Source organism: Serinus canaria, chromosome 10, assembly GCF_022539315.1.
Source record: "Serinus canaria isolate serCan28SL12 chromosome 10, serCan2020, whole genome shotgun sequence".
Taxonomy (NCBI): domain Eukaryota; kingdom Metazoa; phylum Chordata; class Aves; order Passeriformes; family Fringillidae; genus Serinus; species Serinus canaria.
In genome coordinates, this window is record NC_066324.1 from 3,340,438 (window position 1) to 3,784,013 (window position 443,576).

At 43.4% G+C, this 443,576-nt stretch overlaps 6 protein-coding genes across 22 annotated transcripts; 4 read left to right on the plus strand and 2 right to left on the minus strand.

Annotated features, from left to right (window-relative positions):
- Positions 1-62,575: 62,575 nt before the first annotated feature.
- ASB7 (ankyrin repeat and SOCS box containing 7) lies at positions 62,576-92,961 on the minus strand. 6 transcript variants are annotated; one of them, XR_007778443.1, is made up of 7 exons: positions 92,844-92,954; positions 92,050-92,144; positions 86,540-86,638; positions 83,137-83,397; positions 75,514-76,119; positions 73,059-73,225; positions 66,197-66,287 (listed from the first exon to the last, which is right to left on the minus strand). XR_007778443.1 is itself a non-coding variant. In XM_050978500.1 (6 exons), exons 4-6 carry the CDS (start codon positions 83,345-83,347, stop codon positions 66,148-66,150), a joined length of 957 nt encoding a protein of 318 aa, XP_050834457.1. In that variant the 5' UTR covers positions 83,348-83,397; positions 86,540-86,638; positions 92,050-92,144; positions 92,844-92,952; the 3' UTR covers positions 62,576-66,147. The 6 variants fall into 6 exon arrangements, 4 of the variants coding, with proteins under 4 accessions (XP_050834457.1, XP_050834458.1, XP_050834459.1 ...); XR_007778442.1 differs by lacking the exon at positions 66,197-66,287 and adding an exon at positions 66,297-72,292; XM_050978500.1 differs by lacking the exon at positions 73,059-73,225 and having other exon boundaries at positions 62,576-66,287; positions 92,844-92,952.
- A 225-nt stretch (positions 92,962-93,186) lies between these two features.
- LINS1 (lines homolog 1) lies at positions 93,187-104,518 on the plus strand. 3 transcript variants are annotated; one of them, XM_050978642.1, is made up of 7 exons: positions 93,187-93,296; positions 97,085-97,619; positions 97,708-97,797; positions 98,656-98,797; positions 99,025-99,615; positions 101,933-102,113; positions 103,076-104,518. In XM_050978642.1, the coding sequence occupies exons 2-7, from the start codon at positions 97,215-97,217 to the stop codon at positions 103,974-103,976; spliced, it is 2,310 nt and encodes a 769-aa protein (XP_050834599.1). In that variant the 5' UTR covers positions 93,187-93,296; positions 97,085-97,214; the 3' UTR covers positions 103,977-104,518. The 3 variants fall into 3 exon arrangements, with proteins under 3 accessions (XP_050834599.1, XP_050834598.1, XP_050834600.1); XM_050978641.1 differs by having other exon boundaries at positions 93,202-93,292; XM_050978643.1 differs by lacking the exon at positions 103,076-104,518 and adding an exon at positions 101,209-101,287 and having other exon boundaries at positions 93,202-93,292; positions 101,933-101,989.
- A 326-nt stretch (positions 104,519-104,844) lies between these two features.
- CERS3 (ceramide synthase 3) lies at positions 104,845-147,747 on the plus strand. Of its 6 annotated transcripts, XM_018913967.3 has the most exons (12): positions 104,845-104,993; positions 110,893-110,951; positions 119,015-119,197; positions 120,647-120,764; positions 122,711-122,829; positions 126,326-126,383; positions 127,240-127,290; positions 128,154-128,246; positions 128,441-128,569; positions 130,115-130,221; positions 131,526-131,682; positions 144,231-147,747. In XM_018913967.3, the coding sequence occupies exons 3-12, from the start codon at positions 119,016-119,018 to the stop codon at positions 144,360-144,362; spliced, it is 1,146 nt and encodes a 381-aa protein (XP_018769512.1). In that variant the 5' UTR covers positions 104,845-104,993; positions 110,893-110,951; position 119,015; the 3' UTR covers positions 144,363-147,747. The 6 variants fall into 6 exon arrangements, with proteins under 6 accessions (XP_018769512.1, XP_018769511.1, XP_018769516.1 ...); XM_018913966.3 differs by lacking the exon at positions 110,893-110,951 and having other exon boundaries at positions 104,851-104,993; XM_018913971.3 differs by lacking the exons at positions 104,845-104,993; positions 110,893-110,951 and adding an exon at positions 112,425-112,694 and having other exon boundaries at positions 131,526-131,666.
- An 11,215-nt stretch (positions 147,748-158,962) lies between these two features.
- ADAMTS17 (ADAM metallopeptidase with thrombospondin type 1 motif 17) lies at positions 158,963-314,710 on the plus strand. 2 transcript variants are annotated; one of them, XM_050978430.1, is made up of 24 exons: positions 158,963-159,081; positions 159,691-160,028; positions 168,090-168,255; positions 178,952-179,124; positions 187,705-187,788; positions 188,114-188,271; positions 194,285-194,328; positions 216,674-216,779; positions 235,400-235,540; positions 236,850-237,000; positions 248,282-248,383; positions 249,460-249,605; positions 251,827-251,993; positions 252,850-252,977; positions 261,774-261,894; positions 264,073-264,147; positions 269,327-269,407; positions 274,023-274,180; positions 277,983-278,142; positions 279,990-280,125; positions 291,491-291,695; positions 295,741-295,893; positions 308,073-308,250; positions 310,429-314,710. In XM_050978430.1, exons 1-24 carry the CDS (start codon positions 159,012-159,014, stop codon positions 310,578-310,580), a joined length of 3,393 nt encoding a protein of 1,130 aa, XP_050834387.1. In that variant the 5' UTR covers positions 158,963-159,011; the 3' UTR covers positions 310,581-314,710. The 2 variants fall into 2 exon arrangements, with proteins under 2 accessions (XP_050834387.1, XP_050834388.1); XM_050978431.1 differs by lacking the exons at positions 264,073-264,147; positions 269,327-269,407.
- A 15,165-nt stretch (positions 314,711-329,875) lies between these two features.
- On the plus strand, positions 329,876-337,007 carry LYSMD4 (LysM domain containing 4). The gene is made up of 3 exons (XM_050978438.1): positions 329,876-330,974; positions 331,080-331,370; positions 334,780-337,007. Exons 2-3 carry the CDS (start codon positions 331,098-331,100, stop codon positions 335,281-335,283), a joined length of 777 nt encoding a protein of 258 aa, XP_050834395.1. The 5' UTR covers positions 329,876-330,974; positions 331,080-331,097; the 3' UTR covers positions 335,284-337,007.
- A 454-nt stretch (positions 337,008-337,461) lies between these two features.
- On the minus strand, positions 337,462-419,259 carry MEF2A (myocyte enhancer factor 2A). Of its 4 annotated transcripts, XM_050978433.1 has the most exons (11): positions 418,918-419,259; positions 384,900-385,097; positions 380,238-380,441; positions 363,685-363,816; positions 363,482-363,619; positions 360,428-360,647; positions 360,182-360,241; positions 350,177-350,367; positions 344,905-345,034; positions 341,563-341,689; positions 337,462-341,147 (listed from the first exon to the last, which is right to left on the minus strand). In XM_050978433.1, exons 2-11 carry the CDS (start codon positions 384,951-384,953, stop codon positions 340,802-340,804), a joined length of 1,602 nt encoding a protein of 533 aa, XP_050834390.1. In that variant the 5' UTR covers positions 384,954-385,097; positions 418,918-419,259; the 3' UTR covers positions 337,462-340,801. The 4 variants fall into 4 exon arrangements, with proteins under 4 accessions (XP_050834390.1, XP_009088282.1, XP_009088283.1 ...); XM_009090034.4 differs by lacking the exon at positions 363,685-363,816 and having other exon boundaries at positions 418,918-419,258; XM_009090035.4 differs by lacking the exon at positions 363,482-363,619 and having other exon boundaries at positions 418,918-419,257.
- Positions 419,260-443,576: the final 24,317 nt, after the last annotated feature.

Here is a 443,576-nt window from a genome sequence, read left to right on the forward strand (position 1 = left end):
CAGGTTTCCCACCGCGCGCCGTCCCCGCCGAAGCCGAGCATCCCTCCCGAAGGCGAGGAGGGAGCGGGGCGGATGCTCGGCTCCTCTCCCCTCACCCCGGGGCAGTTTCTCCCCAGCCCGATCGTGCGTTCGCCCAGCACGGCTCGGAGCGTTCTGCTGCCCCGGAGTGGAGCGGGATTTCGCGTTGGCGGGGACCGGCGAGCGAGGGATGCCGAGCGGGATAGGAAAAACTGCCCAAACCCCGGATTTGCACCGTTCAAAGCTCTCGAGGTGTTGTAATCGCTTTGCGGGAGCGGCCTCTCCTCCCCAAACGCAGCCATTCCCCTCGGGCTGGCTTTATTTCCCACTCTCTAGACAGCCAACTGTCCCAGGCAGAGGCTGCAGCTTTCAGTTTTTTCGATGGAGACTTTGGGGAGGATTTGCCTTTAGTCTTTGCGAATCCTCCTGCTCCCACGACCAAAATCTCCCTTCTGCCTTTTTCCTTACTTCGCTCTTCTGTGCGTGTGAGAAATTTGGAAAACTCGAGAAGTCATTTAATGCAAAGGGATTTTAAAACTCGAAAGTATGCTGTGAAATAAAAAAAAGAAAAAAACCCAACAGCCCAACCACTTAATTAGATACTTACCGAAGGAGTCATTAGAGCCTGCTGGGTATAACACGGTTTATAAGTTCTCGGGCCACAAAGAAATTCAATAATTACTATTTTGTAACTCCCTTACAATGGGATGGGTGAAGGATGGAGTGTGATAAACTTAACTCCGTTCCTGAGCTTTTTGCAGATTAGCCTTTGGCATTCACTGGTAAATACCAAGTGAATAGAGACTGTGTGACCACAGTGCCTTGAATTAGGGACAAACATTTCCTCTGTGCATTTTAAATAATGCTACTGCCAAATATTTTGTTACCAGAGATCATTATCCTTTTGAATGAAAACTCGAGGAGTAAAGGCATTGGTTTTGTCTTTTCTGGTGTGGAACAGACTATATGATATCTAGAACAGCAACAAGCTTTCACAAATTGCTATATGATTTCTACTGCCAGGTTCTGTGATATTGGATACGACATAAAAATAAAAAAGCCGGGCAGATAGACACAGAAACTCACAGAAACCACCTGTATATTTTGTTTCAAAGGAAAATCTCAGCTATTGTCTTACTGGCTCTGGTTCTGTTAGGCCTTGGATCTGCTTAATCTTTAAAGCTATTCAAACCAATTGAATGATACAAGGCAAGTCTTCTATAATTAATCCGGATTCTTGAATTTTGATACAAACTTTTATGTAACCGAGAAGTTTCTCTCTTTTCCTTGCAAAGACATTAAATAGGCACTAAGTCCTTCTGTCAAGAGTGCTACCATGAACAAAGTTAAAAGGAACAGACCTGGAATTCTTCCCTTCATGAAGAAGAAAGAGATACAAACATAAAATCATGGGAGAGCTGGTACTGGTGCCTGGACAGAGACCAAGGTTTAAAGTGGCCCCTGTGCTACAAACCACAGAACACGAACACAGAAATGGTGGTTTGTCCCAGGCACAGCTTCTGCAGGATGTTATTTTGTCAGTTTATCCCAGCCTCACAGGGATTCAGCACTGGCACTCAAAGGTCTCATTTGAACCTTTTGAAATGTTTATTCTTTCACTACTACAGTCCAAAGAAAATGGAAATGATGCCATTGGGTATGGAAGAACTCGTGACGTCCACGGTCAGCTGCCACTGTGGATGATGAAGCTTCAGCTGCGGTTTGCTTCTTCTCATGTTATGCAATTTTCTCTTGGTATTTGGCAGAACTGCTTCAGAATGGATACTTTGCAGAGCTGTGCATCTTATGATGAGGCATTGTTGAAATCCTCCGGTGTATGACTCCCTTGTAGGAGTCAAAACTTTATCTGGGTTATCAGGAAAATAAGAATTATGTTGGGGTTTTGAGGGCAATATTTTGTGATCTGGATTGTCTGGCTTCAGTGGAAAATCAACACACTGAGAAAGATCTGTATGTCTAGACCTGCTAAACTCATAGGTTGCAGATACAATTTCCACTGAGGCCATTGGTAAAAACCCTCAGAGACCCAGCACAGGTTCAGGTCAACAGCTCTCCAGGTTACTCCATGACAGATCCACTGACAACCTCTGCTTTCTGACTCTCCATCTTTCCTCACACATTTTTCTTCAGATCCTCTAAAATCCAGTGAAAGAATGAAAACCTTTTGATTTTGAAGCTAATGTCTATGGCAGTGATGGTTTATACAATGCAGTTCTGCCTCCAGGGAATTACCCTGATGGGCCAAATGAGTTGGGTTTCCTTGAGTTTCTGAGCAGTTGTGGGTCTGCCTTTCCATGGACACAGACAGAAGTGGTGCTGACTGTATGGAGAGAGCAGAAAGCTGTGCCCAGGGTCACATCAGCTGCTGTGCTATCTTGTCCTTGGTCACATCAGGTGACTCCCTCTCTGCTGAACATCCTGCCCCCTCAAGCCAGGCAACAACTCCACCTTTTACTCATTGAGATGGAGTATCAAACCATGTGCCCAGGATGTTGGTGCTCTGTGCCAGCTTTTCACCTCTCTCACTACCAGTGTCTCCAGGTAATGCCAAGGCTTGTTCTCCATTCCCTACAGAGGTGTCACATCCTTGAGGTTATCCAGAGACCCTGTGGAATGAGGCTGTTCATTTTAGGATGAGAAAAGAAAGAAAATACAGAGCCTGGTCGCTACAGAAAAGAGGAACCGCCCAAAGTTCCCCATGCAATGGCCCAGACAGGAGGTTTTTTGGGTGCCAGCAGCTGCCAGGTGCTGCTGACGCTCCCGAGGCCAAAGCCACTGGGTCTTGTCACAGCTGCTCCGCGCCCCGGCCCCAGAGGCCACTGCTGATAACTCTCTCCAGGTGTTCAGCCTGAGAACAAAGGCCCTTTTCAGTGGCTGCTGAGAAGGAAGAAGCCTCCTTGCTGGATGGAAAATGGCTTTCCTGGATGGCAATATTTGGTTACAGTACGATCTGTTACTTCAGAAGAAGCCCCGCAGAAGGGAGGGTAATTTGACTCAGGCATGTAAAAAAACATTGTGGGGACTCTTGTCAGCCTCCTTCTTCTCCCCAAAGTTCTGAAACAATATTGAGTTGTGATGTTTTATACAAGCAAAATAAAACTGGAATCTGGGATCAAAATGTGCCTCGTATTGCTACGCCCATTGCCATGAGGGTGAGCTGGGTCATCATCCTGAAGAACCTGGGCTCTCTGCAGAGCCCCTGTCACTTACCTGGCTGGATAGCACACAAAACAGTGCTTCTGAGTATAAAACTGAGCTGAGAAAAGCTGTGTGCTGGCATGAACACAGTTCAGGAGAACCTTTCCCTCAATCCATGGACCCGAATTTCAATGCTTGTGTTGGAACACCTTAATCTAACTTTTTCACAGAGAAACTCACACTGTTTGCACAGGGACACCTGAAAGACAATTTGGTGCTGTGGATAAAGATGAGGATGTGGGTTTGGGTATTTTTGGGTGTATTTTTCAAGTACCTGTTCATCCTCTGTTTTGGCACTGGAGGGATTCCCAAAGGGGAAGATCTAGTGACCACTGACTGCAGCCGTCTAGAGGTGGCGCATTCCCCCTTTCCCACAGAGCCAGCTGCCAAGGGAAGGAGCACCCTTTGCACAAGCACTGCTGTCGTGTTGTCCATGTCTTTTCAAAATCTGGGTTCCTACCAGCAGCTGAAGCTTTTCTGTGCCCTCCTACAGCCTCACCATGGTTATAATCTCCATGGGATACTCCCAGTATGTTCCTTCCCCATGGCTGCTCAGCCTACCCCTACATTATCCCTACACCCCATAAGCTGTTCCTCACACTCCAGGGAGTTGATTCCCTCAGATGTGTAGGAGGTGACTTATCTAAAATTATTTTCTCCACATCTTTCAGGTAGAAGTGAGAAGGACAATCCATGGAACATTCCCACGCTGATGAGGCATTTCCCATCTCTGAAAGAAACACAGAGGGATGCTGTCCTCACCCCAAATGTACGTGCTTAGTGGAAGAGCAAGGACATGAAACCCCTTTTAAAATATGTACTGTTCATGCATAAATATATCTCTACATAATGCTGAACTTCTCATTTCAAGTAAGCAGAGGATATTGCAGTTTTCAATCAAGCAATACAATTTCCTATAAAAGACAAGGCTTTCCTAATCCTTCAAATGCACCAGCTAACATCTATACAAGTAATGGGATTTGGCTGAGTACAGTTAAATATATTTGATTACTTCCCTTTTATCTAGTTCTAGGTTTACTGTACTTTTCCTTGGATGGCAAATAAGAAGCCCTTTTCTTCTAAGTGACAGCAGGGAAAAGAATCAGGTTGCTAATTTACCTGAGACCCAGGAGTGTGTAATGATAGATGTGTGCTGGAAACTACAGAGGGGGCTTTCTAATTTTGGGGGGAGGAGAGAGGGAAAGCGTGAGATTTGTTAATCTTTCAGTTTGATGGCGCTTTTGCTGATGGACTTTCATGGTTGTAATTACACACACATCAGGAAACAAATGCAGGGAGAAGAAGAGCTGACAGGGGGCTGGGAGCTAACCAAATGTGTCAAACAGGAAGCAAATCAAAATGGAAAATCACCGTTCTCCAGACAAAAAAGGATGCAATGTGCTCATGGGTAATCACAGTTTCTCTCTGAAAGCAAAGGGTACAGACTTACCTGCATCGTGTAGGAAGTGAGCACACACATGGTCCAGGAGCAGTTTGGTTAAAGAAGAAGAAATCCTTGTGTGGATGTCCAGCTCTGCAGGACACCAGTGATTCCACAGACATGTGTCACCTAGGTTTTTGCATGATAAATCTCCACCAAAATCTTCTTGAAGAGATGTGAAGGAAAGAGGCAGGTGGAGAGGGAGAAGGGAGGATGGATGGCAGGCAGGCACAGAAGGGTCCCACCTATGGTTTAGGTTTGTTTTGAAATGGGTGTGTTTTCAGCCCCAGGGAAAGCAAAAGCCTGGAGCATGCCCACAGTGCCATGATGGCCAGATCAAATGGTCTAAAGCACCAGTAGCTTTGTCACTCTCTGGTTAGGGAAAGGAATCTGAACCCAAGCTGAGTGTGCAGTGCAGATGTGCTGTTGGTCTGGTTTAGGGTGTGCTTACCTCCTCCTCTCCTAGGATTCCTTTGCCTTCTTCTGGAATCTGGGCAGGCCAAGTTCAAGCCAGGATTTCACCTGAGGAGGTGCATTCACACCAGCCAATAGAAGAGCAGTGCTGCAGGGAGAGGATCAGTCACACACAAGTCAGTGCCAGGGACAGTTCAGGTGATCTGAAGCAAAATCATCTAATTTTAAAAAAGATTTTAACATTCTAGTAAATGATGCCTTCTTTTTGTTCCTTAGGAGATTCAACCTACAGTTCTTTCCTGGCTTTATTTTAGCTGGTTCAGATATGAAGTTGGTTATTCAGACAAGCAGAAAGATGGCATAATTTCCTGTAGGCATCTTTATGTGCATTCTATGCTTCCAGCAGATCCTCAAACATCCACTGGATCACCAAGCAAGCAGCTTTTGTCTCTTTGTTGTTTCATAGAAAAAAAAATTGTATCATGGCTTTCAAGTAGAAAAAAAAATAGAGAAATAATAACATGACCCAACTGCGAAAATATTTTTTTTCATGAACTATACCAATGAATTGGAAATGCAAGTAGTAAAATGAATTGCCAAAAGTATCAAATATATGTTTTCAATAACTTTTTTTTTTTGTTACCTAGTAAAATATTTTCCTGGAGAAGGGTTGTTAAACCCCTTGGTGCAATATAAAGGTGCAGTGATGTATTGTCTCAGAAGTGGTTTAATGGAGTTTTGGGGTTCCATATTTTGTACATACTTTCAACACACACAGTGCGTGATCAATTTGGATTTATAAAATGCCCTATATTTCTTTCTAAGCAATGATCTTAACTTTTAAAGAATGTTGCTTAGTTAGGAGAGCATGTGTGTGTGTTTGCATTTTGGCAAGGCAGCAAATCACATACAATATTTATGCCATTTGAGAAAAGTATTTGTGCATTTGCCAAAACCAGTCCTTTCTAAGAACTTAAAGGTATTTGATCTGCTTTAAACCACAGTTTTAGGGAGGATTAGGTGTGTGGGAGCACTGGGCAGAGGGAAGAACTGTCCAGTCTTTGTGGTGTGAAAGAGCAGGATTTTAGACAAACAAGCCAGATCTTGTTTCAGCTCAACTCTGACTGTTTTTGTGAAAATCTGGTTTTCAGGCCTACCTGTGGCTTGGCTGCCAACGAGCTGGACTTTTGCAGGGAGGTCAGTGGTGCAGGTTGGGCAGCATCAGGTGGAGCCTGACCCCAGCTCTCCTGTGACAACTCGGGGAGGTCAATTATTATAAAATGTGCAGGGCAAAGATGGCAAAGGGAGGATGTCCTGTGCTACACCAGTGATTCCCCCTGGTAACTGACCCACTTCACCCATTTTCCTGGCAAAAGACAACCAACAGCTGCGTGTACAGGGATGGGGAAAACGTGGGGGATCATGATTTATCCTGATCTCTGTCACTCCTGCTTCATTTACCATAGAATATCCTGAGTTAGAAGGGACTCACAAAGACTACTGAAGTCCACCTCCTTACCCACTGGTGTGCCAGGGATCAGGATCTGTCCCTGGCTGCCTGGTATCAGCTGCTGTTGATTCATCTCAGAAGGTGAAAGCCCAGTGCCCTGCTCACACCCCAGCTGGCTGTACAGACCCCTGAGCTGACATCTTTGTGCCAAATCCAATGATATAACGTTTCATGCAGAGAATTTCTCCATTCCCCCTCCCTTCTTTTTTTGCTTTATCTCTTCCTTCTATCTTCAGCCTGTCAGGACTTTCACATACCTGCAGCTGACAGCTAAGGGATCAGGAACTTTGATGTTGTAAGGGATATTTTATCTCAGGTAATTCTCACCAATCCCTACCTTTTTGTGTAGGATATCCAAGGACTCCGGGAGTGAGCAACGCCTTTGTCTGGTAAGATCAGAGCAATTTGCAAGCTTTTCTGGGAACAAGGTCCAATAAAGGGACTTTAGAGATATAATCTGTCAACCCCATTGAGCAGCGCTGTGACAGCAGCCTTAGGATTACTGACAGTTTAAGCATCACCCCGGACAGAACAAGACTGAGGACACACAGTTGAGATTATTTGCAGTAAGACATTGTTTGCTGAGGAAGCATAGGAAACCCTTTATATCTGAATTTACCAAGTTTTGACCTAGTTTCTCCCTCAGGCAAACAACTGACTCTACAGGGACCTGCTGCTTTTTGGTAGGAGTTTGAAAAAAAATCCAATCTTTGAGGTGCAACCTCTAATTCACAAGACTGACCTGATTTTGAGGCTCTAAATTGGAAGGATCACCCAGTAGAGCCAGTCCTCAGCCTGGAGTCATTGGGCACAGGGTGGACTGCCACCCCAGTCCCCTGAGTCTGGTGAGTTTGTCACTCAAACTGTGCTCTGACATCACAGGCAGGTGTGGGGACATGTAAAGCCTTTTCTCTTGCCAGTCCTATGTCCTACATGGTAAGCACCGTGTGGGGCAGAGCTAATGAGGGCTGTGATGTCCCGAGCCCTGCTTGCTCTGTACCTTGCTCTGTTCCTTCAAACCTCCTCATTCCTGGTGAGTCAAGCTGAGCTGGCAGAGGCTTGCCAGGGACCAGCCATCCATCATCTCCTCAAGCAGCTGTGGCAGGGAGCTCTCTAGAAAATGACTGATGGGAAATGCTCAGCAGGGCTGTGCTCAGTTGTTTTTGCTACCCACCAGCTCGCTCACCTCACCAGGGCTTTGCTGTCCTCACTGTATTTGATTTTTGAGGAATTTCTCCATTATCACATATTATTTCTGACATAATTTTTCTCCCTCACTAGGCAAATGTTTGCTTATTTTACTTTCAAATACACCAGTATCTTCTTTTCCAGAAAATGCCCAGGCTTCACATTTTTATAAAAATGTTAACAAAGACCCCAGCTCACCCTCAGTGGCCACAGCTCGGCCTCTCCCAGCAGTAATTTTGGAATAACACCTTTCTGCAGAGGCAAGTAAGGGGCCTGTATCCATCCATCTCTATCCATGCCCTTGTTTCCTTGGTCATCAAGCTGATGTTAGCATTACTCAGGTGCTTCAGCTTCCTCAGTACTTGATCTCTGCTGATTGATGCTCATCAATGTAGAGTGCCAACCCACAATCAAGCCTTGGATTGCTCCCCAAGTTCCATTTCTCTCACTGCTCTCCCAGTAAAACCTTTAGTCATCCTTCACACCACATTCTCCGCCTTCATCAAGGATGTTGCAGTTCTCACCCAGCACTTTGCAGGTAGAAATCCTCCTGTGGCTCAGTGGTGGCTTCACAGAATGAGTGGCCCAAACACTGTGTGGTTTTGTTGGGTCTCCAAGAACCTGCCACAAACCACTTGGCTCTTTGCAGGCAGTCCCTTTCCAGCCCCTCCACTACACCTGCTGAAAATGCTGTTGCTGACGGCAGAGCCGTGCAAAGCTGTGCCCACCTGGAGAGGCACCAGCAGCAGCAGGCAGTGAGCAGGGCAGGCAAACATCCAACCATGCAGCTGGAGCAAAGAGGCTGCCAGCAGCTGGACACAAGGGGAGAACATTCTGGAACTGCTGACAGAGGCTGGGGCTGCTCCTGAGGTTGCATCCAGGAATGCACGAGTGCAAATTTCACAATTTCAGTGTTTCCCCCTGCCCTGGGGCTTGTTTATTCTTGTGACAGGTGTCCCATGGAGAGCAGTGGCAGGAAGGATCAGGAAGCAGCTGTGGGTGGAATAAGAGAAGAATCCCACCAGCCTCCACTGGGCATGGATCCTGGCTCCTGTGCTTGGCCCTGGGAGCGAGGGGCTGGTGGTGCCTCTGCACCCACCCTGCACCCGGCAGGAGGCTCTTGCAACAGCTCCAGCACGTTTCCTTGGTAATGAATTCCAACTTGTTTTCCCAAATCGCCTCATAATGACTCAGTTCGAATGCAATGATGCAATCCTGAAGGGAATCATTAGCTCCCAGCTAGGAGGGTCGGGAGCTCCAACTCCAGCCCATGCTGACTGTGGCGTTGTTTGGGGCAGCTCTGCGTGCCCGGCTCGGTGTGTGCCAGCTCCAGGCTGTGCCTTCCTTCTGGGCACACCTCACCCCATCCATCCCCCTGCAGCTCGTGCCAGAGATTCCCTCCGAGTCTCCAGGTGTGGGACAGAGGGACAATGTGTTTTCAATTAGGTGAGAACACAGTGATGGTGTTACCTCCCTGCTGAGCTGGCATTTGCAGTTCAGACCCCCATATCAATCTCTGGTACTGTTCCTTCCTCACTGCAGCTTGAGGACCACATGGAGAAGGGACTCAGGGAGAGTTGCAGAGTAAACATCTTTTTTTCCTGCCTGCTACTCACGTGGACAAAAAACCTGACCAAATCACAGAAGAAAGAAAAAAAAAGGAGATTTTTCAAGCCACTGCTGGCGTTGTGTCTACATTGGGTGACACACAAGAGGTGCATCACCATGCCAGATCCAGCCCCAGATTAAAAGATCTCCCACCAACAGCCTTTCCCACAACAACCTGAAGCCAGTTGTGCATGGGCTGCTGAAATGCCACTAATTCCACCTTCCAATTCATGATGCACCCCAAAGCCCTTCATGCTGCTGAGGTACAATCCTGTCAGTGACAGCTTTAACGAGGGTCACACCCTGATGCCATTTGTTCAGTGGAGTTGGATTTTCCAGCTTGTGCCTCAACTGCAGCACAGGGTGTTGAATGATTTACTGCAGAGAGACAATGGCCAGGCCAAGAGTAAAGCCCAGGTATCGTTTTGGTCCCAGGATACTATGACAACCAACCAGTATTAGAAAACATTCCCTGCCACTGCCTCACACTTTTATTTATCAACAAAACCAGATTTACTTTGTTTTAGTCTTAGTAAGACTCTGTTGCACTGGAGACCACTTAAAATGAGATTTATCTTCCTTGGAATAAATACAGGCTCTTGCATTTGTAATTCATTCCCCTCCTATTTCTAATCTCATTTCTGTTGAATGCATTGTTTTGCTTCCCATTATTTATAAAATGAGATCATTAAAATGAATATTGGAACTCAACAGGTTTGAGGCAGGAAGAAACTTCCCTGCAGAGGCATCCCAAGTAGAATTCCTTGGGTTGCTGCAGAGCCTTATGGTTTGACATCTGGGGGCTTCCCACTCTGCTCCCAGACCAAGCAGTGACAAACCTCTTTCCAACCCTTAAAAAGCAGCCACTTTTCATCTTGAGTGGGACAAATATCAGAAATGGATGAAGCAGCCCCTGATGAAAAGAATCAACAGATCCTGAAGGATGCTCTTAGTGCAGGTTGTTATCTGACCCTTGGGAATACAGCAGCAGCTTCTGGATGCAAAGAAAGATATTTGGGGAGAAGGGTTTTGGGGAACTTGTCCTCATTAAACTTCTACATTTAAAAAGTAAAGGAAAAAGAGCAAATTCTGATTTAAAAAGGAAAAAAGAGCAAGTGCCATCTAACAAAGCCTAAATCTGGAGTGAATCCACTGCAAACTAACTTTACTCTGGTTTAATACTGATAAACATTGGACTAAGAGCTGCAAATCCCAGCTCTCTCCTCATTCCCAAAAGACACAAACATGAAGATCTAAGCATCTACAGCTATATATTGCATGAAATATTTCCTGGTTGGGAAAATCTTATGGGACAAGGATCAGGAACAAGATGGTGCAAATAATTAGTTTAATAGAAAGTAAAGCCACACTACTAAAAATAAAGATATGAAAGTGGTTTTCCCTTTGCCACTTTCAGTATGAGCAACAGTAGTAGCAGCTGCATTTCAACTCATTTTGCAAATAACTGTGAGGGGCATTCTGGAAGCTAAACAGTTTAATTGCACAGGCTACCCTTTAATTTAGGGTGGTGAGAATGATATGAAGGACTCATTAAACAGGGGCATTAACCATGGCAGAAAATAAAGTAGTTTCTTTGTTGGAGAAGATCTCACTGCCCTCCAATCACTGCAGTAAATTGTTCCTGGGAAAGGCAGTGGGGTAGGATGGGGAGATAGAGACACGTTGAGATAGAGGGAAGCAAATGAAAAATAATTGGTACAGTGCTCTGCAGATTGTATGTCACTGCAGACAGTTATTTAATAACTCTCCAATTATTGCTGCCAGCTGGGGTATATTAAGACACTGTGAGAAGTCAGGCCAAAATCCCCCAGGCACAACTGCTGACCTGGCCCTGTGCTTCCTTCCTCCCTGAGGATGAGGAGGGGACAGGCTGGGGGCAGGCTGTGGCCTAGGGGCAGCCCAGGGGGATGTGCTCCCCTCTTCCCAAGAGATTAAAGGGCTTTGCTCACCCCTCCTGCTCCCAGCTTTAAAGATGAGCTGCAGTAAATCCCCTCGGGGTTCTCCTTCCCATGGGACACAGGGTGACTCTGGGTGAGAGTTTCCCTCAGTGTGATTAAGTGTGCTGTGACGGGGAGCTCATCCAACAGCAGCTCTGGTCTCAGCCAAGGGCTTCTCCCACTGCCTCTGGAGCTGGCTCAGCTCTCACAGCTCTGGAACTGACAAAGTCTGTGCAAGGTCCATCCTCCAGGGCTGGGGGTTGGAGCCCTCTCCACCAACTCACCTTACTTCTCCTCTCAGCAGTGATCTGGTGCTTTGAACGTTTTCCTTTCCTGGATTTCACTGTCCCCCACCTCCTACCCACTGCAAGAGCTCCACACCACCTAATTAATATCAGTTTATGGGGTGATACTGAGTCCCAGGATGGTTTTGGGTTGGAAGGGACCCTAGAGACCATCTCATTCCAGCCCCTCTGCCATGGGCAGGGACACTTTCCACTAGAGCAGGAGTTCATGTGCAAACCACAGGTGAGCTCCAGCCCAGAGCCCATGGCTGGTGGCCAGCTAATATCAGAGTGGGCCAAAAGGAAGGGCCAGAGGCACTTCAAGCTTGGAGCAAGAGTCCACTGGGGACCCACCAGATATTTCTGCAGAGTTTCAACCTTAGGGGCTGCCACTGAAGCTCTGGAGACAGAGCCCTGGGATTGCATGGCCTTTCTGTTTATTTCAGCACAACCTCAAATCCAACAGCCCCCAGCACCTTTCAGAACCACAGAGGAAAACCTGACATTGGGAACCTCGAGGGCTTGAAAGCCCAGCTGCAAACTGAGCCCACAATCCATTGTCTCAGACCTGTCACCTTGCCCTTATTTCCCAACAAAACAAAGCCTTTTTAACAAGTCCTTCCCCAAGCTCAGGATTGGGTCTGTAAAATAGAAACTGTACTTCAGTACCAAATGAAAAACATGACTCACAGACTGTAATTCCTTTCTGCAAATACCGGAGGAGAATATTTCATTTGGCAAACAATCGAGCCTTACAGTTGAGAGCTCTTAATGTGATTAGGGACAGGTTCTGCAACACATTTGTAACTCCAGGTGATTTTGCTATATCTTTTTGGACTGTGACCAGACATAAAAATGCCCTTTTGCTAGATTTGGATCCAACTAAACCAGAGGAGAATCAGATGTCGGTAAGACCTTTACAGTTTGATCTTTACCCAGGGGTATCACAACATGTTTCAGCTATGGCTGTGCTGAGCCATCTCAGGCTCTTTTTTGCATTAAGCCCATATCTCCCCTGATGAGTGAGAACTCTTCTAAAGCACATCTTCTGTAAGTGAGCACATGCTACTCTTCTGAGTTACTGTGATGTACTTACAGGGAGGGAGAGAGCACAACACTTCCACTGGCTCTATGGACACATCTTTGCTTCCTTTAAATCTCTGAGTACCCTGGTCTTGTGCAAGGTGACCCTGCCTCTGGCAGAGGGGTTGGAACTGGATGATCTTTAAGGTCCCTTCTAACCCAAACTATTCTGTGATCCTGCGAGTCTATAATTTTAAAGTGCTCAGAGGGTGCCAGTCTTGTTTAAAATGAGCTGAGCCCAGGTTCCCCCTCCATTTAGAAGAGCTCAGCGTTCAATCCTGAAAGCAAAAGCTGCAGAGCTTTGCAGGATCAGACCAATCTCACACTCTGCCTGTGTTTCTGCCTCACCCACCAAAGGCAAGGCTGCAAATAAGTTAAACTGAGAGCAAAATTTACAGGGGAAGGAGGTGGAAGGACAGCACTGCAGAGAAAAGAGACATTGTTCTGTACATGCAGCTGAGAAACAAAACCAAGGCTGACCTTTACACTATTGATAAGAAAATCTCAAGTTTCTTGTTCATGAGGACTCATCCACTGACTTCACCAGGCTGGTAGTCAGACTGTCCCTTGCTTTCCCCACATCTCACCATATGGAAAGAACATCCAGTGCTTAACCAAAAACTGCATGAATTTAGCCTCAACCAACATTGTGGCAAGATGAAACTATGGGATATTTATGGTATGATATTAAACAAAAAAAAGGCAGGGGGAAAAAATACACATTCTAACAGATTTATCTCTTCACAAGAGGAGGAAAATTGAACTAAGGACAAACCCCACCATTTTACCAAGCATGGGGCTCAAAGAAGAGTCAGCAAAGGGAAAACTAGACCAGGGCTGTGCACATGAAAGCCTTGCTCCCACTAAATGGCTGTAAAAGCCAAGAGACAAATTGAAGGAATTTTCTGGAAGTGTTTCATGATGCTGTTAGTCTCTCTGACCCTGACAGCAGCTGCTTCTTTGGGTAGCAGTGGCAGCCTGGGTATCCAACAACCTGGAGCTCCTCACCTCCATCAGGAACAGGCAGAAGAAGGCCTAATGGCAGGAATCTGAAGTCAGCAGCATTCAAATCAGAGAGGAGACATCTGGTTTGGAATGAGGGCAGCCAACCACTGGAACACGTCAGGAAGGAATGCACGGATGCCTCAGCACTCTGTCTTCAAAGCAAGGAGTGAATTTCTCTTCTGGAGGGATGGGCTCCAGCTACGGGCTCCCAAGGCTGGGGGGAGAAGTGGCTTTGTCAGTGAATGATGGACATGTGTAAGTGTCCAGCTTGGGCTGTACTGACCAGAGTGTCACTGAATAGCTCCACATGTGAGTAATTTTTGTGGAACTGCACATGCAAAGCCAGGGAGGGTGACAGAAACCCTGACAGCAGCAGCAGGCAGAGACAAGCCCAGCAGCACTTGAGTAAATACAATTTAATATCTCAGGACTTCATTATTCTGTGCTTTTCCAGATTCTTTCTTTCTTTCTTTCTTTCTTTCTTTCTGTTCTTTCTTTCTTTCTTTTTCTTTCTTTCTTCTTCTTTCTTTCTTTCTTTCTTCTTTCTTTCTTTCTTTCTTTCTTTCTTTCTTTCTTTCTTCTTTCTTTCTTTCTTTCTTTCTTTCTTTCTTTCTTCTTTCTTTCTTTCATTTTCTTTCTTTTCTTTCTCTCTTTCTCTCGCTCTTTCTCTCTCTCTCTTTCTTTCTCTCTTTCTCTCTCTCTTTCTCTCTCTCTTTCTCTCTCTCTTTCTCTCTCTCTTTCTCTCTCTCTTTCTCTCTCTCTTTCTCTCTCTCTCTCTTTCTCTCTTTTAATGTCATGGGACAAACTTTAAGGCCAAAACAACATACCTGGCTTTTACAGTGCTTTCACAGCCTGGGCACGGGGCCAGACTGCAGAGCAGGACTGGCCAGGGATGTGGTTTGGTGGTGGCTGTGCCAAGGCTGCTGGGACCCCAAGGGCCAGGCTGGATCCTCCACCAGCACCAGCCCTTCCCTGCCTTGCCCAGGGCTGGATTTCTGGTCATTTTTAGATCCCTGAGCCATCCCACCCTGGCTCAGAGGGCTGATGGTTCATGGATCAGCAAACCCCAGCCATGGCAACTGCAGAGCTGGACACGAGCACAGCCAGGCACAAGTTGTCTCTGGGGGCATTCCCAGCCCCAACCCTCCATCCTTGTTCCTGCCACCTTTGTGCTGGCAAGCACCAGGACTTGTCCAGGCCCACAATAAGCTGGAAACCCATCTGGTTTTTGTATGCACAAATATCTCAGCTGTATTTGGAGTTTCCCAAGATTTTTTGCCACCTGGGCACAAGGAGCTGCCACACAAAGAGGGTTTTCCAGCACACAGGCTTGGGATGAATTGCAGATAAAATGCTGATATTTTAAAATTATTTTTCCCATTCCTATCCACTCCCCCACCCCCCCCCATTGTTTTTAATATGTTTTTTAAAAAGAATTAATTTTGTTCCTGTCTGTACCATATGTAATTGTCAAGGCCCTCAGCTGAGATGGAGGTCCAAAATTCCTCCTCCAGCCCAGGAAGGTTCTTTCAGCTTCTGTCAAAACTACATCAGAGTGCAACAGGCATGAGAAAAAAAAAAAAAAAAAGAAAGAAAATATCACGATTCAGCAGGTCAGAAAGCCACACACAAAAACCCCCAGATCTTGTGACCTTATAGTCATTCTCAGGAAAAAACAACTGGAAAAATCTTGAAGCAGCTGCAGCATCTGGGTTCACCCCATTCCAGGGGTTGGATTCCCTCAGATCCCTTCCAATTGCTGGGGGAACCTTTGAGCTGCTCCCTGCAGTGCCTGACTCCAGCTACCTGGGAATGGGGATGGAATAAAGTCCCACAGTTCCCAACAGCAATGGAGTGAATCCAGGCATAGTCTGCAACAAGGATATGAATATCTGGGAAGGAAAACAAAAGCTCACCTTCCTCTGGTTTGCACTTTCAAAGGGTCCTTGAAGCTTTCTGATGTTCTTAACTGGTGTAAATCACATAGCTCCCCATAAGCCAAGAAATCAACAACTATAATTTAGGATTCTGAACCAGTTCTAAGGAGAAAAGTATCTTCTGTTCAGAACCATAAAAAGTTATATAAACCCCCCAAACGATCTGTTTTAAAACATATTCAATAGTTCTTGGACTGCAGTGGGCAAGAAGCTGGGTTGTTTTTACTGCCAAGAAAGAAAAAATTTCAACGTTTTCAAATATTTGCAATACCAGATGCCCCGGTAAAAATTTTTAAGTCCATTTTAAAAACCCTTATTTCTTAAAAACCCATTTTGCATGGAAAACATACCATGTGTGAGCAATACTCCAGGCACTGTGCAAGGACCACACGCTCCCAGCTCAGCCCAGGGACAGGACACACCTTCCATTATCCCAGGGTGCTCCAAGCCCTGGCCAACCTGGCCTTGAACACTTCAGGGATGGGGCAGCCACAGCTTCTCTGGGCACATGTGCCAGGGCCTTCCCACCCTGTGAATCAATAAATAATTGCCATCACCACTGAACCTGCAGACCCTAAATCAGAGTGAGAGCTGCTGGGTCTCCCCAGCATGGAGCTGTTATAGAGAGTGTGTGTCTGTAGCTGCAGCCTCCCCCCATCCAAGCCACCTGATGGAGGGTGAGGATGGAGGTTACACACAGCCTCCCACAAGGGACAGGCTTCCAGGAGGTGTTTTATGAACTTTTTCCACAGCTTGGACCCTCTGAGAAGCTTCCAGGTGCACTTTCCCATTGCTCCCTTGGTTCCACGGCCACAGGGGCGTGCATGTGGGTGTATGAGGGAGGTGACAAGTAGCAGAGGGGCCTGCTAACCTGAGAAATTCTTCCTCTGCCTCAGTCTTTCACCAGAGCCCAAATAAAAACTGCGAAAGGTCACAAGAGAATCCCTGGATAATGCAAATAGCAGCATCAGCAGAGAGCTGTAAATGCTGCAGACTCCTCCTGTAGCATGTCCACAGGTGGTCACCACCCACCTGCCCCAGGGGGTTAAAATCTACCTAAAACCTTCCACCTGCCCTCCCCAGTCACCCCCTGCTTCTGTCCTGCAGAACTATTAATTAATAAGCTCCCCAGCACTGCCATGGCATTTAGAGGGACACCATCACATAATATCTGTTTTCAATCATAAATTTGGGAAGAATAAGGTTTTATATACCTTGAGGCCCCAGGAGGGCTGGAGTGGTGATGATGATGATCCTTTAAATAACAGCAGATGTCAAGACCTGGAGGAATCATTTTTCTTCCAGAGGAGGAAGCAGTGGTGAAACAGAGATATCTTCATTGAGCAGAACCTGCCTTTTCTCCCATGGTGCTGGCTCCATTCAGCCAGGGGAAAGGGAGAGCTCAGGCCATCCCTTCCCCTCACTGAGCAACCCTGAGGTGGCTGTGCCAGCTCTGAGGGACATCCCCAGCTGAGCAGCCACCAGAAGGGAACCATGGAACACCATGATCCTCATTTTATCTGAGCATCTCTGCTCCAAGACTTCATCCAGGACACAGCCTTGTCCAGGCAGAGCACACATGGGCACTTCCATGGCATCAGCACAGGAATTAGCTCAGGCTGAACAGTTTAGTGCAGAAAAAACTCCTCAGAAATGCAATGCTGTTGCTCTCCAGCATGACCAAGACAGATTTTTAAGGGCACCTCAGCAGAAGGTCGATGCTTAAAATCTGAGTCCTGGCTTAGAACAATTGGGCACTTGTGTCCTGGTGCTGCTGGCCTGGTTCATCTTTGTCCCGTGGCTCAAAGCAGGGGCAGAGCTGCCCCCTGTGCCTGCCCAGAGCAGGGGGTTCCTTGGCTTTGCAGATGCAGCTGTGGGTATTTTCTCCAGGGCACCAGTGGGTTTAATCAGCCTGATTTTCTCAAAGCTGGCACAGCAGCTCAGCAGGAGGGAAAAGAAGCCAGATCACAGCCTGAGTTAACAACTTTTTTGCTCCCCAGGAAAAACCCACCACCTTCATCTGGTGACAGAGGCAGGGCAGAGAGTGTGTGAGCTCAGAGCAGCCAGAGGCACAGCCCGAGCTGCAAACCAAAGCTTTGAGCTCCTGTAAGTAACCCCGGGATGGAATATCTGCTCCTGGAGCCCAGGACAGAGCCTGGGCTCTGCCTGCAGCTCTTTGTGGTGTCCCACAGCACCTTTCTGCTCCCAAGAAGTTTCCAGCTCCCTGCTAGGAGGATCGGGGCATGGCCTGTGTTCTTCCCCCACCCTCACAGTACTATAATCAAAATGCTTTTTGTTTTGCTGGAGCTTAATTTTGAGTATGTGACTCCAAACTTATCCTTCTGGGATTGGATTTCGAACCCAACTCCATGCTAGAAACCACTAATTTTCTTAGGACCATTTTCAATGTGGTAGAACTCTGCTTTTGGGCAAAGGAAAACTGCTTATTTCCACTATTTTTAATAAAAAAATATTCACGAACAATTCAACAGATTTCATCCCTAGTGGCTCTCAACCCCAGATCCAGTTTCTACTCAAGCACAACCCTAAAACTTGACCCTCTATTCAGCCTCAAACCCCAAACCTTTCCACAGGCTCTGGGTGGAAAGTTACTGACCCTGTATCTGAGCCAACTTTCAAAAACAAAAATAACTCGCCTGATGAAATTTTTGTAGGAAAAAAAAAATGCACACGCGCGCACACGCACACGCACGCACGCCATATATACCAGGAGGGATTAAATCCTCATGTTGCAAGAATTTAATTTAAAAAAGCTAAGACATTGTAGGAATGCAAAAATATCACCTCAGCCTGGTAACCTTTGGCTTAGGCATGCACTTCCACAGCTCACAAACGGGAATGTTTCCTCTCCAGCGCTGGGAGGACCGGTGCCACTCAGGAATGCCTGGCTTCAGCCCAGTTCGGAGAGGAAACCAGCAACCCTTTACTAGTGGGGCCTCTGTGGGCTCCTGGAGGCTGCCTCTCATCCCATGGGCTTGTTTTAATTCCCACTTTCTCCACCACGTTCTGAGTGCCCCAATCCCAAAGGAGCTGCTGAGGAGAACCAAAGAAGAGTCTTTGCAAAATGACGCCATGTGTTTTCCCCCCCATGAATCCAGATTATTATTATTATTATTAAATTTATTATTTTTCTTTTGTTCTTGGGAGGTAAAGCTCTATTTTCATCCCTACTCCAAGCTCCAAGGTGTCAGAAGTAAATCTGTGCCTGCTGCTGTCACCTCACTGGTGTCAATGCCATCAGGAAGGACTCACTGGTGTCTCCAGGCAAGTTCATTCAAACCAGAGAGAAACATCCTTTGGGAAATACTCAGTACCTGCACAGGGGCAGGAATAAGTTCATTTCACACCAAGATTAAGCCTTTAACAGGGCCCTGTGCATTAGCAGAATTCCTGGCATGTCCCAGCCTCGTTTAAAAGGTGGATGGGAAACTCTCTGCTGATCTCAAGTTAATCACAACAACCAAGGGACTGAGCTGCAGGAAACAATCCTCTAGGTACTGACCTTACCCACATAAAGCCAGCAGTTCCTCTGGTTTATTGGCTGTGCTTTTCCCCCCAGCAGGCTTAATTTATGGTAATTACTAGGAACTATGGATTAAATTAATAAAAAGGAAATTATTAAGGTTTCCTGACCCAGAGGCCAAAGGTAAATAAAGAGAAGCAAACTGTTCAAGATGGAAACACTTCCCTGCTGCTTTTGGGACTGGCAGAGAAGTTTGTCAGTGCAGCAAGAGAGAGAAAAGGGTTTGGGAAGGAGCTGTCTCATCCAGATGCTGGGGAGGATCATCATGCCCACCAGTCTGGGAACCCTGAACCATCAAGGCACAACTGGCAGTGGAGTGAGCTGTGAACAGTGTATGAAACAGCAAAGAAAACAGAGATCTCTGTCAGATGGGAAGAGACTATAAGAATAATACAATACAGAAATCCAGCTTAATTCAAACTACACCAAAGTCTAGGGTCCTGCTCTACATCCAGCTCTGCCAGCTGATCAGGAATAATTCTTTCCTGCCCGGTCCAAGCACATTTACTACTGCTTATAAGTCTTATATACATCTCATACTTTAAATTAGAATTTCCAGTGTTATGCTGTTGCAGAAGCAGACCATTGGCATTTGCCAGACCTAGCCTTGGCATTTCTGGGTATAAGCATGGATTGTGCTCACCAAAGGCAGAGGGGATGGCTCCCACTCTGCTTTCCCTGCAGATCAGTGCAGAACAAAGACACTGAGTTTTGCTCTCAGTAATAACCCTGGAGCTCACCAGCCTCTCCCCTACCAAGGCTCTCCATGTGTACACAGCTCCTGCAATGAGCACTTCAGCTTCATTAGCTCCATTTCCCACCCTGTGTCCAGTGTAAAATCTGTCTGTGGCATAACTTGAAATTCCTCTCATGCTCTGCCACCAACTCTGGGCTCTGCAAACAGACTCATCCAACATGGCCAATTCCTGAATAAAATGTTTTACAATTTTTAATATTACATATATCTACCAAAAAAAGAAAAGAAAAAAATGTTTTGATACAAAGTTTAAAAAATTCAAAAGAATATCTAAAATCACCTCCCTCCTTGCACAGATTAAATGCAGCACACACCTGAACTTGTATTTAAATACACCTGACTGTATTTAAGAAAGAGCTACTACAAGCTTGAATGCTGAGAAAGGCAGTGAAATCCTCCTGGAAGCAGCTCTGGCAGGGCAGGCACGAAGCAGAGCAAGGAACATTTACAGTGGGCAATTGTTAGAGTGAAAGCAAACCTGCCAGATTGGATGTCACTGGGGAGGGATATCAGCGTCTGATCTCGGGCAGGACGGGACACAGGGGGACCTGGAGCCTTGTCAAACTCAATGCTCTTATGTAGTAGGTTGAATAACAGAACAATGTTTACATTTCCCCTTGTGCCCTAAGTAGTTTGGAAGTTGGACACCTGAAAAGCCTGAATGATTTTTAAAGCAGCCCCACTGTTAGTCTTGATCACCAAGGCCTTGGCTGTTCCTTCCTGGTATTCAAGAAAATAAAACCAGAAAAACCCAAACAACCCCAAGTTATTTCTGCTTCTGAGCCTGGATATTCAGCATAAACAATATAAATGATGGAAAATGCAGGAGGTTGGTGGGCACACCAGCCTTGTGCAGCCACAGCAACCCCAAACACAATAATCCAGCTGGGGACCTGATGAATTCCACCCAAGAAAGAGTTTTCTTGATTTCCTTCCATGCTAACAGATTGAAACTTCATATTGAAAGTTCCTTACATATACAAACACAAGAAAAGGCAGCTCATAGCAAAAAGTGTAAACTGAAGCACGTAGGAAACAAACATCCTGTGTGCATTAGAGAGCAATAAATGCTGCATAACAAATGCCCCAAAATCATAGAATTATAGAATATCTGGAGTTGGAAAGGATCCACAAGGATCATGGAGTCCAACTCCTGGCCCTTCACAGGACACCCTGTCCCAGAAATAGAGTGGAAGTAGTTAAAGTCCAGTGAAAGACGGGATGACTTCTCTGATACCATTTTATCATTCCTCCTCACTGCTGCCCACTCTCCAGAGGAGGCCACCTCCTTCCATCCTCTTAAGCTCCCATCTCTCTGATCCTCACAGCCAGCCTGGATCCCAACACGCTTCAAAGACAAAATTGATAGTTTCAAAATTCAGCTTCATCAATCTCTTCTGAACTCATGTGCTCTCCAGAAAAGTGAGTCCCAATCCAGCTTGAATTGGACCATTTCATCTCATCCTGGGCTCAAATGATTGTCAGTCCATCAAACACTTCTTTGAAAACTGATTTCTTGCAGATGACCATGATTGCTATAAAACAGTATTTAAAAACATTTTAATATTTGAAAAGAACTTTCCTCTCCTCTTATATCAACCACATGTTTGAGAAAGGGCCTGGGGTTTACCACTGCTTGGTGAGAAAAATAGCAAAAAGGAGAAAGGATAATGGGGTGATAATGACTGGGAATGTATGGATTGAATTTGGGCTCTATTTAAATACAAGAGGACAATTTGTGACTCGTTGGTGTAGGCAAGCACAGAGAAACATTTGTGGCTCAAGTTTGCATTTGAATATAGAAAAATATCTTGTGGCAAACTATATTTCTTTTAGCACAGACAAACTCTGAGCGAGCTGCCAGCTGCTGAAGTTGTGGTGCTCACCCAGTCCAAGCAGATGGGCTCTGTCTGACTGGGAATCCCTCAGGAGATTTCTTATTTGGGCACTACTGCTGTAGGTTGGGAACCCTTTGCCACCACCAAGCAGAACCCATTCCACTGCAGACAGCAGCCAGGAATAAATAAAATCTCTGCCTCCACCTTGTGCCCCCAAGCTCCTCCCTCTGTTTGACCTGTTCCCAGGAGTTTTAACTTGGCAGAACTTGGTAATAGAGCCAACACAAAGCTACACTTCAACCAGGAGCTTCAGCAGAATAATTTGAATTGTTGGCCTAGGTGATGCAGTTAGAGTAGATGATTGTTGGTCCCATTCAACTAAAAATATTCTACTCCACCCTACTCCACCCTACTCTACTCTATCCTAATGAAAGGAACTGTAGAGGAACCAGGTCTGGTCCTACTTGACTCAGGTCTGAAGGCTCAGGGTTTTCTGCTGTTTTTATGATGCTGCATTTTAAGGAGTTTGGTGACAACACTTAAACCTCAGTGGTAGTGACAGCCAGGCTTCCATGAGTCAGATTATTTTGATAAACAGTTTGTCACGTGCTCTGCTGGGGGCAGGGAAGTCAGACTGAATTTCACTATTAAAAACTACTAAATAAAATTACCTGAAAGTGAATTTTGACTTCAAGGCTGTTGGTTTGTGATCCCCCTTACAAGAGGCCTTATTTAGAGCAGAGTTACTTTGAGTAGGGTCTTGATAAGGATCGAGTTTGTAAATCTCCATGAAAACTCAGGCATGTTGAAATAACCACATTGAAATGTCACTCTCCAGGTTGGACAGAGCAGCTGTGGCTTCCCCATCTCTGGAAATTTTCAAGGCCAGGTTGGACATGGCTTGGAGCAACTTGGTCTAGTGGACGTGTCCCTTCCCATGACAGGGAGTTGGAACAAGCTGATCTTTGAGGTCCCTTTCAACCCAAAACATTCCATGATAAATAAGAGTTAAAACATATCAGTGTCTGAAGAGCAAATAAAGATGTAGGAGACTCACACAGAGCTGCTACACCAGATCTTCATGGATTTTGTGATTATTTATATTCACTTGTTCTTTTTCTCCCTGGTCTGTCCCACTTACCTGGCAAAAGATGCAGAGCAGGAAACAGAGCACAGAGAGGCTTATAAAAACATTCTTCCTTATTAAGCAACTGGGCTGATTGTCACTGAGTGAAAGATGAAGCAGATTGAACAAAACACTTACCTGCACATCTCCATTCCTGATGGAAAGCCTGGAGTGCCTTTGTCACTTTAGCACATGAACACAAGGCCAAATGAAACACGTTTACAGCCATAATGAGGATTAGCTTTGCACTCAAAAAGTTGAACTACAGTCAAAATTAGATGGTGACATGGGTATTTGCCAACAGCATTAAATGAGAAATAACAGAGTATGAGGTTTCTGGAATGAATAGAAAATGTATTGTTTAGAGACCTTTCTGGCCAAGTATCAACATATGCCAGTACTTAAGACTTCTTGTTCTTATTTACTTACCCCAACAATAAAACAAATGTTGTTTTGTGCCAACAGCCTGATAGACTGGCCCTGTATCTTTAGAAATAGAGATTGGATATTATTTCTCTCATATCAGCTTCAACCTACATTAAAAAACCAACAACAACAACAACAAAAAAAAAAAAAAAAAAAAAAAAAAAGAGATGAAAAGTAATTGAGTCCAGAGCAGAGGAAATAAGTGAAGGAGGCAATCGATTTTAATAACATATAGCATCAACACACATTAGGGAAATTCATAAAACAGAGGGAAAATAAAGCATTTGCCCATCTCAGAAGACCAGGCAGTGTCTGTAGCTTTACCCAGCTCCAGGCAGAGATTATTGGTGAAGCCTCAACCACAGCAGAGATTGATTTCACCCAGTGCTCTCCATCAGCCTGAGCCCAGAAGAGTGAGGTAACCACCCTCATTCCCATTAAAAACCAGGCAAACTGATCAATGAGAACCCTAGGAAATTCTCTCCAAGGCACAGAACATTAAATGTATTTGCAGTTGAAACATTCAGACACTTCCTTGGCCCAACCACTTCCCCCTGTGGTGTCACCCACTGCCAGGCCACCCCTGTGCTCCCATCAAAGCACTCCTTGCAGTGTTCCCACCTGGGACTCTGCCTTGTGCCATAACCCTGCAGCTGCAACAGGGAGAGACCCACACCAGAGCTCACTCCATCTTAAGGCAGATATTGTCAGTAAAAACAACAGGAAATCCTTTGCATTTTGGAATGATTTTTCCCAAAGCTTTTCACTACACCCAGCCCAAGACAGATTTGCTCAAGCTGATTTTCAGGTGGCATTTGGATGGGTGTGACACAACGTGGGTTTGGATGGGAGCTGACCTTGTGTATGGCAGGGGGGGACTCTGCTATTTAGGCTACAAAAAAGTTCAGTTCTGTTACCAGTTTGGGGAAAATGGAGAAAACTTCTGAGTTTTGCTGTCTTGTGTCCAGTCTAGTGCCCTGCTTGTGCACTGAAAAAAATAAACCCATCATATTTACCTGACTTGCAGAGTTGGACTCCTGAAGTCTTTGCAATACAATGCCCACAGCATCCACAGATGAATAAAATGTGTTTACAGGGGTTCTATGCATTCACCTCCTCCATGTCCTGACATTGCTTAAAAAATGTAAATAAAGGTATTGATCACTCACCACCTGTGTACTGTCCTGCAAATGTTTTTTACTCTGGGAAAGTGAATAAACACATGTTAGCATTAACTTTTCTGCCTTTTTTACACACCTATAAACAGATCCATTGATTTCCCCCACATCTCCCTCTTTCTAATTTTGCAAAAATAAATGCTTTCCTGGAGAGTCAGAGTTCATTACTGAGACAGAGCACAGCTCCCCTTGGCCTGCCCACAAGAATCAGAGACCATTTATGTTGGAGAAGATCACAGACTTGTTAAGGCTGGAGAAATTCTTTAAGGTTATTGAGTCCAACCATGGCCAAGGCCACCCCTAACCATGTCCCCAAGTGCCACGTCCATACAGCTTTTAAATCCCTACAGGGATGGTGATTCCACCACTGCCCTGGGCAGCCTGCTCCAATGCTGGACAACCCTTCTGGTGAAGAATATTTCCCAATATCCAACCTAAACCTCCCCTGGTGCAACTTGAGGCCGTTCCCTCTGCTCCTGAGCCTGTTCCCTGGAGCACAGCCCGACCCCCCTGGCTGTCCCCTCCTGTCAGGAGTTGTGCAGAGCCACAAGGTCCTTCCTGAACCTCCTTTGCTCCAGGCTGAGCTCCCTCAGCCACTCCAGACCCTTCCCCAGCTCCATTCCCTCCCCTGGCCATGCTCCAGCCCCTCCATGTCTTTCTTGGCAATGCAAATTAAGTGAGATGAGACTGAGAAGAACCTCCAGGAGCTGCTCTGCTCCCCCACAGCCACGTCCTCCCTTGGCTCCCACCTTGGCAGCCTCCAGAAGCCCCCAGCTCATCCCATTTCATTCACATTGGGTCACAGCACAAGCTTCCCAAAAATGTAATTGCCTGGAAACCCCAGGATTCCCACAGCTGGGTCTCCAGGAGGGGTTTTCACACACCCTCTGGCTTTGCAGCAGGGGATGAGGAGGTGGAACCAGCTCTTCCTCCTCCTGGAGGAACGTGGAGAGCCCAGAGCAAATCTCACCATCTGCACAGCCCGTGAGTCACCTCAGGGCCTGGGCAGTTTACTTTATAGATTAGTCAACAGAAACAAGCACAAATCCCTAGACATTAAAAAGCCTTTTTGGAAAAATAATTTTTAACTCCCTCCCCCCAAAATTTGGCCACTAATTATAATTTTCTTAAGATTAAAAAAAATAATATTTAATTGTGGTTTCCATAAACATGAAGATAAATTACTACATGTAAATATTGGTTCTCAACAGTTACTAATGTCCCTCTGGGGGCTGTTTTTATTTTACTGAGACAGAGCAACTAAGTTGTAAAAGATTTTCTTTGTCCCTTTTGCTCATCATGGAGAGATTTGAAAAGTTTTCTTGCATTCCCCACCAAATGCTTTCTAGCTGATGACTTTTGACAGCATTATTAAGAAAATTGAAGGGGAAGATTGATTTCCAAGATGATGCATTGTAAAGTCATGAGAAATAAAACTGAAGCTTTTATTCCAGAAAGGAAAAGGCAGTAAATGCAAGGAAGACACTAAGACAGACACTGTACCACCCACCAGTTCCCCTTTTAAAGCTTCCAAGCTGACTGGAAGTCAGAGCCATAATGAGAAAATTTTAAGAGTGTTGGGGTTTGGGTTTGGATGAGCAACACGATGTGTGTGAGCATCCCTGTGGCTGATCCAGACTGGGGGAGCTCCTTGGATCCAGCCCCTGGGCTGCCAGATTTACAAGGGCAGGCTGAGGTATCACATATTTACAGCTTCTCACTGGGGTAAAAAAAATGCCCTGAGAGCATCCTCTCTTCCAATATTGCCCTGTTGCAGCTGTGGAATGTCAGTCAAGGAATGGAGGAATGAGAAAATGGAAGGCAACAGGAGAACAGCCCTGACCAAACCCTTCCCAAACTGAAGCAGCAGTGGGGTTGTGCAGCTGCAGTTACACCTCACAGAGCTTGACCTCTCAATGCCAAAGAAAGAAAAAATCACTAAAAAGGGCAAATCATGATCCAAGAGTCACCAGGATCTGAATAGATCTCAGTGGTGTTGTTACAGCTGAAATGCCACTGCCAGTGCTCTGACTCCTCTGACCACAGTGTTTCTGTACCACACAGGTACCTGCTGAGATGCAGGTACCAGGTACCCCTGAGCATCCCCTGCTCTGTGTGAGACCACACTCTGAGCCAGCCTGAGGAACTGCCCTCACCTCAAAACAACCAAATAAACCCATTCAAATTTATGAGACACTCCCACTGCTTTGTTTTTCTAGTGCCAGATCAGTTCCCTGTTCGTGGCCTCAAAGTACCACCAAACTGAACAAGAACCAGCAGCCAAGGCACAGGGACCTGGAGCAGAAGCCCTGTGAGGGAGAAGGCACCCTGGGGGCTTTAGATGGGGACATTTGTAAAACCCAAATCTTCTTGAGCAGGGAAGACATGGACCCTTTGAGAGAGTGACCACATCAGGGCAGGGAGGTGCTCACCCACAGAAACCTCTCCATGGAGCCCTGACATTGTTTCCTCATATTCCATGAAGCAGGTCAAGGAAAGGGATTTTGTTGTTTCAAACTGGTGACATTTTGCATTTGGCTCTCACACAAAGGCCTCAGCTTTGCTGTCTTGTTTGCCTGGCCCAGAGAAGCCAAAGCACTTGGTGGGACAGAGAAATGAGCACAGAGAGGCAAAGCCCAGGGCTGGAGCTGACAGGGAACCTCCTGTTGCTCCATTCCAGGCAGAGCCAGAGCCCCGAGCTGTCCTGCCCCTTCCACCAGCCCCTGGTGTGCTGAGTGCTCTCCAGACAGACCCAGGGAGATGTTGTTCCCACCCAAAACAGTTTCCAGCTCCAGCTGGGCAGAACACAGGGAGAGCACACCCCACGTATCCAGCTCTGTGAGCTGCATTCACAGACGTGTCCCAGTAACAGAGCCCAGAAACTGCTCCCCAGTCACTCATCCCAGGCCAGTCCTCATGGTTTCCATAGGCATAGGGGAGAGGTGGGTGTCTTGCTTGGTTTCACAACAGCTCTGCACACTGATGTGCAATAAATAAAGATGAAATGGAAATAATCCAACCCATTCCTCTTTGAGCACAGTTCAAGGAAAATATTGCAGCTAGAGACCATAAGCAGACCCAATAAATTTGTTCACCTCCCACCCCATTCCCCTTTTGTTATTAGGGTGTGACTAAGGCTTTGCAGCATCAACTTTAGGTCTTAATTAGAGATTCTTGCTGTGAGCTCAAGGGATATTTTAAAATCACATTAAAAATATCCCAGGGAGTTGCAGCAGGCACTCAGAGACAATGCAAACCTGTGGATTGGGATGGCTGAAACACTCAGTCATGGTGCCAGGATTTCCCTTTACCTTAAACCACGGATTCCTTGGCTGGTGTTGATATTGTACTGAGAGAAGGCAGAGGGGGCTTCTTATACTGCATCCAGCTGTCCTCAAATATTTATATCCAGGGGACAGCTTGACTTTCTTGGTCAAAACTGGAGAACTGGGGCTGTATTACAAGGAAGAACTTATTGCCTGGGCTGCTGCTTAAGACATCATTGTCTGACTGTGCTTTCTGCCCTGCACTCGCTTCAGACGACTGAACTTGACCTATCCACCCATCATAAATTAAATTCTTTGATCTCATCTGTAACAACACAGAGCCCTAATAACAATAGATCAAACCCTGGCAGGGACAATATGCTTATTCTTTACCAACTAAATTTTAATTAGTAAACAGGGCAGGGGAAGAATCCACCTTTACAGAACAAAAAGGGAAAGAAAAAGCATTTTGTACTTGAAAGAAATCACTGATAAAGAGCAGAGACATCTTTCAGAGCTCTACATCCTTGTTCTGTTAATCTGAAAAACCACATCATCCCCAAACCATTAAACCCAGGATGAATTTCACATTGTAAGAAATGGCCATGAAAGCAAACATCAAAAGGGGCTGGGGAGGAGGAAGCAGATCAGGTGGGAGAGCAGTGGCACGATGCCTTTTATCCCCTGTTCACACAGATCCATCCTGATGATTATCCACCTCCAGTGAGTTTGGGCTGCCTGGTGCCCATGCCTGGAGCAGGGGAGGCTGTGGCTGAGCCAGGGTTGAGCCAGGGCTGAGCTGCCAGGGCTGAGCTGCCAGGGCTGTTCAGTGATTGCAGCATAAATGGCTCCCACCGTTCACTCTCTGTTTGCACAGGGTGGATTTATTATCCCTGGGATTGTCCTGGGCTCCCCTTTACACCAAATAACTTGGGTTGGTTATGTCCAGGTGAGCTTGTGTGCCCTCAGCAGCCTGGCTCCTTCCAGGCAGCCATAAATACTTAATCCAAGTGTTCCTGTCAGCAGTGGCACTTGTTGAGGCAGGGATTTTCTGTGGCTGTGCATCTCAGGTCACTTTATGCCAAAGTAGAAGCAAATCCTAAGTAAATCTTCTTTTGCTGAAGCACCCACAATGTTCCCTGTCTGTCTGGAGTCTCACACCAGGGTGCAGCAACAGCTGGTCCCTTGGTGGGATGGTACATGGACCTCTCACCTCACCTCAGCCCATGGTGCTCACAAAACCAGCAGGTATTTTGCAGGAGGTGCAGAAAGTCTCACAAGGGAAAAAGAACATGGAGTGATCAGGCTCATTTCCTTGGGAAAGCAGGCAAACTCCCCAGCATGGCTGGTTAAACCTGCCTGGCACACGAAGAAGACAAGCTCAAGCCAACTCACCCCATTTCTGAGGTGTTACCACATCCCAGCCAAAAACATCCAGACCACTCACCAGAACCAAGCCCACGATCAGGGACACTTCACCAAACCTCCCTGAGCATCAAACTCCTTGAGTTTAACCTCTCCAATTGCCTCCTGTGCCTCTGGGACTTGGAAACATCACCACAGCCCCTGGCTTCTCAAACAGGTCTGATTTGACACCAAATTCCTGCTGAGCCAAGGTACTGGGATTTTATTGGCTCTACATGACTGGTTGTAAACAGCTACTACCTTAAAAAAACCCCAAACAACCCAATTTTGATCAATAATTCCATTTTAAAAGGAAACTTCCAGACAGTGAATAAATAAGCCAATACAGACCCTTTTTTTCCCAGCTGGTTGTCAGCATTTTTAAGCTGTTTTACTAATTGGTTGTACCAAAACTCCCCACGATTTGTTTACCACTGAAATGCAGCCCCTCTGCAGTGCAAGGCTGTGGGAAAGGGAAAGAATAATCTGGTTTCAGCTGAAATAATGGGATGAGTTTCATGTAGGAAAAATCTTAATAAGCAAAGTGGAATTCAGGCTGGACACTGGGGCAAACACTGGGGCTTTCATCAAATGCCAAGTGACCCTTAATGACAGAGGGCAGGTGAGCTGGCCCTGTTTTCATGTCAGCTGCCCATGTCCAGGACAGAGGGCATGAATGGTGATACCCTGCAGGTCCTCCCTCTGCTATGTCTGATGTGGGATGGGAATGAGCCAGGGCCCAGGTACAGCTCCTAAATCCAAAATATCAAGATTTTCTTTCCATGTTTTAATGCCCACTGTGGAATAGATATTTCATTTTTACTCCACAGGTCATGCAAACCAACAACAAATTCCTTTAAGAGGAGAAGTAGAACTGAGAAAATGACCATGATGTTTCTTTTGGTGAGTTTTTAGTTGCTCCCTTAGACATTAAAAAATAAACAAATATAGTAAAGTTTTCCCACTGGAGTCTCCATGAGCACATAGACAGGATGAAACCCTGCCCACCCCAAATCAAGTGAAGGAGTAAAAATTTGTGTGGCACAAGCACCAACAGGTAAGCTTTGGGACACAGAAAGCACAAACCTCTGCCAGTTGGGCAGGAACAACCCAAAAATAAACAAACAAATATAAACAAGCAAGACCCACCCAGAGCATGGGCAGGACCCAACCTTTGCTTCAATCACAACTGGAAGGATAAAAAGGAGGAATCCATCACCCTGTGGATTTTCAGACCAGGTCACAACTCACATCCATCAATTATGGAGCAGCTACAGCTGCTGGGCAGTTTGAGAAGCTGCTGGAGACACCTGGAAGGAGAGGGACACCTTCTCCTGCTGCTGCCCAGGCCGTGTGGCCCGAGCCCATTTTGTCCCTCAGTGCAGTGACAGATGGCTCTGCCACCACCCCTGCCTGCTGCCTGGGCAGAGCCTGCCTCCTGTGTGTGGTCCGAGCTGGGTCGTGCGACCAGCCAGAGCCCTCAGCTCCATTTCCAGTTCACATCACTCTAATAGGCCCTCAGCTGGCCTGAGAAATTCCCAAACATCTCTTTCTGCAAACAAGGAGTTGGGTTTCTTTTGTCTTGCAATCAGGGGAGACAAATTCTCCCCTTAACCACAGTTTAATTTATTCCTTTTGGTTGTTGTTGCCTCCACCTAGTGCAGCTGTCTAGACTGGGGTGGTGGTGGTGGTTTGCTTTCTTTTTTTCCTCTTTAGTTGGGAATTTTTGGAAGCTGCCTTTGCTTCTTTCTGAAACAAGTTTATTTTTAGTGTCACTTTTTCCATTGGCAAGATGCTATGGCTGAGGGAGCTGCTCTTGGAGGAGCTGAGCTGCCTCCAGTGGGAAAATGAAAAAAGCCTGCCTGGTTGGAGGGCAGGAGCAGGAGGAAGCAGCCAAGGTGGCACTGAGATGGTCCAAGGGAAGAGGGTCCTGCACGTGCCACCCATCCCCTTCCAACCCAAAACTGCTTAACCAAGGAGGGTTATGGCACCTTCTGACATCCTCTTGGACTGATCTCCTCCTTGGATGGAGCTCCCCATGTGAGGATGCCAACAGGACTCACACCTGCCCAAGCCATGGTACTCCCAGCTCTTCTCCTGCTGGCTTCCAAGAACAAGTAAACATTCCTCAAGGAGCCACCTGAGAGCTTTAAATCAGGGGTAACCTTGCCACAGAAACCTTCCACCAGCACTAAACTGTTCCCAGGTGCATTCTCAGGAAAGGAGATCACAGACACAGGAGGTTTTTTGGTTTTTGCTTGGCTGTTTCCTACCCTACAGCCTCCTGGCTGCCTTCTAGCTGTGCTGACTTTCAGATCTGTATTTATTCCACTTTTCCTGAGAAATCCATACTCCTCCAATTTTCCCACGATTTTGCTGGTGGGTGTTTTCAGAAAGCTGGCAAAGGGATGGCAGTGTTCAGCCCTCAGTCTCCTCCTCACCTGCAGAGTTTAATCCCACTGCAGTGATCATCTCCTTAATTACCATTGGTTTACTACCTTGCAAAGAGGAAGGGTGTAAAAATCCAATTTTTTTTTTTTAAAGGATGATGTGGACTTGAAATAATTGGATAAAAATTAAGACTGGACTCTTATTTTTCCAGTGCCAATTTTCAGCATTCACAGTGCCCATTCCAAAGATTTCCTGACACCAGCCCAGACTCACTGAGCTCAACACTTCCCAAATACAGCAACCAGGAGGGCAGAAAGTAATATATTTTAAGGCCAACCCTGCAGGCTTTTAGGGTGGGAGTGAAGAGGTGGGGGAGGGCATTAAAACACACACACACACAAAACCCCAGAATTAAGCAAGCGAGACCATTCCAGTTGAGCTGTTTCAGCCATTGTCTTACAACAACTTTAAACCCAATTGCTTCTTTTTAATGAGGTATTTTCTTCCTCTTAACCACCCAAATCTAATCCATGATGTTAGTCCAACTCAGAGAACTTAAAATCAGAACATTGGGGCCTTTCTTAATCCTCTTAACTTGCCAAAGGTTTTCTGATCACACACCTCTTCCTTCCTACTTAGGACTGGTTTTTTTCCACCACCCTTTGTCTTCTGTTTACAGCTGTGAAAAATTAGAATCCAGGCAGTAAAATCTCTACATAACAAATGAGCATTTAGAGATGGCTTGCATGTTTCATTGAAGGAAACCAGGCATGTTTTCTTAATTATTTCATCAAATCATATCTTGCCCAGGCTCAGATGCTCAGCATTTCTTGAAGGACATTCTTTAATCCAGAGTCTTTCATTCTAATGAATAATTGTCTTCAGAAGATAAACCCTGGCTCATGCTGTGGTCACTTAGCACCTTTCACAGGATGTGGTAGGTCAAGAAAGATGGGACTGGACCTCATGTGAAATCTGGGAATCCTCCTCTCTTCCAGGTCCTCCTGAATCCCAGTGTCTCAGGAGAGGATGCAGGGCTTGATCATTGCTGTGGTCTGGTCACCCCATGGTGGTGTCAGAACTTCTCAGATGAAGAAGCTGGAAAAGTGATGCAGCACTGATTGATTTCAGGGCTCATAACCAGAGTTGTATAAATACACTTGACATCTACCATCCCCTCAGTCCTGGATCTTCCATGATCATGGCTAAACTGGCACAGGAGGCTGGCACTACTGGGGATCTGAAGGCCAGGGAGCCACCCTGGAGTGAAAATTGCACATCAGGAGGAACTTGTCATCCTTCAGGAAGTTTAATGACCAGTGAGGGCAGCAGGTGTCCTCAGTGATATTCCAAGCCTAGCCACTTCCAGATTTCCTTTCAAGCCTGTGAAGTGCTAGAGCTGCTGGTTGAGCTCCAGGGGCCATTCCCTGCTGTTGGACTGTACTGAGCTCACCAGGCACGGCGGATCAGCCTTTCCCATCATATCAGGAGCACATGGCAGGAGCTGCTCTCAAGATGAAGGGCCTGAGAGGGAGCTGGAAGGTGCTGAGCAATGCAGGAGCCATGAGTAATCAATTGTCCAAGGGACAGTCCCCAGCACGTCCCAGTCCAAATTAGATTTCAAAACAAAAAGAAGCAGAGACTTCCTTCCTGCCCCTCACTGCATCTGAGAGAGATGGGTTTTACTGAGTGGGCCACTGAGTTGAGATCAGCTAGGAGCCAAGCAAAGGGCTTGAACCAGAACACGACCTGGCACCTATCCCAAGTTCCTTTTGAGTTTGGTTTAACATTCCCCACCCATCATTTTTCATGTGCATGTGCCACATCACTTCCTGGTTCTGATTTGCCTGCTATTTGCCCCACGGGTAGGGTGTTACCCATCGAGACTCAAAACCCAGCAAGTAACCCCTCCTCCCCCTCCTCATAAACCCCACACCCATCTCTGAGGGATCCAAGCATCCCTAGCAGGAAGGAGTCCAAGAATTCTTTATGCACATAAGAATGTCCCCTTGCCACATCATAATCCTGTTTGCTACCAGTGCCACACACTGATGGTCCAGGTCAAACTCCAGATGTTAATAAACCCCAGTAACAACTGCTCAGAGAAAATGGGGATAATTGGTCTCATACCTGCTATTAGGAGAAAAAAAACCCCAACAAAATACATGACAAAAAAAAGGTGCTATTAAAAATGCATCTTGGTTGCTTTTAACATTCTTTTCTAAAAGCTAATTTTAGCTCTATGGCTGGAGCTTAAAGGCAGCTGCACATCTGGTGTGATCTGCCAACCTCCATGGGTCTGGCCCACAGCACTCCTGTCCTCTTGTGCTGAAAGTAAAGCCTTGGGATGCAAAACCACAAAACACAGAGGGTTAATTAATGGGAGATCCAAGATGTTTCCCTGTGCTCTCTCAGCTTTGGACAGACTTGGATGTCGATGGCCTTGCTGCAGTCAGGTGCTGACTGTAAAACAACTCCTTCTGTTGCTGTTGCCTGGGTTGCTGGGTTATAAAAGCATTAATACTTGGCTTGTTGTCACAGGCTTTTTTCACAGTCTTTGCTACTGCTGTGAGCTTCACAAATGTGCTATACTTGGAAGAATTCATAAGCATCAGGCAGGAGATGTGCTCTGGGATGCTCCCAGTGCTATCTGTAGGTGCATTTCTGCTGCCTTTGGATCCCCATCATTACCATATATGCCCTGCAAGAACAGTTTCCAGGCAGATGTTTATGTTTTGCCATTGGGTTGGCTGGGGTTCTGAGAGGATCACATATGGTCAAATTCTGCTGCTGGTGCAGATAATGCAAATCCCCAAAAGATAAGCAAGGTGAACTATCTGCATGGAGTCACAGGAATTACATGCCAAGGAAGAATTTCCCAATTAATCAGGAATCAGAGTTGTGTGGACTAAACTCCACTCTTACCTGAGAAGATGACATTATTGATCAGTGTTATTTCCCAGGGTATTCCATCCACAAGGGCTTCATGTTCTTGGTTTTCAGGAATGTGTTGTCTGTCAGACTTGCTGCTTCCTCAGACACACTGTATTCCCACACAGCACCAGTGTCTGCTGGCTGCAGAGCACAGGTTAACTGCTCTTAGGTGGAAATAATGTCATTGAATACCTGAAACACAGCATCCACTTCTCTCCAGCTCCTGACTTCCACAGTGTCCAGAACAATTCTGCCCAGGGGGAGTTTTCTGTGCAGTGGGAATTTCACCAGGCACTCCAAGGTGCAGTGAGCAGGTCACAGCTTTGCTGATCTTTCTCAGTGTATCCATGCAATGATCCAAAATTGCCATCAGCCTTTTTTGGAGATATTTTTTAAACCTCTTCAGGGTGGATAATGGGCTCTGGAGAAGTGCTCCTGCAAGTTATCTGTGTCAGTCCAGGAAGGGCAGCTGAGACTGAATTTGTGAAGCCTCACACACACCCTGGCCTCTGAGCAACATTTCATCCAGGCCTTCTCTACCTGCCACCACCTCATTTGGTTTATATCCCTGTCTCCTCATGGATATCCATAAATATGGATATATACATGTTACATGGATATACACAGTGAGTACTCAGTGGGCCAAGGCTGCCCTGCTCTGACACTTTGGCCTGATTTCCCCTACAACAAAAATCATCCATAGGAGTCCACCTTGTGTCCTCCAACCCATCCTGATAAACTTTCCCACTATGTTCTGGGTTTTAACAGACAAAACTGTGAGCAGCAGTTATGTACAGGGAGGAAATTCATAAAATGTTAAAAACTTTATAAGGAGAGCACATCTTTCAAAAAAAAAGCCAGGAGCACAAACTGAGTTGTGCCAGAATCTGTTGTTTGCTTCATGCAAGGAACATGGTCTCTGCAGGGCTTTGTGCTGATGAGAAAGGAACAGCCTGGAGATGAGGATGGTGCTCATCCCCTGAGCACATACTTCAGGCACCAGGACTCCCCATATTTCATATTTTAGTGTGTGTACATGGCCTGTTTAGGTGAAACAGGCTCACCCTAAAGAGGACAGGGAGATGCTGGACCAGGCAATAACTTCATTTAGAAGGAGAAAGGAACCAGCAGGAGAAGAGGGGAGCGGATGTGTGAAATCCCAAATCCAGCAGTTGTTACCCCAGCATTCTTCAGGAATTGCAGTGGTCTGTATAATGTGGGTAGCTTGGAGCAGTTATGCAGTAAATATTTTTCCCCAAGTACTTTTCATGCTTGAGTTTTAGGTTTTCAGAGGGATTTTTTTATTTAAATTTTTTTTTTTTTTGAAGGAAGATCAATGACTTAATGAAAAAAGTCTGAGATGCAAGAGCGAGGCTATCGCTTCAAGAGTGCTTCCAGATTTACATAAATAACATTCCTGCTGCATAAACATCTTGGCAAAGGCAGAGCAGCTAAACCCCCCTCCTACTCTATTGGCCTCCACTAAATTCTGCAGAATATTAAAACCCCTTGATGGTAACGTGTTCTCGGCCAGAAACAAATCATTAGTTTGGATGAGGGCATCAAACTGCATCTGCTCTGGTCACTGAAGTTCCAAGTGCAAGAGATTTAGGAGGGAGGGGAGAGGATTTCTTTGATAGAAGGATTTAGAAAAATGGCAATTGATAGAATTTTTAAGCAGATACAGAGCTGAGGGGACACGTCTTTCCCAGAGACACATGGGAATGGTCTGCAGTAATTAAATGTGGAGATGGGCTCAAGCTGTGCAGTTTGGAGGTGGATCTGAATGCTCAGGAGCTTTTGTTCTGCCCACTACTCATGGCTGAGACGGTCAATTGATCAACTTTATCAAGAATAAGGAAGGGGTAAATCCAGGCTCATCTCTAAGTGAAAAGAAGAGGGAAAAAAATGGAAGAGGGGAGCTGTGAAATACTGCAGGGGACTGACTCTACCTGGCTGGCAGGAGCTGCAGTGAGGGAGGATCTCTCCATGCTGCAGGGCCATCTCATGGGTCTGGATGTTGCCCTCATTGCCAAAAATCCCTGGAGAAGGCAGAGCAGAGGGATGGTACAAATGAAGCCAGTTTTTAATCCACCTTTGAGTTTTCTTACAATGAATTATTTTGGCATCAGCTCTACACGTCCAGGAAAGCACCACCAAGCCAAAGCTGCTCAAAGCAGTTCCTACCCACCAGGAGCTGAGATTGATCCCACCAGAGGAACTCTCTTTTACTGGCAACATTATTGAAAATTAGGGAGAGCTGAGAGTCCTTTTTCTCTTTTCAATCCAGTCTGTCTCTCATGCTTTCTCCCTCCAGAAGGAGCTTTCTGCCTCCTCAGAGGTTCACCTTTAAGCCCACAAGAACATCCTGTGTGGATCTGCAGGGACAAATGATTCCTTGAGACACACTGGTCTTAATCAAGCCTAATCTCTCATGACAGGGCAGAGCAGTCTGGACATCCATTAGATTTAGCCCAGCTACTCCAAGCAGTGCTGTTATGTCAAAATTATGCAACCTAGGCTTTGATAGGCTTTGGGGATTTTCTCTGTGGTTCCTTATGAGCCCGTTGGTGCCCCTCACATTTCAATGACCACAATATGAACATTAAATGTATTTCCTTTCCCACAGCTGGATGCTGTCCCATCTGTTCTGAGACAGCCAAAGTGTCAAGTAAGCCAGGCAAGGCAGACAATTTTTCATGTAAATCTGTTGACTTTAGGATTTTTAAATATATGTCTTTTTAATAACCCACAGATTATCTCACCAAAAAAAAAAAAAGAAAAAAAAGGGTCATTTGCAGGAGTTCCTCCAGCAGTCCTTGGCATTGTTAGCCAACATTGCAATGCACATATATTATCCTCAGAAGAAAACCTGGCAAAAGGACAGAGAGAAATGCCATGTACAGTCACTCTAATGGCTTAGTCTGGGATGTTGTATCTGACAGTGCTCAGCCTGGATGCTACAGAGGGATGCACAGAACTCCCTAAACAACTGCACCCTCCAAGCACTCTCCAGCTGTGCAGCACAGGTGGAAGGAGAAAAAAACAGATTTAAAGTATTGCACCAGCCCCAGGCAGGGGGATCAAGATTTGTCACAGACTTGGCTTCCTTCTCTGGCACCTTCAGCATCCCTGTGTCCCCTGGAGCAGGGTGGGCAGACCCAGACACCTCCTCCTCCAGCCCTGCATGGCTGGGAAGCAGCAGCAGCACCCACAGATTCAGGTCTCAAAAAGATTTACACAAAGCCAAGGAAATAACCTGTTAAATCAACCCATGTCAGAGTGACCAGCTCAGTGTAAGCACGGAGCTCACAAGTGATTTAATTCCAAAATCAGCCAATGTCTCAGTGCAGGAGCAGCCTCTGCTCAGCACACACTGACTCAGTGCTCATCTGAGCTCTTGGAGCAAGGCAGGGATGTGAACAAATGAAGTGACTTGTGCCCATGAAACAGCACACCAGTGACACCAGTGACAGCCTTCCTCACCTCTGGTTTTCAAACCACCTTTTAAATCCCTTTTGCTTTTTAATGAGATGCTTCACAATAAAACAGACTGGAGGAAGCAGCTGGCAAATCATCCTGTGATGAAAGCCAAGGATGTTAATTGCCTTCCTGCCTTACTTCATATAACAAATTTGCAACCAGACCCCCACCTGGCAGGAGAGGATACCCAGAGGAGTAGCTTCCAGCCTCTGGATTTCATATCCTTTTCCAAGAAAAACCTGCTCTGGTGGGCACCCAGAGCTCACCTGGTCTTACCTGGGGTCTGGGGAAGGACCAAACCGAGAAGCAACAGGAGAAACCAAACCTACTCCAGACCTACACATAAAACTTGGCTGGATATTTGACTTACCCAGGTGCAGGTCATTTCTCCATATTTAAGGTCTGATTTCTCAGGGTCCAGAATAACTCTGGGAACCTCACACAGCCAGGACAGCAGGACATCCCTGGAGTAACAGGAGGAAAAGGGAACTTGCTGCATTGAAGACCTCTAACTCTTCTAGCAGTTTCTGCTGGGGCATCCCTGCAATCACAAAAAAGGTGTTTGTCATTTTAGCACCAAAATCACCATGGAAGAGGCAGTCATGGGCTCTGTGTGGAGCCACAAAGCATCATGCAGACCCAAGGCTCTGTCTTATAAAGCAGCCCATTGCCCTTTCCCAACACACATTTTACCTGGGAATGGAGAAACCTCAGGTCTCTGGATAACTTGGGAACTTTGCCACTTCCTCCAATTCCCTCTTTTACAAAAAAAAAAAAAAAATTTAAAATCCAGCTTGTTTTCTGAAACTCTGCTTTAAAGAGCTGAGTTCCTAAACCCAGAGTGCATGATGCAGAACAGCTGACTTTATGTAAGGCTGTTATTAGAAACAGCCATTGCTGAGCTGGGATTTCATGGGATGCACCTCGTTTGGAGCCTGGGCAGATGCACCACGAGCGTGGGTCCATGCACACAGCCTGGCTAAGAGTGAGCAGTTTGCTGCCTTTCAGTGCCTGGGGCACATCCTGACTCAGAGATTCCTCCACGTTGTTTTCCATGGGAGGAAGCAGGAGTTATTTTGCACAGGGTCTGAACAGAGGAGATGCCAGCTTCTTGCTGGTAAATACCACTTCCAGCCTCACTCACAGGCTCCAACAGATGTTTCTGCTTTTCAGAGTAATGGAAATTTTATGGACCATTTTCTCCTCTTTCTCCTGTTCCCTGGGTTGGAGTAGCACATCCAAAATGCCCTGGGAAACACAGTGGTCTCCTCCTGAGACTCACTTCAGAGCAGTGTCTCCAGCAGATCAGGGAGAGTCCAACCACTCAGCTGGACTAAAAATTTGTCCAGTTAAACCCCAACAATCTGTGGGTTGGGTTCCTCTGGAGAACCAAGACAGCATTTGCCACCAGGCAGCTGCTCAAAGGCTCCACTGTCCAACAGCTTTCACTGGAGAAGCTCAGAATCCTCCTGAAGGATGAGCTGCTGGCTCCCAAGCTGGGTAGAGAGCCCAGGGGCATGTAGAAAATGGGTTAAAAAGATTTGGGAACTGTGCTATTATTTTTACATCTTTCTGTCAGTCATCATTTGTTACAGCTGGAGAAACTGAGGCAGGTGAAGTCATTGACTGACTCAGAGCAGAGCTGGGACTGATTCCACATGTACAAGGTACCAGTGTGCTCATCACAAGACAGCACTTCCCCAAAAACAGAGTGGTGGCACAGAGAGAGAGAGAAAGCCTTTGCCAATGCAGGCAAAGTGTGGGATAAAAAGATCTGATGTGCATCCTGAGCATCCACATTTCCCTTGCCTCCCTCTCACATCCCTGGGCTCAGCCAACTGTGTGAGAACCCCAGCATCCCCCCAGATTGCTCAAATAAACCCTGTGTTGCAATGCTCCTTAAGCAAAACCCAAACAAGAAACTTGGGGAATCCCATTGACTCACAGCTGTATTAATTATTATTTTTTTCAAGGTCCCAGGACTTAGTGAATGAGAATATTATCCCATGGGGATTGAGAACACAATGGAAACAGGAAACTTTTAAAAAGCATTTCTGTGCAGATATTATCTCAGGGCTGTAGGACACAGGATTTACTTAATTGCAGCCAAGGAAGTTTTAGATTACGCTCTGCAATGTCTGCACGAAGGTCTCAGCTATCACAGGGAAGGCTCCTTGCATGGCTGTTTCCTTTAAGATGAGTGCCTTACCCTGAACACATTCACTGGAGGGGATTTGGTGATAATGCAAGAGGGTTTGGAGCACTTCAAAGCCTTAAATGAGATTCAGGGCATCACAGCCCATGATAAAGAATATGAAATTGCTTTTCTAGCAGATGACATCCTGCTTTCTCTCAGTGAAACACAAGCCTCTATTCAATGCCTTGGAGAAGTTTGAGAGGTTAACAATCCTGTTTTGGGTTCTTTTTGTGTGCATAAATATGACCAAGACAGAGGCAATGCCTCCAGGCACCTCCCCAGCAAAATCCCTCTTAATTTTCCATGCCAATAGTCCCTAGAAGGATTCAAATCCATAAGAAGCCAAATCTCTCTTCACTTAAATAAACTTATAACAGTAAGTCTGCAACCCATTTATGTGACACACATCATGATTTTCAGAGATGGTCTAACTCCCCATTATCTATGCTTGATTAGGTCCACTTAATGAAAATGGCCATCCTCTTGAGCACTTCATTTTCTGCAGGGGCTCTCAGTACTTGAGCCTTTAACAACACTTGAACCTAATCCCACACCCCATCCCTCAAAAAAAAACCCAAAAAAACCAAAAACCACCCACAAAAAACTCAAAAAGCCTAACCAAAAAAGAGGGGAAAATTAAGTAGAACACTCAGCAGTTCTATACAGCCTCGGGTGGGATGAATTTCACCCTGAGCAGCATCTAAGAATCCAAGTTGCTCGTACTGCAGGAATGTTGGGAACGGATCCATTGCAAGTTTGTGTCCTGTGTCCCCAGTTTTTACTCCTTACCTTTCATATTCCTGCTCCTGTTGCCCTGGAGTTCTCAGACCTCATGGCTGGGTCACTGCAGTTTCCTGAGGGCTGTGGGTGAACCATCTCCAGCATTCCTAAGCTGGTGGGCATGTGAAGGTCCAGGCACCAATCTGGGGTAACTCAAGCTCCCCCAGCCTTGTCTGTGACGGAAACACCACCCTTGGGTCCCCTTTGTTCACTCACTTGCCACTTCTACTGAAATTTGCTGAGGATCCAGATTGGAACCTAACCCTTCTCACATTGTTGGACTTGGTTTGATGGGTCCAAATATCTTGGGAGAGCAGGTGGATATAAACAAACCTGCTGATTTGATACTGGGTTCGTTTTAAGGGAAAATTCAGATTGTCTCCTCAGTCCTGCACTGGATCTGTCACATGCTGTTTTTTGCTCCAGCCATGGTGACCCCAGGGACATCAGGTCCACAGGGTCATTCTGCAGGTGTTCTGGCAAATGGACACTATGGAAAGAATAACCAGGTCTCTCCATTCCAGGGGCTTCTTCAGCAGACCAGGGAGACATCAGCACCTCCAGCAGATCTGTGCTGAAAGCTGTTCAGAGGAATCAGCAAAATCCCATGTCAATTTGCCACAATGGAAGACTTGATCCCAGCACTGGAAGATTCCAACTCCAGCCTTCAGTGACAAGATAGCTTGTTAATGAAACACCACCAAATTAAGCAACCCAGATTCCTTGGATTTCTGCTAATTTAGGAAGGAGCCAGGTGATCCAAACAGCAATGAGATGATGGGTTCAACAGCCTGAGCTCTGTGCACACAGAGGTGTGTAGTAAAACACTCCAGATGCATTCCATATACAGTGGGCATAAGCTCCAAAATCTCCAAGGCAATCACTCCACACCTCTAGACAGAACAACAGTTTAGAATTCAACTAAACCCCCTAAAACTTAAGTTGTACATGAGAAAAGGAAGAGATGCTTGTGTTTGCTTTGTTTTGGAGCAGAAAGCAGAGCACTTGTAGGCAGTGAGTGTTCCTGGATCCATTATTCCATCTGTTCCACCAGATTTCCCTGCAACTGCTCCTCCTCTTTCCCAGGAACAATAAAACCCATGAGCTGCAGGCCAAGTGGCGAGTGTCCCATGATCTGCTCCAGCTACTGAGTTTGAAGCTACTAGAGGTTTTGTTTTGACAGCTACTATGAAATAATGCAACCCAATTAATTCCATGTGCTGGCTTTCAAGGTATCAAAAGAAGAACCATCTTTCAAGTAACACCAGAAGAGTAAACAACGATTAATTTTTAATCCTAATTAATTCTTTCCTGATGCTGGAACAGCAAGATGAGGTATTTGGACAGCTTCTTCTGTGCCTTTCAATGTACCCTTACAACACAGTGAGGCTTTGATTGTGCCACAGAGACCTTAAATTCTGGCCAGGGTTATCTCCCAGGAGTTGCCCAAGAAGATCCTTCCAAAGTGCTGGATCTCTGAGCTTCCTTCCAAAATGTGGCACCACCAGACCCCAGCACTGGTGGTTCTGCTACTGAGCAGCCATTGGAATGAATAAGAACAGCCAGAAAAGAGAGTTTTTCTCTGGCACAGCCCAGAGGTTGTCAGGTGCTGAAGGTCACTTCCATCAGCACTGCAGCTGGAGCCCCTTGCTCATTTTAAGCTTGTCCAAATGGTGCCTCCTGCCATCTCCTGGCCTCACATCCTCCCTCCCTGCAGCCAGCACCAGCCCTGGCCCAGTCAGCTCTGGAAAACCAAGCCTAGCACCAGCCCCTCCATGACTTCACAGATTTTGGTGCTGTCAAGACAGCACGAGTGGCAACCCACAGCTGGGATGAAGAGGGGATGTGAAACCTTTCTTTTGGCAGCATCTCTATTTCCTCAACTTGGACTGCTCACAAAACACCACCTGAGGGACTGAAGTCAGCATCTGTTTTTTGCAAACTCAACCTTCTGCAAAGTTATGCAAACAAGAAAAGACTTTGAGTGGGGATGTAACAAACAAGTTCATTTTTCCAAGCCTCAAAATAAACAAAGTTTTGTTTTTCTTCATGTTCCAAACCAAGATTCAAAGAGATCCTCTTTCATCCATCATTCAGTTAATCCATACTTGTTGCTAATGTGAGGAGATATGTCCTATGGGAAAGCACATGCAGCTTTTTAAGAATATTGTGCTTTTTAATTTTTTTTTTTTAACTAAATCAAAGATTCATGAGCATTTCTATGGTGACCTGGGCAGCTTTGCTGCCCTGGCTCATGGCTGTGTGGCTTCCATCAACATTCCCAGCAGCTTTAGACCAGAAAGAAGACACAAAGCTATTCCCCTTCTCCACTGAGCATTGCCCAAAAGCTACCTGCTTAGTTAAGCCAATTCTGACAATTCCAGTGGATAAAAATCCTTCTCAGTTTCTGCACCAACATAATTTTGTTAAAGTTTGTCTTAATACCGAAAGACTTTCTCGAATATCAGTCACAGAAATATCTCCACACTCGAGTCCACCACACCACATCTATTATTAACATACCCATCATTTAGAGCTGCAATCAGAAATGGTAACAAAAATGTGTCATAGTAGTTGTTCATCTGCAAATCATAAGTATTTCTCCAAAATAAATGAAGCGTACCCTGCTCTCTCTCCCTTCCAGCCCCCTGTCACAACCCCCACAACCAAACTCAAGCAGAACAAGCCATAATGCAGAACAAAAACAAAATAAAATTGAAACCTGATAAGGCCACATTCTCAGGGAGAAGCCATGTGTGAGATATTTTTGCTTAATTATTTCAAGCAATGTATGGCCCCTTGGCTGTCACCAAGGCTGGCCTGTCAGGGTAATATCATGAGGAGCTATTGTGCAGGGAATCACTACCTACTTCAAGTCTTTGAGACCCTGCTAATCAGCTCATGTTTCATATTCTTTTACCAACTTTTACACTAAAATAGAGCCCTTACTGGTTTGTATCATTTTCTCATCTTGTAGGTGTTAGAGGGAAGGTTGGGAGCAGAGATGTGACCCTTTGCCAGTCTGCATGTACAGACATCACTGCTGCCACTGGCTCAAAAGCAGGTTTTCAGTCTCACCAGACCCACAGAAAATGCAGTGTAAAGTCAGATTGCAGATAAACAGTGACTGTTGATCATGGCTAAAGAAATAACTCAGCAGGAGGGCATTCCAGTGCCCAAGCTCCAGCCAGTCATGCCTCAGTGCCTCGTGGATCTGGCTGAGAAGACAGGTGCTTTCAGCCCTAAATTATACAGGATATTGAAAAAGCACCCACTGATGATACTAGAAAGGGAGCTGTTTACTTTCCAAATAGTTCTCCTTTGAGCTGAGCTGGGGTTTAATATCTGGAGGGAATAATGACATGATTTTTCCTCTGTTACACAGTGGAGTACATAATACACATTGTTAAGGAACTGCTGGGTGGTGTAACTCTGCTTCCATGAGAGCTCCAGCACTGGAGAAGGCAAAGGAAAGTCTAACTCAAACACAGCAGAACACATTGCTGGCTAGAAAGTTGCCAAATAACTTTATAAGTGCATTAGCAATAAAAAGAAATCCTAATCACAAACCAGAGCTCATTAATGAGGTTTAATATCTCTAAATTAAATAAATGAGAAAGGTAAGGATAGGGCTGGTGTCCCGAGTGCTGCAATACAAGAACAAATCACTTTATAGAAAATAAAAGGGAGCTGCAGAGGTTCACAGAAATCCCACAAGAGAGAACTGAGGAATTTCAGGCAAGCACAGAAATCTGGCAGCGCTTTTAGATGGAGAAATAGAACAGCAGAATGGAGCTTCAGATGGCACCAACAGCCATCCTAAGGGAAGAGAAAAGAAACCCAGAGCAGCACTCTGCAAGGGCTGATTGCAGACAGTCCATTTTGGGGAGGAAAGTGCTGGCAAAGGGAAGCAGAGAATCTGCAGTGTTTACAAACACCATGTGCAGAGGTAGAGCTTGTAATGGGAGCAGAGCAGAACGTCCCCTGAAGAAAGGGAGGGGGTGGGAAATGAGGAAATTTGGAAACTTAACTTCCTGAAATAATGCTTTTAAAATCTCTTAACAAGGCACAGATCATGAATTGTAAAAGGTGAATATGAGCATCACACTCATTCCTCCTGTAAAGTGCCATGGCTGCCCAGGGAGCTGCACGCACTGGAAAACAAAGCCAAACACAGCTGCCCTGGGTAAAAATTGCATCCTGAGTTGTGTTTTCAAACCAAACATTAAAAGAGGCTGCTGGTTTTGGAAGTATTTTGTTTCCTTTGCAACACAGTAGCAATACCAACATTCCCAACTGATACAAACAAGACATCAGCATCACAGAATGGCTTGGGCTGAAAGGGTCCTTAAAACCCATCTCATTCCACCCCCTGCCATGGGCAGAGACACTTTCCACTACCCCAGGCTGATCCAAGCCTTGTCCAACCTGACCTCAGACACTTCCAGAGGTGGGGCAGCCACAACTTCTCTGGGCAACCTAAAATTAAAGCTAATCAATGGATCTTGTCGTTAACCAAAGAACAGAAGAGAGTCTCAGGTAACAAGTCTAAAGCTTAGCAGCAAGGGTAACCAAATCCAAGTTTCAGCAGCTGATTCTGCTCTGCCTGTGCCAGAGCACCCCTCCTGCAGGCACAGGCAAGACCCCACAAGCTCATATGCAAAGGGAATATCCTTCTTTATTTTCCAGCTACTGAAAATTTCAAGATGTGCAATACCCAGTCTGTTTCCTTTCCAATATAAAGTATAAAATTCTTGTGTGTTGAAGTGTCTAGCTACTGGTCTTACTCTTACTAGTAGGAGTTGGAATGGGGTTGTGATGATTACTTTTTTTTGGAGACTTCTTCATCCCTCAAATTGCGACTTTCGAACTACTTTAATCCCACAAATATTCCCATTAAAATGTTTATCCAAGACAAAGATTAATAAGTTGTTTCTTCACTTTGTTTTTAGGGCTTCTCTTACACAGACTCTTGTCTACCACTGTTCTATCAGCTCAAGTGGTCATCCAGAGGGGACTGGACATCCAGGCACTTACATTCCAAGCTTCACTCCTTGTTCCATGTACACGTCCTGGTCTTGTTTACATCTCAAAAGATGAATTTCTACCCCAATGTACATTTAGTTTGTTTATGGGAAGCTGCTTCTGTCTGCATTTCCTCATAGAAGTTTAGAAGAGGTCGTGCTGTAGCTGCTGAACTGTGAGGAGTTTGAGATGAAATGACCAAACCCATTAAACTTGAACTGACTGGAACCAAAACACCCCACTGGAACAGCAGCAATAGTCCTTGAAGGAGCAGATGGAGCCCCTGCAGGAAATATCTTAACCTTGCAACTGCAGGGGCTGACTGTACCTGATGGAGTGAAAAACTAAAAAACCACAGAGTCAGGAATATTTGTTTCTGCCCCTTTCCCTGAGAACTCAGCCACTCATTTCTGGCTGAAAACACCTCCTTTATCCCTGATTCCCTCCATCTGCTTGTTCAGAGGCTGAAGTCTCTGCTCCACTCTGATTGCTCTTAATTTGTCAGCCCTTTTCCTTTAGAATTCCTTTAGATTGATGTGTTCTTACCAAATTGTGAGAAAAGCTCAAGCCTTGGCATTCCCCATCCTCAGTCAGTGAGGATGAGACACTGTGGATGGTCCATATTCATAACTGGCTCACAAAAGTGAATACAAAAGAAATCCTTTTACCAACAGTGCAAAATCCTTCAGGGCATTCAAAACTGGAACTGTGGAGTGTTGCAAGAACAGGCTGCAAGGGCAGTGGTGGAGTCCCCATCCCTGGAGGGCTCTAAAAGATGTGTGGATGTGGCACTTGGGGAAATGGATTCCTGGTGGCCTTGGCAATGCTGGGTCAATGGGTGAACTCAATGACCTCAAAGGCATTTTCCAACCTAAATTCTTGTGTGATTCTATGAAAATGACACTGTGAACTTCATCAGCCCTTGAACCATGATGGTAACATGAGGTAACTCACACAAAATCCACAGCTCACCTATGCTCTGAGCATGGCATCCAGCTCTGGAATTGCTCTTCCCTGCATCTCAGGAATTTGTAATAAAACCAGGAGAGTGATAAAAACTGGCTGTATGCATAGAAAAGTGTACATGAATGACAACTGTAAAGTATGAAGATAAATTGAATGGAAAAGCTGAAGAGACAATTCATTCCTTTCTCATTACATCAACAAATTAGGGTAAAGCTAATTAAATAATCAATCAGAAAAGGAAAGTGTGTTTCTTGCACAACAGTAATGTCACAGTGTAACTGATTGTCTGGGATGTTTCAGATCCCAGATCTTGAGGGATTTGCTAAGAGCAGAGGAAGCAATAGCAGATGCTGCAGTGAAGGCTGTGGGATGGAGATGCAACAAACCAGCAGCAGCCACCAGGAGGGATCAGATATGCTGATGCATGCCCTCATCTTAAATTCCTGTAAGCAGCTACTGTCAAAGTGAGATGTCTATTATGATTGAAAAACATAAGCTAAGGAAGAGAACAGCATGTCCATGTTCCCTGTGCTTGATCCCAGCCCCCTGCAGATGGTGCTTGGGACTCCCACAGCCACCCCCTTCTCCCTTCCAATGGGAAAACACAAAAACTACTGTCATTTTTTCCAGGTTATGGGGAGATTCAGTCTCTGTGTCATCCTGCTCAGCACAAAAGGCTTTGCTGCCTCTTCTAGACCTGCTTTTGTTTATTACCAATTTAAAGGACCGAGGAGCACTGGCATGACAGGGCTTTTTCACCAGTATTTTGCTACTTGCATGCATTTGCACTGTCTGAAACCTGCACATACTAACCCATACAAAACATCTTCTCTTCAATAACGTGTAGGAATTCAAAACAACTCAATTGTAAAAACTATTAGCCACATAATCAGGTGGTCTGGGTCTTGGCTTTCTACTTAATACTATTTCAGAAAGCAACATAGACATTTCCAAAAGTGTTCTCCTGGAATTTAGGTGCTGTGTACAGAACTCCACATATTTATATACTCAGTGTATGATTCCAGGTCTTGTTTCCTACCTGCTACTTTTTCTAGGGCAATAGAAGCATTATTTACCTTGACTCTCCTCAAGGCTTTGGTCACAGCTCCTTACTCCTCCTCAGACTGCTGCTCCGCTCCACCTCCATTCCTGCCTCCACCTTGTGTAACAAGAACATCATGTCATTTAATATTTCTGGATTCAAGAAGAAGAAAACCACATTTCCTAAGATCCCACATGACAACACAGCTAATTTAGTGATAATGAAGATGACGCACAGGAGGTTGGAGGGGGCCAGGAGGTTCCATCTGCCAGGCAACTGCTCAGACTGACAAAGAGCTGCTGGTTTGAGATGAAACTTTGAACACTTCAGAAGGATACACTTTATTCACACCTGCAGAGCCCAGAAAATTCCATAAAAAAGCAGAAGCAGAGTGTGTTGCACGCAGCTGCCATCCCCAGCCAAGCTGGGATCTTGTTACCAAACACTCCACTGGAATTCTGCTGTGGCAGCTCCCCATCCTTTGGGTCTGATTTCCTTTGACATTTAGAAGACGCTCAATATGGATCACGGGGCTTCACTTTCACAAAGGTATTAATTTCCCAAAAACCAGAATATGGCTTGTACTCAGTCCCAGCCATCTCTCTGCCCTCCCTGACCCCCATTCACCCACACTGCATGTCTCCTCCTAGGAGACATCCTGTAAACACCAAGTCGAAACAGTCAATAAATATCAAGATAATTAGACACTCACAACCTAGATAATTAGACACTGTTGACCAACTGATCTTACAAGAATGAGAAAGGACAAGCTCCCATTTGCCAGACTTGCTGAGCACAGAGTGCTGTGAGCGTGACACACATCACAGGGTGGGTGGGAGCATTTTTTGTCTTTTAAAGAGCCTCCCAAACACAATTACCTGTGAGCAGCCCAGACAGGCAGGTCCTGTCTCAACATACCAGCACCTGGATTTCAGCAGCTGGATGAGGCAGGTACAGCCCTGGCTTATATTGATGCTTCTGAAGATTTTGATGGAAAGTTGTTGGATATGTTACAAAGGTTTGTTTATGTCGACACTGTGTGTTCTTCTTGTCTCTGTAATGAATTCTAAGTTTTTCTTAGTTTCTTTAGCAGAGGAACTCAAACCAGCCTGCCCTTCTGGGAGGACCTTCTTCAGCAAGAGTGATCCAGGTGTGTCTGCTCATGAGCATCCTTATCTCCATGTTGGAGCAGTTCCTGCATTTTCCCACCCTGAGGTACCAAACCTTGTGCTGCATCTTCCTTATATTCATCACCAAGGAAATACATGTACAAATTCCTTGTCCAGTATTTGCTTTCATTTTAAGTTTGGAATCAAACAACTGGCAAGTAAAATCCCTCGTGGTCTTGAGCTGTCTGCAATATCCAGTGAGTCTCTTTCTACCTTCTAGCATTGAGGCTCTAAGGTCTCTGTCCTTGTGTTACAACTGGGCATGAACATCAAATCCACAGAAGGTAGCTGAAATTAGTAACCAGAAATAATCTTCCCCACTGTGCAAAATGCAAGAATCACCTTTTCCAAAATCTCAGCAGTGTTCTTCCAAACCGTGGAAGCTCTCTGCTGTTCCCTAATCTTCACGTCCCTCATGGAATTTTTGGGTGTTCCAGTACTTCCAATTCATGACTCTTCCCATAGAATGAAAAAAAAAAAAAATTTTCGAGCTCTCCACTCTCAACTGGAAAAGGTTAAATGACTTAAATTTTTCTCACATCTTGGCCATCTCTCTCAACTTCCCTCTCTCTCCTTGCCTGTGATTCTCACTGGCCTACAGAAGAGTTACCAGAAATCCTCATCTTGACTCATATCTTGCTGTTACTCATCCTTAATCACATTACACCTAGACTACTGAAATATCTGCTTAAAATATTCTAGGAATTCTCCAGCTCACTTAAGCACTCGGGGTCTGGAATAATTTGGCCAGAAATGTCTCATTTTCAGGAAATGGATGATGTCATCCCATTATCTGTCAGCTGCACTGCACTGCCCATCATCCTGGCCTTCACAGCTGTCTGCTGATTTACTCTCTCATCCGCCCACTTCGCTCCAGCAGACGCAAGAAGTTACGACAGTTTGGATCAAATTCTGCCATTTTCAAGTATTTTGCTGAAGCCATCAAAATGTACCCCCTGTAGATTCTCTTTGTTTTCCCTGGAGCAGAGGAAGAGTGAGAGCTGACCTCCTTTGGGACTCTGGAAAGGTTGTGGTCTCCCATCTCTTTCATTGATGCATCCAAGAAGTTTGTGTCAAGAAGGGCTTTGCTAAGGTACAACTCACTTCTGAAAATCCAGTTGTGAGAAAGGCAAGAACATGGGAACAGACCAACAACAGTAGGAAATTGGGTCCTAACTCTTTATCTCACAAGGTTATGTTTTTTTGGGAATAATTAAGAGACTAGAGTTTACTCACAGAATTTAGGACAACTAAACCACAATATTACTCACAAGGAAGCCAGATGTTCTGGGCTTTCCTTACCTAGTAATAGCAGCAGCATCTGGATTCTGGCAAATACACAAAATGACAGGGAATAGTGGGGAAGCTTGGAATTTTTTATTTTTTTTTTAATTAGTAGGGTTTTTTTCTCTACAGTAGTGTGTGTGTTGAAAGAAATAGATGTCCTTTGATTAGGACAAGAAAACATGACATGCTCAGGCAACAGAAGAGATCCTGAACTGCAGTTTTAGCAGAGATTAAATGAAAATACAGCAAAATATCACCAGAGAAATAAGAACAAAAGGAAGCATCACCAGACAACCACACCAGGTCAGCAGGGCTGTTGCACCAACCCTACTGCTGTCCTTGCAGAGAGCCTACACAGGACAGAATGAAAATCTTAGGAAAGCCCTGGGGAAGGACCAGAATGGGATAATTCATTTAAAAAACATAGAGTGCAAGCACACAATGATCAAGTGCAGTGAGTTCCATCAGTCATTGCTGCAGTCCCTGACAGCCAAGCACAGAGGGAACCAGCTCCAGCACACGTGGCAATGGGATTACAAGAGTGCTTCCTTAAAAATCCTGTCGAAGACAACTGCACAGCAACTATCAATAAACAGAGCATCACCATATTTCTGACTACACCTAAGGCTTGCATTAGGACAAGCCACCCAGCAGCTGTTCTTCAGGACAGCTTGCCTAAATAATTATTTCTGGGTGTATTGCAGACCTCAGGTTTTTTCGTTTTACCCTTTTGGACCAAATTCCTTATTTATCCTCCTACTGTCCACAGCTTCTCTGGAAAGCTCTCCTGCCACTTGAAGCCAGCTGGTGTGACTGTGAGCAAAACACAATGACTCCTATTCTGGATCAGCTTTTACAGTCCCACCCTGGAGGTCTTTCTCCTTTATCTTCAACTCTTCCTTACTTCTTTTCAACATCTGGGTAGCTCTCCTGAGGCTCCAGAAATAAGCACACACTATACATCCTGTTCCTCCACCCCTCAAGACATATTGTAATGAATACAGAAAACACATGCTCCAGGATAATTTGTTATCTCATGCAGAGCCATTAGCATCAGCTTCCTTCCCTGGATGGAGTCAAGTCAAGCTCAGAGACAAGTTTTCCAGGTTGCACATGCCACCTGTCTCCTTGTTCCTTCCTTCCCTCTCCTCCCATTAGGGACTATCCTTCCTGCTTATCAAGCCCAAGGAAAAAGAGCCAAACTTAGGAGGTCTCCTGAGATACTGATCTGCCTGTCCTATAATGCAAAGCAGCTTATTAGAGTCATTGGGAGGACTCAAAAGCCATATAAAACCAGCACAGATTTCACTCATTCCCAGCAGCACAACAGCACCTTGCAATTCCTGGTAATAAAAAGATAACTGCACTGGTGGGATGGAGTTTGGAAGTGCTCCAGCTTGTCTCAGCTGAGGAACAGAGGGATTTCTCAGGGCTCTCATAGCTTACACCAGACACTGCAGGCACAGGGGATGGGGGAGAAGGATGGAAATCACCTACTCTGAGAGCCTCAGGGATAACTTTATGAACAGACTCATACGCTGTACACAACGAAACTGAGCTCTGACACACTGGTCAACAGGCTTCCTGTCCTCTTTTTTTGCCAGAAGCTACAAAAACTGCTAATCTCTCCCAGTTCCAGCTCGAGGGGCTGCTGGCTGTCTTGTGCAGGCAGAACAGGCTCAATGCTTTGAGCTCTTTAGGTCACCAGATCAAGCCAGTGGCCAATACAGGCGACAACAAAAATTTCCAAAGCTGGACCATTCCTTTTGTGAGTCGGTTTTATTCCCAGCACAGAAAAACCCTTCCTAATACAGGGAAGCTCCTGGCAAAATCAGAGTTGCTGGTAACAATTTGCTTCTTTCCTCTCTCAGACCCAAGTCCAAAGCCCACCAGTGGTGGTGGGAAACCCCACTGACTTCTCCAGGCTTTGGCACGAAGCCTCAGCACAAAGAGCTGATGGGGATGAAGTTCTGGAAGCATGGAGGTGGCTAACAGATCCCAGAACATGACAAAGCACTTGGAGCATTTGCATACAAATGCTCTTTGCTTGTTTATTGCTTCATCTGCTGCTTGTAAGTCTTTTTAACACACCCTCTAATTCTGTTATTACAAAAAAGAGTGCATGCAAGTAACTGCCTGAAGTGAACTCAAGCAGAGAACAATCCATTAACCACTGTGCTTATATTCAAAAAAGTGTTAGAAACCCTCAACAAGGAATGGTGGTTTGAGGGGAAAACCCTCAGTATTCAGGCAACTGCTGCAAACACACAGCCCTGAGTTACACGAGCTAGAAGGCAGAATTCAAAATGCAAATGTTCATATTAAAACAAACTGCTAATTAAGAGCAGGCTTCATTATAGAGATTATGCATCTTTAAAGACTCCACCAGACATGCACATTTCCAGCACAAACCAGGAAGATACAGAGAAATACTCCCAGGCTGAGCCCGTTCCCTTCTCGTCCTTCCTGACCCTAGAACGGCCATTACACATCTCGGATGTTTAGTCTGGAAAACTCGGGGTCAGCTTTCCTGGGGAGCCATGAGAAAGGAGCAGTCATGGCAGGGCCAAGTGACACCGTGCCCTGTCCCCTGCCTGGGTGAGGGCCCGGCAGTGGCTGCCAGCAGTGACCCAGCGCCGATTCCCAGGCCTCCAACGGGCTCTGTGGGCTACTTAGCAAAAACAACTCCCTCAAAAAATACCAGGAGTGACCCTGTCCAAGGATTATCTGCAAAATCTCCCCTGCTCCTTGTATTTTTAATGAAATTAAAGTATTTTTAATAGTAGAAATGTCAGGGTTTGGGCCAGATAAACAAGTTACAGAGACTGAGTTTCATGGATGCAGACTGGCATAAAATTAGGGAAAAAGTGCAGAAGTCACTTGTCAGATTTTAACCCTGGAGAAATAAACTCAAATGTTGATGTAAGGAAAAAGTATTTCTCAGGGCACGACCTTATATAATTTCCATTATTTGCCTTCTTATTGCCACCTGTTATTTTGAGAATGTTTAAAAAAAAAGAAACACAGAACCAGACCTATCATACATTATATTTTTTCTCTAAATATGGCTCTAAAAATGGCTTTTAAAAACATACAGTTAATTCAGTGTAGAGAAACTTGACTTACTGAAATAACTTGAGAGCCTTAACTCTAAGAGATTTCTCCATACTTCAGAGATTGCCCTGCTGTCAAACATTGGGTCCAACACCTCCATACTCACGCCCAGAAGCAGGTGGACATCTTTTGAAGACACATTAGGTTGCTCTTTAGAACTTGTGTTTCAAGACAATCAATCCAAAAGGAAAAAACGAAGATTTGCCACATTTTTCTGAGTTGTATTAACCAGAAAAAACTGTTGGTATCAGCAGCAGTTGAGCAGAATGAATTATAGAAAGCAAAGGTTGAAAAACTGAATTCAGAACAATTGCAAATCTGATGGCAACTCAAATGTTAACTTTTGACAAGGGCAACCAGAGTTTCTTTTGGCATGAAGAGCCCATTGATGCAATGTCAGTTTATTCAAGCAGATGCACCTATTCTACATCCATAACGTAGTGATAAACTGCTGCTCTTGTTTTCAGCACCCTGAACATCATGCTGAGAACAGAGAATGACCATTTTGCTCCTGAAACACACACAGAGGACTGAGAACAGGCACGTTTTCATCTCTGTATCTTCTGGAGACTTCTGTTTCAAAGAAGAGAAAAGAAGTCTTTCTTCTGAATGCATATGATCATCATTGAGCACACTGCCAAAACTGAAGGCTGAATACAAATTCTTACTTAGAACATTAGAAATTTTGTAAAGGCACAGGGAAATAAGTCATTGCATTCAGCCATTTCTTTCTTCTCTCACCTCCAAATGGAAAAAATAGTGGATTTGTGCTGGCTTTTTTTTTTTTTTTTGAGATTAGCTAACAGTAATTTTTCCTTGTATGGTAGAGATTTCTACTATTATGGCTATTGAAGACTTGGATCCCACAGCAAACCCCCAAGAATGAGTAATGGCCTCATTTTCCATCTGCAATACTGAGCAAGAGCCAAGGGCAACCCACTGACACCGGAGGACTTGGACCATGAGTTTCGGTTTTGCCTCCTGCTCTTGTCAAAGGCCACTGCTGAAAGCCTCCTAACAGGACTTCATAAAAGCGGCTTTTCAAGGTTCCATAGAAATTCAAATGAACTTATTTCCTTTGTCATGGATTTCTGAGTCATCTTTTCCAAGGGAGGGGAGAGGAAATATAATCAGAAAAGGGAATTATTCCTATTTTACAAGACGGAGCAGATCTACACTAGTCATCCTTTATCTTGTCATCTTCCTGACCACAGTATTGTGAAAAGCCCACAAGCAGAAATGGCAACAAACATCAATGAAATACTGTGCTCTTTATATCATTAAGTCCTGCCATGAGGAGGAAGGGAACCCATGGCATCTTTCAACCCTGCCTTTGTTACTCACACCACGCCTTCTGGAAGGCACAGTACAAAAATGTTATGCAAAACCAAGCCATTCCTGGTAGCTTAGGAAGAAGCATTCATTACATGGCAGAAAACTTTCATTTCAGTGCATCCTTGTTGACTGAGCTGACAAAATCTGAAAAAATCTGTCACGAGGCCAGAGCTGTCCTGTGGTGGGGGCATCAAACCAACTTCTTCACTGGGATACACCATAATTGCCAAGAACAGAAAGTTGGAAGCATGGAGAGATAGGTAGAACTGGGGGAAGGTTGTACCTAGCCCTGGGTCCTACCAACATGCCAAAATGTGGTCACACCAAAGGGTGAAGCCACAATCTCCAAAATGTGCTGGTGCCCTGCTGCAGCAGGTGGTGAAGCTGCTCTGCACTCAAACAGGGGTTATGGTCACAGCTTTTGAACTCTTCCCTTTAAGAAACATTTTATGGGAAACTGTGTTTATGGGAGCTGGCTATCATTACACCAGATCTTGGAAAAGCACAGTGTTTTCCAATGAAAGCTTAAGCAAATACCTAAACCCCCAAAGCCCCCCTTTTTCCAGTAACTGAGAGGAAGACCCATTTAAATTTCTAGTCTGCATATTTCCTTCACTTTCCATCTAAAAGAAAGAGCATTTAGATACAAGGGTGTCAAGTGGTATGAATCATCTTTAAAGCATTCAGTTTAATTAGACAAGGATAAGGAGGTTTAAACAAAGTCACTGAAGTCTAATTCCCTGTATGAACTCCCATCATACAGCAGATGAGTGAAACCAGTAAAAGTGAAAAAGCAAGGGTTTAGCTGTGCTTATTTGTTACAGCCACTGCTCTTGAACAAAGTGGTTTTTATGGCCATGAACCTCCGTGGGTGCAGAAGTCAAGGTCCCAGTGACAATCCATCATTTTGGGGAAGAACCCTACAGTAACCTCACATCTGTGCATGGCAGGAATAAGAGGCAGCTGTGAGTAGCTACTCTGAGAATAAATCCTACTCAAAACCCATGACATATCCATGCTGGGGTATGTTCTGGTAAGGCAGATGAGTCAAGGGAACGTCACAGAGCATCAGCTCATCTCCTGTCCTCAGAACAGATGTCACCACCCCGACAGGGACAGCCAGCTGTGGAGCCAGACTTCATTTACACACTACAATATAAGCCCAAAGTTTCTTAATAGTACACAAAACAGGCAGTCAAGGTTTCAATTCCAAGTAGATTTTTTTTTTAATGCAGAATAATTGACTTTGCTGCTTCTGTAAAAGATTTGGGAAAAGGAGATGGGAGAGGGCATGGATGAGGACAGGGAACTCTAAGAGACATGAGGCTTCGAGCAGTGCATTTTCCTCTGCATGGACAGAAAAAGACAGCACCTAATTGCTGCCTCAATTCAGTATCAGTCCAGATTTGTTTCAACAAGAGAGTTTCCTCCAGCACCAGCTCTGAGTATGACTCTAATGCAAGGAAGAATTTAATGCAATAAAAGCAACCACCAAGGTTTCTGCCAACAGGGGCACTTCTGCTTGGAGCACTTAATGGTCTCTTGACCCTGTAGATAAGGGGAGAACAAGAACACTAATACCCCAAATCCAAATCCACACATTCTTTGTGGTCTTCTCTGTGCAACCAAGGGGCACCGCTTCTTTGTTGCTTCACAACCAAAAGAATCCTCCAGAAAAGGGTCTACAGTGCTTTATCAGAATCAGAACAGCCTCAGGGAAGACCTGGTGGGTCTGTACCAGTAAAGAGCATGGCATGAGAGTGACAGCAGCAAAACCAGTGTGGGGAGCGAGGGAATCTCCAAGCCTGATTTGAAAGAGGAAGTGTGAATAGGAATCATTTACTACCCCCATGACTATACAAGAAAATGATATCATCAGTAAGATGAAAGACTGTACAGAGAGACAGCAACATTCATTACTTCCCAGCTGAAATCAGGACTCAACCTGGAAACAAAAGCTTCAGCTCCTCTGCGGTTGGGTAATTAAACACAGAAGGGGCTGGAGAGAAAAGGCTTTTCATTCACCATCACACAGACCTTAAAGGTGCATTCAGACTTCTTTCCTGAAGCTGAACTTTCATCCAGCTACCAGGATAAAGTATTTGGCTCAAGTTGGTGGAAGGCTGAACTGCCATCACCCACTGAAGAAACAGGACTTGTCCACATGGAGCTCACACTCCTGTAATACTTTGGGCTGTTAAGTTAGGGTAATTTCAGTTAGGGCAATATTTTTGTCTGTCCAGCAGCCTTATCTACAGCAGAAAGGTCTGGGGAGGTGAATTGTGGCACTTTTGCCAGAGTAAAGAGCTATTCCAGCTCACTGGTGAGGTACAGCTCTGACTGAGCCATGGGCAAAGACTCTTTGTAGTGCAACACACAAAGTATTACACAGTCCAGATGTAGCTCTTAACAATGACAACCAAATTCTCACTGGAGGGATAGTTTTGCATGGCATAATTCACTACAAGTGAAAACTATGTGAGCCAAGAGAAAGATATAATCTAATTATTTCTGGTTTCTCAGGGCTGAAGGTGAGATGGAAATTTAAAAGCAAACAAAGCTGCATTGCTCAATATGGAATGCTGCAATATAAAGAAGTGAAAATTAAGGCCCTGCACAAAACATGTCAATTTTCAATAGATATGGCACTAACATATATTAATATTTCTGACAAGCCAAGAATGTCAGATTTCTAAGCACAATATGAATCACATTAGAATTAAGAACAGCTGAGCCTGCACAACAGATTATACAAGTATTTATGAAGCACAGGAAATACTCAAAGCCAGCAAGTTCAGCTGTATACCAATATAACTAATAACTGTTATGCTCCATGTATCTGGTAAAAAGCCACTTTATTGACAAGATAACTACAAATTAATAAAATACTGGATAAAATATTGAACATCTGGGCAAAATATAGGGAGCATTAAAGATGCCCTTTGAAAGAAGGAGTCTGTTCTCATTAAAAGTTTTTCTCTTATCAAGACTGAAGGAAGATCAATGAATGATGAAAGCAATTCAAGTTGAGCAAAGTTTTTCTTTGCTCAAAATGGCAGATTTCAAAAATTCTCGCAAAATGGCTTGAGGAAAAAAATAATCAGTGTACCCAAGCTCGGGAAGAAGAAAACACAAACCACAAGATTCAATTTGCAGCAAAGATGATCTGAAGTTATTTATCAGATAAGATTGAAACTGCCCCTATCTGGACACCTTTCAAAGAACTCTTCTTTGGAATCATTAAAGCGTTTTCTACTATTGGCTGAAAACAACTGATGAGGTTCCTAAAACAGCCCCTTAATTTAATTTACTTGGACACAAACAAATTAAAAGCAGAGTTACAGGATATAGTACTAATAATGCAGATATGTCACTGTAACATTTTTTGGTGCCCTTAATCAGTTTGATTCATTAAAATAGTAACTGGTTGTGATATGAAAGAACTTTGCTAAGTGTTAGAGTCTTAAAAAAACATAAGATAAATCAGTGATCTGGAATGAAACACTGGAATTGAAGTCAATAAAAACGTAGGGTAAGATATTTTGGTTTTATGAAAAAAAGTATTGAGTCTTTAGCCAAGAAAGCAAAGTTCTGAGCAATATCACAAAAACTGACATCACATAGGAGTTTTTCACTTAGACCTTTCAATCCACCTGCTAGGATGGTCTCTGGAGCAAGGAAGGTCTCATTCCCCATCCTCCTCAGTGAGGTGTGGAGCACAAGTTGTGAAGAAGGAGAGAAAAGTCTTTGATACCAAAGACAAGAGCTGGAAGGGGCTGGGTGCCCACAGAACCACAGACTGGTTTGGGTTGGGAGAGACCTGAGAGTTCATCTCATCCCACCCCCTGCCAGGGGCAGGGACACCTTCCACTACCCCAGGGTGCTCCAAGCCATCCAGCCTGGCTTGGAGCACCTCCAAGGATGTGGCACCCAAACACAAACACACCAGAGCTCCAGGGAAGGTGTCAGGGAACCAGAAGAGGCCTGGGTTAATTTTCCCAGGTGCATTACACATAGGTAGGGACCAAAAAGCCCCATGAGCTTCAGTCATTTGTTCACAAGAGCAGGAGACATCAGGACTGGGCTCCATCCAGCTGGGAACCTGCTTTGAATGACCTTTTGGGGTCAGAAATTGTGTAACAGTTTTGGTATTTTCTCTCTCTGTGGCACAATTTTAACAAACCTGTAATCACAGCACTAAAAGATGGGAATGTGAGTACAAATCCCCATCCTTAATTGCTTTGCCTGGTTCAGAGTGGGAACTTTTAATTCAAGTCTTCCACTCATCAGGAGGGTGCCTGAACCACCAGAAAACAGTGATTTTTTTCTGGCTCACTAAGCATTAAATAACTCACACAAAGTTGAAAAGGAACAGACTCAAATACTCACACAGATTATTTTATATTAAGGACGTTCAAACTTCTAAGCCCAACAACCCACATACCAAACATTTCTGTAAGATCAAAAGGCACATTTTCTGCTCTCTCCCTCACACAATCCCACACACATCTAAACTTCACCCTCTTACCAAACATCCTGGGCACTTTATTTTCAGACTGACTGCTCTCTGAAAATTATTTGGTTTTGCTTCCTAGCAGCTATATTAAAACCCTTTTTGTGATGAGCAATATCCAAGAGAGCCAGGGGATAGATCTCAAGTTGGGCTGCTCGAGACAGACACAGCTTGGAAGTCATTTTCAGTAACCCACATTCTGCAGTTGGGTACCCTGAGGTTTGAAAATCAAGCATTAGATGAAGCTGAATCTAAATTTCTGCTACTCCATGCAAATGCTATAGTCAGGTGGGAACAGATGAGAACCTAAAAATCTCACTTGTATTGGCTTGTAGGTGGACAAGACATGGGCAGTAACATCTTCCAGCATCATCTTTGACTTCTCATGGACAAGGGCAGATCTGACCTAAGCTCCAGATCCAGAGCATCCAGAGGTGCTATTCAAACTCACCACCTTGTATTTTAAACACACTGTGAGTGCAGACTGCAAGCAGTCAGACACTCAGCAAAGAATGCATGAACCTGCTTTAATGCTAATGTATATAAAATTTAATCTCTAATGGCTTAAAAATTAATTCTTTAAAATAAAATGAGTTTACATTTCATTGCAGATCTACTTCAATCTGCTGTTTGTCAAGACTCAGAACTAGATACCAAAGTTTAAGTAACTCAAGCAAAGTTTTCAGGAGAAAAATAAAATTGTCTGCTGGTTGCTTAGAAAGTTGGCTTGAACTCCAGAATCCCTCCTAGTGCTCCTTCACAAAGTGTTTCGCAAAAACCTTCCAAAAATACTCTCCTCATTAGGCCAGAAAACAAGGAGCAGGACTGCAAGCTGACCATCCAAAGCAATTATTTGCTCTTTCACACCAGATTAAATGTTGAGTAACTACCACCTTCAGGAGTTACAATGGTCCAAGTCAGAAATGAGGACAGAATTTAGGAGAACACATCCATTCACTTCCAGTCACTCGTGACAGAAGAGGAAATGATCTATTTGGAGTCTATTAAGATTGCAAATAAACTCTATTTTTGCAAGTCAGAATAGAAGAGTTATGGCAAATTTTGTGGTCTTTAAGAATAGATGATTTTGCTGTAGATCAGTCACTTCCAGACCCACATTTTCTCCTAGAAGTATTTACTCTCATATAACCTACTGCCTATAAGCTTCTTTTCATTCACCTTTCTCACTCCTTTTAGGACCATTTAATTGATGCTGAGGGGTCTGTAAAAACATTGCAGCAGATAAAAGTCAAAACTGAGGGAAATCCTGACCCTGTAGCACCCATCACTCTCAAACCCACTTGTTTTAAGTGTACACCAACTCTACCACATGAGAAACCTGCAAGTCTGAACAAGGCTCAGAAATGCTTCCAGACCCTTTACAAGCACCTCTTGAGATGGCCAAACATCCTTCTTGCAAACATGACAACATTCAGAACTTACCTGGGACCTCACAAACAGCAGCTAGCAGCACTAGAGAGACCAGATGTGGAGGAAACAGCTGGAGCTGACTTCTTCACTAGTCAGCTGGAGACATCCCAATAAAAGTCAGCAGAGCTTTCGAGCCCAGTGTTTTGCTGCTCCAGCTGCACGTTGTGGCTCCCTGGGGGATGCACTGGCTGAAGAACTCCTGGTAGCATGGTTTCATAGAGCAGTGCCTATACCTGCTTTGTTTCTTATTGCCCTGGGATTAAATCACATGCTGAGCTTTACTTTGGCTAATAAGTCAAGGAGTAGAATCCTACAGCAGAGACTCAGTGTGCCAGTAATAAAGGAAAAAACAAACCTTAGTCTATTCCACTTTCCAGAACAGGATAAAACCTTTGAGGTAGTAGTAGCCCAAATCAAAGCTGAGGGGAAAGACTTGAGCAAAGAGAACTTAAATGTTTTACTCCAGCCTGTCTGGGAAAAGACACAGCAGAGCCTGTTCTGTGCTCTGATAATTTTTCTTTCAAAGGTTCTAATTTTTTGTTATTCACTATGGTAAAAACCCCCTATGTTTTGCCATATAAAATAAGTACACTTCTCTATCACCCACTTCTACCAATATATATAAAGATTGTATATTCTAAACACATCATTTGTCAACAGCTTGTAAATCAGGTTTTTCCAAGTAGTAACATTAGCCATTAATTGTTTTAAACTTCACAAGTGAACACTCATACAGGAAATATGATACATAAACAGGAACAAAGTCTTTAGCACAGCATTCAGTACAGCCCAGCCAAAGCCTGGCCAGTCTGCTAGGAACCAGCAGCAGCAGCTCTAAACACAACTGCTGGTTGAACAGTGAATGTTCTCCCAGTGATGTTTGTGAAGTTTGCTACTGAGCAATGGAAACAGCATTTTTTCCCCCTACTACCCTTTAGCAGTAATGTCTTGAAATCTTGTCTCCTTCCTCTCCAAATTTTTATAGTCCAAAATGTTACTGCAACTTTTGGCTGTACATTTTTCTCATGACTGAACCCAAACGTTCCAGTTTCTATTTGTGTGTCAGGAATATTCATATCCACCCCCCTTTTATATTAGTAGTAAATAGAGCCTAAAATGCAGCCTCTGTTTGGTCTTTTTTGTATCTTGGTCAGTGCATGAGCCTGAAGAGGAAAGGGGCACCTGTCAGAAAAGGCTGAAGTGGCAGTGCTGGTATCTGAGCAAGGCAAACCCAAGCACTCACAGTTTAGGAGCAGTTTGTTCCCCCTTCCAAAGCCCAGCTCTAGAGCAAGTTTTGTTTTACTGGGAGGGTGGGCAGGCCCTGGCACAGGGGGCCCAGAGCAGCTGTGGTTGCCCCTGGACCCCTGGGAGTGTCCAAGGCCAGGCTGGATGGGGCTTGGAGCAGCCTGGGACAGTGGGAGGTGTCCCTGCCATGGCCGGGGTGGGACTGGATGAGCTTTAAGGTCCCTTCCATCCCAAAATATTCTATGAGGGTTTTGTCCATATTTACTGGTAAAAAATCACATTACAACTTATGAGACATCTGAACTCCCATTTGTGGGGGCATTTGAGCCCCAAATGCGTTACAGAATCATGTACCCCAGAGGAAGGAACAGGAGTAGAAGAGACAGACAAACATGGAGAGAAAATATGTAAAGTGGTATTATGTTATTAAAACATTACATTAGAAATAAACAGAACATAAACCAAAAATAGGTTTTAACCAGGTTTAACTTTTTTCTTTTTCTTTTTTTTTTCTTTTTTTTTTTTTTTTAAATTCAAATTGACCAAAAGCAAAAACTTACATTGCAAAGGAAGAACAAAATACATGATGGTATTGGTAACACAGCATTGCATGGAAGCTGCACTTGTGGGCATATTTTTTCCTCCAAACCAGACCATCCTGGTAAAGATGCCAGATCTTTTCTTTTGCCTCTGGGTATTTATCTGAAGAGTTTGTCCAGATGTGTTCTCCTATGATTGCCAACCAGAGCCAGAAAACTGAATTTTCCATGCTATCCCAAGGAAGCCAGAGTTATTCCAAGCATGAGTGATAGTGAATTTAAAAAAAAAAAAAAAAAAAAAAAAGAAAGAAAACAAACCCAAAACAAAACAAACCCACTCGAGCTTTTCAAACTAACAAGTATTGTCTATAATGTAAATAGTTTAGAAATATGGTAATTAAATAATCTAAAAAACACTCTTACTCTGCTGTACATTTATAAACATAAATATTTACAAAAACTTTCTGCTTTGTTTTAAAGGATGAGGTTTGCAGTTTGTTAATGATCAGAGTCTTTTACTCATATTGATTCTTTGGTGTGTTTGCCAATTTTTTAAGGTTTATTAAAAGTGTTCAACCGTGAATTTTAAGGTAACGGAACGAGGCTACATCACAAGTCTATTATGCACTTCTCCTTCCACATTCTAGGCCAAATGAAAAACAAAGGTCAGTTTGTTCTTCAAAGTATTTGTGCACAATATTGAAAATAATAATAATTAAAAAAAAGACCAAATTCCCCCTTATTGAAATTTGGGTAGGATTATCAATGAATAATCCCACTTTATCTGCACTTGAGCACATGGACAACCAGAGATAGTGCACAGGACTATCAGTAGGTTCACAGCCACATGTGCTGTGGTGCTTTGCAAGAATTAAGGTGAGAAACCAGCTACAAGAGATGGCTAAGCATTGCAAAAAAGGGTGAGGGCTTCCCTCCACCCTGGGGAGAGGAGAGGATGAAAATTAATTTAAAAGAAAGGCTTTTTACTGGCCTGAAACATATGTGTGTTCCCTTTTGGATGTCAGTTACTTAAAAGAAATAACCAAAAAACAAACCTCAAACAATAAATAATGGAATTACACATTTCTTCATTAAATAGCATTCTTGTTACCAACAAAGTCTTTCATAATTTTCTTCAGTCACAGCAACAGACAGAACAAATAATTTGCTTTAATATAGATTGCAACTAAAATATACTCTAGATTACCTTAGAAAATATTACTGTAAAAATTCAGTGGGGAAGGACATTGGTTTAGACCAACTTACAAGTGTAGTGAACTAAGTCTGTTCTGTTTGTTTTTTTCTTTTTTTTAAAGAAAACAGTTTTAAGCTCCTGATTTCATGTCAGAAAATGGAAGATTTTGTTAAAACCTGCCAGTCTGCCCTGTGTCAGCACTGGAGAGCTCAAAGATTGGAATGGCTGATCTTCCCTCCACAGGGGCCAAGAGGTTTGAGCTATGCACTCCAGCTTACAGCCCACAGCTTGTCCCTGCTCCACAGATACAACCAGGAGGAAGCACCACAAGCTCTACAACCCAGTGCAGGGTGTTAGGCTGGACTTGCTCGCTCACACAGCTGAGATGTGAACTCCTGGTCACTGCTCCAGCAGCTGGACTTGAACCGGTACAAGCTGGAGATAAAAAGGTTCAACAGCCCATTGCCAACCCTGTGAGCCATGAATCTCCAAAATCCCTTATTGTCTGCAAACCTGATGCAATGCCAGGCACAATAGGGACAGCTAATCCTCCTTGCTTGCCATGGCTCCATGCACCCATTAGCAGTGCTAAGGTTCATTCTCAGGGAGCTGCAGTCCGGGGTTATCAAATAGTAAAAAGAACTAGCAGAGTTAAATAATATCAGTTTACCTGCCTTACCTTGCTTTTCCTATTTTTAACACTAAGTATTTTGAAAGTGACAGTGTAAAACTAAAAGCCATCATTGTTTCTTTCATCTCCCACTTGGGTTGGTGCAATTGCTACAAAAGCACTCCTACTATCAGAGGGGCTCTTCTGGAGCCAGGCAGATGCCAAAATAAAAGTAGAGAACACTGGCAAGAACCTTATGCTGAGTCTGTAATGCCTTGAAAATAAAGAGGGAAACAACTGCACATCTTGGCCCAATCTTTTGATAAATAAATTAATTTTTTCCTATGATCAGAAACCAAACTCTTCAACAGATCTTATAATACCTAGTTTGAAAGACACATTCAGTAGCCAGATTTCAATCCTCCTCTCAGTTTCTGCTTTCAGATTAATTGCAAAATTTGAACTTTCAATGTCAGTGGGGCTTGTCTTCTTACTTAATAACTTAGGTGCACTTCCTGCTCTCTAACCTGAAACAAACTGAATGTCAGAGCAGTCAAAAAAAAACCCCACCCCCCACTCTGCTTTTAAAACCAAAGGGTTTGGCCAATCTACCTTTTTTTTTTTTTTTTGGACATAATTTGGCTGAGAACCCGTAGATAAAATCTCAACTGAAAGTGAAATAAAGCAGGTTATACATTCATGAAATTCAGGGAGTAACAATGAACAGCAACTGCTGCATCATTTCTGTAATGTCATACCAACACTACAGGGAGGCAGCAGCTCCTGCTCTCACAAATAATGCACTGAGCCTAAATGAGGAGTAGTGGGGGAATCACACATCAAGGGAAAATACATCAGAGAGATTATTGCACAGGAGGCACTGTATGAGCAACAGAATACACTGGCTTCAAAAAAATCTAAATTTCTTTCCTCTTAAGTTAATGTAAAAAATACAGAGGCTATGCCTCTCTGTAGTGTATTGTCACTGATAAAAAGAGACTTACAAACAGCCCACTCAACAGGGAATGTTGGGAAAGAGGGCCTGAATTCTCTGGGCATCCCAACTACAGTAATTAGGAAAAGAAAAATGCCAAAAAAAAAAAAAAAAGCCAATTTGTAGACCCATAGACCCTCAAATTGAACAGGGTAACTGCATTTTTTTCCTCAATTTCCAAATTATATTCATACAGTACCCAAGGACAGGTCGATTATCCCCTCTTCCCTCTGTCCTGCAAAAACAAACACCTGGCAGTGACAGAGGTCCTAACAAACAGGGTTCTGGAGGTCTAGCTGTATCCTTTTGCAGGACTGGTGCCTTGATTTCCAGACTTTTATATTCTTGCATCATTGCTCAGCATGCCAACTCAAACCAAGCACTTCCCTCGAGGGGCTGCCTTCCATCTCCACGGCAAGTCTGCACACAAAATGTGAAAACAAACAGAAAACCAACAGCAATTTTTAAAATGCAATATTGTATAGAAAGCTTGGACCTTGTAAACTTGGACCAAGAAACCAAAAATTAAGACCTTCTAGCATGTGGTATAAAAAACCCAAGGAAGTGTATACCTGCCTTCTGACTTCACAGAAAAATCAGAATTTGCATAGGATATACTTTGTGCAAGGCAACAAGCCTCTTCAGTATCTGGAATAGAACTAAACTTGCTCACAGTTCCTCTCTTCATGGATCTCAGATATCATCAAATTTGTGTTTTAAGTAGTCTTTCATGACCTTGGCAATGGGTAGTTCATCAAGCAGTTTGAGGTTTTGAAGGCCTATACACTGACGGATTTTAATTCGGCATAGATCTTGCAAGTTTCTGGGCTGTCCTGAAAAGACAAAAGGAACACATAAAAATAAAATGATCACATTTTAAATGTATTTTAAGACATCATTTACTCTGCAAAATGACAGGGCTTTGCTGTTTCCTAAGAGGGAGAGGGAAGGGGAAAATGACAAGAGAATCATGAGTTAATACCTTTTTAATGAACTCAATGAAATCAAGGGATGAATCCTAAAAACATTTTTATATGCAAATAATTTTACTGATGCCAGTGTAAAGTGATTTCACCCATGTGAGGATTCCCACCAGATGGCAACATATGCATTAGAGAACAGCAGAACTCCTCCATTTAACTTTTTGTGGATTTTTTTTCTATCCTTGGGGAAAAAACCCCTCAGTCTTGCTTTTCTTTCAAACAATGAGACAGAAACTTCTAAGTTCAGCTGTAAGAGGACTAGGAAGTTTCCTCAGAGAGTGAGGATTTATAAAAGTTATTCCAGGATAGCTGTGGCAGAGTTAAAGAATGGGATTTTCTTTGCCTTCTCATGAAAAGATAAAGCCTTCAGGCTTTGGATGCAGCCAAACCCTCATCTAACAGAAAGGGATGAAAATGTGAATTAACCACTGTCCACAGAGGAAAAGCTTTACTGATATCACACTGTCCTAGGCTGTCCTTTCTCCCAGATTTGCCCTACACCAGGACAAATACAAACTTCAGCATTCCTGGCAAGGATTTTCCAAAATAATCAATTCTCTTTCAAGCTTATTCTTACCAGGAAGCTGCTCAAAATCAAACACCTTAAGAAACAGTTGAGGTTTGGTCCCTCTATCCAAAATAATGTCAGAAAATTTAATGAAGTCTTGTATCTGAATGAACCCAGCAATGGATCCCAAGGAAGAAAGAAAGAGAAAAAGAACAGAACAGGCATTGAGAAATCCTGCCCCAATAAACCCTTCTAGCTTTCAGCACTGGTGCCTTTGGGCCTTCCTAGCCCAGAGATTGCACACAGATCTATGTCTTTAATAGCTGTGAATAGCTTGCCCTTTGTAAATCTGTCTAGTGTTTTTTGAACCCATTCATACTTTCAGTATCCAAAACATCCTGTGGCAACAAATTTCACAATATAATTAGGCGTTGGCTGGAAAACTGCAAAGTAATTTTATTTATTTTAGATCTGCTTCCTGATGGCTTTGTTGCATGCCTGCCATTCTTTGAGTTACAAGGAAAATAATGAATAATTGTTCCCATGCCAGTCATGGTTTTACATACCTTTATATCAACCTCCATCCTCCACTCATGCTTGGTACCTCTTCCCAAAGCTGAAAACTCCAGCTAACAACCCCCACCATGGGAACCACTCCAAACCTCTGAACTAACTGCCTGCCTTTGTGCTTTTTCCTCATTCTGCTACAGCTTTTTTGGAGTTATTCCAGTAACACATCAAAGCTGTGCTAATCAATATTTTGATCATCAACTTAACTGTGTAAGCCTCTTTTTCTTAATTTTTTTTTTCCTCCAAGCCAAGACTTGGTTATGGGACCTGATGAATGTAAAATTGAAAATACTCAGCACCCTGAACAATGTAGGTGCTTCTGTTGGTATCTATAGAAATGGGCTGACAGACAGGTAGGGATTTTTAGACACTGGGATTTATCTTAAGCACTAAAATTATCCAGGGCAAGCCAGCAGAAGTAATGCATGAAAATAGTCTCAGTCTGCTTTTAAAGAAATTAGGTCTGAAATTAAAAAAACATGAAAAGTTTGAGTTCCCTTTATGTAAGTTGAAAATACTTTTATTATACTTATCGCCACCTAAATGTCAATTTATTTTTAGTTAAATCCTTCATCCATTACTTAGAACACAGACCAATGGTTACTTTATCCACCAGTGGTTTCTTCTTGGCAAATTTTTTTCCACCTGAAGGAAAGAATTTAGGCAACTCAGACAACAGCAGATTGTGCAAACTTCAGGGAAAGGAAAGTTATTTTGGTAAGAAACCAAGCAATCTTAATGGTGATAAAGAAACAGTTCTGATGCTTAAAAACAGGGTTCAGAAAGCAAAAGTTCACTGCAAACAGCAGCATTAGAAATAATAAAGGACTAGAGGGCTTTGTGTATTTTCTGGAGTAGAGTACACAATAAATCAGCTATGAGACACTGATTTCTGGTTTCAGAAATAAATGCCTTTTAATTAACATCCTACGTGGTTTTTGAGAACATAAAAGAACAGACAACTTAAAATACCCAGAAGAAATTGGTCATCAGTTAATTCAAAAAGACCTGATTATCAAAATGTATGACATTTTCCCCTGATAAGCCTAAAAAATATTTCCTGGGAACGTGTTAACAATGGACATTTCCAGTGTTAAGCACCAGTTGCTACATCTAGTGGCTGCTGGTGTCTTAGGTCACGCCTTGCAAATTCCAGGGTTATTAATGCATTTGTGATTTATTAGAAACGGTGTCTGGAACACTTACTCATTCTTGGTTGCATCTGAATGAAAAAGAAAAAAAAAAATAAAGGATTAAGGACCGATGTCAGTGAACCTTAGTTTGGCAAATGAAAAATGTTATTAGTAACTTGGCAAAGTAAGACAAGTTAAATGATGAATAAAGTTCTCTTTAAAAACGATTAGGAAGTTGCAACTTTGGTTATATCCTGCAGCACAAGTTTGGGAAGTTATTTAGGCAAATAAGCTGGAAAGAAAGAGAATTAAAAGAGAAAGAAACAAAAACCCCACAAACATGAAAGGTACGATTGGCCTAATTACCACTATCATGCAAAACAGGCACATAAAACTACTGATCACCTTAAAAACATCCAGCACATCCCTGAAGGGCCACCTTGCTGCTGTTATTCTGGATTTGCTCATGTGTTCACCAAATCATTACATGCTGCAGTCAATTTGTTTTGCAAGCTTTAAAGCAGTAATCAAATAAATTAGAAGTAATAATTACAGAAAAAAGAAGCACAGTTCATCTTTTGCCTTCCAGAGCTGGTGCTCTGTGCTGGAAGGGAAAGCAGAAATCCCCAAAAATGCAGTTCTTGTGTACAGTGTCCCAAACCTGACAGAAAAGCTTCTTCCAAACAGAAGAAATGTTAGGCATGACTTGAAAGAATCAAGAGGAATTGCTTTTTGATTTTTTCTAACCTAGATGCAGCAGGCTTCAGTATGTATAAAATTTAAGCATTTTCCTAAATCAGTTCTTCAGCTACTAACAAACTTTCTGAGCTTTCTCCCACTTAAATAATTATTTTACTTGAATAATGAAATGAGCCTTTAAAATTACTATTAACAGATCAGCCTTTGCTGGTAAAGCAAAGGAAAAAAAAACATGTTGTAACAGCAAGAAATTATTACAATTAATCTAAATTTCCACTCAAAACTCCATTCCTTTTCTTTTTGCAGTTTCAAGATTTTTCTGGTATGGTATCTGAGTTTGCTGCTGTATCCCACAGGCAGACAAAACTTCCATTTAGGATTTGCTATCTGGCCAAAGAACTGTGTCACTGTAAAAACTGCTCTGCATTTATAGCTGTGCCTTCCCTCTGCAGACAATGCTCCCCAAGAAATAAAGCACTAACTCACCCAGTAAGTCTATATTTAAGGACCATTAAGGCATATTTGTGATGCCTCTGACAACACTCTTTTTTGGAGACTTTAATCCAGTACTATAAAGCTGGAAAAGGGGAATCCCTCCCATTTCCTCCACTGCAGATAGAGAGCAAAAAAAAAATCCATGCAAAAATACAGTGCAACAATCATGAATTGACCTTTCTGTTACCCAAGAGAAAACTTGGGAATAACTGAAATTAATACACTGTAGGCTGCAAGAAGATCCCCTCTGATGTATTGTTCTAACTACTAGAAGAAAAGTACTCTTAAAGCAAACAATCAGTGCCATTGGTTTCAAGTGGATAGGCTGATTCTGAAGAAATTAAAAAATGAAAAATAACATCAGTGACATACTTCAGAAGCCGCCCACAGTTTTCTCTACAATATTAATGCATCTCTCTAAAAAACCTTCGAGTGGTATTTCTCAAACTGAGCCTCTGCCCCTCCTGGGAATTCTGAAAGGCTGAAAACAGTAGCGAGAAACCATTTGGTAATTTCTTTTTAGCTACAAAGGGAACTTAAAAATAAAAATCTTCTGAAACATTTTACAAAATACGTTGAAACCAGGCTGATGTATGCTGGCAACAACTCAGCTCCTCTAGAATATCAGGAGAAGTATTTATTTCTGCAGCAAGCCCTTAAACCCATCCCTTATTTCACAGCAGTGAGGGAATGCAGATACTGCCAGCAATTAAACTGAGTTCTGAATTTTTTGAGGGGGGGAAATGAAACAGATAATTGAAGTTATCAACTGGAAACTCACATCCAGTAGCCACAAAGCACAAAAGGGAGGAGGATGCACAAAAATGGGATCACAGGGAAAGGCTGGGATCACCTAAGGGGGAGTGATGAGGCTGAGCCCAAGGGGAACTCGGCTGCTCAGAGCAGTAGGTGTAAAGGTTAGGAAATGCACTGCTTGTACTCTGTAAAAAACAACTGCAGCAGAATTGGACATTATTGGAATAACTGCCAGCTTTCAAAACATCATTAAAAGCTAATATCAAAAATCTATAGGTCTAAAATATTAATATCAGACAGGCAGGGATTACAGAGTGTGGGATTACTGAGTGTGCATTGAGAGCGTGAACAAATTCCTCCAGCTCAACAGGACATGGAGAGCTTTTTAACTGGATATCACACAAGCTATTTTAAAAGTTCTAATTTAATTTTGTGTTCAGTATGTCTCTGCTAGAATGTCTGTGCCTGACATATGTTATCATTGGTCTCTGAAAAATAATTCCCCACAATGAGTTTTCGATGTCTATTAAATTTCAGTCTATCTGGCACAGAAATTATGTACTATTTTGGACTGCAAATTCCTATATGAAAAAGCAGAGTATCAGTAAGGCTCAATGTTATACTTAACAGGTGTATTTGGCAATGAAATTAAGTTCTGAATACGCTCGCAAAGGTATTTTTTAAAAAAACTTTGTGACATCTCTGTAAATTCAGTCTCACTGAAATTGCTATGGAAATGCAGCTAAGAATTTCAACACCATAATGTTTGTCTATTTTTAGGAGACAGTAAGTAAAGTGCTCTGAACATCAAGACAGGCTTAAGATGCATTGTTATGCTATTTTGAAATTATTTTTGCAGAGTAGAGCATAAGTGTACAAATGGGAGTAGAGCATGGCTGTACCTTAAGTGCCACATATAAAAAAATCTTTAATCTTTTTTTATGAAGGCCTCTTAAAAAAGTCCTTCAAAGTAAATAACTTGTATGCCTACACAATATTATTCAACTACTTAATACAGTCAACTGTAGAGTAGAAAATGATAAAATAATCCCCGTCTCCCGGTTCCCTGTGTAACTGGATGACAAAGCAGACCTCAATCATCACTGCAAGATTTCCAGCAGCACCCAAGGAAACAAGTAAAGCCTGAGATTCCAGTAAAGATCTGCTATGTTATTGCAAACATGAAAACACCATTTCCTTTGCAATTATCATGAAATAAAATATGTAGAAATCTACTTAATTCACTGTGACACTTCCGTATTTATAAAAGTTTAAACTATGCAGAGAGAAACTTTTTAAATCTTCTTCCAGTTAAAAAAAATAAAACTCTAGTGAAAAGTTATTTTGCTTTGGCCAAGGGATAAAGACAAAGGATGTATAGGATTAAGGATTTCCTTACCAGAGCTTCTGTCTCAGTCATTCTGTATATTTACAGTGCTATATAAATTTAAACACAAAATTACACTTTCCAGTCAAAGCCAAAGAACTGCCCTTTGAAAAATTAGAAAAGGAATGTAGCTGAAACATTTGCAGTTAAATTCACTGGGTGACCTTTAGATGCTGTTCCAGAACTGAACTGGGTTCTTTGGTACCTGTTTCCACACCAGCCACATCACACTGCTCTGGCCAGACCATTTCCTGAGCTCTGCCTCGACACAGACCAGCAGCTCCTCACAGCCTCTCCTGCTCCTGAGCTGAACACAAATTCAATTAAAGGGGGGCTATGGGGAAGGGGAAGTTTCCAGGCTTTTGTCAAATTCCCTTATTTAAAGATCCTAATTGAAATTTCTAATATCTTGAAGTTTAATTAAGCCCTTACATATTTTTCTAACGCTTGCATTTTTTCTACCTCCCACATGCATTTTATAAGTTTTAATATTCTCAAATCCCATTCAACTTCAAAATAAATAATTTCATCCAGGGCTGTGACTGCACACTAATTTTATAAATATATACACTACCAATAATAGTCTCTATGTATCTCTGTCTTTCTATATATCATATATATGCTTCTCTACTTTAATTTGCATTAGTGCATTCCAAGCTTAACACATTAACACTCCTGAAGAGGCAGGTTCAGACCATGTGAAAATGGAAACATTTACACTGCTCCAAACCAACTCTTTATCAAATGATCTCAGGTACTATGGTGGCTGCCAATAAATGTTCTTTGAAATAGGAAAGTGTAACACAGATAAGGAGAAGAAGGTGATTAATAAATCACTGAGCAGTTTTCACCCTCAGTATTTTTTTTTCCCCAGGGAAACTTTGCTGATTTTTGTATTGTAAAAAAGAGAGAGGGGAAAAAGAAAAACACACAAGTCTGAACACCAAGTCAACAGCAGACTCATGGTCAAAAACTCTCGTTGTTCCCGACTTCCAGCTTTGTGCTTAAATACTGAAACACAACTATAGAATAACTTCCTCTTGGAATTATTCTAGGAGCAAAGGAATCTCTACCTGTAACCAGGAAGAATATCAGACCTTCAGGGTCAAACCCCAAAATCCAATATCTTCTTGCAGACTCTCAGGGCCAATACTGAGTATTTCTGAGAGCTTGGTTTCTTGCCTGTTATTCCCAACCGGGGACCTGGGCTAAAGGCTGCCATTATTACCGATTACAATACCTACCAAAACAAAAAGAAATTCACAAATGATGTTTTCTGAGAAACTGAAACTGTACAAATACGTTTTCCAAGTATAAAAAAAAAAATTGCTACTCACAGCTTACATGTAGACTACTAAATAGTATCCCATTTATATGCAGCATGTAACTGCTTTCACTTGAAGACACAGATTAGTGTGATAACTTTGATATTTAATATCTATTAATCTTTAGCCTTAAAAATGTTAATCTACTGGAAAAATATAAACTATTTCCTGTTTTACTATCAAATATACTTTTCAAAACTTCAGATGCAGATATAAAACTTACAGCTATGGATTTCTATGTCAATCACTTACTGTAAGATTCAAATAAACTGAAATGCCCGTTAAGCCCCACGAACAAGACACTGTTGCCAACCTCAGAAGAGCTTCAGGAAGAATTCCAACAGAAGAATTGTCCAAAAATTTTGTAATTTTTTTTTCTAGAAAATACATATAGCAGTAGACTCATAAACAAGATTCTTCCTCAAAGTACTACAGCATGAGATCTCAACAATTCCCTGTACAGTCAGACTTAACTGGGAACTCCACTACCGAAATGCCAGCTTGCTCTTTATCCATCTCATCTCTTATACAGCATCTTATTAAAGTAATTATTCATGAAAAGCAGGCAAGACAGTGTTTGGATATTTACAAAAAGGGCAGCAGAGTTTGTTTACAGTGGTTTGTAAACATATATTGATAATTATTTTGCTCAGAAGCAGAGAGGTGTTTTTGTCAGCACTGCTTTCCCAGTTCTCCCTCCAACAGCACAGAACTGGGACAGTTCCAACACTGTTACACTGGCCACAAATTAAAGCTACTTTTTTGGGGTTTTTTCAGCAGAATTTACTTCTCACTTAACATTAAACCCTTAAGGTATGGAATCTGCCAGCTGAAAGTTACAGTACCTGTTTCCTTTGGTCTTTAGACACTGAGGATACAGGGGAGCAGCCTAAGCTTTCATGCTTACTGATGCATCCTAAGACTGAAACACTGCAAGTCTGGATATTATATCATCTCCTAAAATCCCTAAAATCCCTGACACTGCAACTATATAGTGAGAGGCTTCCAAAAAGGAAACCAGAAAGAAATGCGTTTGAACGAGAAGGGGCAGGCAAATTAAACCAAAATTGCTTAATTGCTTGTATATCTTATTACCAACTTCCACCTTTCCAGAAATTCTCTTTCAATTTCAGATATGAACAAAATCAACACCACAAATCATTATAGAAAAAGAAAGGAAATTCCAAATGCTTATTTGTGTCAGCTACTGGCAACAAATCTCAGCTGATTCACTTCCAGCCCACACTGACTTTCAGTTTCTTTACAGAGTATATAGGTTATCTAATTCTCATTAAAAAACTACCATAATAAAAAAATAAGAGGAGCTGTAGGGGACAAAAAAGGATATATGAAACACCCCATCCTCTGTAGGGCAAAGATCATTCTAGATGGATGATAATTTACCAGGCCATCTTAACATATTTGAATTGGCAAACTCTGCCAAATGCTTATCAGCAATTCCTAAATGCTTTAGGAAATACTATAATTATGCAACGTTACTACAGCATTCCATGTTGAGAGAGGAAAACTTTCAGTAGATCTAGTACACCAAAAAGTGGGAATCAAAAGTGATCTGGAAATTCGGAGCCCAATGCTTTTTCTAAATACCCGAAGTCACGATGAGTTAAAATCTCTCGTATTTCAAGGACATTAACAAAATTAAATCAAAGCTACACAGCACATGAAATCCCTTCAAGTTGCAGGAATGAACTGTGGCATTTTTTTGTCTGGTTTAAGGGAGGGAAGGAGGGAATGTGGGAGAACACAAAGCAGCCAAAGCTCTCTTCTGCCCTAGTTGTAGTGCAGATGAAAAAGCCATCAACTGCCGAGGATTTGCATGGCAATAAAAAAGCAAAACAAAAGACACTAAAAAACCCCTAAACAAACAACAAAACCAAACTCAAAAATCTCACGTGCTAAGGCCAGAAATAAAATGAGATTTTACAGTTCACTCTTAAAATGAATGCTTCCCGTAGATATTTAAACAAAACTAATTTAAATGAAGTACACTTAACATTAGCTCCTTTGCCGAGTAAGAGTTTCCCAGTATCACAATCCCTTCACCTTCCCAGAAATTTTCTAGTGCATTTAAAAAGCATCAAGGGGCAGACAAGAAGCTTTTTTTTTTTTTCCTGGGGGCTAAATTCAAAGAAGGCTTTTAGAGGACATTGTGTCCTGTGATTAACTTCTCTTACATACATACTTGTCACTTCTTGTAAGAAATCCAGACAGGGTCGGCTACTTCCAGAAATACTTATTGAAACAGCCAGTGGGGTCTGTCCTTCATAGTTCCTTGTGTTAGTGTCTGCTCCGTAATTATACAACATTTGTGCACAAAGCACATCATCTCTAAGAGCAGACAAGTGCAAGGGTGTCTGTCCATCTTCCAAGCGCCCCAAGTTTGTATCGGCCCCTCTCTGGAGGAACATTCGGCAGTACGAGTGATTGCTTTTGATCACAGCGTATCGCAACAGGAAACCGTTCTGAATGTCGATGTTGGCATTGTGGTCCAGGAGGATTTTCACACAGCTTGACCTCTCCCGGATAATGGCCAGCTGGAGTGGTGTAGTACCTTTATCACTGAGCGGATCAACCTCAGCCTTGAACTCCAGGAGGAGCCTGACAAAGGAGTCTCTGCCGTAGTGAGCAGCGACGTGCAGGGGAGTCCAGCCGTCGTTGCTCTTGGCATTAATAATGTCACTCCTGTAGTCGGATTCCAGCATCAGGCGCGCGATCCTCGCCCGGCCGTGCATGGCTGCGTAATGCAGAGCGGTGAAGCCTCCGATTAAGTCCTTAACTGTGGGATCAGCTGAAGTTAAAATAAAATTTAAAAATAATTAGAAGGCGTTATGGTAATCTGGTGTTGGGAAAAGAAAAAAATTTAAAAAAATAAATTCAAAGAATAATTGCTAGTCTTTCCAGGCACAGCATGACAGGATTTTTTGTACTTCAAACTAATTCTTGATTTCATGAACATGCTATTTTTAAGACAAAGTTAGGAAAAGAATTTTTTTTGTAACTTGTTCTTAAATACAATTTTTTCTCATACATATGTTTCCATTTGACAAATACTTTTCCACATCTTCCTAGCACTCTTAGGAATTAATTACTAATTACTCAAATCTTTCTGTCCATCCAGTTTTCCCCCAGCTCTACAATATTACATTTCTTTCTCAATGTTCAACTTTTTATTTTCCCTTGTGTTGCTTCTTGGTCTTAAAAAGAAGCATGTGTAGAAACATCTGCTGTCCCAAACTGCGGATGTTTTGTGGTCTGGCAGTATTGTATTGTTTTTAGGGTGTAATGCTGTATTAGGTAAAATGTTTCTCTGTGGTCTGCAGGATTTCCAAAGCATGTAGGATATATGTTATTTGAGATTATCTTGATAAGGTCTCTTTTCATAGATGATGAATCTGTTTAGAACCTGTTCTGAATTTATAGTTTCACAAGAATTCAAGAATGTAAAAACCCACTTCTGAAAGGAGTCAGATAAACTGCTAGTGCAGAGTACAGGTAATTACAGATTTATTTCCCCTTCGCACAGCACAAACACTCAGACTGATTTATTAATTTAAAAATTAAAATAATCCAATCAATTTACCTAATTTCCTCAGGACACCCAAACTTGTTAAACAAGTGACTAATTAATTACCCAAGGCAAGGTGCCATTTCTCAGCTAGAGAACAAGCCAGGCTGTGAGGTTTCTCCTTCCACCATCCATGGGTGCTGCTGTTGGACACTAAAACTACAATGTGGAAGCCTGAACACGTTCCCAACCTCAGTTAGATCCCATCTGCACCAGAAGACCTGTTCTAAGTTCAAAACACAATATTAATTGCAGGCTACCCTAGACTGAACACACCTGAACACACAAAGGTGCAAACACAAAACAGAAATAAGCTGCCCAACCCACTGTGATCATATCCAGATAACACCAAGACAGATATTATACCAAAATGAAAAGACTGGAAGAAAGGAGTAGAGAATACAGCTGCAAAGCTGATCCAGCAACTTAAAGGATATTTCTACACGGAAAGAGAAGATGGAGAGGAAGGAAACAAACTAACTAACAAAAAAAAAACCAACATAAAAATGAATGCAGCCTGGCTACACAGAGAAATAAGATGAGAACTGCCTCTAGTGCACAGAACAGGAATAAACATAGAAATAAGGGATATGTTAAGGAAAGTTTAGTTCCTTGCTAGTGACAGTTTTCCTAATCTCCCATGAAAAGCAGAAGTTTCAGTGCTCTGAAAAGTCACACTAACCTGAGCTGAAGGAATGAATGCAGCACCCAGAACTCAGCAGGAAAATGCAGCCAGTGACTGAATGGGTGTTCTTAACCTGCACTGTGATCATGTCCAAAATGCAGCAAAGAATCAGCACAACCCACACATAGATAATATTTCAAAGTGATGCTGCTCCCAGGGTCTCATTCTTCACAATAGCTCAGACTATTCTACATTGACTTCTGAGTGGTGATAAATAAAGTGGGTAACAGGCATGAGAACAAGCAGAGGGATGGTACAATCTGAGGGGCAGAACTGGGGACAAAGAGGGACATGATGGGAAGGAGACAGCAGCAGGCAGAGCTGTCTTCCACCAGAAACCATTTTTAAAAGAAATAATGTTTCAGTTGTACCTTCTCTCTCCCACACTGCATAAGGCATGCAAGGCATCATTTCAACCCCCAAATGGTGCAGGTCATTGCCAAAGCCTGGTTAATCAGTGCCATTTCCAAATCCAAGCAGATATGGCCCAGCTTTTGTAGTGCACCTATATGCACTGGCTGGTGTAATCCAAACCAAACAACTTCCTTGCAACAAAAGGCTGTCTTTTACCTAGAGTTTTAAGCACTTTTCCACACCTTCCTTACTACCAAATATCATTGCTTTTGACCACTAAAGTGAACCAAAAAATTACTAAGTCATGTAAGATAAGTTTCTTAAGAAGGATAGGAAAAAAAAGCTTCAGAGTTGGGCAACCAAGCAACACAAACAGCCAACCTTTCCATAACAAACCCCTTAGAAAAACCTGGTGAATATATACTGTAATTCCCATTAAGACTGTGGATTTCTAGTGAGCCAACAGTCTGCCTTTGGATTAGAGAAACAATTTTAACAGGATCGAAAGGTCCGTTGCTATTCCATTAATGTCCTGCTGCCACCTCCTGGAAAACTTCTGAATTTCACACGAGCTTTTAGCAGAGGCTGGAGCTGCATGAAGTTGCAAACGAATTCCAATCACTCAGATGCTGTCTTAGTAAAAGTAACACCCCAAAGCTGATGCTCCTATAGAACTTGTGCTGCTGGGGGGCTTTTTTCTGATTTTTCTAAAATTTTCAGTATTGGCATCATGTTGTAAAGCAACTGTCTTCCCCTGGAACATGAGCAAGGTAAAAATGCATTGGGAATGACTCTGTTAACCTTTTAGAATCTGCAGTGGGGTGAAAACTACCTGGCAGTTTTAGCTAGAAAGGGATCAAGCCAGCACCTGCCAGCAGTTCTCTATCTCATCTCCATCCTGTCAAACAGTTCTTTCATTCCAAGCTTCCCATTCACATGGGGAGAGCAGATTATAGAAACATGAACAACTGCATTTGGTCACTTCCAATGGTCTCAAATATGAGACAAAATATAATGGCAGAAGCCTTGAAAAGCTTATCAAGTGTTCCAATTGCTGCAATCAAGCTTACTCCAGACAGAAAATCTGAAGCATTGAATGATACTGAGATTGTTTTATTTCATGTGAAAGTTGGGCACATAAACTAGATATTAAATCGTTATTTAATAACTACTGCTGATAAAACTCTTTCTAATACTGCAATCTAGAGGATATACAGATTGATAAATAAGACTGATATTTCAGAATTTCAATTTACAGCTCGGTGGGAGAGTTTTCCTTTTTCCTTGACACCTTCCTTAGGTCACTCTATCACAGTAATTGGGGAAGCCAAGAAAGCAGTGCTTAAGCAATGCTTCTGGCTTCACTGAGTACTTCTATTATTTCAAGCTTATTTCCCTCAGCTAGGGCTTAATTCTGACCACAAGGTTTAGAAGCATGGCTACATGCAGCTTCTGTTTTGAATTTCCTAAGATAACACTGATACAGAAGATGTCCAGGAAAGCATTACTGCTCAGAGACAGAAGCACTTTAGGAGCTTAGGGGGGGTGAGCACTTGGCATGCTCTAGATCCTCCCAGATTCTGCTTGACCTTACTAAAATTTAGATACCTTGAAGCCAAGACTAAAAATAAATAAATAGGGCTGCTTGGCTACTTTCTCTTACTATTTCATTTCTAGGAGCTTTAGTGAATTATTTCCTCATTTTAATATGAATAACCAGAGAGTGTTCAGTTAATATTGAGAAGGTATCACCAAGGAAAACTGGACACTTTCAAGATTTTAGCTTGTTGTAACATTAATAGCACTGGTTGGAAATTAATTAAACATATTTCTTGTCCAGTGTTGGATTGTCTGTCTCTATATGTCATATTAAAAATTTACAAAGTACACTAAAGGGAAAAAGGGCTTGTTTTACTAGATTACTAAAAACTACACTCTCTGTCTTGGTGTTGCTTTGTGACTCCAGATTGTTTTCATGGGTGGGAAGAGATGGCTTCATAGAATATTCACTTTAATAAAATGAGACAAATACACTAAGAAAGTCAAATTCACTATTTCTTATGAAAACTAAGTTTCTCCATGGTTATGATGAACTTTCTGCATTTCACCAGTTGCTAAATAATATTTGTTATCTGACTTATCCCCTCTGTATCTAGTTGGTATTTCTGCTGGCTTCATCCTTTAGTCTGGACTGTTTTTTCTGCATTTTCCCCATCTATCTGTGTCTCCTTCCTCAGCAGATAATAAAAAGCTTCCTGCTGTTCCACCACCTCCACTCCAATCAGCCAATCTGCATGCACAACACTGTCCTCTGGCTCTTTTCTTTGCTGGTGAGCAATGATGGAAGAGAAAAAGCAAAAGCAGGAGGCGGACAGGTCATGACTCCCATAAGAATCTACTTTTTATTTCCAGGTCAGTGACCAGATTCCTTCCCAGCCTTTATTAGCCCAACTCACCCTCCATCCCACTAGCAGGCTATGCTGGGAGCCTTGCAGCACCTCAGATCTGAGGCACAGCACTCTACCCTCAGCAACAGCCCACTGTGGTTTTCCCACCCCTGTTTTCCCCATGAAAATATTCCCAGCTCTGCTCAGCTCCATCATCCCTCCAGACAGGCACAACCACCACCAGCCACTCCTTCCTTCCCATCTCAATTCCCTCTTTCCCCCAGAACTCCACAGGCTCCCTCTCACTGCCAATTTATTGCCAATATATAGATCAATACTCTCTATTTTACCATAAAATTCACAACAGAAAAGGACTTTTTCTTTCACCCCAGTATCTTTTTTTTTGTTCCACAGGGATTAAACACCAGCAGCAAAACAATTCACTCCAGAGGGAGAAAAGTAGAGACCACGTGAGCAAAGGTAGACACAAACCTCTGCCTAATGAGGGTGGCATGATTAACTCAGCTTGTAAGAGTCAACTCACTTGCTGCTTAATAACTCATTTGTGACATTATTATGTGATAAATACTCATTATTTTTATGCCTCTGTTTTGAGGGAAAACGAGGCAAGGCAGCAGGCAGTGCCAATTTTGGGGAGCAAGGCTCAGCTGCAGGGAAGCTGCTGTGGATGACTAAACCTCACACTATTTGTTACTCAACTTTCTCAGCCTGGTGATTCAACTCCAAGCTGCCTCAGGACAAAGGTGTTTCGTTACTGGCAGTTTTCATGAGGCATCACATTCAGCTGCTACTTTGTATGGGAAAGAGTAACAACAGAAATAAAAACAAACCACTGCGTCAGCAACTATGTATTATCAAAACCTAGAAAATGAAAATACATAGGAATATAGAAGGGATTGGGGGTTTTTTATCATCTTTAAACTTACAGATAAAAAGTTAAAAGCAATGTATGTGACTTAAAGCCTTAAACTTTTGAAGGCTTGAGATTATCTACATATATTACTTTTAAAAAGTGAAATTTAAAGTTATAGTTATATATTGTATATGAATACATATATATTTTTTTTCCCCTTCCAAGAAGGCCATGAGGGTTTACCCTTTCTATGTGGTTACAATCTGTAGTAGGTGCATCCACAGAGTCCAGTTGCTCAGGCTGTATCTCACCACTGCTCTTAAGGAACAAATCACTGATTGTGCCACTACCACAGCCTGTTAATGCCACTCCACTTTCAGGATGATCCACAAGCTGACAAACCCAGTCACAGACACAAGGGGTCCATATGGCTCAGATACACAAAGCATCAGAAAGATCATTTCAGTTTCCTTGGGACTGAACACCTCATCATTGATCTGGTAAGAACAGTGCTAGAATAGAGGATGTTGTTCTTCATGAGCACTGATCAGAACGTGGAGAACATCTACTGATTTCCTCTCCAGTACCACTTTAAAAGATTAGGATGATCCCTTTCTAAAGCTTCTGGTGGCCTTGGAAGATGATAAAGCAATAAGAAATTCTGACTGTACCACCTGAGGCATAATAATCATCACCCACATGAGCACCACTTAAATCAACAAAACTCAGTCAGCTCTTGAAATAAAGTTTCATTGTGGCTGGATGCAGGAGAGCTGTAAACTCACCTGCATTAGCTGACAGTGAAGTCCCTACACAAACAGGACTGTTTTCATAAAGTTTATCAGATTCTGTTAAAGCTAACATTAAACTTAGTCTTTAATGCAATTGGTTAACTTGCTTTAGAATTCTGAAACAAGCTTCCCAAGGATTTAAATTCAGGGATCTGCCTTTCTCTAATAATACCCCCTAATAGAGAAGAGAATCCTGTAGTGAGTACATTTCATTTTATAATGAGTCCTCATAATGCCCTATTTTCATAATGCTTATTCATTCCTTGAACAATTCCTAGGCAATGCTGGGGGGAAATAGTTATGAAAATATAAAGCTAAGCTATGATGTCATTCAGAGTATGCATCAGAAATAAACAGATACTAAGAAGAAAAGAATAAAAAATAATAATTACAAAAGATAACTACAAGTATTTTATATCTAACCAGTACTGGAAAGCCCTGCAGTGCAATCTGGGACAGAAAGGTGCCAGATGATGTCTTGGGTTGGCTATATGATGCTTTTATCCCAAATAATCTGTTCTGTTTATGCTGAATAATAAGTTTTGCACCTTTGAGACTGGCTCCAGAGAGTGAAGGGGGGAGAGAAGCACAAAGTTTGCAGACACTGCACTCACTCCTCCACATTACTACTCCTAAACTGTTGTTGTCTGCAGATAGACAGACAGCAAAACAGAACACTCCTTCATTTTAGTTAGTTTTAACTAGCTAAAGCAAAAAGTTCCCTAAACTATAGATTTTTTTCCTTTTTCTTTAAACCTATTTAAACCTACTCTAAACTAAACACCCAAAAAAACCCACCAACGACTCACAGCTATAGCCCACCAAGCCAGGCCTGAGCCACAACATTTCCAACGCCAAAAAAAACTAATGAAAGTCTAAGTAAGCCAAACTAAAACCCAAAAAATAGACTTTTCTGAGTTTATTATCTATTTTAAAACAACAAGAAGTTTTATTATTTAATATTATTTAAGTTTTATTATTTAATATACAATTTTTTCCCAAAATGTTTTTTCCCAAACAAACTAAGAAAAGAACCAATTAAATCTACTTTTCTAAAAAAAAAAACCCTTTAAAAGTTCTCTCCCAAATTTACCCTAAACCAAAACATGTACAGATGAGTATAAAGGTTTTTCTCTGTGGGGAACTCACCTCCATGTTCCAGAAAAACACGGACACATCTCTCCTTGCCCCTTGCTGCAGAGAAGTGAAGCAAGGTCCAGCCGTTGGCATCCCGACCGTTGGGGGAATATCCCTGCTCCAGCATCTTGCGCACGGTGTGAACATCGCCGGCGGCCACGGCAGCCTGGATCTGCAGCTCTTCCTGCAGCTCAGGGTTCCTCCTGCAGTGGTGGTGTAACATCCTAGCTGAGTCTGGCCTTTACAGGAGCCTCATGAGCTCACACGAGTCACCTTCAGTCAATGGGAAGCAGGAATAAATTAGGATTGGGATCAGAAATGGGTATGTAGGAAAGAAAGCATCGCATTCCATTAATCCTAAGACTTCTCTCTGTATGCTGGGAAAAGTGATGTTACACTGAGGATAAACCCCAAATGATCTCACTTTTATTAGCAAAATCATAGTACATGGTGACATCACTGAACTGCAAAAGAAAAGGACACTTGCACATTATAAATAGTAAATGTTTACTTCAGAAGTGACAGCATCAAACAGCAGTTCACAATTAACGTAACTGAGCAATGAGCAAAATGAAAAATCTCCAGAAGCCACCATCCATTTCAAAATCACACTGTGGTTAATATCACTACCTCCAGAGACACTGGATAAATGGATTATCCAAAGTATGGAATGGATGATCCAAACAGTTGCAGGGAACACCACTGCATTGCTACAGTAACTGATCTATGATACTCTTTGTTTTTCTAGAAATGCATCCCTTGTAAGCTTCAGGGAAACTATCTGACCAATAGAATTGTGTGACCTACTGCGGGTGAGTATTAGTAACACTAATGTTCAAACTGAAAAACTTTAATTATCTTTTTTCCTTTTTCACTCTTTTTTTTTTTTTTAATTAGTCTACTGTTTGTATTCTGGCTTGAGCACTTCTTAATTAGTACACACAGGCTGCAAAGAACTTCTGTGTTCCAAAAATCAAATAGAAGGATAATATTTTATGAGACCTGAAAATACATTGAAGTGCAGTTACTACAGCCCTGTCAAACACCATGAGAACATATATCAGAATAATTCCATTTATAATTACCTTGATACAGCACATGAGAGCTGGGCCAAAAGGGAATCTAAAATAGCCACTGTAAAAGAGCCTAGAAAGAAGCACACCTTGGGAAAGAGAGAAATACTGTGTACTCCATGCTCTGTTTGAAAAGTACCACCTGCAGTTCTACTTGGGGGCAAGAAAATGAACAGGTATTTAGGGATTGTTCCCCAGTACACAAAGTTAAGCGATTGCATTTTCACATACATTGTGTATTATATCCCAGAGTCCTAAAATAGAAAGGAATATCAGAAGAAAGAATAAAAGCAGGGTATGAGAAAGGTAATGCTGAGCAACAGGAGCCTCAGAAAATATTCAAATATGGATGGATATCAACACAGACCTAGAAGATTAAAAACAGGAATGTATTTAAACTCCTGCAAAGTTAATCAACATTAAAGTACAAAGAAAAGTTCTAATGATGAAAATTCATTTCAAGCAAAACTTGAAATTGACAGGAATTTTTTGGTTTATTAGGATGTCAACACACATCATCACCTAAAGCTTCTTTTAGGTATCAAAAAGACTTCCAGATCCTCATGATCCACAGGTCATTCAAAAGAAATTGCAATCACCTCCCCACATCCCACCGGACACTTGTTTTCCTGTGATGCAGGTACACCCACAGACAAGAGAAAAGGGAAAGCATCAATCACTGCCAACTTTGCAGACAAAGGCACAGCGTGTATTTGCTCTTCTACAACCTCCTCGTGCCTATGGTATGGAAGTTATTTATCTGCTTTGTGGAGAGATATAAACTTATAATTTACAACAGGTGCTCCAGTGACCCCACTTACCCTGCAAATATGGAAATTACACACACAGCAAATGCCTGTCTTTGACATTTATAAATGCTTCAGCTTACCATGTATGGCAACAATCACTACTTCAGCACAGGGTTATTAAAGAAGACTTTTTAGCTCCATATGTTATACATGGCTTAGAAACTGGCTTTGTTTTGTTTTACAGTGTGAACTTCATTATCTGAGGCTGGGAGGAAAGGGGATTTACAAAGCAGCAACTGCCAACTCAATAGGTCAGCTTTTGCAGCATATTCCAAAAATCAAACTTGGTTAATCTGATGACAATGGAAGTATTTCTATTGACTCTAATCAGCTTCTGCTAAGCTCTTTTCTAAACTCCAATTAGCACTTCAGAACATGCTCACCTCTAAGAAAGGGAGCTTGACTTCACTCTGCATCACACCACTAACAGCACTGGTAATGAAATTCCAGCTGCAAGAGCAAGATCTTCTTTGGATTTGCAGGTGAAAACTGACAGAATCTAACTGATGATGATGAGTCATGCAAAACCCTTAAAAATTGTAATTCAGACCATGTCTCTTTCAGCCCTAGTTTCTGAATACCTACAAAAACAAGATATGAAATTTTTTTTTCAAACTGAGAATACCTGATCAAAACTTTATGTAATCAAAGTTTATGATGCCATTTTTACAGTCCTTTATTGTAAAGGACCAAAACTTGCAAGCCCTCAAGTGATCCTGAAGATTAAGGTCAGGCTAGTTGCTCAAAATGCTACAGAAAGAGATGGGATGACTAAAGAGATGAAATGGGGTTTCTCATTTGAAGGGCCAGCAGTATTCCTTCCCCCTGCAACTCTCTGTGAAGACAGTTGGTTGAGGAAAAGCAGAGCTCTCTCTCTCACACTTCTCAGCTGGTGGGTATATTTGTAATGCAGCATTATAAAAAATTGGCATTGGCTCCATATGTTGCATGTGACTAGCAGAGCTTATTCAAATTAGCTGGTACTAAAGTACATAAGTACTAAAACACACAAAGCAGAAGACAAAGTCAGGCAGCTCCTTTTATCACTTGCACAGTTTCTGTAAATATCCCCTCTTCCATCTCACCCCTATGGCAAGCAATGAAATTCAAATGACAAGAATACTTAACCATAATATTAAAGGTTTCAGGATAGTTTTAGGTACACACCAGCTTTGAAAACATTTTTACTTCTGTTCCATAGATCATTTAAAACTCCTGTTTGCAAAGCCCCATTTAAGACATCAATCTTTGGAGAAGAGAAGGAGGACTACTGGAAGTAGCCCTTTGGCATTTAATATTTAATGTTTTGCAACTGTAATCAATCTCATTCAGAACTCAGCATGCATTTGGGTTGTTACATATTGGCTTTCTGCATGCAAGTAAAAAAAACGAAAGGAAGCACAGGGGGGAAAAATATACCTATATATTCTTGGTTATAATGATTTTATAGTGCCATGAAAATGGAGGACAGCAACAGTTACTTAATTGATTTTGCAAGTACAACAGGATAAACTCAATGTGGTCCTGAATTACCTTATAAGAGGTTGTTACTCTTTGATGGATGTCCCACTCTTCATTGTCTTCACTGTTCATAATCTTCTGTGCCCATGTATATCAAACAACCTGCTACCCCTTAAAAAAATGGTATTTCTTGTTAGTTGTAAAGAATAAAAGCCAGAGGTTTACTTACTTTTACTTTGTGTGTGAGAATGCTACATTTTCATGCAGCTATGTCAAAAAAGACCCAAAGTGTGTTTTCTGTCATTATCAAAGAGTCCTCCAGAGGCTGGGGTGGGCAGAGTTTGCTTCTGCCACATGAGGAAAAGGCTACAGAAAATATTTTATAGAAGACAAGAGAAATGAGGCATGTGCTTCCTCTCTGGAGTATACCTTGAAGAAATGGTCTAAACCCTTCTCTACTAATTCCGTGTATCTGCCCCTCCTGTATGGAACAAGAATGGATACATGGATACAAAGGTTACAGTAGGTATTTCTGCCTCACTGCTCAACACCTCCCTGTGGGAATCAGATGCCAGGAAAAACATTCAGGATCCATTTAGTTCTTCCCAAACTACTTCTGTGGGTTTTTATTTGTTTGTTGTTTTATTGTTGTTTTTGTATGGGGTTTGGGGTTTTTTTCTTAATCTCCATCCCATGTCTGCTTCCCTTAGTAAAGAATAAAACCTGAGCCCACAGACCACTGAGTTGGATTTGCAGAGCCACCAGCCTGTCTCCTGTCCTTCATGTGACAGCTCAAGCTGACACACTCTGTGTTTCACAAACAGGTAAAGCCACCTCCACAACACAAGAAAACCACCAGCTCAAAACTCTTCACACTTTCCTTCACATAGAAAAACTATCCTTTTAGAACCAAGGTTTAGCAAAAGCCAGTTACACCCCCTGTGCAGATTCCTCCTTCTGAGTGGCCCCTCCTTATCCCCCCTGGCACCTGCAGTTAATGGGATCAGTCCCAACCATTCCTCCTGTACTCATCACTGTTATTTCACCAATTCTTTCTACACCTTTATCTGACCTTTCATTTCCTTTGGCTGCAAACTTTTAGTGAAAGGCCCCCTTATCTCATCTGAGCACTGCAATCAGGTAATAAACAATAAAACCATTAAATACTTAATTGTACAGCTGATCACACAAACCCAACTGTGACTCGTTTCTTCTGCAAACGAGTTGCACCAGAGCAGTTCCATGAACTCTGCAGCTCTCTCTTGGATTAAGTTGAAATTTCTGCCACTTAATGCAACATAAAATCATCCTTTTGCAATGATAGCTCAAAGAGGAGGATGAAAAAAAGCCCTTTTTATCCCTCTTATGCACATTTTCCAAGAGCTTTGCTTCCCAAGATAAAACATACAAGGTCTTCAGATATGCTTACAGCCCTGCACAAAACTGCACTGCCATGACCTAATTTGATCACATTTCTAGCCTTGTTTTTTTGCATAGATGATCAGTCGTTCACCTTTTTTTTTTAAATTTTTGCATGATTTTCACTTTAAAACCCACACATTTTTTATTAGCTGATGCAAATTAGAATTGCACTGACTTCACAGACTACAGACAAGGTAACAGATTGCTCCACTAAAAAAGTAACAAGCTTTTTCCCCCCAAAGGAAAATTAGCTGCATATGGCAAGAGTAAGATCTGCAACTTTAATAAAAATAAGTCATATTTAGTAAGAGTAAAGCACCCTCACTCAATGACTTAACAAAGTTTGATTAAAACACTAATAATTATAGTAGAGGCAGCACCAAATAAAAATAATAAGACAAACATCCTCATTATCTATTGAAAATGTCTCATGTTGTCAAAGAGATCTTAGACTTTGCCACATCAATGTGTCACTTCTTTAAAGTCACTGCAAACATCATGTGGAAAATTAATTCCAACATATGTATATACTTACTTTAAAGAAAGTTAAAGGTTGGTACAAAAAGCAAGACCTCAAAATTCAGTATTTTGCTCATTCACACGGCCTGACTGAAAGACCTGATCCCTAAACTCTGACAGTACACACCCAAGAGCAGAATAAGGACCAGAAGTTACTGATGTCAGCCTAACTCTGTACAACAAGGGAAGTGTACCATTACACATGACATTTAGTATCTGGCACAGACCTCATCAGTGTAGGTCTGAGTTGCCTGTGGTTGAAGTATTCTGAGACATTTAAATCAAATAAACAACAGAAAAAAGGAAAGCCCTGTGGAATAAGGATAATCACATCAGCCTTCATTAGTCTCACAACTCACTTCTCCTACCCATTTCAAAGCTTGAGCAAGCTAAATGTGTTCTCACTCACATGGCATTTTAAAAATGGTCACTATATTTTTGACAAACTAAACACAACCATTATTTCAGCTGTCACTCACACTCCTATGCCAGGAGCTCTTCAGACAAGAGAGTAGGGCAAACAATTGTGTTGTCATTTGCATTCTCACATCACAATCGTGAAGTTTGCAAGTAACATGTGAATATCAAAATTTCACAGAGCCTTATAATCCCAAATCCATTTTCTGCTGAAAGTTCCATGCTAGAGCCCAGACACCAAGTGAGGCATCCCTGTGGCTGAGATGACAATCACCAAGCAACACATGCAAGCTGCTGGGCCTGAAAGCAATGAGTTAACAGTGCATGAATCCAAACCATCACAGAGGAACTGCTGCTTCAAAGGAAAGAAACCTTCACTCCTCACAAGGCGTCGTTAAAAGTTACACATTTCCCCTGAGAGCTCCTGTAAGGCCAGCTCATAGCTCAGACATATGAAATTTAAAATAACCAAAAGAGTTAATCTACAAGGGCCCCACCAACTTCAGGTGTTCCTAGAACTGGAGGTGATGTTGTTACACACTAATAAGCAGCTGTTGTGTTGTTACATTCTGCAGGTGGGTAAAACTGAACCACAGAGGTGTCTTTTTACTACAATTATCCATCTCACTGAGGGGTTTTGAGGTCTGACTTTGGGCCTGATGGAGAATCAGAGACATCACCCAGCTCAAGCAACTGCAGGTCTGCAAACCTGAGGGAAACTTCACCTTCAGGAGGTACAGCATGCACTCACCATCCTCAGCACCCCCACCCATACACTGGCAACCTTAAGCACAAGCAGAGCCCTGAGAATAAAATCCTGCAATTCCTTCTGAAGGCAGGACCTCCATGCTGATGCTAAAGCAAGGCCTTCCAGCTCCTTTTTCAGTAGAGAATGCTGCATCAGGTTCACACAGCCAGAACCTCCTCCCTCATGATGTGCACTGACAAACTGCAGGGAGCTCGTGCTCTGCAGCATGCCTGGAGATCCTCGTGTACCAAGCAAAAAATACCAGTTCTCCTCCAACTTCCAGCAGTGCTATCACTAAGTTTTAAACAGCAAAAGTCAGATGGAAGCTTAGCCTTATAAGTAATTAATTTGTAGCAAGTGTTAATTGCTAAGATTTATGTATTTTCACGTGATTTACAATTGTTAGAGCACCCAAACACCAACACTGCAAGGAATGACAGAAGCAGGAACCAATGGTGAGTGCAAACCACATTAAAGGAGTCACTTCAGCCCTAATTCTCACAGCACAGCTGATAAACCAACTGAGTGCTGCTTACAGAGTTTGTGTCATTCAACAATCTTTAGAAGTACATTTGATACATATTTCTATTTAATACAGCCTGAAAGAATCCAAGTGGACAAAATTTGTTGGATGTCTTTAGTGGACAAGGCAAGATTTTCACTGTGATAATATCACTCTGTAAGCACTGCTGGAACAAAACAAAACCATCCCTCAGACAGCACATTTCCTTTAAGGGTTGAGGATTCACAAGGAGGAAAAACAAACCCAAAATGAGCATATAGCCTGAAGACTAACGTTTTTTCTAAAGGGCTGCTACACTTGCAACATGCTGCATTTCTTCCAGGGATCAAGAGCAGGACTTCAGCATATCAGTGATCTCTGTGCCTTGTTTCAACCATGTGCAAATTTCTGCCAGAAGTTAATTCCCTGATTCCTATGAACTCAATTCCAGTCTCTGCATCTGAATCAAACTTTGCTGCACTGGCATTTCACACTAGGAAGGAACTTCACAAATCAAATGAAAACTTAGGTCTCCTGTTGTGAATAAATCCCAAAGATCCCATGAATTGTTGGCACCACGAGGTGTTCTGTCAGAGCAGCTACAGCCCTGATGTGAGAGGCACTGGGTGGGTTGGGAAAAGGGAGTTATAATAAACTAAATTCAGATGAAACAGCTGTGCAATAACTGCACTGCTACGTTTGTACTGATGCACATCTGCCTCACCTATTAGCAGGAAAATCCCTCCTGGAATCACATTGGGCATGTCCACATGTTCTGCCATTACTCCTGAGTTATCAAAATAACATGGAAAATTTCTTCCCTGCACTTCCAGAGTGTTCCCTAGGATTTGTTGCACTTGTGTTACAGAAGGATTTTCTATTTAATCTTCAACACAGAGCAACCACTTTTTGTCTTAATCTAAAGACATCTGTATCGGAAAAATGATCCAGCCTTGACCAAGGCTGTTGGCAACAAACACTGCTGTTCCTCCTGCAGGCTAATGCTCAAAAACAACTGATTGCCAACAATGAACAACGTTTTGGTACAGTCAGTGACATCTCTGAAAACATGACACAGAGCAGAGGGACCTCCAGGGAGGGCATCTTAGACAAAAAACCAAGCTCACCTACATTGGAAACAGATTAAAACGGCTTCGAGACAGACCCTGCGTTAGAAGAAGGCGCAGAGTCTCCATCCTTTGGAGCACACTGACAGCAGGATGCAGAAAAAGTCTGACTGACATCATTCCCCCCCCACTCTCTCTCCTAGGATCCATGTCTTCATCTCACCACGTAGAACACGCAATTCTCCCTACGAACAGCTCTCCCCCTGAAACAGAACCTCCCTCCTACCAGCAGCACTGGTTTTCATGACTCCTTTCATTTTTTTCCGCTTAAGCACCCAACAGCATCATCTTCTTCTATGATCTCAGCCCAAAAAGTAAGTACTTGTAAGCAGACACCATCCAATTAAATTAATTTCAATTTTTGCAGCTCCGTTACAACACACACACAATAAAGTGACCCACACAGGAGTGAGGTATGACTAAACCAATGTAATGCAATTATCATGACCTAGCCCAATAAAGATTTTAGAACTGAAACAGAAACAGAAGCAGCGCTGAACCCATAAATTTATGGAAAGACTTAAAGAAAAGATCCTTTTAATGACCTAGAGCAAAGTATTTTTAAGTGACACCCCTGAGATGAAGACACAAAACCCCCATTAAGTATCAATTCATAATCAAAACAACATTTGCAGAATAATTTTGGAAAATTATAAAGTGTTACAAGAGGAACTGTACTTTAAATGGGATTCAGAGCTTTCAAACTTTAAAAGGTCAACAGCAAGTAGGTTTTAAAAGAACAAAGAAATCTAATGCTACCTATTCAAATCCATAAAAGCACAAGAGGCCCCAATCCCAGCCAAACCATGTGTCTAGGATGACTCTGATAGTCTAAATGAATCATCACCTTTCTGGGGGTTTTTTGAGTGCTGTTTTCTCTCTTCTGTGTTATTTTGTTCTTTGGAGTCACTATTTTTAATTCTCCTTTAAGGCAGCTTAAACCTAAAGAAAAAAAAATAAAAGTAGAACTGAGCCACACAATGACATAAAAGAGAGAAATGAAGAACAGAATTGGTTAACATAAAAGCAATAGATGGGCAAAATAGGAAGAGCCTTCACAAATTTGGAAGGAAAGGGGTTATTCATCAAAATCGGGATCTCTCCTGGAAAAGGAGGACACTCTCCCAGGATACTGAGGAGTTGAAGGGATAATAACGGCAGGACCGCTGCCCTGTCAAGGCAGCTCCTCCAGGGAATGGAAGTAAAGATAAGTGCTAAAGAATGGGACAGGAAGTAACCCAGAAAGCTGAGCTGCTGGGAAACCAAACCTCTCCCTCGCAGGAGTTCACGCTCCAGGAGCCGTCAGCGGCGCACACACACACACACTCACACACACAAAAAGCCGGCCAAGCCCCGGCGCACAGCCCCAAGGCCCGGCGGCCGCCAAGGCACCCGGGGCGCCGCCGGGGGCTGGGAACGGGGACCCCTCTCCGCGGGCAGCCCCGGGGGCGGCCCGGAGCCGGCCGGGGGAGCGGGTAGGGGCGGCGGAGGGCTGCGCACCCCTTCCCAGAGGGAGCGGCCGGGGCGCCCCTCACGGCCGCGCACCCGCCGGAGGGGCTGCCCGGTGTGGACGAGGGGAGGCCATGGGGTCGCGCCCCCCCCTCCCCGCGCCGCGAGGGACCCCGGGGCAGCCGGGGTTACCTGCGTGACCCGCGTGCCGGTGCGGGGCGGGCCGGGGGCCCCGGGCGCGGCCGCCCCCCGCGCTGGCGGCGGCGGCGGGCGGGGGGTCGGGGGGGCCGAGCCGAGCGGGGACACTTCGCTCCGGGCCGCCCCCCTCGGCTCGCGGCGGGGTCGGCGGGCGGGGACTGACCCGCGCCGCGACCAATCCGCGCCCGCCGCGCCAGCCCCGCCCCCGCCCGCGCGCCGCCGCCGCGCCGCCATTGGTCGCTGGGCTGACGGCGGGCCCGCCCCCGCCCGCGCGCCGCCGCCGCGCCCCATTGGCCGCCGGGCTGACGGCGGGCCCGCCCCGCGGCTCCGCCCCGCTGCCGTAAAGCCGCGGAAGAGTGGGGGGGGGGTGGCTTTGCGACAGGGGGTGGCGGCGGTTCCGGCGCTGTGACGGAGCGGAGTTTGGGCCTCGCGGTCCGTCGGGGGTGGGTGAGTGGCGAGAGTTGCCTGGCAGAGGCCGCCGGGCAGCGGGGCGGGGACGGGCCCGGGCGCTCCGCAGCTTGGGGTGACTTAGCGGGGCCGCGGGCGTGCGGGCCTGAGAGCCGAGAGGCGTGGCCTGGAGTGAAAGAGGCGGGTCCGCAACAGGAGGGGCGGAGCTGTTGCGGTATGGGCGTGGTTTGATTCTACGGGGGCGGGGCCTTGGCCAGCGATGTGGTGGCGGCAGGGGCTGAGGGCGAGCCCGGGGTCCGGGAGCTGAGGGAGAAACGGGCGGGTGAAGGAAGGGTCGCTGGGTGGGTGCGGATGCCGGGCTGGGAAGGGAGCCCTCGGCCGCCCTCAGCCCGGCAGGCCGGGTCTGTGGTGACTTTGGAGGGGCGGTAGCTCCGTTCTCGCCCCGGCACCCCCAGTGTCGCGGTTCCGATGGGCACCCAGCGCTGCCAGGGGCCGGGTCTGCTCCTGCCGGAGGTGGCTGAAGGCGCCCGGCAGAATCGCAGCCAAAGCGTCCGGCGTGCTGAGGTGTCACAGTGGGCAGGGATTGCACGGCTCCGGTTGTTTGCCAAGTCTGGAAGATAATGACACTGATTTAGAGGCGTTTACAGTATTTCAGCACTGAGCAGAAGCTTATTCTAAATTGAGAGATGAGCCTACGAAGTCAGTGTAGTGCAAGGAGTCCAAAGTGTATTTTATTCCTTAAATGTTATGATCATTCCATTATAAGGAGACCCAGAGCTTTCAGATTCATCCCCAAAAGTCATGGACTGAGCTTTCATTTAGCTTTATCAGATTTAATTTTATAATGAAAATAGGATAGGGTTTTGGATAGTTTTTTTTTAGAAAAAAGGGCCTTAAAGCTCATCTCATTCCACCCTGCCATGGCAGGGACACCTTCCACGATCCCAGGCTGCTCCAAGCCCTGTCCAGCCTGGCCTTGGGCACTGCCAGGGATCCTGGGGCAGCCACGGCTTCTCTGGGCACCCTGTGCCAGGGTCTCACTGTCATTGCAGGGAACAATTTCTTAGTTTGAATTAACATTGTTGATAGCATATTTTCTTTTTTTTTTTTTTTAAACTAACATAAATTGCTTAAAATGACACCCAATAACTCAGTGTTATTGTGAAGAGGCATAAGTTCCTTCCCTCATTCTGTTTGCAGCTCCACTTGACTTTGGTTTTGGTTTTAAAGCATTATTAATGGTGAAAGTAACATACTTTTTGTTTCTCACTTTCTGTGTAGTTTTCCTTTCTGTCTTTTATGTGATCAGCCTATATATAAGGTTTTTAGAACTGTTCCTGTTTATGCAGGAGTCTGGCTCTGTGAGGTGTTGCCTTAATTGGTTTTTAGCTGCTGTCATGAGTAACTCAGATAAATAATACAAATAAGGGTTGGAGTTTGTCACTGCTTTTCTTTACTCTTCAGCTTTGAGCTTTTCACTCTCGTGCTGTGTCTGAAACAAATTTAGTCCTTGTCTGATATTTTCTCCCTCTTTGAAGTAAATGCCTTCAAAATAAACCCCCTCACTTTTCATTTCCTTCAATGACTTACATTTGTGAACTGTTGTCATGTGTGAGTGAGACATATCTTAGAGATGCTTTTGTAAAGTTTGCAAATTAATGGTGGAACACAAATGTGTTCTGGGAGGATCCAGGAAGGCACAGCCAGCATCGTGTGCTGGAGGTGAAATCTCACAGTGGGTGTCCTAGAGAAGTTCTGGCTCTCTTCTGCCTTAACCACCTTGCTGGATCCTGTGAATTTGTGCAGGAGATCTCTTCATCTACCACATAAGGTGATAATTCAAGCTGATCTCAAAAACAGGAGTAAATGTGTTGAGATTATTTTGCTTTATTAGGTATTCATTTAGGAAGAAATAAAGCTCAAGGATGGGAACAATAGCTATATAAAATATTCAGAGTGATTTCTGAAGAAATTTTATGAGGTTTCAGGTCATAAATTTCCACCTCAAATAGAATTCTGAAAAGATTCTGCAAATGAAGAGGGAATTTATTGCCTGAAATACCAGATTTATTCTTAACATGCAGCAAAATGTGGAGTATGGGAAAGGATGGGGGAAGGGTTCTTGCTTCTATCAGGTGAGGAACATGCTGTAACATTTTGGAGTTTCCAGGTCAGCCCTTGCTGAATGTGTCTTTAAAAATACCACACCAGAGGGAATTGTAGATTATTCCTGCAGGCAACTTCATGCTCTCAAATTTTAGTTTCTTTTCTGAAGGAAATGCTTCCTGATGGTGGGAGAAGTGATGAGTCAGGGTAGCACATCTTGGGCTACCTCTAATCCTTTGTGCCTTTGGGAAGCCATTTTGTCAATGCATGCTTCCGTTGCAATGAAAAAATCAGGTTGTAAAAATGAAGGTGAAATTTTCAGTGTTTGATGTTGTTTTTAAAACTTGTGAAGATTACAAGCTAGAACAGAAATGCCTGACTTTTATATACTTTTGTATGCTGACTTTTACAATTTCATTGTTTTCTAATATTCTGCTAAAAAGAAGGAGTAATTTAAAATATTTGGTCTGATGGCAAATGCAGGTAAAACATAGATGTGAAGATCTTTAGAATTTCTTACTGGTTGGAACACTGAACTGTTTTCTTCCTTTGGTAAGGAGGAAGAAATGCAGTATTTAAATAAAAGCCAACTACAGGTGGATGGCTGCAGGATTCTGCCTGGAATTCTACCTGGTTGATTATGCCAGACTTAGAAATGGGGATCCAAAAAGTAAGCAAAGTATGAAAAGAAGTATTAAAAGAATCAACTTTAGTTCCACTCCTAACTTCACCATAGATACAGGGAATGAGTTTGTTGGTTTTAATTAAGAGATCTGGTTAGGGAGCATGTTAAAACTGCTCTAAGAAGATAAATATTACAGATGAGCATCACTCTTAATGTAGGTGAAAAAGAAACCCTGATGTTCTTAAGGATTTTTTAATCTTTTTCTGAGAAGATGGGATATGTGTCTGGGCATTTACATACTGGACAGAAAATTGTGAGGGCTTAGGTGCTCACACTTCATGCAGAGATTTGAATTCTTAGTAGCTCTTCATTTTAAGCTGTAGCAAATATTCCAGTGCTGAAATTGAAGGATGTCTTCCATTGACAGGGGGATAAACACTTGTTGGTTTTTTTTTTTTACCTTTCCTGAAAATATTTAAATGTTTTTATTGGTTCGTAATAAATTTTACACTCAGATTTTAAATCATTCTTTAATTTTCAGCTTCTTAGTCACTGTGCCCTTGAGGTCCGCCCACCTAGAGCCTGTGTGCAGCAGAAGTCAAGACTTGTCCTTCCTTTGGCTTCCTTTTTTTTTTTTTTTTTTTTTTTGAGAGCTGTTTCCAGCTCCAGCCTCAGTGGAGTAATGAGCATTTCCAGTTCAGAGGAAAATTTGCAGCTGAAATGTTATGCCTGTTTTTGGTGGCATTTGGCACAAAAGATTTTAGGTTCTAGTAGGTTTAGTAATGTAGAGAAGGATTTAATCCAAGCTCTCAAGTTATCCAAGTAATCATCTTTAGAAGTAGCCCCTAATAATAGTCATCTTTGGGTTTGTTAATTCCAGCAAATGAACTTTGGTGTTGGTACTATGATACTGCAACTGTGAACTTCTTCCCAGCGTGGTGATTCTTCATTTTAATGCCTTACTGAGACAGTTTTGTGCAGCTGAATTTGCATTTTCAAAACAAGTTTAATAATGGTAGCATTAACTCTAAAAATGTGTTGTTCCTTTGTATTTTCTAGTTGCTTGAAAAGTAACAACAGAATGTTTTGTTTATAGGTAGCTTAGAAGAGAAATGCCCAGTGGTGCTTCTGTTTCTCTTACTGGATGAAAGTAACCTGGAAGCTGATTTGCAGTGAGCAATCAGTGAAGCCACACAGGATTTTCTGGAATATTGCATGATCTCATCATGAAGATCTCTCTCCTGCAGCAGATGTATAAGGACATCCTGGCAGGCATTCCCCTAGCAAGGGAAAGCCATCATTATTCCTCTTTAATTAATCTGTGTGTTGAGCAGCAACCAGAAGGAGATGAATCCTGTCATCAGCAGCATCTGCCATCTTCTGCTGGTGGCATTGGGAGCCATCAGGACACTGATATGTCAGATGCTGTCCCTGCAACAGATGATTTATCCAACAGCTTTGCAAACATGAGCTCCTCGTTCTGCCCACGAGAGGTGACGCTGCTCCAGCTCACCTTGATCAAAATGATGGTGGCCAAAGCAGAGTCCCAGGAAATTGAACTCCACATGAGACAGAAGTACTGTGAAATCTTTGTTCTTCTTCTGAAGGAGGCAAAAATTGACTCAAAATTGGTAACTTCTGAAAGATTTATTTAGGAAAGGAGAAAAAAAATAAAAAGGGATGTGCCTTAGATATTTTTCCTTTTTTCCCTGTCTCCAGATTCACCTGCTCGGTTCTGATGATCGGCTGTTATCTCACATGGCCTCACAAAGTTTGGCATCTCTTGTGTATTTCCAGCTGAAGGAAGAGGTGAGTGTGGCATCACTTCACAGCTCAAAAAATGGCTTAGTGAACCTGTGCCTGCAGGTTGTTCCATTTGACTCTACAGCCAAGGTTTTTCTAGTGTTTGTGTTTTCTGAGAAACTTTGTCAGCTGTGTTAGGAGGAGCCTGGAGTATGGAAGGCAAGGAGATCTGATGTGTAATAGAAGCATGGAGTGTCTTTACATATAAAAATCTGCAATTTTATGAAACTCATTTAAGGTAAAATGGGTGAAGATGACAATAATCTCTTTAAGGTTGCAATACAGATATTAAAAAAGCCATGATCTAGACTATCAGGATTTTTGCAGTTCCTTGGTATCTGTTGGGTGATGCAGTAGATAAAACTAAATAATAACCTCTTGGAAGTTAATAAAATGCTTTGGTGTATGCTCTTGTTTGAATAACCCAATTACGTGAGGTTTTTTTTTTAATTTGCTGTAAATATAGTGAATATGTATTGCAGTCTCCATAGTAGCATCCTGAACACAGATTTATTTTGTAATTATGTTTGTAATATTTCTCGCCAAGTTGTCTGGGAATTATGAATTCAGATCTGGTCTGTCTACAGAATTATCTGATTTTGGGTAGGTCACATGACATTAGGAGGTTTGGGTTTCCCTTTTTGGAACATACAGATAACTTCTATTGCATGCACATGTTGCTTCATGTTTGTAATTAAAGACCTAATTAATGGCCCAGGACAGACATTGTTTCTACCTGTGTTTTGTCTGTGCCTACATTTCAACCTTTTTAATATACAATTTGGAATCATTGTATTATGATTTCGTGTAATTTGCATAACAACTGAGAGCATACGTGATTGTGTTTTGAATTCTTTTTCTTAGGACGCCTTGAATGTCCCGTGGCTGAGCTTTAGCCTGGCCGCGCTGCTGGGATTCCCCGGGAGCGCGGGGGTGGCCGATTGCCTCTGGACCCTGGCGGCGATTCTCAAGGAGACGCTGAAGGACGCGCCCGGAGCCCGAGCAGGTACCGGCGGTGCCGCCAGGAGGAGCAGCTCGCCCGGAATTCCTCGGGAATAGTTCGGCTCCAGGATGCCCCTGCCCTTCCTTATACAAAGGGGTGACAAAGTGCTGTTCAAATGTAGTGGTTTGAACATATTTATATTCTGAAAGTAGTCACAACGCCGATCAATTTCTTATTTACTGATTTATCTGTTACACCACAGGTCAGTAATGTGCCTCTTGTTGCCTTAGGTGCTCTGAAGAAGCTGTTGGCTCCTCTTGATGCAGTGCTTGAAGGATTTTATAGTGCCATCTTGCTCCATCATTTTGACAGTCACCACTACACTTCACCTTATTCTGCAGCTACAAACAATCTGATCAGTTTTATAGATCTGCTTGAAGCACTTTTGGTTTCCAGAACTGAACTGGAATTACCTCTCAGGTGCCAGAGAATTTTATTTTTGAAAGTTTCTTATGTCCTCAACGTTATTAGCTCATCGATTCCTTATGTAATCAAGAAGAAATTCATTCTGCTCCTTAAGAAATGTGTCCTTTACAAGTCTAGAGAAGATGCTAAAAGTGGATCACTGTTCTTACAAACCCCATCTTCGTGTGAGGATATGCTTGCACTGAGTAATGTTGTTCTGCAGGTTATGAATTTGACTTGGCTTAATCAGATCCCACTCAGTGGAAAGTCCAGCTACTTTGGAAGCAGTGAAACTGCTCCTGGACACGATTCTCAAGGTGCTTCTGACCAAACTGTTCTCAGAGCCTTAAGTCTGGTTGTGCTTAAAGCACTGGAATTCAAGATTCACAACTCTGCAACAGAAGCAGAAATCAAAGGTAACAGTCCATTTAAATTTTGTTTATTAAGCAGCAAGAGTTTTAGAGCGTTCAGATTTTGTAGTCACAGCTCATTAAGACTGTAAATAGATTTCAGCTGAATTAATGGTGGTGGGAGGGAGGAAGGAGAAGACTCACCTAAGAAACTGCTGTTGTTGTGTCCTGCCTAATTAGTTGTCTCCTTACATTTTATCAAATCCTTAGCCCTGCAATATGTTGGGCTTGAAACAGCTGCATTTAGGATTGAAATTTTTACCTGTTAAGAACATTAAACCAGCTTGAGAACACCAGTCTCTTCTTCAGCTGGACAAGAAGAGAGTCCATAGCACAAGCATCTACTCTGTTCAGGGTGGGATGCTGAAAGGAGCTGCAGGTAATACTCTTTTCTAAGGTGGAGGTAGAACTTTAGGCACCATTATGCATTTATTTTATTGAAGGAACAAGGCATTACTGTCAGCCAAGTAATGTAATGAGACAAAACCAGCTGTGGTAGGGAAAGGTAAATAAAAATAAGGAAGCACCAAAGTAAGGCACAGGGAAATTGTGGGACACAGAATCACAGAATGGCTTGGATTAGAAGGGGCCTTAAAGATCATCCAGTTCCAACCCCTGCCATGGCAAGGACACTTTCCATTAGACCAGCTTGCTCCAAGCCCTGTTTAACCTGGCCTGGACATTTCAGGAATGGGGCAGCCACAGCTTCTCTGGGCCCTGTGCCAGGTCCTCAGCAGCCTCTCAGAGAAGAATTTCTTCCTAGTATCCAATCTAACCCTGCCCTCTGGCAGTGGGAAGCCATTCCCCCTTGTCCAAAGTCCCTCTCCAGCTCTTTTGGAGCACCTTTAGGCCCTGGAAGGGGCTCTAAGGTTTCCCTGGAGCCCTCTATTCTCCAGGAGAGCACCCCCAGCTCTCCCAGCCTGGCCCCAGAGCATCTCTATGGCCTCCTCTGGACTGGCTTCAGCAGCTCCACATCCTCCTTATGTAAATGGTTGTGTTCTTTACCCTGGCTGACATGTCTGGCCCTTCCAATTAGCAGGTCTGAGCATTCCTCCCACAGCTGCTCCCTTGGGCTGGTTTGCTGCAGTGAGGGGCTGGGCTGGGCAGGAGAAGGGCAGAGCTGCTGCTGTGCCAGGGCTGGGCTGGGGCAGCAATAATAGATTTACTGAAGATGTGGCCAAAAGTAATTTCTGTTTCTTTTTAAACAAGGGTGAAATTTTACAGCAATTTAAATACATTGATGCATTTTAGTGGAAGTTCTAGATATAATATTATTTTACTTTTTATATTTCTATACTAGGTAGCAAGCCTAAAATCAATTTTTAATTCATCAGTGTGAAAGAGCTACAGCTTCCATAAGACAGCTTATGAAACTTTTTCCAGATTTTTTGGAAGATGTTATATTTGTGATGTCAGTTGCATTCTTAAAGATTTTTAAATATTTGTAAAGAATGTTTTACTTGTGATCCACCTTCTGAAAAATGTATGGAGACTGAGATTGTGTAAGAGCAAGTGAAAAGAAAAAATGTAGGCTATTTACATTTTAGATATCTCTATGAAAATTCCTTCTCAAGAAACACATTCTCCTTTCTTTTCCAGATTCATGACATAAAAATGAGGTTTTTAATTAGATTCAAACACCCCAACTGTCAAGAGGAATTTCAATCTGAAAAGAATGGTACTTCCTTATTTTAGTGAAATTACAGGAAGTGTTTAAAACAAGCACCTAAATGCTTTAATATGCTAATTTCCCTTCCGGGAAGCTGCTTGATCTTCTTGTCATTAACATGGATTAGACTGGCTTAACTTTAATTAATTTCACTTTTGCGAGTCATTTCCAGGTTTATAGGGAAGAGTTTCAGTCTGAAGAGTAACTATTAATAACAAAGATAATTTAATGTTCCTATTATTTGCTGGGAGGAAAAACATATCTTAAAGTCAAATATTAAGGAAAATAACGTAGTGATGCAGTAAGTAAAACTGATTTCAATGTTGCAGGAAAACTTTGTTTTTTAAACACTGAGTGTGTGCTGTGTTACATCAAAAACTGCTCTGTAGTATCTCATTAGTACTGAAGGTATAAGTTTTTTGACTTAAGGGAAAGAGTCTCTGTCTAATGAATACAAAGTGATTTTTATGAATAAGCTACTGCACTAAAATGGCAAGAACTAATCTATAAAATTTGATGCTGTGATAAATCAGTTGAGCTAAGGAAAGAACTGCATTCATGAACTGTTATGCACTGTTAATTTAAAAAATAAAGTGTGTGTTGTTTGGCAATAAAAATGTACAGCAAAGTTTATGGTTAATTTTTTTTTTCCAGGAGACTTTGAGAGCTCCATGTCCCAGCTGTTAATGTTCTGGAGGAGTCATGTCAAGCCTTCCCCACAGTCTCACCTAGCTGGGCATCACTGTGAATGGCTCTCCATGGTTTTCATGGAGCAAGATGATGACATGTGGGAAGCTGCTCAAGCTTTATTGCTCATCTATTTGAAACTTGATAGGTCAGTGTACCTTTTTATTTCTGACAGAACTGTGAAGAATTGCACTTCAGTGAGGTTACTGTGATGTTCCTATTGGTTGCTTTTGTTGGAAGGAAAATTATTTTTTAATAATTTAACCCCCCCGCCCCAAAACCTCAGGATGATGTAATAATGTGTGGTGTAAGAGCTGATAATTTAAGTATTTTTTGGATGGAGATGGAAGTTGTGAAGGTTTCCTACTAAATAATTTATCATATCCTGTAATTCAGGATAATTGACTTCATGTCTAAAATAGTGGTTACAGATAAAAAGCAAGATTGCTTCCTTACAACACTGAAGGTTTGACAAGAATGGGATATTAGAATTAAACTTCAATAATTCAGGTACTTCTGGCTGAGTTTATAAGGATTGGCCCTATGGGAATTCCAGCTACTTGATAAAAATGGTTCTTGCTAACAACTAAAAAGTGTTCTTCATGGATTTGTCCTGGATGTACAATGCCTCATTGTTGTTTAAATTACCATACAAGATATTATGCTGATTTATACAAGGCTCTCAAGCTTCAAGTGGGAAGATAATGCAAGTAATACCTTAGACACACACCATTCTTAGACACTTAACTCCAAGTAGGCTCCTCTTCCAGTGTGTGTAACATTCTGAAAGTTTGCCTGAATTCAGGTTAACAAAAATATTCAAATAAGATTGTTTCAAATTTACATTAAAGTACAGTTGATGTGCTGTAAGTAACTTTGTTTGCTGCAGAAGGTTTCCTAAGGAGTGCCCTTTAATGCCTGCTTTTAGGGCTTTGGCTTCCTGAGCTGTCTGATCTCCTGGCCCCAGCTGTCTCCATTCTTTCTCACTCTGATACAAAGACTTCTCTTTGTTCTTTTTCATAAAATTAAAGAAAAGAGCAAGAATTCATTTGGATATTGCTGCTTAAAAAAAAAAAAATGCACTAAATTTTTTCCTGGCTTACTTTTCAGGTTATGGTGTGGTGCTGCTGATAACCTAAGCCAAAAAGAGGAGGAATCCTGGCAGTCCCTTGTGCATGCAGGTGGATATAACCCACACTGCATCTTTTTATTTTTTCTGGAAAAGATTGCATTTGATTCCACAGTACTTCTAGATTTTTTGATTTCGTCAGAAACTTGCTTTCTGGAGTACTTGGTCAGGTACTTAAAGCTTCTTGGGAAGGAGTGGCATCACTTTGTAGATGTCTGTAACCATTTCGATGCCAGGCACAGCACTTTCCACCCAGTTTGTTCTGTCAAGCCACCCCACCGAGAGAAGCAGAGCTGCGTGACTGGGGAGAGTTTGCAAAATGCTGTTTGTGCAGCAGAACCACAGACTCGGAAGGCTTTGGCTCGTTCTCCCAATTGCCCGGTGTTTACAGCACGGCAGGGTGATAATGAGGCTGCAGAGTGGAACCAGTCTGACTCACTGACCAGCACTGATAGCGCGTCCCTGCACGGCTCTCTTCAAAGCCTGGTTAATTATGACAGCTCAGAGGACTCGGAGGTGGAATCAGATGGAAAAGAGTGCTTGGTAAACACAAAGCAATTGCCCTCAAACAATGAGGGTGAGGTGAGGAGGAGGGAAACTGGTTGCAGCTGCAGAGAGGATGACCAGAATCCACGCACCTCTGAAGTGTCACATCTGAAACTGAAGGGATCTCCTTCCTCATCCTGTTGGACTTGTATGGCATCTCCAGATAACATTGCTCCCCTAAGAGTAATGCTCTGCAAATCAACCAAGTGTTTGCAAGAGCTGCAGGAGGCTATTTCTAGGTTGCAGAGAAGAAATCTTTTCCCATATAATCCATCTGCATTGTTGAAACTGCTGAGCCACGTTGAGAAGATGAGTAAATCCATGAATCCACAATAATCCAAAGTGTTCATGTGGTTTTTTTGAGCAAGTTCACCAGGGAATATTTCCATGAGATTAACGATTTCTTGCCTCATGCCTCTTGCACTAGTCAGTGCATTTAACCTCCGGCAGGGTGAACATGGATTTGGTTGGCACCCTAAAATCTGGGATTGCATCCAGTGATATGATCCATGACCTGAGGGTCCTAAGCTCATTCATGGTGTGTATGTCAATGTACAGTATAGAAGGATTAGTTGATGGATATTCAACTTTTTGTAATCAATAACTCACGTGAAAGCATTTCAAAAATATATGGTATTTAAAGTATTGTCAATTATATTTAATGTCATTCTATTTTTGAGTTCATTGCCAGATTAGCAGTGCTTTATGGACTCAGGGCAAAGTTAATGCAACACTGGACTGCTTAGAAGTTGAGCTAAATAAAATAATATAGCTGGGGACAGTTTACTGTTTATCCTGTGTGTTCTGCATTGGGGCATTGCTCAAAGTGGACCTTCAGATGTCTATATTCCTTTAATTAAAAGAAAAAGTAGACGGGAAATTAAAGCATATATTGTCTGTGGGAAATTTTAGTTGAGCATTGTATCTTTAACTATGCTTAGGTGATGCAGAAGTGACATTCCAACAGAATGTTTGGCGTCCATCATGCATTTCCTATAAATATAGGATGTATATTTAGAAAAGAAAGAGAATTAGAAAGTAAGTGACTCCAGTGCAGTGAGAAGGATATTGAAGATGTTAAATTATTACACTTATATCTTTTATTAGATGTAATTTGAATAACCAGAAGAGTGAGTGTCTGAGAGTTTGCCTGGGGGAGCAAGTTCAGAGCAGGATCCAAGGCAGCTGCACTTAGCAGGAAAGCACCTGATGCTGCTTCATTTAACCTGCAGCTTGTAATGATCTGCCAAGGGTTAGGCACTGGGAAAGTACTGACAACAGGAGTCCTGGGAAAACCTCAGACCTCTTCAGAACTGTGGGAAGCAGCTTTTCTGTTAGGATCTGCTCTTGAAGGTAAGTGCTCTATTCTGACTGAGAACAAGTAAGTGCTCTTTTCCCTTTAGAATAGAAATTTAGTGTTAAATTAAAATAGATATTGAACTGAGATGAGCAGTCTCTGAAGCAGGTTGCTGACCTTCAAATCTCCGTGGCCATCTTCTAGATTAGTCTTTAGCCCTGAAGTGGGGAATCAATGCAACTGGGAGGGGAAGAAAACTGGATGCAGGTTATGGGATCCTTTAGATGGCAGTTCCAGTGCTCTCCGGTGCCCCTGGAATGGTATGAGTTCACAGACAGGGAGGTTTGGACCTCAGTCTTACCCCTTCAGGATGATAGCAGTATTTTAGGTAGGAAGGAGTGATCCTCTTCACTGGCATGAAGGGGATCTGAATATTCTGGGTGTTTGCCGTACCATGGTTTCCTCCTGAGATCAAGACAGCTGTTGTGCAGAGGGGTGGGTGGGAATGTCCAGGAATGGAAACCCTTCCATTCATGCCTGCAGTTGCTGTAGTTAAGAACTAACCCTGGAGTTGTCCAGGGCAGCAACGTGCCTGGCTTCTCTTTGTTTGAGCCCAGTTGTGCTGTAGCTGCTGAGTTGCTCATTTCTGTCAGGACTAAAATCCCTCTGGGCGTGTTCAGAGCTGCAGCTCCAGACAATTTGGGAACTTTTCAGTTCAAATATAGGAAGTGCCATGGGCAAGGTGGTTGAGCAAGAGTTTCTCAAGTTCACAATTTTCAAAGTAGGTAGGTGCTTATATTTCAGTGAAATCCTTTCCACTATCCTCACTCCTTTTCTAATCTAGACCTTGCTGACTAGTTTATTTTAATTGAGTAATTCCATTGTTTACACTCAGCATAAGATTCAGTGTAAAAGATTGTTCAGCATTTCTTGATCTACACTTTGCCAGTTGGAAGTATCTAAATTGCAGCAATATCTCTGACACTGATATGATAAGCTGAGTGGGAAAGGTAGAGTGATAATTTTGGATAAGTCCTAGGCTTATTTGTCAGTGATTGCAGCAACTATATAAGCTTTTATCAAGAGTTTAGACATCTCAGAACAGAGTGTAGAATGTAGCAAGAAATGTAGGTGTCCATAACCTGATTTTTTAAATACAGCAAATACAATTGCAGTCTAATTGTATTCAGTTCTTACAGGCTTGAGGCTGGTTGTATGCCCACCTGGTTATTAGAAGTATTAGAAGTTAGGTTTCCCTTCTCAGAAAGCCATTTTTCTAGTTCTTAGAATGTTTTAGTTGCAAGAGTGGGTAAACACAGTTTGTATCTGACAAGTAGATACCTTAATGTGTTGATATTTTACCATTTATGACCTTAGATGGAGTTAAATTGATGAGTCAAGATTTTTTTTGCACACAAATTAAGGGTGAACCATGAAGGTGGATTGGACTTCTTTGGCTGTATTGAGAAAACCAACCACAAAAAAAGCACCTTGCTAAAGGGTTTGTTTTTTAATCAACTGGTGAGTGTAGAAAGTGGCTTGGTTAGGTTTTGTTAGGGTTTTTTCAATAATATAAAGTTTTTAGGCACAGCTGTTATTTCATGTCTTAGAACAAATTAATTCAGCTGCAGAACCTGTTACCAGTGTGAAGTTAGAACTTGAGAATTGGGTCAGTGATTACCAGGAGATCAATGTACTTTACCTTTGGGTATTGATAGCTGTCAACTTTTCTGGTATTATTTCAAAGCAAGACACAGAACAATCAGGTGACCTGTGTGGACACAGTTTCTACCTGAGGACCCCTCCTGAAACATTCACAGTTTGCCATTAATGCAGTTGTTTGGTGGAGTTTACCTTCAACTTCAATAGAATAAGTTAAGCTTTAATGAGGTAAGCAGTTAACACTAGAAGTTGTTTACAGGATGTGCTTTTTAAAAATAACATTTTTTAACTTTTAAACTGAATATTTGTAGAGCTTGATTGCAGCTACAACTGAATCCAGGTGGTTCCACAATTGTGATTCTTCAAACTGGATTTTCTCCAATATTTTTATGGCTGCTTTCCATAGCTTTTAAGGTTTTCTGCTTTTAAGACTCGTAGTACAGGTTTTAATCCTGTAGTACCAGAATAAAAACCAACCTTGGGAACCTCTATAGCTGCAGTACCCTTGTGAAGCTGGGAATAGGGAGCCTTGGTTGTTCCCTGGTTTATCACTGTAGGATAAGCTTTGTTTGTACTTCTTCCAGAGTCAGTCTGGGATGGTTTCTGAAGTCAGTATCAGAGATTTATCACAGTGTCAGTAGGAGTGAATATATTGTGGTCATAACAATGTACCTGCAGTGTGTTTCCCTCAGAGTTATCCTAATGAGTTTGTAAATTCTTGCTGTATTGTGTTCAACCCTTCTGGGCTGCCTGGTTCACTCTGAAACCCTGTTGGAAGCCAGTAGTGTGTCAGAATGGATGGCAGCAGTCTTTTACTGTCCCTGCTCCCACAGCAGGCATGGGCCTGGACTTCATTGAGAAACATCTCAGGGATTTAAGCTTTTCTAAGTCATTATCTTCTTAACTGTTGTGTAAATGAGTTTATTGTTGATAACTGACACAGATGCCCTTAAATGCACCAGCTGGCTTGGTGCTGGCTTACATCGCGAATGGAAGGAACAAAATATATTTTATGGTAGAAATTTCCATGGAGGGTTACAATATCCTTAGTTATTTCTGATTCCTACTATCCCTGTACTGCAAAACATGAGTTTTCCCTGTCAGCAGTGTCCATTTGGGGAGAGATTGGGGAAAAAAAAGTGAATTGTTGAAAAAATAGCACACACAACCTTGAAAGTGAGCACTGCTGAATGTTGGCTTCCCTAAAGTTTGTAGGGAAGGTTTGCAGGCCCATATTCTGAAATTGTCAGGAATTGTAGCTGCTAATTGGAGTTGTCCAAGTATCTACCCCACCTCATCCTAGTTTTTGAGAGTTAAAAATTAATATTTTTTGTGGAGCTTCAAAGATGTTCCAAATGCCCTTAGCATTTGGAGGAAGTAATAGACATGTATTAATACATGAATAATAATTTGAAGTCTATTTTGCAAGGGAATGTTTATTGATTAAGTAAAAAAGACAAATGACAAAATCCTATGTCCATATTTCTTTCCTTTCTGGAAAGGAAAAAGCTTTATCTTCAAGTTTCACCTGCCAGGGTTTGTCAGATCTTGGAGTAACTTTGTCACTACAGATCTTTCATGGTTCTTTCATAACTGAAACAGAAATTAATGCTTTCTGGACATCTACCTCTAGTACTTGGCTTCCTTGATAATATTTATATTCTTCAAGAAATTCATGCCTTTCTGCTGATACCATTACAGATACTGTGAAAGTTAGGCAAAGGCTCATTAAGCAGCAAATACCAAACTCAACCAAATTTTTTAAAATGTTATTTACCTCCTCAAGGGAGAATCCAGTACTTGGTCACCTTCAACAGAGCATTGGTTCTTCTAAAGGAGGGTTTCTTCACCTCAGCTAAAATCACTGACCAGTGTGATGCCACTATTTTCTGTAATTGTCACTTAGAGCTGATGCATAAGTGGGAATTGCTGAGTGTGAAGCATCAAAGGAATTGTCTTTGTTTCACCAAGCAAATGCTCATATTTTATGTTTTCTGTGGGTGGATAAAGACTGATGCTCCAGGAGTCTCCCAGCAACGTAATCAAACAATGTTTGCAGCATTGTCTTAAGTGCAAGTGTTACAAATTGTTGAGGTTTATTTTCATACTGTTGTTTAACCAGTGCTTCCAGCTCCAAGGATTCATTCTTTTTTGAATCCTATGTTGTTGGAAATGGATTAGGAAACTCTGAGTTGATTTGATTAATTGTTAAATCTCTTATTGCTGCAGCCAGAAGAGTGAGTGAATTTTTCTCCTAGATTTTCAGATAGTGGCAGCACAGGAGGGTTATTTGGGTGAATTGGCAGTGCTGTAGGTGGAGAGGAAAACGTGACTTTTGCCTTTGCAAATGTACTGGAACAAACTTGGTGGCAGTTCCTTATCTAGATAAGCAGTTTTATTTGACTTTTCTGGTGTTTCTGGTTAACAGAAAAGGGACTTGGACAAGTATGGACAAGTTGATGCTAAATCAAGGGAAAGAAGAAAAGCCTTCTCACCAAGATAATTTAAAGACAAAACAATTAGGATTTTGCATAAAGAATGTCACAACCAAACTGTGAGCAGATGAACTGTTCAGCAAATCACATCCCTGTGCCCCTGCATAGGAGAGGATTCTTAATTCCTGTCCAGGAGGCTTATTGATACAGGGTGTGTTCAGTATTTAAATGGAGTACAGCCAAGGGGTTGTAAGGGATCATAATTGTGGTGTTCCTGGCCTTGGTGGTTGAGTGTGTGAGAGAAGTTGGTTGGAAGGCAGTCCCCAGGTAAGGTCTTTTTCTGGAGCCTTTTTTCCTGAGGCATATCCAAAGCCCATGGCAGAGTGGGTCAGCAGTAGAGTGAGTTCCTTCCCTGCACTGACTTTATCCTTCCACTGTTGCTCCTGACATCCTCTCTTCACCCACTTCATCCAAGTCATCTTCCTCCTTATTGCTAAAGCCCAGATTCTCAAAGTAATGAATTTTCTTTTTTGGTTAAAATTCATCAAGCTCTGAAACAATAATTTCAAAAATTTAATTGATTTGAAGATTTCAACCTGTGTGTTCCTCAGATTTTCCTCATTTGCTCCTGCAATGGCATTTGTGGATGATAAATATCTATTGCCTTCATGGTTGCTGCATTCAGCATCAGGTATCTAGTCTTTATTTATGACAGATGGCATTACTAATTAATTAGTAACGAGCCTCTCCTTAGCAAACCTTTCCCTGTAAGGATCTGGATTATGAATCAGGTCATACTAGGAAGAAACATCTTGAGGAAAAAGCTTTCTGAGAGATTTTTGAGACTTTTTCATTCCTTTTGTGTAAAGGAAGGCTGGCATATTAGAAGGTGTGAATTCCTGTGAAAAGAAGGTTCTTGGCTTTTAAATACAGACTGCAAGGTTTTGAATTATGATATTGTGACACATGACTTGGAATGATTAATTTTCAGGCTTTTGTTGATTCTTGAGACACAGAAAGTACAGGAATGTCAAGGTTTTTTACTTTAATCTTGAAGGAATTCCTGATGGCAAGGAGATGGGTTTCACTGGTGGTGAAGAGAGAGTTCAGAATGCAAATGATTATTAGGTCAAATTGGTTCTTACTTTTCCTCCATGTATACATGTGTCTGAGATTTGTTGAACACACCATTGAGGTAATCAGTTAGCAAAAATGGTTGGGTACTACCAGACCGTATATCTAAAACATTTCTTTTTGGCTCCCCACATTAATTCCAGGATTTAATTTTTTTTTTTTTTTTTTATATTAAGGGAAACAAAAGAAACCCTTGTGTGTTTTTGGGATTGTTTTGATGTTTCTTCTCCCTCTGCAGGTACCACCACAGATACTTCTGATTCTAGAAGCTTAAGATTTCATACAGTCTCAAAGATTTGCCAGGAGGGCTTTCTCTAGTGAGAAATTTTACTAATACTATAAACTCTCTTATGTAACTGCTTGGAACCTCAGCTGAAAGCTCACACCCACTGTGTGTATTCACTGTAATTTATTACATGAATTCAGCTGGCTGGAAAAGAAAGAGGGATATTTTGTGACATTTTCTGAAAGAAGTGAATTTTTCTTACTTTGTTGTAATATTTTTTTTTACTGAGAATTTATATATAGTTCCCAGTGACATGTAAAATAATTGCATCAAATAGAGGTCTCCATTATCCAGGAATATTGAGTTATATTAAAATGTCCAATGAATGAGTAGATATTGTGCTGCAAGTAAGGAATAGTAGCACTTCTAATTTTTATTTTCTCAGTCAGATGTGCAGACTAAGGTATTTTTTGGTTTGATTTTATTTTTTTTTTTCAGCATTCAAATTCAAGACTCCTGCAGGATAGGCACTATGGAGGTGCAGAGATAATTGTAAGGTCAGTGGGCACTTTAATCAAGGGGGTACGATTAGCTTGTTACTTACCACAGAATATCTTTCATCTTGTAATAGTATCCTATATAGGTGGTGCCAGCCTAACAAATGCTGCTCAAAAAGGGTGTAAAAACATGTATTCCTTTTTTATTTTTGTAGCACTCCTATGTTTGCTCCAGTCAACCAAACTCCTTCTTTTTGCAGTTTATTGTAATAGTGAAGGAACTGTGGTTTTAAGCATAAGATGTTGGTGCCAATTACCTCTTCCATTCCTGGCCCAGCATTGGGCACGTGGTGTATGAATCAGCTTGCTCTAGGCTTTCCCAATTGGCAGAGAGCTCCTAAATATTCTGCTTGGTTCACAGCAGTGGTTCATTCAGATGTGGGAAAATTTGGAGATCATTTAAAGCAGCAGCCAAGCCATAATCTTTTCTGAAATACCCTTTCATGTTTAATGTTCTCTGGTGCATCAGGTTATTGAATACTGCTCCCAGTTTCATGGAAGGACCAAAGACTTGTAATAGCTGCAAGATAGAATACCTGAAATTAAAGAACTCTTTATGAAGAATCCCATGTTTTTCTCAGAAGAGGAAATAAATGAAGAGGTTCCAAATATTGCCTGGGTCACATCTTCTTTCATGGCAGGCTTATAGATTCAGATGGAGGTTTCAGTATGCTCCAAGGAGTTGTGGGAAGGAAGGCCTGCAGGAGGGAACCTCTCCACTGTTATTCCCATAGATGCCTTCTGTGGTTTGAGAACTCCTGGAGCCCCAAAGCACTGATGGCTGGGGGTCCTTACCAGTTACTATTCTGTGTTTCTTCCATTCTTGTGCTCTCCCACAGCCATCTGCTCCTGCCTTCCATCTGACATTGCTGGCTGAGATGGAGCTTTGGCTCAACTCTGACAAGTCTGGTCCCATTTCCTGGGCTGCTCTTTCCTGCAAGCAGGAAGAAAAGACTAATAAAAGGTTCTTTGCTCCTGGCTTCTCTGTGAGGTTCTCTTCCCCACATTAATGTGTCCACCAGAATGCAAAGTAATACCAACACTTCTGAAGTCAGTTATTTGAAACTGGGGAGGGCTGCTGAGCAATGACTTTCAGCTTGATTCCTTAGTCATGGAATTAGAAAAGAAATTAAACAATCAGGTTAAGTGGAACTGCCATGTTTCTATGGTATCTCTAACCAAACACACGCTCAGTGTGTGCTTTCTTCTGCTTTAGGAATTTCAGAAATTCCATTTTTGATCTTCTGGGGAACTGGAACACTTGTTGTAGACCATTCAGTTGATTGAGGCTGAAAGTACTGCTGAGAGTGCTCAATAGGAGTAGAAACCTTTCTCAAACTTTTTTCAAAACCTGTCAGAGTGAAGTGATGTTTTTGGTGCTCCCTTTTCTGCACCCTCAGCAGGCTCAGCATCCTCCCGTGTGTGTGTGGAGCAATTTACGGCCAGACAAATTCTCACCATGCAACAGAAGCCACGTGACTTCAAACATTTCTTCATCTGCTGTGTTGAAAGGAGCAGGAAAGGCAGTGGCACTGCTGCTGCTGCCGAGTTTCACGGGGTGATGTGGATGACATCAGGATTGCCTTCAGTCAGAAATCTTGAAGTGCAGCTTTGCTGGGTGGGTCTCAGAAGAATTTGAAAGGGTTCTGGAGATAGGGCGTGTTTACCTCGGTCAGAGTAGTGAGTGTAATGCCTCTTCCCTGCTAATGTGCTTATGGTCTTTTTGACTGCAACATCAGAAAGGTAAGAGTTCCTTTTTCTGCCCTTTTTTCCTGGCCTGGTACATTCTGTTGGGTTTTTTCCCCCCTCTCCTCACATCACCCTGTGTTCTGAATTGTCAGCATGTGCTGGTCTCTAACATTGTTTCATAAGGGCAGAGTAGAGTAACTCCCATGAGTAGTCTTCAGAGAAAGAATGGAATGACATTAATGAGATTTTATATTTTGCTACTAAGTATTCCAACCTATGAGAACTGCTTCCTGTTGAAGGAAAAAAAGAAAAAAGGCAATACAGGTTACAGTAGTAACTTTCCTTTCTACTTCTTGTACCATTATCCTGTTAAGTGCTTGTAACAGCACTTTCTGAACTGGGAAATTTTCTTCACAGGAATAAATGTGAACTAATGATATCAATGTGATTATATAAGAGAAAAAAACCCCTTGAATCTGAGTAGCTTGAAAAGACTACTTCTAAATTTTTATGTAAAATGCTAAGAAAAAAAAGTCCTTTAAGAAATTCATTTTAACAGATGTTTGGTGGTTTTTTTTACAAGACTTATCTTTTGAAGCTCTGAAGAAGCTTGTGCTATAAATAACACACCTAAACAAGCTGCCAGAGTGGGTTATTTCATAGTAATACCACAACATTCAGATGCAAGAACCCCAATCACATTGTTGCAATGTATCTCTATTTTTCACTACCTTCCTAGCTCAGCCCTTCAGCTGGCTGCCACAGCTGATGAAGAGGCTGTGCTGTAGCTGAAAATTTCCCTTGCATTTGTTAGGACACGAGAAGGATGGCAAAGTGGCTGAAATAATGAAAGACCAGTTTGGTTCTGGCTCCTCCTCCAGGTGTCTCGGTGGGTGGGGAATGTCTGGGCAGGATGAACTGCCCAGGAGGGATAACCAGGGGGAGCTGGGAACCCCAGGAACGGGGATGCACAGCAGCCTTGGCTCAGCTGCTGCCTCAGGTGCTGTGGAGATCAATGGATGGCCAAGTGGGAGCCCCTGGTGCACACCATGGCTGAAGGTTCTCTGGCAAACAGAGTTCTCCAGAGTGCAAATGCACCAATCCTGTCCCTTCCCTGCCTTCCAAGGGCTAATTTAAAACCTTGAGTCATTCACTGTGGGTGAAAAAGCCAAGAACATCTCCACCCTCAGGTCTCCTCTCTGATTCTCTCTATTCTGCTGCCTCCACATGCTCTGTGATCCCACTTCTTGTCCTGACCTCTGTGTCCCCTGTGCTGCTCAATTCTTCTCTGCCCCTAACTCTCACCTTAAATAAGTGACACAACTCTAAGAAAATCCCCTTTAAGTAACTTAGCATTTTAAGTTAGACTTCAAGTTGGTATTTCAAACAAAGCTTTGGTAAGCTGCAAAAAAAGAAAAAACCCCAAACTTTTTGCATCTTTCATCAATAGTAAAAACTTGAAGAAAAGTCTCATAATTTAAAAGATCTTTCTTTACATTCTGATAAGTGTTACTAAGTTCTCAAACCAACAAGAGTTGTTCCTTTAGGTTTGTTCAAACTTTTTGTGAATTAATCATCTATTAAGAACCTCTAGTTTGAATAGGGTTTGGTTGTTTTCCAGCAACTACTTTTTATCTCAAAATTATTGCAGTTACTTGAGTTATTTCAGAGCTCTTTATTCCACTCTGTTCATGTTATGGACTTTTAAAGCTTAAAAGTGGGCATAGTTTGCACTGTAACTGTACAGTGAGAGAACTGTATTTCACTTTCCTCACCTAAAACCATTTTTGCTGCTCAAAAATTATTTACCTTCAAGTAGAGAGAGAATATGGTGACTTTGACCTAGAAAATGAATTACTTCAAAGTCCGGTTCACTTTTTTTGTGGTTTTGTTTTCCTCCTAGAGAACAGGGAAAAATAAAAACTCACTTGCCACCTTAATTGAGATTTATTCAAAGTGCTATTTTTGCCTGCTCAATATAGTACCCAAGTTACAAGGTAGTGTGAAAGAACAGTAAAAAGTAAAATGCTGCAATTGCCCTGTAATGAGGCACTTAAAGTGTTTACAGTTGGGATTTGTACAAACCAGGGAGTAAATGTGAAGTTAAACGTCTCACAACAATCTTAATTCAGCTGTTTGAATTCACTATTTTGGGGTTTCATTGTAAGAAACTGAGTCCAGCAGCTCCTTTATTCTGTGCTGGCCCTGCTGCTGTGTGGGCTGGGAGAGGTGTCAGCCACCCCTGCCTCAGGCTGTGCAGAATTCAGCTGTAATCTTGTTTTCCCACTGGCACAAACAAGGTAAGACAGGATGCAAAGAGGTGGCAGCATCAATCCAACATCCTGCCTTCAGTTCCTTCCTCCACAAAGCACAGGTCAGTGTGCAGGACCCATCTCTGTTCAGCTGTTTCATGGTGGGAGATGCAGTTGGGATTCTTCACACATTGCCAAAAAGAAAAAAAAACAAACAGTCTGTTTGTAGTAGAACACAGATCTGCAGCTGAAACTTGGGTGTTAACTCCTGGAAATATTGCTGAGTCTTAAGCAAAACCAAAGCCTGTGATATAGTGGGTCTGATCTTTATTTGCTCTTTTAAACCACTTTTATTTCATGTTGAGGATGAACAGCCTGGAAACAGCTTTGCTATCTGTTTTGATATCTGAGGCTTGATTTTTCCCAGCAGTCACTGCACCAGCTTTGCAGGGGAATAGAAGAATTATGTTCTTCTTGCTTTTTGCTGATTTCAGTCTTTCCCTGTTGCACCTCTGGAGCCTCACTGAGGAGACTAAGGGGATGCTTAGGAGAATTAAGGTCACATTCACTTGCATGTTTGTGTTGTTGATCCATGGGGTTTTGTAATTTATTCAGTAAATAAGGATAGGAAATCCTCCTAATACATCCTGCAAACCTGCATATCTCCTTCTCTTAGTCCTAGCTTTGGAAATGCAGTTTTCAAGCAAGAGCTTTTGTACAGACAATACAATCAAAGCTTTGGCTCAGTTTCTTTTTATTAATTCCTCAGACTGAGGCAGCCAGAAATTCCACTTCAAAGCAGCTCCTGAATTTGTTTTGCAAAATGCAGCCACACAGCTTCTGTCAACCCCAGTTTGCCCCTTTCTTTTTCTTTTTTTTTAATATCATTAAAAATATGAGGGCTTTTTTTATTGAATATATCCAGGATCCAAGAAACAACACTTTGAAAGAAACTTCACATTGGTACTTGCCAACTGTGTGGGCTTTCCTTTAATTATAAAGGATGCAGTTCCTGAAGTAATCATTCCTGATTTTCCTGTTTTGCACTAGCCCATTAAAACTAGATTAAGCTACAGAGGTGATCCTTCTATAACAGGGAGGTGATTTCATTTCTTTACTGGGAGTATTTAATCCCTGCAATGCAGAGGAACTGGAGTTTTTTAAAATATCTTTACTTTTGACTGACTTTTAGCCCCTTCCAGAGCAAGGATTCCAGTGTTTTCAGTGCAAATGCTCCTGGCAGTGCTGGTCTGTGGCCAGGGATCTGGGAAGAGGCTGAGGTTTTTCACCCTAGGCTGGGCAGAATGAGTCACTCACTGCTGCATTTCTCACTCCTGCTTACTTGCTGCTGCCACAGGCTGTGAGGAGAAGCTCTGAGCTCAGCACTCAGCAATAGGAGGTATAGGCTGGGTAGGATTTTAAGTTTTTAGTTAGAGCTGGTCCCAAATCAGGCCAAGCTTGACCTTTGCATCTGCTGCCCATTCTTTGAAAGCAGCGTTTGCAGGGGAGAGACCTTGTGACAGTTTGTGCAAGTAAAAAAAACATCTACTTCTGAAATTCATCATCTCCAGCCTGATCCCAGCACTAGGGCTGGCCACAACTGTCCCCTTGCTCCTGCTCAGGTCAGTGTTTGTAAGGAATTCCTCACCTCCCAGGTGCTCCAGGAACCTGGTGATGAGGGCTGGAGGGAGGCAGGAAAGCAGCTCAACTATTTCACTGCTGCTGTTATGAAGGTGGAAACCTTCAAGGTTTCCCAGGGAATGGCCTGATTTGCTGCAGTGAAAACATCCAGTTTAAGGGTAATGAAGCTTAAGAGCAGGCTGCAGACAGATTTGGAATCTCATCATTGGTTTTGTCAGGATCACTTGGGCAGTGTTCCTCAGGGATGGTCTAACCCCCAGGGGCCAGTCCTGGTACAAATGAAGGGATTACAGAAGGAAGAGTTCCAGAGAATCCACCTTTTGATGAATCTGTTTAGTGATTGGGAGGAAAGATTTCCCCTGAAATATGTGAACTCTGCATCAGACCTCAAATCCCAGAATTCCCTTATATTTTAAGATTAGGCATGTACTTATGAGCTTAGTTTAATAGTGCTATATTAACTAGTTTAATAGGTAATCATATGGTGAGGCATCCATGTGTGGAAGAAAACCATTAATTAGTGAGATCCCAGGAATCCAATAAGAAAATATGCACTACTGGGCTTTTCTAAGGTTTAAATGCTTTGGGTGCACGTTCAGTCCCAGCCCATCTCACTACAAGGCAACTGTGAGTGCTCCTTCCACTGTGCCATAACAGACTGGCCTCTTTTTATTACAGTTTGGGATAGCTTGCAGTGCACAGTCTAGCTAAAGAATATAGATATATTAGGGAGTAGAACTGTGTAACAAGGCTTTCCCTTGGTCTTCTATTGTCTGCAAGCCTTTCTGTCTGACCCAAAATGTCATGTTTCAAAGCCCTGCTTCATTAGGGTGGCGCCTGCAAGCTGCTGTTTAGGGTCTGTTAGCAGCCCCAGCATAAATCCCCACTTCCAGGAGTTTATAATTCAGCAGTAAAACATTGCTCTAGGCTGGAGCTTGGCATATAAAGTCTCTCAGGAACAATTGTGATTTCTCCCTCCTTAATTTTTGCATTTGCTTATACACACACACGATTCATTCAGGAGGTTTTTACTGTCCCCTTCCTGCATTTAAAAAGATTAAATGACTGGGTTATTAATAGTTCAATTCTGACTACTGTGCTTGGCCAGTCCATGGATCTGCAGTGCTGTTAACCAGCTCTGTTTGATGGGTGCAGGTCACTGCTCCACAAACCTGCTCCAAGCTTAGTGGAAACAGCCCAGTGTGGACCAGCAATGGTTGTTTGGCCGTTAATTAACGTGGGCTCCAGTGTTAATTAAAGCTGTGTCCAGGCCTGGGATGCTCTAGGCATGGTGTCCTGAGCCTGCTGCAGGCACAGCTAAAACCCTGTGTTCCCTGGAAGAACATGGAAAGGGCTGAAACCATGAAACCATGCCTGACCTTGGCATGGTTTGACCTTAACTCTTGATCCTGTACAGAGATATTGCTGGGAGATGATCTGATGAGATAAAGATTTGGTTGAAATCATCCTCCCAGCTCAACTCTTTCCTCATCAAGGCTATGTTTCAATGAAATCAGTTATTTCCTCATGTTTTTCCTGGTTTACAGAAAAATTTAACATGGTGAAAGTAATTCAAGTTTACTATTCCTCGAAATCATGGAAAAATTGTGTTTCAGCCTTATGGAAAATATTATAGTAACTTCTATTTTTCTTCAATGTTAGGATATTTTTATAGGACATATAACATGTTTGTACTGTGAGGTCCTTACAAATAAATAAGAGAGAACAGCAATTTCTAAATATAATATGTAGACTGCAGAAGTTAAGAAGGAGACTTTTACAAGAATGAAATACTTTAATTCAAAGTGATTTTTTTTTTCCTTCCAGAACTGATTTTAGACATTTGTTCCTGATCTAGGTTTTGGTCACAGTTAAATCATATAATTTCCCACAATTCCCAGAGGAAGTTTGCTATGCCTGTAATTTTTTTTCCCCCACTTTTTCCTGTGCACAGGTGTTTGCAAATTCAGGGTATATTTCCATTAGCATATTAGACAGCAGTAATTCATCAGTGCAATGTCCTCATTACTATGGAATTGAGGCACTCCCTGGACTTCTCATCTCTTTTCCACTCTTCCTCCCACTTATACTTCATTTATAAAGGCAGCCTCAGGAAGATCACTTCTCATTAGTATGAATATGCTAGATAATACATGAGTGTTGCAGGAGATTACACCAGGTGCTAAGCAGGGCAGTGTGAGTGACTGGAAGGAGGCAGCAGGTACCTCCCTGGGCAGATTACAAAGGCCCTGAATTGCTTTATAGCAGATCAAAATTTGCCTTTATTATTTTATCTTCTGCTGGGTTATAATCCTATCTCTTTGCTCTAAACCAAGAGGGTTTTAAATTCCTGTATGGTTTTTTTTCCCCCTGAGAACACTGATTTACTGACTTAACACAAAAAGGCTCAGTATGGGTTTTTTCATGCATTTCCTCATTAACACGTGAGGAATAAATGAAATTCTGTCTTTATTTACTCAGCATGGCATACATCCTAAAGACACTCAACAGCTGGTTCTGGTGGGAGAACATCTGGATGCCCATCAACTGCACATGGGCAGATTTTGTGGACCGTGAGGGGCTGGTGTTTCCCAAGCCACACCAGCTGTACGCCACGATCCCGTACGCCTTTGTGCTGCTGATCATCCGCTTCTTCAGTGAAAGGTGAGAAACTGAAATGCAATGCATGGAAATCCTCAGTAATGCTGAAAATGGGATATCTCTAGATCAATGTTATGTTTTATAGAGGAGAATTAGTTGGTGGTTTACTAGGATGATCTAGTACAGATAACACAGCAGGTGAAAAGTGGGAAAATATTTTCATTATTAAGTATGTGTGGCTGTGGTCCAATCCAGAAGGGAAATATTTCTGTCCAGCTTTTCTAGAACAGCATTTGGGTACTTCTGTTGATCTCCTTTCCGTTCTAAACCTTTTGGGTTTCCTTTTTCTCTTTCAGTGGAAGGATAGAGAGATTTGTCCTCACAACCAAACCTCTCATTTGGTCCTGCACCAGAATATTCATGAGAGGTTGATAGACCCCAGGTGTCTCTCTTTGGCCAAGCTAAGCAGACTGGAGGGATCTCAAAGCTTCATGTGAACATTTTATGCAGATCTAGTAAAGCTCATTGCTTTTTTCCCCCCTCACTTTGGCACCAAAAAATGAATTGCTTCTGCAGCTGGAATCTTAGGGGACAGGCAGAGGTTGGCTCCACAGAAGAAAGCTACAATCATGTTAAGATTTGCAGTGTTTTGACTTGTTTATTTGTACTTTTTTTGCTTTACTGTCTTTTCTTTTTCCTCTAAAAGATGTGTTTAGTAGGTTTTTGTAATTATTTCAGGACAGAATGAGGAAATTTGGAATGTCATAAGTTGGACAGACTTAAACCAGAAGCAGATAAGATCATTCATGCTGGAAATCAAAAGTAATTTGGATCATATGTTCATAACCATTCCCAGTGTGTCTCACTGCAGTGCTGAGGGTAATTAGCCCACACATCTGGCTGCAGTGAGTTTGGGGAAAGCTGACCACTGCTCTGAGCAATGAGGAATCCATGGCTGATACAGCAGGAGAGAGGGGCTGTTCCTGAACACCCTGCCCAAGCAGGAAGGAGAAACCTTTGGAGCACTCTGCAGCGATTTGGGGTGGAAAAGGGAAGGGAAAGGGAATCCATCAGGGAATGGCTGTGTGCCACAGGCTGGTCCCAGCGTTGATCTGTGGGGGTGGCCCAGTGAAGAAGGTGCCAAGTGACTTTGCCACTGGGAGGACCTTGCCCAGCAGCAGTCCCTGAGCTCACATGGAGAGAGCATCTGGTCTCCCTTCACTCAACCCCAACACCCCTCTGATGGCCACGAAAGTCAGGATGTTTCCTTGAATTTCACAGAATTTCATGGCCACAAACTGCATTCCTTGGGTCTTTATTGTATAACAGCTGATAAATTGTGATTCCCTCTTGGGATTAGCTGGAGGGAGATCCCTTTTCCTCAGTGCACTGGCGCATTCTATGGCAGGTTAAATTGCATCCGATTTGTTTTCTTCGTATCCTGGCATGAGAACAGCCAAGGTCTTGTAACTGTGTTGTATTTCTGAAGCTTTTCATGCTGTGTCTTTTCAGATATGTTGCTATACCTTTAGCAAAAGCCTTGGGTATAAAGAACGTAAGACGTGTGAAGCCACAGCCTAATCCTGTGTTAGAGAGTTATTTCCGGGAGTGCTCAAGACAACCATCCCAAGTAAGGATTCTCATTCTTCCAAACTTGTTTTACTTTGGGAAAATCCCACTCTTACTGTTTCAATCAGCTCTCAGCAATGACTTCATGGGATGAGTTCCAGCTGATTGACAGATGACTTAATTTATTTGGGTTTTTGTTGCTGTTCTGCTGACAAGGGTATATGGCATCCGAAACAGAAAATACATTTAAGATGTTTAATTTTCTGGCATGCTGTTCTAGGTTAGATTGTTAACAATATTTCCAGGAAGATTAGTGTTCCTTCTTTAACTCATTCTGTCTGGAGAAAGCTTCAGCTGATGTCTGTTGTTGGAAAGCAGGATTGTATTTACTGCAGGAATGCTGGAGTCGAAGTCTTTTGATCCGTTCTGTTACTGCATACTTAATCCTGGCTTATGTGAGAAAGAAAAGCAATCCTTCTATTACCATGCTGTTTGTTTTTAAAATTGAACAAGGAAAAAAGACTAGCCAATGCTTGGCACCTCCAAAAATGAGGCCATTGATTTTTTTATGGGAGGCAGGTACTTTGCTGTGAGTGCTGCCTCAAGAAGTTCCCTTACCTGACTACAGTTCCCAAACAATTGCAGTTTTCCTACACTGGTTTTGAAAATAATATGTGCTTTCTAGTAATGAGGGATTTTGATAATTATTGATAGTGGAACTTGGCATTCTATCCCTAACTCTGCTGTTCTCTTAGTGTGTCTTTTGCCTGATAACATCAGGAATAAATGTGCATGGGTGTTCACGCACGAGCTCTTCTCTCTCTGGGCAAGTATCCCAATCTCAGATTCCTTCCTTCCTTCTGCTTGAGTACAGCTGGACATTTGATTTCTGAAAGGAAGCACAGCATTTTTAGACTCCTCAGAGCATGGGAAGGATTTAAGCTGCCTCCTTTAGGTGCCCAGCTTGGGGAGCAGTGCCTGGGAAAGGCTGGCTGGCAGCTGAGGGCACCTGGGCTCTGCTGCATGGAAACAAGGGTTGCTATTCCTGCGTGGCAAGTGGAGAGCTGGGAGCCTGCAGGGTGGGCTGGACACAGTGGCTATTTGCACTCCAGCCCTCCCTGGCAGCTCAGGTGCCTTTTCTCACATTCCAGAGGTTTCCCTGAGGGTAGGAGGCTCCCTGGACTGGCCTCACCTCGGTGGAGGCAGCTGCTGCCACCCACTATTTGCATACTTCCCTTGGGAGGAAAGAACTTCCCCAGGGATGAGCCAAACACTCTCCTTGCTCCTGAGGCAGCCCTGGGAGGTCAGACCACGCTTCTGCACTTGGATGGAGGAGAGGGAGGAAGCCCACAGGCTGCTGCATGTGGGGCACTGAGCTCCCCAAAATGCTGGAGTGTCACTGCCTTGTGCTGGGCACGTGCTGGCCTGGCCACCTTGGGAGCACAGGGGATGCAGAGGCCCCAGGTCTGGCACCCCCATGGCCAAGTGCAGTTCTAGGCCCTGCTCCACCCCCAGTGTGGTTCTGGTGTTGGAGGGGGGCACTCTGCACCTTGCTCAGGAGGATTGACTTGCTTTGGATTTGAGAATAGAGCTCAGGTCACTTTAATTCCAGGCCACTTTTAATCTGTGGGACTCAGATAAACAAATGTCATATTTATGATTAGGTAAGATATTAGGTGCCATGTCCATGCCTGTTCAATCATGGCACTTTCCCTTCCAGCCTAAGCTCTCATCTAACAGTAAAAGCATCTCTGAAACTCTCAGGTGTGAACAGAAATACAATAGAAGAGTTTGTGAATCTGTTCATTTTGTGCCTGCATTATTTACATAAATAAAAATCCAGGTTTCTGTGAGCATTACTCAAAAACACCCTCCCATGCATATTTAATATTGGTAATATTTTTAAATATAGACCTTGCAACAGTGGGAAGCTGCTCTGTGAGCTACAAAATAAATAGAAGTGACATTAGAGTGCATCTGCTGTTAACATTCTTCTATTTCTTGCAGTCAGAGATCAAAGGCCTTGCCAAAAAGTGCAACTGCACTGTCCACTTGGTGGAGAAATGGTTCAGGAGACGGCGAAACCTGGAGATCCCAACCGTGCTCCGGAAATTCCAGGAAGCTTTGTAAGGAAAGACAATGCCTTTGCTTATCACTGCTGTACTCTTCTGGAAGAAAATCATTGAGGTCCCCCCTTCCCAGAAGGCTGGGTCTGCCTGATGAGGGTTTTGGTTTCTGATTGCACAAACAAGTTGAAATTATTTAGTAGCATTTCTCCAAATGATGGTTAAAAGTTGAGATCAACTGTTTGTCCTGGGAAAAAAAAAAAACCTTAAAATATTTTACAGTTTTCTTCTCTGTGGAATAAGAGATTTGTAGGCTCCTGGTTCAAAGTGTAAGATGAAAACATGCGGAGAATAGGAAAATATTTTCCTGTCTGCCAGTAATCATTGGGGAATAACAATGCTTACCCTGGTGCAAGTTTGTACCCATGCTGTCATTTTGGGATGCTGTCATGTGTACCAAAGTCAGTTCCAAAGCAGGAATTGTGGCATGCAGACTGAAGGACAGGTGCCACAGCTCGATCATGGGATACTGTGTGAAACAGGAACTCAAACTCCCAGCTGAGAGTGGGCCAGTGAGCAGCTTTGAGTGACAGTAATGAATATGTAAGGAGTTTCAAAACCTCCTGCATATGATTTTTCACTTATGTGTGAGAACTTCCTCATACCTAAACACTTTAAGTGTGATCTAAAATCTCACACAAATTGCAAATCCCCAAAAATGGGCACAGCTCATCCCTTTTGGGTGCTGACATGAACTGTACCAGTGTAAAGTGCTTTCAAGTGCTCTGTGTATTTGGCTTTTCATTAGCATAATTACATTTGCAAAACTTCACCTGATTATAATATTGAACCTCTGGAACTGTAGATCAGCTTAAGGAATGAGGGTTAAAAGTACAGCACAGAGCTCAAAGCTGAGTACTTTATCAAGATTATTTCCAGTGTTAATCAATGTGATGATGATTTAGTGGTGTCCCCTGTCAGACATAAATCTAGATGATAGACAGAGGTGTGTCTCTTTGAAGTCTGAGCTGAGTAAACTCTCCTGACATGGTTTATGTCTGCTGTTGTTTTGGGGATCAGTTAATTTGGTTTCACAAGTGACAATAAGATTTCCTGCTATTGCTAAAAGACCTGCCTGCCATGTGTGCCTGTCTCTAGTAACACACAGCTAAAGACTGAAATTCCAACTTGCTTGGCAGCTTGAGTGAGAATGAAGCAAACAGGTTTCTCTTGTGCAATTTTGTGAACCTTCCTCTTCTCTTTGTCAGTGAATTTAATTGAATATAATTCTCTAGGCAAAAAAATGGGGAACAGAGTTATTCCACTCTAGTAGCCAGTGTTATGAGTGTTATGAAATTTTTTGAAAGCCTGCAATCTCCAGGATCTTTTTTCTGAATCACAAGGAAAATCTGATGAGCCAGATCTAAACCATACTTATGCTATTAGTGCTATTAGTTAAGCAACACTGGGGTTTGGAAAGGCCTTTGCATGAAACTTCACTGCCTTGTAAGATTTACCAGCCTTTAACTTCCCCTACCAAGTTCTTTTTTGTTACATTCACTTCAAGAGAAAAGATTCCTGAAGTTAAACCAGAAAATCCTCTTGCACAGCTCTTGTTCAGTGCTCTCTCTGGTGGCCAGGATCAGAGTTTAAAAGGCACTTGAGTAAAATTGGATGAATTTAGGTGAGTTTTACTTCAGGTCTTATTCACCAAATTCCTAAAGAAACTGGGCTCAGTGCAAAATGAGGCAGTGCTCTGGCAGCCTTGCACACAGAATGAGTTCATCTGAAATGCTGTTTATTGCCAAATGCATTCAATATTTATAATATATGATAGGGCTGGGTACTAATGGCACAGTCTTGTAGGTGCTCTGTGCTTTGAATCTGGTTCAGAAAACCCCACTTGCACTTTACAACCAGCACAGAATCAATTCTGGCGTGTCCACTGGCCACTCACACCTTGTTTGGAATGGGAGGCATGAGGGCAGAAGCAGCTGCTGTGTGAGATCTGTCCCATGCCAGTGTTGTGTTTTCCAGCATCTCTTGGTTAACTCTGAGCCAGGTATTCCTTGTGGCATTTCCACCATGTGCCTCTGTGCTTTCCCTGTTCATGCAGTGCTTGTTGTGTAGTGTTATTTTCAAATCATCTGAGGAAAGATAGGTTAAAGTTGAGAAGAAAAACAGTTGTTTATCACATGTGTATCAAGTGGCAATTTTATAATTATTGTCCTGACTTCTGTTTCAGGTGTGAGGCACTTTATTTCATCTCACCTCCAACATTCTACTTCCTCATTTTTGTTTGCTGTTTTTCTCATAAAACACTGTCTCAGCCTTTGAAATCTCATTCTTTCTCCTGGCACATCTCCAGAGGATGTGGGGCTCAGAAAGTAGGGGCTGCTTTTACCACACAGGTTCTCCTCCTCTTCTCTCATTTGGCTCTTCAGTAACTTGCCAAAGACCCCAACCTCATTTTCTACATCTCCCAATCCATTGGTACAGTGTTCTTGTGGTGCTTTCTCCTTTTCAGTGGTTTGGGTTGTCTGGGACTTTCTTGCTGTTCTCCTCTGGGATACCTCTTGTTCTAGAAGTTCTCAGCAGCTCTGGGGCCAAGGGCCTGTCCCTGTGTCACAACCTTCCTTGGCCTGCCAAGTCCTGCCCTGTTTCCTACTGGACTTGCAGAGCTGCTTAGGGGAAAGGTCAGGCTTGTTCCTGCCCAGGGGAAGAGTGGAAAGGAAGGAGTTTTCCATCACCTGTAGAGGTGGGAGTGGGAATGTTTGAGCTGAGGCTGCAGCCACACCCAGTCCTAGGGACAATCCCTCCCACACAGGCTCCAGAGTCATCGGGAGCCGATTGCTCCAAATCACAGCACCCTGCTCTGACACCTAAAGCAGCAGCAGAGTTCACTGAGATGCTCAAGAGCTTTTTCACTTTGCTGACTTAGCAGGCTGATGGTGCAAAGCTGGAAGGTTTATCTGCCTTACTGGATATCCATTTAATCTACAAAAAGCTTAGATCAGGCTGAATTCTGGCACACCTAGTCAAAGATGAGGTTATGGTTAATTAAGACCTTGTAGCAAGATGTAAACTAACCCAGTAGATGCTAATAATTCATAAGGCTCCCCTGTTGTCAGCAATTGGTGTTGAGAGAGATGAAGTGAACGAACCCAGGAAAAGGTTTGTGTTCTCAAACATTAATTTTCAGGGGATTTATTGCACTTTTTGTGGTCATTCTCTTGATCAGTTCAAGCCTGGCTGGAAAATTATGGCTATCATGACAATTAAAATATCTGTATTGTCATAATGTAAAAGAATTTCCTAATTTAACAGTGAATCAAACCTTGAATATTTCCTAATTTAACAGTGAATCAAAACTTAAATATTTAAGTATTAATAATTCAAATACAGTTAATTTGTAGCAATCCTTAACACTGAGTCTGAGTCCAAATTTATGTGAAGATTGCCTGTGATATACAATGATCCATAGTAATTGTGGCTTAAGACAATATCTTTACAAAATATAATGGTTTGTTCCAATTTTTTCATTTCAATTTTGCAGCTGGCGATTTTCATTCTATCTGACATCCTCCATTGTTGGATTTATATTTCTGTATGATGTAAGTTAACTTTTTGAAAGATTGATACTCTATTTTTAACAAAATAATTTCTAGATTTTCTTGAATATCATTGAAAGACTGAATTCAATGGCTCTGTGGGATCAGATCTTTGCTGTATGTAGTCTGCATGATGGGCTGCAATATGCACTGAGATTTAATTTTTAAGTTCAACTTTAGACCTTCTATGACAAAAGAATTTATGAGTAATCAGTATTTTTAAGGCAAGCTTGAAGAAGTCACGCAGATGGTTTTACAACATGCCTTGTTAACACCTACAAATGCATCACATGGCCATGTTTTCCTCAGAGGACACCATAAACTTTTTTTGGCAGCACTTTTGGTGGTCACAGCTATTTATTGAGGTGTTGCTGCTGAGTCAGAAGTTGGGAATAGCAGAGATTGGTGCTTGTACCTCTGTGAGCCCTGCCTGGGGTGTCGTTGGTGCTTCCCCGGAGCAGCGGAACAGATCCCGGCGTGTCTCTGCTCCTCTGGCCCTTCTCCCCAAACACTGCTTATCATCCCCATCCACTGCTCTGTGTGACTGGTAAACACAGCAAATCTCATCACTGTGGCAACATATCTTGAGTAATTGCAGTAATAAAACACACACCCACTGCTTTGGATGATGAAATTGTGAACTGGAACGTTTCAGGTGTCCTGAAAAGAAGCCAAAAAGCTGGGAACAATATAATAAATCTGAGATGTAAGTTCCTTTCAGAAATTGGTGGAGAACAGTTATCAAGATTACAGCTTCTTAGCCTGCTCCACTTAGAGACATTTTAAGTAGTGAAGATTTTGAGTTAAGGTGATAATTGTTGCTGAGCTGAGCAGTGTCTGACTGAGGTGTCTTCCCCAGAAACCCTGGTTTTACGACATATGGCAGACGTGGGTTGGTTATCCGTTTCAGGTGAGCTTTTTGGCACCGGGCCTGTGGCCTCCAGGCATTCCAGGTATTTCCCCCATTGCAAGGGGTAATCTACAGCAGCCTTTTCCCTCCGTGTGGGCACCACCTACAGAGGTGGGGCACCAAAGCCTCCTGCCTTTTTTCGGGAAGTGATGCCGACTGTTGCAGGACTTCCCTGGGATCTGCCTGTGCTGCAAGTTCCCCCTCCAGCACCCACCCGGGACACCAGTTACTCACTGGAGATGTTATCAGTGTTCCCAGATTTGCAAAATCCCTGCACTGCTCCAGGCCCCACAGTGCTTCAAGGCAGTCTTACTGAAATAACTCTGCCCCATCCCACTGCCTTCTTATTCCTGTCCTGGGCCAGGAATACAAATAATCCTGCCTCCCAGCTGAGTTTTCCCAGCTCCTGGTACACACCTGGGGAATGTACTGACCCAAGAGAGCAGCCAAGCTCTGCTCTCCCCTAGGCAGATCCATAGGATTTTAGCATAAATAATTGACATTTTGGCTTATTATGTTAATTGTTCACCAAAACCGAGGAGGTTTATTTGCAGTTGTTTGTAATTAAATGCAGAAGGATTCTGCATGTAGTTCTGTGACAGAAACGTGGAGAAAAAGCATGTTAAAATCCAGAGGTGGGGGAGGAACTGTGGGAATTGAGAGTTTGGGCTGAGCAAAGGTTAACATACTTGGCTCTCAGAACATCCTTCTTAATGAAGCCCAGGACAGGAATTTAATTTAGCTTAATTTTTTAAGCAAGAGTCATCAGAGAAGCAGAAGTCAGGAAAGGAAAAAAGAAGTAATCTCACTTGACATTTACTTTTTCCCGTTCTCAGAGTTAAATGTGTTTTTCCTCATCACAGACCTTGCTGCCATCTCAATACTGGTACTACATGGCCGAGATCGGCTTTTACTGGTCTCTGATATTTACCCTTGGGATTGACATCAAGCGGAAGGCAAGTGCCTTGTGCCGGTCGGTGCTCGGGGAGCGGGGAACAGGCGCGCCCGGAGCGGGCTGGGCGCAGCCACGCGAGGGCAGCATCAGCCCGGGAGCCCGCACATCGCCCGGAGCCCCAGGAGCTGGGGGGGCTTCCCGGCCAGGGACCCCCAGGGGCTGGAATTCACCTCGATTTGCTTCTGTCCCTCCCAGGATTTCATGGCTCACGTCGTTCATCACCTGGCAGCCATCGGGCTGATGAGCGGCTCTTGGTGCGGCAATTACGTGCGGCTTGGAACTCTGGTGATCTTCGTGCACGACACTGCGGATTTCTGGCTCGAGGTAACCCTGCTATCCAGCTGGGGTTTCTTGGTTTTTGGTTTGTTTTAATTTATTTTTTTTCTGTCCTGAGTTTTTTGGCTTTGTTGTCAGAGACATCTTTCTGCCACGAGTTTCGTGTGATCCCTTCCTATCCCCGCAGGGATGCAGCTTTGCAGATTTGTAACTTGTAAGATAAAGAAGAACTCCTAGATAATTTAAACTGATACTTTGTTACAGAACCCATTATGAGAAAGGAGCAGAAGAGAATTTCCTCAGAACAGAACAGGGACTGGAAATAAAGCTGCGTCCCTGGGTTATTCATGTTTCACTGATAAAATTAGACCAGATTATCCACAGCATCACAGAATCACTGAGGTTGGAAAAGACCTCTGACATCAAGTCCAACCTGTATCAGGTATTTTCTGGCAGAAGAAAAGTTTCTTCTCCTGGACTGAAGAGAAAGTTCCCCTCCCTGCCCCAGATATCAGTGGCAGTGTTTAAGAAGTGTCCTACTGTGATCAGAGTGGCTTCTGAGCTTCTTGGAAGACATACACAGTGTTTCTTCACTAGAATTACCCTGAGTTTTTAACACCAGGTTTGAGGGCACGGTTTCATCACCTCCTTTGGTGGCATTGCCAGTGTAAGCAGCCCTTGTGGGCTGTTGTGTGCCACTGTCCATTTCTGTTCCTGATACTTTATTTTACTGTATCAAAACAACTAATTTTGGGTTGTGCACTTGGGATTGGTCCAGATTAAATAGATTTTCTTGCTGGTTTACTTTTAATCCTGAATTGCTCCTAGGTCCAATTAACTCTGTGGCCTTACAAAGAGTTGAGTTGACAACTGGTAAGACAGCACTTGGATGGAAACTAGAGTTGAGTAGCAGAACAATTTAATCCAGCCCTGCCACTCAAAAGGAGGAGGAAAAGAGAAGTTAATCAGGCTGCTGTTTAAAACTTAGGTTTGGTACCTGCAGCTTTGCTCACACTTGGAAACTTTTCCCAGGGTGGTTCCTAATGGAGCAGGGGGAGGTGGACAGTTCATTTAGGGGAGAAGCAGCACTTACAGCCCTCATTAGTGGGATAGAGACCAGCACTGAGATCTCCTGCTCTCAAAAAGGAGAAGACAGGAGCTGAAGCAGGCCCTGAGGAGGGTCAGTAACAGGCATGTCCCAGAGCACCTGCATTTCAGGGGTCTCCTGAATGTGCAGGTGTAGCAGCAGCATCTCTTGGAATTCAGTCTGTTTGGAATCTGGAGGAAAAATGAGGAATTACCTCTGTTCTCAAGAGCACTTTGTGTTTCCATGACACTTTATATTCTGGTCTGAGAGCTGTTCTTTAGGCCTTTGATGCAGAGTCCTTTCCTTCGAGATAAAAAGAGAAATATAAACAAAGAATCTGGTCTGATGGTGCTTTATTAGGTATCAGTAAAATGATTGCTTTACATGTCAAACTGGAAGGAAATACTCTTCTTGCTTAGGTGGAAGATGAGTCTTTATTTATGAAAACACAGAATTTATTTCAGAGAATATTTATAATTTGCTTGGGGATTTTTTATCCACTGCAGGCAGCCAAAATGTTTAATTATGCTCGCTGGGAGAAAACTTGCAACATACTGTTCATCATCTTCTCTATTGCATTCTTCATCACCAGGATGATCCTGTTCCCCTTCTGGTAAGCAAGATTTAATCCAGTCCCAAGCTTTTACTTCATTCCCACTCCCCCTGAAATTTTAGTGTTGGTTGTGATGGAAAAAGGAAAGGAATGGACTGGACTTGAATATTCTGCTAGTGAGAAAATGGACAAAACCTGCCATTTTCTTTTTAAATTATTATGTAAAAATAATTTTAAATGAGCCTCTTTAACCTAAATAAAAGCTTGTATGTGTTATGTAACTTGTTTTGTAAATAGTAGTTAAATGCTACGAGCCCCTGCATTTTCAAGGGGACTGAGCTCCTTAACTAAGAGAAATCCTTTTCCCTTTCATTCCACCCTTCCTGCTGTAGCTGCAAAGTCAGAGTACATGACTGTAGGTAATTTTTTAGAGCCTCCTTTCTGCTAGCCAGTCCTTGGGTAGTGCCTCACCTCACTCACATGAGGAGCACTCAGAGAAGTTTAGGTGAACCAATTAATTTATGAAGTCAGCACAAATAAATCTTAACCTGCTAAATACTTGCATGCCTTTGGAGTGCTATGATTTAATCTGCTTTGGAGTATCCACATGGGTGCTTAACATGTTTATCTTTTAAAAAGTGTTTAATGTGTTTCACATTCACAGCTCTAATTTGCCCCTCCCTGCACATGGACAAACCCTTAGAGACACAAGCTGGTTAAATTAATAGTTCTGAACATTGATCAACATAAGGCTTTAATTTCCTGTAGTATTTTCTTTCAGAAATGCTGATGTCTTCTACTTTATTGTTGTTTTTTTAATTAACTGTACAAGTGATCTGCAATCATTTTGCTTCACTGAGTTTCTTGTTCTTCAGTTCTTGAGCTTGGAAGCGAAACACGATGAGATTAAAGGGACTCAAAAAGCCCCAAATAATATAGAGGTAGTCAAGTCTGAAGATGGACAAAACATATGTTAATTAACAAAAAGTCCTGTTGCAAAGCCTCTAGGATTTTCTCTGGAGTGTGGATTTCAGATTAGAGAGAATTTGCACTAAAAAAAGGCCTAGGCAAGCTCTGAGTTGCACAGTATCTAGACCACACAGAGATGGAGATCTGAAAAACAGAGACTTTTTCTAACCTCACTTAGAGTACTTCCATGCCAGACTCCAATTTCTCATCTTCTGAAGTCTGTATTTCAACAGAGATGCATAATCTAGTTAAGGCAGGGCTTGTTAGTTAATCTACCATCTTTGTAGACTTTTTAATATTAAACAGCTAGGAATATGAGATTAGAAATAAGTGTAAATTAGTGAAATAAGTGTAAGGAAGAGATAATAACTGGAACAATGATCTTTATTTTTTAGGATTCTTCGTGCCACACTATATCAGCCTACCTACTACTCCACCACTCCTGTCATAGCATATTTTTTATTTAATGGGATGCTATTAACCCTCCAAGGCTTGCATTTATATTGGGGTTACTTAATTTTCAAGATTTTGAAAAGGTTCGTTTTCCTAAAGGTAAGAAATTTGTTTCTTCAGAAAGATGTGTAAAATATCAAACAAATGCCAATACCTCCAATGGATTTACTTGGAATCTTATGGTTGTCCTAAACTTTCAAGTCAGAATTTCTGACAGGGATCTACAGAGCATGGAGATGTTCAAATGTGCTTTGCACCTCTCATTGTCACACCCAATGTCTTGGTTGGAATACAAAGACTTCAGCTAGGACAGGGGTATTTTTGCCTATAGTTGATGTTTTGTACCAACAGTAAATGAGAAATGAGCTGTCCTAGAACCAGAAGCCCTAAGATGGTCCAGAACTCCTCAGGAATTCCTGTGTTCTGAGGGAAAGCAATCTTTTGTCACTGGGCTTTGTAGCAACTTTCCAAAAAAGAAGCGAGTGAGTGGTGAGAGCTTTGACTACAATTCCTCTACAGTATTTAAATTTCTTCAGATTTGCCTAAATCTGAGGTCACCTAAACTTGAGCACTGGTTTTGGATCACAAAAACCAAATGAAGCATATCTGGTATTATATTATGACTCAATGAAATACTGTCATATTCTGTTGGAGGAACAGTGCAGGTCTGGTCTGCCTAATCTCCTTTTACCTTGTAGAGAAAACTCACATGGGAAAAAACTCTGGATAAAACTGCCATTTATGTCTTGTTTGATTGCCTGAAGTAGTGATATTTTCACAAGGTCTTGTGCCATGAAATGTGCAGTGGAGTGCAGGGTAGATAAAATATTTATCAAAAAGCTTTTAAAGGAAGGACTCTGGAGAATGTCTCTAAGATTTGGCACAAGTATTGACAGGTATAGTTTTCTAGTTAAGATGAAATTTAAGTTGTGCTGTTGAAAAATGGTCTTTTTTCTGAGGCTCAAGAAACAAAAACTTAATTAAACTGACTGTCCTTTTATCTAAAGCAGTTTATGCTGTTAAGCATCTTTAGGAAATAGAAATATTCCTTTCTCCCTGTATTTAATTGTTGCTTGAGTGCTAACAGGAATCCTCCTGTAATTATTGGATTTTTGGATACCATCAAATCTTATGCAAACATCTGGGTATTGTAGGGAGACCCCACATGTGCCCTAGAAGTTACAAACTCAGCCCCTGTAGGACAGCAAACAGCAGCACAGAAGGGACAAACCTGTGGAAGAAATGGTTTGTGTTGCTCTGCCTCTAAAACAAGCTTCTGTGTTCCCTTAGACACTGAGAATTTTGTATTTCTTGTGTGTCACTTACCTCTGACTAATTACTACATTATTTCTGGCCTAGGTGTAAAGTGCTTCTTGTTCTCTTTTGTGATTTTGGCCTGGTCTCTGTGCTGTTCTTGTTCCCTGTGTACACCCCCTTTAAGAATGGAGAGACACCCCTCTGCCTCCCAGCTGAGGAAGAGGAAGGCTGGGCAGAGCTCTCCATCCCCACTGGCTGGGGTTCTGGCAGCACAGTGCCAGAAGGTGCTCACATGCAGTGGTGAGCAGGACATTGCCAAGCCAGCTATATAAGGCCACTCTGCCCTGCCTGCTTGATGTGCCTTTGTAAGGGGCAGAAATGTTTTATTTTGAGATAAGAGCTTTGTTGTGTTCGTCACTGCTAAAAAATGGGAAAGCACCAAGCCTGCATCCCTACCACGGATTTTTGATTCCTTATACAGCTCTCTGAGAAGATGGTTTCCAAATAACATTTTTACAGTGGTAGCAGCAGCAGCCTGGGCCCTTTTCAGTCTGGATGACTTCAGCTGGCTTGCATGTGCAGCCTGTTTTCCATAGCAGTGGCAAACTTGGCTGTGAAAGCAGCCAGTGCCTCCAGAGCTGGAAAGGCAACGTTGAAAAGAATGGTGTTGGCAAGGAGGGTTTTTATACCAACATCTTTGTTACAGACAATCTGCACACAAATAGCTGCTGCTATTTTAGGGAAATACCAGTAGACCATCATTCTGGTGTTAGCAGGGGTTTGTTTCTCTGCCCAAGACTAGCTGTTTTCTGAATGAAAACTTAGCAATTTTTGATATTTTTCTTGAAGCAACAGTTAGCTACTTCAGATGGAAAAATGAAGTCATGGTGTAACTGGGAATAGACACTTCTGTTGTTTAACTGAAGGAAGCTCTAAGCATAGAAGGGTGTAAGGAATTTTTCAGTGCCCTCTTGTGCCTCAGTCCTGGAGTTTTGGCGTCACTGCACACTTGAGAGTTGGTGGCTTCTTCCATGCTTTCCTCTTGCCCCTGAGGAGAAGATGGCTTTTGATTGAGAGTGGCTGGTCAGAAGCTCTTCATCTCAGCTGTCACCTCCCCCCTGCACTAACAGAGGGGACAGTTGCCCTCAGCCCTCTGGGATAGCTGCTCAGCCAACTGACTTGCTTCAGCAAAAAAGAGCTTGGACTAAAAGTCTTGTATTTATTCCTCCTCCCAAATACTGCAGGGAGAGATGGCTGAAAGTGAGGAAAAAGGAAGGAAGGGAGATGATCTTCTGCCATTCCTCTGTGTCCTGTTTTCCCAGCCATGGGACTCTCTGGCCCAGGGACTGCTGGCACAGAGCAGCACTGGTGGCCTCCAGGCTCAGGGGACTTGTGCCACCTTTCCCTTGGTGCCCTGGGAATGCTCTAAAGATGGGGAGTTCTCCATCCACAAGCTCAGCTGTAATCAGCTACCTTGCATTAGGAAGCTTTTTATTTTCCTTAGGGATAGACTTGAGAGTTCAGAATTTTTTTTCAAAACCATTATTCTTCCCTCTGGAAAATAGAAATGTTCCCTAAATGTCCTTTCTCATGTGACATTTGTGACCTTGTGTAAGAGTAAGGCCTGTAAGCAAAGCCCTTCGAGGTCAGAGCTGTAGCCATGAACCAAAGTTCTGCTTTGGGAGGAAGGAGGACATTCTTCAGTGTAATTTCTTTTCAAGTTAGGTCAGGCAATTGCAATGTTAGCTGCTGGCTGCCATCTTGATGTCCAAGGCCTTTTGTTGCTAGGAAACTCCGTGTGTTTCTGTAATATTGTTCAATTACATGGTTAAATTACCCACTTGTATCAAGTTTCAAGCACCACTGAAACATGTCTAGTCATCATGTCTGCACATATGAGAATATTTTAGGAAAATTGAAAAAGCATATAGAGAAGTATGTACATATGCACTGATTTAAAACATCTCGCCAGGAAAATCCCGTGGAGATTAAACATTTTATTTCCAAGGTCAGAAAAAGGGAGTGAATGACAGCAGCTTATAGCCACATTATTATGGCAAATTAAGATATAAAATATATGTTAAACCCATTACACACTGAGTTAAGGTTTTGAGACTATGGTGTTTTAAATCTTGAAAATTGTGTAAGTTGTAGGAAATGGGCATGATGTCCACATGTCTCAGATACTTCAGGGCTGATGCAAAGTCCATCAGTGGAGGGTAATGGCAGGTTTCTAACAGACTGTAATGTGTCCAGGAATAGGTTTTCCTGCTCTTGTAATTGTTTTGCCACCATCAGACCACCTTCAGGGAAAGCAGTGAGCTGCTCACTAATGGCTGCTGCTGTTTAGGAGTCATCAGCAGCAATTTTCTTGCATTCACTGTGGTTCTTTCCTCTTCCTGAAGCAGAAAAGACCCTGCACTGCTGTAGATCAGGATTTTGGACTTGTCACTCTTTAAAAACCTGTCCATGTTCAATATTCCTTTGGCATTTTGTGCTTGGTGAGCTTTTTAAGGATTCCTTGGGCGCATCCTCGTCCATGGTTTGTTCAGTCCTTATTTGGCCCAGATTCCCAAGGCAGCAGTGAGAGTTGATGTTCAAAGAATGACTAAAAACAGAGTAGGGGAAACTAAAAATGATAAGAAAATACTATTTTGGGTTGAAATGAGAGCTGTGAAGTGCTTGTTATGATACTTCTGCTGTTCCCAATCATTGTTTTTTCTACTGCAGCATTTTTCCTCTTACTTTTTTTTATGCTTGATCTGCTGGCATCAAACAAATTGAAATTTAACGAGAATTAGCACATTCAGTGAGAAGTAATTTCCTTTAGAAAATTGCCATACTACAGGAGTTAAACAGAGGACAGGGTTTATTTCCTAACCTAGTGACACATGAAATTTTGCTTCCTTGTGTGTTTTGTCAGGCCTGTGCTGCCCAGTGGTTGTTGGGGTGCTGGTCAAACAGACCTAGAGGTGCACTTGCCTTGATTCTAAGTAGCTGTTTTAAAAGCAATAATAAATTCTAGAGGATAATGATAATTTCATGAGTTACATTTTCATGACTGGAACTGGGAAGTTGTGGAAAAGCTTTTCCTGGATATTTTGTTTTTCCGTTCTAGACTGGGAAGGGCCAGTTCTGATTTGGAGTTTGAACTCTCAGTGGAGGGTTGGCACAAACATAAGACAGGTTGAACTAGATTAGTAGGGGTTACTTTTTCTCCATTTTAAAGGAAAACAGGTTGTGGAGAAGTTGAATTTGTTGGTTCTCAACAGAGGAATATTTATAGCAGATTTTCTCATGAGGATGGATTACTGGGGGAACAAAATAGGCCAAATGAAAGCTTTCCCTCTTAGACATGAAAACCAGTCAATCTGGGAGCCTTCCCAGTTGGTTAAAATGATTGCCCTGGGGATGTGAGCTGTTTAACAGCCTGGAGATGGGAGTTAGCCAGCCAGGTCAGCAGCGTGGAGGCTCGTGCCCCAGTAAAGGGAAATTACTTCCTGTTATGACTGCCTTTCATCTGTGTATTTCCCATTCTGCTGCAGCAATCTAGTTAAACCCAAAGCCTGGCTACATGTCTCACTTGATGCTGCCAAATCAGTCTAAAGGAAGAGGGTGGGAGGTAGGCAGAAGGAGCATGGAAGAGTTTGAGCTTTGCGAGCTGGTATTTGCAGTGGTAGGCAAGAGGAGCTGAGGAGCCCTGGGGTCAAGGCTCTCCCCAGACATGGGTATTGTCAAAGTGCAGCCCAACAGAGCCTGTGAAAGGGGAAAAGCCACCCGTTCTTCTCCACTGTGCCAATCCAAGAGCACTTTTTGGTCTCTGGGGCCTCAACCAGTTTTCCTGGCACTGGGAGTTAAAAGGAAGATTTCTGTTTAAATCTTTACATTTACTCCAGATTCAGAACGGGGTCAGCAGCTGAGCAGTGACTTCCAGAGGTGTGTTCTGTATGCTTAGTGGATTGTATGTTACACCACACACTAAAATATATTTCTCAGGCTTCAATACAGTAGCAATGTTCTTTGATGGATTTTTAAATATTATTTTTTATAAACTCTTCTTAGAATGCCCATAATTCCACAACATTTTTCACTTGAACATTATATAAAAATCAGGTAAAGCTTCAAAAACCTGGGTTAAAGGCTGTTATGACTGACCATTGTGGAGGAATGAACTAATGAGAAACCACAGAAAATAAATTGTGAGCATAGATGGGTGGTAAAGGTATGCTGGGGTGGGAGCACTGGGACAAAGTACCCTTCCACAGCCCTGCTGTGCACACTCAGGACTGTGCAGGAGCAGCCTCAGTCCCCATGCCAGAGTCCAACAAGCTGGGGTGTGGATGCTCCCTTTGCCTGTCTCACGTTGGCCGAGCCATAAACAGCTCTGGGGTGCTGCAATCCAAACCTGCTCTTTCCAAAGCTGCTGAGTTTCACTTCAGTAGGAGCTGCAGATGACCAGTGCCTCTAAGAATAGTAACCCAAGCCTCCCTGCAATCCTGAGGCTTCCTGGCCTGGCCATCCCCGAGGGTTGATGCAGGGCCAGGCTCTCAGCTGGTAGGAATGAGCACGGCTCAATGGGATTGTGTCAGTTCTCACCAGCAATGGATCTGGCCAAACAAGCCCCCCCCCCCCGCCCCTCTCTGCGTGTTCCCTGGCACAGGACAGCTCCACTTCTAGTAAATCCCCCATCCAAATGGTTCTTTTGATGTGCAAGTTCCTCATTCAGAGCAAAGACAAATGTTGGTCAAGTTTTTGCTCTAAAATTAATTGCTTTACCTTGCTGTTCACAGAAGGGCATTTGCCGACAGATTTTCTGGCTTCTCATTTTAACTGCTTGTATCTTTTAATTTTCTAGCAGGATCTTTATGAAATGTTCCATTTCTAGCTAGTTTTATATATACACCTATATAAAAATTATATATGTGTAATTGTGTGCATATGTATTTATTTTTTCAATTGCCAAAAATCAATTCACAGAGCAAACCCTAAGCCTTTACAGAACTTTTGATGCCTTCATTTACTATTTTTAATATATTCTGCAGAGATTTGAATTGTGACTGTGTTATGAGGTGAATAATTCTTATATTTTCAGAGGGAGTTCCTGAACTGCAATCTGGTGAATCAATTTTAAAAAAGATTGAAATAAAGCTATTTAATGATAGGATAATATCAATTGAGAAAATTGTTCTGTCTTGTATTTAAAGAAAATGTTTCCCTAGGAGGACCTAGGAGTGCTCCATAATCATAATTACATGGCAAGAAGGGAAGAAATCCTTTAAAGGAGCAGTTTGTCCTCTGTAACACAGCTGTAGTGAGTTTTGATCAGGCACTGCAGGTTCCCCTCAGCAGGAAGCACTTGGGAGTCTGAGCAGGCAGGGATGGGTGTGCAGCAGCTCCAGGCTGGGATTTGTCTTGTGTAACTTAGGCTGTGCCTTCTACAATTTCCAGGGTCCCTCTGTAACCAGTGGAGGGAGAGTGGTGTCCCCATCTCTGTATATTTGGCTCAGTAAGGAAACTGCATAAACTTTGTTCACTGGGTGCCAAAGTATTCCATACCCAGCCTTGATATCAGGGAGGTTACAAGGACTGGGTGGGTTTTAGGTATTGCAATATGAATATGGGAAAAAACCATTACAGGTTAGGTATGTGACTGAAAATGAGACTGATGTTTAAATATGGATGTAAAGTTTAGATGCATCAGAACAGGAATGGAAGGGTCTCTGAGGATGTAGAGAAATGTCCCTGCTGGACAGAAGTGCCTGTCACACACCTGTGTGGTGTGGTCTCAATCCACAGTGCTACAAGGCTTCTGCAGGGATACTCCTGAGCAGCTGTGTTGTTTCAAAACATTGAGGGCAGTATCATTCCTCACTGAGAACAGCACGAGTGTCTGATCAGCTGTTTTGTAGCCAAAACAGCATTTCTAAGGAGTAAAAGTGCATGTTCTGATAAAAGTTCATACCACTGAACTCCTTGGCTTAAAGCAAGTTCTGTCCTAGGGTAAAAAAAGGTTCACTATAGAGAACAGCATCAAATGCCTATTATATTGTTCTTTGTTTCTTTGCCAACTGTGGATTTAAAATTGGAATAATTCAAAAAGCAGTGGGACATTATGAGTCACTCGGTACCTCCTGGGCTTTTGACATTATCGTAAAGCCCCGAGGTTCAGTCGGTGCATTTCAATCACTCAGCCAGCAGGCTCTGAGCAGCCCCAGAGCCTGATTAGCTGCAAACAATGGCTTGGTTCTTCAGAGCACTCAGGGCACTCAGCCCCGGTTCCAGGTGTGCTGTGCTCGGTGACACCACCACTCAGGTTTTCGTGGGGTTAAATGTGTCCTGTCAGTCAAAATCAGGACAGTTTTCAAGTAGCAACATCTAGAATTATAAGGCTGTTCTTTGCAATAATTGTGGGATTAGTGGAACTTTTAATTTGGTTTTTACAAGTGGTCTTTGAGTTCCCTCTGAAAACTGTCAGTGGAAGGCTTGGGGAATGGATATTACATAGAAGAGACAGATGAAATAAGAGGACTTTATGCCACAAGATGTCCAATACAATTAACTTAGAGAGTCTGTATCTTCATTTTAAAACTGCAGAAAGCAGAGTCCAACTGTGCATCTTCCATGGAAGATAAACATTATTTATGTTGCCTAGAGTGTATGAGCTGAAAAAGGATATATATTTTCCAATAAAATCTTCCAGGCTGGAAATACAGAAGAGTTTGCTTGAATCCAAATGTATATTGCTTAGTCTCAACAGGAAAGTAAAGACTTACTAAGTCATATGTCAGCTGAGTTGAATTATTGATGTTGAATTCAACATGCTGAACTCAGAGATTCATCAACTTTATAGTATTATTTGTTAGAAAAGTACCCCCTTCTATCTATTTGGACTGACTTTTATAATCTCTCTTGTTTATTATCTCTTTTATTTGAGGCAGTGGTTGCTGACCTGACTAATAGCTTTCATCTTTGTACTTCAAGCTGTTTCCATATGTGCAGGTGCTGTGGAATTTACTGTCTTTACATTGAAAAATCAAGATCTAGTCAATGTGTCTGTGGATGTTTAAATGAAAATATTTTTAAGGTAGAATTAAGGTATAAGGTTCTGATTTTAATAGAAGATATATTTAAGAGTCAGAAAATTTCAACTAAATGTTAAGAATAAGTATTTGAAAGTCCAGAAATCTAAATTTCACCAGATTAGAAACCAAAATTCTGGAATCAGCTCTAAATTCTTTTGACACATTAGTTTCTGGAAGGAGAAATCCCCTTAACTGTGTGGATGTAAACTATGCTTAGCCCAAAAAACTAACTGGTTCTAGTCCTGTCCAGTTGGGGCCAAATTGAAATCTTCTTATGCTGCTGAGAAGCCTGGAGTCAGTGTTGATCCCACCAGGTGAGTCAGGCCTGGACCATCTCCCACCACTCACATGGACACAGTCAAAGTCATGAATGGTTTGGGTTGGAAAGGACCTTAATGCCCATCCCAGCCCACCCCTGCCATGGGCAGGGACACCTTCCACTGTCCCAGGCTGCTCCCACCCTGTCCAGTCTGGCTTTGGACACTTCCAGAGATCCCTCCACAGCTCTCTGGGCACCCTGGGCCAGACCTCCCATCCTCACAGGACCTGACATTTGCTAGCAAGGGCCCTTCCCCTTCTGGGAAAGCTGAGGCACCTTGCTAAGCTTTCCTCTCTGTTTGTAGGATCAATCCACATTGCTACAATTTATTTTTGCCTTTTAATGCTGCCTGGCATTGTCTTCCCCTCTGCTCTTCCACTTTGCACTTGAACTACCCTGATGGAGCCCTGGCTGCAGTGTGACCTCAGCACTGGACAGAGATGCCACGTTCCCAGTGAAGGGGGGCTGGGGGGAAGGGTGGTGCCTGCCCAGCCCCACTTCAGCAGTGAGGTTCCCATGGTGTCACCAGCCCTGGGGACACTAAAAGCAACACTTCCATCAGCTGTCAGCACAGCCCTGTCCTTCTGCTGCTCTCCTCAGCTGTAGCACAGTGCAGGGCCAAGGGCTTGTCAGGAGGGAAGAGATCTGAGTGCTTTATTGAGAGACAAACTTGTACAATTAGGAGTGAATTCTCTGCTAGTTTAGATGGAGATTTCAGCAGTATTTTTCTGCTTATTAGAGAATTTTGTTCATCTCTTAACTTAAAGAACTCTTTTTTTTTTTCCATGAAGTCGCTTAGAGGGTCCTTTACCATTCATCTGGTGCTGATGGCTTCAATGACACATGTTCTATCAGCAGTGAAATGCAAGAAGCCAAAACTACCTTAACAAATACGGTTCATTTAACTAAAAGAGGCAGACTGAGCAGCAGGTGGAAGGGTTAAACAAAAGGAAAAAAAGATTATAAAAGTTTGTAGCTTTGGCTTCACTACAAATGGCTCTCTTGCAGACTTTATAGCATTAGTGTTGCTTCTCATAAACCTTGAAACCATTCATCCATTTAGAAAGATTAAATTGGTTAGTCATCCAGAACAGAAAATGTACACATCCATTTTGTCTGTTACCCAAAACCAGCTGAAGTATAAGAAATGCATTAAACTAAAGCATTGAGTATTAATGATGGCCTCAGCTGTGGTATTTACAGTTTGCCAGCTCTTGTGTTCCTGATAGTACATTCATCTGCTGCTGCTCAGGGACAGTCAGAGCAGAGCCTTTGAGCTGGAAAACATGAGTATAATATATGATGTGAGGGGCTCAGAGAAAACATCTTGGTATTAAAGTGGGGAAAATCCTACAAATGTTACAACTTTTGTTATTATTAGAAGGTCAAAGTTAAGAGGCACAAACTTCACTTAGGATATCCTAATATATTTATAATGGTCTGTTAAACAGTTTGCAAAGACAGGTTTGTTTGGATTTCCAGCTACAGATGAAGCTTTTGCTATTTCAAGTTCTGTCACTTAAAGAAGCCAGACAAAAATGGCCAGACTCTCCTAAAGCAGGAATTTGTAGAGGCACTTGGTCAGGAAGCAAGTTTATTATTACAAAATCTAATAAAAATTAGATTTAATTTAGCAGTATTTCTTTCTCGATTAATATCAGAATTTCAGAAGTAACACTCTTTCCCAGAATTAAGAAAATTTGCAGTGATTACTTCAGAATATGAAGAAATGTAATTCTGCTGCTTTGAAATCTGTGAGATGTTCTCTCAAAGGCAGGGATTTACAGTGAGCTGGAAAAAACATGACATGTTTTTTAATTACTACATATAGTGCCTTTAATCAGAGCATCCAGCTTGACAGCATTAAATCTGGGAAGCCAGCTCTATCTGAGTTTCCAGTTCCATGCTGGAAATGCCAGCTCATTCCTATAGGAAACAGGAATCAATATCACAAACTGGCCATCATTCAAAGCAGAGCAGTTTGCCAGCTGTTCTTCAGCACATGCCTGAGCACCAGCAACTTGTGTGCAGCACAAGGAGGGACTCCAACTGAAATACCACAAACTTCCCTGACATTATTCCCAGGGAGTCCCAAAGTGCTGCTCCTGTCACTGCCCACAGTGCAGGGAGATGAGAGCACTTCCAAGGAGTGCAATGGATTTGGCATCAGACTGCTTAGGATTAGTTTGCTTTTCTTTCTGAAACATTTCTGGTGGCAGAAAAGCAACAATCTTCCCCCCACCCCCTCAGCATTTGTCTTTTACTGCAGATACAAATGGCAAAAATAGCAGGAGGGAGTGAGGTGATCTGAAAGAGCCAGAACCTCATAAATTGTGTGGGAAAGGCTGTCTTGCCTTTTCTCTAACTGATGGCATGCCAAGTTTATTTTACAGTATTTACAGTAAGATTTGTTTGTTTTGATACCCTTTGTAAGTTGTTAGGGACAAAAGCAAAAGAAAATCTCCAGGAAGTTTATAGTTTGTGATGAGCCAGAGCTCAGGCTTTAATTTGCTTTTTAGCCCTATACTTTTTACTAGGAGTGTAATATATCAAGGGATATGAGATTGCAATTGGATGAGTTATTACTGGGCTGTTATTTATTTTCTCTGTATGAATTTGGTGCTGAAGAAAGACCTGAGAGCAGCATGCTAAGGAAGTGGAATTGTTAGTTCATTCCAAGAGCAGATACAGGAGGGGCAGGAACAACCCTGGTTTCCCTCCCTGTGTCACTGCTCTGACCTTGGCACATCACAGGGAGAACCAACAGCCTCTGCCTGTGTAGCTGAGGTGCAGATGGATGACATGAGAGCAGATTTATCCATGATGGAGTGGTCCCTGTGCAGGCAGGGGATGGTCTGTGCTGAATTCCTGCCAGCTCCAGCACAGGAGCTCTGTCATGAGGAGAAGCCCTGGCATCTGCAGTACAAAGAGACACAAAAAGTGGTGCCTGTTCTCAGGAATTAGGAAGAAGGAAGTGTTTTCTGGATGTACAACAGCTCTCACTAGAGCATCCTGCCCTGAGTCTGTGGAGCAGGTCAGCCACTGGTGTGGAAAGTCTTCCAGGCAGCTGCTACTCTTATTGCACTGAAGGGAAAATGGGGGTGTTTGGGTTTAATGCTGAAGCCTTGATTGTTTGAAACAAACTTCTGAACACAGTTTAGGGCCTTGGGTTATGGCAGGAGTTGAGAAATAGGAAACTAATGGTGTGGTTTTTTATGTGCCATGACAAACAGCACAGCATGGTCTCACCTCTCCCTGAAACACGGGGTAGATGTGATGACTTTTCTCTCTGTCTTGGAAACATTCACTGTTTCCATTTTTGACTGTCTGGCATGAAGCATGATTGCCAAATGCCAGGAGCTGTCCCTATGGAGCTGGGGAGGGATTTTCCTGAGGACAGACTGCCTTGCTGACCCCTTCCATCCCTGCTCCTAGAGCAGCCATTCTCCCCCTGAGCAGTTCACTTAGCAGGGTGATAAACCCAAGATGCACAACAGCTGTACAGACACAGCCTCCCCTGTGCCAGTGTTGGTGCTGTGTATACCCCTGAGCAGGAAAGAGCATTTTAGGGTCAGCAAGTGCCTTTTAGCAAAGCTGGTGCCAGGAGATGCTGGCACAACTCATCACTGTTTAGTTTACACCTGTCAGAAGCAGGCAGCTTCTCAGCTCCTGTGTTTGGGTGAGTGTATTCATCATATTCAGCTTTTAAACAATATTCTTTTAATCTTCCCTGCACTTCACAGCTGTTAACTAATCCCACAGCACCCAGGGATTAATAGTCACACTTTACAGGGAAAAGCAGAAATGAACAAGAAGAGGTCAAGTGGCTGGGCTGAGGTCATGGAAGCAGTTTGGTCTAAAGAACATTTGGTTCTGCAGAATTGAAGTGCTGTTAATTGATCTCCCCTTGGCTGTCAGCCTCCGTTTTGGGGGCAGGGTGTGTTTCTGGGGGGCAGTAGAATATGTTCACAGTGCTTCCTTCTCCCTAGGACTTGAAAGATGATCGGAGTGATGAAGAGGAGGAAGATTCTCTTACAGACACTGAAGAGGAGTCCACAAAGAGTGGCACCAAGAACAGCAGTGGGTCAAGCAAACACCTCCTAAGCAGCAGTCACCACTAGCCCTGTCCTGCCTCACCTCCTGCAGTGATTCCTGCTCTGGTTTCAGCCCAACCTCCAGGACAGGATTTAAGTCAAAAGGCTCGTGAGAGACTGTGATTGATTTATTGTTGGCTACTGGACCTGGAAAAAAGCCCAGTTTAGAGGGGAGGGAGAAATTGCATAGCATGACAAAATGTGTTAATGACCCACTTTCAGAATCGTTGTGGAGTGTGTGGAAAGATGTTTGGACACGCTGACTGACAGTGCTCCACAAGGGCAAAGCTCAAGAGAGTCAAGTAATTTAGTGTCCCGTTGATTCTAATGTTGTTTTTTCAATCTGATATAAGATATATTTCATCAAACAATTTAAATCACAGATGTTTTGTGGTAGGTAGGTAGTGTGAACTCCATTAGGAACCAGAATTACTCAGTGTGGGAAAAATTTGATAGTGCTGTACAGTGACTGGCATTTTATCTTTACTTTTCAGTTTAAACCCTCATCAAAATGGGTATTTTTCTGACTTATATTTCATTTTCTGGAGGCCAGAGAAAGTGAACATGGAGGAATTCAAATTACTGGTCTGTGAAGGGTTGGCCTCAGTGCAGAAATATAGTCTTCCTCTGAAGTGATAGATAGCTGAACTATTGTGTCAAGGAAGTCACTGCTAAAACACCAAAACTCAGCCCAAATTCTCCATTGAGCTCCAGGCTTCTCAAATGTATTTCAGTCATTTTGGCCCAGTGTTAGAGCAGAAGGTGCAGAGGGGAGAGAAAGGGGAAACGGAAATTGGGAAAAACACCCTCTGCTCCTCCCTCATCTTCAGACCAGAAAGTTAAAGCCAAATCTCATCCATTCCCTTCTCGTGACCTTGTCTCACAGCTTTGGATGCTGCCTTCTCTGGAGTGAGGCCACCAAGGTCTGATTTGTGGTTCTGGAGTGTTCACTGCAGGTACCTGGGCACTGGGGAGCATGGGACTGGCACAGGATGTCACACTGTCACTGCTGTGGGTTCTTTGATACCAGGATCTGTATTTCCATCTCTGCTCTTTTATAAAATGGGCAATCACATCAGCTAGACCCAAACTTGGGTGTATGTGACTTCAGCCACAGGCTGTTGTTTATGCTGTAACCAGTGGGTAACAGCTCCTCTTACCCAAAGTGCCTCTATCCTAAATTTGCACTTCTGTTCTAACACAAGTGGGGCTGCAGCAGCAGTTTCAGTCCTGAGGCTCTCCATGGAGAGCACAGGCCTTGTAAACAGGGTGGTGCCAGTCCCATTTCCCTCTGCATTAGCTCACAGGGTCATAAAGGATTTGTGTCATAAGTTTGGGAGGTGAGAGGCTCTGCATGTGGTTCTACAGTAGCTGAGATCATCTGGGGAGCTAAATCCAGTAGTTTGATGGAGGCCAGGGGAGCACTCCTAGAGCAGCCTCAGTCAGAGTGTTTGGGTCAGAAGGGCTCCATTCCCCTCCAGCAGGAATTGGTGACCTATGGGAAGTGTTACAGGACTGACTTGTTTTCCCAAGGTTTCCTTGGCAAGTGGGATGTAATTCAGTGGCTGAAGCATTGAAAGAATGGGAATGTTTGGGGATCTCAGATATGAAGAAAGAAGTTGGTTTCATGCAGTTACAAGAAGCTGTAGGAAGGCTTTGGTACAGAGGCTTTTTTTACAGTGTCTACATTTTTACTTGTGTTTTGACCATTTTGGACCCAAATGTGATTTACCACAAAGAGAATTACACTGAGGAAGGGGCATGGCCTACAGCTTCTGAGAAGGAAGGGAGATGTGTGGTGGTGGAAAAGGACCCTGTCCTGCTGCTTGTAGTTCAGTGGTGCCACTTGGGCTGAGTGGGCAGAGCCCTGTGAGCAGCCTTTGGCCACCAGTGCCCTTCCTGCACGGATGAGAACACCTTAAATACTGCAGGGAGGGAGCCTAGGGACTCTCAGCACTGATGGCAACATGTACAGCAACTGGAGAGTTTGGCAGGGGCGCAGCTGTTATCGGGGCCCGTTTATTGCCTGAGTGAAAAACACTTTCCTAACAAAACGTGGAAATCCGGCGTCTTGGAGGATTTACACTTCCTTGGGAGAGACAACGGCGCTTTCTTCGAGATGTAACGGGGTTTTGGGAGGTGGCCAGGGTATTATCATTTGATTTTGGTGCCAGAAGCTTTCCTCCTATGACTAGGAAAGGAAACACGGAGGATGATGTTGTCACAGGAATGAGCCTCTGAACAACTACTGATTTTTAGACTGGAATTTATAGTCTCCTTGAGGCCAAAACTTTGCCTTTCCTACTCAGGACAAGTCTCCCACTGAAGCCAATTAACTCTATTGGAGTCTTGCCTAGGAAAAATTTTGGACTGCAGTTATCCAACCTAATTGCAAGAACTGTTCTAAGTTGATGTGAAACTGAGATCTTAGAGGAAGAACAAAAGGTAGGTAAATACACTCATATAAAACTTTGAGACAAATTTTGGGTGAGTACGGAAGAATATGGAAGATAGTAACAGCCTGAAGGTGAGGTCTGGGCACAGTAATCAACTAAGTACCAATGCAGTGAGGGGGGTGGAAGCCAGGCAGGCCATGGAGGGCCCTTTCCAGGGATTACTGTCATGGACAACCAAGGGGATCAGACCTAAAAATTCTGAATATAAACCACTAGGTCCTGGTAATAAATACCCACAGCACAGAAAGAAGTGAGAATGGGCTGTCAGAGTGTCCTCTCTTAACATCAGACTGGTCATTCCTGGAGTTATGTGCATTTAATTTCCCCCTTTTAACTGATGGAAACTCAGAAACCAGAAGCTGAGGTCATGGGGGCACAATTTCTGCCAAAGAAATTTATGTCATGGTGCTTCAAGATCTTCAGTCTATTCAATGCAATGCAATGAAGATTCAACATTTTTATAGTCTTGTTGTAAAAAGAGTCTCAAAGTGCAGGTGCAGAACAAGTGTAGGTGTGTATGGGAGCACAGACAGACTCTAACATTTTCTTTTTACCATTTCACAAAGTGTGTCCTGGTTTAATGAGTTGACACTGTTTAATGAGTTGACACTGTGCATCTGCTTTGCTGTGTCACTTTTTCTGTGCCACATATTTCTGATGGACCTCTAGACTGCAAATCAAATCTTAGTCCATAAGATGCTGGGGAAACTCTTGTTTTCCATTTAATTTCTCTGGATTTAGTTCAGGTATTCCTGTCTGTGTGTACTCTGCTTCCTTCATGCTTGTATCAGATTTACCAGCCTGCTCTGGATTGGGTTTACAGATCTCCTCTACTCCACAGAACTCATTTTGTCTATTCATGTTATTTGGTATAATTATCTTTGTTTTGTTGTTCTTAAAGCCACTGACTTTGGTAAGTTGAAATACACACTACAAATAAATATTTTTTAAAAAGAGGTGTCTAGGTAAGGATTTCCTTGTTTTGTCTGCCTTGCAGTGTCCTCCTCTCTTTCCATTCCCTCCAAGCTTTCCAATGGGAGCATCATTAGTTCAGGAAATAATTCCTTACTTTTCCAAGTTTTTCTGTTGCCTGGAAAAAGCTGCATGACCCACACTCTTCACAAGACCTAACAGCACTGTCTGTAAATGAACTTGTGTTTTTCTGAACAATTAACAAGTGGAGAGGAAGCAAAATTAATGGGGGCATCACCCATCCTTTGGATTATTCAAGGTTTATGCTTTGATTAAAGTATTTGTGAGTGCTCCTGAGTACACCAGGAATGTTACACCTGCTTCTGTCTCCACCCAGCTGGGTTTTGAGGTGCACATTAGGGCTGCCTAGGAAGTTCTGTGTGTTAGGACTGAGGTGCTACTGCCCAGCAGGTTGTTGTGGGATTATCAGTGGCTCATCACCAGCACCCCCGAGACAGCTCAGCCATGGATCTTCAGCTGGCAAAAGCAGGACAGAAAACAAGGGAGTTGTGCTCATTTTTATCAACTGAAAAACGGCTCCATATTTCTTCTTTCCATTTCTGCCTCCCTGGTTGGGAAGATTGCAGAGGTTCTGACTTACCATCTCCTCCCATGGGCCATCAAACAAAAGGGAAGGTGTTTCAGCCCAAATAATGAACTCTAGCAGAACACTTTGGTTTTATTAGCTGACTTTTTTTTTAAGCTTATGAGTAAGAATAAAGTAGATGGAAAACAAACCGAGCAGAGCTCTGTGAGTTTTGGCTACAAACAACTTGCAAACTGTGAAGAATAAAAAAAAAAAAAGTTGCTGAATTTGGAAGAAAAACACCATCTCCACAGGCCCTTCCCCCAGCTGTGGGTTTGAAGAGCAGCAGTCGCCAGGAATGACAGTCCATGCTGAGCCCATGGGTGCAGCCCAGGTGTGAGAGCTCCAGGGCTGCCCTGGAGCTGGGAACCTTTGGTGTGGAGCAGCACATGAGCCATGAATGTACCTGGGAGCTGATTTCACCCAAAATCACTGGAAATGATTGTTCCTGGGTCCCTGGCAGTTTGATGGGCTCCCTCCAAGGAAAAGGAGGTGATCAAAGCAGTGTGATCTCCACCCAGGCTGGCTACAGAGAGCTTCAAGTGGGGCTCTGAGAGGTTTTGGACTGGAGAACCCTTTCTGGGGCTACCTGAAGTTTCTGCTGTAATAGAAGACAAGGCTGAAAGCACAAGCCTGAGCTTTAACACACAAATCTGCAAACACAAAGTCATAACAACCCACACAGGATAATGTTGTTGATGTTCCAATAGTCTCAAGATTTATGAAAATAGCTTCTATTTACTCAGCTGGAGTGAGCCCTATTCTTCTGAGTTTTGTTACCCCATAAAGCATTCAGAGGAGACCCCATAATCATTTCAAAGTCAGAAACATTAAGTGGAATAACAAGTATAAACCCTCTCCACAGTGACTTTGAAGTGCAAGAAGCATGGCCTTGTAGCCATGGAGCTCTGTTTTGAGCTGGGTGGGAAGAAACAGGTCCCAGGCAGTTTTTTCAGGTGGTGAAAAGTCCATATTTTTCCTACCACAAAAGAAGCTGGTCTAAAAGAAGTTAAGTTGAGCAGGGAAATAAGTGATTGAATTTCCACTGAAATTCACAGGAGTTTTTCCCATGATACTGGTGAGAATTAGACTCAGATCTCATGTGACCAGTTACAAGAAGGACAGGATGGCACTGCATTCTCCAGCTCTCAGGCACAGCCCCAGGGTTTCCCCTTCCTATAGCTCAGGGCAAAATCCTCCCTGCAAAATAAGTATTTCTGTTTGCAGGACACTCACCTGAGCACAGCTCTGCCTCTTCTCAAGATGGGCATGTATCCTTTCAAAGACATTCCTGGTGAAGCAGTCCTCCCTTTTTCAAGGCAGAATCCTCACTTCTAGTGAGCACTCTGCTTCCTGTCCCCTGCCTGCTCAGCATCTGAGCAATGCCTGGGCTGCTGCTAATGCCCACAATCCAAGGACAAATTTACCAGGAAGAGGTGAAATAGGAGCCATGGTGGTCACAAGTGCCTCAGCATGTGGGTGCAGCTGGAGATGGCTGCTGAGGCAGGGGAGAGAAGGGAGCAGAAGGAAAAGCAGGAGCAGAAATGGCTGGGACAACACAGAATGGCTTAAACACAGAACTGACACCACCAAGAATCACAAAGCAGAGCAGTAACAATCTTAGGAGGAGCAAGTCCCAAGAGAAGGAGGAGGAAAAAGCCAGTAGTTCTGTATCCTGGGGATCAGCATTCCAAGCAGCAGCAGCCAGCATTGCCTGGACTCAGAGATGAACTTTGCAGCCAGGACAACTCCTTTGCCCCGAGCACTGGCGGCTTCGTGCTGAGCCCAGCCAGAGTTCCCAGGGCAGAGGCGAAGCAGGAGGATCTGGGAAAAGCTCCTTCACCAAGTTCCCAGTATGTGAGTGAGGGGACTGGGCTGGGGCTGGGCCAGGGCAGCCACAGGTAGAGCCCGGCAGACCTGCAGCTGTGGCAACGACCCCACACTTCACCTCCCGTTGCTGGGTGAGCCTGACTCCCTCTTGGACCTCTGAGCTGGTTTTGTGCTTTTCCTGGCTGTCTGGAAATCCCAGGAGTCCTAGAAGAGCTCCTGGAAGATTTGTGCATTTGCTTTCTACAACCAAGAGCAGGAGAAAGCTGCTAAAGGCCTTCCTACTGCACCTATGGGTAAGTGTCTTGGTTGTCGTGGGCTGTAGACAGAACAGGAGAAGTCCTGGGATTTCATAAGAATCTGTGGGAAGCAGGAGCTAAATCTTATCAGGTTGTGCTAAATCTTATCAGGCCGTGCAAACCCTACCTAGTTCCTTTGCTGATTTAAAGGAGGAATTATTCAGCAACCAAAGAATGTCTCATACATTTCCCCATCGCAAGAGCAACGAGGTCAGGTAGTAATTGTGTGTTTGCAGCTTTTTTTATCCCTTTGGGTCCTGCAAGGATGAGCAGAGAACAGGACTCTGTAGCAATGTCCCCTTTGGCCTAAGGGTAGGACTGTTCTGTAACTCTGCCCGTTCTGCAGGGCATGCACAGCATTCTGTGAACTGGGGAATTGCTTCCCTCTGGTTCTGGCTGCCTTTGGAGAGCCCAGCGCTGCTGGACCTGCAGCGATGAGAACGCCCCGGGCCCCTCCCGTGCCACCCCCTGTTGGTGACCTGGTCATTGCTGCGAGGCCCCACGAGGTGGCAATAGCAGGACACGGCTCCCGTCGGGACACGGCTCCGTGGAGCGCTGCTGTCCATCTTTTTGCCCCTGAAAACAGATTCCGTTGAATATGCAAACTTCGTGCAGCTGGTATTTCCACTTGATCGGTCTCTGACGGTGAAACAGGTGTCGGGTAAAAAACCACTGAATTTTACTGAGATGGAGGGTTTGGTGCCAGTCCAGAGGCCCCGTGTGCTGGTGTCCCAAGGGCTGGCATCTCCCTGGGTGTCACCACTGGCCCTTTCCCTGTAGGTGCAGCAGTGTCCTGCTTTCTCTCCTGGTACCAGAGCTGTACCTGGTGTATCTGGAGCAGAAAGGATGTTAAATCTGCTCTGACACTGCTTCACTGCCTGTCATTTATCATATTGTCTCTTTAACCTACATATTTTTCAAGCCACCGGGTTTGTAGCTGGTGGTAAGTGAAGTCCTGTTCTCATCTAGATCCTTAATGTCTGTAATGCAAATAAGGAGGATAAATCTCTCAGAATAATGAGGGTTACACTGCCATTCTAATAGTGCCATTCTGATGGTGCCATTCCACCTCAGGAGACAGGCTGTCCACCACAAGCATGAGGTGCAGACTCCTACACTCCCCACGGGTGTCAGCAGGAAAAAGGGACCCGTTGGTCCAAACAAGCTGCTTTAATCCCATTTGGCACAACCCTCGTGGTCAGGCTGTGCTCAGCTATGAGAGCTGGGATCTGGTTTGCTTTGATAGCAGGATGAAAACTTTCCTTGAGCTCTCTCCATAGCTGTGGATGGACAGGAGATGTTTGGATGCTGGCTCACAACCTCCATGGTTCCCAGCTGACCCCAGCTCTTCACTCAGAGCCAGGAGACAGCTGGATTTGACTTGCCTGTCCCTGCAGGTTGGAGCTTTGGGGTTGCCTGCAGGGCTCTCTCCATGTGGGTCTTCCATGGGCTGATGCCCAGCTGCCAGCACAGCTCCCTCCATCCCAGCTCACAGAAGGGGCTGGTGGGGATGCTCCCTGCCAGCAGGCTCACTGACACACACCTCCCCTCTTTTCCTGTGTGTGTCCAGCCCAGAATTCCTGACAGGTGGCAGTTTTAACAGTCCTAGAGTGACACTGATGTTTTGCTGCTATGAACAAACACTTGCAGCCAAGCCAAAGTCAGTTGCCAGCTCTGTTGGGAGAAAGGATCCAGCAGCAGAGGAACATCCCAACTCTGTTCCTGGTTCACTGTATGACCTTGCAAAAAAATGACAATATTGGCCCCAAATGGACTGGGATGAGGTATTGGTGGCTGTTGCTGATTAGGAGCAGGATGTGTTTCAGGCTCCAGGTGTGTTGTTCCCTCCAGACCTCGCACTGACCCTCATGTTGGTGACTCTGAGCACTGTGCTGATGTGGGCACTGGGGTTTCCTCTCTGGCTGTAGAGGAAAAGGCAGCCCTTGCCATCCCTTAGAGGAGTGTGAGGGGAACAGCCCCTGCCAAAGAGCACAGGCATACAGATGTGGCCCTGCAGTGGTCATGGCACATCCTGCCTACTCTGCTCCTTTATCCCCTGAGGGCAAACATGCTTTCACTGCTTCAGGGCAGCCCAAGACCCCAAAAAGTGGGGCTCTTGTCCCAGACAAGTGCTCCAAGTGACCTCCAGGCCAGACAACTTACACAGACATCAGATGAGCAAAGCCACGTTTGATGGGGCCCTGAGCTACCTGATTTAGTGGGGTGCATCACTGCCCATGGCAGGGCCTTGGAATGAGGTGATCCTCAAGGGCTCTTCCAACCCAAACCATTCTGTGATTTATGATCCTACAACCAAACATCCCAGTTTGCATCTCCAGGCTGTGGAGCTCATAGTAAAGGCTCCTGGGACAGTGATGGGGAATTTACTGACTCAGCTGGGGATGATGGGGAGGGAATGTAAAGACTGACTTAGAAGGGGGGAACTGCAGAGTAGCCCCAAGAGAAGGAGGAGGAGGAAAAAGAGAAGACTGACAAACTGTGTTGTGAATTTTTAAAAGCAGTCAGAGATTGTGCTGTGAACTCTGCACAGCTTCTGTCAGTGGCATTATGGTCATGCTTCTGCACAGCTCTGCATCCAGAATGGGAGCAACCAGGAAAATCAGCATAAACTTGAGTAAAGGATTGGCCCCGTGGGGAAAATAGCTCTGAATGGTGTTGGTCCTATCACTGCACATGGAGAAAAGGTGGGTTTTGATTGCTGAATTTCTGTAAAAATTCAAATGGTTTGACAAAGCTTTGAGGGTAGCTTGGGAGCAGCTTGAATATGACACAAAAGAAGGATTAGACAGTAAAAGTTCAGAGCCATGATCACCTCAGCACAGGGGCTTGGGGCTGTTTCACTTCCACAGGAGAAAAGGGGTGTTTTACACACCCAGGCTGTGGGGCCATAGGGGCTTGGCTTTGGGGCACAGCCCTTCCCCAGCTCTGTGCCACCCTCCAGCAGTGCCAGTACCTGGAGGACAGCCCTTCCCACTTTGGGAATGTCCCCCCACTCAATGCCTGGCTGGGGACCCCTCTCCAGGGATGGAAAGGGCCTTGCTGGCTGCAGGAGGGCTGCTCCTGTGGTGTGACCCACCTTGGAGCCCCCACTGCAGCACCTGGCAGGGCCCCTGACCCTGCAATCCCTGCTCCTGGGGATATTCAGTTTTCTGTTTGTTTTGCAAGTGTAATTGGCCAAGACGCTGTGAAGGGAGGAGAGAATGCCCAAGGGAGAGGTGTTAAAGAAATAGGAAAACATTATTAAGAGTGTTTTAAGTTTCCCTTATTAGAACTTTCATGGTGAAGAGGAGCCACTTGAGGTCTGTGCAGTTGGATTGGACCACCCAGTCCAAGCTCCAGTAGCCATCCATGCAGATGGATGAAGTGCCCTGTGCATCCCCTTGGCATCACCTCTTCCAAGCCATGCACCACCTTCTTGGCTTACAAATCTCCCCCTCTTGTGTCCTGCTGCAAGGAACTCGCAGAGAAGGAGAAGCCTTATAGGAAATATTCAGTTTGGGGGAATGATCCTCATCCAAGGCTGGACACAAAGGGAGATGATTGAGAGGAGCTGGGGAACACCAGATGTGGGATATTGCCAGTGCCAAGGAGGTGGCACCTGCCTGAAGGGCTTTGCCATTGTCAGCTCCAAGCATTCAGAGCTTTTGCCTCCACACACACACAAAAAGAATCAATAGCATCATTTTTGAGAAAGGATTATGTTAAACAATCCCATGGTTGGGAACTTCTTCATTTGCTCCTGGGCAAAATCCCTTGAGGCTTCTCCTAGCTCACTTTCCCAGCTTGTCAGGGGGTCAAACATGGAGTTAAATGAGAAATCAATCTCATGATTGCAGGAGCCAAGGTCCGAGAGGAAAAACCCAAACAAACCATAAATCATAACAACAACAAAAAAAGCCAGCTATTCCCAGGTTCCTGATAACATCATCAGAGGTGGCAGCACTGGACTCCATAAAAAGCCTGGCTGAACTTTAGGGTCAAACAGGGCAGCTCTTTGCTTTGTCCGTTTGTCCCTGCATGCCTGGGGAGTGACGTGTGGCTGACCGCTCTGGCTGGCCGATGGCTATCTGTGCATGGCCTCCCATCCCAGCCTGACCTGCACCACTCCTGTCTGTCTGTCTGTCTGTCTGTCTGTCTGAAAATCCCAGCAGGGCCTGCTTGGAGGTGGTGGAGCACTTTCTAATTTCTCTACACAAAGCACTGCCTGCCCCGAGGGAGCGGATTCTCCCAGCACCCTGCAGTTGTGTTGCTCAGCTGGGAGTCTGTTCTTGTATATTCCTGACTTTTCTCACCCCCCATGGCCTGTGTGCTGTTATTTTCTGGTCCTGACACTGTTGCAAACTGATCCCTGCAAATCTGCACCGAAGTTACCCTGGAAGGTTTTGTACAGACAGCCATAGCACCAGGGTGGGAATGGAGCCAAATGTGAAGCAACCTGGAATTTCAGGAGTCCATTCCTCAGCTCCTATCCCACAGGAATATTTTTCTTCTCATTTCTCAGTATTCTATGGAACAGGGTATTTTTCCCCATTGCAGCTGGGTGAAGCTTGGGAGCTCCCTGGAGATAAGCAGGGGGAAAGTATTTGCAGGGAAGGTCTTCAGGGAAAACCTCATGTGATGGACTTGCTGTGAGACAGCTCAGCCAAAGCAAACTCCCTGTGACAAAAGGGACCCTCTGTCAGCCTGTGGATAAAGTCCCCTGCCAGGAGAAAGACAAGGACAGCTCTCCTGCTGTGGTCTTAGCTGAATTGGAGCAGGCTGTGTGCTCCCCTGAGGACACAGGTGCTGGTGGCTCAGCTCAGTCCCTGGACACCTCCAGGGTCACTGTCACTTTTCTTTCTGCTCTGCTATTCCCAGGAGCTCATGAGCAGACTGTTCATTTCAGGCCAGACTTGAGAGAGGTGTTCCAGAGGGATATTTTTCTCTTGAAGTCTTGGGAGAATTCAGGCTGCTATAAAGGAGAGACCTTAAATGCCTCTGCTGAGGGCAGAACATACTGCATGAACAGTACTAGATGCTGGTGACTCCACTTAGAATCGTTTAGGCTGAAAAAGACCTTAAAGATGGTTGAGACCACCTGTAAGAAGTGAGTCCAACATGAAGCAGCACAGCCTGAAACACCCTCCACCAAAGAGCTTTAATTGAACCTCTGGCTCAGTGTGTAAAGCCAGTCTGTAAGAAACCACTGTTGGCACCTCTGAAACTACTCGTGTTTATTTGGCTGATGATCTAAAGTGACAAAGGAGCTTTTGTTGGTCACTACTTGTCACTAAACTGCCTCTGGCCTCTTTGGGGGGTCATTTGCACAGGTAACAGCAGCACCTGCCAGGTCCGTGCCCAGGCAGCCTGGCCAAGCTCCGCATCCTCCGGAGGGGAGGAAATTCCCGATTCCCAAAGGCTGCAGAGAGAGGAGGAGCTGCGGGGAGAGCAGGAAGAGCATCGGAATGTCCCGGCAGGAGAGCAGCACCTGTGAGGTCGGGGAGAGGACCAGGACAGGAAAGGTTTGGAGAAGGGGAAGGCTGAGCAGTGGCCAAGTTAACCCTTCCCATGCTGGCATTTTCCAGGCGGCGAGCCAAGTGACTGCTGGGGAAGATGGATATAACACATGTCTGCAGTCTCCAAAGGGTTATTAACTCTGCAATAATGGCCATGAAACTTGGCTTCCTCGACGTACATTTAAAATTGAAGAAAAAATCCCTACCCCAACACCAGTTTCAGAGGGGGAGTGGGCTTGTTTCCTAGGAACTGCAGGGCCAAATCCACCTCTGTGATGGTGAGAGGAGAAACCTCCCCCCTCCCCATGGGCTGGAAGCAGGGGAGCAATGCAACCACCACAACAGCACCACAGCCCCCTCCTGCCACACACACCTTATCCTTATCAATAGCAATTTCAAGGCATTTTTGGAAAGTCCATGGTGTTCAATTAAGGTGTCTCACTGGAGCTTTGGGATTTGGATTCAAGAAAACCACCAATGCTGCTCCTAAGACAGATTCCTCCTTTGTTGTGTGGGTACTACTGTGGGGCTTGTCCCTCACTTCTGGCTCCAGCCCTTGGCAACACCGAGGCCTGCCTGGGATGTTGCCCCTGTCCTGGGGTTTGCAGCCTCTTGGGCTCCTGTCCAAATGCTCTGGAAGTCTGGGATGCTCCATTGGGATTATCCCTACCCCAGTGTAGTCTGTGCCAGCCAGCCACTGAGCAAATCCTTCCATGCAGTAAGTTACAGACTTCTCTTTATTGGTGCCTCTCTTCCCCCACACTATTAAATTTATTCTTTCTCTGTATTGTTATTATTTTTCTGGCAAAGGACTTTGGAAGGTGGGAGAAGGGATCTACTAAAAAGTTAAACAAATCTAAGCCCCCTCGTCAAACCCTTTCGAGGCACCAGCTCCAGTCCCTTCACAAATGAAGTCAGCTGGTGGTCTGGGTTTAAACGTGGCTGTTGAGGGCTCAGGCCAGGTTTGGCAGCTCACAAATCAAATTGCTTCGTGGCTCTTGGGAGCAGAGGATTGCCACGGGTGGAGGAGCTGTGGGGGAGCTCTGCCCTGCTCTGTGCCAGCCAGGGCCTGGCCTTGGAGAGAGGCACTGAAATCGTTGGTTCACAACAGGTCAGGAGGGAAATTCAGGCTCTGAGGTTTTGTTTTCTGTGTTATGTTACACTATTGGCACAGAGCAAGGCAGCCCCAAACTGAGGTTTTGTCTCACTTGAATGGGTCCGGGCCAGTCCCTTTGCTTTGGTAAATTCTTATTAGGAGCAGAGAGAGCCCTGAAAGAGAGAGTGGGAAACACAGAGCTATTAAAACTCATCTGATCTCATGTTAATAAAGAGTTTGAGCCACAGGTCTTGGCTTACTCTGATTTTGCCTGCTGGGAGCTGCTTGCAGGTCCCCAGTTTTACTCTTGCTGGTGACCACGGGTTACATCCTCCAGGTGCCACCCCGCTGGAGGGATGAGGGGTGTTCCTGAGGTCACAGCAGAAGGTAGGACATGCTCTTGTGTCCAGGGGATGCTGCAGAGGGCCTGTGCAGGGCAGGGCTTTCTGAGGTGCTACACCAGCCCATGGTGTGCCACGGGGTGTCCCTTGGTGCCTGGGAAAAGCACAGCCAGCCAGGTGAGGAGCTGGCAGCAGCTCCAAGGTTCTGACTCTCAAACAGCCTCTCTCCTTGTACAGGAGCAGCTCACCAGGAAAATGTGGCTCTTGCTGCCTGTTCAATGCCAGGACGAAAGAGAATAGTGTTAATGTGCTCATGTCTCTCACCAGCCCTTTTCCCAGCTCCAAACACCCTTTTCTCAGCACTCCCCCAGTGTCTGCCCTCCCTAGGATGAGCATCCAGACCTAATTCCACTTGTTTGTGACTCAGAGCCATTCATGCTGTCAGTATGGCTCAGGACAATTCTCGTGGAAGTGCTACAGGGAGATCTGCCAGAGTCATTCACACTCTTTTATGGGTCTTCCTTTGAATTCTTCTACAATTTCAGGAACAAAGTTGCAGATTTTTGCAGAAGTTTAAACTCTAGGACACTGCTCTGCTGGGCCACCACAATTTAAAGCTGCTAACAGGTTGGGTCTTGACTGCTTTCTATGATTCAACCATGCCGGGAGCACAGGATCCCATCCAAAGCCCACCAAACACAGCGGAAACCTTTCTGCTCTTGGAAATCACCCTACTGCCTTCAACAGCCCCTGTCCAAATTGAGTTTTCCTGATCCCTGCACAGCTGAAAACATGCAGGATGTTGCCCAGCCAGGTGGAAAGGAACTCCAGTGGCTGCAGGACCTCAGTGAAAACGGGAATTGGTAGCAAAAATCAATTTTAATATCTCTGTATGCACTTGTTTCTTATTTTCATCCATGCAATGAGTGCTTCAGGAGTATGTGGGATCATCGCTCAAAATCTCTGTGTGTCCATGGGATGACCCTGCTTGAGCAGGGACGTTTGACCAGATGCCCCTCTGTGGTGCCTTCCAACCTTACCCATTCTATGATATCGCCAACTTAATTTTTTTTCTGCTCTTCCAAGCCGTGGCACCGGTCCTGCTGCTGGCGCTGGGAAAGGAATGGGTGACTTTCTCAAGCGAGCTGCCCTAACCGTGATTAAATTCAATTAGTGCTGAGGAAAGGGAGAGGAAGGAAACACGACAGGGCTGCCCAGCGGCGGGATGCCGCCCGTCAGACCCCCTGACCCGGCCGGGATGTTCCCGGTGGCACCGAGCCGACCCCGGGTCCCGGAGCAGCCCCGCGGGTCCCTCAGGGCCCGGCCCGGGGCAGGAGAGGGCGCCCCCTACCGGCCGCCCGCTCCCACGTGCGTTCCCCCCTCGCGGCGCTGCCGGCGCACAGCCAATGGGGGAGCGGGGGGCGTGTCCCGGTGGCCGCAGCCGCCAATGGGCGTGCGGAGTGGCGGCGGGGGGCGTGGCCGGGCGCGCGCCGCGGCGATCCCCGGTGCCGAGGGCGGGCAGGGCGCACTCGGGCCCCGCTCCCTTCTCCGCGCTGTGCGCTCGGCCCCGCCGCCGCACTACCATGTTTGACGGCTGCCTCCTGCCCCTCGTCGTGCCCTGCCTGCTGCTCTGCGGACTGGACGCCGGCACAGGTAGCGCTCCCTGCCGCCCCGGCTCCCCTTCCCCGGCGGCACTGACAGGGTCCGGTCCCGGGCGGCAGCGTGCGGGCGCGGAGCGCAGGGCACGCACCGCATCCCCTGCGTGGCCGCGGTCCCAGCCCGCGGGATGAATTGCTCCAGGCTTTTGTATTTTCTTTTCCTGTCCTCCCGCTGCTGCTGTAGCGTTCCATGTGGAAAGCTGCTGACTGTCCTTGGCTGCTGCTGCGGCTCGCTCTGCTTTTCCCCTTCTCCCTGCAGATTTTTATTGGGGTTGGTGAAATGCGATGCTTGTGTCTGAGCTATATATATATATATATATTTTTTTTTTTAATGATACAAGTAGTTTTAGCGTTTGCTCTGTTCCTCTCTTCCCTGCACGCTTCTGTCTCTAATATATGTGTATATAGAGAGAAATAAATCGCCGTGCTCCGCTGGCTCCATTGTCTGCGCAGCCCGTTCACGGTTTCCAGCGCGGGGCTGTCTGCGCTGAAACCCGAGCGCGGGGCTGTCCCGGGGAGCGGGGGGTGCCGCAGCCCCCGTCCGCCCCGTCGGGCCGCGGCTCCGGGGTGCGAGCGCTTGAGCCTCTCTCCTTCTCGCCTGCAGCTGGCGGAGCGGAGCTGGAAGTGGTGATCCCGGAGCGAGTGCCGCTGGAGAAGATCCACCTGCTGCCGCCCGGAGGGGATCGCGGCGGCCCCCGGCGCCGGCGGGCAGCGGCGGAGCAGGAGGAGGAGGAGGAGGCTGTGCTGCTCCGCCTGCCCGCCGCCGGCGCCGAGCTGTACCTGCACCTCCGCCGCGACCTGCGCTTCCTGGCCCGGGGCTTCGCGGTGGAGCGGCGGCGCGGGGAGGCGCGGCGGCCCCCGCGGGAGCGGCTCTGCTTCTACTCGGGACACGCACTGAACCGCAGCGACTCCTTCGCCTCCCTCAGCACCTGCGCCGGGCTGGTACTGCCATCCCACCCCGCTCCCCGCCTCAGGGCCGGTGCTGCCATCCCGCCCCGCTCCCCCCCTCAGGGCCAGTGCTGCCATCCCACCCCGCTCCCCCCCTCAGGGCCGGTACTGCCATCCCACCCCGCTCCCCGCCTCAGGGCCGGTGCTGCCATCCCACCCTGCTCCCCCCCCTCAGGGCCGGTACTGCCAGCCCCATGAGGCGGGATGCTTGCGCTTCACCTGCTCTCAGGGTGGTGACCCTCCTGTCCCTTTGCCTCACTGTTCCCTCAGCTGCCAGGCCCTGCCAAGCACCGCCGCTGTCCCGTGGTGGGTGTTCTGCCCACCCTGGTTCTCCCTGTGGAGCTGCCTCAGCCATCCCTGAGGGGCTCAGGCCCTACAGTTCCATTGTGGGTGGGCGGCAGAACCCAAGGGTGCTGTAGAAGAGCGTCCTGATGGAGGGAACATCTTGTGTCACTGTCCCCAGCCATGGGGCAGGTGGCTGTGTCCTGCTGGGGTGATTTGGTGCCATCCTGGCTTGATCCTGTGGCAGCTGTGCAGCTGGCTCTTCCCAGGCTCCTGCCCTCAGTGTTGAGGTGTTCACTGGGAGCTGTGCTCAGGGAGCAGCCAGTGCCCCAGCATGGTCACAGGAACATCCCACTCAGGGCGGCTTTTCCCACCACAAGTGTCAGGATTTCTTTGCCTGAGGCTGAATTCAGGTGGTTCTGCAGGGCCTGGCTCTCCTCTGAGCATCCCGGTAAGAGCAGGTGATCCTGTGTGGGACAGAAAGTTTCTCGGTTGTGGAGACTGAGATGCTTAAGACATTGAGTAATTTGCAGTTATTCTTGAAAACTTCTAAAGTACTTCCGGAAGTCAGTGGGGCATTAGGCAGTGATTCCCAGCAGATGGTCCTGGGAGGTGTGCCTGTCAGAACAGACCTGATGGTGGAGATTTATCCTTAAACCGTAGTGAGGAGCAGTTCATGCTCTGCCCTCGGGGCTCCCGCCTTCGTTCCGGAGCCATTTGAGGGCGCTGTGCCTCAGGATTAAAAAAGCCCAGCAAACGGAGATGCTGAGGTCTGTGTGCCACTGGAAATTGAGCTGAGTTCCACCGAGGGCAGCTTAAAACTAATATCTCTAGTTCAAGCCTTAAATCACTAACAGCGCTATGATTTTGCCACCAGGCGTGTTTTGTTAATCTTGCTGGGCTTCCAAAGCTGGAAAGCACAAACAAACAGAGGAGGAACCTTTAAAAAAAGAGGAATGTAGTTGTAGGCACAGTATTAACTGCCTGAGATCAGGGAATGGAGGAGGGGGTGAAAAAGCTTGGCAAAATTCCCAGTAGAAAAGCTGAAAAAGAGACAAGACAAGTTAGTCTTAGCTCACTGCTCAGCAAAAGTGAACAGCAATATTGCAGTACCTGTTTGGATCATGGCAGTTCTAAGCAATGGCTAAATTGACATAACTGGGCTGGATCAATGTCAAAGCTGCAGTTTTGTGCCAAAGCCCCACGAGTTAGTGTCAGTGTTGGTAAAGCTTTGCTTGCCTTTGCCTGTGCACCTGGTCCTAGCAGTGCTGAGAGTGCTGTGGGCAGATGTGTTGAGAGAGAGGTGTTTCTGCTTGTTGGGATATTCCTTTCCTGTTAGAGGAATCCATTCATCCTCTTCATTCAGATAATCACCAGGAATGGGAAAGGGCTAAAAGCAGGTGCATGGTATATTAAAGTTAAAACTTTAACTCACTCAAATGTAAGCTCAAAACTAGAGAACAGAAAACTCCAGTGTCTTGAGGATTAGCCTGAACTTAAGATGGATGAAACTAAACTTAAGATGAACCTCATTCATTATTGAAATGGTTTCATTGAAATAATCCATACCACCATGTAGATGAACCTTCTTATTTTAGCTGAGTGGACCATTTTGGTTTCTTAAATCTGTCTTTAAACATGAAACATCTCACATTTTAGGCTGCTTTCAGTGTTTACACAGCCTTTTGCAGTGGCCACACTAAACCAGTATACCTGTAGTGAAAGCTGTCTAATGTAGTGGTAAGAGCTTTCCTGGGATCAGAGGAATCAGAGCTTGCCCCAGATTGTCTAGGAAATATTTAATCTGCTATGAGTAGACCTGAAAGCAGGTGACTCTAGAGCCAAAATTTTTGCCTTCTAATCTGCCAATAAAAAATACTAAGACCATAACTTTAAAAAAAATTATATTTATTTTCCCATTGCTTCCTTGAGCCCTGTTTACTGCAGGAAGAATAAGGCTTTGCTCTCAGCAGCAGCTTCACAGGTGGGACATGGGCCAGACCTGCTGGGCTAGAGGAAGGACCTGGGTGGTGGAAACCTTGCAGCCTGTTTGTCCTGGCATTTGTCTTGTGAGCAGTTCTAGTGCTGCAGTGGGGGGTTTCCTGAAAATTCCAGCAGGAAAATGTTCATTGGACTCTAACTGCTTATCAGGACATCTCCTTCAGAAAAGCTGCTTGCTAAGAAGAAGAGTGGGCAGTAATGCTGTGTCCTGATCTCCAGCTGGCTCAGGCCTTGCTGTAATCATATTCTGAGCCATGCCATAAATCATACCAAAAGTGATATAAAATGATCAGGGCAAGTGGAGTTCTAGTAAAAACAAAATCCCTGACACAGTGGCATGAAAACTGAGCTGCAGCCAGGCTGAGCAATTGCTTCCTGGTGATGGTATCAGATTCCCAGTGTGGCATCTGAAGGTTGGGGTCTGGTTTTTAAGCTCTGCTGGCAGATGCTGCTGTTAACCAGTGTGTGGCTGCTGCAGTTCCTGCTTTGGGAAGGGTGGCCGTGCTCTTGGAGCTCTGTGGGGTCAGAGTGAGGTAAAAACTGCTGTACCCAGGGTTTCACCATTGAGCTACAGCTAAAGTGCCTCACGTGAGGATGCTGCAGCCCTCCTGTTCCTCGTGACAAGCTGGGAATTCAGCCTAGCAGAGACACAGGGTTCCTGGAAAGTGCTGCTACCTTCCCCTTGGCACCACCGGCCTCTGGGGAGTGCAGCTGTGCCAGCACTTGGATTCTGGCCACAGCTCAGGGCTGCACTGCCCTTCCCTGCTGCTGGGCACTCACAGGCAGCTCTGCAGCCCCTGGGGCATCACTAGAAGACAGCAGCCAGTCCAGGAGCTTTGTTTTTGAAAAGTTCCAGCTTTGTAAGGCCACTGTTGAGTCACTGTCACATGCTGAACTGCTGGACTGCAGCATCAGCTCTTTAGAGCAGGTGTAGGCTTTTCATACTTGTACCTACATTTTGGAAACAGTTACAGTTTTGAGAGAGTCATGAGTCCATGTCAAAATAAGCATTATAATTAGAAATGAAAAGAATCTCTTGAAAACTGTCCAGGAGCCAAAAGGTGACAATCACTGGGATGCATTTAGAGGCAGAGGTTTGATTCTAAATAACTTCTCTTCCATTTTAAAATCCAGGGTCTTTGATCTTGGGTTCAGGATTGCTCTTTTTCTTGTCTCTATATAAGGTGGCATGTCCTTCTCAGTTGAATTAGTAGTTTGTGCCTCCCTCCTGTTCAGGCTAGTTCATGTAGTTCTTCTGGAGAAGAGGAACAGGGATGCAGAAAAGGCCACAGTCTGTCAGGGTTAGGCTGGTTTGGGTGTCAGGGGCGAGTGAGTGATGAAGATGAGCACTTCCCTGGTGGCTCATCCTGTGCCACTGGTACCTTAGGTTGGTGAGTGGCCAATTTCACTACAGAGGGAGCTGGTGCCTGGTGCAGAGCAGATGCTGCAGCTCAGGGAGCTCCATCCCTGGCCAGGGAAGTGTTTTCTGCCTGCACCAGGGCGGTGCTGCCCTTCAGGTGACTCAGGAGCCTCTGCTGCTGTGGGAAGCAGGGCACAGCAGGCGTGTGGGGATTAAAGATGATACAATTTCCCCTGAGGAAACCTTCAGCTCCACTGAACTCACCTGTCTGGGAGAGGAGCTGTCTGGCATTCATCCATAGCTGGGCCACGAGCTGAAAAGTTAAACCTCTTAAAATTACTGTGCTGGGTTTCCTTGTGCTGGGATTTTCTTTCCTCTTCCACAGTGGACAAGAGGGAGAAGATGTTGAGGTTTCCTTGTTTAGCAGAGTTGGAGGCCAGGGCAGATATTCCTGGAATATATCAGAACTGAGTGTAAACCTGAAATGACTCTGGAACACGACTTAATTTAAAGCTCTTCTTTTCAATTTGCTTGAATTGCACTCTTAAATAATAACCAAGCAAAGCTGAAACATGGTTAATAAGGGTGGGACTAAAACCCACATGAAATTTATTAAACTGTATTTGTGGGTTGTTTTGTTCTTCACTTTAAACATTAACTTCCTTTTAACTTTGAGGAAATGGTTAAACAACTATTTACAGCGTAACAGTTGAGAAATTGAGAAGGGGATGGAATTTGTCAGATGTTTAAATCTGTTCTCTTTTCAGCATGTTCTATGTATGTAACTAATGAACACTTAGGAGCAAGAGAAAAATCTGTTAAAGATTCAGCATTTCACAGATCTCCTTCAAAGATGTTGTGAAAATAAAAAGGGCTGGAAAAACAGTGTAACTGCTGGAGAGTATTAACATGTGGGAAGGTCGAGAACCATGTGCAGAGAGCACTGAGAATTTGGGTCCCTGTTCTGAGCAAGCCCTGGAGCTGCAGTAGCTCCAGCAGCACTACCAGGGCATAGGGACAGAACAGTGAAGCCAAGGAGGCAGGATGGGCTCACACAAAGGCTCTGCTACCACTGCCATTCCAGTGACACTCTGTGAGGACCTTCCTCTTTTCCCTGCTGTCATTTAGCCCCAGAAAAGCTCTACTGGAAGATGATTTGTAGCACAGGAGTGGTACAAGAGTAGATCACAGAGTGAGCAGGTTGCTTGAGTGACCCCTGTGTGTGTAAAACCCTGGATAAGAGCACATGGGAATGTTTTGGTGGTGAGCAATGTTGAGCTGACTTCTAAAATAAGGATGTGGAATATCCTTAATGTGAAAGATCTTGCCACTGTTAGGCACAGTGGTGAGTGGGGCTGTAGTGGGAAGTGTGGATTATTGTTTGTTTTAATCAGCTGGTCAGTTTGCCTGCCTTTGGAGGCTGAAATCATTCCAGCCTTTCCTGTTAGCAGAGCTGCAGGGCTCTGTCAGCTGCATGGTCTAGCCATACCAACTGTAAAATTAATGCAGATGATGGTGAATTCCTGCTCTTCTCTGGATTTTTGGGTTCCTGTGTCTCAGGTCCTCCAGGATGGTCGGGTTGGGCAGCAGCTGCTTTTCCCAAAATTCAGCTATCCCAGGATCTGGCACAGCAGCTGGTCCTGGACTTCCACAGGGAGAGAAGGATGGGAGGGAGTATCCCAACTTTTGATATACATTTCATAGGCAAATGGGAATTGGCAGATCCAAAGCATTTCACATAGTTGGAATGATTTCCCAAGATGTGGGAAAAGTAGCTCTGGGGGTTTTCCTTCCTTATCTTCAAAATCCAAAGCCTTCTGCAGTCCCTCAACTCAGACAAGAGAAGAAAAGCCCAGAGCCTTTGTCCAGGACTGGTGTTGGATCTCTCATGCTGGGATTAGCACAGGGCAGGATCTGAAGAATTTGAGGGTTGCAAATGAGGAATGCATTTCTTATGGAAAAGGCAAAATAATGATCAGACTATTCAAGTTACATGGTCCAAAAGATCTCCTTTGGGCCAACAGGTTTGGGGACTCTTCAGAGTCCAACTGGCAAGTCTGGGGAAATTTTAAACATTTGTAACTCCCTAGAGATGGTTTACAGGCCTGATCCTGCAAACCCTTCTTGCTTGAAACTCTATTTGCCTTTTCAGATTGAGCTTGAGATGCTTCCCTCCATATTCCAGGGTGAAGACTCATGGCTCTTTCTCTCCATAGGTTTCACAATTCCACAGCAAATGTGAAACATAAGTCTTTTCCAATGGTTTAAATTATTTTCACTCTTGATGCCAGAAAATTGGGATATTGTAGGGTGGTGATGAAACTGACTTCTCCTTACATACTTTTGGCACCAGCTGAAATGGTTGGCAGTCTGTCAGGAGCTCTGATGGCTCTTAGTACCATGGCACCAGATTTACAACCCTTCTTCTAAATAATTAAAACCTATATTAAAAAAGGGGGCTGGGGCTACCTCCCAGCTGGAAGATTGGAACAAGGAGGGGAAGTAGCAGAGAACATCATAAAGGAGGCTGGAAGAACAAGTCACCAGAGCTTTTGCTGTCTCTGGAGCAATTCTGACAAAGCCCAGCTTGTGATTTAAGTGAAAAGACAGCTCTTTGTACACTCCAGAGCAGAGGGGCTCTTGTAAACTGGTGAGCATTCTATAGGGCTTAGGAATAATGTTGGGTTTTCTCTGTATGTAGGAAGTGCCAAGGCATTTTATCCTTAATTCCCCTGCCCCAAGAGCAAGGTCTCTTTTGGAAGGCCCCCAAAGAGGTGTCTCTTGTCTCCTCAGAGACAGGGACTGATTGTCTCTGCTGTGCTTTGCAGCCATGCCCAGTGCAGACACCAACTTTTATGGTTTTCTTTTTGTCCAAGCTCTCTTTGGAAATCAGTGACCCTTCCTGAGACACCCTGAATGCTGTCAGAGGAGGAGAGCTCTCATTTCTGCTCATTCCAGCAGAAATTCCTCTTGCTGGAAATACTGGGCCAAAGGGATTTCCTGGGTGTACGTGAGGACCGGATTTGGCAGGGAGGTGTGGAAATGTGCAATATACAGTATGTATGTAATGTATATTATAAATCATATTAGTACAGTCAGCTGTTGAGCATACAGCATTTGGATGTACGTGCAGAGTGTTTCTTTGGAGAGTTGCCTGGCTGGCACAGAGTGAGGGGAGGGGGACAGAAAAGTCTGGCCTCTCTTTTTATGTACAGGATGGGTGTTGGAGCTCTCTGGAAGCACCTTTACCACTCAGGTGCACAATCCTGGCAGACCAGATGAGCCCTTCTGTTGTTAACAGAAGTTAAATCAGACCTCAAGACTTCTCTCAAGGGGAGGTACATGGCAGAGCTGTTTTGAGCCTTTTAATTGCAATATAAATAATCACTGGATTAGTGCAATGAAAAGTCAGAACTCCTCATTGTAAAAATACCCACTTTGTGCAACATGTTACAACCTTGGTGGTGATTACTAAACCTGGAGGCTTTGTTAAGTTTTAAGGTGATAACTTTGCTTTCACTCTCTTCTTTTCATGCCAGAAAAGGAATGGAAAAAGCATAAAAGAACTTTAAAAGCTCTGGGTTGTGAGCAGAGGAGGGCTCTCCTGGGGCAGAAGCTGGCTTCCAAAGGTGTTCTTGCCAGCCCTGCTGTAAGGTCTGGACTTGGTGCAGGGAAGGCAGGGATTTAGTGCTCTGACCTGGACCTTCTGGAGTTGTTTAGGCAGGATCTTTACCTTCCTAGTGTCACTTATTCCAGGGGTGGTGGAAAATCCTGAAACTGGGACAGTGCAGCAGTCCTCTGAAACCCAACCCATGGCCTGCAGGGAGAGCAAAGCTGACTGTGTGGCCCTTGATGTAGTCAGGAAGAGGTATTTGGTCCCAAAAAATGCAGTGGGGCTCTGCAAGCCATGCTTGCATCAGTTCACTCAGTGTTCCTTGTGAGGGTGGTACCCACAGGGGCCTCCTGTGTGCAGGCACTGTCACCTCTGTGCTCTGAGACAGTGAATGCCATTCAATAGCAGAGCAATCCTGGCAGCTGGAGAGGTGATTTTGAACAGGTTTCTGTTAACAGGATTTATTTGTCCTCATGTGAGCTGAGCATCTTGTAAACATATTTGTGGGGCTGTGTCTGGAGGGAGAGGAGGAAGGGAAAGCAAAAGTGTTGACAGGAATCCCCACCTTTCCTTTGTACAGTGCATTGTTTCCAAACAGTGCTCAGTGATATAAAAAATAAATAAGAGAAGCAGATGAAGTTCTTTAGTCTGTATTACACAGGGTGAACACAACCATAATCCCATCATTTTGTCACACTGCAAATATCTGCAGTGAAATGCCCTGGGTTTCAGACCAGGCTGGATAGACAAGTCTTGGGTACCAAACTGATGGGGTTTTTTTGTTCTGTTTTGTGGGCAGGTTGGCTACATCCAGCTTGGATCAGAGCAGCTGCTGATCCAACCTGTGAATGCATCTGAGACCTCGTTCAGCGGGAAGGAACATTTCATCAGGAGGAGACGATCCACCAGACCTGCCCATCCCTCCAGGCCCCAGGGCCCTGAGGAGCACTGCAAGGTTGTAGCAGGTGAGCTTGGAGTGGCTCCAGAGAGCAGCCATGGGAATTCTGCTTGCATTTTGAGATTCTGGTGGTTGGGCAGCTGGGGCTGGGGAAGGATGGCAAGCGTGGATGAATCCTCTTGCTGCTTCAGGCAGGAGTCACATCACAGACATGAGGTTGTCAGGGCATGTGCTGTAACATTGGACTTGTGAGATGATAAATTCTGCTCTAATCTTGCAGTGTGACCACTGCTCAGGGAGGGATTCACTGGGTTTTTTAGCAAAGGTTCAGGATTTTTTAACTGAAGTCAGTGTTGATGGAGACTCTTCCATCTTGCCTTTCCACTGGATTGTGCTGAGCAGGCAGGGATAGAATGGTGATCCTCACATTTCAGAGTGTGCAAAACATCATTTCACCTGCTTTGATATAATTTAATCACAAGTGTCATCTGTGGAGTCCAGCTCCAGGGATCCAGCTCATAATAGGATAAAGGGATATCTGGAGATGGAAGAGATGCACAGTTTGTCTTTCAAAGCAATCTGCTTTCTTTCTCAGCTTCTCATGCCATCATTCTTACTTCTGTGTGGCAGAGTACAATGATCCATATCAGGGTCAACTGAGCAGACTTTGTATTATTTTATGGTTTTTTATTGCTTTTGTAAGGGCTTGTGTGCATTTGCAGCTATCAGATGTGGTTCTGAAGGTGATTTTTTTAAACTAGGAGCTTGATTTTGCTTTTTCTGTCTGGTGTTTGACTCATCAAACTTAAGCTCTATCTGATAAAACAGCTGTTATATCATATGCTATAATTTGCTATCATTTTTCAGGAGAAAATGGCCAACTCTGTTCATTGGTCATATCCTGTCTTCTCCCACTTTCAAAGCCACATGGTCAAATTGCCAGCTGATATAAACTATATTTTTGCTTCTTCAGAGTAACTAAATTTTATCATTTCTGGAGTTCTTTCTGGGTGTGTTGCAGAAGGGGTATTTTTATGAACTTTGTCAGATCTCTTCATTAGATTGCAGTGTCCCTGTGTTTTCTGCTCCTTTCATTTCTCTCCTGCCTTCTCCTGGATGGATTGCATAAATAGAGCAGTGGGCGCTGCTGCTGGGCTGCCAAAGGGGCAAAGTGGGGAGCAGGGCTGGGGGTTTTTTCTGGGTACAGGAGTGAGAATCATTGCTGTGGGAAGAGCTGAGTGCTCAGGGACAAGGGCTGCTTGGAAGGATGTGGCAGCAACAGGAGGCACAAAAAGTTTCCTTGTGGGAGCAGCAGTGGAAGAGACCTGAAGGAGCTCACTGGAACAGGCAGCCAGAAACCTGAAGTTTGCTTGTAAGGCTTTGTATCTCAGTTTTTGTGTTTAACCAAACAACCTGTGCCTGCTTCTGCACTGGGTGCTGGTAAATCCTGCAGCCAGGACCTTTATTTTCTCCTGTGTGGAGCTGAGCTCTTAATAGTTCATCAGGTTTGTCATTCTCAGGGGTTCAGACTAAGCCAATCTTCTCTCTGATTCTCTGAGAATGAAATCTTGGATCTGGTTACAGTTACAGATCCCTTATGTCTCTTTTCAGAGAAAGCATCAGAGTTCAGCACCACTCTGATTTCCCTGCCAAGTTCTGTAGGTGCTGCAGCCCTGTGGTCACAGAAAATGCATTTCAGAATTCTTACACTGTAAAATGAGACAGCCATAAGTTAAAATCTGAATTGAACCAGAATCAGTCCAGGAAATGAGCCTCACCCTTTTGACCTGTTTTCTAGGGGCAGGATGCTCCCTGTCCTTGGCAGAACTGGAATTCCCTCCCTGAGAAGGGGAACTGAAGGAAGGAAACTGGGGAGACACTGGGTAATATTTACATGGGATCACAAAGGGAAAGAGGAGCTGAGTGAGCATGAAGGTGCTAAAAGAAGACATTGATAAAAGAGCATTTCCAGTGGCACCTCCTGCTTCCTGAGGGCCTCTGGGGAGCCACTGCTACACTGGGAACAGAATTCCCATCCCTTGGGTGCTGACTCTTGCTGTGCTGAGAAGGGAGCCAAGCCTTGCTTGGCAGTAGCCCTGTCCTAAAATAATGCAATTTTTTATGGAATTTCCCACTTAAAGGCAGACCCCTGGATCTTTGTCATTGTTGAGGGACAGAAATGTAACTCACGGCTGTTAATAGGCTTAGCACATTAATGACCTAATTGCCTCCTGTCTGCTTTGGATTAACTTCTGTGCACAAGGAGTTTAGAAACGAAAAAATTAATCCTGTCTGACACACAAAAGGTCCATTTCTAATAAAACTGTGTGGAAGTGACCATCTAGGGATGTGCTTCCAGAGTTTCTCCTGGGAAAAGGTCTCTTTACAGTGATACTCACCAACTGGGACTGGTCAGATTTGTACTAGAGGTTGTTTTCCAGTGGCTTAAAATTTGGCTCACCCAGGCTAAAACTTGGCAGGAAACGCTGGAGGTTGTAAATACATGGGGATATTTCTATGCCAGACATTTAGGTACAAACCCTGTATTGTAGAATGACATAGAAAAAGGCAGGTCTGTGTAAATACAGTATAAAATGAGTATGTTTCAAGGGCACAGAATTGCCATGCTGGGGCATTTTTCAATCCTTTTCTGCTGTTCTTGTATTTTCTGAGCACACAAGAACCACCTCTATAGGTATTTTCTTCTTAGAATTCTGTAATTCAGGGGTAGCTGGCATAATCTGGGGTTATTTGGGAATCAAAGCACAAAACAACAGCTGAATTTTTAATGCTAACTATTGATCATGTCATAAAAATTTAAACAGGGCTTAATTGCTCAATGGCAAATTTCCTGTGATATATGAACTTAATAACTTGTAACACAAAAGTGCTGGGTGATGTAATGACTTGTGTGAGTATTTGGAGGAGGAGCAGAAAAACACTTTAAGGAAGCAAAATGAACTTAATTGGGAAGTGCTGCTGGGGGGACAGAGAGCACAGCTTTCCATGGGCAGTGCCCCTGTGTTCCACCCAGAGATGTGGTGCTCTCCCTGCAGACCCCAGCCTTGGGAGGGAGGAAGTGGCTTGGGGCCAGGTAATGCCATCAGGCTGGTTTGATAAGGCGTGGTTAAAATCTCTAAACCAACTCCTTTAGTCTGAGTGGTGTTACATGTCCTGCAGCACTCAAAATTATTTTTAGGTCTGCAGCAGAACTTTGTGGGAGCCAAATGTCTCCTGGAATAATCTGTATAAGAGGATTAATCTGGCTGTAGTCAAGAATGGGAAAGTACTTAAGGTTTTGCATGACTGGATCCTTGAGATTTGAACCTGAAAGTGTCTACTAATGGGTTAAAAAAAATCCCAGGGCCGATGTTTTAATTCCTTTGTTTGAATTCCGAAGTGCTCCAGCAGCAAAGGAGAGATCCCATCCCCATAAGCCAGGTGCTATTGTTGGTCATATGATATGTGAATATGTTTTATTTTTATCACCTGTCATCCAGCAAGAGAGAGAGGGTTCAAGTCACAATGCACATTTCTGCTCAGGCATGAACATGAGCCCCTGTGAGGCAAACAGAAAACCTATTAAAAGGCTTCCAGGTGCACATGCAGTGAGGGGGAAGGAAGGGAAGGTTGGGTTTCACTTGCTCTGAGCAGGGAGTGGTGAGGAACATGGGAAATGGCTTCACCCCAGTGATGTGAAACACCTCTCATCTCTGGACACTGGGCAGCATCTGCACAAACCTCCTGTCACACCCTGCTCTCGTTCTAAAGACCAGCTCTGACAACTTTCTTGTCAAAGGTCCTGGAGAAGTTGGTTTTGCTATGGAGAGAGTGGAGTCAAAGGGAGTTTTGTTTGCAGGTTTTAATACATACAAGTAAGAGTTTCCCTGCAGAAGAGCCAGGCAGGAGAGAAGGATCTCTTTTAAGGCATCATACATGATTTTTGCAGTGCCCAGATGAGATAGAGCTTCTTTCATTGCCCTCTCTCTGTGAGCTTGGGACATACAGGAAAGCTCTTTCCATGTGACAATATCCACCACAGCCTCAGCTGCAGTAAATGGATTTTTTTTTTTTGAACTATCATGGAACAACAGTAATTTAACTATTTACTGAGATTTGGACACATATTTTACATGTTTTGTTTGCCACCAGAGTCTGTGAATGGGAAAAATTTTCAGTTTTTCTTGATTTTTGAGAAAATATCAGTGTTCAAGACAGAATCAAAGCATGTTGTGAAAGCATAGGAATCTTCCCTAGCCATGTCATAAAACTTTCTGTTTCTTCAGGAAAAGTAAGTTCTGTTACAACTTCTCCAAAAGTCTCCAGTGATGTATTAAAGTCTCCTTACATAGGAAGGATTTGATATAAAATACAGTCCAGGAGCATGAGAGAGAGCAGCTTGTCTTTGGACAGAAGGTTGTTATTTCATGTTTATGATATAGACCTCATAAATTACTCTTAAATGTGGGTTTGCTTCAGACCCTTTTGTCAGTTTAAATGAACCAGTTTTCCTTTAATGCAAAAGTGCTGCACATACAGTGAAATAACAGGAAGATCAATGTTTTAATTCACAAAATAACAACGTGTTTCTTCTCTGCATAGTTACTTTGCAACCTGTTTTAACAATTTATCAAAGCTGGTAATAATTTAAGTAAGTGCTGGTGTACAGGTATCAAATGTAGGGAATGCTTTCCCTGAACAGGTATAAATCTTAAACACATGTTACTGCTACGTTGCATTTCCCCATCTTTAATCATTGTCTCCTAGCTGTGTTTTCTCTGCAGGTTTGACTTGGCCTGAAAGAGCAGTTGTTATGGCCAAAACCATGTGCTCTAAAAATAGAGAGATGTAATGCAACCTGTATTAGTCCATATTAGGAAGCAGCTGTTGGAGAATTAAAGCAGGATTTCAACAATGGGCTCCACAGAAGATGTAATGTGATTAAGTGTCTGCAAGCACAGGAGGACTCCCTGTATCAGGAATTCAGCACTTTGCCCATGGGAGTGTGTCTCACTTCTGTGGATAAACCCCTTGGTTTTTCCAGGTCCCTTCTCTTCCTGACAGGGAGTCTGGGTTTTCCCTGCAAGCCTGTGATGGTTTCCTCATGGCTGATAAACAGCAGCCTCCTGCAGCAGTCTGACATTCAGAAGTGTCATTTTGCATCACATGTGGCAAGTGAGGCTTTACTGCAGGTCTGGTCTGGATGATTCCCTCACTGTGGATCATGAGGAGCGTGAGGGACTCCAGGTTCTTCTGCCTCTGCTGTCAAGGTGGAAAAGAGACACAAAAAGGAAATGGAAATATCGATAGTGGGTGGATTTTTTCCCTTTCCAGAGCAGCTGTGCTGCTCCTTTGCTTGGTTCCTGAGAAAGCTGAGTGCTGGTTGCCATTGAAATCCAGCCTGGCAGGTGGTGATGAGTTCCATTGTCAGTGTCCACTGTCCTTGTCTTGGGATGTTCATGGATATTCCATAGCCATTCTGGCTAGAAAAGCAGAGAGATGGTTCCTGGACTAAGGCAGATTGCTCATCTTTTAGTGTCTTTGCTTCTTCCATGTTATCACTGTCCATAGCTCAAGCCATGCTCACTGTGCCTGCTCCCGTACCACTAAATTGTTTTATTTATCTGCCATGAGTCCTTGTTTGTGCCATCAGGAAATTGTCCTTTCCATGGGAGAGGGGTGTGCATAATCCAGGAGGTGGGACTCTTTGAGTCCTGGTGACAAATTGAGCCATTGAGCAGAGATCACAGTGTTTATCCTGACCTGGCCATTAAAACAAAGCCCTGATGAGTTGTGTTGATGTCTGAGTTTGTTTTGCAGAAGAATAAAGTTTTAACTGATGTGTCCAAGCCACAGACTAACTAGGATAACAATCCTTGCAGTAAAATCTGTGGTGTTTTGAGATGCAGCTCAGAGTTCATGACTTCTGTCTCAAGTTCTTGTTTGCTGCTTTGCCAGAGAAATAGTCATGAACTTGTGATTTGGTATGAAAGTGACTGTTTGGGAGAAAAAAAATAAACAAAAAAACCCTAAAGCAAAACAAAGCCATTTTTGGAAGGTGAATTAGGGAATAACGGATCATTCTGCTCTGCAATAATTTTTCCTAGCAGTTGATGCCTGATTTTGCCATTCCAGTCAGAGACAAATTGGAGATGCAGTTTTGTAGGACAGGGCATTGAAAATGAGAAGACTCCCAGTCTGTAATCAGCTGTTCTTTCAATAAGCAACCACTTGTAATTCCTGAACTTCAGGCAATCTCTGGCATCAGCTGGCTGTGGTAAATCTGAAATTCCAAGGTTTTGGTGGAGATATAATGAGCCAGGGCACAGAGATAATTCTTGTGCTGCATCCTGGCAGAGGGGCTCTGTGTCTCCATGTCTGGGATTAATCACCTTTTGAGAGGTGCTTCTCTCCTGCTGCTGGTTCCAGGGACATTTTGTGGCATCCTGTCCCTCTGCTAATTCAGCAGTGACAGAGGGTTTTAGGTTGAGTAGTAAGAATGCACCTCAAGGACTTCCTTTCTTTAATTTCTAGGCTTGGTTTATGTGCAGGATCTCCCTTTTCTTTCTGTTTTGCTTTGGAGAGGTGATGATTTTTACTTTTAGGTGAAGCTAATAAAACCTGCCTTAATGTGAGTACCAGTCAGAGGTTCTCTGGAAACTCCTGGGGCTTAGGGAGAATTAATTTTAGCTGTTTGCCCCACTTGGATGCCCTCACTTCCTTTTTATGCTGCTGAAATAACAGGACATGGTAAAACAGAGCTTGCCCTCCATCGAGGGTATGGGGAGATGTTAAAGGGGTCATGGGAGGAGGGAAGGGAGCAAAGGGCTCCTGAGGAAGAGCTGGAGAGGGTTTTTAAGGCAGCAATAGAAAAGAGCTTCTAAGGAGAAATCTGGCCTTGCAGAAAGGATTCTGCAGTTTAACTTTTATTTGTGGCTTTTGTTGAACGACATCCAGAAACCGTCAGTGGGTTTAACAAGAATGAGGTAGCTAAAATTACAAAGGGAAAGATTAGGCAGGGAAAAATAGTGGAAGGCTGTAGAAGATGTTGCTTTTAGATGAGTCTGGGAAATACAGTTGGAAGGGAGGTAGGAGGAACAGGAAAGGACTCTGCACTTACAGCAAGAATCTGCCAAAAGCCAGACAGTGCTAGACAGCGCTTTTGGTGTGTAATAGGAAAAGGTCATTTGGGGCGGTTGCTCTGGAATTGCACATCTGTTGGGATGCCATAAAAAGCACTGAACGTCAGGAGTTTTCTACAGAGGCCTCAGAAGAGCCGTGGTGTGCTTCTGATCACAGTGGGGACTCTGCTTCTTCCCATTCTGACGGAGACTTCAAAGACTGCAGGACGTGGTGTGATCATGTGGCTTTGAAGGTGGTGAGCCAGGCAAGGGTAAATGAAAGTCACCTAATGAACTTGTGCCGTGTCACAGCCATTTTTTGCTGAGGATCTGGGAGTGTTTCACCCTTCTCCCTTCACCTCACAGTCCTGAATTTTGTGGGTTCTTTGGCCCAACAGACTGTATAACACACTGTCAGAGTGACTGGCCAAAGAGTAATGTCCCCTGTGCCCAGTCACCTGCAGCATGTACATGCTGTGCTGTAGATTGACTGTTTCAGCTCATATTTCATACTAAATTCTCTGACCTCTTAAGCAGGGAACACCTGACTCCTAAAATCCTGTGCTGTGTGCTCCCTGCAATGTAAACTCCTCTGACAGCTCCTGCCCGTGCTTTATGGCCTCTTATGCCTTCACACTAACACTTGACATCTGCACCACAAAATTTGCAACATCAGTTTGTTCAAATAAAGAATCCACCAAGCATTTAATCCTTGGTTTAATGGCTGATGTTTATTTTAGTTTGGGGTTTCATGTACTCGTGGAGGGATTCTCTGCCCATAGTCCATAAATCTTGCAGGGCAGGAATGAGACTTCTCTGTGCTGGCTTGTTTCTGAAGTGAGGCTCTAGAGATGGGGTAGTTTTTATTTTTTGGATACCTCCGTAAAACTGACTCAGTTTCAGGTATGAGCTGCAAGTGCACTTAATGAGGATTTTTCCTGCTGGTTTTGGAAATTTCTCTTCATCAAACATCTGTGATACAGGACATGTACATTTCCTTTCTCTTTGTTGTGGTTCAGCCATACAAATGCCTTGTTTTCTCCATGTGCTTGATTAGTCTGGAAAATTATTTGCATTTGTGGTAGGCAGGAGGATGCAGAGAGAGACCACTGTGAAAGTGGACAGAAAGGATAAAATAATTTACCCTATGGTGGTGCTACAAAATTGAGCAATCCCTCTTATTTTAAGTAGCTGGTGTTGCTGTGCCTGTTGTGGAGGGTTCAGCAGTGACCTCCTGAGCTCTTTGTGGGCTCCCTTGGCTCCTGTTGTCTGTTTTAACTGCAGATAAATTTACACTGGGGCAGTGTGAAGGTGAGGATAAGAGCAGGAGCCTGGATTCTCCTGTCAGGTCACTCTGGCTGCATTTCCAGGCAGCCTGTGGGGTGCTGGTTTTCCATACACATCCTCCAATCCCAAGCACTGGTGGAAAGCAGCCAGCCCACAGGAGGAAAGGGGGCCAGAGGCTGTGTGTGAAGCAAGGCTGCCCAGCCCTCTGCCAGGAGTCCCTTTGGCTGCTGCTCTCCAGAAGTCACAGCTTGCAGAGTTTTGTTCTGCTGCAGAGGTGCCAGTTCCTTCACCTGCCTCTGGAGGAGGGACCACACTGGCCAATGACCATGGCATGACCTCCCCAGAGTGCCAGCTCCAATCCAGCAGAGTCAGTTCCTCCTCTGACACAAATATCTTCTCTTTTTAAGGGAAAACCCAGAGAACTCCAATTTTTTCCTTCCATTTTAAACTTTTTTACACAGCTCATTCAATGCCAGGCTGGGACTTAGCTGAACCAAGGCTTAGCCCCTTCATAAGAACTTCTCTACAGATATGAGATTTGTACCACCTGGAAACATTTATTAAGGGATTGCCAAAATAAGAATTTGATGGGGAAATGCTGCTGTCTTCAGGAAGGTTCTGACTGATAGTAGTAAGACCCAAAATGTCAGTGTTTTTACTGAAATAAGTCACCTTTTCTTTTTTCTTTGATTTTTCCTTGCTATTTAAATTCTAATGTTGACTACCTGTAGCTAAAGATGTGCTGCTGTGCAGAGGGAGGGATGGGAAACGAATGGAATGAAAGAAATAAAATAACACACAAACATGTGAGCTGTTCCACAGGAATTTGAAATCATCTCCACCTCATAGTTGGCAAATGAAAGGTGCATTCAGCTCTCCTTCTTTCTTGTGTAGTCAATGTTTATTATTTAATTTATTTTATTTTCATTATAGAGATCTTCTGCTTTGGGACAGCTTTGTCATGATTGTGCACTTTTTCTGTTGCTGTCCTGCAGCCCATGTGAAAACAAGCCTTGAAACTTGGTTATTTTCATCTTTGCTGCTGGCATGCAGCTTCCATAATTTATGATACACCCCCCATTTTCTTTTTTTTTTCTTATCCATAGACTCCTGTCTGTCTCTTTCAACCCAGGGGGATATTTCCAAACTCTCTTAAAAAAAATCAAATTTCATGGTTGTTTTCTCAGTTTAAAATATGTACCAAGTGTTGACAGTTGATGCCTTGGGCAGAAAAGCACGTGCAGAATTGTACTGGATGACTGAAGAAACCCAGGAATGAGGAGATGGGATGGACGTGGTGAAATGTGCATATTGACAAGGCAGAAAATGCATCAGTGGGTGAAGGCAGGGAGTCCATTTCAGGTGGGCTTTGGGGGGCTTGCAGCTGATGGAATTTGTCACCCTGAATGCAGGAGGGTCAGTCAGGGAAAACTGATGGTCTGGGAAAGAAGGGAAATTCAAGCTGAATTATGTCAGGGAGCTGGTAAACAGGCTGTGGAAAATCAGGATCAGTGAGCACCAGCTCAGCTCTGGCTGCTGCTTTGCTCAGAGAGGGTCTCAGGGTAAATCTAGAGAAAATTAAAAAGTGATTCTCTGCTCTGGGGAATGAGCAGCACGTGTTGTGTGACATAAGAGGGATTTGTCTGACCATCCATTAGACTCTGTCCCATGTCAGTTTTGCACTGAGTGTTGTGTTTGTGCTGTTTCAGGACTTGTGTGTTCTGTTCCCTTTTCCACAGGAAAAAATCAATAGTAATAGCAGTGTAAGAATCCATAGTGTATCACAGGCTGAACAGTAGGCAGAGATCATTTCAGTGAATCTTAGAAGTCTGTTTCTTATTGCAAAAATAAATTTGTTTTAATTACTTCATTTGCTTCTTTCGTTTTGCAATTGAAAGCATGAACACAATTCTGTGGCTGCAGTGAAGTGAGCAGGTTTGAATTCATGTCTGAACTTAATTTCTCCTTTGGTCATGCCTCAGCTGCTTTGCATATCTTCCTGTGAAACACAGTTCACCTTTTGGCTTAGAAGAAGACAAATTATTAATACAGCAGTCCTTTAGTTGGGAGGAAGGGAGGTTTAACTTACCTGTAACCTTTTTATTTGAATTAGTTAATTTTTTCTTTTCCCTGAACTAATGTTTTTTTCCATCCTCTTTCCTCTTTTCACATCATCTGCTGCTCTCTGCACCCAGAGGCACAGACATACCTGCAACGCAACCTCTTCTTTAACCAGCCAAGAACACTTTACATTAAAGGTTGTTACAACCTGAATACACACCAGGATGTTTGTTGGAAAGGCTGGGAGTGTTTTATTACGATCTGCCAGCCTCAAAAGGCATTTTGACTTTTCAGAAAAGAAGAGACAGAGGAAAGTGAAGGCCACGAGCGACTGGCGGGAGCGGAGGAACGCGATCCGCCTCACCAGCGAGTACACGGTGGAGACCCTGGTGGTGGCAGATGCTGACATGGTGCAGTACCACGGAGCTGAGGCTGCCCAAAGGTTCATCCTCACTGTTATGAACATGGTAAGTAGGCACTTTAGTCTCAGAAGAGGAAACAGGAGTAAGCAGGACATACCCAGGCTAGGATAAAGCTGACTTGGCAGCAGAAATCAAGAAATGGTTTGACCTTCGGGTAGGAGAAAAGGTTTTGGTTTTCTTGTGTTATGTGCCTCTTCTCCATTTGTGTTACTCCTGGTATTTGCCACCATAAAAAAACATTTTTCAAAACTGAAAATGCAAGTTTTCACTTAGGAAACAGTGGTTCAGGAGTGGTGTTTTCTTCCAGGCTTTTGGTGCTGCTGTGGTTTACCTTGGAGGAGGGTCTTGTCTGACACATTTCTTGGGTTCCTAAAGATTCCTGTGGCTCACCTGTTTCACAAGAGATATGGCTCATTGTTCTAGGCAGTTAAAGCCAGCAGTCATATTGATTTCCAGCAGAAGACCTGGCTTTAAGTCCAAAATGATTTTTATTTCCAATTTTTACACAATGAAAATGGCTGCTTCCCTTGATGTCGAAAATGTGGCAAACTTATGTCCAAACTGCTGGCTGATCCCATTCTTTTCACCCCAGGGCTTCATGAAGTGGTGCTGATCATACCTATGAATAGTTGATGGAGTTGGGCTTGAAAACCATTCTAGAAATCCTAGGGATATATTTTGGGAGTGAGGGGAATCTTTGGAAATTGCAGGCTCATGAGAAGTGTGGGTGTTAATTTGTGAGCTGTCCCTGTAGTGCGGCCTTTCTTGCTCAGCTGATAAGGGAACACAAAGCCTCCCCCAGGGAATGCTCACTCAGCTGTTGGCAGTGCCACTAAGGAGGTAATGGCTAAATTGGATGTAGACATGGAAAACTCTGCTCAGAGGCTGCAGGGGTCCTTGCAGAGGCATTTGCACAAAAAAGTCTTGGAGGAAGCTCATACTCCTTTGCCCATGCTATTGTTAGATCCAGGAACAGCTCATTCTCCTCACTGTGCCTCTGCTGGTGTTTATGAGCAGCAAATTGGCTTGGGAAAAAATAACAGTCCTGAACAATAATTGCCTGGTCATGCTTCCCAGTGAAGAGATGGATGCTCAGCATAAACCAGCTATGGAACAACAGCTTTTTAAGGAGTCTTGTGTTCCTTCATCAAGAACTGGTGTGAGGGAGCCCTCCTGGAGGCTGATTGAGTAGGGAGTTTGACTAGTCTTTTCCATTAATGAGCTGCTTTTCTGTGTCCCTTCCTCTACCTTTTGTTTTGCCTCCCAGTGTACTTTCAGAGTTGTCACTTGATGAGGCTCCACTGTGGCTCTGCAGTTACTTTTGATGACTCTCATGCCAGCAGGTCAATGGTTTCATTGTGGCCATTGGGGATGTCTGTGTTGTGCAGCTTTTTCAGCCTCTGAAGATTGTTAGGGATGAACAGACTGGTGGACCAAGTCTTAAACAAAAGATGGCTGTGGGTCTTTGAATCCTGTTGTCTGTCCAGGCTGAGGTGCTGGAGAACATCTCAGCAACATCAGCTTGCCAGGTGTGAATAAATCTGTGTGGGGAGGTGCTCATAGATGGGCTGGGTTCTCTGAACCCATTTTTTAAACAAATTTTGAAGGTTAGTTTCCTATGGATTAGGCTGATGGGCTTTTAAGCTGGGTTCTGATGCTGGAGGGTGAGCTCACCCCTTTATTAGACACCAGGGAGAGCACATGGAAGAGGACTCTTGGATGAGGAACACGTTCATGTGACATCTCCTCAGGTGCAAGGTCCAGCTGAAATGCTTCCCACTGTTAAGTCATTGCTCCTGGGGGCTCACTGGTGTGAGTTTTTTCTGATGTCTGATAGGATTTGAATTCATGTTTCAGCTCTTCAGCCTTCAGAGGGGCAGTGGGAGCGTCTCTCCCTCAGCCACCTACATTCCCACGCTCTAAGGAACATTTCTCAGGTTTGAAGAAAACTCCTTGAGAATGACTGGCAAGACCAAAAGATGGTGAGGAATAAGGATAGCAAACACATGGATGGCATCACTGCATAAATCCTTTATTCTGTGGTGATAAAACCAGGTGGAATTCAGGGAGATCAAAGAGGATTTTGATGTTACATTTGTCTAACAAAAGCTGACCTTCATCCCAGGAAAAAAAGCTGAAGGATAATTCAGAAAAATGTATTTCAGAGAGATAATCACATGGTTTGGGGAGGCCTTAAGCCAAGCTCTTGGCTGCTTGGGATCTTTGTTTCTTGCCTCCCTGTCAGCCTTGGGTGCTGGGGGACAGGATTTGCCCCTTGATGTTAGGCAGTGCTTATTCAGCTATACTGCAGCATGGCAGGCTGCCTCTAAAAGAAACCAGAATGTTAATTTTGGCTTGGATGCTTGCATTTAAGCAAATAGAACATTACTGGTCAGGGGTATATTAACTTAACTCCTCTCTGTAAGCCATTACGTTTACTGTCAAACCACAAAACAAGCATTAAGAGGTCTTATTAATGCATTTTATATTTATAGACATTTTAAATAAAGTGATCTGCCTTAAAGTATTTAATATCTATTTATGTTACAAGAATTTCTGAAGGGGGAAAAAGTCAGCATTACAAAATACGGGTTTATTGCTCCCTTGGTAAATGAGAATCTTAGAGGAAAAAACCCCACCACCCTCTTCTAGAATAACAGCTTAAAAGCACAGCAAACCCATTTTGGAACCCAGAAATAACAGGTAGCAGTTCATGTAGCAAATGCTGTGTTTTTAATGTTATTCTGTAGTTCCATGGCCCTGAACAGAGAATAGATTCACATTAAAAGTACTTGTTTTTTGTGAATGTCACTGTAGAGGTGCAGGCTCTTCCATTTACTAAACTAATGCTTGAAATTATAAGACAGGTTTTTCCAAGATCATGGAAGAATTTCCCTCTCAGGTGCTCTGTAATGTATGAGTAGGAACAAGCAGGGCTCCAGGGATTTGAGTTGGCTTTTTTCAAGTCACCACTGCTAAACAGAAATCTTTTCTTGTTTTCTGGCAAGGTGTTTGATTCAGCACTATTTTCCAAACAGGTGCTAAAGCTGTTGTCAAATGCCACCGTGCACAGCTGCAGCCTTAGCAAGGCAGTGAGACTGTGGGCATGAGGAATGGAAGAACATGGACAGGGAGAAATACCAGCAGAGCTGTGGAAATGCAAAACCACCTACTTAGAAATAAATGCTGATCTCTTTTTCTAGGTTAAACTCCCTTTTAACTGAGCTTTGTTGCAGTGTTTGCATTCCAGTTCTTGTCTCACCTTTGGCTTAAGAGCATTTCTAGTTCATGTCCTCCTTCTGTAGTGACCAGGGTTCAGAACTTCCTCTGAATTCCAAGCCCAAGTGCCTTTGTGATAAATCAAGCTTTAGAACATGCTTATTTTGCTCACCCATTCTGCTGGTCTGCATCTGGCAGCTAATTTCTCAGTGCATTTAATCCATGTGGAGCTGTGAGGGTGGATGTTCTGTTCTTGTAGGAGTTCTATGCTTTTATTTGCTCTTGTGGTTACTTTTCATCTGAAAGAAAGAAAAAAGGAGATTCTAGAACTGCACTGGTCTCTGCTGTGTCTGGTTTTCATGGTTTAGGTTTTCAGCTTTCTGGAGAGAATTGATTCAAATGGTTCTGGAGATGACTGGTTCAAGTGGTGATAAATGGGGATGAGACCCTTTGGAAAGTCCTGTCCATGGCTGTTGTGCTGCTGAGGATGAGGAGTGGCTGTTTCCAGCCAGGCCCTGAGCAGGGAGTTGTGGATGTTGGCTCCTTGCAGAGTGCAGAGCTGACTTTGCCAACCAAGTCCCACCCAGACTGACCCTCAGAGCATTTGGAGACAGAGATGTCTGAATTTCTGAATTTCCAAGACCACAACACAGTCGTTTAACAGCTGCTTTCTGTGGGTTGAAAACCTAAAAAAAAATGAGTTGGGTTGGTTTGGGGTTTTTATTTTGGTTTTTTTTTTTTTTTGTCCCCTAAGTGTGTTTTTTTGGGTTTTGCAATAAATTATAACTGTGGCTTGGTTTGGAGCTTGCCTTTTTCCCTGAGAGTGCAGTGTGGAGGGAGAGTTTCTGCAGTGTGTGTCAGTTCTCCTGCAGCTGTTGCTAAGCCATGAGATTACTGTGGAAGCTCTTTGCAGCAGCAAGCAGGAACTTGAAGTTAGTGATCTTTTGGATGTCATTAAGAGGGAAAATTCTTATGTTGTTCTTTAGGAATGATACTGTTTTACTCTCTGAAGCCTTATTTTACACTCCACAGATTTTGGATTTCCCCTGTGAGGGTTTTTTTAATGTTAAAAAAGCAGATAAAATCACTTTTATCATGCTTGCATTGATGGATTTATATGTCTGAGCTCTTGGGGGCTGGCACATAAAGATCTGCCACTGATAATCAGCTCCCTTACCTTGGTCTGGAATTTTCATGATGAGAACAGGGACATAAGGCAAAAGGATCTGAGTGTTTCATCACTGTCTACAGATTTCTCTTTTTGCTCCAGCAGCCCCAGGAGAAGGAGTTATGTCAACTGTATCTTATAAAAAGCTATGAATATGTTCTTTTTCATAATGTTTAAAGGAGTAATTTGAAAGCTTGGCTTTAGGTGGGTGTTAGAAATCCTATAGCACTTTTCAAAACAAGAGAAAGACAACCTCAGTAACCTGACTAAGGCTTCTGCTGTCCAAACCTCATCCAGCAGCCAAGGCAATGGGAAGGCTCCTGCTTGAGTGCAGTGCTCAGGGAAGAAAAAAGGGAAAAAAAGTCAATTTACCCTCAGGGTTGCTGTTCTAAACTCCAAAACATCTGAAACACACACGTCTCCCTCCCACCGTCCACCTGCAGAGGAAGCTCTTGAGAATTAAAAAAAAAAATTAAAATGATGTAGTTTAGTTCCTCTCTGAGCCCAATTCCTTCTGTCTGTGTTTGCTTTGTGCGTGCTGGGGCAGGCCTGCACAGCTTATGCCAAAACTGCATTTGTTCTGCTCCTTCCATGTCAGAGCTGTGAGGAGAAGGCAAGGCAGGAGGAATGCAAACAGAGGATGGTCCAGCCTTCAAGCTTTCCTCTTTTCTTTAGGGCATTCTGTACAGTAAAGCACTGTCAGAGAAATGCAGGTGAAGGGGGAGATGCCAGAGAGAGGGCTTATTCTTCTTCTTCTTGTTCTACTGCACTTCCCCTTCCATTTTTTCTGTCTGTTTTGTATGGTTCTTCACCATATCTCCTGTTTCCAGAGCTCACTCTGCTTCTGATGACTCCACACAGAGAAGTCAGTACAGAAGTGTAGAAGTTCCCCTGCAGCAGGACCACTTTTCCCATCCCTTCCTTTCATCCCAGTGATCCAGAACCTCCATTTCTTTTCCATCCAAGCTGCTTTCTGCCACCCATGGTGATGTCCTAAATAAGTAACCTTTGCATTTGGTTCCATGGCAGAGTTTCATGCAGCTGACACTTCTGTTCCCAGCTGCCTTATTTTATTAAAAGGTCCTAAACCACCCAAATATTTTTACTTTTCCCCTGTTGGAAGTAGTCACAGCAGCCTGAAGGGTGTGATGCAACTGCAGGCTTGAGGAAGGGTGGCCCGTGGTGTTGGGAGTGGGCAGGGAGGTGTCTGTGAGTCAGTCTCTCTGTCTGTGCAGCAGGAAATCTTGAGGACATCTGCAGTGGGAAATCCCATTCCTCATGCCCTGGTACCAGTTATCCCAGCTACCTCACTTGGCACGTGCTGCAGGTGGTCACTTGGACATGGTGTGGAACAGCACAGTCTCTGGGGTTTGGTTTTCTTGTTGGCTGGGTGAGAAAGGCAGAACATTGTTGCTGCCATGATGGAATTCCATTCTTAGCAGGAAAGGCCTGTGTATTTGAATTATTTTATTTAAATTCAGCTGATTCTGTGATGATGCTTCCTTTGGGCACAACCTACCTGGCACAGCCTGGTTTAAATCCAGCTGGGAACAACCTGAGCTGTGTCAGCCTCATATTTTTTTATCAAGTCATTTAAAAGTCTGTTTGCCTTCTCCATGGGATTCCTTCAAGCCTTAAAGCCCATGATCTGAGAGAAATTTCCCTCTGAAAGGACAGTGTTGGGAGCGGCTGAGACCCAGAGCTGGACACAGATGGTCCCAGCCCTCCCCACAGGGCACAGCAGAGCCTGTCAGGAGAGCTGGGGAGGCCTCTGTGAAAACATCTTCAACAGAGGGGGAGAAGCTGAATAGTGGAAAAAAGTGGGGAAAAAATCCATGTGAGCACCAGAGCAGGAGGATAAGGAGTGCCAGATGCTGGAGCAGAGGCACCCTCCAGCCATGGGGAGACCATGGAGGGGCAGGTGGCTGTTCCCAACATTGTGACCTGATGGAGAGGAGCCTGTGCTGGAGCAGGGTCTCCTGATGGGAACTGCAGCCCATGGAGAGAATCCATCCTGCAACAGGGAAAAAGTGTGAGGAGGGAGCAGCAGAGAGAGCTCTTCCAGAGGACAGTCCCCATTCCCCATCCACCTGCCTGGCTCTGGGTGAGGCAGAAGGAGTCAGGAATGCAGGAGTAAAGATGAGGTGAGCGGAAGGTATTGTTTTAATTTATCTTTTTTTTTTTTTCTCTGTATACAAATTATTTTAATTGGCAAATTAAATTTTCTCTGAGTCAAGTGTGTGTTGCCTGTAACTGTTAAGTGATCTCCCTCTCAGAGGGAAAGGTTAATGTTCCTTCTAGGCAATACAAACCACCATCAGCCTGGGGCTCCTTTGGCCTTCATTTAAGAAAATAAGCAAACAAAGCTTGAATAAACAAGCAAAGTGGAGCCTCTTGCACTCCCAGAGACTCTTTTTTGGTTTAGTGTCCAATTGCTGCTGCTTGAGCTCTTCTGATTTCAGTGGTGGATGGGAATAAAAGTGCAGTCGGAGTTATCCTTAGGACGGAGCAGAAGAGAAAAGGAGGAAGGGCTGGCAGCTTTGAAGATGACAGCCTGAGCTGTCCAGCTTCTGGTGCTTGGTGGGCAAGTTTTGCCAGGGCAAAACTTGGGTTTGTCTGTGCTGGCTCTGGAGGCAGCTTGACTGCTCTGATGGGAAGCCAAGCACCAGCACCCAGCAGGCTCAGTGATCAGGACCTGTTTGCTGGAATTATTCTCATGTCATGAGTGGGAACTTCATGGCATGGCCAGAGCTAGTGGAGAGCTGGGAAACCAAAGACATCCATCCATCCATCCATCCATCCATCCATCCATCCATCCATCCATCCATCCATCCATCCATCCATCCATCCATCCATCCATCCATCCATCCATCCATCCATCCATCCATCCATCCATCCATCCATCCATCCATCCATCCATCCATCCATCCATCCATCCATCCATCCATCCATCCATCCATCCATCCATCCAGGGAAGTGTTTGTCAGCCTCTGTAGTGGTGCAGCAGGGGTTGACCCTCCCAGCTGCATGTCCAGGTCTCCACTTACACAGGAGTCATCTGTCAGAGCCCTTCTCTGCAAATGTTGAGTTTATCCCTGCCAGGTCTGTAGAGAGGGGCCTGAAGTGCTCTCCCAACACATCCCCAGGCTAAGCAAATAGTGCCAGCCCTTGTGTGCACTTGTACACCAGCCCCAGGGAAGAGAAATGGCTCATTGTGCTCAGCTGAAGGTCACTGGGTCAAACACTGAGTAGCTCTGTCTTGCAATCTGTGCCTAAATTGTAGGAAACATTTATGTGTGTGCTTAAATCCAGCCCCAAACACTGGAGAGCTTCTTCCACTGAGCACATTCCTGAGCATCTGCACAAATAGGAAAAAACCAAGTGTTGAAAACATGATGTGCAAGATGTGCTCGTGTCTCGGGTTTGCTGTAGAAAGTTTCTGAGCCTGGGTGATGCTTGTAGCCAAAGGAGCTGTGAGGAAGGAATATTGCTTACCTGGGGCCAAACCTGCCTCCCATTTGTCAGGAGTCTCTCTTCACTGGTCTCAGTTTGGGGTTTTTTTGACGAAGTAGGGGATACACTACTCACCCAAGGCCTTTTATGTGGCCTTTTACACCTTTTGAAATAAACCCTTCTGTCACTTTTTTTGATACTGTCTAGTTAAAACATTTGTACACTGAGAAACGGGTGGAATAAAATTCTGGGATCAATTAAGATCTTATATTCTAACCTATAAAAATGAGGTGAAGTATCTGAGCTGGAATGCAAAATCTGGAGAAAGTAGTAAGGTAGCTTCCGGTGCTATTTTTGTATTTCCTGAGGCTTGTGTCATTATGTGCTGCCTTATTACTATTCTCTTATATAAGATATGAAAATAACAGAGGGAAATTGCTTTTCCATTCTATTTCCTGAAGTCTAAAACACACCATTATTTCATCTTGCATTCAGATATCTCTGATATTTAAATGCTGAAGATCCATGTTAGTTGAATGCTTCATAACGTATGTCCGTGTTCCTGAGACTTTAGAGCTCCTTTGGGTATTTTTCTCCTTTTCACAGCAACTCCTAAAAGTTCTTTATTTTATTGAGTGTAGGAGCACAATCCATGGGGGGGGAGTTTGTGTCAATTTTTAAAAGGAGAAACGTCTAACTTTAGTCACAATTAGTTTCTTCTACTATTTACTAGGTCTTGATATTTCTACTAATAAGCTGTGGATGTTTTCTTTGCTTTTTGACAGGTGTACAACATGTTCCAGCATCAAAGCTTGGGAATTAAAGTCAACATTCGAGTGACCAAGCTAGTCCTGCTCCACAGTCGCCCTGTGAGTTCCAGCCCCTTTCTGCCCTGCTCCTGGAACTGCTCCGTGGTGTCCCACAGGGTGGGAGGGGGTGTGGGGCCTCAGGATCACAAACTGTGAGGAGCTGCCTGTTCCACTTCACCAGGCAGCATTGAAGGTGGGGAGTACAGGGGCTGTGGGAGTGAGAGGAACCAGGATCCTTTTATTTCTCCTTCCTGGTAAAGCTGTCTGCTTGTAGCTACAGACCAGTCTGGAGTTAGGTGTTACAGAGAGGTCTGATGCTTTATCTAAAGACTGGGGATGATGTTTTTCCTTTTATAAGTCTTTTTTTTTTTTTTTTTTCCCAAAGGCAAAGTTGTCCATTGGGCATCATGGTGAGAGATCTCTGGAGAGCTTCTGTCAGTGGCAGAATGAAGAATATGGTGGGGCAAAATACCTTGGTAACAACCAGGTTCCTGGTGCCAGGGATGACACCCCTCCTGTGGATGCTGCAGTTTTTGTGACCAGGTATGGGAAGGTCTGGTTTATTAATTTACTTCAACCAGTAATGCCCATGGTCAGTGATGGGGTTAGCTGGTCAGGCAGAAATCTAAGAAGAAGATGTTCCATTTGCTGCTCAGATGGCTCAGGTGAAAGTGCTCTGTGTTGGTTTTGTGCATTCTTAGCAAGGTTGTACAAGAGCATCTCTCCTCTTGAGCCAAGGTGTCACAGTCAGGGTCAGGACGTGGCTGTAGCACAGGGGGGATTTTTTCTCACCCCAGCTGGTAGGAGTGGAAAAAATAGGGGAGGTTTTGGAGTCCTCCTTCCTAGGAGAAGGAAGGTGTGGAACTGAGAACACAGCTGAGCTCTGGTGCTCTGTGTGCAGTTAGGGGTGAATCAGCTGAGCAGACAATGTGTCAGCAGTGGGCAGGGAGTTATCTCCTAAAGAAAGAGGGAGAGAAATACCATAAACTAAATTAATTTTATCTCTCTTTGCCCAAGGAAATACCCACTTTAACAACTCTCCTCTATCACAGCTGAGGTAGAGGAGGGGTGTCATTCCTGATTGGTTTGTGTATTTGAAAGCTCATGCATTTATTTCAGATGTGAAATTATCTTTATAGAAATATTTGATCAAAATTCTTTGCACTCTTTAATTCTGAACTTACTGATGTGTCAAACACATCAGATAAAGCAAGAAAAAGGGTGTTGTAGGGACAACAGTCTTTTTTCCTCTAACTATCTGAGCTCAACCTCACAGTACAGTGCATGTCCCATGTTCCCTACAGTTACCACAAATTCTGAACAGCAAATTCATGGTGTTTTAAGTTTTTGCATCCTTTAAGATGTAAAAGAAGTATTCATTTTTACAGAAGTGATCTCTGAATAATGAAAGTGAGCACAAAATTATGGTGTAATTGTGCTAGAAAAACACTACTTCCTACCCCCTTCTCCCCCAGTTTGAGACAGGAAATATCTGTATTGCAGTTCAATATTACTCACCTCTTTCACTTATTTTCTCTGCCAACAATTTAAGTAGAAATACATGTTTTTGCATAAACTGCCATCCCGATTGCAATAATCTCTAGTGTTAGATTTGTGTTAACAGCCCACTGCAAACTGTCCATGAGATTCTGGTGAGTGTTCAGTGAAAGAGATGGTGAGCAGGGCATGAGGCCAGCAAAGTTCCTGAGAAATCTCCTCCACAGACATGTGTGCAGCTCCCTCAAACCCTGCTCCCTCCTCTGTATTCACTGCAGTCCACCAGGCACTTGTGCAGATATTTAACAGTTTAGACAAGGGGAATAGTTCCTTTGAAGTCAGCTGGCTGCACATCCTGGTTGTAGTTAAGCATGTGCTCCCCTGGATCCAGGCCTAAATAAATAACTAACATTTTTGTTAAACTCATCTGGGTATCCAGTTGTCCTGCATGACAAGTGAGGCAGAGGGAATCTCTTCTGATGGGCTCTGAGCACAGAGTGGGGGGAATGAGCAGAGCATTTAATCTCAAAACTGAATGCATAATGTCAGGCTAAATGAGCTGGACTGAGGCTTCTGAGGAAGAACTGTAGAAGAATTGGTAGGAGGAATTATTCAATGGATTTGCAGGGTTTTGCAGTGGGAATAGCTGAAAGTACAGGTTTGGTTGGGTTAGAAACCAGGTTCAGCTTTGGTGAGAAGGTTCAGGCCAGGGAGCACATGGCTGTGCACAGGAGCAGCATTTTTGCTGCTGGAGAGTCCAGCAGTGTGCACTTGGAGTCTTTCCTCCCTTCTTGCTGTGTCCTGTCATCCTTAACCCATCCTGCTTCTGCTGCATGGAGCATGCTGCATTGTTTGGAGGACTTCTGGGCCAGCAGCCCCATGCCTGTGTTAGGGAAATGGGTTTTTCTCCTCTTGGCTTTGGAAAAGTGTGTGTGTGTCCCTGGACCCTCCCCAGACTGTACAGATGGACCAGTGGTAGAGGAGTGGGAGCAGCAGCATGTCCAGCACGAGCAATTGCGCCAGAAAAAGCAGAAGCTGAATTTTCAGCAGCTACAGCTGCTTTAAGGACTAGAAACAGATTCTCTGGGGTCAAGCTCTGAAGAAATCCCTCTGGTTCCAATCTGGTTGGGCTCATTTGAAACACCAAGGCACGCTTGCCTCTTGAAACTTCACCTCTGAGTGATGTTTCCCATACCTTCATCTGTATGCAAAAGTAGATTACGTAGGTGGCAAATATTCCTCTTGTGGGATTTGAATGGTATCCACCTGAGTTCCAGGTCAGGGACACACTGTGCCTGTGAAATAAGATGCATTGTCCAGCTCAGTAAGTAAGTGAGACAGTGGGAATAATCTGCCACAGCCCTGAAGGTCTGAATATAGTCTTGTGGTCTCTGTAACCATCAGACTTTCCTCATTCAGATTCTGGTTTCCAACTTGCAGAAATTCAAGTTTCTGGCATCTTTGGGTAGTGTACTTCATATTTTAACAGGCAGCTGACAAGAATAACTTCTGTCTGCAGAATCTGTATCTTAGTGATTTTAGAAACATGTCTCATTTGAAACACATTCCCTCTCTTGATCCCTCTGTCTTTTGTAATCCCTGAGAAATCTCCAGGCACACTGATGTTATCCCAGCTCCTGTCTGGAGGTGTTTGGGTCACCTGTTAGGCTGTAGGTGATGTGATAGCAGAGCAAAGAATGCCCCAGCACTGACAGGAACAGGATTCAGAGCTGTCTTTAAGCAAAAACTTGTTTTTTCCTGACACAGTGGTGTAGTTGTTCCATTTGCAGCCTGATCCTCCCTTCCACACTTCAGCTCTTTGCCTTCCCATTAAATGGGCAAATGGAGGAATTCACTGTGCATGGAGGAAACTGGGCACATAGTGCTGCTGAATGTACCTATGGATGTGGAAAGTTTATTTTGGCAGGTTCTGGACTGTACCAGTTTCCTGTGTCCTTTAGCTTTATGACCCTGCAGGGTTAGACTGGTCGAAAGATGTCCTTTGAAGGATGCTGGGAATGGCCACTTAACAGAATGCTTCTTATTCCTGTTGCACAGTTCAACTTCTGTCCTTCTTCCTCACAGGAAGGACTTGAATTGCAGAGTTCAGCTTAGCACAGTTAGGTATTTTTTTCCACTTGGTGGGAGCCAGATGGAAGAGTGACTGTAGGAGGAGTTCTGAGCTCTTCTGGCTATTTTTATTGAACAAAACAACTAACTTCTTGTCATTTTTTGGAGAATTGTTGTACTCTGCTAATGGAAACCTCTTCTGGGTACCACACATGATAATGACTGAGAATTTCACAGGTCACAGGATGAGAACTCATGTCCTGATTCAGTCAATGGCAAAAAGTGAAGAGTAAAACAGGTTCACAGCTAGAGCTGTGATTTCAGTGTATTATCCAAGACCTCATGTGATAAGGTCAGATGTTGGACTTGCAGCTCCTGCAGTAATTTTATTTCAACACAGCTCTGTAAAAAATTCTGCTAACAGGACTATGTCTCTGTGGTAAGGGACCTTTGCACATGCAATAAATATTAAAATACCTTCCCTGCATTGTTGACTATCATTATAGTATCAGTCATGTCAAGCTCTCACTTCAAAATAACCCATGCAGTTCAGCTCAAAAACGTGCCAGAGAGACACCTGTCATTGAAACCTTTTTAAAAGGAGACCTGTGTCAGGTGCCATGATGGAGCCATTTAAATCACAGGTGTGAGTGAGCCACAGGTGAGACAGATCATTCTTAACACCTTTCCATGCAGTGTTTTCCCTCTGGCTGCTAGGGAAGGACTGTAGGAGTTTCAGCAATGGCCTTTGTGGCAGGGTGTGCCCTTGTCTTTGGAAGAAGACCAAGACCCACCAAACTGGTTTGTGACTAAATGGATGTGTTTTTCTGTTTGGCCACAGAGTTTTGGGATAAAGTATTTGCAATGGTCCAGATGGTTTAAATCTGGCATTTTTGTACATGTATTTGAACAGAAGATGGAGTCTCTTGGTCTTGTGTTTATGACAGTTTTAAGGATGGGCTGAGAAGGTTTCATACTTGAATTGCCAGTGATGTCCAGTTCTGCTGCTGATGTGCTTCAAGCCCTTCCCTAACCAAACAGTGTCACAGCACTCTCTTCACACACAATGGTTGTTCTACCTCTGTAAGACAGTCTGCAAGGTGTGCTGGATCATTTACTGACCCCTTATTTACTAGCATGGTGGTAATTCCTCTGTGGAGCTGCCAGAAAGTGCCAGACACCTTTTGGTGTGGGACAGTGCGAGGAGCAGAAATTCTGTGCATTGTTTGCAGGGCTGGACGGGCTCTGGAGAGAGAGAGAGGCTTTTCTAGCTGTGGCCTCCTGCCATCCACTAATAGTTCAGCTATCTGTTGTCACAAGAAAAGCATCTGTTTGATTTAGCAGTTTATATAACATAATAAGTCCTTAAATAAACCTCTGTCAAGCTGGCTCTGGGAAGCCGAGCAGGCGCGCTGGTGCCAGCTCCGTCAGGAGACTGTCATTAGTCTTCCTTGGGAAGGCTGCAATGCCAAGGTGTTGAGACACAGGCTGCAGTGAAAAATGAAAGCTGGGGCTGGTGTGTGGTCGTAGCTTCCGATTTTTGGTTGGTTCCTGTCTGAGTTTTTTTAACACTTTGATGGTTGTTATGGTTTTTCTGCACTGAAGCGTGGTTGGTTTTCAATGTGTGCTGAACAAGAGCTGGGAATGGCTGTTTGTGCTCTCCTTCCAAGCCCTTGACAGCTTGATTTGTGGCTTTCAAAGGAGTTTGGTATGGAGGGTCTGGATTCATCAGCCACAGTCCTGGGCCTTAAATCTCTTTTCCTATAAACCCTAGTTTCATAACTTTCTTCAAGGAAAGAGCACTTTTAATATTCATCTATTTTTATATTTCTCTTAAGTATTTATCTTTCTCAAAGTATTTTTGATCTTCCTATTGCCAAACTCTTACACTCCAAACCCCAAGGAGACTCAGGCATTTCAAATGGCACACTGCAAATGTACCAATAGGATTCTCTTGCCTCCTCCCAGAGTGAGGAAAGCCAAGGTGATAGAGACTACAGTTCCTCAGCTTCCCTTGGGTTAAAGAACTTCTGAAATGTTTTAGCACATGTGATGTTTCTCTGCAGCTCCTCTTCATTGTGGATTGCAGTGCAAAGCAGCCCTGGTGACGAGAGCTCCTAAAAGTTTAGGCCTAAGTGCTTCTTGAAATGCATTCAAGATATTAATTTAGCTATAAAACACTTTTCCCACGCACACTTGTTTTTCTGTCATGAGGAACCTCATGTACCAAATCTTCTCACATGAAGTGTCAGTGCTTTGGTGGTTAGCTTCAAGGCTTTTATTCTGTTTAATACAGCTCCACGGATCCCTGGCTGATCTGTGGGTGCCACTGGCATCTGTAGTATCTTCTCCTGCCTTGATGAGATGTGGGGAACAAATGGAGTCTCTTGAACCTCTCTGTGTTGGATTTGAACCATAACATGGCAAATCTGAGTGTAATAAGCTTAGCTGAAGCAAATTTACCCATTACCAGGAAAATCCTGAAATTCTCCATCTTCTTCTGTGTCAACATCTGTCTTTCTCTGTTTAGTCCTCCTTTTTTCATGTTCTTTTCCATTCTAGTGAAGAACTGAGAATTTCTGGGTACATATTATTAGTTCTGTGCCTTCACACATCTCCTTCTCCCAGTGTCTTTTAGGGTGCATCACAGGGTTTCTGCTCCTTATTGTTACAATTCTCTTGTGGAAGGAGCTTCAGTTTTAATCCAGGTGTGGAATAAATGTGACATTACAGGCTGAGGCAGGGCTCTTTTAGGTGCTGAATCTTAAGTCTGCTGATTGGACTGTGGTATATGTGGCTGATTCACATAATTGCCTGTAATCTCAGTAGCAATCAGAGCTGCTATCTGTGTTGTCATCATGTAGACTGCACAGCAGCCTTACAAAATCCCCAGACCTCAACACCCATGAAATGTGAGTCATGCACCACTGCTTCTTCCTGGTCTGGAGGCACAGGATACATTTCACTTCTGTTCTGTTTTTCTTTCTAGGACAGATTTCTGCGTGCACAAAGACGAGCCTTGTGACACTGTGGGTAAGTGCAAGAGGCAGGGGAGGGTGTTTTGACATGCACCTCTGTGCTAAGAGGGGTGTTCTGGGCAATCTTGCACTCCTTGGTTTGCTGTAATGTTGGTGTTGCTCTTCTGTGTACCTCAGTGAATGCAGATATGGATTAGCTGAGCAGGGTATGAACTATAAATAAGCCATTAAATTTTAACCCCTTCTAGGCCCTGGAGGTCTCTGGGTTCAGGAGGTATTCTTGAGTATTTCTGCTTCTTTGGAGTGGATGCAGAAGAAACTGCCTCTTGGTGTGTCTGTATAATGTTCCTTTCAGTTCTCTCACCTCAAACAAGGATTTGCTAATTAAGGAGTGTATTTCCTATTGTAAGAACCTGTGTGACATTCCCAGATCAAGCTGGCACTCAGACACTGGAGAAGAATACCTCATTGTGGGAAAGCCAAGTTAAATCTTCTTTTCAGCCTCCTGCTCCTCCTACTTCCTAACTGCCTTTACTTGTATCCAAAGCCTGCATTCACAGGGTCCTTACATCCCACACATTAAATACTTTGTTTATTTATTTCACTCAGGTAGCAGTAACCTTCACAGTGTTCTCCTGTTTTGTTTTTTTTAATCCCCACAGTAGCAGCAGTGTTTGGAGGCACAGCTCAACATCCTCTCTGTGATGATGGCATGAATTTCTTTAAACTTGCCTCAAAATCAGGTGGCCCCTTATCCTCCATTCTGTGTAAACTTGGGATGGATCCTGATTTTCAGCTGTTCTTACACTCCAGTGTTCAGGGAGACACTTGCAGGGATTATGGATAGGGGGTGATGCAGGGCAGGGAGGGAAGTGCCTTCAGCAGGAGCCCTGTGGAAGGCTCATCTTGGAATGCAGCTCCTTCCCTTCCTGGTGTGGGGATCAGGTGAAAGGAGGAAATACAGAGCTGGAGGATACAAACCCATGAGCAAGGACTGGCCTCTGTGTCCAAGTTTTTTCCATTTGGAATCCCTCACAATGTGTTTATTCTGTGTCCAATGGAAAACACACTTCCACTGAGGAAGGTTTTTACACCGTGTGCCTGCACCTGGAGGTGGCTGTGGTAAGATACAATAAAGAAGTTAAAAAAATAAAAGAGAGAGAAGCTGATGGAAGACACATGCTGACTAAAGTCAGAGCTCTTTCCATATTTAAAGAGAGCATTGTTGAAGATCTCTATTCAGGGAATTATATTACCAGAGACAGCATGACTAAGGAAATATTTTTATGACTTCTTTTCTGTTCTTACAATACCCAAGTTATTTTTTGTGCTGCAGCTTGCTGCAAACTGTGGCTACAGTGGAGAAAGTAGTAGATCACAGCAATGAAGATTAAACTCACTGGTTACTCTTTCCAGCACAGTTTTCCAAGATACTTAGAGAGTGAATATTCCTGGGACAAAACCAGTCTGGCCTCTTTGCTCTTTTCAGTCCTACTTCTCCTGCCTTCTCCCCTGACAATTTAATTATGTGGCAGCAAAATCTTCATTTATGCATTTTCTGTGCCCCATTTGGCCCTGTTGTGCCATTTGCATTTTTTCATGGCAGAGGAGGAATAAATTAATCCATGTTCTTCCATGACATGCAGCTGGTTTGAGAAAGTGGTTAGTGTTGGTAGTGCTAAATTTTAACCATGCAATTCTCTGGTTATCCTCCTTTGTCAGGATTGGGAAAAGCAGGTGTCAGTTGTAGATAAATTGGTTTTTAATAGCCAGGCTTCTATGCCATGTGCACACACCTGGGTGATATGAGCAGCAGTGGAGCATGGCTTTGACTTGGGCTTAATATGACTGCAACAATTGAGACAGGTGGATGCCCACTGATCCTCCATGCTGGCTTAGGAAGGTTTATCTTGGTGATTCAGCCATCTCTGCTGTTACCAGGTTCTTGTTTCTCACTCCATCTCCCAGATATTCCTCTCCAAATCAGCAGGACTACCTGTGGGAGCAAGAAGTGAGTCCAGCGAGTGACATCGTGTTTGGTCTCAATGGTTGTCCCCAAAGTTCTCTACAGCAGCAGCTTGCTTTCATGTCTTGCTTTACACTGACCAGAAGAAGAGCATGGTCTCAGCAGGTGCATGTGTGTTTTTACACCTGCTTATGGCTGAGGTTGGCCCTTGCAATTCCAAAGCTGCCATCCTGTAAATGCAGTGAGTGCTCCTAAACCAGGAGACTGAGGCTGCTGCTCTGTATAAGGCAGAGAATCTGGACTCTTAGACTCCTGATTTCTATTCCCAGCTGTGACACTGACTCATTTTGTGACATTTGGCAAGTCACTTGCATTCTGAATGCTTCTGTCTACCGTTGTGAAATGAGGATTTTGAGTGCAAAGCTACAGGAGATTGCATGGCTTAGGGAGGTCTCCTGTAAAGAGTGTGGGGTTCTTGGGGGTGGGATGCAGTCCAGAATCTAATGTTGCTTAGTCATGTTCAAGAGACTGTAAGGAATCTGTTGGGGTATATGTCCTGAAATAAGAGGACTCAGAGTGCTGTGGGTAATGTTATTTTCAGTGACAATGCCTTGATTTTCTTTACATTGTGAGAAATAAGGAAGCAGAACTTACCTTGGTGGAAGCCTTGAGGCCCAGCTGTTGTTGGGAAGTGGGATTATGAAGTCTAAATGCCTCCTAAGAGGTGTTCATTTGTGCTCTGAAAGATCCATATTGAAAAACCTGTCTGGAATCTTTGCCTGCCATGCAGACACAGCGAGAAAACAGCAGCAGGAGGTTTGTATTTGTATTCTGGCAGGGGCCCCTCACTGAAACCAGTTGCTCTGGGGACTTCATTCAAATTTTCTTGGCCCAGCTGCCGGGGTAGTGTGGAGGGTTACATAATGGCAGAAACAAGCTCAAAAATGGGGAAAATGTGTAGGTATGTCCTGGGGTGATACTCCACTGCCCATGCCATGGAACAGAACCACATTTGGGTAAGGTAGGCCTGGGAATGGATGGATTCCAGAGGAGGTGGACAGAAGGAAAACAAAATTCCTCTGTGGAACAGTTGTGGTCCAGCAGCCTCTGCTGTGGGATCCACTCCTCAGTTTGAACAGGGAGGATCTCTTTGTGTGACACAGCCTTGTCACACACCAGTCAGAATTCCCGAGTCTGCTTCGGGCTCATCCCTCACCCAGAGCTGCTGTTTCCTGCAGAAAAATCTCTGTTCCAGCAGAGCTGCCTCCCAGCCAGCAAACTGTGAGTTTAATGCCTTGCTATTAATATCAGGCTGCAGCTTGGAGCCTTGCACACTGTCAGAATCCAACCTTTCTGTGACATAAGCAGATTGAGAATGCCCCTCTCGTTCAATATTTCCACTGCCAGTGCCAAGTAAGCAGCTTTACGGTTAGTTAGGAATGATCCTGCATATTTCAAGGCAAAGCTTGGCCTTCATTCCTCAGTGTACATGTTACCCCAGATCCAAGCTGAAGCTTCCCTGTATTCAGCTAATAATAAAATTGGGGGCAGTGTAGAACTGGGAAATGGAAAATGAGAATGTGTCTTAAATATCCTTAAATTGCCCTGGTTAAAAATGACTTTACCTCTGCTGCAGTCACATGTGCTCCTCTGTGGCCTGATGTTGGGGAAAAGAAAGCAGAGTAAGTGTGTGTACTGCAGAGGGGCAGGCTGAGCTGAAGGAATGGCTGCCTGGAGAAAACCAAGCACAGAGTAGAGGTGATTGAGAAACATAGTTTTCCAGACTCTTTCCACAAGTGAATCAGTGTTTGGAGAAAAACATTCCCATCTCCTGGCTGTTTATTGCAGTAAAGTATTTCAAAATATGCCCAGGTTTGGCAAAAGAGGATCTGTGGTCTGTGTCTCCAAGTAGGCTTTTTTATTCCATGTAAAACACCTGAATAAAGGACTGCACATTTTTATCTTTTCTTTGGCCATTTGCCACCTCTGGCTGGCCTGTCCACAGCAGGAGACAATTCTGGTCATCCTGCCTGTACTGTTCATTTAAATCTTCCTCCCTGGGCTGTATTGATTCAGTGCCTTGCCAGTGTCACAGGAGAGAATTCAACCCCAAGGAAAGGGAAAAGACTAGCTGGTTTGCTCTGAGTGGAAAAGGAATTCTCACATTAAAAACATTTTCCATAGTGGTTCATGTTGAAAGTTTCTGTATATTCCAGGGCGGGTTTTTATTTGATGCCAGAATAAATAGAAATACCTGCTGCTTAAAACAATTCATTAGAGCAGCAGTGCCTGGCTTTAGCAAAAGCCTTGCTGGGGCTGTCCTTCAGAGCAAGCCCAAACCCAGCTTAATGCATTAAAATGAGCACACTGGAGGTTTAAATGTGTTAAAAAAACACTGTCACCTTGATTTGGTGTTTTGGAAAGAAAGGGACCTCACAGCACTGAGAATTTCTGTCACTTGTGGCTCTGCAGGGCAGTGGAGTCAGGCTGCTGACTTTAGGAAACCGTAGGGAGCTGTGGTCCAGTGCAGTGGCAGAGTTTTTCCCTTGCCTTTTGGTTGCTAGGGAATAAATGCTGGGCTGCACAACCCAGACAGTGCTGAACTGTGCTATTGGGCATAATTATCACTACCCACCCTACCCACCACAGCCTTCCAGTTTCTTTTCACCAGCTAGCAATCCCTCCTCTTCCAAATTCCCACTAAAAATTCATGTGCCAAGCAAGTGTAATATGAGATTGCATAAATCTCCACAGAGCCCTGGGATAAGCACAGCCACTCAGGTAATTGGGAATTGCTGCTGCTGTAACCCTTGCTCTGCCTCACTCAGTGTCCTGCCTGTGCTTTTCCTTTTCTTGTTTTGGGATGTGGCTTCAGCCAGGCTGGCTCACTGTGCACTAAAGCCCAGAGGAAAATCCTGCTTACACCAGCCTCAGAATCTTGGTGGCTTCATTGGGGTCAGGATCCTGGTCCTGTTCTTAGATGTTGCCTGAGACATGCAACCCTCCTGATACCATCTTACATTCTGCTTTTATTGTTAAGAAAAGTAGAGCATTTGAATTTTATTTGCCTTTGGGTTTGTTTTGCAGCTCAGTAGTCTTGTTTAAGTTTGTCTTTATTCATTCCATGTACTGAGGGCACTGGTGGATTCTTGATCTCCTTGGTTGAAAAAGGTACTGTCCTTAGCTGGGAGCTCATATTGTCCTGCTGCAAGGGGTTTTTGTAGAAAATAGGTGGTTGATCACTCTCCTCTTTGGGAATGTGAGTGCTATCCACTCACAGTTATCTCAACTTTTTGAATTTTCTCTGTTTCATGTCTTGGGTGAAGGAAATAACTTGGGTAATTAAAACAAATGCAAGTGTTTAGGGGGGAGAGGATTAGTTAAAAGGTTTTCTGTACATTTCTCATTTTTCTCTCTTCCATGTATTTCCAGTTCCCAGCTCGGAGGTCTCGCAGACCCTCAGTTGCTCTCATGATTAACTCCCTTTCCTTTTCCCCTGTTTCTCTTTGGGGTTAATTCAGGGCTCATAGGAGCTCTTCTCAGTTCTGTTCCTTCACGTTGCCTTTGTTCAGCTGGGCCTGGACAGGCAGAGGCTGCTGTTCCCAGGGGCCCTTCAGGGTCTGGTTTCCATCACTCAGACCTCGGGACATGCCCACCGAGGTCACGGAATTTCCCTACGTTTACTCCACTTCAGTCTTCATAAACCTCCAGCAGTTCCTCATTAGTTCTCCTCAATTCATCATTCTCTTTTTGCAGTCCCCAAAATGTGTTTCAGGCCCTTTTATTTTCCCATTCTTTATCTGTCTGTCATGCTCACCCATCCCAGCAGATAAAACAGTGGCCTTGCAGTGTGGTGTGTGTTTGAAGCTTGTTCTCAGGGAGCTGGAACTAAACACTGTCAGCAGGGAGGAATAACACCCTTCCTGCTCAGTACCTGGCCTTTCATGTCCTCCATCAAACTGCTCTTGATCATTAATGGTCATAGCTATTTAAGCTGTTTCTGAAATATGTTCATAGTTATTGTCAGATGTAGGACAGCGTGTCCAAAATCTTCCCATCAACTTCCCCTCCTGCTTTAGTTTGTTAGCTTGTCTCTGCTCATCCTAAATCTTGCTTTTCTTGTTGACTGCTACCTTCTGACCTTCAGACTTTGACTTTTGTCTTTGTTCTGCCTCACCCCAAAGCTGGTGCTGGATGTTTAAGCTGATTTTAGCTTGGAAGCTTTGCCTTCTCCCATGGTTTCATTAAAGGTTCATGGGGATGTGCTTTGATAAATGCAAGTGAGCAGATGTCTAAAATGCTGTGGGAAGGACCCATAGTGCTTTTACCAGGCAACATATTATTGAGTAAATATTCTCCAGGCCATCACATCTCAGCATTATTCAGGGTGGTGCTGATTTCTGTTTGAATGAAATGCATCTTGGTAGAAATATCATAGAATTCTGGAATGATTTGGGACCATTAAAGCCCAGCTCATTCCAGCCCTCTACCATGAGACATTTTCCCCTAGACCAGGCTGCTCCAGTCCCATCCAGCCTGGTTTTCTTCAAAAAATTCAGTGGCTACCAGAACTATGGTCCCTTCCCCTCAGGAATCCAGGACTCCAGCCCAAATCCTAGCCTGGTGTCTCACTGGTGGGTAGCTAAGCTTCTGTCTGCTGCCTTTATTGAAAGGAGTCAGTCACGAGGGAAAATATTTGCCATGACTTTGTTGATATTTTTTCTGATACTCTGACTTTATTCTTTGATTTCAACTCCATCTCATAAATCACTTTATGTGCTAAATCATTGTGCAGCTTGACTGGTGCAGGTGCAAACACGTCCTGCATTCCACTCCAGGGCCATTTCTGTCTGTGTGAAATTATATAGACATGTACACAAAGCACCTGGGAATTTTGGTCTCATAGCTTAAAGGGCAGATACCTGCATGTGATGTTCCTTTCCCCATCTCTTTACCCCTCACCCTCTTGCTGTGTCTGGGGCTTTGACATGTAATCACTCTGGGGGAAAAGGCTTGTTAGGACTGTTTGAACTAACAATTCCCAGTGAATTTGCAGGATAGTGTCCTTCAGAAGCAATTCAGTACATTTTCATGCTGGCATGGAGAGAAAACAATCAGAAGTGTAATATTTTAGTATTTTATTTTGTGTGACAGGCAGGTCTTAGGGTTTTGGTTCTCCTGAATATACTATGCTAGAACTTCTGAATTATAGCTTTATTCCCTAGACATCTTTGTGCCTCAATTGTTTTCTAAATTAGAGATGATTTGTGGGACACTGCTTGAGAACCAAGGTTTTGCTTATGGCTAAGCAGCATTTAATGATGATTTAAAGAAATCTCTGCTGTTTATCTCGGAAAGGGGTCATTGTGTTTGCAAACAGAGAAGCAGGAGCCTAAATAATGTCCAGCTAAGCCCACTCTGCCAAACAACTGTCAGGAAAAGCTCTGGAACTGCTCCTGGCTACTGTGTGTGTGAGGCTGAGAAGCCTTTGAGGCAGACACGAGCAGAACAAGCTCATTATATTTGGTCTGTGGACAGACCATTCGTGTCTTTGGGGGTTTGTAGTATTTCTGCTCTTGTCTCTTGCCTCATCCATGTCAATGGAGATTTGCCATGCTTGCTGCACTGCTTCACTCTGCAGCCCCATCACTTCCCCTTGCTGAGGGTTTGTTTCTCTGGGGGATTCTCACCAGAATGATCATAAAACAAATAAAATCATCAATTCTGCTTTCATAGCTCACCCTGCTTCTTACTTCCCCTTTTGTTATAAAAGGCTGTGGAAAGATAAATAGTATTTCTTTTCCACGGTGTCAGACCTGCTGTCAGTGCTCTATAAATAACCCCTCTGGGCTGGGAATGCCAACCCCAGGCTCTCTCTGCAGCAGAAAGCAGAATCTTCTGCTATGACACGCTTCAGGCCAGGTGGACAGGGGAAAATGAGACTCATAAAAACCATTTCTCCCTGGTTCTCATCCAAGAACATAGAATGATTTTGCACATCCCCATTTCCAGCCTGGCGCCGTACCCGTTAATTCCTGGTGCCTCCCTGACAGACCATGAAACAACACATTCAGGGGTTTTTGCACTGTATTTTATTGGTAAAAAAAGAATGTATTGAGAGGAGAAGGAAATGAATTTGTAAACAGGGCCTTTCCTCAGTAAAATCCAAAGCTCTGTACCAAAGAGATCAGAGCTGTGATCCCCATGGTGCAAGTCTACCAGAGGCAGCTCCACTTCCTTGGGCACCAGCCAGTTCTTCAGGTCAGTGAAATAGTGGTTAAGCCCTTCAACAGGCCAGAGGTTTGTGTTCCTTCTTTCCACTGCCTGGGTCCTTATTTTCCCCTGTGTTTACACATTCCTGGTCAGTTTGCTGCAGACTGCAGCACTTCCAGAAATCTGACGCGTTTCTAATCGAGAAACCTCGGAGGTTTTTCTTCTCCTGTCAGACATAGATGGCTTTTATCCAGTTGACTGCTTTACAGTGCCTTTATCCTTTGCTGGCTTGAAAACATTTCAGATAGTTCCTATTGTTTTATAGACCCTGTAGCTAGAAAACCAAGCTTGTGTAAAAACATCTGTACATAGCTGTGCAATAGGCTGCAGACATGCAGGGCAATAAGGCATGATTGCATTCATTGTAGCATTTGCTCCACTGGATAATCAAATAGAAGCATTCCAGTTGCACACAGGATATGTAAGAGTAAAGGAAGGAAATGAAGGACAGTTGCCTACTGTACTTTTACATTTCTTTTGTTTTGCAGCTGCCAAGGTGAAATGCAATTTTGAGAGTGAGTTTTAAGTAATGTGGAGATGAGATTTTACTGGTGATAACCAGGAAAACCACAGTGGGAAATGTGCATAAAACTTTCCCTCCCCTTCCCCAAGAAGGGAATTTGATCTGTGCTGATTTTTTTTTTTCATTTGAATTGGTTTTTTCCCAGCTTTGGTTAATCATCTGGTAACATGACCTGGTATTATACCTAACCCATTTGCAGGGTGTCTGGTCCTGGCAGGATTTTGCAACACCAAGTGCACTGAGTAGACTGAAAGTCACTTTAAATCCTTGGAATGTTGTTGGGCTTTATTTAACAATTCTCCTACTGCCTCAGCACAAATTCCAAGCTTTTCAGCTGGGATTGTGCTCCCTGTAATGCAAATAGGAATTGGGTATCTAACAGTACTTTGCAGCACTGAAAATCTTCCCTGTGTTTACCAGACATTGAAAATGTGCCCTGTGTTTACCAGTGTGCTGAAAGTTCAGTAGGGAGTGTGCACCAGCCAGCTGTGATCCACTACAAGCTCATTCCATGGCTGGAAATATTAATGGCAGGTGCTGTGGGGAAGGTGATGAAATTTTGAGCTGACCCAAGAATCCACAGACACATTCTGGAAATAAATTACTGTCTCTAAATGCATGGCAGAATACTTTGAATTTTACACATACAGATTTGATCAGATATTCCTTGTAGAAAATACTGGAAGGTGACTACAGATAGGGAAATTTTAGCCAAGTTATCACTGACAGCTGTATATACATATGTGTGTGTGTATTTGTGTGTAAACTGTCTCTTGAACAGAAGTGGATTTCCTTGGAATTTCATTTGGACACAAAGGTTCTGCTAAGTAGGTTTACTAATTTCAGGGTCAGAATCCTATTATCTGCAGGGTTTTGCCTGGATTAATTTGACAAATATATCAGCTGATAGAAATACATTGAACTTATCAGAATAATAATAGTAAAACCCACTGACTCAACCCATCAAATAATTCTCCTCCTGTACTCTTTCAGCATGATTTGTAGAATGTGAAGGATTTCTGTGTTTGCTTAGCTTGGAATTAGCCTTGTATTCCTGCTTTGGTTGGTGGTGAGGAGCAGTCAGGAGGTTTAAGGCACTTGTTGGTTTTGTGTGGTTGTGTCATACATTTTTGTGGGGCTGTTTGCACTAAGGCTCTGCCTGCCCATAGCTGGGCTGCTGGGTACACATGAATGTTCTGCTGAGGATCTGCTTGTTGCTTTTAGTAATATCATCCATCAGGCTCCAGCATGTACAGCAATATTTGTGCTGTAGCAGACAAACAGTGTAAACACTGCAGTTATTTATAAGAAAACTGGCCAGTGAGTTAGGAAACTCTGTGTGGATGTTTTTATTTATTGAAAATGAGTCCATCAGTCTAATCAGATTTCGTTGTTCTTGAAATGACAGGAAAATAGGAGGCTGAAGTTAGATTTTGATTTAGAATGTATTTTTATATTTCTGTTTAAGAAACCTGTATGCTCATGTTTCTTTTGTGTGCTCCAGTTTGTTTGCTTTTCTGGCTCTGTCAGTCAGAGAGCAAATGTTGTCTCCAGCTTGGTCTTGTCTAGGTCCAAGAGTGGATGAAATTCCTGCTATAGCTCTCTGGACCTGTGTCCTGGCTCCTGGGGAAGTCTGGTGCTCCTTCTAATGCCTTTGATGACTCTTCCAAGTGTCTGCTCACTTCAGAGGGGCAGTACTGTTCACTGGAGCTGCTCTGCCCTGCCAGATGGTTTTCCCTGTGATTCCTGCCTGACCTGTACCACATTCAGCAGCATCTGAATAGAGATGCTTTCCTGTAGCAATCCTGGGATCCTGCAACACAAAAGTGTTGTTTAAGGGCTGCAGAAGTTCTAAACTTTCTAGTTTCCTTTCAGCGATGTCTGGTACCTCATCAGAATTCAATAATTATATTTCAGTTCATGTTCTTCCTCCTGGTATCTGGTTCCTTCTTCCATGATGTTCTCTGATTTGCCCCAGACTTCTTTCTGTGGATTATCTGTCTCACATGGATCTTCTCATTTCCCTTCTCCCTCTGGGGAGCCAAAGGAGGGGCAGAGGTTCCTGGCACAGCCCTCCCATGTTGGCATTCCCTGGGATGTCTCTGTGCATCTGAGGAACTGTGCAGGGTGTGAAGCTCCTGGCTCAGAGCAAAGGTCTGGATTCTGAGAGCATTTGGCCCTTTCCACGATGAGGAATCTCAGCTCTTGCCTGCTGGAGCCAGGATTTTGTTCAATGCACTGATGGGTTTGCAGAGGTGCAGGACCCATGCACCAGTGTCTGTGAGCCACAGCAGGATCTGAGCATGGAGGTAAATAAAGCTTCCTGCATTTACACTTAAGAAGAAAGACAAAAGTCAACCTTCTGGGGGTGAAAACTGAGTAAAAGAAGCCAGGAAATGATTTAATGCACTTTTCCAAACCTGGGAGTTATAATTTGTTGGTTCCAGTGAGACTTTGATCAAGCCTGTGCTGATTTTGATAGCTGGTCCTGTTAGAGAGGATGTAATAGACATCCAGCTTGTTCTGTGGGGATGCCATGAAGCTGATTATGTTATCACTAATCAGGTGGCTTTGTTGGGAAATGCTTCTCATAAAATGGCAGCTGCCAGGAGACCACTGCTACTGGGCTCCCAGGCAGGCTGGTTCAAAAATACCCCACCTGCCTAGCTGGGGAGTGCAGCTGCTCCTGCTGCAGAGTCCCCCAGGAATCCTGAGTGGGCTTTGACAGCTGAGGAGACCCTGCAAACTGTGCTGCACACTCAGGACAGAATTCTCAGTCAGGGACACAGGGCTTTGGCTCAGAACTGGAAGTGTCACCCAGGCAGGTATTGAGGAACAACTGCATTTCCTGGGGGTGTTTTATTTAGAAACATGTGGGACTAGAAGAGGCACTTCTCTCCCCTGTTGGGAGAACTTCAGCACAAAGTCCTGGAGCAGTGACATGAACACACAATGTCCCCTGGCTCCTGCAGGATCCTGTGACAATTTTCTTTAGTGCTGTCACTGTCAGCCTCCCGGGCTGTCACTTCTGAATTGAGTCCATAAAGGCCCCAGGACTGGGACTGTGCCTTGACTTGTGTCTGTGAGGCACCAGGGACTCCCTGGCTGCTGTCAGTCATTGCAAGGAGCTCAGTGCTATTCATCCAAATTTGTGTTTTCTTTCACTGGAGCTCAAGTTTGAACATGAGAGATTTCTTTTTATAAAGTGTGAGAAAAGCTCAGGCTGGTCTTTTTCAGAGTGAGAATTTCTCTGTAGCTGGTGGCTTTAAAGGTGACATTTCATCTTTGAGGAATCTACAGAAAGGGGTACTTAAGGAACTAGATTCAGGACATAATAAAATATCTCCAGCCCTGTAACCTCTGAAATTAGCCATTGCTTCTCTTCAGTCTGGCTGATGCTGTGATGTGTTTATGTCTGCATAAACCACCCTGTGGGTCATTCCCTTCCTGGGGAGTGGGTGCCAGGATGGACAGCTCTGTTTGGGAACCCAGAGGAGAGGAGAAGCCCTTTGGGTTAGCAGTAATCCAAAGATTTTAACCTGGTTTGGTGGGTGTGTCTATGCCCTGTGTGTGCTTTGTGCTCCTGTCTGTCTCCCCCAGTGATGGTTGTTCCCTAATATTTTTATAACCCATTGGCTAATTGGAATCAAACTTGAGGATATGGAGCTCAGAAATATTAGGCTTTCAGAAGTTTTCTAAAAATTAGGAAACTAAGCAGAGGAAGGAGCCATGTCCCTCTGATGCTCCAGTGAGATTGCAGCATCCACGTTTGCATCAGGAGCCCCAAGTGGAAGTGGCAATCTCTAGGAAATCAAGCCATTAATTTTGCAGTAAGTTTAGGGATTTTTTATTTATTCTCACCTCCCTTTCCTCGGTGCTATTGTGCTCTACCAGAACAAATGTGATGTCTGTTGGTGGTGTTTGGGGAGAGGAGCAGAGCCATTCCAAGGATCATTTTCACTCCCCACCCCTGGCAGCAGAGGTCTCAGCCAGGGTTGCTGAGGGGAGGTGCTGGGTATCAGCTTTTCAACCCAAGTTCTGACTTAACAGAGTAACTCAACCCCATTACCCTTATCAGGCACAGCACTAGGATTTGTCAGCCTTGTCAAGTCAGGCTGTGAGGTTAAACCAGCACTCAGCAAAGAATTAAAACAGAAAGGCTGAATCAAGAATTACTAAATAAGTTTATCAGTGCTGGCTGGCAGCTCACCAATGTGAAGCCAGGAGCTTCAGCAGCCCTGGAAGTCAGGATGTGGGAGCTGCATATGAAAAGTATCACAGAAGGAATTTGGGAAAGGATCTGTTTGGGGTTGGATCACTGTGCATCATCCCATTTGCTGCCTTCCCTGCAGCTCACCTGATGTTGCCAGGAGAACAGCTTTGGCATGCATACAGCACCTAAAAATAAAATACACTTTAAATATGAATGTGTTTTGAAAGTGTAGATTCATTCAGGTTTGGAGAGTAACAATTGCTGAGTCATTCTGTAAGAGCATGGAAACAATTCAATGGGGAGCTGTGGAAGAAAGCCATTCAGCAGCAGCACAGGTGTTCAGCCATCTCCAGAACGTTCAGCAGGCTGGGCTGACACTCTCTAGACACTGAAATATTGTTCATTAATGTTGTTTAACCATTGCAGGACTGATCCTTGCTCATGAGCCCACCCCTGACCAACACCACAGCAGGGAGAGATAGGCATGGCTCAGGAAAGCTCTTGGAACTGTTAAAAGAATCTTTTAATTTAATTTGCAAAGCTTCATGAGTTACTTAGTGTTTGTAACTACAGGAAGGGAAAAACTGGAACTGAATTCTGCACCCTGACTGTTTGCTCTTAAAGCAGATGCTGTTTGGTACAGAGACTCCAAATATTTTTTCTGAATTATTGCCAAGTCTGACCTTGTCTCTTCATTCTGGAAGGGAGATAGTGAGGAATTTAAAGGCTCCAGAATCCCTGCTGCTGAGTTCCATTCCTTTTAATGAGACTGTTTAGCAGTCTCATTAAAAGCTCTGATTTGATATTTTTCTTCCTTCTCTCTGAATTCAGGCCCGTTGAAGCAGGTGGCTCAGATGAGTTGCAGGGACAAACTGACAAGTCCAAAAGTGGAATTGACAGAACTTATCTGAAAAAAGGAAGATGAAAATAGCCCCAAGGCTGGTTTTGGAACCTTACACAGTTTGCAGAGCTGCAGCTATGGCAGGCAGTGCCAGGATTGCTTTTCCATTCCTTGGGAGATGTAAGCCTGCAGGTGGGAATCCATCCTGAAGACAGGTGTTGGCAGACTGACACAGGCACGTAGCAGAGTGGTGGGAAAATGGAAGAGTTATGTTTTTCTCTTTTTTGGATGAGTTCTTTATTTCCTGAAAGATGCAGCTTAGGGGACAACTGATGCAATTCTTGAGTTAAGGTCTCTTCCACCAGACAGCAGAGGTCAAAATAAAAATACTGAAATACTGGTGTTTGATAACATCTGGGAAAGGGAAGGGTGAGATTCATAAAGGCTGTTTAGAGCAGGAGCAGGTGGAGCTCTCTCCTCTTCTCAAGCTATCCAGCAGGTGAGGGATGTGGAGTCATTTTTATCCTGTGTCTCTGTGCTGCAGCCACTGCAGTGAAAGCAAGTTACTCCCAGAGCTCCACAAACCCTGAATCCAGTGCTGAGTCCTGCTGCTGCCTTGATGGGCTGCCTGCCTGTTTCCTATTGTCATGCTGATCTTTCCATGCAGGTGGGAAGGGAAGGTCCTGCTTAACTCTACAGCAGCTTGTAGGAAGCACTGGCAGGTTCCTCCACTGAACACCATGAGTCCAACACAAGATACTCAAATCCAAATGCCTTTGAGCTCCAGGCAGAGGTGACTTTCAAGGGTCAGGATCCAAATCCTGATTTGCAGCTTGGTTTCACTGTTGTGGGTAATGTTTTCTTTGAGTTCCCAGTCTCTGTTCCTGTAGCCTTTCAAAAGCATCAGGTCTCTGCTGCCTTCTGCCAGATCTGATTCTTTTCTGGTGTGAGATATCCCTGAACAACATTGTCCCCTGTGCCTCTCTCCTTTTCTCTCACTATCTTGTATCTCTCTGATTTCCATCTCTTGTTCCTATACCAGTTCCAACAGCTATCCCTCCTTTATGCTCAGTGCCAGGGTTTGCCCACACCTCCCGGCCTGAACAATTCCATGTCCTCAGACTCGTTCAGTAATTCCTCAAGTGAACCCAAGATGCCAGAGACTTCTGACCCAGGGCTGGAGATCCATTTTTCTCTAGCAGTAAGTACACACAGACATTCTCAGGGAGCTCATCTTCCTTTCTGATCTTATCTGCTGCCCTCCTTGACCCCTGCCTCCCTCAGAAGTGACTCCCTGCTGCCTAGGAGATCAAAGTCATGTTTCCTGAAGCCTTGGAAAACCCATATTATCTCCATTTGCTACTTTTCTGTCCCTGTCTCTTCTCATTCTCTTATCTCTTCCCATTTCTCTTCTTGCCTTGTTCACTAAATTTGAATTATGCCAGGCTTCTGTATTCTTCCCACCACGGTGTGTTAACTCACTCAGTCCAATCTCCAACTGGAATCCCTCTCTCAATTCCACCTGGCCAGCTCTTCCCCTGCCTTTCCTCTCAACAGCTGTCCTAATATATCTTACTGGGAGTAATCCAGCCTATGTAATCCCTGTGTGTGTGTGAGCATGGAGACTTTCAGCACCAGGCAGTGATGTCTGTAAGCAGATGGTGAATTAGCTGCCTGGATTTGGGAATCAGCATTCAGGAATGGTGGTCTGATTTGGGCTAAATGTCCCAAACCCCATATTTAACTAGAGAAACAGGATTGCAGGAAGGAGCTGTGTTTGAGATCTGCATTCAGCAGCAGCCCAGGCTCTGGGGAGTGTTGGGGAGAAGCTCTCAGGAATGTGGCTGTTAGCATATCAAAGTAGAGTAAACATGGAGATGATACCCTGCTTCCTCTGCCCCAGTTAATTAAGGCACTCCTCATGTCTCCTTGGAAGGGAGGATTTATTAATGTGCTGTCATGCAGGGGAGTGATGGTTTGCTGAAAGGGAGGAGCCATTAATGGCACGGAGGATGTCAGGCTGAACAAAGAGCAGATGTCAGAGAGAGAGGGAATTTCTTTTATCTCCTGCTTTGCTGAGGTCTCAGATCCTGGTGTTTTATCATAAAAGCTTAGAAACATAGGGCTGGAAAGAACTTCAGGTGGGCTTTTAGTGCATTCCCTTGCTGCAAGGCAAGATCAGTGGTGCCTGTGTCACTGATGGATATCTGCTCCACAGGGCTGAGCAGGGTGCTTGTTTCCAGCTTTCTCTAAACCCAGTGAACACCACACCTCTCCTCAGGTATGGTCAGTGTGGTGAATATTTTGTGTTTGTGATCCCAAGTCCTGGTGAATGGCACTGGAAAGGAATGTGGTTTCAGAGATGGCCGTGTCAAGCCTCTGAGGGTTTCCAAGGGTTGTCTGCTGTTATAATGCAGCATGAATAATGTTTTTGTAGGCATTGGTTAAAGGGATCTTCTTGGCCAAAAAAAGTGAACATCTCTCAGCTGTCTTATCTCACTGCATTTGCTGTCTGAAACAGCTTTTGCTGGTGTGGGTGAGGACAGATATCCCTGAAGCTAGGAGAGGTCTCAGTCTCTAGAGCTTTGCTACTGTCAGGGCAGCCCCCTGTGCCTAAATCAGTGAATTAGCAGAGTGTAAATCCAATGCAAACAACACTGGAGTAAAGCTCTTGCCATCTTGGGGAATGTCTGTGTGTGGGCAGGTTGGTAAAGGGGCAGATAAATGATTCATCCATTAAACTTGTAAAACCTCAGGAGGGTTCCCAAGAAACAGAAAAGCCCTGCAGAAAGACTGAAAGGTGAAGCTGAGGGTTGGCTGTGCTGGGGAGGGGATTCCACGTGCTCCATTAATTGCTGTCCTGCAGGCTAATTAAACAGAGAAAAAGAAGATAGCAAATGCACTCCTCTAAGCTCTGATGATTAAATCTTGCTGCCTCTGCAGGTTTACAGACATGAAGAGGTCTGGCCTCACAAAGGTATTTTTATCAGGAAGGCACTGAGGAGGGCAGCTGGTTTAGGTGTCAGGTAATTTGTTTGGAAATGGGGCAGTGCATTCCTACCTGGGCTCCAGTGTGGGATGAAAGAATTGACTGAGCTCTGTTGAGCTGCAGTGGTGCCATGGCTAAAATTTGGGTGTTTCTGCCTGACTCACAGTCCTTCCACAAAGACTAAGGCACGTGGTTGAACCTGGCTTGTTCAGCTAGAGCTCTGGTCTTGTGAAATGTTATCCAGGACCACTCATCAGACCCTTGGGTGTTGTATCAATATTCAATGCCAAGTATCTCTAGTTATTCCTAATAACTAGAATATTTAATATCTACTGATATCTGTAGTAATGCCTAATCAGAAAACTCTCTCCTGCCAGAGGTATTGAACATTTCACTCATTTGTGCTATGAGGACCTTGTGTTCTGAGGAGTTTATAGTTTATCCTTGTGAGCTCCAGGAACATCAGCTGGCACTGTGAATATCAGGGAGAGATTTGATCTGTTGGTCCTTCAGGATGAGTGTAATGAAAATCAGGAGATTCAGAAAGTACCTACACTTTGTGTTTCAGCTGTTTGTTTTTCTTGCTGGGCTTTTGGGATTCTGACAGCAGTTGTGTACACTGGAAATGACAGTGTTTTCAGAGGAAGAAGTTATTTTATTGGGCACTACAGGACAGCTGTGTGAGTTCTGGGAAAGTTGTGCTACATCTCTGCAGGTTGTGGTTTTACAGGGGTCATGGTGAAATTCAGGACAGGCTATATTCTCCACAGGGAGAAGAGGATTCTGTGGTGATGGGCACATTTGCAAAAAGTTGCCCAGGTGCAGAAAGTCAGGATCTGGTGGGTATTCTCAGGAGTCCTGGTGGTTTCCATCAGCTGGTCCATGACATCAGAAGCTCTTCCTCTATAAAGAATTGAGTTCAAAATACTGTGACTTGCCCTGGTGTGATTATTAACTTGTTTTCCTACCTGACTGTAGCTGTGTCTCCTGCACTGGATGCTTGCGCTGTAATTTCTGGAGTTGGGGTTCATGATGAGTGTGTTGTTTCCTGTGTGGTTTTTGTTAAATGCAGTAACAATGAAAATTTTTGCTAAGGGAAACAGTTTCCATACATGAATATTGAAGTCTAATGGAAACCATGTTGTTACTGCAAGATTAACAGAAATTGGCATCTTGGAGGACTAGCCAGCATGAAGCCAAATTAATCTGTGCCACTAAGATTGCATGTCCAGCTTTGAATTAGGACATTCTCATAAATGAAGGAACAGCTCACCCTGTTCACTCTTCTGGATGATCCCTCTAAACCAGACTTGGCCTGGAGGCTCAGTGGTGACAGCCTCAGCCTGTCTGTGTTGTATGTGCTGCAGAGGGCCCTTCCATGGATACAGTTCTTTTTCACCTGGATACTGCTGGCTCTGGAGACCTGTGTTTATTCAGCTGTAGAACAGTGTTAGTACCTATCTTGGAGAGAGTTTAGTGGGTTTCTTCTTTAATGTTTCTTAAATTTTGGAACCTTTTCTATGTAGGCTTTATAGAAAGGGAGAAGTATTTTTCATTTTAAGTATCACAAGCACTGAAAGATTCCCTTGGTGACTGACTTGATGTGTAAATACAGGCAGGGCATCTCTGTCAAACATATCATTGCCATTGAATGGAAAGGCAGAGCATGAATCACTTCAGGGTTTCCTGATTTTACTCCTGTAGGATGTTAAGAGAGGCTACAGGAATGTAATTGATGGCAATGTGTGAGCTGCACAAATTGAAAATCATGGGAGGATGAGAAAAACATCAGCTCAACACCAAAGTAGTAATGATGGGGAATGGGAGCTTTGCTCTGAGCATGTGGATGTGCAGGGAGTCTCTGTCTTGTGCCAAGCAGACTTCAGGACTGGGAGTTTGGCTCCCTTCCCAACAGCAAATACATTGAGCAGGAGGAGAGCCAGCCAAGTTTTAATCAAGTAAAAGTTCTGTATCCAGAGGTGTTTGGCAAAAGAAGAGATTAAAGTATTAGGAGTGCAATGAAAACAAGACATTAGAGAGTTGAAAGCTGGAGTACCTGGACAAACCACTTGCTGAGTGAGTACTCCAGAGCCATCAGGAGGGAGCCCCAGGTGTTTGGAGTAGGACAGAATGGGAGCCCACACACCAGGACTTGTCTTCTCCCAGCTTTGGCCATCCATGTGGCAAGTGTGTAATGTCCTCATGCCTTGCTGGGCTGGGGGGAGAGATGGGATCATTCCCCTTGGAGATACTGCTGGTGGAGGGCTCATAGCTGGCAGGAAGGCCAACAGCTGCAAACTGTTTATGTATGACAAGTTTTTGGATAAATGTGAGTTTACACAGTTGCCTGTGTCCCAGGCTTGCTGTGGAAGTGCAGATAGCTCTGTGTGTCCAAGCCCAAGCACAGAAGTTATGGGCTGTAATTATGTAATTTCTCAGGAGAGAAAGGAAAAAAACCCTCGTGCTTGGTAATAGTAAAAATAGTAATTGGCTTTCCTTTCCCTCTTCCACTGATGCTCCTGCTTGACCTCTTTTATATATTAAAAATAGATTTGTGGTAATTGCTGACAGCATATCTGAAAGATAAGGACATTTTTCCCCCAAAGAAAGTCACTATCTGTATATTTGCAGAGGCACATGAGAAGTGTGGGGTTTTCTTAAAAAATAAAAGACAAAAATCCCAGTTCAGCTTCCTTCCTTATTTTTCTTTTTCACACGCACACACCTGTCTCACAGACAGAGCCAGAAGCAAAATTACCAAATAAAAGCATTTCCTCTTATATTATTCCCAGCCTGGTAGAACCATGGCACGCCAGGATTTTCACAAACATGTCAGAATTTGTGAAGTTTTTATTCCAGTTCTGCAGACTTGAAAGGCTCAGATAAAAATCTGGAAATTTAAGAGGCAAACAACAGTTTCCATTCATCCCAATGAAGATATAAATCATGTTAATGCAGCTTCCAAGGCATTGTGCTACTGTTGTTGTTGGTTAAAGGTGTGTTTTTCTCTGCATATCAGTTATTTGGATCATTGTACTGGTTTACAAAAAAGCTGCATTTATGTTAATGGTTCAGCTAGATTTACTAAAGATCTGGAGTCTGCTTGCAGATCAATAATTTATTTGCTGTTGATATTCTGATGAGAGGAATTCATGCTAAAATGTATTGGTCCAAAGGAAAATTATAGTCTTAGGAAATAGTTTGATAGAAAAAATAGATTTCAAAAACGTTTTTAAAGCAAACTTTTTAGGCTTAAAATGTGATACCAATTTGTTATAACTGGCTTGCTGTTCCAGAATGATTCTTATTAATAAGCACTCAGCAACTCACAAGCTGGACTTCTTACTGAGCTCATTCCATGTACTCCAAAGGTTTCTTCTCTTCCAGGATTATGAGTTTCTCTGCCCAGTCCATTTCTGTAATAATAAACTAATTTTAATGGCTGCATTTTTTAATTGATCATTGCAGATATTATAAAATGGCCACACAGAATTCACATTAAGCACTGAAAATAGCTAATAAAAATAGATGACTAAGAGTCTGTAACTGAGCCACAGTCTCTACTTCTTTGACCACTGGTGGATGTACAAGTCCTTAATCATTACTTTTCCACCTTTGAATAATGAAGGTTTTAGCACAGAGCAAAAGCCAAAATAATAATGTGGATATGCATTGCCAGGTTCAGTGGGGATTAGAGCCAGTAAACAAAGACTTCAGAAGAATTACTATTTGGGATAATGTATTTGACATTTTAATTGGTATTTAACATATTTTAATATATTGCCAGAATTCTAGACTGTTCTGCTGCACCACACCTCCCAAAAATGGGAATGTTGCCCCCTTCCTTCTCCATGATGGCAAACATAGACCCAGCCTCATTTTATAAAATCTCTCAGAAGGAATTTAGAGTGAATAATTTCAAGCAAAGCTGACTTGCCTGATTGACCCCCGAGCCTGAAATGCAATTGTTGCTTCTCAGTTAAAACCTCATGTGTCAGACACAACTGAGAGAGATATTGGCACAGGTTACTGGAAGATAAGGGTGGAATAATCAGGCTTAGTAGTAGGAATAAAACACATTTGGTAAAAGTCCTGCTCTGGTCAAAACTGCTGAAAGGGAACCAAAATATCTCTCCCTATTCAGTAAAAGTGTCTTTCAGCTGACTCAAATGCTTGGTTTTGGCTTCCCTTTAACCAAAAAGGGACTCATTCATTGGGCCACCAGGTGTGTGTGAATTGAGCTTGCAATCTCAAAAATCTTTCCCAAAGAAGTCTGTTCCCTCCTGAGCAATTCCTTGACATCCTTTGGACTATTCTGCATAAAAGAAGCAAGTCAGTCCAAGGAGAATGCTGAAATCCAGCCTTTTAGGCCATTGATTTAAAAGGTTAAATCTTGATCTCATTTTTTTTGTTTGTTTGTGGTATGGATCTGCCCTTTCACAGTCATCATTTTTAATGTAAGCAAGTGTTAGTGCCTGATTTCTGCCTTCACTCTTCTCTGCAAGTGCTGAAGTAAAAGGCTGTTGCCCATCCCTTCATTCCATCCAGAACACCCCTGGCAGCTGCATCCTTATTATTGTCAAATCTCATAAAAACAGAGCTGGACTTCTTCCAGGTCTAAAGTTTTGCATTTGCACCCTAATAAACACAGCTTTGTCAGCTCTGAGAGGAAAAGAAAGAAAGGAAAACAAGGAGATCAAGCTCCATTGCATGGTCATGGTCTGCTCCTTAAAGGCAGATCCATCCAGGCACCTCTCCATGGAACCAGTACTGCAGTGAGGAAATAGATGCCTTGTGTGCTGTTAAATACAAATAAAAGCAGATATATCCCCTGGGACACCCTGAGGTGCCAGCACAGCATTCCCAAGTGCAGGGGCACTTTCAGCAGGAAGGGCAGATGAGGACTATTGTTTTTCCATAGCAGAGGTTCCATGCCATAGCTTTTGGATTCCTTTTTGGCCTCAGCCTCAAATCGTTCGTGGTGCCCACACAAACAGGAGAATTCTGTGCATGGATCAAATCCTAAATTCCACTCAGTAATAGGAGACTTGTGCCACCTACATTGGCTTTGTGACTCACCAGCAGCACTTTGCCAGCTCTCCTGGCTCTGACACTCTCGCTTTCTTTTAAGCGTGAAAAGAAGGGAAAATGTAAGATCTTTTCAGAGTCTCTGCTTTATTGTTTTATTCCTGCTGCCTGACTTCATTCTGAAAAACAGAACTCCATTTAAATGCTTGTTCAGGCTCCTTCACTGCATCTTCTAATGCTGAAGTAGAGGGAATTAGTAGACAAGTTTAGATGAATTTTTGGGTCACTGAATTATATTTGAGTTAAATACCGTTTACAGTTAAATACATTTTTCAACAAAAGCAGTGGAGGTGAGTGTGTTTTACTTATTTCCTGTCTGACAAAACTCTGGACTGATTCTTCACTAGGATGAGGAAGAAACTACTCAGATGATGTTGTATGGAAACTGCTCTAATATTTTTCATTCTGGTTGCATTTTTGATCACTTTGGTTGTTACTGCTGTATGTTTGAATGAATGAGCTGTTTCTGTGGTTCTGATGGGAACACTCTCTCTGTTTTTGTTGCAGGAATTGCTTACCTAGGAGGTGTCTGCAGTGCCAAGAGAAAATGTGTTCTTGCTGAAGACAACGGTCTCAATCTGGCATTCACAATTGCACATGAACTTGGGCACAAGTAAGAACTTGTCCTTCTGTTTCTTTCTTTTCTTATGCCACTGCAGGGTACTTTTATTTAAAGCCAGACAAGTGCAATTACTAGAGTGGTGTGTTTGTTATGATTTCAGAAATGTAGCACATTGATACGTAACCTAATTTTCAGGAGGCTTATGTAAATACCCATTTTAGTACACAGAAATCTTTCTAGTTGTTCTTCCCCTGTTTTCAGCTCTCTGTTCTGATTATGAATGGCACAAAGAGGCCTCAATCTCTTAAATGATTGACAGTAATAGAGACAAATTCTGATTTTCTTTATTGTGAAGAGTAGGTCCACAAAACCAACGTGAGCTTCAAAATCTTTGAACTTGCTAAGTTTTCTCTGAAGTTCAGGTGTCTGTGTCAAGGACTTTAATAGTTAAATAGTTTGGGAATGGTTTCATCACTGCATGTGAAGTAATCTGCTGTGACTAAAATGGTAAACATCAGTATTTTGGAAATGCCCTTAAGCAGAATTATTTGATCAACAGAAAGAATTCCTATAACTTGATTTATCGGCTCAATCCCACCTAAGTAAGACACTTTGAACACACTGGAAAAAGCAGGAAAGAATGTGACAAGTCCTAGTCAGACAGCAGTTTGCAGAATGAGATTACTGGGTACTTTCTGCAGGTGATTTTGGAGACTCTTTAAAGCTGCCTATAAATATCCCATGGGCAGAAGAAAACAGAATTGACTGGAAGAGTCAGCTGCATGCTCTTAGTGCAGATAATGAGTGAACCAAAGGTCAGCTCCACATTCCCTGCTCTCCAGGCCCAGTGTCACTGCACTTACTCATAACACTGATGAGCTTTTTCCCCTTTCCATTGACATCACTCTGGTTGCAGTGTCACAGTTGGGCTGTGGAAGGTGCAGGATTGGGCCAGGAACAAAGTTTTACAGGGGGCAGGACTGTGCCTGGGGGGTTTACAAGCACTCTTTCCTTCAGCCTCTCTGGATGTAAGGTGGGAAATCCCAGCTTTGTTCCTGCAGTAAGAAGTTGTGCCTGAGGTTTTCTGCACCCTTCCTGCAGCTCATGTGTCTGGTGTATCTTCCTTGCCTGCAGTAAGAAGTATTTCACAGCTATGTCAGAGCCAATGGAGTGTGTTCAGGTTCTGGCCAATCTCATTCCATGACAAATAATTACTTTATGGCAATGTATTTCAAAGTTGCATGAAGGATATTTAGGTTACCTACCAAAAATGAATCTTCTGTTCACCCTCCAGTGACACCAAAGGCAGCTGAGCCAAACCGAGGGTGGTTTCAGCAGAAATGAAGGACATTTGGTTTTGGTTTTATTTAGATTGCAAGCCAAGATGTTAAACTGAGCCTAAACTTAATAACAAATTAACCTGTGGGTAATGCTAAGGGAAATTCAGCACTCATCTTTGGATGGGCCAAGAGCAAGAGGGGAAAAATACTTGAGCTGCAGAAAATCCAGCTGTGTGAAAGAGTGAGACTGGTCTGCCCTGGTGTTTGCCAAGTTTCTCAGCAGAGCTGACAAGCTTCCTTCTAATAATGCCTTGTAAAAAAATCCCCTTCATAAATAGGGGATGTAATGCTTTCAGATACAGCTCTCCATCTGTGCAGAGAATTGCCAACTCCATTTTCTTTTCTGAGGGCAGTTTTGGTGGTAAGACCACAATGTCTTTCCTCTGCTGGTTTTCTTTCTTTGCCTTCATCTTAGAAAACTATTTCAGGAGTACTGGAGGGGTTTGGGGGTCAGTAAGGGCCAGTTTAGGGACCTAAGGCATGGGGGTATTGTGGCTCTGGGAGGGCACAGGAGCCAGGAGGGCTCCAGCTGGAGGTTGTAGAAGCTGTTGGGAGGATTTTGCTGCCACAAGTGTTTGGGGACACGTTCCAGGTTATCTAACTCCACAAGGAGCTGCAATTCTCTGTCACACATTGGGGCAAACCCTTTTGCCCCCTCTGCTTTGCCACCAGCAGCCTAATCAACTCCCAGTGCTGCCAAATCAAACCAGAGGGGGGAAATGCCATGTCTGTCACCCCCAACCTGAACATCAAAATCATCCATCTGTGCTGTCACCCACCAGGAGCCTGGCTACCCATTTCAACCTCTGACCAGTTGTCTGGCGTCTTCTGGAGGCCAGCAGCAATCTTTTCATTAACCTTACAAGGTGTCAGGCCTTCTTCTTCTGGTGTTGACCTGCAGTAAGATGCTCTGAGCAGTCCTGTTTCAGCACATCTTGTGCAAATAGAAGAATTCTTTGCAGACTTTTCAGTTTTTGAGTGAAATGTAAGGAAACCAATTGCAGACATGAACACAAGCTGACATGAGCTTTAAAAATGAAAACCAAGGAAGACTAGGTGTAAGTTTCTTAATTTAAAACAAAATCCAATCAAAACTTACATCCATACTGGCAAAAATATAAATTTTGGAGAGCCATAATTTTGAGCTTTATTGAAGTCTGATTTCCTTATGAGTGTAGAAAAGCTGAGATTTATTATTCTTTCCTTAAGACTAACAAATGTCCGTGGAGATCTCAAGCCCAATTTGGCATTCTCAGATAGTTTCTGATGTGGACTTTGGAAAAAGTGAATGGATTACTAATTGATGTGTCAGATTCCTAATCTGCCACTAATGTCATTTGGACTGACTGCAAAAAACACTCTTCTGGACAGCTGCACTATGAAAACATGGAGACACCATTAAATAGGTCCATTAGGATGAAATAGGTCCTATGGAAGTTGAAGGATGGAAGTTCATCTTCAGGTTTAACCTGTGGAGTTGTTGCTTGATGATGGGGTGAGGGACATGACTTTTGTATTTAAATCTCCAAGTCTGTACTGATAGTTTTGGTCCATGGACACAAAGGGAACCTCCATCTGTATTTAGATACAATTTTTTCTACAAAGGATCCAAGAGAAGAGTATTGCTGTTACAAAAAGGTAGCAGGCAGGGAGCCCAGTGAATGTGTATTGAGGCTGTAAATCATAAACTTCTTCCCACACAAGACAGGATCCTCAGCAAGCCTTGTTCCTTCAGTCAGCTGGGTCAGCAGTGGATGTCTTCTAAAACAGCACATTTGTGTAACCAGGGTTTGCTGGATTTTATCCAGGGCTTGCTGGGTGGGGTCCTGACCTACACAGAAGGGAAGACCCAGAGATCACAAGGGTCACTGAAGTCTTAAAATGTACCAGTCTGAGGTCTTCATATTATAAACATAATATGAACCCTGAGCATTTCTTACTCTCATCTTTCCTCAGAATTGCAAAGCAAGTCCATCAGTAAAAGCCTAAAAGTGCCCTTCATTTGTCACCAGGATCCTGACTGGTGCCTCCTCCTCCTCCACCCCATGAGCTGCTCCAGCGTGAGGCTGGTGTGAGATGCACACCCCAAAGACCACCCTGAACAACCGACTTGGAGAAAAACAGTGCCACTTCCCCCCTCCCCCCCCCACTTCTCTCTTTGCCTACAGCAGTGACTTTGTTACCATTTTTAAGTCCTTCTCCAAAGAAAAAGTCAAATAAGTTTTGGAAACAAAAGCTGGGATTCATCCGTGTATCCGTTATCCCGCGCGGAGCGGGGCGGCTGCGGCCAGGGGTTTTTCAGGACAACAATGCCAGCTTTGTTGCCATTGCTGTTTCTTTCAACAGCCTCAGCTTTCCTGTTGTGGGATGGGGGCAGGCTTGGGTGAGGAGGGAAGATTCCCATTCATGAGCCAGAGGAACCTGGCACTGTCTGGATGGGGAAAGAATGGCCCGAGGTGGTGTGGCTGGGAGCCATGCTGGGGCAGATGCCCTCAGGAAAGGGGATTAAAATCAACTGACAATAAGCAAGGAGCTGCCTCTTGCCAACAGCCTGAAACCACATGGCCTCAAACTTGAAGCTGAAACAGATGAGGACAAAAATGAGTCCAAAGGTAAAAGCCCATAATGCACAAACCAAACAGCTCAGGGCTTGGAATCAGACAAAGAGAAGGGTTTGGAACCAGCAGGTTTCTCTCCAGTGTGCTTATTTGCTTTAGATGTTAGGTATTGATAGCTGTAGCTTGGGTAAAATTACTTCAGAGTGCATAATTCTTTGCTGCCTTTGTGGTCTGTCTCAAGCATTGTGGTGTTGCAGGTGAGGGAAAAGCACTCTGGCTGTTCCCTCTGTGACCTGGTATTTGTGCTGATGGGCTTGTGAATAACATTGATTGATGCAGATGTGCCAGCATATGAAACATTGCAGGCTGAGGAGGAGTGTCTCTGAGCAGATCCCAGAGGTGCAGAGAGATGCCCTGTAACAATTTACACCAGCAAACCCAGTCACTGTGGTGCACCTAGTCAGGATGCCTGAGAACCAAGCAGGAAATTGTCCCCCTTCTCCCCTGCCCCACAGTTTATAAAAAATTGGTCATAATGCATTTTAAAAATGAAAAGTTTCACGTGGAAGCTGAGGACCACCCAGTAAATGTGACAGATCTGTGCAGACAGGTAATGCTGCAGAGTGCACACTGTGCTGATAGAAACCTTTCTTTTTCTGGGTCAGCCTGTCCTGCCATTCCAGTCAGCAGTGCCAGCAGCATTGGAGCCAGACAGCCAAATCATGGTGCTGGGGCAAAGGCAGTGCTTCTGGAAACCATGGAGAAATGGAGGGACCTCTGCTAAAAATTCTTTCCTTTTATCCTGGGGTTATAACATTTAGGTGCAGGATGTAGGAGCTGAGAAGCTGTTTTGAAAGAAAAAATGCCAACAACCCTCTGTTTTTCAGAGCAGCTCAGCACAGTCTAACCCTTGAACTCAGGGCTCTACCAGTGGAGGCAGCTAACTGTAGTTTATTTCCTGGCTGATTTTAAACATTAACCCTATTTTAAAAAAAGGAAAAGAAAAATCTCTCACCTGAGTTTCTTTTTCTTTTCTGTGTTTTTCTGAGTTAATCCCACATTTATTAGGCAGGTTCTGCCTGACCTGAATTTCTGTAGAACATTTTTTTTTCGTTGCTGTTGCAGAAATACACTGATGTGTCCCCAGGTTACTTCATACCTCCCAAAGGGCATGAAAACCAATGTTACTTAAGTTGTAGAATCAAACATGCAGAAGCACCAAAGTCTCAGTTTCAGGGTTATCCAGACAACTTCAGTTATAACTCTGCTCCCTCTGTACTGCAAATGAGGTCAAACTTCTATTCACAGGGTAGGATTTCAGCATGTACTTAAAGACTTTACTTAAACACATGCCCACAGGCATCTTATTCACTCTGTGAATTATTATTTTACTATAAAAGAGCTCTTGCAAAGAGGTGCCCATCCTGTGTGTCTGTAGGCTAACCCTCAGTTATGGATGGCTCAGGGATGTAGCCTGTGGCTGCCAGGATCTGTCCAGTGGCTGGACAAACCTCTCCAGTGGCCCTGCTGGCAGTTTGGGTGTAGATCCTGCCTTGTGTTGGGGAGCTGTGGTTCCATCAGTGCCTTCATAAGGCCCATGTGGCCCTTCTGACCATGCTGTGTGTCAGAACTCACATCTCTGCATTTGGAGTGGTGGAAAATCAAGGCCCATTGGATCCCAAGGAGCACTGGAGCCAGAGGCAGTCCCATGCAGGCTTTATTCTTGCAAGCTCAGGTATTACTGACTTTGCTGCACCAGAACTTCCTGAGTAGCTGTGGAGTTGCATTCAGGCAGTGCCTGACCCAGCTTTTTTCTCCTGGTGTCAGAATCCCCTCTTGAAATCTCCCAGGAGGATGTGGCTGTTCCAGTATATTGCAGTCTCAGGAGTACTGGGAGGGTCTGGCTGCTGTGTAGACATAGCCTGGGGCTAGCCAGAAATGCTGGCAGCAGTCTGTACCCACCCTGGAGTTGCTAATTTTATTTTCTGCCATTTGTGTTGTAAATCTGTTGAGGAATGTCTCTCTCTCCATGTTCCCAGGCTCCCTTTTCGTGCTCCCCTCCTCCCAGGTTTCATTCTTCTTCCACAGATAATTGCAAGCACATTTTCACAGTTAAGTTGCCCTTCTCTGTAGAACTCCAAAGGACATAATGAAGCACTGCCTATTTCGTCAGATGTGCTTGAATATCAGAGTGGTATGATCTAACCAAAGCAGTTATTTAATAACAGCTTCTGGTTCAGAGAAAGAATAGGTATATTCTAACATTTCAGGAGATGCTTCTTCCCCTTCTGGTAACACACTGAGGGGTCTGTTTTAGATAAAACAAATTATTATGATGTACCTTAGTAGCTTGATAATAACTTTCTGAAAACCATGTCCTAAGTTAGTCAAAAGGAAGCAGAGATCAAAGACAGGTTTAAACATATTAAAAAATACAATCAGTGGAGATTTCTGCCAGCATGGATGACTTGACTGGGGGAGGAGGTGGTGGTGGAGCAGCACAAACAAAGTGTGTTGGCCCACTGTAAGGCAGTACAGGACACCTGAGCAAGTTGGGTCCCAGAAATTGCAGATCCCTGTGCTATTGACCTTGTCTGGGCAGGTTGTTTTTGCAATGGCTGTGGGAGCACACAGAGAAAAATTTAAAAAAAAAATTAAGTACAAAAATCACACAGAAAAAAAGCATATTGGGGAGGAGAAATGGAGAGGTTTGGTAGTATTGTGCTCTGGGTAGGCCTCAGTTTGGGTGGTTTTTTAGTTTTATGTAAAGCTGCAAGGTATTTCCAGATGCATTCACTGAACCTGCTGATCCTGGCACAGTAGCAGGGTACCTTCCATCTGTCATGATTATCTGTTTCGCCTTTGTACCATCCAAATTTGATAGTTTATTTACAGTACTGGAATGTAATAACATTGGAACTGGGCGTGGGAATGTCCACGTCCCGTTGCTTTCTGCACTCTTGTGGCAAACATTAGTTCTGGGCAAGGGTTTCTTGCTGCTTTGTGGAAGATCTCTGTGTAATCCCTAGGGAAGCAACATTCCCTTGCAGTCCCTCTAATTTCTTTGTTTTTGAGCATCTTGTACAGCTTTACTTAACATAATAAAACTTCAGCAAACAGGCGAACGACAGCCATTTAGAAACACAATTTTTGTTTAATCAATAGCTTTGTAGCTTGGCCAGCTCTGCCTTTCTTTTTGAAGGCTTACTCTGCTGAGTAAGCCAGGGCTGTGCTAAGTAGCTGGGCCGTAATGATTTGGCAAACCTTGCATCTGCTTCCTGCCATGAGGGTTCTGGTTTCATACTCCACTGGCTTTGCTGGCAGCAGCCTGGTGCACCCAGTGACCCAAAACATAGGGACAGTACAAGTCCCCATTGTGCAGCCTCCCACTGCACACCAGCACAGGAAATATTAGGTTTGTAAGTGCCATTTACCAAATAATATTTTGTTTTTATACAAGGGCAGTGATCTAGATGAAATATTTACTTTTCCACTAGCAGTTGGGTTCCAATAGCCTGTAACTCGTGCTGTCTGCCTGGCCTGCTGAGTTCAACAGGTTCCAGGTGAAAATGACTTCCCGAGCTGGGGAAGGTGATAAATCCCAGCCTGTCACTTGGAAAAGCCTTTGGTAGTAAGTCAGCAGCAGCAATGCCAGTGGAAATGTTGTTGCCTCTAAAAATGGGGTTCCCTTTAGCTGTTACGTCAGTGGAAGGCTGTGCTGGGGTGGAACAGGGTTGGCTGCCTCTTGGCCAACAGTTGTGTTGGGAAATAAAATTCAGCAAAAAAGAGTTTACTGGAGAAGTGAAGTAAACAGGCTTGCTTTGTTCTCCCTGATCCCTTTCCATTTGCAAAATCCTCCCTACATCAGATGCCAGGCCTGTTTCCATTGTTGGATCCAGCCCAGCATGGAGTTTGTTGTCTACATCTTTATTTGAACCCCAGTTTCCATAAAAAAAGAGGAGAATAACCCACAGTTTTCTGCTTTTATTTTTGCTTAGGTAAAACAAATCAAAGCAAAAGGAATCTGATCATAATGATTTGCTTTTAGTTGCTTGAAAAGTTTCCCTCCTGCTGGGCTTTAATTAGCTCAGGGCCTTAAAAATGAATTTTTTCCACTGTACCTTCTTTCTGTGCTCCAAAGCCCATTGGGACACTCATACACCACATCTTATCCACTTTTGGGACAGTTTGACCTCTCAGAAGTTTCTCATGTCCACCCTCTGGTAGCTGTTTGTCACCTGCCAGTGACAGTCCAAATCCTGCCTGGCTCTTCCTGCTCCCTGCTGGGCTCCTTTCCTCCCCCCGAGCTGTTTGCCAGCAACACTCTGGAGACAGCTAATGAAGTAGCAGCTTTCTAATCTAGCTTTTAAATATTCATTTTAATTGCACTCAGTAAAACCAGGCTGCAGGATAAAGAAATGCTCCCTAGAAACAGTTTGAGCTACTTGGTTCAGGTACTCTCTGTACTTAGGGAAAGTGTCTTTTCTTCACAGGAAAAACACAGCTTCCTTCTTTCTCCTGAAAACACAACCAGCAGCACTTTTCAGTGGGTGAATTCTTTCCTGTCTGGTTCCTCCTTTATCTCAAGTAAAGCTGTTTGCTGTGTAACGTGGGGTAGATTTAGTCCAAGAACACAGAACTCTTCCATACTATCCATCATGAGTCACCATGGTCAGAAGTGGTCAAATTTTGATAAAAGTGCAGATTGTCTGCATTTAGTAGCTTTAAAGAAATGCTGCAATCTGGATTTTCCCACAGGAGCATTATAATAATGACTTTGCCATCAGCTTTCCTCCCTGTGTGCACAAGCATCACTTCATTTAAAGTATCACCTCCACTGTGTATTTATTTTATCTCTTTCTCCATTATTTCACTGTTATTGACACATTTCCAGTACTAATTCAGATATGATCCAGAGGGCTTTCTCCAGTCAAAGGAAAAGTCAACTTGTTTGCTTAGGAAAATATATTTATATTTTCTTTTTATACATTAGGTACTACCTTCCATACCTGTATCTCCTTCTGATCTGTTTCTGGTGTGTGTTGAAGTAACTTCACCAGGTTTGCCAAATGTGTGATTGCAGGAGCCCCTCTGAGCACAAACATGCTACCCTGCACCTCTTATCAGCTAGAGACCCTCTAAAACAGTATCTTCTCATGAAAATAACAGACTTTTGTCTTTCTCTGTAATTTGTCTTCACATTAAGATGATCAAGCCAAAGTTATTCAAAGCAAGAGTGTCTTTTCAAGTCACTTTTTACTTTCCTTATGTCGCTTCCATAGACAGTATGAAAGCAAACTTGACTCGATTAGCACTGAGGTTTGTAGGCAACCAGGCACACCCACTAACCAAAGAATTTCACTTCAGTATTGGTCTGAACACATCATTGCCAAATTGCTTTGATACCAAGCCATAATTTGCAACATTCTTGTTTGATATCAAGTCTCTCCCTGCTGATAAAATGAGTGAAACTGAGATAACTTGCTGAACTTCTACAATCATTTACAAACAGCCAAGGCCAGGTGGTTCTGCTATTATAAATTATTTTACCAGCTGAACCATTATGAAAAATCCCAGGAGTTTAGGGAGCTGGTGTATGGGAGTGCCACTACTGGAAACAAAATTTTAGAATTGGATTGTTTCCTGTGCAGCTTTTTTCCTAAAAAAAAAAAGTTCTGGTGGGTTTTCCTCATTTCTGGAAGTAGAAGAGCTCAGAGGTTTGTTACTGTCCACTGTAGTCACCTGTTGTGTTGGTGCATCAGTGCAAGAGGGTCACATAAGGATGGATTTCTTCTTGCACTTAATCTGCAAGCCCACAGTGGTTGACAACATGGACCAAGAGAGAGGATGAAAAATATTTCTGTGAGAAGGACTTCTGCTGCTCTGAGAGCCATCAAACACATACCCACTGCCTTGTCTGGGGACTGCAAAACACTTGATGCTGGTAGAATTTATATATTGCTTTTACTTCACACCTTTTCTTTTGATGTTGGCTATCTTCTCCTTCCCACCTCCAGGGATGGAGAATTCATCTCCCAGTGTGGGGCAGGCAGCCAGCATTCCTGACTCCTACAGTGCATTCCCCAGGCTGTCCCACTTCCCCAGCCCTCGCCTGGGGGTGGCTTCCTGATGGGGCAGAGTGTGGGACATCTGGGGTACTCGTGTTGCACATATTTGGCAAATATTCCCCACCATCTCTCCCCTCTCCTTGCTTTTCTTTGAAGGGTGTCTTGTGTTGCAGCTCTGCATTCAGGTTTGGCACTCGGTCATTTACTGCAGTTGACTGGAGGCTTTCAGTGGTTTCACAGGAGTTTTGGAAAAGTGATTGCACACAGAGCTTCCCCTAGGGTTTCTGACACTCTGAGTGACAGGGCTGTCAGTGCTCACTGAGCTTTTGTCTCTCTTCCCTCGTGGGTGGGAAATCCCACCCAGCTATCCCGGGATTTGGTCTTTTTTCCACCCTACAATTTATATTCCCTTTTCATCTTCTGAGGAAATGCATGTCACATTTTCGGGAGGACTCGTTCTCACCCACTTCAGGCAGTGCTGAAAGCAAACAGCTTGTTACCCTTCAGCTTGTTCCTTCTGCTGTGCCCCGGGGTGCTTTCCAAAAACAAGGAGCTACAGATGGAGCACAGCAGCCTCTGTGCAATGAGCAGTCCTTCTCTGCCCACCACTGGTTCATTCATAGTCTTTGTGCTCCTTCTGCAACACTTCTCTGTGTTCTGAAACCAGATTGAAGCAAGTGAGAAAGAAAGAATTTTGTATGTCCAAGAAGTGGATTTGATCACTTGGAGGGCAAGGAAACAGCTTAGTGCAAACATTTTCATGGAGGCATCCTCAGATAAATTTATTCTTACTTTAGGGTCACAGCTCAGTTGTGATCATGACAAACAGCCAGTGTGAGACAAGTGATTCCCGTAGAGAGTCACTGATCCATTTTGTACAGTGAGTGCTTTTGGATATATTTATATTCAGCTCCTCAACAGGGATTGACTGAAGGAATGAAAGCAACCCTTGACTCCTACTGATGCTGTTGTGTCAGAAATCTTCTGTGTGTTGTTGGCAGGTATGAAAGAATGTGTGAGGGTGTAGAAATGCTCAGCATGTGGTTGAATGCCTGCATGGAGATGGGATAGTGCTTTGGGAAGGAGGAAGGATTCATGTATGATGCTAAAAGGATCTTGGAAAGGAGGGAGTACTGACATCAGAAGGCAGAAGGGTGTTTTCCTGAGGTAATGCGACCTCTCCAATTCTGAGTTTCTGTCAAATTTATTTTTATATATATTGATCAACTTTAGCATTTTGTAGGACTTTGTATTTAGTGGAGCACTCCTTTTTCTGCCCCTGCTGCCCCAGAACCTCCCAGCTCTTAGAAAAAAACGTGAAGCTTTTATTAGGAAAAGGTTGATATGCAGGGGCCACATCCTAAAAATCAGAAGCAGTGGAGGGAGGCCCTTGGAATGGTGGAACGGTTGCTTTGCAGCTGGATTCCTTTATCTCACCAAAGGTGCTGGAATGCATCAGGCAGTGCCTGTCCTGCTGTGAATCACCCACTCTGAGGAGCAGCAAGGGCTGCCCACAGAGAATCCCATGAGCAAATGTCTGCTGGAGAAAGGAGTCAGTGATGTGAGCGTGGGATGCTGCTGGGGAGAGGATCCTTAGATAATTCACCCTGCTCCTCATGGCCTTGGTCAGGCTTGAGTCAAACCCTGTAAAGGTCTGGTGTTTATACCAGTGAGCTTTTGAGTGCAAGGCCACAGTGGGTGTGCCTGCTATGTCACTCATGTGCTGTCTGTCCCTGTCATGTCACTCTCATGTGTTTTCTGTCCCTGCCATGTCACTCTCATGAGCTCTCTGTCCCTTGCAGCACAAGCTCGTACTTTGCTGCCTTCCAGATTCCAAGGCAAAAGAACTAATTCTTTTTAAATGAAAACCATATCATAAAGGGCTGGATCTGTCATGCAGCTGAATAAACCACAGCTTTCCACACTGTTATTCACCATAGGCGTTCGTGTGTTCTCACTCGCTGTTGTTGACTTCTTGGCTGCTTGATGAGTAGATAACCATATAAAATATCTGGTTACTTCATTATTGGAGAGTGACATAAACTTGGTTATGAAAACAAGAGTCCAGTAGTCATGGCTCCCTTTAAATGTTGACTTTCCTGATTAAAAAAGCCCCAAAAGTACAGCACCCATCCTGAACACCCCTGTTCTAGATAACACTGTGTACGCAATGACCAGCCTCGGTTACTTCAAATGCTTTAAGTAGGATCATCTCCCTCTCTTCATCACTGCTCCCCAAAGTGTTCCTGACAGTTTCTGGAATAGTCAAAGCATATTTAAGAAACAGTGTTTACATGTTTGAAAAGGAGGATTAAAAACCTGCTTTCCATTAAGTCAGTGGCCTCAGTGGCCGCTGGTTTTATAGGAAGGTTGCACAAGATGTTTCCTTGCCTCCTCCCTCAGTGAGAGCTCAGCTCACCTCAGCATTTTCACAGGATTTGTTAGTTTGTCCAAGCCTCCCTTGGCTCCCTCTGACATCTCTGGCCATCTCTGCTTCTCTTAGAGGCACCACCTTCCTGGGTCACCCTCTGAAAGTTACTGTCCTCACTTTGCCCTGCAGCTCCTATTACAATTCCATTTCAAATGAGCACCCCTGCTTTACTCCTTCCTCTTATTCCCAACTGGATGGAAACCTCATAACTTGCAAGATGGTCAGCATTTTACACTGAAATGTTAAACATGTTGAACCAGTTCAGAAGCAGGCATCTTTCCAGTGATGCAGCTTCAATTTCAAATGTTAATAAAAATTCCTAACATTGAACTCAATTTGGGAGTGGACAGCTCTCAGACTGGATGATGTGGGGTGCTGTCTCCCACTCCTGGTTCAAACCCAGCCCAAGGCAAGAGCTGCTAAGAGCTGTTGATGTGCACCCTCTGCTTAGTGACCTGTTTGCATTTGAGTTTCATGGCCATGTTTAATGTTCTCAGCTGCCAGCCACACATCCTGTGTAACCTCCTTCCATACCAGCATTTTTCTTTGTGCTTGACATTGGATGCACTGCAGAGATGGGATTCCCTTCTCAAACTTTCACTGTGACCTGATAGGAGGTGGGAAGGGGAGGAATTTTGTCCTTCATATAGAAAAACAGATGTCATTTGTGCATGTCTAAATAGCTGTCCTGTGGAGCATTGTCATCCTGCCCACTCTGACATGCCAGAGCAGGTAAATTGCAGCTCCTCTTCTCCCTTACCTCCCCCACTCTACAAGGATGTTGTTCAGTCTGCCCTCCTTTTGCATTTATTTTTCTCCAGTGGGCTTTAGAAAGAAATCTTGCGTTTAGTGCTGGCTCTGCATTTAATGCTGGATTACTTGTGGTTGAGTCATGGCAAGCTGGGTTCTGAGAAGGTCAGTGGTGACATGCACGGCTGGTTGGTACTGCCTAGCTCATAGCAATGTTCCCTTGCAGAAACAAAGCCTTTAGGAGAACATCTGCAGGGTAAGGCATGTTACAGGTAGAGAAAACATGCTACCCAGCAATTAAGTATCAGCCAAAAATGCAAAAACCTTAGTGGTCCCACTGAACTTTTCACTCAGAGCATGAGATATCTCTGCCTTCTCCTGTCCCCCCTGTATTTGGGATACAGCTGTAATGGGCTCTTTACTCAATTCTCTGAGGCCATGCTGCTCTGCAGGGCTGGCCCCAAGGAGCTCTTCCTATTTCATGTGTTGCTGAGCTTACACAGTTACAGCTCATTGTGAGTTGGTTCTTTGGAAATGCTCCTTTGGATTTCTGTCTGTGGGAGTGAGAGACAGCCCGCTGTCCTCATTTCCTTCTTGGCAGCTGGACATCCTTCCTGCCCTTTGGAGAAGCGGTGGCTGAGGTAAGTGCAGTTGTGTGGAGAGCAATCAATTGTTTGTCATGCATGTTTAATAAACAGCTGGGGTGACAGCCAGGATGCCTTGGGTAGCCTTGATAGCCATAAGTTTCTAAAATGATCCAGTGTTTGCCTCACGCCGAGTTATTTGCAGGCACGTGGAATGGTTTGACTTTCAGAGGGAAGTGTTGGAGGTGGTATTACTTTGTGGCATTTTCACATCTGTGTGTCTTTTTTTCAGGCTTCCCTTCTTCATATTTCTTTTTTTTCAGTTGCTACCCTTTTTCTGAAGAAAAGTGCTGCTGCTTCTGGTAGTTTCTGTCAAACTTGCCTTTTGTCCCAACTTCACGTCTCTCCCTGCTAAGGGAGAGTGAATGATAACAGTCCTGGGGATTTGTCCAGTGGTCTCTTACCAGCCAGAGCTGCAGCTGTTGAGATTTTTCAAGCATCTCCTAAATCAGTTTCTCCCAGCCCTTGGCATTATCCTCTAACTCAGATTTGGATTTTTATTGAGGGTCATAGTGGTTCTGGTGAAGATTTGTGTACATGACCTCAAGACTGTTGAGGTGCAGCAGTGCATTGGATGCAGTAGGAGGCTTTCCACAGGCTTTGATGCAATTTGGCTCAGGCTTATGAAGAAAAACAGGAAACACTGGAAAACACACCAAGGGTAAACAGAGCAGTTTAGTTACATTAACTGTCTAGAGGAGAAACTCCACGAATGACCCAAACAAACAAAGCAAGTGCATTTGCTCAGCATTGCTGTGGGAAAATACAGGGCTGATAATTGAGTTTAGCTTAAAAGAATTACACAAGAAATTGGCCAGCTCAGGCTCAGAGTGTAATTCTGGCATCCTGACCCAGTTCTGATTGCTGCACAGGCTTCGGGGAGGCCAGAGCTCCCAGAGACTGCATGCTATTTTTTATTCATAGCAGTGCTACTTTAAAGCCTTGCTCTCCAAAAAAACTGCATCAAAGAGATCTGTTGCTGCTGCCTCCCTGTGACTCCTGATCAGATTTGCCTTGCTGTGATTATGCTGACACTCAGGGCTCACACTGGTCAGTCAGCTTGTTTCTGGCCTCACACATGATGAGCCACAGTAAATGTGCTGCAGGACTCCTCCAGTGAGGCTGTGGTGTCTTTGACTGGTAAGCAATGCATTATTTATATTAGGAAAGAAGCTGGAGTGTGAAACCAGAGTCCCAGGGTGCCTACTCTGAGTAAACATTGAATGAAAGGAGTTGAAGAGCTGACAGTCTGAGCTGTCCTTGCTTGCCTTTGTGGAAACTTATTGTCTTCAGGAGGAGAATGTGATGAACTGGAAGGCTGAAGTTTCCTGTGGGGTTGGGATGGAGGAGTGACTGTGGTGGTAACAGCACAAAGGGAAACTGAGTCCTGCTCATCCATAGTGGCTCTGCTGGCTTTGTAAAGGGTAACAGGCAGCATCTGTTTGTGGCTTCTGAAAAAATGGACATTTATGCCTCAGGGAGCACACAGGGCAGTGGGTTTGCAGGGCAGTGCAGTGTCATTTTGACATTGCTACTTCTAATCTGAGAGCTTTTCTTATCAACTCTTTGTTCAAGATCAGTTCATGTAAGAATAGAACTTCCCAAGGCAGAATATTTCAAGAGACTGATTACCTCCTTCTAATTCCGTGTGAATTCTGAATAGCAGGTAAGATTAGATGGTCACAAATGAAATGCAAACTATTGATTCAGTTTGCACTGGTGTTTAGTACAAACACACACTGCTCTGTCCCATTTTTTTTTCTGTTTAACTGTTCATTAGTGAAAAGAATCAGCATGGTATTGCATTTACTGCATGTTTAGGAGAACCTGATGCCTTTGATGTAGCTGGAGACCCTTGAACTTCAGAAAAGAATGTGTTAGCATGTGAGGGTATGCCTTAGTCCTGCAGGTCATTTAATCATTTTCTCAAGTGAGTCATTGTAAGGTAAAGTAGATGCTGAGAAAAGTTCTGCATTGCCAATTAAAACAGACTCCAAAGGTGTTGCTGGTTTCTTTCTACCAGAAACTCATCACTGAGGGGCCAGGAGGGGTTGCCTGTGTACCTTGAGGCCAGATCCCAAGCTAATACAAACTGGCAAAGCTCTTTTGCTTTATACCAATAAAGGTATTCCTTTCAGGCTCAATTCCTTTATGCTTGCAACCTTTAAAAGAATTTCTGGTAAGAAAACAGGAATGATTCAGAAATGGGTAGATTTTCACACATGTAAGAATTGAATGAATTTCCGAAGAAGTCTGTAGAAAACTTGAGATGCGAGTTCTGATTCGTTCTTTATAGAGAACAAATTTTATCTGCCTCAAACCCTCTGCAAAATAAAGCTGACTTGCAGCCTCAGCATTTGTCCTAGGCAAGACATCTTCCATGAGATCAGGTTTAAAATAAAGTTAAGGATGGGAATGTACTAATTAGTAAGTACTACTCTTGTTTTTTGCCAACAAAACCTAACTTTCAACATATTTGGCAAAAAATAAATGAAGCTAATCAGAAAGCTAAAGCATTTCTTATATTAAAACTCTAGACTAAACACTAGTCTTTTCTGGAAGGGATAAAATCAGGGATCCTAAAGCACTTGCAAAGTCAGGAAGACACTTTGTTTTCAGCCTTTTGAGATGGAACACCTGATGTGGCAACCAGGGGGCCATTCAGGAAGTTGCCAGATCCTGTCCCACAGAAACAGAGTAGAAACCCAAAAAGGACCCGCTTTGAGTGTCAGCAATGTGGCAGTGACAAGGCAGACAAGCTGCAAGAAACCTTGGGAACCTTCCTGGTTTCCCTTAGAAAAGTTATCAGGATTGCTGCGTGCCCACGAGCATTCAAACTGGCATTTCAGGGCAAACTTTGTTCTGGAAGATTCCTGAGAAACCCACATCCCTTGCTTCATGGAGCTGAGCTCTTCCTTTCCTGACTTTTAGGAACACAATCTTTAGATGGGCTTATTTGCATTGGAGAAATGCTGCTGAAACTTTCATCCTAGCATGTGAGGAGTTTTCTCTGTGTAGAAACAACATGGGTAAAATATTTGGAGTGAAACCCAGGCTCCATTGAAGTCAATGGCAAAACTCCCTTCACTTCAGTGGAGCAGGAATTTCACTCTTTACTGTTTTGAAGTTAGAGTTACTAATAGACTGTTAGATTATTCCTGCGTGCATCAAACAAAATGTGCTTGATGTTGATGTTTCTGCAGTGTTCAAAAACCACAAAGGTTTAAAAACAAGAATAACTATGAACTTCTGAGTCTAAAAATTACATTGAATGTAGTTTTGCTAGAAATAATAATAATGTCCCTGGAGATAAACCTAAAATAATAGACTCCACCATATAATCTTCACTGTAAGCTAAAAATAGCAGAGATGGTGGTTCAATCTAAGCCATAATTATCAAAGTGCTGAAGTGGGTTTTGGTTCATTGCTACTAGAAATGGATGTCGTGTTTGGGCTCTGAACAGTCGAGGCCCAGGACTGGGGAGGAGCAAAGCCAAGAGCACAGTCAGAAAGCAAACAGGAGCCTCAGATTTGTAGGGAAATAGCATGGATTAAACAGTGCATATTTAAAGTGACTGCTCCTGGCTAGCTCCAGGCAGCCAGCTGGAGACCCAGTGAGCTCTGTATTTTCAGCCCCAAATTGGTGATGTTTTGCTAGAAGGTGACACTGGCCATAGAAGGCACCTTTCTTCTGAAAGTCATTTTCCATTTCACTTTGGAATTGAAGGAGGAATGTTACTGTTTCAAAGAGTTATTACTCTGTATGATTCTGAAAAAGGGTTTTAATGTTCGTTTTGAAGTAGGATGGAAAATCTTTAACTCACTTTCTCTGCCAGGCAGGTTGTCGTGATGGGCTGAGTGTAGGACTGAGGGTAGCAGGTGATCTTGGTCACACCTTTTTCCCTGTTCACAAAGTTTTACCTGCAGCAGAGGAGTCTCACCTTCCTGTAGTGATTTATTCTGAACCTGAGTCTGCTGTAGCAGCCCAATGGTGAAGACTCCCCTGATGACAGAAGGGTCCTGAGGGGGAAGTTGGATGGAGGTTGAAGTAACACATTTCTGTTTCTGAGTGCTTTTGGAAATCCTCACTGAATGTGTTTGAATGTGTTCCTTTGTGTGCTTATACAACACGATCTGCTGTTTGTTTAGATGGTTTGTTCTGCTGTGTAGGTCCCATTCTGTCCTTGCTGAGATGGGCATGGGGCAGTCCCGGTGCTTGTTTGGACAGTGCTTGCAGAAATGGGGCTTGGCTTTGCCTCAGGCTCCAGTCTAAACACTGCTGTTACAGAGTCAGAGCCTAATTTAGGTTGGAAGGGCTACTGGAGATCATCTGATCCAACCCACCACTCAGAAAAGGATCAGCCTCAAAGTTAGATGATTGTACAATACCAGTAACTTAGAAAAATGTGTTTCCTAACAGTATATTCCAAATTCACACTCCTGCAAGAACAAAGTAAGCCCATCTCTAGATCATTCTCTCAGTCTCTCAGTAATTGTAGGGATCCTATCCACTAGATTTGGCAAAGCAATCCAAAATTTTCAGTAAATATTCAGCAAATACCCTTCTCTGAGCTACAGCACTTTTCCAGATTCACTGCTCATAAACCCTGGGAGGAAAGTCCATAAGAAGCGCATTTAAAAGTTTCAAACACACAAATACCAAACACTTTGTGAAATTAAGGCAATGGATAAAATAAAGGAGCCTCTAATTCATTGATTTAACAGGTGCCCAGGGCAGTGCATGGCTGACTGTGTGTTGTATGTGCAGCCTCTTGTCCAGCTGTTAATTGCTGAGAGTGTCATTGCTGAGGGCAGTGGGAAATGAAAACCCACATCATAACTTGAGGGGTTTATTCTCTTGTATTGTTCTAATCCAACAGCATGGGGATGAGCCACGATGATGATCATCAGCCCTGTGCTGGGAGGTCTCACATCATGTCTGGAGAATGGGTGAAGGGCAGGAACCCAAGTGACCTTTCCTGGTCTTCCTGCAGCCGAGACGACCTCGAAAACTTCCTAAAGTAAGGATTGTGCTGAGTGTCAAAAATCCTACCAGGCAAGAATCCACTCTGTTTCTTTAAAGTGAAAGTATTAGCAATGTTCCTTTTAAAGAAGCGTAGATGTGTCATTAGGGTATGCAAATTTGAATCTGTCTCCATTGCAATAGCACCTTGAAACTGAGGATTGAAGAGAGGCAGAAGAATTATGTGCAGTTGTCAATGTGCTGATAACATCTTTTAAAAAAATGCCGTATCACCTTTTTCTTACAGAAAATGCCCTTTAATTTTACAATGACAGAAATCTGTGTGTAGGTGGCTTGCAGGAATCTCTGCTTCAAGATGCTACAGCTTTATGCTGTGGCTTTTACTGTCTTCTTATTAAATAGCTTTTAGTTTATTGAAACTTGACTTTGCCTGGAGGTTATTTTGATGTGTTTTCTCACTCCTCAATGAATGTTGGTCTAAAACCGTTCACTATAAACTTCTTTCCCACTGCATCCATGTTTCAGCTCATTGTATTCAGTTGTTCAGGAAGGATTTCTGTCCTGCTGCTTATTAAATCTCATGTACTGCAGGAAGCACTGGAATTATCTGAACTCTGCAGTTCTAATCTTAAACCTACAGTGCAGCTCTGACAAACAGTGCCTGGCACAATGCTTTGTGCTAGGAGTGGGTTCAGCATGGAAAATATCCCAGTCTGGGGGTTAGAGGTGGGAAAGAAAGGAAAATAATGAAAGAAAATGGGATATTTAATGCCAGAGTAAAGGCACGAATTAGAAAAAGAAGTTACATCTGAACTCATCTGGTTGCATCTGGTCCCTGATATGACAGTAATATTCCAATTTGTAAAAGATTGTTATGAAGGCAAAGAGAAAAATCTTCTTTTTGTGCCTGTGATGGACAAGAAAAAATGTCAGAATTCAGCTGGGGGAATTGAGGTGAGACATGATGGAAGACTCTCTAGCTGTCATTTCAAAGAATGAAGCTGGGCTGGACTGCCTGAGGGCCAAATTGAGTCTCCTTCAGATTTCTAGGAAGGGTTTAGACAAATGTTTAACCCAGAATGTTGTAAATGTTGGTTTAGACAATTGTTTAACCCAGAATGTTGTGAATGTCATCTCTCCTGCCTTGAGGCCTGGGACCACGGGTGACTTCCCAAGGCCCTTTATATCCATAGCTCTCAACGCTTCAGAAGACTTCCAGGGAAAACCCACAGTTTCACACGAGACTCCCTGTTAAAGAGAGGACAGGGCCCCTCTGCAGCAGTGACCAAACACTGCAGTTCCCAGGGGCTTTCCCTAAGGACATTTTTCCTTCCTGCCCTGCCCAGGTCCAAGGTGAGTACCTGCCTGCTGCTGACCGACCCCCGCAGCCAGTATTCCGTGCGGCTCCCTCACAAGCTGCCCGGGATGCACTACAGCGCCGACGAGCAGTGCCAGATCCTTTTTGGCACCAACGCCACCTTCTGTAAGGACATGGAGGTAAGAGCTCGTGGGTTGTAGCTGGAAACAAGGTGGGAAGTGGAAATAAAGCTGCTAAGCCTTGGGGAGGAGAAAAGGAATCTGTATTTCCCTCAGGTTCAGCGCTGCTGGTGGAAAATCAAACGGCCGCGAGCTCTGTGTCAGCCGCTCCTGCTTAGGCCTCATCCTTCCTTCCCCTTGGTAATGTCCCAGAGCAGACTCAGAAAAACTGGTGTTTGCACGTTGTTCCCTTTTGAGATTGTTTTGCTGAAATGCTCTGTAGAGATTGTTTTCCTGGAAGTTCAGCTGAGGTGAAAGTCTCTCCTCACAAGAGTGTTTGGCTACTTCCACAGAGTCAGCTTAGATGGCAGGCCGGGCGTTCACAGACTTCACCTTCAGACCACTGCAGTGTTCTTAGGGGCTGACTCTTAACTCTGTGCTGAGGAAATATTGATGTCTGCTTGTGTCATGAAGCTTTGCCAAATTCTGTGCTGAACCCTGTGTGTTTTCTGAGCAACATGGTGTTTAATCAGGATTTGGGTGCAGTGTGGGGTATCGTGAGGTTGGTTGGCAAAATGGAAACATTGACTTTTGCTGTCTCTAGAAGCAGATTGTGTTTGAGATGAGGCTGTTGGACTCATCCTCTGCAATTTAGACAGCCAGGCTTTTCATAAGGTATTACACATAATCAGATCTTTTAGTTCTGAGCAGATCTTATCCCCAGCTTTAGACAGGGAGTGGAGTAGTGCCTACTTCCATTGTGGCCTTGGAGATATCCAAAAAAAGTCATGAAACTCTGTTGGGTCACCAGCACCAGCTGGCAGCATCCCCTCCTGTACAGACAGGCAAGAAGCAGACAGGTTTCTTGTTTTTTATAACTGGCCATTTGTATTTTTAGGTTGTCCCTCATTCCCACTCAGAACAAACTTGGGATCTTAAATCAGTACTAAGAAAGAAAATAATAATCACAGATAACTGGGGTTTGTAAGTGCCAAATTACTAAAACTGTGGAGCACATGCAAGTCCTGGGAAAATGCTCTTAGTTTCACATTAGCTGTTTTATTTATTTTGGACTTGGAAGCTAGCTAATATAAAACAATAGGAAAAGAATCTGGACAGGTTGTATTTCCCAGCTCCATGAAGAAAATGCAGACCACCAGGACTACTGTACTGGAAGCAAAGTGTTAGAATATAGGTCTGTAAAGAAAACCTCAGATCTACCCAGCATGACTCAAGTTCTTCCACTTGTGTGGGTGTCACCCAGCTGGACTGCTCTTGGAAGAGATTTTTGCTATTTCCCTTGTTGTGATAAAAAAACCATTTTGTTTCTGGATATTCCAGTGCCTGATGAGAATGTCAGCCCGCTGGTAGGTGGTCAGCATTTCTCACACAGGAGTTGCATGTCCAGTCTGGAATTGCTTCAGGGACTTGTTTGCCAGAATAATGTGCCAAGAGGCACCATTCCCTGTGAGATACAGACAGCAGGTGTTTGTGTCTCCCAAGATTTCTCACCAGTCTAATTATTTGGCACTTTAGAACACAATGAAAAATGTGTCCTTTTTCTCCATCTCTCCTCTCTCCCAAAAGAGAAGCAGGTTTTGTGAGGACATTAGTGCTTCCTAATGAAAAGCCTGGTAAAACTTCAGCAGATTAAAACTAATTTGCAGTCCCTTATTTAGAATTATTTCTGTTGCAGATGTGCATTAAGAATAAGCGTTCACCCTGTGAAGCTCTGGATCAGTTATGTCACGTGCCATTAGTTTAAGCATGTGTTTACATCCTGTTATGCTACTCTTGATTGGTGTTTGATAGCAAGGAAAGGAAATTCTTTAGAGGAAATGATCACTTTTGATTTTTAAACCTCTGAAGTTTGTGTTCATTTCACCTTTGTGTTCCTCAGGCCTCATCTGCAGAATACTTGTATCATAAGTCTCAAAGCTGTCTACAAAAATATGAACCAAAAAAAAAATTGGCAGTGGTCACTGGCATTAGCTGTAGAAATTATTGGCAAATACAGCTGTCTCCTCTTTTAGCCAATGGTAATGTGGTATTTTTAATTCAATAAAGTATTAAAAAATCCAAATGTAAAAGCAATAAACATTTGACAGTAAATATTTGTTACGAAAAGGAAATAAGCTTCAGGAAATGAGCCTGCTCAATCTTTTTATGATTACATGTGTCTGCTGCCTATTTTCTTATATAATAAGAGAGTTACATTACAATATTTCTTTGGAGATAGTTGAGCTGCATAATTATATCAGGCAAACTAGAGACCCTATATTCAAAAATGCCGTGCAGTTTGGTTTAGAGCAAACTTGAGAGGTTAGATAATTCCAAAATTTCAACATTTTTGAGAAACACAGAAAATTTCTGTGCAGTGAGCTCTCTCCTTTAACAGCATCAAAGCCCTGTTTTTTGAAGGAATGTGATCTTTGCTTTCACAGGGAGTCAGGTCCCTCAATGCTTGGCAGTGGCTGGACCTCCCACTCCAGTCCAACAAGATAGTTAATCCATGAGTATTCACCCATATCTGAATTTTTGAGATTGCATCCCCAAAATTCTTCTTCCATTTTGTTTTTAGGGATAAGTCAGATGCCTTAGAACAAAACTATAGCTCTCTGTTTGCCAAACCAGCTATCCTGCAAGTATTCTGCTCCAAATTTACAGAACAGAAATTAAAACATATGAGCAAGGCTCAGCTTTACATACACCAAACCTCTACATTCCTTTCTCCTTTCCTTCTACATTTTAATATACTAAAAAATGAGTTTATGATAGTTAGATGATCCATAGTCTGTTGTAATTTATGATCTCCAAAATGTATAATTCAGGATTTGTGGCCTCAATGTTGGGTAGGGTTTTCTAGTGCATGTCACCTCTTTAAGGAGCTGTGAATTGGGCTTTTAGCCTGGGTTTCTGTTAGGCCAGGGAACCAAGTGCAAGGCCAGGCTGGACAGGCTTGGAGCACCCTGGGAGAGAGGAAAGTTTGGAACTGGATGAACTTAAAGGTCCCTTCCAACCCAAACCATTCTATGGTTCTATGATTAATGAATCTCTCAAGACCCTTCAGTAGATCCCCCTTCATATCCAAGTTACAGAGTTTTCTCCTGGAATACACAAAGGGATCAAAGTGTTTTCTGTTCATCTTTCCCACTGCAAATGCCAGGCATTGTCTGATCCATGCAAGTGCTTATCTAGCAGGCTGTGCAAGTGTGCTCTGCCATGCTAGGTGTGCTGCCTGGCTACAGCTGGGAAGCTGCAGTGTTGGGAGAGCTTTGGCCCACCTAAGAGGTTACACAGTGGCCTTTATTTTGAGGCAGACAAGTTGCTTTTAGAGAAATGAATGTGTCATTCTCAAACTCTGAGCAACATGGTGATAATTGCAGGAAAAGCTGCTCAGAATTGCACCTCTGACCCTGCACAGGGCCTTATCAGTGCACCCCAAACACAGAGATCCCGGGGGGCTCTGGCTGCTGAATGCTGCTGTGAGTCCAGGGCTAGCATGGGAGCAGTTGTGCAAATTACAGGCAATTCAACCTGCCTGACCTCTGTCCTTCAGCTCCACACTGGGCTATGAATCAACTATTGTGAATTCATTTGACCCCTCTGAGAGAGGAAGCAGAGAGCTCCAACCCCAGCCAGGCAATGATGCCTGAGAGCAGGAGTTAACCCTTTGCTGCCCCTGTGTTAATTCCAAGAGGAATAGCAAGGGTGGTTTCTGCTTAGTCTCTCAGGGAGCAGAGATGGTGTTTCTCCCCCAGAAATTCATCAAAACATATTTGAAACCTCATATGGAAACATTCTGCGTGTTTAATCTTTATTTTTCAGGCTGGCACGCCTACCAACAGAGGCTTTTGCACTGAAATCATGTTTATGGGGAAAAAAAATGTGATTTCTATCTCATGTATCCATTTGGCTTTTTGATTTTTAAGCCTTTTGGCTTATTTATTATAAACACATTTTTGCGTGTTTTTACGTAACTGTTATCATCCACCTTGTTTTGAGTCAGAACTGGGCTGAGGCTGGAGTGGCACTTGGAAGGAGATTAGCATTGCTACCAAGAGATTTTTTTTTTCTGACAGGGGACACTGTCAACTCAGATGTAGCTGGGAATGTGAATTTTGACATAGCACTGTTTTTAGAAATACTAAACCAGCTAGAACAGGCTCCACTGTTTTTCTTAGGTTCAGGTTGTTTTTTAACAAATGTAGGTATTTCCCAATATCTACCAGCTGCAGAACAAGAGGGCAAAGTTGATTGCAAGCCAAAGGAGACAAAGTAGACTTCATGGCTAATGTAGAAAAAGAGAGGAACCAAAAACAAAGTAAAGAAAAACTAGCAATTGTAATGATCAAGTGGATTTAATGTTCTCCTTCAGTTTACATATTTAATGGTGTGGCGGTGAGTATAATTCAGCAATTGTAGGTCTCTCTGTGGTCTTGATCTTGCAAAGAGACTGCTGGAGTGGCCTTTTGGGCTCTGTGCATGGGAATCAATGAGCCTCTGTTTGCCTTTTTTCTACAGGGCCATTTGTGAGATGCAGACCATGATAGTGGGCCCTATTATTTAGTAATGTATTGAATATTTACAAGAACGTGGTAATTAGATTGAAAACTGGTTTATCCTGAAAATAACAGCTTGCATTGTCATTTTCTGTACAACCAGGGACTTTGTCTACATAGGAATACTAATAAATTTGGAAGAGGACGGGTTGGGTTTTTCTTGAAGCTTGCAGGATAGAAGCCTGGCAATTCTAAAATAAATTTTTTTTTTAATTTCTTTTTTTGAGAAGTAAAGGTAACAATTAACTTAATTGCTATTCTGTAGTTTATAGTTTTCCTCACGTAGATTGTCAGAATTCAGGCTATTTTCATATTGCCTGTTTCAATGAAGCTGAAGTGTCCTATTTCACTACTTCTGTATATTGCAAAAATACCTTTTTCTCTTTATATTCAGTGGAAATACTTTTTGTTCAAGAGAGAGGGAGAACGAGAGAGAAGCAGAGTTCCTGCCTGGGCAGCACAGCCCAGTTTACAATTATTGGAATGCTTCAGAAATTTTTGTACGTGTTTCAGTTTGGAAGATGGTCAAAACACATTCTGGTGCAGTGGTTTAAAGAAAAATAAAAAGAGAGAAGGGAACCAAAATAAAATTATAAAAATACAATGTGGAAATTTCAGAATATAAACATAATAAAATCTTAACAATAGTAGAGAGAGCCTATTAAGAATTAAACACTTGAGCTTGGCAAGTTTTCATTTCTTATTAAGACAAGGGGAGGGAGAAAGAATTAATGTAGCCTTGTGATGTGGCATCTACAGCTAAAGTCTAAACTTTACAAAATTAGCCAGAATACGATTGAGTATCAGCCTGAAAATAGTGTATAAAAGCTTGAAGGACATTCAGACTTCTCCCACTGGCTGCTGGGAACTTCCCATCTGCAAAACACTTCAAGAGAAACTCCATAATTTTCACAACCACATCTGAATGGTGTGTGTACATATCTATATTTATTTTTTGTACCTTGCTTCTCTTTTCCCATGGCCAAGAAACACAATCCATGATTTCATTCTTTTAATTTTCCTATTTTTCTTTTTTAATGGACAGTCCTGCCTGTTGTTCAAAACATAGCAATATTTTTTATATATGACAGTCAGGTGTTAAGGCCTGAGTAGTAGACTGGGAACTGTTGAGTGAACATTACTCTTAAGAACAGCTCTTTTAGACACTGGTAATTAATCACAGTACAAAATTCCAATCATTTAATTTGACGACTGTTCCAATGCTTTATTCCGTGTGCCTCTACCTCTAGGTTTGACCATGTAAAGACACTTCTATGATTTTTCCAACTGATGTGACACATTCATGTTGTGTTCTCTCATTTAAGATGCTAAAACCTGAGCTCAGCAAAGCTGAAGAGTTCACCCAGTGAGAGTTGTGTGTTGGTAGGAAAGTACATCAAACTTCTCCTTTCCTCCTGGATTTTTCCATGTCTATGAATCCCTTGTCTATGAGCTGGTGACTTGAGTGCCCTAAAGGCACTGGATAGGTTTGTATTCAGCATAATGTTTTGCCATAAAATTAGCTAGTGGTCTTATGAATGCTCTCTTTCCAATCTCTTTCTTTTGACTATTAATTTAATTCCAGATACATGAAAAAAAGAAATAAAACTGGTGCTTTGCAAAGAAATATTTTAGATCGTGAAGGTTTTTAGTTTTTCTTGAAAGCACCAGAGACAGCTGAAACCAGAGACAGTGTTTTCCTGTTTCATTGTTTGCTTCCCAATGTACAGTTTAAAAAGAAAAAAAACAGAAAGTGTTTCTATTCCTTTGTGCCTTCCTTGCAGTCTGGGAGTCTTCCACTGCTTGTCTGGCACTCTTGGAATATCAGCTCTAGACACAGGTCAGCAGTTTGGCCACTGAGACATGGATCTGAGTTTCACAATTATCTTGTCTGGGTTAACGTGGCTCCTTTCCAAGACTGCCTTCCAGTTTTACAGGATTTGAGTTTGGAACACTTTTCATCTCATTTTCAGCAGCAAGAAGCTCCATCAAACAATGCTGCTCACCTCCCTTGTGATTGCTGTGGGTTGTTTGGGCACCCAAAATTAAAGATAGTGGTGATGTAGAAATTGGGGGCTTTGTTTTTGTCACCTTGTGTAAAGAGTTGCTGCTCAGAAGCATCCTGTGAAACTTTGAGAACATTTGCATTGTGCTTTGAACAGGAAAACAAGAGTAAATTGTGTGTTCATTTTACCTAGTAGATGTTAATTATGATCCCATTCATAAGTACATTTTTTCTCCTGGTTAGCAATATGCCGAGCCGTAACCTTGGCAAAAGAAGAGAGTTCTGATACTTCATTGAAAGTCAGCCTATTTAGAAGCAAGCCTGTGTGTTATGAGGTCTCTTGCTCCTTTCCCTTAAGGATATTTACTTTTCCTAAGTTCTTATTCATAGTCCCCTCATTTTGACAGAAAAATTGGTTTCTGGTGGTTTAATTCTGCTGCTAGAAAGAAGAGGCTCCTCTTTCCAGTGGGCAGCAGAAACAAATTCATGTCCAGGAGAAATAAGTGTTTCTTTCCTTGGATGCAGACAAGGTGAAGGAGTGAATGTGCAGGGAATGAACAAGCTTCTGTAGAGTTGTTCCATGGAGGGAAGGACATCTTTATTCATTGGCTTCTCTTTATACTTTGGAGGTTTGGAAGTTCCCGTTGCAGGTAATAATCTGAGGGTTTGAGTTGGAGGAGTCTTGTGAGCCCATTCTTGTGAGCCCTCATGAGGTCACAGGGCAGGATCAGGCAGATTTTGGCAGCAGTGGTGATGCAATAGCTACCCCAGGAAGAGCTCCTTGCTGCCTGTGGACAAGGAGCTGGCTGGAGTGACTCTGCCTTCTCCTCATTTCCAGCTGCAGCACTGAGCTAAGGAGCCTCAAACAGATCCCCTCACTGAGCCATGCCTGAGCTCTGCATGCTGGGAGTCCATGGGGGGATGGAGTCCCAGGGAAGGGGAACAGCACCCTGGGAAAGGTGGGAAGGGCCAGAGCCATAGCCTGCCTTCACCTGGAGCAGGCAGTGACACAGGAGCCTGTGGCTGTGACACTGAGCAGAGAGCTCTTAGCAGCTCTGGTTCAGCTCATCTCCCAGCAGACTTTCAGCAAGACATTTAATCCCTTTCTGTTCCTCATCTTTCCACCTAGAATGGAGTGATAAAACTCCCTTTATCCCCAAGCTCCCGGGAGTCTGTTTAGATGGTGAGATCTTTGAGGGAGAGAAAACACCTGGCACAGTGAGGCCCCTTTGTCACATGGATGCCAACATGGATGCCATTATAATCCCTGTAATCGGAAGCGCCGCTCACCTGCCCAGCACATCTCTCCCAGCTTGGGGATTTCCAGATCCTGACCTCTCCCAGGACTGCTTCCTAACAGCTGTGCAGACAAGCTTTCCTATCTCCCAGGAGTTTCTTAATGTCTAAAATTTGCACTATCATAACAATTTTATTTTATTTCAGTTTCTAATTTATTTTTCATGCTATATAAATTCCTTAAAGGTTCAGTTGAAAAAGCGTTTCTTTTTTCTTCTTTTTTTTTAAGTAATTTTAAATTTTTATTGAAACACTACTTCTCAACAGCCATCTCACTTTTTAAAAATTTATTTTTGTCTTGGAAATATTTCAAACTGGGAGCTGATCCAAAGATGACCTTTCCCCACAGACAGTTTCAACAAATCAATATTTTTCCAGTGCGAAATATCTGTCATTGGAAAATCCTCCCTGGCACTTCTTGAATGCTGTAGGGAATGCTTTGCAGGCAGGGACCTGCCGTCTGAAAGCTGGTTGCTGAATGCAGAATTAGCACTAATACAGTTCTTTTGATGACTTCTTCTGTATCAGTATAAGCTCTGAGCTGCCACTCACATACAACAACTTCCTTTCAAGTCCTGCCATTTCTCACTTGGATATTTCCCCACAAAGCTGGCTCTTTAACCATTAAAAAGTCACTGTGACTGCTTTGCTGTTTAATGGGGAGTTTTGTTTGGGTTCCTATTGTAGCTGAGGGGGATACTTGATCTCTTTGGAACAGAGCTATTAACATGATAAAACATTTTGGGAACATACAATCCCAAAGCTGATGGTTTCATCTTTGCTGGGGTATCTGAACACTATTAAATGCAGGGGACTGGGCTAACGAGGGCCTGGGCTTTGCAGTGGTGTGGCACCAGAACACAGAGCTCAGCACCATTACCAGATTTTTCTGTAACTGCTTCCTGAAATATGCTTTGCATTTAGGATTCTGAATCAAACACAGGGATGCTATAAAAATCCAATGTTTTCCATACCTCGAAGATGGGAGATTTCAGAAAGGTTGGTGTTGCTGAGAGAGGTGTTTCCTTTATTTATCTCCCTACAGTTATGTGTGTGTATACATGAGTATATGGTCATAAACACACACATATATATGCACACACCCCACCCACATGTACGTGAATATTTCCACCCTCTGTATCCCTTCTCTGGACTGTTTTGCAGGCACAAACATATTTCAGGTGATCCCTGCCCATTGCTTCCTCATGCCATGGCTCATACTTGGGTGTGTGACCTGGCTTTATCACTTTCCATGTTCTTGTGGGCTATGGAGTGATTCTGTTTTCCAGCCAAAATGGTAAAAACAGCTGTTTTATTTTTATGACTTTGTTTCTACCACCACCCACTCTGTCTTCCCAGTTTTACATCCAAGAGCAGAAATTAACCTAATTTACATGCAGTTTATGATCCAGGGACCTGAAGCTGAACAAACACTGGTCTTGCATAATGCACAGATATTTAACAGTGGTGCTCATATATGTCTAGAACAACTTCTTTAGGGATGTAATGAATTCCATCACATCTTCAGCCAGGATGTTCCTCTGACAGAAAGCAGAAGCATAGGGTTTCCTTCTGGGGGCATAATTTCTGTCTGTGTCATTCAAGAGATCTGGCTGGAGTGTTTCTCTTCACATTCTGCTCTGAAGCTTTGTGGTTATATGCAAAAGAGGGGCTGGAGACTGGGAAAGTGGAAATATTTGCTGTCTACATCTTTCATTTCCAAAGCTTCCCTTCATTTTGCATACCAATATTGTCCCCAACCACAGTTTGAAAGGAGGTTTTGCTGGTATTGCCTTCACACTGTGGTTTATTGCCTAGATTTGTGCTCTTCCTGTAGTGCTTATGGATGGTTAATTGATGTACTTCTTGATTTTAGTCCTCTCCAGAAGGGAGAGGGTGGAGAACCTGGGAGTTATGAGTTGGAACAATGAATTTCTCAGTAAGGTCTGAAATCTCTGCTTTGTCAATGCTTCTGCCTCTCTATACCTCTCAATAAAACTTTGTGTGATGTCCTCATGGCTAATTGGTGCTTAAGTGCTTTCAGAACTGTGGGTAAGCCACTAATTAGTCACAGTCATTTAGTCAAAATTACTGAAGACTGATATTTTCATAAATGCTCTATTTGTTCAGAGAAAATGTCTTGAAAATTCATTGATTTAGGTTTCCCTGGAGTATTTTCTATTGGTTGGTTGGTTGGTTGACAATGACTTTCTGCATTGTGGTTAATACAGATGCTGAATTATGTTGTCTGCTTCCAGTTTTTGTGAATGTTTTTTGGGTTTAAATAGTGAAAAATTCTCTTTCCAGAAAGAAATGTGGAAATGGAGCAGGATGCAGACACTGCTGTGATAACTGTTTTGTTTCAGTATGTTCTACATCATTACTGGGACTGGGATTTCTCTCATCTGCACCCTCACTTGTACAGATCTATTTTATAGAGACATGATGTGTTTTATAGAGACATACCAATATGCCTGTACACAAAACACACATGCACCCACAGTCTCTTACATTACATTGGGGAAGAACCATGAGGCTGAAGCGTGTTGTCTCAACTATTTAATGAGGTGCAATAAATCTTGACAAGACCAGCTGGCACTGGAATCAGGTTTCTCATCTTTTTACCATTACATTGAAATGTGAACAATAGTGGAAAGAAATTTAATTTTTCTTTGTTGTTCTTTTGGTACTCAGCTATGTAGCACTGTATTGGAATCATCCCCTTCCATGGAATGCAAAGCATGGTGGATGCTATGGAAAATGTTACTGATGCAAAGGTCCCTTTTCCTGGTGCTTTTTCTTAAATTCTGAAGATGTTTTGATCTGGCAGGTTGCAGTTGTGATCAGCACTGAGATCCCTACAGCACACATCAGCTGAGCTGAGCAGCAGCGCTGGGAAATGATCCCCAGAATATTCCCAGTCTTTGATCCTGCCTGTCACCAAGCTCCTCCTTTGCTGTACAGCACACCAGGACATCCTTTCCTCTTTCTCATTCCACCTTCTCCCCAGGGGCATTGCTGGCTGATTATTGCTACCACCAGCTGCAGTTACTTCAGTATCTTTTTTTAAAAAAATAGAAGTAATTAAGTAACTTGGACATCTAAGCATTTGGCGTGGTTCCAAAGCACCCAACGTGGCCTCCCATATAGGATTCCTTTTTAATGGACCAGATTTATTCTTGTGAAAAGAAATCTGTTCAAATAGCACACTTTTTGTTTGGGGTAGGTTTTGTTCCTGTCAGTGGCATCCATCAATCTCTTTCATGTTTCCAGCCTCACCACTTTAAGCAAATCAACCCTTAAAAAATAATTGCTCCCCAACCAACTGGATGCCTCTGGATTCACTTGAGAAAATCTGCCTGAGCTTTGAAGTGTATCCCATAATGATGGATGGCATCTCCAAAAGTAATAACTGCACCTCCTTGCTTTGTGATTACAGCATTTGATGTGTGCTGGGCTCTGGTGCCTGGTGGAAGGAGACACATCCTGTAAGACTAAGTTGGACCCGCCTCTGGATGGCACCGAATGCGGCGCAGACAAGGTAATCAGGATGCTCAGCAGCACTCACTTCTTGTTTCCCAGCACTGGGAATAATGTTTCCAAGATGTTCAGTATTTACCATAAACCCGTAGCTGGTTGTGTTCTGGGTTTTATTTGAGGTAGAAAGTGTGGAGAGCATTTAGTCTGACATTTGGGGAGGTGCAGAAGATGGGGAAAGAAGAAGAGGCTACTTAAAAACTTTATAGTTTCTACAAGTAGCTCAAAAGAATTGAGCTCAAATTCAGGGATGTCCTGTTCTTTTTGAGGTATAATTGGCTGTATTTATTTATATATGTGTTTTTTGGAACTTGACTGGTTTGGTAACTCTCAGCCCCTTATTTACTGGTTTTGGACTATAATTTTTTTTTTTTAATCTATAGTATAGTTGGGGAGCTAAGAAAGGGTAAAATTAAGAAGCTGGCTGCTGAAATCAAGGATTGGAACCTTTTTTTTGCCTGCAAATAAAGATAAACAATTACAAGAAAAACTTGGTCCTGGGAACCATGACAAGGAAACTGAAAAAAAGGGGTTTTAGGCCCATGTTTTTCTAACTGGAGGAGTCCTGGTGACTCTTTCATAAGGTTTCTTAGCAGTGCTCACTGTGTCGCATCCTGGACAGGCCAAGTTTGCTGCTTGGTCAGGAGCCAGCACAACCTATTAGAATCAGAGGGGTTTGGGGCTTCAGCCAAGTTAGGTCCAAAATACTTCAATCATTTTGTACATACTGGGAGCAGTGCTGATGAAGGCATTGCTTTGGGTGTAATTTCTTGGACTCAGTTTCTGTGAATCGTGGGGCTTTAAGTCTTAGTACTTAGATAATTATCTGCTTTATAAAGTAAGGGGCTCAGTTCTGTGATTGTTTTTTTAATGACAGAACCCCCTTCAGGGGCTTGTTGAGAGTGACACTTAAAGTTTTACATTTCACCTCTTCCCTTCCTCCTTCTGCCATCTCACCAAAGCCTCAAATCCCTAGAAACTTTAACATGGACTTATTGCAATCCCTCAGCCATCCTTTAAACTCCACCTGTGCAAGGTCAGGGCTTCCTCCCAGACTGTGCTAACGTGATTGCCTTGCAGTGGTGCCGAGCTGGGGAGTGTGTCAGTAAAACTCCCATCCCTGAACACGTGGACGGGGACTGGAGCGTGTGGAGCCAGTGGAGCATGTGCAGCCGGACGTGCGGAACAGGGGTGCGCTTCAGGCAGCGGAAATGTGACAACCCCCCGTAAGTCCTCACACCATCCTGGCTCCTTCTGCCATGCTGGCAGCCTTTTCCCTCTTGGACAACCCTTGCTGCAAGAGTACAGGGGAGAAATGGGCAGCAGAGCTGGGCAGAAGCCCTGAGAAATTTCTGATTCACAAGCTGCGAGACCAGGTTGGAATCCTGGAGTGACTTGAAGTGGTTCTGTGGAAGTGGCTTGAAGGGTCACCTTTGGAAGTTTCCCACTGCAGTGATTCAAAGGTGGATACAGCTGAATTGCATACATGTAGTTTGGCAGAAAAACTGATGCTTTCTTTCCCCTGCAGCACTGCAGTGAATGAGGAGGGCCTGATCTGGATCTACAAAGCAAAGTGGTCTGATGTGCTTCAGAGATCAGTTTTGCAGGAGTGCAGTGGCTGACAATGATCACCAGAGCTGTGTTGGCAAAGCTCCTTGAGATGCTCTGTAGGTCAGGATATGCTGCATAAGAGCAGGAAGGTTTTCCTGCATGCAGAGAGCCATGGGTGCTGTTTAGCTCCTGCACAGTGACTACAAACAAGTCCATGCTCTCTGCATGGGTGTGGATTTTTTCTGATTCAGGATGAAATGTAGGTGTTGTCCTTCATCCCTCAGGTCAGTTGAGGCCCATCTGGAGTTTCTTCATTGTTTTGGGGTCCTGAAGAGGTTACAATGGTGCCATTTAGCTGGCCACCCAGTTGTGTTTATTATAACTTCACAGCCTTGGGAGCATTCCTCCAAGTGCAGTATCTCTGACTTTATTCACATTTTATGTTTTCTTCTACACATGAAGTACCCAAAGCTTTTCTTTTTAAACTGGGGGGGAAATTCTGCATAGCAACACAGTCACTTCGAAGACATGCCTAGATGATGGATAGGCTCACAATTGCTGCTGTTGACCTGTAATCATGTGAAAAGGATATTTTTGTTTATTCCTCTCCTTATCTGAGCTGCAATTGCATGTCTGTAATATCCAGGTTTGATTTTTACCAGCTCATTTTCCTGAAAAGGGGACTGAGCTGGTTTCTTTGCTGTCAGCTACAGTGCTGACCAAACCTAAATCCATTCATCATCGGTCATTAAATTACAGGAAATGCTCTTTCCAACACTGCACACTGATTTTAAAATTCTCTTGCTCATATACATTCTTGGCTGGAGATACACACGTGATCTTCTTTTGCTTCAAATTCCTGGCCTCAGCCCACTTCTGCAGCTGGTTTATTCACTGTCCAGAAATACTGGCTAAGGGATTTATCTTTTATTTTGTATATATTTGGTCTTGGGATTTTTTTTTACAGGAATCTCTGCTTCTGCCAGCTGACTCTTGAGCCTGTGGGACTATTAGTATTTTTAAGCCAGTTGCTTCACTGTTTGATTTGGTTTTTCCTCTCTGTAATTTCTTTGAACATTTACATGCATTGCCTCCCCATGGTTGTAAGGAATGTGTCATAAGCCAGTTTGCATGTGCAGACTTTTGAGTTGTACTGCCTTGTGTTCCTGTCTAGGCTTTGGGCTGTTGTACAGTTGGATTGAGGAAAAAACCATTGGCTTAAGCAGAACATCCCTTCTCCTGTCCCCTCTTGTCATGTAAAAGGGTCACAGCAGCATAAATGAACTTTGATTTCTTCAGTTCCCTTAGTTGGTGGATTCTCTTTGCATAAATACAGTGAAAGGTGGATGCTTACCAGAATATGTCACACAGTCACTGTTTCAGACATGGGCCAGGAGGGGCTTGGATTGCACTGTTTATTGGACTTGAGCTTATAAGTACAAGGCTCGGGACCTGGAATTCCAGATTCCATGCTTACCTGTGGTTTTTTGTTTGGATTTAGTTTTATTTTGCACAGAAAATACAGGCTTTTGCTGAGAGTTTGAATTTTCCTTCTTCTCTGGGGATTCATAAATAAAACCAGATAAGTTTTGCAGGTGCTTAATTCTGATGTTGCATTAGTGGCCTTTCCCGTATGTTTAAAAAACAAATGTGTGGAATGGCATGGATTTCAGAGGTTATCTGCAGGACAGCTTTGTTTCTGGATATCCTGCCCACAGTGCAGGTTAGAGCTGCTTCTGTGGCACTTTAATTGCAAGGAGGACACGTGCTGATGGGATGTTTGCTGTGTCTCCATGCTCAGGAGTGTTTAAAGCAGGGGGCAAAGCCAGGGTGGGAGGGGGAAGATGGAACATTCCAGGTGTTTGGTGCTGACCCTGGTTTTGTTCCCCACTGCAGCCCGGGGCCGGGTGGGAAGAACTGCCGGGGGGCCAGCGTGGAGCACACGGTGTGTGAGAACCTGCCCTGCCCCAAAGGGGTGCCCAGCTTCAGGGACCAGCAGTGCCAGGCCCATGACAGGTACACCAACAAGAAGAAAAGCCTCCTGACAGCTGTCATCGTGGATGGTGAGTTTTTTCATCTCCCTCTGTAATTTCTCCCTCTTCTCTTGCTGCAGTTTCTCATCTGCAGGGATCCCATTGTTGGTGGGAAGGCTGCAATAGGCCCCCTTTGGCTACAGCTGAAAGACTAATTACAATTAATTGTTCTTGGTGCTGCCCTGCTGTTCCTTTAGCATTCTTAATAGAACATACAGAGTTGTCAATGCTTTACTCATCTTTTTGAAATGCTGGGAGAGAAGTGCCTTAACTTGATTCTCAGTCTGAAATTCCCAACTTCAGACTGGGAATCAGAGAGTTGGGAATTTAAACATTAAAAAGTTTCAGTTAGTTTGGAGCTGAAAAAAAAAGGTGGATTCCCTGACACATATTTTAATTTATGTCACTTTGGGGCATCTCAGCATATGTGGTGAGATTGCCTATCTCACCTACATTTCTTTAACACTTCCTGTGCTGGGCTTTGCTGTTCATCTGCTGTTCAACCAGATGTTGCTGGGGTATGAAATGGTCTGGAGAACTTGTTCTTCTAAAATCACTGGCTGTTGCCTGAATTTTGTGAGATTGATGACTTGATCGTTCTTATTAGACTGGTGAATGTTCCCTGTAACAAACACCTTCCCTTTACAAACAGATACACAAAAGTGTATTGACTAATTGGTTTTCTGTGCTGTTAAAGCCCAGTCTCATCAGAGTAACCCTTTAAATAGTGATATTTAAAGTGGGGAAATGATAGACCTAAACTGAAAGCCTCATCTTCTTTCAAAGATGAGATATCCAAATGTACTCATGTAGAGAATGCATCACCATTGCCTCAGACCCTTGTTTGTGCTGTTCCCAAGGGCAGTTGTCATATTTCTTTTCCCAGATAAGCCATGTGAGCTCTTCTGCTCCCCACTGGGCAAGGATTCTCCTGTGCTGGTGGCAGACAGAGTCCTGGATGGAACTCCCTGTGGGCCTTATGAGACAGACCTCTGTGTACATGGCAAGTGCCAGGTGGAGTAACCTTCTCTTGTTCTATTTCTGGTGTTAGGTTCAGTCTGAGGTAGCACTGTGTTGGGGGCTGGGAGGCTGTCCCTGAGGGGAGGGGACAGCCCTGTTTTATAAGGCTCACTACAAGTGCTCCATGGCTCTGTTATTGTGCTGAATGCCCGAGGTATGATATTATTCCTGAACAGCTGGGAATGCTCAAAAATCACATTTTGTTGTGTGCATGGCTTGGGTGGGAAGGGACTTCTGTGAGGAGAGCAGATTGGAGGGGAAGTCTGGCCTGCTTAACTGCTCTTTTTTGGCTATTAGAGGAATCACTGATAAAAGCACTGAAGCTGCAAATCAGCTTACCAATTGTCACTAGTCTGTTACAAGCATTATCTTGCCAGAATCATGATGCTTTTCTGGTCCACCTGGTTCCTTCTTAGAAATACTGAGGAAGCCTTTCAGTACCAGTTGCTCCTCAGCTCCTGCAGCTACACAAGCCAGAGTCTTCAGGTTGAATTCTCTTTTCCTTAGAGTGGTGTCCTACAAACCATTGCAGTGATTATTTCTCTCTAACCAAATAATACACACGCCCAGAATGAGGTGTGGGAAGTAATAAAACTTTGTGGTTTTCTGAGAGAGTTTGTAACACATTAAATGCTAAGGTGGGCAGCTCTTAGAGCTGGTGCTTCAGGTTCCTCAAAAATTTAATGGCATTGTATAGACCCATATAAGATGGAGATTTAATGTTTGCACAAGGGAAGGAAGATGAGAAAATGTGTATTTAAAGATCATAAAAGACAGGAAGTTGTTTGGAGTGGGTGCTCCTGGTAATGGATTCAGGTCATTTGTCAGGTTGGCAGAGCAGACCTTTCATGAGTTTCCTCTCTCCTGATCATGGAGCACATGTTCAAGGTGTGCTGCACACACCACAGTGGTGGGAAAGACTGTTCACTTGGCTACAGCAGCCTTGCCAGGGCTGGATTCTTCCTGCAGTTCTTCCCTTTAAGCTTCTCCTCATCTAGATGAGTATCCTGTGGTAAGAGTTGCTCTTCCTGGTATGGACCAACCCACTGTATCCACCAGAACAGCTTTTTAGCATCTCCTTTTATTTCCACTGACTTCACTGGTTTGCCCTGGGGACACAGGGCACACCAAATTTGGCATTATTTCTGGTTTCTGTGAGTCGTTAAGAAATGCCAACTTTTATTGCTTTGAGCCTTCCAGGCAGGGAGATAAGTGAACACAATACCCACCTGGGTGTGTGAGAGGCTTTGGGGGGCATAAAGCAGCTTTACTAATAACAATGCAAAGAGAGAAGTGAAAAATCTTTGGATTGAATTTTGCACTGCTGCAGGAGACACTTCCCACTGTTTCTTGACAAATGATGCTGAAGAGGCATTTTTAATTCACTCTTTCTAAATTATTCCAATGAAGAATATGAATAGCAGCAGTCTGGGGAGCCAGTACGAGTTTGATTCTTTATAATACAAAGTGCTTTGCACATAGAGCCAGGTTCATGGTGCATCCCAGGTTACTTAATTTTTCCCAGTTTTTGGCAATATCTAAAAAAAAGCTAAAACAAAAACCCATTAATAACCTTTTATAGTCAGGCCAGCTGTGCACCTCCAGCTGTGTGCCATTGACCATTACTCTGGGCTGGCTAGTTTTATTGCTCCAAACCTTCAGAACTGCCACAAATGGTAAATCAGACATCATGGCAAGGCACCTTTTTTTCATCCAGGGAGGATCAGTAGCCAGCTCCCTCCAAATGAATTCCTTTATGAGCACAGAGCACTGGAGGTACATCACAAAAAGCAAATTGCACTCTGGGTCGGGGGCAACTGCCTTTAACTGTGCAGAGAGGTGATGACAGCTGTAGAACATTCAGTCCATTTGCATCTGGCTGAGAAAAAATGTGAAATGATCAGTTCAAGCCGAGCAGATTTGAAAGCCCTGTGAACTCATTTATAATACTCCTCTGCCATATATGCAGTGCAGTGCTGAGAATTGCCATATGTGCCTGTGTACCCTATTTGCCACAGATATTTGTCTAACTAGCTGCCTATTAAACCAATTTAATTGCCATTTTCATTTAATTACCCCATTCCTTGTTCCTTTACCCAGCGCAGACAAAGCCTGGCAATAAGCATTGCAGGGGGCCTGGAGAAGAGAATAAGTGCTGAAATCAGAGGGTGGTATTACTATTATTTATTTTCTTATGTAATCCTTCTAGTTAGAGGCTCTCAAAGGCAGGAATGACATATTGTCAGTGCAACAGACAAATTAGCAGTAAGCATTGCCTGTGAACATCTAGCCCAGGAAATGTAATAGATCTTCTCCCTTCACTAGAGGCTCCTAAATGCAGCTTGTGAATCGTTCTTGGATGCTGAATGAATGTAGATGAACATGGCAGAGAAAAAACTGTTGCAAGGAGAGGAGGGTTTCCTTTTGAGAAGGAAAGCAGGAACAGATTCTCTGAAGCCTCAAAATGATCCAATACATTTAGGCACTAAGGGAATTTTCCTTCAGTTGTACTTTGTAAAGTTACTACAGTTTCACTTTAAAGCTGAACTCCAATCTAAAAGGTGTCAATGAAGCCTTTGCTGTCAGCCTCACTATCCCTGAAACAAAATCATCAAAAGCAGCAGCATCTCTGTATTTATCCCTTACACCTGAGGGCAGCTGGAGTGAGTAAACTTGGTTATTACTTTGATGATGCATAGAAGCACCAAAGAGCAAAGTCAGCCCTAAATTTAGCATGGGGGTTCCTAAATCACCTAGACTTTTTCTAGCTTATTCCTTGTTTTTGAGATGAATCATAAGGTCTTAATTTATTTTTTCCATGTTCATTTGAGTTGGTTTTGAGGCTGAACATTTCAAATGCACCATTTCTTACCATCCTCTGAGCAAACTGGATCCCCTGTTCAAAGCATATGTAGGTCTTTGACCTTTTCTCCTCAAAATACACATGGTCTTCTAGAAAGGAGAATTTATTTTCCCCAGAGATTTTTCAGAGACAGAAAATCTGTAGCAGGCTGGAGAACAAGAGCAGCCTGATGTGTTGGAGGAGGAGGAAGAGGATGAATGCTGATTTAGGCTTTGCAGCAATTTGCTTTCCTTGTCATGGACACTGCAGCCATGGGGAAGGTGGGGTGTAGGGCACTGCAACCTGCACCTCACACTGGATTCATCTCCTCCTATTTCCCTTCAAGTGACAAAGGGCTTTCAGGGAGAGGATTCTCCTGAGGGAGAGAATTCCTTGAGGGTTTTGTTCTTCCCTGGGCCTGTGGGGTGTATGTTTGATGAGAGAACACTCATGAGAACAGGGCACTTTCTAACCTCTTACAGTGTTTTGCTCTGTGCTGCTGAGGTTAATTCAAAACTGCTGGCAGAAGTGGAGCTAAAAAAGTGTCAGATGTCACAGAGCAGAGGGGTGAGGAGAAGACAAGCTGCTCAGCTGACTGTTATGATGCACATGACCTTGTGCTGGCTTTTCTCAAAGGAGGATTAGTCTGAGCCTCATGACAGCATGAGAACTTTCCAGTGGGTGCTACAGATTGTGCTTCAGGATGTAATTTAAGGTCTCTTAAAGAGAGACCTCCTGTATAGCAAGAACTGGGCTAGAAATCAAGGGCAGTCTTTGCTGTGATTTAACAATTTAAGAGGTGAAGATGTTTTGGCTCTATCTGCAGCTTTCTCATGAATGTTTTGTCATATCACACCTCCTTTCAACTGGCTGGTGAATCCACAGTGTGTTTAATGAGAATAAGCCACATATTAGGCTGTCCTGGCACAACAGAATTGTTACAGAACTACTTTCTTCTGAAGGTGATTGTCACACTCTATGAAGGGGGAGCACAGATTAGAAAATGGACAGATTTTCAAAAATAGCTTCTGCAAACTGGACAGGCAAAGTGTCAGGAGAGTGCCACAGGTGGCAGAGAAGAAATTGATGTTGTCTACTGGACATGCCTCTGGCAAACAGTTTTTACATACTTAGTACCCACTTTTTGCATTTGATTGATGCCTGGAGTTCTGGCTTTGTCTCCTCACTTGAGTATTTTCCATGTATTATTCATATTCCTGCATTACAAACTGTGGTACAAGATGTTCCAGACTGGGTAGCTTGTCTCCATACAACAACTTGGCTTAGCACTGAACTTTGATAAATTATTTAGTGCATGTGCACAAAATCCAGAAGGATTGTCTGAACTACAGAAACCTGTTGTATAATTGCCTTTTTGGTTTTTTTTTTTTTTATGTCTGGATCTGTAGCAATGTAATTTGAGGTTAAAAAGAGTATCAGGGATTTTGGTGAGTAAGGCATGGTGACAGAACCAAGTCTTTGTCAATACCCTACTGGTTTGTGGTGTACTTTGCAGTGGGGTATGAAAAAAACCCCCAAACATGCTATTTCCCCCAGTTTTTCTTCCATATTATCCCATGGAAAGATATAATAGAACAGAAGCAAAAGAGTTCCTGGGATGGGAAAGAGCTTTGCATTATTTGCATGTTCTCTCATGAACACAGAGGTTTTGACACATAGCCTTCAATGTCTATATGTGAAAAATCATGAGTTGTTGTGTCTAACACCCCCCGAGCTGCTGAGGGATCTGAGCACAAAGTCAATGGCAGATGACATTGCAGATCTAATGCAGATGAGATAATGCTGATTTAAAATAGGATGTGTCTAACTCCTGATCCAGCAGAGCTGCTCTGATTCAGACAAAATCTGAAGGCTTGGGAAATGACAGGAGGATATTTCTGAACTAACTTCTACAGGGACTCCAACCCCTAGCACAAAACTTGTTCTGGAACAGAAAGTGGAGTAACTCAGAGAGGAACTGCTTGATTAGGGACCCAGACTAACCTCACCCAGCCCTGACAGCCCCCACAACCCTCCACAGGGGCAGATGTGTTTAAAACAGTGAAATAAGAATTCTCTTCCCCTCAGGTCTGAATGTCACTTGCTCACATCTGTACATTCCTGTTTCATGTGGTCCATCCCTGGAGGTATCAATGGCATTGGATATTATGGACAGAAGGAATTGGCAGAGTGTGGATGAGTCTGTCATAACCAGCCTGCTCTGTACATGATTAATTTGTAAAGTGGCACATGTTGCATCAATATTTATATTTGATCCATTGAGACAGCCAGTTAGTTCAGCATATGGGAAGCATTACAGTTTTGTGAGCCTACAATGTCATTTCTTGCACAGAGTGGGTGTATATAACAAAAATAATTGTGTTTATGTAGCAAAACATACCCTCACAAGCTGTATCAATTGAGCTCTTTCACAGCCATTGAAAATACAAATAAAAATATCATTAAAAAATACCCAAGCAATGCAGAGAATAGTTCACACAGAAGAATCCAAGTGATATGTATTCAAAAGAGAAGAGTTTTCCTATGCTGGAGCCAGCTATGACTGAAGCTGGAAATACCACCCAACAAGCAGTACTTTCAGATGTTTAATTATAAAAATGAGAAGAAGGGGGAGGGAGAGAAGGAAGGGTGGATGGAGATATCAGCTTAAAGAGAATTAATTTCAGGCCTTTGGCTCAGCAAATGTGCAGTTACCTGCCAATTTAAAGGTCAGTGGCTAGTTCCAAAATGTGGTGTCAGAACAGGAGACTGCCTGGGTGGAAGAGCTTCAAGAAACCTGGGGACACGTTTCTGACTGTCCATGCTGAGGACTTGAAGCCCTAAAAGACTTACTTTCATGTTTCTTGCCAGCATTCCCATGTTTTAAAGCTGCTTCCCTTCTCACCAGTCCATTCAAGACTGATGGAACTGAAAGTGTCCAGCAATTGCTGGATGGGCTGGTCCATGGGCTCAGTCTGCTCATCTGCAGGATAACTCTTGGGTCAGAAAACACACGGGATATTATTGTTATTTCCAGGGGCTTTCTTTCTTCAGAATGTAAAGTTTCCCTTTTCTGCTTCTTAATTTAATGAATCCCCTTAACCTTGATTGGTTGGGCTGGACAGGAAGTACCACAAAGCAAGTGAGAGATGGCAAAGATCAAACAACTCCTTTGAACTATTTAGGTTTTAAGAGATTCTTTCTGCACTATGAAAACTTAACTTTTGAGCAGTGAAACTTGGGATTTTCCCTTTGCATATGATTAATTAAGGCTTCACAATTGGGAAAGCTTTCTGCAGGCTGAGGACAGCTCTGTGGTTGAAGGATGGGCAGTATAATACACAGACCATATTGTCAGTGGGAAGCTGCTGATGTACACACTGGATGGTTTCTCCAGCCAGTGCTGGAGTCTCAGGAGCTCTCACACCTTGGAGAAATCTCTCAGTTAACAACCCAAGGACTACTGGCAGATGCTTTGCCCCCACAAAGGTGACAGCCACTGTGTTCTTTCCTTCCAGTCCTGTCTCTTCCCCTGTGATCCACTGATCCACTTGTTTTAAGAGTGGCCATGGTGGTGGTTTTAAAATTATTTTCCATGTGGGCAGTTCTCAAAGGATTAGAGTGACCAAGGTGGTCATTGCAATGTGTTTCTAAATGACTTTGCAACTTTTGGAATCCACTGTCAAATCTTACCCAAAGCTGTTTCATTATGTACTGTTATTAAATGTACTCTTATTAAATGCACTTTCAGTTTGGAAATGATTGGAAAGCTTGGGGAGAGGGAAACGGGCTCTACTGTTTATGCAGACAACACTAAAGTGCTTCCAAGGTATTTTTCCCCCATAAAGTAGCAAGAATGCACCAATTTTCATCTTGAAGCCAAGGAAAAAAGTGTTTTATTCTCTTAGAGATATTCCTTTGTAAGAAGCCATTTCCTGGCCCAAATGTGATGGGGGCCTTAAGTCTCAAGGCCTGGATTGAGGGAAAAGTTTGCCTTGTGGATGGGAGCAATGGTGCCATTGTAGAGGAGGGTGCAAGGGCAATTCCCAGTTCCTTCACTCACAGGGAATAGGGTGAAGATGAAAGGTAAAAACCAGCAAAGATATTGGGAGTTACATTTGTGGATTCAGTGGGTTCTCTCCATGCCCTTCAGAAAGGGCTTCTCAGGTGGAAGGGTGTCAGTGAGGAAGTGAAGGTGTGAGGGAAATGGCTTGTCTTGAATCCCAGTCTCAGATTAGGGGGGACTCAGCCTTCCCAAGCTTTGCTGGCTCACACTGGTTTCCATTATCTGGGAAACTCCAGCGTAAATACAAAGCATGTGATTGCCAACTCCCCATTCTTTCCCTGCCTCCTTTAGAGTCCTCCAGACTCCTCATGTAGCTCTGGGAATAAGTGTGGTTCAACACTCATTATGTTCCCTTTATTCATCTGCGTGCTCACATAGTGCTAATAACAATGCAGCACAATAAAAGATAGCACCAGAGCCTTAAATTAAACACAGTCTTTCCAGTATCTCAGCGGGGTGGCAGGCAGGCGTTCATTTCCAGCTGCCTTTCAGCAACCCCATTAATAAATCATCCTGATTTTCCTGGAAGAAGAACTGCTGGGACATCCTTCTGTTCTGGGGGCAGAATCACGTTCAATATCCCAAAATTATTTGTTGGACATGGGCGTGAAGTTTAGGCTTGAGAATTGCAACTGCCAGAAACTCCACGATGTTCTTCCTCCCTCTTTTAACTCCCATTTTTTCCTGCTGTTCCTGTGCACCAGCGTAGGTGCTGTGCCAGTTAATGAGCAGCATTTCCCTGGTATGTGTTTAGGATGATCACCCTCTCTCAGCATGTCTGTCCCTAATGATCTACCCAGACAAGCTCTGCATCAGCACACGGTGGAACGCTGGCAATCTTTGATCCCTGAAATACATCTGGACTGAGGCAGTGGCCAGGGTCTTCTGAAACAAGGGGAATGTTGGAATTCTGATCCAAATTGCATTGCTTACACACAGCCAGGCTCAGATAAACAGCCTGACTTCTCTTAATATTTCCCTGCTTACCCTATTTTTCAAAATGTTTGTTGCTTTGATTGTTCCTTAAGATATCTCTCCAACTTTCCTCTGGCTTCATCATAGGAAGGCAAAGAAGGGAGAGACCCAATAGCCTTATTCAAATAAGTCTTACTAGTGACAGTCCTGCTACTCATTTGCCAAGAAACTGTTTATCTATGCAGAATAAATCTTAAACTCACTTTTAATAGTGCAATCTCTGCTAATAACTTGCCTAATGACAAGACTTATTTCAGTAGAAATTTATGTTTTAAGAGTGAATTGCTGATCAATTTGAAGGTCTTACATGGACATACTACAAGATTCATTTACATAGATTAATGACAATGTTGTCAGCCTCAAGATCTACAAGAGTGGAATGTTCACCATCATAACCTGTGAATGCTTTGTGAATAAGAAGGATTATGGTGATAGTTCCCATAGCTACAGAGAGAATATTGTGACTCTTCCCTTGTGTGAAAGCAGAACTGTTGGTTTTATTGGAAAAAAATAGGTATATATATATATAAAATTATGAAAATACCATTTATAATAAAGCTTTAGGTGAAACTGTTAGATTTTATCATTTATTTTTCAGTTGAATGTTGATTCTTAATATATGTGCAAGCATGTGGAAAATTTCACAATTGCATAGGCAGTCTTATGGTAGAAACTGGCCAGATATGGGACTGACCTGCTTTCCCTGAACTGCTCTTTCATTTCAGGTATCTTGAGCCATCTGATTAATGAGGTCTTTTTTCAGGTATTTCAAAGTTTAATTAAAAGTTGAATGTTTTCTCCCTGTTCAGGTTTTCAGTCAGATGTCAATCTTAGTGTTGACATCATTGTTTAGAGATGCTCTAACCTTGCAAAGTAAGTAATGGGGGTCTCTGGTTGCTGTCATTAGAAAATTGGCTGTGATGGGATCATTGGCTCAGCTGCCAAAGAGGATCGCTGTGGGATCTGCAGTGGAGATGGGAAAACCTGCAAGGTGGTGAAGGGAGACTTCAACCACACCAAGGGCATGGGTGAGTAACACTCTGGGGTTCTCCTACCTGCTGGAGGAGAGTTGGGGCCGCAGTAACAGCTCTTCCTCTTGGATAGCCCTGGAGTCACCTAGCAAAAACAGTTCTAGGAAGCTCCTAAGGAACACAAACCAAATCCCAACTCACTTCAGGAATGATATCCCATCTGCTTCTTACTCGTTCACCCAGATACCAGCCACTGCCTCTGCCTGAAGTTCAGGCTGAAGTTGTGTTTCTCATTCTGAGTGCTACTGGTGCTGATGATTTTAAATAGGAGACAAGATCACAGACTCTTTCCCAGCAAGAGAGAAGTTGGATTTCAGCACCATCTTTGAGGTCTCAGAATGACGCATGTTGCATGTTGTAGATGATTCATGTTATAATCATAATATCTCAGCTAAAGGAAAGAGCAGTGCATTCCCCTCTGAATATTTTTACTGATTCCCTGCCAGCAAAAATATCCCGTATAGGATATAAGACTTTTCCTTTTCTTGTTAAACATTAATGTATGTACAGCTTGGTGTTTGAATTAGTCTTTGTTCCAGGGTTTCTGTACTACACTTCTGAGAACCCTGTTATCACACATCCTTATTAGCCAAAGGGAGGAAAAGCCATGTCCAGAAGTTGGAAGCTGCTCCAGGAGGAAACAGTTGTCCAGAAAAAAAAGTATTTCCCATTTAGTGAATACAGAACTGGCATTTCTGTATGGAGAAATACATTTAATGTGCTGCTGCAGGGCTGACTTCCACAAAGCACATGAAAATCCCCTCTAAGCACACACTTCAGTCCAGTTTTGTGGCTAAAGCAGCACCAGTGCTTAGCAGCTCCCTTTAGTCCAGCTCTCAGCTCTGTAGTCTGAGGCTCTGATTTTGCTCACTGACCTCTGCACTCTCTTCCTCTTCACCTGTGGGGCCAGCTGGGATCTGTCACCTCCTGTGAGATGCAGATAGGATTTCCCACCTGCACCACATCTCTCTGCTGTACATCTGTGTGCTTGGCCAACCTGTTGAATGGTTTCCTGCATTAGTGCCTTTGACTCTTTTGTCCCAATTATTTCCCACCCACTTAACATCAAGCCTTTTGCATTTGAGGCAAGTGGTGGGAAAAGTTCCTCATTTCCATCAAAAAAACCCCAGCTATTCTCCATTTCTGTAGCAGCTTATACAGCTTTCATGGATTTCTTACATGTTGCTGAAGAGTAGCTGTCTTTTATCTTTTCCAATGAGTCTACAAAACATCTTGTGCGGATAAATACAAAATTTCTGGGTCACTGCCAGGAGGTTGCACCCGTTTCCAGCTACACAGACTGCTTGAGGTGGTGACTTTACAAGGCTGTAGGAGCAGAGCAGCTTCAGTCTTAACTGGCTGCCAGGACTCTGCAGGAGGTTCTCACCCCCTGTGCCCTGGAACTTAATCAGAAAGAATTCCTGATGACTCGTGGGCAGTGTTCAAGCATTCAGATTCTCTGCTGATCATCTCAGACACACAAAGCTGTCAAAGTATTGCTTTGTCAGTGCAATATTTCCACCTTTAGCCATCTCACATAATCTAGAAGATAATTGTTTTTACCAGTATAACCTCAAAACCATTTATTAGATGTTTTGTTTTATTTTAATTTGGAAAATTAATTATATTTAACGTGTGCTTCCATCCATTTCTGTTCACACACTGCTGTTTTGCAGAATCAGGTCCTCAGTTGAAGCCACTGAATTTCATGCAGTAAGCAAAGCTCCAGGGTATCACAAGTGAACGTTGCATTACTCAAGGGAAAAAAGGCTTTTTATTTTAAATTGACAGTTGAGCAAAATTTTAATGGAAGCTGGGGCAAAGAAAGATCCACAACGTTCTGGTGATAACAAGTTCAAGGTTTGGGTGTGTAAATGATTGCACAGTTCAGTGGCAAATCCCCACCACCTGGCTGCATTCCAGGTCAAGGCCAAGACCCCAAGTCCACTGTGCTGATTTATTACTTCAAAAGAGAATAGACTTCAAACATCAAGACATTGATTGTTTTGGAGTGGTATCTGTTTGGGGAATTGCATCTGCAGCCTTGAGCCTTTGCTCTGCCCGTGGGACTCCTCTGGTTGCAGGATTGGTGCCTCTGTGTCCTGTGATTGCAAATGATGTTGTGGAGCCCTGTGAAGTGAACTAAACCCCTGCCAACTCCTTTCTGTTTCTTAGTAACCAATAGTCATTGTAAGAAGGTTTCCACATGTGTGATGGCAAAGGCAAAGGCTGTTCCCAAGTGTTTCTCGTGTAAGATACTTGAATGCTGTTTGCAGTGTCAGTGGGTGTCGGTGAAATCCTTTGGTGTTGGTCCTTTATCTTCGTTTTGTCGGATTAGATGGGGAAATTTGGTATCAAAAGCCATGGATAAACTTCAAGTCCTTTTACTGTTTCACTTGCCTTGTCAGAGATACAATACAGATCCTTTCCTTTTAGGGAACCTATCTGTGGAAAGGAAGCTAAATTTTCATGCACCAAGCAAAAAGAACCAGGTCTATTTCTTTTTTTCCCCCAACTTTAATGTCACAGAGGTTCTGCCACCCTGGTGGGAAAGATGGTGGAACATTCAAAGTGCCTTGTAGGAGATCCAGCATTTCAGCTCTTACCACCTGTGATCCAGGGTGATCCAACTGGAAATGGACCCCATTTTTCTGCTGGAGAGGAGGTCAAAAGCCTTCATTTATGATGGTAAACATCACATACACTTGTGTGCAGCTGGCTGTCTTCAGCAGGCCAGCTGAATGCATTGTTTAGACTGGGGTTTCCTTTTGACTGGCAGCATGCCTTGTACCTATTTCTACAAAATAATTTTTCAAAACTAAACACAGAGTTGTTCTGAAGTCCACCTCTGTCACTCTTCCACTGTATGGGGGACCTAGAAATGAAGGACAGCTCTTGGACTCCTGTCTGTTGGGGAGCTGATTTATCACTGACGACTTCTCCAAGGTTGTGCCTGTAATCTCAGAGTCCTGGGTCTATCTCTCCTGCTTTTTCTTAGCCACATCAAAATTTTCATTTATGATTATGATTTAAAAGAATTTATGGTTATAATTCAAAAGAACGACCACAGATATTTGGATTTGTTTTAATGGCAGAATCTAATAATGTGAGATATGCCAGTTGTTGTAACTGTCATTTTGGGAAAGGAAAAGTACACCTTTGCTAGGAATTTTTCTTTTTAAGATGGTAGAAAAGTAGAGGTTTTATGGCACATGCTGTTTGTCCAGCACTTACTAAAAGAATCTTGAACAGTAGTGCTGTCATGCTGGCTGGGAGCATCTTTAGCCAACACAAAAATTATCTTTTTTCATCAATAGGCTGCACATGTAAATTACAAGAAAATAGAACTCTACCTAATCTTTAACTCAGAGATCTCTTATGGGGATTTCATCAGAAGATGCAAGTTAGAAATCCCAGTAACCAATTTCACAACAATGGTAGAAGCTTTGAAATTTATCCATGGCTCTTCAGAGAAATTATTTTCTTACAACTGAGCTATCCCATGGCTGGAAGTAGACAGGTGCCAATGCAGCATTTATTCTCAAGCTAAAAGCAAAACAGAATCATCACAGCTATTCAGAAAATAGACACATAATTTGCACTCCACTGCAACAAGCAGCAATCAGCAAAAGCTGGGAGGTGGGAAGGAAATGGAGTCTGGGAGGCTTAGCTGGTGCCTATCCCTGAAATACCATGGAAGTTTTGCTGGCCTTGGCTGGCAGGTAGGCAGGACAGCCTGATCTCCTTGGCTTCTACCCTGAGATGTTTGTTCAAAGCACTTTTGGGAGGTTTGATAATGGGCTGGGCACTGTTGACCTTCTCACACCTGATTTTGGTGTGTACAGGGATAAGATAGGAAGGTGCAGTGCCCAGGGGTTGGTACTTTCAGCCATGGGATCATTTGTCCTTCACCTCTGAGTCTGTCTTTCCCTGCAGTGTGAACCAGAAGAGTTTTGTAGTAGATCAGTGGCATTCTTAAATTCACACTAAACTTTCTGTTCTTTCTGGGAATAATAACAATGGCTAACGATGGATTTTTCTGTGTGGGCTGCTTTCCTCTTGCAAATCTCTCCAGCATTTAAATGAAGATACAGTAGCCACTGTTCACATATTAATCTCCTTGATGACAAAGCCACCTCTTTGTTCTGGTGTCTCTCCTAATACGAGTTATACCATAAAATTTGTATCTAGGATTTGCTTCAATCACAGTCTTACATTCCTGAGACACTGATGTAATGCAGATTATCCAGAAAGATTGGTGTGTGCCAAAGTAACTGTTCCCAAGGTGGAGTATACTGCATACAGCACTATAAATTATCAAATAATGAAGTTCTCCTGTTGTATTTTCAAAGCTTCATCTTAACAGGCTGATTTATGGGTGAAATTACTAAAAATACTGCCTGATAGTTGCCAGGTCTCATCAGTCTTTAACCAGTTCCTCATTTAAAGATGAACTTTAAGCCCAACCTTGCAAACCATGGCCTTGCAGACAATTATCCTTAGACCTAACAGAGCTTTGAGAGTCCTTGACTGGGGGCCAACTCTGAGACTTTTTTTGGTCATTCTAGCTGACACTTGATAATCTTTCTGGCAATCTGCAGTTACAGTTTGCCTAATAAAATGTGCCTGGAAAACACTGGAGGTGTTTGCTGGTGCAGGTATCTCAAAGATCAGGAATCTGTGACCACAAGCCTCCCACCAGCTCTGAGGACCAGAGTGGAGTGGTGGAGGTGATCAAAGCTTGTACCTGTGGCAAATTTGCATGGGTGATATCCAGTCTGTTTGCAGCAGAATTCGACCACTAACTCACCCAACATTGCTGGAAGTAATGAATGAGAGTGTCCAGGTGCTCCTGGTGGGACATGCCCAAGGGTTCTGCTTCACCTCTGAGAGGACTGGTCAGATCCAAACCCTGCAAAGCATTTGGCAGTTCTCTAACAGGAGAGTGAAGGTCAGCAGTCAGGTTTGTGGCACAGTGAGATAACACAGTGTGTTTCTTTTTATTCAGGAGCTGTGAGTGCAGCCCCCCAAAGCCATCAGTCAGGATTAGAAATTACACAAGGAGAAAAAAATCTGGTATGAGACCAAAGCAAACAGTCTCCAGAACTAATACTCTATTAATAGCTCATACTTGACCATTTACTATTGTAAAATGTAACATAAAAATCACCTTTCCACATGGTGTTTCTCTTATGGCACAGTGATGAAATGAGTGTATTTAATGGCTTGAGCTGAGCCTCCAGCACAGCTCCAGTGTTTGCTCACCTCTAAAGCAGTGTGACACACTCCTGGCTGCTGCTGAGTCAAGGGTCAGATCCAGAGTTCACTGAACTTAGTGAGTGCCTTCCACTAAATTCAGAGTAACTTTGTCTCCAACCCCTGCATGATTCAGCTCTGGGCATTTGTATCTGGTTTAAAAACTAAATAATTAAATAGTCCCCTAGTAGGTACTGAAACTTGGGCATGTTCCAAACTGGCTTCCTAGCAGGGGTGTTCAGGGTGTATCAGGAGCTGTTTCCTTTGACAGACTGTCACTGATCACGCTTCTGCTGTGTGTTCATGTCTTGAGTAGTTGTTGGTTGGGTTTATATGCAGCTGCATGGGGTGCAGTGAGGATGTTTGATATCTGACTGTATTGACTGTGATTTGATATCTCAGCTGATGAAAAACCAACTCCTGGCAATGTCTAGGATGAAGCCCAACATCTGTTTGCTCTGATTTCATAACAGATTTCCGTATTGCCTTTGTAAAATTGACCCTGGAAGTAATGATTTTTCCTGGTGAAACCCAGGCTGGAACAGCAGCTGGGAGAACCTCTGCTCTGGCTTCTGTACACAGACAAGTTCTGAGCTCTGCTGCCCCTCTCTCTGGTTTTCCTGCAAGGGATGAGTGACCATTTGTGACATATCCTGAGTAATGGAGAAGTAATTGAGGAGGAACAAGTGCAAAGAGAACTGAGCTGAAGAGTCAGATGAAAGTGTCATTCAGATACAACAAATCAGGGAAAGAGGGAGCCTGTCTGGCCCAAGTCAGCTGTCCACCTTCTGCATCTGATGAAACCCAAGAGCTCAAGCCTTACTCATGAAATGAATATTCTGGAAATGAATCCACCTTCTGAGACCCCAGATCTGTCTCACTCCATGTCACAATGGAAGGAGAATCACTTAGTCCTGAGGTGCAAAAGACTGTCACCATACCCCTTGGAGTCCTCCCTGTATCAGCACAGCAAAAGCAGGGCTGCACTTTTATCCCTCAAATAGCTCTGTGAACACTGCTAAGTGCTAAAGGAATCACTGCTCCCTGTGCCAGCACTTCTCCAACCCATTGCTCTAGACAGCCCACAATTCCCATAAAGGCATCACTGACACAGAACAGCTTCACAGAGCCCTTTAAAGCAAGAAAAGTGGATGAGGGGACATACAGGATAAGCTGCTTAACATCTAAAAGAAAGAGGACAGCAATAACCCCAAAAAGGTGCCAAGTGATAGACTGCAAAGTAAACTGGGTGGCCAATTAGAAGGAATCAAGTCATGGTTGTGATGAGATTAGTGTCATCTACAGAGGCCTGAATCAAAGTCCATTGAAGCCAGTGGAAAAACTCTGCCTGGGTCTTTGAAATGGGCCCTGGTGTTCCTCTGCTTTATTATTTAAAGGCACCGCTTCCACCCCATGGAGCAAATCTGTAACTCCACTTGCCTCCATAGTGGGGGAAAAGAGGCTGCATTTCCTTGTAGCTCCTGCTTATTCCTGCTGTATTCTGTGAATCAAAATTGGTCTTTGAAAAATTGTTCAGAGTTGGCCAGTGGTCAGTCCTGGAGAAACTTCCAGCTCTGTTATTGCACTAAATCTGAGCTGTTGAATTCTCAGCAGTCCAGTGAAAGGAGATCATTATCTCCTCTGGAATTTTTGTACAGAGCTGAAATGTAAATGAAAACAAGCTTTTCCCCAAATTTGTCCCACTAATTCCCTCTGTTCAGTTTAAGCATCATCAAAAAGTTTTGTGGAAGTGAGTCCTTTCTGACACCACAGCCTCGATGGGGAAGACAAAGCAAGAGCATCTTTTGGGAGCATCATTTCTCATGTCTGTTCTGTGCAGTGTTGCTCCTGACAGTCACATTTTGCAGTGTCCTCATACATCCCTGCCAGTACTGCAGGAAAACCGGGGTGATTCAAAAGGGTGCAGATCTAATGAGAGCTAATTAAGAAGGCTGAAGTCACAGCTGAGCAGCACTCATGCATTTCTGCTGAAATGTTAGTCATGACCACGCCTGTGACAGCAGTGAGAACTGGCTGCCAGCACAGGGATCTCATTTGGAGTAGTTCTCACTCAATCCCCAGCCTGGAGTTGAGTTTTTCTCAGGGAGGTAAGGGATGGCTGGTCCTGGCTGGCCCTGCCCTGCTTTCATTCCCCCCTTTTTTGTTGCTGTAGGTTACATCGAAGCCGCTGTGATCCCTGCGGGTGCCCGGCGGATCAGAGTGGTTGAGGACAAACCTGCTCACAGCTTTCTGGGTAAAAAGACAAAAGTAAAAATGTTTTGATTAAAATTCAGCAATGTTTTCTTTTAAAAATGACCCTTCTCTAAGCATCCTGTAAGGTTTTTTGCTGCCAGGGAGGGACTGGTGATCTGAGTCTTGCTGCAATCTCTGCTTTTGTGGCTTGGTTTCATGTGTTTGTGATGTGATAGTATGTGACACTTACAGGCCCTGTGCAACCTGGAAGGACCAGAGAGTACTTTTATATACAGACAGAAGAGTTCCTGAGCAGAACTTGGCAGTGGCTTGCACAGGGCTGCCAGGAGCACACAGCACTTCAGGAGGGAGTGGGGAAGAGAACAGTGTGTTTAGAGAAGGGAGTGGCAGAGGAAGGTGCCCAGCTCAGTCTGAAGCAGAGGCAGGACAGGGCAGCTGATATCCCTCAGTAACCTGCTGCCATTTCCTACAGCAGCACATTTTCACTGGATCCTGTACCCAAGACCTGATCCTGCATTCTGAGATGGGCTTGGCTGCAGCCTCTAGTTCACTTGCCTCTATTTTATCAGGCAAGAAAATTGTTTAATCCTCTTGTCATTTCTACTTCTGCATTCCTTAGAGGGGAACAGGCATCCTCTCCTCCCTTTCCTATTGGGAAAAAAAGGTTTAGACATGGCTGATGGGTAAGATTTTCACGTGACGTTGTTGTAGGGCAGAGTCTGTCAATGAATTTGTTGTTCAGTTACTCATTGCATAAATTAAAGGTCAGAATGGCATTTGTAAAGTGCAGCCAAGTCAGTTGTACTGAGGATCTGTTACTTTGCTCTTCTGCCTCTTCTCTCCGATGTTTGAGGCATTTCCTTCTCTGTCATTTCTGTGCAATAGATAAAGGGTTTTATCCCCATCTACTTCTAGGGAGTCCAGGTCACAGAAATGCTAATGGCCCATTAGTCTGAATTTACACAGGAAGCCTGTGGCAGAGCAGAGGCTTCAAAGAAAATTGCCCAAGATCCAAAAAACCCCTGACATGGTCCCAGAGCTGCATGGCCATGGAATTGCTTCCAGAGAGGAAGGAACTCTGAGAGGATTGCAAAGCTTCTCACTCTCTTGTTTGTGGAAGAGGAAACTGAGGTGTTGCAACTTGCTCATGGCTATACAGGGAGTCAGAACAAAGCTCAGATCTTGGTCTCTGATTTCCACATCTTTTGCTTATAATTCTTCATCTCCAGCCAAAAGGAGATGTTAATATCCAGCACTGGAACATCAGATGCTGCTGAAAACGTTTGCATAGTGGCTGTGTCAGGATTTCAGCTCTAGTGCTATTGATTTTCTGTCTTGAGATGTTGCTGCAGTTGGCAATATCACTGGGAAAGATGCTTTTGTTCTCTTTCACTCCTGATTCAGGGGAAAAAAAAGGAGGGCAGATTATGTCATTCAGTTGCCCTTTGATCAAAACCATTGGCATTTGTGCCACTTCTTGGTAGGAAGGAATATCACCACTGCTCCTATTTCCATAATGCTTTAGCCCACCTACACATGGGGTGTTTGACATAGCAAAGCCTGGTGGAACAATGGGATCCAGTGTTCCTTTGGGTTTTGCAAGTGCTCTGCCTTCTGGAAACCAGCCTTTTTGTTTGTCTTGGTGGGGTTTGCACAAGGTATTTGGGCTTTGGCAGATAGCAGATCACTGAGAGTCTTACATGGAGTTAGAGACTGCCTTTCCTTGGGACAACATAACCTTGACTAAAGCAGATGGTTCCCCACTGGGTGGTGAAGATTAGGATTGTGTAGTTTTGAGAGCAGGAGCTGGCCCTGTTTGCATCACATAAAGATAGATAAAAGTCTGGCTCTTTTAAAGCTTTTAGTGCTTTCAGCTCTTTGGTTCATGGTCAGGAGCCAGGAGAACCTCTCTAAGCTTTCCAGGGTTTTTTCTTTCAAGGAACACTCAACACAAAGAAAAGATACCCAATGTCTCGCTGAACTGAGATGAAGAATAGCAGCAGGGGGGTTCCATAGGGCAATAAAGATGACCAAGAAAAAAATTCCCAATCACTCTTAAATTCAGGTCTGAGTGTGGAAGGATTTTCTATTTCAATAGCACTGACAAAGCTGCGTCCAATCAGGTCCTATTTCTACTCAGAACCAGGTACAACATTTTGGAAAGAAGCCCAGCATAATTTGGAATCATTATTCCATCTGCTGGGAGCAGTGCCTGAAGAATTTCCCTCCACCTACAGGCAACCCACGCTGGCTGCCTTGGCTGGCTGTAACTCTTAAAAACCACCTTGAACAGGAAATGCCTGGGCAGTTTGTGTCCACAGGCTGGGAAGCAAGCTGGAGAGACCCAAGGTGGAAATAAAGATCTGACTAGATGCCAGGTTTAGAAGTTGATTGGTCAGTTCCTGCCTTCCAGCCAACAAGAAAAACAGAAGTTACAGGTTGTTGCTGGTGTTCCTATTCCTCCTGCTCTTCTGCTGTACAAGTTTGAGTTTAGTTCTGTCACCTCTAGGGCTGGGCACACAGCCAGTGGTTGTATGTAACAAAAGCCATTGGAGTTCCCTGTGTCTGAGACATGGAAGGTTTTGTAGCTGCAGCAGTGATCTTGCTGATGGGGTAATGGAGGCAAACAGTAGTGAAAACACTTTGGCCTAAGTGCTCTGCTCAGTCCCCAGTGCAATTCCTGCAATCCTCAGGGAGCACCTTTGGGAACAGGTCTATTTCCAAACTCTCCACCTCCTCAGCCACTAAAGGAGCAGTGCCTGCAGCAATCAAAATCAAACCCTCACCAGAAAAGAGGTTCACAAAGATGAAACATTGGTTTTCATCAGCAAATTATCTCCCTTTGATGGTGAGCTGGAACCAAAGCATGACTTAAGTCACTCAACCTCTTAGACAGTTTGGATCATGTGCTGGGCTATCTTTCCTAGTCAGCCATGCTGCTTGGAGACAGTTTTATCTCACTCACAGCTTTGATCGTCTTGGAAGCCACTAGGTCTTGGCAGAGGAAAGCAATCCTCCTTCAGAATTGTGTCTGCAGTTTGCAGAAGGTACTTTCTAAACTGAGGAACAAAATAGAAAGAGAAGTGAGCCACAGGGAGAGACACATTGCTGCAGCATGCAAATGCCAGGACACCATCTTACCCCTGGGCTGCATGCCAGAGGAAACTTTCCTCAGAAAAAATACTCTTCCACTTCAGTTCCCCTTCACCCTGATTTTGGAGCCTCTGATGGGACTCTGAGAGCTGTCAGGAAGGTTGTGTGCAGCAGGACAGATTTTCCAGGATTGCCAATGTACAGGTCCTCAAAAAGGCACATGCAGATGCAGAGAACATTGCGACCTCCATTTGCTCCAGATTCCCCCAGAGTTCAGACATCACAAATTTTTTATATATGTGTATATATCTCCTAAGCACATCCAGGAGGGTTGGCTGGCTATGGAGGCTTGATCCAAAGGGTTGACAATAGGAGATTTCCTATTGACTTCCAAAGGCTTTAAACAATTCTCTTACCTTCTTGCAACATTCTCAGTTAAGTGACAGCAAAGTTCTTTACTGGAAGAGAATAACATAGGCATGAGATGCTAGAGGTTAAGAAAACATCTTGTTAAAGGCTTAGCCAAAAGACACAGTTAACCTTGAACTCTAAGGAAGCCCAGTAACACGTGGGATATTCTGTCTGTCTGCTGTCAGGGCAGATTTGATCACAGTGAGTGGATCTCCACAAAGGGGCCTGGCACTTTCTGCTGCAGCAGGGTCTGCCAATTTTCTCTTCCTCAGTGCATCACACCAACATCTGGATAACTCTGCTTCCGTTCTAACACAGAAAACACATCAATCCCTAAATCAGCTTCCACTGATGAGTCAACAGTAATGTGATGCCCTTATGGCTGGAGGTGTCTTTAAGTGTTTGAAGGACATCAGTGATCCTGATGCAGTAGTTAGGCTGGAAGAAAGGACATACAATTCCAAGTATGTTTTCTACCCAATATTCATCTTCCTTCTGAAGCTGAGCTTTCCATGTTGACCTTAGTGAGGCACAGAATGGGTGTGACCCTACAGCACCTGACCTTATGCATTTGTGTGCAGCACTTGGATTCTGAAAAGAGGATGGCCAAGTTCACGTTTTGCCCACTGACCAGTCCCTGCTTTGTGACTTGACTTCTTTTACAGCTGTGACAGCTGAGTGTTAATTCTTTCAATGTTTGGTTATGGACCACACACAAACACAGCATCAGTTGTATTTTGCATTTACAGATCTTCACGTGTGTATCAACAGAGATTTGATTGATCTTTTTCTCAAGGAGAGTTTAGGAAAATGTGGTCTCAGAATCTGGAAACTGAAAGAAAATTCTGCTTGGAAACTGAATTGCAGATTTGTTTTGTTGCATTTAAAAGGAGAGTGTAGAGATAAATGATCCATGAATTTTATGTTAATTTTTCAGAATACCTTAATCAACTGAAGTACAGAATATATCCATCTTAGAAACATCACAATGGGCGATCCTAAAGTGGGGGAGGTTTTATTCTTTTAAACTCACATCCATTAAAAGATTTCTGCATCTTGTGCTTGAGGTGCCCAAAGACAAAGGCTCAGTAGTCTATATTGTAATTACAAATTTGCTAGCATTTCATTCCATGGTGTTTGATTTATTCCAGCTTTAAAAGATTCCAGTAAGAGATCCATTAACAGCGACTGGAAAATTGAGCTTCCTGGTGAGTTTCAGATCGCAGGCACCACTGTCCGGTACGTGCGAAGGGGGCTGTGGGAGAAAATCTCTGCCAAAGGACCAACTAAAATACCACTGCACTTGATGGTAACTTTATATCCTTTGTTTGTGTTTCTTAAGTGATGCAACAGAAAGGGTTTATATCCTAGCTGAAAGTTAAATTTTGATTGTTTGTTTCCTCACCACGGTGTTCTTTTGCAGCATTGCAGGGGCTGGAGAAGCCCAGCTCCCCACTCAAAAAGTGATGCTCCATCCTGGGAGAATAGGCAGTGTTCATTCAGCTCATGTCCGGTGCAGGAAATCCCTGTAATGTGTCACAGACAGGTCCATTCTAGAGGATGTAGGTTCCCAAGGACCTGAATTATTTCTTGGACATACCTGATCACACACATAAAAGCATATTTGCTGAAATGTCTTTTCATCTTATGCCAGAATGTACTCCGTGTTTAAGTATTCTGTTCTCTTACAGAAGAGGTGCAGATCTAGCATGCACAGATGATATGTATGAATTTGAATCTAAGTAATGACTTCATTACACACAGAAATGTTCTTTGTTTTCTCTGTATTGTTTTTTCAATTGTATGTAGTTTAAGGTGTTTTTTGACATTTTTTCTTAATGTTCAGCATAGCCCTTCTGTTAACCCAGCTTGGTATTTTATGAACAGCCATGTGGCTGAACATGAATGAAAAGTCCACATGGGTGAAAGGAGCAGGACTCTGGTCCCAGAGCTGTCACTGGTGGGTGACAGGGTGACCCATGGGCCAGTCCCTTAATGCTAGTGTAACCTTAACATTTTTGAAACAGCTGTAATAATTCCTGTCTCATATATCTGTTCCTGTCTAAAAGTCTGCAGAAATCTTTACAGGTTCTGTAGCAGGGTGTACATAGAAAGTATATTAGTTTTTTCATTGTTTCCTGTAACTTTTTTATTCTATTCCATTTTTTTCTGTGCTGTTCCTTCTCCTTGTGACTTTTTGCCATGTTTGTTCTCTGAAGGCTATCTGTAAGCACTGCTAAAAATCAGCATTCTCTCCCTTCCCTCACCTGATTTTTTTGGCTTGCTGGTGTTCATTGTGCAACACTTCCTGACCCAGTTTGAAGAGCTCCAAAGATGCCTGAACTTTTCACACACACAAAAGGCTGACAGTAATATCCACTTTGTCAGTACCTTCTTGGTGTCAAAATCTGCTGCACAGGAACATGTGGGGTTTTGTCTTTGCTTTCTCAGACAGATGAGTGAGTTTACAGGCTCACAGACCAGTGTAATGCTGGATTCAAAGAGGTTACAGCTGGAATAGTCAGAGGTGCAGGGTTGAGCACACCAGCACCTTCCTGGCTCACCTGTGTAGTCCAGGGTGTGCCCACTCAAAGGAGGTGTATGACACCTTCTTCACCATCAGAAACATCAGCTTCTTCTGGACTTTGGCCTTAACACAAGCCTTCCCTCCTGAAACCAGGACTCTGATAAAGTATCTTGTACTGCCAAGGTCTTCCCAAGCTCATGTGAGAAACAGGAGTTGCACAGGTACCGTTTGGGAAGATGCTGTGCACGGTTCCTTTGGCAGCTCCTGGAACCTTCCGGAGCAGTACTTGTTGAGGTCCACTGCAGTAAAATCTGGATTTTGGCATTTTGTGAACCTCAGCATCAGCAAAGCTTTGGTTTTAAAGAAATGCTCAGTTCCCCTTCATTAAGGAGTAAGTAGCTAACATAGGAGTGATTTTGAGATTCTCCATGAGTGTCCTGTCCAGATACAGACAGGCCCTTTCATCAGACATAAGCAGAGGAAATGTTCCTTCTTCACCTTTCTTCACAGAAATTATTAAAAATGAGGAATGTGAAAATTACCAGACCATTAAAATACATGTGGTTTTAAATCACTGCCAGTGGTAAACAATGCACACATGAAGTCTTTGCTTCAAATCAGATACAAATCTTTTCCTTGATACAGGATGGTGGGTTTCATTCTTTCAACACAAGAAAGGCAGGATGGTTACCAGTTCCTCCTAAATAGAAAACTGTTGTTCAAACAGTGGTGGAATACACTGGACTGACAGAGAGCCAGAAGCTTCAGTCAATCCATTGTGACCTGCATTTGAAACCAATTATACACATATACACACACCCCCCAATTATATATGGCTACGAAATTGCATGAAATTGGTTTCATATGGGCCTTTAGATTCACTGGTCTCGCACCCATATTGAGATAATAAGGATTTCTTTTTAGGAGCTGGTTTTTAATACTTGAGGCATTTCTCCAAGTGCATTGCTGTGCGTGTATTTCTTGGAGAAACTGGTGTTTGTGTAAGTAGGCCTGTGCTATTCTCCTTGTGCAACAGAGGACAGCCAAACACTCCCAGAGCAGAAGGGGGCTTTAGACAAGGCTGACTGATCAGTTCTCTAGAACAGGAGTTTGTATCTCATGCATTTCAAGAAAGCCAGAGCAGGGCTCAAGCTCTCTGCCTCTGCCTGCCTGGTGTTTGAATTGTGCTTAAAAAAAACCCATTGTTTTTTGAAATTATAATGATGGCTGGCTGGTTTCAACCCTGGTACTCAGTCTTGGAAGTGAGGATCCCTCCCACATCCTCTGGGAGAGGCTCATCTGCCCAGGGTTCTGCTCTGTGCAGAGCAGCTCATGGGTGCTGAGTTTGTGGAGCCCCCTCAGTGTTCACAGCACAGGCTGCCAGGACCCCTTCTTTCAGCACATTTGTGTGGTTAAACGAGCTCCTGACAGCTTTAGTGAGATTATTGGTTAAGTAGGAATGATTGTGCAAATCTGAAGGGGAAACAGTTATTGTTGGGGGATAATAGCATTTGCAAATTTGTCTTTTTTCAAACAGGCAGCTGCTTGCCCCACTTATGAGAGCCTTTATTTGATAAGGCATTGCTCCTGTTTCAGTAGGTGACAAAAGCCAGCACAATTCACCTGTTAAATGCTGCTCAAATCATGGGATAATAAGTATAAATAAGTTTAAAGCCACAGCATGAACATTACAGTAGTACTTCTATGGCATTTGTTAATACTGTGGTAACTCAGATTCCATGGACCCTGTTGTCCATGGGATATCTTCCAATCAGTTCTGACTCAAGCCAGGGAAGGTGAGAGCCAAATGAAGTCCAACACGTAAATCAAAACAGGACCAGTACTCTCATCTGCCTATGGTGAAAACATAAACATTTTTCTCTGTTGCTTTGTTAACAGTCAGGGAATTTTGGAGTAATAACACTGGAGACATCACAAGTGGTTCCATAGGAAATAGCCTGCTGTTGGAAGCAGGTTTCACCTTCCTCTAGGAATATGCAGGGATGAAAATATATGTTGCCAGAAGCTGTATGATATGGCTTTTGCTTGTCATCCACAGTTTTCTGAGACATAAAACCCTGCTGCTACAGCTTGTCAGCAGGAGTAGTCATGCTTGCCTTGAGTGCCACATTCACCAGGAGACAAGGGACTTTTTGTGCAGCAGTTGTTTTGCTCTGAGAAGCATCACCTTATTCTTTCAGATGTTTAACTCTAGATGCTCTTTAACATAGTTGGTATATGAAAACTGCTGATTTAATGCTTCCCTGTTGTCTTTCTCTTTGAATAGCCAGTGTCCTGCTGCTCACATGTGAGGCTGAAAGTTAAGCCTTGAATTCCAGGTTTAGACATCCCTGTGCTGCTTTAAATATTCACTAATCATAAGCAGTTCTTGCTCCTGCAGTTGCCCTGTTTTACCAGTACCATTGTAATCTGTGTTTTCTAGATAAAGATTTGGTTGCCTTTCACAAGGTATTTATATTTTAGGGATTTTTTCCTGAGCCAGCATTTCCAGCAGTGCTATCTCAGCCTGTTGGCTCTCCCAGCACAGTGTGTTGCAACAGCCTCTCTTTTCCTGCTGAACCAGGTGCTGTTATTCCACGACCAGAATTATGGAATTCATTATGAATACACCATCCCTGTAAACTATACTGCTGAAAACAGAAGTGAGCCAGAAAAGCAACAGGACTCCTTGTACATCTGGACACACAGTGGATGGGAAGGATGCAGTGTGCAGTGTGGAGGAGGTAGGGACACCAAGAAGCTTGGTGGGAATCCCTGAGTGGTGTTTGCAGCCTCCAGCCACAGGAGAGGTGGAAATTGGCCATGAAAATGGACTTTGCCATAATGAATTCATTCTCACCGGCTCTCCCTGCTCTGATCCCCATCCCCACAGTTAATTTCCAGCCAGCCTTTTGGCAGGGACACTGCTCTGTCACTGCAGGCTGGAGCTGCACCTGGATTCTGTGTGCAGCCCTATGTCTCCAGCCCCCACCACATTCCTGGAGCAGCATCTCACAGGTGTCCAGGCATGCTCAGGGAAAGGCCCTTCCCTCCCCAGGGATGGAGTGGGGCAGTGCTGCTGGGACAGCTCCTGGAGATCTGCATCAGATGCTCCCATCCAGGAGCACATGGCAGAGCTCCCTTCCCAGAGCATCCCTGGATGTGCCCAGACAGATCTGCTGGAGCCCTGGGGGAGTTGGTGCTGTGAAACCAGAGACTGCTTTGTCAGACACTGTCCATTGCATTTGCAGGGCTGGAAGAGGGAGGTTGTTCCCTGAGGAAAACAGATAATTTCCAAGCGTTCTGGGCAGTCTGTCTTCACCAGCAGACTCGGTTATTTATGATGTGACATGACAGGAGGAAAGAGCTCATCTTCACATTTACAGGCTCACTGCCCTCAGTGCACTGAAATTACTGATTTTCTCCTGTAAATAGCACTCACTTTAGAAGAGACACTTTTACTAGTGCATTAAAATAATAATTTTTAAGCCATTAAACCCTCGCATGAGGGAAAAGGAAATTTATTTGTGGCTCTTCTGATTTTTGTTGTAAGCCTGTTACAAATTTGAATCAAATCAGTGTCTTCCAGCATGGCTCCCACCAGTACTAGCTTGATAATTGGTCTTTTATTTTAGTTGTCCATAATTTGCTACTTATCCAAGCTGAGAAGGGCCTTTCTCCTTTCCATACAGATGCTTGCATATTTTTTATAAGCAGAACATGAGCTATTTTTTTATTTTCAGCTGCAGATGGTGAATAAATTCAATCTGACACAGACTCAGGGTTAGAAAACAAACCTGAAAAACCAAAATTAGCAGTGAGACAAAGTCACACAGAGTGGGGGTAGCACTTTCCTTGTCACATCTGGTCACTGTCATGCTCCCTGTGGCACAGCTTTCCTGATGCCACTCAGTGGAAGGCTGGACCCTGAGGGCCACACTGGATGAAAGAAACTCCTGGTGCACAGTTTATGTGAGAAATGCTGATATCTCCTGAGATGCTTCCTGCCACAAGGATTTTAAAGCAGTATATCTGGAGGAGTAGGAGATGAGAAATAATTTGTTTTGGTGGCTTTATTTTCTCTTTGTGAAATATGAACAAGCTCAGTTAATGACTCTTGAACCTCGGTCAGTCCTTTCCATCCTGACTTCCTGCCCAGGGAGCAGCAGGAGGCAGCTGTCCTGTCATTATCAGTCACATTATCAGGGGGTGGGAGGTCCTGTGACTTCAGCACATCTGCTCGAGGTGATGACAGGGCACAGCTACCTGTGGAGGAGGAACCAGAAATGAAAACAAATTGTTTTAAAGCTCCTTTCTGCTTTAAACACTAGAAGGAGAAAGCCCAAGTTGCTGCTCATGTGAAACAGTCAATTGCATGATTACTGGGGAAAGATTTGTAGCTTTTCTGGAAAAAAAAAAAAAAAACCTACCCAAAATGTGCCAGTACAAGGTCAGGCAGAAGTAGAGAGTAAGATTTCTTGCAGAAGTGGTAGAGTACATTTGGTAGAAGGAGCAGGGAGCTCCAACTTTTGAGTTTTGGTTGATGAGTGGAGGTGGTTTTGTTCAGAGTTCTTTTTGATTTGGCTTCCAGGTGAGAGGAGAACCATCGTGTCCTGCACTCGGATCATTAACAAGACCATGACACTGGTGAATGACAGTGACTGCCAGCGAGTGACCCGCCCTGAGCCCCAGGTCAGGAAATGTAACACACACCCCTGCCAGTCACGGTAAGGAGTTAAAAACACTAAAACCAATATCCTTCTCCTTCAGAAACTGCCCCTTTCCAAAGCCTCCATCTGGTGAACACAGTGAAAATGTCTCAAAGTGTTGGGACACATTGTTAGCCACAGTAAGCAGCTGTAATATTCATTTCCTTTTGTTGAGCAGGTCAGATTTTCATTACCTCAGACAAAGCCCATTTAATTTGTGGTCACTAAGGCCAGATTCCATGCAGTCTGCATACATTGTTTGGGGATGGTTTTCTTTTCCCCTTGGTTGCCTCCTGGGAGACAGAACTTACAGTATAAAGTTAGACAAGAGTAGAGTGACTGCGTATCTAACCTTTCTTTTTTTGAATCAGCACAGAATGGGGTCTGATTAACTGTCAAACAGTACTACAAAAACCCTGAGGTCAATAAATTAAATTATGATGAAACACATTTTAGATGTTTTCCTCAGTAAGGGTGCTTTTCTCCTCACTAGTTATTAGAGATCTCTAACAATAATAAAAATATCTCTTTTTTTTTAAATTTGGCAAACACTTGTAACTAAAATTATTTTGATCTGTGTTATATTAAAAAAAGACATTTCTGGCCAAAATTACAAAAGACAGGAAGGTAAATTAATTTGTTCAGTTTGTTTGCTAACAAAAAAAGTTCATTTTTGTTCTGCAGTGGTGTTTAGCATTGTAGTGTAGAAACTCTAATTTTGATAGTAGTTAGGATAACACCAGAATCAGGGGTTTGATCCATGTATTCACTTCAGAAGTGGATTCAGTGATCCTTGTGGGTTCCTTCCAACTCAGAATATTCCATGATAAAATCAATTTCAGATAAAGCTGAACAATACCTAAAAAAGCATCTTCAAACCAGCCTGCTGGCTACTGCATCTTGAATAATCAGACAAGCCAGGGAAATGCACCTACAAAGCTAATCCTGCTGGCAGAAGCAATGGGAGGAACAGCAAACAGCACACTTCCTTCTAATTAGACCTGCACTCTGATTAAAGTGCCCTGGAGCAGGGAAATGCAGTGTCAGGTCATCCATCAATAAGGCTGGTTCAGGTTTCAGTTTCTGTCTGCACTGCCTGTTATTGCTGCTGGGCAATACTGGCTGTACAGCTTGCAGTACTGAAAGGTATAATGAGATACCCTGGTGTGTAAGGAGAGCCAAAATCCCAATGCCTTCAAGGAAACAACTGTTTCCTTGAAGAAGGAAGTCCAGTGAGGCTGGGATTTCTGTCATGTCACTCTCAGAAGAAGCATCTGCTTGTGTTGCTGCCCTGGCATGAGGTGTTTCTCCCAGACCTTTTGGAAAGCTGTCAGGAGTAGACTGGAGGGAGCCCAGGCAGGTATAGGAGGAATTCCAGGTGGTAGAGATGAAGAAAAGCAACTTTTGAAGTTCTGGAAGTTGTGGGCAGCTTCTGCCTCTACCAGCTGAGAGCAAGGATGGGAATTTCTGGCCATGTCACAGTCCTGAGACCCACAATGTGCTCTGAGGGATCTCCATGACCCTGAGCCCCTGGGGAGGTCTCTTTGCTGCCCAGCACTGCTGCCTGTCCAGGGCAGTGACAGTGGCTGAGGTTAAATCACACAAAAGCTCCTCAGAAGGGATTACTCTGCTCCTGTATCCAGCCTGTGTTCCTCTGGGGAATGGGGTCCAGCCCTTAATGTTATTCCAAGGTCTCTCTTCTTCTGTGTGGAGCCAGCAGGCAGTTTATGGGCACAGCTTAGCACAGTTCTGCCCAGCTGCAGTGAGCTCTGGCACAGGGACGCTCTTGTTGGCCTGTTTTTTTCAGAGCAACAACAGCAGACACTGAATGTGCTTAGAACCTGGAAAGGCCACAGAATCTTTGCTGATGATCTGATAGACCACACTCCCTCACTCCCTCCGTGTAGAGTACACTTTCACACTTAACATGCTTTTAACTGGAAACATTTTCAGAAGCACATTCTCTGTGCCTCTGTAGAATTTAAATTTCCACTTGCGTTTGCCCACCCAGACATTAGAAAAGCATGCTTAGCATATTCTCTGACCAAGAACATCTTAAAGAAACCATTCTCTTTCACCATGTCAATGCTTTTTTTATGAGCCCTGAATTTGTTTTAGGGTTTCAAGTAAAATTATTGTAGCATCTTGTTACAATGAGGTCCTTTCCCATTTCCACTCAGACCTAAGCCCTTCACCTGAGTTCAGAAGAAGGAACAATGCTCTCCTTTCTCTAGTAAACCGGCTCTGTTTTGTGCATTCTGAATTGCATTTGCACTTTCACTCCAAATTTAGGAGAATCACCTTTCAGAGTATTTATCTCTAGAGAGGGGTCTTTTGGCCAGCACAGGACTGGGTCAGAGGACACTCAGTCTCTGTTTCACTTTTGGATGGGCTGTGTGACTTTAATTCACTATCCCACACTGTCCCTTTGTTTCCTCTCTCAATCCATGTATAAGCTAGATTGCAAACTCTTTGGGATGGGGTGAGATCATATTGTTTAAGTGGAGGAAGAGTCTGTTGCTGTTGAGATTGTAATAAAAGTAAAATAAATAGTTACCCACATTTATAAAGTGATCAGGAGGAAAAAAGGGTATGTTATTAATAACAGTGTCTTTCTTCCAGCACGATCCCAAAGTGCTTTGTAAATTATATATCCCTTTGAACTTCAGCCACCTCTCAGGAGAGCCAAATAATCTAGGGCAGGGGACAGTACTTTCATGAGGCTAAGGAGAAGATTGGAATTCTCCAACTGCAACCCAGCATCTGAGGAAAACAAAGCAGGATTTAAAACTTGATTGGATACACTGACATGTTTTAAAATTAAACGTCAGAGAAGAGAATTTTCTTAAGGGTTTTGTTGAAACTGGCAAAAATAAAAGAATCTTTCATTCTTTATTATTGTTACTCTTTCACCTTTAAAAAAAATGCCTCTTTTTCTTCCTATTTTATTTTTTATGTTCCTTGACCCTCTTTTTCCATTAAATTCTTTACAGCTTCCTTTCCTGTCCCAACTGCACCCTATTAGCACCTCTTTATTCTAATCCTTTGCCTAGCTCTTTAGGTATTTTTTACAAAACCCTGCTGTAACCAGATGGAATCTGGATTCCTGCATGCGGCGCGGATGGGTCGCTTCCAGCACGCCCAGCACCAACCCAAATACAGCGGCAGGGCCAGCCCTGGGGCTGGCACCAGACTCACAAATCACAGATCCCATCAGCTGTTTTCACTGAAAACACAGCTCGGCCAGTGGCCACACACTTCTGCATGCATGGCTGGGGCTGTGGCTATGAAACTGCTCCCCTCCAAGGCAGGAAAAGCACCAAAACCACATGAAATTCCCCAACTGTTGGACTTGTAATGCACTGTGTGCAAACGCTGGTAATTTTTCTCCTCTTTGCTGTAAGAGATTTTAGGAGAGGTTAAGTTCTTTCAGGGGCCTGCTGAATATTTGGTGTTCTTACATGGATGCTGAACAGCAGCATAAATGCCAGAAATCCCTGGCTGCATCTGCAGAAAACCACAGGAGACCCTGAGCACTTATTTTCACTGTTTAGGACTTGAAAATATCTCCTGAGCCTGAAGGTTAGTTTTCTGCTACTACCAGCAGCATATCTTAGACTGCTTTCTAGAAGCTGAGCTTTTTCCACAGGCTTCTTCCCTCACTGGAAGGCTCTCCTTTGACCTTGCTGTTCATGTGGGTCAGAACCTTTTATTTCTGGCCTAAGTTACTCACTGTCATTTTTCAGCCTTTTTTTTGTGCATCGGCTCTGTTTCCTTTCCTTACAGAGTATTTTCCCTCCCTCCCTTTCAGCCTTGGGCTATTTGCCACAGGACACAACAAACCATTGTATCTCCTCCTTCAATCATTTTTCTGGGCTAAATCCATTACTTTAACTTCTTATTGCTTTTTTTCATGGCTGCATCATATTTGTGGCTTACAGTCATTAGAGATGTTTTCCTCCTCATTTATTTCATTGTATGAACCCTACTTTAACACAGAAATGCTTGTTATTGGTCCCTGAGCCCTCAGCCTTGCGCTGTGTGCTGTTTATTTCCATCCTAGTTTTGTTATTGCAGTACTGAAGGTTATTCAGTTCTTCCTGTTTGACATCCTAATCCTCTGAGGCACTGACACTGCTTCTAGGCTTTGTATTGTCAGCATTTTCTTCGATTTTCCAGCAGTTTTCTTCTTTTTTGTGCCAAGGTCATTCATGAGCATAGTAAATTAGATCAAATGCAAGACAGACCTTTTAGGAAGCCCACTAGTAACTGATCTAAATTCCTTTCATACCTGGTACTCCTTTGCAGCACTAAAGGTAGATGGGAGGCCAGCTCTCACCTCTCTATGAATTACACAATTATATCTGTGTTTCCCAACATGTCACCAGTAAGCATTTCCCATGCAGCAAAAGGAATTCTTCACCAAACAGATTAAATCTACCACATTTCCTTTGTCTGGAAAACCAGTTATTTTAGTCAGAGAAAGGCAGCCAATGAGTTTTGCCTGGAGGAAGCCTATCTTGCATCCTTTTACCACTGTGTCCTTGATTATTGTTGCCCTCCAAATCAGCTCTAAAAGCTGGCACGCTGCTGAGGTCAGCTCTGTGGTTACGTGGATCACTTCCTTCTTTCTTTCTTTCTTTCTTTCTTCTCTTTCCCTTTCATTTTTCCATCCATGGGCTGGAATCCAGCACCAGGCTCCCCCAAAGGTTCACACATCTCAACAGTGACCACTGGGGGATAATGAAGTCAGTTCTAAGAGTCAGTCAAGGCCCCAGTTGGCTCAGCACCTCAAACACATGTCCAAAGGCCAGGGAGTGCCAAAATAATGGTGCCTCAGTGTGTGATGGTTGATAGTGCCCACTGCTTTGACTCCTGGTCTGATTTAGGCTTAGGGTACTATCCATGTGCTGACTGAGTCTACCCTGCCCTCTAGACTTCACCATATCCCTGTGACAGTGCTCTGTTTAACAGCCCAGGAACACAGAAGTCAGAATAATACAGAAATCAGTGTCTCCCTCCTCTGGGCTGTTTGCACCCCATTTCTATGTGTTATCACAGGTAGGTGGGGAACAAAGCAATTTCAGATTTATCTTGTGAAGTGGTTGTCTTGCAAATACTAGATTTTGGGGGGAACAATATGATGGAAATCTCTTTGAGAACATCAGCAAATTCCTCACAGGGCTGTATAGAAGTTGCACTAAATGGGAGGGGTGTGGGTGGTTGTTAACTGAAGGGGCTGAGCTGGACATTTAATGGCTCCAGATGGGTCAGTCCTTTCATTAATGCAGTTTATCATCCATAAGGTTCAATGCCAACAGGTTCAAACCCTTCTCTGTGCCTTGTGCTGAGAAACATCTTTGATGTGCATTGGATTTGGTTACATGAAAAAAAAAAAAAAAGAAAAGAAAAGAAGGAACAGCCATGGGGAGGGTTTCATTTTAGCCTGGAAATCTGGCATCAACAGTAATGTTAGCACCCTCTGATCCAAGGAGGCACCACGTAAGAGCTCATTTTGAAGTACTTCCCAAAGCTGGAGTTGGGATCTCCAGAATCAGCTTGAGCTTAATGAATTTGCCAGGACTGTGCTGGAGGGGCTGGAGCAGGGAATGCTGCGCTCTGGTGGCAGCTCCTCGGGGCACTGCCTACAGCAGGGCTCCCGTGGGCCTTGCAGCAGCAAAAGCCAAAATTCTGCACACAAGAAAATCTGAGACATTCCCAGGCACCTTTGTGAGGGGTGGCTGATGTCTTGCTGTGGGCACATCTGGGGCCCAGGTCAGTTGATGGTGATCCCCATGCACCAAAAGGAGACAAAAACTCCTGTGCTCCAGGTTGTAGGCAGGTCACCAAGTACCAATCAGTGGCTAATTAGCCACTGAAAGACAATTTGCTTGTATCATCCAGCAACTCAACTCAGTGGAGCAATTCTGGCAGAGAAGGCTGGGGAACAGACAGTGTAGAATGAAAAGTGTTCTTTGGCTACTGCTAAATGCATCTACATCAAACAATCCAAGATGATTTGCTGGAGCAGGAGTTAATTTGGCATTATTTTCCACTTGGAGTCATGGGACAGGTCCCTTAGCTTTGGTGTAAACACCCAGGCTGGCTTCCATCACCTCTTTCCCAGTGCAATGTTTGACTCACCAACCTTGTGGTTGACCATTGCCTTGTTTTAAAATGTTACATGATCTGTGCTGCTTTGTTTTGAAGCTCTTCAGGCCAAGTGCAGTTCTAACCCACAGAGAAGGATTAGCAGGATAATCTAGCAAAATATTTAATTGTGAAATCTACTCCTCCTGCTGCCTGCTGTAATGATCTTCACAGTTTGCATCGTGTGCTGGGAGCTGAGAAGGCACTGCCTTCCTGGAAAGGCAGGGAATGGAGCTGGAAAACAGTTGCCCCATTAGAGCTACACCTGCCACGGAGGTGGGTAGGGCAAAGTCACTGCAGAGGAGCTCTGAGAGTGCTGAAATTCTGTCCCTTGGTGGCAGCCAGCAGGACACCTCCTCACACTGACCCCACACTGAGTCCTCCAAAACTGAGAGATCTGGGGGAGGAGGAGAGGGAACAATGGCTTCCATCTGAAAAAAGAACTTCCCAGGGTGTATGTAAATTATAAAACATTGTTCCATGGCTGATCTTACTGGTGGGAAATTGAAAAAGGAAAAAAAAAAGCTGTCAGAATGATAATCACTAAAGAAAAAAAGAAACCTGTGTGAGTGAAAGTTGGCAAGTCTGTTAGCAGAATGACTACTGTACTGGAAAATTACTGAGCACTGTTTATAAAGGCAATCAGACAGGAATGTTAGTCTTGGAGTCCTACTTTCAACATCAGCAGCTGTATTATTCTACTAGATTCCTTGTACTTTTCTCAAAAAAAAAAAAAAAAAAACCTTCTAGTGGCTGGGTGTGGCACAACCTGTTCCCAAAAGACAAGATTCACCTGATTGTTTTGAGTCCAGTGCAGCAGAGAGGTGGTGAAGAGCTTCAGGAGTGTGTGGGGGTTTCATGGAAAACACAATTCCATTTGTAAAGAGACTTTTCTTCTACACAGTCGAGCACGAGCTTGGTTTGACAGCTGTAAGCAAAGTATATCTGTCAGTTCCACATGACTGATTCTCAGAAATCTTTTCCAATTCTTCTTGCTAAAATTATCCAGTGTAAAATCCTGGCCCTGCTGAAAGTTGGTCTGACTTTTGCCTAAATCAGTAGAGCCACAGTTTCCCCCAGGTGCCTCAGAAGACTAAGAGTGACTTTAATGTGATTTTGCATCACAACCTGGTGCTAAAGACAACCAATGCTAACTGGGCATGGACTTATCCTCACTTGTGCATTAAACCAAATGTAGGACGTTTCCTCTGATGCTTTACTCAGCAATAGCACAGGCTCTAAACTGGTTGTAGGTAAGTGCCAGCTCTAAAAATCAATTTTAATAACAAAAAAATGTGTTATTGCAGACATGTCTTTGGTCATATTGAGTTATTATTTTGAAAGCAGGGAAATAAATGTCACTGTAGCATTGGGAAGGCAACAAAAGTACCCTGTAGGTAGTGAGGGCATGTGTGAACATGGCATGGCTGTGTAGTTAGTGGAGGAGAACACACTGTTCTTCTGCAGGGCTCAGGGCAGAGACAACCAGGGGAAATTTAATGGGTTACAATATTTACCCCAGAAGATGGAATGGCTTTATGTTATAAGAGGCTGCAAATCTCTGAAAAGTGACCTCATGTCTTTTGATTGCACTCCCTCACCCCAAACCTTCAGCCTTCATCCATTTTATCTTCCTAACTTTTTTTTCCCCAAATCTTTAGCTCCAAGCCCTCATTTGCAGACATTCATCTCCCTGGGGTTTATGTACATTGTGCTGCAGGCATTTTTTTTTTCTTAGAAAATGTGGGAGTCTTAGGCAAGCAGGTAGAGTAGATAATTCAAGGTTAAAAACTAATCCAGACCATAGAAAGATCAAATGATGAACTGAATCTCCAAAAGATATTTCAAGTTTGCTCCAGGGGCCTGACAGAAGAGTGTTGCCAAAGCAGATTAGAAGAAGAACTCCCAGTTCCTCAGAAGAGATACTGAGAGGTCAGAGGTTGAGGAAGACTCAGAAGACAAAGATTTAGAGCAGCCCTCTCAGATTGCATGTCCTGCCCATCCCAGCTTTTTGAAGCTTTTGAAAATCACACCCTTCTGGGCATATTTTAGCTAGAAAGACAGCCACTGACTGGGGTAAAATCTCTGCTTAAAAGCTCATCACTTTGTACCTGAATCTAACCACCAGCAGGGATCACTTAGCTCTTGAATCTTCTGTAGAGGTAAGATTACAAAATATAATAATACCAGAGATGAAGGCATCCCTGTGGTTGTGAGAAAGATGAGTGTGTTTGTCATGTAAATGAGTGCTTGTTGGCAAAGTGAGAGGTTCTCCTGGGAGCCCTCCCCTGCTCCCACAGAAGATAGGTTATAACCTGGGAGGAAAAGACCAAGCTGAAAAGAACTCTGGTGTCAAGCAATCCCTAAGATCAGTTTACAGGCTTAAAGTGTAACTGGAAGCCAAATTCTGTGTATGATATACACAGGGCTTAGTGTACAGCAGTTAATTGGCTTAATTAATAATACAGAGCCAGCCTGGGGTTTGGAGTTAGAACAGTGGAGTTGTTTTTGACATTGTCATAAGAAAAATGTCTCCCTTTTTTAAAGAAAATCACCCTCTAAGTAGGTCTTGTTGTTAAACAAACTCAGGTGTGTTCAGAAGGTGTGATGACAGCGTAGAGACAAAAATCTACCTGGGCTGCAATTTAATAGTTACCATCATGTGATGCTATTTGCACATCACATTTTTCTCCCCTGTGTGTATATTACTTGCAGATAGTAACTCTGCTAATATCTTGCTGCAAATGCCTTCCAAAAATTTGAAACTGACAGGAATTTTCACCTTTAATCACTTTAACCATAAATCCTTTGTCTTTCCACGTTGGTTGTGAACATTGTTGAAATCTAGTTGCAGTGTTCCTGTGTGTTACAGGCACCAAAACAATATTTTCATCTGCCTGTGAAGGAGAATTTGGGGGAACTGTGAGGATTCAGGGCACTGCCAGGACTGTATGTGGGACTCACCTTTACTTGCTTGCCAGATTGTTTTTACAAGCCATTGATTCAAGCATAGATTTCACTGAGAGGATGAAGTTTAGTGGTCAAAGTGATCATCCCCTTGGTGCTTTTGAAAATAACCTACTTTACATATTAGTATTATTCAGACATTTAATCTCACTTGTCTCCTGGATGTGAAAGTAAAACCACCACTTGAAAAGAGCCTTTAATTTCTAAGTGTTTTGACTGTCACAGGCAGGGCAGAGTGGGCTGTGATGTTTCAGCATTGCCCCACCTGATTTGTAACCACAGGGTTGGAATCAGGAGTGGATGTAGAGAATGGTGGCTGAAGCTGGAGATTGTTTTCACCACAGACACATCTTTGGATTGGTACCCTGGGTTTCAGCTCATTCCCTATGCAATCATTCTTCTCATGATGATGGTAATACTTATTTCTTCTGTGCTAATTTTCTAGTTTCACTCTGTCATGTCTGTGCTGGTACTGAGAGAGCAGTACACAGGGTAGAAACCAGGTGATTTCTCCCCTCCACAAGAGCAACAAACAAAATAAAGTAGAAAGGAATTTTCCTTCCTAAAAGGAAAGCCATAACCTTTCTTCTTAAGGCATCTTGGAAATAGTTGGCATGCTGTGTGCTGCCCATCCTAAGTGCAAGCTCACAGACAGCCTCTGCCAAGAATGTATTTTTATCTTTCTCCTTTGCTTTCAGCCCCTTTCCCTTTTTCTTCTGCCAGTAGCTGTAGATCACAGTGAGAGCACAGTGCTGAAGTGAATATTAGCTGAGTGGAGCCTGGGCAGAGCCCTTTCCCAGCCTTGTGACTCACACTCAGCTCATAAAGCATAGTCATTTCTGCCCCTCCAGGCCTTTGTCAGGAGGTTCCTTCCCCCAGGTGGATAATTCCCTTACTTTGCTCCAACAGGGCAGAGCCCAGCTGATACCAAGGAGGCCTGGCTATTAATTTTCATGAACACTGATTTCTGCACTTCAGGGCTATTTTTGTCAGTCTTTCAGCCCTAGTATTCAATTTCCCAGCTGACATTTTCCCATTCCATAGGAGAAATACCAAGCCCTGGGCCACAGAGATGCACCAAAACTGCAGTCTGGAGAAACAGGTTTGGTGTCTCACCAGCTGTTTTAGCCAACAGAAATTCACAGATGTGTCAGTCAACTGCTTTAATGCACAGGAACATTTGAGCAGAGTCCTGTTCCACAAAAGACAGGTGGCCAGTCTGCCCAGTCCTGCCTGCACTGTCAGCACAGTCATCAATGCTGTCATGCCAGCCATGGCATTCACAGATTAATTCATGACAATTGCAGCAGGTGAAGATGCTTCTACACATGGTGCTGAGCTGATTTCCCCCCCCCCCTTCAAGAATGGGAAGATGGGAAATAGTTTTTTACTTAATTAATTTCAAAGAAGTAACACACAACACCTTCAAAAGAAATGTGGTAAATAAGTTGCTCTACCTGGGTTACAGGAGTCTCCAGCAGAATGAAATAGTATTTCTCAGCAGACCTATTTTTGAGAAGTTTTGTTTGGGCCCCTTAGCCCAGGACTGGGTGACAAGTAAAAGATTCATGGTGTAAGGATACAGATCTGGATGACAGTCCTGAATAACAGGCTAGAAGGTCAATTGCCTGGTGAGAAAGGCATGAGAGCCTTCTGGTGCTCAGTGGCTGCAGTTATTGCTCCAGTCCCTCACTCCATCCAGGAATGCCTGTAATTACAGAGAACATGCTCTCACTGACAGATTGCAGGAAGCTGAAGATCGATGCTGCTTTTCTTTTAGAAAAAAAATGTCATTCCCTCCATCCCTCCTCCTTCAGATCCTTCTTAGACACTTTATTGACTGCCTTGTAGCCCCACCATGGTGCTTCCAGCGCTTGCTGGAGTCAGTAGAGCTGGAAGACAGAGCAGGGAGGATTCTTTCTTTCTTTCCCTTGCAAGGAATGGTCTTGCAGGGCAGTCTGCAGACAAGTCTGTCTTTATCTGAGAGAAAAAACCAACCCCACTGCAGAGAGTTAAAGGGAGTGATGCAGAGTTTGGGGTTTTGCCTGATATGGAGTCAAGAGGGAATATTCCCTTGCTTACTGACACTGCTGCTTTACACACTTCAGCTCCCAGAGGGGATCAGTGAGCTCAGGGTGACAACAGCACAGTACCATCAAACCACCCACAAACCCAGGAAGAGCTGCCCATTTCTCATTGGCTTTAAGTCAAGCATAATGTTTTATTCCAACAGTTTGCTAACCTTTATCCTCTGGCTCCTTCCCAGGTGGGTGACTGGCCACTGGAGTCCCTGCTCTGCCACGTGTGAGAAGGGAGTGCAGCACCGAGAGGTCACTTGTGTTTATCAGCTGCAGAACGGCACCGACGTCAACACCAGGGACCTCTACTGCCTGGGCAGCAAACCAGCCACAATGCAGAGCTGTGAGGGAAGGGACTGCCTGTCCATCTGGGAAGCATCAGAGTGGTCAAAGGTAGGACCTTCACTCCAGAAAGGAGCCAGACTGCTCAGAGCTCTGGATACACTGGCCTTAATCCATGGCACTCATGGTCAGCATCCTCACAGCACCAGAGAGCTGGGCAGGGATCTCATCTGTTGAGATGAGCAGTGAGGAGCTCAGGTTTGATTTCCAGACCAGATGAGTTAGTAAGGCAGGGTTTAGATATGCTCTAGGGGCTGTATCTTTCTATCTGAAAACTCTGACCAAGAAGGAAAAATGTTTCACTGACCTGAGGCCAGAAGTGCAGTAACCCAGAGCTTCTGGCTCCATTTAAATGTGGTGTGAAGAAATACCAGGTTTATCAGGCATCTGCATGTTACAGAGAATGGGTAATCTTTGGGCCCTATCCAGCCTTCTTTTGTGTAATTCCAGGAAGAAGAAAAAGTTGGTTATATTTTGCATAAAAGGTTCATCTCAGAGTAGTTGCAGAGTTAAGAAATTTTTCCCAAGTGTTATGAATGCATTTCTGATGTAAATAATGGGAGATCTAGACAGTTACCCTGTGTTTTGTTTAGCAGCAGAGTGATCTGGGAGTGTGCCTGCAGTTCATGACCAGGACTCTGCTAGTACAGGGCAACTTTGTCTGTACCCTGTGAGTACCAGTCCTTACAGGATGCCCATGTTCACTTTGGTATTGTATTTGCTGGGCTCACCTGAGTGATGAGCTCCTTTCACTGTGGCTGCAGGGCTGCAGCTCTACCAGCCTCATTCCAGCCTGGCTGACCAGCAAGAGCCCTCCCTGTGGGAAGGATTCCTCATTATTCACCTCTATTTGGAACAGGGAGCTCCTGTTTAAACCATTGTCAAAGAGCTTTTGCTAGATACTATTGTTAGAAATGTGCTTAAAAGTCACAGAAGCTCAGGACAGAAGGAATCCTGAGGAGCAGTGTCTCCTCACAAACACAATGGGATTTCATTGTGCACCTCCTGGACAGGAAATCTTAGTTTTGGCAAGAGAGGTGATGGTTAAGTGAGAGCAGTGTTCCCTTTCAGTGGGGTGCTGGATCCTTCACTGGTGCATGAGATTCTTTTGTTAACAAAAGATGTGCACGAACACACCAAGGTTTTAGTAAGTTGTCTGATAGGCCTTTTGTGTGCTCCCCTTTCAGAGGATGCCCTCTTTATTTCTTATAGCTAAACCAGCTGAACTGTTTATAGCTGAGATTAGGGTGCAATTCCTACCTGGTTTACATGTGGATTTTTTCCTTGAGTCTTTTGTTAACAATCCCAGGTACTTCTGTCTCCCTTTTATGGAATAGAGTAAGTCAAGTTACAGATCAGTGGAAATCTTCCATATCCATCACCATGTAACTCCTTTACAAATGCACAGCATTTTTAGATATTTTTTTCAGTAGCTGGTTTACTTTTCCTTTGATACATTTATATACTTTTGTTGGGTCTGTAACTGCACTTGTGATTTTAAATTTGTTATTCTGGCCCATTTCTGATGTTATGAAGCTCAGTTGACTCCAGGACACGTTTCATGCTCTGCCAGTGTGAACTCTTCTCACACCTAGGACTTTCTTCAGTGGTAATCACTTTATCCCTTAGCATTTGAATCTGATGTTGAGGAATAAATATCACTGATATTATATCATTTTATAAATCTATTTTCTGATCTGTTTGTTTTGGGTTTTTTTTAACTTCTTGCTCATGCAACACAGTTGACTGCACTGATGTCTGGTCCCTGGTCAAAAATGTGTGTTTTCACAGCAAATTCCAATACAATCTTCATCATGGAAAAAATTAAGTTCCCCTCATATTGCCAAACACTTGAGATTGTTTTGGACAGAGTACTGCTCAATCCATTTTTAATGATAAAAATAGAGAATGTCAGGAGAAGGTAATGTTTCTACTGTGGAGAGAGAGAAATAGAGTGGAAAAAATATGGATTTCCTTCAGATAAAGGAGTTGTGTCTTAACTGCAAAGTTATGTTGCTCCTTTGCAAAGCTTCATGGGATCTGACAAAGTAGATTGTTAATAAAATAAGACTTAATGATCTTGAGTGAACACAAAGAACTGTGTCTATTAATTTGTGAACTCTGTAAAAGCTATGTATTAAGAAATTCTTCATGAAAACAGATGACTTGAGGAAAGGAAAAAAACCTCTTAAAGAGGGTGATTTATATGTGACCACCAAAGATCTGTTGGAAACCTTCTTGCTCATGCTGTTTTGTCTAGGAAAGTATATGCAGTATTAATCTGTGAATGACTTAAAAGCTGTGGGAAGAACAAACAGTTGGTGTTTTTCCCAGACTTGCTTGTAAAACCCACCTAGAGATTTCTCCTACTGTGAAAAATACTCCCACTTCAGCTTGATTTACTTCGAGTAAATTGGACCGTTCCAAAGATTTTTATATATTGAGCTTTGTAGTTTGAGATGAACAAGTGCAACCCTGAGGAGTCCACCCTGGGGCCTGAGGAAAATGATACATCATTTGGGAAAGTCTACCCAACCTGGGGCAAATTCATGGCTTTAAGGTACCATTTAGGGAGCTCCAGCCTGGGATCTCTGGCAAGCCTTGCTCGCTGAGCAGTCCAGTAAAGCATTTTGTGGAATTCTGCAAAGCTGGGAAGAATTCCCCCCCCGTCTTAGCAGAGCTGTAGATTGTGCTCCTTACAAAGATGTTACATCGTGAGGGGTCACGCCGTGAGCAGCCCACAGTAAATTAAGTGGAAGGTTTCCCAGATTCTCAAGAAGTCACTTTGTAGTGCTGTGAAGTATTTAAAGGCATGTCTGTTTGCTTGCCAGCTCATAAACGCTTGTCATTCATGTCCTTAACAAGGCCAGCAGGTCAGAACTGCCTGGATTGTGTTTTTAAGACAGTTAGACAGGCATGCTGAGATTTGTCCATTTGATGTAATTTATATCAAGCTGATGCTTGTTTCCAGCATAGACCCCCTGGATGGAGAAGCTTCTTGGAACACGTTCAAAAGACCTCACAGAATATCTCATATCTGCACTATTTATTCAGTGTCAAATCAACTGTCTTTTCCCTGCTGGCCCCCTGAAGGGGAGAACTTGACATGCCAGGGGAGGTTAGTTTTTATCTCAGCTGGTACATAGATCATTTCTCCACCCACCTGTCCCCAGTGGCTCTGCAAGACAATTTCTCACTCTTAACCACTGCAGTGGCATGAGAATGAGGAGCAGGCAGACTGGCTGTGCTCAGGTGTGGTGACAAGGACTCAGGTGGCTGTGGCAGCAGGTGCTCTGTTACCAAACTGGTTATTAAAAACAGAAATTTGGGTTCAGTTCGTGCCAGTGTCCTTTTCCCACCTCATACAGCCAAGAAAATCCAGACAAATTCTTCATTAAACAAGAATTTCCAACCTTTGGCAAAGATAACAAGTGAGTGACCAGATATCCCTGCTCTTTAGAAGCTAATCCCACGGAGCCCAGGCACAAAAACATTGTGGGCAATTTGTGCTCACTCAGTGAATGTTTGTTAGAGTTTTTCAGAATAAAGATAGTGATGGCAAATCAAAATGTGAACGTGATGTGTGTGTTTCCCATGAGAAGGTGTGAGAATTGTGACTTTGCCGTGATATGCACAAACTGTACTAGAGAAACGTGTTTATAATTGTGGTCTCATGCTGCTGTGATTGAAAATTACATTTAACACCCCCATCTATCACCCTTGATGTATCTCATGGTACATCAAGGGATGTGGCAGTTCTGTGTAGTGAATCTCAGCGTGTCCTTCAGTATGAACAAGGAACTCTGCAACCAAGATTTAGTGGCACCAATTCCAGCAAAAGGCAGCTGACATTTTTTCAAAGAAGGTTGATTTTCAGGATTGCCATTTTTCTTAAGTAAAATATTTCACAAGCAGTCATCATGCTTTTCAAATTACTCCTATATGAGTGGCTTAGATTATTGTAATAAAACCTTATGGGTTATCATTTTCCTCAGTGTTCACAACCCCAGCTTTTCCTCTGAGCTGTGTTACCAACATAAAAGCCATCATTTCTAAGCACCATGTAACAAAAAACCAAACCCCTGTTTTTTTGCAGTGCTCAGCAGACTGTGGCAGGGGAATTCAGAAAAGAACAGTGACGTGCACCAACTCCCAAGGGAAATGTGATGCAGCCACCAGGCCGAGAGACGAGGAGGAGTGCGAGGATCACACGGGCTGCTACGAGTGGAAAACGGGAGACTGGTCCAAGGTAACAGCAAACACCTCGTGCTGTTTTCCTTCTGAAGGCAAAGATATTCAGGGTGCTGAGCTCCTGTCTGCATTAATTTGCAATTTAAATATTTAGGAGGTAAATTTTTAATTGGTTTTCGGGGTAGTCTGGGATCTACGCACATTGTGCAGTCCTAGACTCATTCCAACCACCTGAAATGAAAGAAAGGCTTGAGTTTAAAGGCAGAGCTAAAACCATCAGTCCCTTCCTCAGGGCTGGAGCTTGCCTTCACTTAGACCTGTCTGAACTTTGTTTCTCCAGTGACATCAGTGGAATTAATTCCTGAATGCAGTGGATTAAACCAGAGCAGAATGTGCTCTGTATGTGCATTCTGATCTTAAAGTAATATGAGGTTTTGCTTGGGAAGGAGGCCTGGCAGTGTGAGAAACTCAACCCTTGCCAGTGTTGTTCAGAAAGCATCCTTTACATTACTGACTTCGTGTTTGCATAAAGGACTACAAATTCCCAGCAATATTATATTCCAGTTTGGTTTTATCTTATCTTTCTAACTGTGCTCTTTAAACAGAAAACCTACTTTCTGTTCTGGAATGTACGGCATGTGCAGAAACCACTGGGATACAGTAGTTGCACTTTGCTTTCCAAAAACCCAAACTCCAGCAAGCAAAATCCAGTGAAGCAGAGGCCCAGGATGGGCAAATTGGCTTATCTGTGATTGCTTTTATTTTTTTGGGAATTATGTTATGTATATACTCTGTCACAGATACATGAATTTAGTGGTGTCAGTGCTGGAGAATGCAGGAAGAACCTGCCACATACAGAGTGTCTGTATTTATGCTGAGCCAGGAATTTATGTCACAAGATGTTTACAGTATTGAACATTATTTTATTCATAACTTGGCACTCAGAGTCCATGCAAGCTGGCCAAAACAAACAGTCCCCATGTGTTAACAGGTGAAATAACATTATTTATTTATTTATTTATTTGTGGAACACTAAAACATTTTGGCATGCAAACGGACACGGGTTCTCTTGATAGGAAGGAATATGAAATAATTGTGTATTCACCGATTACGTGGATTGAAGGTTCAGTGTTGTGTGAACAGTTCCAATCTGATAAAGATGTTGGCTCACTGCTGGGAGGGCTGCAGTCTCACATGGGTCACAGTAAACAGTTGTGTGATGGGTTTAATGTCTGCATGTGAGCAGGGCAGGATCAGTGCAAAATCTCTTGTTGTTTGTGATTCTTAACTCAGGATCAGGATCATCCCTGTGCAGGAGGACACAAAAGCTTGTGTGCTGCATATGTGGCCTGCTTCTGTCTGCAAGGAGCTTGTGCCAGTGCTCTGCTTCCCAGGAATTTCACCCTGTGTGAGTCCAGCAGGATGTTCTTGGACTTAGCTTTGATTTGTAATGAGCATTTAAAATTCTAGACATATTGGTTAATTCTGACCGGACACTTAGGTCACACAATTAGATTCTTATTCTCTGAGTAGAGGGGTAGAGATTGCTAGAAAAGGGTAGGTACAGTTCTTAGAAGAAAATGTATTGTTCCAGAAACCCAGATAGCTGAAATGTTTGAAGTGGAATTCAATTCTTCACAAATCCTGAGTGAAGGATTGCTTGGACTTAGCAGGGGAGCCTTTACAGCTATCAGCAACTCTGGCTTAAAACAGTTCCTCCTTTAAGGAGAAGCACAAAGTCTGTAGCCATTAGCTTATAGTGAACTCTTTAAAATTCATCCTTCCAGGGCAAAATTCCACTGTAAAACATTTGTTCCCAGCCCTGTAAAAATCACTGTGAGAGAGCTTTGCTGACTAAGATGGAAACTTCTTCTATTAATACAAATTGATCTCAGAACAAGCAACAACTTTGTGCAATTAATGTGTTGTGCATTTGTTGCTTATTGTTGAGAACCATCAGGGAAGCACGATTTAACTAACAGTGGTAATTATCAGAGATTAAAATAATGGGCCTTGATGCTTTGTGTGAAAACAGCTTGCCTGGTGACTTGGCCTCTGATCCTTAATTTCCCAAACCAAGATCTTCTTTGAAGATGCTGGGAAGTCATGTAAGAGAGAGGGAAAACCTTATTTAAAAAGTCAAGTTCAGATGCAACTTTTAAATAGAGCAGGCTGTTTGGGTGGTATGACAGTGTTATTTTTGTGTTAGTAGTGGCATTATTTGTGGCATACACAGACTCTGCATGAGGAGATGGATCAGCTCCCCAAGAAGCTCCCAGCAGCAGTAAAACCTCCACATCTACCCAGACAAATTGTGATTTTAAGTTCACAGCTCTCATGTTATCTGTGCCTGAAAGAAGAGGTATTTTATCCCATTTTCTGTCAGGTTTATTTGCAGCTGGTCCTTGCTGTGTCCTGTAGCTTTTGGAAAGCATTTGGAGCTAATGGTCATGTTTGTGTATTCTTAATATATTTGCAGCATGTTTCAAGTGTTACACAAGAAACTGATATATCTAGTTCACTTTGCAGACACATAGGGCCGGGTTTGTAAAGTTATTTTAAATGGCTCTGAGTTTGCCTTTGTTAGCCCAGTGCTTGAGACTGTACTGGAATTCTAAAGACAGAGAGTTGCTCTGTTACTAGAACTCTGTTACCACTGTTATTAAACTTGCAGCTTCTCTACACTGCTGCCACTTCTCTTTTAAACCCATTATTTTAAAGGGATATAAGTATGGTTTTTAGCATTTAACTCAGCATGAGTGATACAATGCTCCTGGCCCCAGAGTCTTCAAACCTAATAGAAACATGATTTGCACAATGCAAGACCCACTGAAGGTGTTAACCTGAAATAATTATTATATTTTTGCCTGGATTCTTCAGAATTGCAATTCATTATATCATCCTTTTTTGTACATGATGCAATATACAAAAGGGAGTCCAAGCCAACTCCCATTCAGTCGTTTCTTCCAAGAGGAAATTCCACATCCAGTTTGCATTCAGTTAAAGAAACAAACATCCCATACACTCGTTCTGCTTTGAAATAGTTCCTCCTTGTTTGAAATCCGAGCTGTTAAATGTTCTAGCACTGGAAGCATTTTTACATTTTTGTTGTAGTTTTGTGCTGGTCAGAGGAACAAACACAGGTTGCTCAGTTTCCCAACATTTGCCTCAGACTCCCAGGCTGCTGAAAATGTGCCTCTTGATGCTTTAGCAAGACAGTAGTCCATTCTTTCATGGTGAATTATATTTTTGCTGACAAACTTTACATCGAGGATTACATTCCTGCAAGAACAGAGCTTGTCTTTATGTGTGGGACTCTCTGGGGAGCTACGCAGGACACACAGCCCAGCTCCACACCATTCCCTGCCCCAGGCTGTGCTGGAAGGGGCTGCTGCAGGACTTGGACCTGGCTTTGGGGTCACTGGAAACGTGTCCCAGATGATGCGGAGAGCTGGAGGTGTTGGAACAGGCTCGCCAGGGAAGTGGTGGAGTCACCATTCCTGGAAGTGCTCAAAACCCAAGCAGATGTGCCACTCAGTGCTAGGGTTTAGTGGGCAAGGTGGTGTTTGGTCAAAGGTTGGACTTGACCTTGGAGGTCTTTCCCAACTTTAGTAATTCTTTAATTCTGTACAGTCCAAGGCTACATTTTTTGACTTCCTTTCCTCCAGTTGTCCCTTGGACTCTTCTAAGGTGAAATTGAGGAGGCAAGGTTGTATAGCAGGAGCAATTCTCCACAAGATTTTTATTGATTTTTCTTTATTTCCACTTTTATTTAATTGTTTCTCTGTTTCACATGCCTCAAATTCTGTCCTAACTGAAGTTTTGTATTTGGAGCCAATAGCACAGAATGGTTCAGGGCTCCCAGCTTCATTTTTTTGACTATTCTCCATTTCACTGGTGTTGTATCAAGAAAGGTGGAATTACAAGCCAGACACACAAGCTCCATCATTAGCTCTGACTTTCACAAGGGGCATTTTCAGCTCTGTGGGTGGAAGTTTAAATATAAAACTCCTGTCCCTCAGGCAACAATTTAGCTCATTAACCTATTATATTACCTAGCCCAATGAAAAGATTTTTAGAAGAAGAAAGACACATAGAGGCCTTGTAGCATGTTGGCTTTGCCATATTTTTTTCTGTGCAGTTACAGTAGGTGCTCTGTAAATACTAAGGCCTGTATTAATCTCAGATAACCCAGTGTAAATCCAGGGTAACTGTCTTTCATTCTTCCCCACAACCCACTGGCCACAGGCCAAGGATCTCACTCAGCACACTGGGTCAGATGTCAGTCTCTCTTACCTGGGGGTAAACCCAGATTAATTCAGGCACTTGAGTTAATGCAGGTTTATGCCAATGCTATGCAGGGCAGGATCTGACCTGGTGGGCTGTGCAGAATCTTTGGGTCTTGGGTAGGAACCATCACAGATTTGTGCTCTTAGGAGAAAGCAAATCTCTGACACATCAAGCTGGGCTTCTACTAGCAGAGAAAGTAGAGGAAAAATCTATTTCTATCACTTCACATCTTGTATAACCACCTGGCACAACTTTCACTGGATTCAGAGAGATTGAACACTCCAGAAACTGGAAAGCCCCAGTAAGGATCAGCTTGGCAAAGTGTAATGTTAAACAACATTCTTGTTGCCAAATAGTGTCAATAGTGATAGAGCACATCTGAAAAATCACCCACAGCCACCTGCCCTCCCTGGGCATCAAGAGTTGCCAATTCCTCTGCAGAACTTGCTGAGCCTGTGAAATGCTGGAGATGGGTTCTCATCCCAGGAGGACATTAACAGTAGGGAGAGAAAAAAAGAATCTAATTTCCTGTAAGAAGAACACTGGCTTTGTGCCAGACATTGAGGTGCTTCACGCTGAAGATCAGCAGTCATTCATCACAGTGGGTGGTAACAAGGATTTGTAATTGCAAATTAATTGTTTTGGCAGGATTACAGGAGGTCTTATTCTCTGAGAGATAAACCCCCAGCCTTGCAGTACACCAAAAAACATGTTGGGTTTTGGGGCTTTTTTTCCAAAAATACAATCTCCCAGTGCCAGGAAGGCATATTTTCCAAGCTCCAAATGATTGGGAACATCAACAAAATCCTCTATGTGCCTCATTTTTAATGATTAATTCATATTACATAATAAGAAGAGTAAATCAATGACAGCTGTGGTTTGAGAGGTGTATTCAAAGCTGTTATAAATATAGAAGCAAAACTGTCCTTTGTTCTAACATTCATTACAAATTCATGGCTTGACCTGACATCTGTTTATGATAAGCTATGGACAACTTGGTTATTCTTCATAAAGGTCAGAACTAAGTTAATCTTCTTCTACCTTGGAGAAAATAACTTTTCTTGTTGGATTGAGAGAAAATTCTGCAGGAGGGGTAATAGCTTAGAACTGCAGTGGCATCTCAGAGCTGACAGACCCTTCCCTACCACTGAACAATTGTGTGATTTATGGCCTTCAGCAGCACTGGAAGGTTGTCCACAGCCCTCTCTGATGCACATCAGTTGTTCTCCAGAAGGTGATGGAGCTGGGTGGAACAGGAGAGGATCCAACAAGCTTTAGTAGTCAAATTCCCTGCTTCTGTGGTCCTAGACATGGCCAGGAGCCAGAGCATCTGTCCTAGACCTAAGTCCTGCCCCGTGGACTGCTCTGAGTTGTGCTTCCCTGTGGTTTGTGGCTCTGGGACACAATCACTTGTGCCTTTCTTGCCAACAGCTAAATCTCAAAGCACCCCTCCCTATAGGAGATGAGATCAAATGGCCCAAAATTGGTTTTACCAGAAAAGAACCCTCATGGATTTGAACAGGGCTTCAGTAAGATGAATCCCACCCTTCTGCTCTGTGATTGTCTGTCCCCACATCTGTGGAATGTCTTTAGCTGTGGGCAGAGGTGGAAATGTTGCATCAAGGCACTAAAACAAGGTCAAGCCTGTACTTAGGCTTGGGCTAAGAGCCAGCCCCAGTGGATGCAGCTCTAGTTGGGAACTGGGCATGGAAAGGGAAGAGATGCTGACTGCAGAGCTGGCCATGTCCTTCCCCTGGGCACTGCAGGCTCCAGGAACCAAGTCCTGTTTGTGCCTTTCAAGCTGCTCCTTGTTAGCACAACAAATTGCACAGCTCATCTCCACTGGAGTTTCTGGGAACATGCCTGGTACAAATTTTTGTGAAGGTTCTGTAGCAAAGGAGAATGCAAGAAGATCTGAATGCAAGATTGATCTGAACACTGAAAAAGATCAGTGTTTTGTTTGAAGTGGAGCACGTTCTGCCACAGTGTTTTTGTCTCATGTTCCAGTACAGTCTCCAGTGATCTTGTTAACTAGAAATTAGCTTCTCTTTTTTGATATTTTATTTAAAAGCCTGGTCCATTAAGTGCATTTTTTTGATGAGGAGTTAAAGCCTCCCACCAAGACCGGTGGATTGGAAATGAAATTCCATTGTGATTTTTTTACTCTTGTTTTTTAAAGTGAAAAAGGAGAAAGAGTGAAAGACAAGCCTGTTCAAGTATTGGCATTCATTTTCTCTGAGTTACTCTGAGATGTTACAGTGTCCAGGATCATGTTTTTGAAAATATGGGGAGTAATTCACCATTTAAATTCTGTAGTACCAGTCTGAAGAGGATTTTCCCCTTGAATACCTACAGCACACAGTATGTACTGCTAGCAGGGACTGCTGTAATTTCCCAGTCCTTTCAATAACCTTTTGAGATTTACAATGACTGCCAAGGCATTAAAGTGACAATCTCCCAGAACACCTTTAAGGAGCAATAAGTACCAGTGAGACTGACTGTGCAAAGAGATGAAACAGCATTAGCTAGCATCACACATGTCAGAGCTGGGTAGCTCCATGTCTAGAAAATGCTCAGGCAGGACTGAATGAGAGATTAGCAGCCTCTTGCTGAAATTAAAAAATACCAAAGGAGTCCTTGTTTAATTACTTTCTTTAATAAATTGCATTGGGGAAGCATTGATCATTAACTGATGAATAACTAATAGTAACTAATAATGCATTCAGTAGGACTTCAGTCCCCAGGATGTTCTCTCAGGATAACATCTGGGGTGGGAATAGAGCTCATGTGAGCCCTGAGAGCCTGGCTCAGCACAAGCAGCTCACAGTGCTGTAGGAGCAGGAGGGATTCTCCAGCATCCAGCCTGACCCAAGTTCTGTGATCCCATAGCTGTCCATTACTGGGGCTATTTAAAATTACTTTGATTATTCCTTTTGCATTAGGTGTTTTTCACCTCGCTTTTGTCCAGGTGGAATAAGCTCTGGAGTATTTCCACTTTGTGCCAAAGGTCCAACCACAGCACAAGTGCAGTAGGTGACCTGTTAGAATATGGGCCCCAGTGTGCAGCACTGGATCATCTCACAGAGCTGCATGAGCCTGTTCTTCAAATCCATTTTGTGAGAAGTAAATTCTTCCTGATTGGAATATTGGATTAAATGGCATTTTCTCATCAGCATCCACCTGGGCTCCACTGCACAAGTACTTTAGGGGCACTGTCACTACCCAGAATATTCATGTGTTCAGCCTTTAATCTCTGAACTCTCTGTACACAATGGAGCTTTTCAGAATAGCAAAGCCAAGCTTAATTATGCAGTGAGACATGCTGGATGTGCTGGTCAGGTCTTGTTCCTTGGGGTCGTGTAGTTTGAAAGTACAGCTGTAGGCAGTTTGCAAAAATTGCTTCTCTTTTCCTGCTAAGATACTGTCACATCAGCCACGAGCATTTGCTGCCATAATTTATTGTTTCTTCCCATACTGAGTCAGAAGGGTATGCATTTTTTTCTTCTTGGCTAAATTAAACAAATCAGTCATTTCACAAAAGTTTCCAAATGAAAGATTGTGGTAAGCAAGACCAGATATGTTCTTGTGCAGATCTGGGGTTCAAAAAGAAGGAAGAAAAAAAAAAAAAGAAAGAAAACAAGGAAGCTTGAAAAACAGCTTACAGTTTGCTTTGGGCTAATTAGATCTTATCAGTGAAAAGACAGAAATTTCTTTCTTTAGCATGATGCCATGGTGAAAGTTGACCTGGTGTTTATGAAAGCATATTGCACGCTGCTTTTCAGCTAGAGCTGTGGGGTTGAAATGAGTGATCCTCATAAAAAGCCTGATGTGAAGGTGTGTGGAGCACTGGCTCTCAGAGCACACATGTGTGTGCTATTAAGGTCCCGGGAAGGGAGCAATTACAGGACCTTTGTCATTCATCTCAGATGCTGTGTTAGAATGTTTTTAATAGGAACTTCTCTTGCTTTCTTTCTGACTTTCATAGAGGCAAGAAATAAGACCCCCGAGGGGAAAAACACTCTACCCTAACGCCTTGAATGCTTGAACTCTGAAGTCAGTAAAGCATGACTCTATCTCTCAATATTGGAGCTTTAACCATGGTGTTATCCTTGGCTTCAGCAACTTCCAGCAAACTGGGGGCAAACCAGTATCTTTAAACATCAGATGCCTGCAGACTGATGAATAAAGAGAAAACCCCATCTTGCCTGCAGCTTAGTTATGACAGTCATCTAGAACTGGATCTCCCTCTGACAGATCAGCCCTCTCTGTACTGGAGTGTGCTCAGGATTGGCTGGAGGGATGCTGTGACCTCCTGCTTCTGCTGGGAAAAGTTTTTTACAAAAAAATATTTTTACATCCGTCCCTCGGAGGTTAGAAAAGTGACATTTCTGAAGGTGGGCTGGGGTCTGAAATGTATCCCAGCCTCCCAGGAGCCCTCAGCAATGATCCATTATCCCATTCAGTCCTGAACCTGTGTCTGTGATGGTAAATCTGTTCCTTTTCTGCCCCCATTAAGCCTCAACAGAGGGATTCTTTGGACTATCTGCTGTGCTGCCCAACAGCAGCCCTGCCCTAGCTTAAGTTATTCTCATTCCCCTCTCTTTCTCTGCTATCTTTTGTAGACCAGGAGTTGATGAAGGCTCCTGACAGATCTCAGCACTTTCTGTAAATTCATTCTATTTTAATACCTAATATTCTCCTGAGGCATTTGCTTTCAAAGCAATTAGACATCTGTCAGCACCTTTGCTAGATTTCAAGCTTTCATATCAGTATCCTAAGGTGGAAATAGCATTCCAGTTGAAAAATCATAGCTTGCTCCTAAGGTTAGAGTTTTTCAGTGAGTAAATCTTCTTTAAGCTGTTGAATGCAGCTGCTGCCTTGACAATTTGTGAGTTTATTTCCTTCTGGATATCCCCACTGGCTTGCATGTTACTGCCAAAGAATGTGAATGCAGGCATTTTTGTCTTGCTTTTGCCTTCCTAAGCAGTGTTTGAACTGGGAGTTACAGGGGCTCTCATTAGCTTCACTTTTTGTAGCTGTTCATTAACCACCTCTATTTTACAGTGCTGAGCAACCTTTTGATCTTTGCATGGGGGTGGATTTCCAGTTCACAGTGCTTGTGTTGTCAGTTTAGGGCATTATGGTTAAACTGTGCATTTTGCACATGCATTTTCCTGATGGTGACACCACTGGCCGTGCCTGGTGGAAGGGAAAATCCACTTCTTCCTTTGGCACCAGCATCTCTGCTCAACCCCTTGTCCCAGCCCCAGCTTCCCAGAGGATGCAGATTGCTGGGGGGTCTTCTCTGCTGGATCCAGCCCTGAAGATTGATCTGTGGATATGGTTCCTTGCTCCACAAACATTTGGGAATAGAGAGTCCATAGCAGTGCATTTAGCTGTCCAGAGAAGGAGAGAAGGTATTTATGGGAATTTGCTGTGCAGTTGGAGTTTGATTTTTATGCCTCTTTTAATGATGTCCTCTTCCAATAGTGCAGCATGAGTAACAATTCCCCCTTTGTATGTATTTTGTATCTATTCCTATTTCCTATTGAAATTCCTAGGAAAGAAACTATCCAAGTACCGAGTTGAAATTTCGTCTTAAAATAAGCCAGATGTCCAACCTTCCTTTAGCTGCCAAGCCCTAAAGAGTTCAAGAAAGATGTTAAAATCTGTCTTGCTGGCTGTGAAAAACTAATTGCATAGCATAGGTGATGATCCCAGTCTCCCAGGAGAAGGAATAAAACTGCTTCAGGCAAAAGCTCTGCTGTTATTTGTCTGAGGATTGGAGCTGGCAGTGTCTGTGGAAAAAAGTTTCACTGCTTGCCCTCCTTGCTGGTTAACAAATGCAGAGACAGGAACACAGATAAAGGTAGGTGTTTGTGGGTTGGTATCTGAAAACCTCATTCACCTTATGAGAAAAATGCTGGTTTTGTCCTCTTTTCCCTTCTTTTTCCCTGTGTCCTCCCTGTTAAGAGCACAGGGAGTGCTTCAAAGCCAGAGATAGGTTTCAGGCTCACTGCTACAATCAGGTGAAGGAAGTCCATGGCCTGAGTTATTTAATGCCTGTGTGATAACAGCAATTCTGTTTGCAAAATGGATGTACAATTCCCCTCCCAAAGCAAGGAGTTTGGGGAGGATTAAGATTAGTAAAGCACTGTGAAGACTAAAAGTGCCACTGAATCCTGAGGATTAAAGGTTGCATTTGACTGGTGAAGTGGAAGGGTCTAATAGTTGCATTTATCAGGATGAAAATAGTTCACTTTAAATCCAGTGGCTGTGCCTGACTGGCTTCCAGGCTGGTGGAAGTTACTGAGGGCACTCAGTGCTGGGAAAGAGTTGAGGGACACACAAAACTAATGTAATGCCCAGATCCCACTGCATAAATTCAGATTGTGAAGGGGATTTACATCAGGGACTTTAATTCCTGATTTTTGGAATAGCTCAGTGTAGGACAGGAGAAGGGTTCATTCAGCATAATCCTAAATAATATAACCACTGCTGAGGTATTATTTGATAGTGGTCATTTTTTTAATTTAAATTCAACACCTGAAACATCTAAGTGTAAAAATAGCTGTCATAAACTGGTATGTTGAATCTAAATTGAAATCAGAAGATTGTAAAGGAAATAACCCAAACAGCAAGGGTTTCTAGTGGTACTTCCAGACCAAAATGACCACAGCTTTGCTGTACTCAGCCCCCTTGGACGTAGAGGTGGAGCCCTGTGGGCATCCACATGTTCTGCCCTTGGATCTGGGTCTCACAAGCATCCACTCTGCACACAGAGGATTTGTGCCTGAACTTCAGTCCAACCTCAGTGATGCCCAACTCCTGAACCTCTCCAGTGTTTGGCATCTCTTTTGAGAATTACCTGTCTGAGGTGATGGTGGTTTTCAGGGAGAAAGCTCCAATGCCCTGACTTTGGTGAGAAACAGCAGAGGACAGAAAACATGACCTTTTTTTACATCATTCTGTTGATACCTCCTGGGCTTTCCCTCACCTCCTCCTCTCCCCCATCGTTTGCTTGTGTGTGGCTTTAGCAGAAACAGGAATCTTACCCAAGTCTTGCAATCCATTGTTTCTTTATGTTAAATACAAGGTTCTTTTATTGACTCCAGCTGCTGCACCTCCCTGTGCTCACTGTGTTTGCTTTATTAAAATTGAACAGCGTGCAAGTAGGACATTGTAAATTACAAGTGAGTGGGCCAGGGGAAGAGGGAGGGAGAGGGAGGGACTCTGACTGTATGACAACAAAGGGAGCATATGAACAGGCTGGGCCTCCTGGCTAATAGCAGCCAAAACTCACGAGTACAATTTGCAATTGCTCCCAGGAGGACAGGCAAGGGCCAGACAGTTAGCAGGGATAGAGGGGAGTGAACACTGGAATACCTGATTTGTTCTCTACAGAACAGAGCTGCTCTGGGCACACAGGAGCTGCCAGCCTCTGCTGGAATCCTGGGATTTATCTGATGTCAGTGCCTGGCTGTGGTCATCCAGTCTGTGGAGGAAGCCTTGTTAGACCATCCAAGTCCTGGAGAGAGCTTTTAAACCAAGAACCACTGGGTCCCTCACAGAGAGGGAGGTGGAAGCTGCTGGTCCAAAATTAAGCATTACACATTTTTCAGCTTTGCCTCTTCATGACTGGTGGGGGGAATTGAATTTTTGTCTGCTTGAACCCCATGGGCATCCACAGAGAACAGTCAGAGTAGGTGAACTCAGGTCAGGAAGAGAACACATTCCTTCCCTGTGCCAGGTGAGTTCCTCTGCTCACAGCACTCCCTGAAGGTGCAAAACCATCACAGACAGCACAGCAGCCACACGGAGTGTCCCTGGCTGCCACGGTGACCCACTGTGAGCCCTCAGCTGCACAGTGGCTGCAGCCTGTGCTCTGGCAGTGACTTGTGCTGTGCTGTGCTGTGCTGTGGAAGCTCAGTGTGCTCTCTCCTGCAGTGCTCCTCGACGTGCGGCAAGGGGCTGCAGTCGCGCGTGGTGCAGTGCATGCACAAAGTGACCGGGCGCCACGGCAGCGAGTGCCCCGCGCTGGCCAAGCCCGCAGCCTACAGGCAGTGCCACCAGGAGGTCTGCAACGACAGGATCAACGTCAACACCATCACCTCGCCCAGGCTCGGTGAGTTGGGGGCCTGGGGGAAGGTGCCAGCTGCCCAGGCTGCCCAGGGGGCTGCAGGTATTGTCCGGGGCCAGAAAGTGGGAGAGGCTCAGCCAGACTGCAGCCGAAAGGTCTGGTGTGGGTAGGTCCTGTCTGAGCCCTGCCTCAGGCTGTGCCTGGGTGGAGTGCTTGGCATGGCAGAGGATGGAGCTGAGAGAGCAGCAGGAGCACACAAATGGTGGGGGATTGATTGGATTGATGATTGATTGATTGGATTGATGATTGATTGATTATCACAGGTGAGGGTGCACAGGCAGGTGCATCATTCTCCATCACAAACCCTTCCACACGCTGCCTGTGCTGCAGTGAGTGTGAAGTAGGATCATTTATTCATGGTGCCCCAAGAAAATGCATGACCCTGGCAGGTGGTTTGATGGATTGATTTATCCAGGGGGGCAAGAGAGCATCCAGCCTCTTCCTGACCCTGTGATTTTCTGCCACTGTCCTCCTCCTCACCCTCCCTGCATTCCTTGTGTCCCTGACTGGGATGGGAATATGGTGATAACCATCTGTCTCTTGAAACACCTAACACTGTCCTTAAGACATGCCACTAATTAAGAATGCCCCCGTTAATACAAATTTGTGGGGATCTCATGATTTTTCACATTGGTTTATAAGGGGACAGAAATATAAATATACTAAATATGTATTTTTCTGAACTTCAGCCCTGTGTGTTCCACCACAGCTCCAAGAACCGAATTGGTTTCTTTACATTTCACACATCATCACCAGTAAGATGAAGCTAAATTGAGGCATCAGCTACACTGACCCAACCTCATGGGTGCCTCCTGTCCCCTTTTGGTAGAAGAGTTGTAAACAAGAAGAGGTTACCAGAAAGAGCAGCCTCCTCTGTCACATCTGAGCTGATCTTAAAGCTGATCTTACAGGCTAAGAAACCTCCAGCACACATGAAAACACAGAGCTGCTAAATCATAAAGAACCATTTTCTAATAAAGCTGCCCAGTATTAAATAACACTTGAACTAGGGCTGGACTTGAAGCTTCTGAACTGAAATTTGTTCCCCAAAAGTTTACCAGATGTTTTAAGAGAAAATGGGGGCTTTCATTCTTGCAAATGCACTCGTGCTGAGGGGTTTCTGTCCTCTTTTGGTCTGAGAGTACTTCATAGATATTTTAGCACTAAGAGCATAGTGGAAAGAAAACATTTCATTTGAGAAATAAGCCCTTGATACACTGATGAGACAAGAATTCCATCCTAATTCACATTTTAGGACAAAGCAATAAAATGCTCATGTGTTTAGAAGACTGAGGAGGCTCAAGTCCCTGCTGAAAATAATCTGCAAGCAATTTGGGATGCTTTTGTTTCTAAACCAGGCTTGGAATCACCAGGGCCAGAAACAATGATATTTGATATTAGTGGAAAGACATATCATTGAGTGTTTTGCTCTTTTTGCTTATAAACAATTCTAATTGGATTATCTTTAAACAGAATTTTCTCTTTTCTGCAATGGAAGCAGAAAAAAAAAATTCAGAAAAAAATCCCAGTAGTCTACAGACCCCATGCTGCCTTGCCCCTACTTCAGAATGGTTTCTTGTCTTGGATAACATTTCCAAAAATATCCAAGTGTGCACCTCACCTGGCTTTTATATCTGTGTCCAGTGTCTCTCATTGATGACACATTATGAGGGATTTATCCTGTCACTTCTTTCCTGTCTTCCTTGACAACCTATGAGGGACCTTGGGCCTCTGAAATATTAATCCTGGCCTTGTTTGTGGCTTAGCTTCTCTTATGTGAACTCTCCCATCTCAGATTCATAAGGTCTGTCTCGGGTGTTCTTGCCAGGTGTGTGATTTATTCATCTCCATCCCATTGACTGCAGTGTGGAGTTCATGGCCTTAAATCTGGGCTGCATCTTTGGGTGTTTGGTTCATCCAGGCCTGTTTGCCTCTGAGACAAAACAGGTGCAACAGGAGGAGGTTTGCACTCCCCATTCATGTCCAGGGAAGGAAGGAAGCACTTCCAAGAGCCTGATATTTTGGCAGAGAGAAGCTCACCTGCTCTCCAGTGCCGGCAGCGAGCGTGACCCTCCCTCCCCTCGGGTGCAGGGCTTTTGGTCACACCTGCAGTGCTGTTCCCTGGCTAATCTGGCAGTTTCTCCTTTCTTGTCTCCTCCCAAGCTGCCCTCACCTACAAGTGCACGGGGGACCAGTGGACAGTGTACTGCAGGGTGATCCGTGAGAAGAACCTGTGCCAGGACATGCGGTGGTACCAGCGCTGCTGCCAGACCTGCAGAGACTTTTATGCAAACAAGATGCAGCAGAAGAGTTAATGAAGCTGTGCCACTCCTTAGAGTCTTCCAGCTGTTTGTATGGAAATCACAGACTAGTAGGTCTGAGTACTGGAACTTCATGAGTTGCTACAGCGTGGTGGATCCCAAAGCACACTAATGAGACTTGAAACTAATCCTACAGACTGGATACCAAAGTCATCCGCTCATCCACCTTAAAAAAAACACACAGAAAGGGTCATCTCAAGGAGCCAATCATTTCTGGATATTTTGACATCCTCACATTTTTCCTTAACGCTTTTTTAATATATTAAATCACCAGCCACTGGATGGCTTGCTACCATTAAAGAAAAGGACAAGAGTTGCAAAGTGATTACATTGGATAAGGTTATGGGTACCTCCATGGAGGAAGGCCTCTGGCAAAATAATTCAGCAAAGGTAGAGACATTACCTAATCTTTTAATCTTGGCTTTTATCTGTTGTTTTCAATTCCCAGCAGTTATCCCACTGCAGAGTGGGCTTGGAGGGACATGCATCAATGAAAGGTTTAGTTTAATGAGATGATTTTTGTAAAAGCTCGTGAAAACTGATAGCAGAGGATGGACATCTCTGAATTTCCTACAGAATACTCAGTATAATTATGTCCAACATTCCCAGTCATATATTTAGAGCCACTAACAGGGAGTGCTTTTCCTTCTAATTTTAAAAAACAATCCTCTCTGTCTTTTCCCCAGAATAATAGAGTTTCTTTTATGAAACCTAGTTTTTCTCTGAGCTTAATGAAATGGAAGCTTATTAACAGCCGTAGATAGTTACTTTTAAACAAGAACCATTTACATGAGATGGGAGAAGCCAGAAATCATTTCATGCAGTAGAACTCACTGAGGGATTGCTTGGCCTAAGCTCTCTCCAATTTTTAGAAGTCAATCAGATAATGAGACTGTTGGTTCTTATAAGAGGACTGTGAAACCGGATAGGGTTGGAACAGAAACTGAATTTGGAACAATCTTTATGAAAAGGATGTTGTGGGGAGCAGAACAGGTGTTTTCTATCTCTGGGCTCTTTTACACAGCTGAGGTTATGTAGCTTTTGGAGTAATCAGAAGTAGCCAGGGATGCAGGACATTCAAAGTGTAATCTGGAGCTTGTGGGAAGCCAAGGGCTCAGACTTCCATTGCTGTCTTTGAATGCTCCCTGTGTCACTTCTGTGGTGCTGTCAGGTTTGGTGCTGTCAGAGCACTTACAGGTGCTGCACACACAACACTCTCTGCCATGTCTCTGCACTTTAAACCAGACTCCTCTCTGTGATGTGAGACTTGAAACAGGAGCTCTGCCCAGGGCAGGGCTTGTCCCCTCCCTTGTCACACACATCAGTGTCTCCCTATCTCATCTTGCTCCAACAAGCATCATTTTTCCTTGCCAGGGCCCAAGGCCATGGTGGAGTTTCAGCTCTCTCTTGGTGACAGGAGCAGAGCCCTTTGGATAATTGCAGCTTTGTGAGTACAAAGCTCTGGAACTGTGTGGGACTGTTTGACTCCTTGGAGCTGAGCACAGAACCAAGCCCAGCTGCTGCCCCAGCCCCTGGGCCAGGCTCTCACCTGGCCCCAGGTTGTCTTTGTTGCTGTTGTCTCTTTTTGTCAATGCAAGGAAGGATAAAGACTCTTAGTACCTAACATGTCTTTAAAGCAATTTTTGCTCATTACTGTTCTTTCCATATCCAGGACCTCACTGGAATAATCTATTAGCTTTTTATTAAGGGCTACATTTTTCAAGCACAGGGAGATAATGTTCATCAACAGACTAACCCTGTGTGGGCTTCACATTTACATCTGTGCTTGTGAGTGTGCAAATGAGTGTGTGTGCACCAGGGCTGGCCTGATGCACAAGGACACATTTGCACACCTTTTTTCTTCAAGTGCCTGTCTCAAACAGATCTGCTTTCCAATGCCTCAGATGATTTTCTCTATCAGGGAAATGATTCCAGCTTGGTTTTTGTTATACTGGATTTTTTTTTTTTTTGCAATTTATAATCAGGATTAGACCTCTTTTTTCTGATATTCCCACCCTGCTGCCCAGCCCAGAGGTTGTGTAAGTACTTGGCAAGTAATCAAGGGAAAATTGCTGGCAGGGGTGACAGGGAAGATTTAGACAGGTAATACTCAATTAGGCAAATTAACAGGTAGAAGAACTGCTAATGAGAAAGTTCCAAGAGATCAGACAGAGCCCAGAGGACCTGGTTTATGTTCTTAATCCACAGTGGTGTTTCCCCCTTAGCCTGCAGTGACACTAGGACTGTCCTTGCTGCCTCCCTGCCCCCACAGCCACCCCTGACACCCCTCACTCTGGAATTTACTGTTTTCTTCTCATGGGCAACATTTTCTCTGTTACCTTGGCAGAATTGTGTGAATTATCATTGCTGGGAATCAAAGGTGCTTCTCCACAGCAGGAATGTTTTCCTTCTGGTGCTGATCTGTGACTCTCTCTAGGCAAAAGGTAGGACACAGGAGAGGAAGGATTTTAGGTTTTGTGTTTTTCAGTAATAATTCACTACTGGCCACTGGCCAGAGCAGGGTGCTAGGCTGGTTAGGCCTCTGGCCTGACCCAGAACCATTTGGGTTCTGGACCCAAAGGACACTTGGGTCCTCATTCTGGGTCCTACCTAAGGAAACAGGAATTTACAAGGATTTTTTTCAACTGTATGAGCACTGAGAAAAAAAAACAGCTCACTTGCTCTCACAGCTCACAGATTAGCATGCATCAACCTTTTATTTTTAAATCAACCCCCAACATTATTAAGAACTGATGGCACAACACAGCTCCATTTTATTCAATTCTCTTACTTCACATGGTGACAACCATCACATCACATAACAGCCAGAAAATAATAACAAAAAAGATTTAATTCTCTTCAATATTCCTGCCCTTCTGGTTTTTATCACTGTATAGGAGCTTTACAATGAAGTCACAGCTATGCTCTGCCCTCAGTTCCCACATTCTGGTGAAAAGAAAAGCTGTTTGTTTCAGTGTATCTACAACCATACTTTTCTTAGTTGTTCATAAGAGATTGATGCTCTTTTGATTACAGTGGTGGTATTTCCATATTGTAAACAATACTCTGTACTGTTACTAAAGTACTGTACATTTCTAGTTGCACAATTGTGTTATTGAGTGTAGATTCTCACTATCTCATGTATGGTGCTATTTTTTGTTGGTGGAAAAGAATCTTAGCAGTTGATTATTGCTTGATATTTTATTATAATACAGGGATATATTCTCCATGGCAATAATATCATTTAAGTTTTCTCATTACAGAGTGAAATGTATATATTTTTCCATTAGCTAATTTGCATATGTACTGTATCCATGGTAATTTTCTTCTTGGTGCTGGTTATAAATAGAAAAAGATAAACAGTCAAACTGAATGGAACCAGGTGTAAATGAAAGCCAAAAAACAAAAAAAAAAAAGAAAAAAGAATCATTCCATTTTGAACAAATTGAATATGTTGAATAATAAATTTATTTTTTCCATAACAACTTTAATAAGGTTTCTGAACTTGAAACAAAAATACAAAGCAAACCCAAAGCACAAAAATGAAGAGGAAGGAATGAAGCTGTAAGTGGTACATCATGCATCTGTGTAATACTGGACTGAGACTGGGATTTGGATAAATCCAAGCCAACTGTTTAATTGCTGTGGTTGGTGTCAAAGGTCATTTGGCAGTAAAATTCTGGCACCTCAGAGTTCTCAGTGTGCTAAAAACCAAGAAATGATGGGTCTTGTCCTGGTCAGGTTGCAAAATAAAGCATGGGGATGTTAGCACCTGAATGATGCCTTGCCAGGTCTGTGGTCAGTGACACAAGAGTAGAAAATTCCTGTCTGGGAAGAGCATGCCAGGCTGTGTTTGGGATATCTCTGGGTGTGCCTGGGCAGGCTGTGGGGAGGGGGGAGCTTCTGCCTGGGTAGAGGGATGTTCTGAGACTGCTTTTGGGGAAGGTTGTTCTTGCTGTGCCTGAGCTGGGAGGGAGCAGCAGCTCCACAGGCACCCCCTGACAATGAACAGTGCTGAGCATGTGGAAATTCATACTGGAGCAAAACAATCCCATCCATTGGGAAGGTATCTGCATAACCTAGCTGCACTCTCCCCTGGTGTGAAATAAACAGAATTACTTCAGTGCCACGTGTTTTGGATGTCTTTGTTGTAGGCACTAGCCATAATCTTTGTACTGTTTGCTCTCCCCAGCACAGGGAGTTGTTTTTGCAGTCAGATACACCTGTAGGATCCTCTCCCAGCCTGCCTCATCTGTATCCCACTCCAGCTCAATTCTTGCTAAAAGGGCACTTGGAGGTGGGAGCAGCATCTTTCTAAAGCAGCCTTAGACACCCAGGAATGTGGTGGAGTGTTGGCCTTGGCAGTGCTGGGTTGGAGTTGATGATCCTGAAGGTCTTTTCCCACCCAAATGATTCAATGATTTTATAACAAACCAAAGCAGAGCTGGTGTGAGAGCTCTCCTCCCACAATGATTTCCAGAAATGGACTTCAGACTTTAATAACAGAGCTCATTTCCTGATCCCACATGGGATTCATGGCACAACACTGATGGGCTTCTGAGGCAGCCTTGGGAGATCCAACCCAGCTGCCACCCTGCACAGGACCACTCACAGCAGCAGCACTGCAGAACCTCCATCCAAGTGGTGCTGTACATTACACATCATCCTGTTTGTGCCTTGCCTGCAGTCAACATCTGATTGCAATTGTTGACCTGTTTGAACAATAAAACCTAGCTCTGAGCCTGGGGAAGCCAAAGGGCTTTGCATTAAGCTGGGCTATGGCAGTGGGTGGGAGGGGTGTAAGGAATGCTGTCATACATTTGGCTTGAAATGTTCCTGATATGTGCCAATACCTCTGCTAGAAATCCAGTAGGATTATATACTCACTTTGCCTATTTTGCATGTAGCCATTTGCTGTTTCTCTTATTCCTGATTCCTGTTTCTACCCAAGCCATTGCCCTTCCCTGTGAGCTCAGTTGGTTTTTTCAATTTAAGACACCTCAGCCAAGATCACTAAAGGCAGGTGGGGTCAGGTGCTGTGGCACAGAAGGATCAGGAGGAAAGTAGAATCCCTCCTCCCCTCTTTGGAGGTCACTTCTGCCTCCACCAACTCCACCTGCTCCCTTCACTCTCCTGGTGTGCATGGCAGCCTCAGCTGTCTCTTGCAGCAAGCTGGCAGCACCCTGCTTGCTCTGGAAGGAATTTGCCTTCCAAAATGTGGAACACTTTATCCCCACATCAGCTCACCAAGGACCACTGCTGAGGACTCTGCTCTCTGGTAGAGTGAAAACCAAATCTTCCTTTGTGCTTTCCCCAACACCACATGGAGCATTTCCATGAGGAAAGGAATGTTTTCTTCTTGCTGGAGAGTGTCAGTGCAAACACCAGTGTGCTGTGGAGTTCCATGCTAGCTGTGCCATTCCATGCACTCACACTTCTGGTGGTGTCAGGAAGAATGGGATGGGATGCTGCTCTCCATGTGGCCTGGAAAACACTCATTTTTCACCAGGAGAGCACTGACAGCTCACCAGTCTGCAGGACTGCCTCCACCACCCCACAAACCACCAGCTGCTGAAGGATCACTGCCAGCTCTCTGGAAGGTCACTGCACACTACAGCATCACTGGAGCCTTTCTGGAGACAGAGTGAAAGTACTTGGACTGCTGAGGGATTGGTGAAAAAGGGGAATCCTCTCACAGAGTCTTTCATGTTGCACCAAGGTCAGTGCAGCCTGTCCAGCAATACCAGACAAGCCATTCATGGGTTGGACTTCATTCATTTTCTTAGAAAAGACATTCTTTGAACGTTTTTCAGTTTCCATTTCTTTCCCCAGCTCCTCACTTTTCCCCTTGATTTTGGCTCGGATGACAAAAGGACCCAACCAGACTGCAGCTTTGTTTGGCACCAAACTTCCCTCCTGAGATGATCACACAAGAAGCCTTTTATCACTCTGGGGGCTCTGAGCCAGAGCTGCTTGTAGTGGAAGTGGCTGGGACTGTAACCCCAGGCTGTGGTGGGATGAGAGTCAAGCTCAGGCTTGTCAGCAAGGGGACCTGCAGCAGTGCCCTGCCAGGACACATCTGAACTCCTGAGCCTGCTTCTTCCAGTGCTGCTCTCATTCAGGAAAAGGTATGAAATCCACATCTAGACTGAATTTAAAGATTAGGTGTTGTTTAAAATAGAAATCCTGGCCAGAATCATGATCTAACTCCTCAGAAAATCACTCTAAATTGAACCTCCCCTGCTCCCCACTGCTCAATAACAGCATTTGGTTTTCTCACAGAGCTGGTGCCTCCTGTGCTGTGCTGGCTTCAGCAGTGTCAGCTCTGTTCCCTGCCCAGGTTTGTGTTGAGGAAGAAGGGCCCTGCTGGAATTCTGGAATTCTGCTCTCCTCAGGCATCATCACCCTGGAGCTGTTCTCACTCATGACTTCTTCCTCCCATCACATCACTGGCCAGCAATGCCTTGAGGAGGGGACAGTGACACTGAGCCCAAGAAATGCTGTAAGCCACATTTCCCAGAGGGTAAGGAAGATTCCATCTCTTCCTTCTTTTTTTTTTTTCTTTCCTAACCATGTTTTGCTAAAGAAACAATTTTAAAGGGGAAAAAGGAAAAACCACATTATTGTGTAAGCAAGATGGCAAAGAGCTTTCTGTGGGTATTCATGTGCCATTCTCCCTGCTACAACAACTCTCTGCCTGTGGTGTGGCTGCCTGAGTGTTCAGCAGGGGTGGTTTTGCAGCAGCTGTGTGCACAGTCTCTTCCATCACAGGCCCTGTTCCCTGGCTGTCCCCATGGCTCAGTTTATTTGTGTGCAAGGCAGCTGAGAGGTTATCAAGCTTCCCATCAGCTGTACAAACTCACAGCAGCACCAGCTCTGTGGGTGTCCCTTTCTGAGAGCTACACTTTGGGGGTAACCAGCTCTTGAGCAGCTCCTAGCAAAGATCTGCTCCTTCTGCTGTGGCTCTCCAGAGGAGTTGCTGCCTGTGCTTATGCCACAAGCTATGGGGGATCTGAAGCCCTGTGTAAGAAAGAAAAAGCTTATTTACTTGTTTTCAGCCTCCCCATAGGATGGTTATAAAAGCAAAAGTATCCTTCACTGTGGGGAAACAAAAAAGATAAAATTGACAAAAACACCCTCATATTTGTCAAAATTTTTGTTCATGCATTTGAGGCCATCACTAAATCTTGCCAGGCACCTCCCTTTCCTCCCCTGCCTTCCCCAAATGCTTCCATTTTTGGCTAAAAAATCCCAAGTTTGGGATTTTTGGACCAACAATGTCAGCCAAAACCCAGGCTCTCTTCTCTAATTTTTCCACTTAATTTTTCAACTATCTTCTGGCAAAGCAGAAACAGTGTTTTGATGGAAAGTTTTTCAACCAGCTCTGCTCATTAATTTCTGCCAGCAGTCACAGAACAGTGCATCTTGCAGGAGAGGAGAGTGTCTGAAGGGCCCAGTGTGAGGCAGGAATGAGTAACACTCCTCTCCCAGCTCTGTGCCCCAGCCAGCTCCCTGCTCCTAATGAGAGACATCTTTCTAGAGAGGCTTCCAGCCTAAATCTCTCTTGGCAAGTCAGCTCAGTAATTCAGGTATTTTGCCAGGTTAGAGGAAGATGTGGGTGGGCATAGAAGGATCTCCTCTGAGCAAAGGACCCTGGGACTCTGAGGAGCAGCATTGTCCATCTCTTATCTGCTTGGACTAATTTTGGACTCCTCCAGGCAAGCACCAGTTGGCAGGGAATGGTGGGGAGGTGTGGCTGGTCCAGCTCCCTTTCAAGGCTGGTTTTAGTGTGCTGTAATGGTGATGTTCAGATACACCAGCAGCTGAGCCAGGCACAGCCATGAGCTGTCTCCAAGGAACCCTGAGATCTGCAGGGACAAGATCCTGAAGTGGCTAAAATGGCACCAGTGCATCCCTGCTGTGTGTCTGTTACCCATCTGTCCATGAGGAAGGGATTTTTTACACTGAGCTCAAGGGAAGCCCAGCTCCTCTCACTTTTGGGTTCCTGTGATGACAGGAACCTGGGAGGCAAAGAAGGAAGATGTTCTTACAGAGTAGCCAAATTTTTCAGTGTTTGGCCTCAGCAGCCAAAGGAGCATCTGCCCATTGGCTGCATGGACAGTCTCCTCAGGGAAAAGCCATCCATCCACAGTCCCTGGCATTTGCAAAGTGCTCTGACATCTTTCAGTCAAAGACATTTTAGACATGCAAAAGTTTATAGCCCTTCTCTGACCAAGGCTAATTTTAGAGGGTTAACTTAGGAACAGGAAATACAGTGACTAAAGGAAAGCCATTCATATTCAATTCTACCCTTTGCCAGATTGTCTTGTGTTATCTTTGCTCTTTCATGAAATATTTTCCAGTTTTCCTTGCAGGGCATTCCTTACAGGGGCAGCAGCTAAGGAGCTGTAACTTGGCACATCTCCACCTGCTTTTCTGTAGCGGTGCACATTTGTGCTCTGGGATTTGAAGAATTTCCTTTGCCTCTAGAATTGATATGCAAACAGTCAGCTGTACAGACATCAATCTGTCCAGTAGACATGCCTTGTGACCTAAGGAATAATACAGGTGGTCAGCACCATGCTGGTGACTCCTGAATTTCTGGAGCAAGCAGAATCATTTTCCTACGTCAAGAAGACGGGAGGTCCTGTATACACCCTCGAGTCATCTGCTGTGCTTGACTGATCACAAAACACCCACCAAGATTTCCCTAACAAAGCCCTTCATTTCTGCCAAGGAAAGCAAAGATTTTCAGGAAATGAGAGATGTGACCTTGCCACCTCACAAACAGCTCGGGGGTCTCAAGATGCTCATCTCAGCAGAGGGATGCTCGTGCCAGAGCAAACGTAGAGCCCTGTGTGGTCAGTGCACAGCTCTTCCAGCATCCCTGCCTCCATCAGCTCTGTTGTGGTAAAAACAGAACTGGCCAAACTTAGTCTTCTCCTGCCTGTTTGCTGTGCTGCTGTGAGTTCCACTGTGTTCAGGTGCTGCTGTGTGAGCAGGTGTGGAATGAGGGATGTTAGGACTGGGAGAGATGAATGTTGATAGTTGCATAACCCAGTTCAAACCACTTCCCCCACTCGTGATTTCATCCCAGCTAAAAGCTGTGCTTGTTGGGCACCCTGTGGGCACCTAAAGCCTAAGGGGAATTTTTGAGAGAAAGAAATGGTTCCAGAGAGCCCCATAACTCTAAGCAAGTTGTTCACCAGGACAGTCACCATTTCTGTTAAAAATAAGTCTTTCATTTCCCATTGATACTTCTCAGGCTGCAAGGGGAACCATTCTCCTGCTGCTGGAGGCTCTAGCTGCAGACACAGCCTTGGAAGGGAACTTTGCTCTCATGGCTACAGCAGAGGAATGGGAAGCACGAGATCTGGCATGAAGTGCTGCTCCCATTGAAGCCAGTGGGATGTTTGCCATTGGCTTCAGGGGAAGCCAGGATTTCAGTCTGCAGCCAGATTTGCTGGTGTGCTGTTCTATCCTGAGAGCAGGAGCAGAGAGGGTTCTTGGTTTCCTGATAAAGCCCTTGCTGCCTCTGCTCCTCTGCTGCCTTCTCACCTCACACTGGCCCCTCCTTGCTTTCAAATCTTAGGCCTCTTTCAAAGACTGGTGCATGGTTTGTGTCTGTGGTTTGTCCCATGATTGGAGCTCTTGGACATCCTCTCCACTGGGAATTGTGGACAGTGCTGGAGAGGGGCATAAGGCAATAAAGCAACAGGACAGGCTGGGTTAGAGACTTAGATGAGCTAACACATATGGGATTTGCTGCAGGTAAATAACTGTGTCTTCTTCTCCAGGCAGCAACTTGGATCAGCTCTAGAATTAACTCTGAGTGCTTCAAGAGAGCCTGGAAACATTGTAAAGGTGGTCCAAGGTGGGCTTCACATCTTCACACCGACATGGACTGTTGGGAGCATTGATAGTTTAATCAGCCTTTTTCCTCATCTCCCTCTTTCAGGGTTAGGTGGGAGCCAAAATGTGTGAGTGATGAGCTGTGTGCAGGTACTCATGAGCCTATTAGTGAACCTTTCCCAAATTACACTGATCCTCCTGCCAGCCCAAAGGCTGCTGTGCTGCTGTAGGGACTTAGGTGTTAATCAGTGCATTATCCAGAGCTCCACAATGTTTGCACACCCAGCACCCATGGGTTGGTGCCCTCCTCTCAAAAGCAGCTGAAGGAGGTGATCACAGAGTCGATCAAGATTCTACCAAGCAGCCCCAGTTTGGCCTGTAGAGGTCCAAGCTGTTTTTATTTGAGTGGACACATGGTGGAGCCTCTGCATGCCAAGGAAAAGAAGCATTGCAAATAATTCTTGCTCTTCATTTTCATTTTTCCCTGTTTAGGACGGCTCTCTCTGTTCATCATGTGGGATTGGTCTCTGCTGCCCCTTTCAGGGAACATCTGTAAGCACATCACCTCTGTAAGAAAAAGGCAGGAAGGTTGATCTGCTGGACCAAGTTGTCCTGAATTTCCTCACCTCTCCAGATACCTGGTGTTTGACAGCTTCTGCTCCTGGCCAGCCACAGCTTGTGTTCTCTGGCCACCTGGGACCTGATCTTCCTCTGACCCTTCCACTGAGCAGCTGCTGGGAGAGACTTTCTGGTAAGTGGAAACCATGGTGATGTATTTTATCTCCACAAACAAGGAGTTGCAAATGTAGGTGCTAAAGCTGAGATAATGATCATACAGAGATCCATAGCTAAGAGTTTTACTGTGATTTTCTCCAGAAAGCTGAATCAAAGCTACCCAGAAGTTGAGCTCTGGTGCAGGAGCGCACCCCAGTGTTACCTCTTTAGGCAAAAAAATTCTTACATGCAAAAATACTCTTTGTTCTGATAATAAATGGGGAAGAACTGGGGAGAAAGCAAAGAAAAACCCAAACAATGCCATATTCTCTGCTGATTGCTTGGCTTAACTCTGCAGCACAATTTCCCATCTCTCTCTTCCACATCATTCTGAGATCTTGCCCAAAAGGGTTTTATCAGTAGATAAGTGGCTGCCTCTGAGCCAACTATTTTCTTCTGGTTCAGTGGCTGGCACATGTTTGCATGAACTCTAAACCATCAACTTGTTGCTCTCTGATTTTCTTTGCTGATATGATCCGAATCAGCTCTCACATTTCCTCGGGCAAGCACAATCAAGCACAATCAAACAAAGCAAATCAGAATAAACAGAATTAGTGCTCATTCTTTCTTAACAACAAGCCTGTAGGGGTTTTGTCTCCCTTAGCAAATTCAGTCCAGCTCCTTTCTCTCAAGTTAATTCACTGTAGCTGCTTCCACAGGCCCTGGGTTACAGGTAACAATGAGAGGAGAGGGTTGTGCTTTGCTTTGAGCAAGAGCTCAGCATCTGTGTGGTTTGCATTTTAAGGAATGGGTGAGGTGGGGATTGATCCACTTCCCATTGATTCTCTGTGGTGTTCCCTCTGCTGCTGGTGATGTCCCACCTGGGAACACAAAAGATGACACTTTGCACCTTTCATCTGCTCATGTGTCCCTTTAATTCTGCTAATGGTTCCTCTTCTCCTTTTTGTTTTGTCTCATATACAGGCTCTGATTTTAGCACTCCAAGCACAGGGGCCTGGGGTGGCTCTCCCAGGATCCTGGCAGATTTAAAGGCCAATATTGCTCTCATGTACCCACATCCCACACTGAGGTTGTCCTTGTGGGTGTGAGCCTGAAGCCAGCTTCTCATGCAGGACACCACAGTGAAACTCCCTTCTGGCAGCCTGGCCTTGGACCTACAAAGTCTTCCCTGTGTAGTTGGTGTCTGTGAACATTCCCTGGGACTGTTTCCTGAAGACAGAGCAGCATTTGGCCCTTGGCTTTTAGGGGAGTTTCCTAACACCAACCTCAAAACAAGTGGAAACACTTTCCTCCCCCTTCAGACCAGGACAAAGCCTGAGGGTGAGGTTTTAAGGCTAACGAAGATTTTGGTGTGTGTTTTTCCTCCTGTCAGTTGAGGAGGTCCCTGGCACTATGATAAAAACCCCCAGTGCCCACCAGGGCTCCTCTCCTTGTGGTGAACGTGCTCCTGAGAGACACAAAGGTTTCCCCAGGAGCATGTTCCCATTCCATAGCTCCAATTAGAGAAGATTTGCTGTGTTTGTTGCTAACAATGTTCTTCCTTGCCTTTGGCTCAGCAGAAACCTGATTAGTGACTTCCCAGGGTCCTTGAAACCCGAGGGAATTAATTTGCCTTTAATTTTGTCCAAGCTGATACTTAGGGGAACAGCTGGGAACATTGTAAAGCAGCTTCTGGCAGTGAAGAGTCCCAGCAAAGCATTTCCCAGAACCCTGGTAGTGATGCTCAGCCTGCCCACCTGAAGCCAGCCCATGCAAGGAGCTGCAGCATTAACCAGTGAAGGACATGGCCCTGCTCCTCTTCCTCTTCCTTACAACAGCTGGGTTTGGCCAGCTGTGCTTTGATGGTACCTGGTCACCACACTGTGTTTGTGTCACTTTGCTGCTGTTCACAGCTTTTTCCATTGTTTATTGACAGCCAGACACATCTTTCATTTCTTGGTGGATGCTCATCCCAGCTTCCCAGGATCTGGGCTGTCCTGACATGCCAACATGTTGTGCAGCCTTGGGTGAAGCAGTGCATTGCCCTGTAACTCAGGGAACCACTGTGCAATAGGAGCCACAATAGCACTGCTTGGCTGGGGGCTTTGAAAGCACTTTGAGCTCCTTGGAAGGACCAGGGTAGGTACAAACCTGTTCTGTTACTCTGGTGTTAAAGGCTGTCTCAGATGATGCTTTGAAATGAAAACAGGAGCCAGCAGAGCAGCTCACACATCCCTAGAGATGGTCACTTCATGGTTTGAGGCAATTTCAGGGGCTACTTCGCTTCCCAGGCACTGGAAAGGCTGAGCCAGCTTGGGGCTGGGACCCCTCTGCAGGGCTGTGTGCAGGACACAGGGATTCCATCAGGGCTATGCTTAGCCTTGGCTTTTGCTGTAACAATTACAAGTGATAAAATATCAGTTTTCTCCATTTGCCTCCCCACAAGATGGTTTAAAGGGAGTGAAGGCAGATCCTGCTATAGCTTAGTGCATTACAAGCCAACTCAAATGACTCCCCACTGTCTTTTCATCTCCGTGAGACTTTTAGTGCCCTAAGTCTTTGCATGTCCTGGCACACAGCCCAATTGAAGCATGAGCTCTAACAGAAGTTTTACATTTAAAGCTGTTCTTTTGGCCTCAGAAATTTGCAGATTGAGGCTGAGAGAAGCAATTCAGCTGTTTACTTGCAGATCTCCACCAGCCCTGCTGTGCTCTTGCCCTCACCTCAGTCAGAGTTGTGTTAACAGCATTTTCCTATTAAAGTAGCAGCCTCAGTTACAGAAAATGCTTTTCCTATCTGGGAATGTATCTGATTTTACTCTTTTTAAATTACTCATGGAGCACAGGGGTGTTTTGTTTCCCACCCCTAATTATAATTAATCCATCATTTCTGGTAACAAGATTGGCTTTTGTTGGATTTTTTATTTCTTGCCATTTCTATCAGCTTGTGCCAATACCACTCAGACTCCACATGACTGATCATGGGGAGACTGATGTGAGCAGTCAGGCAAATATCAAGTGGACGAGCGATTCCTGAATTTCTGCTCACTCAGAGCAGGAAAATGACACCTATTCTGGAGATAGCCCTGCCAGAAAATCTTAGAGCCATACTGTGTAAATTGTAGCCACTTCCCTGTCTGAAATAGTCCTACTCTGAAAACTTGGCTTTCAAGACCTCCACAGCCAAGGCCTCTTCCTGTTACCTGGAAATTCCAAGTCTCTAAGAGAATAAATGGTAGCAGCTGAAACCTTCATCTTTCTTCACAGTGATGAGGTAAGTTCTTTTTTTCACTTCACCTCACTGGTGCAAGTATAAGGAAGACCCTCAAGCTCAGGGTCTTCCTTATACTTGGTGCAACAAGCTCAGCAAGGCTTGACCTGTGGGTTGCACTGGGATCTGACTCTGGGATTTTCACTCCAGCCAGTTTTCCATAGTGCTCAACCTTGTGACTGTCTTCTGGCTGAACATGCTTTGAACATGAGTATGGCAGCGCTTGGGCTGGGCCTGCAGGACCTGGGGCAGGACCAGATGCAGTGACAAAATCCCAGGATTCAGTGCTGGCATCCTGTCCCAGGAGGCCACAAAACCCCTCTGTCCAACAGCATCCTTGTCCCAGAGTCTGAGCAGCTGCAGCTCGTGCTCAGCACATTGACCCTCAAACCTGGGAGCACCTGGGTTCTTCAGGACCCTTGCAAGGATGCTCCAACCACAGACTCCCAGACAAGGAAGTAAAGCCTTCTGCTGCCCCCACGTGTTGCTTGCTCATTATGTTGCCACACACCAGTAAAGACCTGGGAGCACTATTGGGAAGCATGAAGAGGAGCCAGCACTGCCATGCAGCTCTGGAGGTCAAGGATCTTGCTTTGGAAGAATCTTCTGTTCCTCCCTCAAGCTCAGGGTCTTCCTTATACTCAAAAAACTGCAAAATCAGATTGGGCCTGTTTGGAAGTAAGATGATCTGGGGGCAGCAAAGCACAGAGGTGTCCTGGTCCCACCCAGGATGTGTGTGAGCCCTGGGAGCCCACCAGCGATGCTGTGCGATATCGGATACGGCACAGAGCATCCAGGAGTCTTGGCTCAGGCCACGAGGAGCACAGAGTGAGAGACAGCTCTTGGCAGGCTCAGCTCACATGATAAGGTCATTGGAAAGACAAGTGATGCTTTCATCAACCTGCCTCTCCCCAGAATCAGCACCAGCTCGAGCAAGGGCTCCCTCTGTGCTCCTGTAATATTCCGTGCTTCGTGTAGTGCCAAGGACAAAAGCTTCCTCACAAATAGGTTGAAGCTGCTTTTCCCAACCAGTATCCCAGCCCCCACCTCCAATCCCTCCTGACCCTGTCAGGTTCCAGTTCTGAACCACTGAACAGCACCCCTTGGAAAGGTAATTTTCTCTCTGGATCAGTGGCACCTCTCAAGCTGAAGGGGAGTAGGCTGTAGTTGCTGGCTCTCTGCTGCTTCCCAGCAATTACAGTTTGGGATCTTGTAGTTTTGGCCTTTGTTGGGGTAGCACATGCTGACTATTCTGGAGAGCATCAATCCCAAAAGCTGCCTGAAGCCTGGGCTGACAGGTTGGTAGTAGCAGCCAAGCTCTCTCATGGAACCAGTTTGTGGCTGGGGGAGGTCCCAGAGCAGTGTTCCTGACCATCCCCAGCACAGCTCCTTGGACGGGTAGGGCTGGCTCTTTGCCATCCTTTCACCGAGAACCTTTTTGGCATGGCACCATGAGCAGATGGGCCATGGAGCAATTCCTCAGCTCAGATTGTCCACAGGCTGCCCTGGACACTGCCTGGAGCTTTCTGAGAACATCTGAAGGGAACAGCACTCGCTGGCAGGGCTTACGTGCTCCAGCAATTGGGGATTGCAAACACATGCTTCAGCTATGCAAGAAATCTTTGACTTGTTCTGAATGCAGTTCTGCCTGGGTTTCTTCCCAGGAACATTCCTGTTCTTCACAATTTACCAGTTGCAGGAAGGGAGAAGGGGAAGGGGGGATTTTAGGAGTAAGGGAGAGGAAAGGGGACAAATCTCACGGTGCTTTCCCTCGCCAAATTTCTCCAGAAGGACAGGGTGTGGAGCATGGACTCCAGAATCTGGGACGATCCCAAGACAATATGAATTACAAAATTAAAACTGCTTTTAATTAGTCATTTGTTTTTATAGAAAGAATAAGTCTGTTTTTCTGAAGTAATTCAGTGCCTGCTATCACACACACACCAGGCAGCCCCTGGCAAATGGAGCTGTGTGATAGAAGGCAAGGCCAGAACGAGGGCTCTGAGCAGAGACACCTTATCTCCTCCAGGAGACAGCAGTGCCATTCAGATCTGCATTCTGCTTCCCCAGATAAAAGTCCCACTCCTGAGTCACTGCATTCGTGAGAGAGTTGCAAATGTAGTCCCCGTAGGTGGGAGTAATTTGATGTCTGAGATGAATGATGAAGCTGGGCCTTTATTGTCACACCTGCTCTGTTCCAGACAGGAGAGGAAGCGTGAGAGGGTGGAGGCAGGAGCTGTTTCTGCCCTGGGAGAAGCCAGAGGTGCAGGGCACCCAGCTCCTCACACCCTGACTCCCGGTGACACAGCCCTCTGCTCATGGAGGGACACAGTGGCTGTCACCTGCCGGGGGGCTGGGCTCACACTGCAGTGGGTGGGGGAGGGCTGTACCCAGGCTGGCCTTGAGCAGGGATGCCCCTGCAGGGAAGGTGTCACACGGGCTCTGTGCTCCTTTCCTGATGTCACCACCTGAGCCATCAGCTCCTTCCTGCAGCCCGAGACCCTTCCAGGGCAGTCAATTACACGACTTGTGCTCCGTGGCAGAGTCTGGGACCTGCTGAGCTACACAAGCTCCAAGGGCCTTAAAAGAGACAAGGTGTAACCTGATGCTACCAAACATGCACTCTGAGTAACCTCCACAGCTCAATTAACTCTATTAAGTATTTACCTATAATTCATTTAATTTGGTTGAGGTTTTCCCCCCTGTGTTGGGTGCTTACTGTATGAACCTCTTAAAATTGTGGCTGTGTGTATAATTCAATCAAATGTACATGCAGTACCCACAGAAGCTGAGTCACTCCAGGTACCAGGGGAGAGGTTTATTTTGTTGTATTTGGCTTGTGCTTCTGACTTAACACAGGGGTAACTCCACTAAAATTGGTTGTGCTGCATTAGCCCAAAGCCAGAGCAGAGCCCAGCTCTTATTCATTACCTGCACGAGAGACATCATAATTTCTATAATGCCATGACCAGAGTATGGGTGGGGTTTGCTCCAGCTGCCTTCCCAGTCTACCACCAGGGAACAATGAAATGAAGGTAAAAAGCAATATTCATCTTTTTCTCTTTTTGTGTGTATAATTCAGAAATCCCAGCAGATTCCTATTGCCTCACAGTGCTGTGTAGGAGCCTTTCCCATATAAAGGCTAAACTAAGCAGGAGTGATTGGTTGATACTAAGGAGATGCTCACGAAGTTTTTCCTGAAGTTACTCTTTTCCCAAGGGTGGAGAGCAGCCTGTCACTGAGTGAGAGGTTTTATTGCACAGCTTAGAATGCAGCTGAAAGAGAAGCAGAGAACAGCACAGGGAATGTGTGTCTGACACTTCTCACACTTCTCAAGTGAGCCTGAAGAAAGAGGGACAAATCCCAAGTGATGAGGAAAACTGCAGTTCTGGGTCTGAGCAAGAGCTCAAGGAATCACAGGGACACAGGAGAGGAGCCCTGTTCTAGATTATTTGGAGATTCCCAGCCAAGACCTTCATGAAAGTTTTGATTCTTTATCACAGGGATTAACTCAGGGAAGCAGCTGGCGTGGATGTGAATTCCAGCTGGTGCCCAGCACACTGCTCTTTGGATTGAGTGCAAATGAGCAGACTCAGCCCTGTCACCCTCTGCATTGATCTCAGTCAGGGCAGGAGGATTCTTCCTGAAATTCAGGGCACCTTCAGAATGACCCTTGTGTTGGTTGAGTGCAGATAATGACTGAACCATTGAGCTCTCAGACAGACTCTGCTTGTTTGGGGCTGTGCAGCTCTCACAATCTGTCTGCTAACTACAAAAATATTCCAATTATTTGGAATGATGACGTCACCCATGCAATTGACCCAGATCCAACATCAGCACTCCCACAAAACAGTTATTTCTTGTGAGACACTGTTGAGGACAGTAATCCAGCCCAGACTGAGCCCTGTCAGCAAAGCCTGGTTGATTCCCCCACATTTCCAGCATTTTCTCAGCAGTTTATTTTCCAGGTCCAACAGGTTACCCTGAGTAACCTGGATCTGTTTGACAAAATGTGATTATTGCTTGTAACTTTTGAACATCAGTAGTCACAGAGAGGCTCCAAGTGGCTCAGGAAAGGCATTTTGGCACCTTCCATCTACTCCCCTTGCTTGTAAAGCCCTCACCAGCACACTAAATCCATCATCTGTTGGGTCAGAAAGCTGCCTGAGCCCAAAGACATTTGCTCCTGGGATAATCAGGCCCAGGGATGGAGGGAAAGAAATCCTGCTGGGAGATGGGGAGCTGGCTCAGCCAGCCCTGCCTGGCCACTCTCCCAGCACCCTTCCATCCCTGCCAAAACCCCTCAGTCCCACGAAGGTGTGTGGGTAGGTAAGAGCTGTGAAGAACAGCTGTTGCTTAAAGAAATTCTTGATGCTTGAGGAGCCTTCTTTCCTCTCAGTGTCACATTTACCAGCTGATGTTGTATCTAATCCAGGGGTAGCCCAGAGCTGGAGAAGCAATGCCCTCCTCTCTTGCCTGCAGCACTGGGGTTTCACGGGGGAAGGCAAAGGGATGGCCAACAACTGCACTCAGCTTTAATTTCACTTACAGGCAGGTTTGTCCATCACCTGTAGGGCACAGAGCAGCCAGACCCTGCGCTGAGCCAAACCCCAGGCTGTCCCTGCAGGAGATCTTCACCCCGTGGGCACCTGGGGCAGTGCCTGCTTAATTCTGACAGCTGGCAAGGAGGGCATCACTTCTGCTGTCCCTGCATCCCAGAAAAGCTTCGAATGTGGAACTTGCTAGCAGTGTGTCCTGAGCTTGTTTTTTAAACGTCAGCCATGAGCCAGGGTGGGCCAAGGCAAACGCAGCAGTGTGGAGCACAGCTGGTCAGCTCTGCAGGCACCCACAGGGCAGAAATACGGACACATTGTAAAACTGGCATATTGTAATATTGGCAAATTGTAGTATAGACACATTGTAATATGGACACGCTGGAATCTGTTATTACATATTGACAATGTAGTAACTGATGTTACTGTAGCACAGGGCTCTGCAGGTGTGTGACGTGTCCGGGGGCAGTGGCACCTCACCCATGGTTGTACAGGTGTGTGACCTGACCCATTGTACCGCTGTGTGACGTGTCCCGGGGCAGTGGCACCTCACCCGGGGCTATGCAGGTGTGCGAGGTGTCCCTCTGTTCAGGTGTGTGACCCGGTCCCCTCGAGCGCTCCGGGCTCGGTCCTGGCTCGGCCGGAACGGGGTCGCGGGCTCTTTAAGCGAGGGCCCGCCCCTTCCCTGCTCGGCTCCGCCCGTTCATCCCCTCCCTCCCCACCGCCCTTGCCGGGCTCCCATTGGCCGGGCGGCGCTGAGGTCCCGCCTCCCGGCGCCGCCAGCCAATGGGAGGAGCGCTGGGCGAGACCGTGGCCAGGTTGGTGCGGGGCCGATGGCGGCGGGTTCGTGAGGGGAGCGCTGGGAAGGGGGGTGGGAACCGGGACGTCCTGAGGGGAGCGGGGCTCTTGGGGGCAGCGGGAGACCCTGAGGGGAGCGGGGCCCCTGCGGGGAGCGGGATTCTATGAAGCGCTGAGGAGAGAGGGGCCCCAGGGGGGAGCGGGACACTCTGAGGGGATCCGGACCCCCCTCAAGTGCTGAGGGCGTTGGGGTCACCTGAAGCGCTGAGGGCAGCGAGACCCTGTGAGGGGAGCGGGACCCCCTTGAGTGCCGAGGGCAGCGGGAGCTGAGGGGCGAAGGACTCTCCAGCAATGCTGAGGGCACCGAGCTCCCTTGAGGGCATGGGGGTCCCCCCGAAGTGCTGGCGAGGTCGGGTCCCCAGAGGAGCCTGGGGAGAGGTCGGCAGCCCCTGAGGAGGGAGCTGTGCCGGGGGGTCCCACAGCAGCGTCCAGCCTGGTCCTGCCTGTGGAGCTCCCTCGGCACAGCCGAGCCCAGCCCGCAGCTGTGCCGTGCCCGGGGCCAAGGAAATGCCATTAAATCGTAGTGGTTTCACCTGAATAATCCCTTAGGGGTAGATGGAGAGCGTTAAGGTCAAGGATCCATAACAATGTGGCGTTTTCTTACCTATATCTCATCCTGACAACAAATTGTTTGTGGAGCTGGGGATTGAAGAGAAAAAAAAAACCAACCCGAACTTGCAGCTGTAGGCTGAGCAATAATTAAAGTGCTCAGGCAGGTTCTAGTCTTCATGCAGCAAAATGAAGTCTTGTTATTCGGGTTGAAGTTAAGTATAGCATGAGCTGTCCTTATTTAAAAAAAAAAAAAGTGCTCTTCCAATAACTTAAAATGTGGGTTCCTAAAGTGCAGAGACCTAAGGACTTATGGAAAGGATAACTTTGCTCAGTTTTTAATATCTGTTGGTAGACCTGATATATGTTTTGACGGTAATTAAAGCCAGTTTGCTCAAGGGACTGTGTTACTTTTTAAATAAAATTATAGAATGTAGCATTTAAAATGTTGAGCAACATAGTTATAAAGTGTTTTGTTTACAGGCTGACAAAAAAAAAAAAGGGAAAAAAATTACTGATTGCTGCAGTTTGAGTGCATAACTTTTTTAATATTGCTGGTAGAATGACACTTCTGGATTTGCCCCTTTCTGTGGTGAGTGTTCACACCTGCCAGCTTTCTGTGCATTCTCTGAATCTTTCATGCTGAGAGCTAAACACTGGTCTTGAGAAAACTGAAAGTGTCTGGGTTTTGTTGCAGGTGCTGCTGGTGTGAAAGATGAGGCTGCACGAGAGCCGGACAAAACCCTTCCAGGCTCCTGCCACTGTGCACACCTTCCCGGGCAGGCAGGTGTTCGTGTTCCCCAATGGCCGCTCAGACTCGGAGGAGTCCTCGGAGGAGGAGCTCAACGTGATGGAATTGCGGCCCAGGGGCAAGGAGCAGCAGCGGGGCAGCGCCCCCCGGGGCAGACCGGGGGACGTGGTGCTCCTGGAGAGGGAGCTCACCGAGGAGGACAGCCTCAACAAGCTGGCCCTGCAGTACGGCTGTAAGGTGAGGCTTAACCACCCCCAGGGGCTTCAACTGTGTCTGGTAGCTCTGACACCGGCAGGTGTTGCCCCTGTGTATTGTATGAATGGTCATTGTCCAGGTAAAACTGAGAAAGGCAAAAATAACTCCAGGCAGACACAAAAAATGGTTGTTCAGCCAAAAGCCTGGGAAGATGTTGTCAGCCTCACACCCTGCCTGACCTGCTTTCCTGTTTAATTTCAGTGACTAAGTGCAGGTTGTACTAAGTTATTTCAGTGAGGGCAAACATCAGGGAGCTGAGTGTAGAAATGAGGGCCAGGGCTCTGCTCTCAAGGAACATTGGAGGTTTTGAAGCAAATTGAGCAGTACAAAGAAACACCAGAGTTATGGGTGAGGTTTTTTGTTTATTTTTTGAAAGGTATCAGCTTACGTTTTGCAAGGAAGGTCTGAGTCTAACAGGGGTGGACGTGGAGAGGCGCCAAAGTTCAGTCCCAAAGTCCAGGTGCTGTCTGTGTTTGGGTTTTGGTTGTTTGCTGTCATCCCAAAGCGTGCACAGTTCAGGTGCCTGTGGGCAGGAGGGGAGGGCGTGTGCACAGTGAGATTTCTGAGTTGGAACAACTACACAGCACGTTTTCTTTGTTCCAAAAAAGAGCAAAACTGCTGGAAAGTTTAATTACCTGCTCTGAACATTAGAAGCCCCCTGTTGTTCAGCAGTTGGAGCTGTATTTTTAGAGCCCCCTTTATCTGCAAGCTGGACTGTGATTTGAGTTCCATGATGAAACAGTTGGCCAGCAACCACAGCGGGGATAATGATACAGCTCTGGCTCCAGTGCTGCCCTGCCAGTGCAGTCTGTCTTGCTTAACCACACAGCAGCTGTATGGTGCAGCTGAGGCAAGAGGCCTTAAAGGGATTGCAGCAATTCCTCCCCTCCCATGCCCTTAGAAACAAAAACAAAACAAAAAAAGGCACCCTTGTAGGTTCTGCTGACCAGCCCAATGCGTGTAGAGAAGCGAGTCTGGTAGGACTTGAATAGGCCCTGATTGGCCCCAGGAGAGCCTGAGAAGGCAGAGCTGAGCAGTGGTTGGGTATGGAGCTGTGTGCTGCTCTCAGCAGCACCTGGGCAGACTCACAGCAGTTGAGTGAACTCAGAGGAGGGAGATTCTGAACAGTTCTTTGGTTATGAAGAGTCTTGCTGTGCCTCTGCACTGTCACCCAGTTTTGTCCCTGCTGTGGCTGCTCCTCTGCTGCCCCACTCCTGGAGCCTTTCAGCTCCTCTGGAGGCTGCTGAGCCTGCCCAGGGGAAAAGCAAGCTGATGGAAGGGACCACATAGTCAGTGTTCTCCTCCCACAGGACAAAAACTCCTGCTTCCTCCCTTCCTTCCAGAAAGGGCACTTCTGACTTGTTCCACTTAAACTGAACAGGTACCAAAGTCTTTATTGTAGGAGAGTTGTCTATTTGTCTCTTAAAGACTGGCATGACAGTTTTCCTGTGTTTTATTTTATTTGCACAATTAAACAGCTTCTGAAAGGTCACAGGACAGCAGTGAGAACTGTAACCACAGCTGTATGGGCAAATGTGTGTAAAAATCCAAGAGGAACTTCTTGAAATCAATGAGAACTTGACATTGGTTTCAGAATCTGCTTGGGGAGGGGATAGTAATACAGTGCAACAAATAGCTGTGTCTGTGTGCCACAGATAACTTGGCAGAGATGCAAAGCACTTCAAAATTCTCATTTTTACTCTTGACCATTTATAGTCCTGGCTTGCTTTTGGCATTGTTCTTAGGCTGGGACAAGAGGTGCTCACTGCAGCCAAAAAATGAGTACAGAAAATAAGCCTAAATGCTTGTGCAGCCCAATCTCTTGCATGCTTCCCATCAGCTCTGTTTGTTGTTTCTGTGTGAGTGCTGCTCCACTTTCTGTTTCTAGAGTCTTAGCACCACACTGCAGTATTTGATTGCAGACACCACGGGGGATATTTACTGTCCCAGTAATTTGTTTTCATTGGAACAAATCCAGAAATTGAAACAGCACCTCAGTTTAGAGGCTCTGGGTGAGATTGTTATTTCATAACTAAGAAATTTTGCAGGGTTTAAGTCCAGAGCTGACACTGGGGCTGGCTGTGAAGAGCCCAAAGCAGTGACTGAGGATTCCTGTTGCTTCAGGGTCCCCAGATCAGGTCTTGGATTAAATGTGCCATTTTCAAAGTTCTCAAGCTTTGCAGAGTAAACATGAGATTCAGGCCCCCTTCTCCTCTCCTCTCTACTTCTGAGCAGAGTGCTTAGGAAGTAAAGTGGGTTTTTTTGTTTTAGCTCCCCAGTTTCCTTGGCAGCCTCAAGCGTGTGTGCAGTGAATGCAGGTCATGCTGTGATTTCTGAAGAGCAAAGCACAGTCCCTCTGCTGTATCTCTGCTGTGATGGATGAGAGGTGCTTTACCTGTTTGTGTTGCCTTTCTCTTTGCTTTGGCTCCCGCTGTTTTGTTTGTGCCCTCCAGCCTTTTCCTCAAGGTTCTTTCACATCTCCTCGGCTGCAGCGGAGAGCTCCTGGCACACACTGACATCCTGTTCCTTTCCTTTGACAGAGGGCTTAGTGCAGCTGAGAAGTTGCTGTGCTTGCTGGGTGGCTGTGAGTGGCCACTGGATTAAGCATCTTCTCTTATTTGATGTTAACTAAGGGCTGCTGCCTTGCCTTTGTCTTTGTATTGGCACTGCCTGTCCCTGCGTCTGATGCTGCACATTGGCTGCTTCTCCCTTGCTCTTCCTGCTGCTGGGTGGGGACACAGCTCACAGACAGGAGCCCTACACAGGAACCAAAGGTGGTGTCAGGAGCACAGAGGTGATTGTCCTTCTGCAGGACATGCTCAGGGGGAATGGGCTGGATGAGCTGCTGTCCTGCACAAGAGAGGTGTTCCTTGAGCAGAGGATGCTCGTGCCTGTGCAGGAGGTGCTCACCTGCTCTCCAGGCTGTGCTCTTGCTTTCAGAATGGGTGTGCTCCCAAAATGGAGCTCTGATCACTCTGAAATAATTTCCTGAGCAGGAGATGCTCACACTGTTGTTGTGCTCTCACCTTAAGCACTTGTGTGTAAGGTATGAAAATAGTTTTTAAAAGGATCTGTTAGATAAAAAGATTCTTTTTGCCTTAACTGAGAGAAGGGCAAAGAAAGCGAGGGGAAAGAAGAGCATTATGGAACAAAATACAGCAAGTGCAAGAGATGGAGGTTGTAGGCTGATTTAACAGGGGACTGACTCTATCCTGCAGGGCCTGGAGCACCCCTGGAACTGCTGGAGAATCTCTCAGAACATCAAACCAGTTGCATCCACGGCCTGCTTGTATTCCTTGACAGATCCTTGCACAGTGGTTTTGTAGCTGCTTCCTGCCTCACTCCTGGGCTGTCCTGCCCTCACTGTTTGTGTCCTTTCTGGATTCCTTAGGTTGCAGATATCAAACGCGTCAACAACTTCATCCGGGAGCAGGATCTGTACGCGCTGAAGTCCATCAAGATCCCGGTGAGGCCCCACGGGCTGCTCACGGAGAGCGCCGGAGCCCTGCGGCCGCCCCCGGCAGGGCCCACCCAGCCCGGCCTGACGCGCGTGGAGCCACCAGAGCCCGACCCCAGTGCGGGCAGCTCCGCTGGCAGCCGGCGTCTCAGTGAGTACTTCAGGGGCATCGACCAGAGCATCCAGGACGCCGTGCAGGTGGAGGTGCAGCTGAACACGGAGTACGGCGGGGAGGGGCTGGAGAGGCCCCTGCCCGAGGCAGGGAAGCGGGACGCTGGGAACGGCGCGGACTGCGGAATCCAGTGGTGGAACGCCGTGTTCATTATGCTCCTGATAGGAATCGTCCTGCCAGTGTTTTATATAATCTATTTTAAAACACAGGGCCTGGTGGCCCACTCCTCTAACATGACAAACTCAAATGTTTCAACGGCTGGATAGGAAGGGAAATTACCACAAGGCTCAGTCGTAGGAAAAAAAAACCTAAGGTGAAAGGGCAGCCCACTTCAGCCTCTCCAGCAGTGATGCCCGTATGCTCGTGACTGACTCAAGTGCACCCAAGGGGATACGACAATACAGATTATTTTTATTTTTATAATTAGCTGATGATGTAATCCTGAATTTGACTGAAAATGAGGTGATGTGATTATGATAGGAAAAAAAGGATGCTTTGTTGCTTACAGAGATCATCACCCAGGTGGCTTCAGAGTTGGGAACTCCATTGAGGGAAAGTATTTTGTAGCAATTTACTCGTTATGGTTGCTTCAGGTTATTCTTAATGCCTTGTCTAGAAGCAAATTCTTTGCTGCTGAGCTAGAGAGTGCAGTATTAATGTGGTTGGAAAGTTGGGGGTTGTTTGCATTTTAAGGAAACACTTTTTGCCGGACTAGAAGTGGGGGACACTTTTTCTCAGAAGTGTCATTTTTGTCTCTTGCAGACCATGGTGGTTTTGGCCTGCTTGACCCTAATGATGCCTTCTGGGGCTCTAAGCTGGGTGTGCCAGGGCACGATCATGCTGCCAGCACCCCACCTTGTCACCCCCCTGAGCAAATCTTTGAACTGTGTTCCATTGGGATGCCTCAGGCCCAACCCTGGGAAGAGCCCAGACCTCTTCCCCTCAGTGAAATCCTTCCGAGATCTCAGTGCAGGATCTGTGCTGTTCCAGGGTGCTGCTCAGCCCTGCATGGCCCTAGGTGGGCAAGGGGTGTTGGACGAGGACAGGAGAGCATGAGAGAGGAGTCACAGGCACTTCTCAAGGGCTCATTTGCTGGCAAGAGGTCTAGTCAGTATTATTTGCTAAAAAACTAATAATAGTCTATAGTGGTGCTTCTGAGAGACCCAGGCTCAGTCATGGAATTAGTTCCTTGTGTGCAGTCTGAGTGGGAGTGAAGTGGGAGCTGGGTGCAGGTTGCAAGGTCCAGGACAGAAGTCCAAGAAGAAAGAAGGGTGAAGCCTTTCCGGGAGAGGACTGTGACACTGCTGATTGTGACAGTTTCTGTGAACTGACCACATGCACTGAAAAGCTTCACAGGGCAGTGGAGGTGTTGGTCAGCCCAGGGCTGTGCTCTTCAGGGCCACTCAGCAAACACTACCTGCTGCAAGGGAGCAGCAAGGGAGGCGTTGGGAGCTTTGCTAAACAGAAGAACTTCCCTCAGAAATTTGATTCAGGAAATTCTGGGCCTGTGGGCAGAGGTAAAGGCTTTCCTGGAACCAACCACTACATGTGTGGGCAGGTGAGGTTGTTGCTGAGGGTGAGGGCAGGGCTGGTGGGCAGGTGCAGGAAGCTGCTGTTCCTTGTCCCCACCTTGGCCCAGCCCCATTTGCAGCTTCCCAGCTGCCAGCAGGATCACGGAGCTTTTCCAGCTTCCCTTGGCAGCCTGAGGCTGGCTGGGGCAGAGCAGGGGCTGGAGAGGGGCTGTGGTACGAGCACCTGCTGTGCAGGTGTGGCCTCAGCCCAGCCTGAAGGACTGCCTCTGCCTGGCAGTGTCTGCCCAGACAGAGAGGATTGACGCATCTTCAGCAAGGTGAGGACCCCACACCACACAGGCACAACTGTGTGCTGCTACAATGAGAACCTGTGTTCCCTACAACTCTCAAAAGTGGGAACCTAATTTTATAAATGAACACTCCAAAGTATCTTATACTGAACAAAATCTTGTATTTTTCTTCTGTGAAGAGCTGTATCTCTGTTCTGGGGAGGGGGCGGGACCCAGTTCTTACATTTTTAAATAAATCCACATGAAATAAAAGCACAAGGGGCACAGCCTGTGCTTTATTTGCTACCACACAGCTGAGCACCTGCCTTAGAACGAGGGGCCCCTTGCAGCCTCACCTCAGCCTCTGCAGTGAGCGGGAGGAACTAGGGCTGAGGCAGGACTGCCCGTGGGCTCTCCACTCTCAATGGACCCTGGTTCATCTGCCAGTTTCTCCACGTTTTATAGAAAGGTTCTGAGCAGGTATCAGTCCTTGAGTGCAGTAACAAGCGTGTGTGTATCCCTGTGGATGAAAATCCTCATGGCTGCAGTTAAGAACCAACACCTGGAACCTGGACTGACACCTGGAGGGGGCACGGACGCGCCGGACGGGACCAGTGCTCTGCAAACACGAGAGAGGCCGGAGTACACAGTAAAAGCCAGTATCTTTACTTTAGTGAATGCAGGATACAAATATTTTACAACAACCTCTAGCATTTTCTTAACCATTTGATAAAAAGTTCACTAGAATATTTATTGTATATTGAAGAAAAAACAACACATTCAGGGAAAAAAATTGAGATTAACTTATTTTTTTTCTTAAAAGATTCGTCTCAAGGATGGCAACAAAGTCCAGCTTGTGCCGCCAAACGGCTTATCAGCATTAAACCGTGAACAGCTTCTTGTGAACTGTTGACTACAAACATTTACCAAATACATAAATCTCTTTTAAAAAAGCCATTTTAAATATAGCAAAGCAGTGTTCTCTTGCACAGCAAAGTGAAGAAAGGTTCTACTAAGATTTAAATGTTTTTTACATTGGTTAAGTCTTTCTTTCACATTCGGATTTAACTTCTGCCCAGGATCAATTGTTAGGAGTTGTTTTGTTCCTTATTTACTATGTATTTCTTGTGCGCACAGTAACTCGCAAGTTTCTGATGCATTAGTGTCCTTGGAGGGAAGGCAAGGCTAAAGCAGTTCTCTCTGACGAGTCCCTGACATCGTGGCGTTCTCAAAACTATCGTGAGAGCTCGAGGATGGAGGTGATTTGTCACAACAGAGATAAAAATCTTAAATCGTTCAGACCTGACTGGGTTCAGCCCAGGATTGGATCCACTTGCACTTCAGTCAGCAGAGATAATTTTAAAAAGTTTTTTCTTTTTTTAACCTGTTGAAATATCTGTGCTATGTCATCTCTTTTTTTTTAATATAAAACATTTTTACAATTTCTAAAAAAGTATGTTTCAAAGTGAGTTACTTGTTATTAAAAACCAGGATTCCCATGTCCTCGGTGGCAGGAGGTGCTCCCCGAGACCGGAGGGCTGTGGAAGGACGTTTCTGCCGGGGCTGGGGCAGCACAGGGCCACTCCCTTGCCCAGCTCTTTAGAACTGATTCTTTTATTTTTTTAATTCATTGGTGCAATTTCAATACAAACTCTAACCCTTGTGTAGCTTTGTCTTTAAGAAAACAGTAGTTAAGTACTGTTTAAAAACCTGCATAGAAATAAAGACTATTGAGATACAGTCAGCAAAGCCATCTGATAAGGCACACAAGAAAATAGACAGTAAATGTGAATGCAGAACTCCCACTCGGATGTACAGCAAAGTTCATACAGGTGCATAAATCATGGAACTCACATCACTGATCAGAGCAGCAAAAGGTTCCAGGGAGCAGCAAGTGAATTCGGTCACTGGGGACACAGTGGCCATGGGGATGTGTCCCTTCTGCCTGCACCCTCCTGCCAGCCGGGATGAACCCAGGAAAGGGGAAGCAGTTCCAAGGGAAAGGCCGGAGGGCACTGGAGCCCCTGCGGCTTTTAATGCTGCCAGGACAACGAGACAGGGCTGGAGGCCACAGGTACCTTCTCACCCCTCCCTTACAGCATCAAGGGATTTTTCTTAACTGAAAAAAAAAAAAAGCCCAAGCAAAAAATGTAATAAATATCAGGGCTAACTCTGAAGAGTTTGGGCAATCCCACGGCTCTGCAGCTTCCACCCAGAACCAGCACTGCCAGCCTGGAAGTGACAGGGAGCACTGGTGGGATCACGGCCCCGCATCCAACACCAAACCTGCTCCCAGCCCAGTCTCGTGGCACAAGGGGGCTCTGCATTCCTCCCTCTCTTGGAAGCAGCAAATTTTTCCCAAACCACTTGCCAACTCACAAAACCTTTTGTGCTCCTCTGATATGTGTCATTTCCCTATCATGAGAAATTAGGTCAAGTTTTTCCACTGTTTTTTTTTTCCTCCTCAGAAGAGGCAGCTTTAAAATGATGCCTTAAAATGTGTTGTAACAGATTTTTTATATTTATGCAGGATGAACTTAACACCGGATTTTTTTTTGCCACTTTGCTATTTATATACATATATATAAAATGTATAATGAAGCTTAACCATACAGCACAGAGATTACAATTGAACGGCACACATTCACCACCAGTGAGGGGGCCAACCCCTTTATACACCCTCTGAAAAATCTGGATAATAATATTAATAATAATTAAAATCCAAAGAAAGTACAGTATATTTAACAAAATAGTAAATATTAAACAGTGAATACTCTACTTAATAAGGACCTCGCCTTGTTTCAAGTTGGCGTCAATCCACAAAAATATACTTTTTAATCTGGTGACCGTACAATACATAGGTACTTACACCAAAGGTGATAATATATTTAGGATGCTATATACACAAAGAGTTTGGCTCAAATTTAAATTTACATATAAGTGTTCATGGCTTATTTTTCCCCCAAGGTTCCGCCTGCAAGTTTTTCCTTTTCATCTTTGAAAGCAAAAACTAGAAAGTCAAAATAAGATAAAACTATACTCTACAAAAAAGCTACAACATACAGCTTTGGCTTATATAAATAATTCATAGCAGAATGTGTTCAAAAGTACTGTATATAACTTTATATATAGTCTTCAATTCATTAGGGTATTGTTTTCTTTAATATAAAATATACATGAGCTAAAATCCGTTTCTATATTTTTCAAAGGTATGAACGTAAAAACAAATTTGTCAAACATATTCCAATTATAACTTAATATATTAATTTTATTTTGTTAATGTTCTATTTTCTAGGCTAATATTTTCTGAATATTTCATGCGAGTTCTCTATGCTCTCTTTCACTCATTAAAAAAATCACTTCTTTGACCCAATACACTTTTTTTTTTTTTTTTGCACGTGCAAAACAGGGTTTTTGTTTTTTTTTTTTTTATTTCTCATAGCATCAGCCCTTCTCCATGCACCCTCTGCAATAGAGACCCATGCCAGGTTGGGTAATAGAAAGGTCAGTTTATGTACAGTATTGCTTTCTTCTTCCTGCTTTTCTACTGCTCTGCTGCTACAAAGCAATTATTTCTTAACTACGAGTAACCATAGAGCTGACTACACACAGGGACGGTACTACAGGCGAGCCCTCGCTCGGATGGGTGTGGAGGAGGAGGAGACACTGCGGGGACGCCGCTCTGCGCGGGCCGGGCTGGGGTCACACACGAGTCCAGGTAAGTGCCAGACTAGAGATCAAACCTACGGGATTGTTCTGTTACTTTTACCAAGGGACATCTGCAGCTATACAAGAGTTTGTCGTAAGTGCCTGATGATTGGTGTATGCTACACACACTAGCACATATATATGCATGTGAAGATATATATATGCACGTATGTATATACATATAAATATACTTATTCATGTCCTTATTTATAAATTTAGATATGTCAGGACAGTTCATTTTGAGAACACAAAGCTGAGAGGGCGGCACCGCGGGTTTATGTCACCCACGTGTCCATCCTCATGCGTTTTACCGAGGGGCTCTCCCGATCCTCTGCGTTGGGTGGCCGCCCCAGCACCACGGGCGAGTGGAAGTCGCTGCGCGGGTCCTCGCGGTCGCTGCCGTCGTAGGAGCTGCTGGAGCTGCTCAGGCTGTCGACTGGGGAGCGCCCCAGCTCCTGGCGCGACGGCGGCGGCGGCGGCTGCGGCTGCTGCGGCTGCTGCGGCGGGAACCCCGAGGGGGTGACGCGGTCCCGGGGAGGGGAGATCGGTTCCGATTTGATGTTGATGTTTTGGTTGGTGTTAATGGAGAGATTTGAACCCTGAGATAGCTGGCTGCCAGTGCTGGGGAAAGAAAACCAAAAGGTGCAAATCAGAAAACAGAGAAAGTGAAAGCCAAGTGACAATTCGCGTGTCTGTGATGGTGAGGGGCTCAGCACAGAAATAAATGCAGTTTACTGGGAAGAGCAAAGGTGAAAAAAATCATGAATTAAAGGTCTGAGCTGCATTTACAAAAGTTCAGAACAGATAAGTATTTTCTATTGCCAAACAGTTTGGTCACCACACAGGTGCCCCCTTGGTGAGAAGCTGAGCCTGCAGGGACACAGCTCATTAGCTGGAGACTGGAGGTGACTGAAGGGACAAACACCCCGACACACAAATGTTTTCAGCACAGACAAGAGGTGAAAACGTGCTGAATATTCCCTTGGTGCAGCTGCTCCAGCCCCCCCAGTGCTGCCCTGGTGCCCTGGGTACTTACACAAGAGAGCTGAGGGCTGCGGGACGGAGGTGGTGCTGCTGCCAGGCAGACACCTGCCCCAGGGACAGCATTCCTGGGGAGTTAAACCCCTGCAGGGCAGACAGGTCTGCGCTAGTCAAGGAGTAATCTAAGAGGGAAAAACAAATAAATAACAAAATAATGTATGGGGGGGGTTATATATATAACATACATATATACATAAACACAAATACAAAGGCTTTCTGTCCAAAACAAATAAAGGCAGCTGACCCAAAGGAATCCAGACATGAAAACTCTGAAGTCTGGGAGCAATCCTGCCTCACAGGGAGCTTAACAGTACAGAGGCCTCCAAATGAAAAATTTTTGCATTCTGCTTTCAGGTCCTCCATGTTGCTGTCTGAAAGCTTGTTCCAAACCCACATTACTGCAGTGTACATACAGAGGTGTGCACCTTACAGTAAGACTTGGCCCTGTGCTGTCAGAGACCCACACACATCCCTGCAAGACCCTTACAGAAGGCCTCAAGAGTCCCAGCTGCTCCCAGCAGGTGAAGTTTCTTGGGCTGCCTTTTTTCCTTTTTTCATTTCTTCTCAGTTGTCACTTCTACTGAAACTCTGAAAACCCTCACACGTATTTCTGCACAGCTTCAGAAAGGTTTGTCCCAAGATGACTGACCCAAAAAGCCCCTTTTGCAAAACTAAAACTGAATATAAAAAAAATAAAGAAAAAATAACAACTTGGCACCCCCTGCAGTTACCCAGACATGCACTGAGCCTGCAAACCAGCCAGGCCTCCAACACCTGCCCAGGGCAGCCCAGGCACACCCTGGAGATGGATGTGCTGGGCTGATGGGATTTGTCAGAGCAGACCTGAAAGAAACACTGATAGGAATTCAGTTCCCATGTAATTTTTTTCCACTGCAATTACAGCTTTTATGACCATGGACAATTAACTTCTGACACTTCAGACAGAATGTGTCTGGTGACAGGGCTTTGAGGAGGTATTTTTCCAAAGAGCACACAAGTCACTATGCAATTAGCTGCATTATTAATTCCCTAAATAATCACGTATCTGCTGGCAGTGACAGGAGGACACCCCTGCTGCAGGAGTGACCTGATGTGAACACACAAGAGCACCTTCTGCACCACAGAACCCATCACTGCTCTGACCCCCACAAGCAGTGCTGGCAAGTTTGTACCTCTGCAAAACAACTGACCTGAACGTAGGAATTTATGGCTTGGTGTGCTCTGCTCAGGTGTCAATTATTAATTAACTGATTGCAGGGGGTTTTAACATTTTTTTAAATGCCTGGATTGTTTTAGAAAAGTAATTCAGTTAGTTCTTCCTCCAACAATCTACAGAATACCAAAACATATTATATAAAATAGGGTATTTGTGGAAAACTGATAGCCAACATTTTAATTAAGGATCCAAGAGCTGAAGCTATCCCTTCCAGTCCTTAAAAAAACAACCTTATCAATCCAGAAAAACAATTATGGTTATTTCAATTTTATCTTAGTCGTTGAATTGCAAAACTGAAATTGTGCTGTAAGTGGAGACTACCCTGAGAATCCCCAGGCGATAATTTGGTTTCAACATCAAATTTCTTCCTGCAAATCCCCTGAAAGGTTCAGTCTAATAGAAATGATTCTGAAGTGTGTGAAAACCACTAAAGGCTAAAAGCTTTGCACAAATTATTTGCATTCTCAAAGGAAATGGGCTGGAGTTTAAAATCACACCCCAGCACTTGTCCATTACGTAGGACATCAGTTCCCATTGCCTTTGCTGCTTCCTGGTGTTCCAGCCAGCAGCTCACAGGTTATTCTGAGTGAGGGATGCACCCGGCGCTGCTCCCTGAAGCAGCATCCAACTGGACAGAAGGGCTCTGTCAGGTGAAACTCAGTGAGGCTCCTCTGAGCAGGGACCAGAAGGGTTCGCTTTGAACAGCCACTGAACACAAGAGCTGAACCACCACTGGGGCAAGAGTCAAACCAAGGCCTGCATGTCCAGCTACTCACACTTCAGCTGATCACCCAAAGCAAGCCCCTGCTCTGCCCATGAGGCTGCTCCTCCAGCCCAGCTGCTGCACTCCCTGCTTCAGACTTCACCCTCTCAGGGCAGCTGTGTTTGCATCGACTTAACAACTGGGCTGGAGCTGCTGCAGGGCAAATACAGCCCCTGGCTGAGGGGTGTGAGGAGTGCAGGGTCCCAGCATAGCCCCTGGCTGGTGGGTGACATCGGTGACAATCCCTCTGTGCAAACTCCTGGCTGCTGCGCTGCCCAGGGCACAGAGAGGGGCTCGGGACACCGCCAGCTAATGAGCTCATTAACACAAGAAGACAGAAGAGTATGTGAGGTGCTTGGCTGGCTAAACTAAAACTGCAGTGAAGACTTTCAAAGCTAAGAGTGGAGAAAACGTATAAAATCCCATCTTTGGGATGTGGAATTCTGCCAAAGCCCTGGTGGGTGCTGGACAATCTTTTTGATGAAGAAATTTTCCGCAATATCCAACCTAAACCTCCCCTTGTGCAACTTGAGGCTGCCGTTGCCTCATGTTCCATCACTTAGTACTTGGTTTTCATTAACTACTTTCCCAACCAGCAAACCACTCATCACTTTTACATTACCAACTGCCTTACATCACACCCAGCATGGATAAAAAGTAGTTTTAAGGTCCCGCTAACAATAAAACTATCTGAAGAAGAGAAGTACTGAAGGAACAGCCGTTGCCTAAAAATGAGGCACTCCAGTTCCTGGCAGGATTGCTACAGGCTCAGTTTTGATGAGAAGAGCCTTCATTCAAACTGAGGAGGAAAACAAAGTCAGGTGTCACAGAAATGTGAATTTTCTGGGCTTCTGACTCCTGTGTGCAGTCCCAGCCCTGACCCCAGCTGTGGAGGCCCGTAGGCCAAGAAGGAAAAGAATCCAGAATACTCTCTTGGAGGGAGAACCCCTCAGGCAACAGCCTCCATTTAGGGTGAGAAAAAGGCTTCTCCCAGCACGCTTTGCTGTTGCATGCAGATGTAATGTATCCTATTGGTCCTTCCCCTCCGTTCTGCCCCTGTGCCCTCATCCCATTTGCTCAGGTGTTCTGTCCCACCCCTCAAGATCCCCATATAAACCCCTGCTTTACCTCCCTCAGGGGTCTTCAGCCCTGGACCCTTCTGAGGATGAAGCTCAATAAAGGCTCTCCCTGGAACCCAACACGCAGACCCTGTCCCTCCTTGTGCATGGCCCGGATCCCAGGAGAGTTGAAAAAACCCGGTGTGGGCACAGGTGTGAGCAGAGCCGTGCCTGTGCCCCAGGGCTCTTTTGCAGGACACTGCTCCTGCTCTGAGCAGCGCTGCGCAGGCGGGCGCTTACCGGTGCTGGGGGCGCTGTCCCAGGTGGCCGTGTACACCAGTCCCTGCGGGGGCAGGCTCGGAGTCGTCACCGACAGCACGGGGGTGGCCAGGGGCTGCGTGGACTGAGAACTGCTTATCCTTTGGGTGTTCTGCAAGGGATGGAAATAACAAACCTTGTGAGCCCAGGGAGAACAACAGGAAATGCAGTGCCAGCGTAACAGAGCATTGCATCCCAGCGTGCTGCTCTGCTGTGTCTGGGTTAGGAACACATCCTTTTTGTCAGGATTGGTTTTCTAAAAAAGCTAAAATATTTCAAGACAACCAAAACGATCTTGGCAAACTGAAATGAAAAATTAATTGAAGGCTCACTGGGCCACTTCCCAAGCATGCAGATTTCAACAGTGTTAGCGGTGTAGGACACACAAAAATTAATGCAATTTCTTAGGGATACACACAACAATTCTCAGAAGTTCTTAAGTGATTTAAGAGTTTTGAGTCTTATTTTTAAAGAGGTTTTAGTGCAGATGGTGAGGTGCAGTTCCACCAGAAGAGATTCTCCCACTTCACAGTTGTTTATCCAATTTTCCAAATTTCAGCTGCCAGTTTTGACACTATGCTGACTACACCTGTCCTGAAAGGAACACAGAGATCTTCTAAATTTGTGTTGATAAGACTTCAGTGATAAAATAATCTTGCTGTTCCCATGGTTCCTGAGAAACTGAGAGAGTCCTTGTTACAATGCAGATATGTTTCCAAGCAAATGACACTGGAGTTCACAAAGAGCAATGGTGCTTTTCTGACAGGGAAAATAGCTAAACTAGATTGTCTCAGATAACTCAACTGGGGCACAATTTGGCTTTTTAATAACAGCATTTCTTTCCTATATACTGGAATGAACATCTGCAGCAAACATATCACTCAAAATAAGCTCTAACCAAATTTGCTGGTTAGAAAATTAATTAAACACTGTGGTGAACAGCACCAGCCAGCAAAGCTGCTGCCACAGAATGCTCTGCTCTCCACGGTGGTAACTGCAAATCTTCCTGAAAAATACGAGGTTCAACACCATTTGGCCATGACAAATACTGTCAAGAACAGAAAATGCTAGGGTTTTATTTTTCAAGAACAGATATTTACTTTTATCTGCACAATACTTAGAAATAGCAGCAGTTTCTACACCCTGTATTTCTACAAGGAGCTGGGTTTCAATCTGCTGGAAATCCGTTTTCTTAAAGCAAACTTCCCTCTATCTCTGAAAAAATATTTGCTACAAAAGGAGCAGTTTCTCATCTCTTTGGTAGGGATCCATTTCATAACTTTACAAGACTGAACTTACCACTCCTTTCCCTTATTTCAGACACAGGTATTTCAGGAGCTGCAGCACTTAAATTTTTTCTACACTCTAATCTTGAGAGAACGAGCAGCATTAAAAATGCATCATTCCCTTAAAAATATCAGAATGAGCAGGTACAGAAATGGGGCTGTGTTCAATTTTAAGCTTAAATTTATGAAGATGAATTGAGGGTTATCAATCTTGTATCTTTCCCATTTAAAGAAAGAAATATGTATCACAGCTCCCATATTAAAATTAGCCACAGCTGTCACTGGCTGCCAGCTTCTGATCTCTCTTGTGTCTGGCTGCTCTTGAATTCCCATCTTTGAGCCTCCCAAGGATTTGGGGGCTCTCTGGCATTTGTTGTCAAACACACACATTGGCAGATGTGCCCACTCTGCTTCAGAACTCCCAGGTTTCAAAGCTCCCAGAGAAAGTCCCTCTGATTTTCTGTAATTGATCCCTTTAAATCACTTACGTACTTCTGAAAATCTCCCCGAGACCAAGTTTATCTGGCATAAAGAGATGTTATTAGAGCAGATTTTTGTGTCTGTCAGGAATTGACCTTTCTCCAAAGCTTTCTTGGATGGCTGCCTATAAAGTTGGGATTACTGCATAATGGAAAAGTAAAGAGGAATATACTGGGAAACAATCCAGACCAAAGGATTTCCTTATGGGATTTTTTTTCTTTTGAGTGGCTAATAAAGGTGGTTTTCTGAGGTAAATTCTTTCTGAATATAATTCTTGGAACACTCAGCCACACAAAGACATTAAGCAATACTAATACTTAGATGAGCCCAATATTTGTTGTCCTTGCATGACAAATTTCAGGATTTTTTAAAAAATCTTTTTAACTGGTGCAAAGGTAGCAGGAAGAATCCAGTATCTTTATTTCATGCTCTGCTACCGTTGGTAGCTGCTTTCACATTCAGCTCCAGCCACAGAGAGAATGATCCCAGCTGGGATTTGGAGCTGCTTCCCAGCACGGGGATTAGCAGCAGCCAGAAGCCTGCAGGTGCAGCCTGTGTTTGTTTGCCATGTTTGAGGCAGACCCTGCACCTTTCCTTTGTGCGTGCTCCTGGCAGAGCTGCTCCCACTTCCATCACTAGATGGCCCACGCCGCACAGGCACCACGCGGCTCCCAGCGCCCGGCCTCACCGGGCAGGGGAAACCCCCAGGGCAAGGCCTTGCGTCCCAATCCCAATCCCAGTCCCAATGATCTCTGATCAAGTGTTTTTACACTGAAATTTCCTTCTTGCACTGAAAATCAGACACTCCTCTCTGAAGGCAAGAGGAAAGTGGGAGAGCTCTTTCACTGCTCAATTAGCAAGACATCCCAATAATGCTTAAAAACTTCAATTTGAATTTCAAAAACCATTTTCCCTTACTTTTAAAATCTATTTCTGATATTTAAGGTAAAAAAAATCAACCAGCAGCATGCATTCATCAAGAAATTTATCTAAATCACTAATTTTTCCATGCTTTCATGCAATTAGAGCCTCATATTAGCAACAGGTCCATGTTCAACAAGAAGTCAAGGTCTGCAATAGGTTGATTTATTTCTCTCTGATTCTGACACAGCATCTTGTGCCTGGTTTGTGCCACAGCAGCCAAACAATTTGAAATTTGCTCTAAAAATAAGTTACGAATTATTTTAGCCTTACGTTAATTTTCCAGACAGAATGCCAAATGTTAAAACCTTTGGGGAAAAAAAAATAGAAAACACACAAATCCCAAGAGTTTCCTTTTAAAAGCAGAATGTCTTTCCACTGGAAAAAAAGGTAGAATTATTCATTTGCAATTCTCTGTTCCTTTTGGTAAACAGGGAACACCCCTGTGGTTTGATAATCTCACGCAGGATGAAATAATTCTAACCTCCAAAAAGGTGACCTCACCAGCAATGATGTCATCTCCTTGAAAGGAAGAGAAGTAACACAGAGCTGGTGTTACAATCTGAAGAACTTCACAAGTGAAGCCACTTCCTAAAAATATTCCAATAATTTAGGGGATAGGAAGTGATTATTTGTATTTCATACAGAAGGCCGTACACATCCTATACACATGGACAGTTACTTTGTAAGGCTCTTTTCCAATGTTCCCTCCAAGAAAAACAGAAACGTTTTCAGGAAAAAAAATCAGAAGTTTACAAATGGGAAGCACTGACTTTGAACGTGTTTTCAACTTGAATTGGTCGGGTTTTTAGTTTGATAAAACAAATGTATTTTTGTCTGCTACCAAGGGAACACTGGAATTATTTAAAATATGTAATGAAACTACAGTTAAAAAGCTGTAGTGAAAGACATTTCCAGCATCTTGCTGTCTCTCAGCAAACAGCAGCCCAAACTCACCAACTCCAATTCATCCTCCTCCGACTGTACTCAGCAAACAAGAGGGATAACACAGTTACTAAAAATAGCATTGCTTTCAAATGAAAGAAAAAGTCACGTTTGTGCTTCAGGATTTTGATTCATTTTAATTAATAATGTGGATTTGCCACCTGATTCTGTAGATAATACAGCTAGAAATGTAATACTTCAAGAAATTCGTGTCACATAAAACCTGCTGCACTGAGAGAACAATGGCTTTGGGAAATTGGTGCAGCAAGAGCCTGGTGACCCCAAGGACACGGCTGCACACGGGGATGTGCAGCACAGCAGTCTCTGGCTGCACTGATCCAATAAACCAGCTCTGCAACAAAATACTTTTCACATACAACCATCATTCCATGCCAGCATCTACTCTGAAATCTCCTAATTCCCCCAAAAACACAGACAAACCCAAAGCTAAATATGCTGTTGCTCTTCACAACCCAACATTAAACAGGTGCTGTGTGCCACGAACATCAGAACTGCATTATTGCTTCCATTTCTAATTAAAAGTGTAATTGTCACTGTAATGATCAGCCAGTGTACTTCCTATCTCTCCTACACTTCAGTATTCCTAGAAAAACCTTTTTTTTTTCAAGAATCATTACTCTGAGGCTAATTATAGCTTTTGTTACTTGGATTAATTTGGCATTATTCATCATGAGTACCAGTAACAAATGTAAGCACTTGTTGTAGCTTAAAGACAAATAGGAATTATACAGAGAGTACTTGTGTTGTTTATATCCTGCTCCTCCTGGTTATGGCCCATTCTTCCAAATACAGAAAACATCCACAGAGACAAAATGAAAATTTCTACATGGCAGCAAAAAACGAGGACCAAAGGATCTGGCCAAGTAAATTAAAGGAAAAACAGAGCAACACTTCCTGCAAGACCTGTTCTGGGCTCGAGGCCGTGGTTGCCTCATGGCTGACACGAAACCCGTGTGCTATTCCCAGCCTGGCTGGACAAACACTGGTGCCCAGGTGCCAAAGAGCAGAGCAGCACTGCAGAGCACTCAGTGCCCTTTGATGGCCCCGCTGAAGACACGAGAGTCCCGAGGACAGGCAAGGTCACGTTCCACAGTGCCACATCAGAGCAGTGCTGCTCTCAGCCCTTCCTCACCACAGAAGCTGCACTTCACATCCCACAGCCATTATGACCCAGGAAAAACAGGTACAAAATGTGCTTTAGGGCACATTAACAGAGCTCACATCACCAATAAGATCAGCCATTCCTCCACGGAATAATGGATAACCCTTTTTAAAACCCACATCCTCCAAACCACCGGAGTTCTCAGTACCAAGTCAGAGGGATGTCAGATCAAAACACCCTGGCCCTGTCTCTGTGATTGTGCTCTTACCACATTCAGGTCAGACTGCTGTTTTACAGCTGTAAAAATTCCTTACAAGCTGAACTTCTCCCCACATCACAATCTGTACTTCTGGTTTTCATCAGTGGCATTTCAGAATATGAACGCCCCTCTATTCCTGTACCCCATGGTAAGCAGGTGAGACAGCTCCTCCCTGTGCACGTGGGCAGAACAGCCCACATCCACAAAGCCAGACCCAGAACTTTAAATGTTTTAACTCACCAGTGGTGGCATCATGCCCTTGCTGGAGGGTGGGATGACGACACGGAGGTCGGGTTTGCGGTTGTTCATGCCAAGGTTTCCTCCTCCTGGTGGAGGTGGGGACTTTGTAGGCATGACTTTGCCTAGGCCATTCCCACCACCACTGGTACCAAGTAGACTTGGTGAAGCTCGGGAATTCACAAACCCATTTCCTGAAAGAGGAAAAACGAATGGACCATAAGACTGAGGAGAAGGACAATACAAAATTTTGGTGCTTACATACCAGTTATGAAATATTTATTTCACAAAACTTCCGATAACAAACTTCCCACAAGGGGCTGAGTATTGAACAATTGAACAAACACAAACCACTCTGACCAGAGGATCAATATGGAAAGGGAATATCACTTCAAGGGCATGCTGTGGCAGCTTAAACGCTGAGAAGAGCAAATTGCCAAAGAACTATTTCTAATAACATCCGTTGTGTTTAGTTTGTCCTTTGAAGCTCCTCCAGGCTGAGCCTGCAGAAAAGTGAGGGTTTTGCACAACCCCACTCGGTCCCCACCCCCACAGAGAGAGCATGGACTACACTGAATTGCTGCCTGGGAGAACAAAAGATCAGCTCTTAAAGTCTCTGTTTCTAAAATTTATTCTTCATATACCTCCAAGACATTCAGGACTAATTTCAGTATCAATACCTACTGTCTGATTATTACATTTATCAACAATGAGGGGAACAAATCCTTTCCCTTCAAATTCATTCCAGAGACACACATCATTTATACCCATAGGTTTCTTTAACAAGGTCTCTGTCTTACTCCTGGTACTCATTTTAAATGGAATTGGACAAGCAAAGCCTACAAGTCGGGGATTCAGCACTGAAATCTCCAAGAGTTGAATACGCTCAAGGTAGAGACCTCAGCTTACACTCAGAACTGACCAGAAAACAGCACCAAGGCAGTAAATCAGTCAAGTGCCCAGTATTCTATTTTCCCATCCTGACAGAAGCACCAATCATGTTAACCAAAATATATTTCTCAGAAAAATATTAAAGCCACATTCCAATCACAGAAACATATTTATAGCAACAATTCCCAAAATACACAAACCTTATTCAGCTGCAAACAGAAAAAAAGTTGTTAAGGAGAATTTTGCAACAGGGAACCCCATAGTTCACCCTACAGAACCTGTGTGTGTGTGTATAAATAAACACAATTCATAGTAAGATTCTGTTTGCACTAACACTGCAGGTCTGAAAGCAGCTTTTATAGGCACAATCAGGGAAAAGTCTGTGAGACAAAGTTCACTGTGTGGGAAATTCTCTCTTAATCGCCCATAGCGCCACGCTGGCATGAATTTTGCATTATTATTCTAATTTGAATAGGCCCCTATGCCCAATCCAATTTTATTGCATTAAATACATATTAATCTAAAAGCAATTAAAATAAGAAAGTTGTCAGTGTCACATTCTACCTTCTTTAGCAACATTTTTAATGCCTTTAAAAGCACAGCAAGAAGGAAGAACAGCAACATGTCTCAGCAAGGGCAAAAAACTTCATGGAGGTGCCTGGTACTACCAAGAGAGTCAGCCAGGGCACACTGAGAACCTCAATGGGAATTCACCAGGATGCTGTGAGGAGGCCTCCTCTGGATATACTCACTTTGTGGATTTCCCACTGTGCCAAAAGCCTGACCATACATGGATGATCTGATATGTCCCTTGAGTTTTCCAAGGTTAACAGAGCAAGGAGGAGTCATTCTAATTTAGTACTTTCCTGAAGCATTTGCATAAGAGGTATGGGAATATGACTTTTAACTCAGAAGTTATGGGGGAAAGAAGGAACACAGCAGAAAGTAAAGTTTTTAATGTTAGCATTCTTCCTTCTGTATTAAAAACCACAGCAAAAACTGATTTTGTGATTAAAGGATCTACATTCCTCAGCAGAAAACAGCAGAATTTATTCAGATGCTTCTAGGTTAGTGATAAAATTTAGGTGGAGTGGTTGAAAAGTTGGGCTGGAGCTGAGAATACACTAGAGCTAAATATACTCTTGACTGGTAGGAGAAAACTCTCCACAGCTGGGTCACATGGAAAAACCAACAAGCCAGAAGGAGAAATTAGTTCTGTGCTACCCTTAAGGTTCCTGAAACAGAGATGGTTTTCGTAGAATCTTGATTCTGTTAACACAGTTATGCATCAATTCCTATCCATTATAAATGAGAGCAGCATGAGCTACAGCCAGCCTGCAGAGATTGAGAGACATCCTACACAATGGACAGAGTAAAAATTAAATGGATTTGCAAACACTCTGGGGAGGAAAAATGCCAGAAAACGGCATAATTTTCACCAAATTATATCTGAAACTTTGCTATGGCACCTCCCATTTTCAGCAAAAATGCCAGAGCATTTAAAGAACTTACTGCTACAACGGAAGTAAAGTCTGAGCTTTAATGCAACAATAAATAGCATTTTATTACTCACTGGGGCTGTCAGTGTCACCTTTCCAAGGCAGGGCTGTGAGTTCTGAGCAGTTTAAGCTGCCCAACAATCCCACTCTGTACAAACAGTGGGGTTCTGTACACTTTGGGCCATCCTATGATACCATTTCCTGTTCTCTGGTTCAAGTATTTCGGTAGCCCGTGTGTTAAATCTGGACAGTGTCTCTCTTCCACACCCAGTCCAGTCATTTCCTGAGCCCTTATTCCAAGGCTCTGCCAATCCTTCAGAAACATTTCATGCTTTTAGTGGTGCTGTCAAAAACAACAAACTCTCTGCCACTGCCTGCTCTGCGCAGTATCAGGCGGCAGCAGGGCAGAGTCAAAGCATTTCTTCTGACAAAAGGTTGAGCACTTCTCCAAAGGAGTGTTCAGAATAAATTAAAATGGGAGAAACAGTAATAAAAAAATCTCCTAAGTGTGCAATACTATGAGTATGAATCCAATAGCAGTCCTTTGTGATAAAGAGCTGGCACTAACACTGAGCAAACACTGGAGTGTCTGTATCGATCACCTGAAGGATCATATGCTGGGGCTGCAATAAGAGTGCAGAATATTCATTTTTAGTATGAAACTTCAAGCCTTTTTCCTTTTAACAATCTAATAAGAAAATCAAATTACCAGTTAAGAGTGAAAGGATAACTAAATGTGTGGTATTTCTTAGAGCAAGGTCAGGAGCCAGAAAAAGATAATGAGTACAGGATGATGCAACTACACAGCCCTTTGCAAAACCGAGGCCTTAATAACCCCATAAATTCTACTTGCTATTTCATATAATACAGAAATTGTTTCTACCCTACCTGCTATAGATCTTCCCCAAAGACAATACTTTATGTTTAAAAATGTTTTCAAACTGGAAATCGAAACAGAATATAAAATCCCACATATGTGTAAAAATACAACCGTTTTTACTTCCCAAGGAAGATTTTTATTTAACTCTAATTCCTTAAAACAGACATGAAAGCCTGTTCAAAACAGTTCTTTGGAAAACAGACACCAATGCAAATATAAGCTCTCAATTATATGAATCATAATTTAATTAGATTTGATGATAACAAAACCTGCCAACGTACATTAGCTTACTTCTTGTTTAGTCAGAAAGTGTTTACTTTTGAAGCAACTTCTTTTCTGAAGTGAAATGTTACAACCCACCCATGATACCAACTGGATATTCTGCCTTCAGAGACATAATACAGCTTAATCTCATTTACTGTCCTGCAGCCCAAGACACAGCATTCAATTACATGAGCCAGACTCATATTTCACTATATAAATCACATCAGCTGAAACAATGGACACACGTGGCTGGAAAGTACTCCATGTACTTATTACTACTCAAGGAATAAATTACAGGCATTGATGCCATTAATCTTTCTTTTTTGGTGAGTTTTTTGTTATTGTTGTTTTTGGGGTGGGTTTTTTGGTTGTGGTTTTTTTGGGGGGGGTTGTTTTTATGTTTTGTTTTTTGTTGTTCATTTTGGAGAAAGACTGAACTCAGTTATACACAGTTTTGGAATAACTGTGGACAAGCAGCTAAACCATGTAAGATTAAGCAAAAGTAAGGATTGTAGTAAATAAATATTTATGCCTCCAGTGACATCATAAAAGCCAACAGACGTCACACAATTAGAAGCAAACTGAAGCCATTGATTCACAAGGCATCAGGAGGCCAGATAAGATCTACTAGAGGAAAACATTTACATGAAGAACCTTGGGCAGGGGGACATATTGCAAGTAAAACCAACAATAGCATTTCTGTGTGCATTAGTTGCTCAATTTGTTTACTTTGGGGTAAGTAAGACAGATTCAAGTGCAAATTCAAAACAGCACATGCCATTCCTACCATTTTCAGCTCTGTACAGCACTCACTGCTAATTCTACCATTGTTTCAAAAAGCTCCAGTTCTATATTAGCTTTGGAAAGAATTTACTGTAATATCTCAAGGAATCTGAAATAAACGTATTTCTACTGATCTTTACAAATCAATACCTTTGATAGTAATGTAAGGTCTTGAAACATGTCTAACATGTAAGATTTATGCTTCTAAGGCAGTACTTTAGATATTAGAAGGCAGCAAAAAAGAAATTCACATGACTAAATGTCAAGGGAATGCTTAGTCATGTTACAGAACTTTAAAAAGAGCTCATTTCCCAGGTTGTTGGAAATTTTCTTTTGCCTACAGCTACATAAAAGGAGAAAGAATTTTCAAGGATATTTAGAATTTAAAGGGGTGGTTATTATTAAGAATGCAATAGCAAACCTAAATAAAGGCATATTGCTCTTGTAGCTGAGTGAAACATCATCAACAGCAACTGCATGTCCTTTAGGTCTTCTGTCAATTAGATTACAGTTAATTACATCAGTTTATTCCTAAACTTGCTGATTTCCGTGTGTCTGTACAAACCCAATGTAAAGAGTGGCAAAGAAATGAGAGGAATGACATGTTTACAACAACCTGGGATGTGGCAGAATATCCTGGGAAAGGAGACATTACATAAATGTTGAGACTCACTTTAACATAGTAGCTGGGAGATTAATAATTTGTTCTCTGCATGGAAATTCTAACCAGAATTGTCATGTACCTCTCAGTAAATCAGAAATTTTTCTAAGATAACAAACACACATAGCAAGATATGAAATTTCAACTGAAACCAAGGATAGTTCAGGGGCTGAACTGACCTCATGTCATGCAGATGGGTGGTTTCCAAGGAGAAAGAGCTACAGTAAAAAAAAAAAAAAATCAAATACTTTCTTTCTTTTTGCCAGCACATTTTTAATGCCGATTTCAGCCACTCATTTCTTGTGAGCTGATTTAATCAGAGAGAGATGGATGGATCAGCCTTTGTTGGCTGACAACATCCAGCAAAGGAAAAGGTTCAGCTCACACCCTGTGGAACAGCTGCTCTGCAGCCCACTCCTAGAACTCCCTTTCCTTCAGGAGAGCCTGGAAACTGTAGCAGTCCACAGGCTGGACTGTTGCTCAGGGATGTCTCAGACCTTCCCTGGAGGAGGTGAACCCCTGCCTGCTGCACTGACCTGTGTCCTGCCAGAGATCAGAGCAAGGCAAGCCAGGATGCCCTGACACTGCTGAGAGCAGGCAGGAACCTCTGGGTGCTGCATTTAGCAGCAGGTGAACAAACTGAAGTCAGAGCCCTTTTCACACAGCTGGGAAGTGAGGAGCTCTGACTAGGGAAAGACTGCCCGGGACTGCTCCTACCTGTCACACTGAAGAGGAAGCCAAGACCTGAAATACCACAGGAGTGCACAGCCTGAAGTAGGAACATGCTCTCAGGGTTTATTTGCAGCTGCTTTTCCTATTTATTTACAGCTGCTTTCCTAAGGTGGTCCTCTCTCACAGGGCCAAGGCTTGGAGCTGATGCAGGTCAATAGGCTGGGAGAGGGACATGGTGGAAACGTCAGAGTGGGGTAGAGGCAGAAGAAAGCTGCTTTCTTAAGGAAGATGCTGATAGCATCAATGCAGAACATTTGCCTGAAACTCCAAGAGGTGTTTTTCAGGAGTCAGTTGGACAGCCCTGCTGGGGTGTCTCTCATTTCACAAACCAAACTAGAAAGGTGTGCACAGAGAGCCTTTCTGTTATTGAAGCCTCTGGTGCACTCCAGACTGCTGCAGATTCAGACTTGTGCAAAACCAAGCTCAGAGATTCTTTTATCCTCCCCCATCAGCCAAGCCCTCAAGACAAAGGGAACCATTTACAGGTGTGGCTATTCTGTCTTGATCCCTTTCTGGGAACTCCAAGCAGTTTACAGGTGTGTGCAAGCTGTCAGTGGCACCTCTGCAAAACCCCTCCTCGGGCCAGGATAAAAGACCACACATGATCTACACTGACTCTTAGTAGAGATCCAACAGCTCACAAGACACAGCTTTTCCAGCAGATATACCCTTCAGTTCTGCTCCAAAGAAAATCAGTATTCCTGAGGTGACTTCACATTCTCAGAACCTAAAGATTAGTGAGGACGTTAGAGAAGATATAGCTCTGGAACAAAGAGGAGAAATTCAGTACTCAAGCAGACCAGACCTTTTTATCTATTCTCCTGGTAAAAATGTAAGAGGAAAGAAAATTTTTCTTTTTTTCTTCTTTTCCAAAAGATTAACTGTGTCCTTAATCTGCATTATTGATCAGAAGGGCTATTTCACTGACACAGAAATGTACAGACAGAAAATACTGTGCCTTTGTGAAATCATAAACAGTCTCCACTTCCAAAAATTACGTAAGAATCCCCTGGAACTGGGAAGAACTTAGGTCTCAGGGTTTATGGTTTTCATGCAACCTTGGCAATGAAAACCAGCTCAGGTCCTTGGCATGGTTCTGGCTCAACACCACACGTGAAAGGTGTGGAAGAAAAAGTAGAGAATGAGTAACTGTGGTGGTACTTCTGAGCTTCTCTGATTCTCAGAGTCCTCAAGGATGGCACAAGATCCCAGTGAAATGCACTTGCACAATGCAAGTGCATTTCACTGGGAACCTGTGGATGCTTCATGGGGTGATACCAATCTACTGGGACACAGCAAAGCAACACTCATGGCAAACTGGAATGTCATCCATCCATCCATCCATCCATCCATCCATCCATCCATCCATCCATCCATCCATCCATCCATCCATCCATCCATCCATCCATCCATCCATCCATCCATCCATCCATCCATCCATCCATCCATCCATCCATCCATCCATCCATCCATCCATCCATCCATCCATCCATCCATCCATCCATCCATCCATCCCTAAGCCAAAGAAACTCTCCACTGTATCTGGGCACATGAGCTCTACTTTGCCTGAAGTGTTTCCCCATCCTGGTGATATGAGACTCCTGGAGCACGTTTGATGCCCATCACAAATTGAACAGGGTTTTAACATTGACCAGGAGTAACAAGATCATCAATAATCTAGCTCAGAAACATTTGATTTAATTAACAGGAAAAATAAATTACCTCTAGAGCAAACTCCATTATAATGCTGGACATTTTTTCCCTCTCAAACTGGTATATTTGCCAAGTAAAAATTTTCAGCAAATGTTTTTTTATGTGGTGGTGGGTAGAATTTTAAAAATATTACAAAATGAAAATGCTTTTTCAGAGTTATGACAGCTGCATGTGAAGTAAGCTCTCAGTATTATAAAGTGATCACAAAATTTTCTGTTCTGGATATAAAAAACCACCTACCAATCTTTGCTACAACATGCAGATATTTTTACTCAAAGTTATTTTCCACAGAAAAACTGTTAAGTTGGCAGATTGACTGCTAAAGCAAATCATTTCCATTCCAATCAAGTTACACAGGACTTGAGAAAAGGACTTGTGTGAACTCAATATGAGCCATTTTATGCAACATCTTTGTTTGAACTGGGTCCCAAATAAGCAAGATAACCTTTACTTGCTAGTTACTAAGAGATAAAGGCATGTAAGTGTCTTTCAAGAAAATGAGAACAAAACCTCAGATTCCCAAGAACTTCATAATATTGAAGAAGATGGAGTTTTCCTTTATTTATTTTTAAGAGAATATATGGGAATATGGATATGCCAGTACTCCAGTCTTTACCTCTGACATCACTCCTATAAATTGTGAGCTGCAAATTTGGCACGTGACCTTTCACTAAATCCACAGGAGAATTCTCCATTCCTGAGAATTTAAAAAAAAAAAAAACCTGGAAGCTAAAAGCAGAAAATAAATTTTTTAAAGTGAATTGTACAATAAATGCAGCAAGAAACTAAAACCATTATTGTCTGCAGACATAATTAACATGAGATACATTTCAACAGCAGCTGTCAAGCTCAAGTTGACAGCAGATTTAGTCAATCTGGTTACGTATGATTTCTTGATTGTGGCTGTAACTGAGAAGGTTCCTGTGCACCTGTCAATAGCTACAAAGTTTTTATGCCACAACTTACAGCAAGTGAAGCTCTGAAAACTTTGGGTACCCTTCTAATTTAGCATTCTGGTGTTAACCAGGTATTTGAGTTTCACTAGAGGTACTTAAAGATGTTCCCTTGTTCTTGTACAGTCACAACTCTCACTTGCATGACAAACCTTTCTAGAAGTGAGTGGGTATATGGATAACATCTTGGGTGTGATATTCTGCAAAGTAAGAGATAAGTGATGCATTTTGACTTTTTACATAAACTATTAATAAATGCAAGGAGGAAAACATTTTACTGCATTATATGTCCCCCAAGCTGCTGTAACTGGGCATTTCTAGAGTTTGATACCCTACAGCCAGCACTGTAATCACTGTTTTATTTGCTTATTGAAGGAAGGAGTCTTACATCTGAAGCTTCTCTTAATAAAGCCAGCTTTGGGAAAAGAGGCCTGAAACAACCTGATAATAAATTTATTTAGTCTGACTTGAAAAATTCTATGGAAATCAACATCTGACCTCTACAGTTTCTAAAAATAGTAATGTTTTTTCAACTGAGGAAGCGTCCTCCATTAAAAATCTTGCTTACCTGATGGAAACCACTCTTTAATATTTCATATCTTTGCTGCACATGGCCAAGGAGTGGATAAAGAGTGGAAAGTCAATCCTGTGCTTTCAGCCTTGGAGAGTTGCAGCATTTTTTATTCATCAATTCGATTGCCTGACTTGATGTTCAAAGAACTTTTTCCCAGCTGCCACACTAAGTAGCCAGTGGGCAAACACTGAAAGGTCAACAGTTGCTTCTCTAATTCCATGCTATGAACACTTCCCAAGGGGAGTTGGGTGTGTTTGCAAAACTGACCTTCAGCCAGCTTCCAGAGGCACAGGAGGAATGTGACCAAAATGGGTGAGCTGTCATTTATTTTGTCTGTCTGTGGCACTACACATTTCAATGGCTGCCTGCCCCTCTATCAGAGTGCTAGATTTTGTTTAGGGGAGACAAAATATTATTGAAATGAAAAAGTGCTATCATATATTTTTACTGAAGGCCAAAAAATATTGTTGATTTGATTTTTGGCGAGATCTCTAATTTGTTTTCAAAAGAAATTCTGATCATCATCCAAAACTAAGACAGTTCCTAGCTATCAGTTTCCAAGATTTATTGCTTTCTTCATGTAATTGCTAGAAAATGATTAGCAAGATACACATGGCAATACAAACAACACAGTCTGTATTTGCTTCCTTCTGATTGGCACCACAACCAGCATCAAACATCCATGTCCTGCAAATACTGAAGTTGAGAACTGAGCTGAGCTGCCTTTAGTGCAATAGTTCAGATTTGGCAAACATAAGATGTTTTTAGAATGCTGTAATTACACCTGTAGAGAAACACAAAAGCAGCAGCACGCTACTACTGAAAACCACTTAAATAAAAAAGGTGAATATTATTGAAGTGGAAAGGGCACAGCAGTAAAAAGTTAAATGCCTGATAATAATTTATAAAACTTGACAGTAACAGTGCAGCTAAAAAAATTAAGACCTTTGTTCTCCCACAGCCACTTTTTCCAAAGAGTCAAAATAAAAAATTGCTTTTGAAAAACTGAGAAACTGAAACCACGAGACTATTTTTTATAACAAAGACACTGCACTTACCCACTGGACTGGTACCAGCTCCATTTGGCACTGAGAGATCAGTTGTCCCCAGCATTCCACCTAATCAAAATAAGCCAGAGCATTAGACTGACTTGCCCCATTACAATATCGTGGAATTCTGTACATCAAAACTTCAGCTGAGCAAATGCACTGACAGCACTGAGAACCTGTAACTCAGGAGGGTTCCTGTGGGCTCTGCCAGGGGATGCTGGCTGTGGAAGGAGGGGCAGCAGCAGCAGAGCTCACCTGCGTTGCCGGCGCTGGGCGGTCTCTGCGGTGCCCCGGGGGACACGTTGCGGTGCAGGGTGCTCTGGGGCGGGGACAGCATGGTGGTGTCCGTGAGCGAGGAGCTGGCAGCCAGGGATGGGGACACCAGGGAGCTCCCGGGGTTGCTGTAGGTTAAAGTGTTGGGATTGGACACCGGAACCGTCACCGACATGGAGAAGTTCTGGGCGGGCAAGCCGGGCTGCGGGAGAGAAGACGAGGAACAACAAGACAACGCCGTTAGCATTAACTGTGATTGCAGAAACAGCACATCAGAAAAATTCTGTCACAGCAGTTTGTTGGTTTTTATTAAAGTTAATTCTGTTAGTTTTTAAACTCTATGAAGCGTACAGTTTGAAAACATCCATTTGTTGTAAAGTATGGTGTTAAATTCTTATACATCACGTAATTTACAGTGCCAAAGAATTACTCAAACTTCTCAAATATGTAAAGTTCAAACAGAGAAAACTAAAAGTATTCACATGAATTCACAAGCTTATAAATACAATAAATCTAACAGTGAATTTGGATTATTACAAAGCAATGACAAGCTAAACATGTCTACAAATCAATGAACTCTTGTACCTTCAAAATGTAAGCATAAACATGCACGTTACAAACAATTATCACACAAAAAAGAACAAGTTAGTAATAACATTTTCTAGCAATAACTTTGCCAATATATTGCTATTAATCTGTAACACTTTGTTTTTCAACAGATTAAAAAAATAAACAGATCTTTAGAAAATCACGAAGTTCAATAATTCGAATTTAACATTTCAGGCTCCCCAAACCCCAGCTTTAATAACCATTTCATCTTTTTTGCAAATCCAATTATTTTAATTCTAGTTTTTACAGCATTATTTAAAAGGCAACTGGTTTTCTGCAGTATATATGTTTGTTATTCAACAGCTATTGAATCAAAAGCTGAGCTGCCTGCCCATCTATGGTACTCATTTGGTCATGACTAACTTCTTTGGCCTTTGTCTCATTCCTATCCTTTGACAGTGATGGGTTTCTGAAACAAAAGGGACTATTTTTTTTCACAACTCTCATAATTACTGGAAACAAAACCATGACAGGTGCAATTTAAGGACAAAAGCCCAGGTGATTGCTGTCATTAAGGGGTCAAAGGCAAATGACCAACACACATGACCTAGCAAGTACACCTTAAAAAATGCAATTTCATCATGTGTAGCTTAAAAATCACTTAGAATTATACTTCTGCATGAAAAGTTAGATAATACAAGAAATATAACAATAACTATACTAATTGAGAGAGCAGAATATATTCTCTACAAGAAACAAAATCTCTTACAAGTGAGAGCCAACAACAATGTCCCTACTGAAGCATTCTAAGAATAATCATCAATTTTTGGCACAGATGGAAGGAAAAATTAATGAAGCAAAACAACACAAAGCTAGCAAATCATTCACAGTGTCTAACCAATGACAAGCCCTGCTGGTGCTTTTTTTCAGGGGAAACTACTGGAAACTACTCAGTATCTACCAAAACCAGGGTGTTTTTACACAGCACACTGTCAAGCAGCTCAAACTACACTGGAAATACCTGAAGTATGCTAAACACACTGCTAGGAGGGAACAGCTGGAACATTTTTTCTGCAGGTTTCTCAATACAGAACCAATAAGTGACAGCCTCCCCCCACACCTTACAATAAAGGCTGTCTGCCCATCTATGGTGTTCATTTGGTTACGACCGAATTCTTCGCGCTTTGCCTCATTCCTATCCTTTGACAGCAATGAATGCTCGAGAACAAGAGAAACTGTGTTCTTAAACAGCCCCAGAAGTACTGGAAACAGAAACAAAATTGGTCAAATTTGAGTTACAAATACACTGTGGAGCTAAAAAATAATGTTGCCCTTTTTATTTACGCTGATGTCCACACAGACATTTGGGCTGTTCCCCAAAAACCCCATTTAACTGTAACATACTGAGAGATGAGGCCTCAAGATGTCTCAACACAGAAATGTCGGATATCAAAATCTTCAAAACAAAGAAAACCCAAAATATATCGGCTTTATTCAAGCATAACAGAAGTGATGCTGGGTGTTATGACTGTCAGTTTGCTGTTCAGTCCCCAGAGATCTCTTAAGCTCTAAACGATGAAATGATTTCCAATATCAGCAGTCATTTGGAGACACTACTCAAAGGCCCCAGGGTCTGTGCAGATTAACCCACCCAGTTCATCTCCTTTAACTGCTACAAGATTTGCATTCTTAAAATATTCAAAGGCTGTGCCAGAGCCCTGTATTATTTTTCTTAGAAAATACTTAGTAATACTCAACACTAACTGATTTTTGTAGGTGGAAATTAAATGTCACCGTGAACACCTCCACAGAAACATGCAACATTTCCACTCTTTTTATCCCCAAACTGAAGTTCTGGAGCCAAGTGACTTATGGCTGCACACTGGGTTGCCACTTGGGAGAATATTTTTAAATATCCTTCAGTGCTCAAGGAAGTATCCATTGGAATTTCAGAGGAGCAATCTTCTGAGGCTTTCATTCTGCAGCAGCCTTGATTTTAAATATCTAAATAACTTTCCACGTCCAGACTTGAGCAAAATAAATTCTACTGGTTAGATGACAAAATTAATCCAATTCTATTTGCCTGTTTGTCACAAACTGTCAAAGCTTGATCACCAGACAGATGAAGACCTACAAGATGTAAATAAACGATCCTACACCCCAAAACAAAAACCTATCTTGGTAAATATATTTTAGGTAGGATTAGGTAATGCAGTAGGCTCCTGAAATTTTGAAATGTTGTCTTGTGTTCCAAAGGTATGAAAATCTGAGAGTGCAAAACCCAAGCTAGAGATGATTCTTCTTATTCTTTACAATAAAATGTATTTTAACAAGACCAAGTATCACAACCTCATTTTTCCTCAGAAGTCCTTCTCCCTTCTCAAGCCATTACATCCTCTTGTCTTTGAAGTGGTTTTCAGTGGTAAGCAAACACCATGAAAATTCTCATGCATGTAAGAGAAGCACAAACCATACTTTAGTACTCACTGCGATTTTATGATTCCGCATCATATTATCAAACTCTTCATTAATTTTTTTATATTTTTCTTCTGTATGTGGCGTGAGCACATATGAAGTGTCAGGGTCCGGGCTGTCGCACCCTCTGTGTTCCTTCTTGTTCAGAGCCTAAATAATGAAGTTAATAAAAAGGATCAACAAATAAAAAGTAGAGATAAAATAAAAGTACTTACAGGGCCTCGCTTGAAAATAAAATCACTATCTTCATTTAGTTTGCTGAATCTGTCCTCCGATAGTGGACTGTGCTCAAAGTAATCGTCAGCATCAGGGCTCTCACAACCATTAAGGCCTTTCTTTCTTAAGGTCTGAAATACAATTGGAAAATTCACATACAAATCATACTAACTTGCCAAGAAGTTTTGTACACTACTGAATCATTCAGAGCCCCTGAAACTACATTAAACTTTCACAGACAAAACTCACTGTTCAACAGACAGAATCAGTCTTTCAAGATAGTGGCAAAGTACACAAAGAGAAAAGGTTCACCCAGGTGCCATCTCACAGATAACTTCCCCCTACAACCACTTCATCTCCCAGCACTGCATGCAAAATCATTTTTAGGCACTGGCTGATGGAGAGAAGTTGCCTGACAAGGAACATTCAAGCTTGTGGCAAAGGAGTTTATGTATTTACTGATAATTAAAAGCCAGTTTACTGGATATTTAATGAATTGATTTTAGCATCCCAATTTTAATATTCACATTTTAAAGAGCATATAGTTATATTCTGACAAACACAGTGGCTAAAATTCTGATCCAGTTAAATAACTGCAGGACATTAATATCTGTAACATTCGGTCTCAAAAGTTGACAAAGACAGGATCTTCCTGTCATCCTGCACGATAACAAGAACTGCAAAAAAGAAATTACATAATGCCTCTCTAAAATGACTTGGCTTGCTAAATATAAGCTTTTTCAGAGTCCTTCAGACTAACTTTATGGGGCTACTTCCTGTTTTCTGATGGAGAACTCACATCAACATCCCCTGGAAAAAAAAAAAGCAAGCTTGTCTACAATCCAGCCATTAAAGAAAGGATGTGAAACTACAGGTCTCGTGACCAAATTACAAGATATATTTGTATTTCTTGTTTTTCTTTTTTACCCTATTACACAATCAGAAATTTTTCTCTGCAAGCTCTAATTCATAACAAAACAGTATTTAAAGCACTAGCTGTAAAAAAAAAATCTTTAATGTTTTTTTAAAGTTTCAAAAGGAAAGCAATAAAAATTTTAAACAGATATATGTTATTCATACATAAAGCAGCAGTAGGACCATACAGGGATGAGGGAGTTGCATACTTTCTTTCTGTCAGAAATTATCTATATTCCATGAATTTTACATTAAAACCCCTAAAGATCAGAAATCTGCAAGCTGCCGTTTCCAGCGCCATAAAAAACCCCGTGTTTTCCTACAGAAGCAATTTCCATTACGCACTGAAATTCTGATTTACAAAACATTTTAGCTCATAGTATTCACCAGCACTTTTTTACTGTCAACTGATTTTTAGTACAATAAAAAATACATACGACTTCCTCACTATTCATATATATGCAAAATCCTGCTTATTTCTACCGCAGTTTGAAAGCGGGAATTGAAAATCCAACTCGCTGCCTGAAATTCTTTAATATCACAGTTCACCATAAGCTGCAATTCCTTCTCAAGTTTCCTGGCTTGCTCCACGTATCCCACACAGTATCTGGAACTCCCACAAAAATGTAATCACTAAATCAGCATATGGGGAAAACAGGTGTAGGCTCCTCCAGCACCTGTCACAGCTCCGATGCCGCTCCTCCGACCAATAGCCGGACACGTAAATGGACTTGGCCATACAAGGGCCGGCTGCTCGGCCTCTCAAGGTCGGAGCCTGTTATCCCTCTCGCAGCCCTTCCTAACAAGTCAGCCTGCCAGTCTGCTACACTTTGATATCAGCAGGGAAAATGTTAACGCTGTGTAATCTGGATTACACTTAACCCCTGCAGCCCACGGCGCTCTGGAAATAGAACCCAAATGTCTTTAGGGGCGCTGGGCGTCAGCGCACGGTGCCCGGCACACGGTGACAGAGCTGCACGGAGGCTCTGCAAAGGAAGGGCTGCAAGACATGCACACACGGAGCGCAGCTCCTGTGACAAACACGCTGAAGCAACTGAAGTCTTGCAGGAAGGAGCTTCAGCAGAGCTCCTTTCGATAGTCTAAAGTAATCCAGTGAAAGCTTTTAAATGTAATGCTGCCAGTTCATCCCCCCCAACGGTAAATTATCCCCCTCTGATTTAAACAAAAAGGAAGAGATTTAAATGTAAAAATGCCTCCTTCCTCTCGGTGACTGTGTGTCATTTTTGCTAACAATGGGGTTAACTCTGCTCTGACTCCTGAGGAAGGAAAATGCCTCAGTATCTCCCGTTTCAGGCTCTGGAAACTGTCACTCCAGATGGGGTTCCTGTCATTGTGGAGGGATTTAAGCCACAGTTCCCTGTCACAGATAATAAGGCTGGGTCTAACAGCCAGAGCTCTGCCTCCTTATCACCAAAACACCAAGTGCCACTTTGAGGACCTGACCATAAAAAGCCTGCGAACTTTTATCAGGGCCCAGTAACACAATAGTAAAACATTCCTGCTCGGCGGCCAGGGCTGCGCACGGAATGCCGCGAGCTGTTGGCGCGGGCAGGCGCAGCCGAGGGGAGCCAGCCCCGGCAGAGCCCGGCACGGCCCCGCGGCAGGGGAACGGCGGGACCGGCACCGGCCCCTGGGACCCGCTCCGCGGGGACGCGGCAAAGCCGAACTCCACAAACAAGGGCTGACTCCGCCCTCGAGATTCGCCAGGGTTAAAATGTGTTGTTTCTCTAAATAATGTAAATAACTCGGCTCTCTGAGCAATTTCCAAGATGTTATCACAGAGCTCAAAATTTTATTAACTTTGAGGTTGTTCAGATGAAAAAATTTGGTGAGACCAAGTAATTTGTGTAACATTAAGAGAGTTTTATTTCTCTGCTGTGATACACAAGTTTGTTTAGGACAAAATCATAGTATTTGCAGTGGAGACTAATAGATATAAGGCATAATTTTTTCTTACCACAGCAAGAGGGGAAAAGAATATTAAATTTCAGGTTTTGTTATTGGATGCTCACTGCAATTACCTTCTGGTGTGAAGTCTTGTTTTCCAGATCATGTAAGGGAATGTGTAGCCCTTTCAGTAAATCTGTGTTACTTTCCACTTCCTCTAAGACTTAGCCAAAATTACTGGAAATTGTTCCAACATGTTTGCCAACACACTGTATTGTGCCCCAGTAACTAAGATTGTGCAGCTTTGATCTCAGACTGCACCAACCGATGAGAGAAAAATACTGGTTTTACTCAGAAAATAATGCTGAGTATTTACAACAAACCAATGCAGGTGTGAAATCTTTTTTTAAAAAGAATGAAGGAAACACAAAAATACATTTTTGTGACACACAAAGTCACTACACAAGTGTTCCAGACAGCTCTGGTCATCTTGATATTGCAGAATGATCCAGAAGCTGTAAACTGCTTCTATTCCACTACCAGTCTAGTATTGATTTATTTTGATTCAAAATGGCAAGAGCTTAGAAAACATTGTATGAGAATGGCTGGACCAGCTATGACGGGTTTAAATATTGCAGTCAAGCACATGGTACACGAGCCCCAATATTTTCCTGAACTTCCCCACACATATGCAAAGTCGTTTTTAATTGCACTTTGCAATTAAAATTAGCATTTTGCTAATTTAAGAAAAGAATCATGCCTTGGCAAGAAGCATCTAAGGAACAGAAGAAGGGCTTCTTGCAAAACAACAACAGAAAGGAATAACTGGCTTCTCTCTACGATTCAATATAAATTTTACTGAAACTGATAATACAAATAGCAAAGAGTATAAAAGCATAAAAAAGTCCTTTATTGTTTGATCCTTGAGAAAGCAGAGCTGATATTCAACCACCTTAGTGTAATTATCCTAGTACAAGCTTTCTTCCACAAAATCCAACAGAGACACATGGAAGGTAGGACCCTGAAGGGCGCTGACCCCCAGAGCGGGGGATGAAGCCAATACCTTCTCCAGGCTTGTTCCAGCCTGGCTCCCAGGGGCTCCAGACACTGCTCAGGGGCACTTCGGGGAACCAGGTACTCTGAACCAACAAACATGGAAGGGTCACTGCTTCCAGAGAGCAAGAGAGACCCCCCCAGCTGGCCCCCTCCCATCCAGACCCCAGGCTTTCCATCCCACTCCAAAAGAAAACGTTGCTGATGATTAAAGAGCACAATCAGTGGGTTTTGTGCTCCCATCAGTGAGTTTGGTTAAAAAGCCAAGACTCCTGATATTGTGATCTGGGCTCCTTACCAGCCCTGGCAGAACTGTAAAGAACTTGATTATGTTCATTGTCACATCAGGAAATGATATTTTTCTGCCTTAAAGCAAGAATGTAGGATGACCTCATGTGTAAAAAGTGTTATGAAGTGTAAAAAAGTGTCAGGTCATTCAAAACACTCAGTGTTTGGTTTCTGGTAATATTACACAAAAAGGAAATGGTTGCTGCTGTCAAAGCTACCATGTATCATGTTAACAGCTCTATTTTTGCACTTACTATTGGAGCTGGCCAGAGAGGATTTTTGTTGGTATTTCATCCCAAATCACTGGGAAAACCATGTCCAAAATTTGACTAAGAGTGAAATGAGAAGTGATTTCCCTTGGAAAAGGCAAACCCTTTCACTTAAATCCTGTGGCTAGTTCTCCTTCTGCTCTTGCAATCAGAGCATGGAAAAGCTGCAGAGCAGCACAAATTTGGAGTAAATATGTTTTAAATATCATAATTTTTTAAAGTGTAAATGTTCCTTAGGCCTGAAGTAATGGAAAAGCCCTACCAGTACTGCTAAGTATTAATGCTGCTCTGGTAGACACCTCCACCATGGATATCAAAAGGATAAATGATGAAAGTTTCCTGATGCTCTGGAGATACCATAAAATAGTGGAGAGTATTTTTGTCTCACTAAAATGACAAAAAATTCTCCTTGTCCATTCTTTAATTAACTTATTTCTGCTGGTTTATACTCATCTGCAGCAGGAATAGGTGGGTGGCCAATGTGTGGGCAGAGGAGGCAGAGGACTGGCCCAGCCTCGCTGGCAGCAGCAAACCTCAGTCACACCACCACTGATAGTCACATCCTACATGAAAAGCCACACCTTTTTTGTGTGTGATAGTCACAGAATGAAGGACAAAGCAGTCACAGAACGAGATTCCCACCCAGTTTTCTTTCTTAATACATGAAAGATCAGTGAGACAAAGCAGGGCATATTCCTTTACTGCAGCTCAGCTCCCTTCCCACAGCAGGCAAGGACCACTTGTATCACTACAGGCTCTGCCTGCAGAGAAACATCCTGCTGAAAGCAGGACAATTGTTTTATTATTTGCTTCCTGATACATATTATTGCCAAGAAGTTCAGCCTAAAATCTGGCTGTTTTTCTCTTCTTTGATAACACAAAATATTCCAACTTTCATCAGCCTGAACAATAGTAAGGTGTCTCATCCTTTAGATATCATTATGTCTCCCCTATTATGTATAAAACATATTCAAGTACCCGAGGAGTATTCTTAGTCACCAAAAGCTATTTTTAGTTTTTAAACTTCCTGCGGGTCAGTTTGGCTACAGAAGCATCATCATTGCTGTTTCTTTTCTCTAAATTAACAACACAGCTCTGCAGAGTCAGACCTTGACCCTACAGTGCTGGGTATGCGAATTTACCACTGTCTAAAATCCAAACAGGAATGAATCCCCACAAACATCAAACAGGAACAGCCAGAGAAAAACCAAATAATTCAACTCAGTAATGGTGTTTTGTCTATTTAAACTCATCAACATTATTTCTGTAGGCTGAAATTTCTTTTTCCACAGATAGATGTAGTGTATTGTTTTATATGATGTTTACAAACTCAATATATTTTCCTCAGGCTCTATTAATATTCTCAACTTCAACCACTGAAGCATCTGCAAATTTCCTTATGAAGCTGTTTTGCTGTCCTTTGAGTTGGGAGGCTACTTACATTTAGCCCTAATACTGCTCCTTTCAGTATCCCTGACACATTTTCAATTACATTTTGCCACGCTATCAGTTCAAATTTCACATTCTAATTATAGCCACAAACACATCCATCCCAAACCAGCTCAGGGAAGGAGTGGTGCCCAGCTTTCAAAACTTCCCTGAAACGCACAGGAGGCCAAATTAGATTATGACAGACATTTCCATGAGCTAAGCAACTTGGAGAGCTTAACTTCTTAAAGAACAAGACCTTCCCAATCTTTCTGGCAGGCTCCCCAACCATAATACTGCATGCTAAAGAAAATCTGAACTATTGACATACTCTCCTTTCAGCTTACTTAAAAAATATTTTCCATACTTGTGCTCAATTAGTAGTGATATTTAAAAAGCAAATAATTGACATTATGCAAAAAATACATGGAAATGAAAAATTCTGAGTGCAGTACTTAAAGTTTGCTACAGCAATTCTATTTCTTGGCCAAATATTATAGCTTGCTATGGAGAAAAAAAAAGAGGTTTAGGATTAATTACTTATTCCAGGGTTTTACAAATAAAAAACTTCTAAGCCTGCCTAGCATTATCCATACAAATACAAAGAAGAGCCCTTTTAGCCATGCTCTATGTTCAATTTTAAGCAAAGGTATTCAGCATTTACAAATGAAAAATGTTCATGATTTGAAATTTTATCAGTGTCCCTGCTATAAACCACTCTAAGAAAAGACACTGTCTTGTTTCAAATGTTGGACCACTTCCAGTATCTGGCAAATTTTAACATGTATCCCTGGCTTGCCAAACATGAAAGCTAGCTGTCAAATTCCTCCCAGATATGATAAAGATGGCACTCAGGATTCAAACTCTCATTTATATAAAATAACACATACAAAAGGTTTTTAGACTTGATATGGCATGAAGTTTAAATTCTAGCCTGAAGCATCTTTGCTGTGAAACATTATTTTAAGTAGATAACCACAAGCAATTACTAAAGAATTAGAACTTTCTGGGCTATAAAATCCTCTCTTCACCCCCAGAATATTACCCAGCTCTGGACTAAAAGCTGTGAGAAAGGCAGCTGCATGCTTGTATTTGTGATTTTAGAGAAACACTGTCTGTGACCCGTAGACATTTAAAGCAGTTGCTGACCTACAAACAAGCTGGACTACTTGGTCCTAAATGAACTCCTTGAGACTTAAAATGATTAGTAATCCATTAGCACTGATAATGCTGTTTCCACAGTGACAGCTTAGTCAAGCTCTCAAAGTTCAATTTTTGATGCATTTGTCTTTGTTTCACTTTCTATCCAACTCAGTAGATCATTAAATTTTATATCACTGAGCAGATTTGCATTTTACCTGTTTTACAGACAGAACCATCAACTAGATTTTCCCATTTAAGAGTACTAAAGTGCCAGTTTAACTCAATCTTTTTAACTCTTTTTATTTAACAAAAAAAAAAAAAAAGGACAAAATAGACTGATATTCATTTTCAAGAAGCACAAATTACTCCTTAGCATATAAATTAAATACATTTTATAGTCCTTCCAGGGATTATAAATTTGCCAACAAACAAAACTAATGGTAAAATGGAGCAAAACACAGCTCTATGTTAGAACATTCAAAGAGATATTTCATGTTACACAAATCCTTCACTTCAGTCCTCACCCAAATAACAACACACAGAGCTACAAACTCAGCCTCCCAAATGCAGATCTTCACGTACTTGCAATGGTTAAATTATAAATCAGCAGCAGCAGTAGCTGACTGAAGGCCTCCTTTCAGCAACAGTGCACTGCAGATAAGCCATATGGAACATGAAAAGTTTCCAAGTGCAGCAATCCATCTGCATAATATCCCTCATAATCTTTTAGAAGTTCTTTAGGAAAAATATTATCTCCTACTCAGAGTTTGCCAAGAAAAAAAATGGCTTAACTCAGATTAGAATTCATTTAATAAAAAGAATGGGGTTCTTTAGGTCTACCTGCTCATGTAATATTGCAATTACAAATACTTTTTGTCCTGAATAGCTCTTTACAGCTCTAAAACTGGAAAGGATAACAGAACTGTTTCAGAGTCTTGGTACTCAAGATAATTTAGTGCTATCAAAACAGTAATTACAACACGAATGGCAACCATTCCCAAAGAAACTGTTTAGTAGATTTCAAGGATTTATGCTATTGTTATAATAGTCACATGTAAGATTATGGGCACAGACTACATCTCCTACCTTTAATATTTGTACGGAATCACCACCTTGTTTCACCAAAAAACACCCCAAAAATAAGCAAGCTGAATAAGACAACTGAAAGCAGGTATTTGAAAACACCAGCTGAGATCAGTGTGTACAGCAGGAAGCAGAGAGCCCCCCCAAAAATAAGGAAATGAGGTACAAGCAATTACATCTCTGGTTTTACTGAACTAAAATAATGAGAATGTGGGACTTCCAGACACAGCTCTAATAATGTCCCAATTCATGTTTCAAATACAGAACTTCTCAGTTGTGTGTCAACACATTTAACACGTTTTTTTCCTGGGTAGCCTCCATTTAGGGCTAATTATTCAAAAGCCAGAGCACCCCTTTGAACACTGTCCAGACTTAATGTGAAAGGGGTGGAAAATCAAAGGTGGGACCTTGAAAAGTAGAGAGAAAAGGCTGTACAAGAATCAGGGACAGAGAAATTTGAGGAAGCTTTATCATGTAATTCATGTCAATATTAGATAAAGACTGCCTCTGGAATGCCTGATTTTTTTTTTCTTTTTAAAAAGTCATTGTAATCAGCAAGTACTGAATTTTAAGTTATTGCAGGAAAGAGGAGGGCTTTAAATGATACCAGTTTGTTACAGTTATAGAAGAGTTTACAGTGGGACAATGTGTAACAGCTTGATCTAAAAAATCTTTACAACATTCCCAAAATATTTGGGAGCTTTTAATAAAAAACTTATTATTCACTTTCTGTTGAAATTACCTAGTATTTCCAGTAAAACACAAAATTTAAGTTAAAATTCACCCTACTGCCAATTGAACTAACTTGCCTAGCATTGCAAAGTCTACACTATGACTTACAGGCTCCCATTGAAATATCACATCACTGATACGACATAAGGTGTACCAGAAAAACCTGGCTAAGTCACTCAATGAACTGGATGTGCACTCGTTTACAAGCATTGTGAAGAATGGTATGTCACACGTTGTGTGTCACATGTCATGTGTCAGTCACATGTCACAGACTGTTAGGGTATTCAGAGGTCTGTACCACAGGAACTGTCACCACCAAATTTTCTTTCTTCAGGTGCAGCTGGTCCCCAAACCACTCCAGGAGCAATCACCAAGGGAAGTGTTTTGTTCAGGTGAGTGTTGAGCATTACAGCCCCCACAAGCCACAGCACCTGCAGTAAAACCCTGGCAGGGAACAAGCCACAGACTCCCTGAGCCTTCTGCAGCACAAGCACCATCAGCTTGTGGCCCAAACATTAAAAACTGCAGACATGGTGAGGTCCAAAAGGCAGGGAGTAGTGAAGCACTGGAGATGACCCTCCCCTCCTTTGGGCAGCTCATGCTCAAACATGAATGTGAGGAACAGTGACGATCAAGAAGCTGCACTGCTGCTGTCCCTCCTGCAAGGTGGTTAATCCCTGGCAGAAGACACAACCAAACCCACAAGCCTGGAAGTCAAAAGATGGGGTTACATTAAGTCTCCACTGAAATCAAGCCTACCACATAAAGAACAGTCCTTCATCTTGCTGTAGTTGCAGGAGATGCTTTGTTCTGGGTCTATTCTTTCCACGCACAGCTTGTGTAAAGTCACTCTCTCTTGATCAACAGATGCCATGGTCCTCACTTTGAAATTGCAAAGTAAAAATACACTTTTCTGTCACTACAGAATTTCAAAAGCACCAAATTCTGCAGCAACACAAGGGCTGCAGAATACACGAGACCAGCACAGCTTGAAGAACTTGTTCATACAATAATTATGTCTTTGTGTGACTGCCTGCATGAACTCCAGCACTAACAAGCAATGAGCTGTTGCGGATTTTCTTGGAGTCAATTTTCAATCCTACTTAACACAACGTCTCCAGAACAGCTAAACCCAGAACTCAATCTCTGACAAGCGTTTCCTGAGCAGTGGTTGTGAGAACTGGACCCTGTGTGTCTGCCCTATAAATTTCAAAAATAAAAATATTCTCCTAACACAGAGCAGAAAACAGTTGGAAAAACATCGCTTGTGTAGCTGGGAAATAAAACCAAGTTTCAGACAGAGGAGAATCCAATCCCTGCCTATTGCAGGGCTGGTTCTGCAGAGATTTTTGGTAGAGCACACAAAAGCTCTGTACCAGTATTTGACACAGATTTAGGATTCTGGCCATCCCAGCAGCACAGCCTCCAGAGGAGCATCCGATCCAATCTGAGATTGTAATGATGCACAGCCAAGTCAGCTGTCACTCATCACTCAGTGATCAGCTTTTTCTGGTAGTTTATTAAAAATGAGAACATCACAGTGAATTTCAGTTCACAGCTTTAAAGTCATGTCACTGGTGTAACTGTGACAGGGCTGGCGTAGGACAGAGAGCACCCTGAACTGCAGCTACATAAAATCACTGCTGGCAATACAGCAGCCAAGTACAGTCATTATTAGCAAGACTTCAGAAATTTCTATAAAAAGATGCATTCTAGACAAACTTCAGATATCTATATGCTTTAAGTAGTGACTAAATCTGGAATTCATCAAAATTCAGAATACCAGCAGAGCATGGTAAATTTAAAGCACCGGCAGTGTTTTAAAGAGGTAGAAGAATTAATGTATTCTTAACCCTAAAACACTAAATTTATTCACTGCTTTAGATACAAGGGAAGTACAGCTTTAGATTATTTGCAGGCGAACCAAAACTGCTTCAAAAAAAAAATTTAAAAAAATTGAAGTCTATCCTACTTCTGAAAATTCCTTATATATCAGCAATGAAGGAATGCAAAACAACATGAACTCAGAACAAAAACTTTTTGCCAGTATTGCCAGCTTGCTTAAAGTCACCAGTAATCTGATATTTTGAAATAAATAAATAAATAAAGAGGTACGTTAATCATGTGTATGTCCAAAGTAATTTCAGCACAGCCAAAGAATTAAAATAATATTGTTGAGTAAAACAGTATTACCAAATGCAAGATATGGAAAAATCAATAACAGTAAACAATTCAAAAAAATACTGTGGGAATTAAGTGTTGAATTTAATCTCCCAAACTAAAAAGAGGAGGGGAGAGAAATGAGAGACAAAGACACCATCAGCAGGGGCGACTGCTCTGTTCAGCACAAAATGCACAGTTGTCTTCTGTCACAACACTGAAAATAAATATTTGCTACCTTGACCGCATTTTAAATTTTTCAAGGTAGTTGTTTTTTTCTAAACTATGAGTGGGAACTAAAATCCCTAGGTAGAACCTGTTTGTAAGTCAGGTTAATAGCAAACACTTCCACTAGAAAAAAGTAAGATTCAAACCACTATACACAGACACATAAGAATATACATGTGTATGTGTATATATACATATGTATACATACATATATATAAAAGCTTTTGATGACTCATTCCAGACCACTTCAGTTCTCAAGCACTTTCCCTCTTTTTAAGGTAAGCTAAAAGAAAATTTTAGTCCTTAACCATACATAAATCCTCCTCAACCACCTCCTTAAAATGTCTCAAAGGTATTTGTGTGCCATCTCAAATTATTTGAAATGTTATATGCAGTATAATTACATTTACATAATCATTTAGCAAATCAAGCCCAATAATGCCTGCATTTTCTCAGCATCATGGGCAGATTACCAAGTCTTTTCCTTCCTTCACTGAAATAATTTTTAAGCTTCTTCCTTCTTTTAAATGTGCACCACTTATTCCCACAGTGTTTGGAGACCAAATCAAGTGGTTTGAACTACAAAAATACATAATACTACACAAATACATGCTCTTCTATCAGCCCAAAGCTTTTTTCTTTCTTTATTCCCCCCAGGTTTTGCTCACTTCTGGCAGTTCTCCATCTATCAAATACGCAGGAATGCAAAACACTGTTAACACATCACAGTGCCAGCCTCCCTCCAATCTCCAGTGTGTTTAACCATCAGCATTCCTGGTGCCACCTCACAGTTCTGTAAAGCTGTGCTGATATTTCACAGAGATGTGGAGATTTTACTCACATACATTCAGCATCAGTTTTCATTTTCTTGGTTGCAGGGCACTTTCTTCTTAAAAATAAATTTAAAAATTTATGGTGTAGCTTGTGTTATAAAATATTTCAAAGAAATAATTATTTTTTAAGAATTTGGCCCAGTTTCCACCATCTTAATTTTTAGCTTTGAATAGCAAAATACGGAAGCCCAACTTGCTTTGCAAATCCTTATCTAGATCGGATACACCAGGTATCCACCAAGGAAGGAAACAAGATCAATTAACTGAAGGTCATTCTCATCTAATTTTGTATGTGTGCATCCAAGTATATATTTAGATACAATTCCCAGATCTTCATTTTCATATGAAGTCAACCCAAATTTAAAAAAAAGGAAGCAATGAACCAATTCAAGTGCTACCAAAACAAACTACTACGCACCAACAACAGTTCAAAATACACATTGGTTATTCCCAGCCTGGAAAAGAAGCAATGCTGGGAGGTGGAGAAAGCTGGATGAAAAACAAAACCAGAGAGCTTTTGGTTTATAAACACAGTGTTTCAACACCAACTTTTCTGTTTATGCTCCCCACACTGTTACACTTGTCTCTTGGCATATGCTCCATCTGGCTGGGGAGATGCATCTGCTTCTTCCTGCTGCAGGCTCTCCACGTGCAGCTGAGCTCTCCGTGCTCACTCGGAGCCAGGAGCCAACAATCCCATCTCTGATCCCAGAGATGTTCCTGACTACAGAACATGCACTGCTCCTCTAACAGCTCCATTAACATTTGGTGAAAAGGCAGAGATGAAATGTATTTTAATGCAAGAAAACAGCTGATTACAGCAGAAGATTAAAGTGGCTTGTTGACCCTGCTGAAAGCAGCAGCAGGGTCATTTACCTGCTTTGTCTGAACTATAACAAAATCACTCTCACACCAAACCATCCCAAATGTTACTCCCCATTACAGTCAGCTATTCCCATGGTAAGGTATTTATTACAAACATCCGAATCATTTGCTGGAATTCACACCAGAGCAGTCCTTCCACAAGAATGAGTATGATTGCAATAATTACCTGCCATAGTTTAAGAGAGATTTTTTTTGTACTTTCTAGTTATAATTTTTATTACAGATCATTACCTATTTCAAGGACAGCTGTCAATATCTGGGCTATAACCTAAGCCTTATTCAGCACATTACTCTACACTGAAAACAGCATTAAGCTACAGAGCACAGGAGAGGCTCATTAACTGACACCCACCCGGAATTCTCCTGGGCACAGATGCCAACTGGGAAAGTAGGTCACATTTTACACAGGCTCCTAAAAATCAAATCACCTCAGTCTGATGAGGTGAGATGAGGAACAAGCAAAACCCACCATGGCCAAGCGTAGGTGAAATAAACCCTGGTTTACTGTATCAGTCAAGGAAAATTAAAACATGGAAAAAAGATAAAAAGCTGAACTAAACAGGCAGCAAAAGCCATCTTCAGCCCTTGATCCCCAGAACTGAGGCTGGGAGAGAGGGAACAACTGTGCAACTGCTGCTTTCTAAGGCCTTATTGAGGGGCAGAAGGACCCAAAATGGAAGTGCTATCTTATTGTAAATAACCTGCAAAAATCCTAACATCCTGCACTAAAGAAAATATACAGTGTCTGTTCATCTCCCTCTTTTCCTTTGGATTTAAAAACAATGAATGCTCTGCTCAAGGTCTCAAATTGTCTTTTATACATTAAAACATTTTGTTGACCATATGGATACAGAATCCTGATAAAACCTGAAATTCTCCCCATTTTACTCTGCAGAAATACTTCTTTCTTCAGGAAAAATAATTACCTGTCAAGAATAATCTGTTACAGAAAAAAAGTCCATGAACATTAAAGCATCAAATGCTTTAACACCTACAGCAAGTCCTTCAAATCACAGACAGCACTTCAGCGTAACAATCTGCAACTGTGCCATTATGGGTTTGTAAAACCAAATACATGATCCCAGTATTTCAAGAATTCAAAGCATACACTGAATAAAAATTTCACTCTTTTCAGTATCTCTATATGGTACACCTGTGCTGTGCAAGAGCACTACCTTACACTCCAGTAACCTCATGAAAGAACAGGTAAAGGACAGCAACAGATCATTCCCATCTACAAAAACATGTTCAGCGAAATACATAACTGCTTGAATCAAAAAAAATTTCTAATATTCATTTAAGATGCCAGTGCTCTCCCTCCCACTATGTTTTCACAAACATTCCAGCAGCAACAGAAGACACCAAGCTCTGGGCATATGAAAGCAATTCTTATGCCAAAACTGAGCAGGAGACAACTACAAGGGGAAGATGTCTCATCTATTTCACTTAATCATTTACAACATTGCTATCTACCCAGTACTGGAAATAAGTAGCAGCAGATTTGTTTCCTCCCTTACCCAGCTCCTGAGCTGTGTGGAATTACCTTCCTTCTAACCCAGGAAAACTCACCCTCTTGTCATGCACATGGGGACCACAGTGGCTCCAGAATAGTTCCACGGTGAGCCAATGTCCCAATAAATGCCATTTGTCACATTCAAGGAGGTAAGTGAATTACTAAACATCTATACATTAGCTTTACCTCCATCCAATGGAATTACTTTTTATAATTCAGTTTAGTATGAATTTGACAGATTTTAGCTGCTTTGCTGCAGTAATTTTCATTTGTTAAAATAGAATTTCAATGTCATTACAAAAAAAGAGAAGCCATTTTACATTGTTCTTTCAGCATGTTTCCAAAATGCTGGTGATGTCACTAAACATCTATCACACTCGAAGCACCCATCAATCCAGAAAGAAAAAAACCCAGAAATATTTCACAACCAGGCTAAAAAGCACACAGGATTAATCTGAAGAGATAGGAGGCTGCATTTCTAAATTATAGTGTATTTGAAAAATGGGAATAAAGTCCTGAATTCCACACTATCATAAAACATTAAACCCAGAGAAGAAAATTAGAAAGAGTCTGCAGATGAGTCCTTGCATGTTTCACCAAAGCACATCTGCCCTTGGGTGCTAAGTGCACTTTTAATGTACTGGTCAGGGGTCAAAAACTTGACCCTGGTCAAAAAAACCCCACCAAGAGGAACCCAAAAAAGCAGCCTTGCACAGAATTATTCTGGAAGAGGTCCTCAGTCCTCGTGATGTGAAGAAGCACCATTACCATGAGTCACAACACAGAGAGGCCCTTCATGCAGAACAAAACCCAGCTGAACTTGCATCCCTGTCTCAAACTCATGTCTGTCACCATCAAAAGCTCATTCTCCAGGAATTAGGTTTTCCTTCCTCTCCAGTGGCTATCCCTTATTTATGCTAATCCAGCGACTAAGCCTTCAACTCTTCATGGCTTGTATTATCCCTCTCTTGAGAACTCAGTGCTCAAGACAGAAGACAGAAGTTGGGGAGGGTTTTTTTCTGATCATAAAAGACAGTTGACAAATTAGCAGAGAATCCTCTCAGAAAGAAATATAAAGCATTTGTCTGTATCTCAGTTTTGTCAATCTGATTTTTTGCTTGCACACTCATGTACAAGATGAGCTTGTACCATTCCTGTACTCTGATCCCCTTGGCAATAGACTCTTCAGCTATTCAAGGCTAATCATTATTCTGAAATCATTCCTAAAAAGCAAGGCATTTGTTCAGAAGACAACTTCAGAATTTAAATTAAACCCTTAAGTCAGCCACCTGTTTTGGTCTATTTACAGGACTACTGGAGACATGCTCTGAAATGCAGTTACAGTACATCAAGGCTCCAATTGCCAAGAAAATCCTTGAATTCTACTGCACCTAATTTAGAAATTATGTACTGAAAAGAGTATCTATTTAAAGCTCAAGCATTATAAAAGTAGATGAAACCAATACCTTGGAGTAAATATATTCATGTTATTCTATTACTGCAAAAACTGCAGTCGTTCTGCTGCTATTTTAATTGACAGTCACTGGACAACATATTTAATTAAGTTCGTTTATTCCACAGATTGGCTTTTTTTGGCTTTTTTTTTTTTTTTTTTTTTTTTTGGCTGAACAAGGAGCAGCAGAGGTGGTGGCTGATTTGATCCATGCTCAAGATACGACCAATAAAGTGGCTACTACCTCAGAGGAGAAAAAGGGCCAACTATAATTGTCTGTTAGGCTGAGGGCACTCTTCTGACCTTTCTCTCCCACTCAGTCGATTCTTTTCTCCCCATTAAAACCTTGAACATTTCTCCCCCTCCTTCCCCAGAAAAACAACCATTTTTCACACCTCTATTTCCATTGCCAAATGTGATTGAAATCAAACATGTTTCCCAGAAACTGGCAGGGGGTGGAGGGCAGATGGGAAAACAACATGGCTGGAAAGACAAGTTATTGCCTTAGAGAAACCAGACTAAAAGCAGTAGTTTACATTTTATAACACAGTATTAAATAACTTTAAAGCATTTGGCTAAAATATCTTAAAATGCTCTATGTTGCTCTACGTTTTAATTATAAAGGGGATAAGAAGACTGATGTGTCTTCTCAAATTGTTACCTCAACGATATCTGAGTTGGTTCTGCTTTCATGGGGCTCGTTGTATTCTGTGTATTTTAGTAGAACTTTGTCCATGTCAGTGCTGGCATACTGAAAGAGTTTGTTAGAGCTGTTAAAAATGATGAGTGCTATTTCACAGTCACAGAGCACACTCAACTCATAGGCCTTCTTCATTAATCCAAACTTCCTCTTTGTAAAGGTGACCTAGAGAAGAAAGAATAATGATTGATTTATTTTTTTAAAACACATGACAAGGGTTTGAAGGAAAATAATCAAGGCATACACTGACTGAGCCTACACCATTTACTCCTACTCTAATATGCAGCTTAACACAAGAACTGCCTATAATATCTGGTGCCAATTTTAGGACCCAATGTTCTCTCTTAGACCAAGTTAAACAACCACAAAACACCCCCAACTCTTCCACTGGTAAATAACTACCAAGAAGAATTAAATTTTAGTTAGTTTTAGTTAGAATAGGATAATTTAGCTTTATTTCCTCTGTTCAATACTTTCCAACTATCACAACATTTTCTTCTGTGGTACTCAACCTTAATTATATAATAAAGAAAACCCAGAACAATCAATGGAAGTAACACTTACTATGCACTATGATTTCTAATTATGTAGGGCTAAGAAATATTGCTATTTTGTTGCTATTAAGTCATCTAATCAGATAAATTTATAATTTGACTTGCTTTCTGCCACTTGGAAACATCAGGAAACAATTGTTCTGTCCAGTAAGAACCGCTGTGGGGAAAGAAACCCATTACAGACCATCACACAGGAGCATGTGCCCATCAGGGAAGGAGGAAACAGTTATGAAAGTTACCATCAATTATGATAAAAGAAGTTTTAAAAAAATCATTCCTTTCAAAAGACAGCAGCTAAGGATATAAAAGTGTCAATGCTTTTGACACCCCCCTATTACAATTCCAAGCACGAGCCTCTGTGACAGGTGAGTGATCCACACGCCCCATGTCCCACAGACAACAGTCAGTGAGCTTTTGCAAGAGAGCAGTGAAGTAAGACACAAGAAACAATCCAACCTGTTTTCTGGGTGTCTGTAGTTTAATTACCAAGCTGTACAACGAGTCTTTGGGAAAATGGATGGGAAACTTCTTCTGTATATACACACCTGAAGGCTTTTTTCTCCTCATTATCTCACACATATTACTTTTTTAATACCATTAGTAACACAAAGTATATTCTATTCTTCCCACCATGTTAACAGTCTCAGAGGATACACAGCTGTTGTCCTTCTGACACCTAAAAGGTTATTACCTGAGCAGGAGCAGGTATAGAGAGGTGTTACTGCTTAGTGTTTGTCAGGAAAAAGGCATTATAAACAAAATGTCTGTGTGCTGTGTCACCTGGAGAAGTCCTCAGAGAAAAGAATGAAGGTTTACTACCACTGAGGACCCGTAGGATCCTGGACAAGAGGTCTCCATTTCTTTACTGGAATCTTATCTTTCTCACCTCTTGTAAGGCTGCTTCACTTGTGAGACTCTCAGCTGGCATCAACTCCTCGCTTGGTGCTTGGACAGTGCTTAGCACAAACCCCCTACCACAGCACCCTGAGCCTTACTTCAACACACAGAGATTATTTTAAACTCAGTTTTCATTTCAGAACTCAAAAGCGGTTTTAGTTCTCTAAATTTCTCCTTTTTTCCCATTCCCTTTAGGACCACATCAAACTCAAAAAAAATTGTCTCTTTATTGCAGGTAAATAATTTCCCTAGCACTATTTTAATATTGCTTAGCAAAAAAATGGGTGAGGAGGAGACAGCAAAGGCAGCAAGATTGAGCTCCTTTGATATCTAATTTACTGTGCTGGATTCTCTTCAGCTTAATGAAGATAAATGTCCTACAGCTCATTCAAGAAGATAAAGCTGCTTAATTAATAATACAATGACAGTCTCATGACAATCATAATCCCCCTGAGGAATGGTCTATATATTCTGTTTTGAGCTCACATACAATCCCATCAGAAATAAGATGCTTCTGACAAAACAGTAGTTTTTCTTCCCACACAAGTTATATGAACTTGCTTTGCAGGCAAAGCTCTGTCCCATTCTACTTATATTTGCAAACAAAGAAAATCTAAACTTCAAACTAAACACCCAACCAGGACATCACAGGCATGTCCATGAGTGACCTACTCACCAGCTATACATGCCATAGAAAAACTGACAGGACACAACTGAACTACACTTTCAGTCCAGAACAAATCCTGAATGCCCTCCTTATCTGAATCTATGAAAAAAAAATCTCCAAGTAAATACCTTATAAATGCCCAGTGCATCAGGGCATTCCTATATGATGAAATTTTATATCCTGACTACCCAAACCACAGGACACTAGTGGGGATGAAGGCCATCGACACCTCTACATATAAAAAGTAAGATTCCACTAACAAAAACTCTCTAAAACCTTTTAAAAACAAGATGCAGTGTGTTTTCATCTGAGTTTCCAGAGAAAAAGGATAAGGCAAGTCTAATTCTACTTTTAACTTAGAGCTTAAATCCTCTTCCTCATCACTAAATGGCCCAAAAAGGTGCTAGCCAAAAACCTGTCAGAAACAAAACTAGAATTTAACCTCCCTATTTTGCTTCAGTCACAGCAATGGTGTAAGGTGGCCTAAAATTTTATACAAATGCACTGATTCGCCTCCTCTCCATTGTTTCAATCTGAACAATGGGATGTGGATTCAAAAGAAAAAAACAATTTCTCCTGGAAAAAAACAAAAAACCCCTCACCAACGTCAGGGTAGAAGTGTAACGCTACTTGTTCCTCAAGCAGAACAAAACCAAGGCTGCCCAACTTAATCCAGATTAATTTTAAAAAAGGAATAAGTGGGATCAATTTCCATCTCTTCCATGTGCTTTAAGTTGTAGAGCAAGATCTGAAAAGAACTGAAGTCATTAATTCATCTACTTTTACTACGTGTACTTAAGACATTTATCTACATCAAACATAAAGTCACTGGATGATTAAAGCTGTTCAAACACAATACTTGGCTTTCTCCCAAACTCCAATAATACTTTTCTTGCTATATATAGACTTCTCAGAGTTTACATTGCTTTAAAGTGATACAGGGAGAAAAACAATCTTGATCTCACCAACAAAACAATGGGCTCTGAGCTGATGTGTCAGCAGCAAGAGAGTCCCATGGAATTCTGACAGTACCCCAACGTCAAGCTGCTGCTCAGAAGTTAAAAAAGGAAATCAAGCAGCAGGAAGGGAACAGAACAAAACAGAAGCACACCACTATACAAGTCCATATTTTGCCTGCACCCTGAATTCTGGGTCCCTTGGCCATCAAAAGTAATGGAGCAATACTCCAGAAGGTTTCAGGGAATAGGAGCAAGAAGTGTGAAACAAATTCTGTATTAAAACAATTAAGCAGCTATAGCCTGAAAAAACTTACTTTAAAAGAAAATAAGCAAGCATGGATAAACTCTAGATAGGGAGTCACTGTTGGCTCTTCCATACAAGGGCTAAATAATTGGCAGAACCACAACAAAGGGCAAATAAAACACTGTTTCTTGAAACAACAGGCAATGGACCTGGAGATTCTAGGCAAAAGATGTTGTAAATGCTGCAACATTAAAAGGGCTCAAAGGATAACTGAACAACTTCCCTGGTGGGGGGCGGGGAAAACAAACAAAAAAACCCATTAATGGTTACTAAATATACGGAAACCACATCCAGCTCAGGAAATCCCTGAGCTAAGAATAGTTAAAAGCTGGAAGAGGATTACAGGGTCGGGTACATGTGCATCTCCAGCCCACACGTATTTGTTCATGACCATCGTTGGACAAAAGACGTCGGCCCAGCGGCACCTTTGGCCTCAGCCACCAGCACTTAAAGACCTTAAGTCATTCCTGTAATAATTTGCCTTCAAATTGACAGCTTCCAGTTATCCCACTATATATTTCAGCATCCAATTAAAATTTTATTTTGCATCTCATGTAGCAATTCAGAAATTAAGAGGAAACATCACTGCAAGAGTCATCAACTTTCGGTGCTTTTCAAGTTCACAGGGCACCTCTCTGTTAGGGCACCAGCAGCCAAGTGAGCAGCTTTCCCTGAAACATTCATTTTGAGCCCTCTTCCCTTCTGACTGACAATTTTTAAAGACTGTTGTAGCAAACAGCTCTTACAAGAAACATAAATCGATGCTTTTAAACAGAATGTTAACAGAATTTGTTACTGTATCCAAAGGACTAAGGATACTGCCCACAGCTACCTCAAACTCCTCCGTCAAAGTGCTACACAAAATACCTTTACTAGATCCTTCCGGAATTTCTCATCCTTTCTCTGCCTCCATTACCAAGCGTTCTTAGTAGTTACCAGATCAAGTCATGTGTCTTTAAAAACACCCCTCCACTCTACTGCTAGCACAGTATGGTACCATTTAAATAGGAACAGCAATTTTAAATTTTAAGTAGTAAGAGTTATTACTTATAAATAACATTTTTTCCTCAAACAGTCATAAAATCATTGAGGTTTCTTATTCATATTCTGGCAAGGGCATCTGCGGATATATGAAGACAAAGCTCAGCTTTAGAACAGTGAATTAGGATGAATGTATTCAAACTTTCCATTAATTTTTAAGATTACTGATGGACCTGTTCATGCAGACTTCTTGTTTCTCACCTGCCTATTCCGTTCATCCATTATTCTCGTGATCTGTATTTTCTTTCTCCCCATTTTCGCCTCTTCTTTCTTTTTTTTAGCAATCCAGAAATAAACTAATCCAAGAAATGTCCCTCTTCAGTGTTCTAACACATGATACAGTTTTCTTTTACTTTGTCTTCAGCTTGAGAAATGGTTCCTACTTCTTCTTCTAAGCACCTAAAAAAAATTGAAAATATTAATGTACAAATTACTAAAAAGGAAGTATCACTAAAAACCCGTAGAGCCAAAAAACATGTGCATCATGAAATTTCAGTGAGAAATCAAGTGTTTTCATTAGTAAAGTATTATACTACACACACTGTCTTCTAATTAAACTCCCACTGGTTTGCTGCATTCTACATACAAACTACAGACTTTAAATGAACAATAATTTCACACACTTCCAACTGAATGCCTCAAAAATACAATTATCAAAGGGGTGGTGCTTATCACTCTAAGCTTTAGGCCTTTAGTTATCTGAGGTTTCACACATTTACAAGTTTTGGTAAACTCCATTCAATATTTTAGAAAACCTTATAAAGAAACATTTTTTGTGGCTTGTTTTCTCTTATGAAATTATCACAAAAATAACAAAACAAAGTCATGAGAATATTGAGTTTCTGTTCCTAAGCCAAATTACATCTCCTTTTGCGAGCCAATCCTTGGGGTTCCACTGGGAAACAAAAGGGAGAAGGAAAGAGGGACTCTCTCTACTTAAAAGAGACCAGAGAAAACAGTTTTGCAACATAAGTATTTCATGGTTGCCATGACACCAAGGAAGACCTGACACCTGACACAGTTCCTCTCTCTCCAATAACCTGTAAGTGCCACATCTGCCAATACCCATTTGCAGCCCAGTACCTGTTTCACTGTTCTATTGTTCACCAAGAGAAACGCGCAGGAAACTTCAAAGTAAAAAAATTGCTAAACCATAATCCAGACATACTGCTTGAACTGTAGGACAACATTAGTTGAAGAAAACTGGAGAAAAATTTAAATCAAATGGCTTCTAGAACATGAAGGACATACTAGAATGTACAGACATGAAATAGGTACAACTTATTTCTCTTATTATCACCTAATACTCATTCAAAGGTTCAAAACCAGCCCCAATATTAGCTGGTAGCCTCTCTAACTTCCCAACTCAAAACATCTCCTGAAGTAAAGCCTTGCATATTTTAATCTGGGTGTCACCATGCCATATCCTTGAGGCCATGTGTAGAAAGTGGTGCAACCACATCACCATCAGACAGTTAATGAGCAGAGACAGCAAGAGGCGATTAGTCACAGGCTACACTTCACAATACATTCAATTTACACCGAGGAAACAGACATGATGTTCTTGGGAGGAAAAAACAGAGGTGGAGGAACATGACAAAATGAAGGGATGTCATTTTCTATTTACCTGACAGTAACAAAGGACTGCTTTAAAGAAAAATCACAAAACAGCCAAGAGTATTTAGAAATACTATTTAATGAAATTTAAATTAAAACAACACACAGTATGATGTCCACTGGTCTAAAGGATATGCACTAAACACTGTCTACAAAGCAAAACATTTGAAAACATCCATCAACACTGCACTGCTTTTGTTTTCTTCATGAAAAAGGATTTCTTCCAAGGTGCTGCTAAGAAGGTAATTAATAGACAGTGAAGACCAGATGAAGCAGCCTCTATACAACCAACAGCACCCAGGGAATATCTTCCAGGGAAACAACAGTTGGCATATCAATTTATCCCACTTTTATATAAAAAAAATTTCTCAGCTCATGCTATGATCACACATTAAATTTAGTTCCAGAAAAATCTGGTTGCATCCCTTGAACATACCTAATCAAAGCATCTCTAACCAGCTCTTAAAATTTGTTTTCTCCTTTATATAAGGCTTCATTTTTTAAACCTCCCATATATTATTGAAACAGTTCTCTGAATACAGAATTACCAGAATTACTCTGCTTTCAAAAGCACCCCCCCCATCATCAGCAGTACACAGAAATGGCCACCACACGAGGCCAAAGATCCATCTGGTGCAGTGTTTTATCTGCAGCTACTAGCAGATATCACTAGGATGGCCAAGGAAGAACACAGGAATAGAATATTAAAATTATAAACCACATATTAAGTGGGTTTTGAATCAGGAACTTCGGGAGTCTTTCTGCCTCCTTGACACGTATTCAAAAACAAGTCTATGCAGTGAATAAAATAAGGAACTCTGGAGAAGAGGGAGTGAGAGGAAGATAACTATGATGTGAGATTATGCAATATAAGAGATGCACAAATGGTTTGTATGAGCTAATGGAAGGCACAGTAGCAGGGAAGCACTGTTATCTGCTCTGTGCAATACCACACAAGGGGAAATGGGAAACCGTAGTTTTCACCAACACCCTGTTACAGCTTTGGGATGTCATTTCAGGTCTTTTACAATGTTTATGCTCTATAAGGCATAAAAACCTCAAGCTATTCCCCATTTATGAGAGTTCACTGTTCCCTCTCATCTCAGGTCTGACTTTCTTTAACCTTCAATACTTATATCACTTAGATATTCCCCATTCCTATCTGCACGTGTGCCCAGCCCGGGTCTGTGCTCTCCTCCCTCTCCCACAGGTTGCTATGGACACCAGAACCTGCCTTGGAATCGCATTTTCCAAAGGAAGCCCAACCCAGCTCCAGGATGCAGCATCCCTGTCATTCTGAAGTCCCACTCAAGGTGATTTGCACAGCTCAGAACTGAAACAGAAGTTTGGCTTGAGCTCAGGGCAGAAAGGACCTTGACAGAGCTGCAAAATCAGAGAAAACTGTGCAGTAAAAAGGCACTTTGCATGCATGCTCAGAACATCCCAATGGGAAGTTACTGCCAGTGACAAAGGCACCTTACATTTCTAATGAGAAGAACGACTTTTCCTTTTACTCATCCTTGATCATGTCACAGTTGTGGTTTTATTTTCTATCCTGACTAGCAACAAAACTGTGTAAGATAAGATATAAAACTGGATCCAACACAGGGTTCCATCAGAAATGTAACCAGCAAAGTTTTCATTTTGCTAAATCATAGCTGCATTACAAACATACATTAGGTGAAGCTCTTAATCCACAAAGCCATTTCACGTAGATTAACAACACTCTTTTGCCCAAATAAAGGAGAACCTGCTGATATACATATGAAGATCAACCCACATTTACATCTGAGACTAAATCTGAAACTAAACACAAAGTACCCTTGATGAAGGTAAAGTTCTACTTCCTTAAGTGACGAATCCAATCACAGCCACCAAAGCTGTTTCACGTTACTTGCATAGGCACACAGAAGCATACAAGTTTGTCTTAAAGAAGGACTTCAGGTATATATTAAACAAAATAGAGTCAGAAGAGAAAAAGAAGGAAAAAATCCCACATACTTCATGATGAGCCTCAAATAGAAAATAATGTCAGCTTGCAATAAAGGCAAGAAAAATTATATTTGTCTTGTCCAGGTAACAGCCTCTCTATTTTTTCCAAAGTTAACGATACCAAATTTTATGGATTTATTCCCTTCCCCAAAATACATGAAAACAGCACACTAACTACTGACAGACAACAGAACCACATGCAGAAACATACCCTCACAACTGCACATCTTCAGGAGCTCATCTGAATTTGTTGTCAAGATTGCTTTCAGTTTCACAGATTGTTGAGAGAGATGTAACTTTAAAGCAAAGAAACTGTATTTGACCTATTTAAAAAGATTCTTTCAAGGGTTCAGTGGAAACACATTATATCTGTGCAAAACTGCACAAGGTCTGGAAGCCTCCTGGCAGAACAGGTTAGGAAAAACTGTGTCAGAATCATACTCCTTCCATTTAATTTCTTTTTATTTCCCTCTGACTCTGTTTTTTTGAAACTTCCATTTCACCACCATGGTTACAGGTTACATCTGACAGTCCACGTCTCCTCACGGCTCATTTACTGCAATGCACACAAAGGAATGAGTGTCCTGACGTCAGATCATTTGCATGAAAACACAGATCTGCAGAGATGCATCTTACACAAGCCTTGGCTATGCCTTACTAAATAGCAGAGAGTAATTTTTACTGAACCAAGATTAATAGGTCTTTTTCTAGTCTTAAAGGAGCCTGTGCAGATACTTCTCTATATACGGCCCCTCAGCATGAACTGGAAAGCACAGACTGATCCCAGCTAAAATGCACAGTTGCTGGTTATTCTGACATTTTGCACACTCACATCAGCAGAATATAAAAATTCCCATTCACAGCAGCACGGAGATGAGCCCCACCACACATTGGCTGTTGCACACGAACAAGGCAGATAACACAGAGTATCTCATTTTTCCACAGTACTAATAATGGACAAATGTCAGTGTCCTCTCTCCCTGCCCCCCAGCACTGAGTAGAAGCAGCTAGGGGAAAAAAAGGAGTCAAAGAATGTCTTCACCAAAGTAATTTATCTAAAGGTTAAAGGGCTGTGTGGAACACAGCCAAACATGATTTTCAGACTCCATTTCACTGTCCAGAAGTGAGAAAGAAGAACATTTTCTTCTTCAAAATTTCAAAGAGATGCAAACCATATAAAGTACACAACTGCAAACACCTTTTTTTTCTAAATCCCATATTAATTACACAAAAGATGTTCAGTCAGATATGACTGCACTGACACATGTTGAAGAGGTCCATGGGATGTCATCTCTGTGCTCTAGAAATTCCACGAGCCCTGCTCCAAAACTCACTGCTACCACCTGGAAGTTAAATTTGAAAATTAAAATTCCCAGCAAAGGGATTTTTACATACATTTATGTCTGCACTTAACAGAGAGCACACTCAGATCCTTGCTGGGGTTTTTGCAGAGGTGTGCAAAACCAGTACCAAAGCTGTTTCCTCCAGCCACATTTCTATAGCCCTGTCACCATAGATTGCTATAAGTAATGTCAGATGTAACTGTTAAACAATCACACGGCCCCCTTCCAAAACAAGGGTCCATGCTGTCATTTATCTCTCCCTACTTGCTGCACCACAATCTTAGGAAATAAATTTTTTTCCATCCTGAGTTTAGAAGCCATTCTTCTCCATCCAAGCAGAGCCTCACAGTAGATGAGAGTGGCCTCACAGCTTCAAGGTCCTCTGCCACCAAGTGATACACAAGCATTGTTATAAAACAATAATATAACCCTTAGCCAAAATTACTTCTTTTTTTTTAACGGGACAATGTAAAAAACAGGAAGCCATAAACAATTCTTTATTGATATTCTGGTTTTATGCATCATAAAATACTTGCTTCTTTCAGCTGGGAAGAATAATGCACATCTTTGGTACAAGACAATTTAAATAAATTGTACTTTTAAGATTTGTGGAGTTTTGCAACCGAACACGGCCCTCAGCTTCCACACTAAAATCAAATCTACTTTTGAGCTCCTAGTTTGTAAGTAACAGAGCTTTTCAAATTATGTTTTGAAGGAATTAGAAAAGATCATGAAGTGCTTTCAAAAAATATCCTTGCTGAAGAACTGCACCTTCCAAATGGTACTTAAATCGACTGCTGCTGGAAAAGGCCCTTTCTGCCATTTCCTCCACGCACTCAGTCCTGCCTAAGACGAAGTGGAAGAACTCCATTTTCTTGCACACAGAACTACAGAAATCTGAACTGTATCAAAGATGAGCTAAGATTCAAATGTCTGTTTTTAAAACAAGTTTTATTACTCCCAGAATGCACTTTCAGGTTAGATTTTCCTGACCTGACGGACCAGTTTTCCAGAACTATCAACATCACCTATGACAGCACATGCACTCCTAGACAATGTGACAAATGTGGCCTTGTCCAGGATCAGGGACAGCCAGGAATTCTCCTGTGGTTAGTTATGTTCAATTAAATGGGTTAAGATTTAATAATACTCAATACTCTGACTATACACTTTTCCTTGGCCTACTCTTCAGTCTCAAAAATCTCTATCATCCTATTCTGAGTATTTACAATTTATACTCCCTGGAACCATTATCAAGCTATGTACATATTTACTACATCTTTACAAGTAACACTAAATTCTATTTTATTATTCCCATCCATAACTTTGGTATTTTCTAAACTAATTTATCCTTCTGTTCTCAAAAATACATTAGAACATAGTTAGAAAATAAGATCTAGAAACTGCTGAACTAACAGTGGAGAAAGACCACAGAAAGAGAACTAAACTTTCAATACTGGATTAAAATCCAATTTTAGATACAAGCAGAATATAAAATATTAAGTAATCACAAGAATTCTGCTGCCAGACTTCTACAAACAGATTAAGAAAATAACTGCATGACTGAATAGCTGTCTGGAAAACATGCTCCAGAGAGTTTCTCAAGAAACTTGCTCCTAATTTATCATGTAATTTGTTGAAAGAAGTGCCTTTTCCACGGTATACAAAAATAGCCACAAACAAAGATGATTTGGGACGCTGTTAACAAAATAAACCCCAACGTGTAAAAGCTGAGGCCAAAAGGACTGATTTCCTAGTGAATGAACTACAGCTTTTACAACAACTGTCAGTTTGATCATAATTTTAGAACTTTTGATCAGATAAATTCTCCCCATTTTTTCCATTTACAGCTCTCGGAAAATTAATTAATTAGATGCAGAAATCTAAACTTAAGTTTGGATATGATTGCTCCATAACAGAAGAGCATTTGCAGGTATTTAATTAGTGCAAAACTGATGTTTGACAGCTTTCACAATGACAAGCTCAAAGTGCAACTCAAAGCATTTAAACCCAGCTTTTAACCCCATAGACATCTGTACATTATAAGCCACAGAAGGAAGGTTTCTTTCCTGAAGCAAAATATACATATAAAACACATTAAATGTTTTTCAAGATCAAAAGCATTTGCTTCATTCTTATCAGGAATTTGTAATGGCTGTGGAACTTAACTACCATGTGGCCAAAAAATGGCACAGAGCCACGTTTGTGTTATTACAACTCCTCTCAGGCTCAAACGAAGGGAGCCACCAGAGGAACCTTCCAAAATGCTGATAAGGACATGTCTGCCAGAGATGGCTTTAAATTATACACCACTGGGCCCACAACAGAAAGCTGCCACAAAACAGCACTCCTTTGTACAGGAGACAAAACCCTGCGAAATGTAATTTTTATATCCATCTTGGGATGGGGATCACCAAAACCTTGCTGCTGCTCTCAGCAGGGAAAATAAATTTCACAGTTTAAAAGCAGCCTAATAATGACTGGATAAGAGTCAGCTGAACAAGACACCTTCACATAGCACTGGTCATTAACCAAATGACAAACAACTAACAGTGTGATCAATTAAAAGATTAATTCTCATATTTTTCTTCATCTTGCAATTAGAGAGAATAAAATAAATACACAGTACTGTTCAGTTTCTTATTAATATATTTACCAACCAGAATGGAACTTTCTGGTTTTGCAACATCTTTATACTTCATTAATCTTCTTCAGGCTCACCGATGCATCTTTAGATAACACTTAACATACCGTTAAGTCATGGCTTTAAGAAAAAAATATTATCATTGTGAAATCTCTTTGCTGAAGTCTTCATATTTCATCAGCTACAGCAGTGACACTCAAGCTTTAATTACTGCTACCTTGGCTCATTACTTCTCCCATCTCAATTTAACTTTATCAATAGATCAGAGAATACAGATAATCTTATTTTGCATAGCAACATGCATCTGGCAAAGGTGTAGCTCATTATCTCCGAGTTCTCACAATGGCTCTGCCCCACTTGTCACATCTCTGTTTATCTCTATGGCAATCAGCAGAGCACAGAGCATTGCTATCCCCAGAGCTACTCACTGTACACAGACAGGAGATGTTTCACAGTTCCTGGAACAGAATTCAGCTGCAAAGTCCTAAATTCACCTGGTCAGATTTCTGTGAAATTCTAGATAAGCAGCACACTTTTTTTTTTTTTTTTTTTGTCTATGTGGTCACTAATTGTTTTCCTCCCTTTGTAGATAATTAATTTAAAGGTTTGCTCTGTTCCTTTTTTTAACATGGTCATGCCAGGCTGAATTCAGTGGGTGGAGCACTTTAAACATAAGCAACAATATGCCAAACTAAACTTAAATTCAGGTTCCTGGCATTTCTATATAGAAATCTTTACCCACACAGAGCACTGTTCTTCCTTTTGTCTCTGAGAACATGATTAAAGTAGATCATCCTTTCTAAGGAGTACTGAAGCTTTTTGTGCAAGTGCTTTGGAGGGGGAACACTATTTTACAACCATTTAGAATCTCAACCAATAACCTACATGTAAAGAACTGAACATTCATTAACCAAAGCTAGAAAAAAATATCCATCTATACAAGTTATGACTTACCTACCATAACCACATCTCACACTAGATTATTTTGCAGAAAAAACAAACACACAAAAGCAGCATCCAAAAAGCACAAATACAGTGCACTACTTTTACACACAGTTCAAAATTAAACAAGGTGCCAACTGAGCTAAATCAAACAGCATCCTGACATAAGACATGAAATGTATAGAAATTAAGACAGGCAGAAAAATTACTCAGAACACAGCACATACTGTAGGGCATTGTTATGAGATCTATTACTCTTATCCTTCAAATATTCTCTTTAAAATTGCATTAAAATTCTGCAGGCTGCACTTCACTTTCCTCATAGCAAATGCCAAAGCAGCAATTCTGCAGTCAAGTAAAGCAGTGTCTATGCTCAGTACATTCAAACTGACTGGTGCATAACTGGTACAGTTTTCCCAAGGAAAGAGCAGAAACCACAGAAGATTTCTCCCTAGAAAGGTGTAAATAAAAGGCATTTCTGTCTGCCTTTTACTTTCTTCTACTGGAAAAGAAAAACCAGAACATAAATCAAGAGATAATCTTATTTAACACATCGCTTCCCTATTGTAGAAAACTGTATCAATTTGGTACTACAGCAAACTGATTTTTGGATTTGCAGCAAGAGTTCTAGAACTCCATGATGTCTGAACACTAACTAGTGAGTAAACTTCTAGTAATTCTTTGTTACCTTTTACGAAGAGGGAAACTATCCCCTGTGCCTGCGAAGTACAAACTGTTGAGGTAATACAACAAACAGCCACAGGACAGCAACTTCAACACATGTTCCTGAGCAAACATTACAGCAATCAAAAACATTTACAGCTGACTCCAGGAATGTAATGGGATCCGAAGGCAGCCACAGCATTCTGTGGCTTTGCTTATACCTTACATCCTACAGAGAGCTTTCTCAAGTCAGGCTTCAAACCTAACAATGCCAGATCTCACTGAAGTTCTCAGCAAGGGACAAATGTGAGTAGATGAGAGAATGGAAAATAGAAGGATTATAAACAAGATTCTTCCTTGCACACTGTGCCCTTGCAAGATGGGTTCTGGCTTCCAAGTTGGCTTCAGTCAACAGTGGCTTCGTGACGCAGAGCGCTGTACGCTCCTGTTCTGTACTTGGGAAACATCTTCCCAAGGTTTGGCTCATCCTCAGTTATCTGCCTCTTCCTGATGTTATAGATCAGCCTCTCTTCATGCTCTGCACAAGCCACAGGCTCCAAGCTTCTTGCACAACTCCCATCTGTGTTGGTTTTTTGCTAGGGTTTTTTTACCTGCTGTGACAGGCAGTCTCCAGACCATTTCTCTTTCTTACCAACTACACGTTTCTAGTCTTCCCGAGGATTCCATGGGACAGGCACCCCCCACTTTAAAGGAAATAGGACAGGAAATCCAAGAAGAAATACAAGAGAGAACACACATCAATGATCTATAAGAAGCTTTAAATCACTGAACAATTATCCAGAAAGCTTTCTTGATAATTTATTCAATGTCTGATTAAATGACAGCATGCAGTCATATTGTTGAAGTGCAACAATTATAAACCAGACAGACACGACAACATAATGCTTCAAGCAGCCTGCATGCCTCAGAAAGACACTCAGCAAACCATAAAGACGCCTACGTGCTTCTAACAAAGATTAGTGGCAAGTTTCTTACTCTGTGGCTGCCACAATCTTTGTTTAAAAATCAATCTCTGCTTTTAAAATTCAGATACACCACCAGTTCAAACTTCTAAATAAAAATTTTTAAAACCTATACTAAGTATATACTATATTTACTTTGTATTTCTAAGATATTAAAACCACACTTCAAAGGATTAGTCCCATCTCTGCACTGTTTTAAGCAAATAGTCCCATCATATTTAAATAAAATAAACCACAATTGTTGTTGGTGGGGGAGCTACAGCAGATCACAGAGCAGGTCCTCTCTAGACATGCATGGAGACAGTTTCTTTGTAATCTAAACATTTCAGAATCCAAGGCAGACAGGTAGCAAATAATAAAACAACATACAAGTGAGGTGAATCCACTCAGCTACACCTCAGCCATGATAATCTGCAAAAGGATTACATACAGGCAGAACTTAGGCAGCATCAAGGAACTGAGGAAAATGCTGCTGGGCACCACAGGCAAGAAACTGCCTGACTCCCATGACCTCCCCAATGTCAGCAGCCACTTTTAAAAGCAGCCTAAAATGAAATTCCTTACAGCCCAAAACATTTTATTGATCCAAGTACTAGAACTCCACCCCAACAGTGTTACTGCCCTCCGTTTGGATGTCCATATTCTTAAAATCAACCACAAGCTAAGACTGGCCTAATCAAGTACAGGGCAAGCCATTAAAACCAGAAGTTTAGTACATTAGGATCCATACCCCAACAATTGTAGTAAACTCCATTTTTACCAAGAATACTATCCAAAATATATTCTGCTTATAAACATTTTTCTTTTTTGGCAGGTGATGCCTGGTAGTCTGGGCATGCTTATGCCATTAAGATTAACCCAGCCACTTGGATTCTCTTGCAAAAATGTCAATTTAACTAAACTGATAACAGAACACTGACTCTTCAGGTACTTTGAAACTATTGTATCCTTAACAAGAAACTAGCACACACAGTTAGTTAATATGGTTTAGTTGAGAAATTGAAATTCAGGCTGCTACAGTAACTCTGTTACTTGTTATTACCTGCAAGACAGGTGAAATAATTAGATTTTACCATTTGATCTTTCTTGCCAATTGCTGCAAATGGAAAAATTAAGTTGTTTGACCCAAAGTAACATTACAGCTTCACAGCAAAGCTATGTGATTCAAGTGTTAGATAGCAACATGTATTCAAATATCTGATTCAACAGCTTCTGGAGTGAAATATTCCATGACTATAAAAAGAAGTGAGAACTCTCATCCATTTGTTCCCATTATCGTATTAAAAACAGAAATCCTCAAAACTTTAAAAATCTCAATTTCTTTTCCTGTCAACAAACCCTAACAAGCATCTTACATGCAGAGGGCCACTAAAAAGGTGAATTAGAAGATTCAGCTGACAGAACTTTAAGTGAAGGGCCAGAAAAACTTTAATCAAGGTCTCAACAAGAACCAGTTAGGTGATTCATACAAACATATAAAGTCCTTCTGATAAACTACTACATGAGTAATGTATTACATCACTGAGGAGCCCAACAAGAGCAAGGAATATTGAGAAAAGAAAGCCACAGAAGCTGGCTCTCAATGTATTTGAAAGGCAGCAGGGCTGCTTTCAGAACTGCATTAAGTAGCCAGGAATCTGAAGCAAAAGCTCAGACAGTTTCAGATTAGTGCAGACTTCCCTTACTGAAAACCTCCTAGTTTAAACAAGTATATTCATTTACCTTTGACATAAAACATCAGATGCAAACGTGAGCTGTCTGAAACTGGAAGAGAGACATCTTCATCTTCATCACCACTTCATTGGCCAAGCAGTGTCTGATGCAACAACTGCCTAGACCTGACAATAACCAGGGTCCATCAGGAGTCAGATTATAACCATAGCTGACCATCCAGACCCCAGTTATACAATAAAAATGAAAAAACAGAAACTAACAGAAACATCAACCAGAAACCATGTCAGAAGAGAAGACTGCATGATCTCTTGCACTATTAGATAGAATGTTCATCTCAGCATTTAATTATGGAATCACTGATTTAAACCTGCTTGGAACATATACTAACAGTGCAGGATTTCCACACACTGCTGGGTCCCTTCCATCCATGCTGTCTTCTTCATCCCTGACAGAATCCTAGCTAAGAGCCCTTAGGAACCTTATTTGAATTGCAAAGCAAATACAAAGCAGTTAGTTGTGAATGACTTCTTGAAGGTGTATTGTGGTTAAGAGCAGTTGCATTCCACCATAAAACCTGGATGTTGCCTGTAGCCCTGATAGCTCAAAGTGTGCAATGTGTAAATTCACACACCTCAGTCAACCCATGAGCTGGGACAAGTGAGATCAAGATGGTGTTGAACTCCTCATGTGAAGTGACAAACTTATCTAGACAAAGAAATTATTTTCATTTATCATGAACCAGTATCATCAGAGCACACATTAAAGCATCTGCAATCTTTTCTGTTCCTTTCTCATAAGACAAGGAATTTTGTCTTTCTGAAAAACCCTATGTACTTCTTTATCTGGGGAAAAAAACCACTCAGATATTAGATATTAAATACATTTATTAAAGTGGATTCTGTACACTAGAATCAGATGCTAACTTAATAATTTTACATTATCTCCTTTTACTCATTCTATGTAACTAACCTGTGAACATGATTATATGGAGTTATACAACAAAAAGTAAACCACAGCAAATTGACACAGTTTATACACAGCTTTCAAGAACCTGCTGAGAAGCATTCCTGCACCTGCAAGAAACCCTAACTCCTCTTAAAAAAAACTTAATTGTTGAGTACTCTGGGCCTTCAGGACATTAAAGCATTTCTCTCTCACATGCTGACTGGAAGCCTTGCAGCAGCTGAAGCAACAAATATTGACAGCAAGCTGGCAAACAGCAGATAGCAGTGCTCTGCTCTCCAATTTCACCTGCCTCAGCAAAGACCCAGCCTGCAAGGGACAGCACACCCAGGACCTCTTCAGCTCCATTATTGCTGCTCTGGCCTGTATTGAGAATGTATTTTCCCCTCCAATGCTGGTATAGCTTTGAACATACCTGTTTTTCTACACCACCCTGAGAACCTGAATCTCCTCACTGCAAGGCAGATACAGAGCAACAAAGTTTTAACTGGCTACAAATCAAACTCCAAGAAACTTCCAGCATCCAGTTCCATCCTGTCCTGCTCTTTGGTGATGCTTTGCAAGTCTTGCACATGAGGCCACACATTGCTTAATAAAAACTGAACAGCCAACTCAGTGCAAACACTGGAACAGCCATATGCCAAAATACAAGATACACCTGACAGCTCATGAGAATCAGAATTAGTGAAGTGGATTTTAATCAGGAAACTGTACTGATGACTGAGTTCTACTTTTCCCTCAATTCTCACCTCATATCCTCTACTTTGAAGCAGGATTATAGAAGCTGCAAGGAAATGCAATCATACTTGCTTAAAGAAAATTGAAAACTAAACACTGGGACTACAAAATTCTGTCTTCCCACTGGGAGAAAGGGATCTTTCCAGCAATTCACTCCCTGCATTCAGACGAACTACAGATTGCTAGCTGTTTTTTTAGCAGACTCCATCCTGCTGCCAAGTTAACAGATTCTTAAACTGAGATTTGAAACAAAGACTTCTTAGTATAACCCAGAAGGGTGAGCACTGAGTTGGATCTAGTTCTCAAAACTTGATCTTATGATTTCATCTGGAGCTCGTACACTTTTATCCCTGCACAGACACACCTATGATTATGGGCTATGTTTAGATTTGTAAGAATTCACCAACATCCAGTGTCATCATTTTCTCCAGCACAGAGCTTCAAGGAGGGAGGGGTGGAGACATTCTCCACACTATAAACATTTGCCTACTTTCAAAGGAAGATAGGAATCAAAACAAGCTTACCCTGTACTTCTAGCAGACACCACTCTTAACATGTTACATCAACCAACACTTCTGGAGATTCTTCCTTCTAGCTTCTGGTAGGTTTCCTTCCTCTTTGTCTACCACTGAATGTACTTCATTTTGATGGTAATATCTGATTAACAACCTCAGCAAGCCTTTAGAGGTGGCAGGCACTCCCCTTTGTAAGCTTCACTTACCCAAAATAACACAAACCTTTTAGTATTCCACAACATAAACAGCACCACATAAAATCTTAAGGCCACCATCACTGCCCAGTTCGGGAAGAGATCTACATGCCTGAACCAGATCCATCCACAGGGATAACAGCATTTAAAGCAGCACTGAGCTTTGGTTTAAACAGAGTAAACCAAGAGTTCTGCTCTCACACCCTACTGCTGCCAAATCCTTCCATCTGCATTAGCTGCAAGATGTCAGCTTGGGCATGGAAAGGAAGAATTACTTAGTGCATTTAGTGAATCCTCTGATTCAAAAATCTCCTTTCAGTCAAACAGGTGTCCCTGCCTAGGTGGAACAGAAGCCACAATATTCCTGAAGAGGATGGTAGTATCCCCTTAAAATTCCCATACAGGAGAGTGATGCTCTTAAGTCTCAGTGCTTCGTTCTTTTTTGAATTAGTCCAGTTCTTTCAGGGAAAATGCTCACCATGCACAGCTGGAATTAAGGCAGCAAAGGGAAGAACAGGTCCTCAAAAGCAGAAGTGTGACAGAGGACAGCAGCAGAAAGAATTAACGATAAGTTTGTCTGTGACATTTTATCTAATTTGATGCCACATAGCACAGAACAAAAGACACAGATCTGGCACTTTCAACTTAGTGGATTCAAACAGGCATTAAAAAGAAACTGATTTTCATTCACTTTCGAGGATTTCACCTTAAGGGAAGGTCTTTCAAGGATGCACATGGTATTCATTGGCCTTCTGAAAATTAAATCAATTAAGCACAAGACTCAGTTCTTGTAAAAAAATTATTTAGAACATCCAGAGAAAAGGAAAAGTATATCATGAGACCAAAGAAATATTTGTCAATAACACTGACTAACCCACTAGAAAGATGCTGCAGCTTTTGCTAGAGGTCTGAGTTTGCACTGATGGTTCTGCAGTGTCTCAGATCCAGGGTGCTATGGAGGAAAAAAAAAAAAAAAAAAGGAGAACTCTAAAGGGACCTTGTTGTTTTCATATGGCATTAACTCAGGAGCACCAGCCACAGCTTCCAACACAACTACACCCTCCAGGGCTAGAAACAGGACATATGCTAAGGTACATAACAGATGCTTTATGGAATAAATTTCAATTCTCTACTATGTTTAAGACATTTTAATTCTACTTTATTATATGCATCCTTAAAGTACACAAAATAGACTGTGCTTCCTTGCAATTCTTCTGCAAAGGCAGTATCTACCAAAACTACAGAAATCCAAAGAAAGTATCTTCAATCTTTGAAGGAGTTCACTGATCCATAATGACAGTGCACCTAGAATAAAATAAAAACCCAAAATCCAACAACCAATTATTCAGAAGAAAGTGCCGACATTGACTTCTCAACAGGAAGAGATGGAAAAAGCTGATAGCTGGAAGAGGCATGTTAAAATCACAGCTGGGGAAGGTGGAACCCTTCACCCCTCTGCTTTCAGGCAAGCCTCACTGGCAGGACATGGGAAGAGAAGGAGCTCCCAAGGCATTCAGAACCCACTTGAATCTTCCAGCTTAAGGAACACAATCATGCAAGCCTGAGACTAAGGAAATCCTTCAGCAATGTGTCGGTAGAAACACCACGTCCCACATTCAGTATTAAAGCTCCACTCTGCTGCTTGGATCCAGCCCAGGACATTTCTACTCACCTGGGCTCACAGCTGCTGTGCAAGAACCATGCTGCTACCACAGGGAAAATGGGATTGTGCAACAAAACAGGGGATGATGAGAAAAATCACCTCTCTGCTCAGCACAAGACATCAAAAACCCCTAAACTGGAAACCAACATCAACATCACACTTTCTGCAACAAATCAGTGGGGAAAATACTAAATTTTATTAGGATTTTGCATAAGCAAGATTATATTCCATTAAAGAGATTATCCACTGTTTAATGTCGTCTTGATAGAGGACTTATGTGTGCCACTCTTCCCTGCTTATCATCTCCCAAATGGTGTCCTGGTAAATCTGCAGAAGGCACGTAAGTGACACTTTAGCTTTTAAGCACAGATGATACCAAGATAGTCTGACAATATCACAGCACTGCCAAAATTTACAGTTGTGGGTTTTCTTAAAGATTAAGTACCTGAGGATCAGATTGCTATTTTCAGATTACATTCAAAATTTAATCTTAGGTCATCGCAGCAGCAAAAAACTGAACTGTAACAGCCAAAAAAACCCAAATAAAACACTCCAAAAATTACGGTGGATTAAAAATATCTAATTATTTTGGAATTCTATCTCGCTCACACTGATATGCAGAGACATTGCTGCAGCATTCCAAATTCTGAGTTGGTTACATCCCAGTTACAAGCTGAGTCTCTTTAAATAGTTTGATAACATTTTATTTAATGAATAGAACTCTGAAAACATTCAGAGAAATGTTAACTTTTGAGAGCTTTTCTGTTTTATTCTCTTGTATAAGATCACATGGTTACTAGACACATGCATGCTAAATATATTACATGCTACCAAGGCAGCAGGTCAGTTCTGCACAAGCTGCTTGTATTAAATTTCTCCTGTAAGTGACATTAGACTTTAGCTCTGCTCCAGCTCATATAGGAAGAGGCTTCACATTCCAAACTACCATCTGAAGGGGAAAACTATGCCAACACAGTACAAAGTATGCCTGTGCTACTTTAACCCATTTACTATTTTAACACACACACGCAAGCCTTGCATTTATGTTATCTATATTATGAATTTTTCAGATTCAAGACTCCAAAGCTAATGGCTTTGGCATAGTCTTTTGCTATGAAAATTTAAGGAAAATGTCACACAATTATTGTCTATAATATGTGACACGTTAAGATTGGTGAGACTCCAAACACAAAGTATCATTACCTGGGTAGGGTATTCAACTATATTTGAAATCTTTTACTGGTTTATTAAACTGCCTGGATACACAGTAACTACAAGAACACATTTTAAATAAGCATCATTGCATATTGTTGTAACAATTTCAGAGCAGATGTTCTCCATAAAAGACAGTGACATATTAAAAAAATCCCACATATTGTCTCTACATATATATTGACATGTCTAGAAATACACACACTGGCATATAAAAAGCACAAACAAATCTGAGTTGTCAAAATTAATGGAGCACACCCTAAAAATATTTCATCATCCTCTGTGACAATGCTTTAATATGTCATACTACAAAAGGACACCACTGCAGAGAATGCCAGCATAGTGGGGTAAGGAAGGCAAACTCTTCTAAAAGCAGTCTCTAGACCAACACAGGATCGTGTATTCCACGGCTTCAGATTGGTGCCTTGGAGAATGCAAAGATAAAAGGGGAATAGACTTGATCACCAGGGTCAAGAGAGGTTATCTGTATTCTGCTGGAGGAATATGCATTAATCCTCTTCTTTTCCTAAGCACAGAGGAAAGCCTAACTCAAACACTTATCAGTAAGGGTGTAATCACAACAAGCTTCAGCTGACTTGGAGGCAGAGGGAATCATACAGACTTTTGGAAAATATTTAGGCAGCTAGCCCACATAAAAATCCTGGACTGTTGCTTCTCTAGTGCAACCACATGCACAGGGGGTAGGTGAAAGTTCTCACAGACCTACTTTAGCTGCAATTGCATGTTTGCTGCAACCTAGAAGCACACCCTGACACTGCTCCTCTTAAACAGAAATTTTGTGAGATGGTTCATACTTCATTGATCTTCCCTTCACATTGGTGGGGACAGCTGGAAACCAGACAGAGCTACCAGCAGGTACCAGCTTACTCACAATAAAGATCTGCTATGGGCATACCAAGAGAACAGGAAGAGGCAAAGGTAGATGTATGCCTGGATTTTGAGCAGATGATACTTTAAACTAGCTCATTATTCAGAGTCCTCCCTTAATTACTCTGCAGAGCACACCTGCATTTATCAAATAACACGTTGACACAAAATTACAGAATACCACATTTTTACAGAAGGAAATTATTATAACACTTTTAATTTTAGCCACCCAAAGGTTAAGCACCAAACTGTAAAATGTCTGCAGGATGGTCCTGATATATTGACCAGGTTTCGTTTTGACATTAGAACTTCTGCTCTAAGGGACCATGTTGGAGGCACAAAATCATTTCTAATATAGGAGGCACTTATTTTTTAGCAGGAGAAACATTTCTATTAGCTACACAGAGAATATGTATTCATTTAGTATCACACATTAGCACATGATTGAGAGCCTTTATCCGGTCAAACAGCATCACATGGACCAAGTGCTAACACACAGCAGAACTCAGCCTGAAGCTCCAGCATCGAATCTGGGCCATGCCTGCACTTACAGGTTTCTGTGCAGCTGCTGGGAAGAGCTCCCCACCCCCCGACCCAGGGGAGCACAGAAGCTGTCGCTGCGAAGAGGAAAGAAAAAAATCCTCCTCAAGAAGCATTCTTCACCCCTGCAGAGCTGTCACAAACGTGAGCTTGGCTGAATTAGCACGTTCCAAACTTGGCATTTGACTTGCTATTGCTCGAATATTTAAGTCATCCCTTTCCTATCTGCATCAGAGCTGAACACATTTTTTCATTATATCTTATTTGGTATTTTTTCCACATTGATGACTTAAGAGGTGCAAACATTCTGACCAGCTATTAGCAAAGTCCCAGCACTGAAGAACAGCACAAATCCCAACACACCAGGAGTATTCAATAACTCACACACACAATGGATTCCTTTGACAAAAAGAACACACAGAACTAAAACCAAGAGCTACACTGATAAAAATCCCCACAGAAAAGTCATGAAATAACTGAACCAGTAAACTTCCACACAAAGACAAAACTAGAAACTGGACTCTACAAATACAGCTTGTCTACAGAAAACATATTTTTCATCTTTTTAAAGAACATGTTTCTGACTGCACAATTTAAATGCAGCATCCAAATTTTATCAATACAGTAAAAATTAAATAAACAGTGTTTCTCCTGTAAGCAAATAATATTAAGTTGCCTTACAATCTTACATATCACATGCAACAAGTTTTTACTAAGAAAAATAAATGCTCAGTATTATACAAAGTACAAAAAAATCCCACTGACCTTGGTGAAGGACTTGGAATTAAATTATCTGCAGCTGTGAAGTGCTACAGGTTACTCTTACTTCAGAAGCAAACAAAAACCATCAACAACAGGCAGAAATCAAAACCTATCCAACATGATTACCAACCAAAGTAGAGCTTGCATAATGTAAAACTATGCAAATGCTGCCTTTCAGATCAGATAATAATTGTTTTATTTCTCCAAAAGTGCTGGTACCTAATCAGTCAGTTTTGGAGCATCTGCTTTACAAGACCCCAGGTGAAAAGAAGAAACAAAAATCTGTTAATGTAACATAGCCAGCTGACATACCCAGATGTAGAATTGTATTCATGGAAACGCTAAAAGCCATACCAGAAATGGAGGATATTAAGAAAAGCAAAAGAAGAAATACTTGCCAAGAGTAGAAGCCACAATATTTGCTTTCTCAGGAGAAAATTCACCAGCACTTTAATAAGTAAATCTGCCAGAGAACTTGCCATCTACCCACCAGGAAGTGAAATGAAAGAAAGCTCAAAAAAATAGCACAGAAGGGGGTGTGGTGGAAATACTTCTTGTTTACCTGCAACTATCTAAAAAAAAAAAAAAAATTTATAGAGAATAAACAGCTGAAATCCAACATATTCACTCATCCAGATCATCACACCAAAAATCACAGGCAGCACAGCTTCAGCTGCTTCCAGCACTTGCTTTTAGCCAAGTCACACATCACCCCACACCTCCTCTACTCCTGCCCTGTCACACTGACACAGGACAGAGCTCAAGATTGTTCAGCTGCACCCAGGCAGGGAGATGCAGATTAAGGCATTTGCACAGGGGCAGCAAGGAATCCACTGGTGCAAAGGCAAGGCACCAATCTTAAATTTTCTCAACAGCAAAAAAATACTCAAAACAAGGCAAGGTCTGCCAGTGAAGTAACGTGCTGCTAATCTAATGGATCAGCAGGCAAGTTTGAGGCACTGAGGTCTTCCAGGTCACAATTTGCACTTTTAATTTAACCTACAGGTATCAACTAGAGAACTGAAAACAAATGCAAAAACACAGCACTTGCACTAGAAAATTATTTCTCATTTTTTTTTATCTTGGATATTTATAAAGAGCAAGAGCTGATGGAAGTAGTACTTGGCAGAATGCAGTCCACAGTTAAAGCGCTCAGAGTCAGGCATCCATTTGGTCAGGTCAAACAGGTAGAAACTGCCACCATCATCATCCAACCTCTGCCACACCCCAAGACCTGTATGCTGGGCACTTCAGAAGCCTCTGTCACACATAAATACCAAAATTAAATGAAATTATTAGATCCCCTGGTTATCCCAATTTGTTAAAGGCCATCTGAGCCAAATCTTTCTTAGAACAGAGACATCAATCCAGACCACAGACAAGCTCTGGAACTGCAAGTTTTATTGAAAGCCACAAGCTTCATTGTAGTTTAATCACCTAAATTAAATACATAAACAAGATTTCAGTTTTTAAAAGGATGACTGACTTAAATTTGCCACATTAATCTACTTTTGAAGGCATTTCATGCAGCAACACTTGCTATACCAAAAAACATGTTCTCACAACACACAAAAAATGACCAAAACACATCTAATAAAGAAACAAATGGAAAAAGAGTAAAAGTTGGTGGGCACTGTCATTTGCTTTACTGGAACACATCAAATAATTTCAACACTGTTCCGCTCAAGATGTAAAGAAGAGCTGAGACAGGAATTCACAGCTACAAACCACACGAGACCACGTGAGAAAATGTATCCACCTCAAAAAGCAGGTGCACTGCCATCCACATCTTGCTAGTGCATAATCACAACTGAACATATTAACCCAGTTTCCCAAAGCCTTAATGATGACAAATATGACACTGAAAACATGTTCTTCATTAAGAAACAGGTTTGCCCCATTTAGGCGCTACAACTAACGAGCATTTTGTGAAATGATGGATTTTCAAGCAGCAGGGATAACGAACTAAATGCTTTCTGTGTGCTATCCTAACATGCCTCTGACTGGCACAGGTACAATAAATGAGTTTAAAGGTGTTCTGTATACATCTACCTATCTACATTTATCAAAACAGAGCTTTACTGTTGATCTGAGAGGGGATCTGAGGTCTGAGGGGATCAGACTACTTCCCCAAATTTGGACTAATCCAGAAGACAGATCTAATGAGTAATATTTTTCCTATTGTATTCCTCTTCAGTACAGTGCCCTGCCAAGTCTTTCAAAGGACAGTATTATTAAGATAAGTCCAGGAAGGTACTGTACAGGAAAAATAGGCAAGGCCTGTTAATAGGATATACAGACTTCAGATGTGGGTGAAGGATCTTCTAGTTTAGGAGATTTCATACATAAACTGCTTGAGACTAGCAAAAGAGCACTAGAACTCAGATACACTTTTTAAAAAATTTTCTTTAAATGGTATGGATATTATCATTCCTCATTATCCAAATTACTCTGAACATCTCCAGATCGAGTGCATCTCCCCACAGGCAGAGTATGAACCCCAGGCAGTAAGAAGGCTGAAACCAGAAATTGCAGAACAGCATCTCAACCCACTGGAAGTTGAGAGTGGCAATCAACGTGCAGATCTAAAGCTTCGTTCATTAGATTGAACAGTGAGACTCAATATTTATTGTAGATCTAAAAGAGAAATGTACAGATTCACAAAGAATGACTGCACACATGCTCTCTAAACAACGCTAATCCAATTAGGTATCACTCATTTAGACAGATACATTGCTTTAATTATGCTCAAATTGTCTCCTATTGCTAAAATGAAAGTTAAATAATTTAATTTCATATGTGAATACAGCAGAGGAGAAGGAGACAAAGACTTGGATTCAAAAGTTCATGTGATTGCCAAAAGGGGAAAAAAGACTGTTCCCTACACACTCAGGAACCATTAAAACCCTTCAGCATTTTTTGCCAAACATGGTTTCACGTATTTTTTTACAGCGCTTCAAAAGGTTTTGCTAAGGCAACTTGTGTATTGACAATAATACAGCCACCACGCTGTATTATAAAGAAGACAATAGCAAGATCTGAGTAATGTGTATTAAAGAAAACACATTCACTACCATGGGAACCCTGTCAGAATTCACCACTACTGCAAGTCATCCACAGGAAGCTTTTCTGTGCTAGACTTCCCCTCCTAATAATCTCTCTACTAATACCTCTAAGACACAAACATTAATATATAGCAGGGAACAAGCACACAGGCAATGGCCTACAGCATTTTCATCTAAATAGGTCTAACAGACACAAGGAGACAGTAGAAAGAATTCCAGAATAAGATCTCTACCACTTACATCATCAGTACAGCCAAGGATTTCACTGGAACATTGACACTAATTCACTGAAAACTCATTGTAAGCACAGTTAATGAATGTGGGAGAAACCAGGGGAAAAAAGAAAAGAAAGGAAAAAAAACCCAACTCCATACATATAACACAAAGAACCAAGCATTACAAGAAATGTCCCAAGTCCCACTGGAAGCTGACTTTATCTAAAGCAGTCTAGGAAGTTTCACTGGAATAAGTAGACCTTGGAAAGTACTTGTTACTAAATTTTTAGTCACAAACTACACCAGACTAAAATCATGCCTAGACGAAGCTTTTGGGATCCACATCTTAAACAGGAAGCGAAGCAAATTCCCCCTCCCAGCCTCAGTTATAGCGCAACTCTATCTGCATGCATAAGGGCACCAGCAATTGCAACAAAATAAAACCAGAGTTAAACATTAAACTACACAGAGGACTTGCCTGGCTACAGCCATTTACAGGAAAAGTTCAAGGAACATTGCAGCATATGCAAGACATTAATGTATAGTTAAAACTCCTTTTCTCACTTCCTGCATGGAGGCAGTACATCAAATCCACCTGGAAGAACTCAAACATTACCAGAAGAGTTTGTTTTTAACTATGTCTTGCAGAGTCCAAATTAGTTTTTCAATGAAGATATGCAAACTCAAATGTAACAAAAGCATCTCTTAGTAGATTGGTTTGCAGGGTTTGAGAGATGAAAATGCAGAACCTAAAAGCGTAAACACAGAAGTTTCATTAGACTCCAGAATGAACAGGTATCAAGCCAAAGAGAACAAACCTTCCCTAAAAAGCATTTTACACATTATAATAACAGAACTAAATTTTCTCCTTGAAGACAAGACTAGCCAGTATTGGAGTGCCCTAGCATGAGCCACTATTTCAACAAATAGTGAGCTGTGAAATGCTGAAATCCATTTTTAATCAACAAAAAAAGCATGGTAATGGCACATAAATTTAGGGAGTTTATGAATTTCAGAAAAAGTGCTCTTCTACTGAAATCTAAAGAAAGGGACAGCTCTCAGAAAATACAGGATAAATCACATCAAAAGCAACATCCTGAATGTACTGTAGATCAAGTTCCTTTCCCTGCATAGTAACAAGACACAAAAAGTATTCTAATCCCTTGTTCAAGATTGTAGCAACCACAATAGCAACTGCATCAGCAGCTTTTCCAAGAAAGGCATTTTAAATGTTGAGTTTACCCCTCAGAACTGGTGTACCTACAACAGTCTTCATTAACACATGCAATTGTGCCCTTGTCTAAATTTATATTGTAATCTGTATTTGTCTAGAGAGATGGAAATGAAGACAGAAGACAATTATAGAAAGTATGAAACCCAGAGATACAGTCTCAAGGAAGTATAAATGTTAATGATCAGACACTTCAAACTTTAAAGGTCTCAGACCTGAAACACTGGTAAGCTTGAACCAAGGCATCTGAGGTAAGATGAGGCTCTGAGGTAAAATGATTCTCTCTGAAGTGTGAGGGCTGATAAACAGAGCCAGACACTAAAGCTACAAATATAAAAAAGAACCCAAGGAAATGAACTCAACTGGAACTTAATTTTTTTTTTTGTTTGTTTCCATTCCTTTTGTATCTTGGTTTAAACCAAGGAGAAGCTGCTTTCTAGTTACTTTATCATGCTGTTGCCAAATTCCTGAAGGAAAACGTGTAAATCCTAGCACAGGTGAGCTGAATCATTCATGTTCAAGGTCCACTTATGTCTTCAAAAGATTTTCACCTACTCCTCCCTTCCTGCTGAGTGGCCCAAGCACTGACACATCTCTGTGGTTGACAGCGTGTGACTGGGGCTGGGCTGGCTGTCCCGTCATTGTCCCAGTACTGCCCCACCAGATCAGACTATTTTAAGATAAGCTAATTACGCCACTGAAAAATCTTATAAGCCACTAAGACTAAGCAGAGGAGAACATGAAGAATTAAAAGCAGAGAAGCACAGGTTAGAGAGAAGCAAGAACTGTGATCTCAGCTCTTGCAGATAAGCCTGGAGGATTCTTGTCAGATTGCAACTCTGAAATTTAGGCTGTGCTTACTTTCTCCTGCTTCTACAGTTCTAACAAGCACAAAAGGAACTTCACACAAAAGGCTGTTGCTCCTTACACATTCAGAAAATTAGTCATTCAAGCCTTAGAAAAACAACACACCAAGACCTTTGTGGCTTGCTTGTAGGCATTATCTACATGCATGCAAGACAGCTACAAAAACCAACTTAGGTGCCTTAAACAAACAGATCTGAAGGAAATTCACAATCAGGATTTTGTTGCGCAGAAAGATTTCAAGAAGTTTGTCAGATCATCTTCTCATTAACATTTCATTCAAGGACTGGATGACTCAAAAGCAGGCAAAAACTTCTTTTGAGAATACTCAGCCAGTACCCAGCAATATTGTGATAGGTTTTATTACAGAACAATTCAGTCCTTAAAAAAAACTTGTTAAAAAAACTGGATCCAGAAAGTCCTTCGTAAAGCATGGATATGAGCATCACATGGGGGAGGAGGTGAGGTGGGGGCTTTAGATAAAGTTATTAATACATCTTAAGAATGGAAGGAAGACACAAGGAAGAAATTCCAACTATCTTCCCATACACTTACAAGCAGGCCTCACCAAAATGAAGATGTATTTCTTTTGCTGAACGAATGAATTCCAGCCTAACATGATACTTAGAACAAATCAAATACATTAGAACCAAAGCAAATTAAGAAACTGAATGCAGTCTTAAATCACCCTAAGTTTTATATTAATAAAATTAAATAAAAACTTAAAATAAGAGTTTGCTGATATTAGACTAGAGCATCATCAATGATGGCATTAAAATCCTGAAGACAGAACTATTTCCACAGCTTTATAACTTACTTTTTTTAATAAAATGAGGTTACTTGACCACAGTCTATTCTCCCTCATAAATGGCTTCTGATTATATTGGTCAGTTTCAAACAAGTGCTATAGCAAATGCATAATTATTTTTGAGATTTCCCAAAATTGCTGCAGAATTTTTGACCTGGCATGCAGAGAGCCCTGGGCAGAGCAGTGCCCTGCAGTGACCAGAGGCAGCAGGTCCTGGGGGATGCTTGGGCAGTCAGCAGGCATGTGTGCTCAGCCTGGCCATAGCTGGCACACATTTAAGATATGTGGAGAACTGAAGAGAATCACTGAAAAGAGGGGCTACTCTAAAAGATCAGGGAATAACAGAAGAGTTGAAAAATAAGAGAAACGGAAATTCTCCAGGTTTTATTATTTGCAAAATCACTTCTTTACTAGTACAGTTTGGACTATTTCTCCATATTTTAATACCATAAATGAAAGGGGCTACAGAATACAGAATAAAAATTTTCATATACGCATTGTCTTTGTTCTTCCCTCTTCCCCATACCATGCTTCATTTGCTCCTCAGCAACCCAGCCATAGAGCTGGAATCCTTTTATCTCATGCAATCACACTGGTTATGCTTGCCTAGAGCCAGTGTTAACAGGACAGTCTACAGATACTTTAATGACTTCCATCTCCCCCAAGACAAAAATTAGATGGTGAAAAGAATAAAACAAAAAGGCAGCAAAACCCAATGGCACCCAAGAGTAACACCAGGCTGGCTGCAGCCTCGGCTCGCTCTGAAGCGTTTCTTCAGTGCCGTGGCAGGAGCTGATGGTTTCGCTCATCGGAGGCTCGGCCAAGCCCCCGGGGCTGCACGGGCACGCCGGGATCACCAGAGGGAGCTGCGGGGGCTCCGAACGGGGCTGCACGGGGGATCTGGGCTCGGAGCACAACCTCCTCACTCGGGGCATGTCCTTCCCTCAGCTTTGAAGAAAAGGCAGTTTTTGCTCGAGTCTCTTTGTAGGAACCTTCCGATCCCCTCTCCCGTCGCAGCTTCTCAAGGGAATGACTCTGTCACTTCCTGCTGGAATCTGGTGCAAGTTTTACATAAGCACCTTGTGCTAACACACGACTCTTTGTAAATCCGTGTGTGACAACAACGGGGTGCACGGACTAGTTCAGGGCATCCTCAGGACAAAAGTGTAAAAACAAGGACGTCACCACTAGGCTTAACTCGACAGGACAGGAGTCCAACTCCTCAGCAAGAACACAAAAGGGAAAAACACAAAACACAAAGGGAAAACTACGAACAGAGGCACAAGGGTCTGCAACCCCTTGAAGCAGAGCCGCCTCCCAGCGAGGGCAGGCCGGAGGATCTGCAGGAAGATTTACTGGAAACAGCTTGGGGATATCTGGGGGATATCGGGTTACATTTCATCCCACCGGGAACCCAAGTCTCCTTTGGAGATAAACCAAGGAAAAAATTCAGCCAGGAGTCACCAGGAGCATCAGAATGCCATGACAGGAGCAGTAGTTGAAATTTGCAACTCTCCCATTACCGTGTTTCACCTCCTGAACAAACCATTAGTCTTTTAAGGTACTTTCCTCCTATTTTGCATATGGCACCTAAATTACTCCAATATTCAGGAATATTCCATTTTAAAATCCAGAATTTCCAATCGTTTCAAACATATTTTACTAGTTTCTCGAAGATACTCAGTTAGCAGTGATAAATAGAAACATTGACCATTAGCTTTTTCCTTTTTTGGGGGGGAAAAAATCATTTATCAATTAAGATAATTCTTGTTGTTTCTGCCCTCCTCAAATTTCATCTCCTATTAAACCCAATACAAAGCCTGGAGAGTCGTCTTAAATTTCTCTGTGCTTCACTAAGAACAAGTGCTTTCTACATGATTTTGTAATACAGATTTGATAAAATGTTTTTTAAATGTCAGTTGTTCCAATTGATATTTTTCCCTTTTTTTTAACAGCTATTCAGGTTAGCAGTTTTCATATCTGTGACAAAGGAAACAAGATATTTAATACCCATTCTTATTCTATGACATCCAAAGCCATTTCATGTTCCACATGCTCTTTGGGAATTTTCAGGGCATTTGTGTTCATAATTATAACTTCTGCAAATCACACATATTCTGTATCTCCAATATTCACCAAATTCTTGCTTCCATCAACTGACCACATCTCTCTTCAGCCATCCACGATTTTGTCTCCTTCCCCTGAAGGAGGAGTTCTAATTTAGGGCTTCCTAATGGAAACCAGGAATACTTTTACTGCTGGCACTTTTTGCATCGCCCAACATCTCTCAAAGCAAAGATCTTCACATACATTTCAATGACAAAAATCTAAGACACCACCATTTGGAATGCCATGAACAAAGATAAGGAGGACAACAAGAAGACAAAACATTAAAAAACCCCAACACTCAAAAGAAACACAGGAGGATATTAACAAAGTCTCTCACAGGAAATCCTTCTTCTGCACTCAAAAGCTTCAAATCCCTGAAGTCAACTATTCGAGTAAATATGAGTATTATTAAACTCAGACTAACAAACATAATTTGACAGCCTATAGGCTCAAAAGTTGTAGAAGAAAGTGCTTTTCCTTTTTTGTAGGAATCAAGTGAAACAAATTATCCTGTGTTGTACCTCTGACTTCCCCTCTTTTACCCTGAAACCAAGGGGATTCTGAACATAAATTTAAGACACCTGACTTAATTAAAACCTCATACCATTACACAATAATTTCAACAGCTTCAAGGAAAAATAAAAATTCGGAAAATTTCAGTTTATTACCCTCAGAGCCTGACAAGATAATAAAAGAACAATGATGATGGAACATCTCCTTTTCTCAAACACCCTCGGAAGACTCATTGCTTTGAAAGCTCACTCTGGAAGAAGCAACATTTTTAAACTGCTCTATACACCAAATTATTAGCAGTCATTCTTGTCAGCTCACAGCTTTTACAACAGGATGCATGCAGTCATATCAGGAAGAGGCAGTTGCTTGTGAAAGAATGATACCAAAAACAAGATGTCCCTCATGCTGATAACCTCATACAATGCATCTGAGCTATACCATACAAGTTTTCCACATGATGGTCTATTAAATACAATTCAAAACATCTGGAGAAAGATAACCACTTAAAAACAGTCACTTTTTTTGATATGTGAGGGGGGAAAATATTACAACTTTTTTTCTCAGCTCTTGGACTCAATTATTGCAGATTTTGTGTGATACAGGGTGTAAAGTCACATTATCCTGACACCTTCAGAAGTTTCTCTAATGGACATCGCCAAGACAATTCTGTTGTGCCCTTTATGACCCCTCACCTTTAGGACATTTATGTATATCTGAGTCCCTGAAGGTTCAGCCTCTTGCTTACTCTCTTCTCTTACAACTGTTTCTAATTCTTCCACATCATAAAGAACACTAAAACAATCTCCTCTGAATTCTGTTTCTTAATTCTGAATGCCACAATCTTCAAGAAAGGCATGTGTAACAGCACAGCCCCAGCACAGCTCATTTACAGACATGCTTACACAATTATATAGGCAAAAGTTTAATAATTTATCCCCCTTGACCTTCCAAACACGAAGTGATCACAGAAAACTAAAAGATCAGGCCTGTGCATATTGGTACAAAACCTCAGCTCTGGTGCTGACCACAGCCTGCAAGTGTCACTGCAGGTACAGATGACACATCTGCTTTACATATTCTCATAGGTCTGTGGTGAGCTTTCAAACAATAAAAATAACACCAGTCCAGTCCATGAAATCCTAAATTACAGAGTCAGAAGCAATCTGGTTTTCAAATGAAACTGAGTTACACAAACACTCAAAGAGATTTGAAATAAATGGATAAAAACCCTTCTTTACCTCTATTATCATCATAAAAGTATCACGAGCACAAACCCATCCATTCTACACACCCACTCTTAGGTGATCTCTGACCATGACACATTTTTCTCTGAGTCAATTTGCTCCTGTTTAGAAAAAAAGGAAAAGATGCTTTGTCATCAGTGCCTGGTACACAGACACCTACAGCAAGCACCTTTCCACGACTCTGCTTGGCTGCTAATTCCCAGCACCTACTTTTTATCTTACTATACTTCAAATAGGCATGCAACAATTCTCAGTAGCTCTTAGTGAAATCACAAAGCAATGCAGAACACATTTTCAAGTTTCCAGGTTGGCCCATAAGGACTTTGCCAGAATTCAAAAGCTCTCCAGGGACAGAGGCAAATATAACTGGGAGACCTACCTAATTAAGCATCACTAACATTTTGAATATAAAGTAGTTAATTCCCTGAAAAATAATTCAATTAATCACACTCTTATTAAGAGGGATGTATTTTCTTCTGATCATAGAGGCACGCTTGTACTGCTACAACACACGGAAGAAAAAGCAAAGTTCTCCCATAGAAAAGGTTCTGTATTCCACTGCACTACAATTTTGAAAAAGACTGGTCACAAAATTTAGCCTGCCTTATTCTAATAAAATTGTTTCCTAATTCTTCACTGTAGACTCACATTAAGAATAAAATGAGAAAAGAAAAATATATAGATATATAAAAAATATATATATTCTATATATAATTTAAAATATTCTAACTAGGTGATTATCTTGGACAGGCAGGGGTGAAATCTCAGGAACAGAGGAGTCTTGCAAGATATTAATTCCTCTTTAGTGTCAAATGGAAATGAGAGTACACAGTATAGGGGTTTATGTTTCTAAAGAAAGTTACATATTAAATACAAAGAAATCTAGAAACACTGCTGCAGAATGATTAAACAGAAGCCAAAACAATACCATTGATTTAAAAAAATATCAATGCCTTAATATGGACGAAAAAAATTTCTTCTTTTCAACTCCCTAAGCAGTAACTTGAAAGATCAAGTGTTAAAATAAGAAAGCACCAGATGAGGGGAGTGGTCAGAGGTAGAAATCTAGATCAGATGCTTACTTTCAAATAAAAGAAGCAAAATCTATTATTGCAGACTACGAGCTCATTATTTATTAGCTGGTGCTCTACCACAGAACACATGCAGGGGGGAGGGGAACTGTCATATTATACAGGCTGGGTTGAACTCTCAGTAATACTATTTTGTTCTGTTACACTGGATACTGCATCAAGGACCTAAAATGTATTTTGATCAGCTGTCCAAAAAAAATTCCTCAAGTTTTTTACTGGAAGGTCAACAAAGCTAACTCGGGGGAAAAGTGAAAGAATGTCTTGTGTCATCTCCCAAACCTCCTAAGACACCCAAACCACCTTGCAAACATCCAGGGGAAAAAACAGCTACCTTTAGTTATTTCACATCTGAGTGCACCTTAAAGCAAGGGAATTCTGAGTATAAATTTAAGACACCTAAATTAAAACCTCATACCACTACACACCTGCAAAGTCTTTATTCACCTCAGTGGCAGGAGCAAGAGTTAAACTACCCCCTCATCAGCACCACCTCAGTAACAGTGACAAGTCCATTCAGGTAATCACTGCTCAGCCTTGCAGTGCACAGGAAGGCACACAAGAAAAAAGGGAGTGCTGTGCTTATATCCCCTGGTTACTTCACCAGAGCTGAAGGAACCAAACCTGAACACAAAGCACCAAATTCACCCATGTTATCACATGGACTTTTGTTTGATCCATCGAAGAACACATTATTACACATGTGAAATAATGCCTTTCCAACACAATGAATTTGAAAACTTAAAGCGATTTGTGCCTTAAGAAGCACATACATTGCCACATGATGTTCCAATTAATTCAAAGGAAGATTCATTGCAATGAGAAGGAAAAGCAGATCCCAGTACTTTGCACACATTACCAGGCTGCCGTCAGGACTGAGTAGGCCTAAAGCCCAAGGTTTACACAGAATATTTAATCCTTTAAAAATAAAAAATTAAGAATTTGGAGAGGCAAGTAAAATGTGCTAATAGTAATTTTTAGAAAACATATACTTTTAAAAATTCAACTAAACCCCGCAGACCTCACCCAAGCTAGGCATAACAAACCACAGTTATAACTAAATCAAGATATTCCTTATTTAGGGAAAAAAGTTGCCAAACTAATACAGATTTGCTCATTACACAGCATTAGACTACACTTCTTTAAGTACTCTGGAGAATTAATCAGCTGTGTTTTGTTAGGAGGGCATGGTGAGAGCAGGCAAGGTAGCACGGCATTGTTCACAGAGAAGAGTGGTGCCTCCAGGCTCTCTGAAGCAGCACTTGGGCCCAGAATATACAGAATGACATCAACAAGTTATCTGAGAAACGTGGCCAACATTCTAAAATAAACCCATAAAATCTCTGCTGCCCGCATTAACCAGTTTAAGGTGAACCACACACACTTCAGCTCAAAGGTTTCTAAATAAGATGAGTCTTCTGCCATAATGAGCCATTTTGTTCTCCAGAATTATTTCAAGTTTCAATGCAGCCATGTCCTCCTCATTGTGCTAGTCCAACATGACTCAATTCCTCTAAGTTCATAAAATTCAATGTTCGCTTTCTTCTCCATCTGTGGTTTCACAGAGAAAGAAACTCATATTATAGGGCTCTAAATCCAGGGATCTGCACATATGCACGGCATTCCATGGCACCGCTCACTCAGAGGTGAGCAGTGACCACATCAGTTTAAACACACACTGAAAAAACAGAGCAGGACAAGCAAACAGCAAAAAAGCTGATGTATTTCCACCAACATCTCCAAGTGTCTGCTCACAAATAAATCACAGAAATGCTGCAATGTTCAAACTGGTTTAGATCAGCTCCAGGGGCAGAGAGAAGGAGTTTCATGTACGCCAAAGCTGTCCTGAGGTAGAGCCTGTCCCTGACATCGAGGGATTCTTCCCATTTACTGACGATCCCCCTCTGCCACTACACGTGGACCACGCCAACTACAGATGTGGGAAGGAATCATGGAGGACAAAAATAACTGACCAGGGCATTGGGTTATTTTCCTTATGAAATTCCAAACTGAATGCCCTCAGTCAAAAAAGGCTCCTCTCGAGATGCACAGCACCATCACAATCCCTTAATATCTTGACAATTTGTTCCATTCTCTTATTTTTGATTTGCTGGCTTAACAAGTATAGAATTTTAAAATATAATTTAATAATGATACCCTTTAGTGAACAAAAGCACCGACATGACATCCTTTATTATAATTTATTATAATCCTTTAAAATTATGTAATTAAATAACATGTCATTTTCCACATATTCTAACACCTCAATGAAAAAAAAATAGTTTAAATGAGGAACTTCACACTTCTCCCCCAAATGCAAATCACCTGTGAGATAGGAGGAAAAAACCTAAATATTACATTCTCACACGTAAAAGGCATTTTAAATAATTTTAAATAGAGACAGAATAGATGACAGGAATGTTGCCCTGACATCTTTTGCACGGGTATTTAAATATCAGATACCAATAAGAAGACACCAGAATTATCTAACAAAATATAGCTGGCTAGTTCCTTAAAAAAAACCAAAAAAAAAAAAAAAAAAAAAAAAAAAAATACAAACAAACAAAACAAAACAAAAAAACCACCAAAAAACTTGCATAAGGAACAATTGTGTGTAGACAGTTCACATAATAAAGGTTGACAGCCCTCCTCATGCTAGATAAAAATTTCCCAGACTGTGAAAAATGTTTAAAATAAATACATTTACATTACCAATTCCATACCAAACCACTTTATTTTCCTTACTACTGTTTACAAATTATTCCTTTTCCTTCCTCCTTTGTACTTCTCAAAACCCCTTTCCCCCACTGCTCATAACAATTTTAGTCGTTGTATGGCTATGGGACACAATGTTTTTACACTAAACAATTTAAAAAAACCCTCTTCTTAAATTATCTTTTTTTTCCCCTACACAACTCCAATTTCTCAACTCTGAAATTAATCACCTGTCAAACAAGGCACTACGGTCAGTTTTTCTGAGCAATTCCACTCTCCTCGCCGCTTAGCATCTCAAAAGCAAGTAAAAATTTATTGTAAAAGACAGCTCCGTAAACTTAAAAAAATTTGTCTTCCCAGTCAGAAGCGGACCAGTCCTTTTTCCTCACGACTTCTGCCGCCGAACACAAAATCCTGCTGGCAGCACAACCTCGCTGTACCTTCAGCCTTCTCCTTCTGGACAAAACACCCTCCGCTTCACACACCAGGAGCGCTTGTCCCCCTGCCATTCCCAGCACACCTTCCTGCGGCGCACACACAACTCCTTGAACCATTCCCAGCTCCCCCGGCCGACCCCCGGCCGCTCCCGCCGGCGCATTCCACGGAAGGGCTCCCGGGGAGCCTTTTCCTGTCGGTTCCCCGCTCGCTGCGATGTCGCCTTCCCCAGCGACACCCAGCACAAAGGGTCCCTTCCCCGCACCCCGGGCGCTCCAGGGCCGCGTACCCCACCCTCCTTCGCTCCCTCCCGCCCGGTCCCCGAGCAGATCTGCTGGCCTGGCCCATAAATGTCCATTCCCTGCCGCAGGAAGTTCTGGGGAGGCCCAGGGAACTCGCCCACCCCGGGACCCCGCCGGCTCCCCCCTCTCCGCTCCCTCAGAGCGGGATGGGGCCGGCGGGGGGGGGACCCTCCTTCCTTTCCCCATTCCCCTCCCCGCAGCCCCTCGGCCGCTGTCCCCGGCCCTGGCCAAGCCTCGGGCTGAAGGAACACGCCCCGCTGGCCGCGCGGAGCCGGGACCCCGGGACCCCTCGCTCACCGCCGCTCCCCGCTCGCTCCGCTCCCGCCGCGGCTCCTCAGGAGACACTGACACCGGCGCACGGATACCTCACCGCGCTATTTTTGGGAAATAAGGCCCGACCGCGGCCGGAACTACTGCTTGTCACTCTTCTTCAGTGTCCTTCCGCACGTTTCTCCGCGCAGCTCCGGCAGGGCCAAGGGCGCTCAACGGCGCCGGGCAGGGGCGGAAAGGAACGGGGATGGCGGGGAGTGGCTCGCTGCTCCCGCGGCGGGCGGTGGGACGGGCACGGCCGCGCTCCGCACTCGAGGCATCGCCGGATTACTTTGTTGGTCCGGGGAGCGGCCGGGCCTACATTCCTGCCCGCCGACCCGCCCCGGAGTGACGGCGCGCACAACCAATCGCAGCCCCCACACGGGATAGCCCGCCAATCAGCGCGCAGTTGGTGGGCGGGGCGTAGCGAAACGTGGAAGCCTTGAGTGACATGGGAGCGCTCAATCAGAAAGGGGGGGAGGGAAGCGACAACCAATCAGAGCTTAGTAGGGGCAGGGCCGTTGGGAAGGGAACGCCCCTCCCGCCCGAGCTCGGCGGGCGCGCATGCGCAGAGCGCGGGGCCGGGTGCGCCGGCGGTGACGCAGCGGGCCCGGCCCGCCCCGAGCGGCGCCTGCGCCAAGCGGGGCCTGCGGGGCCGGAGCGCGGCTTGGGGGCGATGACAGCGGCTCCGGTGAGTGGGGCCGGGCCCCTGCCGAGCCTGCAGCACCGCACTGCCCCCAGGATAAACAGCGCAGCTACCCCTGTGTGTCACCCTCTGAAAGCACCGCCGCCTCCTCAACACACACACATACATATGGGTGTATACACACACATATATGTATATAAATATATATAAATACACACTTTATACTCTGTTGGTACATTTTTATATATGGTGTATCTATAAACACAGTGTGTCTAGTATATGGAATATATATACAATATATAAAATATATGTATTATGTATATATACACTGGTAGATACTATGTAATTGTGAGAAATAGCCACTGGTAAAACTGAACAAGGACAAGGTTGTAAAATCAAAACTATTACTACAAAGTCAAAACTATTAATATAAAGTCATTACACTATTAAATACACGAATATATAATTTATACAGTACATATACTATACATAATATGCACTATAAATACATAGTCTGTCTGGTATACAGTACATATACACTATATTAATTCTACCCTAAATATTCATTATATATGATATATCTAATCTTACACCTAGTGACTATCTACTGTACAGATACAGATTTAAAAATTCATATTTTTCTTCCCGGCTTGCTGTGACTCTCCCAGCTCTGAGGACATGAGCTGTGCCCCCACTTTCAAAGGTGAGAGTCCACCTCAGTTCCAGCTCCATGCATCCATCCCCACCTCCCATTATCCCTGCCAGAGCTCCCATTAATTCTGCTCTAAGCAGAAGAGACTGCTCGGGAATCCAGAATAAAAGACATCAAATGGGCGTCGTTCTCCTTCACAGAAGGCGGCAGCTGAAGAGCGACCCAAAAATAAAATTTTGATGATAAAATGATACTTGCCAAAAATCATCTGCGCTCTACAGCTCTTCCAGATTTATCCTGTGAGATACCCACGGGCTCAGAGTGGAGCGACAGGAGCCATTTCACAGCTCCAAATCACTGCAAAGGGCACATCTCTAATCAGGACAGCAGCACCAAGGGTGCTGTCTCTGAAAAACAGAGATCAGAGGGGTTCTTTGTGTTTTAGAATGGTGCCGTTACCTGAACACAAAAAGGTAGCTCCACAAAAGGTTGGGGAATAGGATGCCAGGAATGATGACAGAAACTCCCATCTGGCAGGGTGGTGACCACGCCATGGGATGGGAAAAGGTGCATCCTCCATGATCGTTCCCTAAAAGAGAATGTCAATTTCTGTTGTCTGTTTATTTCCAGAAGTTTAGCACAAATGGAAACAGTAATTCACAGCTCTCAGAAATGCTCGAGTTCAGGGTTTGTAATGTTACAGATTAGTTTAAAAGTGCAGCCAGTGAATAAGTTGAACATCCACCTTTTGTTCAAAGCAGAGGTGCAAGAATAGACACTTCTTCTTGTGGATCTAAAAAAAGGATTACAAGAAGTGAGAAAGACAACAAAATATAAATATTTGTCATCCACAGTCATATTTCCAAACGGCTTGTTGCTGATCTGTAATAATCAGGAAGATATTTAAATCCACACAGTTTTGTTTCAATTTCAAGATGAACAGTCTAAATGTCATTGATTTTCATATGAATATGATTTATTCTCTCCTTCCTCACTATACCTATCATCCATAATACCTGTAAGGTCTATTACTAGAATCTAATGATTAATACCACAAAATCCTCTCTTGACAGCAATATGCTGAGAAGATGTTAAGATAAAATACTGAATATTTAAGTTATAAAAGTCAGTGGGAATCTGAGTAAGACACTGAACCATGGCCTGAGCAAGGACTTCTGGATATACTCATGAATTATTTTCAGTACATATTATTTCAAGCTGGCAAAAAATAGAGCAGGAAGCCAAAGAGATAAATAATTGGTTCTAATCTGTCCTTTTCAGTGGCACCACAAGAAGAAGCAGAGCATGTGTTGTTCAAGGGATTTCTCTATGAGCCTTGCAAACAATGCCTCAGGGGCACAGAGCAGCCTCCTTCCCACTGAAACGCTTTCCTGCCCTGCTGGAAACACTGCCCTGTGTAACAATTGAGAAAAGGAAGTGCAAAATTCAGGTTGCGGTTGAAATTCCAGATGTTTTTTCCATGTGCGATGATGTGCTGCCACATCTGCTCATGCAGAACCCTCCTGGGACTGGTGGGGAACACGGATTGGTGGTGGGGAGGGCACAGCTGTCCTGATGTGTCACAGTGAGTGACAAATGTCACCCCTCAGGCTGACATGAATAAAGTCACAGAAGAGTTGGTGCATCAAAATCACTGAAATCACTCCCTGACCTGATGGTGCTGCAGTGGTTTAATTTCCAGGACAACTGCAAAGACCAAATTCTCCTGGATAATACAGAGGGTGCAAAACTGTAGGTAATAAAGAAAAATGTACACTGCAGAGTAAAAATGGCAATCTTTGTAAGACTGGAGAGGCAGCAACATAAGAAAGCCCCAGAGAACATCACACTGGAGTGTCAATATGACAAGGGAAAAATTACCACAAGCATCTGCCAGGATCACTTCTGAGAAAAAAGGGAACAACCACTGACTGCTTTTCTGCCCATCTTATGTACAACCCAGAGACTGAAAAGAGCCCCCTGAAATCTCTTCCCTTGGCCAAATAGCAGGCACTGCAATTTCCATGATATCCAAAGAGAAATAAACTCAGAGCAATAGCAAATATAAAGAAAGATAAGGAAAAAAGATAGCAGTGTTCTTAATTTTAACTGAATAGCCTCAGAGTTGTATAGAGTCATCATCCAGCAGTTGTTATGGCAATAAAGCTTTCCCTTGCATCTCTATTCCAGTGCATTTCCACCCACCCATTCAAGGTATTTTGGAGGCACTACCACCAAAATCAGATTCCCTATTAACTTTCAACTTACATTTTAGGACCTTCTTACAATCCACTCCAGAGATGTACCGTGGCATTTCCTCCTTTCAAATGCTCCTTATATTCCAGAAATCAGCTTTTTAGTCTTGTGTCCTGGAGAAGAGAATCTGAGCCTCGTGCTTCTAGAGGTGAATGTTACATAAAACCAAAATGCAAGACTTTTAAAATCATAGCTAAGAGGAGTAGGGGATGTTGTGTAGATTTTGCATGTTTGCCAAACAATTAAGTTACCCTTCAAAGGGAAGGGGGGGGGGTCTAAGAACAAGGTTTTCAGAACAAGGTTCCTACAAATCACAGGCCAGATTAATTCCTAACATTGTTCCACTTACAATGGGGGAAACACTCTGTGAATGAAGATTTTGTAAAGGACTACTGATTGCAACAAAACCGAATTGTACTCACAGCATTTCAGGATGGGAACTCACATTAGAAACAAAGGAGAGGGGCAGGGGAGACTCCCACCTAGGGAGCAGGAAATCAGAGAGGAGCAGATAATGGTTCCTGGCCATTAAGGCTTTGGGTAACCCTGTTAACCCCGTGGTCACCTCAGCACAAGCACTGCCTGTCCTCTCGGGGAGCTGGCTGGGAACAAAGTCTCCTGAGCTCCCTGCCCGTGCTCAGGAGTGCTGCTGTTAGTCTCTTTGGCCCTGATGTTCCACTACACACAGATAAAATCAAGATTTCCTTATTTTACTAAAGTCCAAGTTGCCTGACAATGCATGAATTAAATTCATTCAATCCATCCCATAAACTGCTCTCTATAAACCACTAGTATTTCCACACCATTATATGGTATACTCACTAATCTGATTACCTTGGGAATATTTGTTTTTCCAAAACTTGTGGCCAAGGTACATAAGATTAGATCAGACACAGCTTGTCTGAGAATGCTGTTATGTGGGTGTACAGTGTATTTGCTAGTCTTGAGTTCCAGGTAAAGGTACTCTTCCAAATTCTTCCAGCCAGGGGTGTGAGCTCAGTTCCCTGCTGCAGCACTTGGAACTTTACATTTTGCTCTGCTCTTGGTGTTCAAACACTTGAGGATCAACAGGGAAATGCTGGTGTTGCCTCACGGAGGGCATGCCTGGCCCGGACCTCAGCAAAATTTGTGATATTTTATAGGTCCCACAAGTCTCTCTGGGATTCACACTCTTCTGCTGGGATTTTCTCACCATTCTGCATGTTAACATGAACCAACAGCTGGGTTTAGGAGATGGGATATAAATAGCAACATCATGCTGCGAGCAAGCTTCTTGGAAAGTAAAGAAAATACGTTATTTAATGCACTCTGACATTTGCCTTTCCTCCCCTCATTCCTAAGCTGCGCTCCTGTAAACACCCCTAATGACAAATGCAAAGAGGTTGACTTGTTCACATGGACATAACAAGTGCTGCCTTGAGCCCAGGAGATGATATCCAGAGCCTTTTACCTCTCCCCTCAGCTGGCAGCCCCTGCACAGCAGAGAAAGGAGGCAGAGCGTGGATGGAAATTCCTGCTTCCAGCAGCACTCGAGATTACAACCTTTGGTATTTTATTTTCATGGTTGCTCCATGTTGCTTCAGAAACTTCCTGCTTTTGCCATATCTTTCCATTCATTAAAGTTGCAGCTTGCAATTAAACATTCTGACATAGCATAGCTGAGATTTTTTGGCAGCAGCCTTAACCAGAGGTTTTCAGAGTTTCCTGCAGACGGCTTTAAATTTTCATATCCTCATGAACGCTTGCCACCTTCTTTTAATAACTTGAAAAAATAAGCCTCTCTCAGGAACTTCATTGTTGCTGTATTTCCCCAGCACTCACTTGCTGCTGTTAGCAATGTGTCGTGCACATGTATATTTATAGAGGGAGCAAAGCCTTCATGTGCACTCTATAGTTTGACATCTCATAGGGAACACACAGATTGCTTAGCAGATCTAAAGAAAAATAGTTATGTTCAATATTTTCATTATTAAAATGTAATTTTCTCTTCTGACAGCATTGTGTTATTTCACCCCTCAAAAACAATCATATTTACTGCATTATTCAAAACTTACAGGCCCTCATCTGTTAATAATTTTGTAGCTTTATACATATTATGACTGGTATATATTGCAACACTAAACTATTTGTATTATTTTTATGCAACAAAGTATTTCTTAGGATAAATCTTGACCTTTTTCCAAGGAGCTGGAAATCACTTAAAAGGATTTTAAAGCTATTTGCATTTTTAAGGTGTAAAATATATTTTATAATTTGGAGAGCTGTTCAAATACTGCTTGCCACTACCTCCGATATAGATTTGAAATTTATTTTAAAGGAGATCTTTTTAATGTTCAAACTGACCTTAAAGTCTTTTTTCTTCTAACATTACCTGGCAAATAAATTCTTAAAGGGATATTATCAATTTAAGAACTATGCTTTGGTCTGGAAAAATTTCCAAGAGATTAAAGAGAAAATGGCTCCTTTTTTCTGTAAGTTTAATTTCTATATTTGACAGCTGTATGTGTGGTCAGTATCTCATGCTGTTAGGAAACAAAAGGGACAGAAATAGATATAGGAGACCATAATACCTGAAACGTTTTTGAACTACTTTTTTAAAGTAGATTTGAAGCTGATGGGGCCTCTTCAAGTGACAAAAGACTTGTGGAACTCTTAAAAGCCAGATAAGTTTCTCCTGACTTGTGCAGAGCACCCTCAGCTCCCTCTGCAATCAGCTAAAGCTGCTCTTAAAATGGAAATTTAAGTGTTATTTTTTTTTCCTGCATTTTGTCTGCTTCACTATAAACTCACTGACCAAACTGCAATACAAAAAGAATAAAATACATTTTTTATCCTGATCTGGTAGACTTCATATCCAGAGCCCACCGTAGCACTGCAGGATCTGTTAGAGTGTGCAAGGCACAACAAAGAAACTTCTAAAGCAGTTAACTTATGGAATAAAGATTAATTTTTAAACTTGGGCAGTTTACAAGGTATATTTTGGGGTTTTATAATGCTGAACAGGCTCCTCAGAACAAATATTTCATTGGTGCACATCCCATTGATTTCTTTGGGAGCAGATGTAGGATGGTTGGTCTGTATCCCACAGGATAAAGAGCACCCAGCAGCTTCCCTGCTCCCCCTGGCCCTTCCTGGTAGAGGCAAAAAAAGTCGTGGATTCTCTCTTGGAGTTTGGAAAAATCAGCTGAAAATGTTAAGTGTTAACGTGGATCAACTGGTGCACGTTTCTGAGCTCTGAATCCCACCAGGCGTTTGTTACAGGGTTTGTGGTTTTCTTGGCTGGGATTTAGGATTATTGCATACTTTCTCAACCCTTTACTAAAAATATGCTCGGTTCTTACCATGAAATGCGGCAGCACATTTGTTGCAATCTCTGAGGATGGTTTCTTATCTGTCAAACAGTTTAGAAGACAAACTGGCACGGAGACAGCTCACCTGTTTTCTGTGTTTTTCTGTGACAAACTGCCTCTCAGACCCCACTGTGGCACCGAGGACAAGTGTTCTGAGACAAAGCTCATGTAAACAGGTCACCTCTCCCCAAAATGCCATTTCATTCCCAAGCCAAGCCAGCTGGCTTTGGACAGAAAGTTCTTTTCTCCTTGCGTGGGCAAACTTTATCGCCTTCCCATCCTTTTTCTCTTGCTGTCACATTACTGCAGAGGTGGCGGTGGCTGATAGCAGAGTGAGAAGCAGTGTTCAAAATGTGTCCAAGATAATAATGCCTGGTCCTGCAGCCATGTGTTGAATCCATCCACGTGATCTCACATAACCTAATCAAATGTATTCCCTTTCGTTCTATGAAAGATGAACTGAGATTGAATTCAAGCTTTTGAGTTAAAAAGAAAGGTAACCCAAAGTTTCAGTGCTTGATCCTGCATTTCATTGGTCTCAGTCACACCCTTTCAAAGGGTCCAAGCACATACTGTGTTTGGAGCATTTGAAACTTTAATTTCAATTTAGCAGATCCTGTTGTGCTCCTTGCTGGAAAGAAGCAAATTTCTTCTTAGAAAGTATGACCATCTCCCACAGGGCAGAGTAAGAAACAGAGTGTTATTTGGGAGGAAAGCTGAAGGTTTGGGATTGTGGGGTTTCTCTTTGTTGTCTTATGGTTTGTTTGTTAAGATGCGAGCCCATCTTTAGATTCCAAAATGAAAGGCCTTCAAACTTCTCCATAAAACACTGCTCCAGAAAGTCAATGGAAAGTCTCTTACTGATTCAAAGATCTGACCTGCACAACTGCACCATTTGAGCAAACGAGCAAAATACACAATAATTACAGTTGAACTGGTGTAAAAGTGGCTTAAATCTGTTTTACTCCACTTAAACCAAGCTGAACCGTTCTAAACTAGGCTAAACCCATCACTGCCGAGGAAGCCAGGCTCTGGATTTGCCATGCCCGAGCTGTACCTTCCCCCTGGGGAGGGGAGGAGAGGCTACCTCAGCTCACCCGGCAGGTATGCAGATGGAACAGCTGACACACAGAGGCTCCTTATCCCCGCACTAATTTGTCCGCATATCCACAGCCATAGTTACACTTGCTTATATAACAGCAGTTTAAAAGGACACTTTCAGGGGCTGAATCCATGAATGAGCGATCTCATTCAGGTCCTGACGTGCCTGACAACTCACCGCGCATCAGCTGAGCCTCGCTAATTGACCGTGTGTGTTTGCTCTTAGCCCGTGGCCATCGGCCATGGAAGAAACCCGTTCAGACTTCTCTTTTTCTTGGCCTGAGGTCACGCTGACACGGGGAGCTCACGTTTGCTGCGGGAATGCTGCGACTGTGGTGTCCCGACGGTGCTGGCAGCCAACAGCATCCCCGAGCTCTTGGTCGAAATGAGATAACTGAGAGCCTAAATCAGGTGTGAGCTCGGGTCAGTGCAAGTCAGTCAGGGATGGATTTAAAGGAAATTGACCCAAATCACTCCTGGTTCAGAATAAGAGTCCAGAACAGTGTACTCAGCATTAGCTTAACTAAATTCAATACAGCCGAATCTAATGTATATGGAAAAACTTTCAACTGATTATAAAAAGCCAAAAATCTTGTGTTCCTTGCCTTGGGGCATGTGCATTGACTTCAAACAACAAATACAACTGGACACATATAGCAAGAGTCAAATTCACAAGGATCCCTGCAGACAACAATCGGAGAGGGACAGAGGGAGCTGTGGAAGCAGCAGAACCTTCTCTGGCTCTCCTGGCAGGTTTGTGAGGCTCGTTTTGGGCTGTAACCTGCTGAAAGTGAGGGTGAATATTCTGTGCTGTCTCAGAAGTGTGTGCTCTGCCTTTACTTAGAACAAGTATGTAACAACCCTAACACAGCCCTGGTAAAAGTCAACTGTGAACAAACACGAAGCAGCTGAGTTTGTTTTCATTCCTTGAGTGTGATGAAAAGTATTTAGGATCAGAAGATGATACAGAGGCTGAAAAGTAAATCTAGGTTTCATACATTTTAATATCCAAAATGTTATTAGTAATTTGATCTAGCAGAAAATTCTCTAATTACTAAAAAGCAAATAAAGCTTCATTTCCTCAAATGGCTTTACTCTTCATCTCTAGAAACTGTTGCTTTCCTAGAAATTAGGGAAATATAGCTGGGATTAGTCATATAGGGACAATTTCTTTAATCCTTTACCAAAGGGAGATGGATTTGAATGAAGGAATGTGGCCCCCTAGTTCCCATTTCCTGGCTGAGTTATCTCTTCTAAGAAATTCTTTCATGGAGAGTGTCCGTGGGAAACTAGTCTGGATTCTTTGTGTTGTGTGAGATTTTAGAAGACTGTTATGGATCAGCATCCCACCAGGGAGGATACAAGATGCAAATTCACAGTAAAATGATCGTCTTGCCCCTACAACATGCTACGTAGTCCTGGCTGCAGGCTGTGCTCCAGATTTATTCCTCTGTGGCTGTTGAGAACCAAGGAGTTGTCCTGCAGCCTGTGGGAAGGAATGCAGCCCTTTCTCATGGTGGTTACTCAGCCCATTCAAGGTAAAAATACATCTCCCTGCACACTATGGGACTGTGCTGTCCCTGCCCTTTGCCGAGGAGTCACTTTTGCTCCCTGATTTTCCCCCCTCCGTTCAGCACTGTACTCACACTGCACAGTTGCAGCAGACCACACATTTTGAACACAGGAAAAAAATAAGCATATTATTATCAGGATAATTGAGTGTTGGAAAGAAAGTTGCCTCCAGCACTCTGTCCAGATTAAAATCTCAATCAGCACCATTATCTGGGAAGTATCTGCAGTGACACGTGCATGCTCTGCATCTCAGTCAGCAATCTGGCCCAAGCATTTGCAGAAGCTTTAGCAATTTCTTTAATGACCCTTACAAGTCCTCCATCTATTCAAAAGCTGAAATGCCAGTCTATGTAAGACAAAAACTCCTAAAACAGCAGATTGAAGTACTCCATGTAAATTGAGCAATTTCTGTTAACACATGTCGACAAAATCAGAGCTGCCAATCAGCCAAGCTGCTCCTCTGTGACAACAAACATCTGAGGTACTGGAGCTTGAAGTTAATCGAAGTTATTTATTTTATCATGCAGAACTAAGCCATCAGCCATTGCTCTCACAGACATAGTTTTCATCTTCCCCTTTAACCAGGGTACACATGCTTTCTTCAGAAGAAGATAAATGTTACGTACTTAGCCTCAGTTTTAACCTTAAAAATTCAGCTATTAAGAGTTGATGTTTATTCTGCCTCTAGTACCACATTATTCAGGCAGGCATAATTTGGGATCACTGAAAGAAGAAAACCTAAACCACAGCTATTGTCAATCCCAGACCAAGCACTTTTGTTTGTATCAACATGAAGCAACCACGAATGTAAGCACTGTAGCTAATACTGGTTTCCTCTCACCCTGTCAGTGATCTGAAAGGTTCCTTCAGAGGATTATTGTTTAAGAACTGGTTCAATGGAAGAGTAAATACCTCCAACAAGCAAAGCAAAGCCATTTCCACAGCACCATTCCTATACCCTACCATCAGTTTATATCTTTTCTTCTGGTGCATAGTGTTGCTTCCCCACCATCAAGAGTGAAATTATCATTTAGTAACATTTCTCTGACTTTGGACTGATTCCACTGACTGTTGACAGTGGTTGCCTCCAAAGGCCCTGGGGATGCATGTTATGCTGCATGCTCTGTGAGGCTCCTCCTGAACAATGCAGAGCTGATCCCTCTCTCAGTGCCAGCTCTCTCGTGAGCCATGCGCTGGGGTAACAGTTCCAACTTCCTTCTGTGTCCTGGAGATTTTGGCTCCAGCCTTGCTTGTTTGCCATGAGAAGGTTCCAAAATAAGAAGCACATTCATTCCTGCTCCCTTCTTTTCACATGGTTACATTTAGCCTTTCTTTTAGTGCTTTCCTCCCATCACAAGGCTGGGAGTAGTCGCTGTCTTACTGCTTATGGAAATCATAATTTATGCACTGTCCCAATGATTTGCTTGTATCTGAGCTGCTCTCAGCTGATCTGACTCTATAGCCTATAGCTTTAGGTGCATCTGATGATTCCCCTTTTTCCCCTCATTGTTTTGGTTCGTTAGTTTTAGCACTGCTGACACAAACAGTGCATTTCAAAAGGCATCTTTCCTGTGGGCTCTGTTTACTCGTTAATGTGGCTAAGTGTCATCTGAAGTCCTGGGTGACAGCTTGCTTTGCTTTACATTGCAGCGTTCCCATATAAGATTTATTGTGTCTGAAGGAAAACACAGCTACATCTGTAGGAAAGGGAAGAAAGTCATGGGAAAAGGGGAGTTGCTGGAGTTCTGGCTGTGAGGGGGACTGGGGAACTTGACATTTAGGTTCCTGCACAAGATGTAATTTCCAGCTGAACAGCTCAGGCACTTACACAGCTTCACTTTGGCCCCAGCTGTGCACTAAGTGCAGCCGACATCTCTCTTAAGAGCCACTCACAGCAACCTGACTTGATGTGACTGTTTTGTTTTCAGTAAAAGGCAGGGGAGAGTTGCTTTAGCAAAGTAGCTGATAGCCCACACGAACTGGATTGGAGCATTTCGTCCGGGCCACTCAGAAGGGAACCGAAGTTGCTGGGAAAATGGCAGATGAATCTGACAGCTTGCAAATAAAGTTTTCCTGGAAACGTTGCACACTGAGTTGATGGCTGTGTAGCTTCTGGTACTGAATTATTGGTACAATCCCAGTTCTTTCCAACGAATCGCATTTTCCTCACTTCAGGATTAATCAACATGTCATTTAGATGTACTCTCAGACAATAAGCACTATGATATGGATGTCAAACTATTTTAGGTCAGGCAGTTTTCCATTTTTAGCTTATATATTCTGTTCGAGGACTAATGCCTCAGATTCAGAAAAGGCAAATGTCACAAGATCCGAGCAAAATCCTGATTCCATGAAGGATCAGTCAGAGTCATGCCATTGACCGTGATAGGGCCAGGATTTCACCTGATGGGTCTGTTTTAATTAAAGCTTCTTCCTGCTCAAATTATGGTTCTATCCTCAGCAACCGAGACAGTTACTCAAATTCCTGCTTTTAAAATGCTTCACTGCACCATGACACTGCCTAGCACACAGTTTTTTGCTGTAAAGCCTTAATATCTTTATGTATCATTCTAAAACAACCAAGACTGAATTTTGGGTGTGTACTTACATATAAAGATCCCTGTTTTCTTGTACACTGTGTGTGTACATATGCACGTACACGTATCCAAACACACAGACACAGTTCCTCCTCTATTAACATTAAACAGCAATACATGGTGAAATTTCTCATGCAAAGCAGTCTCCAAAATTGAGAAAGTAAAAAGTTTTAGGAATAAAAAAAAAAAATTTGCTAATCCAACCATCTAATATATACATTTAAAATGGAGACAGCCTTTCATCTTAGTCCAAATTGGACACATGTAGGTGCCTGTCCACCTTCAGAGCTCAGAATTCAACATGGCCCATCAGGTGTCACATTGTACAAGCATTTTCCTGCACAAACTCACAGAGCCAGTGAGGACGGAATTCAAACCCTCCCTGGCCACAGCGAGTCCCTGCCATCCAAAACAGAAGAGAAACGCTGGGTATGCCTACGACAGGGAGAGCCAACTGGAGGCCCACAGAATTTGGATGCAGCTCCCAAAGCAGTTTTCCTTGGCCAGGAGGATCTGGCTGGCTCCGAGGCCAACCATGTGGTGCTGCTTTTTGTGCTTGGGGCAGGGTGCACAGGGAGCTGTGTCTGCCTGATCTGCCTGGGCTCAGCTAACCTGCCCCAGCCCCTATAAAAATGGCTTTCTGAATCCTATATACAAGTTGTCTATCCTTGTCTCCATGCCTTTCTGCACACAGAGGAAAACTTATTTCACTCATGGTCTGAGCTGGCCAGAGCCCTGAGCTCAAGCTAATATCCTGCCTCTCAGCAGGCCACAGTAATTTGGGCATACAGCACATTAGCTGCAGCTCCATGGCTCCTGGTTCTCTTGGCCAGCAGCCAGAGTAAGCTCGTATCTGCCTGCAAAAGCCCATGTAGACATCGCTTATGAGCCTGGTAGTCAGAAGACCTGTGACAGGAGTGGAAAAATACTGCTCCTGCACAGTAGGAAGCAGGAGTGTAGCTTGTGCTTTACAGTCTCTCAGTGTCTCTTCCAAGTGCTGGACCTTCACATCTGAGCACGGTTGCCCAGTCTGACCAGTCAGGCCTAAAACTCAGCGAGTCCTTGCCTTTGCCAACCTGTGCTGAACATACAAATGCCCACACTGCAGTTCAGGATGTACCTGCCTGCTTGAGATTCGATCACTCTCAAAACCCTGACTAATTTCTCCCATTAAGTCTCCTAATCTCCAGGCTATCATTTCTTTTTAAACTGCCCCATTGATTTAGTAGCCTCTTTAAAAGGAGCATTAAAATTATTCCCCCTCTGCAGCACTGCTCTGGTTCATTAATTACTTCACATTACCAACATGAAACTTGTAAAGCAAAAGAAAATTGCAGCTCTGACTTGCAAATGCTCTCCCAGTTTCTGATCCCAGCTCTGGGCACTGGCTGTGCTGGGCAGTTCCAGGCCCTGCCCTCAATGCTGGCTGCACAGACACACTTGGAGCCTTTCACTGCTCCAAAAATCCTGACAGAACCACTTTGTGGATCAGGGCTTTCTGCACTTCGCTCATACGAAAGCTGCAACAATCTGAGTAAGAATCAGCTTTTGGGGTCATTTTGGATTCTTCTTACACATTTTCTTTCCTCTTTTTCTCAGAGAGGAAGAAACCACATGGGCCTCTGGTCCCTCTCCTCAGCCCTGCAGAATCCCTCTCCTGTGCACACAACGGGTAAAAAGATGTATTTCCTTTTAGAAATCTGCAGATGATACAGATTCGGTGGTGGCTCTCCTCATCTGTCAAATATAATGAACTGGGCAGGAGATAACAAATATAGAACTGCATCCCCACTGATTGTACCTAACTGGCCACAGGGGAGCAGGGTGACAACTCTCCCAAGTGACATTTCTGCCAGGTGACACTTCTCCCATGTGACATCTCTGCCAGGTGACACCTGTCCCAGCTGGCACACTCCAAGCCTGGCTCCAAGGAGTTTGTGTGCCTCATTGGGAGCAGCAGTGCTAGCAGCACCTGAGCCTTGCCCCTGCAGCAAAGAGAACACAAATGGGAGCTGCAGCCTCCAGTGCCCAGCCTGGCTGGGGGAGCTGAGCCTCTGTTCCACAGCCAGCCCATGCTGGGGAATTCTCCCCTCAGCTGCTGCAGGGAGCCTCAGCAGCAACACCAGCTCCAGGCTGTGCCCCAGGGCTCACCCCTGCCTCCCACTTCAGTGCTCCACGGTCTCCAGCTCCCTCCCTTCTACACCTCACTCTCCAGCCCGGGAGCTTGCAGAATAAAGTTGTGCCGACTGACTATTCCTCATCCTTAGCAGAAAGGGAACAGCAGAGTGATCATCTTCCCAGTGAGTCAGTGCTTGCTGGAGGATGCATGACTCACTAGTCCCCACTCGGGCTGCCTCCCTCCTCCCCCATCACTGTGCCTCACCTCCAGCCTCTCCTGTTCCAATCCCACCTTTACAAAAATCATCTTTATTCATTAGTCCTTCCTGCCCGTTACCTTCTTTGCTATGAGAAGCCCGGGGACAGGGAAAACTTAGCAGTACTCCTTAGAAAAAGGTGCTACTTGTTTTCAGCACTCAGGCCGAGATCTGCTGGCCCCTCTGGACACCAAACACAGCTGTGCAGCCACAAACCTGGCTGCCAAGGGGCTTTCCAGGGAACCCCATTAGAAGCAGCAAATCCCTGCTCCAATACATCCTTCTGGGATGCAGGCAAGATCCCAGTGTTCTTCAGCTTCCCCTCCAGCCCGTTGTTCTGATTTCTCAGGGGTATTTCTGTTAAGAACACGCTCCACTAAGAAATTATGAACCTGGATTAAGGAGAAGCAGTAACTGCTGATTGAACCAAGAGGAGAATCAATGAGCCACTGTTAGAAATCAAGGAACAGAGTGCTTTTCCCCCATCAGTTCCAGTGCAATACTGTTCACTTCTTGCTTCCTGACTTTTACAGAGGCCTAGTTATTCTCATCTTATCCCACTGAGCTAATTTTCGTCCCAGAAATAAAGTCCTGGCTGCTTGGGATTCACAGCAGGAAAGAGTCAGGATTTTATACCATGAAAAGGACATTGGCTATAATGCAGAAATGGGGATGGGAGAAACTGCTGACCTTTAAAAAGAGAAGAAAATGGAAGGTTCTCTTACCTTTTGGGACCTGCAGAAAATAAAGCATGGAACTTCTGCAAATACAAGCTCATGAAGCAGTGCTGGGCACCAGCATGGACTCCCAACCCAAGCAGGGCTGCAGTAGCAGCAGGGAAATCTTTTGCAGCAAATGTCATGTACTGCTGGGTGAAATGGGAAGAGCCTTTACCCCTTTGTGTTGGGGTCCTTAGTGGATGTGCTGAGCTGCAAAAAGGTCCAGGGAGAGTTCAAGCTCCTGCTCCTGCCTCCAGGTGTGACTGCCATGCAGACAGTGATGAAGGTGATAATTTGCTCAGCTATGAAGGTGATCTCTCCACAGGGAGGGACTTGCCCTGCCTCAGCCCACGCTGTGTTTTCCTCGGAAAAAAGGCAGCTCAGCATCCCGTACTCTTTGGAACATAATATCTTTTGCTGATAATAATCACACGTTGTCATCATGAAGGGCAAAACTTCATTAGCCAGCCGGGCCTGCTTTCTTTAGAAAATAATCAGAAAACAGCTAAAACCCAAAAGCCCCAGCACATTAGTGTAACTTTACCCTGAGATTTTGTGACAGCCTGAGCTGGATGGCTCATGCCAATTCCAGCTCTGACCACAACACCCGACAGGGCAGACCCTGCTGGTGGGGGACCCATAAGAGGACAAAAGCCACAAAATCAACTCATCCAACCCCAAAACTGAGCAGTGGTTGCAAAGGGAGGGCATGGGGTGGATAGAGTGAATCAGAGAAAATTCCTCAGCTTTTTAAAATCGTCCCTGCCCAATGGAAATGCCAAAAGAGTAGCAATTCTGCTTGCTTCTGTCTTGCAGTGAAATCTTTTGCCTGGAGCAGATCGGGATTAGCTCGTTACAGGGCAGCATGTATGACACATCCTGGCCACAGCCTGAGTGAGCAGAGGCTGCTCTCCTCGGGGCAATCCCTGCCTCTCCCTCAATCTTGTACAGCTCCACACACACAGAATGAGGCTAAGTATTAAAAACAGCTCTGTCTCCCCTCCTGCTCTCAAATACAAGCAATTTAAATCAGAAGCCTTTCTTACAGGGAAGAGCAGAAAGCCAGTGTTTTGAAGCCACATTCTTCTCACTTGTTAACATTGAGCCCAGCCTTCTGCTCATAAATAATGCATATAGCTCTTTTTCCTCAATTACGCAGTAGTGTCAGATTCCACACTCTGCCTTCCCAGAGTTACTTTCTGTCTCTTCTGGAGACAGCAAGGCCCACTTGGATGTCTGCAAGAGCCACAGACTCATTAGACTTGACGAGGATCCTTTCCATCCACCAGTAAAAAGATCCACAACACCTTTGTCCCGGAGTTTCGGTAATTATCCCTCGCTGGACTGAAGTGCTGGGGAGAATGTGTTTACAGTAAACAGGTTTTGCCTTCTCCCAGCATTCGTGGTGCAGAGTCTAAGTGCACTCCAGGGTGCCAGGGTGAACTGGGCAGGAGGGTCACTGCACAGCTCATGGGCTGGAATGCTCAGAGAGGAGAGAGGAATTAATGCTCCCGTGGGCCGAGCAGGGAGGCAGAAAAATCATGGGGAATTCAGTTTGTCAGGTGTGTCAAAAATGTGAAAACAAAAGAAAACAACCCCTCTTCTTCTCCTGCCCACCATCTTTTTTGATTAATTTAAACTTGCTGAGATGAGAAGCCAAGATTTCTGCTTTGCTATCAACAGCTTGCTCTCTATAGATACTGACTCATTACTGAGAGGCTGCCTGTCTTTATGCCTTAAACTAGGCAGCCAGAAAATGTTACACTGAAGTATTGCATGTTATAGATTGACAACATTTAAAACCTAGATGGCCAAGCTACTGATATAATTTCCATACTCATTAACCATGACATCTCCAGTTCTCCCCCACAGCATTCTGTCAGATTTAGCCAGACCCAAAACCTGTCTTAGCTGCCAGAAATCATTTCTTTACTCCTCCACGGATTGGCATCGCCTGAATGTGCTCTTCCCCCTCGGAGCAGAAGTTTACAGAAATCCCTTTCCCGTTTCCCAGCTGTGCATCCTGCCTGCCCTGCGCACACACACGCTCTGTGAGCTGTCCACAGCCGTGCCCTGTCTCCCTGGCGAGCTGCCTGCTCACAAGCTGCTCCAGCCATTGCCCTTGAGCACGAGCCAGTGCCAAGTCCCCTCTCAGCAGTTCATGCTCCGTTCGAGCTCTAACGCGATCCTGCTGGATGGCTTCACCCTCACGCTGACATCGACCTCTTGGGGACCCCTGGTTTGCCCATGGCAACGAGCTCCTGAGTACTTTGCAGGCTCATTTTTGCCAGGTTGTGTTGTCAGAGCCGTCTCACAGACCGGCAATCTGTCAATAGCAGGGTCGGGCTCACAAATGCTGAGTGACACGGGAGTGCAGAGCTCTCGGAGTTGTTGGTATGAAAGAGTGTTTCACACTTGATGTGACACTGGAGAGCAAGCACAGCCACAGGGCCACAAGGTGGGTGCTGGTCTGGGCCAGGACACCTTATGTGGGCATTCTGAAAGGGAAGAAGTTCAACTGGTGGGCGTTAAAAGGGTGAGAGGCCGCGTTTCCAAATAACTTCTCTTACAAGGAGAGTAACATTAGCCAGGAACAAATCCTGCCTGTGAGCGGGAAGAGCTTCCCAAGCTGCTGCTGCACACAACCAGGGCAAATGCCAGAGTGTCCAAGGGCAGGTCACCCTCAGTGCTTCACAGCTGAAGTACCATTTGTGTAAAAATTCCATAAAAACCAAGAAAGAAAAGAGATGAACAAAACCACTTCTGTGCTACCGGGCTGGGGCATTCACCTGCAAAAGGACACGACTAAACCCCGGCCCTGGCACCACAAGCGTTTGATTAATGCCACCAAATGCCACAGCATCAGCGGGGAAAACATGTTCTCACCCACCTTGTATCTGGGGGGAGAACAAATCACGTCAGCCCGGAGCACAGAGCTCACACGTGCCCGGGTGAAGCCCGGAGTGCTGCCTCACAAGGCATGTTCCTGCCCCGGGGGAGCAGCGTGCTCCTGGCACCTCTCACGTACCACTGATAACTGCTGGCTGGCCCCTGCCGCCTCATCCCAGGTCAAATTACTTCTGCCAGTGTCAATGTGCTCTGCTCATGGCCAGCAGGAAACAGGGGAAAGATGCTTTGCTCTACATTCTAAAGCTGGAAGGATGAAAATACATGTTCAGCTTAAAAATCTTGCTTAAAATATGGAACTGGTCCAAATGCTTCAGATTGGAGCAGCTCAGAGGAACAAAGAGAAGCCTTTCCAACAGACTGGGAACCCAGTCAGGAACAATGGGGCTCAGATTTAAAACACAACCCAGAAATGAGTTCTTGCAGTTCCTGGAAAATATGAGTGCTGGACTGATGCATTTTTTCATTCATTATTATTATCTCTCATAGACATTCATCCTGATCTTAACATCTTTATTGTCCACATAGAGCAAGTTTCCTCTCAAACAGAAATGAATGTTCCAGTAAATTTCCTTAGACAAAACCATAGAAATTTTAAAAAAAAAGACCCCTTTATAACTTTTTTAAAAACCATACACTTCACGTTCTGATTCAAAGTCCTCTTTGTTTCAGTAAGTATAAATACTGAATTTTACAAAGAAAAATTAGCAAAAGTGAGAGGAACAAAACCCTTGTGTCATACACGGGTTAGGTAACAATTGCAGTGTTAGTTCCAGACTGATTACACCACGAGGCAAATACTAGGTAAAGTCAGGGTTGTTATTTTGCCTCAAGGACAACAGATCTTTGTCCTGAACCCTGCAGTCAATACCTATAAATATTCTGAGTGTTGTCATAAAATTTTGAAAAACCTCTCTATCAGGGACACAAATGTAAGACCTTCTGCTGAAGAATTATAGCAGAGTTCAGTTAGAAGCTACGATTCACTCCTTCGACGTGTAAGAATCATTTTGCATGCAATTCAGCTGATGTAAAAGATCTTTTTGTCTGCATCAGACTTAAATCCTTTTAGCTGAACTCATTAGCAGTGGGGACAGGGAGGACTGGTGTTATCTTAAAGCCCTCTGCCAGGGAAGTTAGACCTCCTCTCAGAGAGGGAGCAATGGCCACAGAGATGTCAGGGCAAGGGCTCTGGACACCTCAGAGCCCTCAGCTTCAAAGGAGCCTCAATAAATCAGCCCTCCTGCAAAAATGCTGTGTGACCTCTGGCGAGAGAAGCAGTACAAAGCCACACGAACATTTCCTTTTATTATCGGTAAATACTCGTGAATTGGTTGGAATTGTTCCTGCCACTGATATCGCTGATCTCTGAAGAGATAAACACCAGCTGATTGATGACTTGTCTGCAAGATCTATTTCAACCACCCCCAGGCAGGATATTTTCCATGCGGGTAATAATAAATCTTACTATTGAATGTCATCAAATGAAAGAAAATTACTGTAAAAATAGGCACAGTTATGTATTTCTTATTATATAATATTAAGGAAGATTTTTCAAAGATTTGAGGAGTTTTCATTAACATGCCTGATTTTTTGGAATGCACTCCTTTTGTCTACATTTAATATATATATTTTAAAGCCTTGTACAGTCAGCCAATGTAAAGAGACTCTCTCCTCAAAATAGCCTGCTGTGTAGTCAGGTCTGGAAGGTGAGATTCTCATCATGGTTGAGACTGAATAAGAACAATGATGTCCTTTCTCAACAGATGCCAGGGCTGCCTTTTCCTAGCACTTTTTATGTGGTATTTTCAGGTATCACTCGCACTATTTTGTTCATTTTATTTGCAAAGGAAGCAAATGGCATCCTTTCTGTCAGTTAATAAAAAAGGTTTGAGGGGAGAACTGTCACTCACTCTTATTGCTCCAAATTCTTTTCTAAAAATGATTGTAGAGTTCCAGCAAAAAGTTCTCTCTTCATTACAAGGGCAGCATTGAAAATGCTCCTGCCCCATTATTTGTGCCAAGAAATAAAGATCCAAGCAACTTTCTAGGACCTGTTAGACACAATAAAGCCAATGCTTGGTACCAGTGTGGCTGTGCTGCAGAGGAAGGAAAATGTGCAAATCCAAACCTCACATTCAAAATGTAAGCATAAGAAAAGGAGCTGTGAAAACAAGATTAAGGTGATCTACTTACCAAATGTTGCATTTTACCATCATATTATCTGTACAGTATCAAAAAAAATCTCCTTTGACCCCAAGGCAATAATCCAGACAGAGAAAATGTGGAGATATGAGAAGGGGGCTGGAGACAATAATTAATCTGAGGCAACATTTTCCTGCTCTCTCTGTCCTCAGTCTGTGGAGGCCAGGGAAAATTTGGGCTACAGAGCCTGGGGAGAAAAGTGAAAGAAGCAACCTGAAGGAGAAGCAACAGCTTGGTAGATTTGTCCTATGGGATCTCTCCTCTGCAAAATCCACTGCTCCATTCTGGGAGCAATTTGTGCAGAGCAAAGATGGTGAGGAGGAAAAGAGAAGGAGAATTAAGAGAGATGGGAAAGCTGTGCAGCTTAAAGGGAATGGATCAGCTCCTTAGAGATCAGAGAAGCTGTTGGCCAGCAGGATAAGTGGATGGTTCTGTAAAGTCTGGGGAAAGCCAGGCAGGAGTTCAAAGGAAGGAGAGTCTGGTACTGCCAAAAATCCACCACAACATGGATCTCATTAATGGAACAGTAACACATTGCACAGTCATTAATTTGGGGGCGTAGAGCCCAATTAATGAAACCAGAGAACCTTGAAAGGGTGGTCAGAAGTATCCTGGTCTAGATATTCCTGTTCTAGACAATAAAAGCTATGGAAAACTTTGGACCTGCCCAATTAGGAACCAAAACCTACCCTGGCTCTGAGTGTCCAGGCAAACCTAGCAGCATTTCTCCTTCATCAGCCCTTACTAAAGCAAGCTGTGAGGTGATCTCTGCTTCAAGCTCAGGGCTGGGAGACAGAGGCACTCCTCAGGAGCCTTCGGCACATGATCTATAAAAAGGAAGAAAATAAAAGACTTTGGTTTATTAGTTTGTTACTCTCCAATCCCAACCATTACAGGACAGGCACTATGTTTATGATGGATTCATTTAGAGAACATTTTCTCCCTGGTCACATAACTGTGCTTCAGACTGAAGCCAAAGCTTTATGGGGAGGGGGGATAAAAGCAGCAGACATTTTTCAGGATCATATACAACCCAGTACTTCAAAAGTGCATACAAGGAGTTGAGCCAGCAATGAGAAGCTGGCTTGACCTGTAGGAAACTACGTCCAATTTTTCATTGTACCAAAAAGTTATCCTGCAGCTGTGACACGCCCCCCTTGCATGGTACAACTGTGAGAAGAGGACAGGAAATTCATAAAGATTCACACAATCTGCCATTTACTCTTCCAACAAGCAGTTTCTATGTTCTTGGAAAGGTTTATTTTAAACTCAGCCTGAATAAAATTATTCCCTGACCATCTCTGAGCAGCTCTCCAGCATCTCTGACAAACACCAGGTTTCCAGGTACCTCTGTTGCCATTTCACCTGCAGTTCATAGCACATCGACCTCATCTCTAAAACACATGTACAGTCAAACTCACTGTGCCCACAGGGACCAATTTATTTTTCCATCACCTGTAGCTCCCTTCAGTTTATGCAGGAAGAAGCTGGCAGCCTCTAACAAGGAGTGTTATGAATAGCGTGGTAACGCCTTTCTTCATCCCTGTTAAATTTCTCATTTCATCTTGTGAAGTCAAATCCTGGTTTCTGCAAAGTCCCTAAAACAACCTACATTGATTATAATTGGCTCTGCAGTTGGACTGCATGTACTTTATCTCCAATTTTGCAGATTCATTGCCTACTACTGCTGTCTCCCTACATTTAGATAGTTATCCCACTGCCCTAGAGGTTGTTCTGGCAGCTGGAGGTTGTGACAGTCCTGACACAATACATGGGAGAAGTTCTTTCCGTAGAAAAGTTACCTTTCAGTCCTGTCTAACCAGGAATTATGGCTTTAGTCTTGTCCCTCTATAAGTATGACCCCCTCTCCCCCATTAGGAGCTGAGGACTCAGTCAGCTGCCAAACTGCATGGAAAAATCCTGGTGCACAGAAGACCATCCAGTACCTCTGAGTGGTTTGTGATTTGCATTCTTTGTTACAGAAGCCAGTGAAACCAAGCCAAAATATCAACTTATTACTTTAGTCAGACCATTTACATACAATTTGAAAGCACAATAATTCTGAACCCATGTCCGAATCCTTATGTTGCTGATGCATAAGGGATAATACAACAAGATAAAATCCAAAGAAAAATGAAGCTTCACATCAACAGGCAAAGCTAATTCCACGAAGATGGATCAACTCATGGCTGCTGTGGATTTCAGCATTCTGGCACCTTTGTGAACCCTATGACAAATTTGATCTGTTTTCTCCAAGTTAAATCAAAGCCAAGCAAGCTTCACTGGCATGAACACTTCTCACATTTCTGCTGCTTCTGTTTGTAATGACCAATGTCCATGGCTCACTGGGCTCAGGACAGATGCTGCTGCCCAGCCCTGCACCCTTGCCACTGTCCTGTCCATGAGAAGCTGGGGTCACTTCACAGATGGAACAATCCCAGTGTGGACCAGGACACTGCTCACACGTTACTTCACCGTGCTCTGCTGAAACCCCAACTCTGCAGAGTTCCACGGGTTCGTTCCCCTGTGTTTTATCCTCTCGGTCACAAATGTATCACAACAGTGCTTCGCACAGGTCTCCTGCCGCTAATGCATCCCCTCCCGGGGTTATCTAAGTGCTCCTGGTACAGCCCCTCTGATAAGCTGCACATCCAGCGCTATCAGCAACGCGTTATGAAAGGAATGTCGCGGCAAAGCGCTGCCGAGTCACAAGACAAAAACCACCCCGGTGTTTACAGCAGGGTAGGAAATACCGCATTAAAATAAAAGCATGACAAGGGAAGAGCACACGTTGGGGTGGAAAGAAATCCAAGCCGTCCCTAAGCTCCTGGTTCCTTTGTCATCGAGTTAGTGCATTACAGAGAAGATTTGTTTGGAGTGAAAGGCTTTTTGTGAAGCTTTATCTTGGCCTCTAGCAGACAGAACTGACAACCCTGAAGTGGCAAAAACCACTTGCGAAGTGCCACATTCAGCGAACAAAGGAACCCAACACCATGCATGGAACAGCAAACTATCAGCTCCCAGGGGGAAGTGTCATTTTCACATCCAGTTTGCTACACCAGAGTGGGAGAGAAGCTCCAACTGTTTTGAATTCATGTGTCAAGTCAATCACAGGAACAGATAATATTGGAGTTATATAAAATTTCGGAAGGAACCCCCACCCACCACCTGTAACACTCACTCGCCACTGTCAGAACAGTTCTGTAACTGAAGACAGCACCAAAGAGAAGTTGTCCTTACGGCTTTCTGCACAGCAGATGATGGGATCATTACAATTTATTCTGCATATGAACTGAGAAAGAGAATAAGTGTTTATTTTTATTCCCACCAGAAGAGTATCTCAAAGTTTCCACTGGACTCTAAGTGCTACTTGCTTGATTTTAGTTTAAAACGGAAGGAAGGAAGGAAGGAAGGAAGGAAGGAAGGAAGGAAGGAAGGAAGGAAGGAAGGAAGGAAGGAAGGAACGGAAGGAAGGAAGGAAGGAAGGAAGGAAGGAAGGAAGGAAGGAAGGACAGGAAGGAAGGAAGGACAGGAAGGACTAAGGACGGAAGGCACGGAAGGAAGGATACGGCAGGAAGGACGGCAGGCCTGCATTCCTTCCAGCCGTTCGGTGGAAGACCGGACAGGACAGGCCGGACGGCACGTGCCTGACTGCCGGACGGAAGGCAGGACGTCCGTCAGGAAGCGTCAGGAAGGCCTGACAGTAAGGAAGGAAGGAAGGGCCATGTCCAGAGGAGAGTGGCCTCAGGACCTCCACACCAGAGCTGGAGATGGTCTCAGACATTCTGCTGGGCACTGCAATGCCATGAGCTATTTCCTGCCCACAACTAATCCAGCCAAACTGAATTAACAAAAGCTTGGACATGCACTGAGGAGCTGAACCTCTCCAACTTTTCTCCTGCAGAGGATTAGGAGCTTGCATAGGGTAATTTCTGAGGCCAGGCAGAAGAGCTTTGTGTGAAGAGTACCTAAAAGTCTTCTTGATGCCATGTGCACAATCTCAGGCTCCCTGATGCTGCAAGTCTCACCCCTCGACCTTCCTTAGAGCCCTCCCCCCCTCCTTTGTGCACACTCAGTGCTGAACCCATGAACTCGAGTTTTACCCTCTGCTGTGTGACAGGATACCAAGGAGGGATCACACCTGCCCTGATTTCCCCATCCACCATTTCCCAAATTAAAGCTACACCAGCCCTGTCCTCTTTCACAAGCACCGAGTGAGAGCAAAGGGAGAAAACCACAAGGGGAACAGATGCTGCAGTTTGAAGAA

What these genes read in the sequence shown, in the direction of transcription:
- ASB7 (XM_050978498.1), bottom strand. Translation starts at nt 83,347, where the DNA reads ATGTTACACCACCACTGCAGGAGGAACCCTGAGCTGCAGGAAGAGCTG. An exon ending in TGTTTTTCTGGAACATGGAG is followed by an intron (nt 76,120 to 83,136) that starts GTGAGTTCCCCA and finishes TTTTAACTTCAG; the next exon opens with CTGATCCCACAGTTAAGGAC.
- LINS1 (XM_050978642.1), top strand. Translation starts at nt 97,215, where the DNA reads ATGAAGATCTCTCTCCTGCAGCAGATGTATAAGGACATCCTGGCAGGC. An exon ending in CAAAAATTGACTCAAAATTG is followed by an intron (nt 97,620 to 97,707) that starts GTAACTTCTGAA and finishes CCCTGTCTCCAG; the next exon opens with ATTCACCTGCTCGGTTCTGA. An exon ending in ATCTATTTGAAACTTGATAG is followed by an intron (nt 102,114 to 103,075) that starts GTCAGTGTACCT and finishes CTTACTTTTCAG; the next exon opens with GTTATGGTGTGGTGCTGCTG.
- CERS3 (XM_009090037.4), top strand. Translation starts at nt 112,666, where the DNA reads ATGGTCTTTTTGACTGCAACATCAGAAAG. An exon ending in TTGACTGCAACATCAGAAAG is followed by an intron (nt 112,695 to 119,014) that starts GTAAGAGTTCCT and finishes TTATTTACTCAG; the next exon opens with CATGGCATACATCCTAAAGA. An exon ending in ATGATCCTGTTCCCCTTCTG is followed by an intron (nt 130,222 to 131,525) that starts GTAAGCAAGATT and finishes TTTATTTTTTAG; the next exon opens with GATTCTTCGTGCCACACTAT.
- ADAMTS17 (XM_050978430.1), top strand. Translation starts at nt 159,012, where the DNA reads ATGTTTGACGGCTGCCTCCTGCCCCTCGTCGTGCCCTGCCTGCTGCTC. An exon ending in GCACTGCAAGGTTGTAGCAG is followed by an intron (nt 168,256 to 178,951) that starts GTGAGCTTGGAG and finishes TTGACTTTTCAG; the next exon opens with AAAAGAAGAGACAGAGGAAA. An exon ending in GTGTACATGGCAAGTGCCAG is followed by an intron (nt 252,978 to 261,773) that starts GTGGAGTAACCT and finishes TGCTGTCATTAG; the next exon opens with AAAATTGGCTGTGATGGGAT.
- LYSMD4 (XM_050978438.1), top strand. Translation starts at nt 331,098, where the DNA reads ATGAGGCTGCACGAGAGCCGGACAAAACCCTTCCAGGCTCCTGCCACT. An exon ending in CCCTGCAGTACGGCTGTAAG is followed by an intron (nt 331,371 to 334,779) that starts GTGAGGCTTAAC and finishes TGGATTCCTTAG; the next exon opens with GTTGCAGATATCAAACGCGT.
- MEF2A (XM_050978433.1), bottom strand. Translation starts at nt 384,953, where the DNA reads ATGGGGAGAAAGAAAATACAGATCACGAGAATAATGGATGAACGGAAT. An exon ending in TGGATGAACGGAATAGGCAG is followed by an intron (nt 380,442 to 384,899) that starts GTGAGAAACAAG and finishes TTTCTTCTCTAG; the next exon opens with GTCACCTTTACAAAGAGGAA. An exon ending in TGCGGAATCATAAAATCGCA is followed by an intron (nt 360,648 to 363,481) that starts GTGAGTACTAAA and finishes TCTCTCCCGCAG; the next exon opens with CCCGGCTTGCCCGCCCAGAA.